We start from the raw sequence: 519433 nt of genomic DNA on the forward strand, positions 1-519433 counted from the left end.
ACGCCAATGGTGGAAGCTCCAGAGAAAGGAATACAATGTTGTTCCCACTAGCCCCATCCTGTGGGCTCTATCGATTCTCTAGAGCTGTAGCAACAAGCTGTCAGGCAGTTAGTCTCCCATTTGGGGATGAGTGGAGAAAGGCACCTGTGAATAAGGCCCTCCCTGTTCCATGTGTGTTGAATCTAAGGGCTTTTTTGAGATTAAATATAGTCTCATCCACTGTGATGTCTCGCCACCTCCCTCTCTCTCTGTGAAGCCCTTCCCAGGGAACAGATGTGCTATGCAGCTTTTTATATCAACTCAGGTCTCTAAGCTGGTCCTACCTAACTGCTTTAACAAAGCAGTAGCGCATTTACAAAGGAGGGTCTTGCCCTTGCCCTGCAAGCCTGTGTGTCTAAGACTCAAAGCTTTCACTTTCCCCTTGAGCCTTTACGAAAGCTATTCCTGCCTTCCCCTACCTCCTCAAAGGCTCTCTGCTACATGGACAACCTTATATATAGCAGGACAAGCAGAAGTGAATATGGTTCCAGGGGGAACTGTCAGAGACAGGGTTCAAACCCTGGGCAGAAGACTGAGGAAGAGTCCTGGCCTCCCTCAGAGATGCTTTATTACATGGTTTCATCAGTCGCTGGTGATGAACCCTATGCCCAAATGAGAAAAGAGAACATTGCACTGTATGTGGCAGATGGTTCCCTTTGAGTAATGCAGTCAGGTGCGGTGGGCGATGCATGCGTGCTTGGCTCCCTGCCTTGGGCAGGCTCTGAGATTGCACCTGGTGGCAGTGGAAGCCTGGTGGAGGGGACAAAGGAATGTTCAGGCATCGGTGACCTCCATGTTCTGCAGCTGGCTCTCCAGGGCAACATCTCTCGCTGCCTCTTTCTTCTTGTTGCCCTCATGCTGCTTCTTCTGCTTCTTGGAGGGCTCCTGGTCGATGGGCGCAGCCTTCACAAAGGGGATCAGTTCTTGGAGACCTGAAAGGGAAGCGTCAACCCGATAACCTGCCATTCCTCAAGGGTCAAAGCCCAGGGACCTCTGGGGAAAGTTCCACGAGACAACAGTGGGCACCGCTTTCCTCTGTTCCTTTCTTTTTGCAGCCTGAATTTTAGCTGCATTTAAACAGACTAACATACCTGTACTGGCTACTTTTCAACCATGCCCCTTGCAGTGCCTGGCACCAGAGGACAAGGCAGAGTTTGGGGGCCCGTGAATCATCAAGAAAACTTGGTGCAGGAGCGGGAAGATGCACAAGAGGAGGAAGACAGGGAGCCTCACCTGGCGGCATGAATTCCTTCAATTTCTCAGGCACGAGGATGCCCTTCTCTGTCTGGTAGTTCTCCAGGATGGCACAGATGGTGCGGGTTGTGGCGCACATGGTGGCATTGAGCATGTGGACAAACTCCACCTGTGAGGAGATGGTCCCCAGATGGAGCAGTTATACCCAAGACTTGCTGACCCTCTGAGGGAAGGAACAGACTACCCAATGGCCTCCTTCTTTCAACCCCTTGCAAGCCCCTGACCTGGAAAAGATGAGGGCCTGAAAACTGGGTTTGGAAAGATAAGCCTACAACCCAGACCTTCTTGCACGAGAAGGAAGACCTTGCCTCCACCTTGTTCTGTGTAGACAAATGGGGATATCTCTATCTGGAGTTACAGAGAACAAAACCAAGAGGAGAAAAAACTAGAATTATCTTGTAGAACAGAGCTAGATTCAGGTTTCCATCTAGAAGGACTCAGTCCTGATTCAGTGCAAGTCATTTTCAGATTCCTTCTTTGGCCTAGAGTGAGCAGCTCAGGTTTCCCCATGACGCTGGGACATTATGTCCCCCAGAGGCCAAAATAAGGTGGTTCCACTCTGTGCTAAAAGGCCCCACCGCCTGCCTCCTCAGAGACCATCTAACCTTGTCCATCATCTTCTTGGTCTGCCCATATCGGATTCGGAGCCGGCGAGCCTGATAGTCTGTGCAGTTAGAACAGGAAACTAACTCACGGAAGGCCCCTGAGCCCGGAAACCAGGCCTCCAGGTCAAGCTTCTTACTGGCAGCATGATTCAAAGAACCTGTAAGGAAAAACCCCTAGAATTCATGAAGGAAGGATGCTATTTCAGAAGGCAAACCTTTGGCAAGCCTGAAGAATTCTTGAATTCACATCCTATCCCCAGAGGAAAAATCATGCCCAGATATTCTTATCACCAAAAGCTCCCAAGGGAGAAGAGTGTGATATTTTAATTAACATGGGCAATTAACTGGATTGTGGGCTATTTCTTTGTGGGGCAGCCCCACTGGCCTGGGTGGTGTCTGTGGGATGCAGGAGAGGGAGGCAGATACCTGAGACGATATTCACGATGTGGTAAGGGATCCCCAGAGACTGGTAGAACTCCTCCGCGGTTGCGATCATCTCCTCAAACATCTCCCAGGACTTGTTGTCGTGTGGCGAGGAGTAGACAAACTGCTCTATCTGCAAGGACAGACCCGAGGAGACAGGGACGATGGGGTGGGGTGAATAAGCTGAACGCTGAGGCGGGAGCTATCCTTGCAACAAAGACCTATTCCTACTCCACTGGGAGTCAGGCGGGGCTGGGGCCCCCAGTGAGCGACAGGGGCTGCGCTGGGCTGGCTGGGGCTGCAGCAAGAACGGCTGCCGGTGTCGACAGTGCCCCACAAATGTGCCGGGTACTGCTCTAAGTACTTGCCATGTGATAACTGGTTTCATCCTCACAGTAGCCCAATGAGGCAGTACTACGATTGTCCTCCTTTTACAGAGGAGGGATACAGCACAGAGAGTTTAAGCAGCTAGTTCAAGGTTACACAGCAGTAAGTGGTGGAGTGTGCCTCTGGACTCAGGCCGCCTGGTTCCTGAGTCTGTCTTCCAGCCTCTCCACTATGCGATTCTCAGCCTCTTCCCTACAAACACAGATGGGGGCAACGAGAGAAAAGACTGGAGCTGGGATGGGGCTGAACGACAGATTTTGTTTCTCCACTAACCACCCTGGAGAGACAGACAGAAGAGTCCCATTCCTTGCCCTGACCTGTCTACTCACCTTCTCAAACTGATGGACTCTAAAGATGCCACGGGTGTCACGGCCATGGGAGCCCACCTCCTGGCGAAAGCAGGTGGACAGGCCGGCATACTTGATTGGCAAGTCCTCTGGCCGAAGCCACTCGTCCCGGTGGAGAGCAGCAATGGGTTGTTCAGAGGTAGCAATCAGATATTTCTCCTCATAGGAGTTATCATCAGACTTTTCACTGCCTTTGCCAATCACCTGTGGGAGGAGGGTAATGTTTACTAGTTAAGACTGAGGGAGGAGAACCTCAGTTCAAGCAAGAAGCCACAAAGATCTGCGTGATGGGAGGATGAATTTTCCTCAATCTCTGCCAGAGGGTGAGCAGGAGATGCTAAAAAGATAAGGGAGTGAACAGGTCAGTACAAAATGGGGTCCCTACTAGAGATCAAGTAATGCAAAAAGAAGAAAAAATATTCTGATACTATGTTCTTCTCTTGGGTGCAACATGTGACATGTGAAATCTCAGTTCCCCAACCAGGGATCATACCCATGCCCCCCTGCAGTGGAAGCATGGAGCCCTAATCAACGGACCACCAGGGAATTCCCTGTGATATTGTTTTTACTTTACCTAATAAATGAAACACTTATAAACGATGTATAATGGCCAATGATGGCAGGTATGCAATAAAACCTGAGCTGGTAGCAAATGAATTAATCCACTTGACAAATGTTTGTGAGGCATTTAGTAAAAGCCAAATTCTTTTTGCCAATGCTGGGCAAAAGGAGATAGTCTCTGCTCTCTTGATACTTGTGGGTTAATCTAGGGTTATAATCCTTGAAGAATCACTTTGGTACTTAGCTGAAGAAAGTAATGCAAAAGAGAAAAAAAAGCTATACAGAACAGAGTTCACTGTAACTTACTGATAGCAAAAAAAGGAAGCCCCATAAATATGCATTTCCTACTCCAGGGGAGCTTTCCAACCCAAGGATTGAACCCTTGGCCCCTGTATTGGCAGGGGGGTTCTTTACCAGTGAGCCACCAGGGAAGCCCAGAAGCCCCGTAAATATTCAACAGGGGAAGAGTTGGGTAGCCTATATCCATGCCATGTAATATTATGTAACCATTAAGAAGTGATGGTTATGAAGACCATGCAGTTACACTGAAAAACGCTTCTGATACAATGTGAAGTAAAAAGACAATCTATACAGTGTGAATAGAAGTATGAGAAAATATATGTATGAAAAAAGGCACCAAAAGAATGTTAAAAATGACAACTGTATGAGGTAATGGGAAAGAAGACGATTTCCCACCACCACTTACAAATTTTGTCATGTGGTATTTAATTAAAAATTTAAAAAAAAAAAAAGAGGAGAGCAAACTTCTCCTGGGCCAGCGTTTGGAAATCTGGGAAACGACCTTGCTAACTAACAGCGGGGACTTAACCCCCATGTGAGGCTGTTCATAGGCAACATAAAAACAATAGAGCTTGTGGTCTAATATGGTACAGCCAGTAGCCACATATGGCTATTTAAATTAAAAATTAATTCCTGGGTTTACATGAGCCCCATTTCAAGTGTTCAACAGCCACTTGTGGCTGGTGGCTGCCACACTGGATAAGACAGAAACAGAGAACATTTCTACTACTACAGAGAGTTCTGTTGGCCAGCACTGCTCTAGAGAATTAACGAACTGAGGTTATGAGCTAAGAAGTGCCAGCCCAAATTCCTCTATATGGAGATCTGTGATTCTCCCTGCCTATGGATCCAAGAAGCATCCGGATAACAGACAGAGAATGCAGGGAACACAGGGAGCACCTGCTAGGTAATATTTCTCATAATCCTTCATATAAGCTTCTCCCTGGTGTTACCTGCAGGGCATCTACTTCTAAAGTTCTGTCAGTGATCACTCATCCAATCTTGGGGGTTGAGATGGGAGGGAAAAAAAGAGAGAAAAGATAAAAAGAGGTCCCATCTGATAATACACATGTTCCTCTCATTAAAAGGAAGAAGAAGAGGGCCCGAAGGTTGTATTAATGTTTAGAGAGAGCATTTTGTTTCCCATGGCATCTTGAATGAAAACATAACTCTGAACTCAACAACAGGACCTAGTGGGAAGAAGGTCCTGAGTAGTAAACTTATCTCTCTCAATAGATAAATCAGATGAGGCCAGGAGCATTTGTCTAACTACTTCCTACATGGATTTAAGAAGGAAATAGCCAATAGGAACACAGTCCCTCTCACAACCCTCCACCCCTGATGGAACGGTGTTGAGGGAGAGGGACAAGTGAGCAGTGAACTCAGCTGTGATGGGTAGCCATTAGTAGAGACACCAGAAATTCTGGCACGGATGGGAGCGATGGCAGATGTTAAAGCTGACTGATTCAGAATGACCTTCTGTACCTCAACTCAAATCCTCTGGCTCACCCTGAGATGCTTCATGGTTGAGAAAGTGCCATAAACTGGAAGCTACATCCATCCAAAGGAAAGTATATCTCCCCCGTGGAAGCTTCCTGTCTGGGGTCAGGAGTGGGTAGATCAGCAACTTTAGCAAGTTCCTGACGTCCAAGCTTAATAATAATCTATGAGCTTCTTTTCTAAGCTCACAGTGCTAAAGATCAATTTCAGTGCATCACATAAGCCATGTAGGGAAAGAAAAAATAGGCTTTACATCTGCACTGTCCAAATGGTAGCCCCTAGTCACATGTGGTCATTTACATTAAGATTAAAATTTTACTTCCTCAGTCGCACTAGCCACCAAAGTGCTCAACAGCCGCTATATATAACATTTCTGTCCTCCAAGGAAGTCTTGCTGGAGAGCAGTGCTGCGTCTTCGAAATTAAACTTCTAACCTTAAGGAGATTCTGCTCCACTGCCACAGGCTACTCACCTTATAAAGTTCTTCATCAAACTGGCTGAGCTGTGCCACTTCCTGCATGACCTCCTTCCTCATGAAGAAGGGGGTATAAATGGGAGTGTAGCCCCGACTTGCCAAGGTCCGAAGGGCAAACTGGATGAGTGCTTGCTCCAGGAACACCAGGACCCCCTGAGGGAGCAGAGACACAGCACCGTGTGACTGGGTTCTGCCACCATCACATCCATCTGCTAGTGTTTTCACCCAGAGGCAACTGGGGGCACACGGGAGGCCGCAAAGACCGCAGATCCAACAACCGACTCTAGAGACTCTTTCTTAACACCAGAGCTCAGCATAGCATCTGAAAAGCATTCCCTCTAAGATACAAATCAAAGGAAAAGGATTATGCACCCAAGGTACATGGGAGAGTTTCCTTGTGCGAAGTCTTCAAACACTGGACTTATTTGTAAATGCACAACAAACCTACATGGACAGTATTTTCAAAATGACTTTACCATGTCCTTTTTGGAAGGCTTTCCTGAAGGCATCTTCCCTCTGTCCCAGCTGATCTGGGTTTGCTGCCTCTGCCCATCCATTCCCACCGCACCCTGGGCACAGCACTTATGCTCCTTGTCTGACTGTCCAATTACACTGAGCTCCTTAAAGGCAGAGACTGTTCTAATTCAGTCAACAAAACATATATTCATTATGGAGGATCACTTAGTGGCTTTTGTTCCAGGGAATGCTGATAAGCACACTCCTGCTTTAGAAAGAGAATTGCATCTAATTGCCAGTAAGTTTGTGATAGAAAGGCAGATATTTGGCCTTTTTAAGTGTGTTACGTTTTCTGCACTTCTTTTTTGCAGTTCTTTCTTTGTAACCGACCCCACTGGTTATAACCAACCTTTATAACCAACCTCTCACTCTTACCTTCAGGAAGTACCCTCGACTCCCAGCCACCACGGCCCCCTTTTCGCCTTCAAAGCCATCTACCATCACCACCAGGTCCACGTGAGAGTACTTCTTTCTGACCGTACAGTCACCCCAAATCCTCTCTACTTTGTTGTCGGCATCCTAAGGAAGCAAGACCAGGAGAGAGAGATGCGTGAGCTCTTAAGTCTACAGCCTCCATTTTTCCAAACCCTAATCTCCAAGAACAACCCAGGGCTCTGTGATGTCTCTGCTTAACTCAAACACTAGGTTTTGGCCCTTGTATACAGGGACTAGAAAAGGGAATTCGCTACAGAATTTGCCTTCAACAGAAAAATAATAATTTATAAATTCCTAGAAGCAATTCTAGCCATGGAACTGAAATCATGATTTTCCAAAAGATCTGTAGTATTCTCTCTTTTTTTTAACCCTTTCAAATGACTCCTGGAAAATCCTATATAGGGAAAACCCTCTCCTGGACAATCCTCATTGCCTGGGGTACAGAGGAGAATGTAGGGTTCTTTTTTTCCAGGCTCTCCTTGGTCCTGGGGCCACATGAGGGCGGGCTCAGGGCTCTGACCTCCAGAGTCTGCCACCCCAGCCCTCAAAGAGTTTAATGTTCAGTTCTCCAGGGAATGAATGAAAGAGGCACAGATGGGCCCTGCCACGGCTGGGGTGTCAGGGAACAAAGGCTGGGCTCTGAGCCGCTTTGTGCTGGGGAAGCTCCCACTCAGCAGGAAACTTTTATCATGCAGATTTCCCTTCAACCTGCGGCTTCCCAGCAGGGTGTGGGTGAGGGGTGAGGTTGATTCTGCAGATCCCTCCCACAAGGCGAGCTGCTACCAGAGGCAACACGCAGTGGATGGGGCAGCAGCCTGATTGAGGAGAGGTTTCCGTGCCAGGAGTCTCCACCTACCTGCTGTCTCTGCTATTTCCCAATCAGGCGGGGATCTGACTCTTTCACAGTTCTCAATTGGTGGGCAGAGCAAACACACAAAGAGCCTGCTTTTCTTAGACCGAGAGTGCCAGCTTTCACTGTCCCCCTCCCACCCCGCCCCCTTTCCCAGCGGAGAGGGGCGACACAAGGCGGCGGCTAGCTGTGGCGCTGCCACCTACCTCGTCATTGCTGATGGGCACCGACGGGTGCAGGAGGTTCCCGATCTCCCGAAGGTTCTCAAACCGCTCAGCTTCCAGTTTCATCCGCTCGGCGTCACACTTCAGGATGGCTTCGTCGATGAGGAGGCGGACTTTTTTGATCTGTGAGACTTTCAGGTTCTGTAGGTGAACAAGGCCAAGCCCGCCCCAGGCCACAGTAAGTCAAGGACCAGGTAGGGAACAAATTCTGTTGCCTCAACCCTGTTGCGCTCCAGTGACAAGTCCTGTGATAGCATTTTCAAAACTGACACTGGAGGCTTTCAAAGAACTGAGAGTCATCTCACACACGGATATATATAGTCTTGCCTGACAAACCCCCTGGCATTTTCTTTCAGGGTGCCTGAGGCAGAGATGGATAAATTCCAGCCCCTCCTCTTATTCCCGTGTATCTCAGGAGTGTTAATACCATAACTCTTTAACAGCTCTTTCCCTTAACTTGTACTTTTTCTTTAAGTTTTATTATTTTTAATTGGAGGATGACCACTTTATATCGCTGTGTTAGTTTCTGCCACACAACAAGGAGAGCCATGCATTTTCTGAGGGCACCTCTCAGTGTTCTGATTAAACCAGCATACTACACATTTAATTGCTCTCTGGAAAAAGTGCAAATTTATTAGAAGCAAGAGAACTTCTCTTAAACGTATTTTGTATTCCTTATTGCAGGGGGTTCAAAGTGTACTCTGATTTCTTGGGGAGACCCTTAGCAGGTAGGGCAGGTCAGGAATAGCACCCCAAGTGAGCCCTTTAAGCACAGCGACTTTGCTTTTTTGTGTTTACGCTCTTGTCACGCTTCTGTGTTGCAGGTTTTGTGTTCAGTGATTAAAAACTTGAAAAGTACTGCTTTAGGCCCAGTGTAGTGAATATATACTGAATTACAATAAATTGAAAAATTCCTGACTCTGTGGAAATGGAGTTATATAGATCAAACATAATTCAGCTCCTGTTTTCTTCTCTTTCTGCTCTTTTTTTTTGTCTTCTTAATATTGACTTTTCCACTCCACCTGTCTCATCTCTAACACTCAAGTATCAAGATTGGGTAGATGAGGCTACAGCCCAGCTCCAGAAATTCAAGAATGCAGCAATGCTGGATGAAGCATAGTGTCAGGACTTGCTCGTCCAGGAACAAAGTTAAGATAAAAGAACACAATCCCAGCCCGGGAAAGGACGATAACTTACAGTTAAAGTGTCTGCAGTGAGGTCATCGAGATTTAATACATCTTCTGGAATGGACTCATCATTTCCCACTGGCTCTTTTTTCTATGGGAAAGGAAAAAAATTAATTAGAACATTTCTGACATAGTTTTATAAGTGCACACCACACTAATGCATCATATAAACTAATCACAGAATTCTACATAACCTAGAGTCTCTAAAAGAGGCAACAGATGGGAGAAACATCAGTAAATTAGAAGTCAAGATTTCAAGTCCTCATCCCGCCACTTCCTAGCTTTCTGATCCTGGACAGATGGTTTAACCTATCAGGGTCAGAGTGTTGACAGTATCAGGAACTCGAGAAGAAAATGTCTGACATGGACACAGAGTGTTACGGTCCCAGGATCATGTGAAAATGCTCAGTGCTGGTCAGGAGCCAGCGGTGGGCAGATGCCTCTGTATCAATTTGTGAATCCCCGTCTACCTGCTGAGAACAAACCCAGCCCTTAGGCCTGAGGCTCAGGATAAAAATGGATGGGATGATGATGTATCAGGAAGCCAAAGAAACATGGTTTTTGAGGAAAAAAGCCACAGAATTCAAAACTAAGTTTAGAGCAATCAATGTGCCTTAGGAAAACGGCAAGGGTGTACCCATGACTAGATATTTTTCCCTTCTGATTTCTCTCCTCACCCTTCTTCACAATATTCTATCAAATCATCATTTTTAAACTTTACCCAGAGCTAAGGAGAAGATAATTTGAAGAGTCAAATTCTTCCTAAATTAAATGGAGATAAAGAATATTATCAAAGCCCATTATAACAAGACCTGTAAGACCTCAGGAAAACACATGTAAAAATAAGTTGAGAAGAATTAGGGTCTGCTTTGTAAGTAAAAACAATATACAGAAATCATGTTTTTCTAAAGATTTAGGCTTCTGTGGTGGCTCAGACAGTAAAGAATACAGGAGACCCAGTTTTGATTCCTGGGTCAGAAATATCCCCTGGAAAAGGGAATGGCAACCCATTCCTGCCTGGAGAATTACATGGACAGAGGAGCCTGATGGGCTATGGTTTGAGTAGGCTCCAGGAGTTGGTGATGGACAGGGAAGCATGATGTCCATGGGGTCGCAAAGAGTCAGACACAACTGAGCGACTGAACTGAACTGAGCGGTTTTCACTTTTCACTTTCATTAGACATTCCATACACCAAAGTGAGAAGTCAGGATTCGATCAAAACCCAACTCACACCCTTCAGTGATTCAAGAAAAATCATCTTTAAATTTTGAAAAGTCTGACAGTATCAGAATATGAGTCTTGATAAGAACAAGCATAGACCACCAAGGTAGAAAAAAAAATGGCCTAAACCTCAAGATGTTCAAGATGTTCCATTTGGTAGCTAAGATAGCTGAGGCCCTCTTGCTCTCTGATAATCCCTCAGGGGAGCAAATTCAAGTTCTGAGTTCAAGTTCTGGCTCTGAAACTAACTTATGGCATGATTTTAGACAAGCTCCTATATTTCCTAAGCCAATACCTATCTTAGGTATTTCCTACCCTTTCAATAGGGCTAACAAATGTACTACTTACACTCCAGGTTTACAGCAAAGATCAAAACCAAAATGAGATGTATGTGAGAGGATTCTGACTGCTTTCAGGTGCTATACAAATTAAAGCACCGCTGGTATTGTTTCAATGGACAGCGAGAGAGAACACTCCTTGTAGGACCAGCAGCTAGGGATCTAAGAATGTTAATGCAAATGAAAATACTCCCATCTTCTTGCTAAGAAAAATACTTGGTTGGCACTATCTGTATATATGCCCCCACAAACATTCAGGCAGAAGTATATATGAAAATTAACATTAGTTTGGTGTCCCTGACATTCAACTGATTTAGTGTCAAGGGTTTAACCACAGGAAGAAAACTGTACCATTATCATCCATGTCAATTTCTATAGCCTGTCACATGCTTGAAAGTGTAACAAAACAGTGTTAAAGAAAGGCTGCAGAATATCATGAAGGATAAAGTGTCGGATCCCAAGGGAATCTTTTTGTTATCATCTTCCTTGGTTCAGGTTCCTAAATTTCATAATTTTTTGGTTTATTTTAGAGGTTTACAACTTAAAAACAAGACAGATTATGGCTTACATTTAACATGTTTTATGAAAAATGATTAAAGAGCTAACGATATTTTTGAAGAAAGATTAAAAATATGAACTGATCTGGTTGCCAAAACAAAGTTGAGCTGATATTTAACATTCTTCAGGACAGGAAGAATTTTTTCTTGGATAAAGGCCAGTAACTACTTGCCAACCATTGCTGCTCTCAATTGCTAAATAACTACCATGGTCTAGGCATTGTGCCAGGTTTTCTGTATTAAGAAGTTTTAGTTCTCACAATTGTATTCTAAAGGTTAGTGTTAGAATTGCCATTTCACAGACAAGAACACTGAGGCTCAGAAGTTAACGTGCTTGAAGTCACATAAATCAAAATCTAGGATTTGGACTCAATATCAGTGTATTCTTTTAATTAAAGAGTATGACGACACTGGGATAAAGACTCTGAAATCTACCACAGGAAAACCTTTCTGGCACTGTAGGTTGAGCTCAAGAAATCACTGGAAGGGATTACTGGTGGAATGCACATTATTAAGAACAGAAGAGACAATGAATGACTTGTGTGGCAAGAATCTTATTTTACAACAGACTGAATATCTGTGTCCTCCAAAATTCACATGTTGAAACCCAATCCCTAATGTGACGGTATTTGGAAATGGGGTCTTCCAGAGGTGATTACATCATGGGATCAGTGCCTTTATGAAAAAGAATCCAGAGAGCTCCATTGCTCCTTCTGCCATGAGGACACGGCAAGAAGACTGTCAATGAACCCGGAAGTGAGCTCTCGCCAATCTGCTGGTGCCTTAATCTTGGATTTCCAGCCCCCAGAACTGTAAGAAATAAATTTCTGTTGTTTATAAGCCATCCAGTCTGTGGAACTCTGTTACAGCAGCCAGAATGGACTAAAACATATTTGCAGACAGCAGATGGAGTCACTGATTCTTGAAAAGGCCTCTTAGTTCCCTTCCTGCCTTCTTCCCTTTCTTTTTAAAATAACTTTCCCTCTTTGGTAAGAAATCCAGTAGCACATAGAATTAAACACTAAGCTAGAAATTATGTATTAACTAAGAATAAGATTAAATACCTCTGCTCAAGCTCTCCAGTCACTTACTGGGTTCTCTTACCTTCATTTTCTCTCCAATTGTCTTGCTGCATAGGTTCTTCAGCTTGTTCAAGTTGTCTGCCCGAAATCTGCCTGAAGAATAAAGAACCCAAGAATGTAGCAAAGACAGGCACATAATTAACATACCTCATTCGTAATCATGGTTCCTTTGGACTGATCTCAGCCCAAGGCCGAACTGCAGGCAGAACTAAATGATGTGCCTCGTGAAGCTGTGAAATCTGAGAGCTTTAGCCCCAAATGTAGACAGCTTATATTGGTGATTACAATAGGATTCCCCAGCATTTGGTGACCATGAAAAGGCCATTCTGGGACTAAAATTAAAAAGTATCATACTTGGATGATACCACTGTAAATAAAGTAACAAATCTGAGAAACCTGAAAATTATTTATGTAACTATAACCTGTTCAATTATCTTAAATTCATTTAAGGAAAACTATGTGGTATGCACCAGGATCTAGAAAAAAGGCAGTCAAGCTTCTATTCCCAAGAACTTGGATGCTACATCTCTATGCCAGAAATGGTTAACTTCCTTTGCTTTGATGCAATGCTCATCTGGCAGCCTTGAGAAGAATTCAATTTCTTACATTTTGTTTTCTTTTGTGCATTAATCAGCCTGCATAGGTGCTCTGGCCCAAATTAACATCATGGTATTGAAATTCATCAGTCTAACTCTGATTAGCAGAAGTTGGACCTCCTGAATCTAAGTTTTAGCAACAATATGTCCTTTAGCTTTGGACAGGTAAAATGATGACCAGAGATGAGATCATGAACTCCTTATTGCCAAATTCAGACTTAAATTGAAGACAGTAGGGAAAACCACTAGACCATTCAGGGATGACCTAAATCAAACCCCTTACGATTACACAGAGAAAGTGACAAATAGATTCAAGGGATTAGATCTGATAGAGTGCCTGAAGAACTACGGACGGAGGTTTGTGACATTGTATAGGAGGCAATGATCAAGATCATCCCAAAGAAAAAGAAATGCAAAAAAGGCAAAATGGCTGATAGAGACGGCCTTACAAATAGCTGAGATAAGAAGAGAAGTGAAAGGGAAAGGAGAAAACTTAAGATATATCCATCTGAATGCAGAGTTCCGACAACAGCAAGGAAGAGATAAGAAAGCCTTCCTAAGTGAACAATGCAAAGAAATAGAGGAAAACAACAGAATGGGAAAGACTAGAGATAAAAACTAGAGATATCAAAGGAACATTTCTTGCAAAGATGGGCTCAATAAAGGACAGAAAGGGTATGGACCTAACAGAAGCAGAAGAGATGGAACGAATACACAGAAGAACTATACAAAAAAGATCTTCATGACCCAGATAATCACAATGGTGTGATCACTCACCTAGAGCCAGACACGTTGGAGTGCAAAGTCAAGTGGGCCTTGGTAGTACACATCACTACGTAGTATAACATAGCATATATCATTATGAACAAAGTGATGGTGATGGAATTCCAGCTGAGCTATTTCAAATCCTGAAAGATGCTGCTGCTAAAGTGCTGCATTCAATATGCCAGCAAATATGGAAAACTTAGCAGTGCCCACAGGACTGGAAAAGATCAGTTTTCATTCCAATCCCAAAGAAGGGCAATACCAAAGAACATTCAAACTACCGCACAATTGTACTCATCTCACATGCTAACAAAGTAATGCTCAAAATTCTCCAAGCCAGGCTGCAACAGTATGTGAACCAAGAGCTCCCAGATGGTCAAGTGGATTTAGAAAAGGCAGAGGAACTAGAGATCAAATTACCAGCAACTGCTGGATCATCAAAAAAGCAAGAGAGTTCCAGAAAAACATCTACTTCTGCTTTATTGACTATGCCAAAGCCTTTGACTCTGTGAATCACAACAAACTGGAAAATTCTTAAAGAGATGGGAATACCAGACCACCTTACCTGCCTCCCGAGGAACCTGTGTGCAGGTCAAGAAGCCACAGTTAGAACCAGACATGGGACAATGGACTGGTTCAAAATTGGGAAAGAAGTACATCAAGGCTGTATATTGTCATCCTGCTTATCTAACTTATATGCAGAGTATATCATGTGAAACGCCAGGCTGGATGAAGCACAAGCTGGAATCAAGATTGCCAGGAGAAATATCAATAACCTCAGATAGGCAGATGACACCACCCTTATGGCAGAAAGTGAAGAGGAACTAAAGAGCCTCTTGATGAAAGTGAAAGAGGAGAATGAAAAAGCTGGCTTAAAACTCAACATTCAAAAAACGAAGATCATGGCATCTGGTCCTACACTTCATGACAAATAGATGGGGAAACAATGGAAACAGTGACAGACTATTTTCTTGGGCTTCAAAATCACCACAGATGGTGACTACAGCCACGAAGTTAAAAGACGCCTGCCCCTTGGAAGAAAAGCTATAATCAACCTAGGCAGTATATTAAAAAGCAGAGACATTACTTTGCTGACAAAGGTCCGTATAGTCAAAGCTATGGTTTTTCCAGTAGTCATGAATGGATGTGAAAGCTGGACCATAAACAAGGCTGAATGCTGAAGAATTGATGCTTCTAAACTGTGTTGGAGAAGACTCTTTAGAGTCCCTTGGACTACAAGAAGATCACACCAGTCAATCCTAAAGGAAATCAATTCTGAATATTCATTAGAAGGACTGATGCTGAAATTGAAGCTCCAATACTTTGGCCACCTGATGCGAAGAGCCGACTCATTAGAAAAGACCTTGATGATGGGAAAGACCGAAGGCGAGAGAAGGGGACGACAGAGGATGCAGTGGTTGAATGGCATCTCTGATTCAATGGACATGAATTTGAGCAAGCTCCGGGAGATGGTGAAGGACAGGGAAGCCTGGTGTGCTGCAGTCCATGGGTTGCAAAGAGTCGGATATGACTGAGTGACTGAACAAGAGAGATGAGACAGCACCTCGACATGGCTATTCTTTTAAAGTTGTGCCAAACTTTACCTAAACTAAATTTAAACTTAACTTCAGTACAAACTATATAACTATTTTCTCATCCACTTATTCACACTGATTACAGAGACGGAGAACAGATTAAGGGTTGTCGGGGTTAGACAGGGCAGGGGAAGGGAATGGAATACAGAGGGATGCTAGCAAAAGGCATCTCTGTGATGATGGAACAGTTGTGTATCTTGAGTGTGTCAGTGGTTATACAGATCTACACATACAATAAATTCACACAGAACTACAGGCACACACAAACAAGTACATGTAAAACTGGTGAAATCTGAATAAGGTCTATGGATGGTAGCAGTGTCAAGTTCTCGGTTTTGATATTGTATCAGTTACATTAGATGTTAACAATGGGGCAAACGGTGAAGGATTTCTTCAACTATTTTTGTAACTTTCTGTAAATCTATATCTACTTATAGTTTTTTTTTTAATGATTTAATCCCACTTATTGGCAAGGCCCTGTGCTAAGTGTTGGGAATATAAAAGAAAACACTGTACAAGATGCTGGGAAATAAAAGGAAAATATGACAATTAAAAAACAGTAACAATGCAGAAGTTTCAATCAATGAATATAGCATGTTCCTTCATTATCTTTAATCTCTCCTAGAAATGTTCTGTAGTTTTCAGTGTAAGGATCTTGAATATCATTAATTAAATATACTTGTAGGTATCAGATGCTTTTTAATTGTTCCCTGTATATATAAACAGCATTATTCATTCTATATATTGTATATAGTGATCTTGCTAAATTTATTTAATATTAGTAGTTCAAGTTTTGCATATACAAACAAGTCATCCACAAATAAGGACAGATGGCAGTTTTACTTCTATTCCAATCTTTTCTTTCTTTTTCTTGCCTTATTTCATACTATTCAGAACCTCTAACATGATGTTGATGAAAAGTGAGGGCAACAGACATCCTCATCTTGTTTCCCACCTCAGGAGTAAAGTATTCAATACTTCATAATTAAGAATAATGTTAGTTATGGATTTTTGATAAATATCTACTATCAGATTAAGGAAGTGCCCTTCTTTTCCTACCTGGCTGCATTTTATCATGAGCAATTAGATTTCCACATAAAAAAATGAGCTTTGACCCCTATCTCACATTATATACCAAAATCAATGAGATAAATCTACCTAAATGTGAAATGTAAAGTGGTAAAACTTCTAGGGAAAAAAAAAAAAAAAAAGGAAAATCTTTTTAGTACTTTGGGATATGGAAAGATTTCCTAAACAGAGCATAAGCAGCACAAATTATAAAAGAAAAAAATCAATAAATTAGACATTATTAAAATCAAGAATTTCTATTCATTAAAAGAAAGTGAAAAGACAAGTCATAGATTGGGAGACAATATCTGCATTGTATGTAATCTACAAGATCTTGTATACAGAATAAAGAATTCCTACACAATAAAGACACTCAAATAAAAACTAGTCAACTGGCTTGAACAGATACCTCCCAAAACAGGCTGTCCAAATGCTAACATGTACTATATGAAAAAGTGCTCAATATTTTTAGTTATCAAGAAAATGTAAATTAAAACCACAAAATACCATTATATATCCACCAGAATGGTTAAAATTAAAAGGACTGCCAGTATCAAGGGCAAGATTGTAGAGTGCCTACCCTACGACTTAGCAATTCCATTCCTAGTTTTAAAAGGCTGTATATAAAAAATAACATAAATGCCACAACAGAAATATCGTATATGGATCACATGTCCCAGGTGTGGGCCTGAACAGAGACTGGGGTGAAAGGGAAACAGAAAGTTACTCCAGTGTAAGGGCCTGGTTTAAGGCAGTGCAATAGGGTTGAGGAGAAATAACAACTTCAACTGATAATTCCTGCAGTTAGTGGCAGATGATTTCAAGATACATGGAAATTTAGTGACTTTGAAAGTAGTCGAGACAAATGCCTATTATATGCTCAAATGTGTCCTCATTATATTACTCTGAAATAAAAGCAGAAATCACAGTTCAAATCCTTGAAGTTAGAAGAGATGTAGTAAACTCCAATATGGTGCTCTGACTCCAAGTCATAGCAGCTTTATATTCTACACAGAGCCCTCGACCTCGGAGGTCTACAGGCAGACATATAGGTATAGTCGTAATGGAGGGCCTTATGAAGCTTGCTGTGTCCTCAGTCAGGGAACATGATCTGAGTTCTTAATGTGGCTCTGGGTTGCAACTCCTTGTTGCAGTTAATGATAGAAGAACCCTAATTTCTGATCAGAGGTTCAGATGTAAAATAATCTTGAAACAAGATCCCTCAATGTCAACCTCAAGCAGCCAGAAATGGGAAAAATCATTAACTTCCCTTAGCTATAGAGACTATTGGTTAGGGACGTCAAATAGAAAAGAATCAAATCAATAGATATGCAGAAAATAAACTACGTGAACTACGTTTCATATGGATAAGTGCCCTGAACACAGACTTCAACAAACCTTTGTCAAGTCCTTACTAAGGACCAGGTACAGTGAGGGGTACTGGGATTATATGTACACATCTGTATATGTATATCTTATATGTATATGGGGGGGGTACTGGGATTATATGTACACATCTGTATATGTATATCTTATATGTATATGCAGGGGGGGTACTGGGATTATATGTACACATCTGTATACGTATATCTTGTATGTATATGCAGGGGGGGTACTGGGGTTATATGTACACATCTGTATACGTATATCTTATATGTATATGCAGGGGCTTCCCAGGTGACACTAGAGGTAAAGAACCTGCCTGCCGATGCGGGAGACACAAGAGACCCCAGTTGGATCCCTGGATCAGGAAGATCCTCCGGAGAAGGGTGTGGCAACTCACTCCAGGATTCTTGCCTGGAGAATCCCATGGACAGAGGAGCCTGGTGGGCTACAGTTCATGGGGTTCCAAAGGGTCAGACACAACAGAAGCGACTTAGCACACACATATGTCTACGTACATCCTGGGTACTGACACACAGATGACCAAAACACAACCTTGTCCCTGAAGAATCCATCCCCTCACCACATACCCACTCCTCAGGTACAAGACAGAACTTCCAACAGACCTGTACATTATACCCAAGAGATTAGGCAACACATTTGAAGTCATTCAGCAACTGGACAATGGCTAGTGGTAGTGTTAGTCGCTCAGTCATGTCCAACTCTTTGCGACCCTATGGACTGTAGCCTGCCAGGGTGCTCTGTCCACAGGATTCTCCAGGCAAGAATACTGGAGTGGGTTGCCATTCCCTTCTCCAGGGATCCAACTTGGGTCTCCTGCATTACAGGCAGATTCTTTACCGTCTGACCTACAATGGCTAGACTGATATAAAATCTGATACTTCTGACATCTGACTCAGTAAACAGTGTCCAAACTAGTCCCCCCACCTCCCCATTTAATTCAATTGCAACTCAAAACTTCACATATGGATTCAGGTGGTGGGATTTCACAGTCAAACAAACCACCAGAATCTGCAGAATACCTGAGCTAAACTAATATTCTCCTGGTAACCAATACCCTCATATTACCAACTCTTCCTTCAACTCCTTCCCTACACGGGTGACACTAAAATGTACGAAAATCAACTTTCCTAACAGAATCCACCATATTTTTGGACAGCGACCGCCTATGCAGTGAGCTGTCATAAACCTGGCTCTCTAGCTGGTTGCAGACCTATTGCATCAGACAGAATAAATCACGTGTTTGACAGTATCCGGCCAATTGGTGACTCCTCCGGCTAGTCTAGGCAGATTGATAGGCAGAGGGTTATACGGTTTTATTTAGCATCATGAAGGATGCCCGGTCCAGTGCCAGGTTCTAGCCCAACTCTACCAATGTCTTTCCCGGAAAACTTTCACAAATCACAACTAAACAGCCTCAATAATTACAAGCGTTTCCTTGCTTCACCACACCCCTATGCCCATGTCTGATCTACCAAGGAAGATTATTCTCGGTTCTTAAAGGTTTGCCCACAGTAGAGAGGGAGCCCTTCCCCAAGGCTCCGGGTTCACTGCTTTTAGCCAGGAGCGGCCTCCTCAGTCCCCAAATGCTTCCAATATGGACGGAGTGAACCTACTGCGCTGTAGGTATGACTCAGGTTGAAACCTTTGATTCTATCAAGAGAGAAAGAGATCACTATGACCTCGCTGAAGATGAGAAATAGACAGAAGGCGACCAAAGACAAGTGTTCGGAAAGGGGAACTCTCCAAACCTCCCCCCACCAGGCTTTCCTCTGGCTACCCTTGCAGCCGGAAGACTTTTGACAGCTCTTGATGCGCCTGCGCCAAGCTCTTTTCCTAGACTCAGAAGTAGCGATCAGCACTCAGCCGGCAGGGAAGGGAAGCGGCACAGCGCCGGCGGAGGAGGAAAGGGGGATAATCCGACTTCCGGATGCCTGATGCGTTTTGAGGGGCACAGAGAGCGCTTCGGAGCCATCGCAACCTGGGAGGGAGTCTTAACGAAAGGTGGAAGTTCAGGAGATCCGAGAGATGAAGTTGGGGATAGGGTCCGGGGATACTCCGTGCGTCCCGGTACTTACATCGTCGCCACTCGCTGTCTGCCTTCACCAGCTGGTCCACCAGTCCCGGGTCCTTGAAGCGCTTCTCCTGCGACTCTCGGATGAGTGCTGGGTCCCCCCCTTTATCCACCCGAAACAAATCCAGATCCAGCACCATCGTTCCTTCTCCCGGGACAACACTAAGGAAACTGAGGTTCGTCCCACAGCAGTCAGCCTGTGACCGCCGCACTGCACCCGCGCACTGATCCGCCCTCCCTGCGCAGGCGCGGCGGAAGCGTGGGGACGCCCCACCTCTGGACGGGAATTTGCTGTATCGGAGGCGGGTCCGCGGATGGGTGGGCGTGGGCTTCCTTGGGTGTGTTTAAGTCCCGCCCACGAGCGGGTTTTACGTTCTCCTGTGCTTTCTTTCAATGGCACCCCGTTCCAGTACTCTTGCCTGGAAAATCCCATGGACAGAGGAGCCTGGTAGGCTGCAGTCCATGGGGTCGCGAAGAGTCGGACACGACTGAGCGATTTCATTTTCACTTTTCACTTTCATGCATTGGAGAAGGAAATGGCAACCCACTCCAGTGTTCTTGCCTGGAGAATCCCAGGGACGGGGGAGCCTGGTGGGCTGCCGTCTATGGGGTCGCACAGAGTCGGACACGACTGAAGCGACTTAGCAGCAGCAGCAGCAGCAGTGCTTTCTTTCCAGCCCTGCCTGCTTCTGTAGGGGCTCTAATTGTCCCATGGAACAGAAATGAGTGCCTGTTTCCTCCTCGTATTAAAGGGCATATTTAAGACAAGGCCTGTCAGTATAATCACTGGCTTGGAAGCTGGGGCCTCCAGTAGATTCCAGTTTCCACCTTACAAGCTTCTAAGACTTACAAGTCCTAAGACTGGACCCTCTCTCTGAACCTCTACTCTTTTCTCCATCTTGAGTCAAGAGAGTGGCAACATGTTTTAATCCCCAGATTACTTCAATTCAAAATTCCTCCTCTCCTGCATGAGTTAGGATACCTTTCTTAATCTGATTATTGAGTAAACCAAACTGTCTCTTTTGCAACCCTTCAGATCTTGGGGTAGGAGGAGTGGGATTGAAGTCTTTCAGAGAGACACTTGAAGAGACTTTTTCAAGGGGAAAATAGGAGATTTGAAGGCAGTTTAAGATATTGAAGTCATGTCTTGCATCTATGTGAAAATTTCTAGAACAAAGATTTCATCATATTTTAATTTTATAACATTCAGGCCTTTACAGTGAAGTATTCTGGTTGCTGATTGGAGCCAAAATTATCCAAAAATCTCCCTGATAACAAGAGCTTTATTTGAAGGGTTTGGGAATGGGCATACTCTTCCCTGGACTTCCCAGGAGGCGCTAGTGGTAAAGAACCCGCCTGCCAAGGGTCTGGACTATCTCCGGAGGAGGGTATGGCAACCCACTTCAGTATTCTTGCCTGGAGAATCCCATGGGCAGAGGAGCCTTGCAGGCTACAGTCCATAGGATCTCAAAGAGTCAGACATGACTGAAGACAGCACAAACGCACACATACTTTTCCACATCCTTCCCGCTTTACCAAGAGTTGAGAGTCCCACCCTCAGTGCCCCAAAGCTAACTGTGCTAAGACCTTGGTCTTATGCCATTTGCTTGTGCACCTGTCATGAGGGTATGGCATTGCTGTTCTGCTGCTGCTGCTGCTAAGTCACTTCAGTCGTGTCCGACTCTGTGTGACCCCATAGATGGCAGCCCACCAGGCTCACCCATCCCTGGGATTCTCCAGGCAAGAACACTGGAGTGGGTTGCCATTTCCTTCTCCAATGCATGAAAGTGAAAAGTGAAAGTGAAGTGGATCAGTCGTGTCCAACTCTCAGCGACCCCATGGACTTCAGCCTACTGTTCTACTCCCCAGCAAAGCTCTGCCAAGCCAACTCTGAGGTGTAGGACATGGCTAATACCAGTGGTGGAGCTGACTAGTAGAGACTCAGGGGGAGACTTAGAGAAACGCATTGTCTGGGTTTGGCCCCCTAGGTTCTGCATACCGAGGATGTTAGATTTAAAACCAGTGTAAAGGAAGTGTTGGAGCTACAGTCACTGAAGAAAGTGTGTAAGAGGACTGTCCTCAAAGGGTTGGGTTCCCTGAAATCTTCTGAGGGCAAGTGTTTGACGGGAGCTGACTGCTTTCCTTAGTGCCAAAGTGTATTGTTTGCTAAGTTTCAAAACAGTGATGGGTGTTCCTGAGGCTTCAGGGGCCCAGGCTGAGGGGAGGAAAGTCACTGTGCTAACCCTTTAAGGAGGTCATCAAAGTAATTGGAAGGATGGCCTTAAAATTCTGATCTCTCCGAATTTCCTTAGGAATTTTCACCTTTAGTTTTATTGTTAGATTACAGACATCTAAAGTGGAAGGATGAGGAACAGTATGCCTATTCCCAAATCCTTACAGACATCCCCCTTTAAAATGCTCACACTACCTAGTAAGTATAATAAATTAATAGGATATTTCATTTATCAGAATCACAGGATTTTTAGAGTTGGAGGTGACTTTATTTACTAGCCTAGTTGTAATCTTTTCATCCTCGTGTCCCCCACATTTTGAAATATTTTTGTCTAACATGATTTTTAAAAAAGGATTCATTTTCCCTTGATAATCAGCCATGTATGGCTGCCAATTAGGATTTTCTTATTAGCAGGGAATACCTATGTTATTACACTGAATAGTTCCTGTCAGAAGCTAACACAGATCAACATAAATACTTTTGTTACAGAGTGATGGTATGAAGCCATACCACTTTCAAATGGACTGATTTCTATTAGACTTTAATACTGAGAATAGTTCTTGGGTGCTGCATCTGAGGACTCCAGGGTTCAAGGAACCCCTTCTGGAAAATAGTTACCCCAACTCCTTTACTTTTTGTATGAAGAAACTGAGGCCCAGGGAAGTTAAGTAATGGAACCAAAGCCTGATTACTGGTAAGTATCTTGCTTGTGTGTTAAGTATCTTGCAGTCATGTCCAACTCTTTGCAACCCCATGGACTATAGCCCGCCAGGCTCCTCTGTCCATGGAATTCTCCAGGCAAGAATACTGGAGTAGGTTGCCATTTCCTTCTCCAGGGGATCTTCCTGACCCAGGTATCGAACCCAGGTCTCGTGCATTGCAGGCAGATGCTTTACCATCTGAGCTACTAGAGAAGCCTGATAAGTATCTACAATAGTCCAATGTTTGGGCTTGTCCCTTTGTTAGCATTCCTTAGCAGAAAACAGGGCCTTGAGGAATCTGGCTAAAAAAAAAAAAAATGTGACTTTATCTTATAGGGCAGAAACCATTGACTATTTGCATCTTTATCTCCACAGGACCTAGCACAGCATCTTACACTCAAATGCTCAGTCGCTTCAGTTGTGTCTGACTCTTTGTGATCCCATGGACTATAGCTTGCCAGGCTCCTCTGTTCATGGGGATTCTTCAGGCAAGAATACTGGAATTGGTTGCCATGCCCTCCTCCAGGGGATCTTCCCAACCCAGGAATCGAGTTTCTTGCATTGGCAGATGGATTCTTTACAACTAGTGCCACCTGGGAAGCCCCACACCTTACACTGGTGGGTACTTCCTAAATCCCTGTTGAGTGAATGAGTTGTAGGGAGTAGAGAGAGGGGTTAGAAGCTTGTTACAGGTTCGGTTCAGGAAACAGAATCCTAGGTGAGATAGTACCATGGGGGTCCTGGGCAGCTTGTGTGCAGCCCAGGGGGAACAAGTACCTGCAGGGAAGGAGCTGGAAAGAGGGTGGGCACCCAGGCAGAGATGCCATCCGTAGTTTTTCACCAGTTCAGAGCTGGCTAATGTGGAAGGGCTCTCCTGGACCTTGCCTTAGCACCTCCTTGCTCTTCTGTTGCTCTTTTGGGTTTGGAGTAGAGCTCAGGATTTGATAAGCAAGCCCTGTCCTCTCATTCCTCTGCTGGAAGGAAGACTTCAATGCCTACCTGTTGGCCTCAAGAGACGTTCAAACAGAGCTTGCGAAGCCTTTCATGATCTGCCCCCTACCAACTTCTCTAATATGGTCCCTCTTTCTCTCTTGGCATTTCCCCCTTAAGCTCTGCATCCTGAGCTCTCTGTGGCTCCCCTTCCTGGCCTTGAACCTTTGTGCGAGTTCCTTCTGCCTTGAACTCTCATTTCCCGCTCCTGTTCTCCAAACTGGCTAATTCCTCCTTCCTCCTGGAATCTTTCTCTGCTACTCTCACCTCTCCCCTCAGATTGGTTCAGCACCCTTCTAGGCTCTCATTGTCCAGAAACCTTGATCATATTGTTTCAGCAGGAACTGACAGCACCACCTCCAGATCTACTGCCCACTCCCTCCTGTTAGACCCACAGTAACAGGAAGTTATTGATATTTCTCCCAGCAATCTTGATTCCAGCTTGTGCTTCTTCCAGCCCAGCATTTCTCATGATGTACTCTGCCTCAGATCAGATCAGATCAGATCAGTCACTCAGTCGTGTCCGACTCTTTGTGACCCCATGAATAACAGCACGCCAGGCCTCCCTGTCCATTACCAACTCCCGGAGTTCACTCAGACTCACGTCCATCGAGTCAGTGATGCCATCCAGCCATCTCATCCTCTGTCGTCCCCTTCTCCTCTTGCCCCCAATCCCTCCCAGCATCAGAGTCTTTTCCAGTGAGTCAACTCTTCGCATGAGGTGGCCAAAGTACTGGAGTTTCAGCTTCAGCATCATTCCTTCCAAAGAAATCCCGGGGCTGATCTCCTTCAGAATGGACTGGTTGGATCTCCTTGCAGTCCAAGGGACTCTCAAGAGTCTTCTCCAACACCACAGTTCAAAAGCATCAATTCTTCGGCGCTCAGCCTTCTTCACAGTCCAACTCTCACATCCATACATGACCACAGGAAAAACCATAGCCTTGACTAGATGGACCTTTGTTAGCAAAGTAATGTCTCTGCTTTTGAATATGCCATCTAGGTTGGTCATAACTTTCCTTCCAAGGAGTAAGCATCTTCTAATTTCATGGCTGCAGTCACCATCTGCAGTGATTTTGGAGCCCAAAAAAATAAAGTCTGACGCTGTTTCCACTGTTTCCCCATCTATTTCCCATGAAGTGATGGGACCGGATGCCATGATCTTCGTTTTCTGAATGTTGAGCTTTAAGCCAACTTTTTCACTCTCCACTTTCACTTTCATCAAGAGGCTTTTTAGTTCCTCTTCACTTTCTGCCATAAGGGTGGTGTCATCTGCATATCTGAGGTTATTGATATTTCTCCCTGCAATCTTGATTCCAGCTTGTGTTTCTTCCAGTCCAGCATTTCTCATGATGTACTCTGCATGTAAGTTAAATAAGCAGGGTGACAATATACAGCCTTGACGTACTCCTTTTCCTATTTGGAACCAGTCTGTTGTTCCATGTCCAGTTCTAACTTGCTTCCTGACTTGCATAGAGGTTTCTCAAGAGGCAGGTCATGTGGTCTGGTATTCCCCTCTTTCATAATTTTTCACTGAACTGAACAGGAAGTTGCTGTTGCTGTACTTGTGCAACAAGGAGGAACCATTTAAAAATGGTCAGGGAGGGCTGCCTGGACATGGGGAACTTTGACCCTGCCTCTCCCTCTGTTCAAATTGGAGCGAGGTGTCAATTCTCCCATCACTCTGTATATCTGTGCTCAGTCGCTCAGTCATGTCCCACTCTTTGAGACCCCATGGACTGTAGCCTGCCGGGCTCCTCTATCATGGGATTTTCCAGGCAACAATACTGGAGACGGTTGCCATTTCCTCCTCCAGGGGATCTTCCCGACCCAGGGATCAAACCAACGTCTCTTGCGTCTCTTTCATTTGCAGGCAGATTCTTTATCATTGCACCACCTGGGAAGCCCCTGTATCAAATTGAGAAAGCCTCAATTTCTCTGTTTCTCCAATACCCATTGTGGCTCTGTGGTTCTTAATTAAATGTCTTCTTTAAGTATTAGTCCAAGTCCTTAGTATCTTCTTGCCTGGTTACCTGACAATGTGTTTCACTTCACACATTCACCCCTTCCACTCCTCCAGTCCCAGTTTCAAGCTTGGCCATGTCTGCTGCTTATTTGATACCCTGGGACAAGTACAATATATGGCTGAATTCATGTCAGTGACCTGCAGCACTCCCAGGTAATTATTTATTCACTCTTGCAGCCCCAGTGTATGAGTCAGGGAGGGTTTCACAGTGGAGTGACTTTGAAAACTGGATGGGGGTCTGTCAGGTGAAAAGGAAAGCAAAAGCAGAGGCATATGTCAAGGCAGAAAGTATGACAGAGCTTATGACTGAGGAACAGTGAAAAGTTCAGTGTGGTTAGAGAGGCATATGTCAAGGCAGGGAGGTATAACAGAGCTTGTAACTGAGGAACAGTGAAAAGTTCAGTGTGGTTAGAGTGTATGGTGTGGAATAGGTGGTGCTAGTGGTAAAGAACTTGCCTGCCGTTACAGGAGATGTAAGAGACTACAGTTTGGATCCCTGGGTTGGGAAGATCCCCTGGAGCAGGGCATGGCAACCCACTCCAATATTCTTGCCTAGAGAATCCCATGGACAGAGGAGCCCGGCAGGCTATAGTCCATAGGTTCACCAAGAGTCAGACACGACTGAAGGGACTTAGCACAAGCACACACAGAGTATAAGTGTGTGCAGTTAGGGACCATGTATACCACATTACTAAATCTGTTCCTCACCTATTGTAGTGGGGCTAATACCTGCCTCTAGGCCTGTTCTGAGAACCAGGTGGACAATGTTATGAAAGAACTTAGTTCAGGCTTGATACGTAGAGATGCCTAATTAATGCGAGTTTCCTTTCCTATTTTCCTTCTTAGTTTAGATTTTGGACTTCCCTGGTGATTCAGTGGTTAAGAATTTCCCTGCCAATGCAGGGGACATGGGTTCAATCCCTGGTCCAGGAAGAGCCCACAGGCCACAGAGCCACGACGACTGAGCCCATGCGCCCTAGAGCCCGTGCTCTGCAACGAGAGAAGCCACTGCAGTAAGAAGCCTGAGTACGCCAACTGGAGAGTAGTCCCTGCTCCCTGCAACTCGAGAAGGCCTGCACGCATCAGTGAGGGCCCAGTGCAGCCAAAAATAAATACAATTTAAGACTTTAGATATTATCCTATAAGCAGGGGTAATATTTTAAATATTTAAATATGTAGGCAATTCCCTGGCAGTCCAGTAGTTAAGACTTCCTTACTCTCACTGCCAGAGAAGGCAATGGCACCCCACTCCAGTACTCTTGCCTGGAAAATCCCATGGATGGGGGAGCCTGGTAGGCTGCAGTCCATGGGATCACTAAGAGTCAGACATGACTGAGCGACTTCACTTTCACTTTTCGCTTTCATGCATTGGAGAAGGAAATGGCAACCCACTCCAGTGTTCTTGCCTGGAGAATCCCAGGGATGGGGGAGCCTGGTAGGCTGCCGTCCATGGGGTCACACAGAGTCGGATACGACTGAAGTGACTTAGCAGCAGCAGCAGCACTCTCACTGCCAAGGGCCTGGGTCTGATTCCTGATTGGGGAACTAAGATCCCACAGGCTGCATGGTGTAGCAAAATTTAATTAACTAGTTAGCCACCTGTATAACCCAGGTTTCCCTGGTAGCTCAGTGGTAAAGAATCCACCTTTACCGGAAACCAGGGTTTGATCCCTGGGTCAGGAAGATCCCCTGCAGTAGGAAATGGCAACCCACTCCTGTATTCTTGCTTGGAAAATCCCATGGACAGAGGAGCCTGTAAGGCTATACAGTTCATGGGGTCACAAAGAGTCAGGCACGACTTAGTGACTAAACAATAGCAACAACACCCAGGTACCACCCAGTCCAAACAAATGTGGGTCACAACCAAGCAGCTGAGGGAATTCTTTGTAGGGACTAAGTGCCCTCAACTGGAGTAAAGGAAAGCACGGAAGCAGGAAAATCCAGCTGCACTGGGAAACAGTGGGTCCTTGATGTCCTCTAGGATTTTATCCACATCTAGTCCATGATAATCAATATCATACCCAAATAAGCTAATTTCACCTGTCTTTGTAGGCTCATTGTTATGTGGCTGGCTTCAGTGCCACCCACGAGAAAACTGAAGTGGAGGGGAATGGAACCGATGTGTTCGGTGTTTTATGTGTCCTCTTTTTCGATCCTCACCCAGTCTTGGGAGGTAAGGCATCATCAGGTGCGTTTTACTATTGTGGAGACCGAGGCTCTGATGGATGGCTGATTCCTCAGCAGGTGGTGAGATGCTTGTGGCAGAGGTCCCTCTTGCTCCTAAGTGTGCTCTCTTCTCTGCCACTCTGGGGTTCCAGAGTCCTCCTCTTCAGCTTAAGTTTTAAGGGCATTTACCATTTCTCACTCACTCATCCAGCCATCAAACCTGTCTAAGAAAAACAACTGAAAGGTATATTTTTATTTCACAAAAAAAGTGTGACACATGATACCCATCCCCTAACAAACTACAAAACTCTTGGAATACAGAGTAAAAAGGAGATCCGATCAGTCTTGATGAGATAAAAATTTGGTTTCACAAAGTTGAAAAATCCATTACAAACTCTCTGTTGTATAAATATAGTCTGTCTTATCTTCAATGCAGAGTGAGACAAAAAAAAAAGTTTTGTTGGCATAAGAAATCCCCTGGTCCTTGAATACACCAGTCTTCATTTGTACTCTCAGCCAAATACAGGTGACATCTACATGATAAGAGTTACATGTGTATTCTTGGACTCTAGGTAACTAAAAGGGATTTAATATTTTATCTCCTGAGCCCACTCTCTGTCCCCTAAAAGCTTGTGCAAAACACTATAGTCTTAGTTTACTAAACATTTTTCCCATATAAAATAACATGTGTGTGTTCTAAATTTGACTATGGTAATAGGTGTACAATTCTGTGAGTATACTAAAATCTGTTGAATTGTATGTTTTAAATGAGTGAATTGCATGGAATTTGAATTATACCTCAATAGAGCTATTTAAAAATATCTATCATTTCTAAGTTGCTAGGGGAGCAACAGATGACCATTATAGCATATCTCAGGAGTTCCTGGCAGGATGCAGGGAATATTTGCAGAAATCAGTACACTAAGGGATATAGAAAGGAGATCTTTGAAGTATTATGATTAAGTCAGTGGAGTTTGAAGTTGCTCTAGGATCACTCGGTTTCAAGATGTCAGAATAAAGAAATCAACGGGGTAGGCATTTTTTTCTGATTGATTCTAGCACAGTCTGTGTACCTTCTGTGGCCTTTGTCACAAAATAGTTATTTGGTGGAAAAGCAGATGCCCAGGGCATTGTTGAGACTATGGAAAATTTTAGGCTGGCACTCAGAAGCTGACTATCTGCCTCCATTGAGAGAAATTCCACCATGGCCACAGGTTCTGAGAGCCTGAGTCCCACAAGAGGAGGAAGAAATTAGGTACCAAAGAAAAGCTTCTAGATTTATTGAATCAAAGGGACTGCCTGCCTTCAGTGATGCCGTTTCTGGCCAGAAGTCACAGCAGGGTTCCAGTTCTCGCAGACCCTTCTATAAGACCGTTGCCAGGGCAGCAGGGCTGGATCATTATGCAGCATTTAATTTACAAGTGTCGTCTCCAGGCTTGACCTACCAGCTGGTCGCCAAATGGCCATTTGAGAAAGGAGACAGGCACAAACCATGGGCAACTGGGCCCTGGAACCAGGACGTCATTCTAGCCAAATAGCGAGGGGAGGAGAATTGCCATTGGTTGAAAGAAAAAGAGAACTGAAACTCTTGCTCTGCTTTTACCATTCTAGTTAAAGTTCGTCACTTACACTTGTTGTGGAAGTCCAGAAAAGGGGCAAAGAGGCCATTCACTTTAGTCAACTTTAAGAACAATGCTCTTACTCAACTTTAAGAACTGTGCTAACAGAAGGTGGGGCCAGAAGTCATTTTCGTTTTTTAGCAGAAGCAGGGAAAGACAGGGGCTTGAAAGTGCGAGGGTTCCCAGTTTGGCGAACGCCTTGTCTAACTCCCCCGTGTTTCCTCCTAGAAAACTGATCTGGATCTACTTACTGCTGGGGCACAGGCTAGAAGTCCATGCCTTCTTGGCCAGCCTACAGGTTGTTTATTCTGTGGCCGAGCAGATGAACTAAGCTTAGAAGCAGGCACCATGGCCGCCTCAGGTCCAGCCCATTGTGGGCTGGTTTTCCAGTGTGGCCCCATTAAAAACCTTGACCTGCTTGTGTTCTTTCAAAATATAATATGTGTGTTGCCTAATATGGTCCAAGCCTTTAGGTATGGGGAACTCAAGGATGAGGAATTTTCCCCACTGGCAATGTTTTGTCATTTTTAGGTAAAAGCAAATAGAGAATAAAGCTAGAACATCTGGGGTTGGGGCTTACCTGGTTCCCTTTAGTGTCATAGGGAGACGGTGGGAGGTTTAAAAAAAAAAAAAAAAGGCGATGCTAGGGGGAGAAGAGATCCATCAGGGCTTTGGGCATTTTCTCGACAAACTTTTTCCTTTGGTTCCAGTGAGAACAGTTATAGCTTACTCAACAAAAGGGAATGAAGTACCCAGTTTAAAAAACAAAATAAAACCTTCCTTTATTGCCTCTTTGTGCTTATCAAGCCTTTTCTTACCCAGGGCTTACTCATCTGGCCCCAGCCTGTCCATTATACCAGTTGGAGCCAGTTATGCAGGAGAGAGGAATCCAGGCAACCAGGAAGATGGTCCATCAGGGGATGCCAATACCCTCCTCACCCAGCCTCTCTCCCAGAGAGATCATGAGCTGAGGGCAATGATCAGGGGAAACTCCTGGCTGCTTCTGCCCTGAAATAAGAGGACAGGAGGAGTCATTTCTATACTTAAAAAGAGAGAAATACTTTTGTTCCAGAGCAATAAGAAATACGAACAGATGAAGCTATGGCTCTGAAGGCTGGTCCATTTTGGGAAACAAGATGCAAGCAAGGGAGTAATATATAAACAAAGTATGGGTATATTTGGCAGGTTTGAGGCAAGCAGAAAGGAAGGTTTGGGTACTCTATAAAAAAACAAAGATCTGGAATTCAAACTTCTTCTGATAAGGCCACAACGAAGAGATTTCCAGCAGTGGGTGTTGCAGGAAGGTGGCACCCACATTGCCACAGGCTTGCAAGGTAATGTGTCCAGGTAAGGAGGCAGGTGAGGCAGGGCAGTGTCCCTCACAGGTCCATGTCTGGGCCTCCTGAGGATGTCTTCAGTGGCACCGAGTCAAACCCATCAGGAGTCCTCTGAAAGAGAGATGGTGACAGGAGCTGGCTGCTGCACATGGGCAAGTTTGGGGAACAAAGGAGAGAAATGGAAAAGAGGTGACAGAAAGAACCCTCCTGAAATTCCTGCTTTCAGTGGCTTCGTGGAAACATGGACATAAGATGGCCTCTATTCTTCTTGCTCCCTTTAGTCAGTCAGAGGATGAGAAATATCTTTAAATCCCTTGCTTTGCATCTTTGTTGAACTCTAGAAGTTCCAGAAAGACCTAAGTGTCCCAGGGTAAACTGTTCTCCCATTGGTTAAACAAAAAGCATTTAAGGTCTAAGGAGGCCAAGGGAGTTACCCTGCAAGGTCAGCACAAAGGGAATGAGATTTGGCCAAGTAAACACCTACCCATCTTCCTTTCCTTTTCTGTTGCCACCCTCCCCACCCAGGTTGGATAAATTGGTCAGGGCAGCAGTGGGCTGTAGGTGCTGGCACAGTGGGGCTGCAGAGGGCCATGGCCCTGGAGGAATCACTCGAACGCTGTCTGCTTGCCCCAGGCCCAGCAACAGCGTGGTCTGTCTAATGTTTATGAGCTTCAGACTCATTCACCCACCCATACAGAGTCAGCTCTCCCAGTTCAGAACTGTTCAAGAGTGAACAACTTAGATGAAGCTGTGACTCAGCCCCCAAAGGACAGGGGCCTGACAACCAGGGGACAGCACCCTCCACTGGCCAAAGGAGAGCCTCACTTCTACTGGAAGTTGATCCTAGAGGATCATCCCTTCCCCTCTCTCCAAAATACAAAAAGGGTTTTGGTTTATTGTTTTGTTTTTTGGGAACGAGGTTGATTCTGAACCACATGGGTGGTTCAGTACTCCTTCTGAAAGTTAAAAGGCCCAAACAGCCCATCCACTGGAGTACATGTTGGCAGACAAGGAGCCTTGTGCAGAGCAGTCCTGGGCCTCAGGGGAAAAAGTATTTGCGTGAAAATACAGAAGACAGAAGCCAGGATTCTCAAGGCGGGAGGAGAGAAGAGAATGGAGGGTAGGGAGCAGAACAGTGGTCCCTAAACAGTCGGGGGTCTCAGTGTCCTAGGACTGATGTCCTCTCCTGGCCTCCAGGGTGACCTCAGCGCACTGGCCATCGTCCCTACCTTGGAGGTAAATGATTTGATCTTCCCAAAGAGTGACTTCTTGCTGGTAAAGATGAGGTCGTCCTCCACGTCCTCGCCTTCCATGATGGCACAGCTGTCAGCGGCTGGCAGGTCACAGTCCTTGAGGGTAGCGTTCATCACCAGCTTGGAGTACTTGTACTCTAGCCTATGAAACAAGGGAATGGGGAAGACAAGACACCAAACTGTAATAAAAGGAAAAGGAGAAAGGTTGGGCTAAAGGAGATATTCCCTTACCATGGGCGATGGAACTGAAACGTAGCAAAATGGTGTTAGGCTGGGGGTTTGGCTAGGGAATGTGATTCCCAAGTCAAGGATCTTTTCTCTTAAATCTAGGTGTTTCTCTGATCTCAAAGCTGAACAGAAATCATGAAACTGTAAAACCATTTTATCATTAAGAATAGCAAATCAAGAATTCCTTTTGCATTTCTTTTGACATCTAACAGCTTTCCATAGACTGCCATGTGGTACCACCCCTGCTAGGAGCTGACGTGCGTATGTGTGTGCGGAGTCACTTCAGTTGTGTCTGACTCTTTGTGACCCCATGGACTGTAGCCCACCAGGCTCCCTTGTCCATGGGATTCTCCGGGCAAGAATACTGGAGTGGGTTGCCATGCCCTCCTCCAGGGGATCTTCCTGGAGGAACGGAACCCATGTCTCCTGCATAGCAGGCAGATTCTTTACTCCTGAGCCCACTGGGGAAGCCCCTAGGAGTCAGCATAACCAAGGCATATCCTGGATGAGTGGCTCAACAAGCCTCTGGCCAGAGTCACAGGGACTGTAGCCAATACCAAAGAGCAGCCCTGTGAATTTATACTCTCAGATACTCTCCTTCCAGCTCAACAGTCCAGCCCTGGCCATCCCCAAACCCATCACATACTTTTGATTCTTTTTCCAAAAGTAACAGGTCAAGACGGTGAGCAGGATGGCGGTGCAGGTGCCTGCGGAGATGCCCACTTTCAGCCAGAAGTCTATCGTTTTGCAGATGGTGACTCTCTGCTCAGGCAGGGAGATGCCACCGGAGCACAGCTTTGGTTCTCGCCACACGTAAGTAGTCTTCTGTTGGGGAGAAAAACAAGGAACTCAGATATCACACTCGCCTGTCTCCTGGGAAGTCCCCAGGCAGAGACGCCTACCTGGATGCCGGCCACACAGCTGCTGACGATAGCATGGTAGTCGGCAGTTGAGCAGAGGGGGCAAGCGGCCACGCTCTCCCACAGGAAGTGGAAGTTACAGCCATCACAGGTCCCATCGGAGCACTTGCTAACAGAGCAGAAAGGAGACTTGAGCGCATGCTCGCTGGACTGTTGGGAAGATCTGGGTGGAGTCCTATCATTTCATAAATTGCCTGATCCGTCTTCTCCTTGTCGAACTGTCAGTTCCATCGTGACCCTTCCAACTAGTTCTTAGCCTTAGTCTTGCTCTCTGATTTCCCTGATGATAGGAGGCCTTTCCAGCCTTCATCAGGGCCCCCACCCTTTGCCCGTAAGTTTCTGCCGACATCAGATGAGAACTCATGTAAGCTGTCTGAGCTCTAGCACAGCTGCCCAACTAACCCCTCAGAAGCTCCTGTTCTCCCCATGGACATGGGACATTTTGCAAAAGTCACTTTTTCCCTTCATTTTAAAGTTTTTATTTTCTATTGGGGTATAGCCGATTAACAAACAATGTTGTAAGAGTTTCCGGTGAACAGGGAAGGGACTCAGCCATACATGTGCATGTATCCATTCTCCCCCAAACTCCATCCAGGCTGCCACATAACACGGAGCAGAGTTCCCTGTGCTGTGCAGTAGGACCTTGTTGGTTATCCATTTTAAATACAGCAGTGTGTAGATCTTCCTGTGGAGGGCTGGGTGTGAGGGGCCAGTGTTTGGGAATGAACTTCAGGTCACTGCTGTCTGCAATGTACTTTACTGTAATATTCGCAACAAGAATAGTGACCATACATTTTAACACCACTGCTGGGTCACAGTGTGCCTCTTGGCTCCTCATCTCCCTGATCAGTCGTTGCCTAGCAGCATCATTTTCCAAACCATCTTCCTCAAGACATGGGTACCCTCAAGATGTTAGTGTTATGTGAAAAGAGGAAGGGGGGAAAGGTTGTTGTTGTTGTTTAGTTGATAAGTCATGTCTGATTATATCACAACCCCCATGGACTGTGGCCCACTAGTCTCCTCTGTTCATGGGGTATCCCAGGCAAGAGTACTGGAGTGTGTTGCCATTTCCTTCTCCAGGGTATCTTCCTGGAGAATTGAACCCTCATCTCCTTCATTGGCAGGCAGATTCTTTACCACTGAGCCACCAGGGAAGCCTGGGGCTTCCTGTAATCAAATTAGTTCAAGAGTCCTTGATTTAGTGCCCTTGGCTATTAAATTCAAAATTGGGTCTTTCAGCTGTAGAGAGATTCTTAGGATTCCCTGCTGCTGCGGCGGCGGCGGCGGCAGCAGCGGCGGCGGAGGCGCTTCAGTCGTGTCCGACTCTGTGCGACCCCACAGACGGCAGCCCACCAGGCTCCGCCCTCCCTGGGATTCTCCAGGCAAGAACACTGGAGTGGGTTGCCATTGCCTTCTCCAATGTGTGAAAAGTGAAAGTGAAGTTGCTCAGTAGTGTCCGACTCTATGCGACCCCATAGACAGCAGCCTACCAGGCTCCTCTGTCCATGGGATTTTCCAGGCAAGAGTACTGGAGTGGGTTGCCATTGCCTTCTCTGTAGGATCCCCTAACCTTTACTAATTTGATAATAAGAAGGATCTATTATCTCATTGAAGAAAGTAGGCAAAACCACTAGACCATTCAGGTATGACCTAAATCAAATTCCTTATGATTATACAGTGGAAGTGAGAAATAGATTTAAGGGACTAGATCTGATGAACTATGGACGGAGGTTCGTGACATTGTACAGGAGACAGGGATCAAGACCATCCCCATGGAAAAGAAATGCAAAAAAGCAAAATGGCTGTCTGGGGAGGCTTACAAATAGCTGTGAAAAGAAGAGAAGTGAAAAGCAAAGGAGAAAAGGAAAGATATAAGCATCTGAATGCAGAGTTCCAAAGAATAGCAAGGAGAGATAAGAAAGCCTTCTTCAGCAATCAATGCAAAGAAATAGAGGAAAACAACAGAATGGGAAAGACTAGAGATCTCTTCAAGAAAATTAGAGATACCAAGGGAATATTTCATGCAAAGATGGGCTCGATAAAGGACAGAAATGGTATGGACCTAACAGAAGCAGAAGATATTAAGAAGAGATGGCAAGAATACACAGAAGAACTGTACAAAAAAGATCTTCATGACCCATATAATCATGATGGTGTGATCACTCACCTAGAGCCAGACATCCTGGAATGTGAAGTCAAGGGGGCCTTAGGACGCATCACTACGAACAAAGCTAGTGGAGGTGATGGAATTCCAGTTGAGCTATTTCAAATCCAAAAAGATGATGCTGTGAAAGTGCACTCAATATGCCAGCAAATTTGGAAAACTCAGCAGTGGCCACAGGACTGGAGAACGTGTTTTCATTCCAATCCCAAAGAAATGCAATGCCAAAGAATGCTCAAACTACCACACAATTGCACTCATCTCACACGCTAGTAAAGTAATGCTCAAAATTCTCCAAGCCAGGCTTCAGCAATACGTGAACCGTGAAATTCCAGATGTTCAAGCTGGTTTTAGAAAAGGCAGAGGAACCAGAGATCAAGTTGCCAACAAACGCTGGGTCATTGAAAAAGCAAGAGAGTTCCAGAAAAACATCTCTTTCTCCTTTATTGACTATGCCAAAGCCCTTGACTGTGTGGATCACAATAAACTGTGGAAAATTCTGAAAGAGATGGGAATACCAGACCACCTGACCTGCCTCTTGAGAAATCTGTATGCGGGTCAGGAAGCAACAGTTAGAACTGGACATGGAACAACAGACTGGTTCCAAATAGGAAAAGGAGTACGTCAAGGCTGTATATCGTCACCCTGCTTATTGAACTTCTCTGCAGAGTACATCATGAGAAACGCTGAGCTGGAAGAAGCACAAGCTGGAATCAAGATTGCGGGGAGAAATATCAATAACCTCAGATATGCAGATGACACCACCCTTATGGCAGACAGTGAAGAGGAACTACAAAGCCTCTTGATGAAAGTGAAAGAGGAGAGTGAAAAAGTTGGCTTAAAGCTCAACATTCAGAAAACGAAGATCATGGCATCTGGTCCCAACACTTCATGGGAAATAGCTGGGGAAACAGTGGAAACAGTGTCAGACTTTATTTTTTGGGGCTCCAAAATCACTGCAGATGGTGACTGCAGCCATGAAATTAAAAGACGCTTACTCCTTGGAAGGAAAGTTATGACCAACCTAGATAGCATATTCAAAAGCAGAGACATTACTTTGCCAACAAAGGTCCGTCTAGTCAAGGCTATGGTTTTTCCTGTGGTCATGTATGGATGTGAGAGTTGGACTGTGAAGAAAGCTGAGTGCCAAAGAATTGATGCTTTTGAATTGTGGTGTTGGAGAAGACTGTTGAGAGTCCCTTGGACTGCAAGGAGATCCAACCAGTCCATTCTAAAGGAGATCAGTCCTGGGTGTTCTTTGGAAGGAATGATGCTAAAGCTGAAACTCCAGTACTTTGGCCACCTCATGCAAAGAGTTGACTCATTGGAAAAGACTCTGATGCTGGGAGGGATTGGGGGCAGGAGGAGAAGGGGACGGCAGAGGATGAGATGGCTGGATGGCATCACCGACTCGATGGACGTGAGTTTGAGTGAACTCTGGGAATTGGTGATGGACAGGGAGGCCTGGCATGCTGCAATTCATGGGGTCGCAAAGAGTCGGACACAACTGAGCAACTGAACTGAACTGAACTGATTATCTCATTGAGCTTCCCTGGTGGCTCAGATGGTAAAGCACTCGCCTGCAGTGTGGGTGCCAGGGTCCATCCCTGAGTTGGGAAGGTCCCTTGGAGGAGGGTATGCCAACCCACTTAAGTATTCTTGCCTGTAGAATCCAGGGCTACAGTCCATGGGGTCACAAAGAGTGACTGAGCGACTAAGCACATTATCTCATTATCTCCAGTCTCATTATCTCATTTAATCCTCATAACAACCCCCGAAGGAATTTATTATCATCCCCATTTTGCAAATAAAGAAGAAGAGGCCTAGAGAAGATAAGAACTATATCCATAACAGAGCTGGCAAGCATAGGAGGGGAATTGAATCTGGCCCTGGCCATTAGTCGCTCTGCTACACAGCTGCCCACATGCTCTAAAGAGTGAGGATAACTTCTACTCTTCTGCTCCATCCTTGACATCTAAAGATCTAGGGTTTGGAACCATGACTGTGTCCCCAAGAGCCCATTAATGGAGCTCAGATGATTTTCTCTTTTGCTCTTCTTCAGTAATCTCTGTTTGGTTCTTGAGATGGAGTGATGCCAAGAAAGGGAGGCTGTGTCACAACCCTTTACCTTGGCAGAGACAGACTTCCAGGAGCAGGCTTGAGTGGACTGCATCTGACTCGGATGGTGGTTGATCTCCCAGAGCTGCAAGACTGGGTCACATCATTGGACCTGCAGAGCAAACAGCCGCCATGGGGGAAGAAGTCACTCATTGGTGCCACTGGAGAGCTGCTAAGTGAAGTCAGCATGAAACAGATACCTGGCTGGGGAAGTCTGGTCTGACACATAGGAGAGAGTGGGGGGTCAGGGAGATCCGGTCAAGGAGAAATGCACTGGTCTAGGAAAGGCTGTGCTGTGCTCAGTTGCTCAGTCATGTCTGACTCTTTAGCGACCTCATGGACTGTTGCCCATCAGGCTCCTCTGTCCATGGGATTTCCCAGGCAAGAATACTGGAGTGGGTTGCCATGCCCTCCTCCAGGGCATCTTTCCAACCCAGGGATCAAACCTGTTGTCTTCTGGGTCTCCTGAATTGCAGGTGGACTGTTCACCACTGAGCCACCGGGGAAGTGCTAGGAAAGGCTAGCAGATGCATTAAGATTGGAATCTCCTTAGGCGGGAGGGGTTGTCCACCCCAGGTCATCCAATATTCCTCACTGCCACCAGGGGCACACCTGCCCCAGGTAATACCCAAGTAGCTGGGCTGGGGAACTCAGCCTTTAGAGCTCTCTGCTGGGCGGGTCTGCTAGACCCTGTTCTGACTTGATAAGCAGTAGGTGGCTAAAGAGGGAGGGACGCCACAGAGATTGCAGAGAAGCCCTGGGTTTCACTTGCATTAGCCCGGCCTCTCATTTTCACCTATAAAAGAAGATCACGTCCGGTATTCCCAGGGACTCCGGGTGGAAAAGTTCAGCCGGGGAGGTGATGCCATCCAGAGTCATATCTGTTGTCACGCCTGCCAAATGAGAGCTCCTAATTAGTTCTCACTAGTAGCATTTAGCCGGCAACCACTTCAGTTCTTCCAATACCTGTTCGCATCCCACCTTCCTTCATCTCATCACATCCCTGAGTGGCTCAGGAGAGGGCAAACCAAAGGTTTATCAGTGGCCCCAGGGGCCCTTGGTACCCCAGGATGGAGTCAGAAACAGAGGTCAGGAGGTTGGGCCCCTCACCTGGGGCCTTTTAGCTTAGAGTCTGGGAGCCTCACTCACTCTCTCTTCACACAGACACACACTCAAACAGGTGAGAAAGACGGAGGTACTCACCGATAAGCCGGTCTGCGAGGCTGACAGGCTGCGAGGACACCCCGGCCTTGTAGCCTGTCACCTCTGGGGGAATGATGACCGCCTGGCACACGTAGGCTGTGATGGGTTTGGAGAAACCTGACTCACCCTCGGGGATCCGGAGGTCGGTGACATTGTCAGTGCACACGGACATTTTCCTACCCTGGGCAGGGGGTGCGGGAGGAAGTGCGAGGGAATGCGTCATCACAGAAGAACTCCCGAAAGGGAACAGGGAACAGTTTCTCCACGTTTAAAACTTTAGCCTTCTAAGAGCATGCTGCAGTGGAATGATTCATCCCCGTGCTAATTACAAGACAGATTTTAAAAGATAAAGAAATCTAAGAATAAGGTCTAGGTGTCCTAGTTTCTGGAACTCTGGCCCAGAGAGCCCCAGTCTTTTATTTCCTTGGAATCACCTGGAGCCCCTTGTGAGCAGGGTGTGATGTGGCAAACTGATTGGCAGGTCTCATCTACCAGCCGACCAGTCAAGGGCCCCCTTACCCTAGTCAGATCTCTAGGCAGGTCCTGAAATGTGCAACTGACCTCATGAAATTGATTTGGGCATCTGGCCTGCTTCCCATTCACTCTCTGTGTCTTCCTTGGAGCTGTGATTCTACCATACTTATCTTGGGAGAAGAAAAGGCAACCCACTCCAGCATTGTTGCTGGAAAATTCCATGGACAGAGGAGCCTGGTGGGCTACAGTCCATGGGGTCGCAAAGAGTCAGACAAGACTGAGTGACTAACACTTTCTTTTCTCATCTTGGGAGGACTTTCCAGAGTGTCCTGGGGGTTAAAACAAACCCCATAACCAGCCCTCTCCCTGCCTTGAGGTAGAACGTCTTAGGACCAATTGGAACCTATTCTATTTAAAAATATTTATCACTAGAAGAAAGACTGCTTCTCCTGCAGTCTGTAACAATGCAAACTCTACAGAGTAGAACTCAAGAAAACAGTGGGAACTGGACTCCTTCCTCGAGATTTTGTAATAGAAGAAATATTGAGATATTTTTCCTTCAAAATCCTTTAAATTTATAGATGAATTATAATTTGTTTGCTAATATTAGGTCACTTGTTCAATATTTTAAATTGAAGTGGACTAAGCATTTAGAATGTAGGATTTTCAAAATGATAAATTTAATTAGAAATAGACCCAATTTGCTAAATCTGGTGTCTTACTTCATGTTCAAGATTCTAAGAAACAGAAAAGGAACATAAGAACAGAAAGGTATCTTTACATTATATAAGAATAAGGGAGCAAAGAAAATAAAACTCATAGACTCTCCAAATTCCCATCTTTTCTCTCCCAACTCACCGAATGAACCTTTTGCTACATGGGGCTTGCTTTAATTAGTCTCCAGTCCCCAAGTTATCACTAACTGTCACTTCAGAGGCTTTCTTTTAACTTCTTCAAAGACTTTTTAAAAACGGGAAAGAGACATTTGTCTCTAATCTTTCACAGATAGTTTATTTCTTGGCATGTTCTCTCTATAAACACAAACCAGCTATTTTGCACGCTGCAGAAGATGGGTAGACGCTGTGTGGTGTAAAGGCCTTACCTCTACACAGAGTCACAGATTAAATGCTCAAGATGCTGTTTATTTTGCAACATTGGAAACTAACTTTCCAACCACTGATCATGGCTTGTTAGTAATTTAGTCAAGTGCAGGGTGGTGTGATTACCCTTTACAAATATTTCCACCTTTTAAATTCGCATCCAAAATATTTGCAGCACCCTGAAATACTAATGGTAACATGTAGTGTCAGCAAAGATACATGTAGATGAAATTATGAGTAGTATATTTTATCTAGCTTCTAGAAAACAAAAGACAGGTGTCATGATTTCTGCTGCTGCGTCACTTCAGTCGTGTCTGACTCTGTGCAACGCATAGACGGCAGCCCACCAGGCTCCCCCATCCCTGGGATTCTCCAGGCAAGAACACTGGAGTGGGTTGCCATTTCCTTCTCCAATGCATGAAAGTGAAAAGTGAAAGTGAAGTCGCTCAGTCGTGTCCAACTCCCCGCGACCCCATGGACCCTGCAGCCTACCAGGCTCCTCCGTCCATGGGATTTTCCAGGCAAGAGCACTGGAGTGGGGTGCCATTGCCTTCTCCAGACTACTTTTTTAAGGAAAAAAATCTTTCTCGTGCATAGTTTTTTTTTTAATCGAAGTATAGTTGATGCATGAGTATAGTTTTTATATAATCATTTTGAGGAAATAAAGGTCAGGGAGGAGTTAATGTACACCTTATTCTATTTTATTTAAGTAATTAACTTATTTTGGCTGTGCTGTGCGACTTGTGGGATCTTAGTTCCCTGACCAGGGACTGAACCCAGGCCCCAGCAGAAAACACACCAAGTCTTACCCACTGGACCGCCAGGGAATTCCCCACACATTATTTAATTTAATTTATTTTTTAATTCCCCTCATCTGATTTTAAACACGTTCATTTTCCTAAATGTTTATAATCCAAATGATTTTATTTTAGAGGAGAAAGTCCTCAGGAAGAATAATAACCATTTGAAAATCTCTGAATCTGCCCCATCCGCTACTATCTGAACCTCCTGTGTCCTCTGGCCTCTGATTCGCTGGCGCCCCCTTTCCATTCTCATGCTTTCAGTACCTATACAGCTTACCTGATTTCCGCAGAGACTGAGGGTAAAGTGGTGGAAGTATTTCAGTCCTTTGGAAGTGAAGCTCGGCCCTCTAGCCAGAGAGACGGTTTTTTCCAAAGCCAAGAAGTTGTACTCGAAAGTCCTGGTCGAAGTGCTGACTGAGAAGGTACAGTCATTGTAGCACAGGGAGTGGATCTGAGGGGAGAGGGGTCCATCAGGCTGGCTTCACAGGCAGGGCCTCGAGGGGGCCCGTGGAGAGTGGCATCAGTCACCCCAGCCTGGTCCAGCCCAGGCAAGGTGAGAGAAGAGGAAGTGTGGATTAGGGGTGGGCATTAAAAGATGTGAAACAGGAGCTAGGGAGGCTGTGTACATCTTGCCATTCCAGTATTAACACATATATGATGTATAAACCTCTCATTTTTCAGTAGGTAGTTGGATCAGATTCTGTACCTTGTTCCTATGCCTCGATTATAAAACTCCCTCAACAAACAAGATAGCCCTTCTTACATTCAAGCAGAAAACAGCACTAGACACTCACCTAGAGCCAGACATCCTGGAATGTGAAGTCAAGTGGGCCTTAGAAAGCATCACTATGAACAAAGCTAATGGAGGTAATGGAATTCCAGTTGACCTATTTCAAATTCTAAAAGATGATGCTGTGAAAGTGCTGTACTCAATATGCCAGCAAATTTGGAAAACTCAGCAGTGGCCACAGGACTGGAAAATGTCAGTTTTCATTCTAATCCCAAAGAAAGGCAATGCCAAAGAATGCTCAAACTACTGCACAATTGCACTCATCTCACACACTAGTAAAGTAATGCTCAAAATTCTCCAAGTAAGGCTTCAGCAATACGTGAACTGTGAACTTCCAGATATTCAAACTGGATTTAGAAAAGGCAGAGAAACCAGAGATCAAATTGCCAACATCTGCTGGATCATTGAAAAAGCAAGAGAGTTCCAGAAAAACATCTATTTCTGCTTTCTTGACTATGCCAAAGCCTTTGACTGTGTGGATCACAATAAACTGTGGAAAATTCTGAAAGAGATGGGAATACCAGACCACCTGACCTGCCTCTTGAGAAACCTGTATGCAGGTCAGGAAGCAACAGTTAGAACTGGACATGGAACAACAGACTGGTTCCAAATAAGAAAAGGAGTACGTCAAGGCTGTATACTGTCACCGAGCTTATTTAACTTACATGCAGAGTACATCATGAGAAACGCTGGGCTGGATGAAGCACAAGCTGGAATCAAGATTGCTGGGAGAAATATCAATAACCTCTGCAGATATGCAGATGACACCACCCTTATGGCAGAAAGTGAATAAGAACTAAAGAGCCACTTGATGAAAGTGAAAGAGGAGAGTGAAAAAGTTGGCTTAAAGCTCAACATTCAGAAAACTAAGGTCATGGCATCCAGTCCTATCACTTCATGGCAAATAGATGGAGAAATGGTGGAAACAGTGGCAGACTTTATTTTTCTGGGCTCCAAAATTACTGCAGACAGTGACTGCAGCCATGAAATTAAAAGATGCTTACTCCTTGGAAGAAAAGTTATGGCCAACCTAGATAGCATATTCAAAAGCAAAGACATTACTTTGCCAACAGAGGTCCGTCTAGTCAAGGCTATGGTTTTTCCAGTGGTCATGTATGGATGTGAGAGTTGGACTGTGAAGAAAGCTGAGCGCTGAAGAATTGATGCTTTGAACTGTGGTGTTGGAGAAGACTCTTGAGAGTCCCTTGGACTGCAAGGAGATCCAACCAGTCCATTCTAAAGGAGATCAGTCCTGAATATTCATCGGAAGGACTGATGTTGAAGGTGAAACTCCAATACTTTGGCCACCTGATGCAAAGAGCTGACTCATTTGAAAAGACCCTGATGCTGGGAAAGATTGAAGGTGAGAGGAGAAGGGGATGAGAGAGGATGATATGGTTGGATGGCATCACTGACTCAATGGACATGAGTTTGAATAAACTCCAGGAGTTGGTGATGGACAGGGAGGCCTGGAGTGCTGCAGTCCCTGGGGTAGCAAAGAATCAGACATGACTGAGTGACTGAACTGAACTGAAGTGGAAGAAGGGTGCCCAGGATAGCAGAAGAGAAGCTACAAGTCTGTCAGCCCTCCCCCACTTAAAATTCACTGACCCACAGATTCCTTTTTCCAAGTCTCTTTATAGGAAACTGAACCATAAACCCCTTTCTTGCTCATTTTAAGGTCCTCATGTGTTAATGGCCTCACTCAAGTGTCAATCCCTCCCTTTACAGCAGAAGAGGCTGGGGGGGAGGAAGTTTGTGGCAAGAGTCCATGGTGTCCCAGTGAGGTTGCCAGAGATCTACAGAACTGCTGCACTTACTGCACAGCTAAGCTGAGCAATGTCTGCAGGCTGCGTAGTGTCTTACAAATGCATAGCCAGTTTGTGATCAGTAAAATACAAGTTCACTGAAAAGCATTAATGAATAACTAAGAACTTCTGGTCATAGGATTCACTTTCTCAGATTCAGAAAACGCATGGGGCAACAGCACTGCTGTTCTACTTTAGAAGAAAGCCCTGGGAGAGGAGACAGCAATGAGAATTAACTACATGTCCCAGCAAAGGCGGGTTACCATTCCCAAGAAGGGGGGGCAAATTCCTTTGATAACAAGCTGGAATGAAGTAGGCTGAATTTGAGCCACAAGTCCCATGACTGCTTCCCTTTGGGTCTCTGCACAGATGCCAAATAACCCTCTGGACCAGAGGGCCACAGATCTCCATTACCCATCACCTGAAGATGAGACTTGTCGATGACTGAGACCCAGACCCTGAAAACCAACCAGTACAAGCTGAGAACTCTCCATCTATGGTCACACCCTGGATGGGTTTCCTCTAGGACTCTAAGCTGGGAGTGTACCAGGGGGAGTTTGCATATCAGCCCCTTAAGAACGCCACCCAGGACCTGGCACCATCTGAGCTGGCCCATTCAGAGACGCAAAGTTAGGATGCTTAGCCAAGTACTGGCACCTTGTTGCTCTTGGTCCCTGGACCACAGGGCATGCAGGCCTGGGCGCCATAAGGCTGGTGGGCTTTCAGGATCGTGTTAGGGGGACAGGAGTGGCAGGTTCCTGAATCCCGATCAATATAGTAGCCAGCAGGACAAGAGGTGCAGGAGGAGCCCATGTCAGAAGCTTCCAGGGCACACGGACGGCAGTAGGAAGCCACCCCGTCCATGACATTGGTGACGTTGATGGAGTAGATCTTGGCGACATCACTGGTATATTTTCTTCCCTGGAAACAAAGACACAGGAGAGTGAGCTTGGCCTGCCTTGGCCTGAGAAGTAGCAATTGAGTGCTCTGGAAATAACAGAGTATGACTTAATCTTTTTTATCCTGTGATACTTGAGAAAAATCTTTAGAAGCACCCTGTTCTTTTTACTCACCTAACAGTATCTTTTGATGTGCATTTTTTGTCATTTTAAAGTAAGGACTGAACAATTTAGATGATGTATAAAAATATTCAGTACCATGGGGAAATATGTAGTAGGTATTCACATTTTTTAAAAAGCGGATTTTTTCCCCTTATAAAAGAAAAAAAAAAGTATTTATAGTGAAATAAAGACTGTATAGAAGATACTCCATATGCTAACTAGGTTATCTCTGGGTAGTAGGATTATGGGTGGTTTTCTTCTTTTTGCCTTTTTTTTTTTTTTTTTTTTTTTTGCTTATTTCTAAGTTTTCTTCCAGTGAACTTACATTACTTTGAGTTAAGATAATAAAACCAGAGTTATTATTATTAAAGCAAGAACAGGACTGAACAGGGCACACCAGGTCAGGTACCACATATATCCTATCCTCAGGACATATATCCTCAGGACAGGTCTCCTGAGGAGGGACAGGTGATTTTAGGAGTTTCCAGGGTCATTTGGACAAGGCTGGATGCTCCTCAGGGGCTGGCATAGGCAGTCCTCTGCTTGACTCCTTACAAGTCTTCTAATCACTGGATTCTGAAGCTCAACCGCATGCTTAAGCTAAGGTAGGAATCCTTCCAGGGTAGGAGGTCTCTCTGGGCGCTGAGCCCTGAGGAAGGGGAGGAGCTTACTGTCTCATGGAAAGTTGTCCTCTGGAAGGCCCAGGTGAAGCTCATGGTAGCATTCTCCTCAATGATGTAGGTATAGGACTGTTTGCCTTTAGAACCTTTCCACGTCTCCACGGGACTGTTGGTCCTAGAATTCACACCCTGAACCCAAGACAGACAAATGAAGAAGGCATGATGGCTGGGCAACTGGGGAGAGGGTGCCCATACCGCTGCCATCCTGGGGGCCATCACAGTGGCCTAGGCCCATATTAAATGGTGCTGCTGCTGCTGCTAAGTCAGTTCAGTCGTGTCCGACTCTGTGTGACCCCATAGACGGCAGCCCACCAGGCTCCCCCATCCCTGGGATTCTCCAGGCAAGAACACTGGAGTGGGTTGCCATTTCCTTCTCCAATGCATGAAAGTGAAAAGTGAAAGTGAAGTCGCTCAGTCGTGTCCGACCCTCAGCGACCCCATGGACTGCAGCCTATCAGGCTCCTCCGTCCCTGGGATTTTCCAGGCAGGAGTACTGCAGTGGGGTGCCATTGCCTTCTCTGATTAAATGGTGCAGTCCCTGACAAATAGTTGGCTCCTTTTCTGCAAAATCACTGTAAGCAGGGGTGTCAGGTATGTTGATGCACCAACAGGGCAGAGGGGCCAGCCTTCCTGGAAGCCCCAAAGCAGACAAAGGAAGGAAAACATACCACCATGAAGTAGAGCTCGCAGTTCACAGAACAGATGGTCTCAAAGACAAACGTGATTCTGGCCACCTCTTTGTTCTCTGTGTTTGCCATCACTGACTGTGGAGGTCTGTGGGGCAAAAATCAAAAGTCGGTTCCAGGGGCCAGACAATGCTTAGTGAAGAGACCAGATGGCAGCAAAGGGTCTGCTGAGGGACAGGACTAAGCTCTGAGTATGTTGGAAAGAACATGAACTGAATCCAATTCTATCATCCTAGCTGTCTGATCTTGATCTAGCTAAACTGTACCTTTCTTATCTGTAAAAAGGTGATAATATCTTTCTTATTTACCTCCCATCATTATGCGTTCTAAGTCGCTTCAGTCATGTTCAACTCTTTGTGACCCTATTGTAGCCTGCCTGGCTCCTCAGTCCATGGGATTCTCTAGGCAAGATACTGGAGTGGGTTGCCATGCCCTCCTTCAGGGGATCTTCCCAACACAGGGATTGAAGGTCTCTTGCATTTCCTGCGTTGGCAGGTGGGTTCTTTACCACTAGCACCATTGGGAAGCCCATCATTGTGGTGTGATCCAAAGGCATAACAGATGTGGAAGTACTTTCTAAAACGCTGAATAGCCTCCCTAGCAGAGTGTGGGCTCCAGACCCACTGAATTAGAATCTGCAGCTTAACGTGATCCCCAGGTGATCCACATGCATGGTAAAGTTGAAGAAGGACCACTAGCAAAGACATCAATTGTCTACACTCACTCAGCAGTTCAAACCCCCTCCCTATCTCCACATGAACTGGGGGGTTTTGCCCTGGTCAAATGAGCAGGTACTTTGATTCACAGCTTTTTTAGCAAAGTTCTCAGCCTGGTCCTTCTTTGGGGAAAGAGAGAGCCATGTCTGATAGGTGGGGATGGCAGGGTGGGGCGAGTGGGGTTAGAAAGTGCTTTACTGCTATAATCATATTTGCAAATTGGAAAGTATTTTGGTGAATGTTATCTCCCAAAAGTCTAAGAAGTTTGCTTCCCTCAGAAACATAAGATATAGCTGTTCAGCTCTGAGTAATGTCAATGAAGGGAAGGAAACGTATTACCTTTCAAGCAAGTACTGTGGCTGAGCACTGTGCCCGGGATGGAAGGAGGGAGCTTGAAGGAGGGAATGGAGAAGCCAGATTGGCAATAGGGATGCTGATTCAGCGGTTCCCCCTCATCTTTAAAGCACATACAGGCAGAAGAGTTCACTTGTGCTTTGAAAACCCATTTGTAGCTTTCTTTTTGGCTTTGGGCATGTGATTGACTTCTGAGGACCTCCAGTTCCCAGCTACTGTCCACTCAGTGGTGTGAACTGATGGGCTGGAGTTAGGCCAAAATCACAGACTGTCAATCCCTTTGTTTTACAGACAAGGAGCCCAAAGCCTAAAGGGGCACAGTGGCTTTCCCAAGTTCACCAAGCCAGTAAATGGCAAAATTCAAGTGCCCTGTCTTTTAGTCCAGTTTTCCTTATACTGTACCACTCTGCCTGTAGTAGATTTTTTAATGGCAAACAAATTACTTATTATCCTAAGTGTTCTTGGGAGATGGGGATGAATATAACAATAAGAGCAATCCCTCCCAGGGACTTCACTGGTGGTCCAGTGGTTAAGAATCCACCTTGCAATACAGGGGACACAGTTCAATCTTTGGGAATGAAGATCCCACATATTGTGGAGCAACTGAGCCCACATGCTACAACTCCTGAAGCCCAGGCCCCACAACTACAGAGTCTGTGCACCAGAATGAAAGACCCCACGTGTCACAACTAAGCCCCAATGCAGCCAGATAAATAAATAAATAAAACCAATCTTCTTGTCCCACTGAAAGATGAACTATCTATGGGCATTTCTGGCCCTATTTTTTTTTACAGGTTTTAAAATCTTATTTGATGCTTTGAGAAAGAAGAATTTGAGTAGAATGTGATCAAATGGTAGGAAAAGCTAGAAGGGATGGGAGAGAAGTAGGTAATCAATGTGGGCAGCAACTAAGAACGTGTCAGCATTCAGGTTAACTTTATCAGGCCATTACTGTGGTCTCCTCTGTTCTTTTCTTGTTTTTTTAGACTGTTTTTTTTTAATTTTTAATAAACAAATTTCTATTTGTTTATTAATTTTTGCTGGACCTTACAGTTTGTGGCATCTTAGTTCCCCAACCAGGGAATTGAACCTGTATCCCCTGCATTGGAAATGCAGAGTCTTAACCACCAGACCCCCAAGAAGTCCTGTTCCGTTCTCTGTTCTGGTCTGATACTTCTGCACACCAGAAGCCCTCTCATCTACAACACTCCAAGCTATGTGGGACTTGGATGTGGCCAAGGGTGGCATGGTTTCCCCTTAACTTTGTGCTCCTCACCTGAATCCTGGCACGACCAGGGTGAGAATCATGAAGTCATTGTCTGAAGCTCCAACAGCTGAATAAATGTGATCACCGGCCACCTCCCAGCCTGGAAAAGGAGACGGACATGAGTTAGTGTCCAGTGGTCTCAAGTGCAGGGCAAATGTGCACCCAGATTGACACTCTGGAAGAAAAATAACACCATACTTTGAGGCATCCAGAACCATCACCCAACACAAGCCATGTTACTTATCAGGCTACTTTGGTCAAAAACTCTGAAACTCTCAGAGCAAGACCTCTGCAGTGTGTGTATTGTTTTTAGTTCCGTCTCTAAAGCTAAAGTTTGCAGAATATATGTTCTTTGTCCATGGGGAGTGGAGCATTCAAGGGAGTGTGAGCATGATCAGCTCATTTTTCTCTAGACATCGCTGTTAAGAACTGTGAGCTAGGAAGAACCCCTTTGGCAGGGCAGCTAGCTGAGAGCTCATGGTGGGGGGAGGTGGTTACCTGTCATGCCCTTGTACTCAAAGTTGATCCCGCTGAGGACGGTCGTCTCCATGTTTGTGGGCAGCGTGTTCCACCATTTGTATTCAAATCCCACGGCAGGTTCGGTCCCTGCTGGGCAGTGGCTACAATCTGGGGGAGCCACAAGATCCACGATTCAGCCTGAAGGCTGCAGCCACCCCGACTGGAGCTGTTGTTGCGCAGACAAGTGGCAACAGTGCTGGGCAGCCCCACAAAGGTGTTGCTGAGCACAGTTAACAGCAAGCTGACTCAATGTGTTTAGCAAACTTGGGGTGTAAAGGCTGACCCTTCATTCCATATTCCAGTACCCTACTTGCCCATCAAATTATTACTTTCAAAGCTTAAGTGTATCTTCGAGTCTAATACATATAGTTCATACTATTTGTCACGTTGTCATCAGCAAATGCCTTCACATTAATAGGTCTACAGATCCCCCAGCTCCTCTCCTGCAAGTTCTGATTGTGTCAAGGTGGCCATCCCAGCTCCCCAAACCTTTTAGCTATCATCCCTGCCACATGCTGGAAGCCTCTGCTGTGAGGAGTGTGCCCCTTCAGGCCTGAGTCACATTCGCAGTTGGATTGAGGAGGGAGGCAGGCAGTTCTCAGGTGGACCCACAGGCAGGGCCCGCGCTGACCTCTCTTTTGAATATGGTCCTCAGAGGTGGCCTGGCCCTTATTGCCTTCCTCAGAAGGACATGGTGTGAGTTCAGCTGACAAGCTGAGTGCCCATGTGGCCCACCCATATGTGTGGTATGGGAATGGAGTGAGGCAGGGAGTGGGATGGGAGAGGGGTTACCGGAGCCATTGGAGTAAGAGCCATAAGGGCAGGGCTCGCAGGTGCTACTGTTGGTTTTGAAGAAGCCTGGGTTGCAGGGTGGACAGTCGGTCTTCAAGCCAGAGGCAGGCAGCTTCACTGCACCCTCCAGATCCTCGCTGCAGATTTTTGGCTGGGCCCATTTGTACATGAGCTGCGTCTGCAGAAACAGAGCCCGTCTCAGCCTGCCATGTGGCATTAGCACATCTTCAGGAAGTTGCCTTGAGGATGGGGGGATTCTGGGTGCTAATGAAAGCTGCAGCAGGGTGGGGAACTTGGTTTGGGTCACCAGTGTATCCTAGGTACATTGCTTAGCGCCTGGCACATGGTCATGCTCAGTGAATATCTGCTGAACGAATGGACTGGGATGAAGAGGGATAGGCCTGTGTGTTGGATGGGAAGAGGAGACCAGTTTCCTCCAGAGAAAGCCCTAATTCCAGTGTAGAATCTTATTATTAATACTAAAATGTCACAGGAAAAGCAGCTGGTGAAAATCCCAGAACACAAAAAGGCATGGAGTGGAAGTGGCTTAGGTAACCCCTGGAGGAACAGAGGACGGCTCAGGTGTCCCAATTTGTCTTCTAAGTATTTTCTTTGTTTTTTCACTTATTCAGTAGACATCTATAGCAAGTCAAATATAAACATGAGACTCAGATGAATGGCGTGGCCCATGCCCGCATGGAGCTAGCTCAGCATCTAGCAAGGGCACTGCATTGCATTGCATGAGTGCTCAGTCGTGTCCAACTCTTTGTGACGCCATGGCCTGTAGCCCACCAGGCTCCTCTGTCCATGGGATTTGACAGGCAAGAATACTGCAGTGGGTTGCCATTTCCTTCTTGAGGGGATTTTCCTGACCCAGGGATTGAACCCAAGTTGCCTGCATTGCAGGCAGATTCTTTACCACTTGAGCAACTGGGGAAGTACCCTAGCAAGGGCAGCATAATAACAATCCCCCATGGGGGTATGAACCCTGTGTTCTCTGGGACATAAAGGCAAGAGCAATGAGGCTGGTTAAAGAGTACAAACTTCCAGTTATAAGATCAAAAAATTCTGGGGATCTAAGGTACAGGTGATTAGAGTTAGCATGGTGATTAGAGTTAATAATACTGTATTATATACTTGAGAGCTATTAAGAGAGTAGATATTAAACATTCTCACCACAAAAAATAAATAGTAATTATGTGCCCTGATGGTAGTTAGCTAGCTCTATGTTGGTTATCAGCTTGCAATGTGTAAGTGTATCAAATCAACTGGTACACCTTAAACTTCCACAATGATATGTGTCAATTATATCTCAAAAAACCTGAGGGAAAAAGGCAAGAGAACTTTTCAGCCTCCAAATCAGTGAACAAGAGAAGCACTGTATCTGTCACTTACTAGGACCATCCCTAGTCTTTCGATGGAGGCATTGGCTAGAGAAGAGCAGATGAACTGCAGGAGGCTCCTGGTGAGTCAGGGGTGAGATTGGGCAATGTCAGGCTTCCTGTATGGTCACTGGGCAAGAGACAAAAGGATTGCATTGAGGTGATGGTGCAAATGCACTATGTAGCATACCATATATGTAAGAAGGTGGGTGAACAAGGCATCAGCCCATTTTATTCAGGATAAGGTCTTGACAATGTCTTGAAAGGGCCTCATGTTGCCTTAGTTGAAGATGAGCCCCAGGACAGACAACTTGTGCCCTTGCTGGGCTCAGCTTTTCTCTGTGTAAAGAGCAGGCAGTGACCAGAGACCCGGACTAGTGACCTAACCTTATCTCACCCAGCTCATTTCCTTGAGTCTAATAGAGAGAGGGGTCTGGGGAGCTGGATGACTTGGGCCACCTCCTGGAGCAGCACACTCAGCAGCCCCAATGGATCAGTGATCCCAGTCCCTGAGAAACCACTGAGGCACAGCAAAGGCCATAAAGGCAATCACAGGAGTCCTTTGATTTTAAAATACAGCTTAAGAAACAAAGTGAAAGTCCGAGACTGAGCAGAAGCAGTGTGGGCCTGAGGGCTGACACTTCCATAAGACACTCCTGGTGACCATGTCTACTCCGGGGTTCCTCCCTGAGCTGTGCTGTGGTTGGGCTGCAAGGTGGGAGTGCTGGCTCTGGTCCCACTCATCTATAAGCCCCCAAGGTGATCAGGAAATGGCAGACACCCAGGCTTGCAAGCATCAGGGCACACTGTGGATCTAGAAGTCCTTTGCCTGAACCAGGAGGAAGAAGAATGGGGCAGAAGAAGCAAAGACAGCCACAATCAGCCACATGTTATATCCTGGAGGGAGAAGAGCAGCAGGATTGTCCTCTTAATTAGTGGGTCAACTGAGACCAAGAAAATGACAGTAATTCCTTACAAGGTCATGAAGAACACCAGACACTTTAGAACTGGGGCTAAGGTACAACTGATAGGATTAATCGTTTTGCTTGGCTGCTGGGGAAGGGGATTTTGCTCAAAAAATGAGAATGGGGCCAGCCAGTACATGGGTGGTAAGAGATAACTATAAAAACAATCGCCATTAAGGACCAGACTTCATCCTACACTTAATCAGCAGAAAGAGAATTCAGCCAGCCGTCCAGCCAGCAAACATGTATGCATCCTAATAGCCAACCACATGCTTAGTGCTGAATGATGCAGAATTCCCTACTCCTGTCTTCTTGGGAGGTTCTAGTTTAGGGATAGAGACAGGACAGTTCATCCAGCGTTGCTGATCTAAGGCAGACCCCACCACTTGTGCCCTTGAGCCATCCCTGCTCACTTCCTCAAAGTTTCCAGGGCCTGGGAAGCACTCTGGCTCTTCTCCACCTGACTCAGGTCTCTGCTCAGAGAGGTCATCCTTACCCTCTCTAAGCAGAAATAGAGACCGAGATGTAGAGAACAAGTGTATGCATACCAAGGGGGAAACAGAGGGTGGGAAGAATTGAAAGTGTGGGATTTACATATGCATACTATTGATACTATGTATAAAATAGATCACTAATGAGAACACATTGTATAGCTCAAGGAACTCCACTCAATGCTCTGTGATGACCTAAATGGGAAGGTAATCCAAAAAAGAGGGATTCTTTATCTGTTTATTGTTTATCTGTTGTCTCTCCCTTCACTCACTCCCCAACAGAAATTAAGTGCCATGAGAGTGGATGTTTCCCTGGCTCTGTGAACTGCTGCATACATAGTGCCCAGCGCAGGACCTGGCTGTACACAGGAACTAATGACCTCCTCTGAAAGACCTGCCTTGGCCTCACCCTCCAACCTGGTCACTCCTCTTCCGGGTTCCCCCAGTGCCCTGCATACAGCCAGGCCCATCTTTCTCCTCCCCACCATCTTTTTCTTCCCCATCAGCTTTCTCCTCCCCGTCATCTTTCTCCTCTCCTCTCCTCCTCAGGGCAGAAGCCCATCTTATTCATCCTGGGTTCCCTGACTGGAGTACAGGGCAACAGCAGATACTCAAAAATGCCCACTGACTCACTGGTGGAGCAGACTACAAAGGAAAGTCTTTCTGAGGCAGAAAGCCTGTGGGGGAGAGGAAACGGGCAGAGACAGAATAAATCAGGCCGTTATCGGGTGAGCCAGGAAGCAGGAATCACCCCCTATACTAGCCCACAAGAGCAGTGCCGAGGGGACAAGTCTGATGAGAAAGAAGAAATAAGTATGTATGGACAGGCAGTCATTGCCCAGGGAAGGAAGCGAACGGAAGAAACCTAGCAAAAGAAAATGAAAGCATTTTTTAAAAGCAGAACATATGTCAGTGAGCAGCGGAACAAATGTAGCAAAAACAGTTTCTGACCTGAAAATGAGTGAGGTCATCTCATTTTGTCTCCCCACTGGCCCCAGGGTCACTCCAAAGGTCTGGGGGGTTTTCTCAGGTGACAGCTTCACTGACCGATGGAGCTGCAAATCTGGCAAAGCCCAAGGGGCAGGGGTCCCAAGACTGTGCTACCCACCTCTCCATTGGCATCACAGGCCGTGTGAGTGTAGAAGTAATCTTTATCTGTGCAGGCTGGCCGTGCTTTGCAGGTGGAGGATCCTTTCTCTAAATGGCAGAAGCAAGGACAAATATTTGAAGTGAAGAAAACAGAGCTCTTGACCATTTGCACACGATGCTATAACAAACACCCCAGACCCTGATGAAGCATAGCACAGATCTTACAGAAAGTAGACAGTGCTGCACACACACCTTCCCTTTGCCCGAGTGGCTTCATTTCCAGTCCCTGAAGACCTGTTCAGATATCCGCTTTGCTTCCCTCCCTGATGCTGATGAGAAACTACTGGGCCCGCACTGTGGAGCAGGGCAGAGGAGGCAGGCTGGCCAGAGGACCATTGAGGGGGAAGGTGGCTGGAAGGAGCATCTGCAGATTTTTTACCACCAGACCAATTCCCTGGAACCTGCCATCTTCCAGGTGCCTCAGAACCCTGACTGTGTGGGTGGTTTTTCTACTCCTAAAGGGTTGAAGCAAAACCCTGTCCTAGGAAAGCTTAGGACAGTGCCTCTGAATTTTCTCTTAATATGTGCCTAGAATGAAGGCCTCCCACCACTGCATTTCCTCGTCTCCATTCAACCATCCTACACAAATAAAGTGATGGTTTAATCCCACTCTTGCCACTTTCTCCACCCACAGTCTTCACAGTGCTCTCTTTAAGCCTTGACCTGGACTTAATGAAAAATGTTATGAACTATCATTTTATTTACTTTACTTCCTGTGTGTTCTTATATCTAGGTTGGTTTTGCTTTAACCCTATGAACCCCTGGATAGAAACAACTGTTTCAATGAATCCCTCTTTATTTTTTAAATGGTGATGGTAAACTTTATTTTAAAATATTGATTATTTATTTGGTTGTGCCAGGTCTTAGCTGCGGCACTCAGGATCTTTAGTTGCGGCATGTGGGATCTAGTTCCCTGACCAGGGATCGAACCCAGGCCCCCTGCATTTCGAGCACAGAGTCTTAGACACTCGACCATCAGAGAAGTCCCTGAATCCCTCTTTAAATCAATGGATTTTACCTTTTTTTGAATTACAAATACTTTTCAGAGTTTGAAAAAAAAGAACTGTTTTCCTGTATCCTGAAAAATATACCTAATTCATACAATTTTTTTAATTAATTAATTTTAATTGGAGGCGAATTACTTTACAATATTGTAGTGGTTTTTGCCATACATTCACATGAATCAGCCATGGATGTACATGTGTTCCCCATCCTGAACCCCCCTCTCACCTCCCTCCCCATCCCATCCCTCAGGGTCATCCCAGTGCACTGGCCCTGAGCACCCTGTCTCATGCATCAAACCTGGACTGGCGATCTATTTCACATATGATAACATACATGTTTCAATGCTATTCTCTCAAATCATCCCACCCTCGCCTTTTCCCACAGAGCCCAAAAGTCTGTTCTTTACATCTGTGTCTCTTTTGCTGTCTCGCATATAGGGTCATTGTTACCACCTTTCTAAATTCCATATATATGCATTAATATACTGTATTGGTGTTTTTCTTTCTGACTTACTTCACTCTGTATAATTGGCTCCAGTTTCATCCACCTCATTAGAACTGATTCAAATGCATTCTTTTTAATGGCTGAGTAATATTCCGTTGTGTATATGTACCACAGCTTTCTTATCCATTCATCTACCAATGGACATCTAGGTTGCTTCCATGTCCTGGCTATTATAAACAGTGCTGCGATGAACATTGGGGTACATGTGTCTTTCAATTCTGGTTTCCTCAGTGTGTTTGCCCAGCAGTGGGATTGCTGGGCTGTATGGCAGTTCTATTTCCAGTTTTGTTTTTTTTTTCCAGTTTTTTAAGGAATCTCTACACTGTTCTCCATAGTGGCTGTACTAGTTTGCATTCCTACCAACAGTGTAAGAAGGTTCCCTTTTCTCCACATCTTCTAATTCATACAATTTTTAAAAAAATTTCCAGGGAATTCACTTTCTCCAGAGTGAAAACCACTGCTTTATAGAGTGCCAGGACAATACTGCTCTGACTGCTACTGTCCCTGGTATGACCACTGTGTCGCCTGCAGGTAAGCAGGTGATGATGGTGAGACCTCCTCTCTCGATATTGCTTGATGAGCATTTTAGTAGAATGGAATGAGATTTTTAAGTCAGACAGATCTGGATTTGGATCCTGTGTAATCACTTAGTAGCTGTGTCACTTCTGGCAAGTTACTTAACCTCTCTGAACCTTTGTGCTCTCAACATGTACAGCAAGAAGAGTAACATCTGCCTTGCTGGAATCAGCACATACCTGACACATTGTAAGTAGGAACTTGCTAAATGCTGGTAACTATTATCACCTGGATTTATAAGAAATCTTTTTATTTGGTAACCATAATGGGACTTTTAATAAGGATTAAAGTTTCCCTTCTTTCCAGTTAAGGCTTATTTCTCAACTGGCCCTTTCTTCCCAAGGCAACAAATGAGTTGCTAGATCTGAGAATCTCCTATTACCATGTTGTTGGTCTGCACTGGGGCCTCTTCTGTCCCCATCTTGTTATCCTGGGTGAGAGGAAGCTGCTGGCTGAGAAGCAGCTGGGGTCTTCTGAGCTCATTTACCCGGTTAATAAGCAAGGGCCTATTTCAACATAAGGGGATCCAGGGACTCCTGGTTTTGACAGACCTGGCCAGGAGAAATTTGGGGGGAGATGCTGAAAACAAATCAATTCCCAGGACCTTGCATATTAGATTTAGCAAATTGCAAGTTACGTGTTAGAAAGTGTGTTCCACATAAGCACCTTTCTCTGCTTGTCAAATATTTATTCAAACTGACACACCAGCTCCAGGTTTCAGCAAAAATGGTCCAGCTGTTTACACATCGACTACAGCTAGACAGGTTTTAACAAATGATTAACCCAAATGCTGAACCAGACCTCACTTTCCTAGCTCAGGTTTCATCAAGGTGTTAAAACTGGGGACTGGTCAAGTTTGAAAGATTGGGCTAGATGTTTGGTGAGAAAATGAAATGTGATTCCTGTAGGATTGGCCCTGGGCAAAACTGTATGAAGATAAAGTTTATTTTGGGGGCTCCACCAGCTCTTTTTGCATCTTCTTCCCACCTCCGGAAGTATAACCTTCTCATTCTGATCCTTTTTATCCAAAGAAAACATTTCCCCTGACCATTTAAGTACCTAATGAACACAAAACTCAGCTCTGATCCCAGCACAGACTCTGGGCAAATCCCTAACCTCTCTATTGTTGTTTACTTGCTAAGTCAGGTTTGACTCTTTGTGACCCCATGGACTGTAGCCTGCCGGGCTCCTCTGTCCATGGGATTTTCTAGGCAAGAATAGTGGAATAGGTTGCCATTTCCTTCTCCAGGGGACCTTCTGACCCAGGGATCAAACCTGAGTTTCCTGAATTGGCAGGCAGGTTCTTTACCACTGAGCCACCAGGGAACCTCTCTGAGCTTCTGTTTATTCATTTGTAAATGAGGAAGTCATTCCTGCACTGTGCTGTGAGTAACAAATGAGATCGTTTTGTAAACTGTAAAGTGCTGGACCAGTGACTTATTATTGCTACCTATACCCAGAGTGTTGTCACAGCAGAAGAAGACTGCTGGGGCAGGCCTTAATGCAAATGAATAAATAAAACTGGTTCTTACTATGTGCCAGACAGTGTTCTAAATTCTTTGTTTTCACCCATCCACACAATGACACTATGAGGCAGATACAATTATCATTCCCATTCTAGAGGTGAGAAAACTGAGGCACAGGCAAGTGACTTGCCCAAGGTGGCACAGCTAGTAAGTGGTGGAGCAGGGATTTGACCTGTAATGATTTTGTTCTTGGAGCCCATGCTCTGAAACACTATGCTATTCTACTAGGAAATGAGTCCCTAGTATTGAACATAGCACAAAGGAATTAACCCTAGTGATGAAATTTAAGCTATCAGTAACAAAGACACTTTCCATCAAGGCTTTGTCCTTGACATCTCCGCCCCCATCCACTCCTCCTTACTCTAGGGTCCTGGATATGGACAATGGCGCCTGCTGAAAGAAATCTGACTGTGGTCTCTGTCTCCAGCTCTTCCTTTCCTCATACCTTTTCCAAATGGCAACCAGAGTGGACTTCAAAAGTACAAGCCAGATTATGTCATTCTCCAGTTTTAAATTCTTTAGTGTCTTCCACTGGTGATAGGATCAAATCCCAGTAGCAGTGGTACAGAAGGATTCATCCATAACCTGTTCCCTGCCTACCTATTAGCCTTCGATGCTAATTCTCTCCAAGTAAGCTCCAGTGATGCTGAGTTACTCCTGGATCCCCAAGCCTTCTGGCCGTGGCTCCTTCCAGAACATCCTGCCTCCATCAAATCACCAACTCATCTTTCAAAACAGTTATCTTTCAAGGCCACGCCTAGTGAAGCCTTTCCTCCCTCCCCAGAGAGGACGGACCACTCCCCTCTTTTGCTTCCACCACCACACATTACACTCAACACTCCTATTTCAGCACCTCCTGTACCGAGGAGTTACTACACTTGGTGTTTTTTTTTTAACCACGTTTCCACTTTTGACAGAAGCTGGAGGGCAGGTTCCAGCTCTAACCCCAGCCCAAGCCCTGGCACTCAGCCTGGTGAGCACGCGGAATATATTTACAAAAGAAAGGCTAGCTGGTCACAGGGTCTCCTGTCACTCCCTTCATGTACATTGCACCAGAGGCTCTCATCATACTCTGCATTTTTGAAATCTCCCACCAACTCTGTATTCTGGAAAAATCAAGTCCCCAAGAAATTCAATGCTCTTTGTACCCCTGAGTTGAACATATTCTTCATAGTAAAAACTCACTTTCCAGTCAAAGGGGTGGATTGAGAAATCAATGGCAAAAGAAGACTAGATGGCAAGAATATAAACTCCCAAAGTAATACTTTCATAACAGCTCTGTGGATAGACATCCATTTACATAGCGCTGATCAAAACACCCATAGGCATTTTTTCTAGACCCACCTTGCCCTTCAAATCCTGTACCACAGCCAGGCTGGAAAGGGAGCCAGAGAAAATGACTAACAAAGGCTGCTATTGACAGAGCGGGGAAGAGAAATAAGAAATTCAAGTAAAAAAACAGGAATTTAGACTTAAAGGTAAAAACTTCCCCTAAGAGCTAAACATCTCTGTTGTTGCTGAAAACTACACTCATTGGGCAAGATCTGAGTAGATAAATAGGACTTTTGTTTTAGGATTGGTGTAGAAATAAGCAGTTCACAAGGTCAGTGGCTGGTCTTGGCTGAGCAATCATGTACTGTAATATGTGTGTGAAGGGCGGGTGTGTCTGTGTAAAGATGGGGGGAGGTCTGCTTAAGAGAGGGCCTTGAGCTCGGTTTATGTATATTGTTGTTTACTTCCTAAGATGTGTCTTACTCTTTTGCCACCCCATGGACAATAGCCCACCAGGCTCCTCTGTCCATGGGATTTCCCAGGCAAGAGTACTGGAGTAGGTTGCCATTTCCTTCTCCAGGGGATCTGCCCAAGCCAGGGATCAAACCTGCATCTCTTGCCTTGGCAGACAGGTTCTTTACCACTGAGCCATTAGGGGAGCCTGTATTTGTATATAGTTCTGTGTGAAAAAGGAAAACTGGAATTGTTATGAGCATTTGCAGGGGAAAGGAGAGGACTCTTTCTCTCTCCCTATCTGTTTGTTTCAGAACCTGCCTTGGAGATTGGTCCCTGGGCTATTGTCTGAGCACAGGGCACTCTGGGGACACTGCCCATCTTATACCAGAGCCCTGCTGCTCCCAAGATCCTCTCAAGTAGCCAGGTTCCATTTCTCAAGTTGGGCTGCTTCAGGAAGTTATTCACGGACTGCAGAAATAGGCTGCTATTCACTGTCATCTTATCTTCCTTAAGAGGAGGGGCTTTCAAACTGTGTTCCAAGGAACCCTGGATTTTTTGACAAGGCCTGCTTTAAATTCAGTGGATGCTTTGAGTTCAATGGATAAAAGATTATAGCTTCTTGCTATCAAAATGTTTTACACATCAATACAACCTCATGGCTCTTCTAAATTAACTGAAAATAATTGTTATAAACTTAAAAACATAAATTTATACCTCTTTATCTACTGTATATAATATTTATAATCTTATTTAAGGTTTTATTAAAAAACAAAAAACAAATGCAACCCCTTTCCCTAGCTTTTCTAATTCCTCTAATTCTGAGCTGCTTTTTCTTTTTGCTATGGTACCCTGCACTTTTTGCTGTCTAATATACAATACACTTTATTACATATTTATTATTTAGTTATTATAGTTATTACTTATTCCATTTACATTCCAGGATGTAAATTCTATGAAGACAGAAAGTAAAAATATTAGTCGCTCATTCGTGCCCGACTCTTTGCGACCCCATGGATTGTAGCCTGCCAGGCTCCTTGTCCATGTAATTCTCCGCAAGAATATTGGAGTAGGCTGCCATTCCCTTCTCCAGAGGTTCTTCCTGACCCAGGAATCAAACCCAGGTCTCTTACGTTGCAAGCAGATACTTTACTAACTGAGTTACCAGGGAAGAGCATGAAGACAGGGATCCTTATCTAATTTGTTTACTGATGTATTCCAAACATCTAGAATAAGGCCTGGCAGATAGTAGTGGCTTGATAAATACTTATTGAATGATTTCGTTTCAAGAGTGATTGGTGGATTAGCCAGGCTCTTCCAGGGCCCAGAAAACAAGGGCTCTAGAAGAATCATCTTCAGGTTGGCCGAAAGGATGGCCCCACTTCCTGTTCATCTCTGTATATATGTTGGTACCTCCCCCCACCCCACCCTACCCCACTCCCCCCACCGGCCCCCTCCCCCCGCTCCCGAAACACCAAACTCTTCCTGCCCTCACCTGAATATTTGTCAGGGTCACACTGGTGACAGGAAGTTTCTCCCTTATTGGAATAAAAGTTGGCTGGGCATAGTTTGCAGGAAGAGGAGCCCTGCTGGTCTGCATACGTGCCAGGTTTGCAGGGGAAGCATTCTGAAGTGTAGGCCACCCCTGGGGAGGAAGAACCACACAGAAAGGCAAGGATTGAGCCTGGAGACTGAGGGCCGTGGGGACTAACCCCACCCTCCCTGCAGAAGTCAGCATCAGACCCCAGACCCAACCCCACTGTCTACAATCCGTACCTGTTATGGCAATGTTTCTCACCAGCACGGGCTTGGAGACTTTGGACCACACTGAGAAGGCTGTGGTTCTCCAGTAGAGGACGTTATTGCCTCGATTTAGCTCGACCTAAAAACCACAAACAGGAAAGAGTTCACTCACAGAGACAGATGCTGCTGGTCCATTGCATCAGCTTCCTGGGGGGACCCCTCCTGTTGCAGCCTGCATGGCAGCTCCTCTTCTGCTCCTCCCTCCGCCTCCTCAGCATTGCCCTTCTGCCCCCTTGGCTCAGTTCCTCTCTCCTGCGAAGCCTCCTCCTCGAACTCTCTCAATGTCCTCTCCCTTGTCTCCCTCAATCACATATATCATGAGCATTTCTGCGGTGAGACCAACGAAGGGACCTGAAGATACTGACAACAGCAAGGTGGAATCTCCCTCCTTTTTCTTCTCTGGTTCTGTTTATCCATGCCCAGCCCCAGGCACTGGGCCCTTTAAACCTGCAGAGCTCTGGTCCTTGGGGTCAAGCCAGAGGAGCGAGTCAGTTCACATCCATATTATGTCAACTCATGAGAGAAACTACAGCATCCTCATGTTGTCAGGCTCCTGCCCTCCAAGGAGAGCAGGGTGGAGGCCCAGACTGGGAGGAAGAGGCCTTTGTCCTTGGTCCCTTTTCTGGGGTCTCTAGGGAGAGACCCTTGGTCCTTTTTCCTGGGATCTCTAGGGAGAAGTCTGCTCTGATACTCACACTGTGAAATTCCCATCCTTTCTCTGTGGTTTTCATCCACCTCGAGTCATCTGCATTGGGCTGGCACTGGTCATTCTGAACCTGAGGCAGCAGGAATTTAAGATCAGAGTCTCAGCTTTATAAGGAAACAAGTGTCTTACCCCACAAAGCACCAGCCCTCCATAGGGTCCCTCTTATGGGAGAAAGACAGCTCAGAACTCATGAGCCTTGAAGTAGGGCAGGAGCTAGTTACACACACAGGATGTCAGTACATTGACACTAAAGAAATGTTGCAGAACTCAGAGCTATTTTCATGTCAGAACACGGGAAAGTACCTAGGACTCTCCCAGACTGTACTGTTCCCCACCAGCATCCTTTGACTTCCATCTTTTCTTTAACTCTTGAAGCTTCAGTTCATTTTGACCACAGTTCTCTCCAGAGAGAAAAACGACTGTGAAAATTTCCAAGCGGGACTGTGTGTGATTTCTGTAAATGCATCTGAGCCTTATGGGGTCTTTACCTCCCACCTTCCCCTGCCCCCCAGCCAGGGGCTTACAAAAAACTCGAAGATGATGCTGGAGTCTGGGTAGTAGTATTCAAAGTTAACAGTGCCAGACTGCTTCAGGTTGACGGCATACATCAGCGTGGCCGTGCACTCGTCTGTGTTGGAGGCGATATAGTCTCCCAGCGGAACCCACCTGGACCTGTGAGGAAACGGGAGCCAGGCTCACAGTCAGGAGGCCAGCCCACCAGGGCTTGTGCGATCTCAGGTCTCAAGTCCTGCTAGGTCTCTGCAGAATTTCAGACTGGTGATTCATAAGCGGAAGCTTACACCTGAAAATGCTCAGTGAAGAATGACCTCTGGGTCAAGGAGCCTGGAGGTACAGCCAAGGGGCGGTCAGGTAGGTGCACCCCCACATTATACAGAACTACCCAGAAGGCAGACGGCAGGCAATATTGTGCAGGTGAGGAGTGGAGGGGTGGGGGGTAGATAACATTCACTGGTTGCTTATTATCTCCCAGATAATGAACTACATATTTTGTGTTCATGATTTCTTTTTATCAGTAAGAGGAAGTGCAATTTTGTTCCCATTTAATGGATATAAAACAAGCTTGTTGAGTGTCTTGCCCAATATAACACAGCCAGCAAGTGACAGGGCTGAGATTCAAGCCCAGGTTTGCCTAATTCAGAGTTGTCAAAGAGAGTAGATAAAGCTGTTTTGTAGAACTCAGAAATCTATCCAGTCTAATCCATCTGTTTTTTGTTTGTTTGGGGTTTTTTTTTTAATGTCCACTTTTAGATGCTGCTAGGAACTGGTTTTATGGGAAGGGGGAAGGGAGAAGGCATGTTGATTTTATTTTCTAAGTACCTCTATTCTGTCTACCCTACCCAAGGGCTCTCCTTTTCCTCCCCAAATACCCTTCAGCTCTGAATCAATCCCAACCCACCTTCCAGCATCGTCCTGCCTCCTCCAATCCCTTCTCCACAGAGTGGCTGGAGGGAGCCTCCAGAACAAAAATCAGCCCATATCACTTCCCTGACTGACACTGCGGCTGTGTTGCCCCCAGTTGCACTCAGTCTGTGGCTCCCTGTTGCCCTCAGGATAGTTTGTAAACCCCTCACCCACTCTCCATACTCACCCTACAGAATTTCTTTCAATTCTTCTGCAAAACTTTCTCTCACCTCTGGGTCTTCCCATGCACTGTTCTCTCCTTCAACAAACTTCCTCCTCCCTCCACCTAAAATTCCTGCTCATGTTTCAGAATAAATGTCACCTAATCTGAGAAGTCCTCTTGACCTGCCTGTGCTACGTACGCACTCAGCTCTTACTCCTTCCCTCTCATGATCACAGTTCAGTTCAGTTCAGTTGCTCAGTTGTGTCCGACTCTTTGCAACCCCATGAACCACAGCACGCCAGGCCTCCTCGTCCATCACCAACTCCCGGAGTCCACCCAAACCCATGTCCATTGAGTCGGTGATGCCATCCAACCATCTCATCCTCTGTCGTTCCCTTCTCTTCCTGCCCTCAATTTTTCCCAGCATCAGGGTCTTTCCCAATGAGTCAGCTCTTTGCATCAGGTGGCCAAAGTATTGGAGTTTCAGCTTCAGCATCAGTCCTTGAAATGAACACCCAGGACTAATCTCCTTTAGGATGGACTGGTTGGATCTCCTTGCAGTCCAAGAGACTCTCAAGAGTCTTCTCCAACACCACAGTTCAAAAGCATCAATTCTTCTGTGCTCAGCTTTCTTTATAGTCCAACTCTCACATCCATACATGACCACTGGAAAAACCATAGCCTTGACTAGACGGACCTTTGCTGGCAAAGTAATGTCTCTGCTTTTTAATATGCTGTCTAGGTTGGTCATAACTTTCCTTCCAAGGAGTAAAATCCTATTGTATTTCATTTAAATATGTGAAATATCCAAGACCCACCACCTTGCTTAAAAAATGCAACACAGGGATTTCTCAGGTGGTCCAGTGGTTAAGAATTCACCTCCCAATGCAGGTGATGTGGGTTGGATCCCTGGTCAGGGAACTAAGATCCCACATGCTGCAGAGCAACTAAGCCCATACTCCACAACTACTGAGCCCATGAGCTCTGGAGCCCATGCACCACAACTAGAGAGTCAGTGGGCCACAATGAAAGATCCCACATGACCCAGTGAAGATTCTGTGTGCCGCATCTAAGACCCAAAGCAGCCAAATAAATAAACAAGTATTTTAAAAAAGAAATAAATGCAACACAGCAGAAGCCTTCGTGTTCCCCTAGCTAGTTTCAACCGCATCTACGTCACACAAGCCTTTTCCCACTGCCAAGTAACCACTTTCTGGAATTTGGTGCTTAATAGTCCCTTGTGGTTCTCTGCCCTTTACTAATTGTGTATGTATCTCTCAACAATATACGGTATGATATTGCTTTGCATATTTTTAAACCTGTGTAAATGGTATCATACTCATGGATTCTGAAACTTGCTTTTCTTTCTTCAACATGTATAATGATCAAGGGATTCATCAATATTCACGGATGAATAAAAGGTCTTCTTTCATTTTCACTAGTATATAAGATTGCTTTCTACGGTTCACCCACATTTATTTATGCACTACTTGTTGATGGGCATTTAGGTTGTTTCCAGTCTTTTGATTTGTGCACACTCTTTTAGGAACATTCTGGTACCGGTCTCCTCCTAAACGTGTCTGAAGCCTGGCTGAGGGATGGGGGTGGGGGGAGAACCACTGGGTCACAGGGTTTGTGAACCTCCAACTTTACCAGCTACAGCGATGTTATGCCCCAGAGTACCTGTTATCAACTACACCCACTGGCAGAAAACTCCTGTTTCTCCGCATCCTCCCCACATTTAGAATGGTCAGACTTTACATTGTTGCTAGTATGATATGATAGAACACTGGTGTCTCCCTGGGCTTTAAACCTTATTTCCTTGATTATTAATGAGGTTGAACATCTTATCGCATCTTTATCGCATCTCTTCTGATCACACTTTAATTCTTCTTGAATTGCTTATCTTCCTACCTGGCTTGTCGATGCTGTGAGGGCAGAGACCAAACTTAATTTGCTCACTTCTGTACCAGCACCAAGCCATGGATCTGGCATGAGAGAGGGACTCAGGGCATTAAACAGATGAATGTAAGAGACGGTGATCAAAGACAATTGTGCTAGTTCACTGCTCTGCCTGAGACCAGCCCTGGTCGCCAATGACTAATAATCACCAGGTTCCCAGTCCTCATCACCGATTCAATGGGCATGAGTCTGAGCAAGCTCCAGGAGATGGTGAAGGACAGGGAAGCCTGGTGGGCTGCAGTCCATGGGGTCGTAAAGAGTCAGACATCACTGAGCGACTGAACAATGATAAGGGAACCTCAGATTAATTCACTGTTTTCCCCCTGTGTTTGTCAGAATAATATGGTATTTCCAGCTCTTCAACAGTTAGTGTTATTCTCAAGTGAAAACATATCCAAATGCCTCATCTGAGCTCATTCAAGATACCCAGCTAACCTAATGGTATTGATTTCTCCTTGTTAAAAGAGACAGCACTTAAAGCTGATGTGCTCCACGGCATCAGCTATAAATAACTCCTGAAGGTGGATGAATAATTAAAAGGATGCCATAAGTGGGTTACATTTGCAAAATGCATTACAATTCTGACTTTTGTCAGAGCTGTTCCTAGTGAAGATCATTTCATGTTTAATAATAACAATCTGTCTTGATTTATTTCTAATGCCAGGAATTGCTCCAAATCTTTCCAAGATTGCAAATCTTTCCAAGTATCATCTCATTTCCACCTTGCATGCATATGTGCTAAGTCGCTTCAGTCATGCCCGACTCTGCGATGCTATGGACTATAGTCCACCAGGGTCCGCTGTCCATGGGACTTTCCAGGCAAGAATACTGAAGTAAATTGCCATTTCCTCCTCTAGGGGATTTTCCTGACCAAGAGATTGAACAACGTGTCTTCTTGTGTCTCCTGCACTGTAGACTTATTCTTTAACATTGAGCCACTGGGGAAACCCTTTGACTCATAATACTGAACTCTAAAATAACATAAACATTGGACTGTTAAAAGACCTGCTGCCTGGCTCAGACAATGGTGTTTCTAGGATATTTAGGTATAGGAATGGGAGACATTGCTCTTTTAAAAATTCAGGTGTAATACAATTAATTCTTTTTTATCCTTTTGATTGTTTGGGTATAAGAGAAACTTTTATGTACTTTTCTCCTATATTCTTTGTCAATATTTAACAAAGAGTAGCGGACTATTGTCTTTTACACCCATGCAACCCCTGCCCAACTTTTCCTCTCTAAGACCCAAGTATTGTCTTGAACACACTAAATGTTATTTGAAGGCGGTAGCATGGGGCAGTGGAAAGCTTGGGACTGAGGATGAATTCTAGTCTCCCCAGTTGTAAGCTGGATAACAAAGGACAAGTCATTTAACCTCTCTGAGCCTCCAGTTCCAAATCTGTGTAATGGGAACAATAATACCTGTTTCACCCTCACAAGGGTTCTCGTGAGGATTAGAAAAAATAATGTATACAAAGCATCTAGAATAGTACCTGAACCTGGTACATCATTTAATTCTTATCCTTATAATTAAATATGTAAAGATTGGGTAAGGGCAGCTCACCCATTCTGTAAGCACCTTGGACTGAGTTTTTCAATTACTGAAAAGATCCTCTTCTGAGCTGGAGAATTCTCTGGTCACCAGGGTCTCAAAGGGTTTGGAACATCTCAGCCATGACTGACCAAAGCTCTGGTCCTACTTTATCCCCCCAAACCCATAAACTCAGGATTAGGAGACCAGATTTAGAAGTTGACACCAAAGCCAGGAAGATACTCGGGGCTTTGCACATAGTGTTGCAATCAAATTAAGGAAGTGTTTTGGCTGATCCAAAATTCCATGATAGAATTCAATTGGATTTTGTCCTAAACAGACTGGGCCATTTGACCCTTGTGCATCTTATCAACGTCTATTTCCTGGTGGTTTTCACCTGTCACAAGTGCTTATCAGTCACTGGTAAGCTTAGGTCAGTAAGGCTGGGCTGAGTGGGCATCACATCCAGCAGTCCAGGGGGGCCCTGCTCCAGCCCTCACCCCAAGGAGAAGGAGAGGAGGCTGTGGAGTGCTCTCTGCAGCCCCTTCCCCAGCATGGGGAGCAGGGAGGTAAGGGAGGTGAGGGGCTAAGGGGGAGGGGCAGGGGGAGAGGGGCGACTCACGAAGTACAGTTTTCAGGGGACTCCAAGGTGCTGTCCTCGATCTCCATGTTGGTTGAGAGGCTGGCAAAGCCATGGGGCAGTTCATCCCACTCATCGAACCGGATGCCTGTGCCAAGGGAGTAGCGGCCCTCAGCACATGGCTTACACGACTGGTCCTTCATGTCCAGAAACTCCCCAGCTTTGCAAGAGAAGGCTGGAACACAAGAGCGGGGACAAGGACAGGTGGTGAGGCTGTTGCCACCTAGAAGTGGGCGGGTGTGGGCATCCTAGAGGGAGGAGCAGAGGATGGAGACCTAAGGGTTTCACGCACTAAGACTTAGAGCTATGGCGCATCTTCTATGACCCCGCTTGTATGGACTGTCCAGACTAGGCAAATCCATAGAGACAGAAAGTAGATCTGTGGCACCAGGGACTTGGGGGAGGGGGCATGGGGAGAGATGGCTAATAGATATGAAGTTTCTTTCTGGGGTGATAAAAATATTCTGAGATTAGATAGTGGTGATAATTATGTAATTCTGTGAATAGTCTAAAGACCATCAAATTTTAGAACTTACAGGGATGAATCATCATTGATTTATCTATTGGCTGTGCCATATGGCTTGTGAGATCTTAGTTTCTCCACCAGGGATTGAACCATAAAAGCATGGAGTCCTAACCACTGAACTGCCAAGGAATTCCCAAAGCTGTTATTTAAAAAAAAAAAAAAAAAAAGACGTAGGACCTTGTTGCAGCATTTTGGGCCATTCTTTTCATTTCCTCAGCCATTCTGAGAGCTCCCCAGTAAGGGGGTACCAGAGTCTCTCGTTCTGACCCTTCTGAAGGGCGTCTGGCCTTTCGGCCTTGGATTTCCTGTTGTCTCTGGCCTCTGTCTTCTCCTTTCTGGTCCCACTGGCACCATGCTGGTTGGGATTACTGTGATCTGTTAGATGAGCTCAACCATTGCAATGTCCTCCTAACGAGTTGCCTGTTTCTTGTTTTTGCTCATTCTGTGGTCAGAAGTATCTTTCTAAAATACTGATACATACTTATTTCTTTTTAAAATTTATTTATGTTTAGCTGCACTGGGTCTTTATCTCTCTCGTGGCCACGAGCCGGGGCAACTCTTCTAGCTGTGGTGCGTGGATTCTCATTACCGTGGCTCCTCTTGTTGCAGAGCGTGGGGTCCAGGCAAGCAGACTTCAGTAGTTGAAGTGCAAGGGCTCAGTAGTTGTGGTGCACAGGCTTAGTTGCCTTGCAGCATGTGGGATCTTCCCAGTCCAGGGATCGAACCCATGACCCCTGCATTGGCAGGTGGATTCCTAACCACTGAACCACCAGAGAAGCCCATACTATTATTTCTGTTATTTAAAAAATTATCAGGCACCACCCACCAACTTTTGGTTACAGACTTAAGCTCTCAATTTGGCATTCAAAGTCTTTTACAATTTTCCCCCAACCTAACCCCAACTGGCTTAATCTTGCACTCCAGACCCTTCTCCACCCCACTCCCATCCGTCCCCTCCCTGTGTTGTCTCCACCTCAGGCCACATCCTCTTTTCTGAATGTGTCTGATGTTCTCCCACCTCCAAGCTTTTGCTTGAGTGGTTCTCCCAGCTGTTCCTGATCCCTAAGCATCCATAAGGCCCATTCTTTTCACCTCATCTAACACATCATATTGATGTGCCTCCTACCAGGCTCTGAGCTCCCCCAGGCATGGTGGCTCAGCAACTGGCACAGCCACAGCGGCCCTCCCCTAAGGTTTGCTGAAAAAATGAATGGATAAACGGATGTCTGCTCCTCCCACCAGACTGTACACTTCTGAAGGCAGAGGCTGTGCCTTATTTATCTTTGTGGTTCACATCGCAGGTGCACATATTAAGAACACTGGCCAAGTTTACTGAAGATGGCTCATTTGTTTCTGTTAATACTCAGATCTTAGCAATATCCATTTATTGATTTAACAAGTATTTATTTGCTCACCTACTGAACCAGGCACTAGGCTAAGCATATTTTAGATTTTAAATGCCCTCAATCTCCTTTCTAAATCGTCAACGATTCCTTGATTCTAGTCCCTGATTTTTATTGTTAAAAATAAAAGATAATTTGTTTTTGCCTTTTCTAAAAGGAACAGCACAGGGGAAATAGCTGCTAGGGAGAGGAAAGTTGTAGCTACAGAGTCCTAGAGGAGGGAATAGGAGCTGCAGGCAAGTCACTGCCTTTCTGGGTGCATGGTCAGCTCCCCAATCAGGGAACATTCTTGTTCCCTGAAGTGATGCCCAGTGCGTTTTAAAGATCTGTCTCTGCAGAAATTTATCTTTTCTGGCTTCCTTTTCAAGAACGACTGCAAATCACAATCTTTCCTAATGAGTGACTGTGGCTGGAGAGTGTAGACTGGAGAGAAATGCACAGACCAGAAAAGAAAATGTATGCAAACAGAGAAAAATATCTAAGTGACACACAGCTGGAATGATTTTTACTTTATACTGTGATGGGATTTAAATCTGAAAAGAAAAATAAATTGAGATTCCCATCCGTGAAATAGCACTCCTGCACCAAATCTCAGGATTTGGTGGATGGGGAGGCAGGGGTGCGGAGATCTGATTCCTTGAGGCAGCCGCACTGTCAGGAAGGGCCTAACTCGGACGGTAGGGGGCTTGGGGCAGAGGCCAAAGCTGAGAGGCAGGACTGCTTACAGCACTCGGTGCCCTTGACGGGGTCGGGGAGGCTGGTACACAGGCCCGGGGTGTGCGGCACGGCGACCCTCCACCTGGAACCGGTGCTGTCACACGCGGTGTACTCATAGTGGTACTCAGACTGCAGGGGAGAGAAGGGGCAAAGCATGCATTAGCATCTGTCAGACATTAACAGCTTCCCACCTACTTCCTGCCCAGCCAGAAGGCTACTGACACTCACCATCACAGTAATGGGCCCTGGGCCCCAGGGGAGGGGGTTGCAACAGGGAGGGGCAAGGCATCGTGGAGCTGAAATGATCCTTATCAAGAACATACAGGGCCCATATGGCCATTTGGATCATTCCTCTCCACCCGCCATGGTCTAGTCCCTAGAACCGCCACCGCCCCCCACCCCCCTGCCTGCTTTTTCATGTCTCTCTGCTGCTGTGTGTAAATAATGTCCTATTAGGCCAGAGCAATGTGAGAAGGTGACTAAAGAACAGGCTAGAAACAGGTGGATTTTTTCTTGTCCCAAACTGCAGAATTTACAAACACGGACTGGCCCATGAAAAATTACAAAGGATTGTCACAAAAGCTGTATTTCTATTTCCCCTGATTTCCCTGAATTCTTCATGCTCTCTTCTGCCCTGAAAAAACTATGAATTCCTGCCTCAAATTTTATGAAAACATCATATTTAGCCCAGGCAGGTGATGGGTTCTCATCACATCAGCCTGCTGCTGCTGCTGCTAAGTCGCTTCAGTCGTGTCCGACTCTGTGCGACCCCATAGACGGCAGCCCACCGGGCTCCGCCGTCCCTGGGATTCTCCAGACAAAAGCACTGGAATGGGTTGCCATTTCCTTTTCCAATGCATGAAAGCGAAAAGTGAAAGTGAAGTCGCTCAGTCATGTCCGACTCTTCGCGACCCCATGGGCTGTATTCACACCTAATTTCTCTGTGCAGTGAAAACTCATAGTTCACCTGATATAAGAATAAACTGAATAATAACAACAAAACAGCCAAATCAAGCATATTAAATAAAACAAGAAGCACTGCAACAAAAATCACAGAAAGCACTACTTGGGAAAAAGAAAGCACAATAGCTGTGGCAAATACTCAAAACATTTCTTACTCTTTTAAATCTTGTCACAAACAACAGGCCACAGAATTAATGTGACTTTGGCTTTGACAAGCATTTCGCAATCCTCACTTAACCAAAAACGATATTCAAGCCCTAAAGTACTTTGTATTACTGTATCCATAAGAAAAATAGAATTAATGTCCCCCTTCTACCCATATGGAAGGATGATTGCACATAAATGCAATGTAAGGAGTGGAGCTGGGGCTAAAACTGAGACAGTTTGAAGTGGGCTAACCTAAGAATTCATCAGAATCCAAAGGAGAAATCTGTACTTTTGGGAAGGGGTAAATATACTTCATTTCATCTCTTCTAAGATGCATATTTCTTTCATATTTTAACACCTATGAAATCAAGTTGTGGCTTATACCCGACACAATAAGGAAGCACTTGTCATGGTTTACGGAGAAGGCAATGGCACCCCACTCCAGTACTCTTGCCTGGAAAATCCCATGGACGGAGGAGCCTGGTGGGCTGCAGTCCATGGGGCTGCTAAGTCGGACACGACTGAGCGACTTCACTTTCACTTTTCACTTTCCTGCATTGGAGAAGGAAATGGCAACCCACTCCAGTGTTCTTGCCTGGAGAATCCCAGGGATGGGGGAGCCTGGTGGGCTGCCGTCTATGGGGTCGCACAGAGTCGGACATGACTGAAGCGACTTAGCAGCAGCAGCAGTGTCATGTTTTAATTGATGGGGTTTTCCTTTCTTTTCGGTACATAAAAACTGGTGTGCCTTACAAGCTGTTATTTCAGACTTGTGGATATGTGGTAAACATTGCGTTTGATCTGTACTTTAAGAAATTTAGGGTAATGAGAGAAAACTCTTAGAGCTCCATTTCTATTGTCTTCTATTATAAATATAATTTACCAAATATCTATTGTCTGTCCAGCACTTAGAGGTACTAGAGGTTGTACCCAGCATGGCTCAGGACAGCAAAGTGTAAACTGGGCATTTTTATCCAGATGGAGAAGCTGCAAAGGAGAAGGAGGAGCTGGGGGAATTGTGAGTCTAATTTAGGATGAGAAGCTTTGACTTTAGATCAGATGTCAGTGTCATCTAGGAAAGAAAGAACACCTGGGTGGGAATTCTTTGTGCCCTTGGGCTACCATCACTCTGGGTCTCTTTTTCCTTTTCATTCCACTCTTTTCTTTATCCCAGAGGACTCTGAGGATGAATAAGGAAACTACACATTTTCAATTTCGGGTCTAAAAACGATATTCTCCAAAGGATTTTGCTGCAAGAAAGAGGGGTAAGATCCACAGTATGTAAATTACATAGAATTGAGTGAACCAGGCAAGAAAGATTCATGTTCTGCCTGTGAACGTAATTATGCCTGTCATTTGCATGGTGCTTTTACACCATTACATTTGATCTTCAGACTCCCCAGAAGGCAAGCAGAGCAGGGGCTGTTTCCTCCATTGCACAGATGACAAAACACTCCCCATGGGGTGAAATGGCTTGTCCAAGGTCACACAGAGCTAGAACCCAGGCCTTCCTACCAGGAATCCTTCACTCTCAGAAGTCCCATCAAACACAATCTCGCGCTGGGCCAAATTTAACAGCCAAATCTAAAAATTAAATAAGACAGTATTGGTTGTCTGCCAGCAGCCAGGGTCTCTTCTGAGGCCTGATAATTAGTGTTAAAACATCAAATCTGTTCGAGCAGATCATTTCAGTCACTCTGACTGCATTTGGCCTGTTGGAGACTCGAGAGCCACGTCTGCCTCTGCATCGTCTTTCATCTGGTGTCCCTTGTGTCCCACTTGGGTGGGAGGTTTGCTGGGAAAATGGTGGTTCCGGGCCTTAGAAAATTTCCCTTCAATATGTGCTAATTTACTTCATGTCCCTTGGGGATATTCACACCATCCAACGCAGGTGGCTCTGCCGCAGCTGTTTCAGATCTGAGCTATAGTTGATTTCACCATCCAAGACGTCGGCTTAGACAGAGATATAATTGGCAGGACTCCTCAATGATATTCAGAGTTTTATGAACAAATCAATTCCCCAACACAACCTCAGTTTACCTAGTGACCTGACTTGGAGAGCATACGGTCTACATAATATGCAGATTCACAAAGGAGACACATGCATACATTTTTTAAAACATGGATTTTAATCTTTCTTTTTTTAATTTGGCTTTTTAGAAAAAATCATTTAAAATTTTTGAATTTTATTTTATATTTGGTAGCACTGCACAGCATGTGGGATCTTAGTTCCTCGACCAGGGAACAAATCCACGCTCTCTGCAGTGGAAGCACTGAGTCTTAACCTCTGGACCACCAGGGAGTTCCCAGGAGACACTCAAATAGATCTCATTCGTATGTCCAGCATATAATTCTTTGCTCTCCCCAGGCACAATGACATGACATGTCCCCAAGTCACAATTTTAAATGGGATACAGGAGGAACATATGACCTAGCTGCCTAGAAGTAACCTTTGCCAAAGCAGAGCTGAAAAGACAGAGAGGGCCAACTACAACTGTCTGAGGGACAAGCTCTAGGTGATTAGCGGGTAGTGAGGTCTTAATGTTTCACTGGCCTTCTTTCTGTCAGGGAATTTCTCCATCTGGCCTGGTTGAGGACACTGGCAACAGGTGGCCCAGACTAACTGGAGAATCCAAGGACTGCTCCCCAAACAGGCCTCCAGGGGTTAACATCGGGGGTACAGCCCAGGCTGTTAAGGTCCTGCGGCCATGAGAGCTCAGTGAGCTGCTAAAACAAGCAGTCAGAGAAACTAAGAACAAATGGCTTAGCGGGACATTCGACGCTCTGGGCCTCAGTCTTCTCATTTGTAAAATGAGGAAGTTGGACTTAGATGATTTCAAACTTCTAAGATTCCTTCCAGTTCCAATACCTTATTATTCCACAGTTGCTATGTGCATGAAAATCTGTTTTTCTTTCCATCTTTCCCCCTCTTCCTTCAAAATGGCATGTCTCAGTTTTTAAAGTAATTATCAAAGTAAGAAATGTTAATTGTAGAAACTATGAAAATACAGGCTAGAATTAAAAAGAAAATTAAAATCTTCCATAAGCCTACCAAGCAGAGATCAATACTTCTAACATTTTATTACATTTCTTTACAGATTTTTTTATATGTGCATATGCATTTATTGGGGCTTCCCAGGTGGAGCTAGTGGTAAAGAACCTGCCTGCCAGTGCGGGTAGATGTAACAGACACGGGTTTGATACCTGGGTCAGGAAGATCCCCTGGAGAAGGAAATGGCAACCCACCCCAGTATTCTTGCCTGGAGAGTCCCATAGACTGACAGCCTGGTAGGCTACAGTCCGTGGGGTCCCAAGAGTCGGGCATGACTTAGCAATTAAACCACCATAGCTGAAACCATACAATATATGCATTTACTGATTTGTCTGATTTTGGCTGTGCTGAGTCTTCGTTGCTTTGCAGGGACTACTCTTCATTGCAGCACGAGGGTTTCTCTTGCTGTGGCACATGGGCTTGGGGACCTGTGGGCTTCAGTAGTTGCTGCACAGAGGTTAGTTGCTCTGCAGCATATGGAATCTTCCTGGAACAAGGATTGAACCTGTATGCCCTGCATTGACAGGCGGATTCTTATCCACTGAGCCACCAGGGAAGTCCATGCGTATGCATTTTTAAAACAAAATGAAGATCCCATGATATGTAGTTTCTTCTTCTGACTTTTTTTTTACATTTTAGGTCACGATGCTCCTGTGTCTGTAAGGTTGCACCGCAGTTGCTCTAACCATGCTCCTGTTACGGGTCATTGAGTTTTGTCCACTTTTTCCTTATTTTAGAGAGCACTACAATGAAGCTTTATGTGTATCTTTGATTATTTCCTTTGGAGAGATTCCCAGAAGTGGAATTACTAGGGTAAAGAGTATGAGTTTCTTTGAGGTTCTTGATCAGGGAGGGAGATTTCTAAGTCTTTTTAGATTTCTTCACTTCTTATTACAATAAAATTCAAATGTATATTTTAATAAGACAGAATATGATAACCCCCAGGTACCCATCACCCAGCTTCTATACTTATAGTTTCTGCCATTTCTGCTTATTTACTTCCACCTACTCCTCCCCACTCAAAGTTGTTGTTAGTTTTTCTAGGTTTATTTATTTTTAGGGAAAAATTATATACATTGAAGTGCACAAATCTTGTTCAGTTTGGATAAATGGATCCACTTGAGTAAAACAATGACAAGCTAAGAATCACTGCCCAGAGACAGCTGCTGGCCAGAAAGGTAACCACTCGGCCACTGCCCCTGCCCTACTCCCCAACCCCCTCACCGCCCAGAGACAGAACAGACAGAACTAAGCAGAGTCTCAGATCCTGAGTCTTAAGGTCACTGAACCAGTGCTACACAAAGTCACAGCCACCAAGGAAGCAGGGGATCAACATGACTTGGGTTTGTCTTGGCTGGGACAGGGCCTGAGTCAAGAAACAGGTTCTTAAGTAAACCTGGATTCTGACTAGGGGCCTTGGAGTCTGAAAGAGGCCCCTCCCATTCTTCCGCCAGCTGCAGGTTCAGCCCCTTCTCAGCATCCCTGAAAGGCAGATACTTTGGGGGAGAATGTCAAGATGGGGGCTGGGTGCCCCAGGCAAACACCTGAGCTGGTAAGTGGGGTCAGTAGGTATTTGTTGGTACAGTGCAAATGCCTATTTGCTGAGAAAGCATGTGATGCGGACAGGAGCAGGTCCCATTAAACAATCCTGACTGCCAAGGAGAGACCAGCCCTTCCCTGGAAGGGAGGAGTAAGCTCTGCTTAGCACAGAACAAGGAGATCATGGTGAAATGTCAGAATTGAACATTAGTGCCCCCAAAGAGACTTTCTCTGTGGCCCAGCCCCAGCTGAATGGCTTCCAGAACTGTTCTTTGTTCTGTCTGCTCTGGAGTGCTCTCATTCAGGTTCTGGGTGGAAGGTCTGCTGACACTGGGACTCAGCGACCTTGACCTTGTAGGACCTTTTTGATTGTTCTCTGTCAGACTGGAGAAACTCCCTCTTTGCACGTTTCTCTCCCTCCTTCCCACGCTCTTAAGACTGCTGGCTCAGTAGCAGTGTCTCCTGGGTCCTAAAGTGTGAAAGTGCTAGTCACTCCGTTGTGTCTGACTCTTTGAGACCCCATGGACTGTAGCCTCTGTCCATGGAATTCTTCAGGCAAGAATACTGGAGTAGGTAGCCATTCCCTTCTCCAGGGGATTGAACTTGGGTCTCCCCGGGTCTCCTGCATTGCAAGCAAATTCTTTACCTTCTGAACCACCAAGGAAGCCCTGGATCCTAAAAAAGAAGTGAAAGTGTTAGTCGCTCAGTCGTGTCTGACTCTTTTCCACCACAGGGACTGTACTGTAGCCCACCAGGCTCCTCTGTCCATGGATCCACTTTGGAGTGGGTTGCCATTTCCTTCTCCAGGAGATCTTCCCAACCCAAAGATCAAACCTGGGTCTCCCACATCACAGGCAGATTCTTTACCATCTGAGCCTAAAGGTCTAGACATATCCAGCCCTCCATCTCTGGTGGCTAAATCTGTCTAATCATCACAACAACCTGAAGATTATGTTAAAAATACAGATTCCTAAAAAAACAAAAACAAACAAAAAATGATTCCTGGGCTCTACTCTAAAGATTCTGATTCTTCTCTAGATCCTTTTCTCCTTTCAACTCACTCTTCTATGGAGACTTAAATAATTATCCCATCAGGAAGCAAATCATATAAGTACATCTCATACAAGATGGGGGAGGTCCCTTAATCTAGGATCCTAGACAATTTTCCCTTCACAACCAAATCCAGAATTTTAGATATATGCATTTTTCTGGACACAGTTTTCATCAGACCCTCTAAGAAGTCTGTTATTCATCCCTGCACACACAGGAAAAATCATTAAAGTCTGTAATAATGCATTCATAGTTTTTAAATGGCTTAATATTTTACCTCCAAAACAGGCTATTCACTTTTTAAATACCTTAACCTAGGGACTTTCAAATTCTGCTCCAGAATCTAGGGGTGTAGAGAGCCAGCCCCTTCAGAAGTGAGTGAGCATTCCTCACTTTAAGAGAACAAAGTTTTATTTTAAAATCTATTTTACATGTTTATTCTTCTCAGTTAAGTTTTTTAAGTTAGACTGTCAATTTTTATTAAAAGAAATTCTGCTAGAATTTTGAGCAGAATTTCATTGAACCCATAGGTAAATTTTGGGAGGTTTGATATCTTAACAATATTGAGTTTTCCAGACCATGAACACAGTATATCTCTTCATTTCTTTAATTTTTCTCAGGAGTAGTTTGTAGTTTCCCATTTATTGATCTTGCAACTATTTTGTTAAATTTATTCCTAAGTAATTTAAGGTTTTGTTTAAATCAAAATTTCCACATCCCAAAAAGTTTAACACCAGTCTTTACTTGAAAGAGCAAATCCCTGAAGGTGAAATTGCATGCATGAAGCAGTTTCACTGAGTTAAGGCTGCATTTTGGTCTTCCTTTAATCACCTCATGCAGTCAGTGGTTTCCTCCTACCTACAAACAATATCCTCTCTCTCCCAGAGCAGGCACCAGCTGACAGACCCCAAGCAGGCTGACCCCTGCCCACTGTCCTCAATCTGTGTGCTGTTGCCTAGCAACATAATGCCAGGAGCCCCGGGACTCTCAGGAGTATGGGGGAGCCCTGGCCTTACGCTGCCCTTCTTTCAGCACTTTCTATTCAACTCTGGATTTATAGAGTCCATTTTGATCAAAAACAACAGAGATGGTGCTTGATCTCTCTGCTACGACCTGCCTTGCTGGTTTGGCCATGGACACATCACAGAAAGCATGCACAGGGTCTCTACACCCAGCTGGGGCAGTTTGTGGCACCATGCTCTGGGCCAGACAGGCCCCTGACCTCACCATCTAACCTGTCTGTTACTAAGCTGCTTGTCCACTTTGGGCACAGCCTTGGTCTGGAGCTCTTGGGAGGCAAGACTGGTATGGTGCTAACAGCTGCCACAGGTATGAGCACCCACGCACCAGGCTCTGGGCCGAGCACTTTACATGCATCTTCCTTTTAGTCCCCACAAGCCCCCCAATACTACCCCTACTGCCTCGACCTCCCTGTTCACAACTGTAATTCAGTCCCACTGATCCTCAAAGCCTGAATGACTTGTTCTTTCCATAGTACATATCACCTTCAAACACACGTTATAACTTATAGTTATTCATTATGTTCCTTGTCTATTTCTACCCCTGCCCTCACTCCAGATTAGATGTAAGCTCCATAAGAACAAGGATCTCTGATTTTGTTCACTGATGTAGCCCAAGAGCCCAGAAGAGTTCCTGATGCATAGTAGCTACCAATAAGTGTTCGTTGAGCGATTAAATCGAGGGCAAAAAGCATGCCTCGAGAGCAGCTGTGGAGCTATGCAGGCACTCAAGATCACAATCAAAAGATCTAGACTCTCTTCTTGCCACCCCACACTAAACAACTGTGACCAGTTATTAAGTCTCCACATACCACAGGTCCGTCCCCCATAGAACAGGGATGCCAACACTCTGCTAAGATGACTAACAGAATCCCCCTAAACTGAGTAACATCAAACTGTCAAGACAACTAGGAGATTAGGTTCAGGAACACTTTTTGTAAACTGGTTAAAAAAGAAGCAGCAGCCAACTACTGCTATGACCTAGCTTGGAGGGCGCATATGGAAGGGGCACCCAGGCAATGGGAAAGGGACAAGGGAGTCAGGTCACATTTCCAGCCTAACAGCTATGTGACAGCAGCAATTAGATTCTCCTCTGTTCTGCTGATGTTTACCACCTGTCCTGACTCACCCTATTCTCTGATCCCAGTCTACTCGTACATATGAAACAACATCTGTCCTTTTTCCACTTTTTCTCCCCAGAAACTCCCCCGAAGCTAATCTCCAAAAGAAATGCTGGCCGTTGACATTTATGACACTTAGTAACTGTGGCCAGTCCATCAGGTGTAGCAGGCTTTTCATATGGCTGGTGAATATCCCTAGGATTGAAATGGCTTTGTAGCCAGGAAACAAAATGTCCCTTTTTAAATTCTAATCCCTTTCTGGTGAGTGAGAGTTTGGTATACACATCTGTCTACAAAGTAGGGCTTTATGAGATTGTATTTTCAAATATGTGCCTTTCTTGGTTTTTAATGAGGTCAAGATGTTCCATTTAATGTTTTCACCTGAGCTTTTAATCACACATGAAAAAATCAGGTCAACTAGGTCCTGGCCTATGCAAAACTCTCCAAGGACAGCTTGGTGTTTGGATGTGCTAGCTGGTTATGATGGAGAGCTTGAACCTGGAGGACAGAACTCTGGCCTAGAGAACAAGGCCAACAGACAAGGCTTCTGTAACTCCAGTGGAAGAATATATGTGAGCAACAGCATAATCGCCTAGTACACTGTTTCTCAAACTCTTCCTCATTAGCCATTAGTCATCATCTTCCTTATCCCCAGCCCCTGGTAACCACAAATCTGCTTTCCATCTTTATGGATTTACCTTGCCTCCTTTGTCACAGATTAGGTGACTATAGGTGCATAGGTTTATCTCTGGACTCTTCTGGATTTTTTGAATAACACTTTCTCTTCATTTTATCTAGCTAGCAATTTATATTAGACTGATAAGTAATGTTTATATGTTTATAAATGTACATTTTTACCTGATGTGTTATAGAAAGCATTCTTGAACTGCTTAAATAGTTAGTTTTGCTTATTTCTTTAAAATATCTGAACAAATAGTTCTTTAAAAAATAAAATACCAGTCTTGGCATGGTCCTTTTGCTCTGATATTGACGCTGTTACATTCAGCGTCTCTTCAAGCCAGGAACCATGTCCTTGACACCTTTCTCCCTCAGGTCCTGTGTATAATCACTGACACCCTATCTATTTTCTGCCTCCAAAGTATCTCTTGAATCAGTCCCCCTGTCTCCACCCACACTGCTACTCAGGGAAGTGAACTTCTTGCCTAGAGGAGCCTCCTCATTGCTCTCCCAGCTTCCATTTCCTATAAATGGAATCATACAATATGTGGCCTTTTCTATCTGGCTTCTTCTACTTAGCATAATGTTTCCAAGGTTCATCCATGTTGTAGGATGTATCAGTACTTAATATTATGGTTCAATAATGTTCCATTATATGGATATGCCACATTTTATTTATCCATTTCATCAGTTGATGAATATTTGTGTTGTTTCTACTTTTGGTGGCTAGGTGATAAAGAATCTGCCTGCAATGCAGGAGATGTGGGCAGATGTGAGTTCGATCCCTGGGTCAGGAAGATATCCTGGCAAAAAACCCACTCCAGCATTCCTGCCTAGAAAATCCCAGTCCATGGGGTTGCAAAAGAACTGGACACAACTGGGCAACTTAACAACAGCAATGCTGTTAGGAATATTCATGAATGAGTTTTTGTGTGAACATATGTTTTCAATCACTTGGGAACATACTTAGCAGTGGAGTTGCTGGGTTAAATGGTAACTCTATGCCTAACTTGTTGATGAATTACCAAACTGTCTTCCACAGTGGTTGCACCATTTAATATTCCCCCTAGAAGTGTATGAAGGTTCATAGCCACACCAGTGGCACTGTGGCCACACCAGAAGCTTCATGGCCACATCAGTGGCTCACTTTCTTTTTTAGGTGGACCCTCTACTACCGCCTGACAATCCTGTTTCCCTCAGAACCACATCCAGCTGTGTGCTAGAGTTCGTCTGAGCCCACAAGAGCTGACTAGGCTCATCTCTTCCCAACTCCATGCCCAATGATACTGGTAACTTGAAACTGGCTATGATGAGAGTATTCATACTACCGCGGTCAGCAAATACTAAAAAGTAGGACTGCCCTTCCCCTCCCTAGAGAGTCAGTTGTTAAATATTTAGCAGCACACCACTAACAGCATCCACTTATTCCAAACTCCATAGCTTTCTCTGACTTGCTCTTATCTTCAGTTTGTAAATCCGCCCTTCTCCCTACACATCCTCTACTTCAATTAAAATCCTAGCCTTTCCTAAGGTTCAATTCAACTCTCTTACACAAAGCTATTTATGTAGTTTCAGTTGCCTTCATGGACTGATGACTCCAAGTTTTTATCTAGAGCTCAGCTCTTACGCTTGAGCTCCCAATCCTTATTTGTAACCGGCAGGATTCCTCAGGGACATCAGATCCAACTTTTATTTTTTTAGTTAATTTATTTTAATTGGAGGCTAATTACTTTACAATACTGTAGTGGTTTTTGCCATACATTGACATGAATCAGCCATGGGTGTACTTGTGTTCCCCATCCTGAACCCCCCCTCCCACGTTCCTCCCCATCCCATCCCTCTGGGTCATCCCAGTGCACCAGCCCTGAGCACCCTGTCTCATGCATTGAACCTGAACTGGCGAGATCCAACTTTTAAAAACAGTTCTCAGACGCTCCCCCCACTGCTGTCCTGTATCTAACTGAATTACACTGTCATCTGCTTCGTGGTGGCAATACTGATCTTCAGCACTTTGTTGTTGTTGTCTTTAAATTAATTTTTATTGGAGTATAGTTGATTTACACTGTAATGTTTCTTCTGTACAGCAAGTGAATCAGTTATATACATCTACTCTTTTTTAGATTCTTTTCCCGTGTAGATCATTACAGAGTACTGAGTAGAATTCCCTGTGCTATAGAATGCTTATTCATTATCTGTTTTATATATGGTAGTGTGTATATATCAATCCCAATCTCCCAATTTATCCCTCTCCCCTTTCCCTTTGGTAATGATAAATTTGTTTTCTACATCTGTGACTCTATTTCTTTTTGTAAATATGTCCATAGGTCCCACGTATAAGCAATATCATACGATACTTGTCTTTCTCTGTCTGACTTGCTTCATTCAGTATGACAAACTCTAGGTCCATCCATGTTGCTGCAAATGGCATTATTTTGTTTTTATCACTGTGTAATAGTTCATAGTATATTTATGTGCCACATCTTCATCCATTCCTCCGTCAATGGACATTTGGGTGATTCCATGTCCTGGCTATCGTGAACAGTGCTGCAGTGAACATTGGGGTGCATGTATCTCTTCAAATTATGATTTTCTCCAGATATACGCCAAGGAGTGGGATTGCTGGATCGTAAGGAAGCTCTATTTTTAGTTTTTTAAGGAACCAATACACTGTTCTCCATAGTCACTGTACCAATTTACATTCCCACTAACAATGTAGGAGGGTTCTCTTTTTTTCCACACCCTCTCCAGCATTTATTGTTTGTAGATTTTTTGATGACGGCCATTCTGACCCATATGGGGTGACATCTCATTGTTGTTATGATTTGCATTTCTCTAATGATTAGTGATGCTGGGCGTCTCTTCAAGTGCTCGTTGGCCATCTGTATGTCTTCTTTGGAGAAATGTCTCTTTAGAAATGCAATTTTTGGATTGGGTTGTTTGATATTGTTTGGGTTGTGTTTTTGATATTGAGCTGCATAAACTGTTGTATGTTTTGAAGGTTAATCCTAGGTTGGTAACTTCATTTGCAAATATTTTCTCCCATTCTATGTGTTGTCTTTTCATCTTGTTTACGGTTTCCTTTGCTGTGCAAAACCTTTTTAGCTTAATTAGCTCCCATCTGTTAATTTTTGTTATTTTTAATACTCTAGGAGTTGGGTCAAAAAAGATCTTGTTGCGATTTATGTCAGACAGTGTTCTGCCTATGTTTTCCTCTAAGAGTTTCAGAGTGTCTAGTCTTACATTTAGATCTTTCATCTATTTTGAGTTTGTTTTTGTGTATGATGTTAGAAAATGTCCTACTTTGATTCTTTTGCGTGTAGCTGTCCAGTTTTCCTGGCACTACCTATTGAAGAGATCGCCTTTTATCCACTGTATATTCTTGCCTCCTTTGTCACAGATTAGGTGACTATAGGTGCATAGGTTTATCTCTAGACTCTTCAGGATTTTTTGAATAACACTTTCTCTTCATTCCTTTTATCTAGCTAGCAATTTATATTAGATTGATAAGTAATGTTTATATTTTTATAAATGTACATTTTACCTGATGTTATAGAAAGTATACTTGAACCGCTTAGATATTTAGTTTTGCTTATTTCTTTAAAATATCTGAACAAATATTTCTTTAAAAAATAAAATACCAGTCTTGGCATGGTCCTTTTGCTCTGATATTGACGCTGTTACATTCAGCGTCTCTTCAAGCCAGGAACCATGTCCTTGACACCTTTCTCTCTCAGGTCCTGTGTATAATCACTGACACCCTATCTATTTTCTGCCTCCAAAGTATCTCTTGAATCAGTCCCCCTGTCTCCACCCACACTGCTACTCAGGGAAGTGAACTTCTTGCCTAGAGGAGCCTCCTCATTGCTCTCCCAGGCTTTGCTCCCTCCTCTTCTTCAAGCCACCATCTAGGCTACAGCCAGAGTGACCCATCTGAGATGCAAATCAGATTGAATCATTGCCCCAGTGTTGCCCTCAGAGTTGGCACCAGACTCTTTGCCAGGGTTACAAGGGCCTTCATTTCCAGGCCCCTGCTTACTTCTCCAACCACCTCTCTCCTTATACTGCCATAACACTTTGAGATGGAGCCTTCTTTATCTGAAAGTAATTCAATTAAAAATATTCACTAAGAATATGGTGAAAGGATACAAATATCATCAAAGCAGTCCTGGCATTTACAGGGACCACTGCATACAGCTGAGTAAGTTGTGCACTGCACAATCCCAGGGGATGCTATTCACATGATAGTCTGCTAAGGTACTAGAGTATAAAATACATACAAAAAGTAAGAATATTATAAATACATACAGACATATAGTATCAGGGAGAAAGCGACAGCTGAGAAATAACATGCTCTAAGAATCTAAAAAAGAAGTGCTTTCTTCAGTGCTTCCTAGCTTTCTTTTTACCTCCAATCCATGTCTATAATCTGGTTTATCATATCTGGCATTCAGTCCTAATCTGAATAATTAAAATGAAAGGAGCCCCATCATAACTTGCATGTGATACTCTGATTTTGTGACCAGCATGTGCCCTGAGCCTTCTCCCGCTTCTGATTTTATTCTCTTAGACTCAGGTTTGCCATTGTGTCTTCTGTGTGCCCCCGTGCTACAGGCTACCCCAGGAGTGCAAATTAACTTCAGCAGCAAGTCTGAAGGGAGCAGGGATCACTTCTGGCAGGAGAACTAGGTGGTGGGAGTCAGGGGGGTGAGGGACATTTACTCTTTATTCTGTATCCCTTTCTAATTTTTTGAATGGACTACCATGTGGATGAATTACCTGCTCAAAAAATTAAATCCAGTTTTTTGTTGGTTTGTTTGTTTTCACGTTAATGCCTCCCTTTGAGAGGCGTTGGGTTTTTTGTTGTTGTTTTGGTTTTCGACAGGATTCTTAGAATGGAGATGTAGGGAGTATTTGGCAGGGGAGGCTGAGGCCACATTTTACCACCTGGGCAGGAGCTGATGCTGTCATTGTGTTTCTCAGATGACTCTGACCCGTGGGAAAATGTTCTTTAGAGGTAAAATTAGGAAATCAGGAAGTCTCAGCCCACAGGTGGAGGGAGGGTGACAGAAGCAGTTTCTCTTATTATGTTTGACGTGTTTGGTGTGTCTCACCCAAGGGTCTTAGCAGCTGTGGGCACTGTGAGTGCTGAGAACCAGAGAGGCTGAGGAAGCACCTGGGCAGGTGCCTCTTGTCCTGTGAAATGAAAACTGCTGGTGGCAGGTGTAGCTGTGGGTGTACTGTTTGCAAAGATTCTGAATAAGAACCCCAGGCCCTTCTCTGAAACAGCCTGACCCTCAGTCATTGCCAAGTGGCACCAACAGAGACTCTGGCCCAGGCTTCTGCCATCACTGGGCAAACTGGAGATGGGTGAGTGGAGGATCAGCTCTAGAATGTCTGTTCTGCTCTGGTCAACCGAATCCTAAAGGCAAACAGACGCCTGGCTCTTGCTGAAGCAGACTTGGCTGTAGCCCAGAGCCAAGATCTGGGGCCAGGAGTGCCTGGAAATGTGCTTGGGCAGGTGGTGGGTTTTTTTTTTTTAAGATTTTTTTTTTTAATGTGGACCATTTTTAAAGTTTTTATTGAATTTGTTATAATACTGTTTCTGTTTTACATTTTGGTTTTTTGGCCACAAGGCATGTGGGATCTTAGCTCCCTTCACCCCCTGCATTGGAAGGCGAAGTCTTAAGCACTGGACCACAAGGGAAGCCCTTGGGCAGGTGGTTTTAGAAAAGACTCCTAGCAGTTGACCAAGTTTCTGCACCCATAGACTCCAGTCCCTGTCACATAAAGCTGGAATCAAGTCACCCCAGGCCTCCGTTAACTTAATCTTCATTCTAGAAATAACTAGGAAATCAGAAAAGTCTGTTCACATGTGAAGGAAGAGAATGCAGATCTTTCTCAGGTGTCCTTAAGAGTTTTTGAATTGCTTACTATGTGGCTGTATTACCTGTTCAGAAAAATAAATTTAAAAATAAAAAAATTTTTAATGTATCACCCTGCCATTGTCACTTACTCCTTCAGAGTGGCCTGGGTTTACAATTGACCCCCAAGTAAAAGGGTCAGAAGAGAGTATTGTACTGTCTCCTCTGATTCCACAGAATGCCCTGCCTCACCTTCTTCACCCCACCCATCTCTCCAGTCCAGGAAGCACCCTTTCCCAGGCCTTCAGGAAATGATCTCGATCCTTCTAAAAGGTGAGACCTCCACTCTTCATACCACTTATGGGGCAATGATCATCAATTGCCTTGTTCTGTTGTTACTTCTCAGTTCTCCGGTCCCAAGTGGATGGTAAATTCTCTGACTCATTTCTGTATGCTGCTGCTGCTGCTGCTAAGTCGCTTCAGTTGTATCCGACTCTGTGTGACCCCATAAATGGCAGCCCACCAGGCTCCCCCATCCCTGGGATTCTTCAGGCAAGAACACTGGAGTGGGTTGCCATTTCCTTCTCCAATGCATGAAAGTGAAAAGTGAAAGTGAAGTCGCTCAATCATGTCCGACTCTTAGCGACTCCATGGACTGCAGCCGACCAGGCTCCTCCGTCCATAGGATTTTCCAGGCAAGAGTACTGGAGTGGGTTGCCATTTCCTTCTCCACATTTCTGTGTGACAATCCCTAAATAACTGTATTTTGCCTGCAACAGACACTCCACAGGTATTTTGGAAAATGTCATATTGTTGTAAATTGAAGCAAAGTCTGCTAATCCAAACTCCAAGCTGGTGGAGACATCTCTGATTGACCTGAGAGATGGTTAGAGCAGTTGGTTAACAGAGATTCAAAAGATCTAGAGGCAGAGGTATGTACTCTTCAAATTATTTAGCAGACATTGTATCTATACTAAAATCATTATTTTATTTAATTTAGTTTAAAATCTTTTCATTATTAGCATGTGTATTTAAAAACTCAAATAAGGGGCTTCTCTGGTGGTCCGGTGGTTAATAATCCAACTTTCAATGCAGGGGACTCAGGTTCACTCCCTTGTCAGGGAACTAGGATTCCCACATGCCTCAGGACGGTTAAGCCCACAGGCCATAACTAGAGAAAACCTGTGCACGACAACAAAGATCCTGTGTGCCAAAGAGGATCCAGTATGTTGAAACTAAGATCCGATGCAGCGCATAAACAAACATTTTTTAAAAAATAAGAATTCAAGTAAAGATGCGTGGGATAAAACGTAAACATCCTCCTTCACCTTTTCTCGCTGCACCCATGAATGATGCCATTTGTCCTTCACAGGACCTGTGTCAGTCTGCTCGGGCTACTGTAACAAGGCACCCCTAGTGCTGTGGCTGAAACCACAGAAATCCCTTCTCTCACAATTCTAGAGGCTGCTGCTAAGTCGCTTCATTCATGTCTGACTCTGCGACCCCATAGACGGCAGCCCACGAGGCTCCCCTGTCCCTGGGATTCTCCAGGCAAGAACACTGGAGTGGGTTGCCATTTCCTTCTCCAATGCATGCAAGTGAAAAGTGAAAGTGAAGTTGCTCAGTTGTGTCCGACTTTTAGCGACCCCATGGACTATCAAGGTGTCAGCAGTGTTGATTCCTTCCAAGCTGTGAGGGAGAACCTGTTCTAAGCCTCTCCCGCCAGCAGTCGTCGGAGTTCTTCAGTTCATGACAGCATAACCCCAGTCTTCATATGGTATTCTCCCTGTGTGTGTCTGAGTCCAAATTTCCTCTTTTTATAAGGACATCAGTCATACTGGATTAGGGCCCAAACTAAATGACCTCATTTGAGCTCTACATCTGCGAAGACCCTATTTCCAAATAAGTCATATTGGTGAGGTGGTAAGGCTTCCCTGGTGGCTCAGATGGTAAAGAATCTGCCTGCAAGGAAGGAGAGCTGGGTTCAATCCCTGGGTTGGAAAGATTCCCTGGAGGAGGAAATGGCAACCCACTCCAGTATTCTTGCCATGGACAGAGGAGCCTAGCAGGCTACAGTCCATGGGGCCGCAAAGAGTCCGGGGATTGCAAAGAGCTCAGACACAACTGAGCAATACTAATACTTTCACTTTTCACTTTCAGAGTACTCAGGAGGTGCTCTAAGGTACATATGGATTTTTGGAGGACACCAGTCAACCCACAACAGTGCCCATACTTCAGATTTTCCATCTAGACAAGGAAAAACTCACAGCTTTAGGTTCCATGTTATGAAATTTGAGAAATTTCCCTTTTTAGACCAAAAAAAGTAAAAGCAGAATTATGTTGCCCCTTGTGAGGGATATAAAATTAATGCTTACTATGCTTCTTTCATGGTCCTCAGACTTTGTGAATTTCTCTCCTTAATCTTCACAACCACCCAAAATTCCTTGACATCAAAGACTATCCCATCTAAAGTCATGTCCTTACTGCACAGCTTAGAATCTGGTGCTGCAGCATTCGTAAACAAATATTTGTTGAGTCAGTGAACTCTGTGGGGTTAGATGTTACTGCTTCCATTTTAAGGATGAAGAGCCCAGTGCAAAGATACTCACGTACATCCCCCAAAGTCACATAGCTGGTAAGGAAGCTGAAGGTTTAGACTCAAGCCCAAGCCAGCCTTTCTTTGAAGCTCTTGTCATTTCCATTAAACTTAAGCCAATAGTTCTTAAAGTATGTTTGTAGGATTGGCAGTCCCAGCAGCACCTGGGAACTTTTTTTTTTGAAAGTCTCTCAGTTGTGTCTGACTCCTTGCAATCCCATGGCCTATATAGTCCATGGAATTCTCCAGGCCAGAATACTGGAGTGGGTAGACATTCCCTTCTCCAGGGGATCTTCCCAACCCAGGGATCAAACCCAGGTCTCCTGCATTGCAGGCAGATTGTTTCCCAGCTAAGCCACAAGGGAACTTGCTAGAAATGCTAATTCTTAGGCCTTTTCACGGAATCACAACCTCATGGATGGGGCCAGCAACCTGGGTTTTAGCAAGCCCTCCAGGTGACCCATTGCAGTTTGGCAGCCTCTGCACTAAACCAGAAAGTGGCTTAGAGAAGTCAAGAGTGGATGTGGACTTAGAGATTGACTTGGTCTTTTTTTTTTTTTTTTGAGTCACCTATGCAGTTCCAGGATTTCCAGAAACCTGGCCTTCCATTCCAACCATTGTTATTTTTTGATGCTGAAAAATTACTTTATACCACTATTTTTAGAAAGGAAGGAGGAGAGAGAGAAGAATGCCCAGAGGTAAGTATTCAAATCTGAACTCTTTCTTCCAATTTCTTTCCTCTGCTGGAAATGATGAGGCACCCTGGGAGAAATTCAGATGAAAACACCAGGAGAACTCTCAAGTTCATTTCAGCTCTTCCATCCAGAAAAGAGCTCTGACATCTTCTTGAGCATAAAGCTGGTAAGATGCTTTGAAAGCTGCCAAAGGACTTCCAAGTTTGAATGAAGTAATGATGAAGGTGGAATCAACTCAGCTTTGTAGAATTCATCTGCACAGTCGTGAAAGCAGAGACCAGAGCAGCAGGTGCAGTTTCTGGCTGAGCAGACATCCATTTCTTATCAGTAAACCAACAGGAGAGGGTCATAAAAGCCAGGTGTTCACTGGGCAGAGGGTCGGGACTCAGGCACGCTTTGCAAGAATGACCTTGCTCTCAAAGAATGGCATTTTTCTTCTTGAGGGGCTTGATGGCAGAAGAAGGTGGCAGCCAGATGGCAATGGGAAGGGAAAGGTCCGGGGCCCTGTGAGGTCAAGGCTTGTGTAAAGACCACACCAGGGTTCTGGCTCTGGGCTGTGCTTGGAGATGGTTCGGGGGCTTTGCGGCTAAAGCAAGAGGAGGGAACAGAGCTCCTGCCTCACCAGCTCTGTTCTCCTTTGGGAAAATGTAATTCTATCCACCATGAAAATGGGAGGTGGGGCTGGGGGGCGAGGGAGGGGGCTGGAAGAAAGCACAGGATCTAAAGCAGAAGGCTCAACTTCAAGCCTTTTGCCTAAGTTCACTTTCTTGGGTGGCTTCTGCTACAAGGTAGAAAATGAAATGCTCCTTGACGCGCTACTAAAATTGAGATGAGCATTCCTCTGGCCCCTCCCACAGTGCCCCCACCCCAGGGCCAGGCATCTGACAAGCCAGAGGCTCTGTTGCACAGTCATTTCCACAGGCTCCCCTGGGCCAGCCTGGGGCACCATCACTGGGAACAGAGTCCACGTCACCACCTCTTCCTTTGCCAAAGCAGAAATGGCCCGAGTCCAAGAGTAAAATTTGGTGGAAGAAATTAAGGCATTCTCTCTCATTTTCAGGAAGACCTCAGATGATCCTCCTGCTTTTTTAGCAGTCACAGGAGGAAATAGGACAAATCTTCCAACTTCTTTATTTTTAGACCTACTGATAAACAAATTGTCTCATTTTTTCTTCCACTCTGAGCTGTGCCAACTTCTCTAATGGTTAATAGATAGTAATTAAACATCAAGTTCCCTGCTATTTCAATTTAAGACCAAAAGAAATTATTCTGGCTTAAAAGGTAAGATTCTCATTCTCTCTCTCTTTCTGCTCAAGTCAAACCCCCTAATATGTGCTGCCATTGCAACACGTATCTTTCCTTTGTACCACCTGTAATTTTATCTGTGATGATTTCATATATTTATAAATATGTATAATATAAATGATTTCTATTTCATATATCCACGCTTTGTGTTGTGCCATGTGCTCAGTTATGTCTGATTCCTTGTGACCCCACGGACTGTAGCCCACCAGGCTCCTCTGTCCATAGGATTCTCCAGGCAAGAATACTGGAGTGGGTTGCCATTTCCTTCTCCAGGGGATCTTCCCGACCCAGGGATCGACCCAAGGACCCTATGTCTCCTGCATTGCAGGCGAGTTCTTTACCTGCTGAGCCATCAGGAAAGCCCATATATATATACATATATATATACATACATATATATATAAACAATACCTGCCACATAGTGAATCTGTGATAAAATTTGTTGAAGGGAGGAATGCACTGAATGAATGAGTTCATACATACATACAACTCTTTACTCTGGTTCAGTTTTTTCCTTTTTTCCAAAACATATATCTAAGCATATTACCATGCCACTCCAAAGATTTCTCCAGTGTGTTCAGCATCAAGTTCAGTCTTTTTCCCTAACACAATCTATTCTATAAAAGCCTCCAAGACTGGCCTCAATCTGCCTTCCCATTCCCTTTCCTCTTCCTTCCACTAAAGCCACCCTAGATAACCTGAAATTCCCCCATATAATCCCTGCACATTCCCGTCTCCTGGCCTCAGATGTTCTTCCGCAGTGATCTGCCAAAAATCTACTCTATACTGGGGGTGGGGGGCTGGGGGGGGAGCTAAGCTTTGAGATGGGCCTTCAGATGCCACCAGTATTCCCTTAAAGGCTTTTCTGTTTTCTTCTATTTCCTTCTGATAGTGCAAACACAAAGCTCTTTGTTTATATTCAGTTCTATCTCTTATATATGTGCATCCTATTTACAGACATATTCTCTCTTTCCCACTAAACTGTAAAGTCCATGAGGGCAAGCACCGGCCACTTAATTCCACATTCCTAGCTGCAAGCACAGTGCCTGACACATTTGGAGTGCTCAAAATGATTACTGTATTAATAAGTAATAATAATAATAACATGTAGATTTTGGAACATTAAACTTAGGAACAGCTAATGGAATGAATGATTTCATGATATACTGTGATGTGGCAGTTTTAAAACATGTCCATATATTCTCTGATGTTTCTCCCTTCAAGAGGAAGACAGAGTTTAATTCTCCTCCCCTGGGTACGGGCTGGACTCAGTGACTTGCTTGTAATAAACAGAAGATGGCAAAAGGGATGGTATATGACTTGTGATATTAAGTCAAAAGGGGTGTTGTGGCTTCTTCCTTGTTCTCTCTCTGATTACCTGCTCTGGCGGAAGCTGGCTGCCATGTCATAAGGACACCCAAGCAGCCCTATGGAGGGATCCATGTGCAAGGAACTGACTCCTGCCAATAGGCATTAGAGTGACTCATCTTGGAAGCTTATCTTTAAGTTCCAAACTAGCTCTTAGGTGGCTGCAACCCTGGTCGACATCTTGATGGTAACCTCATGACAGACTCTGAGCCAGAATCTCCTGCTAAGCTGTTCCAAAATTCCTGACCCACAGAAACTGTGAGAACAAATGTTTGTTATTTTAAGCCATGAAATTTGGGGGTAGGGGCTTCCCTTGTGGCTCGGTGGTAAAGAATCTGCATGCCAATGCAGGAGACATGGGTTCAACCCCTGATCTGTGAAGATTCCACATGCCGTGGAGCAACTAAGCCCGTGCACCACAACTATTGAGCCTGTACTGTAGCGCCGGGAGCTGCAATTACTGAAGTCCATGCACCCTAGAGCCTGTGCTCCCCAACGAGAGAAGCCTCTGCAATGAGATCCTGTGCGCTGCGACTAGAGAGCAGCCCCTGACTGCTGCAACCAGAGAAAAGCCTGGGTAGCAACAAAGACCCAGCATGGCCAAAGTAAATAAATAAATGAATAACATTTTTAAAAAAGAACTTTAGGGTAACTTATTATAAGGCTATTGCTTGATAATAGATAACAACAGATACTATATGTACTTATCCATTCCCCCCCAAAAAAAGATTATGGTTTTTAATTCTTGTTGGATCAAAGGAGCTTCCTGATTTTACAAGGTTAATGTAAAACCTTGAGCACTCCCAATGTGTAAGGCACTAAGTGAAAATACCGACATGCTGTTCTCTCCACTGATAGACCTACTGCATTTTCAGTTCTTATCTAATTTTACCACATCTGTAAAGCACTCCTTGATTCTCTCACTTCTTTTGTGAAGTTCTCCTTAACCATTCCAGCCCACATTGAAATAACCTGTGTATACTTTGGCACTTGATGCACTCGAATTCCCACCTGTGGAATCCTTACTATGTGCCCGTGTACCAGGCTGAATGGTGTCCCTTCAAAATTTGTATCTATCTGAAGCCTCAGGGTGTGTAAATCTCTTTTTTAAAAAGTTCATTTGGCCACAATGGGTCTTTGTTGCTGCATGCGGGCTTTCTCTAGTTGCAGCAAGTGGGGGCTACTTTCTTGCTGGGGGGCATGAGCTCTAGGTCACATGGGCTCAGTAGTTATGGCATATGGGCTTAGTTCCTCTGAGGCATGTGGAATCTTCCCAAACCAGGACTGAGCCTGTGCCCTCTGCATTGGCAGGTGGATTCTCAACCACTGGACCACCAGGGAAGTCCAGAATATTATCTTGTTTAAATATAGTCTTTGCAGATATAATTAATAATAGTTCAGATGAGGTCATATTAGATTAGCAGTGGTTTAGTCACTAAGTTGTGTCTGTTTCTTGCGACCCCATGGACTGTAGCCTGCCAGGCTCCTCTGTTCATGGGATTCTCCAGGCAAGAATACTGGAGTGGGTTGTTATGCCCTCCTCCAGGGGATCTTCCTGACCCAGGGATTGAACCCAGATATTCTGCATTGCAGGCAGATTCTTTACCGACTGAGCTACAAGCGAAGCCCATATTGTATTAGGGTGGGCCCTAAATTCAATGCTGCTGCTGCTGCCGCTAAGTCACTTCAGTCGTGTCTGATTCTGTGCGACCCCATAGACGGCAGCCCACCAGGCTCTCCCGTCCCTGGTATTCTCCAGGCAAGAACGCTGGAGTGGGTTGCCATTTCCTTTTCCAATGCATGAAAGTGAAAAGTGAAAGTGAAGTTGCTCAGTTGTGTCTGACTCTTAGCGACCCCATGGACAGCAGCCTACCAGGATTCTCCGTCCATGGGATTTTCCAGGCAAGAGTACTGGAGTGGGTCGCCAGTGCCTTCTCCGTAAATTCAATGACCGATGTCCTTATAAGAAGGCCTTGTGAAGACAGAGCGAGTCACGCAGGGAGAAGGCCATGTGATGATTCAGGCAAAGTCTGGTGGGATGCAGCTGCAAAGTCATGGCCCACCAAGGATTTCTGGAAACCACCATGAGCTGGGAAGGGGCAAGGCAAAACTGTGCCCTAGAGCCGTCCGAGAGAGCATGGCGCAGCTGACCCTCTGATTTCAGACTTCTAGCCTCCAGAATTGTGAGGAAATAAATTTCACCTGGTTTAAAGCACCCAGCATGAGACTTCCCAGCTGGTTAAGACTCCATGCTCCCAATGCCAGGGGTCCAGGTTTGATCCCTGGTCAGGGAACTAGATCCTGCTTGCAATTAAGACCTGAAACAGTCAAATAAATAAATATTTTTAAAAAAATAAAACATTCAGCATGTGGTACTTTGTTACTGCAGCCCTAGCAAACTAACACAGCTAGTTAATGTTCAAATCTTCTTTTCTCATTTTCACAACAATCCTTCATGTTAAATACGATTAGCTTCTTTGGTGAATGAGTCCCATAGCCATGAAAATTTCACCTGGGCTCTGAACCTGTGCTCTGCCCACTGTTCCTTCCTACGTGGCCTCCCTCCATCATGCACTAGATATCTACTTGTAATCGCTTGTTTCTTTAAAGGTTGTTTGTGTGTCAGCGTGAGCCTCAGATCATATAATACGTCTATGTCTCTTTTTTAGTCCATTATGTCCAATAAATTTGATGAACACATTATTTTAGATTTCAGTGGATTGAAATTTTAAATATAAGAGAAAAGAATAAGTCTTTGGTGTGGAAAGCATGACAACAACCTCCTCTTTCACTTTCATCAAGAGGCTTTTTAGTTCCTCTTCACTTTCTGCCATAAGGGTGGTGTCATCTGCATATCTGAAGTTATTGATATTTCTCCCAGCAATCTTGATTCTAGCTTGTGCTTCTTCCAGCCCAGCGTTTCTCATGATGTACTCTACATAGAAGTTAAATAAGCAGGGTGACAATATACACCCTTGACATACTCCTTTTCCTATTTGGAACCAGTCTGTTGTTCCATGTCCAGTTCTAACTGTTGCTTCCTGACCTGCATACAGGTTTCTCAAGAGGCAGGTCAGGTGGTCTGGTATTCCCATCTCTTTCAGAATTTTCCACAGTTTATTGTGATCCACACAGTCAAAGGCTTTGGCATAGTCAATAAAGGAGAAAGAGAAGTTTTTCGGGAACTCTCTTGCTTTTTCGATGATCCAGCGGATGTTGGCAATTTGATCTCTGGTTCCTCTGCCTTTTCTAAAACCACCTTGAATATCTGGAAGTTCATGGTTCACGTATTGCTGAAGCCTAGCTTGGAGAATTTTGAGCATTACTTTACTAGCGTGTGAGATGAGTGCAATTGCGTGGTAGTTTGAGTATTCTTTGGCATTGCCTTTCTTTGGGATTGGAATGAAAACTGACCTTTTCCAGTCCTGTGGCCACTGCCGAGTTTTTCAAATTTGCTGGCATACTGACTGCAGCACTTTCACAGCATTTTCTTCCATAATTTGGAATAGCTCAACTGGGATTCCATCACCTCCACTAGCTTTGTTCATAGTGATGTTTTCTAAGGCCCACTTGACTTCACATTCCAGGATGTCTGGCTCTAGGTGAGTGATCACACCATCATGATTATCTGGGTCATGAAGATCTTTTTTGTACAGTTCTTCTGTGTATTCTTGCCACCTCTTCTTAATATCTTCTGCTTCTGTTAGGTCCATACCATTTCTGTCCTTTATCAAGCCCATCTTTGCATGAAATATTCCCTTGAAGAGGGAATTTTCTTGAAGCAATCTCTAGTCTTTCCCATTCTGTTGTTTTCCTCTATTTCTTTGCATTGATCACTGAGGAAGTCTTTCTTATCTCTCCTTGCTATTCTTTGGAACTCTGCATTCAGATGCTTATATCTTTCCTTTTCTCCTTTGCTTTTCACTTCTCTTCTTTTCACAGCTATTTGTAAGGCCCCCTCAGACAGCCATTTTGCTTTTTTGCATTTCTTTTTCTTGGGGATGGTCTTGATCCCTGTCTCCTGTACAGTGTCACGAACCTGATTCCATAGTTCATCAGGCACTCTGTCTATCAGATCTAGTCCCTTAAATCTATTTCTCACTTCCACTGTATAATCATAAGGGATTTGATTTAGGTCATACCTGAATGGTCTAGTGGTTTTCCCTACTTTATTCAATTTCAGTCTGAATTTGGCAATAAGGAGTTCATGATCTGAGCCACAGACAGCTCCCAGTCTTGTTTTTTGCTGACTGAATAGAGCTTCTCCATCTTTGGCTGCAAAGAAGATAATCAATCTGATTTCGGTGTTGACCATCTGGTGATGTCCATGTATAGAGTCTTCTCTTGTGTTGTTGGAAGAGGGTGTTTGCTATGACCAGGGCGTTCTCTTGGCAAAACTCTATTAGCCTTTGCCCTGCTTCATTCCATACTCCACAGCCAAATTTGCCTGTTACTCCAGGTGTTTCCTGACTTCCTACTTTTGCATTCCAGTCCCCTATAATGAAAAGGACATCTTTTTTGGGTGTTAGTTCTAAAAGGTCTTGTAGGTCTTCATAGAACCATTCAACTTCAGCTTCTTCAGCATTACTGGTTGGGGCATAGGCTTGGATTACAGTGATATTGAATGGTCATGTATGGATGTGAAAGTTGGACTGGGAAGAAAGCTGAGCGCTGAAGAACTGATGCTTTCGAACTGTGGTGTTGGAGAAGACTCTTGAGAGTCCCTTGGACTGCAAGGAGATCCAACCAGTCCATTCTAAAAATCAGTCCTGGGTGTTCATTGGAAGGACTGATGCTAAAGTTGAAACTCCAATACTTTGGCCACCTCATGAGAAGAGTTGACTCATTGGAAAAGACCCTGATGCTGGGAGGGATTGGGGGCAGGAGGAGAAGGGGACGACAGAGGATGAGATGGCTGGATGGCATCACTGACTCAATGGACGTGAGTTTGAGTGAACTCCGGGAGTTGGTGATGGACAGGGAGGCCTGGCGTGCTGCGATTCATGGAGTAGCAAAGAGTCAGACACGACTGAGTGACTGAACTGAACTGAAGGGTGTCACCTTTATCTGCTCATGCTCATTCATGTCCCTGTCCTTCAGTTACTCATCTCACCAACATGAGAATGTATAAGCTATTTCTGTATTAGAGAGATAATCATACATAAATATGTCTCTACATGGGAAAAATGAGCTGGTGAATACAAGAATCAGGAGTAGTCTTTTAGATAATCCAGGACTAAACTTCTATATGTTCTTTTTAAAATATGACTCTTCCTCCCATAGTTCTTGGTTGTCTTCTGATGTTCTGCTAACCTGTTATTTATTTTCTGTTTGGGCACAGCTCCTTCTTTTTATAGATGATTTACACAGCTGAATTAATATTTGTAAATGGAGGCTCTGGCTCCAATCTTTTAAAATTTCTTTACAAGGAAAATAAGTTGATCCATTAACTGAAAATGTTAAGGAGTATGGGGTAGAAGGTGGGAGGAAGGTTCAAGAGGGAGGGGACACATGTATACCTATAAATGATACATGTTGATGTATGACAGAAACCAACACAATATTGTAAAGCAATTATCCTTCAATTAAAAATAAATAAATGTACAGAGCATCTAGTCTGTGGGTAGCACAGGGCTTAACATGCTGACTTTTCCCAAGTGCTATCCTGAGCCAAGGGCTTCCCTGGTGGCTTGGTGGTAAAGAATCTGCCTGCAATGCTGGAGATGTTTGATCCCTGGGTTGAGAAGATCCCCTGGAGAAAAAAATGGTAACCTACTCCAGCATGCTTGCCTGGAAAATCCCAGGACAGAGGAAACTGGTGGGCTACAGTCCATGGGGTCACAAAGAGTCAGACACGACTTAGCGACTAAACAATGCCAATCCTGAGCCAGAGCCATCCTTACGAGACTTTGAACAAAGTCAGATGAACAGATACAACTCATCCTCCCTTTATCTTTTCTCTTAGTGGCTAACTAGCCACTCTTATTGTCAGATGATTGGAGCTGGAGGGTGAAGTAATCAGTTTCAAGCAGAAAATTAGCCAATTTCAGTTTTCTTTTGAATTCAGAAACAGCTTTCCTTTATTGTTCAGCACGGGGTAAGAAGAGGGATGCTCCAGTTAGCATGTAGGCTTATTATATTAAAGTCTGATCATTTTTTTTTTGTATTTTATTTTGTATCATCAGTAAGAATCAGATAATCACAATCAGATAATCAGGCCTATGAAATGCAATTTATTTATTTTTCCTGCTGCATAGTTCTATGGGTCTTTTAAAAAGTGCCTTTAATGGTACATGACAAATTTAAGAAGAAAAATAGGTGATAAAGGAATTTGAACAGTGGAAAGCCTAGGAAGTATGAAAAATATACTTTCTTTCAGTGGCTGTCAAGCGCTAACTATAATTATCTGTTCTGTGCTTTATCTGCTGTGACATAAAAGGAAAGCTTAAGAAGAAATGTGACAAATGGCACAACTTTTATCTCTTACTGGAGGTACAATACAGACTGAGAAAAAGCTATGAGTTGGATCAACTTATTTTCAGGAAATTTAGCAGAATTAGCATCAGGCCCAGCTGTGCTGCCCAGGACCAGCTGCCAGCTTGGTAAGGCCAACAGGCTCACCAGTAGGGCCCTCCAGGTTTCTGTAATTTCCAGATGAGAATGAACTCTGACTGCCCTCCTCACAGCCAAAGCCTCCCTCCTCCTCCATCAACTGCAGATGGAGAAGCCTCATGCTCTTTGAAAATCCATGCTGCCAACTTGACACACATCAATCAAAATGTTAAACACTTGGACTCTTTGAACCATGATTTCTAGTTTTAAGAATTTATCTGCCAACAGACTCAAACAAGTATGCATCAGGAGGATGTTCACAGCAGCACTCTTGCCACAGACGCAGCTGGAGCCAACCTATTCACCAAGTTTCTGTTTCAATAAATCACGATACACACATGCAATGAATCACAGTGGAACTATAGTGATGAAAACAGTAAAATAAAGAATAGGACAAATATTTTGATCTGATTTGTACAGAAAGGGCAAAAGAAAAGCCAGATGTGCTTGAATAGGTGAAAAAACATTTTGAGAAGAATATATTTAAGCAAGTGTTGACAGAGGTGAGCCTTTGGGGATTTGCAGGTGGGAGGGGAAACTTGGACTTCTTAGCTTATACCCACAGCACAATTTGGATTGTTAGCTAGGACAGGCAGGGAATAGCAATGGTGATTAAGAGCTCAGCTGCCGGAATTCCTGCTCTTTTATAACAGCAGCCAAGTCACCTTGGGCAGGCTACCCTCTCTGTGCCTTAGTTTCATCATCTATAAAATGGGGATTCATTCAGGAAACTTTTTGAGTATCTACTACATGGCAGGCACTGGAAATATAGAAGTGAATAAAATATATAGGAGGAACTTCCCTAGTAGTCTAGTGGTTAAGAACTCGCCTGTCAGTGCAGGGGTCACAGGTTTGATCCCTGGTCTGGGAAGATCCCACATGCTGAGGGCAACCAAAGCCCCTGTGCCACACCTAAGGAGCCCCTGTGCCAGAACCCCTGGGGCCAGTGCACCTAGAGCCCGAGCTCCACAACAAGAGAAGCCACCGCAATGTGACGCCCACGTACCACAATGAAGAGTAAGCTCTACTCTGCACAACTAGAGAAAGCCCGAGTACAACCAAAAATAAATACCAAATAATGCCAAGAATAAAATAAATATATTTTAAAATAAATAAGACATACAAGAATATCAGCCCTCATAGACTTCACATTCTTGTCAAAAGAAATGGACAATTAAAATACATATATGTATGTATATGCACAGCTTCCCAGGTGGCACAGTAGTAAAGAATCCTCTTGCCAATGCAGGAGATGCAAGAGACGCAGGTTCTACCCCTGGGTCAGTAAGATCCACTGGAGGAGGAAATGGCAGCCCACTCCAGTTTTCTTGCTTGGAGAATTCCATGGACAAAGGAGCCTGGTGGGCTACAGCCTACAGGGTTGCAAAGAGTCAGACATGACTGAGCAGGCATGTACACATGTATATGCACACATATGTATATAAGTAAAATATATGTGAGATAGTAAAGAGTGCTGTGGAGAAAAATAAAGCAGGAAAGAGGAGATAAATAATGGTGTGGGGGAGGGGGGAAGGGGTAGGGTGTTAATATGACCTACCTCATAGAGACTCAGTGAGTTAATGAATGTCAGTCACTTAGAACACTCAATAAGTGTGAATTAGTATTAGTGTTATGAGCATATATTACTTTAACTTGTAAAAGTGAAAGGGTTGACAATAGGGATTAGCCAAGGTAGGTAGTTCATTCAATTCCTAATTAAAATGATGCCATTCAAGACCATCTAATGATTTAGAATAATGTTCCCATTATGTTTTTTAAAAGCAGATCATAAAACAGTAAGACGTCATAGGGACAGAGTAAAGGGGTAAAATAGGTGATTATATAGTTAATCCCACTAGGGGATTGTGAGTGGAAAAAATATGGGAGACCCCTGTTAGTTAATGATTACTCATGAGATTAACCACAAAACCAGGCAGGCTTAGTAACAAAACCACGCAACAGAAGCAAGAGACATGCTGCAAACAATGAAACGATGGTGGCAGGAGACCCACATCCTGCCCAGTGAGCTCACCAAGTTAATGATCCCTAGAACATGCTCTTTGCACACATGAAAAACAGTAACTTGTGGACCTAGCTTGTCCATGAGGGACAAGAAAACTCCCCTGCTCAATCTGGAGGAAGAGCTGATGATGGAAGCATGACATCTACTCAAGAAAGACAAAGAAGTTCTTCCCCCCTCTTCCCCACTTTTCCTTTGATTATAAAACTGTGTCCAGTAAGTTCTTGGGGTGTGGCATCTCTCGCCTACCTGCTTGTAAGCCTCACAAGCATCCTATTCTAATAAATCACTTCTTATCTATCACTTTGCCTCTCATTGAATTCTTTTCTGCCCTGAGACATAAATTGTGGTATGGAAGTTCTTTGGAGCCCTGAAACAATGCCAAACGGTTTCAGAAGCACAACATTTACTAAGCACTTACTCTACGCTATGCATTTTGTAAAGCACTTTAAGCATTATCTTGCCTAATCCTCCCGCCAACCCACTAAACTCCTTTGATCAGTTGACAAATTCTCTAACCTCTACCTTCAGCATGTTTTTCATATTTATGTCTTTCTTTTTTTTTTTTATTTTAAACTTTTTATTTTGTATTGGGGTATAGCCGATTAACAATGTTATGAGAGTTTCATGTGGATAACGAAGGGATTCAGCCATTCATATACATGTATCCATTCTTCCCCAAACTCCCCTCCCATCCAGGCTGCCACATAACATTGAGCAGAGTTCCCTGTGCTTTACAATAGGTCCTTGTTGGTTATCCATTTTAAATATAGCCGTGTGTACATGTTGATCTCAAATTCCCTAGTTATCCCTTCTCCCAGTCCTTCCTCTCCCTCAACCATAAGTTTGTTCTCTAAGTCTATGAGTCTATTCTTGTCTTGTAAATAAGTTCATTTGTATCATATCTTTTTAGATTCTGCATATAAGGGATCTCATAGGATGTTTCTGCATCTCTAACTTACTCCACTCAGCATGACAATCTCTAGGTCCATCCAAGTTGCTGAAAATGGTATTAGTCCATTCTTTTTGATGGGTGAGTAATATTCCATTGTACATATATACCACATCTTCTTTATCCATTCCTCTGTTGATGGACATTCAGATGCTTCCATGTCTTGACTATTGTAAATAGTACTACAATGAACATCTATGTCTTTCTATTTATCCCACTGCCACCATCCTAGTCCAGTTCCTTTGTTAGCTCCTCCTTGACCTTTGCAAGAGTTTTTGAACAGTCTCCTTGCTCATATCTCTCTGCTCTCACTTTTTGGCTTACCTCAACCTTACTTACTTTATTTTATTTATTTATTTTTTAAGATTTATGGACCATTTTTAAAAGTCTTTATTGAACTTGTTACAATAGTGCTTCTGTTTTATGTTTTGGCTTTTTAGCCACAAGGCAAGTGGGATCTTAGCTCCCTGATCAGGGATCAAATCCATACCCCTGCAATGGAAGGCGAAGTCTTAACCATTGGACCACCATGGAAGCCCCAACCTTATTTGCTTTATACTCAAGCTAATCCACTATCTCTGCTAGAAATCAATTCTTCACTTAGTTTCCCATTTTCCAGCTTTGATTTCTATTGTACCCCATACCTTCTCCACCTTTCAGCCACGTGGTTTACTTGCAATCCTCAGGATCTTTTCCTCCGACCCTTCTATCTAGAAAGCACTCTCTCCCTCTCTCCCTCCATCTCTGCCCGCTGAAATTCTACTAATTATTCCAGAAACAGGTCAAGTGCCAACTGTTCAAATATGTTTTTTTTCTTTTCCTGTAAAACTCTAGATTGCCACTCCTGCATTGCTTACCACATGTTGACCACATGTCATCATTTATATGTCATTATTTGTGGGCTTACCTTTCCTGCCAATCAATATTTCTCTAGTACCTATGACACGTCAAGGGTATATACTAGGCATTTTATATGTGTTGTCCTATTTAATCCTCACAACAGCCTTGTGAGATACCTGCTACCATCTTGATTTTAGAGATCAGGAACCTGAAGCTGTCAGAAGTTAATTAACTTGCTTGAAGTAGCATCCTCACTAAGTGGCAGACTCATCACCATCCATTTACCAAAGTTTATTTCAATCTGTGTCTTCCAGATTCTGAAGCCCTTTGGGCTCTTCAACACAGAATGGAAAATCCCTTTGGGGGCAATTAGCACTGAGGCCTCAGGACAAGACCGATCTGGGAAAGGCAGCTTTCTCCTCCTCTCTCATTTGATTTAGATTCACTGTGCTATAGGAAATGCTCTTTTGGTTCTCAGCACTGAGCCCAGGCTAGCACAGGGCTGAAAAATGATTCGTGAGGACAAACAGCATCCAGGATGTTTAGTTCCACTGGTGACCCTGATTATTTTAAAATTGTGAAAGGAATGCCAAGCCCCAGCACATGTATAGCAATCTAGAACTCCCAGCTCTCTACCTCCTCAGTTGAGGCTTTACCCTCAACCTCTGTTCCCTGATTCAGTCCAGATGGATGCCTTGAATTTCAGAAACAAAGCAGGAACAGCATTGCTGTCATTAGACTTGGCCTTGGCTGGTAAGAGTACTTGACTCACAATAAATTCATACGAAAATTAAGAACAGGGAAGAGTTAGTTTACGCTGAATTGGTTTTTCACCATTTAGGATTGGAAGCCCCCAAAACTTGTTGGGTCAGTTCACACTGTCAAACAAAGAATATTATAATAATGGGTTTATTCTCTTCCTTATGGTTTTGGAGTCCAGGGTGTTCAGCAGCCACTGTTTGCTCAAGAAGAGTGTAAACAAGGCTTGCTGACGCCTGTGGCCAATGAACAGGACTCCTAAGCCACTTTCACTCCAGAACGGGGTGTGGCTCTAATGGTAAAGAAGCTGAATGGGAAAGAGGGTTAGGTAACTCAAATTTGTGTTTTAACTGTATTTTCTCTTTCAGTCCTCAAAGCAATCTTTTTTGAGTTGGGCGTTACTGAAATACCCATTCTACAGATCTAAAAACTGGGTAGTAAGTGACAGGCAGGAACTGGAACCTGCCTGTTGAGTATGTTGAGCTCCATAGCTTTCCACTGCCCTCAATTTATGCTCTTGGCAAGGCCTTTTGCTTAAACAAATGTCAATCATTTTAAAAGGACTAAAGGCAAAATTTGTACACAAGTTAGCACTCTCAAATATCAGTATTCTTCCCTCCCTAGGAAGCAAGATGATACAATGTGTTTAATTTCTTAAATGTCTCATATTTTCCAAAGATCTCAACAAGAAGTGGTAGTTGAACTCTAAGATTCTTATCTTCCACTCAGGGGACTCCAATGTTAGGCAAGTGACTTTGCTTGGTGAAACTGGTTATCTTGATTGGTTAGACCACAGATCACCAAGGCCAGTAAGCCACATTCACTGACAAAATCATCCTGTTCCCAGCTGTCTTTAAAACAGGTCATGAAGTGGCTGAGTGAAAATATGGATGATCCAGGGCAGGGCATTGCTGGGACTGACACAAGTTACCAAAATTTCCATTGGTAAATTTTGGAGTGACTAGAGTCACTCGTTCACATTCATGAGTAAAGTCAAGTATATTTATTCACACACAAAAATCTCTCTTCCCACCTTCTCATTTCTTCATGATCTGTTGTGTTGTAGATAGTCTAACGGTTAGAATGTTGTTGTTGTTTAGTTACTAAGTTGTGTCCAGCTCTTTGCAACCCCATGGACTGTAGCCCATCAGGCTCCTCTGTCCATAGGATTTCCCAGGCAAGAACGCTGGAGTGGGTTGCCATTTCCTTTTCCAGGGGATCTCCCTGACTCAGGGATTGAACCTGTGTCTCCTGCTTGGCAGGCAGATTCTTTACCACTGAGCTACGCTGGAAGCTAAATTGTTAGAATACCTTCATAATAATACATTTCCATATGGGATGGGGTTGTTGTCGCTAATCAGTAGTTAATACTGACAACTTATAAATATTTCAACCTCTCAAAATCTTAGCCAAGTATGACACCTCAAATTAATTAAACAGGGCTAGACTCTTAATGTATTATGAAGTTTTTCACATTTCACATAGATAACAGTAATTTTTATTTCGCCTCCCCCCATGCCCTTCATGTAGTTCTTGTAAATATGTTGTTGCTGCCTCTGCCATATGGTTAAAAAAAGTTACTCAAAACACAACAAATTACTGTTATTTCAATACTATAGAAACCACTGAGTTTCATTACCCCTTCATACCTTTTTGTATCCCTCCAAAAGAATGTTCAAAGGCATTTTTGGTTGGGAGACATTCACCACTTATTCTCTGAATTATGTTGGCAACATTTTAGAAACACTTGAAAAAGACTTGCGACATATGTTAGCAAAAGTCCAGAGAAGGAAAGTAGAGATTGGCAGGAAGCAAGATATTAAGGAACTCAACCAAAGGTGGGTCATGCAGTGTCAGGTACACTGAAGAAAGCATACTGGGGGAGGCAACCTATAAACAGGATCCAGACTTAGCAGCCCACAAGGCAGCCAGATGTTGACTACCCAAGGGGACAGAGGGGACGGGATCCTCCAGTCCCTCTCGCAGACCTCCCACCTTTACCTGCCTTCCTTGAAGCCATGATACGATCACAAATATTCCCACTTCCATCCATTACTTTCCTCTAGCCTTCCAAACTCCTTTCTTACCCCACTTCTCCCCTTTTCCACTTTCTATTTTGCCCCTCTGTACATAATCTTTTGTTTTCAACCACTTTTAAGGTAATTTCATTTCAGCTGGGAAACAACTCCTGTCTTCTTCCCTCGTTCCGAGCCCAGGGACTCGAGTCCCTCCTGAGCTCCTTGGAGCTGGGACCTTTCCCGAGCTCAGCAGTCTAAGCTGTGAGGGTGATCTATTCTGTGAGTCCTCCAACGGGGTGGCCCCTCCATGACGCCAGTCTGTTCCTCTTCCTTCTTCCCCCTATCCCCAAAGAACCTAAACTCCGTGCCCTCTGAAACTGTCTGTGTCTAAGTCCCCAAGATCTCCGCCGTATCCAAGATTTTTTTGACCTAAGTGAGGTCGGGTCGGGGAAGACAGTACCTCTTTGCAGGCGTGAAGCTCCGGTCTTGCTCCCTGAGTCACCTGGAAGGCGGTCCCAACCCAGAGCAGCAGCCGCAGAAGCCGGAGTGTGCGCGGCTCAGTTCTTCTCCTGCCTCTGGCAGAGGGATGGAGGCTGTGGCCAGGCTCAGCCATAGTGTTGCTCCGAGCGAGCGGCAGCAGCGGCTCAGGTGCTGCGGCTGCAGCTACTGCTGGCAGAAGGCAGAAAAAAAGGGGAGGGAGATTCACAGGAGGCAGGATGAAAGGGGCTGGGCTCGCTTCAGTCACCTCCCTGCGGCTACACCAAGGCCGCCCATCCTTCCTCCTCCCTCCTTTCACTTATCCTCCTCCTACCCACGTCGCCTTGGCAACCGCCTCCTCTTTCCCTTCGCGCGGGTGGGGCAGGGACCACGCGCTCCTTTGCCGCTCACCTGCCGGTCGCCACGGCAGCCGCCGCCGCTAGCGCGCGCGGCGCAGAAATGCACACGCCCAGGGTCCGCAACCGGCCCAGCAGGCGCGCACAAGGCTCGTGCAAAGAACGCGGTGGAAACAACCTCCAAGCCATCACCAACAAATTCATTATTTTGGGCCATCGGCTACCTACGAGCATCACTAATTTTGCAGACGTGGCGTTCTACATATACTTATTAAACATCTTGTTAAAAGCAACAGAAAAATGACCGCGATGATATCTCTCCTCCAGGGATTATAGCCTGGAAGACTGGCCCGGGTAGGTGTTACCCACTGTAACAGCTGCTTCTGGAGGTCTTATTTCCACCACACCAAGCCCATTTGTAAATTTACAACCAGTCCTGTGCGAAGCCCTGGGACTCACATAGTCAAGCTGAGCTTAAGCAAGGCGAGTTTGCCTTAGCTGGGCAATTTTCCAAACACACCTGGACTCCTCTGTCTTTTGACATCCCCATTCTGTCATCGCTCTGAGAAATCCTCTCGTAAGATTCCAAGGAGAAGGACATTTCAGGGCTGGCTATCTTTTACGAACTCTTTCCTAAACTGAAGTCTTTTGCAGAAGATTTGTAAGATGGGAGGCCGGTGTTTTTCACCGACGGCTCACGAGTGCAAATCCAGGGCTCCCGAGCACACTCGGCGGCTGTTTCCGCTCTGTGATCCCAGTAGCTTCTTCCCGAGGGGCCTCCCGCGTTGGACCGCCAGGTGGCGCCCTTCTCGGAGGGAATTCGCCTTAGTCACAGAAGGCCGAGCAGTTGCCTGGCAACTGAAATTGGGCGTTCCAAACAATTGGGACCCGGGCTCCTCCGCGTGTTAGGTTGTGTGCGGCTGCGCGGGTCTCTCACCCCTCTTAAGAGCGCCTCGCTCGGTGTTTTGCCATGCCTCTCACCCGAGACCCTTTCCAGAACCCTGCGTTGGATCAAGATGATTCCTACTTGGGAAAGTCACTGGCTTCCAAGGTATTGAGGTTTCTTACGCAGGTACCCAGTAGGGTCGACCTTACTCTTCTGTCGGCCTGACCGGAAGAAGTGGTAACTTAACTCTGGGGAGGACACTGAGTCAGGTACGGGAGAGATCTGTTTTCTGCCTACCTCCATGATCCCATATTCAGGTCTCCCCACCTTTCACGGTGCTTTTGAGCAGAGGGAAGTGGCGCTCTAGTCCAGAGGAACAAGGGGCACTTGCGGACCTAAGCAATGATTGATCTGACGGAGCTTGCACAGGCCCAGATTCCACCAAGCAATGCTTTGCCCTATTTGGGAAACTCTTCTATAAAGAGACGTGAGGTATATAGAGTGGGAAAGAGGTATCAAACACCAGGTCATGCTTTATACATCTGTCTTTGATTCATGTTGGAATGTGTTTGTGTATATATGTGTTTCATGATGGTCCAGGAGGAGTAATGGACCCTAAAGCAGTGATGCAGGGGGTGGTGGTAAGATGCAAAGGGCAGGACTGATGGGGCTTTGTGGCTGACTGGATATGGGCCCAAGAGAGTGGCCAGTCTAGGAGGGCTCCTAGGTTTCTGAGGGCTTAGCTGATACCATTTACTGAATGAGGTGTCCAGGAAAAGCAGGTTTGGGGAGAACGATGTTGAGATCAATGATGTAGCTGTTGCTTTTTGGTGCCTGTGGGACACTTCTGTGGAGATGATGAGTAGACAACACAGTTAGGGCTGTGGGTTGACAATGTGTGGAAGCCACAGTATTCATAGAGTGGTACTTGAAGCCATAGGAGGGAATGAGCTCATCCAGTGAATGTGAGAGTCAGAAAGGCAGAAATGAAACCCCTGGAGAATCCCACTTAGGGGCAGAGAGAGAAAACAGAGCTGAGAAGAAAGCTGAGAAATAATAGGCAGATGCAGAAGAAAAACCAGGAGGAGCTAGACCCATGCAGGATGGAGAGAACATTTCGTGGAATCAAGAGTTGTGGTGTCAGAAACCACCAAGGTCAGATAAGATCAGGTCTGGAAATGATCCATTTGACCTAACCACAAAGGTTATTAGCAAGAGTAGTTTCAGTGGATGCTTGAGGCAGAGGTCGGACTGTATTGGGATGGAAAGGGGATGGAAAGGGGGTGGGAGGGAAAGTGGAGAGTAGTATGTGTTGACTCTTAAAGAAGGCTGGCTCGGTAGGAACATCATGGAGTCGTAGCCAGACAGTGACGAAAGGATGAGGAGAAGCTGGCTACAGGAGATGCCAGGATAGCACAGGTCCCTAAAGTACCAGGAAGGGCTGGGTTCAGGAAGGAAGAGTTATTCTTGAATAAAAGGGACTTCCCTTTCTCTGAAATGAAAGGAAAATGGATAGTGAAGATGGCAGCTCATGCTTGACAGGCCTGATTTTCTCAGTGAAAGACCATCTCACCCTTCTGCTTATAGAGATGATGAGGCTTAGGCAGCCTTGGAAGACTGGAAGAGCTACCTGTGCTTGCATCATATGTAATATTCCCATCTCCTTTTCATCTTTCTTGGTGATAACATAGTGCCTGGTCCACACCATTCAATTAATGGTGAGCTGAGTCATGCAGCACTGTGCCATATACCAGGGATGAAGAAGGTTCCAGCATCAGATAAGATGAATGAGAGTTCTACTAGGTTGTAGTTGTACTCACTGGAATTCAGTCATTGGTTCCATGAGCATCTCATTTTAGAACACCATGTTTTAGGTCACTGTGCTGGGTACTGGGGACACAGTGGTGAGCAATATGGCATTTTACATGTAATGAAGAAATCAGCTATGTGCCTTTCATATTCATACTTGTGGGGTTTTAATGAGAGAACCAAACATTCAATGAATTTTTTTGACATTCCCTCAGAAACAATGACCCGTCCTTGCTTACCAAAAATTTTTTCTCACATGTTTAGACACTATTCTCTCCTGATTCTCCTCTCCTGATTCTCTTGTCTCTGACTGTCCCCAGCCAACCCCATTATAATATTGTGCAGTCCTCATGAACCACCTCTTCCTTTTTGGTCAGATTCTTTTTGGGAGGCTTCAGCTGTTACTCCAACAACTGCATATTGCATTAGAATATCTTACCTCTTCTTCAAACTCAGGACTTCTGAACCTGAGCTCATCTTGCCTGTCCGCTCCCCATCCTTCACTTCATGTCCCACTTCACCCCTTTCCCTGACTCCTGGCCCATTTCTTTCAGTTCTAAGGGAAAACTTAGGAGGGTCAAAAGGCTGGGAGGCTTGCCCCATATCATCCTTCTCGTTTAGATGTCTCGATTCAATTAAAATGGAATGGCAGGAGGGGATGGATGTCACTGATGCTACCACATCAGCAAGGCCTTCGGTAACCAGTTGTGGGTGTGGTTTCTCTTTTGCAGAAACTGCCATATAAGAACCCAACTCACCTTGCTCAGCAACAGGAACCCTGGTGTCGACTCAGCTCAACTCCCACAGTTACCTCCATGAAACAGGATGGTTTTTTTTTTTATTCAGAGGTACCTAGCATTGAAATGCTATTTCTCATTATATCCACTTAGGACTAATGACTATCCTTTTTGAAAGGCAGTCTGTCCGTGACTGCTTTAGCAGCTTTATCTTGCCCCCAATCCAAGATCCTATCTCTGGGAAGGCAAAAGGCTTGAGTTTTGCTGCAGTTAATTATTTGGAGCAAATCATTCTCTCACTAGACTTCTCATTATAACCATGAATGAGGTAAGGCCCATTAAGCTCAAGAGGTTCCCATGTCTCCAGGAGAGCTTCCCACTCCTTAGACTTAAGCACGAGACAATTCTGTATGGACAAGATTTAAGAAGTCATCATGTACAGTAATTTGGTGTGTAAAGAGCTGGTGGGTCTCAGGCCCCAAAAGGGTTTACTCTGCTTTGGGAGAAGAGTAGAACCCAATAGAACCCAACTAGAATGGGTGCACGGTGGCAAGTTAACCCTGAGAGGGTTGGCTTCCTCTGTAGATACCAAAGGATGACCTGGATTTCCGCTTAGCAGCCTTGTACAACCACCACACAGGGACATTCAAGGACAAGAGTGAGATACTCACACACCAGGAGACCATCCAGGATACCCGCCGGTAAGTTGTGGAGGCAGAGCCTCTCCCTAAGAACAATGCCATCCAATCAAGTAAGGTAAACCGTCACCTGGGAAATAATTAATAGGTTCCTATTTGTATAGATTTTTGCATTTTTTAACTTCTGTAATACAATTTCTGTGGGTTTCTTTTTTCTAAAATGAAGAGATCTTCCAAAATTGGGCTCATCTGTATAATAAAACATTTGGTTAATTCAAGAGGCTAGAAAAGGCCTTTGGTTGCTGTATTTTTGAGGTTGTATGCAACTCCTTCCCTCCTTACCTTCTTCTCTTGATTGATTTCATTCTCCCCTGTTCTTCCCACATCATCTTCCAGAATCAAGACCCAATTCCCTGGAGAATTTTTACCCCCTCCCCAACCACCCCTCATCACTTCCAGAGCTAACATCAGACATTGGATCAACCCTAAGAAGGAGTCTATTCACAGCATACAGGGATCCATAGGTAAGGGTTAGAAGACTGAGGAATGGGAGGAAGATGGGTGGTGCAAGTTTTTCTCAATGGACACAGGAATCAGGGAGTTGAGGTGGCTGGCTATTAGGGAACATGAGGGATAACTGAGTCTGGCACATATCAGATGAATGCCAGGGGACATGCTGACTATAGGGCTAGGAAATGAATTCAATTTCAGAGCCTCTGCCTTAGCCTTAGGTCTAATGGACAAGAATTTTCAGCAAAGGACAGAAACCTGGGAAAAGACCTATAGCTACTTCCCATCAGTCTTGTGTTTCCCCAGCTGTTAGAACCTTCTCCATGGTCCCCATGAAAGTATGGGTGACAAATTCCCAGAAAAGGCAACAGATCTTAAACTCACAGCCCATTCCTTCTTCTTTTCTCCACAGTGTCCCCTCACACTGCAGCCACCAATGGAGGGTACTCCCGAAAGAATGATGGTGGCTTCTTCTCCACATAAGTGTTGACAGGCCCCTGGACTAATCATTGTGGAACATCCCGCCGACCACCTCCATTAAATAGATTTGTGTAAGCTGAAGCCTGGAGTATCTGTTACCCGCGGACTATAAGTTGCCACTTGACTACTCTTAAAATGTGGAAGTTTCTCAGTTTCTAGAAACTAATGCTATTGGGCAATATTTGCAATTCGGAGTCAACCTGCTGAAAAAGATAAGGATTTAGGACAGAACAGCACTGCTTTTGGCAGGAGACAGGTATTCACATTTTGTAAACTGGAGTCATTCCAACCATACAGATATATAGCCATTCAACCTTTCTTGAAAACTTTTCATGTGTCAGCTGTTGAGCTAATTGTTAGGGAGACAAGAATGGGCATTGTCCATTCTCTCAATGAACTTAGAGACACTAACTTTAGTAGCTCTTTGTAGCATTAATATTTATGCAGAGGTCACACTTAACAGATTTCAGACCTTCTGGATTTTGTCATTTTCTGGGCTCTCCTTCTCCATGAGAGCTCAGTCTCCCTGGTCCTTCTTCCTTTCCATTGTTCATTCTTTTAACTCTGCTGTCTCCTTGCCTGGGAGTCAATTCTTTTTTTCGTTGCCTAGATTTATAGCCCCTGATTCTTAGAAACAGAGCTTAACAATCTGATCCTAGGGTCTGAAAGTACCTAAAAACTAATGCATTAATGTGGTTTCTAAAATTACAAGCCACTCACAGGAACCTGCTGTCAGAATGAGCAAGAAATGAGACCCTTTAGAATATTGTACAATTAAGTTCCCATTTCTAAACTTGGACAGCATATGCACTGTTGAATAAATCAGACATGAAAGGGCTTCTATTTGGTAATTAAGTGCAGGGTCCTTAAATTCCACCAAACTAACAGTCCCTCTCCTATAGAGATACTCCAATTTATTCATAGTGTTTACTGCTAAGTGGCAATATTTTCAGTTCTCATTATTTAGAAGGGCTGAAAGTAGCAGAGAGGGGTGACTCTCTGGATAATCACCTCATGCGAATTGATACTGAACATTGAAAAATTTATTACTGCGATCCATGCATGGAGGCTTTAAATAATCCTGATTTCTAGACCTCTCTGATAATTATAATTCAGTAAATCTGGTGCGGGTCCCTGGAATCTGAATTCTTATAAGCTTTCCAAGTTCTCTTATGGATATATACATACATATTGTTGTTTAGTCACTAAATTATGTCCTACTCCTTCCCACTCCATGGACTGTAGCCCACCAGGCGCCTCTGTCCATGGGATTCTTCAGGGAAGAATACTGGGGTGGGTTGCCATTTCCTTCTTCAGGGGATCTTCCCAACCCAGGGATCGAATCACAGTCTCCTGCACTGCAGACGAATTCTTGACCACAGAGCCACCTGGGAAGTCCTTCTATACACAGGCTCAGAGGGTAAAGCGTCTGCCTGCAATGCAGGAGACCTGGGTTCGATCCCTGGGTCAGGAAGATCCCCTGAAGAAGGAAATGGCAACCCATTCCAGTACTCTTGCCTGGAAAATCCCATGAACAGAGAAGCTGGTAGAATACAGTCCATGGGATAGCAAAGAGTCGGACACGACTGAGCGACTTCAGTTCACTTCAGACGTGCGTATACACCTACATGCCTTCACGGGCAGGCGCTGTATAGTGTCTTTAGACCTAGGGCACCAGTGTTGGTATCACACGCGAGTCATGATGACAAAGCGGACCTAAAGAAAAAAAAAAAAAGGAGGCGCCTAGAAAAGTAAAACTGCAGCAGAGAACAAGGTCTCTGTCCCCTTTCAGCTTCGGCGCCTGCGGGCGGGGCGACGGCTAGTTCGACGGCCCGTCAAAGACCCCATCCGGCTGTCTACTGTTGACACGTTATCCCCAACGCCACGGGCAGCCGTGCCCTGGGGCCGGGCTCAGATCAGAATCGCCTCGATAATCAATGGCGCGGGACAAGCCCGGCCTCGTCTATCTGATCAATTCATCACTTCTGAGCGCCGGACCCCACAGGACCGGCTCCGGAACCTCCGGGGCCACGGCGTTGCCACCGCCCAAGGGGCCTCGCTGCACAGCGCCCCGAGGAAGGGCTTCGCAGGAGGGAAGCTTTTCATTTCGGGTCGGACCGGCGGGGCTGGAGTCCCAACCCGATCAAATAAGATCAACGTGTAGGCCGGGGAAGGGGTGCAGGGGCGAGCGCACGCACGCACACATTCACGCACCCACTCAGACATTCACGCATCCACTCACACACTCGGCCTACACGCGCACCCCCCCCACCCCCCCCAACACACACAACACCACACAGCAATTTACAGCAACCTCACTTCCAGCCCGCTCTCCCTCCGGTGAAGGAGCGGAAGTTCGCACCCTCTTTTATAGCCCTCGGCCCCGGAGACTTTTGGGAGGAACCACCAAGCACCGGCCATCTCCGAGTGTGCACTTTGCTGCCCTCGCGTGGTTCGGAGAGGAACCAAGGGCCCTAGTTGAGTTCAGTTCAGTCGCTCAGTCATGTCTGACCCCATGGACTGCAGCACGCCAGACTTCCCTGTCCACCACCAACTCCCAAAGCTTACTCAAACTCATGTCCATTGAATCGGTGATGCCATCCAACTATCTCGTCCTCTGTTGTCCCCTTCTCCTCTAGTCTTCAATCTTTCCCAGCATCAGCGTCTTTTCAAATGAGTCAGTTCTTCGCATCAAGTGGCCAAAGTATTGGAGTTTCAGCTTCAGCATCAGTCCTTCCAATGAATATTTGGGATTGATTTCCTTTAGGATTGACTGGTTGGATCTCCTTGCTGTCCAAGGGACTCTCAAGAGCCATAGTTCAAAAGCATCAATTCTTCGGCGCTCAGCTTTCTTTATAGTCTAACTCTCACATCCATCAGTTCAGTTCCGTTCAGTTCAGTCGCTCAGTCGTGTCCGATACTTTGCCACCCCGTGAATTGCAGTACGCCAGGCCTCCCTCTCCATCACCAATTCCCAGAGTTCACCCAAACTCATGTCCATCGAGTTGGTAATGTTCTCCATCCATCTCATCCTCTGTTGTCCCCTTCTCCTCCTGCCCCCAATCCCTCCCAGCATCAGAGTCTTTTCCAATGAGTCAACTCTTTGCATGAGGTGGCCAAAGTATTGGAGTTTCAGCTTTAGCATCATTCCTTCCAAAGAACACCCAGGACTGATCTCCTTTAGGATGGACTGGTTGGATCTCCTTGCAGTCCAAGGGACTCTCAAGAGTCTTCTCCAACACCACAGTTCAAAAGCATCAATTCTTTGCCGCTCAGCTTTCTTCACAGTCCAACTCTCACATCCATACATGACCACTGGAAAAACCATAGCCTTGACTAGATGGACCTTTGTTGGCAAAATAATGTCTCTGCTTTTGAATATGCTGTCTAGGTTGGTCATAACTTTCCTTCCAAGGAGTAAGTGTCTTTTAATTTCATGGCTGTAATCACTGTCTGCAGTGATTTTGGAGCCCCCAAAAATAAAGTCTGACACTGTTTCCCCATCTATTTCCCATGAAGTGATGGGACCAGATGGCATGATCTTAGTTTTCTGAATGTTGAGCTTTAAGCCAACTTTTTCACTCTCCTCTTTCATTTTCATCAATATACTTTTTAGTTCCTCTTCACTTTCTGCCATAAGGGTGGTGTGATCTGCATATCTGAGGTTATTGATATTTCTCCCCACAATCTTCATTCCAGCTTGTGCTTCTTCCAGCCCAGCGTTTCTCTTGATGTACTCTGCATATAAGTTAAATAAGCAGGGTGACAATATACAGCCTTGACGTACTCCTTTTCCTATTTGGAACCAGTCTGTTGTTCCATGTCCAGTTCTAACTGTTGCTTCCTGACCTGCATACAGGTTTCTCAAGAGGCAGGTCAGATGTTCTGGTATTCCCATCTCTTTCAGAATTTTCCACACTTTATTGTGATCCACACAGTCAAAGGCTTGGCATAGTCAAGAAAGCAGAAATAGATGTTTTTGTGGAACTCTTCCTTTTTCCATGATCCAGTGGATGTTGGCAATTTGATCTCTGGTTCCTCTGCCTTTTCTAAAACCAGCTTGAACATTTGGAAGTTCACGGTTCACGTATTGCTGAAGCCTGGCTTGGAGAATTTTGAGCATTACTTTACTAGCGTGTGAGATGAGTGCAATTGTGCGGTACTTTGAGCATTCTTTGGCATTGCCTTTCTTTGGGATTGGAATGAAAACTGACCTTTTCCAGTCCTGTGGCCACTGCTGAGTTTCCCAAATTTGCTGGCATATTGAGTGCAGCACTTTCACAGCATCATCTTTCGGGATTTGAAGTAGCTCAACTGGAATTCCATCACCTCCACTAGCTTTGTTTGTAGTGATGCTTTCTAAAGCCCACTTGACTTCACATTCCAGGATATCTGGCTCTAGGTGAGTGATCACACCATTGTAATTATCTGGGTCGTGAAGATCTTTTTTGTACAGTTCTTCTGTGTATTCTTGCCATCTCTTCTTAATATCTTCTGCTTCTGTTAGGTCCATACCATTTCTGTCCTTTATCGAGCCCATCTTTGTATGAAATGTTCCTTTGGTATCTCTAATTTTTTGGAAGCGATCTCTAGTCTTTCCCATTCTGTTGTTTTCTGCTATTTCTTTGCACTGATCACTGAAGAAGGCTTTCTTATCTCTCCTTGCTATTCTTTGGAACTCTGCATTCAGATGCTTATTATATCTTTCCTTTTCTCCTTTGCTTTTTGCTTCTCTTCTTTTCACAGCTATTTGTAATCCCTTAGTATCTCTAAATTTTCTTGAAGAGATCTCTGTTCTTTCCCATTCTACTGTTTTCCTCTATTTCTTTGCATTGATCGCTGAGGAAGGCTTTCTTATCTCTCCTTGCTATCCTTTGGAACTCTGCATTCAAATGGGTATATCTTTCCTTTTCTCCTTTGAGCCCTGCTAAGGCAGGACAAATTCCCACAATGCTGAATTATAATTACCTTTGAATCTTTGTGTGACATATTTATAACCATATCTATAGTGTTTCTTTGATCTTTGATCCAAGTTCTGGATATAAGATGATATAACCTCAGGATCCCTCTAGGTGAATGAGTTCTTTCCCCAGGAGAAAGCAAATTCTAATCATTCCAACACCAGCTTTCCCAGGATCTCCTCCCAAGGGAGAAGGCAAACATCATTTTACCAAAGGAAAAGGGTGAGAATAGATGACTTAAGTCCAAGGACGAAGTGGTCAGAATATCTAATGAGTAAAGGAAGGAAGTCATATACCTGTCCACACAAAGCCCTCTGCTACCCTTCACTTGCTTTTTCTATCATACCCACTAAAATCTTTCAACCTCTAAAATCAGTGAAAAAAGGAATGATTATGTAAATTACAATTAGCTCCTTTCACATCAGAGAGTATAATGTCTCAGTTGTTTCTTTCTCCTTTTTCAGTGACATGTATGTGAAGGGGGAAGACAAATCAGAATTTTGTGAAGTTATCATTTGTGAGTCCCATCATGCACTTGGAATAAACAAATAGGGGGAAAGTACCCACTGTATGTGTCAGAAGCCCAAGAAATTTCTAGGTATGTGGCTGGGTAACCTGAAAACCTCATTTCACAGAAGAAATTTAATGACTGGTAATGGCAGTTGACACCTGTATTTTAATAGCAGTAGTAGGTAAAATACATTGGAAAATGTTATCTACATTACTTAATACAGCTCAAAATGTATTAATATATTTGCTTATATATATATATGTAATATATAGCTGGTATAAACATATATTGTGTGTGTGTGTGTGTGTATATATATATATATAGGCTTACCAGGTGGCGCAGTAGTAAAGAATCTGCCTGCCAATCCAAAGCAAGAGACTCAGGTTCAATTCCTGAGATGCAAAGATCCCCTGGAGTAGGAAATGGCAACCTGCTCCAGTATTCTTGCCTGGAAAATTCCACGGACAGAGGAGCCTGGCAGGCTATAGTCCATGGAGTCACAAAGTTGGACGTAACTGAGCAAATATACACACATATGTATATATTCAGTTCAGTTCAGTTGCTCAGTCGTGTCCCACTCTTTGCGACCCCATGAATCGCAGCACGCCACGCCTCCCTGTCCATCACCAACTCCTGGAGTTCACCCAGACTCACGTCCATCAAGTCAATGATGCTATCCAGCCATCTCATCCTCTGTCGTCCCCTTCTCCTTTTGCCCCCAATCCCTCCCAGCATCAGAGTCTTTTCCAATGAGTCAACTCTTCGCATGAGCTGGCCAAAGTACTGGAGTTTCAGCTTTAGCATCATTCCTTCTAAAGAAATCCCAGGGCTGATCTCCTTCAGAATGGACTGGTTGGATCTCCTTGCAGTCCAAGGGACTCTCAAGAGTCTTCTCCAACACCACAGTTCAAAAGCATAAATTCTTCGGCGCTCAGCCTTCTTCACAGTCCAACTCTCACATCCATACATGACCACAGGAAAAACCATAGCCTTGGCTAGACGAACCTTTGTTGGCAAAGTAATGTCTCTGCTTTTGAATATGCTATCTAGGTTGGTTATAACTTATATATGCATGTACACACACACACACACACACACACCCTCAAAGGAGAAAGCTATGCCTTCATTGATTCTGAACTGTATCATACATACATCATACATTCGATGACCATCACATGGGGTTAACAGGACTGACAGTATTCACTAATGCAAACTAACAAGGTATACTATAGGCAGAACCCAGGAGGGTATTAAACAAAGTTCAACAATTCAGTATGCATGTGACAAAAATGGACAAAAATGGTAGGGAAAAATTTTATTTTCAAGGACTGTGCAGACAATGATGAATAAAAAAATTTTATTTCAACTATAAAAAGCTGACTTCATTCCACCCTGGCATACAACATTTATGGTGATGCCAGTTTGAATCTGAGACAATACTGCTATCCCCATGCTTCCACCCCTAAAAGACTCTCTTAGAGGAACAACTTCCTACAATTTTCAGTCAAAAATTTATGATACATCAATCAAAGTAATGAATAAAACAAGTTTCTGCTTATATAAAGAAATGAAACAAGCTGTGTATTTGTTTCTTGCTGTAAATTACCTTCACTCCATACACTTTTTGGTATGTTCTGGTATGAAAACATCTCAAAATATAACAATTCAAGAGTTCAGGTCAAGATGACCCATGCAGGAAGCTGTAAAAATTGATTTGAACTGTGAAATGGAACTAGTTTAAAATATGAAGAAGCTCCAAGTTATTAGCCCTATTAGGAAACAAAAGTCATTAAAGCTACAAAATAACAAGTGCAAAACACGCTGAACCTGTATTTCCAGGGAGTGACATTCCTATTGGCCAACAGGTTTCAAATTGACACCCACAAGGTGTAACTCTTTCAGTTCCACTAGCTTTCCTTTCTCTTGTGTGAAAAAGTCTCAGAAATGACAATGAAAATATAGGAATCATTGAAATTTACCCTGTAGACCAATTCTGGAGATAACAGCCAGAGATGATGATTAGACATGTAGTGTTTACTTGATGACTTTCTATACGTCTAGGAACCCTCAAAGCACTAAACTGAGTGTTTCAGAATCTAAACTTCCTAGCAGCTTTTGTTCTTTTGGAATAAGACAAAAGACAATTTACTACCACAAAGGGATCAACCACAGCCAACTTGTCCATAGTCAAGTTTTACTTTAATGAGCAATTCAACTGGTAGACCTATGTCTATGCTTGCTCTTTACAATAATTTTAGACCAATTTTTTTTTAAGAGAAATTCTAGGCTTCATAAATGTGAGTTAATCCTTTTGTAGATATAAGAAGGAGGGAATGGAGAAGTCTTCCCTTCAAATGTAAGAATCATCTAAAACTATTTGCTCAGGAGTACCCATACTCCATGGAAAAGCTCGTCCATCAATCTCAATTGGAAACCTGGGTTTTCCTTTACTTTAGAAGACACTCTCATTTTATTCATGGATTGTATGAACTGTACAAACATGCATATGAGTGCCATCAATTTCTCATTAAAATTTCTAATGTTCTTATAATTTCCAAGAGACAGCTAAAGAGTACTGCAACATGAACAAAATTTAAAATGAACCAAAAAACACAAGTAATTGACTGAAAATTGCCATAATAACCCAGATTTAAACAAAAAATAAGTTTGTATCTTCGGTAACATGACAAAACTTCCATCTAACATCCCAATAAATTCTAGATGACTTCACTAGTATATGAATTAATACACTAAATGTATTTATTTCTTATACCCCAACTGCAAATATATTAAATAATTATTTCTTCAATAGTTTCTCTTTCCCTTAGTGGTGGCATTTAAAACTGAGTAACAGTATTTAGCACTCAGTCATTTAGAAGAGTTTTAGGAAAATAGCAACAGTTTCCATATACCATTTGAAGGGGTGAAGTTTCCTTTTGGGAATATTGCTGAATGGAACATTTTTTCTTGTCTAAATCACTCCTTTCAGGTCTCACCAGAGACAGATAATTTCCAAATCTTATGTAGGCCCAGATTGTTTTGGCAAAACTCCTGAGCTCCAGCACACAGAAGAGCTATTTTCACCGTTTCTTTTTGCAGTGAGGATCTTGCCTCTCTCTGTTCCCAGGTGGGTATGTGAAAGATAAATTTCCAAAGCCAAAACAATGTCTTGGCATTGTTTAACTACTATTTCCCACTCAGCCTCCCAACCCCACCCTCCCAGCACTCCTGCAATTTATCACATCCAAATAAAACAGTAAAAATAAAAGTCAAGTCTTAAAAATTATCTCTCTTTCCAAGAAGTTTGAACACAGCCTATATCCTCCCCTAATGAGCCTCAGTTTGAAAAGAGCCTGATGAGGGGCTGAAGAACAAAATAGGTAACAGTTTTTCAGCAGGAGGTATGGAATCGTATCACCGAGGGGAGTAATTTATCTGGACATTATATGCTCTCTGCTGAGGACTGATTTATAAGCAGGTCAAAGTAAGTTTGCTTTCTGTAGTCCCCGGAAGCATAAATAATGTTTGTAATCATGAGGAGTTTTCCCCACAGGAAGTAGGGGAAGATGCTGTGGTGTCATCCTGGGGACTTTGACGATTTTAGCTGAGCTTTCCTATGCTGGGCCCAGGCTCCCGACAGGTTCTTCACCTTTGTCCCCTTGGCTGGCGGTTGATGAAATGGATGCTTCAGAATTCATTTTATAAACAGGACGTAGAAGGCCATCACAATGCAGGCGATTGCCACAGCAGCATGCAGCCTGGTTCCAATTACAGCAGCTAGCAGGAAATAATAAAAAGAGAAAAGGAATCACACCTTGCCTGCCGGGGTCCAGCCCCGGCTGATCCAGGGTATTCGAAGGAGAGACGGCTTCGGCGACCTATTTATTTATTTATCAAAGATATAAAGAGTAATAGAATGAGGATAGCTCAGTAGGAAAATTCAGTGGAGAAAAGAAGCTGAGTAGCTTGGTTTACGCGGAAAATCAATATAACCTATGACACCAGGTTAGCTCTGACCACGGAGGCCGCAGGCGCCCTCTCGAATAGCGGAAGGTGCCCCACCTTAGACACCTTCTCGAGTGGGTCTTAGAAGCCCAGGCAAATAAATGGTTGCAGAGGATTTCCGCGCTCCAGATGGAGACTCAGCTGGAAATTGAGGGGAAGAATGACATGGGGAGACCAAGCTTTGGTGAGCAAGGCCCGTAGCTTTATTTTCAACAGGGGCTTATATACCCTAAGTTACACATAGAGGATAATAGGGGATGCAAAGTCAGCAGTCTTTGATCCTTACCAAAAACCAGGGTTTCTTTCCTGCAAATTTATCGTATACAAATGGTTTAGGTGATTTACATCATCTTCTGGCCAGAAGGCCTATTAACATTTTATGACTCTTGACAAAGACTTATTTTCTCTAAGAGTAATTATTTTAAGGTTTGGCGCCATCTTTCGAAGGTGTTAGATAAAATTGCATTCCTATAGGGCGGATGTGTAATGGGTTTACAACAAAGGAAAGAATTTATTACCTTAAGGGTCTAAAGTTACTAACACCAAGGCCACTACTTATTTTTTCTATGTACCAACTATTAATTAATACATATTCAAGGATACAATTCAGGGGATGTGAAAAACTTGGCAACAAGCATTGGCTCATCAATGAAATCTTTTACTAGTTTCATTCTGACAGGTTCTAACTCTCTGAGAGGCTCTAAGCTATTTGAATATCTTAAGCTTCCCGTGCCTCTCCCTCTCGAGGCTGGGAGACTGTAAATAATCGTATGCATAGCTGTAGGAGTCCAGGTAAACTTGTCAGGCTAGTTAGAGAGCCATCTGAGGGGTTTGGATTTAAACACTCCTAAATGCCCAGGAACTTTATTAATTGGAGCTGTAAGTTAACTCTTTGACAGAGAGAGTGAGATGGTGGTGGGGGACAGCCCCCAGTAAAGTCAGAGGTGAGAGCACAAAGCAATAAAGTAGGCAGACTCTGGTTTTTTTGGGGGTAGATGCTCGAGAATATCCAGGGGGACTCCTGAGGCTGGATCCCGCCTTTGCATATGCCGAGCCTCCTTCCTCATGACCTTTGTCCCGAGTGGAATGTCTCTCGCTGGCTCCCGGCACTTGCCCCTTATATAAGTCCTCACTTTCAAGGTGATATTTTGAAATCTTTAGTCACAGATAAAGAGACCTGTTAAGGATCTCAATAATCAACCCATCCAGGAATGTATTTAAATACTACTCAGGACTTCCCTGGTGGTCCAGTGGTTAAGAATCTGCCTTGCAATGCAGGGGACTTGGGTTCGATCCCTGGTGGAGGAATTAAAATCCCACATGCTGTGGGGCAACTAAACCCATGCCCCGAAACTACTGAGCCCATGTGCCACAGCTGGAGAGCCTGTGTGCTGCAACTCTCGTGACATAACTAAAGCCACTCAGCAAATTAACAGAACTGCAGTCTATGAGCTGCAACTCACATGGCACAACCAGGACTTGACTCAGCAAATTAATAAGTAAATAAAAATATTAAAAAAAAATAAATAAGTACGACCCTTATGCCCTAGGTTTTACGTGAATATATCATTAGTTTAAATTTTGCCCTATTTTGAAAAAATACTTAGGTAAATAAGATTCCAGATGAAGGTGCCCAAAATAAAAAGTAAAAAAGCATCTGAGTTAATAAAATCAATACTTAAAAAAAAAAATCTCCAATATATTCTTTCAGAAATTCGGGGAAAAAAAACACACAAAACTTTTCACTGGGAAAATATTACTCCCAACAATTCCAGTCCAGTCTAAAATTGTTTAAATTATACACTTTTATGCCATGGAGAATATTAAAATTACTTTGTAGCTAAAACAAACAATTACGTAAAAGTTGAACCAAATATAATCCCAGCCTGTCCCACCTTCACTTGGCAGCACCTCACTGTCCAGAGATGGCAACTTCCTCTCCCTGAACAGATATGATCTTACCTTTGTAAAACACACCCCAAACTCCCTTCTTTTCTGAGAGCAGCCAGGTTTTGAGACGAGGTACTTTCTTGAAGTAGGCACAGGTGCAAACAAACAGCAACCCAAACACCAGAATCCCATCCAAGGAGTACACTGTTACAGGAAGAGAAGAAAGCCTTAGGTGCTAATCCAGCTTGGGAGAAGTAATGCCTCTGGAGAACACAATGTGATATAATACCAAGGTGGTGATCTCAGCGGCAGTGCCAACTCTGACAAGAGGGAGCCAGGGTCCTGGGACTAACAAGGTTACCTTTTTGTCCCCTCAAATCACGGAGAAATGCCCCTTACAAAGATCTCACTGCCTTCTTCCCTCTCCTTTCAAGAACTGCAAGTTCTGAGAAGAGTGTGCCAGTTAATGTGGAATCAGCCTGCCAGGAATGGCCAGTGTGGGCAACATGTTGAGAGAAGTATAAGAATCCTTGGTGCCTGAGCTAAGAGATTGAAATGTGCTCTTACTATAAATCACTCATGTGATAAAGAAGAGCTAGATATTTAGCCAAGTCTTTCAGAGCTTCATCTGTTGGTAATGAATATGATAAGGCAAAAGCTTAATGGAAACTGCAAGAGTTAGAAATCATATGACTATAATTTTCCTGTGTTTTATCTTACACTTCATGCATCATACACTACTTACAAACCAAATTTCTGCCAGAGTAACAGATTCTTGAGAACTAACAAGCCAAAAAAAAAATTTGAGGCTTCATCATGGTGGAACAAGTGTGAGAAAAAAGTTTGAACACATAGTTCTAGTTCTTACATATGTAAACTGAGCTATGTCTGGTAAGCACAATGAATCATCTAAGTGGAAAAAAAAAACAATCAGACCACAAAGAGGGGAAGGGTGACTAAAATTTATTCAATAATTACTATGTGTTCAATTGCTTCCTTATTTCTCAGTTCAGATTACTTTTTCCTCTAGGTGATGACCCTTCCTGTACTGTGTCTAGTAACCTTAGACCTCTGACTGTCCAGAAAGCTTCAAAAGAATATTTGACACAACCAGCATCTCCCAGTTCTGGACCACTCTCCCAGTTCTGGACCACTCTATCTCCCTCTCTCCCTCCAGTAAAACTATCTCACAGCTAGATGTCACACAGCAACAGTCCAGTAAATTAATACATATACCAAGTTTTTAAGATGAACAATACCTTTACCTGCTAATCTTCTCCTCCTGTAAGTTTTTGCAAAGCCAAAAGTCACGAGGTGAAAGGCTTATGGAAAAGTACTTTTTGAGAAATACTCTCCTATGCCTCTCTAATCATACTAAGAGGCCTTGTCATCTTTTTTCCAGTAAGATGGACTCTAAAGAACACAAAGGCCTCGTTTCCTGTCCTTCGCTGGAATGTGGAAATCGTGTCTATATAATCGTGTTCGAAGAGGCCTGTAAAATTAGGTCAGATAAACAGGGCGGCAACTGCCTCAACTTTAGAAGAGGCAGTACCCAACCCTTGCAACTTTCGCTACGGTCTCCAGATGGGATCGCCCAGGCAAGACTTTAGCATCAAATAAAAGAAAACTTTCTGGTATTTTAACAAAATAAGAACTTTTTTTTTTTAGGATTCACGTTCACCCCCCAAAAAATGTGGGCCTTAAAAACCCTCTATGATTTCTTGGTCTTCCCAAGATGCCTACTATCCTAAAGTATGAGAAAACAGAGGGCTGTGAGGAGGATTCTCTCATTTCCCTGGTGCTACAGCAATAGCTCGGGCTTCCCTGGTGGCTCTGACAGTAAAGACTCTGCCTGCAATGTGGGAGACCTGGGTTCAATCCCTGGGTTGGGAAGATCCCCTGGAGAAGGGAAAGGCTACCCACTCCAATATTCTGGCCGGGAGAATTCCATGGACTGTATATTCCATGGGGTCGCAAGAGTCGGACACGACTGAGCGACTTGCACTTCACAGCAATAGCTCAACCAGGACTGGCCTCGCGAAACGGCTTGTAAGGGCCAAAACGAACTTCTAGAAGAGAGAAGTGAAAACACAGGCTAGGGACCAAGGACTCGGGGTGTGGGCACAAGAGGCATTGGGGGTTCTAGATGTGCACGCGACGGGGGAACCCGCGAAGTAGTACAGGAAGCAGGAGTTAGGGACACGGAGAGGCCAAAGGGAGGACTCCGATGGGAGGGGGCGGGGAGAACGGCCACGTCAATCCGGGCTCCGCCCGCCACGTTTTCCCTAGTGTACTGGACTCCCATCCTTTGCTCTGGGCATTGGTTCTCACCGTTCGTCATGGCGGCTGGGCCCGGTCCTGGATAGGGAGTCCGGGGGAGAGGTCAGTGGCGGTAGCGGCGAAGACCGGGGGAACCCAGCTCCCACCTGACACTTCCCGATCCGGGCCGCGGCAACGGGCAGGAGCCGTAGTACGCAGGCGCAAGGGAAGGGAGGCGAGCGCCAAACGCAATCAGTCGTGGCTAGGAGATTGCCGAGCTAGGGGAACCTGCGTGGGTGGAACTCTCAAGAACAGGTGTGGGTGAGAAGAAAGCTGTCCAGAAGGCGTCCTTCGTGGCCATGGTAAACAATATCTTCTGGGTGCCCCTGCAGATTTAGTGCTGGGGCTAATCTGACCTGCTCCCGTCGTTGTGTTTGAAAAAGTAAAGTGAAAGAAACTGAAGTTGTGTCCGATTCTGCGATCCTATGGACTGTAGCCTACCAGGCTCCTCCGTCCATGGGATTTTCCAGGCGAGAGTACTGAAGTAGGTTGCCATTTCCCTCTCCAGGGCATCCTCCCGACCCAGGGATCGAACCCGGGTCTCTTGCATTGTAGGCAGACGCTTTACGGTCTGAGCCGGAAAAGGTAAAGGCTTGCAGTATTGCACTTTATTTTTCGCTGTGGCAGCTGCTCTGGTTGTGTGTGTGCAGCAGCCCACCTGCAATGGAGAAGTCTCTCAAGCTTCCACGTAGGAGAACGCAGACAACTGGGGTCCTGAGGCTACGCCTGCAGCCTCTGGGACTGCGTTTGCTGCGCGGATCGTTCTTACTCCGTATGGAAATCTGGATAATGAGCCTGCATCTGAACTTTCAAATGAAATTAGGAACCTTATAACAAAAACAAGTTGCGTATTTCATGTGCTAAAGCTCCACGTTGTCGGGAAACGTTTTGGTAATTGCCAGTTTGTATGAATTTTTCTTTAAAATATCAGGATGGTCTCGGTTATCTCCCGTATTTAGATAAAGTGGGGCCGTCTCGGTCACTTTAGCCAGGAAACGGCGATATTGGGGCAGCCTTTCTCACATTTTCACAACTTGACGAAAAACACCTTCAGTTTAACGGTGGCGCAGAGCGGAGGAGACAAAGCTACAGATACCGTTTCTGCATTGAAATCCTTAATTCCACACAACTCGATCTTCTTTATTAGAGTCAGGGCGAAAGTGCGACTGAATCATTCGAAGTTGAAACTGTAAGGTTACAGCTGGTCCGCGGTTGTCGAAGTCCTGAAGGGACCCTCTGCCCCTCTTGCTGCAGTGCCATCTGGTGGCTGCGACCTGCTTGGTTACGCCGAAGAAAAGGTACCAAAGCCTCCTAGGAGCTGGAGTAGAGGGGCAAGTCAAAAAAGGCCTGTTGGAGGACAGACTTCTTGTGAAAATGTGCTTAAAAGGAGAAACAAAGGAACAAAAAACGAAGACGACATACAGAACAAATAAGACAAAGCAAATGATTTTGTGCCCATACACACAGACAAATCCCCCTGCCCCAAAGAACTGCTAAGGACTACTCAAAAGCAAAACAAAACCGAAAAGTCCGTAATTGTCTTGGCCTTTGAACTTTTCATCAACAGTTATCTAAAACAGTATCAGCACCATCATCACTGGCCACGAACTGTTAGTTCCCTACACCAAAGCTGGATAAAAGCCCCAAACTATTCTATATTCCAAACAAATTCATGTTCACTAACTTAGACTGAACCATGTAGTTCATCTTCATCTTGAATAATTCTCCTGTGTTACATACTATGGAATTGTGCTATTCTCCTTGACCTGCAACTTCGTTGTTCTCTTTCAGTCAGTTCAGTTCAGTCAGTCGTGTCCGACTCTTTGCAACCCCATGAGCTGCAGCATGCCAGGCCTCCCTGTCCAACACCAACTCCCAGAGTCCACCCAAACCCATGTCCATTGAGTCGGTGATGCCATCCAACCATCTCATCCTTTGTCGTCCCCTTCTCCTCCTGCCCTCAATCTTTCCCAGCATCAGGGTCTTTTCAAATGAGTCAGCTCTTTGCATCAGGTGGCCAAAGTATTGGAGTTTCAGCTTTAACGTCAGTCCTTCCAATGAACACCCAGGACTGATCTCCTGTAGGATGGACTGGTTGGATCTCCTTGCAGTCCAAGGGACTCTCAAGAGTCTTCTCTTTACCCAGATTCTTTTTTCCATGTAAATATAGATGTTCCTAAGATACCCACACCCTGTTTTTCTCACTATTAATTCTTACTTAGTGACCTATTCTGTTCCATGGCTTCAACTATCACCTCTATGTAGAGTTTTGTTTTGTGTTTCATTTTTGGTTTTTTTTTTTGTCACTTGGCACAACTGGGCTCTCTGCAATGAAAGCGTGGAGTCTTAAACCACTGCACTGCCAGGGAATTCCCTGTATAGAGGTCTTAAGTTGATGTCCTATCCAAGTTCCAGTCCTACATTTCTAGTAGATTTTCTTCTGACATCTGAAAGGTTGAAAGTCAAACTTGCCCCGTTCTGACTTTCCTGTTTCTGTGATTAATATTCCTTTTTCCCTAATCACTGACTTTAGAATTTGTAAATTATCTTTTAATCAGTTAACTCCTCTTTTTTTCCCCCCCACAAAATGTTGTTCCGACTCCCCACTTTTCAATTCTACATCCATCACTATAGTGGATGTTATCATTTCAGTCTTTAAGCATCAATTAAATCCTCATAACAGTGAAAACTTACATTTGTATAACATTTTTGACCTTTTTGAAGCAAACACACCTTGTCATAATATTTAATCCTCACAACTGTGTTATCACCCCTATTTTAGAGATAATCTAAGGCTTAGGGTAAGGACTGCTCAGTATCAGATTTGAACAATAATTCTGGTCTTCTGAACTCAGAACTAGAAAATTTTGCTTCAAACCATGACTGTGGTTTCCTTGAACAGCAGCCTCTGCCTCCTGAATATGTATCTAATTCCTTACCCTGCTATTCACGGCCTTCCTGTATGCGGACTTCAAGCTGCAGCTGTGAAAAGACTTGTTCTGTGTTCTTCAGATGGACTCTTTGCTGTCATATTTTTGCTCATGATATCTACTCTTTTGGAGGTAACTTCATCTCATTTTTCACTAGATGGAACACCACTCCAACTCTGAAAGATAAGTCTTTTTTTCCCAGTCACTCTCAGAGTTTAAGAACAAAGTTTTAGGATAAAGAAATCATAGTTGAAGAACTATGAAGAGTAATTAGTTGTTTACTTATTATTTCAAAAGACGATATTCCACAGCATCTTATTGTTTCTTTTTTTCCCATGTGTGTCTGTTTTTATTTCCTACCCTTTCTTCCCACTCTTACATTTACTTCCTTCCTTCCTTCTCCCTCCACCATATTTTTTCGTTTCCATACTCAAAGTGTTCTACCTTTTTTATTGAATAAAATGAGCTTCACCAGATTTTTATTTCAAAATTAGTTATACCAAGAATTTCATATTTTTTAAAATTATATTCTGCTTTCTCTCTGTAAAATTGGGTTATAATGATTGCTCCTTTCTAGGGTTATTGAAAGATTAAATAAACTACTGTTTACAACAATACGTGGCATGAAATATGTTCTCCATAAGTGTTAGGTATTACTGTTGTTCTTTGGTTTAAAAAATAATTATGATTGTCTACTCTGTGTTGGGCACTTTGCTAAATTTTGCAAGATATAGAGGCAAAAAAAAAAATGGATCTCTGCCCTCAGGAAACAAAATATATTGGGGAAGATAGATGAATAAACACCTTTTAGTAGAGCACAGACATTGTGCATGATAAGACATTATCTTTGATCTTCACAACTGCTTTGCAGAATAGTTATTCAGTGAGAAATCTGAGGCTCAAAGAAGGCACATGAGTGAGGTCACAGAGCTAGTCTGTCTGACTTCAAAGTTCCCTTCCCCTTGTTATCACACTGACTCACATTAGGATGCTGTCCACTGATTCTGATCTTTAACAATCATGTTCCAAGCATTAGTGTTTCTGTTGTCCTGAAAAGTCCCAAAGTCTCATGCTGAAGTCTAGGTCACTGGCTCTTGCAGCTCAAATGCAAGCAATAAATAGAGCCCCACTGCCTGGGGACTCAATTCAGACAGTCCTTCGTCAGTTCATTTCAGCCTGCACTGGAGGATGGGCAGTTGTTGCCAAAGACCTGTCAGTCAAGAACAGTGGCCCATTTGTTAAGACTGTTGCAGTGCCTGTGGCGAACACTAATCAGTCATGGGGACCATGACTGTGGCATTCTGGTTTAACCAAAGAGTAAGTCCAGTCCCAAAGGCACAGCTTGCAACAATAGCTTCATTTGAATCACAACGTATTTGAAAAGGGATGTCAAACAGGCATTAATTTATGCTTCAAATATTTGTTCTGGAACTTCTAAGTCTAAGGAATGTGTGAGTCTTTGGGAGCTCAAAGGTGAATAAGAAACAGACTCTGTTCTTAATAAGTTTTAAGATTTAGTGTATGAGACAAGCTGTGTGTATAAGTAATCAGAAAATACAGTAGAAAGAAGTATTGAAGGAAAATGAAAAGTGCTGTGGGAGTGTAAGGAAGTGCTTTCAGCTGGAGAGCTCGAAAAGCTTGAGGGAGGAACAGACAGTTTAGCTGGACTTGAAAGGCATGTAGCATTTCAATAGAAAAGAAAGGTAGCCTAGTGGGAAAGTAATGTAAGCAGAGCTTTGAAGATGGGCCAAGTTTGGGGCACAGGACCCTTTTCCCTTCCTCTTTCACTGCCAAACATCTCTCAGGACTCAGCTCAAACATTATTTGCACACGGGAGGCTTTGCTGACCTTCTTGAGTCCCTTTTCCCCATCATATACTTCTAAAAGCATACAGAACCTATTTCATTCATGTCTCCCTCCTACACTGTAAATTTCATGATTTTGCCACAGTCCCATTAAAGTGCTGTTTATCACTTGGTAAATATTTGTTGCATGAATAACTGAAAGTGGCCTTGTGGAACTGGATTATAGAGTTTGTGAAGGTAATGCTGAAAAATAACTTACTGCTGCTGCTAAGTCGCTTCAGTCGTGTCCGACTCTGTGTGACCCCATAGACAGCAGCCCACCAGGCTCCCCCGTCCCTGGGATTCTCCAGGCAAGAACACTGGAGTGGGTTGCCATTTCCTTCTCCAATGCATGAAAGTGAAAAGGGAAAGTGAAATCGCTCAGTCGTGTCCGACTCTCAGCGACCCCATGGACTGCAGCCTACCAGGCTCCTCCATCCATGGGATTTTCCAGGCAAGGGTACTGGAGTGGGGTGCCATTGCCTTCTCCGAACTTATTGCAGCAGGTATTTATTGAGAAAAATCCACATATAAGTAGACCCACACAGTTCAAACCTATGTTGTTCAAGGGTCAGCTGCATATTCTTCATCTTCATTTTTCTTCTTTTATCTTTTGTTGCCTGGTAGACCATTTCTTTTCTCTTTGTCCCTTGAAGTCTGTTTCTGAGGACCTACCCAATGCCTCCCTTCTCTCACTTTTGTTTCTGTGCAGTGTCTAACTATCACGGCTGTGTTCATGTCCCCCATGCCATTTTCTTTGTCCTGATTTCTCTGTGGATCTCCAGACCTGCACCTCCATTTGCCTACAGGACACCTCTGGACTCTTAAGTTCAGAGTGAATTCATTTCCTTCCCTCCCCAGTTGCTTTTCCATTTTACTTTCCAATTCATATTAATAGCGTTCCGTCTGGATATAAACCTCTCTCTCCATAGCTCTCAGATTGATTCAGGTGCAAAGTCCTGTGAATTCTATTCCTAAAATTCCTCCATCTTAATTCAGGTTCTAATCAGCTCTCATCCTAGGTGGTCTCCCTGCTAACATGATCTCTTTTTTAAAGATGGGTCATGTGACTCTTCTGCTTAACAGTCTCTCAGGGACTCTGCACTTTGAATGAAGTTCAGTCTCTGAAGAGAACATTCAAGGCCACTCACAAACTCAAACTCCAGTTTCCTTCCAGCCTCATTTTCTGCATCTCCACCCAACAAACTTGACTCTGGCAACCCACCTGAAACATCTTGTAGACGCACACCTTGCCTTTTCACTCTCTGGGCTTTTTGTCTTTTTAAAATTTATTTGTGTTTCACACTTTAAACTTTTTATTTTGTATTGGGGTGTAGCCGATTAACAATGTTGTGGTAGTTTCAGGTGAACAGTGAAAGGGACTCAGCCAGACATATACATGTATCCTTTCTCCTCCAATTACCCTCGCATCCAGGCTGGCATATAACAGTGAACAGAATTCCACGTGCTGTACAGTAGGTCCTTGTTGGTTATCCATTTTAGATATAGCAGTGTGTACGTGACCTTTCCAGATTCCCTAACTAATCCTTCTCCCCAGCAACCATAAATTCTTTTTCTAAGTCTGTGAGTCTCTTTCTGTTTTGTAAGTTCATTTGTATCATTTCTTTTTAGATTCCACATGTAAGGGATGTAAAAGGATATTTCTCCTCTGTCTGACTTATTTCACTCAGTATAACACTCTAGGTCTATCCATGTTGCTGCAAATGGCATTATTTCATTCTTTTTAATGGCTGAGTAATATTCTGTTGTGTACATGTACCGTATCTTTATCCATTTCTCTGTCGATGGACATTTAGATTGCTTCCATGCCTTGGCTATTGTAAGCAGTGCTGCAATGCACACTGGGCTGAATGTATCCTTTTGGATCATATTTTTCTCCAGATGTATGCCCAGGAGTGGGATTGCAGGATCATATGGAAGTCTGGGCTTTATTTCTGCTCTATTCACAACACTGCATTTTTCCCCTTTACATTTTGGATCTCAGGCTCAGAATGCTGGCTTATTCACACAGCATTGTTGATGACATAGTATTGTAATTGACTCTGCCCAAAAGTCCTTCCCTTGTCATGTGTCTTATGTATTCTCTTTATCCCTAGTCTCATTCCTCCTCCCCTGCAACTGTTGCAGGAAGGGGGACTCCTTCTAGGGCCCAAAACTGGGCTCTTGTCTAACACTCGGAAATGAATTGTCTGAGGAGACATATGTGTTGACAAAGCAAGACAAACCCTTTATTGGGAAAGGGTGCCCAGGCAGAGAGCAGTAGGGTAAGGGAACCCAGGAGAACTGCTCTGCCACGTGGTTCAGTCTCGGGTTTTATGTTGATGGGATTAGTTTCTGGGTTGTCTTTAGCTAAGCATTCTGACTCTGAGTCCCTCCTGGTGGCTCACACATTACTCAGCCAAGATGGATGCCAGTGGGAAAGATTCTGGGAAGTGGTTGGACATGTGGTGTCTCCTTTTGACCTTTCCTGAACTCTTCCGGTTGGTGGTGGCTTATTAGTTCCGTGTTCCTGGGCAGGACCTCCTGTCGTAAGACAACTCATGCAAATGGTTACTAGGGTGCCTGGCCAGGGTGGGTGGTTTCAGTCAGTGTGCTTCCCCTAACACAACCTTTCTAATGTATTTGATGTCTATGCTTTTTTTTATATGATCCTATAAAAATATGTATTTTGTATATGTATGTGTGTGTTTGGTCTTTTGTTATACTCTTATTGTATTTCTTACATTTTGAATTTAGCACTATATTTCTAAGCTCTATCTATGTTGCTAGTCTGTTGCTTCTGATTGTTGAATAGTATGCCTTGGTGCATATCCAGCACATTTTACCTATCCATTTCCCTCATAATGAACACTGTGGATATTTTATACATGATTCCCTGGACAAGGCTAGTGTTTCATCTATACCTAACATATCAGTTCTCAACCCTTTCAGATGCAACAATCCTCCTTAAACAAAAAATAGAATGTCTTCTTTATTATTGTGAAAATGAAATTCACAATATAACTTACTGCGGTAGGCAGATGTTTGCCTCCTGCTAGTCGGAGAAGGTAATGGCAACCCACTCCAGTACTCTTGCCTGGAAAATCCCATGGACGGGGGAGCCTGGTAGGTTGCAGTCCATGGGGTCGCTGAGAGTCGGACACGACTGAGCGACTTCACTTTCCCTTTTCACTTTCATGCATTGGAGAAGGAAATGGCAACCCACTCCAGTGTTCTTGCCTGGAGAATCCCAGGGACGGGGGAGCCTGGTGGGCTGCCGTCTATGGGGTCACACAGAGTCGGACACGACTGACGTGACTTAGCAGCAGTCGCATCCTTGTGTAATCCCCTTTTCTTGAGTGTGGGCTACACTTATCGACTTCTAGTGAATAGCATAGAAGAGATGGAATGTCATTTCCAAGGTTAGGTTGCTGCTGCTGCGAAGTTGCTTCAGTCGTGTTCGACTCTGTGCGACCCCATAGACGGCAGCCTACCATGCTCCCCCATCCCTGGGATTCTCCAGGCAAGAATACTGGAGTGGGTTGCCATTTCCTTCTCCAATGTGTGAAAGTGAAGTCGCTCAGTCGCTCAGTCGAGTCCGACTCTTAGCGACTCCATGGACTGCAGCCTACCAGGCTCCTCTGTCCATGGGATTTTCCAGGCAAGAGTACTGGAGTAGAGTGCCAGTGCCTTCTCCGAAGGTTAGGTTACCAAAAAACTGTAGTCTTGGGTGTTCTTCCTGGTTCTCTCCCTCACCTGCTCTGAGAGAAGCCAGCTGCTATGTTGTCAGCTACCCTAGGAAGTTGACATGGCAAGGAATGGAGGGAGGGCTCTGGTGAAAGCCAGTGAGGAACTGAGGCCTTAATCTGACAAACTGAGGTAACTGAATCCTGCTGACAACAATGTGCGTGATTTTGGAAGTGGATCCTTCCCCATCAATACTTCAGATCAGACTGAGGCCCAACCAACACCTTGACTGCAACATAAGGACCTTGAGCCAGAGGCATCCATCTGAATTGCACTCAGATTCCTAATCCACAGAAACCGTGTGATAAATGGTCACTGTTTCAAACCAAGTTTAGGGATAATTTGTTTCACAGTAATAACTAACCTAACTACTCACATAACTACAAAACTACAAAATGTAATGTCCTCACTATTAGATAAAGGTAAAATAAAGATAGTCAATTATAATAACATGTGTTTCAATAGGGTTTCCCGGCTGGCTCAGTGGTAAGAATCCACCTATCAATGCAAAAGATGTGGGTTCAATCCCTGGGTCGGGAAGACCCCTCCTGGAGGAGGAAATGACTACCTGCTCCAGTCTTCTTGCCTGGAAAATCCCATGGACAGAGGAGCCTGGTGGGCTAAAGTCCATGGGGTCGCAGAGTCGGACATAACTGAGTAACTAACACTTGCCCTTTTTTTCAGTGTCAGACCCCACTGATCAAGGGGTCAGTCCTACAAGAGTGCTCCTAACTTTAGATGCCAATGGATAGTCGTAGGGCCCCAGGCTACCCACAACTTCTGTGTGACCTGGCTACAAATCAGAGTCTTGCATGACCTCCTCCCCCTTGGATTTGGTTATTTCCTAGAACAACTCACAAAATTCAGGGAAACACATTTGTCAGTTTATTAAAGGGTATCATAAAGGATACAGATGAAGAGACACATGGGGCAAGGTCTAGGAGGGTCCTGAGCACAGAGCTTCTGCCTCCATGAAGTTGGGGGTGCATCATCCTCCAGGCAAGTGGATGTGTTCCACAACCTGGACACTCTCTGAACCTCCTACCACTGGAACTGTGGTGCTCTGTATAGGTATGATTAATTACTAATTCCATTTCTAGTTCCTATCCCTTCCTTTGGAGAGGGCTGACAATTCCAAGCTTCTAATCATGGCTTGGTTTTTCTGGTGACCAGCTCCCATCCAAGAGCCATCCAGGAGCCCACCCAGCGTTGCCTCATTATAACAAAAGATGCAGCATCTTTTGTTATAATGAGGCAACGCTGGGTGGGCTCCTGGATGGCATCACCAGATGATCAACACCGAAATCAGATTGATTATAGTCTTTGCAGCCAAAGATGGAGAAGCTCTATACAGTCAGCAAAAACAAGACCAGGAGCTGACTGTGGCTCAGACCATGAACTCCTTATTGCCAAATTCAGACTTAAATTGAAGAAAGTAGAGAAAACCACTAGACCATTCAGGTATGACCTAAATCAAATTCCTTATAATTATACAATTGAAGTGAGAAATAGATTTAAGGGCCTAGATCTGATAGATAGAGTGCCTGATGAACTATGGAATGAGGTTCATGACATTGTACAGGAGACAGGGATCAAGACCATTCCCATGGAAAAGAAACGCAACAAAGCAAAATGGCTGTCTGAGGAGGCCTTACAAATAGCTGTGAAAAGAAGAGAAGTGAAAAGCAAAGGAGAAAAGGAAAGATATAAACATCTGAATGCAGAGTTCCAAAGAATAGCAAGAAGAAATAAGAAAGCCTTCTTCGGTGATCAATGCAAAGAAATAGAAGAAAACAACAGAATGGGAAGGACTAGAGATCACTTCAAGAAAATTAGAGATACCAAAGGAACATTTCATGCAAAGATGGGCTCAATAAAGGACAGAAATGGTATGGACCTAACAGAAGCAGAAGATATTAAGAAGAGATGGCAAGAATACACAGAAGAACTGTACAAAAAAGATCTTCATGACCCAGATAATCATGATGGTGTGATCACTGACCTAGAGCCAGACATCTTGGAATGTGAAGTCAAGTGGGCCTTAGAAAGCATCACTATGAACAAAGCTAGTGGAGGTGATGGAATTCCAGTTGAGCTCTTTCAAATCCTGAAAGATGATGCTGTGAAAGTGCTGCACTCAGTATGCCAGCAAATTTGGGAAACTCAGCAGTGGCCACAGGACTGGAAAAGGTCAGTTTTCATTCCAATCCCAAAGAAAGGCAATGCCAAAGAATGCTCAAACTACCACACAATTGCACTCATCTTACACGCTGGTAAAGTAATGCTCAAAATTCTCCAAGCCAGGCTTCAGCAATATGTGAACCATGAACTTCCTGATGTTCAAGCTGGTTTTAGAAAAGGCAGAAGAACCAGAGATCAAGTTGCCAACATCTGCTGGATCATCGAAAAAGCAAGAGAGTTCCAGAAAAACATCTATTTCTGCTTTATTGACTATACCAAAGCCTTTGACTGTGTGGATCACAATAAATTGTGGAAAATTCTGAAAGAGATGGGAATACCAGACCACCTGACCTGCCTCTTGAGAAACCTATATGCAAGTCAGGAAGCAACAGTTAGAACTGGACATGGAACAACAGACTGGTTCCAAATAGGAAAAGGAGTACATCAAGGCTGTATATTGTCACCCTGCTTATTTAACTTCTATGCAGAGTACATCATGAGAAACGCTGGGCTGGAAGAAGCACAAGCTGGAATCAAGATTGCGGGGAGAAATATCAATAACCTCAGATATGCAGATGACACCACCCTTATGGCAGAAAGTGAAGAGGAACTAAAGAGCCTCTTGATGACAGTGAAAGTGGAGAGTGAAAAAGTTGGCTTAAAGCTCAACATTCAGAAAACGAAGATCATGGCATCTGGTCCCATCACTTCATGGGAAATAGATGGGGAAACAGTGGAAACAGTGTCAGACTTTATTTTTGGGGGCTCCAAAATCACTGCAGATGGTGACTGCAGCCATGAAATTAAAAGACGCTTGCTCCTTGGAAGGAAAGTTATGACCAACCTAGACAGCATATTGAAAAGCAGAGACATTACTTTGCCAACAAAGGTCCGTCTAGTCAAGGCTATGGTTTTTCCTATGGTCATGTATGGATGTGAGAGTTGGACTGTGAAGAAAGCTGACTGCCGAAGAATGGATGCTTTTGAACTGTGGTGTTGGAGAAGACTCTTGAGAGTCCCTTGGACTGCAAGGAGATCCAACCAGTCCACCCTTAGGGAGATCAGTCCTGGGTGTTCATTGGAAGGACTGATCTTGAAGCTGAAACTCCAATACTATGGCCACCTGATGCGAAGGGCTGCCTCATTTGAAAAGACCCTGATGCTGGGAAAAATTGAGGGCAGAAGAAGGGTACGACAGAGGATGAGATGGTTGGATGGCATCACTGACTCAATGGACATGAGTTTGGGTAGACTCCGGGAGCTGGTGATGGACAGGGAGGCCTGGAGTGCTCTGGTTCATGGGGTGGTGAAGAGTCAGACTGAGCGACTGAACTGAACTGGACTGCAGCCCTCCAGGCTCCTTTGTCCTTGGGATTTCCCATGCAAGAATACTGGAGTGGTTTGCCATTTCTTTCCCCAAGGAATCTTCCCTACACAGAGATCGGACCCAGGTCTTCCACTGAAAGCAGATTCTTTACCAATGAGTCACCAGGGAAGCCCTGGCAATAAATCATAGTAGAACTCTTAAGTTGTTCAAATTGTTTAAATTCACCCCTGGCTAGCCCCTCAATGATCCAAAGCTTCGCAGTACCGCATCAGGAAGCGGTGATCTGATACGCAGAAGTAAGTTCAAGGTGACAACGAGATACACTCCATCTAGCTCATCCCTTTTCTATGCTAAGATTTAATTCCTACTTTTCGAGACTTCATCCTTCGCTGTTCCGGTGTCACCGCTGGGCGGGACGTGCTTGTTCCTCTTCCACAGGTGGGGCTCAGCTAGGCCCTGCCCCGGCCCCGCCCGTCACCGGAAATGAGGCAGCGGAAGTAGTAAAAAGCTCTCCGAGGGAGGCGGGCGCGCCGTGGAGGTGGCTGGCTGGTGGGATGGCAGATGAAGAAGAGGATCCCACCGTGAGTGACTGCCTCTGTTCCAACCCGCTTTTTAATTTACTATCTCGAGCACAGTAGCGGAAGCACAGTGGAGAATTGGGCTTCTTTACCTCAGTGATTCTGCCGAGAGTATCGGGGACTTCTCCCCGGGCTAGCCTTTTGCTTCTGATTCATCCTTTTAGTAAGCGGGGCAGGAGGAATAGGTGGCTCCCCGCCCTTTACTTTTGGTTCATATTTGCCAGAGACCCTTTGAATCACTTAGAGAATCATCAGAGGGCAAAGCTAGCATTTGTTAGGGCTCATTATGCAACAACAATTAAAGTGCTAAGAAAACTGTACACTTACTGTAAAATGGAAAAATAATGAACTCAAAGTCATTGAGCAAGTAATTGAGCCTCAGGTTTCATGTCATAAAATAGGATTAAGGTTTACTTGAGGAAAGTTCTTAGTACTGTGTAAGAAATGATTAACAAATACTAGTTTTGCTTGCTTTCATTCAATATCAACTCTTTTAATAGTAAAACTATCTAGAAATAGACCAACTTAGTTTTAAAAAAAAGAATGTATGGTCGTTGGAACTCCCTCAGGAGAGGCAGTACGATTGTTACGGGCATTGTAGAAGCCACTCCTGCGTGAGTCTGACGTTGGGCGAGATAGTTTTAATGCCCCCCCCAAATGCTAAAGTTTCATTGTTTTTTGCTGCTTGTTTTAGGCTTTCTGGCATTATACTGGTGTTGAAGATGTAAAAAAAAAATGTGAATTGTTAAAATGTCAGAAACAGTATTTGACATATCTATACATTTTAACTTCCAGTTTGAGGAAGAAAATGAAGAAATTGGAGGAGGTGCAGAAGGTGGACAGGGTAAAAGAAAGAGACTTTTTTCTAAAGAATGTAAGTAGTACTTGACAATGATTTTTTAAGAGTTTCCTTGCAGGGACAGTATTCTCAGACTTGCGTATAAATTCTGTTTGACCTGTGATTCATAGATAGTAATGATCCTAACCCCAATTTATATATTTATATATGTGGGTGTATATATGGGCTCACACAGACATACGTTTTTAAATTTTTTAAGTAAATACATGTGATCAGTGTTTCAATTCAGGTCCTAAGTAAGAATGTACCTCTGTTACTTTACCTGTCCCTTATCTTTCATCAGTTGGAGCAGGGACTCCTTTGACTGTAAGCAGAAGGTTCTGTTGGATCCTGAACAGGTCTGAGGGTAGGAATTAAGTTGAGGCTTTGAACTAAGGCAATGGACAAGGCAGGAAGATGGTGAACAATGTGAGGCAGTCCAGTGGCATGGAGATCATAAGATTTGTAATCTTCACCTTTTGGGTCTATTCTCCCTCAGTAGACAGGTTTGACCTTTATGGCAGTGGCAAGAAGAGCTGCTTCTACTACTGATGATTCAGGCCAGCCCCTGAAAGGCACCATGAGAACATGCTCTCCATCTTCCAATCCTGGTCCTTTATACATAGTTATGGCTGAGTGTAGATTAGGCAACACATGGAACACTTGGTTTACTTATGCCAGTTCCGACATAAGCAGTTCCTAAATGCTCTTGAAACTACAGAGTCAAGTAGTTTGGTTTTTTTTAAGCCATTCAAATTCTTTCCTATATCTCAATTTCTTACCTAAAGTTGACCACTCATTATTCCATTTCTGATGTTATTTACTCCATTCGTATATGGTTTTACTTATGGAGACTTCCCCGTAGCTCAAACGGTGAAGAATCTGCCTGCGAGGCAAGATACCAGGGTTTGATCCCTGGATTGGGAAGTTCCTCTGGAGGAGAGAATGGCACTCCACTCCAGTATTCTTCCCTGGAGAATTCCATGGACAGAGAAGCCTGGTGGGCTGCAGTCCTTGGGGTTGCAAAGAGTCGACATGACTGAGTGACTAACACAGTTACTTCCTAGGTAGGCATAAGAGGGTTACTACACCAGAGCATCGCAGAGTGATGCTTGGATACTTACCAGAGCCTTTGTTCCACTTGGATTTCTTTATTTTTGTGATGACAAGAATTCGGAATCTTCACAGCTCTTTCTTTGTCTTACCTGAATTTTCATGTATCTTACTTGACCAAGATCTGTTCTCCTAGACATTCTTTGTTTTAAAAAATTTTTTTTGCTAATATAACACAAAATTTCAAAGCATTCACTTCTCTATTTATGTCTTTACAGACTCTTTAACCAAATACAGTTTACATACTTCCTATCTAATAGGTTTTTCCTTTTCCAGTGAAGTATATTTCCCTACTGATGAATTCTCCCCATCACAATGTTAATGACAGAGTATTTTCTTCAAAATATTTAAGAGAAAATATTAAATTTATAGTGGAGAATCCAGTCCTGGCAGACATTACTTTAGCCAGGTGATCAAAGTAAGTATCACCAGTAATATATGTTGACATTAGGTACCCCTAATATGGTGCATTGAGAGGTCCATCATCACTGTGATTCCCTTTCTAGTAATGCATAAGCACAACCTAATCATGAGGAAACATCAGACAAACCGAAGCTGAAGGACACGCTACAAGATAACTGACCAGTATTCTTCAGAAGTGTCAAGGTTGTAAAAGACAAGGAAAGTTTGAGGAACTGTTACAGAACAGAGGAAACTAAGGAGACACAACAACTAAATAGTGTGGGATCCTGGAACAGAAAAAGTACACTAGTGGAAAAACTGGTACAGTCTGAGTAAGTTCTGTACTTGTACCAGTGTTAATTTCTTAGTTTTGATAAATGTCTTTGGTTGTGTAAGATGTTAACATAAGGGGAAACTGGATATAGGGATTCTGGAACTTCGTGCTATTTTTGCAGCCCTTCTTTAAGTCTGAAATTATCTTATGCCTCTTGTGTTTGTTTTCTCCCTCCTGTATCTGAACCTAAAGATTCTTGCCAGGATAAACCCTCCAGGGCACTTCTCTATCCCATACTGGCTTCTGGGTCATCCCTTTCTTTTCTTCCATGGGCCTGGTCTGCTTTCTTCTTAGTTCAGCCTGCTTTTGCTTCTCCTAAGTAGGAATTACTCTTTTTTTTTTTTTTTTAGGACTTATTCTTAATGTACTCCTTCCTTCTTTTAGAAGTGTTCTAGGAATCCCTTCCTTTTTTTTTTCTTTCTTTTGTTGTTTATATATTTGGCTGTGCTGGCTCTTTGTTGCCGGATGCTGGATCTTTAGGTGCAGCATGTGGGATCTAGTTCCCTCAACAGGGATGGAATCTGGGCCCCCTGCATTGGGAGCATGGAGTGTCTTAGTCACTGGACCACCAGGGAATTCCTCCCCACCCCCCTTTTTTAAACATAAAACTTACATACAGTGAATTATACTGATCTTTACTGAACGGCTTGATGAATTTTGTATATACTTACAACCAGCAGTCAGATCAAAATAGAAAACATTTCTAACATGACAGAATTTCTTAGTATTTATATACCCCTTTTGGGCTTCCCTGATGGCTCAGATGGTAAAGAATCTGCCTGCAATGGGGGAGACCTGGGTTCAATCCCTGGGTCGGGAAGGTCCCTTGGGGGAGGGCATGGCAACCCCCTCGAGTTTTCTTGCCCGGAGAATTCCCATGGATGGAGGAGCCTGGCAGGCTACAATTCATGGGGTTGCAAAGAGTTGGACATGACTGAGCGATTAAGCACACACACATACACATATATACCATACCCCTTTGAGAATCTGATACAAATTGATTTTCTTCCAGAAAAAGTGCACACACAAATAATGTATAAAATTTTTCTATATAATAGTAGGGTTCCAGGACTTCTCAAAGCTTATCTGTGGACTGATTGGGAATTTATAGACTATAGGATAAGAACCCTTATGGATCCCATCTGCCCCAAATTACAAAGAAATGTAAGTGTTGTGGGTAGGAGTATAGATTCTGGAGCCAGATTCTCTGAGTTTAAATTCAAGTTCAGTCTCACTAGCTGTGTGACCTTGGGTAAATCACTTAACTTTGTGCCTCAATTTTCTCATCTGTATATAATGGGGATAATAGTGGTTTCTATTTCACAGAATTGTCATGAGGATTAAATGAGCTTACAACAATGGCTGGCACATAGTAAGGGATATATAAATGGTTGGGGCAAAGACTTGAATTACTGTGATATTGAATGGTTTGCTTTGGAAACAAACCAAGATCATTCTATTGTTTTTGAGGTTGCACCCAAGTACTGCATTTTGGACTCTTTTGTTGATTATGAGGCCTTCTTGATTTCTTCTATGGCATTCTTGCCCACAGTAGTAGATATAATGGTCATCTGAATTAAATTCGCTCTCTCCCGTCCGTTTTAGTTCACTGGTTCCTAAGATGTTGGTGTTTACTCTTTGCCATCTCCTGCTTGACCACATCCAGTTTACCTTGATTCATGGACCTAGCATTCCATGTTCCTATGCAATACTGTTCTTTACAACATTGGATTTTACTTTCATCACCAGACACATCCACAACTGAGTGTTGTTTCCACTTTGGCCCAGCTGCTTCATTCTTTCTGAAGCTATCAGTAGTTGTCCTCCCCAGTAGTGTATTGGATACCTTCCGACCTGGGGGACTCATCTTTTGGTGTGATATATTTTTTGCCTCTTTATACAATTCATAGGGTTCTCAGTGGCAAGTATACTGTGGTAGTTTGCTTTTCTTTCCTCCACTGGATCACGTTTTGTCAGAATTGTCCACTATGACCCATCCGTCTTGTATGGCCCTGTGTGCATGACTCAGCTTCATTGAGGTATGAAAGCCCTTTCACCAAGAGAAGACAGTGATCCATGAAGGGGTTTACCTATTAGCAGTTACTTTTATTACTTTGCATTATACTTTTCTTCTCTTTTGCATTTTCTATGAAGCCTAAAAGGGCTTCACTGGCAGTTGCTTTGATCCAGGGAATAAAATGTCAAGATTCTGTATTATAAGCTTTTGCTTTCTCCTTTTGATTAACCAGTTCTTCCTGTAAGAAGGTAATTGGAGCTTTCTCTTATGTCCTCTTCCTTATAGTTATATCATAAAGGATTTTGCCTTCTTTTTTCCAGCCCTCCTCCCCCCCAAAACATAACTAAACCATTGCTACTCATCCTTTTCCTGCCAAGAAGTTTCCTACTTAAAGGTATTCTGGGGTTGTTGGTGAGTAGATAATGGAGGTTAGGGAAGAGTATTGATATCAGGGTTCAGTAGCTAGGCGAGAAGGGGAGTTTCTACCCTAGGGAAGGCTAGGTAAGAGCAGTTGCTTATGAGCTAGTGATTAATACCTTTCACACCAAAATTCATACTTGGAGACAACAAATATAATGTAAATATACATTTTTACCAATATCTTCTATACCTTGGTTCAATTCTAATATGAAAAAGGTATAAGTCAAGTTCTTTTAAGTAAACAAAAATGATTGTTCTTTGTACAGTACGGTGTATGATGTATGGGTTTGGAGATGACCAGAATCCTTATACTGAATCAGTAGATATTCTTGAAGACCTTGTCATAGAGTTCATCACTGAAATGGTAAGACTTTTTTTTTTAATTGGCCTTAGTTAACTGAGGAATGGATTTGAAATTCTAACTTTTAGAATAGAACTGTGACATTCTTTTGAAAAACTATTCATTTGAGTCCCTGTTTTGTGGAAGTTTCTGGTTACTGTTTATCATTAAGGATGGAGGGAGATATATATGCATGTATATGGGTATACGGAGCTTGGCTGTGTTCAGTTCCTGTGAATTTTTACCCTTTGTTTTGGATTATTTCCTTCATAAAGAATAATAGAAGTAAAATTACTGGGTCAGAGAGTATACATTTTTAAAAATCTTTTTCTGCTTATAAAAGTAATATTAAATTTAGAAAGTATTAAAGAGTGCCCAGAAGAAAATAAAAAGCTATAACCCTTCTATCAAGGGATAACTGATGCTGAGATTTTTGTGAATATTCTTTTGTCTTTTTACACATATTTTAAAACTTTACAAAACTGAAATCATGTAGTACATACAGTCATAGAGCCTGCTTTCTCACTTGGGTAAGTCTGCCACGTTTCCCTGTGTCACTGCATAATACTTTAATATTTTTGATGGCTTCAATATTAATTGGCTACATATACTCAAATTTGTTCAATGCCTTATTAAATATTTAGTTTCTTTTTTTTCAGTCATTAGAAATAATGCTGCAAGGAGTTTTTGGTTTTACACAGTATGACTATGTAATGGTAGGGGATGAGATTTGTCTAAAGGAAAGCCACCAATATTTATTAGTTACCAAGATGGACACAAAGTTTAAATGAAGTGGGTGGTTACAGAGAAATTACAAAATCATTTTATACAAATGAAGATCAACTATGTATATCAAAATACAAAAAGAAACATCAATGGATTTGATAGTTTTAATGTCTTTAGTGTAAAAAATGTCTATATAGCACTGAAACATTGCTAATAATGGTAGAAAGTGGAAAAAGAACATTAATAGAAAGACAATTCACAAATGAATAGCTATAATAATTAGAAGAGAAGGCTTCAAACTCATCAGCATTGTAATTAAAAAAATAAAACGTTAGATTTTTGAAAAATTAATTGAATTTAATATGTTTCTTTGTAATAGACTCATAAGGCAATGTCAATTGGAAGACAAGGTCGGGTACAAGTTGAAGATATCGTCTTCTTGATTCGAAAGGACCCAAGAAAGTTTGCTAGGGTTAAAGACTTGCTTACTATGAATGAAGAATTGAAACGCGCTAGAAAAGCATTTGATGAAGCAAACTATGGATCTTGACACCTTTTGTACTTTCTGAAGCTTCATTATCTTCTGGAGAAACCATACTTAATAACTGTATTTTCCACAGTAAGGCTCTGATACCTAACCATGTGAATGAGAAATGGAGAACCACGAAGTTTTCAGGCTTTATTTTCATGTTTTCAATTTTAGAGTGATATATGAGCCTTTAATTCCCTGCCATTATATTACCCTACTTGAATTACATATTAGATTTTAATGACCACATGTAAGTCAAAGTACCTTTGGTTTGCAAACCATTCAGTTTCTTCTGACTCTTGACCCTCTCAATGATGAATTAATATTTATGTATACTTGTGCCATTGTAGGTTGTACTGTAGCTGTTTAATATGTGAAATCTAAATGGCACCTTTGACTTTGATAGCTAAGATGTGTTTCATATATTTCTAAAGCTTTTAGACCAAAGTAGTGTAAGTTATTAAAAGATGGTAAACTGGTTTGTGTTTCTTTTAAGGAGAAAACAATATTAGAAAATACAGCGTTTTGTAGGAGTGTTTATTTGTCTTAAGATGATTTGTTTTAATACTCTTCTTTAGATAAGAGTAATTTTTTTATTTTTTGAGAAACTAAGCATTTCCTATGAATGGTTCTGTGTTGGAAGACATACTGGATTAAAAATCTTTGGGGTTTATACTATACTGTTTGTCAGATTTTAAAAGAACTCATTTTCCCAGGTCAGATTAAAACTTCTGAAAGTGCTTTCAGTAGCAGGAATGGCATTGCTGAAAAGTTGATGGCAGGTAAGCATTTGGGGTAGTGTTTTATTAACATATTTGTTAGTATTTATTTATTCTGAAAATGCATACTTGACTAAAACCATGTGTGGCTATGGAAACCACTTCTGTAGTTCACAAGTTTTGTGTGTATTTAGCTCATTGTATTATTCTTGCACTTAGCTGAAAGTAAGGATTAAAATTGCATTTAAAGGGATCACTGGATATTACTGTTTGTGAAACTGAATGTATTGTGTGCTGCTTATAAGCATTATCTATGAATCAGTACTTAGGAAGATTTTACTTTCTTAACCTATCAATATAGAGAATAAAGTATGAAAAATTAAAAGGATTACTGCTTGAGTTTGACTATATGATTTATCAGCTTTTCTCTCCCTTATAATTCACTAAAAACTTTTTTTCTGTATTCTTGTAATGCTCCTGAATTGATTGTGAGATTCAAGATACCTGGGCTGACATTTTTATTTGAAAAAGCAAAAACCAGATAAAAATCTACTTTAAACTGAAATCGAGATTGAGCGTGGAATAATAAAAGATCAGTATATTACTATTTTTGCTAGTCAGAGTCTGCTTGACCCTGAAGAAGGACCTGGTGGTAACCTGCCATAGGGGAGTTATACTGGGTGCCTGTATTAGTCAGCTTGGGCTCCATAACAAAAATGTCAGACTGAGTGGCTGGCTTAAACAATGGAAATTTATGTTTTCACAGTTCTGCAGACTGGAAGTCTTGAGATCAGGGTGCCAACTGGTCAGGTACTGGTAAGGAGTCTTCCTGGACTGCAGATAGCTGCCTTCTCCCTGTGTTCACATGGCTGAGAGACACCTCTGTTGTTTCTCCCTGTTATAAGGCCACCAGTTCTGTGGGATAAAGGTTCTACCCTTCGGACCTCATTTAACCTTAATCACCACATTAAAAGTCCTTTCTGCAGGATAGTTATTTGGGGATTCAGTTCAGTTAAGTCGCTCAGTTGTGTCTGACTCTTTGCCACTCCATGAACCACAGCATGCCAGGCCTTTCTGTCCATCACTAACTCCCAGAGTTTACCCAAACTCATGTCCATCGAGTCAGTGATGCCATCCAACCATCTCATCTTCTGTTGTCTCCTTCTCCTGCCCTCAATCTTTCCCAGCATCAGGGTCTTTTCAAATGAGTCAGCCCTTCACATCAGGTGGCCAAAGTATTGGAGTTTCAGCTTCAACATCAGTCCTTCCAATGAAGACTCAGAACTGATCTCCTGTAGGATGGACTGGTTGGATCTCCTTGCAGTCCAAGAGACTCTCAAGAGTCTTCTCCAACACCACAGTTGAAAAGCATCAGTTCTTTGGCGCTCAGCTTTCTTTATAGTCCAACTCTCACATCCATACATGACTACTGGAAAAACCATAGCCTTGACTAGATGGACCTTAGTGGACAAAGTAATGTCTGACTCTTTGCCACCCCATGAACCACAGCATGCCAGGCCTTTTTAATATGCTGTCTAGGTTGGTCATAACTTTCCTTCCAAGGAATAAGCGTCCTTTAATTTCATGGCTGCAATCACCATCTGCAGTGATTTTGGAACCCAGAAAAATAAAGTTAGACACTGTTTCCCCATCTAATTGCCATGAAGTGATGGGACTGGATGCCATGATCTTCATTTTCTGAATGTTGAGTTTTAAGCCAACTTTTCACTCTCCTCTCACTTTCATCAAGAGGCTCTTTAATTCTTCTTCACCTTCTGCCATAAGGGTGGTATCATCTGCATATCTGAGGTTATTGATATTTCTCCCCGCAATCTTGATTCCAGCTTGTGCTCCTTCCAGCCCAGCGTTTCTCATGATGTACAATGCATATAAGTTAAATAGCAGGGTGACAATACACAGCCTTGACGTACTCCTTTTCCTATTTGGAAGCAGTCTGTTGTTCCATGTCCAGTTCTAACTGTTGCTTCCTGACATGCATGTCTTACTATTTTGCTAATGACCCTGGCATTAAGAAATTTTTTGAGAATTTGTATTAAAACTTTTTAGGTTGTGAGTGTTAGGACTTAAAAATAACATAAGCAGAAAAAACAATTTATTGGCTTATCCAATTGAAAGGAGAGAAAAAAAGGATGGAATTGACTTCATTTTTCACTGGATCTAAAAGCTTGAAGAGAATCATGACTCTGCCCATCTTTATCCTAGTTTTGGTTTTACTCTTAGGAGCCTCAGTGTATCAAGGAATAAGATAGATAGCAGTTCTAGGGCTCCATCTGTACAACTGATCAAGAGAGTACTTTACTTCCAAGTACCGAAGATTTCAAGCAAAGGCTGTGGTTGTCCTGGCTTTGGTCATTATTCTTCGGCTAGGAAGAAGCTGTGTTATAGCCTGGATCTCATGCCCTACCTCTTTGTGAAGAAGGGCTTAGAGTGGGGCTGGGAGCTAGGTACTGCTATTAGCAAGAAAGGGAAAGAGAGATTGGGCAGATAGACATAACAAGTGTGCACTGACTTGATTCATGAGCTTGCTTATTAACTGAATTCTAACAGTAAGGCATTGTGGCTCTTTTTCAGTATATAGAGCTGCACTGTGTAATATGGTAGCCACTAGCCATAGGAGCTGTTTAGTCAATTAAAATTGAAATTAAAATTACTCAGTTGGGAGAAGGAAATGGCAACCCTCTCCAGTATTCCTGTCTGGGAAATCCCATGGACAGAGGAGCTTGGTGGGCTACAGTCCATGGGGTTGCAAAGAGACGCGACTTAAGTGACTAAACAGCAGTAGCAGCAAGCCTTTAACAGCTCATTCACAGCTCATGCCACGTGCAGATATGCATTTAATGTTTTGATGAAAAAGGCAAAAAAAAAAAATCTTCTGTTGCACTACTTATATTTCAAATGCTCAATAGCCCCATGGCTACCGGCTACTGCACTGAACAGTGCTAATACGTTTCATTACAGACGAATTTGGATAGTGCTGACCTATTGCATTCTGGTGCACTCTCCTAAGTTAATTTACGTTTTTGTTTTTTTTTAATTTACTATGAAAAACCTCAAGCATATACAAAATAGTATCTTGAGCCCTGAGCTTCAACAGTTAACCAATCTAATGTAATATCTTATCTTGTGGGAGGGGTAGTGTTATTTTAAAGCAAATCACAGGTACTGTCGTGTCATTTCATGTATAAGTACTCCAGTATGTTTCTCTAAAAGGCTAAAAAAGCCGAAATACTGTTACCATACCCTAATAAAAATTAGCCTTAATTCCTCAATATTCCAACTCATGCCCAATCAATCCCTGTTTAACTCTCCTCATTTGTCTCAAAATAGCTTTCAGTTTTATTAGTTTTCTATTGCTGCTGTAACAAGTTACTGCCAATACAGTGACAAGACAAATTCATTATCTTTCCAGCTTTCAAGGTCAGCAGTGTTTGACGTAGTCTTTACTGGGCTAAAATCAAAGTACCAGTGTGGCTGCATTCCTTTCTGGATGTCTTAGAAGAGAATCTGTTCACTTGCCTTTTCCAACTTTTAGAAGCTACATTCCTTGACTTACCGTCCTCTTCCATCCTCAAAGCTAGTAATGTTGCATCTCTCTGACCCTTCTTCCATCGTAGTAACTCCCCTAACCCCCAGCTGGGAAAGATTCTCTGCTTTCCCATGTGATTATACTGGACCCACCTGGAGAGACCAGGCTGCTCTCCTTATTTCAAGGCCTTGATCACAGCAAAATCGGTTTTACCGTGTAACATTCCCAGATTCTGAGGATTAGCACATGGACATCTTTGGGGGGCTGTTACTCTGCCTACCACAGTTTCTTAGTAACAGGATCTAAACAGGGTGTCACGCATTCCATTTGGTGAGTATGTCTAAATTTCTTTTAATCTCTAATAGCTCCCCTCCCCCATTTTCTTTAAAGTGAAGCTCTTTAAAAAGAATTCATACCTTTTTTTTAAGCAAGCATGTTTATTAGTTGCTCAAGCAGAGTGTCGGAGAGCAAGCTATGATTCACTTGAAATTGTTGGTTTTACTGTAACCTGGTTTCCTTAGGTAAAAACTGAAATATTAATTCTAAGTGTAGAAATTTTAAAATGAGGGAAATAGTTCACTTGGCCTCTCTCCACAGTGGAGAGAGGTGCTGTCTGAAGAGTCATTTGGCTGCTTCCCAGGAGGCCTCAGGAGGTTACTTGGGAGAATGTATTGTAGCTGAGTTTGATTTGCAGCATGGCAGGCTTGGAAACTGATTTCATCAGCAAATAGAGAGCACATCAATCTCTTGGGGTGACTCAGACTCAAAGAAACCAAATTCATAAGACCATGGTTTGTAAATGGATGCTAATTTACAGATCTAACGTAAAACTTGCATTGTGTGGCCAACAAATTCTTCCCTTCTCTAGGCAGTGGGAAACAGAAACATTAATTATGAGGGTGAACCAGAATTTGGGGAGTTACATGAATGCTTTACTCAGAGCATCTGGTAAGATAAGGTTAGGGCTGATACAGAAACATGGAAAAATGGCTCCCCAGGGCTTGAAGCAATACAGAGTGGGCATGTTGCTTGGGATCTACCTTTAAGACTGCCTTGTGGGACTTCCCTGGTGGTCCAGTGGTTAAGACTATGTATTCCAATGCAGTGCCTTCAAACCCTGATTGGGGAGCTGAAATCTGACATGCCTCCCAGCCAAAAACCAAAACATAAAACAATATTGTAACAAATTCAATAAAGACTTTAAAAATGGTGCCCCCTGCCCCCACACCACCCCCCCAAAAAAAAAGACTGCTTTGTTACTGACACTGGAAACTTGTCTTTGAGTTTTCACTTCCATTGACAATACCCATCCAAGCATTATCTGTTTGTCAGCTTTAAGGTGACTTTGTGTTTCTACTCTAAGTAGTTTAAATGTTCATCTTAGTTCAAAGGGGGCAATTTTATTTTTAAATTCTTCAGGGAAGCTTCATAGTTGCCCGTTAGAATTGACAACACTGAGCATTGTGCCTGACAATACTTTTTCAAGAGCCCCACCTGAGTCCCAGAACATTCCCAATTCTCTAGGCCTGATTTTCTTAGGATCTCTATGCTTCCCTTCTTAACATAAATAGAGACTGAGAGTGGATGACCAGTGAGCAAGATGTTAAGTGTGTTGTTGAGGCTTTTGCTTTTCCTGGGTCCTAGTGATGGCTATATGAGCTAGTCAGACTTAGGTTATGGGTTGGATCAAGGAAAACATTTTGATGTATCAGACGAGTATTAATTAGGTACCTATTATACTTGAGGCATAGCACAGATACCATTTTGCTTTATGGTATCTGGATAAATGGGATTCTAAAGTTATAGAAATAAAGTCAGGAGCATATTTTTTATGTTATCAGTAGATTGATCAGAGTTTCAATTTGAACTTTTGTATAAAATCCAAATTCATATGTTATTTGTAGCACTGAGTCTTTGCACATGCTGTATTATACTTAACACAGAAAGCCTGGTAAACTGTTACAAAGTTGTTGGGTGTATTCTTTAAAATAAGAAGAACAATAGCTAAAAGAGAATTCATTTTCTCATTTGCCTTTGTGTGGCCATTTTAGATAAATAAAAATTTATTAGAAAAGAGCCTGATTAGATATGGATCAAACTCTAAAGAACTATTACTACTATACTTAATTTTTCTGAACTTGGGTTTTTGTAAGTATTTGGGGGACGCATGAACTTATAATAAGACACTTACATAGATTTTGGTGAATATGCTTTTCTTCAATTTCTATAGCAAGTTCTACTAAACATGGTCTTAAGCTTATTCAGTTCAGTTCAGTTCAGTTCAGTCGCTCAGTCGTGTCTGACTCTTTGCGACCCCATGAATCGCAGCACGCCAGGCCTCCCTGTCCATCACCAACTCCCAGAGTTCACTCAGACTCATGTGCCTCGAGTCGGTGATGCCATCCAGCCATCTCATCCTCTCTCGTCCCCTTTTCCTCCTGCCCCCAATCCCTCCCAGCATCAGGGTCTTTTCCAATGAGTCAACTCTTTGCATGAAGTGGCCAAAGTATTGGAGTTTCAGCTTCAGCATCAGTCCTTCCAATGAACACCCAGGACTGAGCTCCTTTAGGATGGACTGGTTGGATCTCCTTGCAGTCCAGGGGACTCTCAAGAGTCTTCTCCAACACCACAGTTCAAAAACATCAATTCTTCGGCGGTCAGCTTTCTTCACAGTCCAACACTTACATCCATATTGCTGGAGACTAACTAGCTTTATCCTGAAATACCCATCTGAAATTACAATGTTTAGTGTGCATTACGTATTTGTAGGGGAGCAAAATTTGCCACAATGAAATGTATCTCTGGCATGAGGATTATTTTAGGTTGATTATTTTTAAGAAACAAAAGACTCAGGAAGTCTTTCTTATCTCCCCCTTAAATACCTAGAGGAACTTAGATAAAGGACCTGGTCCAGGAAGAACACTATTGCCAGTGATGTCTACACAGTGTGGGCTAAGTGTGGGGGAGCTCTGCAGGGCCTGAAGACCCATTTCCCTTTGTGTCCTGCTGTCACTGCATGACCCAGCAAACATTTGTTTACCAAACATTTCCCTTCTTCCTATAAATTGTTTTCTTTCCATTTGAAGTCCCAAACCCTAACCCCTTCTCTTTCTCAGATGGCATATAAGCCTCAATTGCCTAACTTGGTTTGGAGTCTCATATTCTTATGGAGCCCCCATACATAAGTAATTCAGTTCATTATTTTCTCCTGTTAATCTGTCTTGTGTCAATTTAATTATTAGGTCAACCAAAAGAATAAGAGTAGGGGGAAATATCCCCCTCCCCAACAGTTGGTGCAGTCAAGATAATCTTCACTGGCTGGAAAAAACTGAAAAAATCTCCCAAAACTGCTACAGATGAAGAGATACTGGGACCTCTGACAAAAGCCAGCAGGAGGTAAAACTTTCTCACCATGTCAGCCTCCCAGATCTCTGTCTGCAGGTTCCAGTGAAATCGAAAGTGATGAGAACCTTTTTTCCCTATTTCTAAATTTAGATTAGCAGGAGAAAATATTTGTGAATCGAGTCCCTTGGGCATAATAATTTCATTAGAAATTTGGTAAATGAGTTCTCTCAGCTTTTATTGATCCTTTTCCTCTCAGAGATGGTCACTGCTTTTCTTTGTGCGTTGTGTCCTTTGTTTTGTCTAGGTCTTAAGAGCTTGGCTTTATGACCAATGAGAGTGTTCTCTGTGGTCTCCACCATCAGGAAGATGTATGTATCGGCATGCATTTGGCAGTCAGACAGTCAAATAGACTGGGATTCTGAGCATCTGTAGCCTGTTGGTCAGAAGTCAAGGTTTCAACCTAGCCTTGCAACTGGCTTTTCTTTTTTCCAACTGTGCCAACAATTGGGAATCCCAGTCAACAAGGAGCCTTTGTCTTCTCAACGTTAGTTGTAGTGCTGGAAAAGTCCAATTCCTGTGGCACCTGCATGGTGTCACAGATTAGTGGGTCTTTGACTGGAGGCATTTCACGTTCTCATGAGAAACTGGAGACACTGCAGTATATCATTCTTACCACCCATGATAACAGAGGCCTTTGCTTTCTTGATGAACTCTGGTAATGAACTTTCTGTATCTTATGAGGGCTACATTCTTTGTGCCTCTTGCATTTTTGGTTAAGCCATAAAAAGGTTTACTGGTTTGAGTCATATTTGAGATTATTAGATCCTACTCATCAAAGGCCAGAGGGTGAATCATTTGAATTGGCTATATTGAAAAGGAAAGATTTTAGAGAACTCCCATTCAAAAACCAAGTTTAAAAGTGGGTTAAAAAATATACATATATAATGGCTACCTTAAGGGACTCCCTTAATAAGATGGAAGGACAGAAATTAGAACAAAAATCAGAAACTGCTCAGATTCCTTCTTATTTGCCTTCAGCTATTTGCAGATATTATAAAAAATTAGGACATTTGAGGTTTAATTGTTCTATACTTAAGAAAAAGAAGGAAAAAAAGAAAAACGATTTGGAAGTTGGGGTGACAAAACATTCATTCAGCTCAGTCGTGTCCGACTCTTTGCGACCCCATGAGTCACAGCATGCCAGGCCTCCCTGTCCATCACCAACTCCCGGAGTTCACCCAAACTCACGTCCATCGAGTCGGTGAGGCCATCCAGCCATCTCATCCTCTGTCTTCCCCTTCTCCTCCTGCCCCCAATCCGTCCCAGCATCAGGGTCTTTTCCAATGAGTCAACTCTTCACATGAGGTGGCCAAAGTACTGGAGTTTCAGCTTTAGCATCATTCCTTCCAAAGAAATCCCAGGGCTGATCTCCTTCAGAATGGACTGGTTGGATCTCCTTGCAGTCCAAGGGACTCTCAAGAGTCTTCTCCAACACCACAGTTCAAAAGCATCCATTCTTTGGCGCTCAGCCTTCTTCACAGTCCAACTCTCACATCCATACATGACCACAGGAAAAACCATAGCCTTGACTAGACGAACCTTTGTTGGCAAAGTAATGTCTCTGCTTTTGAATATGCTATCTAGGTTGGTCATAACTTTCCTTCCAAGGAATAAGTGTCTTTTAATTTCATGGCTGCAGTCACCATCTGCAGTGATTTTGGAGCCCCCCAAAATAAAGTCTGACACTGTTTCCACTGTTTCCCCATCTATTTCCCATGAAGTGATGGGACCAGATGCCATGATCTTAGTTTTCTGAATGTTGAACTTTAAGCCAACTTTTTCACTCTCCTCTTTCACTTTCATCAAGAGGCTTTTTAGTTCCTCTTCACTTTCTGCCATAAGGGTGGTGCCATCTGCATATCTGAGGTTATTGATATTTCTCCCGGCAATCTTGATTCCAGCTTGTGCTTCAGCAGCCCAGCGTTTCTCATAATGTACTCTGCATATAAGTTAAATAAGCAGGGTGACAATATACAGCCTTGATGTACTCCTTTTCCTATTTGGAACCAGTCTGTTGTTCCATGTCCAGTTCTAACTGTTGCTTCCTGACTTGCATATAGGTTTCTCAAGAGGCAGGTCAGGTGGTCTGGTATTCCCATCTCTTGAAGAATTTTCCACAGTTTATTGTGATCCACACAGTCAAAGGCTTTGGCATGGTCAAGAAAGCAGAAATAGATGTTTTTCTGGAACTCTCTTGCTTTTGCGATGATCTAGCGGATGTTGGCAATTTGATCTCTGGTTCTTCTGCCTTTTCTAAAACCAGCTTGAACATCTGGAAGTTCACGGTTCACATATTGCTGAAGCCTGGCTTGGGGAATTTTGAGCATTACTTTACTAGCAATTGTGTGGTAGTTTGAGCATTCTTTGGCATTGCCTTTCTTTGGGATTGGAATGAAAACTGACCTTTTCCAGTCCTGTGGCCACTGCTGAGTTTTCCAAATTTGCTGGCATATTGAGTGTAGCACTTTCACAGCATCATCTTTCAGGATTTGAAATAGCTCAACTGGAATTCCATCACCTCCACTAGCTTTGTTCGTAGTTATGCTTTCTAAGGCCCACTTGACTTCACATTCCAGGATGTCTGGCTTTAGGTGAGTGATCACACCGTGGTGATTATCTGGGTCGTGAAGCTCTTTTTTGTACAGTTCTTCTGTGTATTCTTGCCACCTCCTCTTAATATCTTCTGCTTCTGTTAGGTCCATACCATTTCTGTCCTTTATCGAGCCCATCTTTGCATGAAATGTTCCTTTGGTATCTCTAATTTTCTTGAAGCGATCTCTAGTCTTTCCCATTCTGTTGTTTTCTTCTATTTCTTTGCATTGATCGCTAAGGAAGGCTTTCTTATCTCTTCTTGCTATTCTTTGGAACTCTGCATTCAGATGCTTATATCTTTCCTTTTCTCCCTTGCTTTTCACTTCTCTTCTTTTCACAGCTATTTGTAAGGCCTCCTCAGACAGCCATTTTGCTTTTTTGCATCTCTTTTCCATGGGAATGGTCTTGATCCCTGTCTCCTGTACAATGTCATGAACCTCCGTCCATAGTTCATCAGGCACTCTATCAGATCTAGTCCCTTAAATCTATTTCTCACTTCCACTGTATAATCATAAAGGATTTGATTTAGGCCATACCTGAATGGTCTAGTGGTTTTCCCCACTTTCTTCAATTTAAGTCTGAATTTAGCAATAAGGAGTTCATGATCTGAGCCACAGTCAGCTCCCAGTCTTGTTTTTGCTGACTGTATAGAGCTTCTTTATCTTTGGCTGCAAAGAATATAATCAATCTGATTTTGCTGTTGACCATCTGGTGATGTCCATGTGTAGAGTCTTCTCTTGTGTTGTTGGAAGAGAGTGTTTGTTATGATCAGTGGGTTCTCTTGGCAAAACTCTATTAGCCTTTGCCCTGCTTCATTCCGTATTCCAAGGCCAAATTCGCCTGTTACTCCAGGTGTTTCTTCGGAGAAGGCAATGGCATCCCACTCCAGTACTCTTGCCTGGAAAATCCCGTGGACGGAGGAGCCTGGTAGGCTGCAGTCCATGGGGTTGCTGGGGGTCAGACACGACTGAGCGACTTTCACTTTCCCTTTTCACTTTCATGCATTGGAGAAGGAAATGGCAACCCACTCCAGTGTTCTTGCCTGGAGAATCCCAGGGACGGGGGAGCCTGGTGGGCTGCCATCTCTGGGGTTGCACAGAGTCAGACACGACTGAAGTGACTTAGCAGCTTAGCAGCCAGGTGTTTCTTGACTTCCTACTTTTGCATTGCAGTCCCCTATAATGAAAAGGACATCTTTTTGGGGTGTTAGTTCTAAAAGGTCTTGTAGGTCTTCATAGTACTGTTCAACTTCAGCTCCTTCAGCGTTACAAAACATTAAATGACTATAAACTAGTCCTGGAAGCCATAAATAGCCACAAAAAATGACTGGACAAAAATATGGGTTGTACCCCATTTGCAGATAGATATGGCTGGAAAGAAAATGTGGGTTATGGGACTTCTTAGTGATCCATGGGGTTGCAAAGGGTCGGGTACAACTTAGCGACTGAACAACAAGAAGAAGAAGCGATTCAGTGGTTAAGGCTTTGCGCTTCCAATGCAAGGGACAGTTTGCAATCCCTAGTTGGGGAACAAAGATCCCACAGGCTGTGCAGCATGGCCAAAAAATTATATATTAAAAAAAGGATCCCGCCAGCTCCGGCTTGCTGCCTGCCTACTCCCAGGTGTAGGGTGTGTGTGTATGGCGGTGGGCCGGGGGGACGTTCCTGCTGCTGCCGCCACTTCTTTCACACTTTAGTTGGAAGCCAAGTGCCCGTTCTCAGTTACTGAAGAGCTGGCCGCGCGCCGCAGTCTCCAGCACGGAGGCACTCCGGCCGGGCTTCCAGCCTCTTACCTTACCCCCGGACTCTGGGAGGAGGGGGAGACAGGGACTCACCGTGGGGAGGAGGAGGGAAAAAGAAAATCAGAGAGGAGGAGCGGGTGTGTGTGTGGAGGGGGCGGGGACGGCGGCGAGAAGCTTGCCACCTTCGGGCACCGCCGCCCCACCCCACCCCCCCGCGCCCCCAGCCAGCCCCACTCCCCCCAGTGAGCGCCCAAGTTGGAGATGGATTGAAATTTCTTTCAAAACTTGAAAACAAGAAACAAAGTGTTGTATGGATAGAAGGTTAAGATGCATCATGTCGGGACCCCGAGTGCTTTATACTAAATAATATACCACGAGCAGCAGATCCATAAGGAAAACTCTAGAAATTGCATATAGGGTGCATACGTCTTGACCGACTCAGCAAGAAGGTGGATTTATGTCCCCATGTCTGTAGAGATGGTTTACAGTTCAGCCCAGATGAAGCTGACGGAATGAGACTACGGGCTGTGCCTCCGCCAAGCATGTTGCCACTGTTCAAAATGAAGGGGAAGCCCAGAAAGGGAAGAACTACCAGAACGGAGATGTGTTTTGCGCTGAGTATAGGATCAAACCGGTGGAAGAGTTCAAATACATGAAAAACGGGGCAGAAGAGGAGCAGAAGATAGCAGTCAAGAACCAAGAAACCTTGGAAAAAAGTGAGAGTTCAAATGTAAGACTTTAATAAAGCGATTCCAGGATTAGTTCATCAACCCAGAGCAAACATGTACATCTCTGAAACCCAACAAGAATTCTTCAGAATGTTGGATGAAAAAATTGAAAAGGGTCAAGATTACTGTTCGAAAAAAGAAGATACCACATAAAGCGGGAGCTGCTACTGTGTAAATAGGTTACACCCCAGTTGAAATCTTTGCAGACTGTTTTCTTCAGCCAACAGCACTATAGCAAAAGATTGTTCCATATTGTATGCCCCATTAAATTACAGTGTTTCTTAATGAACTTGCAAAGGAATATTGCTAAAAACAAACAAAAACTGTTATCAAACTTTCTTTGTTGCTGCTAGTTAAAACTTGTAACTTTTCACTTCTCTCAGTGTCCAGGTCTGCGGCAAAACCCTGCAATTTCGCCTTAAAGATACCGTTTTACAGATGCTCTCCAACCTGTTTTCTATAAGATGAGGTAGTGGTGAACTCAGATATCCAACTTCTGTTCTAGACTGGTTCTGCTTCTAAGACAAGCGCCTCCTTACCCCCTCCCTCCTCTCTGCCCGGAGCAGTCCAGAGTCTTGCTTCTCACTGGCAGTGTTGTGCTTTGGAGATGGGATGGTTGCTATGGCAAGACTAGCTTTTTTGCTAAGAAGAAGTAGAGACGCTATTGTCGATTCAAAGCATGTCATGACATGACTCCTGAAAGTGACATAGGAGTGAGCGGCAGGTGATTTCATTTCTTGGGTCTCTTAAAGATCAAGCTTGCAATATCAGTTTTGCTCAGATACAGCAGAAGTGCCATCACAATCATTTAGAATCCTTCTTGCCCACTTTTTTTCTAAGAAAATTAAACATTTTACTGTTTTTATATTAAAAAAAAGAAAGAAAATGTGTGTTACCCTCCATTTGTGACTAGCAAACTGCTGCCAGTCTTAAAGGAAATTACAACCTAGGATGACAATGGCATTATGAGGAATGTTCCAATTAGATAAGATCATTTAAAAAGTGTACTTAAAAGCAAGGGCTTCCAAATCAAACAAATAGAATTGGATACCTATTTTCATTGGTATGCAGGAACTGCCAAGAGGCCTCCAAATTCCAAAATAGCTTCATTGAAAAATTTGTTGTAAAGGCATAAATAAGATGGGAGGCCAATGGTCTGACTGAACTTGTTATTTATAACTCAAATTCAGAGCATAATAGGAAATTTTTTTAGACCTTTTCCCCTAAGCTAAATGTACCCAGATAGAAAAGCATTGCAGCATAAGTGGGTGGACAAATCATTCCTATGATAAGCAACTAAACTTACTGATTTCTCTCAAAAGGTTTGTAAGTATTCTAGCCTTAGAAAATCAAACTCCTTCTTGGAGGAACTTGCTTTCCTTCCCTCTGCCTTTGGGATGTAAGTGTTCTACAAACTTTAGGGAGGTTTTTTTTTTTTTTTTTAATGTAGTATAGTTGATTTACAATGTTATGTTAGTTTCTGCTGTACAACTAACTGTTCTATATATAGAATATATATTCTTTTTTATTATGGTTCATTATATGACATTGAATATCCTATACTATACAGTAGGACCTTATCATTTATCTATTTTATATATAGTACTTTGTATCTGTTAATCTGTATCTCCTAATTTATCCTTCTCCCACCTCCTTTCCCCTTTGATAACCATAAGTTTGTTTTCTATGTCTGTGAATCTGTTTCTGTTTTGTAAATAAATTCATTTGTTTCATGTTTTAGATTCCACGTATAAGTTTTATCATATGGTATAGATATATCTTTCTCTGTCTGATTTATTTCACTTAGTATGATAATCTCTTGGTCCATCCATGTTACTACAAATGGCATTATTTCATTTTTTTATGGCTGAGTAGTGTGGTGTTGGAGAAGACTCTTGAGAGTCCCTTGGACTGCAAGGAGATCCAACCAGTCCATCCTAAAGGAGATCAGTCCTGGGTGTTCATTGGAAGGACTGATGCTGAAGCTGAAACTCCAATACTTTGGCTACCTCATGTGAAGAGTTGACTCATTGGAAAAGACCCTGATGCTGGGAGGGATTGGGGGCAGGAGGAGAAGGGGACGACAGAGGATGAGATGGCCGGATGGCATCACCGACTCGATGGACGTGAGTTTGGGTAGACTTCAAGAGTTGGTGATGGACAGGGAGGCCTGGCGTGCTGTGATTCATGGGGTTGCAAAGAGTCGGACATGACTGAGCAACTGAACTGAATTGAACTGAGTGTAGTATTCCAGTGTGTGTGTGTGTGTGTGCGTGTGTATCTTTATCCATTCATCTTTTGTTGGACATCAAGATTGCCTCTGTGTCTTGGCTATTGTAAACAGTGCTGCTAAGAACTGGATATTTCCCAGGTGACTCAGTGATAAAGAATCTGTGTGCAATGCAGGAGGTGCAGGTTTGATCCCTGGGTCAGGAAGATCCTCTGAAGAAGGAAATGGCAACCAGAGCTTGGAGGGTCACAGTCCATGGGATTGCAAGAGTCAGATTTGACTTAGTGACTGAACAGCAACAAATAGTTGTTTTCACAAGTTCAGTAAGAATCGGTTCTTCTTGTAACAGGACACAATTGGACATATTAGCTATATTACCAAGTCTATGGTTGGATTATCATATTTAAGAGAGACATACATAGACCAGAAATATGATCAGAATGCTTTAAGAAACTAAGGTTGACTTTATGTAGCCAATAAAATCTCAAGGAGAAACAGACTGCTGTCTTGCTTACAGAGTTTTCAGCAACCATACTGAGTAAGGAAGATCAATTCCTGACAGGTTACAGGAACTTCAGGTTATTGGGGGACCTTGAAAGACAAGAATTCACCCCAATATATATGAATTAAAGGCAGTTCTAATGGTAAGTTGTCAACTTGACTTCTTGGCCTCAAGAAACGTTTAAAAGTCCAATCTTAAATTCCATATGAAATTTTCCAACAAAGCAGTTTAGGAGAGCCTAGATGGTCAGTTCCTATTCTTGCTGTATTTAAGTAGATTAAATAGGCCAAGTTATTGAAACTAAACTTACTTTGCAAACAGGTTTGTTTTAAGTTGGTAAAAATGAGGGTGATTTTAGAAAAATTATGTTTTAGTAATACACTGTGGATATTAGATTCTAATACTATCCATTTTCTTTGAGGTTTGTTTTATACCAATAAACTGGACTAGATCCTCATATCTAGCTATAACTGGACTAGTCTCCTCATATCTAGCTACAACTCTCTGAACTAATGTCTGATTTTTCCCATTCTTTTGATTTGGGGTTATTGAGAACTGCCCTTGTTCCTGAAGCCCTGAACACTAAAACTAGAAAACTTGATATAAACTCCAGAGAAAACACCACAGTTGCTCATGTTTAGAAAATCTTTTTTTGCCTCTTCTTATGTGGGCCACTCAAAGTTTACCAGTATATTTGATGACATCACCAAAGACATTCAAATGACAATTTGAAAATCTATCAAGTTGTCACTGCCTGCCCTATTCTGTCTGAGTATGCTTTGAGCCAGACATCTAGAAATCTCTATTGGCTGCTTTCAGATCTCAGGAATTGGTATTATGTGTCTGCTCCAATCATTAATCATTGTTTTTATTTTGTCCCCATAGAAACGCCTTAGTAAATACATGATTGCTTCCACCATAGCCCTAATTTAGGGAGCCCACCTGATCACATCCTCCTGAAATTATTTAAAGGTGGGACTGTAGGGGAGCAAAATTTGCCACCCTAAAATGCGAAATGAAAGTCACTTAGTCGTGTCTGACTCTTTGCCATGGAATTCTCCCAGCCAGCGTACTGGAGTGGGTAGCCTTTCCCTTGCCCAGGGCATCTTCCCAACCCAGGGATTGAACACAGGTCTCCCGCATTGCCGGCAGATTCTTTACCAGCTGAGCCACAAGGGAAGTCCTCTCTTTGGCATAAGCATTATTTTGGGCTAATTATTTTTAACAAATAGTTGACTCCAGAAGTGGTGGTTTTTTTTGTTTTTGTTTTTTTTTTGTTTTTCACCTCCAGCTTAGCTGCTTAAAGAATTTAGATAAAGTTCTGGTCCTGGAAGAGCACTGTCACTGGAGATGTGGACACAGAGTATGGGCTAAGTGTGGTAAGGGGAGCTCTGCAGGGCCTGGAGACCCGTGTCTTCTTTGTGTCCCATTGTCTTTGCATGGTCCAGCAAACATTGGTTTACCAAACATTTTCCTATCTTCCTGTAAATTGTTTTCCTCCCCTTTAGAGTCCCAAATCCCTAACCCTTTCTCCTTCCCTCAGATGGTGTATAAGCCTCACTTGGCCTAACTTGGTTTCAGGCCTCCTATTCTTGTGGGGCCGTGCTCATGCTCACAGCTGTGTCCGACTGTTTGTGACCCCGTGGATTGTAGCATGCCAGGCTCCTCTGTCCAAGGAATTTTCCAGGCAAGAACACTGAGTGGGTTGCCATTTCCTCCTCCAGGGGATCTTCCCGATTCAGGGATGAAACCTGTATCTCCTGTGTCTCTTGCTTTGTTAGGCAGATTGTTTACTACTGTGCCACCTGGGAAATCCCACCATATAGAGGTAATTCAGTTCATTTTTTCTCCTGTTGATCTGTCCTGTACCAATTTAATCATTAGGACAGCCCCCCCCAAAAAAACTCAAGAAGGATGGGGGGGGAGATTTCTCCCTTACAAACATATTATTAACATTTCCTTACATAAAGTTTCTAGTTTCTAAAAAATGTTGAACTATTAATTTAAATAGATTATTTTCTTTCCAAAACATGTTTTAAAATTTATTTTTGTTTTCAATATAACATTCAGATATTTGCTTATTTACTTTACATCCTTGCTTCATGTATTCTTTTGTTTTTTCCTTTCTCTGGCTCTTTCTTTTTTGTTGTTGTTTTTAAAAATTTATTCTTTAATTTGCCTTTATTTTTTTATGTCGTAACAAGAAGGTTTTTTACAAGGTTCAACCATCCACATACAATTTAAGCTTTTATTTGGGAGTATGGAGAGGAGCTCTGGTAGATGCGGTATTCTTCGTTCATAATCTTGGAGAAGCAGCCATGGTGTTACTCTGTTCTTCTAGAGCCACTGCTGGTTCTAAAGCACACAGCTCTGTGGTATGTATGTATGAGTGTGCATTCTAATGAGAGTGGAACTTTTAAAACAAATTCCCTTACACCCACTGATCATTCCCTGTCTAGCCGAAGGCAAGATTTCTTAGGTTTGTACTCTGCTTCCTTCCAACTTTTGAGGAAAAACTAAAAACCTTTATTTCCCCCCATTTGGAAATGAGATTTGAGAATCAGATTAAAAGGAGTCCACCTTAGCCTATAGAGTTATTTGAGTCACAAGACATCATGAATCATTCTGTCAAGTTAGAACCTGCATTTTCAAATGATGCTTAGCCTAGTTGCTGATCCAGAGGAGGCACTGTAAATATTTGGTGAATGATCGAGGCAGTACCTTTCCAACTAAGGACAGCCTTTCATCTCAGAAAGCCTTGTCCTTTCTGAACAATTCTCTGCTTTTCAGCAACTAGAGTGAAAGACAAGAAGATCTAATCTTAACCAGGGTGGCTGAGTGTAGAAGGAAAGGTGGTATCTTAGGCTAACAGCTATTAAGGTTGTAGTGTAAAACTTGATGTTACATTAGGAAGCAAATGTACAGTCAATGCATTTATCAGTGTAGAAGTAATAAGATGTGCCAGATGTCTTGTATTTCAGTGCCTGGTTCTTTTCCTCTCCATACCCTCCTTTTCTGAAAATACAATGGCTGTATACTGCTTCCAATAATTTTGACTACCCTTAACTAGAAACTTAAATGCAAATAACACTATGTCCTAGGGCATGGGGGATATAAACATTAATGACCTCTTATTCCCTCTGCCTTATCAAAATAAAGTCCATTTTCTTCAAGCTAAAATTCCCAGTTATTACATGGTGGAGTAAAAGTAGATAAAGAAGGTTTTAAGATTCAGAATAGTTAGAATCTTGGCTCTGCTACCTATCAGTTGTTAGATGACCTTGGGTGAGTTATTTCCCTTAATCTCTAAAATGGTAGTAATTAACAGGGCTTCCCTGGTGGTTCAGAGGTTAAAGCGTCTACCTCTAATGCAGGAGACGACTGAGCGACCTAACTAACAGGCGCTTTAAGGAAGATGGTGAGGCTTAAATGAGAACAAAAACAGGACATTTTGGTTTTTACTTGATGAATACCAAAGTTATCCAGTGCCAGAAAGTCAGGTTATTCCTTTTTTTTTTTTTTAATACCACTCAGCTGCTAATAAGTGGTAAGATGTTTTACAGATTGTTCTTGATTTGTAATTCTTTTGAGATTTACATGAAGATTTAAATGATGCTCATTCTAGCAACTGCTGTTCTTTGAGAATTAAGGTTGAGAAGCTGCTTGCCGGGTAAACTATACTGGTAAAATAGTCAATAGACTATTTCCAAGATATATTTAACCCCTTTTTCATTTTATACATTCTGCAAAGTTGTTGTTGCTATTGTATTTAACATCAAGACCCTTTGTTGTTTAGTCGCTAAGTCGAACCCTTTAGGACCCCAGGGAGTGCAGCACACCCGGCTTCCACGTCCTTCACCATCTCCCAGTTTGCTCAAACTCATGTCCGTTGAGTCCCTGATGCCATCAAGATCCTAACAGGTTAGGGTAACACTAACTTGTGTTTACATTTATTTTTCTGTCACTTATCATTGAGAGGGTTCTTAATGAAGACTTTCTTCCAAGAGTTAATCAAGGCTAGGCAATTGAAGTTTGCAGTTAAGCGTCTGTGCTTAAATTGTTTTCTATCAATTTGTAAATATTTTCCTAGCAACTTTTCCTCAAGCTATCGCTTCTTTTATCTTGAACTGGCTCAAATTCTTCCTTTCCAGAAATGTTTTTTATGTTTATTACCAGCCTCTTTTATCACATTTTCCTCACTTTGGGAGACCCAGGTTACTCTTTTTAGCCTTTCTGAGGACTAAGTTCTTACGGGTTTACGACGCTGATTTCCTGAGTTCTACGTGATTATACCCCTGAATGCTTCATTCAGCTTGGCTAAGCATCAGATATATTTGTGGAATGCTGCTGTATGATAGGGTAGAAAGTGGTGAGGTAGTGCGGCTTACTACCAAAATGGGTAATGGAAAACAGAGAATGTGTTGTGTTAAATAACAAAAATGCTTTAAGCATCAAGAAGGGGGTAATTAAACTGCTGGAATTTTCAGGAAGTAAGTGGGACGTGAGAGTGAAGAGCGAAGAGAAGGTGGCGAGGTTTTACTTCGTTATCCTTTATTAATAGACCATCAGGGAGGAGTCTTAAGAGTCATGTCTAATGCGCGAACGACTCATTCGGAGGCGACAACCCCCTCCGCTCTACTTTGGGACGCGGGGTTACTGGCCGCCAAAGGGTCTGCGTCCCAGCTGCCGGTCTCTCACGCAGTCGCAGCGCCGAGTCTTCCTCCGAGTCCAGCTGCTCCTTTGAACTCTAGCAGGGAGCCGGTCCACCAGGCCTGTCCCCACCGCGCCCCGGGTTGGGGCCCGCCCAGCCTACTCTCCCTTCGGCGCAGGCACCTGCCTGGCCGCCCCGCTCGGCGGGGTCCTGAGGCGCCTCGGGGAAGCGCGCTGATTGGCTGCGGCTCGGGGCTGGTGCTTGGCTCCGGCGCCGCTTGACAACCGCAGTGTGCGAGAGGCTTAGCCGAGCTGTAGCCGGCTTCAGGAGGGGCAGACGCGAGGAAGGACGGACTGACGGGCTGATGGATTGACGCGCTGGGGGCAGGAGGCAGGACCGACGCCGAGCCCAGACCGCCGCCCTCGCGCTCCCTCTCCAGCCCGGAACCCGCCTTTGCGGGGCCCGGTCCTCTGGCCTCCCAGCCGCTTTCTCCTCCGTGGTTTCTCCGGGCTCGACCCGGAGCCCTCAGGTGAGCGACTCCGGGAGGCGGAGGCGGGGTCGGGTTGCGCCTCGGGTTGTCATGGTCACCCGTCGCCGCCGGTCACCACCTGACAGGGCGGCGACCCTGGCGACCCCAAGGGCGGCGTTCCTGGCACGGGAGAAGGGTCTTGGGTAGGCTGGGGTGCTGACTGGGTGGGGACTGGGGTCGTGGGTGAGGCCCTGGCGCCGACGGGTGGGGGCCAGGCCGCGACTGGAAGCCGCCGCTCCTGAACCACACCTTTGCCTCGCTGCCAGTCCGGCTTTGCCGACCGAGCCGACGCTCCTCGCCCTGGCACTGTCCGCCTTTGAGCACGGTGGGTGCCCACCTCGCTGCTGCTCTGGAGCGGGAGGGCGGCTGACGACGCTGATTCTTTCTTCCTCGCCCCTCTGCCAAGCCCGAGCGACAGCCGAGGGGCGCGCTCCCGTCCCTTTCTGGGCACGCCTTGGCCCGGAGAAGGGGAGGGCGCTGCGGGGCTGGAGCAGCCCCGCGGGGGCCGGGTTGGGCCTTCCTGACGTCAGTGGTCAGTGGCTGCAGGCCTTTGGGGGTCTGGGCGGAGTCGCGGAGAGGGGCCGCGACTAGATTTGGAGCTGGGGTTGGACCGGAGCCCCGGGGGCGCCTGCGTGGGAGAGGAGAATAGGAGCTTGTAGAACTCATAGTGTTAAGCCGCTTACTTATGTTGGGGAGAAAAGAGATTGGGGCTCCAGCTCTGGAGCGAGGCCTTGGCCGAAAAGGGGCAGGGGGAACAGGGGAGGCATTTGACCAGCATTTGATTTTTTTTTTTCCCTCTCTGTACCCAGACGTGCAGTTAGTAACTACGCATAGTATCTGAGCAAAGCAATTTTGGCAACTTGGTTCTCTCTGCATAATGAAAGGAGAAGTCTTTGTTCCACCCAGATTCATAGGTTGTGATCCTAACACTTATTTCCCTCCCCTTGTTGCTGACTTAGAGTGCTTCAAGAAGTTAATGGCACAAAGATGAACATGTAAGGCTTGAATATGCTGTAAATATTTTTTTTTTCCACAGTAAATCCAAATAGATTTTTTTTTGTCTCCAGTGTTGGCATGTATTGCCTTGAAATTTTACTGTAATAGAATGGAGAAACGCCTAAGAGCCTATTTTCCTTTATATAGCATATTCCTGGGTCTCATTTAGAAGGAAAATGTACTGAACAATTTTACCTTAGATTTTAGTGAAATGATTGCTTCTGCATAGGAAGGAAAAATTATTATAGTGACCAGCCAATTAAGCCATAACAGTGTATTGTTAGGGGAACACACACACACACACACACACACACTTGAATTTGATGCCATTATAAATATGCAGTTTTTTTGTGAAGGAATTTTAATCTGTTTTCCACCCACTTTCCCACTTCCTAATTGTCTTTTTTTCTTTCTGAAGTCAGTACTAGGATTATATCAACAGAGAGCAGGGTACTATCCATTCCTAGTTACATAATGTGTTCAGTTTTTCTGTTTGTGAAGCCCCGTTATCACTTACTAAATAGCGTTTGATATGCTTGACATACGCTGCAGTTTGAGAAACACTTCAAAATAAGTGTGAAAAGATGCAGTTTTCCTTAGTAGCTTAGTAAACTGAAAATCAGATTGCCTGGATTTAAGTTTCCCTTTGCTACTGATTGTAATCTTGGAAGAGCTGCTTACCCGACTGTTGACTAGTCTAATTTCCAAATGATAATACCTGCTTTTGTTTTAGTCTGGGAATGAGCTATGAAGCTGAACAAAATAAAGTATTTGAAAGCAGTTTGGAAACAAAATTTAAGACATCTGTTGATTACCTTTTAATAGAATGAAGCGTTGACAGGATAATTAAAAATTTCTGAATGATCTATTTAGTATTTCTAGGTCCAAGACCTTATTTCTTACAATGGCCTTAAGGGGCTTATAGAAACTATTAAAATACATCTTTACTCCTTGGCAGAGGTTCTTTATTACTGTGGTGACATGGCGAAAGGGTGTGTTCTTTCTATATGTGGGTCAGGATTGCTTTCCTGGTTTCGGTAGGATGTTTTCATAGTTTAGAAAATAAGGCTATGGCCAATAACTCTTACTTGAATTTCATTTGGTATTAAATAATTCTTAGTGTACGTCATTGATTCTTGATCAAGAAATAGCTTACTTTATCCCCTCTGACCTATGGTTTTCAAATAGGAGTATTCGAGATAAGCTGAAATATGCCAAGAAGTAAATCTGTGGCCACAGAATATGACACATATTTATGGAATTGTAATCAGTTTCACTTGAAGACTTGGATAAAAAAATTTTTTTTTAATATTTAACAGAAGATATATGAAGAATGTAATATTGACATTGATTTCTAAGGTAAAATTCAAAGAAATTTTATGTTTCTAGGCTCTGTGGGGATGGGTTCAGTTTCTTTTGTCGTTTTAGAGAAAAGTTTTAGAAGAATTGCCTTAGGCTTACTCAGCTAATGAATGAGAGATTTACTTCATAGGACAGGAAATAAGTTGAGTTCACTTTCTGAAGCTTTGACATTAGGCTCCAAATTACTGGAATCCTAACTATGCTCTCTTGTCTTCACCCCTATATAGGCCTGAAGGTTGTAATGGAAAGGTCACAGGATTTTAGACCCGGTTGTCGCATTCTTGCTTCTGCACTTTTTGCAGTGTGACCTGAGACAAGTAACTAACGTCTCAGAGTGTTAGTGTAATCTTAGGTAAACTGAAGTTGGAAAGTTGTGAGAATTAATATAGATGATGTATGGGAGTGTTTAGCACAGGACCTGACATAGTGGCTGCACAGTAAATGTTAGCATGTTTTTCCCTTCCCATCTCTGCATGTTAGGATATTAACAATCCTTCAGACACATTCTTAGCAAGATACCTCATTATTCCTCTGTACTTCCATGAAATTTTGTCATTTTTTTATGTTACTCTTTACATTTTATGTATAATGGTTTTGTACAGAAGACTTTAATCCACGTCTTCAGGTTATAAATCCATTGCTGACCCTTGTCTGAGAATACTTTTTTTTTTGCCATTTAATTTTGAGACCATTACATTGAATAGCCAAAACTTACATATTTCAACTGATTTTTCTTTTTCTTTTGAATTTGTTTTTGTTTAAGTAAAAAGATACCGTCACAAAACACCACGCCCTCCTTTATAAGCCCTTCTTTTGTGTTTTATCTTCTTTTCACTGTAGTAACTCAATCATTGTAACTCAGGGGTGCAGCATGATGCTAGCATATGTACACAAGTATTTTTAAATGAGTACTTCAAACGTGTTTCTACAAGTAGGAGTCTCTCTATGTAGCATCTTTAACATAGTTGGTCTAATCAGGATTCCCAATGTTTTAAAATTACACCTAGCTTTTTTTTTAAAAAACAAGGTAAACTTTTTCCAGATTAAATTTTTTTTTTAATTTTATTTTATTTTTAAAGTTTACATAACTGTATTAGTTTTGCCAAATATCAAAATGAATCCGCCACAGGTATACATGTAGTAGCTCTTCCAGAAAATTTTCCAGAAGATCCTCTGGAGAAGGGAATGGCAACCCACTCCAGTATTGCCTGGAAAATTCCATGGACAGAGGAGCCTGGCAGACTACAGACCATGGGGTCACAAAGAGACATGACTGAGTGACTAACATACATAACACACAGCTCTTCCATAGCATGTTATTAGCAGCCCTTTTGACACATTGTCCGAGGACAGTGTCCTTACCTTATGAGTTCTAAAGGGGGAGAAATTCACATTGCACCAGTCACATTCATGTCACTCTGTTAGGAAGTTGATCTCATTTTACAAGTCAGCACTATTTTAGAGAAAAAGTACTACATGAAAAATGGCATAAAATTTTTGTACTATTTATAGTTGATGCATTTGATTCAAATAATGAATTCAAATAACTCATTCGAGAAATGAATGAAATTCTGTGACTAGGTTCCAAGTTTTGTGAAACCTATTGAAAATGGAACTTATATAAAAATCTTTGAGAAAGCTTTATAGAACTGAGCTAAAATTGGTGCCTTAATGTCCATTTTGATTTAACATTTTTCCTTTCTTCGCTTCCAATTTTATTGAGATATCATTGACAAACAGCACTGGATAAATTTAAGGTGTACATAATAATTTGACTTGCATACATTATGAAATAATTATCATAAGTTTAGTGAACATCCATCACTTCATATAGATACAAAATTTTAAAAATAGGAAAAAATATTTTCCCTTGTGATGAGAACTCTTAGGATTTACTCTCAACAACTTTCCTGTATAATATTGTTGTTGTTTAGTTGCTAAGTTGTGTCTGACTCTTTGTGAATGCATGGACTGTGTAGCCCTCCAGCCTCCTCTATCCATGGGATTTCCCAGGCAAAAATACTGGAGTGCGTTGCCATTTCCCTCTCCAGGAGATCTTCTGCCCCAGGGCTCAAACCCAGGTCTCCTGCATTGGAGGCAGATTCGTTACCATTTGAGCCATCAGGGAAGCCCCCTGTTTAATATACAGCAGTGTTAATTATTTTTATCATGTAGTACATTACATTCCTAGTACTTGTTATAACTGGAAGTTTTTACCTTTTGATGGCCTTCATCCAATTCTCCTTTCTCCTGCTCCTTACCCCTGATAACCACAAATCTGGTCTCTTTTTCTAAGAGTTTGTTTTTGAAGACTGTGTAAGTTCCTGTTATATAACATAGCGATTTGATATTTCTATACATTTCAAAATAATCACCATGATAAGTCTAGTCACAATATGTAACTCTATAGAGACATCACATATTAATAGTTATTGTCTTAGTCCCCACACTGTACATTTCATATCCATGACTCATTTATTTTGAAACTGGAAATTTGTACCTCTTAATTTCCCTCACCTGTCTCTTCCTCCCCTTACACCTTTCCTCTCTGGCAACCACCTGTTTGTTCTCTGTATATATAACTGTTTCTGTTTTGTTTGTTTTTTAGGTTCCACATATAAGTGAAATCATTCAGTATTTACTTTTCTCTAACTTATTTCACTTAGCATAATACATGGCAAGATTTCATTCATCTTCTTTTTTTTAAAGATTTATTTATTTTATATTTGGCTGTGCTGGGTGTTTGTTGCTGCTCGAGGGCTTTCCCTCGTTGTGGCAAGTGGGAGCTAGTCTTCACGTGGTGCATGGGCTTCTCTTTGCAGTGGCTTCTTCTGTTGCAGAACACAGGCTTTAGTGCAGGGTCCTCAGTAGTTGTGGTGCTTTGGCTCAGTAGTTGTGGCTGTGGGCTTAGTTGCTCCACGGCATGTGGAATCTTCCCTGACCAGGGATAGAACCCGTGTCCCCTGTATTGACAGGTGGATTCTTAACCATTGGACCACCAGGGAAACCTTTCATTCATTTTTTTGGGTAATATTCTATTGTGTATATGTGTGTGTATACCACATCTTTCTCCATTCATCTATTAGTGTGCACTTAGGTTGCTTTTGTATCTTATTTTTGTAAATAATGCAGCAATGAACATAGGGGCTCTTATATTTTTTCTAACTAGTGTCTTCATTTTTTTCAGATAAATATCTAGGAGTGGAATTGCTGGGTCGTATGGTAGTTCTATTTTTAATTTTGGGGGAATCTGTTTACTGTTTTCCATGGTGTCTGTACGAGTTTACATTCCCACCTGCAGTTCACAAGGGTTCTGTGTTTTCTGTATCCTTGCCAACAGTTGTTATTTGTTGTCTTTTTCAATAATAGCCATCCTAATGTGTGTGAGGATGTTACTGGTTTTGATTAGTATTTCCCTGATGATTAGTTGAGCATCTTTTCATTGCAGTCTGTATGTCTTTAGAAAAATATATTTAAATCTTTTTGCCCATTTTTTAATTGGGTTGTTCATTTTTTTTGATGTTTTATGAGTTATTTGCATGTTTTGGTTATTAACCCCTTGCTGTATATATTGTTTGAACATTTTTCCAAATTTTGCTTTTTAAAAAATATTATTTTGAGTGCTTGGAAATAGAATTGGGTTGGTTTTCTTTCTAACTTTAGGAAAAGCTTTTGAAATGAAATTCTGGGAAGTACAAAAAAACAGTATCTCACAAATAGATGATGTAAAGCAACTTTAGGTGTCTAGTTGTGCTCACTGTATAGTACCCACATTATGGGAATTGTTAAATTTCATTGTGTACAGTTGTTGACCAGACCACAACTGGAGGGAGAATTGTGTTCTATTTCAGGTGCTTTAAATGGCAACCCACTCCAGTGTTCTTGCCTGGAGAATCCCAGGGACAGAGGAGCCTGGTAGGAGGCCGTCTATGGGGTCGCACAGAGTCCGACACGACTGAGGTGACTTAGCAGCAGCAGCAGCAGCAGCAAAGTGAGGTTAACAATTGTTCAGAGGAGAATGACTAGTATTGTAGGGAATCTGGAAGTTATATGAAGATTGGTTGAAGGAAGTAGGCGAATAAACATGATGATTGTCAGACTCAAATGTGTAAATTTTTAACATAACAAGTTTTTATTGTGCTGACCCTGAAGACACACCTAGATGAAAGTAGATTTCAATGCAATATTGGAAAACAAAATAAAATGCCTTTTTATACTTGTGAAAAATTGCAGGAATTCTGCATTATCTATTGCTGTGTAGCAAATTACCCCCAAACTAAGTGGCTTGAAACAACAAATATTCACTTTACTGTTTCTGGAGGTCAGGAATCTGGGCCATCCCAGCTGGGAGCCTCTGAGTTTAGGTGTCTCCTGAGGTTGCAGTTAAGCTTCTCTAGGAACTATGGTCTCACCTGAAAGCTAGACTGAAGAATGATCTCCTTCCATGCTCAATGACTCGGACTTCTGTTCTTTGTTGGATTGAGGGCTTCCACTCTTCACAGACTGCTAACTGAAGACTTTCTTCAGTTCTTTGTTACTTGGATCTTTCCACAAGGTTTCTTCATGACGTGGCAGCTGACTTCCCCCAGAGAGAGCAGTTTGAGAGAGGGCACACACCTGCTCTTGGAATGGATGTTACCATCTCTTTATAAATCTTGGAAGTGACACCCCAACACTTCCAGTCTGCACTTGGGTACAAGTGAGTTACTAAATCCAGTCCACACTCAAGGGCCAGGGACTACGAAAGGGTGTAAAAACAATAATAGTCTCGCTGGTGACTGTCTTAGAGTCTGAGACAGGTACCTTGGGTGGGGTATAGAAATTTTCTGTCATTGGATGCGTTTATGTAGACATTGGCAGATCATCTGTCAGAGATGTGTTCAGATATTCTGTGCTAAAAAAGAGTGGACAAAGGTACCTCCCAACTTAATTCTATGATGAGTTTATAAACGCTAAGGAAGTAGAAAAGCTAAGGATGGAAAACTCAGTTAAGTGGGTAGTTATATAGTACATATACTGTTGTACTTCTTTCAGTAGTTAATGCTTATATATTTGTGGGTTTTTTAGTACGTTTTCAAGTTTTTGTGACTCAGTACATTTTCTTATGTTTCTAAATATTCTGCTGTATAGTAGATACAGTTGTATACCTACTGACAAACTATTTTTTGTATGTTCAGTTTTTGAAACATACTCAAATATCTTAAGTTCTACTTTTCTCATTGAAAACAAGTGTGGGAGTAAAAGAAGAAAGAACATAAAGGATAATTTTAATCTATTTTACAAAGATTACCTTGTCTTTAGGTGTGACAGAAAACTATCCTAGAGATAGTTATATTTCATTATATAATGAAAAATGAAATTGTGTTCTTAGATAAGGCATCTGTTTTACCACAAATAAGGTAAAACATACAAATAAGCAAATAAAGAATACTACATAAATTTATATGAATATTCACTTTGATCTTAATTGATAAGCATTAATTTGTGATTATAATTTTAAATTAATTTTTATTATAAATGTTACTCTTAAAAACATTCTGCCTATCTTTTTTTTCCTGCCTTTTTTACATGTGTTTTTATAGGTTGAAATTTTACTTAATAAACATTTGAATTTTTACCATAAGCTGCTATAATAATTTAAGGAATAAACTATTTAAAACTTTTAAAATTCTTTGCAAGATTAATACCTGAAACTTTTGACTCTGAATCAGAAGACCTTGACTTTCTTATGCTTAGCTCTGCCTAATGTCCAATAATAATTCTATAGTCAAGTGGTGGCATTGTTTCTCATTAGTAAGTAAAATTCACATTTTGAATAGTTCTAAAGAAGTTACTTGCTTTGGTCTGACCAAACTTAACCCTCCATGTTTCTCTTGAAATCCGTAACACAATTTATGAACTTTATGATTGAAAAAGTATTAAGTCTGAGACTGGAACTCAGCAGAGATCCAGTAGACCTTAAATAAACCCACTAAACCATGTTGTAGATCACTTGTAAACAAGTGATCTAAAGCAGTGTATTATTATTAATATTTTGCCACACCCATGTGGCATGCAGGAGCTCCCAGAACAGGGAGGGAGCCCATGTCCCCTGCATTGGGAGCATAGAGTCTTAACCACTAGACTGCCAGGGAGGTTCCTAAAAAAGTATATTATTTAAGAATAAAACAAATTTTTCACATACTTCCTTTTTAGATCTAAAATTCTTATGCTTTAAATTAGCACCATAATTTTGCTTTTGGTCGTGCTCCAAAAACTAAGTTATGTTCAGCAGCAAAGCATTGTAGCAACACACTATTGAAATTTACCTAGTTTCTTCTTCCTCTTCTGCTATGGTATCTAAAAAGCATTCAGAATGATACAGCATTTGACATACCATTGTCTTTTGTCCTGCAGTACAGCCTGTAACAAAACAAGGCTGTCCTGAACCCCTGGTAATAGAATTATTTACCTTTATCCCAAGAAGGTTAGGAAAGCACCAGAATCTGCCTGTGGAGTGTGCCCAGGCCAACTTCCAAGGAATTCATGCTGTGAGACCTAAAGTTCGTAGGAAAGTCAAAGTGGAAGTTGCTCAAGTCATGTCTGACACTTTGCGACCCCATGGACTATACAGTCCATGGAATTCTCCAGGCCAGAATACTGGAATGGGTTGCCATTCACTTTTCCAGGGGATCTTCCCAACCCAGGGATCGAACCCAGGTCTCCCGCATTGCAGGCTTATGAGGTTGTCTAAAAAGTATAGACCAACATGTAATGGTTCCATATGTGCTACATATGTTTGTGACAGGATTAAATGCACTTTCCTTATTGAGGAGTAGAAAATTGTTGTGAAAGTATTGAAAACACAAGCCAGAATCAGAAAGCTAAATTCAAAAATGAAGCTTTTTTGAGTAATAAAAAGATCAGAAAGATGTAAAAAATTTTTTTAATTAAAAAAAAATTTATTTAGACTTTCCCATATTCAATATGGCTTTTCAAAGGTACTTTCAAATCTGGTTTGTTTTAAAGTCAAAAGTTAAACAGCTAAGGGGTTCCCCTGATGGCTCAGTGGTAAAGAATCCGCCTACAGTGCAGGAGACACAGGAGACGTGGGCTCGATCCCTAGGTTGGGAAGCTGCCCTGGAGGAGGGCATGGCAACCGGCTTCAGTATTTTTGCTTGGAGAATCCCATGGACAGAGGAGCCTGGTGGGCTACAGTCCATAGGGTCGCAAAGAGTCGGACACTGAAGTGACTGAGCACGCACAGATGCAAACAGCTAAACTATAGAGTTCTTTCGATCTTAATTTTAATTTTTTTTTTCACTTTGGAGGTTTCCTTCCCTCCTGTCATTTTCAATACTGCTTGTTTTTGGATGACAGTATTCATTTGGATAACATAATTTAAAAATTAACTGGAGTTTATTAAGTAAAGGTTAGGAATTATATTTTACTAGACGTGGAGAGATCTTTTAAAATAAAAAAAGTAATCTTTAAATTCATTTTAGTATCTTACACAGTTGAGCTAATAATTTTGTCTCTCTAGCTAAAAGGGTATGTTTAAAACTCTGATTAGATTGTTGTTAATGTAGACTTCTAGCTTATTTACCCACCCTATTAGCATTGTTTAATAGAAAAACAATATGAAAAATGATAGAACTATGGACCTCTGTTGGAATAATTTTTATATTTTTCAAGTTCGATGAAGGTTTTTCATTTTGGCATATTTAGATGACTGTATCCATTTTATGTTTTTCCTTGTTTTTGTATTGTTGCCCTTTCTTTTCTTGGAAATCAATGTGATACAATAGAAAGAACTTTAGTCAACTTATGGTTCCAGTCTTGTCCTAGAGTTTTTGTCTACAGTCTTTTCTTCCTTCCTTCTCTCCCTTCCTGTTTCTCTTTCTGTGTCTCGCTTTGCCTATCCTCTCTGTCTCTGTATTTCTTTCACTGTCAAAAATTCTAATTTTCATTGTTACAAACCTTAGGTTCGGGATTGGGGAGGAGGACGCAATTTCTTGACTGTCAAGATAAGGCAACGCAGATATTTTAAGGAATTAATGAAAAATTGATCTGAAAATTAATCTAAGTATAAATATTTGCCTCCTTTTTACCCCTTCAGTTACTTTTAAGAAATTTCTTGGATGGCGTCGACATCAATGTTGATATCGGAATTTATGTCCTGACATGTTTCTGAAAGAAGTATTCAGCTGCTAGTGAGATGTTCAGCCTTAATATAAATTCTGGGCTAAGTTTTTGACCATACAAAGCTTTGTGTCTTCATCTGTAAAATGGAGATAACATTGTCAATCTTATGATTGTTATAAAGATCAATTAAGCAATATAAGATCCTACAGTAGTTTTTGTGCCCAATAGTTTTTGCATTGTAAATGTAGCAGTTAATCCTGTCTTTGGACTTTCCTTGTGGCTTAGATGGTAAAGAATCTGCCTGCAGTGCAGGGGACTTGGGGTCAATCCCTGGGTTGGGAAGATCCCCTGGAGAAGGGAATGGCTACCCACTCCAGTATTCTGGCCTAGAGAATTCCATGGACAAAGGAACTTGGCAGGCTATAGTACATGTGGTTGGGATTCTTCTGTACCTGGTACCTTGATATAGAACTTTTGAGATCTAATTCTGTGATTTTTTTTTTCATTTTCATAGTTTTTTTCTGTTAAAACTTTTATTTGTATAAGAAATGTATGTATAATTAAATAATACATGAATATATATTGGTTATAAACCATTCAGATGATTTTGAATGATGAAGAGTAAATCTCCCTTCAATCCTTTCCTTTCCTAGTTCCCTGCCCTCCATCCAATCTCCTTCTTCTTTTCAGAGGTAACCACTCTGAACAGTTTGATATACATCCCTCCAGCCTCTCTTTGTCATTTATTTAGCTATAGAGATACTATGCTGTCCCTTTTAAAAGAGATAAATAGACCCATTTCTATTCATCGATTCATCAAGTATTTGTTGATAGCTGTATTTTTCTGTAATGTGTCTTTTTATTGTTAAGGTACAGTAGATATACATCACTGCATTAGTATTCTATAATATGAATTTACCAAAAATTAACAATTCTCCTATTGATGAGAGCTCAGTTCATTTCTAATTTTTCTCTATTACAAGCAAATCTTAAAGAACATCTTTGTATACATTCAGTTTAGTCACTCAGTCGTGTCCGACTCTGCGACCCCATGAACCACAGAACGCCAGGCCTCTCTGCCCATCACTGACTCCCGGAGTCCACCCAGACCCATGTCCATTGTGTTGGTGATGCTGTCCAACCATCTCATACTCTATTGTCCCCTTCTTCTTCTGCCCTCAATCTTTCCCGGCATCAGGGTCTTTTCAAATGAGTCAGTTCTTTGCATCAGGTGGCCAAAGTATTGGAATTTCAGCTTCAACATCAGTCCTTCCAATGAACACCCAGGACTGATCTCCTGTAGGATGGACTGGTTGGATCTCCTCGCAGTCCAGGGACTCTCAAGAGTCTTCTCCACCACCACAGTTCAAAAGCATCAATTCTTCAGCGCTCAGCTTTCTTTATAGTCCAACTCTCACATCGGTACATGACCGCTGGAAAAACCATAGCCTTGACTAGATGGACCTTAGTTGACAAAGTAATGTCTGCTTTTTAATATGCTATCTAGGTTGGTCATAACTTTCCTTCCAAGAAGTAAGCATCTTTTAATTTCATGGCTGCAGTCACCATCTGCAGTGATTTTGGAGCCCAGAAAAATAAAGTCAGCCAATGTTTCCCCATCTGTTTGCTATGAAGTGATGGGACAGGATGCCATGATCTTAGTTTTTTGAATGCTGAACTTTAAGCCAACTTTTTCACTCGCCTCTTTCATTTTCATCAAAAGACTCTTTAGTTCCTCTTCACTTTCTGCCATAAGGGTGGTGTCATCTGCATATCTGAGGTTATTGATATTTCTCCCGGCAATCTTGATTCCAGCTTGTGCTTCTTCCAGCCCAGCGTTTCTCATGATGTACTCTGCATAAAAGTTAAATAAGCAGGATGACAATATTACAGCCTTGACAGACTCCTTTTCCTATTTGGAACCAGTCTGTTGTTCCATGTCCAGTTCTAACTGTTGCTTCCTGACCTGCATATAGGTTTCTCAAGAGGCAGGTCAGGTGGTCTGGTATTCCCATCTCTTTCAGAATTTTCCACAGTTTATTGTAAACCACACAGTCAAAGGCTTTGGCATAGTCAATAAAGCAGAAAGAGATGTTTTTCTGGAGCTCTCTTGCTTTTTTGATGATCCAGTGGATGTTGGCAATTTGATCTCTGGTTCCTCTGCCTTTTCTAAAACCAGCTTGAGCATCTGAAAGTTCACGGTTCACGTATTGTATATGTATCTTTGTACCTGTTTGTATATTTTTGCAGAATAGGTTCCTAGAAATGGAATTGGTGAGTCAAAGAGTATATGCATTTAAAATTTTCATAGATGAAAATTTCATACTGTCAAATTATCTCTCCAAAAGTTTGTCCCAATTTATATTCTTTCTTTCATTATGTATTTTTAAAGATTTTTGGTCATACTGTGCAGCATATAGAGTCTTATTTCCCCAACTAGGGTTTGAACCTGTGCCCACTGTGGTGGAAACATGGAATCCTAACCACTGAATCCCCAGGGAAGTCCCCAATTTATATTCTTAACACAGTGTGTGTGAAGGGGCATTTACTCACACTCTTGCCAACTCTAGATAGTATCAGGTCTTTTAAATTTTGCCATTGTTGGTGTCTTATTTTAATATTTCTAGTGAAGTTGAACATCTTTTCATCAATTTTTTGGGTTATTTTTAGTGCTGTGAATTGTTGTTCAGCTGGAATTTTGGGGGAGATACTGATTTGAAGGTGCTATTTTTATGTTCTGGATGGTAATCTTTTAGCCATTTGTATTATATTTGGTCCTTGTGCCTTATCTATTACCTTGTTCATGGGAACTTCTGTTAAATGGAAGATTTACATTTTACATTTTTAGTGCCAAATTTGGCAGTTTTTAAATTTACCTTTCCTGGATTTTATGTGACTGAATTACACAGTATGTGTCTACCTATCTTGTACATTTTTTTTTTAGTACTTTAGTAATTAAATGTATTTAAAAAAATTTGTGGGTTTGAATATGAAAATAATACAAATACTTTTATCTCATAAAGATTGAAATAATATTTGAATAGAATCTGAGAAGAGCGTCTCAGTTTATGAAAAAAATACAAATCATTCTGAAATGTTATTGCTTTGTTATATATATAAATAATGAATATATTATATTCCTTATGTGTCTAATTATTTCCAGTTATTTGCAATTGGAAAGTCATTGTATTTCATGTGTGTGTTGTTTTAGTCGCTCAGTTGTATCTGATCCATTGCGACTCCATGGACTGTAGTCTGCCAGGCTCTTCTGTCCATGGGGATTCTCTAGGCAAGAATACTGGAGTGAGTAGCCTATTGCTTCTTCAGGGGATCTTCCTGACCAGGAATTGAACCAGGGTCTCCTGCAGTGCAGGCAGATTCTTTACCAGCTGAGTTACCAGGGAATATATATTTCATATGTAATATTTAAATTATAAATATAATATATAAATTTCATATAAAATATTTAAAATTTTTGGAATAGGTAATAATTGCACATGGTCCAAAATTAAAAAGGTATAAAAGGGTGTATAGTGATACCATTTTTCGTCTTTATTATCCATTCCATTTCTGTTGTTTATTATTCATTTTTCCCTCTTGGAGACAACCAGCTTTATCAGTTTCTTGTGTCTATTGCCAGAGATATTTTATGCATATATACAATGTATTTTTATGTTAATTGATTCTTTTCTTTTTATAGCTTTATGAAGCTGCACCTGCTTTAAATGTAATTTGTTCTTCAGGCTAAAAATCATTCACAGTTCCAGAAGGTAAATTAAAGTAATTGATGAATAGAGAGCAGCTGTCAGCAGTAAGAAGGGACACATGCTGCATCCATGCTAGCTGATTAGTAGACGTGACAGGGCCTTGCAGTTAGAAGGGCTTTTCTTTTGTTTACGTAAATGATCTAAAACAAATCTTTCTTTTCTCTTGTTAAACTGACCTTAGAATCAGAGACTTCTGATTGTTCCAGACTTGATATTTCCCGCTAAGAAAATATACTTCCTGTTATTGAAATGTGAGTTAAAACAAACATAAAACTTGAAGGAAAATCATAGAAATTAGACAAACTAAATAACCCTCTTATTTTATGTGTGAAGAAATTGAGGCCAGTAGAAATTAAGTGACCTGCAATGTCACATTGATATTCCTGAAGGACCAGATATTTGTAGTTAGTAATTTGGCAGCAGCGTAAGTTTTTGGAAAGCTCTTTTATTTAAGAGCTAGGACGTTTTTCCCTCCCTCTTTTTTTTTTTTAAAGGAGAAGTTACAGTAGTCTTATGTTGCAGTTTGATATTTTATAAAAAATCTTCATAATACTTCATTTCCTCATCTGCATTTTTGCCTGTAAACTGGAACGGTGAAGCACTGTTGTTCAGCGTTAGGCACTCTAATTCTTGGAAAGTTAAAAGAAAGCAGTGTTTATTGTTTAGGATGGAGATAGGGACTAATGGAGCCTTTCTTAAACATTCTTTTTTCTTGACTATAAAATATTTAATGGATGTGCCCTAATTCCCTTAATCTTATGCTTTTGAATCATTCTTAGCTTTCTGCATTTTCTTCCTTCCTAATTTGTATTATAAGTTAGTGAAAGTACCTCATTGCAAAGGGACATTTAAATACCTATTTATGTTTGTTTAGAAAGCTGATATTTTTTCATGAAACATTTTTCATATCTATGTATGGAAATATACATAGAAGTCAATATATTTCTATTACCATTCTTTTTTTTCTTATCTATTGCTAACATTTTACCTTTAATCTTAGATTTCTAAAAATAATTTTATTTTTTCCCTCTAATACATTCTTTTAATCTTGATTCACTTAGATAGTTATCAGCAGGAGTCCATATAGAGACCCCATCTGGAATTTAGTTTCTGTAGATGTTAATTGTATCTTAGTACTAAAATACTGACCTCCGTCTAGCTCATTTCCAGATATATTTACTTTTTTAAAAAAACTCTTTTTTCCTTACTTCATTATTGAATATAAGTAAACATTTATTTCTTAGAGGAAAATTCATAGAGTTCATGTTTTGTGGTTTGTTTTTTAATAGCAAATCTTTTAGTATGAAAATATTGAAACAATCTGATCCTCCCTACCCCAATTTTTTTTCTGTTTTCGGTGGAATACACTTTATTGTTGGCCCTATATATTATAAATTCTGCTTGGTGAGCACGCATGTACATGGGCTGGCATATGTACCCAAGATGTTATCAAGGCTGATTTGGCTGAATAGGTTGAAGGGCTGGAGCTTTATCCTTTAGAATGACTTTTTTTTTGGCCCCGCCATGGGATCTTAATTCCCTGACTGGGGATCAGACCTGGATCATCGGTAGTGAAAGCATGGATGCCTAACCACTGGGCCTCCAGGGAATTCCCTTGAATGGGTTTCATTTTATTTATTAATTTTTCTAATAAGTAGATTAAACATGTATTTCAAGTACTTATTTTAAATGTGTATCTTTTTTTTTTCCAAACTTTTTCTTTTGTGTTAGAGTATAACTAATTAACAATGTTGTGGTAGTTTCAGGTGAACAGTGAAGGGACTCAGCCATACATGTACATGTACCCATCCTCCCCCAGACCCGCCTCCCATGTGCCATCCTGGCACATAACGTTGGGTCAAGTTCCATGTACTATACTATAGGTCCTTGTTGGTTATCCATTTTTAATATAGCAGTGTGTACATGACCTTCCCCGACTCCCTAACTATCTCTTCCCCCTGGCGACCATAGCTTGTTTTCTAAGTCTGTGAGTCTCTTTCTGTCTTGTAAGTAAGTTCATTTGTATCATTTCTTTTTAGATTCCAGGTATAAGGGATGTCATACAATATTTCTCTTTGTCTGTCTGACTGACTTCACTCAGTATAACACTCTCTGGGTCCATCCGTGTTGCTGCAAATGGCCTTATTTCATTCTTTTTAACAGCTGAATATTATTTCTTTGCATGTATGTACATCTTCTTTGTCCATTTCTCTGTCGATGGACATTTAGGTTGCTTCCATGTCTTGGCTATTGTAAGCAGTGCTGCAATGAACATTGGGGTGCATCCTTTTGGATCATGTTTTTCTCCAGATATAGGGTCATATGATAGCTCTATTTTTAGTTTTTTAAGGGCCGTCAATACTGTTCTCCATAGTCGACTCGATGGACGTGAGTTTGTGTAAGCATCACCGACTCGATGGACACGAGTCTGTGTAAGCTTCGGGAGTTGGTGATGGACAGGGAAGCTTGGTGTGCTGCAGTCCATGGGGTCTCAAAGAGTCGGACACGACTGAGTGACTGAACTGGACTGAACTGATAATGGCTATGCCAATTTACATTCCCACCAACAGTGTAGGAGGGTTCCCTTCTCTCTACACCCTCTCCAGCATTTGTTGTTTGTGGATTTTTTTGATGATAGCCATTGAATGGCTTTTAGAAGAGTTGCAAACAAAATCATCTACTCTACTTTTTTTTCCTTGTAGGATAATTGCTCTACAATATGGTGTTGGCCTTTGCCATATATCAACATGAATCAGCCACAGGTATACATAGGCCCCTCCCTCCAGAGCCCCCTGCTCCCATCTCCCACCTTATGCCATCCCTCTAGGTTGAGCTCCCTGTATTAAACAGCAGATTCCCACTTGCTATCTGTTTCACATGCAGTAATGTATATGTCTCCATGCTGTCCTCTCAGTTTGCCCAGCCTCTCCTTCCCCTGCTGTGTCTACAAGTCTGTTCTCTGTCTGTGTCTTGATTGCTGCTCTGCTACTCTGTACTTTTTAAGAGACGTTTCTTCATTGATTTTTTTTTTTTTTGCATCTTAAATTAATTCAAGTAATAATTATGAACATTTATGTACTGTCTGTCACATTAAAAATAATTTTAGTGGTTCCTAAGCTCAGCAGTGGCCACAGGACTGGAAAAGGTCAGTTTTCATTCCAATCCCAAAGAAAGGCAATGCCAAAGAATGCTCAAACTACCGCACAATTGCACTCATCTCACATACTAGTAAAGTAATGCTCAAAATTCTCCAAGCCAGGCTTCAGCAATACATGAACCGTGAACTTTCAGATGTTCAAGCTGGTTTTAGAAAAGGCAGAGGAACCAGGGATCAAATTGCCAACATCTGCTGGATCATGGAAAAAGCAAGAGAGTTCCAGAAAAACATCTATTTCTGCTTTATTGACTATACCAAAGCCTTAGACTGTGTGGATCACAATAAACTGTGGAAAATTCTGAAAGAGATGGGAATACCAGACCACCTGACCTGCCTCTTGAGAAACCTGTATGCAGGTCAGGAAGCAACAGTTAGAACTGGTCATGGAACAACAGACTGGTTCCAAATAGGAAAAGGAGTACATCAAGGCTGTATATTGTCAGCCTGCTTATTTAACTTCTATGCGGAGTACATCATGAGAAACGCTGGACTGGAAGAAGCACAAGCTAGAATCAAGATTGCCGGGAGAAATATCAATAACCTCAGATATGCAGATGCTGCTTCTGCTGCTGCCGCCAAGTCGCGTCACTCGTGTCCGACTCTGTGCGACCCCAGAGACGGCAGCCCACCAGGCTCCGCCGTCCCTGGGATTCTCCAGGCAAGAACACTGGAGTGGGTTGCCATTTCCTTCTCCAGTGCATCAAAGTGAAAAGCGAAAGTGAAGTCGCTCAGTCATGTCCGACTCTTAGCAACTTCATGGACTGCAGCCTATCAGGCTCCTCCGTCCATGGGATTTTCCAGGTGAGAGTACTAGAGTGGGGTGCCATTGCCTTCTCCGGATATGCAGATGACACCATCCTTATGGCAGAAAGTGAAGAGGAACTAAAAAGCCTCTTGATGAAAGTGAAAGTGGAGAGTGAAAAAGTTGGCTTAAAGCTCAACATTCAGAAAACGAAGGTCATGGCATCCGGTCCCATCACTTCATAGCAAATAGATGGGGAAACAGTGGAAACAGTGTCAGACTTTATTATTTTGGGCTCCAAAATCACTGCAGATGGTGACTGCAGCCATGAAATTAAAAGACGCTTACTCCTTGGAAGGAAAGTTATGACCAACCTAGATAGCATATTCAAAAGCAGAGACATTACTTTGCCAACAAAGGCCCTTCTAGTCAAGGCTATGGTTTTTCCTGTGGTCATGTATGGATGTGAGAGTTGGACTGTGAAGAAGGCTGAGCGCTGAAGAATTGATGCTTTTGAACTGTGTTGTTGGAGAAGACTCATGAGAGTCCCTTGGACTGCAAGGAGATCCAACCAGTCCATTCTGAAGGAGATCAGCCCTGGGATTTCTTTGGAAAGAATGATGCTAAAGCTGAAACTCCAGTACTTTGGCCACCTCATGTGAAGAGTTGACTCATTGGAAAAGACTCTGATGTTGGGAGGGATTGGGGGCAGGAGGAAAAGGGGATGACAGAGGATGAGATAGCTGGATGGCATCACCGACTCAATGGACATGAGTCTGAGTGAACTCCGGCAGTTGGTGATGGACAGGGAGGCCTGGCGTGCTGCGATTTATGGGGTTGCAAAGAGTCGGACACGACTGAGCGACTGAACTGAACTGAACTGAAGCTAGTAGAATCTTACTGATTTATAGTCTCCCTGAGGGAAGAGGAAGAGGCATTTATTACTGAATTCTACTTCTCTGAATTAGAGGAAAATCTTAGCTTTGTAGTGACTAATAGTTTAAGGAGATTAAAAAATGTTGATGGATTATGCTTTTATATGTTATCTTTAAAAATATATACAGCTAGGATTTTGGGAGCTTCTACAAATGCTGCAGTAACAGAGGGTGTGTTCAAAAAGAATAATTCTAAAATATAGTCATTATGTACCTATGTTTTATATCTAGCAGCAGCATCTAGCAACAGTAAAGTTTATAAGAGTTAAAATTCTGGGTTGGATGATTAAAGTATACTTTTCTACTGGGAATTCTACAGTATAGAATTAAAACTTATGTTTTAAATTAATTTTTTAAAACCCTGAATAATTCCGGTTAATTAAGATATATTTTTTGCATCTATTCAAAATCTAAGTATAAAATCATTGTAAAATATGTATTGTTGGAATATACTACTTCTCTTAGGCTTTATTGACTGATCAGAAATGATGGCAGTGTGAAACTTGTGGTTATGATTTAAATTTAAGTGGGACTGTTGCCATAGATTCATAGTATAATAACTCCAGAGTTACTTAGTATTAAACTGAATGTTGCATAATATGAGGCCTATAAACTATTTAATATCATAGTGTGTATTGAATGTTAGAAAGTTATGGTCTCAATTCTGTGTTAGGTTGTGTAATTGGTATATGGTGATTTAAATGAAGTGCCCTCTAAGAACTTTTGAGGCAGCTTTACAGTTATTTTTCTGGGAGTTAAATTAGCAGTGGCTCATTGGTAAAGAATTCTCCTGCCAAAGCAGGAGACGTGGGTTTGATCCCTGGGTCAGGAAGATCCCTTGGAGGAGGAAATGGCAACTCACTCCAGTATTCTTGCCTGGGAAATCGCATGGACAGAGGAGCCTGGCAAGCTTCATGGGGTTGCAAAGAGTTGGGCATGACTTAGTGACTAAACAACAACAATTCTTTTCTAGTAAGAACTATCTGAAGATTTGGGGAATGCTAAAATCAGTGTGCTCTAGGAGTAATCTCAGAGACAATTGTGAAATATGATCAGAATTTATTGAATGGAAGTATCATTAATTTTATCGTACAACATCTTTTGAACAAAGTCTATGAACAGAAGGGTAGTCAGCTCAGAAGACAGCAAAGGGAAACCCAAAGCATGAGGAGTTGGGTGATTGGCCTGTTGGGGGAGAATTTGTGATTTGTCTGTTTCCTGAGGTAGGCATGTCCTTATTGTGGAGATGGATGTATGAGATTAGCTTAGTCTGATGTCATTACCTATTTGAGTCATAATTACTTTCCCGTGCTCTGTCCTTTGTTTAGTGCCTTCTTCCACCTAAGAGAAAAAATACACTAATCTGATGAGCATTCTAGTCTGCCACATGATTGTAATTAATTCTCATTTTGAAGAAATAAATTGTCAAAATAGTAAACACATTGAAAAAAATAAACCTGTATGCATACATGTATATATTTATATTTCTGTGCATTTGATTAAAGATAATTGGTCCTGTGGGAAAGATGCTGTTTTATCTGATCACGTTTGTTTGCAACCAGTCTCCTTAGCTTGCTATTCTTTTGTATTGCTCTGAGCCTGGACTTTTGAAAACTGCAACAACTTAGGGCATTTAAGTTGTGTGGTCTCATCTTTAAAATGAGAATGTTGACCTAATGCTCTTCAGAATTCCTCTTAGTTCTTTGTGAGCTCAGTTGTATCACTGCAGACTTAACAGGTAAGAGAAGGGATTTGAAAGAACTGAAATATCACTGATGTTTATGTTGATAGTACCAATATTACTTAAAGTTGCACGTTTCAATCAGCCTTGTTTTATTTGATTCCAAAGTATAGAGTACAACATTTACATGTTGCTGCTACATTCTGTAAACTTCTTAAGGACAGAGTGAGTACAGGACAGTGTATATCACAAAGAAAAGATAGCCAGTGCTTATTGAATGAGTATATAGGACATAGCTAAACATGGTTTGGATATTTGTGACTTTAAAAATATTCTTTATTGCAAATTTTACACATATGTATGAGTAGACAGAATAATATTATCTTAGTTCATCTGAGGTGCTGTAACAGGATACCATACACTCGGTGATCTATATATAGAAGAAATTTAGTGCTCACAATTCTAGATGCTGGGAGTCAGAGATAAGGGTGCTAGCATGGTTAGGTTCTGTGAGAGCCCTCTTGCTAGTTGCAGACTGTTAGGAGTCATGTTGTATTCTCCTTAGGAGTCATGTTGTATTCTCCTAAGAGAGAGGGTTAAGCTAGCTTTCTGGGGTCTCTTTTACTTTTTAATTATTATTATTTTTTTAAATTTAATTTTTCATTTTTATTTGGCCATGCCGAGAGGCAATGCAGGATTTTAGTTCCCCAACTAGGAACTACTGGTTGCCCATTGCAGTAGAAGTGTGGAGTCTTAACCACTGGACCACCAGGAAAACTGGGGTGTCTTTTACAAGGGCACTAATCCTAATCATGAGGGCTTTGTCCTCATTACCTAATCACCTCCCAAAGGTCTTTCCTCCTAATACCATCACTTAACATATGAATTTTGGGAAGACACTAATGTTCAGATCATAGCAAATATTATGAACCTCCATTTACCTATTACCCTACTTTAATAGTCATGATTATTATTTTTTCTTTACTTCCTGCCATGTGCCTTTTGTATTATTTTGAAGCAAATCTCAGACTTCATATCAATCTGTAATTCCAATGTATATCTCTCGAAGATAAACACTTAAAAAAAATAGTAGCTATACCTATATCATACCTCAAAGAATGACTTGGTTTTGACAAATATTACATTAATTTCACTTTGAATACCTGTACTAATTATTTCCAAGAAACTTGTTATGTGTAGTCTCCATGTAGTTAATAATGCTTAGAAATAAAACAGTAGAACTAATTTTTGTTTTTATTTTGTTTAATATTTAGGCTATCGACATGACGGCTGAAGAAACAGTGAATGTAAAAGAGGTCGAAATCATTAAGCTAATCTTAGACTTCTTGAATTCAAAGAAGCTCCATATTAGTATGTTGGCCCTTGAGAAGGAAAGTGGAGTCATAAATGGCCTGTTTTCTGATGATATGCTTTTCCTGAGGTACGATTTCATTATCACTGTAAGGTTTGTAGCTCATTCCAGGAAATGTTAAGTATTAATAAGATAATAGGTACAATATAGGTAGGTCTTTATAATCATGAAAAGTAAGTATAATTTTTTAATGTTTATTTTTATAATGAGAATTTACAAAATAAAGTTTTCTGTAGAATATTTTCAGGAGTAAGATCCAAAGATTCATTAAAAAGAGTCACAACTCTATTATGGTTGTGGCATCATGTAACCGATTAAGAAATCAGAGACTGTAAGCTTAAAATATTTCTGAAATATCCTTGTAGCTGTAGAAATAAAGCATACTAATATAAATATATTCTTTGTAGAAAATATAGAGAAATAAGAAAAATCACCTCAACATCCACACATAGTTTTTGATGCATATTAAAAACCCAGCAATTTTGTTTTGCATTTATAATTTGTATCCTGCTTTATCCATTAACATTATAAGAATTCTCTGTGTGATTATAAATTTTTGCTTTTAAATTGTTCAGTTTACTTAATTTCCTAATAATTTCCCCATTTTTAGACAATTAAATTGTTTCCAGGTTTTCTTAAATGCTCTACTGAGCATCTTTCATACATATGACTTTTTCTGTATCTTGGATTATTTCCTTAGAACAAGTTTCTTGGAGATGGAATTGCAGAGCAAAGGGAGTTAACATGTTTGCCAAAATGGAAAGCTAAATATATCCTTCCTTGAATTGGATGGAAAAAGAAAAACCCAAATTTCCAGACAGAAATGTCTTCTGTGCTTATATGGTACCAAATGTCCTTGACAGGGAGTACAGATTCTTGGATATGTAGCATTTTGTGAAATGAAAATGAAGTGTTTCTAACTCATGAAGAAGGAACTTTTTAAAAAGCTTTATTATATCAGGAAAGTTTATTTAAATTCATTGCACTTCCCTGTATTTAATATTATGAATGTCACTGAGCCCTAGGGAGCTTAGTCAATGAAATGTGTAGCAGGAACCAATACTAAGGCAGTATTCTTTGGGCTTTGTCTTTCAAGCATTGCTATTCCTGGAATTTAGTAGTGGCTCTCTGATATCCCTCTGCAGAAACCCTTTGGTTTGTGGTGAAGTTTTACTGGTCTAAGGTGAAATGCAAAGAGTTAAAGAATAGTAAATTTTTCATTAAATTAAATGTATTCTTCTAATGTATTCATCTTAAAGGGCTCACCTTTGAAATTATATCCTTCCTACTTTTTAAATGTTAAAATGTCCCTTATAAAATGATTATGTTATATATTGTGATTGCTTTTTATTACTATTCATTCTTTGTAGAATTTTAAAAGTTGACAATCTTATGTAGATCTTCTTGCTTGTTTCTTCCTTTTTAAATTTTCTGTTCTAAAAATGCGTAAGTAGGGAAATAACTTTTAAGAAAGAACAGTAATCTAAAAGCCTTATAACTTTTGGAAGTTCCCATAGACCACTTAAGTCAGAGAAACCTGGTATTATTCATTACTGTTTTCATTCTCAGAATATAAACTTTAGTATATATTAAATTTAGTTAGATGCCTCCAAGATGTTGAAGTCACATTTAGAGCAGTTTTTCAGCCTTAGTACTGTTAACATCTTGTTGTGTGAGTGTGGGAGTTGTCCTGTGCATCGCAGGATGTAGGATATTTAGCAATTCCTCTGACCCATACCCTGTAAATGCTGGTCACACCCCAGTTGTGACAACCAAAAATGGCCCAACACAGTGCCAGATGTCTCCAGGGGGCAAAGCTGCCCCAAGTTGAGACCCACTGACTTAGGGAGACTGGGACATACCTACACACTGGCCCCTAAATAATACAGAATAACTTTAAACTGTAAGATTAGTGGGGAAATAAATAAACTTTTCGATTTAGTTCAGTGTTTTTACATAGGTGGAAGAAAAACACATTTTAGAATGAGGAGTGGGTGCAGGTTCAGAGATTGTTCTCAAATAGCATATGTTGTTACAAATAATTAATGGGAAAAGTTAATTTTATTATAGTGGTTGAGGAATCAAGTACAATATTAATCTTATTACCTGCTTTGTGATGTTCTAATGCTATCTTGTCATCTATTCTGCTTTTAACGAGTGTAACACAAATTTGATAGCAGGCATGGATTTTTCTTTATATAGGCAACTAATCCTTGATGGCCAATGGGATGAAGTTCTTCAGTTCATTCAGCCTCTAGAATGTATGGAAAAATTTGACAAAAAAAGGTAAGATTTCATATGAAGCTTTCTGGTATCTTATAGTTGGTAGAAGTGTAGCAAGACAAAGCAATAAACAAAAATTTAAAAACAAGACTATTAGCTTTCCTAGCACATAGTACCCTCAGTCCCATTGAGTTGGAGCATTTCTAGAGGACAGCTTGCATGTACTTCAATTAGTTTACTATCTGATATATAAAATTAGTCAACGGTGCCTATATATAAAACATCACAAGGGCCTATCTGAAGCAGTTGTTTCTTCATAATACTACAAAGATTTTAGAGATGTCATTCCATTGTTTCCTGACCTCCATTATTTCTGACAAAGAGTTATTTTTAATTCTCTTGTATATAATGTTTCTTTTTTTCTTCTTCTACTAGCTGCCTTCAAGATTTTCTCCTTGTCATTGGTTTTCAGCAGTTTGATTGTGCCTAAGTGTGATTTACTTGTACTTTTCCTGCATGAGGTTTACTGAGGTTTTTGGATTTAAGTTTATGTCTTTCATCAAATTTGAGAAGTTTTGGGCAGTTATTTCTTCAAAAATTTCTTCTGCTCCTTTCTCTTCTCCTTCTAATTGTATAGTATTAGATTGATATTGTTCCACAGTTTTGAAGCTTTGTTCCTTTTTTAAAAACATTTTTTCTGTGTATTCTTTAGTCTTGATTTACCCTCAACATTTATTGACACTTCCTTCAGTTAGTAACCTGCTCATAAACAGTGAATTTTTCATTTCAAATATTGTACTTTTTGGTTGCAGAATTTACTTTTATTTATAATTTTTCTGCTGAGATATTCCTGTTTGTTCATTGTGACTATATTTCCCAATAAAGTCCTTGAACTTATTTTTAGTAACTGTTCACTAATAGTTCTTATTTGCTAATTCCAGCTTCTGGGTTATGTCAGGCTCAGTTTCTACTGACTGCCTTTTCTCTTAACTGTAAGTCACTCTTTTTTTCACATGTCTCATCATTTTTTAAAATACATTCTGCACATTGTGGATTCATTGTTGAAACTCTGGATTTCCGTTATCTTCTTTAGAAAATTATTGATTTTTGTTCATACAGGGAGTATACTTTGTTATACTCAGAATGCAAAGTCTGTCCCTCACCTAACAGACATCAGTTGAAATCTCTGCTCAGTTATTTAACCTTCAGTCTGTTTCTTTTGCTGGGCTGTTTGGCGTCTCTCGTGCATCTTCAGTTTTAGGTATGGCCAAGGTTTTAGGCACAGTTTATACAGTAGATTTTGATATATTTTTCATTGTGGTTTCCTCTTGTTTTGGATCCTCCTACCCTCTCTGCCACTTTTCAGCTGTTCTGGCATACCAGACCTTTTTCTGACTTCTCAAAAATCTGTAAAACTGCAGCTTTCTGCTTGAGTTTTAGCTCACGCTATGTGGATTGGGGAGTACCTCAACTGGAAGGCCCTATACCCTTGAATCTCACTCCCTAAAGTTCCCGTTTTTCATGTATTGACTTCCCTCTAGTTGTGCTAGCCTTTTTTTTTTTTTTCCTTTGGTGCTTTCAAATAATTTTTGGGTTTTAACTAGGGTTTAATTGTTATTTGCAGAAAAGTTAGCCAAATACAAATTACTCCACCATTATCAGAAGTGAAACTTCATGTTAGTTTCTGATTCTCCATAATTCATGCTATTTGATACTTCTTTGCTTTTGTACATTGTTTATTTACCTGGAATACTGTTTCTTACATCATCTTCTGCCTTTACATAGCACATGCTTGATCATCTTCCAAGAGTCAGTTCTTGTAAGACCCTCACCATTTCTTGTAGACTTGGTTTCATACTCCTTCAAAATCTTTCTCTGTGTTAGTTACTCAGTCGTGTCCAACTCTTTGAGACCCCATGGACTATAGCCCTCCAGGCTCCTTTGTCCGTGGAATTCTCCAAGCAAATACTGCAGTGGGTTGCCATTTCCTTCTCCAGGGGATCTTCCCGACCTAGGGTTGAACCCAGGTCTTGTATTACAGGCAGATTCTTTACTGCTGAGCTACCTGGGAAACCCAGAACCTTGCTGAATCCTATACATATTCCATGAAATTTATTAGATGATTCTCTTCTTTTTGTTTTTTTAAATTGAAGTATAGTTGATTTATAATACTGTGTTAGTTTCAGGTATATAGCATAATGATTCAGTATTTTTGCAGACTCTGTGCTATACAGTTAATCTTTGTTGCTTATCTGTTTTATGGATAGTAGTTTGCATCTGTTAACCTCATACCCCTAATTTATCCCCTGCCACCAACTTCAATAACCACAATTTTGTTGTCTATGACTGTGAGTCTGTTTTGTGTATATATGTATATTCATTTATGTTATTTTTTAGATTCCACATATAAATGTTATCATATAGTATTTGTCTTTCTTTGACTTATTTCGGTAAGCACAATATTCTCTAGGTCCATCCATGTTTTTGCAGATGGCAATATTTTTTGTTTTCCGCTTCCTTATATGACTTCTTTTTTTAAAATATTTATTGGAGTATAGTTGGTTTACGATGTTGTGTTAGTTTCAGGTACACAGCAGAGTGATTCAGTTATACATATACATATGTCCATTCTTTTTTAGATTCTTGTCCTGTGTGAGTCATTACAGAATATTGAGTAGAGTTCTCTGTGCTAAACAGTAGGTCCTTATTAGTTATCTGTTCTATATATAGTAGTGTATATGTCAATCCCAATCTCCTACTTTATCCCTCTTCCCTTTTTCCCACTGTTATGATTAAGATTGTTTTCTACATCTGTAACTCTGTTTCTGTTTTTTAAATAAGTTCATTTGTACCATTCTTTAAGATTTCACTTATAAGTGATATCATGTGATACTTGGTCTTCTTTGACTTACTTCAGTCAGTGTGACAATCTCTAGGTCCATCTGTGTTGCTGCAAATGGCATTATTTCATTCTTTTTTATGGCTGAGTAATAGTTCATTGCGTGTGTGTATATACACACACACAACTTCTTTATCCAGTCATCTGTTAATGTGCATTGGATGAGTTGCTGTCATTAGATGCCCTTCTTTTTAAAGGCAGGGATTTTGTTTTATTGGCAAAACAAATGTTTATATTTGCTGTTATAACAATGGTTGGAAGAATGACTGTGAAGGTTCATTATTATTTTCTTTCAGCCCTTAGAAACACTTTTCTTTAAAGTGCTTAAGGCACTCAACATTTTTTGATTCATAGACAAGTCAAGTAGACTCTCCTTTTCCCCTCTCTGAAAAATACCTTTTAAAAAGTTTTAAATCTACAGTTACTTTATGGCTTTTTAGCAGTTTTATTCATTTCATTCTACCCTTTCATCTCCATTTTTATAAGACTTTTCTCATGTTTGAAAAGAAAAGACATATTTTGGGAAATAAAATATTTGGAATATAAAATGTTTTGATTTCATGTTAGATGAGTTTTGACATCTTCCATAAAAACTTGATTGTTTGCTTAGAAATAATATTTCAAATAAAAACCCTTCCTTTGAGTATTAAATTCTGATTATTTTCTATCTTTTAATTGTGGCTTATGAGTGATTAAACACAACACACACACACAGCTTCAGTGTGATTAGCCTTATAAGATATTTTTAAGAATTTTCTGAAAGCAAAGGTACTTACAATAACTAGTAAATACATTTGATTTATGAGACATTGGGAAATTAATTTTTTAAGTCTTTTTTAAAAGGGAATAATTGATCCTATAAGAAAAACTTGGCCTATTTTGCTTTAGGAGCTTGAGTTTCATTTCTAATCATTGACATTGCTATAGTGAAAGGCAGTGAAAGTGTTAGTCACTCAGTCGTGTCCGACTCTTTGCAACCCCATGGACTATAGCCTGTGCTATAATTCAGCTTTTAATCATTTTAAAGTTTCATATTTTATTTTTCACAGGTTTCGTTATATTATCCTGAAGCAGAAGTTTTTAGAAGCTTTATGTGTTAACAATGCAATGTCAGCAGAAGATGAGCCCCAGCATGTAAGATTTTTATTCCTGAAGGTTTGCGCCATAGTCTTGTTTCAGTCATAAGTATTCTATTCACTAAAACAAAAGATTAGTGTCATGAGTTAAAGTTTTTATGAGTGGTGGTGGGGCAAGATGTGTTGTTTTACGGGTGTAGTACTTTCAATCTGTAGTGCTTCTGGATTTGTTCTGTGATTTAGGCAAAGATGATACACACGAATAGCCGTTTGGTTGGAGAGTGCATGCCCCTCTTGTTTAAGGTGATCTAGATAGCCGAAGATGTTTGACTTGATGAGTATATCATTGCTTCTTTTCTTATCCCAGAAGTGAATTATGTTTACCTCTTATTTGTGTCTTTTCAGTATTTTCTTTGATCCAGAGGTGTTGTTTTTTTTTTTTTAAACCCTTTATTTTTCGGCTGTGCAGTACAACTTGTACGATCTTAGTTTCCCAGCTAGAGGTTGAACCCAGGCCCTTGGCAGTGAAAGCGCAGAGCCCTAACCGCTGACAGCCAGGGAATTCCCCAGAGGTGTTTCTTAATAGAATGTTTATTTTTTAATGACAATTTAGATTTAATGATATTAAATTCTTTTTGGTTAGAGAGTTACTTTTAAAGTTTTAATATTAGTATTGTTGCATCCAAAACCAAAGAAACTTTTATTAAGTGCTAGTAAGTAATCATTGAAATAGTAGAGAAATGCTTGTCAGGTAATGATGTTTAAAAGGTAGAAAGAGGTACTTCCCTGGTAGTCTAATAGTTAAGACTCAGCACTTCCACTGCAGAGTATTTGGGTTTGACCCCTGGTCAGGGAACTAAGCTTCCACATGCCAAATGGCATGACCAAAAAAAAAAAAAAAATAGTGGAAAGAACACTGGAATATGAATGAGTCAAATAAGAATTTTCATTCTGTCTTTGTCACTAATCAACTGGATTACTTAGGCTAAATCTGCACCCTACCTTTTCCCACAGGTAAGATATAGAAGCTGTGCTATACAATTTCTGAAGTTCTTTACATCACTGAAAGCTTATGATCCTAAGATAATATTCACTGTACAAATTACTTTGTCTTTTAGCTAAGCTTCCTTTTGTTCTATCTGCACCATTTTTGTAAAAGTGAACTGTAGATGTTACCTTTTCTTGATTTGCTTTCTTTCCCACACACATTTGTCCTAAGGCAAGTTTGAGAATGGCTCTTTTGCTTTTTCAGAAGGCTGGAGTGATGGCAGGATATAGTAAACAGTTGAATGTTGGCATGCTTCAGTTTCATTGCTTGAAAACTTAATTATCCTTAGTCTTAAAAATTATGCATTGAAAATGATAGTATTAAGTCTGAATTACCTTACTTTTTTCTAAGTAAAATTTTAATATGCTAATAACCAAATTTTAAAATCTTTATTTTAGTAGTAGAAAACATTTTGATTCTTCACTTGAAAGTTGTTATATAGCCCACCATTATATGAGTATTCTTTGACACTAGTGTATCCCTTTGCAATTGAACAGTTTGTGAACGTTTATAAAGTATTTTTGAGTAAAATACTTTCATTGTTTTCATATCTCATAGGATCTCTCTTTATAGCACTTGTTTTTTTTTTACAGCTGGAATTTACCATGCAAGAAGCTGTGCAATGTTTACATGCCCTGGAAGAGTACTGTCCTTCTAAAGATGACTACAGCAAGCTCTGTTTGCTTTTGACTTTGCCTCGTTTGACCAATCATGCTGAATTTAAGGACTGGAATCCCAGCACTGCACGAGTTCACTGCTTTGAAGAGGCTTGTATCATGGTTGCAGAATTCATCCCTGCTGATAGGAAGCTAAGTGAGGCTGGTTTTAAAGCAAGTAACAATCGTTTATTTCAGCTTGTAATGAAGGGCCTACTTTATGAATGCTGTGTAGAATTTTGTCAAAGTAAAGCAACAGGAGAAGAAATTACAGAAAGTGAAGTACTACTTGGAATTGACCTCTTATGTGGTAATGGGTGTGATGATTTGGATCTGAGTTTATTGTCATGGCTCCAGAATCTCCCATCTTCGGTCTTCTCTTGTGCTTTTGAACAGAAAATGCTTAATATTCATGTTGACAAACTTCTAAAACCCACAAAAGCTGCATATGCTGATCTTTTGACACCTCTTATCAGCAAACTTTCTCCCTATCCATCATCTCCAATGAGAAGGCCTCAATCAGCTGATGCCTATATGACCCGCTCTCTGAATCCTGCTTTAGATGGCCTCACTTGTGGACTGACCAGTCACGATAAGAGAATCTCAGACCTTGGCAACAAAACTTCTCCAATGTCACACTCCTTTGCTAACTTCCATTATCCAGGAGTACAAAACCTCAGCAGAAGTCTCATGCTTGAGAATACAGAATGTCACAGTATTTATGAAGAATCCCCTGAACGGTAAGTATTTGCTTATAAAAATTGGTAGAGCTCCATAAGTGTGAGATAATCTAATTGGGGTGTGTGTGTGTGTTTTCTAAATGTTCAAGTCTCTTTAGTTGAAAGTTAGTCTTTAAAACTTTATTTGTAAGGAGTTTTAAAATTTTTGATAATTAATATTATCTAGGAAAATCTTTATTTTTATGTCCTGTATTATCATTTTGCTGGTTATAAAGGCAGTGAATACATATTAAGAAATTTTGGAAATATGGAAGATTATCAGTAAGAGAATTAAAATCCCACGCAATCTCACACTTAGATGACCAGTGTTTTTCCTATGAATACGTTTTTAAAAATTGGGAACGTGCTATATATATTTTCATACAATTTGCTTTTTCTCGCTTGATAGATCATGAATTGTTCCCATATTCTTAAACATTTATTGAGGTCAGTGATCAAGGGTATGTGCATTATTCCTTTGTATGACTGTATCATAGTTTTACCTAATTCCTTATTGTAGGAGAGTAGATAGTTTCCTGTAAATACTACTGTATTGAACATGTATATATATAAAAATCTCTGGTTATTTCCAGTTATCTTTAGTAATTCTTTATATATATGTATATTTATTTATACACACACATAAGGAATTTAAGTGTTAAAACCACCACTCAGTTTTTCTTTCAAATCTGGCATGAAATAATAATTTCCTGATTAGCAGTTCTTTATATCAAGGCTTAAGAAACTTCCTGTCTCAGTTTTCCAGGAATCCCATTGGGACACATGGCTGGTTTCCTATTCTCAGAGTTGATACTACAAATCATTACTATTGACTGCAATAAATTTATTAAAAGAGCATAAAAATGAGAACTTTTGCTATTCACATAGGATAGTTGACAGCATTCTGTATTGAGGAAGAAGCACTGGACTTGGAATTTCTGTTTCTAATTAAAACAAGAGGAGATATTTAGTTAAGGCTTAAGAATTACAGGATAAATATTTATGGAAGCATTTTCTGTTAAGTTGCTGTGAGATTGTTGGGGATTGTGGATGTGATTTTCTTTAATGTTTTTTAAAGAAAGGAGAGGATTCTAGGATCAGTTAAGTGAGGGGACTTCCTAAAGCCTAGGGTGACTTCCTAAGGCATCTTACTGCTCTGTATTTTATATTTGAAAGATAAAGATGATATCTAGTGATGAAAATGAATGAGTATAATTTAATATAGGGCATCCTATTATTTAAATCCTAAAGGAATAGAGAATCTTGAATATTGGTAGAGACTATCTTAAACCTTTCTTTGACTTTTCAATCCCTTTAGAGAAAATTTTTGCTGTCTGGATTGCTGAGCTTCTGGGGGAACTGGTGACATTTTTATGAGTGTATGAGATGATAGGAGCTTCTTGGTCAATATAATGAATAGCATGTTTGGAACTGTGCACCAGTGGGACTGTCTTGATAAACAAAAAAGAAAAAACACAAAAAGCTAGCCAAATTTGACTCTACACGTGCTGTTTCCTATGTAAAGAAAGTACTGTAATTGAGAATTGACTGAATAAAGATGGAAAGAAGTGAAGTTATTAGACCATTATAGAGGGGTAAAATGTAACTTGTTGAAAGGTAAGTAATACATGTGTTTTTAGCTGAGCAGTAGTAATAACCCAGAAAACATCTGTCATGTCTCTGAAACTGGGAAACTTATGAGGCAAAGCAGTGTAGAACAGTGAGTAGAACATGGTCTTTGGAGCCAGACTATGGTATGAATAGTAGCTTTGCCATTTTCTAGCTGCATGATCTTGGGAGGCTACTTAATCTCTCTGAGCCCCAGTGACCTCCTCTATAAAATAAGGTGTTGACTTGTAGAGTGAGATAAAGTTCCTAGCAGAGTGGTAAGCATGTGCTTGGTGCTTAATAAATACAAATTTCCCTCCTTCAGGGCTCATACCCTTGGAAAGGACAGTGTGTCAAAAGGGCTACTAATATCATGTTCAGTTCAGTTCAGTTGCTCAGTCGTGTCCGACGCTTTGCAACCCCAGGAATCTTAGCACACCAGGCCTCCCTGTCCATCACCAACTCCCGGAGTTCACCCAGACTCATGCTCATCGAGTTGGTGATGCCATCCAGCCATGTCATCCTCTGTCGTCCCCTTCTCCTCCTACCCCTAATCCCTCCCAGCATCAGGGTCTTTTCCAATGAGTCAACTCTTTGCATGAGGTGGCCAAAGTACTGGAGTTTCAGCTTCAGCATCAGTCCTTCCAATGAACACCCAGGACTGGTCTCTTTTAGGATGGACTGGTTGGATCTCCTTGCAGTGCAAGGGACTCTCAAGAGTCTTCTCCAACACCACAGTTAAAAGCATCAATTCTTCGGTGCTCAACTTGCTTCACACTCCAACTCTCACATGCATACATGACCACTGGAAAAACCATAGCCTTGACTATACGGACCTTTGTTGGCAAAGTAATATCTCTGCTTTTGAATATGCTGTCTAAGTTGGTCATAACTTTCCTTCCAAGGAGTAAACGTCTTTTAATTTCATGGCTTCAGTCACCATCTGCAGTGATTTTGGAGCCCAGAAAAATAAAGTCTGACACTGTTTCCACTGTTTCCCCATCTATTTCCCATGAAGTTATGGGACCAGATGCCATCCATGATCTTAGTTTTCTGAATGTTGAGCTTTAAGCCAACTTTTTCACTCCTCTTTCACTTTCTTCAAGAGGCTTCTTAAAATAACATGTTATAGAAGAGCTATTTGGCTGTTGATAAAGTGTAAAAATTTATTTTGGAAAAAGTTTACCTGGTTTTGAAAAATGTTTTAGGAATAATTAGAAAATATGGGTAGCTCAGATCAATTATGTTAAAATGCCACATAAAGAGACTTTTGCTAGTGGTAATATATGTTTGAATTCAGTACTTATTTTAAAATATTGAATTGTCTACTATGTCCTAGCACCATGCTGCATCCCCAGGATATAATGATTGAGTTACTATGGTGAAGAAGATAAAACCCACAGGAAAAGTTTATAAAAGAGTGTGTAGTGTTTTGAAGGTTATATTTTGACTTGAACAGAAAGCAACTCAAAAAAGGAAGAAAAAGCAGTTGAAATATGCAAGCTGTGACTATGCAATATAATGGTCTCAAAATTAAATCGCAGGAAAAAAAAAAAATCTATTCCCAGACTTGGGCCAGCATTGGATTTGGAGTCCGAAGACCTGGATTCAAGTCCTAACTTTATTTACTAACTTTGCAGTTTTGGGAACATGCCTTTTTTGAGTCTGTTGAGTCATCTGTGAAATGGGGGTTTTAATCTATTTTACAGGTCACTGTGCAGATTAAATGAGATAATGTATATGGAAATGTTGTGTAAAATTGCAAAATTAAATGTTACTTTATAAAATTGTTTTATTCTGTTTACACAGTTAATAATTCTTACAGATTCTACTTTTGGATTAAAATGCATTTTCCTGTGGTCATTAGCAGTTTACAGCATAGTCCTGTAACCGAAAACTCTTCCCAGATCTTTTCTACTTCCTCCTCAGGGTGCATGTGTGTGTATATATGTCTAGATATTTATGACTACTAGGCTCCTAATGTACCTTTGTGAAGACAAAATTCACTTGACTTTTGTACTTGTTCCCATGGTATCTGTTACTGATAGGTAATCTTTGTGAATGTGGTATTTGTCATCTTTGGAAAATGTTAGTTATTAAAATTTTTAAACAGTGTAACTATGAAAAGTAGAAGTTGCCAGTGCCTAAGACGACAACAAGGAACAACCTGACAGAAGACATCAAACTTACTAATTAGTATACATTAAAAATACTCGAAAGATATTTCACTTTTATGTTAAGTACAAATAAATTGAAGAAAGCCTTTTAATAAAATCTCAACTATTCTTATCTTTTTATTGAAATATATTGGAGGAAAGAAAATTGATGTTTGGATAACAGAATAACAGATTGAGTTCTTTAAGAGAATTTAGGCTTTAGGTCATTTGACCTATTAATTTGTAGATGAAGCTGAGCCACAGAGAATGTAAGTGATACTGTTTTAGATGGGAGTCCCTACCCTCCTTGCTTAATAATCCAGTTCTCTTTCATTATTAGCACATTCTGTTTTTTTTTAATCCCTTACATATAAGTACTTAAGAGAAAAAAGTAAAGTTTAAAATCTGTTTTTGTCCATTTTATATATACTTAAGCTAAATATGCCTCTTTTAAATTAAAATTTTCTTTAACTACATTACATTTTTCTTTACCCCTACTTCTTCTTTTCATTTATTACCCTGAAGTGATACACCTGTTGAGGCACAGAGACCTATCAGCAGTGAAATCCTGGGCCAGAGTTCAGTTTCAGAAAAGGAGCCTGCAAATGGAGCACAGAATCCAGGACCAGCTAAGCAAGAAAAAAATGAGGTAATGTTTATTGCATCTCAGGTCTTTTAGAATTATCCATTTTGTAAGAAGTAATACTATTTGGTTGGATAGAATTTTAAAAGAATTTTTTGTTATTTCAGAGGAGGAGAGAGAATACCTAGATTTTCTTATTAATTAGATAATTTCTCCCTTCTTTAAGAATTTGTAGGTTTTTTTGTTTTTTTTAGTTATCATTATATATTTTAGAGCATTTTTAATAAATGAATTTATTAACAGTTAAAAATATCACAGTTGACATTCCTTCTGCATGTTTGAGAATTCATGCAATTGAATTTGTATTAAAAGTAGCCAAGTTGTATTTTAAGATATGTGCTCTATATTTTACTAAGTAGATTTAATGAACAAGAAATTATGACATTTATAATGTAGACTAATACCTTATCTCTGCTTCCCTACTGGCTCAGCAGCAAATAAAATCTGCTTGCAATGCAGTAGATATGAGTTTGATCCCTGGGTCGGGAAGACCCCCTGGAGAAGGAAATGGCAACCCACTCGACTATTCTTTTTTATTTTTTTTAAATAGAAGTATTTATTAGGCTGTGTTGGTCTTCATTGCTGCGTGGGCTTTTCTCTCATTGCAGCGAGTGGGGGCTGTTCTCTGGCTACTGTGCACAGGCTTCTCATTGCAATGGCTTTTTTTATTGTGTAGCACAGACTCTCTAGGGTGCATGGGCTTCATGCAAGTTGTGACTCTTGGGCTTCCAGCGCACTGGCTCAATAGTTGTGGCACATGGGCTTAGTTGCTTCTCAGCATGTGGGATCTTCCCAGACCAGGGATTGAACCTGTGTCTCCTGCATTGACAGGTGGATTATTTATCACTGAGCCACTAGGGAAGCCCCCACTCCAGTATTCTTACTTGGGAAATACCATAAACAGAGGAGCCTAGCAGGCTATAGTTCATGAGGTCACAAGAGTTGGATGTGACTTAGCAACTCAACCATTACCACTACCACACCTTATCTAAGCCTTTAGAGTTCTAGTTTATTTTTCTGTGGTGCTTTGAAAAGGAAATTGTATTGTGAAATAAGGTGCAGATTTTATCATATATATAATATCCCACTTATAAAGGGTGAGTAGGTTTAATAAGTTGAATAAGTTTTTTTTGTGTTTGACTAAATATTAAAAATGAGGTTGAAAAATTGTCCTTGAAAGTACATATGGATATGTACCAAACAACAGTATCCCAAAATATATGAAGCAAACATTGGCAAAGCTGAAGGGAGAAATAGACTGTTCTGCAGTAATAGTTGGAGGTTTCAATACCATACCTGCCATAATGGATAGACTATCTAAACAGAAGATCAGTAAGAATATAGAGGGCTTGAACAATGCTGTAAACCAGTTAGCGCTAACAGACATCTATAGAATACTCAACAGTAGTGGAGTACACAGTCTTCTCCAGTGCACATGCAGCGTTCGTCAGGATGGACAGTATCTTAGGACTCAGTACGTTTTAAAAGATTTAAAATCATGTAAAGTGTCTTCTCTTACCACAGAGGAATGAAGCTAGAAATGAGTAACAAGGAAAATTTTTAAATTCAAAATTTGAAAAAATGAATCAACACATTCTTAAACAACCAGTGGGTCAAAGAAGAAATCACAAGGGGAAATTAGAAAATACTTAGAGACTAATGAAAATGAGTACAACATAACAAATAGACAACAAGCTTATGGAATGCAGCAAAAGCAGTGCTCAGGGATAAATTTGTAGCTGTGAATGCTTACATTAAAAAAAGAAGAAAGATCCCAAATTAATAACTTTATGCCTTGAAGAGCCAGAGAAAGGAAGAGCATGCTCTATCCAAAGCTTGCAGAGGTAAGGAAATAATAAAGATTAGAGGAGAGAGAAATAAAAGAGAAAAGGGAAACAACAGGGAGAATCAACAAAATCAAAAGTTGGTTCTTTGAAAAGATCAACAAAATTGATAAGCCCTTAGCTAGACTGACAAAGAAAAAAGCAAATAACTAAAATAAATAAAACTACCTTACAGGGCTTCCCTTACAGGTGGCACTAGTGGTAAAGAACCCACCTGCCAGTGCAGGAGACACAAGAGATGTGAGTTTGATCCCTGGGTCGGGAAGATCCTCTGGAGGAGGAAATGGCAACCCACTCCAGTACTCTTGCCTGGAAAATTCCATGGACAGAGGGACCTGGTGGGCTACAGCCCATAGGGTCGCAGAGTTGGACACGACTGAAACGACTTAGCATATCTACCTTACGACAATAAAAAGGATTATAAGAGAATACTATGACCATTTGTAAACTAACATATTAGATAACTTAGATGAAGTAGACAAATTCCTTAGAAGCAAATTACTAAACTCACTTGGAAAGAAATAGAAAATCTCAACAGATCCATATTGAGTAAAGAATTGAATCAGTAATCAAAAAGCTTTCCAACAAAGGAAAGACAAGGATCAGATGACTTTACTGGTGAATTCTATAAACATTTAGGAAGAGTTAACAATAATCCTCAAAATTTTCCAAAAAATAAAAGAGGAGGGAACCCTTCCTAACTCATTCTGTGAGTTCAGCATTACCATCATAGCAAAGCCAAGTGAAAGTATTAGGAAAAAAACTACAGACCAATATGTAGTATGAATATATAAGCAAAAATCAACAAAATACTAGCAAGCTAAAACCATTAGCATATTAAAAGGATTATACATCTTCACCAAGTGGATTGATTGCAGGATGCAAGTGTGGTGGTTCAACATAGAAAACTTTCAGTTTAATAATCACATTAATAGAATGAAGGAAAAAATAAACAACATGTGATTGTCTCAATTGATGCAGAAAAGACATTTGACAAAATCAAACACTCTTTGCTGTTAAAAACTCTCAGAGAACTAATAATAGAATGGAACTTCCTCAGCATGGTGAAGATTATTTATGGAAAAACCAAGCTAATATCATACTTAATGGGGAATGACTAAAAGCTTTCTCCCTATGATCAGGAACAAAGATAAGGATGCCTGCTTTCACAATTGTTACTTCAACATTTGTTACAAGTTCTAGCCAGAGCAGTTAGACCAGAAAAATAAATAAATAGGGAAGGAAGAAGTAAAGCTGTCTCTATTCACAGATGACATAAATATTATATATCATCAGAAAGAATCCACATGACAGCTATTAAAGCTTATGAACAGGTTCAGCAAAGTTGCAGGGTACAAGATCAACACATGAAAATTGTTTGTGTTTCTATATACCAGCAGTGAACAATCAGAAGAGGAAATTAAGAAAACAGTTTTGGATAAAATAAGGATATAAAAGGATAAAATACGTGGGAATAAATTAAGGAGGTGAAAAATTTGTATGCCAAAATCTACAAAACATTACTGAAAGAAGTTAAAGAAGACCTAAATAAATGAAAAGACATTCTGTGTTCACTAATGGGAAGATTTAATACTGTTAAGATGTAAATACTACCCAACATTATTGACAAATTTCATGTAATTCCTGTAAAAAATTCCACTGCCTATTTTGTAGTAATGGAAAAGCTAATACTCAAATACTTGGAATTGCAGCAGGCTTTGAATAGCCAAAACAATTTTGCAAAAAGAAATACAAAATTGTAGGACTCACACTTCATAATTTCAAAACTTACTATAAAGCTACAGTAATTAAAACTGTCTAGTTCTTGTATAAGGATAGGCATATAGACCAGTGGAATAAATTGAGAGGCCAGAAGTAATTTCATATATCTGTGACCAGTTAATTTTTGGTATGGATGCCAAGTCTACTCAGTGGGGGAGAAATAATCTTTTCAACAGATGATGCTTGATATCTGGATTTCCACATGCAAAAAAGGAAGTTGGACCTCTGCCTCACACTGTATATAAAAATTAACTAAAACTAGATCAACAACTTAAGTACAGGACCTACAAAAGTATAAAACTCAGAAGAAAACATAGGGATTAATCTTTACAACCTTAGATTTTGTAATATGTTCTTAGGTATAATACCAAAAGCTTAAGCAACAAATGCAAAAATTGAACTTCATCAAAATTAAAAACTTACTTGCGTCAAAGGACCTTATCAATAATCTGAAAGGATAGCCTCCAGAATGGGAACAATATTTGCAAATTATTTATCTGGTAAGGTTTTAGTGTTTAGAAAATATAAAGAACTACAAGTCAACAATAAAAAAAATCCATTTTAAAAAAGGAGTTGAATAGACAGTTCTCCAAATTGGCCAGATGTCTATAAATGGCCAATAAGTACATGAGAAAAATGCCTAATATCACTTGTCATTAGGGAAATGCACATCAAAACCACAATGAAGTATAACTTCGCAATTACTAGAATGGCTAAAAGGCTAAAATCAAAGCAGTAGAAAGTAATGTGTTGGTGAGAAAATAGAGAAATTTGAGGCCTCATACATTTCTGGTTGGTGTGTAAAATGGTGTAGTCACTGTAGTTTCGTGGTACCTCAAAAATCTAAACAAGAATTACTATATGACCCAGTCATTTTACTTCTAGGTATATACCCAAAAGCTTTGAAAGCAAAGGCTCAAATAAATAACTGTACATCCATGTTCATAGCATCGTTATTAACTGTGGCCAAAAGGTAGAAATAACTCATGTACATCCACAGGTTAATGGATAAACAAAAGCGATGTATCCATACGATGGAGTATTACTCAGCCATACAAAGGAATGAAGTCTGACATAGGCTGCAACTTGGATGAACCTTGAAAACATTGTGTTAAGTGAAATAATTCAGACACAAAAGGACACATACTGTATGATTCTGTTTACATGATATATCTAGGATAAGTAAATTCATAAGACAGAAAATGGAATAGAAGTTAGCAGACATTAGAGGAAGAAGGAAATGGGAGTTATTGCTTAATGGTTATAGAGTTTCTGTTAGGGGTGATAAAAAATCTTTGGAAATAGATAATGGTGGTGGTTATGTAACACTATGACTCTAATGCCACTGAATTCCACACTGAATGGTTAAAATTACAATTTTTATATTTATTTTACCACAAAATTTTTTTTAAAGAACATAGAGATAATTTTGTTTCAGAGTTATTGCTGTAAGTTATGAAATACAGGGGGACCGTTACTATTCTCTGGGAAGGGAGACAGTTTTAGCTTTAGTCAGTCAGTCATGCAGGACTCTTGGTTAAGCTTACTGTCAGTGTTGGCCAGTTTTAGAGATGATCCAGTTCATATGATCTCTGTAATTTGACCACACTCTAGCTTGGCAGGAGGGTCTTTCTTTGCCAATGTTGGAATTCACTATAATATCTAAGTCCTTTAAGTTGAGTACTATGTAGTTCTTTTAGAAGAATGAAGTAGGAATGTTGAGACTGCAGAGTTTAACATCTGTTTAGTCTGTTTTCTTGTGAAGAGCCATTTGAATTAAAGTATTGTTTTTTATAAGCTTTTATAAGCTTATAATTTTATAAGCTTCCTTCCAGAGTAACCTATTTAGCCACAGCCACTTACATGCTTAAATTTTGTTAGACAAGGTTAATATTGTATTTATTAAATATTAATGTAGTCCCTCAGTATTTTTTCCTAGTAATATAGATTTGTGCTAGTCTTTACATTTGTATTCTATATTCATGTCGTCCTTGTGACAACTGTAGTCTGTTTTTATTTGTGTTAGTCAGGGATCCAGGATGATCATTTGTTTTGGTCAGTCTTTTACTGTGGAATAGAGCAAATTAATTGATCTGATCTATTTGACTGTTAAGACTCATGCATACTATGTTATTTTTCAAAGATCCAATATATTAAGTATTTTCTGATTGCCATCTATATGTTTTATGCAGCACTTATGGAAGTTACTGTTGAGTGATAACATATTCAATCATAGTCTGCTCAAACTTTTTTTTTTAATATTTTTAAGCTTCGAGATTCAACAGAACAGTTTCAAGAATATTATAGGCAAAGATTGCGCTATCAACAGCACTTAGAACAGAAGGAGCAACAGCGACAGATATACCAGCAGATGCTGCTTGAAGGAGGTGTGAATCAGGAGGATGGTCCTGATCAGCAGCAGAATCTTACTGAACAATTCCTTAATAGGTCGGTCTTTTAGTCACTTTTTTAAATATGAGGAATTATTTAAAAGCTATTAGGAGCATGCAGTAACTGCTACTTTCTGTGTATAGTTTGAAATTTTAAGGCTTTTTAAGTACTTCAAGTAGTGTAGAGTTACATAATCTCTTCAGTCACAGAAGTCTGAGGGCTCATCCAGTTTTGTCCGCTTTCTGTTAAATGGTCTCTCACATCTGAGCAAAGGGAACTGTGAGCATGGAGGTTTCAGCGTACAGGCTGAAAGTGGACTGCTTCTGGATCTGGCCATGTCCCAGGGTAGCTGAAGACTTACGGGAAATTACTGTCTTCAGTTTGCTTGTTTCCTTATCTATTTCACAGGGTTGCCATGAAGATTAAACGAATTAACCTACATAAAGTACTTAGAACAGTACCTGGCATAGAGTAAACACTATATTAAGTGGTAGCTGTTATTTTATTGTTATCTTGAGAGCTTAAACTTTCAGATTTTATTGAATTCAGAATATTAAAATGATTCTTAATAATTTCTTCTAAAATGTATGAACTTATTATTTTTGACTATAGGAGGTAAATACATGGTAACATTTTTTTTTTTAGAAACCTGTAAACCAGAATATGTGTACTTAATTGAGCTAGAGTTGTTGGAAGATTGAGTTAACATATATTAAAAAAATACTTAGAATAATTTCTAGCATATAGGAGGCATGCCATAAATGTTGGCTGTCATCATAATTTGGAGTGGGAAATGGCAACCCACTCCAGCATTCTTGCCTGGAGAATTCCATGGACAGAGGAACATGGTGGGCTATTATAGTCCATGGGGTTACAAAAGACACGACTGAGCACACACACATGCATGCATCATCGTGATTATAATTGGGCAGTGCAGTGGTGACTGTCCTTTCTTGGTTCAGTAATATTGGAAGTAATCTGCTTGACATTCTGTGTGTTATGCAAGTCAGTGAGCCTGAAACTGATCCTGTCTTCAGACCTTCACACAAGGAACATTTATAGTGGTATCTAGAGTCTAGGTAGTCCTCTGAACATTCAATTTGAAGATTATTTTCTTATCACCTCTGATCAAGTCACTGGCTTATCAGAATTATACTGATATGATGAACTGCTACTTCTGGTTCTTAGATGTCTTCATATCAGTAAAAGTCATGGTTGCAATTTGACTTCCTGTCTTCTTTTTTAGTGAAAGCAGATACTTAATATTGTCAGAACATAAAGTGACAAGGTTCTATGATTCCAGTAGTATGGATGTCCTTGCTCAGAAAAAAAGTTAAACTATTCAAGATGGTTTATTTTTCCTTAAAGATAATTATAAATAGAATTCATTGTAATAATAGAATTCAATATAGATAATAGAATTCATTATCTTAAAATTATAAGAATTTTTTCTTACAATTTAGGTTCAGTTTAGGGCATAACAACTGTTCTCAATTTCTTTAGCAATTAGAATTTTAAATTATACTAAAGGTAAGTGTGTTATAAAAATCCATAGAATAACCAGGTCTGTTATAAATATCAATGGATGTTTATCCTAAACTTTTATAAATTAGTTTCATATAAAATTTCTGTTGTTTTCTTAACCTTTCCTTATCTATTCTTTTTTTTAACTCTTTAAAATAATACTTTTATTCGATCTTTTTTTCTAGACCTTCACTTTTATGTACCAGGACATTAAAGTATCTGACTAATACCAAGGACAAATTGAATAGAGATAGAAACTAGAAATTAAAATATATCTTTTCCCCCTTAATGTTTTAGTCTTTCGAGTCATTCTAGCAGCAGAACGCCATTTCCAGAATTAAATTTTGCTTCTTCCTTTCCAGAGGCATAGAAAGAGTTAGAGAAATAAGAGTCATGTTATGTAATAGAACTTACTAAAAAAAATCAACTAAAGTATGATAGGCTTATTTATAACAGTATTATATCATTACTTGATATTTTCTGTTACTAATAATTGGCTCTTATTATAGGCATATTCTGCCTCTTCCCCATCTTCCCTAACTTTAGTGAGACAAAATTATGTTAACATTTTAGACTCTTCATGCTTAGCATTTCCCACATTTATTTGACTGAAGACTTTTTTTTTTTTAATATGGGGAGCATTTAACAAGATTAGTGTTTCATAGAAATGCTATTTACTTAAAATTTTTAACTGATAAATATTTACTAATGGCTTCCAATTCCTTTAATAATTTTAAACTGATCTTTTAAGGTCTCTTAAAAACCCTAAACATACACGCATGCACAAGTGCACACGCATACACACGTACATGAACACTAAATGTTTAATTTAAAAAATTAGAAAATACAGCGAACCACAACACCTCTTGGTAATCACATCCCTTATGTAGTCCTCTCTCATATTATATCCAGGCTGGAGAAAGTGATTCTGGGCCAGTTCTTGGCTAAATCTTGAGAGTCTGACAGCTTCCTCCAAAGTGCCCTTTGGGGCCCTGAGTCCAGCATAAGGAGTCAGGTTACTCTGACTTGCAGTGAGGGAAAAGCGCTCAGGCTACCTTGTTTTGCTCCCTGTTTAATCTCCCTGGTGCCTAGATCAGAGCCTGGCAAATAGTTTTTGTAGAATGAATAAATGAATTGTAAAAAAAAAAAAAAATGAATTGAATGAGTGAATGTGTGAATAATGGGGATGCCACTTGACTTTGTCCCATCATGGTTTGCACTAGTCATCCATTTCCTAGTTGATATGATATTACTAGACAATAATATCATTTCATTTCATTTTATGAAATGAAAATGGCTTGTTTTGTTTCGTTGGTGAAAAATTTGGTATTGAAAATTGGGCCAAAGTTACACTGGAGTAGAAACAGATTTTTTTTTTTCCTGTTTGGTAAAAGGTACTTTTAAAAATTCAGTGATACCTGTTATGTCTTATCTCTTTTACAGTGGTATCTTATAGGAAAATTTGGATCTTCTTGCAGTTTCTTGGTTGTGTTTTAAACTGATGACAGTAATTTTTAGTACTAAACTTGTCATATATGTTATACATGCATGTATTTACCGTCTCAGACTTTCAATATTCTATATGTTAGGAATATGACTAACTTTTTATTTTAATATAATTACATTATTTTATTTTATAGGTCCATTCAAAAGCTCGGGGAATTAAATATTGGAATGGATAGCCTTGGTAATGAGGTACCAGCGCTCAACCAGCAATGTAATGGGAACAAAGGCAATGGATCTAATAATTCTTCTGTAACTAGTTTTTCTACACCACCCCACGACTCTAGTCAGAGATTAACCCATGATGCTTCAAGTATTCATGCAAGTACTCCTCGTATTCCTGGATCAGTAAATCATATGCCTTTTCTTGAGGAATCACCTTGTGGAAATCAAATGTAAGTGCTTTACTTTGTAAGACCTGGAAATGTTAACTTCAAACTAATAAATAGAAACTTAGAAAGTTGAATTTCTCTTATCTATTCTCTTCTACTAACTTCTGAGTCTCTTAATTGTCTTTATTCTCTTATTTTTCTTTTTGCTTTCTTATCACCACCAAGGCAATTCTATTTTCTATAACCCATTTTACTCAGAGATCATACAGCTTTAGGCTTTATATTCTCCTCAGTTTTTTCCCCTTGCCATTGATACCTTTCAACAAATAATCTTTTAATTCACAGACTTCCAGGGCATAAAAAGTTGTTCTATGACATGGTGGAGTGATTGCAGTAAGAGTCTTGGCAGCTCTGGTAGTTACAGCATCTGAGACTTCTTGCGTGTTTATGTTTTCACTAGTCAGAGAAAAATTTTCATCTTGCTATCATTAGTAAACAGGTGTTAACTTATGCAATGGAAATATTTGAGCATTTTCTTCATCTATTATAGCCTTAAACCACCTTAGAGTGGTTCATTTTAAAATGCATAACTTGCTCCTGGCATTTGTAGAACTGGCTTTATAGATTTAGTATCAAAAGCTCTAGTTTTATACTTAAGGACATAAATTTATCTAATACTTGCTTCTTTATTACAGTTTATATAAAACTTTTTCATGTACCTCTCAACTAGAACTCAAATTTCAAAATTTATTTCTATGAAAGTAATATACGTACATGGTGTAAAAGGACAAACAGCACTTTAAGGCTTAAGACAAAACAGAATCCCCTGTCTTACCCATCTTTGTCCATGACTTCTCTCTTTAGTAGGCTGCCATTTTCAACCTAGACAGCTGTTTCTTTTCTGTGTGTCTCCACATTTCTGAAAAAATATGCTTCTATTGCTGTTTTTATTATCCCTTGATTCCCTGCCAGTTAGATTTAGGTACCATACTACTTACCCACAACACATTAATTTTGTCTACACCTTCTTCTAATATATGTTGGTTTTTGTTTAAAAACTAAACAAAATAGGTTAACTAGTGTTAACATTACTATGGTCATGTAAATGTTATTTACAACTGAGTCATATAATACAAATATATTTCCTTTTCGCAGAACTTTTTATTTTTCATGGAGAGTAATTGCCTCATTTTTGGTGCATCTGTATGTGTGCACATGCTTACTTTTCTTGGTACCTATCACTAAACTATCTGCAGATACTGTGACAGAACTGTAAAATCATAAAACTCCTCATTACAGTAAAAAATATCAGGTACTTTTTCTTTCCATTTTTCTTTCCCCTCTGGGAAACACCCGTCCAGGATCATTCCTGCTTCACTTTATGTTCATTACTTCTAAGCCATTTTATTCAGGCCTAGAGAGTCCTGGGATGGTCCTTCACTATTCTCTTGGGAGTTTCCTTTGCCTCTTCCTTGTATTGAATTCCCTGTTTTCAGGATCTCATGTAGTTTCCTGAAAAGAGGTACAACATCAGAGAAGTTTCTGAGACCTTGCGTGTCTAAATATTTCATTTTTTACTTTTTAGTATAGCTGAGTAAAGAATTCTACAATGGAAATCGTTCCTCGGAGTTTCAAAGGCATCACTTTATGGTCATGTACATATTGAAAAGTCTGATGCCATTGTGATCTGATCCTTTGAATGAGGACTGCTGCTTTTTCTACTGTAGAATTTTTTAGGACTTTGTCTGCCCTGATGTTCTAAAGCTTCATGATGATATACATCAGAGTAGGTCTGTTTTACTTCATTTTTCTGGATACTTCATGGGCTCTTTTAATCTAGATTCATAAATACTAGAATATTGAAAACATTTATGTAACAATTTTCTTAGCTCTATTTTCTATTTTTTTTGGTATTATTTTTATCTTTCAAGCTCTTTATTATTCTCTAATTTTCCTTAACTTTTTAAATAGATATTTTTCTTGCATTGTTTCCTCTTGTATTTCTAAGGATTTTAATTATATTTTGGTAGCTTTTGTTTCCTTAATAGTCTTTAGTCTCCATTTAAAAATTTTGTTTTGCTTTGGCTGTGTCCTATGACTTGTGGCATCTTAGTTCCCTGACAAGGGTTGGAACCTGTGTCCCTTGCAGTGGAAGCATGGCATCCTAACCATTGGCCACCAGGGAATTTCCTAGACTCTGTTTTTTTATTTAGGAGGCTTTCTTCAAGCATTTGTAAGAAGTGAGGCATTTTTTTTTAAATGGCTAGTTGGAAGGAAGGGCCACAGGTATGGATGTATCTGTTTACCTCTTGGTCTCACAAAAAAGTGATTAAATAGAAACATTGTGTTATTGTGGGACCCTCAACTGTCTAGTTTCTGTTAGTCTTTTCTCTTGGTCCAGATAATTGTTCTAAAGAGCAATCCAGTTTCCTCCTTGGGTTAAAACTTAACCGAAGTGACCAGGATTCTGGAACTAAGCAGGGAAAAGGTAGTGGACATCTTACTATGAAATTTGTACAGTTTGACTTAATCTTTTTCCCAGAATGGCTTCTCATTCCTTCCTTACAACTAACTATGCTTCGTGTTATGGAATCTAGCATCTCTTAACAAATGGCTCCAGAGAGTAATTATGACTGGGATCAGTGTGGGTTATAAATAAATGTTATAACCCCCAAAGAAATAAATATTAGAGATTGAAAGGGTAAATTAGTTTCTGTTTTGATATTCAGAGTAAACGGTACTTGAATTTCTTTCTGTTCACACAGTTCATCAGAACTTTCGGTCATTAAGCCACCTCTTGGAGATTCTTCAGGGAATCTATCAAGATCAAGAGAGGAAGAGGTAATACTTGGGGAAGGAGGTTTTGTTATTTTTATATTTACTTGCAAAGGAAGTATATTTACTTGTCAAGGAATTCTCAATTTAAGGAAAGAACCATCTTTAAGTAGTCCTTATTGTTAATGGTGGTAGTAATCTCAAGGTGGTTGAGTTTTCACTGAGTGAAGTGAAGGGGTTGCTGAGAAATAACATTTTGAGAGTATTCATATTAATGGTTCAGTGGTGATCTTGGTGCATGAATTGGAGCTGTGTCACTTCTCTGAACCCTGTGGTTAGTTAGCTAAGATATTTAATATCTTTACTCCTTCGGACTGTGCATCAATACATTTGTTTTTTGCTTTGGAACCAGATATCCTTCCCTAACTAGTATACACCTTCACTCTGTCTTATTTTCTCTAGTTCAAATTTTAATCCCATAAACAAAGTTATTATTTCAGATGCTTATGGGACCAAACAGGTGACATAAATGAATAAAGTTGATTATTTTTGTGATAAGTTCATAGGAATATTTGTCCCTTGCACAAAGAAATATGCTGACCTAATGTTTCCAGTTCTTTTGATTTTCAAGAAAACCTAGAAAGTTGGATTTTTATGTGAAGTCTATTTTTTAAATGTCAGCGGACTTTTAATAAATTTAAATACACTGGAGAAGAGCAAGTAAGATTGTGGCTCTGCCACTTCTGCTATAAAGCAACCCTTAGTAACTATTATTGGAGAAGGCAATGGCACCCCACCCCAAAATCCCATGGACGGAGGAGCCTGGTGGGCTGCAGTCCATGGGGTCGCTAAGAGCCGGACACGACTGAGCGACTTCACTTTCACTTTTCACTTTCATGCATTGGAGAAGGAAATAGCCACCCACTCCAGTGTTCTTGCCTGGAGAATCCCAGGGATGGGGAGCCTGGTGGACTGCTGTCTATGGGGTCACACAGAGTCGGACACTACTGAAGCGACTTAGCAGCAGCAGCAGTAACTATTATTAATGTGCCATTGGCCATGTAATCAATGAGTCATTCCCCTCCATTTTTCTTAGCTACCGGTGTTATTCATTTGGTAAATAGTCAACCTTGTATATGGCTTAATGGAAAATGTATTTCTAGTCAAATACATTGATATGAATAATATAAGAATTCAATTCAGTTACATAAGACAGAGTCTAATATATCAGGTTTACCTCCTACTCCCCAATGAGGATGTTTTGCTGCATACATAAAACTTTGGGTAGGGAGATGCATAATCTCTTCATTGATATAATCACTATGGGTTCTAGAGGTCTCAGCATACAATCAGAGCTGAAGTAAATTGCCTTTGGAAAGTATGAATGTCAAGTATATACACAAAGACAAAATTTAGGTGGGTCTCTGCACCACCCCCAGCCTGGAGGGCTTTGTTCCAGGTCCAGGATCCAGTCCTCGTCTGGGTAACAGGGTGGTTTCAGATGACATCAATAGTAGGAGTCACCAAAGCTTTTATACAGCGCTGGTCGAGAGTTTTCCTTCCTCAGAGGAGGGAGGTGAGCAGACAAGTTGACAGTTGAAAACAGAAATGAGGCTGCAATTAAAGGTCCTGATTAAAACCATTTTTACAGTTTTAAAAGGGTATTTTACAATTTGAATTTGAAATAGTAGAGTATTCATTGCTGGAGATAATGGTAAACTTTTTTTTTTAACCCTAAAGTGATTAAATAATAGTATTTTATATTTCCTACTTTTAGAAACATGAACAACGGTTTATTGTAAGAACTACAAATGTGGGCTGTTTTTTTCTTGACAGTTGAAGAGAACTTAATATGAGAATGCATATTCTTATGTTTTGTCATAGAAAAGAAGAAAAACTTGACTGTCTATGAGCCGTCCAAGCTTAGTTTAGCAATGAGTAGCAAAAACAGAAAAATCTGGTTTATTTTAGATTTGCCATTCAAAAGAATGTATGCTTGTATTGATAGTGAACAGTAAAGTGATAAAGTGAATAATACAGTTCAAATGAATTTAAAATGGGATAAAGATGAATTCTTTCAAATTCTTTTTTTCATAGAATGACTTTCATATTCATTCTGCCCATAGGATGACAAATCAAAGAAGCAGTTTGTTTGTATTAATACCCTAGAAGACACACAAGCTGTTAGAGCAGTGGCTTTTCATCCAGGTGGTGGTCTATATGCTGTCGGTTCAAATTCAAAAACTCTGAGAGTATGTGCCTATCCAGAAGTAATTGATCCAAGGTAAGGAGAGATGGTTTGTAGTGCCATTTTTGCTTTAGTTTTAAATTTAGCTATATGGCTCCCTTGTTAAGAATCACCTTTTCAGTAGTGTTTTTCTTTTCCTTTTTTTAAGCTTTTACATTTTTGTTTTCAATACTTAGGAAATATATATAAGAATCACCAATTAACTTTATAAGTTATTTTTCATAAAATGTTTTTAATTAGGCCACTGTCCACTCAGTAGCCTAGTTTTCTTTATTTCTGTTGTTTTTTCTCATTTTTAAAATAAATCCGCAAAATCCTTATATTCTAGTTAAATTCCATAAAGACAAAGAAATGCTAGTTATAGACTTGGAGAAAAATTTAAATGTCTTATACTAACAGCTTCACAGAAGTGTTAGGTTGAGGTGTGTGATATTTGACCATTTTGACCTAGAAAGATTCAGTTTTCATTTGGTCAATGTAACTATGGTTTTAAACTCTCTTGTTTTAACAGATTATGGGATTTGAAAATAAGGGATATATCTTTAAAGGCATAGGTTGCAAAAAAAAAACAAAAAAAAACAAGCATATGACCTTATGTATTAGGTATACAGCTAATTCTTTAAAGTTACTGAGAAAGCAAATATCTTAAACGTAGTCTCACAGAAAACTGGATTTGGGCTCTTTTTTGTCAGTTTATTTGTTAAGGCTTTTACTGTCAAAATAAATGGGCATGAAGTATTTGGTAGATTTTGTGGTTAGAGAAGTGGCCACAAATGGAATAGTTTTCATACCAGTAGACAAAAACATTCGAGCAAAACAAGCCACAGAGCTTTAAAATTTTAAATATGAAAAGCAGTACATATCATAATGTGCTTTGGAAATTTTTTACAACCCTTAAGGCTTGTTTTTATTATAACCCGTTTGGAGAACAGAGGGGTGAGATTATTTATTTATTTATTTGCATTTTTTGGTATATCTCTGTATCTGGAACTAGAAATTTAAGCTTTTGGTCTGTAGTAGCATTTAAAAGTTGAGAAAAGGAATATGGATCACGTTAGGTGATAGTAATGTCATTTATTGGTGCCATAGGATTATATGAGAGAGAATAGGCAGAATTCTAGATCGGAGAGTGGAAAAGAGCAACAATTAGGAGACAGTGCCAAAGACTTTATATATTTAGGGTTCATCTGATCTTAAACTGACTCTCCCTTTTTGTATTTTTCATGCTGGCACAAGTGTTTCATAGACTCTTCTTGAAGAAACTGATTTTTATGAAAAATAAATTCATTTATTTAACAAATATATTTTGAGCTCCTTCTCTGTGCTAGGCTTTGGGGATAGTTGTGAGTAAAACAAACATGTTTATTGACCTTATGGAACTTCTGTTTTAGTGGAGAAGGTGGACATTATCCAGATAGACACACTCATAAATGTAATTATACATTGTCATAGGTGCTCTGAAGAGAAAGTACAAGGTGCTGTAACAGTAAGATGGGGAGATGAAGGAACTGGGGAGTCAGAGTAGGACCTCTTTCAAGAAGAGGTGTTAAAGTTGAGATCTGTGGGTGGATAGAACCTAGCCATGTGAAAACAAGGAAGAAGATAAGGTTAGAGGGATCATGAAGTGAGAAGGAGCTTGGCTTTTTAAGGAACCAAAACGAGTTCAGATCTGCTGGAGTACGGTGAGCAGAGTGTGATAAGGCTACAGAAGTAGATGTGAACTAAATTACGCAGAGCTTTGTGTCCATTTTGGATTTTATGGTGACTGCAGAGGGAAACTGCTGGAAGTTTTCAACAGAACAGTACTGTGATAAACTTTGGGTAAAATGACAGTAAGATTAAATGCTAAGAGAAAAGTAGGAGGAGGCTGTTGTCAATGGCTGGTGTGATGGCAGTGGAGATGGAGCAAAATGGATGAAGGTAAAATCCATTTAAAGAATTATTTGAAAAAAAAAAAAAAAAGAATTAGTTGGCCCTAGCAATGAACTCAATATGCAACTGAAAAGAGAATCTTTTGATCTGACTTATTTTCTCTATCACTATTAAACACCTTCTAAGAATTGAAGATGTATCAATATTCTTGTTCTTTAATAATTTCTTAATTATGAAAATTTTAAGCATACACAGAAGTGGAGATTAGTACACTGAAATGCAATAATTGTCAAGATTTTTGTTGTATTTGCTTCATCCTTTTTGTTTGCTGAAGTATTTTAATGGATATGTCATTTCACCCTTTAGGATGGATCTCCAAAAACATGTGTTAATACATTTTCTTACAGAGACTTGATATTATCATTATACCTAATAAGGTCTTAAGCCTATGTTTTAAAGTACAAATAAGAGGCTACTACTCCAGTAAACCAATGTTCAGTTCAGTTCAGTTCAGTCGCTCAGTCATATCCGACTCTTTGTGACCCCATGAATCGCAGCATGCCAAGCCTCCCTGTCCATCACCAACTCCCGGAGTTCACTCAGACTCAGGTCCTTCGAGTCAGTGATGCCATCCAGCCATCTCATCCTCTGTCGTCCCCTTCTCCTCCTGCCTCCAATCCCTCCCAGCATCAGAGTCTTTCCAATGAGTCAACTCTTCACATGAGGTGGCCAAAGTACTGGAGTTTCAGCTTTAGCATCATTCCTTCCAAAGAAATCCCAGGGCTGATCTCCTTCAGAATGGACTGGTTGAATCTCCTTGCAGTCCAAGGAACTCTCAAGAATCATCTCCAACACCACAGTTCAAAAGCATCAATTCTTTGGCGCTCAGCTTTCTTCACAGTCCAACTCTCACATCCATACATAACCACTGGAAAAACCATAGCCTTGACTAGACGGACCTTTGTTGGCAAACTAATGTCTCTGCTTTTGAATATGCTATCTAGGTTGGTCATAACTTTCCTTCCAAGGAGTAAGTGTCTTTTAATTTCATGGCTGTAGTCACCATCTATAGTGATTTTGGAGCCCAGAAAAATAAAGTCTGACACTGTTTCCACTGTTTCCCCATCTATTTCCCATGAAGTGATGGGACCAGATGCCATGATCTTCATTTTCTGAATGTTGAGCTTTAAGCCAACTTGTTCACTCTCCACTTTCACTTTCATCAAGAGACTTTTTAGTTCCTCTTCACTTTGTGCTCCCATTAAAGGCCAAGCTCTCAAGGAGCATGGCATTTAAGACCTTCCTCAGTTGGACTTGCAGCTGCTCACCCATCCTATCTTTCTCAGTCTCTGGAATGCCCCAGGTTTCGCCCAATCCCACAGACTTTTTCCCATGCTGTATGCTGGACCGGTCTCTCTACTGTGTTTTGTCTTCACTGAAGCAGTTCACCTGCCTTCATCTTTTTGTATAATAATTCTCCCTGTCCTTTAAGGCCTAGTACTTTGTACTGGACTATAACATTTATATTCAATACTTCCTTTACTGTATGTGGATAGTCGTGAAACATCTATCTCTGCCAGATACATTAAACTCAGGACAGAGCTCTAGCTGCTTTTATTTTTTCTCTATCCTTTGTCTTTTCTTTGCCCCAGGCAGTTGCTCATATTATATGTTTAATAAATGCTTATCGAACTTTTTAAATCTGGAAGACTTACTAGCTCCTTTTTAGAAATCTTTTGAGTTTCTGAATTAAAATCCATGAAAAAATATGAAGACTTATTTGGAAGACTTACTAGCTCTTTTTTAGAAATCTTTTGAGTTTCTGAATTAAAATCCATGAAAAATATGAAGACTTAAAAATATCCTGTTCTGTATGTGGTCTGAAATAAGACTCAAGATTAGTATAATAATGGTTAATAATATTTTATGTTTGGATTTTGATTTTAAATATGCTTTAAATTTGTTTCATCTAAGATTTTTGAAAAGTGTTATTAACATGTTGTCTGATACATTTTTGCTCTCTCCCTCAAGAACAACCATAATACAGAAACTTCACATTCATTTACTAAGCAAGAAATTGAAATATCTTTTTGCAATTTTTCTTTCCAGTGCACATGACATACCTAAGCAGCCAGTGGTACGTTTTAAAAGGAATAAACATCACAAAGGATCCATTTACTGTGTGGCCTGGAGTCCCTGTGGGCAGTTACTTGCAACAGGGTCAAATGACAAATACGTCAAAGTGCTGCCCTTCAATGCGGAGACTTGTAACGCAACAGGTAGGGGCCGAGTATGTAAGCAATAGCCTCCTAGTGTGTTCTTTATGTTTCCCCATGTGTGTCTCTAATACAGCTCTGTTCTGTTTTTAGTAAAATCTAAGAATATACCCTTAAGAATTGTTTTACAATTGCTTGCATTCGTGAGGCATTATTCTTTTTTAGTAAGTTCTTACAAGGTGGCTGGGTGAATAACTTCCAGACTTGTATTCGTGAATATTTTCTAGAGTATCTGTTTTTTTCTTTCATTTTCTTTTGAGATTTATCTTGGCTTTTAAGCCAAGAAGATAACTCTGTATATGGCTCTGTTTTAGTGATGGTGGTAACTGAATCGATATTTTGATTTCTTGAAGATTCTGTTTTTATTCAGTAAAATGAAATTGATTATTATATCAATCCCCAAATGATTATAGAGCATACCACTCTACCATTCTCCTCCTCTTGGTCAGTTTGGAGGCAGTTTAACAATCTTTAAATTATCACAGTAAGTTGAGCAGCGTCTTTTTTTAAAATTCTTATTGCTGTTTCAGGACCGGATCTGGAATTTAGTATGCATGATGGGACAATTAGAGACTTGGCATTTATGGAAGGTCCAGAAAGTGGTGGAGCTATTTTGATAAGTGCTGGAGCAGGGGATTGTAACATTTATACAACTGACTGTCAGAGAGGACAGGGCCTCCATGCTCTGAGTGGACATACTGGTATGTGATATCAGTCTCAGATGCTACTCTTCCTTTTGTTCATCTCATGCTTTTTTCCCCAATGCATTTTCATTAATGAGGGTATATTGCATCAAAAGGGATTTCTTCAGGAGAAGAACATTTTATTTCAAAAACTAAGTCATGAACTTTCGATAACAACACAGTAACTGTAGCTGACATTTTCCTGTTTGCTAAAGCCTTTACTTATACACATAATTCCTTAATTTAACCCTCACAACAACCTTATAAGCCTCAAGTTCCTGTCTCCATTTTATACGTGAAAAAAGCAAAATTTGAAAAGGCAAAATGACTTGCTCATTATCTTACGCCTGATCATGACAGAACAGAGATATCTCCCCAGGTCTCTCCCGTTCAAAGCTGGTGATGTAACCCTGCAATCCTGTGTTTCCTCTTTGGAAAATTTGCCATAATTTCAAATGGTACTTTTTTTTTTTCAGTACTAATTATGATGTCCTGAAATATTTGACTCACCACAAAAGGTTTAAGTTTATGATTTTGATACAAGTTTTACTGAATTTAATTTTTTGAAAATTGCCAATATATTTGATATATGTGGAAAATCTCTACCACACAGTTTGAGTAACTAGATTATAAACATGCTCAACAATAAAGAATACTTAGCTTTGAATGTGTTATAGCAAAGTACTGTCCCACAGTAATAACTGACTCTGTGATCTTTTATAGGGCATATTTTAGCACTTTATACTTGGAGTGGCTGGATGATTGCATCTGGTTCCCAAGATAAGACTGTTAGATTCTGGGATCTTCGAGTACCAAGCTGTGTTCGTGTTGTTGGCACAACATTCCATGGAACTGGTAGGTTTTTCTGGAATTTAAATACATTTATATGAGAAAGAAACTTTATAAATTGCACTGACCTACTTCTTTGCCCCTGCAAAATGTTAAAAAATAGGAACAATATAAACTCAATACTTGGTATTTTATTGAGTAAATTCTTACTTTAAATTTACTTTAAATTCTTAAATTCCTTCATCTGTTATTCTATTTGTAAAAATAATATTCAACTAAGGAAACCAAGACCCAGGGAGATTAAATATCATGCCCTAATTATTCTGTTAGCAGGGCATTTTAGAACTCAGACCTTTTAAAAGAACATTTTTAAATGCATACATATGGCAGAAATTGAACAAAAGGTTATAGATCATTGTCTTCTTACTCCCATTTCTTGGTGTCTTCCCCTAAGGGACCAGTTTCTTATTTATTATTCTAGAAATACCCTGTAAGCATATAACCAAAATGTTTGTGTATATTATAATTTCCCTTCTCCTTTAAACACACATATACACAGACACAAATTGTAGCATATTTGCCTTACTTTTTTAACTTAACAAGGATTGCTCCATATAAACTGAGGTTACTGCTCTTTGTGTTATATAGATCACCTTTTAAAATACTGGTATCTTAAGAGTGACACAGTATTCTGCCATTATTTTTATTTTAGAGTCCCTTTTCTGCCTTTCTATTTTTTAATAGCAATTCTAAGGTACGTTTCCAAGTGAAAACGCCTGTCTTTCATTCTTAATTTTTTTGTTTTCTTTGGGAAAATGCTTTTTCCTCTCAGCTTTCATGGACATTGTTCTGTACTTTGAATCAACTCAGATATGTTCTTCCACTTGTCTGCTTATGGTCAAGTGCTACTCATATTTGGTCTCAGCTCTTTCTAGCACCTAGCCAGAAAAGTCTTCTTTGCCTTAATTGGGACCTTACTGTTATTTCTGTCTTTGAACTTCATTTATTTCCTTTAGACTTCATTTATTTCCTTTATCAGTACTTAAGATTATATATTTGTGTGTGGTCTCCTTCAATACAAATAGATTTTAAGTTTCACAAAGGCAGCAGTCATATATATTTTATTTCTCAGGGTAGATTTAGCACCTACCATAGTGCCTGGCCCAAAGCAGTAGTGTTATAATAACTGTTGAATAAATGAACCTAGATTTCCGTTGTCACCACAAACTTTGCATGTGTAAAGCTAAACTCGTTATATCCTCTCTTCTTCCCGTTTTCTCTGTTTTTGATAATGGTTCTCTTATTTCCTTATGCATCTAGATTTGAAATCTGGGGCTCATTTTTGACTTCTTTTTTTTTTGCCCCCAGTCAGGCAGTTAATTGCCAAGACTATTGATTCTTTATTGAGTTTTTTCCTGAAATCTGTGTGTCAACATTCAGGCCCTATTTACTTGATTATTTTGCTATTCTATCTTATCTTCCAGTGGGTTCCCTTCTGTAGTCTGTCCATTTTAATTTGATACACACTTTCACATAGATTAATCTTCCTAGAGCACTCCTTGGGTCATGTAAGTCTCTTGCTGAGAAACCTGCAGTGATGTTGTACTCTGTACAGGAACAAGCTCACACCCTACAGTTTGGCTTTCAAGATGCTTGACAGGTTTAGCCCTAACCTGCCTTTATGTCTTAGCTACAAGCTACCTTTTATGTTAACGTGTTAAATCAAGTAACTCCAGCCAAACTAAACTACCTATCCTTAAATGTTTTTATTATTTTCCTTTAAACATCTTCTCATGTAACTGTTCCTGATAGCCTCTTTTCTCTATCAAAAATTCAAGCAAAGATTATTTTTAATTACATGTATGTGTAATCATGTAAATGCATTCTCTCTTATTTATACTGTTTACTGTTCTTCAGGATCTGACTTAGGTCCCCTTTTTCTGTGACGTCTTCCCAGGCCACTTTGGTCTACAGTAGTGTGTGTCAACCTTATTTTCATTATTGCTTCCCCTAAGGGGAAAAACAAAATTATTTTTTTCCTAACAAGAGAAATTAAATACTAAGGAATGAGATTTTGGTTTGGTAGGGCTAAACTTTGAAGGGTTCCAAACCCTTGTTAACATTTAGGATTTTTTTGCACCCCCTTGGAGGCATTGTTGCGTGGCCTAAAGGGTCTGACCTGTGGACTCAGAGCTTATTTTTTGTTCAGTTCCTGTTGGTAGTTAATTATGTGTTGCTTAGAGATATTTTCCGCACTGTGTCCTAAAACATTTTGTTAATCTTTTGTTCCCAGCTAGACTCTGAGCTAGGCATAGGAGAATTCTGGACACTTAACCAGCAGTGGGGCATTGGGAAAAGTGGCTCATCTGTTGCACTATAGGTAATGCTCCAGGGGGTTCTCCCAGAGGACCAAAAAAAAATCTTTCTCATTTTTCACAGAATCTTGCTTCTAAGGATGCAAGTATTTATCAGTTGATTATTGGATTCTTCTATAACTGAACAGTATTAACAAGCTTATAAAATCTTTAGTGTATGCTTCAGTGAAAATAAATAGCTGTTGAAGTTTAACTGTATTGATTTTTGCATATTGAAACTTTCATTCCTCCTGCTCTACAGGCAGTGCAGTGGCATCTGTAGCTGTAGATCCCAGTGGCCGTCTTTTAGCCACAGGACAAGAAGATTCCAGCTGCATGTTATATGACATAAGAGGAGGAAGAATGGTGCAAAGTTACCACCCTCATTCCAGTGATGTTCGCTCTGTCCGATTCTCTCCTGGAGCTCACTACTTGCTAACAGGATCCTATGACATGAAAATAAAGGTGACAGACCTACAAGGTGATGGAAGTTGCTCTCCCCCCTTTTTTTTAGTCTTTCCTATTGTATTTGGGGTCTTTCTTTTATGTTAATCTAGTGTAATTGACTATACATCATTTTCAGGTTTCAGTTTTATAGCTTTTATGAGCAAATTACTTGGTAATGTATTGTGACAAATTACTAAACCAAGTGAATAGTCTTATTTTTATTGTTAAATGGTTTCTAAACTATTTAAAAGAATCAACATTTATTATATTGGATCATTTTGAGATCAATGATAGTAAATGTTAAAATATACATTTATGTACCCCTATTTACTCCTACTTTAAAATACTTAGGGTATTAATATAATCTGTATATTTCCAGTATCTAGTTTTGTTTTTAAACATACATTAAGCAGGTGTTTATTGTATACCAACTAGGGACAGATAGAGAGATGAATAAGACAGGTAACTTTCTTACAGATGGAGCTTACACTTTAGAGGCCAATAAAAAGCAAACTAATAAACAGTGTAATTTTAGGTATTGGCTAGTGCTATTAAAAAATTATCAAGGTTAGAGAAAGTAACAAGGTAGACAGGGGAAACCTATGCTAGACAGGCTAGAGCAGGTCTCACCAAGAAGTGCCATTTGCACAGAGACCTGATGAGAAGAACAAGCCATGCCAGGACCCTAGGAGCAGACCATAGGTCAAGGTGCTGAAGCAGGAATGGGTTTGGTTTAATCATGACACTACAGGAAACCAGTGTGGCTGGAATTTAGTGAACCAAAGGAAAGAGAGGCAGGAGAATAAATCAGAGGCAGGGTTTTGTAGGCCTTTTAAAAAGCAGAATAAGAATCCTTTGGAAGATTTAAAACAGGGAGTGATATGGTCTGAAATTTTAAAAAATAATTTTGAGTTATAGGGACAGTGGCTTATAAGTATAAATATTAGTGAGAAAGCAACTGGACCAGTTCCATGGTGGCTTGGACTAGGGTTGTAGAGGGGGAAGTGTAATAGTAAGAAGTGACTGAATTAGGAATGTATTTTAATTTGTTTCCGTTAGATTTGGGCAGGGAGGGAAAAAAGCAATCAGTGCTGATTCCTAGGTTTTTGGCACGAGCAAAGCAGATGGTACCATTAATTGAGATGAGGAAGACAGCTAGGGAGAGAGACAGGTTTAGGCAAGAAAATCAAGAGTTTGCTTTTAGCAAGTTAAACTTAAGATGACTGGTAAGGCAATCAAATGAGATGTCAAATAGGTACTTGTATACTAGCCTGAAGCTCAGGTGAGAAGTCAAGGTTGGTGATGAAATATGCATGGATGGTGTAAGTATCTAAATGGCTATGGTAGCATGGTACTGGATGAAATTTCATAGCAGGTGAGGTAGAAAGAAAACAAATTTGAAAGCTGACTGCTGGGATTCACCAGAATTTAAGTCAGGAAGAAGAGGGCAGTCATCAAAGGAGACTGGGGTGTAGGGGCACTGAAGTCGAGGAGATAGGAAGAGAGAGAGAGTTTCAGGGAGACAGTGGCAGCTGTGCCATGTTGCTGTGTAGGTGTTACCAAATACTGCTCATGTAATTAGGTCTTCAGTAATTCAAACTGTTTAAACTTTTCAGTGTACTATATTAATGTGTTAGGCTTTTATATACTGTAGTGTCTTAAAGTAATAGGAGGCCTATGAAATCTATACATATTCTGTAATGTAAATCAAATCTCTTTTCTTTAATTTAGGAGACCTCACCAAACAGCTTCCTATAATGGTGGTGGGGGAACACAAAGACAAAGTGATTCAGTGCAGATGGCACACCCAGGATCTTTCCTTCCTGTCATCCTCTGCAGACAGAACTGTAACCCTCTGGACTTACAATGGATAGAATACAGCCACTGTCAATCTATGCAGTGAAAGCAGGGACTTAAGACTACTGAGTTGTGAACATTACGAAGCTGAAGAACATGGGTTGACCTGGAAAGTGGCTTAGCACGAGGAAGCCCCTTATTACCATGTACCCCTGTGATAGGAGCTGTTGGGTGGTGTTATTCTGCAGTGCTTTGAGTCTTCCATGTGAGCTCGTGCTGCTGTGACCTGCTGTATGTAGTCTTGTTGCCAAAGTCTGCGGAAGAGCTCTTATGTTGTCAGTGTGCACTCAAAATCAAGGTGGATGATGTGTGTTCGGTTTAGTATTAAATGCATTCCTTGATCTTTGCCTAAATAACAGTTTTATATACATACTGAAACTGAACTATACCTTAAGCATATTACTACATGTAATGCAACCAAGTTCTACACAGATTAAACATAGGTATTCAGAAATTACTTTTGCCTTTCTCACAACCCCTGAGGATACTGTATCACTTTTCAGCTAGAGGTCAGAATTTTATGTCTCTCCAGAGTTACATTGTTACTTTAACCAAGGATCATTATGGAGTTTTAAAATGGATGGAAAACTGCTTCTTAGTGCATTATGTGGTATAGGCCTTTTCTTTTTTCTTAAACCCAGGGATATAATTTTTACTTTGTCATATTATTTTGTTTCAGGCTTAAAAGGTAAACGTGTTTGCTTCAGAAACTTGTTCATTTCAATTTTTTGAATGCAACAAGATACCTCCCTTCTAAACTGCACTGTAGGCAGAGCAGCAGCGTTATGTGATGCAGAACTTGATGGTACAGTAAATTTACTGGCTAGCATTTTTCCTCTTAAAAATTTAAAACTTTGCCATAGACTATAGCATGGCTTGAAATGCTATGTCTGCATGATAATTTAAAATGGGAAATTTAAAAATTGCACTCCAAAAGCTTATTTGGACTTTTTTTTCTTGCACTGTTTTGTGTAATTCAGAATAATGGTTTTATTTCTATGGTATTGTAGATCCTAACATTTATGTACCTTTATTTTCATATTGTACAGTAATTTACTTTAAATTATTAAATAGGCTATTTATTTTAAATGCATTTGAGTTGGTTCTAATTATTGAACTGTCTGTGCACTGTATGTAGCAAGCATTTTTAATCTATTGTATACAAGTGGAAAAGGTATTAGAAGTGTAACTGTGCTATTATTTCAATAAAGACCTCTTCACACCTAAACTATTCCTGTCTCTCAGTGTCTCTGGTTTTAAGTCTAGAATGCTGTTTCTCCAGTTTACTCGGCCACTTTTGTGTCTTCTCTTTTATTCACTATCTAGAGAACTTTCTACCCTGAATATACTGTGAAAGTTGATTAATAAAAGCCAGGCAAAATGTATAAATTCTAAGTTAGATTGCAGCTACATTGAATTGAGTACTTTAGAAACGAAATCTGATTAGTTTGTGGCTATTCAATAGTACCGTTTTCCTACCTCTCAGGTATGCAGAAGAGAATTTTGCTAAAAACAGGCCAGTCTCCTTTAGTGTACTTTCATACTCAGTACTACACATTCTAGATATTATAGCAGGTCATTAGTGTTAAGTTTAAAAGTAGGGGAAAAAAAGGCGGGGGGGCAGTTTCTTGAGGTAAACCAGATCAACTTCATGGTAAAAAGTGTTCAGAAAATTATGTCTTCTACCTCCATCACTATCAGGGAGAAAACTTGAAGATCTTCCAATATGTTGGGTATTCATTTTCCCTTTGCAGTGCATTAGATAATAAGCACTAAAAGTTACCTTATTTCAATAGCTATCTGGTTATATGTCATTTTTTCTGTGCATCCTGACTGTCTTCTGCATGGAAGTAAATAGATTCTTGGAGCTTCATGTGAGAGAAGAGAACTGGAGTATCTACATTCTCTGACTCCTCAGTTGGGGGGTTCATGGAAGGAGAGTGGGGATGGGAGGGTGGTACAGACCTTGATTTCTCCCTGGCAGAAGCTTCAGAGGTCTGATTCAAGTTTCATTTTTATTTTTTTGGCCATGCAATGCAGCTTGTGGGATCATAGTCCCCCGACCAGGGATTGAACCTGTGTCACGACAATGAATGTGCTGAGTCTTAACCACTGGACTTGAGGGAATTACCCAAATTTCATTTTTTAAATGTTTAAGTGTTTTTAAAAATTGAGATAAGCCAAAAGACGTAACAGTGAAAGGGTATTTCCCATGAAATCAGAGAAAATACTTGCAAGTCATGTCTGATAATGGATTAATATTCAGAATATACAGAGGTCTCCTATCAAAAATCTAATTAAAAAATGGGCAAAAGACTTGAATAGACATTTCTTCAAAGATGACAGACAAATGGCCAATAAGCATGTGAAAAGATGCTCTATCACTAATCATTAGGGAAATGCAACTGAAAACGGCCTCACACCCAGTAGGAGATCCACTATCAAAAAAAAAATAATAAATAATAGGGACTTCCCTGGTGGTTTAGTGGTTGAGACTGTGCTCCCAATGCAGGGGGTACAGGTTTGATCCCTGATGCAGGAACTAAGATCACACATGCTACGCAGTGTGGCCAAAAAACAAAAACAAGTAGGTTGTGGAGAAATTGGAACTCTTGTGCACTGTTGAAGGGAATACAAAATGGTGCAGCCGTTGTGGAAAACAGTATGGTGGTTCCTCAAAAAATGAAAAACAGAATTACTGTTTAATCCAGCAATCCCACTTAGCTCTAAGTGGGATCAAACTAATTCTGTTTTTCATTTTTTGAGGAACCACCATACTGTTTTCCACAACGGCTGCACCATTTTGTATTCCCTTCAACAGTGCACAAGAGTTCCAATTTCTCCACAACCTACTTGTTTTTGTTTTTTGGCCACACTGCAGAGTACATCATGAGAAACGCTGGGCTGGAAGAAGCGCAAGCTGGAATCAAGATTGCGGGGAGAAATAGCAATAACCTCAGATATGCAGATGACACCACCCTTATGGCAGAAAGTGAAGAGGAACTAAAAAGCCTCTTGATGAAAGTGAAAGTGGAGAGTGAAAAAGTTGGCTTAAAGCTCAACATTCAGAAAATGAAGATCATGGCATCCGGTCCCATCACTTCATGGGAAATAGATGGGGAAACAGTGGAAACTGTCAGACTTTATTTTTGGGGGCTCCAAAGTCACTGCCGATGGTGACTGCAGCCATGAAATTAAAAGACACTCCTTGGAAGGAAAGTTATGACCAACCTAGATAGCATATTCAAAAGCAGAGACATTACTTTGCCAACAAAGGCCCGTCTAGTCAAGGCTATGGTTTTTCCTGTGGTCATGTATGGATGTGAGAGTTGGACTGTGAAGAAGGCTGAGCGCCAAAGAATTGATGCTTTTGAACTGTGGTGTTGGAGAAGACTCATGAGAGTCCCTTGGACTGTAAGAGCCAACCAATCCATTCTGAAGGAGATCAGCCCTGGGATTTCTTTGGAAAGAATGATGCTAAAGCTGAAACTCCAGTACTTTGGCCACCTCATGTGAAGAGTTGACTCATTGGAAAAGACTCTGATACTGGGAGGGATTGGGGGCAGGAGGAGAAGGGGACGACAGAGGATGAGATGGCTGGATGGCATCACTGACTCAAAGGACGTGAGTCTGAGTGAACTCTGGGAGTTGGTGATGGACAGGGAGGCCTGGCGTTCTGTGATTCATGGGGTCTCAAAGAGTCGGACACGACTGAGCAACTGAACTGAACTGAACTGATGCTCAAAATAATCGAAATCAGGGTCACAAAGAGATATTGTACATTGATGTTCACTGCAGCATCACAAGGGCCAAAAGGTGAAAGAAACTGGAGTCCAACAGATAAATAAGCTGTGGTAATCAATACAGTGGAATAATTTCAGCCTTTAAAAAGGAAGGACATTTTGATACATGTTATAACATGGTTGATCCTTGAGGATATTATGCTAAGTGAAATAGGCCAGTCACAGAAAGACAAATACTGTATGATTCCACTCAAGGTACCTGGAGTAGACAAATTCATAGAGATGAGTATCTTTGGTGGTTGCCCTGGGCAAAGAGGAAATAATGAATTTTACAAGGTGCACAGAGTTTCAGTTTTGCAGGATGAAAAGATTTATGGAGATGGGTGGTGGTCATACTTGCACAACAATATAAATGTCCTTAATGACAATTCTACTCTTAAAAATGGTTAAGATGATAAATTTTGTGTCAGGTGTATTTTAGTTTAAAAAAAATTGTGAAAAGCAACACGCACACTCAAGTGTACTACATAATATGCCAAATTTTAACATACTTTGAAATTTGCTGCCAATAACTTATGTACACCTCTCATTCCTCCTAATGTGTAAAATTCATTACTTCTTCTTTGGAGAATTTTCTGAACCTGCAAGGCCAGTACTTAAGGACAAAATCAAAGCAAAACTTAGTATTTCCAATTACCACAAAGCGTGCACTCCCCAACCCTTCCCCATTACCCAATTCTACAGGAGTACTGTTGTCATTAATCATGCCCCATTAAAAAAATTATGCTCAGAACAGATTTATGGGTTTTATTGCAAATATTAAGTATTCGAGAACTTAGAGAAAATAAACGGATAAGAAAATACGCTTCGTACCCGTTTAATATATTTGGCTTCGAAGTAAGATTTCACTTGCAGAGTTCAGCTTATGAGGATAAAGAAATGCAGGCCTAAAGCAGGCCGACGGAGGCCGGCCCCGCCCCCTTGACGGGCCAATCAGCCGCGCGTCCGGGAAGGACGTACAGCCGCCGGCCGAGCGAATCGATGAGGACGCGCGCCAGGCAGGCCCCCAGCTGAAGTGCCCGGCGGCTTGCGGGGCGGCTGGCCATCTTCGCTAGCTGCCAAGTCTGTTATCTGTCTTCCCGGAGAGGCAGGCGGGCGACCCGAGACGTGAGTCCGCGAGGTCGGTTGCGTTTGTGCAGCGGGCGGGTTCCGCAGGCGGCGGCGCAGGCGAGGCCAGGGGCGCTGTCGGGGCCTGCGGGGGACTTCGGAGCGCGGCGTCGACCGGGGTGGGCGAGCGACCTGCCCCCTTATCTTACCGGCCAGTTGGCGGCCTTAACTCTGGTTGCCGCGCTGTTGCTCTCACTTTAGGCGCTTCGAAGGGCGTCCTCGGGAAAAGGGGCAAGACGCGCAAAACGAGACGCGAGCAAACGTTGACTTTTGTTGGCTTCAGTTATCTCTGAAAACTTTAAAAACAATCTGAACGAATACCGTCAGCAGAATGGCTCGGATTTGGTTGTAGTTAAGTTTTCGAAAACTCCAAATTAATTTGAATGTTAAATTTAGAGATGAATATTTATGACTGGGTGGTGAAAAACAATGACATTTTTCACTGTGATGGTGGTTATGAAGGTGTGGTCCCCAGACTAGCTTTATCATCATTACTATCATCGTCGTCCTCATCTAAGAACTGTTAGAAATGCTCTCAAGTTTGAGAACCACAGTTCCAGGAAACTACACAAACGGACGCGAACTAAATTGCAACCCCCTGATTCCTATGCCCTTCAGTTGACTCTAATATCCACGTTAATTTTCTTACTCATTTCACGTGTAAACTCGTTGAAATCAGATGCTCCTCTTTTATGCCGATTTCCACTCAGTGGCTGGCAATCTCTTTGGAGATCTCTTTGTTGATAGCTGCCCAGTCTAGTATCTCCTGTTACAGCCCACTCTGCATTTCCCACTTTGTAGAGATGGGATCCCGCAGTTCCTCTCCGCCTTCTCAGAATAGCCCCTCAGGACCTTTGGCATCCTGCTCTGGAGAGGCAGTTTTTAGGTAGAGCCAGTATGGGTTGGAGGGCTTCCCTGATAGCTCAGTTGGTAAAGAATCCGCCTGCAATGCAGGAAACCCCGATTTGATTCCTAGGTCAGGAGGAACCTCTGGAGAAGGGGTAGGCTACCCACTCCAGTATTATTCTTGGATTTCCCTTGTGGTTCAGCTGGTAAAGAATCCGCCTGCAATGCGAGAGACCTGGGTTTGATTCCTGGGTTGGGAAGATTCCCTGGAGAAAGGAAAGGCTACGCACTCCAGTATTCTGGCCTGGAGAATTCCATGGACTGTTTAGTCTGGGTTGGGCTACATAATAGCTGAGTGGCCTTGGGCAAGTTACTTGTTTTTCTAATCTGTAAAATGAAGATAACAATAGTACTACTTATAAGAGTTCTTGTGAGAATTAAATGAATGAATGTAACAGGTTTTGGCACATAATCAAATACTTGTACTATTATTTAACAACTTTGACATTATAAGCGTCAAACTTGCTACTATTATTTAACAACTTTGACGTTATAAGCGTCAAAATACTGACAGATGAAAAAATTGATTAAAAAAAATAAAAACTAGGGGAGAGAGACTGCCGCTGCTGCTAAGTCACTTCAGTCATGTCCCACTCCATGTGACCCCATAGTCGGCAGCCCACCAGGCTCCTCCGTCCCTGGGTTTCTCCAGGCAAGAATACTGGAGAGGGTTGCCATTTCCATCTCCCATGCATGCATGCATGCTAAGTCACTTCAGTCGTGTCTGACTCTGTGCGACCCTATGGACAGCAGCCCACCAGGCTCCTCCATCCACAGGATTTTCCAGGCAAGAATACTGGAGTGGGTTATGTTCACCTTAGCGAGTTACTAAAAAGCAAGCACCTATGTAATTACTGTCTGGGTTAAGGAGTAGAACATTGCCAGTGTCCTAGATGCCCTCCAGCACCTTTTCCCTTGTCTCATTCCTGTTCGCAGAAGGAAGGGTCTCAATATTTACCAAGTGTAGTGCTTGCTATAGTACTCTGACAAAGTTTCTTTTATGCTTGGTTTGCTAAATGTTTTTTAATCATGGATGAGTTTTCATTCTTTGATACTGGTTTTGGGTGCCTTCTCTTTTTCTTTGTTAATCTTATTATATATAAGGTTATCAGTTTTATTCATCATTTCAAAGAACCAAGTTTTGGTTTTATCATCTTCCCTATTACATGTTTTCTTATTTCTTTTTATTCTTTATTTTTGCATTGAATTCTTTCCGTGGTTCTTTCTCAGGCCTCAGCTACTTTCGTCTTATGCGTGCATTGGTCAGCACTGTGCTGAATACTCAAAGGGGTCTGTTTTGATACCAGTTCTCTCAGACTGGGTGTCCGCCAGTTTAGTTCTGACACTGCCTATCCAGAGTTAGTGTACACCCCGCAAGATAAGGTTACAAGACTTTCCCCACATAAGATGCAGGTCTTAGAGGCCACCTGTACTTTTGACCAACTAACTATAGATTGAGTGGTTCCCACAACCCCATCAGATTGGATGATTCACTAAAATGACTGAAAGCACTACAGTTAATGGTTATATTATAAAGAATATAGACAAAGATCAGCCAAATGAAGAGACAGGGCAGTCTGCGGGGGAGAGTGCAGCGCTTCTGTGTCCTCATGGAGGCCAGGGTCTCATCAGCTCAGCACAGCAGCGTGTCACCAGCCAGGATGCTCCTCTGAGTTGCAGTGTCCAGAGTTGTTTTTTTTCCCTTAATATATATATTTTATTGAAGTGTAGCTGACTTACAGTGTTTCAGGTGCACACAAGGTGATTCAGTTACACATATACACATATGTTACTTTTCAGATTATTTTCCATTATAGATTATTACGAGATATTGTCTATAGGTCCCTGTGCTATACAGTAAACCCTTGTTGCATATCTATTTTTTAAAATTAGAAATCTAGCATTCTATTCATACTAAGTCAAATGAGTGGAATCAAAATGTCAAAAAATTTTTAGGCAAAATTAATAAGTTTTCTAAAATATATATATTATGCATACTATTTAGTATAGTATAATACACATATATTATGCTATACTATGCTGCTGCTAAGTCGCTTCAGTTGTGTCCGACTCTGTGCGACCCCATAGACGGCAGCCCACCAGGCTCCGCCGTCCCTGGGATTCTCCAGGCAAGAACACTGGAGTGGGTCGCTATTTCCTTCTCCAAATATATAAATATAAATACAAAAGCTTTTCTGTGCTTGATAAAGGCTTCAGAAAGAACGTCAAAAAAAAGTGGAGAAATTGGAAAACATAATCTAAATGAAATGGGAGCACTGAATATGAAATAGAGAAAGTAAAACTTGATAAAAGTAAAAGATCATCATATGGTCCAGTTGTTTTTAAAATAAACATGGCTGCTAGTTAAAAACATCTAGAGCTCTGGAGGAAAAAAAAAAGCAATACCTGAGCATTTGTATTTTTCAAAAAATTTCAAGATAATTCTGCTATGCATCAGGATTTTAAAAAGCAATTAAAGGTTTTTCTATTAAATGGTAGTTTTGGTGATACAGAATTCTATTATTTTTCTGTTGACCAATCATGATACAGTGGTATTGAGTACTAGTTACATAATCACAATAGTAAAAGATGTTTATCAGTTTTCACAATCAATAGCCAGACCAAAAAAAAAGATAATTACAATTGCAAGCCATAATGGGAACATGTGCTGTGCTTAGTCATTCAGTTGTATCCAACTCTTGGTGACCCCATGGAGCCTGCCAAGCTCCTCTGTCCAGGTAAGAATACTGGAGTGGGTTGCTGCCGGGGACCAGCCCCGGCTGATCCAGGGTATTCGAAGGAGAGACGGCTAGGCGAGGGTCAGGGAATAACTGCTTAATTACACTTTAATTAAGGATACAAAGAGTAATAGAATAAGGATAGCTCAGTGAGGAAATTCAGTGGAGAAAAGCGGCTGAAATAAGGATAGCTCAGTAAGAAAATTCAGTGGAGAAAAGAAGCTGAGTGGCTTGGTTTACGCGGAAAATCAATATAACCCGTGACACCAGGTTAGCTCTGACCACGGAGGCCGCAGGCGCCCTCTCGAATAGCGGAAGGTGCCCCACCTTAGACACCTTCTCGAGTGGGTCTTAGAAGCCCAGGCAAATAAATGGTCGCAGAGGACATCCACGCTCCAGATGGACGCTCAGCCAGAAGTTAAAGGGAAGAATGACATGGGGAGACCAAGTTTCAGTGAACAAGGCCCGCACTTTATTTTCCAAAGTAGTTTTTATACCTTAAGTTATGCATAGAGGATAATGGGGGAAGGGGTAGAGTCATGCAGCAAGCCAGGCTTTTTTCCTGTAAACTTATCATATGCAAAAGTTCAGGTGATAGACATCATCTTCTGGCCCGGAGGCCTGTTAACATTTTAAGAAACTCATCTTTCTCTAAAGGTGATTATTCCAAAGTCAGGCGCCAGCCTTCCAAAAAGCATTGAACAAAGCTGCATTTTACATTTCTATACACCCATTATATCAATCAATACACTGCCAAGGACACAGTAGGAGTATGGAGACTTAGCAGCAAACATTGGCCCAACAAGTGAAAAACCCTTCACCAATACATTTTCTAATCAATCTTTTAACTACTCAAAGGAATCTGTGTTTAGGCAGTTTAGAACATCTCCTGCCTCTCACAGTTGGGAGGCTCTGAACAATCACATGTGGCCGGAAAAACCCATTCAGGCAGGCTAGAGGATTTCCAAAGGAGTTTGTAGGTTAAACACTGTCACACCCAGGAATTATTAACTGGAGCTGTGAGCTAACTCTTTTTTCAGAGAGAGGTAGTGGGGGACAGCCCCCCGTAAAGTCAGAGGTGTAGGTGAAAACACAAAGCAGAAAGTAGGCAGACTCTGGTTTTGGGGGTAGATGCTCGAGAATTTCCAGGGGGACTCCTGAGGCTCGATCCCGCCTTTGCGTATGCCGAGCCTCCTTCCTCATGACCTTTGTCATGGGCGGAGTGCCTCACGCTGGCTCCCGGAAGTGATAGAATTCCAGTTGAGCTATTCCAGATCCTCACTCAATATGCAATGTGCCGGCTCCCAGCAGGTTGCCATGCCCTCCTCCAGGGGAATCTTCCCAACCTAGGGATTGAACCCAGATCTCCTGCATTGCAGGTGGATTCTTTACTGTCTGAGCCACCAGAGAAGCCCAGTGTAAAATAATTACATACAATTTGGAAAGTCAAGCAGAGTGCTGTGGTAAGTGGAAATGCATATATGTACATGTTTGCATCTGCCCAGCCAGTCTGTGTCTTTTGGTTGATGCATTTAATCCATTTAAATTTAAGGTAATGATTGATATGTATGATCCTATTACCATTTTCTTAATTCTTTTGAGTTTATTTTCTGTAAGTCTTTCCCTTCTCTTGTGTTTCCTGCCTGAAGAAGTTCCTTTAGCTTTTGTTGTAAAGCTGCTTTGGTGGTACTGAATTCTCTTAACTTTTGCTTGTCTGGAAAACTTTTGATTTCTCCATCAGACTTGAAGGAGAGTCTTGCTGGGTGGAGTATCCTTGGTTGTAGGTTCTTCCCTTTCATCACTTTCAATATATCCTGCCATTCCCTTCTGGCTTGTAGAGTTTCTGTTGAGAAATCAGCTGATAACCTTATGGGAATTCTCTTGTGTGTTATTTGTTGTTTTTCCTTGTTAATATTTTAACTTTGTCTTTAATTTTTGTCAGTTTGATTACTGTATGTATCAGTGTGTTCCTCCTTAGGTTTGTCCTGCTTGAAACTCTGTGCTTCTTGGACTTGGTTGACTATTTCCTTCCCCATGTTAGGGAAGTTTTCATCTATTATCTCTTCAAATATTTTCTCAGGTCCTTTCTCTCTCTCTTCTTCTGGGACCCCTATGGTGCAAATGTTGGTGCATTTAATGTTGTCCCAGAGGTCTGTTAGGCTGTCTTCCTTTTTTTCATTCTTTTTTCTATATTCTGTTCTGTGGCAGTGATTTCCATCATTCTGTCCTCCAGGTCATTTATCTGTTCTTCTGCCTCAGTTATTCTGCTATTAATTTCTTCTAATGTATTATTCATCTCTGTTTTTTGTTTTTTAGTTCTTCTAGGTCTTCGGTAAACATTTCTTGCATCTTCTCCATTGTTTTCAGAGCTCCTGGATCATCTTCACTATCATTATTCTGAATTCTTTTTCTGGAAGGTTGCCTGTCTCCACTTCATTTAGTTTCTTTTCTGGGGTTTTATCTTGTCCCTTCATGTGGGACATAACTTTCTGTTTTTACATCCTAATTAACTTTCTGTAATGTGATTTTTGCTCCAGCTCCTGTGGTATTATGGTTCTTGCTTCTTCTGTTTGCCCTTTGATGGATGAGGCTAAGAGGCTTGTATAAGCTTTCTGATGGGAGGGACTGGCTGTGGGAAAAACTGGGTCTTGCTCTGGTGTGCATGGCCTTGCTCAGTAAAGTTTAATCCAATTATCTGCTGATAGGTGGGGTCATTTTGTTGTCCTCTGATCACTTGATCTTTCAGCAGCATTTGATACAGTTATCTGTTCCCATTTTTCTTCACTTGGCTTCTGGAATAACAACCTCTCCTGGTCTTCCTCCTGCCTCACTAGTACTCATTGACATCATCTCTTATTAGCATCCCCTTGTTCTCTCCAACCTCCAAGTGTTGGCATGCTCCAGGTCTCAGTCTTTTATCTTCATAATAGATCTTGTGGTGATCTTAGCCAGTCCATGGTTTATCCATCTCATCTACATCTTTGTTGTTCAGTCGTGTCCGACTCTTTGTGACCCCATGAACTACAGAGAGCATGCCAGGCTTCCCTGTTCATCACCAACTCCCAGAGCTTGCTCAAACTCGTGTCCATTGAGTCGGTGATGCCATCCAACCACCTCATCCTGTGTCATCCCCTTCTCCTCCTGCCCTCAATCTTTCCCAGCATCAGGGTCTTTTCCAGTGAATCAGCTCTTCACATCAGGTGGCCAAAGTATTGGAACTTCAGCTTCAGCATCAGCCTTTCCAATGAATATTCAGGGTTGATTTCCTTTAGGATTGACTGCATTGATCTCCTTGCTGTTCAAAGGACTCTCAAGAGTCTCCTCCAGCACCATAGTTTGAAAGCATCAATTCTTCAGCGATCAGCCTTCTTTATGGTCCTGCTCTCACATCCATATGTAACTATTGGAAAAACCATAGCTTTGACTAGACAGACCTTTGTTGGCAAAGTAATGTCTCTGCTTTTTAATAAGCTCTCCATGTTAGTCATAGCTTTTCTTCCAAGGAGCAAGCATCTTTTAATTTCATGGCTGCAGCCACTATCTGCAGTGATTTTGGAGCCCCCAAAAATAAAGCCTCTCATTGTTTCCAGTGTTTCCCCATCTATTTGCCTTGAAGTCATGGGACTGAATGCCGTGATTTCATTTTTCGCCTGTTGACCTTTAAGCCAGCTTTTTCACTCTTCCTCTTTCATCAAGAGGCTCTTTAGTTCCTTTTCACTTTCTGCCATTAGAGTGGTGTCATCTGCATATCTGAGGTTGTTGATATTTCTCCTGGCAGTCTTGATTTCAGCCTGAGCTTCATCCAGCCTGGCATTTCGCATGATGTACTCTGCATATAAGTTAAATAAGCAGAGTGACAATATACAGCCTTGATGTTCTCCTTTCCCAATTTTGAACCAGTCTGTTGTTCCATGTCCAGTTCTCACTTTTTTTTGTAGTTTATTTTTAATTGAAGGATAATTGCTTTACAGTATTGTGTTGGTTTCTGCCAAACATCAACATTAATCAACCATAGGTATACATACGTCTCCTCCCTCCCCATCCCACTCCTCCAAGTTGTTACAGAGCCCAAGTTTGAGCTCCCTGAGTCATACAGCAAATTCCCTTTGGCTATCTATTTTACATATGGTAATGTATGTTTCCATGTTACTCTCCATTCAGTGTTGCTTCTTGACCTGCATATAGGTTTCTCAGGAGGCAGGTAAGGTGGTCTGGTATTCCCATCTCTTTAAAAATTTTCCACAGTTTGTTGTGATCCACATGGTAAAGCATCTGCCTGCAGTGTGGGAGACCCGGGTTTGATCCCTGGGTTGGGAAGATCCCCTGGAGAAGGAAATAGCACCGTACTCCAGTACTCTTGCCTGGAAAATTCCATGGACTGAGGAGCCTGGTGGGCTACAGTCCATGGGGTAGCAAAGAGTCGGACACAACTGAAGGACTTCACTTTCGCTTTCACTTACACAAAAGCTGTGACAGGCTTTAACATAGTCAGTGAAACAGAAGTAGATGTTTTTCTGGAATTCTCTTTTTCTATGATCCAGTGGATGTTGGCAGTTTGATTTCTGGTTTCTTTGCCTTCCTAAACCCAGTTTGTACATCTGGAAGTTCTTGATTCATGTACTGTTGAAGCCTGACTTGAAGGATTTTGAGCATTACCTTGCTAGGAGGTGAAATGAGTGCAACTGTGTGGTAGTTTGAACATTCTTTGGCATTGCCCTTCTTTGGGATTGGAATGTAAACTGACCTTTTCCAGTCCTGTGGCCACTACTGAGTTTTCCAAATTTGCTGGCATATCGAGTGTGGCACTTTAACAGCTTCATCTTTTAGGATTTGAAATAGCTAAGCTACATCTTGAAGGCTGTCACCTGTATTTCTGTAGATCCACTTCTCTCCTTACCACCATACTGGTAAGGAGAGATGGGACATCTCTATGTGGTTATCAGTAAACATTTGAAATGTACTGTGTCTGAAGCAGAACTCTTGATATATCAGAACTTGTTGTCTGCCCACCTGAGTGTCCTTCAGTCTTTTCCCATTCTCCCCGTTGCTCTGGTCACAAACCTTAACATCATCCTGTATCTTTTCTTGTCCTTACTTCTTACATCCAATTTACCAGAATTTCTGCAGTGCATTTCTATATTAATTACAGTAGCACAAGATGGTATTAAAAAACCAACCCCCCCAAATCTTAGGACTTACCCTAAAATAAATTAATTTTCATTCACGTGAAAGTCAAAAAACATTTTCCCACTTAATAGGTGGCCTTGCATGTGGTTGTTTAGGGTCCAAGCTCCTTCCATAGTCAGGCTGCCCTCCTCTAGGGCTCAGCGTCCTCCCCATTGCCTGGTGGGGGATGGGGGGACAGCTGATGGAAGTTCAGGCAGCGAGGCTTTCATAGATGTGGTGCATATTTCTTCCACTGCTGTTGTGCTGACCAGGACTTAATTGTCACATACTTAACTGGAAGACACCACTTGTTACCATGTGTTCAGAAAGAAGAAGTAATGTGCTTGATGACCTGTTAGCTGGGCTTTGCCACATGTCTTCTTTCTAGTTTTCTGCTTTTGCCCTTCTGTTCCAGCTTCCACATAGCAGCCCCAGTGATTTTAAAATGTAATCCTGATTCTATCATTTTTGTGCTTAAAACTCTCTAGTGGCTGACTTCCTGTTACACTTAAGTAAAAACCATACTCATTATTATGGCCTATTCCCCTTCTCCCCTCCAGCTCATTCACAAGACGTAGTTCACAAACCTTGACATCATCCTGAATCTTTTCTCATCCAATTTACCAGCAATTTCTGCAGTGCATTTCTGTGTTAATGTGGATAGCACAACCTCATGGTGTAAAAAAACAGTTGTTCTAGCCTTCTTGCTCATTCTTTGAATGCGTCAAACCTGGGCCTTTATGCTTGCTATCTTCTCTCTCTGAATTTTATTTTCCCGAATCTTTCTACAGTTCGCTTATTATTTTTCTGCCTAATAATGTGGTTTTGTACCACTGTGTAACAAACCACCCCAAAGTTTAGAGGCTTTAAACAACCATTTTCTCATCTCATAATTCTGTGGCTTATGGACTCTGTTGGACTCAGCTGGGTGGTCATTCTTTCCCACATGATGGTGGCGGATCACCAAGTCAGTTATCAAGGGACTGGACTGGATCCACCAAGAGGACTCACCTCCATGACCGGTTGTTGATGTTGGCTGCCAACTGGGAGATCAGTGTGCCCCGACACGTGCAGTCTCCTGGTGACTTAACCTTTTCACAGCCTGGTGGCTGAGTTCCAAGGGAGAGTCCCCAAAAGCATGTCTTCCAAAGTAGTAAAGTAGAAGCAGCTGATCCTGTATAGGGTGGGCCAGGCCATCTACACCTTTGTCTTGTGTTATTTTCCTCATAGGACTTACCGCTATCTGAAATTACTTTTTTGTCAATTTATTGTCATCTGCCACTAGAATGTAAGTTTCTTAAAGACGACCTGACTGGTCTAGCTTCCTGTTAGCCCCATCACGACAGTGCGTAGAATCCAGCAGCTATTTTGTAAATGTTGAACAAAGGAGTGCTGAACTCTTCCCCAGGCTGTAGTCTCATTCTCAATTTCTTGAAGTTAATGATATCACCGTTTTTGTTGATGGTGGGCCTTGAAATCTTACAGTCCTGTCTGTCATCGTTCTCCTTTTTTCCTTCTACGTGCATTCAGCTGCCAAGGTCTCTAGAATTAATCTTTAAAATGTGTCCGGGGGGTTCTTTCTGGTCTCATTGCCACAACTCTTTCAGATCAACATCCTTTTCTACTTCAGCCTCCTTTTGAACTGAGTGTACATTTAATTCTGGTTTCATCTTCCCCAAATATAGTTCCCATCCCCCTTGAAAACTATTGTTAGCAGGTAAAGTTAGTTACAAGCTTTTTACTTTGGCAGAGTCATCGCAGCCCACCTCTCCAGCTCTGTGTTCCACCATGTGCGTCCTCATGTTTCCGGTTTCTGAGACGAACATGTTGCTTTCTGCCTCCCATGTCTTGCACTCTTAGAATGCTGCCCATACTTCAAAGTCTATTTCCCATGCCCATTCCTCCATGAAATCTTCCCGGTTGCTCCCAGTCATATGTGCTGTTTCATCCTTTCAGCCCTTGAAGCTCTGCTCTGAATCCTTGCTGAGGCCTTGATTGTTTGCATTTGCTGCTTACATTACTCAGTGTCTTCCACTTGCTGGCCACTGGGCTGGTTGTTGGGTTTGGAGAGGGGTGAGGCAAGATGGAGGAGAGGGCATTAGGAAGGTGAATTCAGACTTGAGTAAGGAGTTAACCTTCCCTGGAAGAGTTCACATTATAGTGCTGTGGTTTTCTACCTTCATTGTGTGATGGAACCAGCAGGGGAGCTTTGAAAATCCCTACACCTGGTTTTGACTAAAAAGATGCACAGCGTGAGAGTTGTGAGTTAAGTTTTATTTAGGACAAAATGAGAACTGTAGCCAAGAGACAGCACCTCAGGTAGCTCTGAGAGATTGCTCCAAAGAGGCCCTCCAGGCTCCTCTGTCCCTGGAATTCTCCAGGCAGGAATACTGGAGTGGGTTGCCATTCCCTTCTCCAGGGGATCTTCCCAACCCAGGGATCGAACCTGGATCTCCTGCATTGCAGGCAGATTCTTTACCATCTGAGGCACTAGGGAAGCCCCCAGGGGAAGGTAAATATATGATTTTGATGCAGGGGGAGTTCAGTGCAATCAGGTGCTTACTTTACAAAAGGTTTTCTGCTAGTCACAAGGAGCTGATGTCACCACGAAGGGATTTAGTGCTTTTCTAGATAACGAGGAGATGCAAGGATTGGGATCATGAACTCAGTTCCCGAAAATATCTGTGAAGACCTCTTCCACCATTTCCCTGGAGCTCAGAGTGCCTCATTCTCTGCCCTGAATTCCCCGCAGCGGGTGTTGAAGGGCTGCAGCTGCAGCAGCACAGGGCTCGGTCTTCAGAGGCAGATGCGAACACCCCTGTTGTTTTTCAGTCGCTGGCAAATGCTTTTGGCAGGTGTGTGTTTGTAGTTGACAGGCCAGTGCCAATTTGTAGACGATGGTTCCTCACCTAGAGATTCTGGTTTAATTGACTTGGGAGGTGGCCATAAGATTGGAAAATTTAGAAACTTCCCAGGTGATTCTAATGCAGGATTGAGAGCCTTTGTGGCAAGGGATGAGACTGACCAGTAAGTGGTTAATTTCAGTGTGTGTTATGCTAGAAGAAGAAACAGCACACCAGGAACACAAAGAAGTGTTTGGTTTAGCCTGAAGTTACTTTTATTCCTACAGCTACACTGTAAGCCATTACTGGGCAGGGCCCAGGGCATTCCCATCTTGGAACTCCCTCACCTGATCCTTATTCACAGAGGCTGTTTGACAGAGCATTCTGCAGTGATGGTAATGCTCTGTATCTGCACTGTCCAGTTTGGAAGCCACTCTGCCCAGTTTGGAAGCCACTAGCCATAGGTGGCAATTGAGCACTTGAAATGCAGCTAGTGAGAATAAGGAAATAATTTGCAGTGTAATTTTCATTTAAATAGCCACGTGTGGCTAATGGCTGCTGTATTGGACAATGTTGAATAGAGAAGATAGTGTGTTGAAACAATTTGACAGTGTTTATGCAGAGGCTTAGATGAAGCAAGCTGTTTTCTCTGATTGAGAGTTTAGTCACCTTATTTGAATCTTAATTTTGCACCTTTTAAGTTTCCCATTTCCCACAGCTTTACTGAGAAATGATTCACATACTGTACAATTCATCCATTTAAATTGTATAGTTCAGTTTTTTGGTATATTCACAGATAATGTACAACCATTTCCACAGTTAATTTTAGATCACTTTTCATCACCGCAAATAGAAACCCTGTAAACAGCTCACAGATATACAGGGAAGACTTGTGGTTGCCAAGGGGGAGGGAGTTGGGGGAGGGATGGATTGGGAGTTCAGGGTGAGCAAGACAAACTATTATATTAATACATAGAATGGATAAATAACAAGGTTCTACTGTTTAGCACAGGGAACTATATTCAATATCCTGTGGTAAACCATAATGGAAAAGAATATAAAATGGAATGTATGCATATATATAACTGAATCACTTTGCTACACAGCAGAAGCTAACACAACATTGTAAATCAACTATACGTCAATCAAAACAAGAGCTCTGTACCACTTAACTACCACCCCTGTGTCTCTTATATCCTCAGTCTCTTATATCCACTTACCAGTCTCTGTAGACTTTCCTATTCTGGACAGTTCATATCAGTGGAATCATAATATATGGTTTATGGTGACTGGCTTTTTTCACATGGCATAATGGGGGCTCAGCAGTGAAGAACCCACCTGCTAATTCAGGAGATGCGGGGTTGGATCTCTGGGTGGGTACGATTCCTTGGAGAAGGAAATAGCAATCCAGTCCAGTATCCTCAGTGGAGCTTGGTGGGCTACAGTCCATAGGGTTACAGAGTTGGACATGACTTAGTGACTGAACAACAAGGTTTTCAAGACTCACCCATGTTGTAGCGTGGATCAATACTTCATTCCTTTTTATGGCCTAATAATAATCCACTGTGTGATAGTCATTAGCTTATAGACATTTGGGTTGTTTCTCCACCTTGGCTATTGTGAATAATGCAGCTATAAATGTTTGTGTACAGGTTTTTGTGTTGACATATATTTTCACTTCTCTTGGGTATATACCTCGGAATGGAATTGCCAAATCATTTAGAAAAAAAAAATATATGTATATAGTCTCAATGAGACTATGTGCGCATGAATGTATGTGTTTATATACAAACACCATTTTACTAAGTATTTTTATTTCAGTTATTATGACCCAGAGGGATGGTATGGGGAGGGATGTAGGGGGGGCGGGTTCAGGATGGGGAACATGTGTATACCCGTGGTGGATTCATGTTGATGTATGGCAAAACCAATACAATATTGTAAAGTAATTAGCCTCCAATTAAAATAAATTTATATTAAAAAAAAAGAAAGCATTATCTTAACACTAGAAGTAGGTTGTTTTTATTAAAAGTAATCATACTTCAATATATGTGCTAATTTTTGTAGCATTCACGCAGGATGCTGTATTCTCTGCTCCTCTGTGAATGTCTGTGGCTGATAACTGCTTATGCTCATGATGATGAATGGATTGATCCCACAGACATGCTTAACTATGATGCTGCTTCAGGAAGAATGAGAAAATCTCAGGTATTTACAAAAATCCATGTGTGTATAATACCCTACCAGTCCTGTGATGGAAATAGTCTACATTTGTTATTGTTTTTCACAGAGCTGTGAAAGAGTCCTATGACAGTGATTAATGACCATGCAGAATATCTTCCTGTCTCTTAGCCTAAGATGATTTCAACCCCACCTGTTTAATTCTGTTTCAGATTAGAATGTAAAGCTGATCAAGAAGCAAACCCATTTGATTTTAGTTCTTAGCTAGTATATAAATTTGAGGCTGTTACTTTTTTGGGGGTTTAATACAGTTGAAGAATATATATAACAAGCAAAGCCATAAAATGATGGAGTCAAAATTTTAGTCTTCACTAACTGTAGATTATTTTTACAACTGAACTATAAAGAAATAAAACCTCTCTCTGCTTTGCTTTAGGTGAAATATGGTATATCAGAGAAAGAAGAGGTCAATCCTGACTTATCATATGCTGATGAATTATCAGAATGTTACAACAGACTTGATTCTTTAACTTATAAGGTTAGGATTTTTTATTCATGATTTTTGTATTACTTATAGTATGTTAAATTGTTCTGTGTTTTCTGTCTTTGCTAACATTTCTTGTGTTTGTATGGATGTGAGAGTTGGACTGTGAAGAAAGCTGAGTGCCGAAGAATTAATGCTTTTGAACTGTGGTGTTGGAGAAGACTTTTTTTTTTTTTTTTAAGTACAAAATAATTTATTACAGCATTATATAGGTTGGCATTATTTTACAGTGAATTCTTTTCTCTCAACAATTAAGAATCTAAATATACACTTAGCGTGAAGGAAAACAATTTTAATTAGAACAGTTTCTCTAAATAAAATCTCTTTTGAATTTATATTTGTCTTAAAAGGAAGTATTAATGTTACAGACATATATGGTTCTGAAAAAAACATATTCAATGATACTGTTACTGTTTTCTGTACAAGATAGAACAAAAGCTGCTGCTGCTACTGCTAAGTTGCTTCAGTCGTGTCCGACTCTGCGACCCCATAGACGGCAGCCCACCAGGCTCCTCTGTCCCTGGGATTCTCCAGGCAAGAACACTGGAGTGGGTTGTCATTTCCTTCTCCATGGAGAAGACTCTTGAGAGTCCCTGGGACTGCAAGGAGATCTAACCAGTCCATCCTAAAGGAGATCAGTCCTGGGTGTTCTTTGGAGGGAATGATGCTAAAGCTGAAACTCCAGTACTTTGGCCACCTCATGTGAAGAGTTGACTCATTGGAAAAGATTCTGACGCTGGGAGGGATTGGGGGCAGGAGGAGAAGGGGACGACAGAGGATGAGATGGCTGGAATGGCATCACCAACTCAATGGACGTGAGTTTGAGTGAACTCTGGGAGTTGGTGATGGACAGGGAGGCCTGGCGTGCTGCGATTCCTGGGGTTGCAAAGAGTCGGACACGACTGAGCGACTGAACTTGTGTTTCTATCTAAAGTACAATTTACAAATATATAAATAATTTTTTTTCTTTAATTACCCTAGCCTTGGTTTCTCTTTACTCTGGCCTTGAATTTTTAAAAATTGTACTTTTATTTTCCTGTAATAACATTTATCTCACTGTGTTGTAATTATTTCTTTACCAGGCTGAACGTTTCTTGGAACAAAGAATATTTTATTCATTCTTGATGCTCTATCACCTGTCACAATGCTGGACTGTAGTAACTCATGACAAGTATAGCAAATGAAGAAATGTCTCTGCTGCTAGCTTATAAGCATAACAGTTGCTCCTACAAATATAAGGGATTATTATAATCTGGTGTGTGGTAACTCTTACTTCATTTATTCAGTCCTTTTATTTCTGTGGCTGCAGTAGAGTTTGAGAAAGGAAGTAAGTCAAGATTGTTGGTTGGTTTGAGCACAGGTTATGCTGCAAGAACCCACCTCTGTTGGTTTTGAAGCAGGGTGCTGGCGGCAGCGTGGAGGAGGCTGGGATGGGGGATGGCAGAGGTGCAGCAACGCTGAAGGCTCACGCTGAGGCTGTGACGGGGTGAAGAGAAAACTTTCCTGTGGTAGAATAGGCAAGTTGTGGTGGTTGAGGAATAGGGAAGAGCGAGAGTGAATGGCGGAGGGTTCCAGCTTGAGAGGCTGGGAGAGCTTGCTAATTGAGATCCAGATGTATCCCAGTGAGGTCTATAAGCAGCTGCATGTGGTTCTTACCAAATGTGAATGTTGTCTCATCTGAGTGCTAGCAAAGAAAGGCTTGGATAAAATTTGCTTCAGTGTTAACTGCATTTTGTAGTGTAGTGAGCTAATTTGGCTGCCTGGTAGGAAATGGAGAAATGCCCTTTTACTGAAATTTTTCATTCCATTGTTTGTGACTTTGGGTCTGACATTGTAAAAACATAATTAGTAAAATGAAGTCTTTAGTCTTTGTTAAAAAAAATTTTTTTTTACTCTTAAAAAGAAATTTAAAAATTTTAAGGTTTGTAAACCTTGCCTGAAAGCTGAGGAGTGCCCTGTGACTTCTTGAGTGTCATTCTGTCCTGGGTCTGTGTGTGCTGCTCAGTTATTACGTGTTTATCATCTGAAGCCCATTCCAGTGCTCCACTCAGCTTGTGGTCCACACTCAAGTAATAAGTGGAAGTTGCTTATCGCAGGTTCTAAATGCCTTATGACGTGCACTACCCTCACTCAGAAACTAGCCGCTCTGGTGATTATAGACCTGAGTTCAGAGGAAGTCTGTCCTCATGAGGGATTCTGTGCAGACGGGCTGCCGTGTGTGGACGTCTGGAGAGGCCTTAGTTCAGTTGCTCAGTCGTGTCCAACTCTTTGCGACCCCATGGACTGCAGCATGCCAGGCTTCCCTGTCCATCACCAACTCATTGTTCAAACTTATGTCCTTTGAGTCGATGGTGCCATCCAACCATCTCATCCTCTGTTGTCCACTTCTCCTGCCTTCAATCTTTCCCAGCATCAGGGTCTTTTCCAAGGAGTCAGTTCTTCGCCTTAGGTGGCCAAAGTATTCCTGCCATTTGGTAGGGCATGACTGATAGTTGGCAGGAAAAATCAGTAAAAGGCCAAAAAGTAATACACACATTCAAGAAAATCTTTGCTGTGTCCTTCATCTTCTAGCTGCATGTTGCCTCTGTTTCTGTTTGGCTGTGCTCTCTATTTTTTTCCTCCCCTTTTCCTTTTTTCTTTAAATCATTACTTTGGAATTAAGAAGGGGCAGATTGGTCCAAATGTTCTGCTTATCCACATCTCTGCTTCCTTGTTTCATGATCTTCAGCTTTAAAACTGCTGAAAGTCAGAAGAAAACTGCCAGTTGGTGCAGTATGGGACTCCTGGTGCACTTTTGTTGCCTACTCTTTGCAAAGAGAACCCACAGAAAGCAGGCCAGCTCTACATTTTAATCAAGCTTGATGAACATATCCAGCTCCTTACTTTGACCTTGATGGGACCACTAGGCTAGAAACTTGACCCTTACATTAAACTCTGACACTAACTAATGTATTTATTTTGTGGTTGCAGATTGATGAATGTGAAAAGCAAAAGAGAAAAGACTATGAAAGTCAAAGCAATCCGGTTTTTAGGAGATACTTAAATAAGATTTTGATTGAAACCAAAAAGCTTGGACTTGTGAGTATTTGATGTGATACCAATCAGTGTAGTGGATATTTTTGTTGTGTGTTAATCTCACATTATGTCAACAGTGATAAAGCATCATTATGCTTCAACAGAGAATACCTGACTCGCCCTTTTACCAAAACCTTAATCATGCAGGATTGAAGGTAGCGGCCTGCTGGTTTGGTGGAAGGCAAGTGAGCAGTGCTGACCCTTCTGCTTTTCCTTATAGTTCACGGGGATTTACTTACTCTGTGCTCTGCTGTACCACCTAATTGAGTTGGGGGGAGAGGGAGATTGTTTTAAATTTGCTATTTGAACTTTGCTGATCAGTTGCAAACTTAAACTCATGACTTGGTAAGGAAATTCTATTCCAGTCTTTAGTTCTTTTCTATCATTTCCACACTTTCTTGTTCAAATGATGTAATATCATTACATATTGAGAAAAAGAAAAGTGGGTTTTAAGATTTTTCTCCTAGCTGTTTATTGTGGCAAGGGCTGCTTTATAGAATTACATGTCATGGACATATTGTTCATGATTAATATTAAGATTCTATTTTTTCGAGTCATTGCTTTCCCTTCAGGGAGTTGAAACATCTAGAAAATTTTAAAAAAGGGAGGGTTAAAATGAGCAATAATCCCACATTATTTTGGAGATGTAAAAGCAGATGTAATCATATGTATAACCTTCAGTTAGAGTCTTACAACAAGTGCAAGGTGGAAAAGAGTCTGTTTTATAGACGAGGAAACAAATGGAGCTAGAAAATACTCAAGATGGAGAAGCTTGGAATAGTTTTGGTTTTTTAGAAATATTTAATCAGTGACTACTTTTTTATACTTACTGATGATTTGTGATATTACATGACACGGGTTTTTCTCATTTTATACCTACTTTGTAATATAAAAAATCAGTATTTACTGTTAGAAAAGATAATTTTCTCTTATGTGAACTGTTTAATGTTTATAGAGATTTTGCTAACCTGTACTCGCACTAATAAAGATAGTTGTGAATGTCGTGTATGTTTGTGGAAGCCCAGATTTTGCTGCTTTTTGAGATCCTTTTTGTTTTTCTTATTTTTACACTCTAAATTTTAGGCTGTTTGAAAGCTGTGTCAGCAAATGGAAAGTCATAAACTGAATCATAAAATATTGATAGTTTATCCTCACTATTTGTGGATTCATATTTTGTAATATTTTGAATACTAAACTTTATTTGTAACCTCAGAATCAGTACTCCTGCTTTTGTGTCACCCTTAGACATGCTCAGAGTGGCAAAACATCTGAGTTGCCTGATGAGCCCACTTTCAGTTGAGGTGAAACAAGGCCGTTTTCAGCTCTCATGTTATTTTGTGATCTCTTTATCTTTTCAGGCTATTTTCTAATTTTTAAACTTTTGCTGTTTAAAAATCTCCCAAGTGTTTTGCTGTCTAGTGATCCTAAGCACAGGGAGGCTGAGCTGTGCCTTAGAGAAAAATACCCTTGTTAGATAAGTTAAGTTCAATCATGAGTCATAGTGCTATTGGTTATGAGCTTAGTTAATGTTAATGTTAATGTTAATGGATCCACAGTATGTATTAGGTGTCTTTAAACAGTAACATAAAAAGATTATGAATTGATTGGTTGATGAAAATATGGGTGCAGGAAACTAAGCCCATATTTCCTTTAGGAACCATGGTTCAGTATTTGCTAACTGGTTCAAGGTGACTTTACAGAATGTAAGTACTACAGATAGCAGGAATCAACTATAATTTAGTAAAATGTACTGTATGTTACTTGCATAGAGTTTTATAATTTTGAAATGTTTTATAATTTTAAAGACATGTTTTAAATTTGAAAATTTTGTACTTTTGAAATGTTTTTCATGTTTATTATCTTTGGTTTTGATGTTGGCCTGTGAGACAGACAGGTAGATATTATTCTTATTTTATACCTGGGAAATATCATGAACTAATTATATATTTAGTTCCAAGTTGGTTTTATCTTAATGTTTCATTGAGTAATGATAAAATTCTCCTTTTCTGGTTTTTTTTTTTTTTTTTTTGGCAAATTTAATTCAGCCTGATGAAAACAAAGATGACATGCATTATGATGCCGAGATTATCCTTAAAAGACAAACCTTGTTAGAAATACAAAAGTTTCTCAGTGGAGAGGATTGGAAGCCAGGTGCCTTGGATGATGCACTAAGTGATATTTTAATTAATTTTAAGTTTCATGATTTTGAAACATGGAAGTGGCGATTTGAAGAATTTTTTGGAGTGGATCCGTATAATGTGTTCATGGTAAGATGAGATGAGGGGCACCTGATTAACAGTTTACTTTTTAAAATACTTTAAAAACTTCACCGTAATTATATTGAGAACTCACACTAAGTCACTGATACTGGGTTGATGAACATGCAGCACAATGGTACAAATGATTTTGTATATTCAAGTCCAGTTCTTTTTCTGTGCTCTCAGTCAGCTCTTTTGATGGGCAGGATGGCTTGGCAGTGACTCTCTGTGTTTCTGTTTCGAGGTGCTTCTGTGTCTGCTCTGCATCGTGGTGTTAGTAGCTACTGAGCTCTGGACCTATGTTCGTTGGTACACCCAGTTGAAACGTGTTTTATTCATCAGTTTTCTCATCAGTTTGGGATGGAATTGGATGTATTTATATAAGGTAATATATAAGTAGAAGTTTCTAAAACTCTAAAGTGTTACTTCATAATAGGAGACTAAGCTATTTAGAGCTAGTGTGTACCTCGGGTGAGGGTGTGAGGCAGTGATGGGAGTGTTGGTGAGGAAATTGGCAGCTGCTCAGATGTCCCTGGTTTTTTGGGTCCTTGACCAAGTTAGCAGAGGGAAATATGCAGTCCTGATTTTCATCCTGCTTATGTGTGGCATCTGGACAGCTAAATTAGAATAGAGTTATGTAGAGAAGTGAAAAATTCTCATGTTGGTAACTTGGGGTATGTCTTTTTTATTCTTTGCTAGAAATGATGCCAAAATACTATTTTCTAAAGTTAGATTATTTTATGACTATAAGAATGGTGTATTTATAGCAGAGAATATAGAAAGGATAGAAAAACACAGAGAAATTTAATTTTTTAAAAATTGTCTAGGGAATTTCCTGGTGGTCCAATGATTAGGACTCGGTGTTCTCACTGCCAGGTATCCAGTTTGGGGAACTAAGAATCCTGCAAGTTGTGTAGAGTGGCCCCCCCAAAAAAGTCTATAATTTTACCACCTAAAGATAACCACTGTTGATGTTGTGAGGTATTTATAAACTTTTCTCAAATTTTTATTCTTTAAAAATCAGGACCATATTATATATTAACATTTGAAAGAAGCATTATTTTTCTTGACAAATTGACATATTGTTCCTGTCAAACTAGCATAATCATTGAAGAAAAATTTTAGACCTTTTTATGAGTCAAGTGGCCAGCTATTTTCAGTGAATTCATCTGATTAAATCTTTGTGATATTTCTTTAACCTTTCTCTGTAAGTTCTGTAGCTTCTAGAACCAATTACTTACAAATTAGAGGAAGGAAGAAAGTTTGGTTGAAAATTATCTGTGATTTCCCCCAGGGCTTTGATTTATAAAAGACATTTTGGCCATTTGTGCTGAAAATCATTCAAAGCAAAACACCATTTTGTCATGAATTGTTTAGGAGAGTGAGTAGGCACTTAATATGTATAGTTATGTTTTGGGGCATGACATGAGCTATATTTGAACTAATTTTTAAAACAATCTTCTCAGTAAAAAGGTTTTCTAGAATTCCTCCTCATAATTATTTTAAAAGAAGGCAATTGTAGTTAGTTCTTTACCAATTGAATGTGTTTTGCTGTGAGTTGAAAAGAGCCACTCTTTTAAAATAATATGTATTTTTTTCTGTGAAAAATTTTTAAATAATCTGGTTTGAATGAATGGTGAAGACACGCTTTGAAGTGTGGTTTTTAGGGTGAGTAGGCATAATCTTCATTATTAGTAGCCTCTCATGGTTCCCTTTGGTGTTGGTCAGCTCGCTTTTGCCCAGCATCAGGCTGAAGTTGCCAAGATGGAGCCACTTAACAATGTATGTGCTGAGAAGATGAACTGGAGTGGAAGTCTCTGGGGTAAGATATTGGTTCTGTTGGCTTTATTTTGAGTAGAGTTTCTGAGAATTAGGAAACATATTTTAATAATTACAAACAAATGATAAAATGCCAGAAGGAGGCTTTCCATGACTGAATCGTTAGTATCAGAACAGGCAGGAAGAGTCGTAGGCTTCAGTGACTTCTGTGTTTATATGTCACAGGAAAGGGATAGAAAGTATGTATGTGCCAGCTCTGATATTATCTGTCTGCCTGAATTGGACTCACTTGTGTTCATCTAGTTCTTAGCAGTGTCTAGCACGTCCTGGGTCCTCAGCAGAAGTTTATTAGAGTATTTTCCATATTTGATTTCATCTCTGTATTGACTTGTGAAATCTTACGTTGTAGCTTCACTATATGTTTTTTTTTCATAAAAGGGGAAATTATTTTACTTTTCTTTTCCTTCAGATTTTATAAATATTCTCACTAATGTTGACTGCCTTTAGTTATATGTACTTAACAATGGGAGTGGTTTAATGATGAAATACTGTTTGTAAATAAAAGTCCACACAATGACTGACAGAATAGAATTTCGGCAGCAAATCAAGGTGTCCAAAAAATTAATTTTCTTAAAAAGATATGGGAGCTAAACCAGCCCAGCCTTACTTCCCAGCCTCAGGGAATAACTGAATGCCTCCTATAGCTCATACTAGTACATAAAATATTATTCAGTTCAGTTCAGTCACTCAGTCATGTCCGACTCTTTGCGACCCCATGGACTGCAGCATGCCAGACTTCTCTGTCTATCACCAGCTCCCAGAGTTTCCCCAAACTCATGTCCATCGACTCGGTGATGCCATCCAACCATCTCATCCTCTGTCGTCCCCTTCTCCTCCTGCCCTCAATCTTTCCCAGCATCAGGGTCTTTTCAAAAGAGTTAGCTCTTCACATGAGGTGGCCAAAGTATTGGGAGTTTCAGCTTCAACATAGTCCTTCCAATGAACACCCAGGACTGATCTCCTTTAGGATGGACTGGTTGGATCTCCTTGCAGGCTAAGGGACTCTCAAGAGTCTTCTCCAACACCACAGTTCAAAAGCATCAGTTCTTCGGCGCTCAGCTTTCTTTATAGTCTGACTCTCACATCCATACATGACCACTGGAAAAACCATAGCCTTGACTAGACGGACCTTTGTTGGCAAAGTAATGTCTCTGCTTTTTAATATGCTGTCTAGGTTGGTCATAACTTTTCTTCCAAGGAGCAAGCGTCTTTCAATTTTATGGCTGCAGTCACCATCTGCAGTGATTTTGGAGCCCAGAAAAATAAAGTCAGCCAATGTTTCCACTGTTTCCCCATCTATTTCCCATGAAGTGATGGGACCGGATGCCACGATCTTAGTTTTCTGAATGTTGAGCTTTAAGCCAACTTTTTCACTCTCCTCTTTCACTTTCATCAAGAGGCTCTTTAGTTCCTCTTCACTTTCTGCCATAAGGGTGGTATGATCTGCATATCTGAGGTTATTGATATTTCTCCCAGCAATCTCTTTCATAATTTTCCACAGTTAAAGTATTATACATGAGTCTGATTTAGAAGAAGAGAACTAATGGTCTACTTTGTTTTATAAGTAAAGAATTGACTTTTTAAATTTAATTTTATTGAGATAGTTGTAGATTCACAGGTAGCTGTAAGAAGACAGAGAGATCCTACAGAGCTTGACCCATTTTCCGCCACTGATAACATCTCGCATAATTATACTAGTGCAGTATCACAGCCCGGATATCGACTTGGATACAAGCCACCTATCTTACTCAGATTTTTCCAGTTTTTTCTTGGATTCTTTGGTGTGTGTAAAGGACTGTTTTTAATTATTTACCGTTTAGAAATCTTCATAAAATATTTTCTCTGTATAAGACTTGTATAATTTGAATGGATTTTTAAAATAAGCATTTTGGACATGAGATGACATTTTAGAAAATGACTATTAGTAGGAGTCTATTTGTCAACATAGTTTAAAATTAATTGGGGGTTGTAGGGGGAAGGAGAGTTAAAACTAAAATATTATTTGGGAATGAAATGCAACTTAAAAAAAAAAGACTGTTTTTTGTCTTCTAACAGAATGGCTTAGAAGTTCATGGACCTATAAGGATGACCCATGCCAGAAATACTACGAGCTCTTACTAGTCAACCCTATTTGGCTGGTCCCCCCAACAAAGGTTAGAATATATTTTGTGGAAATTACTTACACAAAGTGAGTAAAAAGTCTCTGTGTTTATTAAAAATTGTTTTTTTTAACTGTCACTTTGCTAATAATAAACCTTTGTTCTAGGAAAAATACTTCCATTACCGTCATTTCCACATTAAAAGTATATGATAACATTTGTGGAATTTCGCAATTTCAGCCTCAGCACAGTTGATTTTGACTTACTCTATGCACCTCAGTCCTTTGAGGGAAAAAATTAAGTTGCTTTTACCTTTCATTGTAGGCACTGGCAGTTACATTCACCAACTTTGTCACGGAGCCACTGAAGCATGTTGGGAAGGGAGCTGGTGAATTCATTAAAGCACTCATGAAGGAGATCCCAGTGTTCCTGCACATCCCAGTGCTGATAATTATGGCATTAGCTGTCCTGGTTAGTACATAGCACTGTTAACAATTAATAGGATTTACAGAAAAAGGCAATTCTAGGATTATTAGGGTTTTTTTTAATGTTGTAAATTGGGCTAAATCATGCTTAATGGCATGGAAAGGTGATTTTTAAGTGATAAACATTTGTCCGTTATATTTGTCCATTCCTCTTAGTAAGAAAATGGTTCTCAAGTTTGATTGTAGATGTCAAAGTGATGATTTAGAATAATACCCTCTTTTAACATTTGTTTTTTAAACTTTGTGAATTAATACACGTGGTATCAGTTGCTTATGTCCTCGTTGAGAAAAGGGGCATTATTTCAGTGTGAGCTTTTTTGCCACACTGAGAACCGGAGAACATTGGTTTTAGCATAGAATCAGAGAGGGATGTAGAAAGAGGTGCATGTACTGAGAAATAATTTAGGGGATCCGGGAACAGAGATTTATTAAGGAATTTTACAGTGTTACTTGTCATTCATCCATGGTCTCTTCAGCTCTTTTTTGGGTTGATTTTCAGCCCTTACTCTAATAAAGTAGTTGTCCCATAAAACAAAATGCAAAGAACTCAGATGTGCCATGGGAAATTATTAAAGAGTTCTCTTCCCTTAAGGATGTAAAATTTACTATGTTCTGTTTACTTAAAATTGATACTCTTTTGGTGTTGCTGTTTGGCTTGTGACTAGGATTCATTGGTTCAGGGATCTGTTTTTGTTAGGTGACATTCGTGTAGTAGTAGTTTAGTCTCTGAGACTGAAGTTAATAGCAAAACCCTATTATTGCTTGTGCTTCATCTGCTGCCTTTTGCTGCTCCATCTTTAAAGAGTCATATCTCTACTACAGTGGTTTTCAAATTTTTCTTCTCAGGACCCTTCTGTAGTCTTAAAAACTGAACACCACAAAAGCACTTGTTTGTGGGAGGTTTATTTATTGATATTTATCAGAAATTTAAAAAATACAGGTATCCACAAGCTCATAGTGCATGGGCCATCAGAGTGAGGGGGTCATTCTAGCCCCGAAAGACTCCACTGTGCGTTTCACAAGGGGATAGTGAAGAAGACTTACGTCTTTGTATTATGAAGAGTTTAGACCTCACAGATTTGTGAAAGTCTCCGGGACCCCAGTGGGCCCCTGGGTACACTTTGAGAACTGCTGCCTAGTTTTTCCTTGGAGTCTGACTCAAAACTTTTTGAATTTTAGCTGTGGCTAAAGCAAGTTTATAAAATAAATAAACCTACTGGAGAATATTTGTATAATGGTATGCAACTTTAATTTTCAGCATCTACCTTATATGATGGATGTGAATATAGACAGCATATGAGCAATGATCAGACAATTAGTACCTTTTAAATTTCTAGGCTTTAGCCTAACTGCCATTATATAATTCAATAAAAATGTGTCCAGCTGATTGAAATGTCTATTTAATACTTAACGATTTCTAAAGTTTTGTTATGGGCTCTTCTGGTTCTATATTAATCTAGAGAAGAGATCTTTAATGAAAATCCTGTGAAACTAACATGTTTATGTCTATAACACAAGTTAAATTACATACTTTTGTTGGCATCAAGGAAATCACCTCAAAATTTCATTGTCAGTCAGTCACTAAGTACTCAGGAATATGTATTTCTTTTCCTTCTAGAGTTTCTGCTATGGTGCTGGCAAATCAGTCAATATGCTGAGACATGTGGGTGGTCCTGAAAGAGAAGCACCCCAGGCACTTCAGGCAGGTGAAAGAAGACGGCAGCAGAAAATCGATTATAGATCCCATGGTGGAGCAGGTGATGCAGATTTCTATTATAGGGGCCAAATTAGCCCCATTGAGCAAGGCCCTAATGACAACACATATGAGGGTAGAAGAGATGTTTTGAGAGAGAGAGATGTTGGCTTGAGATTTCAGACTGGCAACAAGAGCCCTGAAGTGCTTCGGCCATTTGATTTACAAGAAGCAGAGGCGAGAGAGCATCCCAAGGTGGTACCTGGTGTAAGTCAGCAACTCTTTATTTTGCTGTCTCTTAATAATAGGCTTAAGTGCTTCCTATTAAGCTTTCAGTTAAGTGTTCTACTCTTACCTTTCATGGTTAATTATATCACCAGTGATATAATTATTCACTCTGTTTCCCTCATTCTGGTTCTTAGTCCAGCCTCAGAAGAAATGAGATTTAATTTTTATGTTAAATACTAGTTAGCGGTAATTTGTTAGAACAGATAGCAATTCGTTTTATAGGAAGCCAACAAGTGACCATGACTGAAGTTTCTACCTTTGAAGAGATCAGAGAGAACTACCCCCTGAGGCTGGAGCCTTAGGGAGCTGGCCCACAGGAGAGCCCTGAAACCTTAGCTAGATGGGAGAGTGAGCTGGGGAGGGATCAAAAACCTTGCTTTTCCAAATCTTTTGGCTGGCTAGACTAACTTTTTTTATCTGGGGAATGGTCAGGCCTCTTTTCCACCATTATTGGCCATTTAAATAAAGGGACATTTCCATTTCTGTTTGAGAGAAGAATTTGTATTGTCATTTGAAAGGTTTACGTTGCAGATGTAGACCTTTGGGAAACCGTAACGAACACAGTAGAATCTAGGAACTTGTAGAATCCTTCCCATGGAGTTCCTGAGAAGGATAAAACATATCTGCATTGGTCTAGAAAATTAAGATGTTCCTTTCAGCTTTAATAAAGTGCACATGAAACTGTTAGTCACTCAGTCGTGTCCGACTCTTTGCAACTCCATGGGCTGTAGCCCACCAGGCTTCTCTGTCCATGGAATTCTCTAGGAAAGAATACTGGAGTGGATTGCCATTCCCTTCTTCAGGGTATCTTCCCAACCCAGAGAGACCCAGAGATCAAACCCAAGTCTCCTGCATTGCAGGCAAATTCTTTACCATCTGAGCCACTGGTTATCTGTTATTTAATCTCAGAAATACTCCAGTTCCCAGCTCACTTGAAGGGAAAGCCAAAGATATCAAAATGGCCTAGGGCCTCCCACTGCTCTCCCCTCCCATGCTCCCTCCAGGCTCATTCACAAGGGCCTCCTGTCTGCTCCTTGAGCTCAGCCTTTGTACTTGCTATTCATTGTCTAGAATGCTGTTCCCATATATTCATAAGGTTTATTTCCTCAAGCCTTTACTCATATCATCTTTTCAGACCACGCTAATTTAAACAGCAATTCAGCCTTCCCACCCCCAGCATACTTTATTGCCCAGTAGTGAAGAGGAACTAAAAAGCCTCTTGATGAACGTGAAAGTGGAGAGTGAAAAGGTTGGCTTAAAGCTCAACATTCAGAAAATGAAGATCATGGCATCCGGTCCCATCACTTCATGGGAAATAGATGGGGAAACAGTGTCAGACTTTATTTTTCTGGGCTCCAGAATCACTGCAGATGGTGACTGCAGCCATGAAATTAAAAGACGCTTACTCCTTGGAAGGAAAGTTATGACCAACCTAGATAGCATATTCAAAAGCAGAGACATTACTTTGCCAACAAAGGCCCGTCTAGTCAAGGCTAACCATAACCATAGTTTTTCCTGTGGTCATGTATGGATGTGAGAGTTGGACTGTGAAGGAGGCTGAGTGCTGAAGAATTGATGCTTTTGAACTGTGGTGTTGGAGAAGACTTGAGAGCCCTTTGGACTGCAAGGAGATCCAACCAGTCCATTCTGAAGGAGATCAGCCCTGGGATTTCTTTGGAAGGAATGATGCTAAAGCTGAAACTCCAGTACTTTGGCCACCTCATGCAAAGAGTTGACTCATTGGAAAAGACTCTGACGCTGGGAGGGATTGGGGGCAGGAGGAGAAGGGGACAACAGAGGATGAGATGGCTGGATGGCATCACTGACTCTATGGACATGAGTCTGGGTGAACTCCGGGAGTTGGTGATGGGCAGGGAGGCCTGGCGTGCTGCGATTCATGAGGTCGCAAAGAGTTGGACACGACTGAGCGACTGAACTGAACTGAACTGAACTGAAGTTCAGGGAAGGGGGCAGGAGTTTTCTTGCTGTCTTTTGTATCCCTAGGACCTATAACTTAAGGTATGCTCAGTGAACATTTGTCAAATGAATTATTCTCCCCAGGCAAGAGGAGTTAACAGTACTGGTCACCAGTCTTCCTGACCCTTCCTAAGCTGGGTCACTAGACCACCTAGCATATCCTGAGTGTCCCAGTCTTCCATAGAGAGTTCTTTTTTTAATGTTTATTTTTAATTGGAGGATAATTACTTTACAAAGTTGTTGGTTTCTGCTGTAAAACAAGGTAAATCTCATAAGAATATATATATCCCCTCCCTCTTGAACCTCCCCACCATCCTATCCCTGTGGGTCATCACAGAGCACCAGGCTGAGCTCCCTGTGTTAGGCAGCAGCTTCCCACTGTGTTTTACATGTGGTAGTGTCTGTTTCCGGAGAAGGCAATAGCACCCCACTCCAGTACTCTTGCCTGGAAAATCCCATGGATGAAGGAGCCTGGAAGGCTGCAGTCCATGGGGTCGCTGAAGGTCAGACATGACTGAGCGACTTCACTTTCACTTTTCACTTTCATGCATTGGAGAAGGAAATGGCAACCCACTCCAGTGTTCTTGCCTGGAGAGTCCCAGGGACGAGGAGGCATCCTGGTGGGCTGGATGTCTATGGGGTCACACAGAGTCGGACACGACTGAAGTGACTCAGCAGTGTCTGCTTCAGTGCTACTCTCACAACTCGTCCCACCCTCCTTCCCCCATTGTGTCCACAAGTCTGTCTTCTATGTCCATAGACAGTCCTGTAAAGCTTAACATTTATCTAATTACAGTCCAGCACTGGGACGAGGACTTGAAAGAATTCAATGTTTGCTATAACAGATTTGTGGGAACTTGTTGAACATGTATATTACAAACCTTCATGTTATGTTAATTGAACAATTACAACACTGTAATTCTCTCCTTTGTAGCTTAAATCACCTAATTTGGAATTGAAGCCCAGAGAGATGGGTGAAATCCCAGGAGAAAGCACTCCGACAGAAAGCAGTACTGAAAGCAGCCAGCCAGCGAAGCCCGTCTCTGGCCAGAAGGTGTCAGAGGGTGCAGAAGGTTGCCCTGCAGTGGAGAAGGCCCAGCTTAGGACTGATGCCGCAGGCGGCCCAGAGGAAGGCAGCACGTGCAGCCCAGCAAGCACCGCAGTGGAAGTGTGCGGCTAGAGGAGCACAGACACGGGCCACGGTTCTGAGGTCGTCTTCAAGTTCTGTAAAGTAATCTCTTCACAGCTCTTTCTTCTGCACATATTCTGATATTTACTACATAGGTGCCAACTTTAAACATCAGTATTTTTACTGACAATCAGAATTAACAAGTGTGCATGTATCTCTGTCGAATTTCATTTCTTTGATATTAAGATGCATCCCATAAAGTTTTTGAAGTGTTAATTTTGGAACAGGATCTCATAGATGAACATATGGCAGGTATTAATGATTTTGAATCGTGAAAAAGACCGTGTGAGGTAGGGGACATTGAAAAAGAAGTTGTTTACAGGCATGTATAGGAACCAACTCACCAAAGTGTGCTTTGCCTTTTGGAAGTCCTGTGATACCTACTTTAGTTAATAGAATTATTTCTTAGTTGTGCATCGGACCCAGAATGTTTCTAAAAATGGTAGCTACTCAAAAACAACATTGAAGGAAAGTCACTGCAGTCAAGTTTACCCGCGAGGTCTGCCCCTGAAGCCATGCGCTGCAGCATTTTAGAGCAGCCGTGGAGTCTGCGTCACCAGAGTCAGTCTGACCCCATGTAGGCGGCCCACCAACCAACCTCCTTGCTCAACTCTTACAGCTGTTACTGGGCCTGCTTCTTTATCACCCTTTTACTTTACCCTTAGCTAAGACAGAACTGAAGACTGTCAGGGGAATTTAGGTTACATAGCTTGTTCAATTGATAATCTCAATTTTACATACTTTGAGAATGGCTTTATTTCCCCAGTAAATAAGTACACAGGCTTTATAAGGCCTGTTTTCCTTGCTACTTAGAATCCCAGATTTGAGGTTATTAGATATTACTGTATCTTACATTATAGTAAACCATATTGTTCAAGCCATATGAAGATCTAAATTTTAGAGATCTATACAAAGAGAAGGATAAATACCATGATAAAAGACGAGTGGGTTTTTAACCCTAGACAGGTGATATAATCCACACTTTAGTTATTCTGATTTTCAAACTGTTCTTCATTTTAAACTTAAAAAAAAAAAAAAGCAATTTATAAATTTTGCACAAAATCTAGCTAGGAAGCCACAATTATACGCATTTGGGTATTCTTTTAACTTTCACACTACAAGTTCCAGTCAGCTGCTTACTAAAAATGATACAAGTCGTTTTAAAATTTTCATGCAGGCATTTCTTTCAGAAAAGATCTAAAGCATTTGCTTTTCTATGTTTTTTTTTACATGAAATGCAGAATACCCCTTCTTGGATCCCAGAAGCATTACTTAGATGCCTATAACAAATTTAATTTTGTGTTAATATTATTTTCTAGCTTAATACTGCAAAACATCATTAGTATTTCATCAGAAAGGTAATTTTTTCCAATAAATGCAAAATGATTTATATAAAACTTTACAGCACAGGCATGTAAGGATGTCTGCATTTTGGGATAGATTGTGAACATCGATGCGTATAAAGTAGTCCTCTGGGGGCCAGGTCTGTTTACTCTGTTGGTGAATGTGCTCCCAAGGTGCTATTTATCCTCTGAGCGGTGAAATGGATCCTCAGTTGATAGACTGTAACTGTGAGAGTAGAGTTAATGTTATTTTGCACTTCTGACTGCTGCTTATCAATCCAAAAGTGAATCTTTAAAAGAAAATTTAAGTAAAAGTTCATCTTTGTATTCTTTCATTACAGACAACCATTTGGGGATGAACTCTACTTTGACAGCTAACAAGGCAACAAGGTACTGCTGTTGAAAGATAACAGCAGAGTTCAGGGAAGACTTATTAAAGCAAATTGAATATTCAAGGTCAGTTTGTAACTAAAAGAAATAGGCTTGTTTATTGTTTAGCCAACATTTATCATTAAAGTCAAGGACTATAGTAACAAGCTTTTAGGAATAGTAGACTGAGGCAGACAGCTTTTTTAAAGCAATTTTTAAGTGGAATGGCTAACACTGAATGTTTATGGTGTCTAAGAGCTACACAAAATAAACACTTATTTTTACATTATTGTGTTTTGGTATGCTGTCTTTGCTCAATAAATGTGCTTGTAAGACAAAGCCCCACAAAATTTAAGTGCAGGTTTTGGTTTTAAACAGGTGCTAATCCAGGACATTATACCCTATATATAATAAATAAAACATAATATAATCTGGGTGTTAACTGAGTACTTTTGACAAAATTTGTGTGATTTTAGAACCAAGAATAATCTCCCCCCAGCCCCCCCGAGCTCTTACTGTGAGTCCAGATTTCTCATTTTTTAAAACATTGGCCATTTGGAGAAGTGGTTCTCATTGCCTATCAGAATCACCTGAAAGAGTTTTAGAATGAACAGAGGCCTAGCTCCCATCGCAGCTGTGCAGAATCAGAAGCAACCAGAAATGAAGGAGTTGCCAGCTTGCTCCAGGTGTGGGCATCTGTATTCCGCAATTCAGTCTTAGTTCAGACCCAGCTCAGTCCCATCCTGGTTGACTTGCTTCTGCTAAACTTATGTCACATTATGTCCCCTTGTAAAACACCATCAGTTTCTGGAAGGAGGAGGAAGAGGCTTAATGACAACTGGGGGCTTAATCTACATTTTTCATACTTAATTTTTGTGGCCTAGGTTTGGAGAAGGCAATGGCAACCCAATCCAGTACTCTTGCCTGGAAAATCCCATGGATGGAGGAGCCTGTTAGGCTGCAGTCCATGGGGTTGCGAAGAGTTGGACACGACTGAACGATTTCACTTTCATGCATTGGAGAAGGAAATGGCAATGCACTCCAGTGTTCTTGCCTGGAGAATCCCAGGGACGGGGGAGCCTGGTGGGCTGCCGTCTCTGGGGTCGCAGAGTCGGACACAACTGAAGCGACTTAGCAGCAGCAGCAGCATAAGGGTTTTGGGGTTTTTTTGGACATTGGGTCCTAAAAAACTTTACAATAGTATTGTGCAACAGAACATACAATTTTAAACCATTACACACAAACACCACCCACCACACACAAATGTACATACATACATACCTGTACTTATATGTATATATATACACATAAATTATTTTTAAAATTACACAGAGAGGCCAACCACACTAAAAGAAGTTTATTCTTAAATTCTTTTATGATGGCTTTGGCCTAAAAATATATTGAAAATAGAGATTTTTCTTAGTGGGAAAAAAAATCTAGATTCTTTAACAGACTATATAATTTTTTACACATTGGTCAAGTATATTATTTTTGTGAAACAGCGTAATTTCTCACTACATCCATGGTTAGGTATAAAAAATTGCCATTATCAATTAAGAGTAAAAAAATTACCTCAACAAGAGGATTAAATCCTACTCTAGATTCATTTTAACTTCCTGCTTTACAAATACTAGGTAAAGGAGTCTGACAAGTTGCCAAAGAACATAATCCCAAGCAGTAATCACAAAAGTTGATGAAGCACCTTTCAAGACACTTCCACTCAGAAACAAGTGAGTGTCCAGAGGAGTGTGAACACTATACTATTGAAGGTTAAATATTTACATCATGCTAAAAACATCTTAAGCTGTAGTACAGTGCTGTACTTTCTCCTTTGAGGAAAAAAGTAGTAGATTGAATTTCCCTGCAGTGTTCTGAAAGGAAATAAGGTCATTAAAAAAAAAAAATTCAACAGTATACTAGTGGTTTGCTTATTTTTTCCCAGAATTTTCAAGTTCCAACAAAGCATTACTCTGCAAAAGGTCCTTGAGGCCAAATTCAGTGTCTCTGTTTTGATCTCGTTGTAAAAGAGCTCTCTGTTCATCCATTCTCTTTGCTTGAGACCGCAAAATGAGGCTAAGAAAGTCCTCATCTGGTACTGTTGGTCCCTTTGTGGCAGCAGGTGGTGGAGCGCATCTCTGATCATCTAATCTGGATCCCTAGAAATTCACAAGAGATTAAAAGACAAATAAGGCGAGCACCAAGGTATGTTATGTCTACCATTCACAATAAGAAATGTAGCTTTAAATGTTTACTGCCTCTTAGAACTGCTTAGAAATTTACTCAGTCTTTAGATCTGAAAACTAGTAAGATCTTTTCTTTGAAATGACTTATATAATCAGAATATGCCAGTTATGTTATAGCACACAGAAGTATAGCCATAGCTTCATGGCTTTGGTAAGAGTAGTTAAGACACAAGGTCACCTGTGTCCACAATGACAGCTCAAGATTATAATCTTACCATAATAGGCATCACCCAATAAAACTTAGCAAATCTTTAGAAAGGTAATGTGAGATACAGAAACTCTGCATCGCTTCCTTTTAACACTGTCTTTGGCCAAGGGTCAGCAAATAGTGCCCATTGTTCTTGTAACAGTACTTTCATTTCAACACTGTGCTCGTTTGTTTTGAACTGTGTATGGTTGTTTGCCTGCTACAATGGCAGAGTTGAGCAGTTGCAACAAAGGCCAAAGGGCTCAAAAAGCCTAAAATAGTTTCTCTATGGTGACTCAGACAGTAAAGCGTCTGTCTCCAACGTGGGAGACCCGGGTTTGATCCCTGGGTTGGGAAGATTGCCTGGAGAAGGAAATGGCAACCCACTCCAGGATTATTGCCTGGAAAATCCCATGGACAGAGGAGCCTGGTAGGCTACAGCCCATGGGGTCGCTAAGAATCGGACACGACTGAGCGACTATCACACTTCACTATATGGCCCTTTACAGAAAAAGTTTGCCTACCCTTGGTCTTAAGCATTTAAATCTTTAAGTTCTAGCTTATGGTTCTTAGAAGTATGTTAGAAATGTTTTTGATCAAATAAAAAATAAAAGCACTTTAAAAGTCTGCAGGATAGTGTCTGGTATTGAGCCTACGAGGAAGAGTAGGACTGTGACAGCTGGCATCTGAGCGCCCTCTGCGTTGCCAGGCGCTGTGCACTGATGTGCCTAAACATTCAGCCGCGCGATCCCGTGAGGATGCAGTGGTGGACTGGCCACTCGTCACACCACCCTGGTGCACACACATACCTGCTTCACGCTTCATCATCTCTCCTGTCCCAGTTCTTGATCCTGTCATTGTCCTCTAATTCATCCAGCACTCAGGCACTTCAGTTCCTAGACCTCCTCTCCCCTGGTGTTCTCATCCTTACCCTCTGCCTTATCCATTAGCTCTCATGGTCAGAGGCCAGACAGTTATTCTTATAAACTGCACCATCTCTGAAATCACTTTAATATCCCATGTTGACCACTGATTCTCCAGTACTCTTCCAGTAAATCATTTTTTTAAAAACTGAGATAAAATAAACATAACATAAATTTACCATTTTACCCATTTTTAAGTGTACAGTTCGGTGTCAGGTACATTCATATTGTGGAATTATCACCACCATCCATCTCCAGAACTTTTTTAGCCTTGCAAGACTGAAACTCTACACCTATTAACAACTCCGCACCCTCCCCTCCCTCCAGCCTCTGCAACCACCATCCTCCTCTGTCTCTTAACTGACCCATACAAGTGCAATCACACAGTGTGTGTCCTCTTGTGACTGTATTTCTCAGCATAATAGCTTCAAGGTTCATCCATGTTGTAGTGTGTTTTTAAGGCCGGAAATATTCCACTGTGTAAGTACACCACGTTTTGTTTATCCAGTCATCTGTTGGTAGACACTCGGGTTGCTTCCAGCTTTGGCTGTTGTGAATATGGGTGTATCATATTGTGAACAAGTATCTGTTCATGTCCTCGTTTTCAGTCATACCCAGAAGTGGGATTGCTGGATCATATAATTGTTTTTAATTTTTTAAGGAACTGGCATCGAGTTTTCCATAGGAGCTTCACCATTTTATAATCCTACCTGCCATGCAGAAGGGTGCCAATTTCTCCACATCCACAATATTTGCTATTTTCTGCATTTTTTGGTTTGTTTCGATAGCTGTCCTAATTGGTGTAAGGTGGTATGTAACTGTGGTTTGATCGTCCTTTCTCTAATGATTTATGATGTCAAGCATCTTTTCCTGTGCTTATTGGCCGTTTGTATATCTTCTCTGGAGAAGGATCTATTTGTGTTCTTTGCCCATTTTGAATCAGGTTTTTTGTTGTCGTTGAGCTTTTGGAGTTCTCTATATTTTGGATTAATCTTTATCAGTTATATGATTTGCAGATACTTTCTGTGGGTTGCCTTTGTGCTTTGTTGATAGTGTCTCTGCATAGAAGTTTTAAACTTTCATGAAGTCCAATTTGTCTTCTTTTTTATTCCCTATGCCTTTAGTGTTATAATCAAGAAACCATAGCCAAATCTCAAGTCATGAAGCTTTCCCCTTATGTTTTATTCTAAGAGTTTTATAGTTTTTAGCTCTTATATTTAGGTCACTGATCCACTTTGAGTTAATTTTTGTATATGACTATTAGGTATGTATGTATGTAGATATCCAGTTTTCCCAGCATCAATTGTTAAGATTCCTTCCATACTGAATGGTCTTGGCAACCTTGCTGAAAATTGTTTCACCATATAAATATGAGTGTTTACTTCTGGGCTGTCTATGTATCATTATGCTTGTATGACACTGTTTTGATTACTGTAGCTCTGTAGTAAATTCGGAAATCTGGAAGTGTGAGTCCTCCAACATTGTTCTTCCTATTCAAGACAGTTTTGGTTATTTGGGTTTCCTTCAGATTCCATCTGCATTTTCGGATGGATTTTTTATTTATGTAAAAAGGTGTCACTGAAGGAAAAAGTCTTACAGTCCATGAACGTGAGACTTATGTCATCTTTAATTTCTATCAGAAATATTCTGTAGTTTTCAGTGTATGAGTCTTTCACCTTCTTGGTTAATTCCTAACTATTCTCTTTGATACTACTTACAGCCTACTGTAATTGAAACCGTTTTTTTTTAATTTCCCTTTTGGACTATTCATTATTAGCTTATAGAAACACAACTGATTGTGGATGTTGATATTATATCTTTTAACTTTGTGACTTTCTAACTTTTTTTTCTTGGTGAAATCTTTGATTTTCTACACATAAGATCGTGTCATTTCCAGGGAATTTCCTGGTGGTCCCGTGGCTAGGGCTCCACGCTGTTACTGCAGGATCATGGCTTTAACCCCTAGTTGGGGAACTAAAATCCCTCATGCCATGCGGTGCAGCCAAAGGAAAAGGAAAAGACCCTGTTATCTCTAAAACAGAGACAATTTTACTTCTTTACCAATTTGGATGCCTTCTGTTTCTTTTCCTTACCTAACTGGCTAAAATTTCTGGTACTATGTTGAATATAAGTGGCAAAGTGGGCATCCATGTCTTATTCCTGATCTGAAGCTGTCGGTCTTTTTTTACTGAGTATGATGATCACACATACTGAGCACTGATATGATGATAGCTGGGGTAAATGATTTTTATTATGTCATGGTAGTTTCCTGCTATTCCTAGTTTGTTTATCATGAAAATGTGTTGAATTTCATCAAATAATTTTTCTGCATCAATAAGATGATTGTTTTTTCCTTCATTTCATTATTGTGGTATATTACATTGGTTGATTTCCATATGTTGAACGATCTTTGGATTCTAGGAATAAACCGCATTAGGTTTTATGGCATATAATCCTTTTAACATGGTGCTGGATTCTGTTTGCTAGTATTTTGTTCATTTTTGCATCTACATTCGAAAAGGATATTGGTCTGTAGTTTTCTTATAGAGTCTTAACTGGCTTTGGTATCAGGGCAGTATTTGCCTCATAGAATGGCATAGGAAGTGTTCCCTTTCTTCAATTTTTGGAATTGGTGTTGTTTAAACATTTGGTAGAATTTACCCATGAAGCCATTAGTCCAGGGCTTTTCTTCTGTCAGGATTTTTTTTCTTCTTCTTCTTCTCTGTTTCAGTACATGGCACTGAATTTATTGAAATTTACTCAGTTATTCAAGCCGAAAAGGTAGGAATCATCCTGAATTCTCTTTCTCATACCCTCCATCTAGTTTATTAACAGATCTTGCCAACCAACCCTAATTTCAAAAATAAGTCCCTATTCTGACCACTTACCACTATGCCACCACACTAGTCCAAGTCACCAGTACGTTTTGCTTTATTACCACATTAGTTTCCTTCTGACACCCTTGCCATGACATTCTTTCAGCAGTTGTTAGGATGATCCCTCAGAACCCTCTAATGTCTTTCTATCACATCTGGAATACAAGACCTCATCATGGCCTACAAGAGTCTATGATCTAGGCTCTGACTACTTCATCCTCATCCTATAAGCTCTCCTCTACCCTTTATCCTATGCCAGTCACACTAGCCACCTTGCCATTCCTTGAACATGCTGTCTCTGCACAGAATGCTCTTTCAGTAAATATTCACTGCTTTACCTTATTCAGGTCTGTGTTGCGGTGTCTACCACAGCTCAGCATCACCCATCAGCAACACCCCACCTCACAGCCAAAAGGAACACAAAAGAAGAAGCTATCACAAGGGAATGTCTCCCCGAATCATCAACTGATTGCCTCACTAATATACAATGAGCTTTTCCCAAGTTAGAATCATAATACTGCAAAAGTTCTCAACAACATCTGAGCTATATACAGAATGATAAAACTATGCAGACATGCCTGACATTTGACGAGGATGTCAAAGAAGTCTTCATCAGGCTCTTTGTTGTCATTAGTCATCAGATGGCCAAGTACTGACTGACTGTTGTTTTGTGTCAGACGAAGCCCGGGCAGATTACTGAAACTGGCCCTCTGGTCATCTAGACGGCGGCTCTGTGAGCTGGCAAGAAGGTCTAAAAATTCATCTGTGTTGGGGGACACCACAGAAACTGGTGGTGCTATGGATAGAGGGGAAAAAAAAAATCCCAAAATAACAGTCATTTAAGCATATTATATACATATAATTTATTTCTGCCTTATTCAGTCCCAGTGCCCTCTCTGCCCTCTAGTTTAGCTCTGTTGCTGAGCATCACTGATAGGCTAGGGCCAGACTAGATGGGTGGTGAAGGGAGAATCAATTTCAGAGTACTGCATATGGTTATTCGGATTTGACTGTATTTCCCTTTATCTAATAGCACCTAATATGCAACTTTATAAGATATGGGGCTAGATTTTGGAGGTAAATAGCTTTTCTTACATAATTTCTCAGCCCAGGATGAATGGGACATTATTTTTATTTCATGCTCTGGTCAGGACATTTAGCTAACTATAAGTGCTGCTGGAAAGTCTTGATCTTCAGGAGAAGTCTTTTGATAGCTGAAATAGAAAATTTTAAGTAGCCAACCTATTTTAATCTTTCTAAGGCTCAGGCAAGCCTTAGCTTCAGGTTCAGCCATAGCCACAGGTTCCGCTTCAGTCTGTCTAAGCTTTTCTTTTTTAAACCACGCATGAAGCATTCGTATTTTACACGTAATCATAAGGTATGTATAACTAAAATATTTTCCTTATTATTGTTAAGTTAGATTTTCTTTTCCCCAACCCCTAGGAAGCTCAGGAGGCAGTATGATACAGTTATTAGAAAGTACACAGCACTAGATAGAAATACAGATAAACTCAGGGGAACTAAAACAAAACCTTGTTTAAAACTGTACAAATTCCAGCATTTCAAATATACTTCGATTCAGGCTCCTTGATTGTACCTCCTATGATAAGAATTAAATTCTCAGAAATAACTACAAGAATATCAAAGAGAACTACTCAAACTGCAGGAGAGGCACAGATAACTTACTTTTTAGCATCCTTTTGAGGGGAGTGGAAGCTGCCGCTGCAGCTGATGTCGAGTTCTTCTCTTGTAAGCAGCACCTCTGATCATCCATCCGATTGCTTTGAAATCGGCTTAATAGGTCAAAGAACCCTTCATCGCTGATAGAATCTGCACTGATCTTCTAAAATATTGAGAGAAAAATCTCAACATTCCAGCATTATCCTTAGATCATCAGTGAAACAATATCATCTACCTCAAATGCAAAGGATGACGATTTAGAGTAAAAAGTTGACATTTTCTTTGTGTAAGATGGCACCACTTGGTAATAGTTATTTCAGTTCAACTAACAAAAAGCATTTCTAGTTATTTTACTTTTTGATCCTTGTATTTCTAAAGCTAAATAAGTGTACCTCAGACTTAGGGGAACTGTTACAGATACTGAATGAATTACCCAAATGTCAGTGATATGAACATGTGCCCCAGGTTCAAGTTCAGCTCTGAGATTCTACAACAGAATTTAAGTAAACTAAGAACTGATAAACTAAGAAAGCGTGTATATTTTCTTGATATAGTGACTTCTAAGGTCTTTTACTGTAAAGATTTGAAGATCCTGAAAAAAATATAAACTTCAAATGAATACTTGAGAAAGAGGGATACCTGTTATACTATATTTGGAAAGATTCAAAACTAAAATGACTAATGTTTAACAAAGGTAATTTTTTCACAATGACAGTCTTTATTGAAGTACATATACACAAAATGTTATGAGCCCTAGGAGAAGGGTGCAATTAATTCTTAGGTGAAATAGAAGCTTACGTGATATTTGAGTTCCTGAGCATAAGCATTGGCAGGGTAAAGATGTTTCATACTGATTAATATGCAATTCCAAAGATTTGTAGTGTTCAGGGGATAATGAACTGAAGGGCAGGCATGGGTAGTGAAGAAGGGGAGAAGAGGAGGCCAAGACAAAGGCCTCTGTATGACAGACTAACAAGCTAATTAAGGCTTATCCTATGTGAAATGAGAGGAGCATGGGAATAGTCAACTTTAAGCAGTTTTGTACAGAAATAAAGCTGGCCCTTCCTGGTTTGAAGAGGTTAATAATGCAGGGAGAGGGATCAGTGTAGGTACCTATTACAGAAATTTGGGTAAGATAAAGTAGTACATTAAGAATTAATACACAGTAGCAGAGATTTCTTAGGGATTAACTGGAAGGGAAGGAGGAGGAGTCTAGAATGACGCCTGTGTTCCCAGCCTGGGTGACAGTGTACAAACAGCATCCCTTTTACTGAAGTAAGGAAAACAAGAGGGCTTGAGGTTTGGGAATGGTAAGTATGTGTATAAGCTACAGTCAAATGCATTAATCACTAACAAGACTTTTTCTAGAAGCATGAAGCCTCTTAATTCATAATTCTGCACACTGAAAGACAACAAGTCTCCGAAAATACAGACATCTTCAGTTAGGCTAACTGTGCTTGGTTAAGACCTCAAACCTTGAACAAAGATATTGCCTTCCAGTTCTGCTGTGGATCTACAAAAATATTCCTGGACCATTTTTATATACCTCATAATGTTTCCTTTTGTTAGTCATACATGTGTAAGCAACATGTAAAAAACTGATAGAATCAAGGCAAACAACACTGCAGGGTGCAGATATAAATAAAATGCTGACAACAAGATCAACAGAAATCTGTTAAATAAAAGACTACCACAGTTTTTTCAAAGGTTCTCACTGCTTGAAAAATGGACTTGGTAATTTGAAGTAGCTTCTTTGTAATTTATCTGATCTTTTTTTTATCAGTGTAGGGTAGCTTCGGAGAAGGCAATAGCACCCCACTCCAGTACTCTTGCCTGGAAAATCCCATGGATGGAAGAGCCTGGAAGGCTGCAGTCTATGGGGTCACTGAGGGTCGGATACGACTGAGCGTCTTCACTTTCACTTTTCACCTTCATGCATTGGAGAAGGAAATGGCAACCCACTCCAGTGTTCTTGCCTGGAGAATCCCAGGGACGGGAAGCCTGGTGGGCTGCCGTCTGTGGGGTCGCACAGAGTCGGACACAACTGAAGTGACTTAGCAGCAGCAGCAGGGTAGCTTAGAGATACCCCTGATACTTACCAGTAATCCCATGGTATTTTTCAATTTCTAAATATTTTGTTATATTTAATAATATGAGTCCTACGCTCACTTTTAAGCAAAATTGTTTTTAACTCTATTAGAATTTTAGTAATAGAAATAAAGTTGATGCATGCAGACAGTTCTCACTTTAAATTAGTATTTAAAAATCCTTGAACATCTGAATTTAATGTGTTCTGACTTCTAAACTGAATGGAGGACATTTTAGTTTCTAGCTTTGAAAAATACAGAAAAAATAGGAAAATACAGAAGACTACTATGAATAAGAAAGACATTTATATTGACTATCTAATAATAAATTATAAAAATCCAGTATGAATATAAAAAACTCAAAACACAATATTCTAAAACTTATATTAAACATACCCTTTGAGAATTCGGAATTCGGTGATCAATGGAATTACTAGCGTCTTGGAGAACTTTAGTGGAGGAATTAGTTTTGTATTTTTTCCCCTTCAGTCTGTTGACAAAGAGGAGCTTTGCAGAAGGTTTGGCAATAAGAGGCTTTTGTTTAGCAAGAATTTCACTGTTCCAGTTTTGTACCTACAGAATTATAAATGGAAAACAGGACATTAAAAAAAATCAGTAACTGGGAGCGGGGTGAGTTAATACATTCCTTTTTGACAATATATCTCACTGTTTTCAAAAGCTTGGACCAAATGTATGCTATGAATTTCTTATTATCAAAATATTAAAGTGGAGGTTTTTAGAAATCTTAATAAGTTTGCCAAAAGTCATAAAAATAAATTTTGGATGGTCAGAGAAGCTGAAGTTTTATTCTCAATGTGAGTTACCTGAAAATCAATTACAACTGGAAAGTTTGAATATCTAGAATTTTTAACCTTAAAAATTGACATCTAAAACTTAGGAAGCAGTAGTAATTTTTTGTTGATAAAACTACTGAACTCTTTGACTTTATTATGAGGTAAAAAAAAAAATCACAACTTAGAGATAAAGCCTTATCATCATTTGTCTATTGGAAAATTACAGGGTTGAATGTGATCAGCTTCTCATGGAATTACTGTTAGTACCACTTAGAGATGCACCAAATTAATTTTGCTGCTTATTACTAGGTTCCTACCTACTAGAAGAAGGAAGATCTAAACTGACTTAAAAGTTTTTTGTTTTCTATTTTTTTTTTTAACACTCTAGATTTAAAGATTTGCAAACCACACTCACAATATAAGAGGTAAATGATTGGAGAAAATCACAAAGCCCTTCAGAAGTTAACCAGAAGTTAAAAAAAAAAACCTGTTTGTAATTAAAAATATATATTGGAAATTAGTTCAAATCAGATGTTGGTCACATGATGACTACTTACACAAAACATGTCAATATTCAAAAATCATATGCCTATTATAAAAATAGAGCAGAAGAATATTTAATGACACTAAGATGTTGATATAGTACTGTATTATAAAATAGTATCTTAATATTCATATAAAATGTAAGATGAACAAATACAAAAATATTAATTTTCCTTTTGGAAGGTGTGATTATTGATAATTTTAATTTGCTTGTTGGAAGTTTCCCAAGTTATTATAATAGATATATCTTATAAAAAGTGTTTTAAGAAATATCAATACAGCATAAACAAATAAGAGCAAACCATAGCAGTGTATTTAAGATAAATGGAGGTGGAAGAAAGCAGCCTAGATTTATTCTTCAGTAACCTTTTTCCCAATTAAGTCCCTTCTCTGTTACTTAAAAAACCAACAAAATCCTAGAGAAGATGCATCTTGAATAAAGAGTTATTGCTTTGTTTAAAAAAGCTTTTCAAAAGTGCAGCCAGAAAAACTAGCTTGATCATAAGTATCATTAATCTTGCCAATAATGTTGCTGGTATTTAGTTGAAAAAGTTTCTTAATCCTTTTTTTAAAATTTTTCCTGATCTTAAAATAGTGCATGTACATGGTAAAATATTCAAACACTTCAAAACAGTATATAAAGTAAGCATTTCTTATAACCCAGACAGCAGTCTTCCCAGAGGTAATCAAGTTGTCAAGTATCTTACATGCCCTTCTGCTGCCATGCAATTATAAAGGATATATATGCATAAAAGTTCTCTTGAACAGATGGCACCATACTGTACACACTGTTTTTGCACTGTACTTGATTCTTTTCAAAGGAAAATGTTCAAGTGATATCCATATGACAGGACTTAAATTATTTCATTTAAATTAAAAGTTGCTGAAATATTTTAACAGTTCAAGAAATTTAAAAAGAAAAACTGTCAACCTTTTCTGGTGTTAACTTCATAAGCTCCATGTTTTCCATACTGTGTCGGCGTCCAAACTTGGGGCGTGCACCTTTGGGAAAAAAAAGTTAATTCAAATAAACTAGGGAGCCCTTAAGACTGCAAATTCAGCATCACTATGTTATTTAAAGTCTGCTCCACAAACCCATATGGAAGGAGGAAACATGTATAAACATATATTCTTTCAAGAATAATAATTTTCCACACGAACTAAATGAATAAAACATTTTGATGTAAGGAAGTTAAGATTTTGGTTGGAAACTAACTTTGGTTACTAACATTACCCCTTAATTTAGAAAAGGCATTTCATAATAACTGGTTTTATATGATACACACAGTCTCCTAAAACCTACCCAAACGGTAGAGCAGTTTAAAAGTAAAAATATAAGGAAAGCATAAGGCCTTCAATTTTGAGGTAAGAATCAAAATAACATCCCCAATACACTTCTCAGTTATCTGTTTCCATTTTAAGATCTCCACTGACAATAGATTTACTGCCAGTCAGGAACAAAGTTTAATAAAAAGATCTTCAAATATCCTTTTCAAAAAGGTATCATTAAATATGAAAAGTTTTTATAGCCAAGAAATACATGATAATACCCAGTTTAAGAAAAAAACCATGGCCAACACATTAACTCCCCCTTTTGTAACTCACCCTATAAAATCCCTCTTCCTCCATAATTCATGTTTTCATCACACATGATACACCTCTAAGCAATGGAACTTGTTATATGCACTATGGGAATGGTCTCATACTGTGTGTTCTCTAACTTGCTTCCTTTGAGCAATCTCATGTTTGTGAGACTCATCCAAGTTGCTACGAGTAGTTCAGTTTTCATGCGATTTATAGGACTAAGAAAGCATATACCGTTTCTGTTGGTGACAGATATTTAGGTTGCTTCCAATTATTTGTTGTAAGCAATATTACTACAGAAATTCTTGGAAATACTTCATGTACATGAGCAAGGCTTTGTTTTTTGGATGTCAGACATGTGTAACTGGGAGTGGAGCTGCAGGATCATATGGCTGGTACATCTCCAACTCTACCAAAATGTTGCCTGACTGCTCTTTTGAGTACAACTTGTACTCCCATCAACACTGCATAAGGATTTCTATTACCTATTTGTTTCAAACTGGTATCAGGCCTTTTAATTTTCATCCACCTCATCCACCAATACTACCTCACTATGGTTTTCCCTGATTAAGTGAAAGTCGCTCAGTCGTGTCCAATTCTTTGCAACCTCATTGATAGTCCATGCAATTCTCCAGGCCAGAATACTGGAGTGGGTAGCTGTTCCCTTCTCCAGGGGATCTTCCCAACCCAAGGATCAAATCCAGGTCTCCCACATTGCAGGCGGATTCTTTATCAGCTGAGCCACCAGGGAAGCTTTCCCTGATTAAATGGGTTTAAAAAGTGAAAATCACTCAGTCGTGTCCAATTTTTTGCAACCCCATGGACTATACAGTCCATGGAATTCTCCAGGCCAGAATACTGGAGTGGTAGCCTTTCCCTTCTCCTGGGGATCTTCCCAACCCAGGGATCGAATCCAGGTCTCCCGCATTGCAGGCAGATTCTTTACCAGCTGAGCCATAAGAGAAGCCCAAGAATACTGGAGCGGGTAGGCTAGCCCTTCTCCAGGGGATCTTCCTGACTCAACTGAACCAGGGTCTCCTTCATTGCAGGCGGATTCTTTCCCAACTGAGCTATGAGGGAAGCCCACCTTCTCATATATTTATAGGCTATTTGTATTTCTTCTATTCATCACTTTTGCCTATCTTTTTAGTTAGGTTATCTGTCTTAATTCATAGGAGTTCTTCTTATACATTGAGGATACAAATCCTTTTTAATCATTTGTGTTGCAAATGTCCTTTCAGTTTGTGGTTTCTCTTTATGGTTTCTTTTAATGAAAGGAAGTTCTTAATTTCAATGTCAGTTTTCTTAATGGTTTTGTTTTTGTGTTTTGAGAAATCCTTCCCCTCTCTGATATCTTGACGATATTCTCCTTTATTTTCAGAGATACCATACCAATTGAACAGACCCCTCACTCACTGTGATATGACCTTGAGCAATTACCTCTGTCATTCTGTTTTTCTCATTTGTAAAGAACAACGAAACCTACTTTATATATCACTGTGTGATGATAAATGCATCATCACTTGTAAAGGGGTCGGTCAATGCCTGGTACACAGTAAGCATTTAGCAAGTGTTAAATGGCTGATCATAATTACTGCTTTAAATCTGTCTTTCATATTTAAATCTTTGGTCCATCAGGAATTTTTATGTGATACTAATTTCCATATATGCAAGGATTAAAAATATAGAGGCTCTATATCCTATTTGAGCTATTTGTCTCTATGCCAATAACACTGTCTTAATTAGCTTTATAATCTTTATATCTGTACAGAAAGCACTTCTCATTTCTTGTTTTTCATCAGGAATGTTTTGGCTTTGAGTTCTTAGCCCATTTTTCTTTCATGTAAATTCATGAACGACCTCATTGAGTTCCATGAAAAAGCTGTCATGATTTTCTTAGCAGCACAATGAATATATATCAATTTGGGAAGAACCGACATCTTTTATAATATTTAGTTTTTTGACAGGAGCAATTCCTGACAGAAATGTGTTTAAGTTTCCCTTTATGCTGGATTTTCTCATTTCTCCTTTCAGTTTAGTTCATTTGCTTTTGTACATTGAAGTTTTGTTATTAGGCTTACCAGGTATCATACATATATATATATATATATATAAAAGACTTTTTCTCCCTGGTGAGTTGAATTGTTAACCATTGTGAAGTGACTGTCTTCTTAAGATCTTTTGCCTTAAAAGTACATTTTATCTGTTATTAATACAGCTGTACAGCTGTACCAGATTCTCTTCATTAGTTTTTCCATGGTACCCTTTTTTCCCCCCAATCCTTTTACTGTCAGACTTACATATTTAGTTGGATTTTGCTCTTTTACCAATTGGATACTCCTGTCCTTTACATGGAACATTTACATTTAATAGAATTACTGACATATTTGGATATTTGAGCTATTTTCTTTATTGTGTTTACTAATATATATTATTAATTGGTTTCCTCATATTCAGTCCACTTGAATTCCTGTTTATTTTAAATACATTGTGGGCTTGGTTTGCTAATATTTTGTTTAGAATTTTTCCATCTATGTTCATGAGTAAAGATTTGCCTGTAATTTTCCTTTCTTATATATATTGTTCTTGTCTAGTTTGGATATCAAGGTTATACTGTTTTCAGAAAGACTAATAGTGTTCTACTTTTCCAGTTACCTATATAATTTTACAGAAGGTTGGAATCAGTTTTCTTAAATGTTTGGGAGGTCACACTGTAAAATCCCCTTGGCCAGGTATTTTCTCAGTGGAAGGATTTTAAATAATGGACCAAATTTCTCTATGATTTTAGGCATTAGTGATGTCATCCATTCACATTACATTCTACCATTAGATTTTTCTAGATTCAATTTTGGTAAGCCTTTTTTTTTTTAAGAAATTGTCCATTTCTTCTAGGTTTTCAAATAAAACTACTCAGGATAATCTCTTTATAATGTCTGCTGCATCTACATTATATCCCTTCTTTCTCTTTTTTTTCCCCTCAAATAATCTTGCTGTAGATTTGTTAGTCTTTAACTAAATTTTTGGGTTTTTAAAAATTATCTTGGGCTTCCCTGGTGGCTCGGTGGTAAAGAATCCACCTGCCAAAGCAGGATACACAGGTTTGATCCCTGGTCCAGGAAGATCCCACATGTGTAAGCCCATGTGCCACAACTATTGAGCCTGTGCTCCAGCGCCCAGGAGGCGCAGCTACTGCAGCCCGAGTGCCTTAGAATGAATGCCCCACACTAGATAAGCCACCACAATGAGAAGCCCGCGCCCCACAACTAGAAAGTAGCCCCCACCTGCCGCAACTGGAGACTAGCCCGCCCAGCAATGAAGACCTAGCACAGCAAAAAAAAAAGAAACTCTCTATTGAATCTTTGTTTTAATAGCATTAATTTCTGTTATTTCTTGCCTTCTATTTCTTTTGAGGGTTTTTTTAATTTTTTACTTAAAAGCTGGATAGTCAGCTCACTGAATCTTTTTCCTTTTTAAACATGATATGATGTAAGTTTTGCACCAATGTAAGTTATGTATCCTATAAATTAAAATTCAGTCCTAAATTATTTTCTAATTTTATGTTAAGATTTCTTCTTAAGCCCATAAGGTTTAAGTGTGTTTTTAAGTTTTCAAATGAATATGTGTTATATATTATCTTCTTGTTAATTTCTAGCTTAACCGTACCATGCTCAAGCATGAACTCTTCGTGATACAGATTCTTTCAAATTTGCTGGTTTGGCACGGTGGTTAAATTTTTGGAAGTGTTTCATGAATGCTTTCAAAGAATGTGAATTATCAATATTGTGAAAATGACTATACTACCAAATGCAATCTATAGATTCAATGCAATCCCTATCAAATTACCAATGGCATTTTTCACAGAACTAGAACAAAACATATTACAATTTGTATGGAAACACAAAAGACCCTGAATAGCCAAAGCAGTCTTGAGAAAGAAGAATGGAGCTGGAGTAATCAACTTCCTGACTTCAGACTATACCACAAAGCTACAGTCATCAAGAGAGTATGTACTGGTACAAAGACAGAAATATAGACCAATGGAACAAGATAGAAAGCCCAGAGACACACCCACACACCTTATCTTTGACAAAGGAAGCAAGAATATACAATGAGGAAAAGATAGTCTCTTCAATAAGTGGTGTTGGGAACACTGGACAGCTACATGTAAAAGAATGAAATTAGACACTTCCTAATAACATGCACAAAGAAAAACTCAGAATGGTGTAAAGACCTAAATGTAAGACCAGAAACTATAAAACCTTAGAGGAAAAAACAGGCAGAACACTGTAGGACATAAATCACAGCAAGATCCTCTGACTCACCTCCTAGAATAATGGAAATAAAAGCAAAAATAAACAAGTGGGACCTAATTAAACTTAGCAGCTTTTGCATAGCAAAGGAAACTACAGACAAGGTGAAAAGACAGCCCTCAGAATGGGAGAAAATAATAGCAAATGAAACAACTGACAAAGGATTATTTTCCAAATAAACAAACAACCCAGTCAAAAAGTGGACAAAAAACCTAAACAGACCTTTAGGTGGTTTAATCGCTAAGTCGTGTCTGACCCTTGAGACTCCATGGATTGTAGCCCAATAGGCTCCTATGTCCATGGGATTTCCCAGGCAAGAATACTGGAGTGGGTTACCATTTCCGTCTCCAGGGGATGGAACCTGGGTCTCCAGCATTGCAGGTGGAGCCACCATCTGAGCCACCAGGGAAGCCTTTAGCCACTAGCCATATGTGGCTTTTAAAACTTTAAATGGCATTTAAAAATTCACTTCTTTTTGCACTAGCCACATTTCAAGTGCTCAACAGCTACATATGGCTAGAGGCTATCCTAGTGGACAGCACAGATACAGAACATTTTATTCTTCACAGAAAGTTCTATTACATGGATCTAGAGTGTAGGATAAGAGGGAAAAGGATAACATTAGAAAGGAAGGAAGGATATGGATAGGCAGAAAATAGAAAAGGAAAGAGGGAAGAGAAAAGGTCAGCAACCAAACCCCAGGCACTACAGATGTCAAGGATGGAAACATGAGAAAGAGTAGAGTCATGAAGATGGGTGGTCAAGTGAGGTGGAGGCAAACCAGAAAGAAGTTAATCCTGGAGGCCAAATGAATGAAGCATTTGAAGAGGTAATGATCAGCTATAGGAAATACTGCTGAGAAATCAAATAAGCTGACATCTAAAACTGACCACTGTATTTGGTAAAATGGAGGTCTCTGGTACCTTGAAAAGGTCTCAGTGTCATGATGGGGCCAAAGTCAAGAGTCCAGTGACTCTGAGGCAGAGTCCAGTGGGTTGAAGAGAGAATGGGAGGAGAATATGACAAGGAACAGGGATATTATTTTCAAGTTTTGTTATAGAGGGATACAAAGGAATTGATCTATAGCTGGAGGGATCCATGAGGACACATGATCATTTGTTAAAATATGAGAAGCTATTACAACTTAACCTACTTGAAAATTAAACACAGGAAAACCTTTTAGTCCATTATTCAATTACAATGTACATGGTTGAGTTTACCATACTGTTCATACTTCACTATCATTTTTCAACTAAATGTTCTTTCACAGTCTTAATCAGGTAACTAGCCACTGATTTTTTCTTTTCCTTCTTGCTTTTCTTTGTATGGGTTAGAGGAGGATATTGCAAAGATAAAAGCTAGATTTTTCACTGACTTTCAAGTTCAAAACATGTCTGTGTCAGTAATTTTTTTCAGACTGAGAATTTTTAAAGCCTAAGCTGAATGTTTAATGGAACTCACATAAGATTACATATAAATGGTATTCAAAACTGTGATTCTAATCTTGTTAATTTTATTTTTTTAATCAAAAGGGGTTTTTTCCACTTAGAAACAGTAGCATATTTTTTCCTGTGACAACATCAAAACCAAATCAGCATCTAAAGAAAAGTTCTAGGTTTTCTGAATTAAAAAAAAAAAAATCCTAGGAGATTTTCCCTTAGAAACAAAATGAGGGGAAAAAACCTAAACAAATGTTAAATATGTAAAGACATTTGAAATTTAAAAGGTTAAATAGTAAAATTTTAAATTTTTGTTTCTTCATGTTTATAAATTTTTGAACCAGCCCACAGATACAGAATTTAAATGTATTTTTACAAAAAAAACTATACCTTCACCATATTCATGATAAAAGCTATAAAATAGGGTATATTGATAAATTAATGGGACAGTGGTAAAGCAAAAAGGTATAAAAAGTTCCTATGTTATATATCTTTCTGGATATGGTAAACTTGAAATAAATAATTTAAATATAAATCTTAAGGATAAAGAAATTGGGTTTTGAACATCTAATACTTACCATGCAAACTGTTATCAATTTCAATATTTTCTGATATCATTGAATTGTTTGTGCTGTAGCTCAGACCAAGAACCATTTGAAGGTCTGAGAGATTCAGTCGGGCTGTAAGCTCACCACTTCTATCTCCAACCTACAACCACAAGCATTTATTTATATATTTAGAGTAGTATTTAAAGTAAAGAATGGTGAAGATTAGTTGAAAATATTGTGAACCTAAAACTGGAAGAAAATATGGAGAAATGAAAATAGTTATTTTAGAATTATAATACTATGAATGAAATGGTTTTTTCCATTAATACTATTTTAAAGAAGAAAGAAAAGGAAAGTTTCTAAACTATGGCAGTAGGACCGATGAATATATTCTATCAACTCTTCTCTAAATATTAGACTGCTCTCAATCTCTGTGATCAATTAAATAATAATGTAGGTTATTCTGTGACATGTTAACTTGGCATCGCATGAATAAAATTTCCTTATAATATTTATTTCCTTACTGTAGTAGCAGTATTAAACCAGCACTAGACATTACACTAGGCACTTTTATATACTTTCTCTCTAATCCTTATAACCATTTGCAAAGCAGTTATTATTTCCATTTTACAGATGAAAGAAATGATGCTCAGAAAAGGTTTCCAAGCTCAAAAAGCCAGCAAATGGCAGAATTGTAACAGGAACCAGTCCTTGATTCTAAAAGCCATCTTCCTCCTTTCATACCATGCTACTTTTCCACAAAGGGATGGGGACAGTAGAGATAGGTCAGTAATCCTCTCACTCCTCTATCCTACATCAAGGCCAGTGCAAACATACCTCTGATCTGTATCTTAAAATGCTTTCAGTTCTTATGCCTAGAGAACAATATATAATTAAATTTATTACTCAGCCATATAGCAGGATCCTAGAGAAATAATAGGGCTGCAGATCTGTGAATCACAGTAGCACAGATAAGCACAGATAACCATTTTTTAGTTTCATACCTCTCTTGAAATTTCCAAGTGTTTTTCAGCAAAATGCATCGCTCGGTCATGATTTCCTAGAGCTGTGTATGCATTTCCTAAGCTCCAACATGCTCTTCCTTCACCAATTCTACAAAATAATTCAAAGTTAACATACAGTTATCTGAAAGGAAGTCGGTGTGAAGAATAAAATCAAGTAGTAATTAAAAGTATAGAACAATTCTTTGAATTTATTTGGTCTTTCTTATAAACAACAAACTATCATAATACTAGAGATATACAGTTGGCCTGCTTCAGGTTATGCATCTGGGGATTCAACCATGATCTGAGAAACTCCTGGATATGGAGGGCCGGTTGTACTACAGCATTTTACACAAGAGGCTTGAGTCTCCATGGCTTTTGGTATCAACAGGGGTCCTGGAATCTTAACCACCATAGATATCAAGGGACAACTGTGTTAAAATATCCAGATAATACTGAACTCAGAGTCAAGTTTTAAAATGGACAAGATTTTTTTTTTAAACATGTAGTATATTATAAATAAAGTCTCAGGGATAGGTCTTGTAATTCAACTACCCCATTTTCTTTCTATGATAGCCTTACTGGGTAATCACTCACCACGAGGAAGACAGAACTCACTACCTCTTGAATTAGCATACTTCATTTTGAATAAGTATATAGAATTTTTCACACTGAAATAAAAATCTATCCTGTTTAAAGCAAATGTCAGAAACTAAAGTCCTGTACAAATATTCTGTTTTTCCATATAGTTAAAAAAAAAAAAGAATTAGCCATCAACATTTAAAAATCAGAATATTTTATATAAAACTCAGAATTCCTCCCTTCTCTTGAAAAAAGAGGTGGCTTTGGATCCTCATTCCTGGCCTGCGACACTTAGCTGGAGTGAAATAGCAGCTGTCCCCTTAACATTAGGAGTAATATCGAATTTCACCACAATTTTCCACACTGATCTAGTCAGGAGGACCTTTGCAGGCATGTGAGTTTGTGACCTACTTGGTTCAAGATTACAGGGAACCAGTCAAATCCTCTAATATGTGCTAGCCCTTCAAAACATGCTAGCATACAGAGAATGCTACTGAAACAGACAAGATACTTTATAAAGAAATTAAAAAGAAAAGCAAACCAAAAAAGAAACAAAGGAAAAAGTCTAGGGATTCAACAATATATTGTATCATAACAACAATAAAAAGGTGTAGAACTTACCTATCATTAAGCTCTTGAGCAATTGTTAAGTGCTTCAGATGATAATCAATGGCCTTCTCATAGTCTTGAAGTAAAGTATATGTGTTTCCAAGACTGTAGCAAGACTGTGCTTCTATAGCTCTGTCTTTAAGCTGGCGAGCCAATAGTAGAGTCTTTCTGAAAAAAGAAATTAATTCTTACATAAAGATCATTTTTATTATTGGCTATAGTAAACATAAAATAAAACTCACTTTTCCTCCTGCCTTTAAAGTAAATCCACTTTAGGGCCTAATACCCCATACTTTCTCCACTACTTCTAGGTAAAATGAAAAGACGTTCTTGAAACACAAAAAACAAATCCAGATTTTTAGAATAAATATAAGAGTCCTATTAATTCCCCAGATAAAAGAAGAATTGATGCATGAGATCAAGTGCCTCTAAAGATTAACAGTATTTTTAACATTTAAAAAAACCTTTCCCTGTTGCCAAAGAATTGATGCTTTTGAACTGTGGTGTTGGAGAAGACTCTTGAGAGTCCCTTGGACTGCAAGGAGATCCAACCAGTCCATCCTAAAGGAGATCAGTCCTGAATATTCATTGGAAGGACTGGTGTTGAAGCTGAAACTCCAATATTTTGGCCACCTGATGTGAAGAGCTGCCTCAACTGAAAAGACCCTGATGCTGGGAAAGACTGAAGGCCCAAGTAGAAGGAGACAACAGAGGATGAGATGGTCGGATGGCATCACCGACTTAATGGCAATGAGTTTGAGTAAACTCCGGGCATGGGTGATGGAGGGAGGCCTGGTGTGCTGCAGTCCATGGGGTCACAACTGAGCGCCTGAACTGAACTTCCCTGTTGCAGTGCAATACCATTAAGTCACTTTGTCTCCATACATCATACTGTTGCCTTTACATTTTGTCAAAACTGAAAACACTTAATGTAAATTGCTTTGTATAGGCCATAAGTCACCAATTCATGAAAAATATTAAATGCCGCATTTAAATATTAACCAAACTCGACCTTGTGGAATCACCAATGAGAAGCCAGTGCAGTAGTTAAGAGCATGGGCCGTAGAGCCAGGCTGACTGGGTTCAAATCCCAGCTTTGTGAGTTAGTACATCTGTAACTGGGACAAGTCACTCACCCTCTCTATGGACTAGTTTCCTCGAATGTAAAAAATAGGTTTTGTTAGGATTAAATGAATTAGTATATATAATGTGCTTAGCATAGCATCTTGCTCCCAGTAGAAGCTAATAAATGTTAGTGTTTTGTTATTATTCTCATCAGTGCTTCAATCTACAGATGCTTTTGGAGCCAATAATATAAATGACTCTTTCCTATAATTTCTGCCAAACACTATAAATACTTCATATCATTATAACTATATGAAAAATAAGTATATGATAATGTGATAGTTTTATTAAGCAAACAAACCTGAAATTATGTATTTAATGATGATACTTTCAAATTTGTCACCCAGCAAGGCTACACACTTACTCTAACCTTGCCTGTCCTCACAAACATTTTTGGAAGACTTTTGGAATTGTCTTCTGACCCTGTGGCACAATCCTTTCTGGCATATGGTTATCCTTTGAGAATACAGTTAATTTGAAAATGGTTGGAAGTCTTTCTATAACCAAACTCTGTTACTAAAGTAGCTTTACCGACTACTGTTTCTATCCTTTCTATTATAGACCTATAAAATTAAGATAGTTTTCCAGTGTGGCTCTGAAAACAATTCCAAAGAAGAGTTCCAAAAATATTTTTAACCAATATTTATGTAATATGTATGAAGTTCTGAGTTCTCCTTGCTTGGGGGTGTGTGGGGCAGGAGTAAGTTTCATTACTTTATACTCATGCTTCTTTAGTTAAACAGCCACCATCTCTACTTTCTTACAGAACTTTTCAGTATTTAATACAAATACATCATTGTTAAGACTTTTCTATGTCTTTTGGATTTAAAATAGAAGAAACTTTTATATTTAAAATCAAAATATATACTCCTTGTATAGTGATGTATTTTATTTAGAAGGTTATTTCACATCTAACTAGTCAACCAACAAATACCAACCATTAGTTGAAGTTTAAATGGGATGACATTCTAGTTTTTAACATGGACCTAAAGCAATTTTACTTTTTTTTTTAGATGATAAACTTTCCAGATCTGTCTCACATTAGATTTTTTAACAAAATATAAATCAGTCACTGTGTCTTTGGTTCAGTCATATTGGCTTCTGCCTAAGGCCTGTATGGACCTTCAATTCCCACTAATTAAAGAAAACACCAAACAATCTAGAAAGCAAAGATCAGGCAAAATGAAGCAGTCCAAACTTTGCTATCATGTATGTTTCAAGCCTACCAATAGCTTAAAAAGACTCTGTCTCAGAAGAAGCTGGGAGTGCTCCTCAAGTGAACAGGGCCTCAGCTTAAAGAGAGAACCAAAGATAGGCAGAGAGGGTGGGAGAACTCGATAAGATGGTAGGATGAGGTGGGGGACATTCAGCAACTGCTGGAGGAAACCGGGGCATCTGTTTGTTACCAGGCTTTCATGTGGCCTCTCTGCAAACCCATCATTGGTGGTGGGGGAGCATGTAAATATATACACCATACATGCTGAATCAGTGTAAAAGACTTCAAATGTTTAGAATGTCGTTGAAAACAGTTTTAAAGATAAAAACTAATAAAAATATAAAGGGGCTACGCTGCTGCTACTAACTGTTAACAATAATACGTATCGAGCACTGTGTGCCAAGTACTGTGCTAAATAAGTGCTTAATATAGTCTTTAATTCAGTCCTCATAACAATCCCCAAAGCAAAGTATTGATATCTTTGATTACAGATGAGAAGGCTGAGACTTAGAGAGCCAAAGGTCCTGCTGCTTAAATGCACCAAAAAAGCCATAAACCCAAAGCCTATGATTTATTGGACTGCATAACTAACCATTTTACATTTATCTACAGAAATATTAGACTAACTTGTAGTATTCAGAGGCAGTTTCAAATTCACCAAGAAATATATATGCATTTCCAAGGTTGCTGTATGCTCTTCTTTCAGCTGCTTTATCTCCAAATTCTTTCGCAATAAGGAGACGCTGAAACAGAAAGTTTTAATTAGATAAAACTAAAGAAAGTCTGAAAGCTGTTCAAAACACTGATGAAGAAAATGATCTGCTCCAAAGCTTTACTGTACCTGTTCATGAGCTATAACTGCATCCCTGAAGTTGCCAAGGAGGTAATGCGTGTTTCCAAGATTTCCAAAGGCACGTCCTTGGGCTGCTCGGTCACCCAAAGCAGTTACTAGTGATAAGTTTTCCCTAAGTTGTAACAAAGAGTTTTTAAAAAACAAACAAACAAACAAGGTTGAGAAAACCATTTATTGATTTTCATTTACAAATCGAATTTTTTCTTTTTTTTTTTTACGGGCGGGAGTAGTCTGAATTGGGTTATGAGGCCCCCACGCAGGGTACCTCACCTCAGCCACTGAACTCACTTCGCTGGCAGTGAGTCTGTTCCAAACTCTGGCTAAGGAGGCATCCGCCAGGACCCTCTGCAAGGGCGGGGTCCATAGCACCTCCTGCCCAGTCTGCCCTTGTGCGCGTGTAGCCCCGTTCTCTGGGAACTCACCTCCCCAAAGCTCAGGGAAGGCCCTTTTAGGGCCGCTCTATGGCCCTAGTCCCAGACCTTCCCAAGGGACATGGGATAGAGTGACTAAGAGCACTCAGCTCCTAGCCCCACTGATGAGCTTCTCTACAAATTGAATTCTTTATAGGAAAAAAAATGTAAATAAGCTTACAGCCGTAATGTGCCAGGTTTTAATGATATGTCTGTGCTGGAGGGTGGCTACAGGAAATAACTGGGAATATTTTACTCAACCATTCAGGTAGGTTTCTTCTCAGAGTCCAGGACAGAGTAATCTTAGAACCCGTACAGCTAAGAAGTTTTATGAAAGTCTGTTGATAAAAGACTCCGAATAACCCTAGACTCACTACTGATATTTCTTATTTGTACCACTAAGTGGCACTGGTCTGCAGTTTAAATGAAAGTTTTCCTGGGGAGGGAGGAGATTACGACTAATAGAACACTATAACATTTTAGTAGCAACTTGATGGTTTATTTTACTTACTAATGATTTTAAAATGTCTGCCAAACTTAAAAACTTTACTACTGTCTGAGGTGGACCACATGACTGCATCAGGGCTACTCACTCATAATAATCCACAGCTGCCTGCAGAGCATTTCTTACTTCTTCTGGGAATTCTCCTACATCCTGAGGACCAGGGCAGCCAAAACTTTTCCCTTTAGCATGATACACATTTCCAAGATTGTAAAGTGCTCTTGCTTCTCCCACCTAGATGAAGGTATCAGCAGTTTACATTTTGAAATCCGAGGCCAGTATTACAGTGCTTATCACATATACTTATTTGTAACATCCTTGATATTACGGTCAAGAGAAAAAAATGTTTACATCAGCCATTCATACAGAACCACAAAACATATGACCATGTATGAGAAAGAAGGACCTCTTACTATTTCTTTTTCTCATCTATTAAAAATTTTTTTTGTTTCTCTTCTCTCATTTTCCTATACTTTCTTTTTGGTATTAACTTTTAGATAAACTACAGAATAATTAAATAGGATTAAAACACAAAGCAATTTCAATGAAAACATTTGGCCTACCATCTAATGTTTCCTCATTACCTTGTCATTAAGCTCTCTGGAAATATCCAGGTGTCGCTGACAACAAACTATAGCTTCATCAAAATTCCCAAGAACTTTTAAAGTATTTCCCAGATTACCACTAGCTTTAGCTTCCCCCAACTGGTCTCCAATAGTCCTGGGGTTTAAAGAAAAGAAAACAGTGTGTTAAAATATAAACCAGCCAGAATACAATTTTCCCTAGAGAACAGATGACATGCTTAAGGTAAGACTCATTATTCTTGAAACCTACTTTAAATAAAAATTTTAAACTTACATTTCTGTATTTAAATATAATTTTAATTCACTTAATTAAACTCTAACATCGTTTCACCACTATTCATTTACTTAATTAAACTGTGTTCAGCCTAAAGATTAGTTTTAAAACGCAACAGAATATGAGATGGCTGGATGGCATCACTGACTCGAAGGACGTGAGTCTGGGTGAACTCTGGGAGTTGGTGATGGACAGGGAGGCCTGGCATGCTGTGATTCATGGGGTTGCAAAGAGTCGGACACGACTGAGTGACTGAACTGAACTGAACTGCTAATGAATTAAAACTCATTAAATGTACTATTCGTTTTTTTAACTGAATGAAAAAATTTTTGAAGTAACAGTTAATTTAGGGAGAAAGTATGAAAAAGCTTAAATTAATTACCTTGCAAGAGTTAAATCATGATGATGGTATTCTAGTGCTTTGGCATAATCATGCAAATAGAAATAAGCATTGCCCAGCTGGCTGTAAATAGCGCTAAGAGTTTTTAAGTCTTCAGTTCCGACTTGAACTGCAGCTTCAAAGAATGACACACCAGCACGGCAGTCTCCAGATTTACACAGACGCTCCCCTTCCAAGGCCAGTTCGAGGCAAGAGGCTTCCATTCTATAAAATTATATAGGACAGACATTCACAACATTACATTACAACTGCATCACAGTGTCTTTTAACTTCCAGCAATACAATTTCAACGTGGACTGCGGCAATTCTTGGTTACAACAGCTGCCTCTACAACTGAAGTATATACACACTATTGATAAAACAGTAAACTTTTATAGCAAAAGCTAATCTGCCTATTCAAATGTCTCTCAACCACAAAGGTCTTTTTTTGACAGGAAGTAGGATTTATTGGTGGGCATGAGTGAGGAGGGGACAGCACCAGGGCTCTCATGAGTGCAGGGCCCGCCATTTGTTCAGAAAGCTGCGATCAGGGATGCACTTGGCCTCACAGCCATCTGGGATAAGCCACTTTCCTGCCACCGTGTTTTCAAATTCATCTACATTAAACTTAGTAAATCCCCACTCCTGGGGAGATGTGGATCTTCTGGTGGCCAGAAAACTTGAATTTGGCTCTGCAGAGAGCCTCAATCACATGCTCCTTGCTCTGCAGCTTGGTGCAGATGGACGTTATGACTTGGCCAACATGGACCGCGGCCACTGTGCCCTGGGGCTTTCCAAAGGCACTCTGCACACCTGTCTGGAGCCAAGACTGGGGACAGCATGCCAGTCATGAGTGTCCACTGGAAAGGGGTGTCTCCAAGGTGCCTTAGGACAACCTGGAGAGCAACAGGCTGCATACACTATGGAGGAGGGTGCTGAGGCAGCCACTGCACACTGGGCCCCCGTGGGGAGAAGAGCACAGGAGGTCTTTTTTATAGGACAGCTGAACATCTCTATATGGAGCTGATGAAATAAAATTCACATTTTATGACAAGAGGAGGAAGACTTAAATAAAAATTTTCTTCTGCTCATTTGGCCTCCTTCCTCCCCTTTTGGGTGTGTTGCGCATCTGCATTAACCAGACCTCCTTAGGAGATAAGATTCCTTCTCAATCTCATCAGGGGTCACAACGACCCCTTAGGAGGTCTTGTAAGGAGCCACAGTGGTCCATTACTCATTTCTTGCTTTGTACAGGTAGATGTGGATTGTGAAAAATGTCAGTAATATGTCATCTAATGTACAGTGCTTGGATCTCAAAGGGGCAGAGCAATTCTCCAAGCTTTCTGAGAGGTGTTCCCAGGTTATAATCCTCAATTTGGCTTGAATAAAATATTTCATTTCTTTCTTAGATCCATTGATTACTTTTTTTTTTTTTTTTTTGTCAACAGAGCTCATTCTAATTGGCTAACCGAGAGCAACCTGTTTTACCAATGAGAGAATCTAAAATAGTGTTTCCTAAGCTGTTCTGAGTTATGGCAGACTAACGGGCTTTCTGGGAGTTTGGGGAGAAAAGGAATGCCTGTGGAGGAGAAGTCCTTTAAGTAATACTCTTCTCTATCCAGGTATGCAGGTGATCTACTCAGCCCCTCCAACCACACATCTCTACGTCATACTCAGGTGAACTCTCATATGCGTGCAGGCACGCACACGCGCGCACACACACACACACTCCTTCCTTGTCTTACCACCACAGGATCACCTATACTGTAGAAAAATAGAAGAGCAAAATATCTTCAGGTACAAGGTACATTTCCATGAAAGAAGTGTTAAGAAACCTTATGTTATAAAGCAATGATTTAAAGATTTGCAGAAATTCTAATTCTCAAAGTCTGTCACTAAATTTTAAAAGCCAGAAGAATTAAGTTACTATAAATATATCTAAGAGAAAAAACACCAATACTTCCAATTCCAATCCTACACTTTAGTAGGTGCTCTTTACCAAAGTTGCCATGGTGGGTCTTCAACATTTTCATGATTTCTGCCATTCACTTAAATGTATTTCTGTATTTGGCAAATTCCTTTCAATTGGCACGTGCCATTAACTGGCTTCTCTGGTGGCTCAGACAGTAAAGAATCCGCCTGCAACGCAGGAGACCTGGGTTCAGTCCCGGGTTGGGAAGATCCCCTGGAGGAGGGCATGGCAACCCACTCCAGTATTCTCACCTGGAGAATCCCCATGGACAGAGGGGCCTGGTGGGTTGCAGTCCATGGGGTTGCAGAGAGTAGGACATGACTCAGTGACTAAGCACAGCACATTAAAAAAAAAAAAAAATCTAGCTTCATCTAAAGCAGTATCCATGAAATTGAGTTTGATGTGATACTCACTTTTCTAATGCACGTCAGAACAAATACGTAACTATTAAGACAGGGCGCTCAGGGCTGGTGCACTGGGATGACCCTGAGGGATGGGATGGGGAGGGAGATGGGTGGGAGGTTCAGGATGGGGAACACATGTACACCCATGGCTGATTCATGTGAATGTATGGCAAAAACCACCACAATATTGTAAAGTCATTAGCCTCCAATTAAAAAAAAAAAAGTGAGTGAAATAAACTTAGGTACTACCAGTGGCATACCACCACCCTTTGGAAGACTCTGATTTAGCTCATCAAGCATTTTAATTTTTAGAGCAGCACTAAATTACTTCTTACTAGAATTGTCTTTGAGCAAGTCTACAGGAGTGGTGGTTCTTGATCCCGGCTGCACAATAGTGGAGCTCACATGGAGCACTTGTTAAAACTCAACTCTGGGTCCCACTCCCCTGGGCATGAGGTATGCCCTCAGAATTGTTTAAAAGCTCCCAGGTAATTCCATGTACAGGTTTGAGAATCACTCCTGTAACAGGAAATGTGAATTAAACCACCACTCACCCTAAACTCATTGAAATATGATTACACTCTGTATTTTTTGTAGCAGATCAATTAATACATTTCTTCAGGTGCTGTCTTTTAGCCTATAAAATTTCAAGGATCCTTAGAGTCATAAATTAAAATAGGGTTGTAAGAGTGGAAAATAAATCAGATGAAGCTAGATGAAAAATCTAGACTAACAGAGCCAAAGGTTCAAAGCAGAATTCTCACTCAGAATAAGTAGATGAAACTAGTCATCTCTGAGGTAATTTTTAAGTTTTATATCCAAGTGTCTTTTTTTTTTTAATAATTTAGCCAAAGGCTAAACTGCTTATTCACAGTTAGACTAGTGACTTCACCCTCACTTTATAAATCAAGGTAAAATAATGCAAGTTAACCTCTTTTTAATATTTTGCTTTAACATTAGACTAGGAATGGGGTGGGGAGAGATAAAGCACATAGAAAAATAAATTAGTTTACTAGAAATCTTAAATTGCTGTTTTATATTTCTTTATAGGTCACTTCAAATTAATGAAGCCTATTTTTGTCTTTTACAAGTGAAAACTTCCCTTTATTTTTGAATATGAAAGAATTCATAAAAAAGATTACTTTTGTTTAAGGTCTTATGAGGTTACTGGTGTATCGCATGTGTGAAGAGAAATGAGTCAGCAAAAGATTAATATGTAAAAATGTGGTTTTATCAAAGGCTTCTTTTGCCAGACTTGGTACTTGAGCTAGTTATCTTTATTTGTCTAAATACTGAAACCACTGAACTTCCAAAAATTACCATGGGGGAAAAATTGGAAAAGACATTTTTACACATAAAATACATTACTGTTTCTATTAACAAATTTTAAGCATAATACCAATTATGGAAAAAGTTATATGTTGAGCAATTTCACCACTAGGAGTTTATTTTAAAGCTACATCAATACAAATTTAAAAGGATGGTCACAGAAGCGAAAACCCACAAACAGTTTAAACGCCCATCAACAGAGTATTGGTTTAAGAAATTACATGCCACCATATGACAGAATGCTAGTGACGGCACACGGCTTCACCCAGCGGGAGAGAGACTGTAGTCACCTGCGGAACCACCAACCCAGGATGATTAGGTTGCTGGCCAGGAAATTAATAAAAGACGAGGCTATTGAAACAAATTTATTTTTAAAGCAGGACAAAAAAAATTAACATAAAAATTTCTCTGCCATTTGAGCCACTGCCTCGTGCACTCTGTATCTGCATGACACATTAACCGGGTCCCCTAGAAGACACGGGAACACCTACTTGCCCCCCACCCCCAGAAGGCAATTACTCCTGGAGCTAGCACATAGCTCCTTAAGAGAAAACTTTTTTCTCAATCCTGTAAGGGGTCACCATAGTCCACTACTCACCTTGTTGGATGATGTGAACTGTCAACATGCTACTTGGATGTAAAACTCTCCTTGTCTCAAAAACTTGTATTACTGTGCCTTGACTTCTCAGGCAGAGTAGTCCTTAAAGCTTTCTGAAAGACTGTCTCCAGGGTTATAATCCTCCAGTTAGCACAAAAAATTTCCCTTTCCTTCTAAGATTGACTAGTGATTAACTTTTTTGTCAGAACTATTCAAATATAGGATGTGTAAAAATTGGAAGTTAGTAACAGTATATCCATATAAAACAGAGAAGCATCTTCTTCAAATACATATCTTCACCACAAATATTTGATGTTCTGAACTTAAATTTATACAACATTATAATGGAACCATCAATCCAAATGCTGTTGTATCTCACAAAACTTAACTATAAGGCTGAATGGCATCCTAAGAATTACAAATTTTCTAAAAGGTATTTTACATAATTCTCATTGGAAACAGTGATAGCTACCTGGAAGCCTGCTGGCTACACCGCCGTCCTTAAAGGTGAGACTGCCCTACAGGACAATCTACCTTAGAAAATCATTTCAGTAACAAATGCTCAAAATAAAGCTCCAACTCTCTAGCTTATGAGTTTATTTTGACATATAGTATAGTTCCGATATGTTTTATTGGAAAAGAAGTCAATGTTCTGGCAAAGTCTCCAACACCTCAAATATAGCTAATTGCAAAATAGCGAAGGAAGGTTGGTTTATAAATTTTTTAGAAGATCATTAAATAGTAACAGAGAAAGTAATTTCATATCCTCTCTGTCTCTATGAGAGAATACAATTACTTCATCTGTTTACCAGTTGGGTTGAAAACAAAGAACATACGAAGACTAGAAGACAAGCCAGGAAAATATCTGTCCATTAAAATATATCCCACATATAAAGTTTTCTTTTCATTCTTCCTAATGGCCCACTGAATTATATAATCAAAAAAAAGTACATTTCTAGTAAGTATAAAGACAGCACTACTATCTTTGACTGAAATGTTTACATTTTTGTCAACAGATTGAACATTTCAGCTTTAAATCTTCATCTTCTGCACAATCTCACATCTTTTCAACTTATTTTAACTTTTATATTTTATTATTTTTCACTTTTCTCCTACAACTTGATTTTTTTCTTTACATCCTTCTTTCTGGTTTCTTGTGTTTACAGTGTATCAATGAAAGCAAAAGAGGATTAAAATCTTGATGCTATATTAAAAAAATTAATAGCCAGTTCTGTCCAAATCTGACTTCCCTTCAAAGACTTACACACTAATTAAGAATAAATGCTGGGATTCAGGACTTAAGATCAAAGCAAGAGTGCCCTGCACCTTCTCCACTGTGCTGTCTCCTGTGGCTGTCGACTGGCTCACTGTGGCCCCTAGTTCCACCTTCCACGTGTTTTAATTGGGCAGAGATCCTTTTATCACCAGTCCTAGCTGCCATAAACAATTTTCATCTGTCCAGTCTACCACATATATCGAGTTATTCTAGTTTACTTTGTCAAAGGGAAAGCGCAAAACTATCTTGCGTTAAATTTAAATTCTGATCAGTAACTTAGTTTTAAAAGTGATTATTCTATACATTATAATAAATTTCATCCTCAAAATGATGCTGTGAGATGGGAATTATTATAGAAGGAGAAAATGATGCTCAGTGACCTGCTTAAGATCATATGATGGCAAAGCTGAGAGGTGCAATCCTGTCTTTGTCTCCAAATCCAGTGTTCTTTCCACCACTCCACATTACCTCAAACTATTCTTCAGAAAGAATATTATTAATAATTATATTTATCTAGCAAAATTGAAAAAGTCAATACTAAAATTGCATTCCTTCACAACTTAATTGCAATAGCCTAATTTTTATATTAAAGTATTGAAATGTTTTTCTTCAAAGTAACAAGTATAAACAAGGAAATTTCTTTGTTTACTTATATTTTTACTTATATAATTTACTTATAAATTATATAAGTAAACAGTATAATTATATAAGTAAATAAAAATACTTATATTTCTTTGTTATACTTAAACAAGTATATAACAAGCTAAACAAAGAAATACAAAACTAGAGAAATTAATATAATGAACCTGATATATCTACCTTTCTATATCAACAATTACCAATATATGATACATTATCAATATATATTTCATCTTTACCTCCACCCTCACTCTACAACTTTTGAAGTAGATTCTAGAAAACATAGAATTTCATTTGTAAATATTTTGGTATGTACCTCTAAAAGATATGGAGTCACTTTCAAAAAATACAATCACAGTACTATTATCAATCCTAAAAATTTAATGACAGTTATTTAAAATCAGTTGAACACTTTTAAAAAGTTTAGAAACAAATCCTATTTTTCTGTCAGTCTCCATTTCTCTCTACCTTCATAAATAAGTTGCAAAATATTTCATAAAGCATTCTGATATCTCTTAGGAGGCTTCTTAGCATCTGAAGAATTATTCCATGTCAAAATTTACAAACACACTGTACCACAGAAACTCCTCCAGGGACAGACGAGGACCTCAATGAAAGAACCAGACGGATACAACAGTACATGCTAAGTGTTTACCAGAATAGAAAAACAACCTATACAAGGACATGACATCTAAAAACGGGATACAAACTATTACCTGCAGTTATATACTAATCCAGTCATATACAGAATGCTAATTTCACAGGACTGACAAAACCAGAGATTTGTTTGGTGTAGTCTTACTAAAAATAGTTAAAAGTTTTACATTTCTTTTATAGGTGAAGTCTTGTATCAATATATAACCATGTTTGACCTATGCTATATCATGAAAAACAATAAATCTAAGATCTTCCTATAGGCACAGGTATAATCCACTCCTCATCAATTGTTACAATATTAAAAACATGGAAATATATATACTACCATATGTAAAACAAATAGGCAATGGGAATTCGCTGAATGACTTAGGGAACTCAAACCAGGCCTCTGTAACAACCTATTTGGGGGGGGATGTGGTAGGAAGTGGGAGGGAAGTTCAAGAGGAAGGGGACACAGGTATACTATGGTTGACTCATGTTGATGTATGGCAGAAACCACCACAATATTGTAAAGCAATTATCCTTCAATTAAAAAGAAATTTTTTTAAAAAGTAAGCCACTCTTGAAACTATTTAGCAAGACAATAAACATCTTACTACATGTCTTATTAAACATTTTCAAGAGTGAACCATCAAGTTCATTTGATGGTTATATCCAATGAAATTCAAAGGACATTCCATCAAATGTGGTGCCAGACAACAAGCGAGGCATCATGGCTGCCCAAAGGGAGCCAATAGTCAAAGTAGGGAGTGGCAAAGGAGGAGGAGACAAACACATATAAACAGGTACACTGAATTTTAATATAGTTAGTGCTAAGAGAGAGAGATGCACAGGATATTTGCGCACAGAGAGGGCACTTAAAATATGGAGTTCAGAAACAGTTTCCAGAAGAATATTTTTGAGCTGAATTCCTAGATATTGAGTAGAATTAGCTAAACCAATAAAGTAGGAAGGGCATTCAGGTCATAGGGTGTAGCACGAGCAAGGGCACTGAGTCACATACAAGGAACAAGGTGAGGGATGGCAGGAAGTAAGGATGAAGGAACACGTAGAGGCCAGGTAATGCAAGCTCCTGTGTACTACATTAAGCATGGCCCTACCCTGCAAGTGACTAGAAGCCACCAAACAGATTATGCAGAGGTTGCATGATTAACTCTGTATCTGCAGACTGAGCCCTCTGGAGGCAAATTTAAAAGAGATTCCAAGAGGCCAGAACGGAGAATGGAGGGAGTCTGGAAGGAAGATGATGGGGGCCTGAACTTTCACAGTGGTGGAGAGAAGCCAGATGGATAGATGAATCTGAGCAGCATTTAGGAAGTAAAACTGGCAAGACTTCACACTAGACACAGAGGTTTCTGGAACTATGCCCCAGAGGGTAGAGCGAGAGCATTTCTATTAAAAATTCATTTAAATTATATTGAATATCTTCCATTTTCTTTCATTTGAAACTTTTAAATTTGCAATAAAAATGCCCTCAGCTTACCTAGATAAACTTTCTTGGCACCATGCCCTAACATGAACCATCTGCTCCAAAGCCAATGACAGTAAATCTCATTCTTTCCTATGCAAGTGCTAAGATACCTAAGGTTTGGTATCAAACATCTTCACTCATTAGGGATAAGAACGCTATTCAAAGCTAGAAGTTCTGATGTTTATTTAATATTAACTCAACAGTTTTGATAAGGAATCTATTAATATCTAATCACCTGATAATTAAGTCTTCCATTCTAATATTTGTATTTTACAGTTAAGAACAATGAGCATAACTTCCAAAATAAATGTTAAATAATGATGATATACATATTCTTGCTTTGCTCCTAAATGTCTCAGAAATGTCATTAATATTTTACCACTAAATATTAAACTGATTATTAGTTTATCATGTTTAGAAAGTACCCACCCATTCCAACATTAACACCCCTTTTCTTAAAAGCTCATTTATAAAAGATCACTATTTAAAAATTGTAACAAAAATTAGGTTGTTCAGCCAACCACACTACAAAATCTATCTTCTACCCTTGAAGATTTAGAAATATATTTCACTTTAATATCTGCATTATAAAAAGAGTAACAGAGTTTAAAATAACTAATCATAAACTCTTCCACAGAACATTAGCAAACAAACTATAGAATGTAATTGTTCTCTACTACCATTTCCCTATAGAAAGGATATAAAAACTTACTACAACCACAACAAAAAGAAAACACTGTTTAAAGGAGATACTAACTATGGCTAGTATATTTTCATATTTAAATTTCAAATGATCAGAGTTAAACACATGTTTAAATAAGTATTAAAATTACCCACTAAGAAAGCAGCAGTCTTACCTGTAACGAACATGAAAAGAATGGTCTTCTCTCATGCTTATCAAATTTTCCTCCATCGAGTCATATTATAAGCTGGGTATACTAAGAAATTATTTTATTTTGTGCCAATCCAGCTCTACAATGTAGAATTGCTGCAGAACATTGTCCGGTTAGTATATTAATGAGTTGGTGTTAATACATCCTAAGCTCCTGCTTCTTCTTTATTAATAATGAAAGGAGGTCAATGTCAGACAGCTTAAAGGTTCAAAATGTGTCCCAAATCCTTGCATCTCTGGCCCTTTCAGCAGCACTTCAGCAACATTTCTGCAAAAGGAATACAAGATGTTTTGCTTGAAGTCCTATTTTCAAAGAACAACCTAAAGTAATTCCAAGCTGTACATAATCACACAGCTAATTTCACAGACTGCTGTCATGTGAACTATGGCAGAAAAACAGCAAAGGGCTTAATCAACAGAGGGCTTCTAAATAAGGATGTAAACATATGATATTTACTTGAGACATGCACTTTTCAATTTTTTAAATTGGTTTAAAATACAATAATTTTATGTAATATTTTCCATTACAAATATAAAAGAATAGATATAATACTAGTATCTTAAAATTGTAATATTTTAAGATTTAAAAAACTATCATTAACAAGTAAAATGAAAATTCAACAACTCATTTGAACAAGTCAGTCCTAAACTCTATAAATTTACTTCTTCAAAGAAGATATTTGTGCTGATTTTAAAATTTTCTCTGAAAGCGATTATACCCACAATGAACTGCAAAAGGATGAATATGAAGATGTAAAAGAGGACATCAAAATCGTAAAATGTGGGCGAGGGGAGTAAGAAAATGTAGATCTTTTTCCCCCTGGAATGTATCTGAGCCTGTATGACTACCAGTCTAAGGCAAGTAGATGTACGAAAGGGTTAACATACTTGAAAAACAGGGTAACCACAAATCAAAAACATACAATAGATTCACAGAAACCAAAAGAAAGAGAACATAAATATAATACAAGAAAAAATCATCAAACCACAAAATGAAAAGCAGAAAGAAAAAGGGACAAAGAAGAAATGCAAAAATCAACGGGAAAACAATGTTTAAAATGGCATAAATACATATCTATCAATAACTACATTAAATGTCAATGAACTAAATGCTCCAATCAAAAGATGGAATGGCAGTCTGGATTAAAACAACAGACTACAATATGCTGCCAACAAGGCAGAGTAGACTTATAGATTGAAAGTAAAGGGATGGAAAAGGATATCTCATGGAAACAAAAATGACAAGAAAGCAAGAGTTGCTATACTCAGACAAAATAACTTTAAACCAAAAGCCATAAAGATAAAGAAGGATGCTATATGGTGATAAAAGGATCAATACAAGAAGAGGATTTTACACTTGTGAACATATATATATCCAGCAAAAGCAGTTATAAGAGGGAAGTTTATAATAATACAATCTTACCTCAAGAAACAAGAAAAACATCAAATAAACAAGCTAAACTTGCATCTAAAACAACTAGAGAAAGAAGAATAAACAAAGCCTCAAGTTAGTAGAAGGAAGGAAATCATAAAGATTAGAGCTGAAATAAATGAAATAGAGACAAAGAGAACAATCGCAAAGATCAATGAAACTAAAAGCTGGTTCTCTGAAAAGATAAAATTGATAAACCTTTAGCTAGACTTATCAAGGAAAAAAGGGAGAAGACTCAAATCAGTAGAATTAGAAATGAAAAAGGAGAAGTTACAACTCACCCCATAGAAATTCCAAGGGTCATAAGAGACTACTATGAACAATTATATGCCAATAAAATGGACAACCTGGAAGAAATGGACAAATTCTTACAAAGGTACAGTCTCCGTAGACTGTGAACCAGGAAAAAATAGAAAATATGAACAGACCAATCACAAGCACTAAAAGTGAAACTATTATTAAAAACCTCCCAACAAACAAAAGTCCAGGACCTCACGGCTTCCCAGGCCAATTTTATCAAACATTTGATTCTTTGTGACCCCATGGACTATACAGTCCATGGAATTCTCCAGGCCAGAATATTAGAGTGGTTGCCATGCCCTCCTCCAGGGGATCTTCCCAACTCAGGGATCAAACCCAGGTCTCCCACATTGCAGGTGGATTCATTACCAGCTGAGCCACCAAGGAAACCCATCAAACATTTAGAGAACAGTTAACAACTATCCTTCTGAAACTTTTCCAAAAAATCACAGAAGAAGGAAAACTTCCCAACTCATTTTATGAGGCCACCATCACCCTGATACCAAAACCAGATAAAGATACCACAGAAAAAGAAAATTACTTTTTATGATAAAAATAAAAAAGCTCTCCAGAAAGTGGGCATGCTGCCAAGTTGCTTCAGTCGTGTCTGACTCGGTGCGACCCCATAGGGCAGCCCACCAGGCTCCCCCGTCCCTGGGATTCTCCAGTCAAGAACACTGGAGTGGGTTGCCATTTCCTCCTCCAATGTCTGAAAGTGAAAAGGGAAAGTGAAGTCACTCAGTTGTGTCCGACTCCTAGCAACCCCATGGACTGCAGCCTACCAGGCTCCTCCGTCCATGGGATTTTCCAGGCAAGAGTACTTGAGTGGGTTGCCAATGCCTTCTCCAAAAGTGGGCATAGAGGGTACATAACTCAACATAATAAGGACATATATAATAAACCTGTATCCATTGTTTTCCCATCTAATTGCCATGAAGTGATGGGACTGGACACTGGAAACAGTGACAGACTTTATCTTCTTGGGCTCCAAAATCACTGCAGATGGTGATTGCAGCCATGAAATTAAAAGATGCTTGCTCCTTGGAAGAAAAGCTATGACCAACCTAGACAGCATATTAAAAAGAGAGACGCTACTTTGCCAACAAAGGTCTGTCTAGTCAAAGCTATGGTTTTTCCAGTAGTCATGTATGGATGTGAGAGTATTCCATAAAAAAAGCGCCAAAGAATTCATGCTTTTGAACTGTGGTGTTGGAGAAGACTCTTGAGAGTCCCTTGGACTGCAAGGAGATCAAACCAGTCAATCATAAAGGAAATCAGTCCTGAATATTCATTGGAAGGACTGATGCTGAAGCTGAAGCTCCCAAACTTTGGCTATCTGATGCGAAGAACTGACTCACTGGAAAAGACCCTGATGCTGGGAAAGACTGAAGGCAGGAGGAGAAGGGGATGAGAGAGGATGAGATGATCGGATGGCATCACTGACTCGATAGACATATGAGTTTGAGCAAGCTCTGGGAGTTGGTGATAAACAGGGAAGCCTTGCATGCTGCAGTCCATGGAGTTGCACACAACTGAGTGACTGAACTGAACTGAAGGAGACAACTGAAAACTCTGTTTCAGACAACTGAAAACCCGTACTGTGAAAACTATAAGATGCTGATGAAAGAACTTGAAGATGACATAAACAGATGGAAAGATATACCGTGTTCATGGATTGGAAGAATCAATGTTGTAAAAATGATTATACTACCCAAAGCAATCTACGGACTCAATGTAATCCCTATCAAATTACCAATGGCATTTTTTCATAGAACTAACACCAAAAAAAAAAAATCTCAAAATTTGTATGGAGACACAGAAGACCCCAAATAGCCAAAGCAATCTTTAAAAGAAAAACGGAACTGGAAGAATCAGGCTCCATGACCTCCAACTATACTACAAAGCTACAGTCATCAAAACAGTATGTTACCAGTACAAAAATAGAATATAGACAACAGAACAGGATAGAAAACCCAGAAATAAGCCTATGCACCTATGGTCAATTAATCTATGACAAAAGAGTCAAGACTACACAATGTTGGCAAGAGTCTCTTCAACAAATGGTGCTGGGAAAACTGGACAGCCACATGTTAAAAAAAAATGAAATTAGATCATTCCTTAAGTCCATACACACAAAAAAGCTCAAAATGGATTAAAGACATAAATGTGAGACTGGATGCTATAAAACTCCTAGGAGAAAACATAGGCAGAATACTCTGACGTAAATCACAGCAACATCTTTTTAATCCATGTCCCAGAAAAAGGAAATAAATGCAAAAATAAACAAATGGGACCTACTTAAAACTCAAAAGTTTTTGCACAATAAAGGAAATGATAGACAAAATGAAAAGAGAGCCCACAGATTGGGAGAGAACATTTGCAAATGATGTGACCAATAAGGAATTAAGTCTCCAAAATTTACAAACAGCTTATTAGGCTTACTAGCATCAATACAAACAACCCACTCAAAAAATGGGCAGACCTGAATAGACATTTCTGCAAAGAGGACATAAAGATAGCCAATAAGCACATGAAAAATGTTCAACATCACTAATTATCAAAGAAATGCAAATCAAAACTACCATGAGATATCACCTCACCAGTCAGAATGGCTATCATCAAAAAATCCACAAACAACAAATGCTGGAGAAGGTGTGGAGAGAAAGAAACCCTCTGGCACAGTTGGCAGGAATGTAAATTTGTACAGCCACTACAGAGAACAGTACAGATTTTCCTTAAAAAACTAAAAAACAGAGCTACCGTATGACTCTACAATCCCACTCCTGGGCATATATCCAGAGAAAAACATGGCCCAGAAAGATACATGCACCCCAATGTTCACTGCAGCTCTGTTTATAATACCCAAGACATGGAAGCAACCTAAATGTCTGTTGACACAAGAATGGATAAAGAAGATGTGGTATACATATACAATAGACTAGACTATTACTGAGCCATTAAAAAGAATGAAATAGGGTCTTTTGAAGCAACATGGATGGACCTAGAGAATGCCATACTGAGTGAAGTAACTAGTCAGCAAAGAGATACATCATATGACATTCCTTACATAAGGAATCTAAAAGAAATCATGCAAATGAACTTATTTACAAAACAGAAAGAGACTCATAGACTTAGAAAATGAACTTATGGTTGCCAGGGGGAAGGGACAGTTAGGGACTTTGGGAAAGTCAAGTACACACTGCTGTATTTGAAATGGATAACCAACAAAGACCTATTGTATAGCACATGGAACTCTGCTCAATATTCTGTGCCAGCTTGGATGAGTCGGGGGTTTGAGGGGGAACAGATACATGTATATGTATGACTGAGTCTCTTTGCTGTTCACCTGAAACCACCACAACATTGCTAATCAGCTATACCCCAATACATAATGTTTTTGGTGTTAAAAAAGAATTAAACATATATGCATCTAATAAGGGAGTGCCCAATACGTAAAACAAATACTAATAGATATAAAGGGAAAAATGAATAGGAATACAATAATAGTAGGAGACTTTTCAACACACTACTCACTGCAGTGGACAGATCTTTCATTCAGAGAATCAACATGGCAACAGAGATACTCAATAATATAACAGAACAGTTAGACTTAATTGATATTTTCAGGACAGTACATCCAAAAAACCAGAATATAGATTCTTTTCAAGTGCATATGGAACATTTTGCAGGACTGATCACATACCAAGGCATAAAAGAAGCCTCAACAAATTTAAGAGTACAGAAATTAACTCAAGCATCCTTTCTGACCATAACACCATGAAATCAGAAATTAACCACAGAAGAAATGAGGAAAAAAATAATTACATGGAGATTAAACAACATGCTACTGAAAAACCCCAATGGATCAACAATGGAATCAAAGAGGAAATTAAACTACAACCTTTAAGGTAACAGTTAAGAGAAACAAGGTAAAAATAAGATATATGTGCTTACATAAACAAAATTATACATATGTGTGTCTGTGTGAGTGTGTATGTATTCCTGGAATCCAGTGTTATAAACAACCCCATAGGTGAGCTAGTCCAACATATTACTACCACATTTCCAGAAAGGTTACAAGGCAGCTAATCCTAATTTTGAATAGTCCTTTTAGCAAGCTATTCCATATTTTGAGCAATCTTTCCATTTCTACCCATTTCTCCCTTCTACTGGCATCCAATAAAGCCTAACTCCTTTTCCACATAACATCCTTTTACGTATTTCAGCTATAATATAAACTAGACTCTAACTAATACACATTCACTGCTTTGTTAATTAACTATAATTAGAAAGGATAGTAGGGAACAGAGCAGGAGGAGCAAGGTAGAAAGGATTAGTCTAGAGGCACTTCCTAGAGCAAATGAGGTTTTCATATTAATAACCAAAGTGGCATATAAGAAACACAAAATATTATTCCTCTTATCCTCTCTCCTGGCCAACAAATGAAGCAGTATCTTAAGAAAGGAGGAAAAGATGGGTAATGGTTATTAAACCAACAAATCTTCTCTTTTTCCTTTTGTTTAGAATTCATTGTACTTTTTTTCTTTAATAAAAAACATTTAGGGAACTGGGCTTTCCAGGTGGTACTTGTGGTATAGAACCCACCTGCCACTGTAGGAGACATAAGAAACACAGGTTCAATCCCTAGGTCAGGAAGATTCCCTGGAGAAGGGTATGGCAACCCACTCCAGTATTCTTGCCTGGAGAATCCCATGGACAGAAGAGCCTGGCAGGCTATGGTCCACAGGGTTGCAAAGAGTCAGACATGACTGAAGCGACATGGCATGCAGACACATTAAGGGAATTAGTGTATTCAGAGCAACAGCTCCAAAGTGCATTTAAATTACACAACAGCTAAACTGTCAATTAAACTGTTTTCCACTACCACTTTGAGGTTTAGGTTATTTATAGTATGGGGCAGAAGGTGAGGTATTAGAATTAAGTTAAATTACAATTTAATTGAAATATTTTTCCAGCCGTGGTATCATAATGAAATCCCCAAGCTCACCAAGTATTAAAAAAAAGTTAACTTCATACTTATTAAAAAATAAGTATTAATTAAATTAACAGATGTATATAAATGGAGCTGCATAATACATTACTTGATTAGGACTGCATACAGAACTGTAAAAGAATGTAATTCACCACTTTACCAAGACAATTTATAAATGGTTTTACTATTTTCAATGGGAGAGTATCCCCCAAAAGTTACTCTTAAATTCAATCTCTGTAACAATTAAGTGGTATTTATCTTACATTTAGTCACTGAACAAACAAGTAATTCTCTTTTTTTTTTTTTTTTGCCACTTTATTTTTTTAATTGAAGGATATTTGCTTTACAGAATTTTGTGGTTTTCTGTCACACATCAACCAGAATCAGCCATAGGTACACCTCCCTCCTGAATCTCTCTTCCATCTCCCTCCCCACCCCACCTTTCTAGACTGTCGCAGAGCCCCTGCTTGAGTTCCCTGAGTCATACAGCAAATTCCCATTTGCTATCTATTTCACTTATGGTATTGTAAATTTCCATGTTACTCTCTCCATACATCTCACCCTCTCCCTTCTCCCCCCGCCCCCCACCCCATGTCCTTAGGTCTGTTTTCTATGTCTGTTTCTCCACTGCTGCCCTGAAAATAAATTCATCAGTACCATCTTTCTAGATTCCATATATATGTGTCAGTATATGATATTTATACTTCTGAGTACACTCTATATAATAGGCTCTAGATTCGTCCACCTCACTAGAAATGACTCATATGTGTTCCTTTTTATGGCTGAGTAGTATTCCATTGTGTATATGTACCACAGCTTCTTTATCCATTCATCTGTCAATGGACATCTAGGTTGCTTCCATGTTCTAGCTATTGTAAATAGTGCTGCAATGAACACTGGGGTACATGTGTCTTTCTCAGTTTGGGTTTCCTCAGGGTATATGCCTAGAAATGAGATTGCCAGGTCGTATGGTGGTCATATGGTGGTTTTATTCCTAGTTTTTTAAGGACTCTCCATACTGTCTTCCATAGTGGCTGCATCAGTTTATATTCCTACCAGCAATGCAAGGGGGTTCCCTTTTCTCCACACTCTCTCCAGCATTTACTGTTTGTAGACTTTTTGATGATGGCTATTCTGACTGGTGTGAGGTGGTATCTCATTGTAGTTTTGATTTGCAGTTCTCTAATAATAAGCCATGTTGAGCATCTTTTCATTTGTTAGCCATCTGTATGTCTTCTTTGGAGAAATGTCTGTTTAGGTCTTTTTCCCACTTTTTGATTGGGCTGTTTGTTTTTCTGATATTGAACTGTATGAACTGCTTGTGTATTTTGGAAATTAATTCTTTGTCAGTTGTTTCCTTTGCTATTATTTTCTCCCATTCTGAGGGCTGTTTTCTCACCATGTTTGTAGTTTCCTTTGCTGTGCAAATGCTTTTTTAAGTTTAATCAGGTAGTACCACTTGTTTATTTTTGTTTTTATTTCCATTACTCTAGGAGGTGGGTCATAGAAGGTCTTGCTTTGATTTATGTCATTGAGTGTTCTGCTTATGTTTTCCTCTAAGAGTTTTATAGTTTCTGGTCTTACATTTAGGCCTTTAATTCATTTTGAGTTTATCTTTGTGTATGGTGTTAGGAAGTGTTCTAATTTCATTCTTTTGCATGTAGTTGTCCAGTTTTCCCTACGCCACTTATTGAAGAGGCTATCTTTGCCCCAATCTACATTCTTGAACAAACAAGTAATTCTTTATTCAATGATTCATGTTGCAAAAATCTCTAACCAGTTTATTAACAAAATGTTCATTCATGCTCCACATGGAGTTAACAAACTCACTGCATATTTTTATATATTACTAGTACAACACTAATAAAATTTACAATAATATTAAATCATAAATTTTTCATTAAGATAAGAAAATTTAGTGACAGGACCAGGAAATGGAATGGAAATTACAGGTCTGAAAGAATATTAAGAAGTCATCAAGTTTAACTTCCACTCTCCATTAAGACTTACAACTAATAATTTACAAAGAACACATATGCCCTTAAAAGCACCTCCCACGTTTAACAGCAATGCTCCAAAAACCACACTGCTAACAAAATTGTTAACTTACAGCTTTTTTGGTCTGATAAAGAGAAAGCAATAAGTATTTTCCATATCCTAGAAACTGACAGAAGCATGTAGACTGCCTCATGTCTAATTACCTGATTAGGAAGTCAAAACAGGCAGACTCCCCAGTTACATACCCAGTCAGACTTCTAGACACTATCCAAGGTATGCGATCAGAGTAAACAATAAATCCCAGACTTGCTATACTCCACTGGCAACAAAGTATCTTCAAACTAGGTAACTAGGAAAAAGAGGGGATAGACAGTTAAAATTACAGCTGATCTTTGAACCGGTCTGAACTCCACAGGTCCACTTATAGGGGAACTTTTTTCAATAAATAGATGCTATAGTACTACACAATCCACACTGTTGGAGAAGGGATAAGATACCCACTCCAGTATTCTTAGGCTTCCCTTGTGGCTCAGCTGGTAAAGAATCTGCCTGCAATGTGGGAGACCTGGGTTTGATCCCTGACTTGGGAAGATCCCCTGGAGAAGGGAAAGGCTACCCACTCCAGTATTCTGGCCTGGAGAATTCCACGGACTGTATAGTCCGTGGGGTCACAAAGAATCGGAAACGACTGAGCAACTTTCCCTTCACTTCACTTCACAGATGTAGAACCATGGATACAGAGGGGCCAAATGTAAAATTATTAATGGATTTTCTACTGCACAAGGGGTCAGCACCCCACACCTCCACAGTTCTCAAGAGTTAACTGTCTATTTTTTGTCCTTATTTCGATTTACTGGAGAAGGCAATGGCAACCCACTCCAGTATTCTTACCTGGAGAATCCCATGGCCAGAAGAGACTGGTGGGCTACAGTCCATGGGGTTGCAAAGAGTCGGACGTGACTGAGCGACTAACACACACACATTTCGATTCATTTAAACTATCTACTCCTGACTGTAACCTAAATGCCAATAACTTTTGGTCTGATTCTTTCATTCATGTATCTCTATATACTAGTAAAACCCATTTGATAATAAATATAACTTACTTTTCCTGCCTCCAGGTTTGATAATTTAAATTCTTTAAACTTCTCTTATCTTAATAATTCCCTCTAAAGTACAATATTCAAAATCCCTTTCAGTTGTAATGTTTCAAATCAGACATAGTAGCTGTTTATAAATTGGAACTGGAATAAATATTGAGCAAGAATGAAGGACATATTTAAATAAAATTTTTCCACTTTAGAATTCAGGATACAGGTTAGAGCAATAATACACATCATAGTGCTAATGGGGTAGCAAAGTAGGATGCCGAAACATCCACTTATAAAATAAACTCAAGTAACGACCTTAGGTAAACTATTTTCTGTCAAATTAGGTATCTGTAAGTATATTCTTTGCAGCCAGAGATGGAGAAGCTCTACACAGACAGCAAAAACAAGACCGGGAGCTGACTGTGGCTCAGATCATGAGCTCCTTATTGCCAAATTCAGACTGAAATGGAAGAAAGTGGGGAAAACCACTAGACCATTCAGGTATGACCTAAATCAAATCCCTTATAATTATACAGTGGAAGTGAGAAATAGATTTAAGGGACTAGATCTGATAGATAGAGTGCCTGATTAACTATGGACTGAGGTTCGTGACATTGTACAGGAGACAGGAATCAAGACCATCCCCATGGAAAATAAATGCAAAAGAGCAAAATGGCTGTCTGGGGAGGCCTTACAAATAGCTGTGAAAAGAAGAGAAGCGAAAAGCAATGGAGAAAAGGAAAGATATAAGCATCTGAATTCAGAGTTCCAAAGAATAGCAAGGAGATAAGAAAGCCTTCCTCAGCGATCAATGCAAAGAAATAGAGGAAAACAACAGAATGGGAAAGACTAGAGATCTCTTCAAGAAAATTAGAGATACCAAGAGAACATTTCATGCAAAGATGGGCTCGATAAAGGACAGAAATGGTAGGGACCTAACAGAAGCAGAAGATATTAAGAAGAGGTGGCAAGAATACACAGAAGAACTATACAAAAAAGATCTTCATGACCAAGATAATCATGATGGTATGATCACTCACCTAGAGCCAGACATCCTGGAATGTGAAGTCAAGTGGGCCTTAGAAAGCATCACTACGAACAAAGCTAGTGGAGGTGATGGAATTCCAGTTGAGCTATTTCAAATCCTGAAAGATGATGCTGTGAAAGTGCTGCACTCAATATGCCAGCAAATTTGGGAAACTCAGCAGTGGCCACAGGACTGGAAAAGGTCAGTTTTCATTCCAATCCCAAAGAAAGGCAATGCCAAAGAATGCTCAAACTACTGCACAATTGCACTCATCTCACACACTAGTAAAGTAATGCTCAAAATTCTCCAAGCCAGGCTTTAGCAATACGTGAACCGTGAACTTCCTGATGTTCAAGCTGGTTTTAGAAAAGGCAGAGGAACCAGAGATCAAATTGCCAACATCCACTGGATCATGGAAAAAGGAAGAGAGTTCCAGAAAAACATCTATTTCTGCTTTATTGACTACGCCAAAGCCTTTGACAGTGTGGATCACAAGAAACTGTGGAAAATTCTGAAAGAGATGGGAATACCAGACCACCTGACCTGCCTCTTGAGAAACCTATATGCAGGTCAGGAAGCAACAGTTAGAACTGGACATGGAACAGACTGGTTCCAAATAGGAAAAGGAGTCTGTCAAGGCTGTATATTGTCACCCTGCTTATTGAACTTCTATGCAGAGTACATCATGAGAAACGCTGGGCTGGAAGAAGCACAAGCTGGAATCAAGATTGCCAGGAGAAATATCAATAACCTCAGATATGCAGATGACACCACCCTTCTGGCAGAAAGTGAAGAGGAACTAAAAAGCCTCTTGATGAAGGTGAAACAGGAGAGTGAAAAAGTTGGCTTAAAGCTCAACATTCAGAAAACAAAGATCATGGCATCTGGTCCCATCACTTCATGGGAAATAGATGGGGAAACAGTGTCAGACTTTATTTTTGGGGCTCCAAAATCACTGCAGATGGTGATTGCAGCCATGAAATTAAAAGACGCTTACTCCTTGGAAGGAAAGTTATGACCAACCTAGATAGCATATTCAAAAGCAGAGACAATACTTTGCCAACAAAGGTCCATCTAGTCAAGGCTATGGTTTTTCCAGTGGTCATGTGTGGGTGCGAGAGTTGGACCGTGAAGAAGGCTGAGTGCCAAAGAATTGATGCTTTTGAACTATGGTGTTGGAGAAGACTCATGAGAGTCCCTTGGACTGCAAGGAGATCCAACCAGTCCATTCTAAAGGAGATCAGCCCTGGGTGTTCTTTGGAAGGAATGATGCTAAAGCTGAAACTCCAGTACTTTGGCCACCTCAAGCCAAGAGTTGACTCACTGGAAAAGACTCTGATGCTGGGAGGGATTGGGGGCAGGAGGAGAAGGGGACGACAGAGGATGAAATGGCTGGATGGCATCACTGACTTGATGGACGTTGAGTCTGAGTGAACTCCAGGAGTTGGTGATGGGCAGGGAGGCCTGGCGTGCTGCGATTCATGGGGTCGCAAAGCATCGGACACGACTGAGTGGCTGAACTGAACTGAACTGAAGTATACACTAATTTATTTATAGATGGTCTAAATATGGCTTGTCATCTGATCCAACCATCTATTTCTAGTTACATTTTATCTGAACGATATAGAGGCAACAGGATGGCAAATATAAGGAACAATGCATGAAAAATTCAGAGTAGGAAGGTAAAAGCAGGAAGGTACTTAGAGTATTCAGAGTGTAAGAAAAAGCAAAAGCTATAGTAAGCAAAGTCCAACAAGAGTTCAGAGCTTGATTTCAGTGTGGCAGGTGTTGAGCCAATCAAAGAAAAATTATTCTGCCATCAGAATAAGACTGATGTGAGAAATTAGTGCCTAAAGAAAGTGAAGTCAGGATCAAGAAACACTAGGTACTTGATTAAGTAACCTAGCTAAGAGTACCTACAGAAAAATGAAAATAATGCCCTATGGCTTGAAGAGGGGCAAAGGTCAAACAATGACAGCCGCTTACAAGACTTCCAATTATGAGGATAGGTGGAACAGTAGCAATATGCACAGTAACTGATGAACTGGACTGTAAGAGTCATACTTCAGAGATGAAATAAATGGAATATTTATATTAAACTTGTGCTTGGTAAGTGCTATGTTCACAAGAAACAAAAAGATATCAAACTTAAAATGATTTTAAATCAGATAAAACTTGATAAATGGGGAAGGATGGGGATGAGGGAAATAGAATGAGAGATTAATATTTCTTAGATTAAAATTTGTAAAGTACCAATGAGATTCAAAAACTGTTAGAAACTGTGAGATTCAGTGGCAAAATTAAGGAGAAATTGCTAGGGGATAAAAAAATAAGGCAATGCAAAAGAGGTCTGATTCTTTATTCAACATATTTTCTACCAATAATATAAGTGTTGTGTAATACTGTGAATTAAACATAATTTCAGATTATATGCATCTGTGTATCTATATCTATCTATACTGTTACATATAGTTTTAGTGTTAACTGATAACTGTCATATATATCAAATGTAAATTACATAATTCCAAATTAATAAAAAAATAATAGTGCATTGTAAAGCAGATCATTTCTTTCTCTATCATTCTGGAGAAAGGAGAATTTGCCAGAGTATGCTGTAAAAACTGTATCAATAAAGTTTTCTTTTAGCAAATATATAATCCTAAAATAGGTACATCAACTAAGGTTACATCTTAACTTATTGCTAACCTTTAAGTTCGCAACAATCAATGTAAGTCTATAAGATGTTAGGCCAAGTTAGGTTAAAAAATAATAACTAACAGTGTAACTGCTTACTAAATATATATTTTATTATAAAGACTTCCTGATAAGCTGCTTGTGACCACTGATCAGCAAAATAAAAAGAATAAATTCAAAGAATAGATTAGAATAATAGTTCTAGATTCCAAGTAAATCTATATCTTAAAGGCACACCACCAGTCAGAAGAGTTCTTATTTATTTTGAAATTAATCCTCATGGATCATTTTGAAAAACAGCAAATACATGCAAAGTCAAAGCACTATTGATTTTAAACTCTCGTATTTATTCTTGGCAGATCAGAACAAAAGAAATTTAGGTTCAAAAAAAAAAAGGAAAGAAATTTAGGTCCAGAGCTGTGGACATTAAAAGGCAAAACAATGAATGCAACTATTTCAAAGTGGTATAATCCAAAAACAATTTTAGTAATATAAGAATTCCCCATCATGTTTTCAAAGGTTTACACCCAAAAGTTTACCATTCTAAACAACTAAACTATACATAACCTTCCATCTTGGTGAAGAATATTTATATTTCTATCCATCACATAAAGCTAAAAGGACTTCAAAGAATATGCTCCCTGGATAATCAAAACACTAAAAAAAGTCATACGTGAAATTTCAAATTAGATACACACTAAAACAAAATGGAATCTGGAAGAAAGATTTGACTAGTTCAAGCTTTCATCTCAGCACTGCTGTTAAACAGTGAGAAAGGACCAAGTGCATGAGCCTACGTACAAGAGACATGCTGAATGTCTGTAGTTCACAGTAGTTTCCAACAGTCCCTACACGAAGCACTGCAGATATAATCATCACTGCACAGGCAGCCTCTTTAGTGTCTTAGGGTTTGGCAGCCCATGATAAAGCAGAAAGAAGTTGAATATTGAATATTTTCCTGAGGGGAAGGTGATAGACTAGAAAGAGGCTCTATTTTTAGATTATATATGGAGCCAGTATGAATTATGCCAGTGACCACGCTAATCATTGAAACTGCTGAATGGGGTATGATGAGGTAGTTGCCTAAAAATTTCAAGAACCAAAGGAAGTTTCTTTTATGCAACAGCTCTAACCTTGGTTACATTTTTCCCCTGCAAAGTAGTTAATCAAAAATCCTATTTCAACAAGACTACTTACTTATATTTAAAAATATAAGTATGTCCAACTAAAAGGAGAAAAGTCTCATCTGTGTTCATTAGACTAAAATTAGTAGTTTTCTCCCTATTACTTGGTCTTATTTCTCCTCAAAGTGAAGTCCAGAGTTTACAAATAATGTTAATTTTCCCTCCTATAAAAAATTTTGAATATACTGTACTTTTAATCATTAGTAAAATCAATAACCTTTTGGAGGAGTTTCAATTAAACATATGTTACTTTTAGTTAATTACTGTAAGCATGTAAAATTGGATACAAAGCAGTATTTTAATATCAAGGTTACAGAAGACACTGATAATTTTTTTAAAATTCTAAATTCAATCAACTCCAATTATATTTCAGTACATTACAAATGACTACTCAGGTTATAAGGCCAGGTAATCACAAGAAAAATGTCTGCAATCCAAAAACCCTATGATTCACACTAAGCTCGACTTCCTTAAAAAAAAAAAAAAATACCCTAAATATATACATTAATCATTGCCCTTTCTAATCTGTACCTTTTGTTAATAAATAAGTTATTGGATAAACTTAATGCAATTAATAGGAGCTCAAAGAATACAAAATAAACACCATCTTATGAACACATTACTATGACAGAAAAAAAAGAAATACTTATTTGTAAACAATGGGGAGAACATAACTTGGAGAAAAAGTGGTCACCAAGTCACCAGAAAATATGACTCACAGCCCTTTACTACTACCAATGTTCATCAGCCATCAGCTTAAACCAATTAATATATGTATGAAGAACTAAACAGTGAAAGAGAAAAGAAATGGTTCCTTCTACTGAGCCTTGTTCTTGAATTAGTAAATGACAATGAATCAGTTCTCTTAACAGAAAAACTATGAAATGACAAAACTGGTTTCAAATACATTTTTAAGGAGAAATAAATCTCAAATGTAAAATGATTATATATGCCTTAAAAGAATCCCTAGAGAGTTTGAATTCAGAATTCTTCATGGGAAAATATAACTGCTTTCTCCTTCCAAAAGTTATCGCCATTCTATGTGAAAATGTTTCTATTCAATTCAGTAATGTTTTGAGATAATATTGGAAGAATAATTCTAAGTTAAAAGGACTAAGAAAAGTTTTTTTGAGGCAAGGAAATCTGTTCTGCAACTTGAAGGATGGGTAAACCTTACTACTAGGTAAATTGAGAAAAGGCATTTTAGTCACGGGGAAATGCTCACACAAAAGCAAAGGGGGGTGGGACTGTAGAGAAAGTGTGCCACTTTCTGGGGTTAGGAGTCAGAAAAGAGAAGTCTAAGAAGGTACTAAATTGTGAGGGACTCTGAATATACATGTGGCTGAAGGAGTATTTGGCCTTGTATTTGTATGATAAGAAATCTTGTGATTTTTTTCAACGAAGGAATTGAAAAGTTGGATCTGTGTTAGCAAGATAAACTGACAGACAGAAGAAAGTTACTTCAAAAACTCCAGAAACCATTAATGAAAATAAAGCCTTCTCTCCTCATCTCACAACACCAAGCAAATTGCTTTGCACAGAATCGATGTCCAACAAACTTTTTTGATTTCTTGCCTGAAGAAGGTAAGAACTGTAAAGAGGCGAAGAATCCTATGCTAGTGAGAAAACCAGACTTGAGTACATTTCTGCTCCACAGTAAAAAGGATATTTATATTTATGTAAATAACTCAGGAAGAATCTTACTCTTATATTTTTACTGTTTTTATAAGGACAATTAGAAGGATATTGAAAGTGTTATGTGATCTATAAAGTATTGAAAGGAGAATAGTTGTCCAAAAAGAAGGGCTGAAATATTTCTGCATAGTTCACAGCAAAACACAGCATATACAGGCATCTTAAAAGTGGGATTATGTCTCTACAAATAGAATCCAGAGACCCGGAGATTTAAAGAAACACAGAAGCAACTGGGACTTGGCCATGTTTTGAATCTCTGCACAGTGACTAGTTACTACTTAAATGATCTAGTTAAACTCTCAGGGTTGGTTTGGCATAGTGAAACTTATCCAACATGTGTCTTGGTGATTAGAGATATGATTTACAAAAAGCACCTCAATGCCTGGCTCTGGTACTTAACAAAAGTACTCAATACAGTAGAAATAATCATAATTGCCATTGTTATTTTTAAAAAAATCACATGTCTATTATAGATTTAGAATGCTAGTCTAAATCTATGTCATGTTTTCAATTTTAAAATTCCAGAGATCTAATTACGAAGTTTTTATCTTTTAGGTAAATTAGAAACATTTTATGCTTAAGAACAAGGCCATTTTAAAAACTACTATATCCTATCTTTGTTTTAATTAGCCTAGTACCAAGTCTGAGATTTATATTAAAACATTGTAACACTGCATGTCTGATTTAATAACAGAAGTTAATACAACTAAACAGCTTATCCAGCCAAAGAGGATTTGGAGGGAATGCCTTCTAAAACAGTAACACATAACTTTTTACTCTGTATCAGCTTCAAGGTAAGCTGTCCCTCCTCCCGTGAGCCTCCACACTACACACACACTCACACTCACACTCACACATCAACCAAAAGCGATCTGCCCCCTTTAAACGATGATTACTGACTTCGAAACGGCCAGCCAAAGCTGCATCTTGAATAATGACAAGCCAAGCAAAAGTGGTATTTATCAGGTAATCGCACAGGTGATTATCAAGCCGGAAATCTTCTGTGCACTTCTAAAGTGGCAGCTTCAAAATTCAGCTTCCCACATAGGCCACCAGAGACTCCAATACAAGCCGAGTGAAAGGAAAGCCAAGAATCTACTTCATTTAATTCCACGGGAGGGTTATATTATACATTAAAGCAAATAAAATTTCCACCCTTAGTCGTTTGCTTTAAGAGTTCAAATGATACCAGTTTAAAAACGAGCTAACTGGTTACCATTAAACAAGGAAACTATAGGTTTCTTATTATTCCAAGATACTCTATAGATTTTCAGCAAAGGGCTTTCTTGACATTCAATGCTTACTAAAACTTTTTGCACCAACTATCAATTTCTATGGTAAAGCGACAGGTTGATTTCCCCCGAGTCCATTAACTTCAATATGGTAAACGCAGGTGTCTGACAAAGGCTGCCTGCTCTAGACAGCAAACTCACCACAAGAAACGCCATCCTTCTCGGATTTAATTCCACGGGGTTTCGCGTTTTTGTTTGTTACTCACACTCAGAATACGTAAGTTGTTCTTGTATCTACTGTCCTTTTTATTAAACGAACAAACTAGAGAAGAAAGCCCTTAGGATGTACTCTAATTTTTAAATGTCCAACCTGAAAGAAACTGAGTGCTCGACCCGGAGCGGGCTACTCCTCAACCCGAATTTCTGATTTCTCGACTTGCGTCCCCGCGACCACTCCGGCCCCCTCCTGACGCGAACAAAGGAGATCGCCCCCAGACCTTGGACACAGAGCCCGCCCCCTACTCACTCACACGCCCCCCTCCCTGTCACCTCCCTCCGTCTGGCGTCCGCAAACGCCCCTCCGAACTCACCTCCCGGGGGCCGGCGAGTGTAGGGAGCGCGGCGGAGACGGCGAAGCTGCAGCAGCAGAGGCCACCTGCGCAACAGGCGGGTGGCAGCGGCCTCTCCCGCGGGAGGTCCCCAAGCAGAGGCACCGCGGGAGGCCGGCGCGCGCCCCCCGCCCCCAGGTCACGTGGGCCAGAAGTCCCGATCCCTCCTCACTGCCCCCAGCGTCGGCCGCCACGCAAGGGTCCCGCAGCACCGCCCGCCCGCTACCGCGCCCCCCGTCTGCGCCTGCGCCCAGCTCCAGGCGCTCCCATTCAAACCGACAACGCCCCGCGTCTTTCGGACCCGCCAATGGCCGGCGGGAGGCGGGGCGATCGGCGCGCTGCCTCCGCCCCCCGGGCTGGGCTGGGCACTGCCTGTCAGGTTGAGGGAGGGCGTGTGGGCTCTTAGTCCCTCCGTTGCTCAAGGGTCTGTCCTCAACCACCAAAGCGAAGTTATTAATACTTTCCTGCCCTCCCGTTTCTTCTTCAGGCACTGACGAGTGGGCGAAAAATATCGTCCGCAAAGCGTCCTTCAGATGGGTCTGGCCGAGACCAGAAAGACCACTGAAAGACGGGAATCCCAAACAAGTGCCTCCTGCCCTGAAGGCTTGGTGCTGGCCCAGAGGCTGTCTCCCAGCGGCATTTGTGGGATGTTTGAGAAAGAGGGCTCTGTGAAAGGAACAGAGGGCCCCGTGTGAGAGTTTGAACAAGGCAGCCTCAGTTCTTGAGGCTGTGTGACAATTCCTGGTGTTCCCAGCTGTTAAAAAAGCAAACTTGTGTTGACTACAGAATCACTGGTTCCCAGGAAAATTGGAAGGCAGCTTTGCTGCGTTTTAAGCAGCTCCATTCCAAGATACACTAGGAAGAATACGCTTTATTTCCGCTCATTTCTTCTTCATATCAAGTTGACTGAAAAATGGGTCTGTTTGTTCTTTACAAAAATATTAAGATTATAGTCTCCTTGGTTTAATTATCTGATGAATTTAATCAGATTATTTCTCAAATAGATATTTCTCCACTAAAATGAAGTTTAAATGTTTTTACAGGCTGAAGAATGTGTTAAGAAAACTCCAGTTTCAGTATCTCTCTGAATGATGGCCGTAACCAGTGATCCAAGCAACATTCCTCTTATTAGGAACGCATTACGGAAAAGTGGCTAAAATAACAGCTTTGGCATCAAATTAGACCTAGATTTGAGTTTTATCTCTGCCACTTACTGGTTGATTGACCTTGAACAGGTTGGTGGGTTAGTCGCTAAGTTGTGTCTGACTCTTGCGATCCCACGCCAGGCTCCTCTGTCCATGGGATTCTCTAGGTAAGAACACTGGAGTGGGTTGTCATTTCCTTCATCTTGAATGGGTCAGCTTTATCCTTTTTAGCCTTCAGTTCAGTTCAGTTGCTCAGTCGTGTCCGACTCTTTGCAACCCCATGAATTGCACCACGCCAGGCCTCCCTGTCCATCACCAACTCCCAGAGTTCACTCAGACTCACATCCATCAAGTCAGTGATGCCATCCAGCCATCTCATTCTCTGTTGTCCCCTTCTCCTCCTGCCCCCAATCCCTCCCAGCATCAGAGTCTTTTCCAGTGAGTCAACTCTTCCCATGAGGTGGCCAAAGTACTGGAGTTTCAGCTTTAGCATCATTCCTCCAAAGAAATCCGAGGGCTGATCTCCTTCAGAATGGACTGGTTGGATCTCCTTGCAGTCCAAGCGACCCTCAAGAGTCTTCTCCAACACCACAGTTCAAAAGCATCAGTTCTTAGTTTCCTCAAATGTAAAATACAGATAGTAAATCCTCTTTGAATAAGGGTGGTTGCGATGCTTAAGTGAGGAAAGTTTTAAGTGGTTAACCTGACTGCTCAATTACTGGTACCTATTATTATTGTCAACCACTACCCTTAATATCAGGAGCTTATAAACACCTGAATTAACTGGCTGGTCTGGGGAGGCCTTACAAATAGCTGTGAAAAGAAGAGAAGTGAAAAGCAAAGGAGAAAAGGAAAGATATAAGCATCTGAATGCAGAGTTCCAAAGAATAGCAAGGAGATAAGAAAGCCTTCCTCAGTGATCAATGCGAAGAAATAGAGGAAAACAACAGAATGGGAAAGACTAGAGATCTCTTCAAGAAAATTAGAGATACCAAGGGAACATTTCATGCAAAGATGGGCTCGATAAAGGACAGAAATGGTAGGGACCTAACAGAAGCAGAAGATGTTAAGAAGAGGTGGCAAGAATACACAGAAGAACTATACAAAAAAGATCTTCACGACCAAGATAATCACGATGGTATGATCACTCACCTAGAGCCAGACATCCTGGAATGTGAAGTCAAGTGGGCCTTAGAAAGCATCACTACGAACAAAGCTAGTGGAGGTGATGGAATTCCAGTTGAGCTATTTCAAATCCTGAAAGATGATGCTGTGAAAGTGCTGCACTCAATATGCCAGCAAATTTGGGAAACTCAGCAGTGGCCACAGGACTGGAAAAGGTCAGTTTTCATTCCAATCCCAAAGAAAGGCAATGCCAAAGAATGCTCAAACTACCGCACAATTGCACTCATCTCACACACTAGTAAAGTAATGCTCAAAATTCTCCAAGCCAGGCTTCAGCAATACGTGAACCGTGAACTTCCTGATGTTCAAGCTGGTTTTAGAAAAGGCAGAGGAACCAGAGATCAAATTGCCAACATCCACTGGATCATGGAAAAAGGAAGAGAGTTCCAGAAAAACATCTATTTCTGCTTTATTGACTATGCCAAAGCCTTTGACTGTGTGGATCACAATAAACTGTGGAAAATTCTGAAAGAGATGGGAATACCAGACCACCTGACCTGCCTCTTGAGAAACCTGTATGCAGGTCAGGAAGCAACAGTTAGAACTGGACATGGAACAACAGACTGGTTCCAAATAGGAAAAGGAGTCTGTCAAGGCTGTATATTGTCACCCTGCTTATTTAACTTCTATGCAGAGTACATCATGAGAAACGCTGGGCTGGAAGAAGCACAAGCTGGAATCAAGATTGCCGGGAGAAATAGCAATAACCTTAGATATGCAGATGACACCACCCTTCTGGCAGAAAGTGAAGAGGAACTAAAAAGCCTCTTGATGAAAGTGAAAGAGGAGAGTGAACAAGTTGGCTTAAAGCTCAACATTCAGAAAACGAAGATCATGGCATCTGGTCCCATCACTTCATGGGAAATAGATGGGGAAACAGTGGAAACTGTGTCAGACTTTATTTTTGGGGGCTCCAAAATCACTACAGATGGTGATTGCAGCCATGAAATTAAAAGACGCTTACTCCTTGGAAGGAAAGTTATGACCAACCTACATAGCATATTCAAAAGCAGAGACATTACTTTGCCAACAAAGGTCCGTCTAGTCAAGGCTATGTTTTTTCCAGTAGTCATGTATGGATGTGAGAGTTGGACTGTGAAGAAAGCTGAGCGCCGAAGAATTGATGCTTTTGAACTGTGGTGTTGGAGAAGACTCTTGAGAGTCCCTTGGACTGCAAGGAGATCCAACCAGTCTATTCTAAAGGAGATCAGTCCTGGGTGTTCATTGGGAGGACTGATGCTAAAGCTGAAACTCCAGTACTTTGGCCACCTCATGCGATGAGTTGACTCATTGGAAAAGACTCTGATGCTGGGAGGGATTGGGGGCAGGAGGAGAAGAGGACGACAGAGGATGAGATGGCTGGATGGCATCACTGACTCAGTAGACATGAGTTTGGGTGAACTCCGGGAGTTGGTGATGGACAGGGAGGCCTGGCATGCTGCAATTCATGGGGTCGCAAAGAGTCGGACACAACTGAGCAACTGAACTGAACTGAACTATTTCAGGTATTATAATCCCTTCTTACTCATCTTTTTGGGGTATTGATTCAAAAGCCACAAAGGAAGTACAGCAAATTCAACATGTCCAAAATGAATCATCATTTCCTCATTTCCCCCTTTCAAGTCTTCTCTTACACATATGACTTTCTGTCATTCATATTAGTTACCTCCATCTTACTCAAGATGAATATCTTTTAAAAGGTGTAAATCAGATTATGTCACTCCTTTCCTTGAAAACCTTTAGTGACTTCTCATTTGGTTTAAAATGAAATCTAAATTTCTTACCATGACCCACAAAACCCTACTCCATCTTCCCCTGCCCACCTCTTCACTCTCTTGAATTTCTCCCTCCAGAGGGTTCACTTCCCTCCAAGGATACAGGACCCTAGAATAGACTAAGCCTCAGGGTTCTCTTAGGGCATTCCCTGTCAGTTCCCTTTGCAAGTTTTTTCCCCCTAGGCTCTTTAAATGCTTGGCTTCTTTTCAGCCCTCAGCTTTCAGCTTATTCATCACAGTATTCAGCAAATATTTACTGAGTATTTGCTATGTATTAGGAACTGTTCTCTCTGTGTGTGCAGCTCAGTTGTGTCCAACTCTTTGCAACCTCATGGACTGTAGCCCACCAGGTTCCTCTGTCCGTGGTATTCTCCAGGCAAGAATACTGGTGTGGGGTGTCATTTCCTTCTCCGGGGATCTTCCCAACCCAGGAATTGAACTCGCATCTCCTGTGTCTCTTGTGTCTCCTGCATTGGCAGGCGGGTTCTTTACCACTGGTGCCACCTGGGAAGCCCTAGGTGCTGGGAATATAGTAGTGAGCAGGACAGAACACAGCCCTGCCCTCATGGAATTCAATTAAAATAAATAAGAACGATATCAATGAGGAGAATTCAAAGCAGGGGAATGTGAGAGTGACTGAATGACAGCTCTATATTGAGTGTCAAGGTAAGACAGGCCACTCTGAGAAGACAGTATTCAAACTGAGATTTTAATAATCAAAAAGAGACAAGTTTCCAGCACAACTCAGGGAAGAGCACATTAGGCAGAAGGGAACCTCCAATCCAAGGACTAAATTTTAATGTGAGGAGTAGCTTTGTGTGTTTGAGAAGCTGGAAGGAGGCTGAGGAGAGCTTACAGCTCCAGTAGGCCTTTGTAAACCAGGGAAATATGTTTGGGCTTTATTGTTTAAATGTTATAGAAGCCAGTAAGAGATTTTAAACATGGGAATAACTTAATCTGTTTATATATTTTTTTAAAAAGTACTATGGAATAAATCTAGAATTTGAGACATTCTATAAGACAACTAGCCCAGACTCTTGGTATGCATTATTGTTTACAAAAAACAGCCCAGGAAAAGTTCAAGAATCTTGATGGGGTTCTATATCAGAGGCGGGTAGGGGATAGAGAGAGAAAAAAGAGTTGAAGAAAAGTGACTATAAAAGACAGTTGAAAAGCAACCGGGAAATTTTGAATATAGACTGTATATTAGACAATATTATGGAATTACTGTTCATTTTCTTACATATAACATGAAATTATGGCTATATAGAATTTTTTATTTTTAGAAGATGCAAGCTGAAATATTAAGGGTAAAGAGCCATGACTTCTGAAACTTATATTCAAATGGCTCAGCAAAAGAGAGAGAAATAGAAACCAAGTATTAACAATTGGGTCTAGATAAAGATATATGGGGAGGTGTGTGTGTGTGTGTGTGTCTAGATAAAGATATATGGAGGGGTGTGTGTGTGTGTGTGTGTGTGTGTATGTATGTATAGCTTCCCTAGTGGCTGAGTGGTAAAGAATCTATCTGCCAATGCAGGAGATGCAGGTTCAATCCCTGGATCATCAGGAAGATCCCCTGGAGAAGGAAGGGGCAACCCACTACAGTATTCTTGCCTGGGAAACCCCATGGAAAGAGAAGCCTGGTGGGCTACAGTCCATAGGAGTAGCAAAAAATTTGGACACAACTTAGCAACTAAACAGCTATATATATAGATAGATAGATAGATACTATTCTTGCACTATTGTATAAAGTATAAGATACTATTCTTCTACTATAACTATACTATACATATATAAGTATATATATATATATATAGTATATATACTAAACTATAGTATATACACACTATTCTTGTACTATACTATTCATATATTATTGTTTTACCTTTTCTGGAAATTTGGAATTTTTCAGAATAAAAAATTGGAAGAAAATCACTTTGTAGACTTCCATTTCTGACAGTAATGAAATAGTCTCACTCTCAGACTGAAAGCAACTTAAAATGGTTTTAAATATTTTTTAAAAAAATAGAAAATTTGTTAATAAATTTAGCATGAAAGTAAGGACTGATTACTCAGAAGCCAAAAACTAGTAAGAGATAAGTAGAATGCTGAAACCAAGCTTTGTCTTGGCTAAACCAGATGAATTAGAGTTTTAGTTGTCATGGTCTCATGAGGCATAGAAAGAAGAAACAAAGGCCAGGTTCCTGACAAGATGAGAAATTTCATAAGAGACTCTACACATAAAGCCAGGATCCCCCAGAAGGTCTCTTCAGCCTTTTTCCAGAAGACTACAAGAGAAAGTTACCTATAAGCAGCCTTAAAGTAGGATGGAGGGGGAAAAACCTCCTCTGAGACTTTTTTTAACCAAAGGCAATAATCTTGTCCATCTGAGTTGTCTGAAAAAACTCAAGCACATAATTTACCTTAAAGTGGTTTCAGGTTGGTGGTGCTCTCACAGAGCTGGCAAAGGTAAACCAGGTCACATTTAAAGAAATCTAAATGCTATAGGCTGAATGTCTGTGTCCCTGCAAAATTCACGTTTAAACCTAATCCTCAGTGTGACGGTATCTGGAGATAAGGCCTCTGGGTGGTAATTAGGTCCTAAGAGTGGGGCCCTTGTGAATGAGAATAGAGCCTTTATAAAGACGACCTCAGAGGACAACCTCACCCCTCTACCATGTGAAACAAAGTGAGGTGATGGCCTTCTGTGAATCAGAAAATGGGCCTCACCAGACACCGAGTCTGCCAGCGCCTTGATCTTGGGTTACCAGGCTTCAGAACTACGAGGAATAGGTGTTTTATTCATATAATGGTATCTTACTTTATGGTATTTTGTCAACCCAAGTGGACTGTAACACCAGCTTAACCCACATCCCAAACATTTCTACAGAAAAACTTACAAAAGTGAACTCTCAGTCAAATCACAAATCATACAAAGAGACATCTTGTACAAGAATTAACAGAAATAGAAAAAAACAAAAAATAAATAAAAAAATCTCAGACAACAGAATCAAATACATATAGACTTTAAAACTAGAATTGATTATAGCCATGGATTATAAATAAGTATGTTTAATATGATAAAAGAAAATATAAATAACAAAGTTCTACAAAAATGAATGGCTAGTTTAAAAAAATCTAGACTTAAAAAAAATTTTTTTAATCCATAATAATTAGAATTTGACAGGTTTAACAGCAGATTAGACATGCTGAAGAGAATCGGCAAATTGGAAGATAGAACTGAACTAGTTTTTTCATATAAAAGAATCACAGAGGATAGAGTAAGAAGATCTAATACATGTCTGATTGAAATTCTATGATGAGAAAAGAAGCAGATAATACTTTCAAGCAGGATTTAAAGAAAATTTACACCTAGACATGAGATAATGAAAATGCAGAGCACTGAAAACAAAGAGGTAAGCTTAAAACCAGCAAGAGAGAAATGACCAATTACCTACAATGGAACAAAAATGAGGCAGACATGTGACTTTGCAACTGCAAAAAAAGTAAACCAGAAGAAGAATATCTTTGATATTATGGTCAGAGAAAATGACTGTCAGTCTCAAATTATTTAACCAGTGGAAATAGCTTTCAAAAATGAGGATTAAATGCATTTTCAGGTAAACAAAAACTGACTTTGCCTTTACAGAGCCTCACTGACTGAAGCTGTATGGGTTCTCTGTCAAGAAGGAAAATGATCTTGGATAGTTAAGGATGCAGGAAGGAAACGGTGACTATATTAAGTGGTAAATATTAATAAATACATATAAACAACTATTAATTGATGTCATTTTTCTTTCTCACCTTGTAAACTCAATCAATCATCTATTCAATAACATATAGATTGAAGTGCCTATTGTGTGGCAAACACTATGCTGGATACTAGGAAATCAGCAGTGGTGCTCTTACTGCACATTTCTAGATGACCCCCTGAAACACAGGCTTCCTTGAGCTTTTCCAGCGCCTTGCAGAAGGAAGAGAGCAATGAGTGTGTATAACCTTAAACCTGCTGGGTTTTCAGGATAGATCCAGCTTAGCTTTTTTTTTTTTTTTTTTTAAGCTGAAGTTGGATAGCTGGACTTTTCTCTAAGTTATAAATGACACCATTGAATCAACACGAATTTGAATAACCAGGTAGATAACACCTGTTGCTTCCAACAAATCTATCAGAGAATAATAACAGTGCTCCCTTTACTGAAAGAAAGAAAGAATGATGGGTGTGGAGGTTCCTCAGCAAGAATGTAAGCATGGCAGCTCTACCTTTTGGAATAAAACAGAAAAAATTAAGGGGAAGGAGCTTTCTAAAGGAACGCCTAAGAAAAGGGCCATGGGAAAGAGACCTCAAAATGCAGGAGGAAATAGCCTATTAACAGGCTTGATCTTTGATCTGAAATGGAGAGTTAATCAATCAATCATAATAGCTAAGATTGCTGTGCTATGCTAAGTCACTTCAGTCGTGTCCAACTCTGTACGACCCCATAGACGGCAGCCCATCAGGCTTCCCGTCCCTGGGATTCTCCAGGCAAGAACACTGGAGTGGGTTGCCATTTCCTTCTCCAATGCATGAGAGTGAAAAATGAAAGTGAAGTCGCTCAGTCGTGTCCGACTCTTAGCGACCCCGTGGACTGTAGCCTACCAGGCTCCTCCGCCCATGGGATTTTCCAGGCAAGAGTTCTGGAGTGGGGTGCCATTGTAAGATTAATTGATGCTAAATATGCACCAGGCACAGTTCTAAGCACTTTACATGCTTAAGGATTATACCTGTACCTTGACTGATATAAGGACTAAATGAATTAATACATGTAAATTGCTTAGGACAATACCTAGTGCATATAAATACTATATACTTTTTGCTATTATTATTGTTTTAGTTAGGACTTATTTTCACAGCAACCCTATGAAGTAGGTACTAATATTAACCCCATTTTACATAATATAAGGTTGGCTTCCCTAGAAGCAGATCCTGAGACAGGGATTTAGAGCCACAGGATTTATTGAGACCTCTACAGGAGGAACCTATAAAGAGCAGTGAAAGGGATAGGGAACAGAAAAGAGCTGAGCAAGAATAACTCCAAGGAAATCTTAGCCTTGGTTTGATTCATAGACGGAGGGCTCTAGAGTCTAGAGCATAAACCTCACTTTAGAGAAGGGTGCTGACTTTTTGTTCCCTCTATCGTATGGGCCGAAATGTAACTTCCCCAGGTATGGCAGCTCCCTCTAGTGCAAACTCCACAGAGAGGAGAGCAGCTGTAATCCTTAGGAGCCAGTCTCACAGCAGCTGGGAGATGTTTATTTAGTAAAGGGCCTCTGAATAGGGCCTCTGTATAGCACCCACCACAGCTGGTAAATAGCAGAGCCAGTATCGTCTCTCCCTATACTGCCTCTTGTGAAGTCAAAAGGAAAATGGTAAATGGAGACATATGTGACTGACAAAGGGTCAGTACTAAATACTTAGTATTTAAAGAGCTCTTACAATGAATGAAACAACCCAACAGGAAAAAGAAAGGCAACAACCTGATAAAAAGGCAAAGGACAGGGACCAACACTTTACAATGGAAATTCAAAAAACCACAATGAGCCCACAAATGAACTTCAGCTTCACTAGTGTTTCAATAAATGTAAATTAAAACAATGGGACATCTTTTTTGCCTATTATATTGCAGATTTTAAAGGATGATAATACTGTTGGTGAGAGTATGTGAAATTACTCCTTTCATGTGCTGCTGTTGGGGCTAGAAACTGGTATTACCATTGCTGAGGGAGATTCTGTAATACATATAAAAAACCTCTGTACATCTTGACCAAATAATTCCATTTTTATGGTTTTACATAAATGATTGGACAAGTGCCCAAAATAAATGAACCAGATGTTCATTACATTCACTAATCATTTTTAATATGGAAACATTAGACACAACTTACATGTCCAGAGGATTGGTGAAAATAGTTATTAATCCATGTAATGGAATATCATGTAGCCATTAAAAATTATGGCTGGTTGGCACAGAAAGATATTCTCAATGTATTGGATTGAATTCTTTAAAGAGCATGTTATGGACTTCTCTGGTGGTGTAGTGGTAAAGAGTCCCCCTGCCAATGTAGGGGACACAGGTTCCATTCCTGGTCCTGGAAGATTCCACATGCCGTGGAGCAACTAAGGCCATACTCACAAATTCTGGAGCCTGTGAGCTCCAAGGTCTGCAAGTCACAACTACTAAGCCCATGCATTGCAACCACTGAAGCCCACATACCTGCAGCCTGTGCTCTATAACAAAAAGAAGCCAATGAAACTAGAAGCCTGCGCCTCTGCAAAGCAAAGAAGATCTGCTGCTGACAAAAATAAATAAGTTAAAATTTTAAAAAGAGCATGTAATAAAACTATAAATATTAATATGTTCTAACATTTTATAATATGCTCATTACTTTTTAGTTACTCTTGTAATAAAATAACTGGTCATATTGTGGATAATAGATAAATGAGCAAACTACTGAAATAATGCACAAATAAATAAAAATAGCCAATAAGCATATGAAAAATGTCCAGCCACACCAGTTATCAAAGTACTTCAAATTAAAACAACACTGAAACTACTTTTTTGACAAAGATTTTTTAATTGTTACTATTTAGTGTTGCAGAGTATATATCAACATATCACTCCCAGGTTGTTGATGAGAATATATGCCTTTTGAAACTAATTTATATAGTATATATATTAAGAGCATTAACATATTTATACTCTGTCCTAATACTTTCTCACCTAAGAATTATTTCAAGAGGAAATAATTTAAAATACAAGCAAGAATGTTTACTGTTAGGTTATTTTAAAACATTGAAAAACTGGATACAACATAAATGTCTGTCATTAGGGAAATGATTAATTATAGTATAGCTATAGAGTGGATATCGGAGAAGGCCATGGCAACCCACTCCAGTACTCTTGCCTGGAAAATCCCATTGACGGAGGGGCCTGGTGGGCTGCAGTCCATGAGGTCGCTAGGAATCGGACACAACTGAGCGACTTCCCTTTCACTTTTCGCTTTCATGCATTGGAGAAGGAAATGGCAACCCACTCCAGTGTTCTCGCCTGGAGAATCCCAGGGGCAAGGGAGCCTAGTGGGCTGCCGTCTATGGGGTCACGCAGAGTCGGACACGACTGAAGCAACTTAGCAGCAGCAGAGTGGATATAACTTTTAAAAAAGGTTTTTATTTCAAAGTTTTTAATAACACAGGGAAATATTCTTGGTGTTAAGTGAAAAAAAGCATGTTGCAAAATTGTTTGTATATTATGACCCCAACTATATAAAACATGTGGCTCAGACAGTAAAGAATTTGCCTGCACTGCAGGAGACCTGGATTCGATTCTTGGGTCAGGAAGATCCCTTGGAGAATGAAATGGCAACCCACTCCAGTATTCTTGCCTGGGAAATCCCATGGATAGAGGTGCTTGGAGGACTGCAGTCCATGGCGTTGCAGAGAGTCTGACACACCTGATCTACTAACACTTGAAGAAAGAATTTGAAGCATTTTGACTCTACGGTTTTTGCTACTTTCACATTTTTTATTAAAGAGAAACAGGAATATTTTTAAGTTTAAAAATGAAGAAAAAGTACTATGGATTTGTATATCCCCTCCATAAGGGCACATCTCTGTCATTTCCTTCTGGTGGCTTTGTATAAAAATTGCTTAGATATGAAATGGGATTAATAGCTTAGGAGTGAGGGGATCACAGAGTTTAGGAGTCTGGCGGTGGTGAGGAAATGCATCCTAAGCTGGGATGACCAACCATTTCTGGACTGAGGGAGCCACAGGATGCCAAACTTTTTCTCTTAAATCAGGACAGGATTGGTAAAGACAGGTGAGTTTGGCAACCTTTAGGGCTTGTGGAAGAAAGAAAGTAAGTGTAAGAAGCCTGTCTGAGAAAGAGAAGTGGTTCAGGGCTTTATCAGGAAACAATTGTGGTCTTTTACAGAGTTAATTCCTGGGGTTCTCTAAAGTTGCACTAGATGGTTAGTATCGTAGCATAATAGCAGTTCTGGAGTCTGCCTGTTAGCAAAACAGTCAGGTGCTCTTACTTCACATGGCATCATGTGTGAAAGAAGTTGCACAATGAAACTTACTTACTACCCTATTATTCCCAAAGGTCACTTAGGAGGGTGGATTGCTTAAAAAGGAAGCGAGACTCTTATGACTCCCCTATTGTCTGACTTCTAAGAATTTATTTGTCTCTGGGATAGTGTGAGTACTCAGAAGTTCTCCTCTGAAGATAATACCCATGTTTTATAATGCTATTATCAGTTTTAATTATGGGATTGCAAATGTGCCCAGAGGTTCCCTTTGAGAAGGGAATCAGGCAAATCTAAATTGTATTCAGTTAGAATTCCTTCTACCTTTAAATGGCATTGAAACATGTAAAATATCATGTATGAAACGAGTTGCCAGTCCAGGTTTGATGCACGATACTGGATGCTTGGGGCTGGTGCACTGGGACGACCCAGAGGGATGGAATGGGGAGGGAGGAGGGAGGAGGGTTCAGGATGGGGAACACATGTATACCTGTGGCGGATTCATTTTGATATTTGGCAAAACTAATACAATTATGTAAAGTTTAAAAATAAAAAAAAATTAAAAAAAAAGAATTCCTTCTACCTTTAATAATAACTAGACCCCACCTCAGACAGGTGTCACTGACATTTTCCAAACAGTCATTTCATTTTGTTGAGTAGGACTTCAGTAGGACCTGGAACTCAGAGTCACAAAGGACTCAGTTAACTTTTAGAGATGCCCTACTTCCCAGTTAGCTCAAATTCCTCCCAAGAAGTTGGGTGTAGTCATCCTACAGATACTTGCCAGCTAGCTTGCTGGGGGGTTGTGCAGAAAAGAGCACATCTTTTAAGAATATTGAATTTAAGAATATTGAGCAACAACTCCACATTCAGTTCAGTTCAGTTCAGTTGCTCAGTCGTATCCGACTCTTTGGGACCCCATGAATCGCAGCACGCCAGGCCTCCCTGTCCATCACCAACTCCCGGAGTTCACTCAGATTCACGTCCACCGAGTCAGTGATGCCATCCAGCCATCTCATCCTCTGTCGTCCCCTTCTCCTCCTGCCCCCAATCCCTCCCAGCATCAGAGTCTTTTCCAATGAGTCAACTCTTCGCATGAGGTGCCAAAGTACTGGAGTTTCAGCTTTAGCATCAGTCCTTCCAAAGAAATCCCAGGGCTGATCTCCTTCAGAATGGACTGGTTGGATCTCCTTGCAGTCCAAGGGACTCTCAAGAGTCTTCTCCAACACCACAGTTCAAAAGCATCAATTCTTCAGTGCTCAGCCTTCTTCACAGTCCAACTCTCACATCCATACATGACCACAGGAAAAACCATAGCCTTGACTAGACGGACCTTTGTTGGCAAAGTAATGTCTCTGCTTTTGAATATGCTATGTAGGTTGGTCATAACTTTCCTTCCAAGGAGTAAGCGTCTTTTAATTTCATGGCTGCAATCACCATCTGTAGTGATTTTGGAGCCCAGAAAAATAAAGCCTGACACTGTTTCCACTGTTTTCCCATCTATTTCCCAAGAAGTGATGGGACTGGATGCCATGATCTTCGTTTTCTGAATGTTGAGCTTTAAGCCAACTTTTTCACTCTCCTCTTTCACTTTCATCAAGGGGTTTTTGAGTTCCTCTTCACTTTCTGCCATAAGGGTGGTATCATCTGCATATCTGAGGTTATTGATATTTCTCCCCGCAATCTTGATTTCAGCTTGTGCTTCTTCCAGCCCAGCGTTTCTCATGATGTACTCTGCATAGAAGTCCAATAAGCAGGGTGACAATATACAGCCTTGACAGACTCCTTTTCCTATTTGGAACCAGTCTGTTGTTCCATGTCCAGTTCTAACTGTTGCTTCCTGACCTGCATATATGTTTCTCAAGAGGCAGGTCAGGTGGTCTGGTATTCCCATCTCTTTCAGAATTTTCCACAGTTTATTGTGATCCACACAGTCAAAGGCTTTGGCATAGTCAATAAAGCAGAAATAGATGTTTTTCTGGAACTCTCTTGCTTTTTCCATGATCCAGCAGATGTTGGCAATTTGATCCCTGGTTCCTCTGCCTTTTCTAAAACCAGCTTGAGCATCAGGAAGTTCACGGTTCACGTATTGCTGAAGCCTGGCTTGGAGAATTTTGAACATTACTTTACTAGGGTGTGAGATGACTCCACCTTAGTGTCTGTAAATTCCCTTCATTGCTTCTATTCACAGCCGATTACAACTGCCCACCAGCTGCCCAGTAGTTTCATTGTGCAGCTTCTTTCACACATGGCACCATGTGAAGTAAGAGCACTTGACTGATTGCTTTGCCAACCGGCAGCCTCCAGGTCTGCTGTTAGGCTGTAACACTGACCATCAGGCTTTAAGACATTCATGAGTTCTCCGAGTCCCTTGAACCTGTTTAGGTGGCTTAGAGATATCTCCACTCTGTCATGCAAGGTATAAAGGCTAACTTTTAAGTCCAACTTTCTCAATTAAATTTCAATATGTATATGTCCTTCCACTAGGGAAGAGGAGGAAGAGGAAAGAAGACTGGACAGTCATTGAGCACCTCCCCATGTGTTGGACTCTGAGCAAGCCATTCTCTATACTTACCTCATTTAATCCCCACAAATACCCTTTATCCTCATATTGTGAATGAGAAAACCAAGGTTCCGATCATTTAGAAAAGTTAGTCAAGGTCCTCAATTAACAAGGAGTGAGCTGAGTCTTTTTTTTTTTTTAACATGTGTGCTCTTTCCCCTCTTATCAAACAGCCAAATGGGTCTTTCTCCTTCCTTCCCCTCTTCCTCCTCACTCCCCATCTTTCTTCCACCAATATTTCATAATTGTGATAAATTTCATTAAAGAGATACACATGAGAGGGAGAGAGTAAAGGGATAAAGTAGGTGATTACATAGTTAATCCCACTAGGGGACTGTAAGTAGAAAAATTATGGGAGACCCTGTAAGTTAATGATTACTCGAGAGAGGCACACACAACCAAGCAGGTTTGCTAAGCAACAAAACGAGGCAGCAGAGGCACAAGACATGCCGCCAAACCATGAAATGATGGTGGCATGAGAGGCACATCCTGCCCAGTGAGCTCAATAAGTTAATGATCCCTAGGACATGCCCTCTGAATACATAAAAAACAATTTGTGGACCTAGCTTGACCATGAAGAGACAAGAAAACTCTCCTGCTCAACCTAGAGGAGGAGCTGATAATGGAAGCATGATGTCTACTCAAGAAAGAGTTTTTCTCCCCCTCCCTACTTTTCCTTGGATTGTGAAAAAGACTGCTTCTAAGCCTCTCAAGCATCCAATTCTAATAGATCACTTCTTATCGATCACTTTACCTCTCACTGAATTTTATCCACACTGAGACATAAAGGACTACAGTACCAGAGCTCTTGGGAGCCACGGAAACACCACCCAAATGGTTTCAAACAGAGTGCTCTGAAGCCTCATATCACGTGAACCAGAACTACTACAGGACATGAGGGAAGGTTCTGGAGGAAGAGGAATGCTAAGAGACCAGTAAGAAATATGCAGGTAGAAAAACCTACTGTATAGCACAGGGAACGCTGCTCAATATTCTGTAATAATCTAAATGGGGAAAGAATTTGAATATATATGTATAACTGAGTCTCTTTGCTGTACACCTGAAACTAACATACATTGTTAATCAACTATGCTCCAGTACAGAATAAAGATTCTTTTAAAAAAGAAAGAAGCAGGTGGAAAGAAGAAAGGTGGGACAGACACTTTTTAAGTAGAGTGAACAGCACGAAGGGAAGTCCCCATGGTGGAAAGGAGGCGGGGCTGTTGGAGGAGCGGAAGAAATGAAGTGCAGGGGGTATGAGGGCAGAGTGGAGCTCAGCAGTCCGTGAGGCAGACCGGGGCCAAGGAAAGTGAGTGCTTGTAGCTGGGGGAGAGGATCCTGTCCTTCACTAAATCGTTTCACTCTGACCCAAAGCACTAAGGAACAGGAGTATTTTCAGTCTTCACCAAGAAAACACTTTTTTGCCTTTGGAGTAGTGTTTCTTAACGAAGGCCCTATCGGCACTGGATGTGACTGATCTAGGTACAAGACGGCTCTGTCCCTTTCTTTCAGACTGGTCTCCAGGTAATAAGGGCTTCCCTGGTGGCTCAGACAGTAAAGCGTCTGCCTGTACTGTGGGAGACCCAGCTTTGATCCCTGGCTTGGGAAAGATCCCCTGGAGAAGGAAATGGCAACCCACTCCAGTACTCTTGCCTGGAAAATTCCATAGATGGAGGAGCCTGGTAGGCTACAGTCCATGGGGTTGCCAAGAGTCGGACACGACTGAGCGACTTCACTTTTCCAGATAAAAAATGCCAGCAGGAAATTTTTCCCCCCTAGACCAGGCACTATGATGACCCAAAATACCCCACACATTTCTGAAACCTCCTGAGTAGTTCTGCCTCTCACTGAGAAGATTTTTCTCTAATTTGGGCTGCAAGAATCATTGCCACCAACTTCATGACTTCTTTATCCTTTCCTCTCTCAACATCCAAACTCCTCTTCTGCTAGATGTCCTTCCTACAGACATGCTAATGGTGCTGATGTTTGTCTCTATGACATATTGGGTGTGTTTTTTTTTTTAAATTATTTATTTATTTGGCTCTGCCAGGTCTTAGTTGCAGCATGTGGGATCTTTAGTTGTGGCATGTAGAACTCTTAGTTCCCTGACCAAGGATGGAATCCAGGCCCCCTGCATTGCAAGTATGGAATCTTAGCTACTGAATCACAGGGGAAGTCTCCTGGGGGCATTTTAATTCCATGCAGTAACTGTGGAGTCTGCTATGTATCAAGGTTGGGAGTACAGATAGGCTAGTGACAGACAAAGCTTACACAAGGGACAGAGGAGGCAGAGGAGGAAGTGATGACCTCTCCTGGCCCACAAGGCCAGGGAGGATGGACATTTTACAGGTTGAGGAGGCAGCAGCACATTTTATGGAGACATAATATACCCAGTGAGCTTGGCAGCTGTAAAGAGCTTGGCATTGTTGAAGCATGAATTTCAAGTTGAGGTGTGGCAGGAAGACCGGTTGGAGAGAGGGGCAGCCACAGTTCACCAAGGGCCTCACATGCCATGATTAGGAGCTGAGAGAACATGCAAAATAAACTCCTAAATGTGGTATACTTACAAATTTTCAATCATCCTGAAATGACAACATCTGAATGAGATGTTTACGTTTTCTAGGGACTTCCCTGCCAGTCCAGTAGTTAAGACTCCACACTTCCAATGCAGGGAATACAGGTTCAATCCCCAGTCGGGAAAATAAGATTCCACATGCCATACATCATGACCAAAAAACAATAAAAAATAAAATACAGCTTCCAGAAAATCTGTTCAATCATTCATTCACTCACTAAACTTTTTAAAAATTTTTTCTAAAGCGCTATATACGCAAGGTCATGTCAGTGTGACACAGTTTCTCTTTGACTCTATAACCTCATTTATGAAGTTCCTGTGTGCCTTGGTAGATTTTAAAGTTTCTTTTCATGAACTTTTTAAACAGCTTTATTGAGGTATAGCTGACAATAAACAGCACACACTTTGAGTGCAGTTTGTTAAATTTCGTGTTTATATGACATACATACACATTTATGAAACTATCGATACAGTCATCATATTCATCCATAAAAGCTTCCTCATGCTCCTTGGAAATCCCTCCCCCAACCTCCATCTCAAACCCAGGCAACCACTGATATGCTTTCTGTCACCATAGATTAGTTTGCTTTCTGTAGAATTTTATATAAATATGTACTCTTTTTTTTAATTTTGGTCTGGTGCTGGTGCTCAGATGCTCAGTCATGTCAGACTCTTTGCAACCCCATGGACTGTAGCCTACCAGGCTCCTCTGTCCACAGGGATTCTCCAGGCAAGAATACTGGAATGGGTTGCCATGCCCTCCTCTAGGGGATCTTCCCAACCCAGGGATTGAACCTGAGTCTTTTACATCTCCTGCATTGGCAGAGGGATTCTTTACTACTAATGCCACCTGTGAAGCCCTGCTTCTTTCAAATAGCATCATTATTTTGAGATTCATCCATGTGATTTCATGTATCAATAGTTATCATTTTTTATTTTTTTAAAACACTTTCCACTTTGAGCTATGCCCCCCTACAGTATTTACTGTATCTCCACAAATCTGCTCCATGGGATAACAAATTTGCTTCACATTAGTAGGTGCTTTGGGGATAATAATCCCCCCTGGAACTAGGAGATACTGCTTGAGGAAGAGATGACGACGCATAGACCCTAGTTTTCTAAGAATTCTCCCAAATATAAGAGTGCTGTAATAAACAAAATAATGGAACCAAAATATGTCCACATCCTTGTCCCTAGAACCTTGAAAATACTACTTTACATGTCAAAAGGGATTTTATAAATGTGATTAAGATAGGGCTTTTGAGGTGAGAAGACTATCTTGGGTTATCTGAGTGGGGTCCTTTTGTAATCACGGGGGTCCTTGTAAGGGAAGAGGGAGGCAGGAGGAACAAAGTAAAAAAGAGACTGAAGATGCTTTGATGTTGGCTTTGAAGATAGAGGAAGGGGTCACAGGCCAAGGAATGTAGATAGCCTTAAGAAGCTGGGAAAGGCAATGGAATGGATTCCCCCCTAGAGCCTGTAGAAGGAATACAGCCTGCTGACCTTGATTTTAGCCCAGAGAAACCTATTCTTGGACTTCTGTCCTCTAGAATCAAAAGAAATTTTTGTTGCTTTTAGCCACTGCATTTGTGAAAATTTGTTATAGCAGCAATAGGAAACTGATACAAATACCAATCCTGTTTTAAAAAACCCCCAGTCTCTCTGTAACAACCTAGAGGGTGGGGGAAAGGGTGGGACGTAGGAGGGAGGTTCAAGAGGGAGGGGACTATATATGCGTATGGCTAATTCATGTTAAAAAAAATTTTTTTTAATGCTGGATCTGACCACTTCTCTTTTCTCTTCCATTTTGTGACACGTGGTCTAATAGGAATGGAAGCAGGTTGGATTTGGAATCAGACTGACATATCACAGCTGCTCCTCTGAGCTCATTTCCTCATCCTAAAGGAGGGGAGATGCAGTATTCATCTTTGGGGGGGCATAGAAAGAATTGATGAGATGATATACACAAATGATATTTCACATGCTAGTAAGGTTATGCTCAAAATCCTTCAAGCTGGGCTTCAACAACACGTGAACTGAGAACTTCCAGATGTTTGAGTTGGGGCAGAGGAACCAGAGATCAACTGCCAACATCCGTTGGATCATAGAAAAAGCAAGAGAATTCCAGAAAAATATCTACTTCTGCTTCATTGACTAAACTAAAGCCTTTGTGTGGATCACAACAAATTGTGGAAAATTCTTCAAGAAATGGGAATACCAGACCACCTTATCTGTCTTGTGAGAAACTTGTATGTGGGTCAAGAAGCAGCATTTAGAACTGGACGTAGAACAACTAACTGGTTCAAAATTGGGAAAGAAGTACGACAAGGCTGTATATTGTCACCCTGCTTATTTAACTTACATGCAGTGTATACCATGGGAAATTCTTGGCTGGATGAATCACAAGCTAGAATCAAGATTGCCAGGAGACATATCAATAACCTCAGACACAAGTGAAGAGGAACTAAAGAGCCTCTTGATAAAGGTGAAAGAGGAGAGTGATAAAGCTGGCTTAAAACTCAACATTCAAAAAACTAAGATCATGGCATCTAGTCCCATTACTTCATGCAAATAGAGGGGGAAAAGTGGAAGCAGTGACAGATTTTATTTTGGGGGGCTCCAAAATCACTGTGGATGGTGACTGCAGCCATGAAATTAAAAGACGCTTGCTTCTTAGAAGGAAAGCTATGACAAACCTGGACAGCATATTAAAAAGCAGAGACATCACTTTGCCGACAAAGATCTGTCTAGTCAAAGCTATGGTTTTTCCAGCAGTCATGTATGGATGTGAGAGTTGTACCATAAAGAAGGCTGAGCACTGAAGAATTGATGCTTTCTAGTTATGGTGCTGGAGAAGACTCTTGAGTGTCCCTTGGACCGCAAGGAGATCAAAACAGTCAGTCCTGAAGGCAATCAACCCTGAATATTTATTGGAGGGACTGATGCTAAAGCTGAAGTTCCAGTACTTCAGCCACCTGACGTGAAGAGCTGACTCATTGTAAAAGACCCTGAAGCTGGAAAAGATTGAAGGCAAAAGAAGGGAGCTGCAGAGGATATGGCTAAGTAGCATCACCAACTCAATGGACATGAATTTGAGAAAACCCCGGAAGACAGTGAATGACGGGGGAGACTAGCGTGCTGCATCCATGGGTTCGCAGAGAGACATGACTTAGCAACTGAACAGCAACATACACAGAGGGCCCAGCACACAGTACACCCTCAATAAATAATCTTTTTCTTTACTTCCCACCTAACTTGATTGAAGAAACTCAATTCTCTTGCTAATGATGTGCTGTGAATTTTGGCTAAACTGCTTCTTCTCCTTCAACCTATTCCATGAGGTTAAAGGAAGATACCTGTTAAATCTCCAAGAGTGTTTATGAAGTCTCTTAGAGTTTGTAATGTGGCTAGATACTCTTGATTAAAAAGTATTATTTAGATGCAAAGTTCTGTTATCTTTTGAGTAGGTAATTATTTTCTGTCCTAAATGGTTCAGCACTATACTAAAGTTCCATTTCTGAGATAATGATGTTGCTTGAGAGGGTGACAAGATATGTCACCTGAGTGTTGTGAGTCTTAATTAACTAACATTTTTCACTTTTCAAGCCTACACAAGCTTATCATAAAAAGCTAAATGTTGAGTATTATTTACTTTGTATATGGTGTCACTTCCAGTATTTTAATATAGCAACTAAAACTGCCCAATACAGGTTGGCATTTTAGCATTGGATTAGGCAATATTTACTTTACTTGGGGGAAGTCTAATTGAGAACTATTTGAAGAGCTTTATGAGCTTCCCTGGTGTTCCTGTGGTTAAGAGTCTGCCTGCCAATGCATGGGACAAGGGTTCTATTCCTGGTGCAGGAAGATCCCACAGGCCTTAGTGAAACTAAGCCCGTGAGCCGCAACCACCGCACCAGCGCGCTAAAGCCTGTGCTCCACGACAAGAGAAGCCTCTGTGATGAGAAGCCGTGCACTCCACCTAGAGAGTAGCCCCCACTCCTGGCAGCCAGAAAAAGCCCTCATGCAGCACAGCCAAAAATAAATATTTTTTAGAAATAAAAGCTTTGTGCTTTTAATTAGTATAAGAAAAGGGTAAGGGAAATAGTGCTATTATTTTTCTACAAGGGTTTAGTTTTTAACAGATTTAAATGTCAAATTCTTATCTCTTAGATAATGCAATACAGATCGGTTTAAAAAGCTAAAATTTTGAAGTACTGAAAGAGATATTTATGTAACAATAAACAATATTTTTCAGCTAGCATTTATCAGACATTATGTGCCACACAGTGTTCTGAACTCTATGCATGCCTGAAAGCTAAACTAAGCACAATCCAGCCCCAACGTGCTACAGTGAGTTAGAGAGCCTTGCTATCTGGATGGATTTCCAGGTATATAACTGGTTCATCAGGATGGGTGTGAGGGTAGAGGAGGATTTGTACAGCTAAGGACTTTGTTCCATAGTAATGGCTACCTTTTGGGGGACATACTACATGACAGACACTGGACAAAGCAAACATATTATCTTACTTTGTTCTTACATTAATCCTTTGAGGTTGGAGAAGGCAATGGCACCCCACTCCAGTACTCTTGCTTGGAAAATCCCATGGACGGAGGAGCCTGGAAGGCTGCAGTCCATGGGGTTGCTGAGAGTCGGGCACGACAGAGCGACTTCACTTTCACTTTTCACTTTCATGCATTGGAGAAAGAAATGGCAACCCACTCCAGTGTTCTTGCCTGGAGAATCCCAGGGACGGGGGAGCCTGGTGGGCTGCCATCTCTGGGGTCGCACAGAGTCGGACACAGCTGAAGTGACTTAGCAGTTTGAGGTAGAGTTACAAAATGGGAAAATAAGATTCAGAGAAGTCAATTGTCCAAAATTGTGAGTATAGAGAGTGGCAGATCTAAGATTCAAACTCAAATCCTGCTGTCCCCTGAAGTGTCTGTGTGAGGTATAGACACTTATCCTGCTGCTGCTGCTGCTGCTGCTAAGTCACTTCAGTTGTGTCCGACTCTGTGCGACCCCAGAGATGGCAGCCCACCAGGCTCCCCCGTCCCTGGGATTCTCCAGGCAAGAACACTGGAGTGGGTTGCCATTTCCTTCTCCAATGCATGAAAGTGAAAAGTCAAAGTGAAGTCGCTCAGTCGTGCCCAACTCTTAGCGACCCCATGGACTGCAGCCCACCAGGCTCCTCCATCCATGGGATTTTCCAGGCAAGAGTTCTGGAGTGGGGTGCCATTGCCTTCTCTGACACCTATCCTAAGTACTCAGAAATGTTGTGTGACTACAAGTATGTTTAAACCACAGAACAACAGGCTCCAGTCAGGGTGATCACTTTTTATCTGTTTAGATAATCATGTTTTCCTCATTTTCAATGCCAGGTATATTTCATTTTCTGTGAATTCATGTCCCTTGCTCTTTGGGGTCATTTCCTTATTGATTCAAATGATCTTTATTATAAAATACGTGGAAATATAAGAAAGCATGACCAAGGAGTCATGATGAATTCCTCCTTCACCTTCAACTACCTTCACAAGCACAGTGCTGGGTTCTGTTGATTTTTCCTCCCAAATATGTCTTATGTCTTGAAAACATCCATTTCTTTCATCTTCACTTTCATCACCCACGCTAGGTCCTTTCAGCTTCCCCAACACACAGAGTTTTTTTCACCTTCTAGTCTTTGGGTACATTTCCCCTGTGCCCAGAACACTCTGCCCCAGCTCTCTGCATGGCTGCTTTTGCATCCTTCAGGCTCCAGTCTGAAAAGTATGTTCTCAGAGAGTTCTTCCCGGCCTATCTTATCTCAGGAAAGTTTTCCTTTCTTACATTCTTTTCCTATCTTTCAGAGTACTTATCACCATTTATAACACAAAATATTCTAAATCTTTTGCATGCAATTAATGAATTAATATTTGTAAAGTGCTTAGAGCAGCATAAGGCACATAAGTGCTATGTAAGTGATGATTAAAAAAAAAACCTCCCACGATCCTCACAACCCTACTTGTGCTATTAATGTCACCTTTTTACAGAGGACAAACTGAGGAACAGAGAAGTTAAGCATCTTGTCCAAAGTTGCACAGCTAATAAGTAACAGAGTCTAGCTACAAGCTCAGTCATGGACCAAAATCTACATATCCAACCATTTTCTACACTTGCTTTTCAGTCCAGGACCTAGCATAGTTCGTTGCACCTACGAGGTACTTTCAATAAGTATCTGTTTAATAAATGAAGGGCTTCCCTGGTGGCTCAGATGATAAAGAATCTGTCTGCAATGAGGGAGACCTGGGTTTGGTTGGGAAGATCCCCTAGAGAAGGAATGAAGGAACTGCTCTATTAAGAGAATAAAATTTACCTGTAATCCTACCACATAGAGATTTTGGTATTCATACTTTAGATTTTTTTAAATGTAAGGTTTTACTTTTCATCAAAATCATAACTTTCAGAAATTATTTTGAGGAGTGTAGATCAAGCATCAGTACATAATGTATTTGACATTTTATTCTTTAAAACATTTATAATTTCAAGTGAATTTTCTTCCTTTAGAAAGTAGGTGGAAGGTGGGGGAAAGAAGGCTAAGTCTTTAAACAAATGATAAAGAATTTTCTTAAAATATTCTGGCCCTTCTTTATCTCTAGGTAGAGGTTGCCAAACTACAGCTAGAAAGTCTAGGGAAAGCATGAGATATTTTGTAAAATATTATACTTCTTTAAATCAAGTATGTTTTAAAATTTGTCATGAGAATTATCTTTAGAAAATCAGCTGGCAAGAGTTTTCTAAATATTCTGAAAGCACAGCAAAAGTCCATTGTTTACAAATCAACAACAGTCTATGATGATTACATGGCTATGTCAATGGGAAAATTAGATAAAAAGACAGTGCTCACCCATAAGGGGCAAGAAAAACAAGCAAAGGCTACCGGTAAACACCAACGGGAAGCTTCTGCAGATACTGGTTTGCTCAGTTTCAAAGGATTTTTTTTTTTTGTTCTTTTAAAATAGTTTCAGGATAAATAACTTGTAGCAGCTGGTCATCAAATTCACATGCACTCATGGAAGGCCCACACCACCAAGACTGACTATGAATAATACATCAGCTCTCAGGGGAGGACTGGGTTGGTCTGCTGCTCCTTCGCAGTGTTCTCCTTCTGCCATTTGACAATAGCAAGATGAAGCCAGACACCATGTGGGATGGTGTGTGGTTACAGCCACAGACACTGCATTCATGAGCACTCCACATTTCTGAGATAGAGTTAGCGGATAAGGACTACCAGAGCATAATCAAATGCAGTGATAGCAGTGGGGAGCCTTGTATCACATTACCTTTGAAAATATTTTAATCTAGAAACACCATACATTGGATACAAAATCCATGACTACCTGACCTATCCCAGGCGTGGTCTGGGATATACTATTCCAAGATATCTCCTATTTGCTTTGGGTAAATAGAAATCTTGAGCTAGGAATAGAGAAAGTTTGAAAATTAAAACAGAGTCTAAGTATTTTTGAATGCTTTTAAAAGACAACGAAAAATGACAAGCTTAGATCACATCAGAGGCTCCTCACGTAGTCTTCAAAGCTGATTTCTTACAGTCAAAGGGACCCAGACGTGGCATGATTTTGAAGCTCAGACTTTGTTCTGTTATTCAATTGCAGCCAACTTTCAACTATTGAGGAAAGAAGAAAGACGATTTAGAATAACAGGATTGCTCGTCTGTATTGCAAGATCCTTCAAGCAGCTCACTACTTGATGTCTAGAGATCCCAGGATGGAGGTGAGTTTCTTTTGCTTCTGCTGTCATCTTATCGCTTTGTGTTGATGGCAACATGTGTTGTTTGAAGACTTAGAGAGTATTGATTTATGGGTTCAAAGTATCATTGGATCTTGTACTTAAAGCTCCTAACTGTAATTTAAGCACATTCTTAACAACACACATATAGAGAAGTAAGAAGATTTTGGATTATTGCATCATTGCCTCCAACACTCAGCTCTTATTTTCATTCCAGTCAGTAGGGTGGATCTTGGAAGAGTGGGGTTCAGGATTTGAGTGGTAAGTTCCTTAGTGGAAGGAGGCAGGGAAGTGTTGGTGGTGAGAATGCCTGTTTTTCCTCTGCCTCTGGGCCAGATACACCCTGATAGAGGCTAGCAGAGGTCTAAACACAGAGGGTAATGGGGATGAGGTTAAGAGACTGACACAGCCACATGGCCCCACAGTTTTTCTTCAAAGATGAAAACAGTCCTCTGATATATAACATCGTGTGTAACATCTGTATTACCACTAAATGGGTCTAGTAAATAGAACAAACATCACCTACCAGCCAGAAACGATTCCCTGACCATCTTTGGACTCCATCACTAAGGAGTCTTGGTTTTTCCATCTATAGACATTCTTAGTTGATTTCATCAGATTAACAGTCATCCCAGCCATGGCTATCTTCTCTTAAACTAGAGATATTAGTGAGGTCAGGCCAGCACTTGGGCACCAAATCCAGACTTCATAATAAAGTAAACCACGCAGGGAATAGATGTCAGCATGGTGAGCACTCTGCTGTTCATCCCTATTAGGGGATGACCGAGCTGTTTCCTCAGGGCCAGGTCACTGTGAGGTGCCGGCTGCGTTTGCTCAAAGTGTTCACTCGGAGGGTGATTTGTGAGCTATTGATGAGCACATAATGGTTGGGATAGCTGCAAAAGCAGCCATGGCCCCACACAGGTTCGCCTGAACTCAGTAAATCAAATTGGGTTCTAGAGAAATGTTCTGTTGGGTTCTGATCAGAAACTCTTGGATATGCCTTTGGATTTCAAGACAGAGCTGAATACTGATATGGGAAGATGGTCCACTTCCTCCCAGCTACCTGTAAGGGGCCCTTTACAATTCTAAGGATATAGCTTGTCCTTTGGCAGAAAAACATCCTTTTAAAATCTTGCCAGCAGACACAAAAATAATGGTGGTAATTACAGAAGCTGCTTTCCTGTGTGTAATGGGAGAGTTTCTCAGGCCTCTAGCTTCTCTTGGTGGTTGCTCTTCATTTTCCTTAAGAGTCATAGCAAAAAATAAATTTTATCAGTTTAAGCAGAATGATATCTTAGAAATTAGGATCTGGCTAACAAAGGGTCTTTTCCAGCAAGAAAGGCTTGGAGCTCAGCAATGAGCACCTCAGGATACAAAGAAGGTATGAGAATGAGTTTGGGGGCCACAGTTTGGGTCATGAAAAGTCCTGCAAATCTTAGAATTCATCTTTCTTTTCTTTTCTTTGTAGGGATTTAAAGATGCTCTCCCTCTCAAAAATTAGACAACTTTTAAAAATTGAAATATTTTGACATATAACAAAGTATAATTTTAAGGTATATGTTAATTTGATACATTTATATATTGTAGTGATAACTAGATCACCATTGTAGTGATAATTAGACCTCCATCATGTTACATAATTATCATTTATTTAGTGGTTGGAATAATTAAGTTCTAGTCTCTTAGAAAGTTTGATGATTATAATATTGTCGTCTGTATTCCTTATACTTTACTTTAGATCTCTAGGGCTTACTTATGGCTTGTTGCAAGTTTGTACCGTTAAACAACATATGTCTTACCCTCCATCCGCCACCCTCTGGTAATCACCATTCTACTCTTCGTTTGTATGAATTTGGCCTTTTTAGATTCCACATATAAGTTATATCATACAGGACTTGCCTTTTTCTGTCTGACTTATTTCACTAAGCATAACGTGCTCAAGGTCCGTTAATGTTATGGTAAATGGCAGGATGTCATTGTCATTCTTTCTTGTTATATACATATGTATATGGCAGGATTCAGTCTTTATTATATACATATGTGTACATATATATGTATATATGACATCTTCCATACACGAACCCTTATGTTCATAGCACCACTATTCACAGTAATCAAGACACAGAAACAACCCAAATGTCCACTGACAGATAAATGTATAAAGAAGATATAGTGCATATATACAGTGGAATACTACTCAGCCATAAATGAAATAATGCTATATGCAGCAACCTGGTTGGCCCTAGAGATGATCATACTAAGTGAAGTAAGTCAGAAAGAGAAAGACAAATATCATGTGATATCACTTACACGTGGAATCTAAAATATGACACAAATTAACATATTTATGAAACAGAAGCAGACTCACGACATGGAGGACAGACTTGCGGTTGCTGAGGGGAGGCAGGGGAGGCAGGGAAGGGCGGGCTGAGGCGTCTGAGACGGGCATATGCAAGCTAGTATACACTGAAGGCATAAACTTTGTTGCTGTTGTTCAGTCACTAAGTCGTGTCTGACTCTGTGACCCCATGGACTGTAGCCTGCCAGGCTCCTCTGTCCATGGGATTTCCCAGCAAGAATACTGGAGTGGGTTGTTATTTCCTTCTCTGGGGGATCTTCCTGACCCAGGAGTCAAACCTGTGTCTCCTGCATTGGTAGGCAGATTCTTTACCACTGAGTTATCAGGGTAATTTAGACAATGCTTAATCTAAAATTATTTTGGATTGGTTTTCATCCTCAAACAATAAACTCACTTAAAGGTAGATTTTTTTAAAGTAGTTTTGAGACCCCTATAGAGGTCATGTCTCATTAGGCCATTTCTTCCTTTATCCTGCCAATATGCCACAGATAGAGTACTTAGCTTTTTGTACTGGGCATTCTTCAGCACTCAACACTGAGACTGGGTCTGTTTTTCATTTTTAAACTACCCTTATTGATTGCTCACTCCGTGCCAAACACTATGCCAGAACTTTATATACCTTACCTCACGTTCATCTAGCAATCCTGTGACCTAGGGATTATTATTCTTATTTTTCAGAAGAGGAAACTAAAACTCAGAAAAGTGAAGTAACTTGCCTGATGGCATAGAGCTAATGAGTAGAGAAGCCAGAATTCAAATCCTGGTCTCCCAAACCCTACTTTCCCTCCGTGCTTTTGACCTTCCTGGGAAGCATTTCCCTTGTTCTTCAAGTTCAGTTGCAGTAGCCTGTAATTCTGTTCATACACCTCACTTTACAGTAAATGTTAGATTGCTAAAGTAATCCTGCCATGATGATGATGGTTCTTTTTCTTTCTTTCTATTTCTCTCTTTAAACAAAATATGTTTCTTTGAATACTCTAACATTGACACCTATCTATAAATTCAAAATTTCGTACAATGTTTTAATAGATATCTTTACCACATTTTATTTTTAGTCCTTTTTTTTTCCCCTTAGAGAATTTAGCTCACTTTTTTTGGTCAAACATATTCCTTTAGCCTTTTAGGTTATATAAATAAAGCACAAGTTATAGACTCATAAAAATTTAGATGGGGGAGAAGACCTCAGAGATCTGCTTCTCCAACCCCGTCATTATATGGGCAAGGGAGGCCAGCCAGTGGTTGTGGCCTCTTAGTTGACTCAGAGCTTCAGTTACTCCAGCTAAAACTGGAGGCAATTTGACTACTTCTATAAAGTTGTCCCAAAAGTTTATAAATCAAGAAGAGATATTTAAATGGATGCTTTCAATTTTATTTAAAAGAATACAGTGAAAGTGTTAGTCACTCAGTTGGGTCTGGCTCTTTGTGATCCCATGGACTGTAGTCCGCCAGGCTCCTCTGTCCATGGAATTCTCCAGGCAAGAACACTGGAGTGGGGGCTTCCCTGGTGGTCCAGTGGTTAAGAATCAGCCTTGCAATGCAAAAGACATTGGTTTGATACCAGGTCCGGGAAGATGCCACATGCCATGCAGCAACTAAGGCCATGAGCCACAACCAGTGAGCCTGCTGGCTGCAACTACTGAAGCCCTGTGCCCGAGAGCCCGTGCTCGGGCACGAGAGAAGCCACCACAGTGAGAAGCCCACACCGCAGTGAAGAGAAGACCTTGCTCACCACAGCTAGAGAAAGCCGCATATCAGTGAAGACCCACCATGGCCAATAATAAATAGATTAAAAATAAAAAGAATACTGGAGTGGGTAGCCAATCCCTTCTCCAGGGGCTCTTCCTGACCCAGGGATTGAATCCAGGTCTCCTGCATTGCAGGCAGATTTTTTTACCATATGAGCCACTAGGGAAGCTCCCCAGAAGAATAAAAGACTCATACCAAATGGCAGCTGGTTTTGCTCTGAACATTTTCAGGAGTATCCCTAAGACGTGCTACTACCACCAGACTCTGGCAGCTTGACAGGACTGCTCAGACTCTTCTTCGTTGCTGTTGAGTTACAAATTTATTTTAGCTTCAGGCATGCTGCTGCTGCTGCTGCTGCTGCTGCTAAGTCACTTCAGTCATGTCTGACTCTGTGCAACTCCATAGATGACAACCCACCAGGCTCTCCTGTCCCTGGGATTCTCCAGGCAAGAACACTGGAGTGGGTTGCCATTTCCTTCTCCAATGCATGAATGTGAAAAGTGAAAGTGAAATTGCTCAGTTGTGTCTGACCCTCAGTGACCCCACGGACTGCAGCCTTCCAGGCTCCTCCACCCATGGGATTTTCTAGGCAAGAGTACTGGAGTGGGGTGCCATTGCCTTCTCTGAGCTTCAGGCATATAACATAGTAATTAATTATTTTTACACATAATATTCCATTTAAAGTTATCATAATATATTGGCTGTATTTGCTGTGCTGTATAACAGATCCTTGTAACTTATTTATTTTATACACAGTAGTTGGTGACTCTTAGTTCTCACTGCTAATTTGACCCTTTCCCTTTCTCTCCTTACTGATAATCACTAGATTATTTTCTATATATGTGAGTTTGTTTCTGTTTTGTTTCATTTTTTAGATTCTACATATAAATGATAAGTTATCTTTGACTTGTTTCATTAAATACAATAAACTCTATGTCCATCCGTGTTGTTGAAAAAAGTAGAATTTAACTTTTACGGCTAATATTCCACTGTGTATTGTGTGTGTTAGTCACTTGGTCGTGTCTGACTCTTTGCGAGCCCATGAACTGTAGCCCACCAGGCTCCTCTGTCCATGGAATTCCTCAGGCAAGAATACTAGAGTGGGTTACCATTCCCTTCTCCAGGGGATCTTCCTGACCCAGGGATTGAACCTGGGTCTCCTGTATTGTAGGCAGATTTGTTAACTGTCTGAGCCTATATATATGTATCTATAGATCTATATAGACATATATGTATATATATATATACACCATATCTTAAATATCTATTCATTTGTTGACACCTGGGTTGCTTCCACATCTTGGTTCTTGTAAATAATGCTGCTATGAAGTTTGGGGTTCATTTATCTTTTTGAATTGATATTTTATCTTCAGATATATACCCCAAAATGGAATTGCTGGATCATATGGTAGTTATATTTATAGGTTTTTGAGGAACCTCCAGACTGTTTTCCATAGTGGCTGCACCAATTTACATTCCCACTAATGGCACTAGGTGAAGTGTTCTCCACATCCTTGTCAACATTGGCTATTTGCAGACTTTTAAAAAAACTTTTTATTTTATATTGAAGTATAGCTGATTAACAGCGTTGTGATAGCTTCAGGTGGACAGCAAAGGGACTCAGCCGTCCACACACATGTATCTAGTCTCCCCCAAACTCCCCTCCCATCTAGGCTGCCACAGAACACTGAGCAGAGTTCCCTGTGCTACACAGTAGGACCTTGTTGGTTATCCATTTAAAATATAGCAGTGTGTGCAAGTTGATCCTAAACTCCCTAACTCCCCCTTCCCCCCATTCTTCCTCTCTGGCAACCATAAGTTCTTCTCAGAGCAAGGCAGCCTCTTGAACTGGGTCTGTCTGGATTCTAATCAGAAGAGGAATATGCTTGAAGGCAGACTAGCCTCCAGGTGTTCAAAAGACCTTTTTGTTCCTTGTTCATATTTCTGTCAGTCATTCTCTGCCTTTCGCCAACATACGAGGGAAAACCAGAAGAATGGGACCAGAATGTCTAGGGGGAGACAGATGAAAAAGCACTAAAACACTGAAAGTCGGTGGTTTGTTTGAGCTGATTCAGCTCTCAGTTCCACACACAGAGGCTTATCAGTGGTACGTGGACAAAGGACAGCCATGGTACTTTAAAAAAAAAAAAAAAAAATCAATCCCTTACTTGCATCCCAAGCTGCTATTTTGGGAGCACAAATTTCAATTAGCACTTCCTAAGAGAAGTTGATAAACATTTGGTCATTAACTGAAAACCATTGTCTCCCTCAAAGTTTAATGAACAAAATATTTAGCCCTACCTCCTTTCTAATTCCTTGCTTATATACCATCAATTATGTTAATGTAATATTTAGGATCAGTTCCTCTTGGCAGAGCTTTCAGCCTTCACGTGAGTTTATAACTGCATTTCTCTAAATGGAAGACATCCACTTTGATCTGCATAAAAATGATCTGCATCCACTTTGATAAGCATAGTTTCATACATTACATAAATAATATTTAACAATGATGTTCTTTTCATTTTGCACAGATGAAGACACACAGTGAAGACAATTAATGAAAACCAGAAGACCTATTGCTATAATTAAGAACATCAAGATCAGGAGCAACTGATAAAGGAGGTCAGGCTGCACACACATGGACAAAGCCTATTTCCTGGAAGACACAACTTCTAAGCAACAGGAGGATTTGCCTTATGATGAGGGTTTCTCCCAAGTTAAGATATACCATGGTTATAATCTTACCTCAAGATATGACATCCTTGAGGTCTCAAATCAAATGAACTTAACAGAAGATGAGTCTCAAGAAAAGGCTACATATAGAGAGACTTGCCAAGAGGCAGATATGACCATGACTTTGGATAAAATGACTGAAAATGCTGTCAGCAAAACATGTGATAAAGAGAATCAATGTGCCATATATCTTCCTATTTCAGCTAATCAGGAAGACGCTTCAAAGTCAAACATTTCTGATATTTTACTCCATCACCTTTGCAAAGAAGAATTCTCCAAAGATCAAGGCATTAATTGTGAAACTCTCCCAGAGATCTCTAATAATGACAGCTTTGATGAAGCTATTATTAAAAATATCATTGTGTGGCACATTAAGAATTCTTGGCCGACAGAACAATCCTCAGAACTCACTGACCTACTCAACTCCAAAAGCGATGATGAAAATAGCAATAAGCCCAGTTGTTTTCTGACCATGACAGAAGAAAACACCTCTGATTCAGATGAGTCAGTGGCTGCTGGAGAAAGCAACCATGAGGAAAATTCAAATTTTCTATCTAAAATCAAGAGTCTATGTGATAAACAAAAAAGTTGCCTATGGCAGACACCTCAGAAACAGGCTGAAAAAGCAAGCTCTGGCAACAAGTTCAAATATGGCCATAGTCAGGTTTATTACTGGTTCTCTAATTTCTCTAAGGTTGCTTCCAGAGTGAAGATTCCTAAAAATTACACAATTGACAAACCACTTATAACAGATCCACAAGCCAGCTTTTCTCCTAAATTGAGAGATAAGTCAGCTGTTGGGCAAGATATTTCAGAAAGCACATCTAGATCAAATTATGTTGAAAAACAAGAGCAGAAGTGGGAAATTACTCAACCTTCACAGCCAGTAGAGGTGAGTGAAAGCAGTCTTCAGGAAACACCCCCCCCCCCCCCCAGGACCGCTGCTCATCCGTATGAGTGTGGGTCCTCAGAAGGTGCATAGAACTAAGTTGTAGTTCTGAGGTTCTGAATTCTAGTTCCAGTCTGGTACCCTGACCTCTCAGGAGCTCAGTGGGTGTCCTCATGAGAAGAATCTGGAACTGAACTAACAATAACACAGAATAAAATCCAAATTCTTCAACCAGGAATTTGCATCTCCCCATGTTTCCTGTCATCCTAGCCTTCTGAACTCAGCTCCCCTCCCCCAGGACTCATCCTATTAGTGGGCTGGCCCCACCTTCTCTGAGCTCCTGCCTTACCAGGAACATCCCACCTCTGCTTATCAAACCCCTGCTCATTTTCATGGTCTCCTTCAACTCCACACTGGCTGTAGGACTTTTCAGAATCCCACAGCCAGTCTTTTGCACCCGTGTTTCTTAAATATTCTGTCAGAGCTTATCTCAGTCTCCTTGCATCATTACGATTTCCAAACATCTGTTCCTTCGACTAGATTTCAAGGCTCTGGAGGCAGCTGCCTCGTCTTCATCTTTCCATCATCCAATTCCCCCAGAGGCCTGGCCAGGTGTTTGCATATATTATGCCCTTGGTTATGAATGCTAACTTGAATTATGATCTTTGATAACACATTTCAAGATTTTATACTGGTAACTATTTAACACAACATTTTGTTAACATTTAATTTATACTTTTTCCCCTTTCCCCATCTTTCCATCCTTCCACCCACCTTCCCAAATGCTGAGGCTGAGGATCTCATTGACTATTTGAGGTTCCATAGTTAAAAAATTTACATTAATGATCAAAGTAAACACTTTAGTTCTCCGGCACTTTTCCAGGACTGTATGATTTTTCTTTTAAGCAGTCTATGAAGGGCACCCTGCCTGAACACACTCTGCCTGTCTCTATTTCTACCCCTTCATCCACCTTTTCTTTTAATTGAAACTTTTGGGGAATTTGAATAGAACCTCCCTTATGCCTTGCAACACACACACACATACACACACACACACACACCTGGAGTCAGCAGCCCACTCGGCCTTGAGCAGGATGCTTCTCTCAGTCTTAGAGAAATCTGTACCCCTGTGACACTGGGAAGCCTCAACATTCCTCATTCTGCTTGCAGAAGAACACTCTTGGGTGGGCACAGTTCTCAGGGCCCTGTGGGCAGTAGGGGCAGAACGAATATCAAGTTCATCTGTCTCTGGTAATGGGAGTCTGAAGTGGGGCATCTTCTTTTCTCTTGTCCTGTCCATTCAAGTTGGAGAACTGGGCTCTGTAGTTTCCATAGCCATCATATACCCGAGATATTCCTAATAACCACAGTCTAGTTTGACCACAACATTGGCTCTCTGTCTCTAGTGTGTTTGTGAGCTGTGTGTGTTGGGAACAATGGGAAGACGATCAAGGTGAATCACTCTGGAATTTGAACTCTTATCCAGTTAGCCTGTGGTGAGTAGAAAAGGGAATGTCCTGTGTGAAGTCACTACCTTGCTCCCAGACACTAGCCACCATGTATCTGGTGTTAGAGCCCTAGAAACAGAGTCAGTGACGAGACTAACAGAGGTCCCTGCCCTGGTGGAGCTTGTGGTCGACCTGTAGGAGAAGGGTTTGAGTATTCCATATAATAGTATCAAACATGATAACAGTAACAGCTAACATATATTGAATGTTTACCATGTGCCAGACACTATGGTAACATTTAATTCTCATCATGACACTATGAAGTAGGTTCTGTTACTATCCCTGTTTTATTGCTGAGGAATTTGAGGTTTATAGCAATGATGTAATTGCTCTGGGTCATCCGGCAGATAAATGTCAGAGTGGAATTCAACCTTGGCATCAGGGCCTCAGCTCTTGACATAACCCTGGGTGGCCTCCATGATGACCAGAACACATCCTGCATAATGGTGTCGTTGGTTAATATCAACAGTAATGTTTTCTTATCTTTTCATTGTGCAGATGGAGCCCACAGTACATATCCACCAAGAACATCTCGCAGGTACTAGCATTTTTAAACCTCTTTGACTTAGATATACCTTTTGAAAAGAGATTTTTTTAATAGCGAATGGTGGTGATTGCCACAGACTTCTGTTTTCGGTAATTAACAAAACTGCAATGCAGTTGAGATGAATGGTAGCCAAAATGTATTCTTTCTTATATAGGAATAGAATCTGAGCCAAGTCTCTCTAACTTGCCATCGACTTCTCAGGAAGACCCTTCCTTGAGTTCTTCTTACATATTTCAAAAGATATCCCAGGGGAAGCAGATGTGTCAGAAGTTAAAAGAACAGACTGATCAACTGAAGGCTAAAGTAATACTTTTAAAGCTTATTATGAAAAATAGAAGTAACCAAATTCAAATATAAGACATCAGGCCCTTAATGAAATATTGCATTTTTTTTCACTGCAGGTACAAGAATTTTCCAAATGCATAGCACAGGATTCTCCCTATCATTTTCAACACAGAAGGCTGGTAATGAATTTTATCACATTTCAAAAATCTTTATTAGGGAATTTGACATGCAAAAATATGACATAAATGACTTTATAGCATCATATTTTCTCTACACTGGTGAGGGTAGGAATGTTCTGGTAAGAAAAATTTTGCTGAAGATTGAGCTATCTTTGTCTTACAAGGACTAAAAGAGAGTAGAGCTTTCTATTTCAATATATATTTAGCCCCTTTTCCTTCTCAGGGGGATCTGTATGGCTGTTTTTCCTCAGCAGTCATCCCATAATAAATCAGAAACCATGGTAGGTTCAGGAAAACAATATGTCAGCTATTGTAAAGGGCAAGCACAGCCAGATTTGATGGGCCTGGGGGACACAGGCTATAAAAATTGCCAGTATCTGCAAACTCAATCTATAAAACTTGAAAAACCTTAAAGTCAATCTTGAATACATGCTTTTCAGATCAAAATCTTTGGCTTTTACATCCTTGCTTTTTGTCACATTTCATCAAATCACTACTTTACATTGGAACCCATAGCCTCGTTCATCAGTGTCAGAGTCGTATGAAGAGAGGTGAAGCATGGCAATGGGGCAAAGCTGAGACCACTAGAACCAGGGATGTGTGAAGCTGAAGTTGTAGTTTAGGCCACTGGATCAGCAGCGAGATGGGTGGTCAGATGTCCTGACACAAAGGACACGGGCAAAGGTCAGGACAGGCTGTGCTTCAGAAGCCAGACACAGACAAAAAACTAGGGAAGATTCAAATGCTAAGACACACAGTTCATTATTCTTTCATCATATGAAGTAAATAACTCACATTCATTCAACAACATTTGTGGGATACTCCCTATGGCTCAGACTCTGCATCAGGCATCAGGAATTTGAAGACAAAGAAACAGTCCCTTTTCCAAGTGAATTATAGACTCCTGGGAACAACAGACCAGTAAATCCACAAGTAACATGCAGCATGGAAGAGTTACCTATGATTACATATGATGCTAATGGCAGCACGGAAGAGGCTCACCCTGACCAGTGGGAGGGGGCCTTGGAAGGCTTCCCGGAAGGGATTTCTGGACTGGGCAGTGTAGGAAGAATATGGCGGAGTAGGGCAAAGGGGTGTTCCAGGAAAAGGAATCCGCAGGTGCAGTGGCACAGGGGCAAGACAGTGCTGAGAGTGTGAGGAACCGTGTGGCAGTATAATTGACCAGATGGAGCTCACAGGGAAGGGAGGAGACTGGAGAAAGGTCCTTAGATAAGAACTGTACCATGAAAAGCCATTATGCTGTGCTAAGGAGCTTAGATTAATTTCATCTTGAGGTGGCATGATGGGGCAACACTGGAGGGTTTAAAGCTGAGAAACAGCAGCCACCACAGGGGCAAGACAGTAGGAAATAGGCTAGAAAATTATAATCCAGGTAACAAATTATGAAGTCCTAAACCAAGGCTGGCAATAAGGATGAAGAGGGGGACAAATCTAAGAGTTTAAGGAAGCGGTGGCAGACTGAACAGGGTAAATAAAGGGAGGGAGGAGGCCTGGATGCATGCCAGATTTCTAGCTTGGCTAACCAAGGTTATGAATAAAAGTGGAGGATCCAGTTCAGAATGGGTGTGGGAGGCAGGCAGGAAGCCAGATGTCAAGTTCAGTTGGAACATTATGAGCCACCTGTAGGGCATCCAATTGGAGGGGTCCAGTAGGCAATTAGAGCCATGGATCTGAACTTCAGAGGATGTGTTTGGGTCAGACACATAAATTAGGGTATAGCTGTAGGTTGAAGCTGTGCAGTGTAGAGATTGCTCAGGCAAACAAGTGGAGTAAGCAGTGAAGAAATTCAAGGTAGAGTCATGGGAAACAGCAACCAGGGGCAGGTAAGAGATCGATAAGGAGAAACTGGAATGGTCAAGACAGACCTGGAAGGGGCAGAGCTACAAAAGCCAAGAGAAAAGAGGGTTCTGAGAAGGGGGCAGTGGGCCACACCATCCAGTCTTCAAAGAAGGAAGGAAAGCAAGATGTGCATTGGATTTGGCTACTGAGAGATCATGAGGGACCCTGGCAGCCCTGATTTCAATGAAGAGGTGGATCTACCGAAGCCAGATAGCAGGAGTTAAGGAGTGAATGATAGACGAGTAAAGTGAGTGAGTGAAAAGTCGCTCAGTCGTGTCCAACTCTTTGTGACGCCATGGACTGAATAGTCCTAAATTCTCCAGGCCAAATACTGGAGTGAGTAGCCTTTCCCTTCTCCAGGGAATCTTCCCAACCCAGGGATCGAACCCAGGTCTCCCACATTGCAGGCAGATTCTTTACCAGCGGAGCCACCAGGGAACCCCAAGAATACTGGAGTGGGTAGCCTATCCCTTCTCCAGCGGATCTTCCCAACCCAGGAATTGAACCAGGGTCTCCTGCATTGCAGGCAGATTCTTTACCAACTGAGCTATCAGGGAAGCCCTCCTAGAACCCAGGCTTTCAGAAACCGGGAGAACATAAATTTTTAAAGGGCCAAGCAAAGCAGAGGAGAGTGGTTCGAGGCATTAGCCTTCTGAGGCCTTGGTTCAGGAAGTTTCATCCTATGTTAGAGGGAATGTGGGGATTCGTTTTGGGACCCAGAGAAGAGGAGAGATGATCTCTGACAGTGTTGGCCTGAGAGTTCCAGGCCCATTTGGTTCAGTGAAGGAAGGCCAGACAGGGCTAAAACTAACCTTCTCAGCAAGAGCAGCATATGTAGAAAGCATCTGGATTTTGGAGCAGACATCCTGGTTCTATGTGTTGACTACACAAACTTAAACCTTTCACATACCTGCCCATCTCAGAGTCAAGTGAGTTAAATGAAGTACATTTATGGTAAGAAAACTATGTCCTAACTTCTTCTGAGGGTAGAACACAATTAAAATTCTGAGATTCCAAATTATAATTCATAATTGCTTTCTTCACTCTTCTCTTTCCTTTGAACACCTCATTCCTTCTCATGGCTTTAACCCCCATTTCCATGCTGCCAATTCCCAATGACTAGCCCTCACTTCTCATCTCCAGGGCCACATGCTGGTCCTGATTTTCCTTTGGATCTCCTGCTCTCACTGAACATTGTACCTTGTCCAACATTGACATCTTCAATGAAGATGATAGTTACCATTTATTGAGTGTGTACCATGCTCCTGGTGCTAAGCAGTATCTCATTTAATTTTCACAATATGAGGTGAGGGCTATTATGCTCTCAAATGCAAAAATTGAAGCTTAGAGTTCAAGGTGACTGAAATCATACAATTAGTAGGTAACAATCTGAACTTGAACTCTGGTGTATCTGATTCTCTAACCCCACAATGCAGCATTCTTGCCTTTGGTAATATCTCTCCATTTATCCTTTCCTCTCCATTTTCACTGATACTGCCTGGTCCAAGCCCTCTTGAGCATCCTTTAAGCTGAGTTAAGTCTCATGTCTTCCATTGAGCCATGGCAAAGTATTCTATTCCACAGTCTCTATTCCCAATGGAAATAAAATCTCTGAGACAAGAGACTGTGCCTGATACAACTTTTGTGTCTCTCACACTCTGGGCACAGGACTAAACATGGGCAGTGCTCAGGGAATGCTTAGCGACTGGGGCTGCACAGCTGTAGTCTCTGTACATCAAGACCCTGACCTGCAGAGTTTAAATACTCATCTGCATGAGCTACATCTGGAGGACTTACTCAAAGCTTCTGGCTAAATTTTCTGATATTCCTGCTCCATCACATCCTCCAAGCCATTCAATCCCAGGTCCTTTAACTTCAATTTTTTTTTTTACTGGATTATTTATTTTTTATTATTATTGCTTTACAAAGTTGTGTTAGTTTCTGGAGTGCAACGAAGTGAATCAGCTATATGTATACACATATCTCCTCCCTCTTGAAGTGGTCAAACAGGAGATGGCAAGAATGAACGTCAACATTCTAGGAATCAGTGAACTAAAATAGAGTGGAATGGGTGAATTTAACTCAGATGACCATTATATCTACTACTGTGGGCAAGAATCCCTTAGAAGAAATGGAGTAACCATCATGGTCAACAAAAGAGTCTGAAAGGCAGTTCTTGGATGCAATCTCAAAAAGGACAGAATGATCTCTATTCGCTTCCAAGGCAAACCATTCAATATAACAGTAATCCAAGTCTATGCTCCGACCAGTAATGCTGAAGAAGCTGAACAGTCCTATGAAGACCTACAAGACCTTCTAGAACTAATACTCAAAAAAGATGTCCTTTTCATTAAAGGGGTCTGGAATACAAAAGTAGGAAGTCAAGAAACACCTGGAGTAACAGGAAAATTTGGCCTTGGAGTACAGAATGAAGCAGGGCAAAGGCTAATAGAGTTTTGCCAAGAGAACGCACTGATCATAGCAAAAACCCTCCTTCAACAACACAAGAGAAGACTCTACACATGGACATCACCAGATGGTCAACACCAAAATCAGATTGATTATACTCTTTGCAGCCAAAGATGGAGAAGCTGTACACAGTCAGCAAAAATAAGACCAGAAGCTGACTGGCTCAGCTCATGAACTCCTTGTTGCTAAATTCAGACTTAAATTGAAGAAAGTGGGAAAAACCACTAGACCATTCATGTATGACCTAAATCAAATCCCTTACGATTATACAGTGGGAGTGAGAAATAGATTTAAGGGACTAGATCTGATAGACAGAGTGCCTGATGAACTATAGACAGAAGTTTGTGACACTGTACAGGAGACAGGGATCAAGATCATCCCCAAGAAAAAGAAATGCAAAAAGCAAAATGGCTGTCTGAGGAGGCCTTACAAATAGCTGAGAAAAGAGGAGAAGTGAAAAGCAAAGAAGAAAGAGAAAGATACCCATTTGAATGCAGAGTTCCAAAGAATAGCAAGGAGAGATAAGAAAGCCTTCCTCAGTGATCAGTGCAAAGAAATAGAGGAAAACAATAGAATGGGAAAGACTAGAGATCTCTTCAAGAAAATTAGAGATACCAAGGGAGCATTTCATGCAAAAATGGGCTTAATAAAGGACAGAAATTGTATGGACCTAGCAGAAGCCAGAAGATATTAAGAAGAGGTTGCAAGAATACACAGAAGAACTGTACAAAAAAGATCTTCACGACCCAGATAATCATGGTGGTATGATCACTCACCTAGAGCCAGACATCCTTGAATGTGAAGTCAATTAGGAAGCATCATTACAAACAAAGCTAGTGGAGGTGATGGAATCCCAGTTGAGCTATTTCAAATCCTTAAAAATGATGCTGTGAAAGTGCTGCACTCAGTATGCCAGCAAATTTGGAAAACTCAGCAGTGGCCACAGGACTGGAAAAGGTCAGTTTTCATTCCAATCCCCAAAATAGGAAATGCCAAAGAATGCTCAAACTACTGCACTTTTGCACTCATCTCACATGCTAGTAAAGTAATGCTCAAAATTCTCCAAGCCAGGCTTCAACAGTACATGAACCATGAACTTCCAGAAGTTCAAGCTGGTTTTAGAAAAGGCAGAGGGACAAGAAATCAAATTGCCAACATCTGTCGGATCACTGAAAAAGCAAGAGAGTTCCAGAAAAATATCTATTTCTTATTTATTGACTATGCCAAAGCCTTTGACTGTGTGGATCACAATAAATTGTGGAAAATTCTGAAAGAGATGGGAATACCAGACCACCTGATCTGCCTCTTGAGAAATCTGTATGCAGGTCAGGAAGCAACAGTTAGGACTGGACATGGAACAACAGACTGGTTCCAAATAGGAAGAGGAGTACGTCAAGGCTGTATATTGTCATCCTGCTTATTTAACTTCTATGCAGAGTACATCATGAGAAACGCTGGACTGGAAGAACTACAAGCTGGAATCAAGATTGCCAGGAGAAATATCAATAACCTCAGATACGTAGATGATACCACTCTTATGGCAGAAAGCAAGGAACTAAAGAGGCTCTTGATGAAAGTGAAAGAGGAGAGTGAAAAAGTTGGCTTAAAGCTCAACATTCAGAAAACTAAGATCATGGCATCTGGTCCCATCATTTCATGGCAGATAGATGGGGAAACAGTGGAAACAGTGGCTGACTTTATTTTGGGGGGCTCCAAAATCACTGCAGATGGCTTTGCAGCAATGAAATTAAAAGACACTTACTTCTTGGAAGGAAAGTTATGACCAACCTAGACAGCATATTAAAAAGTGGAGACATTACTTTGCCAACAAAGGTCCGTCTAGTCAAGGCTTTGGTTTTTCCAGTAGTCATGTATGGATGTGAGAGTTGGATTATAAAGAAGGCTGAGCACTGAAGAATTGATGCTTTTGAACCAGTCCATCCTAAGGGAAATTAGTCCTGAATATTCACTGGAAGGACTGATGTTGAGGCTGAAACTCCAATACTTTGGCCACCTGATGTGAAGAACTGACTCAATTGAAAAGACCCTGATGCTGGGAAAGATTGAAGGTGGGAGAAGAAGGGGACAACAGAGGATGAGATGGTTGGATGGCATCACCGAGCCAATGGACATGAGTCTGAGTGAACTCCTGGAGTTGGTGATGGACAGGGAGGCCTGGCATGCTGCAGTCTGTGGGGTCACCGAGTTGGACGTGACTGTGTAACTGGATGAACTGAACCTCCCTCTTCGACCTTCCTCCCACTTCCCCACCACATCGCATCCAACTAGCTCATCACAAAACACTGAGCTGAGCTCCCTGTGATATAGAGTAGGTTCCCAGGAGCGATCTGTTTTACACACAGCAGTTCACATGTCAATCCCAATCTCCCAATTCATCCCTCTGCCGTATCCACATCTTCATTCTCTACTTCTGCGTCTTTATTCCTGCCCTGCAATTAGGTTCGTCTGCACCATTTTTCTAGATTCCACATACACGCATCAATATTTCTGACTTACTTCATTCTGTATGACAGATTCTAGGTCCATCCACATCTCTGCAAATGACCCAATGTATTCCTTTTTACGGTTGAGTAGTATTCTATTGTTAATACGCATCATATCTTCTTTATCTATTCACTGGTTGATGGACACGACCTGGCTATTGTAAACAGTGCTGCAGTGAACTTTGGAGTGTGCGTGTCTTTTTGAATTGTGGTTTTCTCAGGATTTGTGCCCAGTAATGGGGTTGCTGGGTCACACGGTAGCTCTAGCTTTAGTTTTCCAATGAACGGCCATACTAGTCTGCATGGTGGCGGTGTCAGTCTGCATTCCCACCAAGAAGGTTTCCTTTTCTCCACCCTTCTCAAGCATTTATGGTTTCTAAGTTCTATGTGGCTTCTGACATACTTTCTAGAGCTTCAATTTCCTACTCTATAAAACTGGGATAATAAACCTACTTTGTGACATTTACAACACCGATAGTGGATTAAATAAGATAATGAATGGAAAAGTGCTCTACAAGCTAAAAATTATTCTGCAAATATGTGGGATTATTAACGTCCCATTAACAAAATTCAAAGGCCTCTGAGTGGGTGCTAGGAAAGAAATCAGAAGTCACCGTAAGTCTCAGCTCTGTGCTGTGGGGGTGTTGCAAATGTTAAGATGGCTCTTGGGTTGTCTGTATTTTAGATGTCAGACTCTGAACACAACCATTGCCAGGAGAAGGATGGCGGCTTAATTTTAACACTGCTGTAGGGTACACCCTCATTGTGTTTGCAGAAAAAACTACTACTACACACATGGGCTTACACGTGAATGATTCCAGCGTGTCACTGCTACAGGTCCTGGAGAAATTGCAGGGACGCCTCAAACTGCTGGAGCAGGAGTTTCTGGCCAGCAAGGAGAAGCACTTGACATTGGAGGAGCAAGTCCACAAGCACGAATCCCCAGCTGTCAAGGACTTTGATCCAGAAAGGTAGGGCAGGCTTCACCTCTGTGGGGTGGAAGTGTCAGAGGTGAGCTCCTTCCAGAGGGATTCTGCAGGGGCTGCTGGCCTAGCGCTTGGAGACCTACTGGTCTCGGGTCAGCAAAAACAGTGTCACTGTTGAACTGGTGTCACCCCATGCAGCAAGCAGTATGAAATTCCTGCTCTGTGTACGGTCCTGTGGGGGGTACCGACCCAGAAGGAGTGTCCCAAATGAACAGTTGTCCCCTGGAGGAGACACTGCCACTGCCTTGCATTGTGCTGGATGTCATGATAATTGGTCCCGAGACCTGGAAGAGCACAAGAAAACAGCAGAAATGCTCATCTGCTAAGCCCAGAGGACCCTCTCCTCCCCAGGTTCCCCCCGCCCTGCCCTCTCCTTTACCTCATTCCTGCCTTTATTTCCCCTGCCTAACTCTTTTCTGTCCCTCTTTTTCCCTGTCCACAGACAATACCCAAGGGATAGCAGGCAGGAAAGAATCACTGTTAGGTTGATTAATGTTGGGGTGAGGGACCCACAAATCCTGATAAAGGCAAAATGTTAAAACCTGAAGTCAAATGATTCCTGAATTAATTCACATTAGAAACTTGAGCGCACAAGCATACTGAGGATTCCAACTGGCCATTTTGATGGCCCCATGCTCTGCTCTCTCCAACCCGAATAATTTTAAAAGATATATCCTAGGACTCAAGGCTGGGGTTGGTTCCATGTAATTTCCTGGTGTGAATCTAAAGAACTCATTTAGTAGGCTTCATATTTGTAAATTCAGCTCTTTCTATTCATAGTATTTTAACACGAATTCATTTTTGATGCCAAAATATTTTAATGGCTTATATTTTGGCACTACTGTCCTGAGGTAGTTTTTCCAAAGTACAATCTTACTTCTTCAAAATGAATGACATCTCTGTCTATGGCTATTTCAATACTGAGTAATTAGACAGCAAAGATGTGGTTTTAATATTGATTTTTTCCCCCCAAAGGCTTTTTTTCTCTTGGAAAAAAAGATCTCCACATGCTTTCACTATTTGTTTAAAAACTAATAGAGTGAGGATATTTATTTTCCAAGAAACCCCACTTGTTTTGGCAGTCATTTTAAAGACAGGCCTCTGTGCACATTAAAACCAAAACTATGCAAGGCCTTATTTATATCCTAGTTACACCCACACTGTGCCTGGCCTTGGTATAAATCAAAAATGTTTCAACTGCAGTTATATCCCATATACAGGAAAAGCTTTCAACACTGGGGCAAGAAAAAGGCTTGGCCTCTCCCAAAACTCCCCTCAGAGCAAGCCAAGCATGGTCAGCTTCTCTTGTTCTCAAATGGGCAAAAAGCAGAACCCAGTCCAACCCTCGAGGCCTTGCCATGTTGAGAACCTTCTAAATGATGGCTACAAAGGCCACTGTCAATGGCTTTCGGTAAGCAAAAGAATTCTGCAGATTAATGGACAAGCTGCTTAAGTCAGCTATTGTGTGCTTATTCAGTTCAATTCAGTTGCTCAGTCATGTCCAACTCTTTGTGACCCCATGAACCACAGCACGCCAGGCCTCCCTGTCCATCACCAACTCCCGGAGTCTACCCAAACCCATGTCCATCGAGTCGGTGATGCCATTCAACCATCTCATCCTCTGTCGTCCCCTTCTCCTCCTGCCCTCAATCTTTCCCAGCATCAGGGTCTTTTCAAATGAGTCAGCTCTTCACATCAGGTGGCCAAAGTATTGGAGTTTCAGCTTCAACATCAGTCCTTCCAATGAACACCTAGGACTGATCTCCTTTAGGATGGATTGGTTGGATCTCCTTGCAGCCCAAGGGACTCTCAAGAGTCTTCTCCAACACCACAGTTCAAAAGCATCAATTCTTCAGTGCTCAGCTTTCTTTGTAGTCCAACTTTCACATCCATACATGACCACTGGAAAAACCATAGCCTTGACTAGACAGGTTTGTGACATTCTACAGGAAACAGGAATCAAGACCATCCCCAAGAAAAAGAAATGCAAAAAAGCAAAATGGCTGTCTGAGGAGGCCTTACAAATAGCTGTGAAAAGAAGGAAAGTGAAAAGCAAAGGAGAAAAGGAAAGATATACCCATTTGAATGCAGAGTTCCAAAGAATAGCAAGGAGAGATAAGAAAGCCTTCCTCAGCAATCAATGCAAAGAAATAGAGGAAAACAATAGAATGGGAGAGACTAGAGATCTCTTCAAGAAAATTAGAGATACCAAGGGAGCATTTCATGCAAAGATGGGCACAATAAAGGACAGAACTGGTATGGACCTAACAGAAGCAGAAGATATTAAGAAGAGGTGGCAAGATTACACAGAAGAACTATACAAAAAAGATCTTCACGACCTAGATAATTATGATGGTGTGATCACTCACCTAGAGCCAGACATCCTGGAATGTGAAGTTAAGTGGGCCTTAGGAAGCATCACTACAAACAAAGCTAGTGGAGGTGATAGAATACCAGTTGAGCTATTTCAAATCCTGAAAGATGATGCTGTGAAAGTGCTGCACTCAATATGCCAGCAAATTTGGGAAACTCAGCAGTGGCCACAGGACTGGAAAAGGTCAGTTTTCATTCCAATCCCAAAGAAAGGCAATGCCAAAGAACGCTCAAACTACCACATAATTGCACTCATCTCACACGCTAGTAAAGTAATGCACAAAATTCTCCAAGCTAGGCTTCAGCAATACGTGAACCATGAACTTCCAGATGTTCAAGCTGGATTCAGAAAAGGCAGAGGAACCAGAGATCAAATTGCTAACATCCACTGGATCATGGAAAAAGCAAGAGAGTTCCAGAAAAACATCTATTTCTGCTTTATTGACTATGCCAAAGCCTTTGACAGTGTGGATCACAAGAAACTGTGGCAAATTCTGAAAGAGATGGGAATATCAGACCACCTGACCTGCCTCTTGAGAAACCTGTATGCAGGTCAGGAATCAACAGTTAGAACTGGACATGGAACAGACAGGTTCCAAATAGGAAAAGGAGTACATCAAGGCTGTATATTGTCACCCTGCTTATTTAACTTATATGCAGAGTACATCATGAGAAACACTGGACTGGAGGAAGCACAAGCTGGAATCAAGATTGCCGGGAGAAATATTAGTAACCTCAGATATGCAGATGACACCACCCTTATGGTAGAAAGTGAAGAGGAACTAAAGAACCTCTTGATGAAAGTGAAAGAAGAGAGTGAAAAAGTTGGCTTAAAGCTCAACATTCAGAAAACTAAAATCATGGCATCCAGTCTCATCACTTCATGGGAAATAGATGGGGAAACAGTGGAAACAGTGTCAGGCTTTATTTTTCTGGGCTCCAAAATCACTGCAGATGGTGACTTCAGCCATGAAATTAAAAGATGCTTACTCCTTGGAAGGGAAGTTATGACCAACCTAGACAGCATATTAAAAAGCGGAGACATTACTTTGCCAACAAAGGTCCGTCTAGTCAAGGTTATGGTTTTTCCAGTGGTCATGTATGGATGTGAAAGTTGGACTACAAAGAAAGCTGAGTGCCAAAGAATTGATGCTTTTGAACTGTGGTGTTGAAGAAGACTCTTTCGAGTCCCTCGGGCTGCAAGGAGATCCAACCAGTCCATCCTAAAGGAGATCAGTCCTGGGTGTTCATTGAAAGGACTGATGTTGAAGCTGAAACTCCAATACTTTGGCTACCTGATGCGAAGAGCTGACTCATTTGAAAAGACCCTGATGCTGGGAAAGATTGAGGGCAGGAGGAGAAGGGGATGACAGAGGATGAGATGGTTGGATGGCATCACCGACTTGATGGACATGGGTTTGAGTGGACTCCAGGAGTTGGTGATGGACAGGGAGGCCTGGCGTGCTGTGGTTCATGGGGTCACAAAGAGTTGGACATGACTGAGCAACTGAACTGGACTAGACAGACCTTTGTTGGCAAAGTAATTTCTCTGCTTTTTATTATTTTGTCTAGGTTGGGCATAACTTTCCTTCCAAGGAGTAAGCATCTTTAATTTCATGGCTGCAGTCACCATCTGCAGTAATTTTTGAGCCCCCCAAAATAAAGTCAGCCACTGTTTCCACTATTTCCCCATCTATTTGCCATGAAGTGGTGGGACTGGATGCCATCATCTTAGTTTTCTGAATGTTGAGCTTTAAGCCAGCTTAACACCTTCTTATTGCTGCCTTTGAAAGTTAACATTCAAAAATACTTGGATTTCATCCATCTTGTTTGTCAGAATGTAGTCTGATAGATATTTGATTCTCTCACACACTAGAACCAGAAAGCAAGGAGTCAAGAAATGAGGTTCTATCTCCATCAATTATTTGTCTCTGATACTATCTGCATATACTCTTGTCTTCTATTTTACAGAAAAGATCACAAATTCCTTCAAAAAATGTCTTTTCTCTACCTCTGGATCTGCATGTTGTCACCTCCTCTTTCTTCAAGCACCTTCCAACCTCTACAGTCTTGAATCTTGAGCCCATCTCTTCCTGCTACCTTGAGAGTTTCTTCCATCATTTCACTTCCTTTAAATCTTTAGTGTCCCTTGCTGCCTGCTGAATTTTCTTCTTCCTGCCAGACTAGAGCATATTTTCCTATATTTTATTTATCAGTCTGGCTTTCCATGCTTAGATCTTTGTCCCAATACTCACTGAACAGGGCAGCCTTTTCTTACCAGTGTAAAGCCACTTTAATCATATACAAAACCCCCATGTGTATTAATACACATACGCATGCAGTATGCTAGGTCATTTCGGTATCGTCTGACTCTTTGTGACTCTATGGACTGTAGCCCACCAGGCCCCTCTGTCCTTGGGATTCTCCAGGCAAGAATACTGGAGTGGGTTGGGATGCCCTCCTTCAGGGGATCTTCCCAACCCAGGGATCGATCCCATGTCTCTTATGTCTCCTGCATTGGCAGGTGGGTTTTTTTCTTTACCACTAGTGCCACCTGGGAAGCCCAATTTTGGGATTGGTTTTATTCTCCCCACTGATCTATGTTTCTGTTTCTGCATTAACCACATAGTTCTAAATTACTATAGGTTAAGTATATTTTTTAATGTTTCTCCTTTTTTAAACTTTCTTTAGGTATTCTTATTCATTCTTCTTACTAATTAACTTCATAATCAGCTCAAATTTATTTTTTCATTGATAGTCACTTTTATTGAGAAATATAGTTTTAAGAACCAATTTTCTTTAATAAAATTCCATTTGAATTTTGTTTAGGATTTCACTGAACTTATAGATTAGTTCAGGAAAAGTTAAAATCTTTGCAATGAGTATTCTCATCCTATTCCCATGAAAACATCTCCAGCAAGTTTTTTTCATGTAGATTTTATACACGTTTTGTTAAATTTGTTCTTAGCTATTTTAGACTTTTCTCTGTGTTGTTAATAGATGTTTTCCGTAATTCATATACAGGAAATAAAGAAAATTGTAAATTTAACTTATGTGGGGCTACCTGATGCAATTCTGCTCTTAATATTTCACTGATTTTCAGTTGATTGTCTTAGTTTTTAGGTATGACAATCGTAGCATCAGCAAATGATAGGTCCCCTCATCTTCCCTTTTCTCCTTAAATATTTATATATCTTTACTTCTCTCCTACTTTTCTATATCACATTTCTTTACTTCATTTGCTATTTTTTCCAAAACAGTACTGAATAATCACAATACTAGTGAAAGCAATCATTCTTCTCATATTCCTAATGGTACTGGGAATTCTTCCAAATGTTACTGGGTATGAGGATTGCTGTAGGTTCAAGTAGATAAGCTTTATCAAGAAAGTTTCCTTCTTTTCGTGGATTACTAAAATGAGATTTTTTTTTTTTAATTTAGGAAAAAGTTTAATCCATGGGATTTAGAAATCTACTTAATCTCCTTTAATCTATTAATATAATGAAATATATTAATAAATACCCTAATGTTTATCTATAGAATGAGTTGGGATATTTTCCCTTTTCTTTTTGTGTTCTAGAAGCATTACTTAACATCTTTGTTGAACTCTCATATAATCCCACTTGGATTTGGGGCCTTTGGGGGAGGCAAAACCATAAAACCCCTAAAAGATAACACAGGAGACTACCCGGGTGACCTTTGTTATGGTGATTATTTTTGAGATACAACATCAAAGGCACCACTTATACAATAAATAATTGATAAGCTAGACTTCATTAAAATTTAAAAGGTGTGCTCTGTGAAAGACTATGTAAAAGGAATGAGAAGACAAGACAGTGACTGGGAGAAAATATTGGCAAAAGCCACTTCTGATAAAGGATAGCCATCCAAAACCCACAAAGAACTCTTACAACAATAAGAAAACAAACAACCCAATAAAAAAGTGCTAAAGATCTTAACACCTCACTGAAAAAAATACGAAAAAGGGAAATAAGGATATGTAAAAGATGGCAAAAACACATATGAAAAGATGTTCCGTATTGTATGTCATCAGGGAAATGCAAATTAAAACAATGAGATATAAGTACACACGCTGTTAGAGCAGCCCCGAATCTGGAACGCTAGAAGCACCAAATGCTGGTGAGCATGGCGTCCAGGAGGAACTCTCCTTTACTGCTGGTGGGAACGCAAAACGCTGTAGCCACGTTGGAAGACAATTTGGTGGTTTCTTTCAAAACTAAACATACTCTTACCATATGATCTAGCAATCACACTCCTTGGTACTTACACAAAGGAGATAAAAACTTATGTCCAAAAACATGCACACAAATGTTTCAAGCAGCTGTATTCAGAATTGTCAAAACTTGGAAGCAACCAAGATGTCCTTCAATAGATGGACCATACTAATAACTATGGTATATTCTGACACAATGGGACATCATTTGTGCTAAAAGGAAATGAGCTATCAAGTTAGCAAAGACATGGAGAAAACCTAAATGCTTAATACTGAGAAAAAAGTTGATCTGAAAAGGCTATATATTGCATGCTTCCAATTATGTGAAATTCTGGAAAAGGCAAGACTATGGCAACAATAAAAATATCAGTGGTTGCTGGTGGTGGGGATCAGTGGAAGTTTGAATAAGTGGAGTACAAAGGATTTTCAGGGCAGTGAAAACACTCTACATGATATCATAAAGATGGATACATATTATACATTTGTTCAAACATATAGAATATACAACACCAAGAGTGAATCCCAATGTAAAACTATAGGGTGATTATGATGTGTCAATGTAGGTTCATCAGTTATAGCACATGTACCACCTTGAGTGGATGTCAGTAATGGTGAAGGCTCTGCATGTGTAGAGGCAGAGAATATATGGGAAATCTCTGTATCTTCCTCTCACTTTTGCTGAGAAGCTAAAACTTCTCTAAAAAAAGTACTAACTGGGAAAATATTAACACATCTAAATAATTATTGCATTAAATAAAAATTGATACTAGGACTAATCTACAGTTCAGTTCACTTGCTCAGTCGTGTCCGACTCTTTGCAACCCCATGAATCGCAGCACCCCAGGCCTCCCTGTCCATCACCAACTCCCGGAGTTCACTCAGACTCACGTCCATCAAGTCAGTGATGCCATCCAGCCATCTCATCCTCTGTCGTCCCCTTCTCCTCCTGCCCCCAATCCCTCCCAGCATCAGAGTCTTTTCCAATGAGTCAACTCTTCGCATGAGGTGGCCAAAGTACTGGAGTTTCAGCTTTAGCATCATTCCTTCCAAAGAAATCCCAGGGCTGATCTCCTTTAGAATGGACTGGTTGGATCTCCTTGCAGTCCAAGGGACTCTCAAGAGTCTTCTCCAACACCACAGTTCAAAAGCATCAATTCTTTGGCACTCAGCTTTCTTTATAGCCCAGCTCTCACATCCATACATGACCACTGGAAAAACCATAGCCTTGACTAGACAGATCTTTGTTGGCAAAGTAATGTCTCTGCTTTTGAATATGCTATCTAGGTTGGTCATAACTTTCCTTCCAAGGAGTAAGCGTCTTTTAATTTCATGGCTGCAGTCACCATCTGCAGTGATTTTGGAGCCCAAAAAAATAAAGTCTGACACTGTTTCCACTGTTTCCCCATCTATTTCCCATGAAGTGATGGGACTGGATGCCATGATTTTAGTTTTCTGAATGTTGAGCTTTAAGCCAACTTTTTCACTCTCCTCTTTCACTTTCATCAAGAGGCTTTTTAGTTCCTCTTCACTTTGTGCCATACACACACACACTAATCTACAAGTCAATAATAAATGAGAAAAGCACATATGAAAACCAATGTATTGTAGCTAAAAAACCACAATACTTTGAAGAAAATATTGTTTTAAAATGTAATTAATATGAGGGGGGGTGAAGTTCAAAATCAATAAACTAAGTAGTCAAACCAGGAAAGCAGAAAAAGAACAATAAAATAAACTTCCAAAAGGAAGAGATTCCTAAAAAGAAGCAATAAATACAATTTACAATAATTTGATCAATAAAATAAAATAGTTTCTTTGAAAAAATCTATAAAATAGCCAATGGAAAGTTTGAGTGGAAAGCATAAATAACATTAAGAATGAGAAAGGAAAAATACCAGAAGAAAAATTTTAGATTGACTGGGATTGAACAACTTCCTATCAAACATTTTAAAATCTGGATGAAATAGACAAGTCTCTGGGAAAATATAAATTATTAAAATCTACTCAAAAAGAGGTAGGAAATCCCAAAAGACTAAAAACAAGAGGAAACTAAAAAAGATCTAGTTTGTTTCTAGAAACAAAAAATCTCCCAAAGACACCTAATCCAAGTGGGATTATGGGTAAGTTCAACAAAGAAGACTTTAGGTAACTCTTCTGGAACATTAAAAAAAAAAACAAAACAACTCATTCGATACCTAAACATGATCCTTTATTCCTGGCCTATGATCCATTCCGAGTTGATTTTTGTGAAGAGTATAAGGTCTGTATCTAGATTGATTTTTTTTGTAATGAATGTCCAATTGTTCCAGCACCGTTTGTTGAAAAGATTATCTTTGCTCAATTCTATTGACTTTACTCCTTTGCCAAATATCAGCTGACTAATTATATGTGGGTCTATTTATGGGCTTTCTGTTCCGCTGATCTGTTAGTCTTGCGCTTCATCAATACTACATTGCCTTATTTCTATAGCTTTAGAGTAAGTCTTGTGGTTGAGTCCTGTCTGTCCTCCAACTTTGTTCTTATCTTTCAGTATTGTATTGACTGGTCCAGGTCTTTCGTCTCTACATATAAACTTTAGATAAGTTTGTCAATAGCCACAAAAGAAGTTGCCAGAATTTTTTTTTTACTAGGATTGGTTAAGATCAAGTCAGGAAGAACAGACATCTTGATACTAGCAACTCTTTCAATCCATGGATGTGTAACATCTCTCCATTTATTTGCTTTTGTGATCTCACCCAGAGTATTGTAGTTTTCTCCATAATGATCTTGTGCACATTTTGTTAGATTTATACCTAAGTTTATGGGGTCACACAGAGTCGGCTGAAGTGACTTAGCATAGCATACCTAAGTTTTGAGTTGGACAAAAAGTTCCTTCAGGTTTTTCTGTATGATAAAATGAAAAATCCAAATGAACTTTCTGGCCAATCCACATTTAATTTTTTGGATCTAAATGCAAATGATACTGTTTTTAATTTCAAATTCCACTTGTTCATCAAAGATATTTAGGCAAGTGATTGACTTTCATATATTAACCTTACACCCTGCAACTTCGCTATAATTGCTTACTAGTTTCAAAGTTTTTTGGTTGCTTCTCTTGAATTTTCTACCCAATCATGTCATCTATGGACAGTTTTATTTCTTCCTTTCCAATGTGTACTCTTTATTTCCTTTCCTTGTCTTATTGCATTAGGTCGTACTTCCAGTACAGTGTTGAATAGGAGTGGTAAGAAGGAACACCTTTGCATTGTTTGTGATCTTAGTGAGTGAGACAGCTGTGATATAATTTTTAAAGTTTTGGAATTTACTGATACTTTTTTTGGGGGGGTAATAGATAAAATTGTATAATTTTAATGAATTTGGGGAAAATTAATTCTTTGGGGGCAAAATATATATACTTATATATGTATGTACACATGGAGTCTCCTGCCTTGGAGGCAGATTCTTTACCATCTGAGCCATCAGGGAAGCCCTAAACTATACATATATACACATATACCTATTTCTACATATATCTATGGATTGAGCTTATTAAATTACTCAGATTTTTCATGTTATTCTTTTTCAAGTCATATAAATCATTATTTTCTCAGAATTATAGCTCCTAGAACTAACTGTAAGGGACCTCAAAATAATCAGATCCACATAAGCAGGGTATTATCTCATAGTTGAGACACAGAAAGATTCAATAATTTGCCCAAGAATACATAGCTAATGATAACAAAATAAGAATTAGAAATATACAACATAATATAATTAACAGTTCCGTATGTTATAAGGAAGTTGAGAGTAAGTCCTAAGAGTTCTCATCACACACACAAAATATTTTTTATTTAATATTATGTCTATATGAGATGATGGATGTTCACTAAACTTGTGATAATTATTTCATAATGAAAGTCAAATCTTTATGCTGTACACCTTAAATTTATCCAGTCCTGTATGTCAATTATATCTCCATAAAACTGGAAGAAAATAAAGAGAAGAAGAGTCCAGGCCTTTTAAGTGAAACTATAAACAGGATGTCTGTCAGGGTCCATCATCCTTCCTGTCTACAGACAGACCACCTTAAAAATGTAAATCAATGCTATATTCAAGAACTGTTGTTACTAGTAACAATACGGACTGCATACCCAATAAGATGCCTGTTTGTTTATATTTACCTAGAAAAATAGAAGGTGAAATCTTCAAGTTGGAGATGCTACTTAAAGATTTTAAAGAGAAAATTAATAAAAGCAAACGTACTTCAGCTGTCTCTCTTCCTGTGAATTCTCCAATCAACCTGGATGACTTGTCATTCACATCCTCTCCACCCTTAAATGAGGTAATACAGCAACCTACAGCTAATTTCATGCCAGGAAAAATGGTTTTTATGTATGTATAGAATCCTAATTCATGGAATCGCTGAATTCTATCTTAACATTTCATGAAAATTTAACTTTCCAAAGGCCTATGAATCATTATTTAAAGTAGAACCAGATTTTAAAAATTAGAAGCTATTTCAAGTGTTGGTTTTTGAAATTTCTTATTGGTTTAGGATGTAACAGTGCAGCTTAAACAGATGAACTGCTGAAGAACTATTTCTTCTGGATGAATAATAACATTTTTGTAGATTGTGTGTGCCTGGAAGAAATCATTTTTCTTCTTAATAGCTTTGTACTCTCCCTGCTACATAATAGCATACTCACTGAAAGAACTATTTTCCACGAGTCCACTTCTACGTTTTCTTTCTCTCAAGTTAAATTCCTTTGGATTGTCTATGTATGCAAGATCACGAATTCAAATTGATCACCACAGTCTCTCCCTTCTTTCTGTAACCTCAAATATCAGACCATTTCAGACCAAATTAAAATTCCAACAAATGGAAACATCTGAATGATTGTGGATGTTACTCAAATAGATTTTAGTCAGAGTTAAGGACAGGATGTATGTTCAGTTCAGTTCAGTTACTCGGTTGTGTCTGACTCTGCGACTCCATGGACTGTAGCACATAGGGCTTCCTTGTCCATCACCAACCCCCGGAGTTTGCTCAACTCACGTCCATCATGTCGGAGATGCCATCCAACCATCTCCTTCTCTGTCATCCCCTTCTCCTCCTGCCCTCAATTTTTTCCAGCATCAGGGTTTTTTCAAATGAGTCAGTTCTTCACATCAGGTGGCCAAAGTACCGGAGTTTCAGCTTCAACATCAGTCCTTCCAATGAATATTCAGGACTGATTTCCTTTAGAATGGACTGGTTGGGATCTCTTTGCCGTCCAAGGGACTCTCAAGAGTCTTCTCCAACACCACAGTTCAAAAGCATCAATTCTTCGACGCTCAGTTTCTTTATAGTCCAACTCTCATATCCACACATGACTACTGGAAAAACCATAGCTTTGACTAGACAGACCTTTTTTGGCAAAATAATGTCTCTGCTTTCTAATATGCTGTCTAGGTTGGCCATGGCCTGTCTTCCAAGGAGCAAGCGTCTTTTAATTTCATGACTGCAGTCACCATCTGCAGTGATTTTGGAGCCCAAAAAAGAAAGGCTTATGTTTCCCCATCTATTTGCCATGAAGTGATGGGACCGGATGCCATGATCTTAGTTTTCTAAATGTTGAGCTTAAGACAACTTTTTCTCTCTCCTCTTTCACCTTCATCAAGAGGCTCTTTAGTTCTTCTTTGCTTTCTGCCATAGAGTGGTTTCATCTACATATTTGAGGTTATTGATATTTCTCCCGGCAATTCTGATTCCAGATTGTGCTTCATCCAGTCCAGCAGTTCTCATGATGTATTCATCATAGAGGTTAAATAAGCAGGGTGACAATATACAGCCTTTACGTCCTCCTTTCCTGATTTGGAACCAGTCTGTTGTTCCATGTCCATTTCTAACTGCTGCTTCTTGACTTGCATACAGAATTCTCAGGAGGGAGGTCAGGTGGTCTGGTATTCCCATCTTTTTCAGAGTTTGCCAGTTTGTTGTGATTCACACAGTCAAAGGCTTTGGTGTAGTCAATAAAGCAGAAGTAGATGTTTTTCTGGAACTCTCTTGCTTTTTTGATGAGTCAACAGATGTTGGCAGTTTCATCTCTGGTTCTTCTGCTTTTTCTGAATCCAGCTTGACCATCTGGAAGTTCACGGTTCACATACTGTTGCAGCCTGGCTTGGAGAATTTTGAGCATTAATTTGCTAGCATGTGAGATAAGTACAATTGTGCAGTAGTTTGAACATTCTTTGGCGTTGCCTTTTTTTGGGATTGGAATGAAAACTGATCTTTTCCAGTCCTGTGGCCACTGCCAAGTTTTCCAAATTTACTGGCATATTGAGTGCAACACTTTCACAGCATCAGCAGCAGCATCTGGAATTCCATCACCTCCAGTAGCTTTGTTCATAGAGATGCTTCCTAAGGTCCACTTGACTTCACACTCCAGGATGACTGGTTCTAGGTGAGTGATCACCCCATGGTGGTTATCTGAGCCATTAAGATCTTTTTTGTATAGTTCTTCTGTATATTCTTGCCACCTCTTAATATCTTCTGCTTCTGTTAAGTCCATAGCATTTCTGTCCTTTATTGTGCCCATCTTTGCATAAAATGTTCCCTTGGTATCTCTAATTTCCTTGAATAGATCTCTAGTCTTTCCCATTCTATTGTTTTCCTCTGTTTCTTTGCATTGATCACTTAGAGTCTTTCTTATCTCTCCTTGCTATTCTTTGGAACTCTGCATTCAAATGGGTATATCTTTCCTTTTCTCCTTTGCCTTTAGCTTCTTTTCACAGCTATTTGTAAGGCCTCCTCAGACAACCATTTTGCCATTTTGCATTTCTTTTTCTTGGGGATGGTCTTGATCACTTCCTCCTGTACAATGTTACAAACCTCCATCCATAGTTCTTCAGGCAGTCTGTCTATCAGATCTAATCCCTTGAATCTGTTTGTCAAATTCCTTACAAATAATCATAAGGGATTTGATTTAGGTCATACCTGAATGGTTTAGTGGTTTTCCCTACTTTCTTCAATTTAAGTCTGAATTTTACAATACGGAGTTCATGATCTGAGCCACAGTCAGCTCCTGGTCTTGTTTTTGCTGACTGTATAGAGCTTCTCCACCTTTAGCTGTAAAGAATATAATCAATCTGATTTTGGTATTGACCATCTGGTGATGTCCATGTGTAGAGTCTTCTCTTGTTGGAAGAGGGTGTTTGCTGTGGCCAGTGTGTTCTCTTGGCAAAACTCTGTTAGCCTTTGCCCTACTTCATTTTGTACTCCAAGGCCAAATGTGCATGTTACTCCAGGTATCTCTTGACTTCCTACTTTTGCATTCCAGACAGGATGTTGAAGATTATACAAATGTTAGCCCTTCCAAACAAGTTAGGTTTGCCTCCTCAGAACACTTACCCACCTAGCAAAATCCCATTCGTTCATCTTCAGAGTTAGGCCATTTATATGACCCAACCCTGATGCACAGCCACCCGCCCCAAGGCAGAATTCTTTGCCCCAGCCTCTGTGTCCCCATACAACTGTGTCTCATTTGTCTTGCGCCTTTGTACCCATCTTTGCAGCCCAAACATTTAAGTGAATGCCCAATATGGAGTGCATACTCAGTATAGTAAACTCTGAGCCAGGGTGGTTTTAACAAATGATCTCAAAGGCTCACAGCTGGTTCTCTCTCCTATCCTGAGCCAGAGTTCCCTTCAGCACGGTGTGAACGAGCCTCGTGAGGCAGCCCAGCCTCCTGGTCAGCGCTCCATGAGGTATGGGTTTGCTCTTAACTGGTCCCAAGTTTACAGCAACTGTTGCAAGATGATGAGGACTCTATAACTTTGTGACAAATAGCCCTGAAAAGAGTCTACTGCTAGTATTACCCATTCATTCAGCAAATATTTATTGCTAAATGTTAGGCACTTTTCTAAGTATTAGGGATACAATATAAATAAGACAGACAAATCACCTACTGTCAAGATGCTTACATTTCTGTGAGGGACACATGCAATGAACAGATAAAATTAACGTGGAACTACAGAATGTTAAAAGTGTTATGCAGGTGCCAGTAATAAAGCATTTTTATGACTCTGAAGTCAGACTGTCTGGGCTCAAATCCAGGCTCTGTCACTGATCAGCTTTGTGACCTTAAGAAAGTTATGTAACCTCTCTGAGCCTGTTTTCCTCCTGTGTAAAGTTGGGCTAATAATACCTATCTAAGCTTCCAACTCCTCTTCAGCAAAAAGACTTTGCAAACTGTAAAGGTGTGAACCAGCATAATATTATGTTTGCTATAATTTTGTCATTATCATTTTAGATCCAGGGGTTTTTAATCCCAGTATTTCTAGTGTGTTTATAATGAAATATCTCAAAATTGGTCCCAAGACTAGCAGCATTGGCTTCACCTGGCAGCTTCTTAGAAATTTTAATGATATAATGAGGATATTTAAGTGAGTTAATATATATACTTAAGACAGGACCTGGCTCATAGTAACTATATTACCTGGGGGTAGCTACCTTGGTCATGATGGGATTTGACCAAAAGTAACTCACTGCGGGAGGTTAGGGTCAGAGGTGAGATGTGAATTGAGTACTGCGGGATGAGAAGGAGGCAGCTAGGTGAGGAGTCTGGGGAAGGGGACTCGAGGCAGGAGAATGCAATGTCTTAAGGACACAGAACTGATTTGAGTCCATTCCTATAGGACTGCAGCCCTAAGGGCAAGTCCCCTTCGGCTCCCCAGTTACTCAAGGACCACTCCAGCCGTTCTGCAGGGCTCCCAGGCCCGTGTGCATGAGAGGGGACAGGAGGCCCCCTCTTCTGAGGAGCTGGCCCTGCAGCCCTAGCAACGAGTGCAGCGATGGGCTCCTCCTGAGGGTTCAAGAGGGAGAAGTGGACCGTGGGTTCCACGGGAGCCTGGCTGCCTGGGTTGTGGGGAACCCTCTGCACAAAGGCGTCTGGGGAAGGGAGGGTGAGAAAAAGGCAAGTGGTCGCTTGACGTCCCCACCACACTCTACTTCAGGCTACTCCTTCCCACCATCCCCGGAGTGCTGAAATTAAATTCTCAATGACTTCACCAGACTAACCAAAAGCCGAATAATCCCCCAAAGTGGGGCTCAAGAACTGACTCTAAAATTCAAACTGCTTTTTTTTTTAGAAAAAAAAACAACAAAACAAAACAGACTAACCAGAGCAAATGGCCGTGAGGTTGTCTTCTGCTCCAGGGTAGTATCTAGGAGCCCCGTCCTGGCTCCGTTCAGCTCAATGCCTTGGCACTTTTACCCACCCAGTATGGCTGCCTGTGACTCTGAAATTAGCATAATTAAGATCACTTAGCTCTCGTTCTAATGGGTGTCCTGGATGTTAGTGCTGGTGAGAGCTGCCCACATGGCTAACCCTCCCACTCTCTGTGCACGCAGGAGAAACCTTCCTGAGGCACCTGTTCTAGATCAGGGCTTGTCTCCAACTGCAGCGTGTAGGGGACTCACCTGCGGGTCTTACTGCAATGCTGGCTTTGATTCACCAGGTCTAGGGTGAGCCTACAGTTCTGCATTTCTAACAAGCTCCCAGCTGATGCCAATGCTGTTGGTTTGGGGACCACATTTTGAGATAATTCCATTATAAAGGAATTGGAAATACTGGGATTAAAAACCCCTGGGCCTAAAATAATAATGACAAATTTATAATAAGCTGTAGACAATAATAATTCTGCTGGTTCAGAACTTGGCTGCTTGCAAAGACTTCTTGAAGAAAAAAGTTGAAAGCTTACAAAGGTGAAGAGACTTGTCCAGCACAAAGGACGGGGGATACTGGATCCCAGGTCTCCCAACTCGGGTAGAGGGCACCCCTCTACATTCTTCTAATATAGTGAAAGTCAAAGTGTTAGTCTCTCAGTTGTGTCTGACTCTTTGAGACTCCATGGACTGTAGCCCACCAGGCTTCTCTGTCCACGGATTCTCCAGGCAAGAATACTGGAGTGGGTTGCCATGCTCTCCTCCGGGGATCTTACCAACTCAGGATCGAATCCAGGTCTTCTGCACTGCAGGCAGACTCTTTACCATATGAGTTACCAGGGAAATCTGAAGTGCAGGGGTTTCCCCTGTAGGCCTATGAGTGATAAAAGAAAACACAGAGGGAGAGTGAAGTAAAAAAAAAAAAAAGCCTCATTATTTTTAAAATTATAACTATACAGGTTCATAGCAAAAAAAAAAAAATCAGAAAACAGAGAAAAGTATAAAAAGGAACATTTCTCTGGGAGAAAAACTGTCTGGTCTTTTTTCCTCTGATACACATGCTTTTTGCAAAAGTGGGGTCATACATGTATTGTTTTAGAATATACTTTTTTCATTTAACATTATATTGGGGGCCTCTCAACTGTTATTGAGTAAACCTACAGCTGCATTTTTAAGCACTGCTTTGTATTTCATTGTATGGGTAGACCCTGACTTATTAAACCAATCTCTTATTGAGGGACATTCAATTGTTTCTGGTTCTTTGATAGGATAAACACTGCTTCAATAAAATCATTTAACATGGAAACATTTGGCTAGAGTTGATTAGTTCCTTTGGATAAAAATCTAGGATTGCAGATGATGGTTCAAAAAGTACATAGCGAAAATTTGATAAACTAGCCTTTAGCAAAGTGGTGGCCACGGCAGTGCCTGGGAATGAAGGTGCCTTCAGCCTGAGCCAAACCAGGTCATCTGTTTTTTCTTTTCAACCTTCACTAAAGTGATAAATGAAAACTGATATTGTGCTAATCTGTATTTCTTTGACTGTTTGTAAAATTTACCCATTTTTGTATGTTTCTTGGCCATTTCTACCACCTCTTTGACAGTATCAACATTTCAATTAATGTCTGCAAAACCACAGTCAATATTTTTAAGAAAGGTGGACAACCTAGAAAACACTAAGAGCAATCAGTGCTCAGTATTGAGATCTTTATCATACAAAGTGCTCTGACACAGGTACGAAAGAGCCATAGATGTGTGGTTAACGACACAAGTATATGGGAGGGGCTCAGATGCCAGCTAGGTCACTCACTCTGTGTGACCCTGACAAGCAGCTTAAACTCTCTGAGTCTCAGATTATTCATCACTAAAATGGGGACAACCTGCCAGGATGGTGGGAAGGGATAAAGGAGACGATATGAGAGGCACCTGGCACAAGGAACGATCAACACATTTTTGCCAATAAGAAAACACTGAAACCCTCCAAAAAATTGATGGATAAAAAAATAACTAAAAGTCACAAGTAGGGAATACGACCAATAAATAAACATATGGGGAAACACTTATCTCCTTTAACAACAGATGAAATGTTAATAACACAAGGAGCCACCCCTACTTTTTAAATGAACAAGAACATTTTCAAGAGATAATTCCTGATGCAGAGGAAGGTGTGGCCAAGCAAGCTGCCCATGTTGTTGGCAGCATGCAGTTCGTGCAGCTTTGGTGGAAAGCAATCAGGCCACGTGTGTCATCACACAACCTTTGACCCAGACACTTCCTAAGGAAGTAATTCAAAATATGGAAATGTTTTGTACACTGTACAAAACATTCTATTTGTACAATGATGCTTCTTTCTCACCATTGTTTGTAATGGTGAGAAAAGTGTTTATTTTTTTGTTTACATAAAGGGTAAAACCATAGCAAGGGCGGTGTCAGCCCTTTCAGTTCCGTAGTGTGATTTTTGGGTGTGTGTTAAACGGGGACATATAAACAATACTGTAGGCCTCTAGACAGTCTCTAAACCTTGTTTTAATTCGCAGTTGAATACAGTGCTTTGGAAAGGCTTTTAGACTCTGCTGAACAGTGATCAGATTTAAATCAGTGAAGGATTTAAAAACCATCGTCAGTCTCTTCATCCTCTAGTGGAGTTTGGGGTAATTCGAAACCAAAGGAAAGAGAAAAAGACGGGGTGTGTGTTGGGGGAGTGTTCTGTCATCTGTAAACTAGACTTTTAAATGTCTGGAGAAGGAAGGAAGTCAAGGCAGGGTGGAATCTTCCTTTCTGTAAGCCCTAGGCCATTACAGCACAGAAACCCCGCCCCATCCTCCCCCAACTCTCGCTCAAGCCAGAAAGCAGAGCGGAGGCGTCCTGCGATGGTGAGTCTGGCGGGCTCCGCACGCGTGCTGGGCTGTGCCCAAGCCCCTGAGGGGTAAGTCAAATCCTCGGTCGCATCCACATCTGTGTGTGTTTTGTGGTGCAGGAGGAGCCCAGCACCGCCTCGGGGAGGCAGGACCGTGCAGAGACGACCAGTGCAAGCTGTGCCTTCTGCCTCCGTGTACTTCAGTGGTGAGGGTTCCCGGCTGCTAAATTCCCAGAGTGGGTGGGAGCCTGTTCTGGGATAATAACTCCAGCCAGGGTGGGCATCAACTCACTGAACGACCAGCAGCCACGAGCCAAGTTACAGAATCACAGACCTCAGGGTTGGACACAGTGACCGCCCTCTCTCTCAACTGACAAATCCCTTTAGCCGTGGCCCTCAACTGGGGAGAGCTTCAACCTTACCGTGCACGCTCAGATGCATCAGTCGTGGCCGATTCTTTGTGACCCCATGGACTGTAGCCCTCCAGGCTCTTCTGTCCATGGGACTCTCCAGTCAAGAATACTGGAGTGGGTAGCCATTTCCTTCTCCAGAGATTCTTCCCGATCCAGGGATGGACCCCTCATCTCTTGCATTGGCAGGCGGATTCTTTACCACTTCATCACCTGGGAGGCCCTCAACCTTACCAGGGGACTTGAAAATAATGTATATGCCTCAGGCCCCACCTACTGTATTAGCCTCCCCGGGGCGGAGCCCTTGTGGGAATATTTTTTTAAAATTTCCCCTGACTCTGATAGGCCCCTTGGTTAAGAATCACAACTACAGCATATGGAGGGTGGTTTGGCCTGAAGGCTCCCTTTGAACCTTGCCCACCTGGGAGATTATTATACACCACTGTATACTAGCTCCCACCCTCACTACTCTTCCCTCACAATGACTGAAAAATCTTCCCTATTGGGTCTCACCTCTGTCCCCCAGTCCCACCAGAAACAAGCCTAATTCCACATCTCAGGGTTTACTTCTCCCCTATCCCTCAGCAAGAAATCATCCAGGTGACAAGCTGTAAACTGGGTAAAAAAGTGTAGATGTGAAATCCTAGGGAGAAACCCTTTATGGGTTTGAAACACTCTTAGGTCAACTGTTAGTCCACATGGATTCAGAATCATTTATTTGAAGCTTCTATCAATCAGCCAGATGTGCCTCCTCCAAGCTTCTGAGGTACATGGACTGAGGCCAAACCTTGACTAATTGACCTTAGAAAGGTTGACAGTCAAGGAGGGAGGGGCAGTTTAGTTACCACAATTATGTGTATGTAATGTACGCTAATAAAGGCAGATGACAAGGTCTGAAAGACTGCAGTTTCCTGTTAGAAAGCATTCCAGCATGGGAATAGGTAATTGTCATCAGGGTTCTATTGAGTTTCCACCCCCTAAAAAATCTCCATGTGTCATCTGGTGTGGACCATCAGTCTAATAAACCATCAGCTTTGACTCTCAGGGATAGAAGGGCCTTGAATAATGCCAACTCCCTCAGTCAACGCAGGCTCACTATTTTTATTTATTGAATTAAAATCTAGGTTTTGAGGTGTTTTTTGTTTTTTTTTTTTTTTAGTAAATATAATTAAGGGCTTCCCTGGTGGCTCAGTGGTAAAGAATCCACCTGCCAATGCAGGAGATGCAGGTTTGATTCCTGGGTTGGGAAAATCCCCTGGAGGAGGAAGTGGCAACTCACTCCAGTATACTTGCTTGGGAAATCCCATGGACAGAGGAGGCTGATGGACTAGAGTCCATGGGGTCACAAAGAGTCGGACTGCTGCTACTGCTGCTAAGTCGCTTCAGTCGTGTCCGACTCTGTGCAACCCCATAGATGGCAGCCCATCAGGCTCCTCTGTCCCTGGGATTCTCCAGGCAAGAACACTGGAGTGGGTTACCATTTCCTTCTCCAATGCATTAAAGTGAAAAGTGAAAGTGAAGTCGCTCAGTCATGTCCAACTCTTCGCGACCACATGGACTGCAGCCTACCAGGCTCCTGTCCATGGGATTTCCCAGGCAAGAGTACTGGAGTGGGGTGCCATTGCCTTCTCCAAAGAGTCGGACATGACTTAGCAACTAAACAACAGTAATAAAAACAAGTATAATAAAAAATAGTCTGATATTTTAAAAACATTCTGATTAAGCATTCAAAGTACTAGATATTTCTCTACCAAATTTATAGTCTAGACCTCACAGAACCACTTAAGTACCAATACAGGGACCAATGTTCCAGACTACATTTTCTCTTTTATAACAAACAAGTTAGAAGGTAAAACACAGCCAAGTGTAAAATCAGATCTAACAGTAAATCTATTGCTGGCAATAGGCATGGTTTATCATTTGAAATCTTGGTAAACTACATCATCCTTGAGGAATTAATTGAACAGAAGACTGTATAGACTCTTTACTCTTTTAGAAGATTAGAGTTCTCTCAGATGGAATGTATTATCTATTTAGCCTACTGATGCACATACTGTTTGAAGGATATTTATATACATGCAGATAAATAACAATTATGCTACATGTAAAATGTTTATCCCTTTATGTCTGATGCAGAATTTTGGATTTAAGAGATTTTGGATTGCTGAAAAACTTTGTCTTGCTGAAAAACTGTCTTCTCAAGTAGAGCTTCCCTTAGCTGTTTGGCAAGAAGATTTTAGTGCACAAAGAAGTTTCAAAGAGGCGGAAAAAGAAAGTCGTGTATTAGACTGAGCTCACTTGAGTGCAATCCAAGTTTTCCACTTTGGAGAGCAGATGTTCACATGCCCCAGAGGAGGAGGGTGGAGGCAGAAAATAAGGTGTGAGAAAATATGTGACTCAGGAGGAGAGCATGTTTTTCCAAGAAGCAGGAAAGTGCCTGGCTTCTCAGCCCCTAGCCTCACAGACTCCAAGCAAGGTTGGAGTCCACCAGCAGCAGGCCCAGGCACAGTTGGATGAGCCTGCATTTGCAAGCAAGGCCTGAGGCTCAAACCCCATTTCCGGGAATCAGTCTCATTCCTGACTCACTGGCTATGTCCAGGATATCTTGGGCACGGTGCCCTCCACACTAAGAATGAGCAACGTTCCCTAGGGGCTTATTACAGTATCCTAGGGGCTGAGCTAGAACTTTCTTAAGAATTTTTATCAACTAAAATCCCTTTCAAGGAGTTAGAGTTCCTGTGAAGGAGGGAGACTGAAGCTACAGATGGCTGGGGGAAGTGTCCCAGTATGAATACCATAGCACATCTTTCTGATGCCCCTTGGTGGCTTAGCATCGGTAAAATGAACACCACATGGTCTCTACAAACAAAGCATCACTATGAACAAAGCTACTGGAGGCGATGGAATTCCAGCTGAGCTATTTCAAATCCTAAAAGATTGATGCTGTTAAAGTGCTGCATTCAATATGCCAGCAAATTTGGAAAACTTGGCCATGGCCACAGGACTGGAAAAGGTCAGTTTTCATTCTAATCCCAAAGAAAGGCAATGCCAAAGAATGCTCAACCAACCATACTATTGCACTCATTTCAAATGCTAACAAGGTAATGCTCAAAATCCTTCAAGCTCTGTTTCAACAGTATGTGTACTGAGACCTTCCAGATGTACAGCTAGATATAGAAAAGGCAGAGGAACCAGAGATCAAATTGCCAACTTTCGCTGATCATAGAAAAAGCAAGAGAATTCCAGAAAAATATCTGCTTCACTGACTACACTAAAACCTTTGACTGTGTGGATCACAACAAACTAGAAAATTCTTAAAGAGATGGAAATACCAAACCTGCCTTACCTGCCTCCTGAGAAATCTGTATGCAGGTCAAGAAGCAACAGTTAGAACTGTTGGACCTGGAACAACGGACTGGTTCCAAACTGGGAAACGAATACATCAAGGCTGTATATTGTCACGCTGCTTATTTAACTTCTATGCAGAGTACATCATGAGAAATGCCAGGCTAGATGAAGCACACGCTGGAATCAAGATTGCAGGGAGAAATATAAATAACCTCAGATATGCAGATGACACCACCCTTATGGCAGAAAGTGAGGAGGAATTAAAGAGCCTCTTGATAAAGGTGAAAGAGGAGAGTGAAAAAGCTGGCTTAAAACTCAACATTCAAAAAACTAAGATCATGGCATCTGGTCCCATCACTTCATGGCAAATAGACGGGGAAACAATGAAAACAGTGACAGACTGTAAAATCACTGCGGACGGTGACCGCAGCCATGAAATTAAAAGATGCTTGCTCCTTGGAAGAAAAGCTATGACCAACCTAGACCACATATTAAAAAAGCAGAGACATTACTTTGCCAACAAAGATCTGTCTTGTCAAAGCTGTGGTTTATCTAGTAGTCATGTATGGATGTGAGAGCTGGACCATAAAGAAGGTTGAGTGCCGAAGAATTAATGCTTTTGAACTGTGGTGTTAGAGAAGATTCTTGAGAGTCCCTTGGACTGCAAAGAGATCAAACCAGTCAGTTCCAAAGGAAATCAATCCTGAATATTCATTGGAAGGACTGATTCTGAAGCTGAAGCTCCAATACTTTGGCCACCTGATAGGAAGAGCTGACTCACTGGAAAAGACCCTGATGCTGGGAAAGATTGAGGGCAGGAGGAGAAGGGGATGACAGAGGATGAGATGATTGGATGGCATCACGGACTCAATGGACATGAGTTTGAGCAAGCTCCAGGAGATGGTGAAAGACTGGGAAACCTGGCATGCTGGCATGCTGCAGGCCATGGGGTCACAAAGAGTTGGACACAACCAAGTGACTGAACAACAATGGTCTCATAGCCTTTAGCCCCATATTTGTCATTTAGTCACTAAATCATGTTCAACTCTATGTGACCCCATGGACTGTAGCCCACCAGGCTCCTCTATGCACAGAATTTCCTAGGCAAGAATATTGGAGTGGGTTGCCATTTCCTTTTCCACAGGATCTTCCTGACCCAGGGATTGAACCTGAGTCTCCTGCATTGTCAGGCGGATTCTTTATCACTGAGTCACCAGAGACACAGAACAAAATCCAGGACTTTTTGGATCGCTCAGCTTGTACTTTTGGATACAAAGTCATGTGATCTGGTACCAACAGGTAGCATAGCTTCTTCCCCTGATAAGAACTGAATTTGAAGCATGAATATGAAGAAAACTCTAAGTTTTATAATTCTGTATTTCATATTTCTAATTGTGTATGTGTATATGATGACTAGATATTATCCTCAGGAAAACGAAACAGATTTAATGTTTGGTATCCATGTTCTTGGGCTTCCCTGGTGGCTCAGACAGTAAAGAATCCACTTGCAATGTGAGAGACCTGGGTCAGGAAGATCCCCTAGAGAAGGGAATGGCTACCTATTCCAGTTTTCTTGCCTGGAGAATTCCATGAACAGAGGAGCCTGGCAGGCTATAGTCCATGGGGTTGCAAAGAGCCAGACACGACTGAGTATCTAATATACACACAAATACATGTTCTCACCAGGCCAGATTGTGCTGGGTGCACTTTCTCATCAGGAAAGCTCTCAAACAGGCAGGCAGAGGGTTGAGGGTTGGCTGTGTTGAGAATGACATACATTCTCCATCGCTACTGGCTCTGACCCAAGAAATTTCACATTTCACTTTTACCAATTCCTTCACTATCTCTATTAGCAGTGTACTAAATGTTTATGGAATCTTATGCATCTTTTTTAGGAAGCAAAAAATGGAGAAAAAAGATCACAGAGGAATTGACTGTGGAAGGTTTCCTATTGCCATTCAAGACAAGATGCTGCACCCAGATTCAGTGCTCGGTAAGCTGAGGGGGTCTAGGGGCAGTCGTCATGGTTCCAGCCCCTCTTTGGGTTCTGCTTACTATGGGCAGAATACCTGCTATGCTAAATAGCTTTACCTAGACTAGGGTGTTGCATTTTAATTTTTGTTTTTGCAAAATGTAAAGAATTAGTAATGAATTGATTCAGGCGAGATGTGGTCAAGCAGTGTGAAAGTGCCCACAACTGTCTCTGCCTGGAGTTGCAGGGCTCCGTGACTCAGTCACGAGGTGGTCTCAGTTCTGTGCGGCAGCCCCCAAGCATGAACCAGAATCTGCACCTAAGGAGCTCACCCACACGGGAGCTGCTGAGGACTTGTCCACATACATTTCATAGGAGCAGAAAGAGTGGAGAGGAGACCCAGAGAGCACCAGTGCATGGAATTCAATGATTTTTAGTCATAGGGACCTTTCTCTGAAGATAGTTTAAGCAGAAAAATAACCGCTGGCAGGACTGCCCTGGATGAAGAAGAGATGGGGCTGAGGCCTGCAGCTTAGGCAGCTAGGAGGGAGAAAATCAGCACCCAAGCCTAATCTACCCAGTTCATACAGGAGGAAACGGGGGGCCAGAGAACTAACCAGGCTTGCTTACGTTCCCATAGTCTGATAGCCAAGAGCCTTTCCTTCAACTCAGTATTATTCCTACTCTGTCACATGTAGCTCTATTTCTTCTCTGTAGAAGACACATTTTCTAATAATAATAATAGGTTTCACTGACTGAAGACTTACTCTATACACCAGAACCGAGCAGGGATTTTCAAAGTGTGGTCAGAGGGTCCCTGGAGGGCTGTGAGGTCCTCTCTTTTCCCTGAAAGAACCGTATTGCAACAGGTTGAATGGAGACACACCTGTGGAAGCCAGCTGCCTTCGGTTAAGCCAGATATTCTAGGTATTTGCCAAAACACAAAATACTGCCGCTTTTCTCACTGGTCACTGATTTTTAAAATTTTCAAAATAGCTGTTTTGCATTAAAAATGTTATTTTGTGAACATGAAATGATTATTTTTTTAAAGTATTTTTTTTTTAATTTCTCAATTTAAAATTCTAACAAAAACCCCTTGGGACTGCTCATTCAGTCTTCAGTTCAGTTCAGTCACTCAGTCATGTCCGACTCTTTGCGACCCCATAAATCACAGCACACCAGGCCTCCCTGTCCATCACTATCTCCCGGAGTTCACTCAAACTCACGTCCATTGAGTCAGTGATGCCATCCAGCCATCTCATCCTCTGTCATCCCCTTTTCCTCTTTCCCCCAATCCCTCTCAGCATCAGGGTCTTTTCCAATGAGTCAACTCTTTGCATGAGGTGGCCAAAGTACTGGAGTTTCAGCTTTAGTATCATTTCTTCCAAAGAACACCCAGGGCTGATCTCCTTTAGAATGGACTGGTTAGATCTCCTTGCAGTCCAAGGGACTCTCAAGAGTCTTCTCCAACACCACAGTTCAAAAGCATCAATTCTTCAGTGCTCAGCTTTCTTCACAGTCCAACTCTTACATCCATACATGACCACTGGAAAAACCATAGCCTTGACTAGATGGACCTTTGTTGGCAAAGTAATGTCTCTGCTTTTCAATATGCTATCTAGGTTGGTCATAACTTTCCTTCTTAGGAAAATCTAAATGATTCTACAGAGTAAAAATGACTTGAAATTTATAAATAAATACTTCTCTACTAATCCATGTTCAACCAACTGAATGTTGTATGACAGTTCTCCGGTGCAAGAAGATAAGACTTTTAGTGCAGGTATGAAAAACACCACATATTATAATATATGAAAATGTTAGTCACTCAGTGTGTCTGACCCTATTGACTGTAGCCTGCCAGGCTCCTCTGTCCATGGGATTCTCTAGGTAAGAATACTGGAGGGAGTAGCCATTCCCTTCTCCAGGGCATCTTCCTGACACAGGAATCGAACCTGGGTCTCCTGCATTGTAGCATCTGAGGTACTAAAACTAGAATAAAGAAAAGCTCTTTAGGGTCCTCAATTTTAAGAGTGTAAGAGGGTTCGGAAATCAAAAATTTGAGAATTGTTGACATACAGTATATATCACTGAACTATCATAATACCCTAAAAGGTAGGAATTATTGTCTTTATTGTATAGATAAGTAGGAATTAAGCAACTAGGGTCAAAGAGCCTGGTGTATTATCTATTGCTGTGTAATGATGTATCCCCAAACTTAATGGCTCAAAACAACAAACATTTGCTATCTCATTGTTTCTGTGGGCCAGGAATTTAGGAGCCATTTAGGTGGGTGGTTCAGGCTCAAGGTCTCTCATGAGGCTGCAGTCAAGATGTTGGCCAATACTACCATCATCTGAAGGCTTTACTGGGGCTAGAGAATCTGCGTCTAAGGTTGTTCTCACACATGGCCATTGGCCAGGGGTCTCAGTTCCTCGCCAGGTGGGCCAGTAGGCTGTTTGAATGTCATTATGATCTGGTAGCCTCCTTCCCCCAGGCAAGTGATCCAAGAGAAAGACTGAGATGGAAGTTTCAATGACTCTTACAACCTAGTTTTAGAAGTTACACATCATCATTACCACTTTATTCTATTTGTTAAAAGCAAGTCACTAAATCCAACCACAATTGAGAGAGGAATTAGGTTCTATCCTTTGAGGAGCACGTTCGAGTTTGTGACATATTACCAACCATCACAGTCAGTACGTAGCAGAATCAGGCTTCAAACTCAGGCCTACGTTCTTTCCCTTGTACAACACAGCCAGCCCAGGGTGTACATCGTTCTTCCTCTATTTGTAATTTCCTTGAATTCTGAATTAGAAGGCATTCAGTAACTACTGACTGAGACTTGGGGAAGGAAAAAAACCTTCCTAGAGCTCACTCCATTCGTGATTTACACTTTGGTAGACAATGTTACAATGAGTGTAACCATGAGTGCAGCAAGGCAGGCATTAATAGCACTGGCAGCAGTTTTGTCCCCCAACCCCTTCTCTGCTGGAATCGAGATGTTGCTTGGACACCCGAGTGTGACATACTCACCTGCTGGACCCAGGCTCCCATGCTCTGGCCTTCCTGGAGAGCGCCACTGCCCACAGCCAGCCAAACAAGACCCAGACCTGCACCAGTTACACATGCTCTCTACTACTAGCCTCTCTGTGGTTCTGATGAGGGCAAAGCTATGATTCAAGTTCCCATATGGATTTATGAATGTGTTGTAGAGGAAAACCATCTTTCCAGTTGCCTCGATAATAAGCTCTTGGCCACTGTAGGGTCTGAGAAGAAAATGTGGATGTATCAGGGCAAATCTTGAGAAATAATTACAAATGCAAGATGGTCTGATAATTCCATGGGCCAAATTCTCGCAGATCCATCCATTAGAAGACCTTTACTAAACACCTACATGTCCTGGGCAAATCTTGAGACTTTCCTATCAGAACTGATACTTATCAAAACATCTCTCAGTTGTCATAAGGTGGGGGAGGGGGGGTGTCCAAAATATCACCCCTAGGCTGGCAACCTGTGTGATAAATTTCCCCCAGGGAAAACTGAACACTCTGGGGCTAATGCGTACTTTGCATGATCAGAGCTCTACTGTCCAAAACACATTTTAGGATTATAGTAATAAAAACCTCACACTTCCTTTGCATAACTTGGGCTTTTTCAGGTTCTGATACAGGATATAGCTGCTGTTCTGCATCTCGGATTGGACTGCAGAGCAGTAAGTGTGAGAACTGTGGCACTAAGAGTCATAACTCCCAGAGAGTCTGCAGTAAAGAACCACCTAAAAATGAAAGCGACTGGGCCACCTCAGGATAAAAAAACAGGCTGTATCTGGTTCTCTGTCCGTAAGTGAGCACAACGGTTGTTTGCAGGCAGTGAGTTGCATTTTTAATCTTTTCTTTTCAGAATTTCATTATAGATACAACACCCCAGGACAGAATTTCTTTAATCATACAGAAAGAAGTGCCTTTGCTCAGCTCCGCTATTTAAATGAAAATAATTCTTCACCGAGTAAGTACATCTCCTGCATGATCCCATCTTTGTAAACAACCTAGACTCCCTCCATGGGAGACACATGTCACACTGGCCACTGTTACCATATGCTGAGCACCTGCTGAGTCTGCTGCCTGGTCTCCAGCACTCATCTGACACATCCACATCCAGCCCGACACCTGGATGGCAAGGGGCTGGGCTGGTAGATATGCAGTCCTAGCAATAAAGGACTTTGAAGTTACGAAGTGCTATACCAGTGTAATCCGGCAACAAGTCATAAATATTTGATGAGCAAATGACTGACTGCCACTATTATTGTTATTATTCAGAAGGGGGAAAAGCTTTAAATATATCCCCAGTAAAAGTCAGTATGCAAAGAAATAGACTATTTTTACACTCCTTAAATATCATGTTGCTAATTTCAATGCAATATTTTGCTGTCTTTGGAAATACCTGAAATCCCACAAACATTTATTTATAAAGATGAATAAGACAATGGCTGCCTCCTCTCGAGGAGTTTACAACCTGTTGAAAAAAAAGGAACTCATACCCTAATGAGGAAAGTTCACGGCAAGATGTGGTTAAGTGCTAAGAGAGCAGAGTGGACCAAGGGAACACAGAGTGGGGAGGGCACACCCTTGTCTTGCTTCTGAAAAACAACCGAATCTGGTTCTCCGACATCCTTTCCTCATGGGTGAGTTCATACCTTCAGAGCTCTTTCCATGGCTGGGGACAGGGCACCAGAGAGAATGTTTCTGACCTTTCACAGTTGCAATGCCCAAGACTAAAAGAATTGTGTTTACCAGACTGACCTCAGCTGTGTCTCCCCTACCCACCCCCAGCTGCCTAATCCTCCAACTGGATGTGTTCTGTTGAGGTGACAGTCCCTAAGACTCCACAGAAGCAACAGGCACATTTCTTTACTATCTCCTTGATTTGGGGGTCAACAGCACATGAGACTTCTCATTCTAATATATGAATGAGGAAAGCAATTGAGTCGTTTGAAAAGTGATGTTGAAATGCCATTAGTGAATGTATAGTGGCCAAGAGGGTAGAAGTCTCAGGGAGGCGTCTTTTGTTCAGTGTTTAAGAGACCCTCCAGAAAGGATAGAAAATGGAGCAGGCTGTTGCAGGAGGTCGTGAGTTCCACCTGCAGACTGAGATACACGGTACTTTGTCAGGATGTTGTACATCTGTAGACTGAATGAGAATGGGACCAGATGACTCTATGACCTTTTCCAACTCTCAGTTTCTACAAATAAAGAATGAGATGACCAAGGAGTTAAGACTGAGGTCATTAGTACCACTGTTTGTCACGACAAATAAGTCAGGGTGCAGTGTGACTAAATTTGGACTTTCTGGCTCCTGCCTTGCCTTCCATGTCTGAGGGACAATCCCTCTCTGTCCCCTTGTCAAGTGGGACCCTCCTGAGAGGGAGTGAAGCCAAGATACTAGAGACCAATGGATATGGCAGGAGACCAAAGGAGAAAGAAGGAAAACAGAGAAGAGAGAAGGAGAGGCAAGAGAAGGGGGGAAAGGGAGCCTCAGCAACAGAGAAGGCAGATTTGTTGTCCACTGTGCTTCCCGGGTGGCTTAGTGGGAAGGAATCCACCTGCCAGTACAGGAGACACAGGAGACATGGGTTTGATCTCTGGATTGGGAAGATCCCTTGAGGTAGGAAGTGGAAACCCACTCCAGTGTTCTTGCCTGGAAAATTCCATGGACAGGGTAGCCTTGTGGGCTGCAGTCCAAGGGGTTGCAAAGAGCTGGACGCAACTGAGCACACATATGCTTTGCCTCTCTTCCCTTCCCTGGAGCTCTTTGTGTCTTCCATGGTGACTTTCCTACCTTTATCTTATCTGTTTAGTCTCTATTTTCTAGGATTGTCTTAGTAACATAATTTTTTAGTTTCTGACTCCTAGAATCCTTGCTCCTAAAGTAGAGAGGACTTTAGAAATCCATTTGGTCCAAGCGCTTGGAAAATATTATCCCTCCATTTGCCAGATGAAGAAGTTGAACCCATAGACATGCCCAAGTCACTCAGCTAGTACCAAAGGAACTTAGACTCCTGGTTTCTTGTCTGCTAATAAAACTCCTTTTAAATGTTGAATTTCTTTTCTTGAATTCAGAATACTCAATGGCTACTTTCCATGTTCCCTAGGTTTATTTCCTTATTAAAACTTTATGAAATATTTCACTTATACAGAAAAGTTCAGGAAAGGATAGCCATATACCCACCGTTGGATTTGGGGATCTTTTTTGTGCTCTGAATCTGACCACAGCTAACATTTTTCAGCTCATTCAAAACCAAAATGGATCTGTTTCCAAAGAGCAAATCCAAAGTACTCTAATGACGGATGTGAACCCATACCAAGGAAGTGAGTATGATGAACAAAACGACCACCCATTTGGTGTATGCCATGTGCCTAGTGCACTGTCTGCCCATGATCACCGACAGCAGCGGTCCCCGACCTTTTTGAAACAGCAGGGACCAGTTTTGTGCAAGACAGTTTTTCCATGGGGGTTCCGGGATGATTCAAGCGCATTACATTCATTGTGCACTTTATTTCTATTATTATTACATCAGTGCCACCTCAGATCATCAGGCATTAGATCCCAGAGGTGGGGGCCCCCTGACCTAGATCTTAAGTAGTAGTCAGGATTCAAACCAATATCTGGCTAATATTTCAGTCATTCAGTTATTCTTTCAACAAATATTTGAGTGTCAATAGCAGGACATTGTGCTAGTCCTGAGGACACAGTGACAAAGTCAACTACTGTCTCTGCTCTTACTTTTTTGGCAGAGGAAAAGGGGGCATAGAGTACTATTACCTAATATGGCGGTTTAGAGAAGCTGAATTCCAAAGAATAAGTATGAATGAGTCAGCAAGGATGGAAGAGCACGAGCAAAGAAATGCCAGTCTGAGAGAGCCTCCTGGTGTGGAAAAGCCCTTGGCAAGTTCAAGAGCATTTGGCAGGAGCCTAAAAGAGGGCGAGGCAGTGGGGCAGGATAGGTGAGGGAAGGCTGGTGGGATGGGCATGGCCAGGCTGTGCAAGGGCTTGTCGGCTGCAGGAAGGAGTCTCAGGTTTAATGGGTAGCCAATGAGATTTTTTTTTTTTTTTAAACCAGAGTGTTTTTTAAAGCTTCCTCGTGTTTTATAAGATCACTCTCACTACTAAGGGAGAGGGAATGGATTAGAGGAGTCAAGGACTGGAGCACAGAAGCCAAATAAGAGACCAGTACAATAAGCCATGTGGGATGATGGCAGCTTAGCTAAGTGTGGTAGAAAAGGAAAGAGAGAAGACTAGTATTTAAGAGCTATTTAGGAGGCAGACTTGACAGTGTAGCAGAGAGTTCAGGCTGTGCAGTCACACTCATTCAGTGTGAACCCTACTACGCCCTGCCTGGTGGGGTGCAGTGTGTATGAATACAGCCACTGGGGAGTTCTTCGGTTTGCATCTTGGTTCTGTGTCCTTGGGCAGATGGCGCACCAACTCCTCACAGACACACACACACACACACACACAGAGCCAATGCTGAACCACAGAGTTGAAGAGGGTGCTTTACACAAGTATCAATGTGCTTTTGCCTTTCTTACAGGTCAGACCTTGCTACACTCTCCCCCCATTCCCACTCCTGCAGGATTTCTGAAAACACATCCTCCAGCAACTTTAGCAGTAACAAAGAAACGGAATCTGAGGTGAGGACCTTGCAGCTTGTGGGTTTGGTCTTCGTAACCACAAAACTGATGGCTTTTAAATTATTACAGTATGAGAACATCAAAAAGTGTTCTGCTGAAACAACTTGCACTCAGCACTAACATAAAGACACACAGCCTGAGCAGCCACATGGTTTGTGTTATTCCTAAATTGGTTCCCAGGGAAATTTCCTGGACAAAGTGCTTTGTGGGTGGTGCCTCAGCTATAGGATTTCCCAGTGTGCCGTTCACAAGTTTGTTCCAGTGACGCTGGGGTTAGAGCTGCCAGCAGTCTTCTGTTTTCAGTCAGGTCGCTTTCAATGTCGCCACAAGCATGTGCCACATCCCTGTGTGCCCCTCAGTGGCTACGGGCCCTAAATCCCCTTCAGTGCCCCTCATCCCAAGAGTCTTTCTTCCTTCTCACAGATCTCTTCTTCCACAGCAGGGAAACAGCCCAGCAGGTTGCTGACCTCATCCTCTGATTCATGCTCATCAGTCACGTGTTTATCTTTTTTTCTGTCCCTTTCTCTACAAAATATATTCCATCTCACACTGGTTTCCTAGGAAACCAGTTCTCAAAAACAGAAATAGACTGGGTGGAAAACAGAATACTCCAAAAATTCCACTTTGCAATGTTTAATAATGAGATAACCCAATTACCAGGAGCAGTAGTAAATTTTTGTAACCAAAATGTGTGGACTTTTCCTCTGTAGATTTTAAACTCGTCTTTGGATCATGCCCTAAGGACAGCAACCATTCTGAAACAAACTACTGATCAAATGATTAGAACTATTGCAGAAGATCTTGCCAAAGTACAAAGATGGAGGAAAAAGTTGAAATACTAGTTTGACTCAAGGCAACCAAGGATTAAAAAAAAAATGCAGAGAAAACTTGGTCTTCCCTCCAAAGGTATTTTACTTATTATACAACTTATGAAGATGACTTTCTAGAGAAAACACCAAAATTGCAAGAAATGGGGGACACAATTTTTTTTAAAATGGACCTCTGATTCTTAAAAATCAAAGTCAACACATATTTAAAAATAAATGTTACTAACTCATAATAAAAGAAATGAAAACAGTAACATATACTTTTACCTGTCAGTATGGCAAAAACTAAAGTTTGGAAAACCCAGGCTGTGTCAGGGAAGATGGGGGAGATGAGTGCTCTCATATACTGCTGATAGAAGTACATATTAGTGCAACTCTCTTGGAAGGCAACTCTATAATTGCTACCAAATTCTACAAATTCTGAAGTATTTACTTTCTGAGCAGCAATTCCACTACTAGGATTTTGCTTTATAAGTCATTCAAACAATATGTCACATAATGTGTATGAGGATGGCCACTGATGGGAAGGGCTCACAAATGGAACACATCTAATACCCTCTATGATAATTCAAGAACAATGACAGTCAGGACTTCTCTGGTCACCCAGTGGCTAAGCCTCTGAGCTCCCAAAACAGGGGGCCTGGGTTCGATCCCTGGTCAGGGAATTTGATCCCACATGCCTCAATTGAAAGATTCCTGCATGCTGTAACTAAAGATCCTGCATGCTGCAAGGAAGATCAAAGATCCCACATGCGGCGATAAAGACTTGGAGCACCCAAATAAAGGTGAAAATCAAATAAAGGTGAAATTTAATTTCAAAAATGACAGTCATACAGTTAATACTCTGCAGCCACTGAAAAGAATGAGGTGTATAATCTGTAAGATAGTGAAGAAAAGCAAGCTAATAAGAAATATGTGTGACTTCATTTGTTTTTCAAAGAGCATATACATTTTCTGGAAAGATACACAAAAATATTCAGTGGGCTTCTAGGAAATTCAACCGGAAGCCTCAAGAGAGGCTCTTTACTTTTCATTTACTTTCAGTACTTAATGAAATTCTTATGATTGTTTTATATATTATTTACTTAGAGATCTCCTGAAGTCAGAAATATGGAAAAATAACTGTCCTGGATTAATGAAATTTACCTAGGCCAAAACTGCATGCAGGGATTAAGCCCTGATTTGCTGCTTTTAAGGACTGACGCTCAACCTCCATAATGAGAGAGGAGCGGTTTACTGGCTCTCTCCCTCCTTCCTGGGACTCAGTGAGTGCATGCGTGAAGTCGCTCAGTCGTGTCTGACTCTTTGCAACCCCATGGACTGTACTACTTAAACTTTTGGGGATTCAACCCTCTTTGAGAATTTGATGAAAGTTAGGGAGCCTCCCTGCCCCATGCTCCTCTAAAAGTGATATGAACATGCATGATTTTGCATACAATTTTTAAAAGTTCGTGCAGACCTGAAGCAAATCCATGGCATCCAAGTTAGAAGGGACTGCCACAAATGAATGTCCCTTACACCACAAATTAACCTTTATAGAAACTTACTATTGTAATTATTTAAAAATATGACCCATCCCTGCCTTATTAAACCATATTCCAAGTGTAATTTATATTTCCTTGATGAGCATCATTATAAACAATCACCGAATCGTCTAATCCAAGAAACAGAAATCGGGCTATGTCCTTAAGGAATTCTGGAAGAGAGCTAGACTCTGATTTACAAGGATAATTTTATATTTACTGACTCAATAGTTTTTGGCTGTCTCCTCCCTCATGAGACTTCTTTGATAGATCTCTTCTAATTCTGCTGCAATAATAAGCCAGAAGAACAAGCTTCTAAAGTAAAAGTAATTGTATCTAGGACTTCCCTGGCAATCCAGTGGTTAAGACTCTTCCAATTCAGGGGGCACAGGTTCAATTCCTGGTCAGGGAACTAAGATCCTGCATTTTGAGTGGTATAGCCAAAAAATTAAAAAAAAAAGTAATTGTGTATCGAATGCTGAGTCCAGGGACTCAGCAGCATGAGTGGGACTCTTGGTAGAAGGCATTTACTGTCTGAGTTAACTATTAGATTTTACACATGAAAATTCATCTAACATTCCTTTCAATTGTAATCTTAGTGAATTATTTAAAATAGACCAAATTCATACTAAATAGGAATATATATTTAATAACCAAAATGTTGCTTTGGTAGTAGAACTTTTACTGTGGGAGGAACACATTTCTTGTTCCTTTGATTTTAAAAGAAATCCACCTGCATCCTGAAGGGACTCACAAAGGGTACAAACACCTATAGCAGAACCGAGTTATGGAAGCATCACAAGTTACCAAACACACCACCAGGATCTGGCCCGCTTGGACTTAGCTCAAAGTCAAGAATTTTTGTGAACTGCTGTTTTTATTTACTTTTTGTGAATATGACTGAATGATATGAATCCACTACACTTTACAAACCAAGTACATCTTAACAGGAAGCAAAAATGTGCTTCATAGATTGTGAGTCAATCATTTCAGTTAGGAGCAACAACAAAAGTGTTTTTCAGGGTCTTTGTACCAAAATCTGCAAAAAAATAAAAATCCCCAAATCTGGGTGGGGAATCAGTTTATATTAGGAATTTATGTCTAATGACCTTACATCTTCAAATTCAGTAAGAAATTCAAGAAACAAAGGGGTGTCTCCAACTCTAAGTCTAAAATGTATATGAAACGTAGGCTTACAGGATCTCTTATCAGAGTGACAGGACACAGGGACCACTAAGGTCTGAAGTGACTGAATGGACCAGCGTTTGCTGTCATCACACTCTTAGTTCCGTTTGTCACAGGGCATTGGATTAGTGCGGATCTGTTCCATACACGTACTAACCCTGGACAGATAGCTAGCAAGGCATATGAAGATCTCAGATAAAATGCAGACACCAAAAGATTAGCCTTCTCACTGGCAGTGTACTGTTCTCACGCTCAGCATTCAAAGAAAGCTGTTTATTAGACTGGTGGTTGCCAAGGAAGAGGGGGTTGGAGGAGGGACAGAGTGTTGGGACTGGCAGATATAAGCTTTTATGTAAAGCATGGATGAACAACAAAGTCATACTGTATAGCACAGAGAACGATATTCACCATCCAAAAGAAGTGTACATGTATGCACAATTGAATCATTTTGCAGTACAACACCACTAACACACTGTAAATCAACTATACTTCAATTAAAAACAAACAAAAGTTTATTAATGTCAAACCTTTCCTCTCCACATATACATGTCATCCAGGTTAAATTATATAAACTTTTTATACTTTAGCTTTCCTAAGCTTTAAAATGGAGATGATAATAGTGCCTATTTTCAAAGGATTAAATGAGAAGATTAAATGATGTAATATAAGCACTTAAAAACTGCCTCACATATAAAGCATTTGCACATTATTTTATTAGCATTACTTAGTAAAATAGCAAGTTCTGAAATTAATATGTCAAAATAGTAACTTTCCTATATATAAAAAAATTCTGTCTGAAAAACATGATAGAAGATCCAACTTACGTGGAACCATGAAAAATACCATGGTGATACGCAATACCTGTATAAAGAAAATAATGATTCTTAAGGTTGTATTTTCCCTGAATTAACCTATAAGTTCACTATGAACCTAATGAAAATATCAAAATAACTTTTGATATTAACAAAATGATGCTAAAGTTCACTTTTTAAAAATGTAATACCCAGAGAATTTCTGAAAAAAATAATGGTAATTCTGGTATGGGTGGAATAGAGATTATGTCCACTTATTAACACAACCTGAATTAAAATAGGGAGGGACTTCCCTGGTGGCCCACTGGTAAGACTCCACGCTCCCAATGCAGGGAGCAGAGGTCCAATCCCTGGTTGGGAAACTATATCCCACATGCCCCAGCTAAGAGTTCGCATGCTCTAACCAAAACTCCCCCATGCAGCACAAAGTTCAAAGATCCTGTGTGCCACGACTAAGACCCAGCACAGCCAAATAAAATAATAATGATTAATACATTAGAGGGACTTCCCTGGGGGCCCAGTGATTGGGACTTTACCTTCCAGTGCAGGGGGTGCAGGTTGGCTCCCTGGTTGGGGAGCTGGAATCCCACATGCCTTGCAGCCAAAAGGCCACAACAGAACTGAAGCAGTGTTGTAAAAAATTAAAAAAAGACTTTAAAAAAGCGGTCCACATTAAAAAAAAAAAATCTCTAAAACGGAATAAACTGGAAGATTGGGATTGACATATATATTCTACTAAATATAAAATGGATAACTAATGAGGACCTACTGAATAGCACAGCGAACTCTGACTTATATGGGAAAAGAAGCTAAAGAGTGGACAGATGTATATGTATAACTGATTCACTTTCCTGCACACCTGAAACTAACACAGCATTGTAAATCAACTATACTCCATAGAAATTTTAAAATATAAAATAGAAGAAAATAAAACAAACTACAAATCAATAAAAAGAATGTAGAAACAGACCAAAATTCAAACTTAGTTTATGAGCAAGGTATTTCAGATTAATTGGGGAAAGAGGGATTGCCCAATAAAATTTGGTATGGTATCTATTTAGAAAGAAATAAAAATGGATCTCTGTTAACTACTGTATCAGTTAGGGTTCTCTGAAGGAATAGAAACTCCTCTAGTTATTTTAAGAAGAGAGTGTTTTAATATAGAGAATTTAGTCCTTAAAAATCATGGGAAAGCTGCAGGGGAAGAAACTTGGGACTCTATTTTTAGTCTCATGTCATATCACAATCTGACCCAGGGAACAGGAAGGTAGTGCCACCAGCTGCCTCACAGCCATGAGGCAGGTGACAGACACTAAAGCGCGCAGTCTGGTTGCTACAAACAACTGTAGCTAGGAACTTACCTGTCCACTGGCACAGCCACAGCAGATGGCCTCTGCCTTTCTACCTTCAAAATCCCGACCAAATGCAAATATAAAGACAAGCAGAATCTAACCTGTTCAGAACCCCACTTACCTTTTGAGTCTGAAAAACTTCCTTTTTAGCTTTTCATCCCTTGTTATATGGAATGGGGAGGCATGGGACATAATGCCAAATGCTAAGAGACAATATCTAGCATACATTCTCATACTAAAATCAGTTTCGGCAGGATGGTGAGAGTTACCTATGAAAAATAAAATGAACCCATCAAAATGCTCTAGAAGATCAATGGGTGAATTTACAACCTTAGGTGCAAAGATAGCTCTAAGTACAATACAAATTTGGGGGCCATAAAGGAAAAGTGATAGATTTATCTAAATAAAAATTTTAAATGGTGGTATCAGTATTTTAAATGCACAAACATTTTGACAGCTATGTCCTCACTAGAAATTTACATTAAAGAAATATTTGTGTAAGTTTGCAAAAGTATGTACCCAAACAATGCAGCAAAATTCTTTAGATAAGTGATATATAAAATTAGGGTCCATTATATGACAGAACATGACGAGGCCAGGTAAAAGGAGAGATTGGGAATGGAGAGGAGAGGTTCCCTTTGTGTAACACATGTACACCCATATCCTCACATTATCCAACCTTATGCAAAGACTACATCATTATCATCTAAGTCAAAAGGAGTTACCTTGGTGGAAAGATTAGGATACATTCTTTTCCTTCTTTGTAATTCTCTTAGAAATTTAAAGTTTCCCAATATCCCCATCCTCCCCGCCAAAAAACAAAGATAATTTTTGTAAGTATGAATTTATTTTCTTAAAATGTTCATGATTATTTGTTTGATAATTTAAACATTTCAAAATTATATAAAATTGTGTTTTTTAGAAATATCTGGCAAGACAGTAAATGCTGTAAAATATTTCAGTTAATGATTGAATTACTTTACATATAAAAGAAGTCATGAATTTCAGTTGAAAGAAAAACTGCACTTTTAGGAAATCATTCTATTATACATACAAATTTACAGTTTTCACTTTTATAATCTTTTCATTTAAAATTGTTTCCCCAAAAACTATATTCCTGCATAAGACAGACAAGTATCTAATAAGTAATTAGTATGTACACAGGTAGGCTGTGAAAAATTAACCACAACTATAATATATTCTGTTCCAAAGCTGAAAACATTTCCTTTTAGAAAGCATTTTAACATTTCTTCTCATCATCCACAAAGCAGCAATAATATTTAAATTAAAAATGGCAAATCCAATGATACGTAATCATAAACAGTCCCTTAAGAAACACATCTGAAAGTCATTATTCCTTAAAATATTTACACTGTTTAAATTACATGAAAGCAACAATGTCTTGATCTATTTTAGCTGAACAAATTAATAAGAATCTCTAAATTGCTCCCCACCCAAAATGTTATTCATCTTTAGTAAAGGAGACTTTATCCTTGGGCTTATTCAGCATCTTTATATCATCCAACAGTTTTCTGGGTGTTAAAATATGCGTGGATCCTGGAAGAGGAAAGATAAATCTTCAGAGGCCAGCAGTCAAATCAATTTTACCTGGCTAACTATATTGCCTTGTCCTTCAAATATACAAAGTGCAGTAGCTTGAGGCAGCTTAACAAAATTTCTGTAGGCTGCCTTCCTAAACTACAATATTTTAATCCTTCCTCTTCACTAAGCACACTCAGTAACCCTTCACAAACAGTGCCCACTACTATATTTTGTACTGTAGTTACCAGTTTGTACTATATATTGATACACTGAAGAGCAAAATCGGAGGTTAGCCTGTCCCCCTGACAGAACAGCAAGAGTCACCGTGAATTCAATCACAGAGAACTGTTAAGCAGAACCACAGACTGAAGCTTGATGTACAAATGCGGCATCTCCACACATCAGGAGAGTCTAGGTATCAGTGGCTTTGACTGAAATTCTTAAAACTAAATTCCATACGGGCTCGGCCAACGTCAGGTCCACAGCCACAAAAAGTTTCAAAATATTTCTGTAGTAGAAATAAATGTTTCAAAAAGTATTTAATCATGAAAGCAAGAAAAGGATAGGATGAAATATTTTAAAGGATATATTTAATGATATTTAAAGAATGCAATATTCCTGAAACTCATTCTCTCAAATCAAAATTGTAATTTTAAAAAATCATCAAAAGGTCAACCAGGAAAAAACTGGTACATCAGATAAAACACACTGATTCAAAAAATATTTTTTTGCACTCAACAGTTTAGTTCTAAATGTAAATTACAAGATAAAGTTTTACATATATATTTTTGCATCTAAGAGTTTGTTTTAAAAAAATAGACAAAAGGAAAACACAAGTCTTACCAATAATAACTTCACAGGACTTATGTGCCTGAGAAACTTCATAAGCACAACGCATTTCAGAGTATGTAATCCCTCCAATCACAAAAACAATCAGCTTAGACCCATTTTTTCGATCCTCTAAATAATTAGTTCTGGGTTTCTGCCGAGCACTAAAAAAATAAACATGAACACGTTAAAAATATTTCCAAAGCCATACTGTTTGTAGTCTTTAAAAGAGCCTAACTCAGGCAAACTCAAATTTGGCACCAACTGCACTGATTTTCGGAGGAGGCAATGGCACCCCACTCCAGTACTCTTGCCTGGAAAATCCCATGGATGGAGGACCCTGGTGGGCCACAGTCCATGGGGTCGCTAAGAGTCGGACACAACTGAGCGACTTCACTTTGACTTTTCACTTTCATGCATTGGAGAAGGAAATGGCAACCCACTCCAGTGTTCTTGCCTGGAGAATCCCAGGGACGGAGGAGCCTGGTGGGCTGCCGTCTAAGGGGTCGCACAGAGTCGGACATGACTGAAGCAACTTAGCAGCAGCAGCACTGATTTTAAGAAAATGACTTAACTATGGTATGACTGGAGCACCATGAGCTAGGCAGGAGAGCCCCAGTTAAGTTCAATTTTGATCTGAGAGAGTTTGGACAAATGACTCATAATCTAGCTTAGCATGTTGACCTATAAAATGGAGCTATGTGTGTGTGTGTGCTCAGTCATGTCCAACTCTTTGCGATCCCATGCACTACATCCCACCAGGCTCCTCTATCCATGGGATTTTCCAGGCAAGAATATTAGAGTGGGTTGCCATTTCCTCCTCCAGGGGACTTCCCAACCCAGGGATCAAAGCTGTGTCTCCTGTGTCGCCAGCACTGCTGATGGATTTTTTACCTCTGAGCCATGTGGGAAGCCCCAAACAGAGCTAAGGGCCTGTCTTATTTATTTCAGATAAATACATAGTATACCTGGAAAGTCTATGACTTACTGAAGTTAAATAAAAGCAGGGCGGGTTGCATTGAGACAGTAGTAAGAGTTTTAAAGACATAGAGGAGGTGGGGGAAGCCCAGGTACTGATTTGGAGCTAACGTGGTATGGGCATGTCCCTTGCTGGAACTCGCTGAAGTACTGAGACATCCAGACAGGAGATATCCAACACATCTGCACGCCTGTGTTCAATGCAGTTTTAGTCACAACAGTCAAGATATAAAAATAACCTAATGTCCATCAATGAACATATTGACCAAAAAAAAATTGTGTATATATATTGTAGAATATTGTTCATCCTTAAAAAAGAAGCAAATTCTTCCATCTGCAACAACATGAATAAACAGGGAGGAAATTATGCTAAGTAAAATAAGGCAAACTCAGAAAGACTGCATGATCTCACTTATATGTGGAATCTAAAACAGTCAAACTCGCTGAAGCAGAGAGAAGAATGCTGGTGGTCTGGGAAGGTGGGCAGGGGAAGAGAATGAGACAATGTTGGTCAAAAGGGCACAAAATTCAACCATGCAAGATGAGTAAGTTCTAGAGATCTAATATAGAGCGTGGAGACTATAGTTAACAAAACCACACTGTATATTTGAAATATGCTAAGAGGACAGATTTTAATTAAGTCTTCTTGCCACAAAAAAAGAAAGGAAAGAAGGAAAATGGTAATTATGTGTATGTGGAGGTGATGGATATATTAACTAGCTTGTGGTGATTTCACAATGTATATGTATCAAAACATCAAGCTGTATACCTTAAACATATGCAACACTATGAAATCAATTACCTCAATAATGCTGGTTAAAAAAAGGAGCAATGTGGGTTCCAATTCTGATTCTGCTTCTTTTTAATTCTGTATTATTTTTAGCAAGTAACTTAACCTCTCTCTAAACCTCAAGGGTTGTTTTCAAGATTAAATGCAAAAAAAAAAAAAAAAAAAAAAAAAAAAAAGATGCAATAATATACAGAAGACACTGTATGGAATCTGATACTGGGAAACCACTGAATAAACAGCTGTTATTTCTACCTCCTCCCCCCTTAGAATGCTCTAGATCTGCATTGATCAAGATAGTAGTCACTAGCCACATGAGGCAATTTAAACTTAACTAAAATAAAAAATTCAGTTTCTCAGTCACACTAGCTACATATCAAGTGCTCAACAGTTATATATGGCTAGTAGTTATAAACAGGACAGTGAAGATAAAGGACATTCCATTATTGTAAGAAAGTTCTATTGGGTAGCACTGCTTTAAGTCATAAAAATCACTATATTTGTTCCCATACCCCACGGGTAAAAATTCTGAGCTTTTATTTGAAAACTAAGTATTTTAAAATAAACATTTATGTAATCTATTAAAAATATGTCTAAATTATATATGTGTTCTAGTAAAATAAACCTTCTCCTTTTCCTAGTGTAAGAATAATATCCAATGTATTATCTTAAACTCACTTTGGAAACCATATTCTAGATACCTCTAAGACATACAATATAGGATATCATGGTAAACTTTTAATAATGTTCTCAGTCTAGCCTTTTGGATGGTAATTTCCATCTGCCATTGTAAGGAATGACGAGATAATAAACAACAGAAAAAGTAAAGAGATTTAGTAGCTGGTTTTGAAAGGTGAAAGAGGAACAAGCCACATTCTTGGTTTCCATACAGAATAAATCAAGGACATACTAAAAGTACAACTGTGGTTTAAAAATGTCCAAAAAAGGCAAGATAAATCTAGAAAGCAAAAGAAAAACCAGTAATATTTGCTCAAAATGATTATGTGATTCTAACAATTTTTAAACTTCTGAATAGAAATTTCAGGACAACAGGATTACATTTAATGTGTTTCATATGTGTGTCTAAGACACTGTAATAGTTGTATACTGTGAAAGACGCATAAATGATTATATCTCCGTATCCTAGAACTCTCACTCCAGAAACCACCTAGAAGCTCCTGTTAAAATAAGAGCAAACATCTGTTTAAAAGCATAGCTGAAAGATGCACATGCAAAACCTCTCTGAAGGTAACTCTCTCGATCCTGGGTACTGAAATAAGCTCAGAATCCAAAACAACAAAGCACATGAGGAAATAAGCAACTGTTAAGTGTCTGCACAAATGAAAAGCGGTAAAATTAGAACCCAAAGAATGTCACACGTTAAATTTAGTAAATTTTAGTATTTATTATTTTTAAAAAATAGACTATGTTGAAAATTATCGATAAAGTAAAACAGAAAGCAAACAAAATAAGGACAAGGAAATCCAAGCATATATGAAAAAGAAACAAGGACAATTTCTAAAAAAAAAAAAAAAAAAGAAAGAAAGAACGAAAAGTAAAGTCGATGAACACAGAAACTAAAAAATAAATAAATACAGCTTACTCAGCAGTTTAGGTACAAATTTAAGACAGAACTAAAGAATTGAAAATTAAATCCAAAGAAAAATTTCTAAAATGAAATACAAAAAGTAAAAGAAATATTAAAACTCGAGAGATATTACAAGGCATGAAAATAATATGAGATGTTTGAATAAAATAAGAATTTATAAAAGATATGAAACCTAAGATTTTAGGAAATACATTTGAATCCCAATGAAAGAAATAAAAATAAACCCTCAGGTAGACATAGAATGGCACCCCACTCCAGTACTCCTGCCTGGAAAATCCCATGGACGGAGGAGCCTGGAAGGCTGCAGTCCATGGGGTCGCTGAGGGTCGGACACGACTGAGTGACTTCACTTTCACTTTTCACTTTCATGCATTGGAGAAGGAAATAGCAACCCACTCCAGTGTTCTTGCCTGCAGAATCCCAGGGACGGGGGAGCCTGGTGGGCTTCCGTCTATGGGGTCACAGAGTCGGACACGACTGAAGTGACTTAGCAGCAGCAGCAGCAGACATAGAATAGGGAAATGTACAGAATATCAAAGACAAAAGCAACCAGAGAGAAAAGGCAAATTACCTATATAAAAGTATGACGAAACTGACAGAAAACACCCCACCCCATACATACACCTTCCCAAGAGCTAAAGTGGAAACCAAGAAACAGCAGAATAACACCTCAGTGTTGCGTGAAAATTACCATGAGCCTAGAAATTCAAAGCTATCATATAAGAACAATAATAAAGACATTTTCAGACAGACAAAACCATAGAGACCCTACCACCAAGAGACCCACACTGAAGAAATTTCTGAAGGATACACATCAGAAAAGAATAGAACTGAGCTCAAAAAAGGGAATGCAAGCAGAAGTGGTACACAACATGACTGGTTAACATGCACATACAACTAAGAAAAATAATGCTCACCATTAATTCTGGAAATAAAAAAGACATAAGGTAAACAATAAAGAATTAAGAGAACATTTAAGGAGTGCATAATTTGAATTAAGTTTTCTAAGGCTCCGTACTGTTCATCAAGAGGGCAAAGATACTAATCTCAGACTTTGGTGAGTCAAAGATGTGTACTATAATTCTAAAGATAACTGCTATGAAAGTACAAATAAGCTATGTAACTTCTAAAATAGGAGAAAAGGGAAAAATAAAACTAAATAAAAGGTCCTTAGATCAAGAGAATTACCCTAAAGAAATACTCAAACACACGTAAATGTGTGAGAATGCTCACTGCATATTGTTAGGAAGGGTGCTAGTTTTGACCTAGTCTAAATTTCCATTGTGTGGAAAATACATGAATAAACTGTGATAATCATATAAGAATACACCAAACAGCAGTAAAAAAATTTATACATGTATCAATTTGGGATAAATATCACAAGGATAATGTTGAGAGATACTTAAAAGCAAGTTGCAGGACTTCCCTGGTGATACAGTGGATAAGAATCTGCCTGCAATGCAGGGGATACGGGTTTGATCCTTGGATTGGGAAGATCCCACATGCGCAGAGCAACTAAAGCCCATGCGCACAACTACTGAGCCCGTGCTCTCGAGCTCTTGAGCTGCAACTACTGAAACCCACATGTCACAACTGCTGAGCCTGCGTGCTGCAACTTCGGAAGCCCATGAACCTTGAGCGTGTAGCAACATGGGAAGCCCTGCAACGAGAAGCCCATGTACAACAAAGAGCAGCCTCTGCTCACCAAACTAGAAAAAGCCTGTACACAGCAACGAAGACCCAGTGCAACCATAAATAAATTAATTAATTAATAAAAAAAAAAGTCGCAGGAAGACACAACATGACACCATTTATATTAAGATTAAAAACACAAAGATAGCTTGGGGTCATGATAGAGTAAGATGGTCAGAAGACTGCCCACCAAGAAAACAAGTATAAACCTGGATGAAACTGTGGGGGAAAAAACCATTTCAGATCACTTGGGAAAATGAACCACAGGCAAATGACAAATTAAGAAGAATTTACTCTTTAAAAATGTTAGTATATAGGTAAGAATGGTGGTGGTGACTATGCAACCTTTTGGCCTGAGGTTACATCCAACCTGCACAGTTCTTCCAACTCAGCAAAAACTGCAGCTTTACGGACTTGAAGCTGGCTGAGAGAACCACCAATTCTACTGCCTGAGGCGGAAGACTTGATACAAGGCAGGAAGCAAAGTGAGTAGAAAATCCTACAGCTTTGCTAAAGGCAGACCTGGTTTAAAGACCTGCGGCACTGGTAGCACAAACCTTGGTCCCAGGATGGGATAGGCGGCATATCAGCCGGAAATTTAATGGGGAAACCCTGAGACTAAGAAAGCCAAAGAAGACAAAGTCCCCCCACATCCTTAGCGACTGCCAAATTATGCCTGTGCCAGGGTAAGCCAGAGAAAGCCCAAGGAAAAAAATAAGAAAAAAAAAGGGGGATAGTGGGGAGAAGACTCAAGAACTGACTATGACTTGTAATGCAGTCCTTAACCCACAATCAGATTGATCAGCGGTCAATGGAAGGTTTACAGGCTTGAGGTGTCTAAATACAAGCTCTGCCAAGATAACTGGCTGACCTCTAAACTATTCAGACATAGGGCAACTACTAGGAACCAAGCTAAAAAATTAAATTTAAAATAAAAAAAGCCCTACAATGACATCAGTGGCTACACTGCAAGGGGCATTGATCCCACAGCTTAAAATCTATACAAGTTACTAAAACAAAAAACAACTTAGAGTTGCTGTTACACAGAACAGTATCTTAAAGGCCTAATTTTCAGCCAAAAATTAGTAGATGTGTAAGAAAACAATAAAGGGTGATCCACATGCTGGAAAAAAAAACCATCAACAGAAACTGACCCTAAGTGAATCCAGATGTTGGATTTAGCAGACTTCAAAGATACTATTATAAATATGATCAAATAATTAAAGAAAATTATGCTAACAATATGTTAATCAATGGAGAATTTCAAAAGAGAAATGGAAAGTAAAAAAGAAGCAAATGGAAATTCAAAAGGTGATTAGTACAATAATGAAATGAAAAATCGAGTAGATGGGCTCGATAGCAGATTTGAGATGTCAGACTAAAGAATCAAAGAACTGAAGATGGATCAACAGATATTAGCATATCTGAAGAACAGAAAGAAGAAAGGTGGAAGAAAGGTAAACAGAGCCTCAGTGACCCATAAGACAAAGTCAAACGTTCCAACATCTGGGTGATGGTTCAAAAGCAGATGAGGGAGAAAGAAGTGGGCAGAAAAAATTTGAAGAAACAGCAACTGAAAACTTCCCAAATTTTGATGAGAACAATTAACTTGTAAATCCAAGAAAATTCAACTAATCCCAGGAAGAACAAACACAACAAGAACTCCACTTGGGCACACAACAGTTAAACTGCTAAAAGCCCAAGACCAGTAGAAAAATCCTACAAAACAGAACTCTATATACATTGTTTAGAATACAAATATATGTAGAAAATGTATGAAGATATATAGATCAATGATAAACAGCAAATTCAAGATAGTGAAGAAGGGAGAATAATAAAAATCAGAGAGTGATATATAGGAAGCTTGAACTGTACTTAAAATGATTCATTTGTTAATCTGGGCACCAAGTATAGGGTATGCATTATAATACTATCTACAGCTTTCTGAATGCTTCAAATATTTTCTCACCAAAAGTCATCAAAAAGGATTTTGTCATCTGCTAATGTGAAGGAAAAAAAAAAAGATAAGGGGAGAAACTCTTCTCTAGTTTCATGAAAATATTTTTTATAATAAAGCACATTTTCATATTGCCTCTCTGTGTGTATGTGTGCATGTGTGTCTGTATGTCAGTCGTTCAGTTGTGTCTGGCTCTTTGTGACCCCATGGACTTTTCTGTCCATGGAATTTTCCTGGCAAGAATATTGGAGTGAGTTACCATTTCCTACTCCAGGGGATCTTCCCAACCAGGGATCAAACCCAAGTCTCTTATACTGGCAGGAGGATTCTTTACCACTGTGCCACCTGAGAAGCCCCATTGCTTATCTGGATTCATTAAGACAGTTACAGTTACAGAAAAACTACCTTTTAAGTGACTACATGCTTCAAGGAGAGTTATCAATATAGGAATATCTGTGTACCATTTCAATTATTAGTCTGCAATATCACAGTGAAAATTTCACTGACTTTCATTTATAGATTTTACCTTACAGCTCCTGAGCCATTCCAGACTGCTGGGCACTGGGAACAATATGGCCACTCTTTTGAATCTAATCTGTTATCAATGGCATCCTAGGGAAGATAAGAATTAAATCCATCAAGAAGATACTATAAACTCCAATATTTTGTTTGTTTTATATAAAACTCAAAACTTATATTTACAATTAAAGACCATAAAGATACATATTTAATAAAATAAGGTTAGCCCTCTTTTTGAAACTCACAAATCTTATTTGCTACAAAATTAATGCAATTATTAAACCAATATTTATTGCATGCCTACATTTCTTATTTAGAGGGTTACCACTTTGGTGTAAAAATCCCAGATACTTTATCAGGGTCTTTATCTCGAGAATGCTAGGGGTTTGTAAATACCATCTTAACCCTGACAGACTTCTTAGGCTACCAGAGTCCAGGCCTTGCCTTTCATAGCTGAAGTCGTTCAGTCGTGTCCAACTCTTTGCGACCCCATGGACAATAGCCTACCAGGCTCCTTTGTCCATGGGATTTTCCAGGCAAGAATACTGGAGTGGGTTGCCATTTCCTTCTCCAGGAGATCTTCCCGATGCAGGGACTGAACCTGGGTCTCCTCCATTGTAGGCAGATACCTTACCATCTGAGCCACCAGGGAAGTCTTTGCCCTTCACAGTGATGGCTTTAAAACAAAACATGCATCCTGGCCTAGGTGTATTCAAGACTATCTGATGAGATGGAAGAAGCTTTCTTTTTCATTTAAAAATGTTTCCTTCTTTTTACGGTTAACATCTTAAGATATTTATGTGTATGTATATAATACACACATAGTGTTTGATCAGTACAGCATTTATATAGTTTATAAATAAATGTATAGTGTTTTAATCAGTACAGCACTTACACAGTTTATAAATAGCCACATACTGTAGGCTCTTGATCACATTTATTATGAGAAAGTATACATAATTAAAAGTTTGAAGACCACCAATTTAGAACACCACAGCTTTAGAACATGGTTGCACAAACAGTAACAGTAAGTAGGAATGGACACAAGGTCCTCCGTAGTCCTGCTGCTGCTGCTGCTAAGTCGTTTCAGTCGTGTCCAACTCTGTGCGACCCCATAGACAGCAGCCCACCAGACTCCCCCGTCCCTGGGATTCTCCAGGCAAGAACGCTGGAGTGGGTTGCCATTTCCTTCTCCAACGCATGAAAGTGAAAAGTGAAAGTGAAGTCGCTCAGTCATGTCCGACTCTTAGCGACCCCATGGACTGCAGCCACCAGGCTCCTCCATCCATGGGATTTTCCAGGCAAGAGTACTGAAGTGGGGTGCCATCGCCTTCTCTGTCCGTAGTCCTAGAGTATTTCAATAAGACTGCAAGATGTGAAGAATCAAAGTTTCAGGAGAACCCCAAAGGCCTTAGGTTGCTACTGAGGTAAAGTGGAGTTTTTGAATTTAACATGTAAATCCTTGTTAAAGGGTTTGAGAAGGTCAATTCTTATTTTTAAAATACTATCAATAGCAAAGAAAAACTCCCTAGTTCCACATTCTTGTTACAGATCAGGAAAAAAAAATCTTACATTGCAGGGAAAAAAGTCTAAACTCTGAAATCTTCATCTTAAATCAAGCATGTGTAAATGACATAGAATTAGTCAAGCAAAACAGAAAAATCATGGGATAAACTGTACACAATTTCCAAAGGAAAGTAGAAATTAATGTTTAATAAGTTAAAGGCAAATTGGAATAAATAGAACTATCTGATTATGACTTTATTGAGCTCATAATGCAATTATTAGTTCATTTTCTAATTTCCTATAATTGAAAATTATTTTGTAAAAGCAAACAGTACTAAAAGAATCAGGCATCTGTTGATTATAAAAGCAAACGATAGTGAGGTTTACATTTTAATCACAAATCCATTTCTAAGAATATTGGAATTTAACACTCTAATAGTGATCACAAAAAATGTTATTTTGTTGAACTTTCATTCAACTAAATTATTCATATTTCTGCTACATAGTAATGTCAAACAACAGAGTCTTTTTCATAAAGCATGCATGTGCTTATCTTTTTAAATTTATTTTGAGGCAATTAGTGGTATGAATTGGCAGTCTTTAAGGGAGAACTTTCAAGAGCTTCCTCTCCTCCCTTGATATCAGATACAGCCTTCTTTTGTGAACCCTCTCAGTACTGCAGATAATTCCTGACCCAAAGATATGCTCAAACTGACAGATAAATGGACAGAGAGTAAAAAATATTCTACAAAGGGCAGAGTATAAATAAAATTTAATGAATTTTACCTCCAAAATATCTTTGATGAAAGGTGTCCATCTAGACAGTTGAAAAGTTTCTTCTGCAGACCGATCCTTTCTTGATGGTTTGCCTTGTTGAGACTAATATAATTAGAGGAAAAAAACTAAAGATCAGTGATTTTATTTAGTGATACTCTCTTTATCTTTTCTATCAAGATGTTTAATTTACAACAAATACTATGTTGTATTTGACTTAAAACTAAGAGTGGAAAAGTCCACTAAAAATATCTGAATAGGTGTAGTCACATAACTTCACAGTATTTCTGTACATTAATGATAAAATTTATGATAGTATCAGAAAGTGTGTTTTCTCCAAAATGCTTATATAAAACTTGATGGGAAAGAGTAAGATTCTACAGACTTCTTCAAATTTTGCTATAAATAAATCATAGAAAGAAAAGCATAAATAGCAAATTACAACGGAAGCTAAAAGATATAAATTCACTAGAAAAATGTATTTGTCCAAATTACTCATACATGGAAAAGAAAAGAAAAATTTTAATATTTTACTTACCAAATCTACAAAGGAAATTAAGAAGACTGTCCGCATGGATTCCCACATAAGAAAACATATTTAATGCAAACAACCACGTACACACATGTATAAGGTTATACAGAATGAACGATTTCTTACTGGAGGGACAATGGGAACACCGAGGTAGCTCCAGTTACGAATCATGTCACTCTCATTTTCTATCTTTACATTCTGGATCAATCTGTCCAAGTTTTCTTCTGTAGTTCCTTAGATAAATAAAAATGAATGCACAGTCAAATAATTGCTACCACAATCATTTCTAGGTTTAGGTACCCAAGAATAAAGCTTTTTTTTAAAGAAAGCAAACATTTAAATTATATAACCTTCAATCTGCTCCCAATTCCACATTTTTCCTTTTATTTATCTTAATCAACTTTAACCACTACTTTTGATTCTACCAGGGTTTGATCCCTGGGTTGGGAAGATCCCCTGGAGAAGGGAAAGGCTACCTACTCCAGTATTCTGGCCTGGGGAATTCCATGGACTTTACAGTCCATGGGGTCGCAAAAAGACACGACTGAGCGACTTTCACTTTCACTTTTCACTTTAATTTTTCTAAGATTCTCTTATGACCAGTAGTAAACCACTTATTGTAAAGTAATTTTAGATCTGGGTACTCCTTGGAAGGAAAGTTATGACCAACCTAGATAGCATATTCAAAAGCAGAGACATTACTTTGCCAACAAAGGTCCTTCTAGTCAAGGCTATGGTTTTTCCTGTGGTCATGTATGGATGTGAAAGTGGGACTGTGAAGAAAGCTGAGAGCCGAAGAATTGATGCTTTGAACTGTGGTGTTGGAGAAGACTCTTGAGAGTCCCTTGGACTGCAAGGAGATCCAACCAGTCCATCCTAAAGGAGATCAGCCCTGGGTGTTCTTTGGAAGGAATGATGCCAAAGCTGAAACTCCAATACTTTGGCCACCTCATGTGAACAGCCGACTGATTAGAAAAGACCCTGATGCTGGGAGGGATTGGGGGCAGGAGGAGAAGGGGATGACAGAGGATGAGATGGCTGGATGGCATCACCAACTCGATGGACATGAGTGTGAGTGAACTCTGGGAGTTAGTGATGGACAGGGAGGCCTGGCGTGCTGCTATTCATGGGGTCGCCAAGAGTCAGACACGACTGAGCGACTGAACTGAACTGATCTTTATCTTAATATATTTATTAAAAAATAAACAATCTATATTACCATTAATACTGAAGATATAAAGTAGGATTGCTCTTATTTTATCATAATTATCATGATTTTTACTGAGTAGAACTGGAAGGAGTACTCGCATAGCATCTTTGACTTTCTGTCCTTCTGCATCAGTTCCAAGTGCCAGGTCCTTAATGAAAATGAAATATAGTCAGTGGTCTATGATCTAAATTCATTTTTCAGTTAAAAATATTACTAAAATTTGCCAAATTTTAATGGAAAATTGATGATATTTAATAGGAAATGTGAGCATCACTTGTAAACTATTACTGTATAAAATGTAAAAAGTCAAAACAATTCAGAAAGGAAGAAAATCATTAATCTAAACTTTTGCTAACATGGTAGACATGAGCTACATGTGGCTACTGAGCACTTGAAATGGCTCTAGTCTGAATCAAGATGTGCTGTAAGTTAAAAAGACAGAGTTTGAAGATTTACATTTGAAAAAAAAGTGTAACATATTTCAATAATTGTTTTAATACTGATTACATGTTGAAATGATAGTATTTTGGATGTACTGAGTTAAATCAAGTATATTATTAAAATTAACCACACTCATCTCATTTTACATTTTTAATGTAATGACTAGAATATTTAAAATTAAATATGACTTGCATTCTATTTCTATTAGACAATACTGATTTGAACAGTTTTGGCATCAGAGAGGAGCCTTTAATTAAATGTGCCTACACAGTACTCTGCAGGGTGTTACCTGAAATGCTGCACCCACTGAAAAAGGCCAGTCAACAATGTTACCCTGAATTAATGCTCCAAACATTGAAATCATCCCATTCAACCAAACATGCAGATTAGGAGGGACAGCCTACTATTAACATGATTACTGGTTAGCATTGGTAAGGAATATTGTATTAAATACCAAGTGGGTGTATCTCCTCCTAAAAGAGATTGTGTGGTTTAGGGCACTATATTGAGCAAAAAGTTAGGTTTTACCTTACAGAGTTAATTCTGGAAATCTACCTTGAATGTAGGTGTTTCTGATTCTGCACTTACCTGTTCAGTTTTGCAGAGCTTTTCTATATTAGGCTTGAACTTATTCATGCAATCTTCTGCTAAGTTAAGATGAACAACTTGCTGAAAAACAGAAAAAAATCAATTATTTAAAGCATTTTCATTTCTTTCTGTGTAACTGATAATGCTAAACTTTTGAGATGGGCCTGAAGGGAAGTATGAGCTTATGTGGGAAGGAGGTACCATGTAAATCAAGGGAAACGACTCAAGAAAGGAAAAAAAGTGCAAATTATCATGATCTAAAGGGGATACTCAATAGACCACAAAAAAACAGAACGAAAGGGTTGAACTTGTATTGGGTTTACAAGTAGTGAAAAATAAAGTGAGAAAAAACCAGTGAAGTCCATAAAGTCAAGCAGAAAAAGTTAGAATTTACGTTAATGATTTTTGATTAGGGAGTAATACAATAAAAAAAATTTAAATATTATTCTGACAATGACTTCTGAGAAGGACTGGAACAGCAAAAACAAACAAAAAATAGTTTACCTGCCCACACAGCTTTAATTGCTTTAAAATTTACTAATATATAACTATTAATTCAAAGAAGCAAGCATAATAACAAGGATTTGTCAATCCAATATTGAATTTTCTTATTAAGCTGATAAAAAATAAAAGTTTCTCTGGCTGTTCAAGACAAAGATATAAAAAAGTTTTGGCTGGATTTGAACAAATATAGAGAATTCTATTGGGTAGCTTAGACATTTGGGGTATTTCTCAGACCTAAAGTAAGGGTTTAAAGGACAACTAATACCAAGTATTCCATGACACCCAATGCTAAACTTGACTACAGAACTGGGTGGACTAATAAATTAAAAATGATTTCTTATATATGATACCACTTACCTTAGTAATCTGTTTACGGAAATGAGGCATCTTTTTCATCAGCTGGGTAAGAGCACTAAGTGATGTCTAGGAAAAATCAAACATTTTAAAAAACTAACTTATGATTCAGTTGTTTTATACAGTAACTTTTAAATCCTATAGTTTTAAATTTTTATTAATTTACTAAATATTTGCCAATTAAAAAAAACAATTTCAAGAGGTTTCCAGTTGCAGCCATGATAAAAGTAGCTGATATAAAAATTATTCTCCCTCCATAAACAAAACCAAAATTGGACAAAATAAAAAAAGACAACAGCTTTCAAGCAAAGGATGTCTTAAAAAATAGTTCAAAGTTAGGTTACTTGAGCAAAGGGAAGCACAGGAGGTGATCCCTGCACTCATCTGGCTCTTCTCTGGAACATTTTCCAAAGCACAGTAAAAGGAGGTAGAGTTCAAGTAGAAAAAAAGTCTCTCTGAGCAGAGGAAAAAGAGATCAGAGTTTGGGGCTACTGAGGTAGAGTTTGTGGTCCAGGGGTACTAGAGAGTAAAAGCCAGTCACAGCATAACTCACAGATGTGTAGAGGAGATGCCTCAGGATCCCTGGCCAAATACTAAGCTGCATGTGTACAGGGCATAAGTCTTAGAGGCCTAACAGAGAATGACTGCAGAGATTTCAGATGGTCTTTACACTAAGACAGTACTGGCATTCTCTGATCCAGACAAAGTAAAGAGCTCTAAGTGAACATCCCAGACATTCAGTCCTGGAAGGACTATGTCTTTGAACTAAATGTAAAAGTGAAATACGCGCAACGTAACAAAAGCCTCACATGAAATTTCCACACAATCTAGGTTATTTACCAGCAAATTAACCAACTGCCAGAACAGAACTCAGCACTCTTTGTTAACAGAACATCATCAATAGCCTCTGCAATATAGCATCCACAAGCTCCAACATACAATATATAACTGGACATGTAAAACAGGAAAAAGTGATACTCAAGTGGTAAAAACAGTCAATAAAAGCAGACTCAAAATAATCCAGATGCTGGAGTTAGCAGACAAGGAATTTAAAATAACATATTTATGTTAAAGAAAACAGGGGAAAAGATAAACTATAAATGAACGAAAAGATGGAGTATATCAGTAGAGAATCAGACTTTATTTAAAAAAATGCAATGAATGTCCCAGAACTAAATGCAATCTTTGAAATTAAAAATACAATGAATGACATACATTATTGGTGAGACTGTAAAATGGTACAGCAAACTAGTAAGTTTGGAAGTTTTCTACATGATTAAATATACATTTACTATATGACCCAGCAATCCCATTCTTATTTAAACAAGTGAATGAAAACATCTGTTCACACAAAACCTGAATGTTCACAGTGGCTTTATTTGTAATTGCCATCAACTTGGGAAAAAACCTAAATGTTCTGCAACTTGTGAATGGATAACATCCATACAATATATCCATACAGCGGAATACTACTCAGCAATAAAAATTTCGAAGCTACTGTTATATGTCACATGGATGAATGTCAAGTGCAATAGATTAAATGAAAAAGCCATATTGTTGTTTTTATTATGTTATGACGTAAATGACACTTAGCTGTCATTCTGGAAAAGGCAAAACTATAATAATAGAAAAAAAGAATAGTGGTTCTAAGGTGGAGAGGTTGCCTACAAAGTGGCAGAAGGCAATGGGGGGATATTGATGGAACCGTCCTATATCTTGGTTGCATGAGAGTATACATTTGTCAAAACTCACAGAATCATACACTATAAAGGGGAACTTTACTTTCTAACTCAGTTTAAAAAAGCACTAGTCAAAATAAAGCAGGTATGGCTATATTAAAATCAGACAAAGTAGAGTTTAAGGCAAAGAATACTGCAAATGAAAACTAAAATGACATTTTATACTGATAAAAGATAAATTCAATAGAGAACTATCTTAAATTTATAGATTCTAATTAAACAAGGCTGCATCAGTTGATACAGTTTTGAGAGTTGACAAGATTATTAAAATAGACTACTTCAACCATACATTATACCATTCCTGGTAACTGATATAAAAAACAGATAAAAAATTTGTAAAGAGATAGAATATTTGAATAATATGGTGAATCAACTTGGCTTAATTAACATTCATGGAATTTGTATTCTTTTCAAGTACACATAGGGTATTTACCACAACAGATCATATGATAGGTCACAAGCCAAGCCTGAACAAATTTCAAAGGACTAAACTCATACAGACTCCATTCTCTGACCACTATATAATTAAATTACAACTCAGTAACAGTAAGATAAGTAGCAAACTCACAAACTCTTTGAAATAAAAAAAAAAAAAAATTCCTATATAACACATGAGTCAAAGAAGAAATTATAATAAGAAAATATTCTGAGCTAAATGGAAGTAAAAATAGGTTATTCCAAAACTTGGGAAACGCAGCTACATAATGTTAAGAAGGAAATAACTAAATATATATAGGAGAGAAAAAAGTTGAAAATCAATGTTCTTAACATCCGACTCAAGAAGTTAGAAAAAGTAAAACAAGCCAAAGAAAGTTGAAATCAATTCAATATAAAACTAACATACAAAAGAAAAATCAGCAAAGCCAAAAGCTGGTTCTTCGAAATACTAATAATTTATAAATAGGGGATGTTAATAGTAAAGAAACTAAAACACAAATCAACAAAATTAGGATTAAATAGAACATAGGTACAGGTTCTACAGACACTGAGAAGATAAGAGGATATTTGAAAATGTAGATGTAATAGACAAATCCCTTAAAAATGCAGTATCCCAAAAGTGATACAAGAAAAAATTAAAACCTGAAGAGCTCTGTACCTATTAAAGACCTTATAATTAAAGACTTCCCCATAAAGAAAACTCCATGCCCAGACTGCTTCAGTTGTGAAGTCTTTCAAGCAATGATGGGACAAGTAACGACAACGTTACACAAACACTCCAGAGAGTAATGTGGCAGGGAAAGCATTACAGTTTATTTTAGACCAATATAATTTTGCCACCAAAACTGCCTAGAACATTACCACAAGAATAAAAAGAATTATTGCTCATAAACCTAGAAATACTATTGCTCATAAACCTAGAAATAAACATTCTAAACAAAATATTAGCAAGCAGAATCCAGTGATATAGGAAAGGGATAAGTTATCATAACTTAGTGGAGCTAATTCTAAGAACGCATGGATAGTTTAATGTTAGAGAACAGTGAATGTAACTCATCACATGAACAGAATACAAAAGGAAAAAATAATTTAATAGGTGCTGAAAAAGCATTTGATGAAGTCTGACATTCACTGTTGATTTAAAAAACAAAAAAAAAAACCTGTTGACAAATATGGAATAGAAGGGAACTTCTTAATCTGACAAAGGATGTATCTAAAATAACCTAAAACTACCATAATACCCAATGATGAAATAGCAAACACATTTCCCCCAAGGCTGGGAATGGGACAAGGATATCCTGTCACCAGATCTACTCTATATTTTACTGCTAGGAGGTATTAAGAAAATACCAAATAAGAGGTACCAAGAAAATTAGTATAAAATGTATAAAGAGTCAAAAGGATAGGCTATATTTTCTTTATTCATAGATATTATTGTGCAACTTTTGAAATGACAGAAATGTCCTATATCTTGATTTAGGTGGCAGTTCCACATGGTGTGTGTTTACATGTGTGTGTGTATGAATACAAATATATGTATGTAAAAAGTTATTCAGTATACACATAAGATTTGTGCATTTTATTTAGGTAAATTATGAATGTGAAAAGTGAAAGTGTTAGTTGCTCAGCTGTGTCTGACACTGTGACCCCATGGACTGTAGCCTGCCAGGCTTCTCTGTCCCCAAGGGATTTCCCAGGCAAGACTACTGGAGTGGGTTGACATTCCCTTCTCCAGAGGATCTTCCCGACCCAGGGATCAAACCTGGGTCTCCTGCACTGCAGGCCAATTCTTTATCACTGAGCCACCATAGCTTAATATTAAAAACCCTAACATGAATACATTTATGCAATTGGCTAAATGGTCTTTTAAAAATAAACTTTAAATGTAGCAAGACAGATAAAATATTGCTAAGTGTTGAGGCTGAGTAATGGGTACAGGAAAGTTTATTTTCTCTACTTTGTGTATGTTAGAAACTTCTCAAATGGAAAGTTAAAAAGATAAAAAATTTTACACAAACTTTAAAATTCACATTTGTCATAACCTTGAAAGTTATATTAACACTCTTACCTTTCCTTCTGTTGCTTTCTTTGTTGATGAAATTTCCTTCATAAGCTTGGGAATTTCCCTGTCAAATTATAAGAAAGTTCTTTAAATTTCTAAAGTGTAATTCACAAAACTATCTTAAGATTAAAAAATGTACTATTAGTACTGTGTAATTAGTATTTTTTTTAAATATGGAACAAAAATTAAACAGGTTCACATACTCTAATACAACTGCAATATGGCGATGTCGAATTTTGACCCAGAGGTCATCATCTTCTTCAAGGATTGCCTCCTTTTCCTTCCCATCTGTCTTATATCTACAAGTAAGAGAAGTATGAAACTTTTGGATTATTTTGTGCCAGATAAAGTAAAAGAAAAGTTTTTATAAATAACAATTTTAAGACACAGCTCAAGAAACTGAAGATTTTAGGAGGATAATGAATACCTATCCAAAACTAAGGCATATTGCTATCCATACAACAAAAATCAAGTGCCACACCCACCATGACCTTTTTACTTTCAATGTTATTTTTTGCTGTCATTATTACAGACTTTTATCTCAGTATCTTAGAAACAAAAATTCAGTGTTCCACAGTCAACTTTAACAAGGGTGAATATATTAACAATTTGTATTCTAATTGCTCAAAACAATACTTTTGATGTACTAATAACCATCAACACAATTGTCAAACATCCATTAAGAAATGTCACTCCCTAATGAAGTCTATGAAGTACTGAAGGTGTTTCAGAGTTGGTACAAAATTCACAAACATATATATTTATCTATTTCTATATTCTTTCCTTACCCTATAACCACATCTCCTTTAAAGAACTGGGAAAGGCAATGAGAAAAAAACTAGTGTAGCCATTAAAAACTTTGATTGCTTTAATGAGTTCTACTGAACTGAGAGGCAATTAAAGAGGTTCAAGAAATTACTCCAAATGGATACTTAGAAATTTCTGCTCTGTATTATTTCCATTAAAAATCGTGATGGAGCACAATCCATAGGAAGGTTCATGCTTCCCTCTAGTCTGATCCCTAGACTTTCTTGACTCAAGAAAAGGCATATCTCTGATTTTTTTGTTTTTAAATAAGTCTCTCCACTACCCTTAAAAAATTAAATCTTGCTTTCCTTGCCAGCAAACCTAGGGAGATAAATATTTTAAGTACTAGGTTAGAAATGTCTGAAAGTTAATGTCAATAAACTGGAACCAAATCCTTTAGTGTCCATTACTTTAAGTCATTTCCAAATCTCTTGAGCAATGTAGGTTTAGAGACCTAAAGGATAAGAGAGATAAATAACATCCTTTCTGAAAATTCGGAATAAACTGCTTAAAACTACTTTTATACTAGAAAAATAGCTATGTTGCTCTGTCAGTTAATATTAATACATATAACAAAGATAAACTCAGAATTTGACTAGAAGGCAAATAAAAATACAAGAGAAAATACAAAATTAGTTTAAACAATATTTGTTTTAAGAAAAAATATTAAATATAATTAGCACAAATTTTTGGATTTTTTAATCTACAAAAATTACTAAACATAAGATTTCAGAAAACTAATTTTCATTTTTATTACTTCCAAGCAGTAACTCTTAGCTGAAAAATGCCAATCTGGATTTTGAAATTATGATATCAAATAACATGTTTTATATATATGTGTGCATGTGGTACATACACTCAAATAACATGTTATATATATATATGTGTGTATGTATATACATAAATGATATACAAAGGTGACAATAAGATGGTTCCTTAATAGAAAAATAATTTCATTTTTCATTTAACTATTTGATATTACTTTTAAAGTTAATATGCTTATATCAGAGTTAAATCAATAATAGGTACCAAACTGGTAAAACTGCTTCTCTTCTCAATAACCATCCTATATAGTTTTCTAATATTCTAGTATTTTTAAATACATTATGGTGACAAGACACACGTTTACATACTTTTGGATGTCCAATTCAGAATAATCACTGCCTAACCAATTTGAATATGTTTTCCACTTCAATAAATATAGTAGTGGGCCCGGCTTATTTACTGAAAAGTACAATTCCAGCTGTTTAAAACCTATTTTTGTTGCAGACATAGTTAAGGAAGCAAATATACCAAAAAAGCTTCAAAGCAGTTAAATTACCTATTAACTAACAAAGTCAGGATATTTTTAATAGATTATGATTAAAGGTGTAAGAGAAAGATACAGCCTTGAATAAAAAAGGTTATAGGGGCTTTAGATTTCTGTTGCCTGCATAAATCATTAAATGCTAACATCCTATCCTGTTTGTATATGCCCTATATATTCCCTTCAAGTTATACTTGCTTGTATGTATCATTCTCAATCGGCAGTAGATCGTATGCCATTGCCTGAAAGGTCAGTTCATGCACAACAGTGGACACAGGATCAAAGCCACGATCAATTATTATGAGCTGGGAATGAGTTTTACCCTGGAATAACAAGATAAAATTATCTTAAGAAACTTCCATTTCTTTCTGTGAACACATTTTTAATATCTTAGAAAACAAAATCAGACTTATTCCACATTCTTAAACATGAAGTTAAATTAAAATAGAAAAATATGAGAGGCACAAGAGGGGAAGAAAATAAGACTACAAAACCAAAGCTTTCATAATTAGATTAACAGGCCTACTTAATAATATGATACTGTGAAAATTCCTTTAAAAAAATAACATTTGGCTTTCCCTAAATCTATTTTCTTGGAATTTAGCTTCATAAACACTAAAACTCATCTAAGTTATGAAAGGAAGATATTACCTGAGCTCTTTATGTTACACATTGCACTAAACTAAGCTTCCTAGTCCTCTGATACCACCTCTGTCAAGTCTACTCAGACTCCTCACTCTCCAGCCCAAGCCCAAATGCTGGAATTCCCCAGGTTCCAATCTTAGTCTTTGATTATATTATCTTGATAAGATAGTGGTAGCTGTTATTTATTAAACTCCTATATGTGCCAAACACATGCTAATCTGCCTAATCCTCATACCAACCAACCAAAGGACATATCATATGATCCATATTATATGAAAATACAACTCACAGTAAATATGTCCAAGAACACAGAGTTGGTGATAAAAGGAAAAACTATGTTTATTAAATATTTACTCAGCTTCAAGGATTATTCTAAAAACTTTTTATGTATTAATGCATTTAATCCTCTATATTATAAAATAGGTATTCTCCTATTACCCCCATTTTATAGATAAAAAACTTAACATAACTTGCTAATTGATATATACATAAATTAAATGGCAGAGCCAGGATCTGGACAAAGAACTTAATTCAAAACTGTTATCTTCCCCACTAAGCCACATTATCTATTAAGATTTCTACTACCATTTAAATCAGTAATATCCAAATCAAAATTCTCAAATCAATACTGGAAAATAAATGAACAGTTTCCTTGGTTTATAAAGAAATAAGACAGATTTTAAGCATAACCACTATTTGTCTTTTATATGTTACCTTTATTAGGCTCTTTTCATCAATCTTGTAGTAGTTTTCAAGCTTTTTTTCAACAAGCTGAGCAAGCTTACTGGCATTATCTAGAGGTTTACTAGAAACGAAAAAGATATTCAAACTATCTTTCAAGACACACTTTATATTATCAAGTTGAATTCTAAAATCAAACCATAAATTGCAAAATTTATGGTTGCAAAAGCTGGACACGACTTAGTGACTAAACCACCACCAGTATCACAGGGGATTGGTTCCAGGACCTCATTCGGATATTAAAATCCACTGATGCTCAAGTCTCGTATAAAATGGTATAGAATTTGCATATAACCTATGCACATACCCCATATCCTTAAAAATCATCTCTAGATTACTTACAACACTAATATAATGTAATGCTATGTAAACAGTCATAAATACTATGTAAATGCTATGTAAATAGTTGTCTGCATGTAGCAAATTCAAGTTTTGCTTTTGGGGACTTCCTGGAATTTTTTTTTTTTTTTTTACATTTTCAATCCACAAATGGTTGAATTTGAGGATGCCAAACTTATGGATACAGGATAGTGGACTATATTACATATTCATTTCCCCGAACAGAGCCAAACACCAAAAGCAGAAGCTTGAACAGAGACTGAACTCTAGCAAAAGATAAACCACTTGGTTCAGAATGTAATTAGCACAGCACCTGTAAGAAAAAGAATGGTTCTAACACTCGAGGTATGAGTAAAGAGCTTGTCTGGTCACATATGAATTAAGGAGATTTACAATATTTCTTCTAAGTAATTAAGAAAACTTTTTAAATGGTTAAGGATAATGAAACTTAAATATAACGCACTACATGAATCTGAAATTGAACAATTACGCCAACTACCTTGACAAATGTCAGTGTTTAAATTAAAGAACCTTTTAAAACAGAAACAAGTTATATTACTTATTATTAGTAGTAATAATAGTACAGTGTATTTACTTCTACCGTTTCATTAGCGCCATGTACTATATTGAGTGCTTTATAGATATTAACTCATTTAATTCTAAAAACAACTTTATGATGTGATTACTATTATTTTTCCCATTTCATATACAAAGAAATTGAAGGCAGAAGAATCACACAGCCAGTAAACAGCAGAGATTAAAATCCAAGCTGTTTGGCTATATAGAACAACATGAAAGTCTAAGAACATAATATTGAGCAAAGCCAGATATAAAAAAATATCATGACCCCATATATATATCAAGTTCAATATCAGGCAAAACTGAAATATGTGTTAGAAGTCAGAATAACAGTTACTTCTGAGGAGGAGACAGTGGGTGATGACTAGAAGGGATCATAAGGGAGGCCTCTGAGATGCTGTTAGTATTTTATCTCTTGACCTGGGTGAAGTCAGATGTCTATGTTCACTTTGGAATGATTTATCAAGCCACATAAATATAATTTATGCACTTTATAGTAAACTTTACTTTTAATAAGGAGCAAATAAATAAAGGTACATAGTACTAAAGTCTAACTTTAACTTAAAAAAAAACTCCCAAATCTATTTAAAATGGCCACTGGAATTAGATACCATATTTAGACAGTATAACCAGTATCCAGATACTATGACTATTTCAATTTGGTGGAAATTTAAAGAAACATTAAATGTAAGACAGTATTCCCCACAGGACAACCAAGACATTCTTCTAAGCATTCCTTAAACTCATGAAAAATATTCATGTAAATCATACCAAATTTAAGCTCTGAAATTCAGTAACAGAGGCTATCAGTTACTCTGAAATTTAAACCTTAAACTTTAAATCTATATATACAGCATGTCATAAAAAAAATCTGCAAACCAACACACAAAAGCACAGGGACATAACCTCTATACCAAAGAGCAAATAGACATCATAACATATAATGACACCACTGGGTGCCTTACCTTTTGTATCTTACTCCAGGATTTTCATCCAGGGTAGCACATACTGTAACTATCTGCTCAGCCATTGCTTCCATGATGGTATCTTTTCCATTTGCATTACTTGGGTCTGGACTGTAACAGTAATAGAATGCATCTGGTACATCAAGAGTATATACCTAAGTTAGGCCAAAAAAGTCACACTGTCAATTTAGAAATTTGATTAAAAATATGTATCAAGAAAAGCACAGTTATTCCTTGGGACTCTACAAAATACTTGTACTAACCATGCTGTTTCCTGAAACAACTGTGTCTTTACCTTAATTAAATCTCATTTTCTCTGTCATCTTGATTTATTCCTTTTCTCACTCTCCTTTCCTGCTTAATCTACCTCTCTCCTTCAGTTCCTATTTTATATATAGATTGTACTGTTGGATTTTCTCTACCTGTGCAGCAAATAAAGGGATCTGAGGTAGTCAAAGAAAAATAGAAACCTAATACCTGGCAAGAAGAAATAAAGCCAAAATTGGTCTATATATCTGACATACATTAAAATCTCAACCCATCAGAGAATAACCTAGAAATTTTCCAAAGTTAATATGTATCTTCAATTCCTTAGCTTATACTCTTGATATTAAGAGTATAGACAAATTTCTCTCCTTAAAGTAGAAAAATACTTCCCCAAAGAACACAGAATTGTGCCAGACATAGTACTGGTCTTTGTATACATACAGTGAAATCTCACAGACATTTTTCAACTAACAAAAGCATTTACCTACATGCAAAGAATTGGATTAGAGATTTACTACTGTGTTATTTGAGGAATACAAAAGAAAAGGCTCTCTAACCGGGGGTGAGTTTCACATTCAATTAATTTTAATTTTGTTTTTAAACAATGGTAGTAATCCCTCTTAGCCTAATGTATTGAGTATAAAAGTAGACATGTAATAAATAATATAGGTTAACTAATAAATTATGGATAAACTTCCCTGCATTTCCTTTCACACAAGTAATACATTTCTCTGAACATAACCTATCACTAACAGTAGGAGCCTGAACATGGACTGAGATTCAGCTAAAGCTAATGTGTTGTTTGTGTCTGTCCTGCTCAGTCTTAGCTGCCATAACTGCCAACAAGTACCCTACAGCTGGACTGTGGCCTTCTCACAGTATTCTATCCCACTGCCATAGAAAATATCTGTTCAAAAATATTTATTGCCCTTCCTAAAAAAAAAAAAAAAAAATTTATTGCCCTTCCTGACAGGGCCCCTCCTTACAGGTGTATAGTTCCCACTCATGGATATCAGGCTATCTATGGTCATTGGAATGTGAACAGAAGTGACATGTGCCTACTTCCCTGCAGAAGCTTTAAAAGCCATTGTATGGCTCCACCATCTCTCTTTTCTTTCTGCTATGTCCCAGAGAAGAGTTAACTCCACTCCTTCAGCTTACATCCCAGAATGAAGAGGATATACAGCAAAGACCTAGTCAAACCATGGTGGACAATAACATGAATGAGAAATAAACTTTGTTGTTGTGAAACACTGAGATTTGGAGATTTGTTACCAGATCTTAAATTAATCTAAGTTATTATCTAATACTCCAATGAACCAAGTAGAACTCTGAAGCTGGTTTTCTTTCTACACTCACATCTTGCCTTTCCTTCCCTTTCCTCCCCCTACTTTTCATCACCTACATGATGTGTTCCTTTAGACTATTACCAAATGCTTTCTTCATCTCCATGACCCACAACCAGTTCCTTAAATACAGGAATTCACCGTTACCCCTACTCACAACTTCCATTTACTTTTCTTGCAAAATTATAGCTAGCTTAGATCTATTTCTATCTAGACACAATCTAGCACCTTCTCTACTAACTATACCAGATTTTTTGTACTCCCCAAGGTCCACTGTAAACAAACTTTCTTATATTGATGCTTTCCGTCTAACTGTCCTAATTTATATGTGATAGTATTAATTAAACCCTTTGAAAGGGAAAGAGTTTTCTTTAATCCCTTTGACTCATGGATTTAGGAGAAGTCAACCACTTTTCTCTCCATGCAACTTCTAAATATGTTTAATGTAGAACTTCTCTTCTTTGGAAGACTATCATATCTGACTTTACCAATTTCTCTTCAATGATCTCCCAACTTCTACTTTTCCTTAAAGACTTTGGTACTCTTCTGTATCTGCCCATTTTCTGCCATTATTCTTGATGGAACCTGGTGCCTCCTACAACTTGGTCCCAGCCTACCTACAGATTTATTTATCATACCATCACCCCTAATAATCCATAATCCTGCTGCTTTCTTGTACTTTTCTGCTTCTGTATCTCTGCACTGAGGCTAGTCTCAATTTGTAGAGTATTAAACTAAAGTTACATAATATATTCAGAGAAGGCCATGGCAACCCACTCCAGTACTGCTGCCTGGAAAATCCCATGGACGGAGGAGCCTGGTAGGCTGCGGTCCATGGGGTAGCTAGGAGTCAGACACGACTGAGCGACTTCACTTTCACTCATGCTTTGGAGAAGGAAATGGCAACCCACTCCAGTATTCTTTTTTTTTTTTTTTTTCCACTCCAGTATTCTTGCCTGGAGAATCCCAGGTATGGCGGAGCCTGGTGGGCTGCCGTCTCTGAGGTCACACAGAGTCGGACATGACTGAAGCAGCTTAGCAGTAGCACATAATACATTAAAGGAAAAAAATCCTAAAGTAACCTTTAGAAAACAGTTTAATGTTAAGCAGATATCTAAAGATTTTACTATTATGGCCTTCATCAAAAACAGCAATAGCTTAAAGAAAAATTCATTATCCAGGACCTTTTTATTTCTTAAAATATCAACCTTATGGTTCTAAGAAATAGTAAACTATTCCAATTCTACAAAATGCTAGAATCCAAACACAGAGAACAGAGCTAAACAATACACTATCTGTGTGATTAGGGCAAGTTACTTAACCACTTTGATTTCCCCATCTTTAAAATGGAGACAGAATTACCATCTATTCATAGGGCTACTGTGAAGATTACATGAATACATTTATGTAAAGCATTTAGGAAAGCATCTGACAGAGAAAGTACTGTGTGTTTGCAATTATTATTATTAATTGAAGGCTCATTAACTATTCCAAAGGCAAATCAAATCTATGAGAATCCTTCATTTTATAAATTAAAATAAACGATAGTTTATAAATGCTGTGTAAAAAGTTTACTAAAGAATTTTGTTTTAATATCACAAATGGTTACAGAATATAAACATTTTTCTTTGGAGTCATTTAACAAAGATTATGCTCAAAATCTTTTGATTTCATAATCTAATAGGGCTGTACATTTTGACACACACAGGACTTAGAGATGTGAAATTTAAGTCCACTTTTACTATTAATGCTATATTCCAATTTAGTACTCCTGTTCCTCCCTTCATCAGAGTAAATGCTTATTTGTGGATTGTTTAAAATTCATCAAATACACAACACATAAAATATCGTTAGGATAAGCCTTTTTAGCAAATAAGTTCATAAAACTGCATTTTAAAATCGTTATTACAAGGGTCAAGCGAGGAGAATGGGCAGCTTGTGCTTACAGTAAAACCTTTTAATTTTAATTTTAGTTTATAATAATCCAAAATAAAAGGAGTTTTACTGTAAGCACAAGCTGCCCATTCTCCTTGCTTGACCCTTGTAATAAGCCTTTCAATGCTCAAAAAAATTTTTTAATAAAACATTTAAAAAATAAAAGTAGAAAGTACCTGAGATTCAAGTGGAATGAAGGAAATATTTATTTCTTTACATCTTCTTACTGACTTGGAGCAAGAAGCCTTAATTTTGTTAAAGAGACTGTCAGGGCAGACTGAGGAGGAAAAAAAATCAAAGTATATAACTGCATTTAAATTTTCATTCTTTTGAATAAGTCATTCCAACATCCAAGAATATTTATTTTTATATATAATTACTGACTTTCACAAAGTAATTTACTATGAGGACAGAGATGATATGTAAATAACTGCTTTTCACTTTATACAGCAGATAAATTCTAGTAATGAGCACTGTAACAGAAATTCCATTTTCCCCATTCATATCCACCATAACCTAAGATGTGTTTCCTTACAGAGCTGTTAACACAGCAAGCTAAAATTGTAAGGAAGGAAAATCAAGTCCAAACTAAGGACTTAATAAACTTTTGAAGGACTTTCAGAGCTTCTTAGGAATTTACACTTTTCTATATCTGCCACTAAGTGTAGCCACACCATACAAATTTTTCATCTTTCCTTGCATTATAGGGCCTTCTTCAATGTGAGGAAATTCCAAGCCTCCAAACTAGCAAATTCTGCACCCTAGAGCCGTCTTCCCCTTGCCCCTGCCTTTTACCTAACTGCTTATATTTTTGCTAAATCTAGGCTGGAGTATTAACCATGGGCTTATACTAACTTTTAACACGATATTCTTTAATTTCAAGATTACTTAAATTAAAAGAGGCTTCACACATTAAAGTTTATCAACTCCATAAACATGATTTCTGTGTAACAAGGTTACTTAAATGGCAAATACTTATGATATGGCATTTTCTAAAATGCAAACTGCTGTTAAGTATGAGTTAAATAATAATTTACAGGAAAAATAAGCTAGAAAGCTGCTTTTTATTTGAATCTACAGCATAGAAAAAGAAATGTGATAGATTTTCTCCCTTACTGTTAGCAAACAGATGACAGTTTCTTCACTGCATCTCCCAAAGGGTCTTATAATATACTATATTATACAGTCAAATCCCCAGTTGTAACTTTGATTTAAAGAAGAATTCTCCCTGTTATTGGAACAGAATTTGAGGGATAGCTCTCTCTGTCAAACCCCTCTCCCCTGTACACAAGCAAAAATGACCATCTTCTGAAACTAGTTTGGAATGATTTAAATTTTCTATCACCTTATCATGAATTAGGATAGAAATAACCTTAGGATAGAATTTTTAGATTATTTCTAACCTAACTAGAATGAACAATAAATAGAAAGTCACTACTATTAAAATTAGCCTAAGAAATATTTCATAATTAGTAGGATTTGAAATAATGAAGCAATAACTTTTACAAAGCTACTTACAGTCAGTGAAGTAGATATACGCTGCTTTATATTTGTTCTCTGATTTAGCTCCAAAATCACGTAAAAAACAGTCTACAGACTGAAAAAAGGTTGGATGTTAATATACATTTTATCAAATACTAATTTAAATGTGCTACTTTTGAAATAACTAAGATTATTTTGATGATAAAGTAAAACCTTAACTGTCAAAACTGTAACTTACAAACTGATTTTTTAAGATGCTATGTTATCTAGCCACTTATAGTGAGAAGTGTAATAAGTAGTAAGGTAAGATATATGAACAGAGAGTGCTCTTTTGGTGATGAGGAGACCTAAGAATGGTCAAGTGACTAAGAAGCTGAAGCAACATAGAAGACAAGACTACTGGAAGAAAATGAATGTACTGTGAAGTATTACCTACACAGATAATGAAACCATCGAGACTATTACTGGAAAAGTGTTAAAAGAGACTGCCAATGAGCTAAGAGCTAAAATTGCCAAGAGGGATTAGAATGAAAGACTAAAAGGTTAGCAGACTATGAGGAGGAGGGAAAGCAGCTAATATACTCTAACAGTATCTGCCTCTCTGCTGGTAGTTTTCAAGATACAACAGTCTGAAAGCAAAAACAAACAATTTAATCTTCTCATCCATCTGTTTCTTTCTGTCTCCCTGCAACTCCTACAACCAGTATATTTCTGTTAGAGCTCATTAATGTATCCTGCAAATCTCTTATCTTCCCCACCATGATTTCCATGATTTTTTTTTTCTGCTTTGAGATACTTCGTTGTTGTTTTTTTTTTTTTTTTAATATTTATTTATTATTTTGGTTACTCTGGATCTTAGTTGAAGCAAGTGAACTCTTAGTTGAGGCACGTGGGATCTAGTTCCCTGTCCAGGGATTGAACCTGGGCTTCCCACATTGGAAGCACAGAGTCTTAGCCACTTGATCACAAGGGAAGTCTCGAGATACTTCGTTTTTATCTTAAAGACTATCAATTAAAATTTCCATAGTGATTATCCTCCTCTACAGTCAACTACTTAACTAAGAAAATATACTTCAGAGCTTCAGAAAGTTTTTACATGTTACACCAGACTCTTAAGTGTACTATTTTCTGTTCAGATTATCACCCTTCCTTCCAAGCTATTGTATTTTGCTATATGTATCCTTTTCTCATTCTTACTAAACCTTCTCTCTCAGTTCACTTGACCCACTTAGATGTGTGGTTGCTTCTATGTCAGCTAACACTTAGGTTTAGTTGTTGGGAGTATCCTAAAGAGAGGCAGTACCATAAGAAGAAGGTAAACAGGTTTCTCCTCCTGAGGGCTATAAGTATAAAAGAAAACAAACCACCATCTGACCTTTCCCTAGCTTCTCTGGTGGCTCAGAGGTTAAAGCATCTGTCTGCAATGTGGGAGACCTGGGTTCTATCCCTGGGTCAGGAAGATCCCCTGGAGAAGGAAATGGCAATCCACTCCAGTATTCTTGCCTGGAGAATCCCATGGGTGGAGGAGCCTGGTGGGCTACAGTTCACAGGGTCGCCAAGAGTCGGACACGACTGAGCGATTTTACGTTCACAGATCTCTTATAACCAAACTCTTCCTAAAATCTGTCATTTCATGACCCTTGCCTGAGAACTCTCTGTAGCTAGTCTCCAGATGCTTGCCCAGCCCCTGAGGAAGGAAATCTCACACCAAGTTTCTCTACAAGTGCCCAAAGAGTCCAAGGCTTCACATGTACCCATAGGTCTATAGGACCCAAAAGATAATTGATTCAGGACAGGAAGAGAAACTGCAGTTGGTTATGGGAGATAAAGGAGTCACACTTAGATATCAGTTTCTCTGAATTCTTTGATCCTTTCCTGAATATTTAATTTTGTATCCTGCTTTCTGTCACTTACATTAAAAATGAACATTTACACAGATCATTAAAATTTTCTAGAAATCTTATTTTCAATGGTCACATGGTCTTTCCTACCATTATGTGTTAATACTAAGAATTTCTCTGGATTTTAGGAATTTAGTTTGACCATTTACGGATTTTTTTTTTAACAATAAATTTTATGATTCAGAACGTTTTAAGGTTCTTGATATGGCAAATTATTTTCCAAAATGGTTGTATTAATCTATACTCCCACTAGTAGTATATAGTAGTTTCTGCTCCATTATCCATTGACAATGCATATTGAGAGCTAGATAAAATACATAGATAAGACAGATAAATAAATAAGTGTCTAAATATACACACACACTTTTTTTTAATCCCTCTGCCAATTTAGTAAGTGAAAATGGTGCTTTTAACTTTCATTTTTTTCTGAGCATAAATTTTCTTATAAAATTATATTACAGATAAGATACAAAATGTCATTAAAATCTACCAGCAGCCAACATGTAGAGATTACATAGTAAATATTTGGTTTTTTTCCTACTGTCTGCTAGAGTTAGAAGAAATGAAACTGGAAGTGTAAAATTAACATTTTTATTCTAAGACTAAGCCAAAGGATGTGTTGGAAAATGCACTCTCAGATACTATACAGAATAAATGAATCTGATACTTTATATGACTCTAAAAGCTTGTTAAGTATGAATTAAATCATGGTTAGATTATAAATTTTAAAAATTCCTTTCCCATAAAAAATATATACACATACATATATATGCATATATGTGTGTATACACATATATATTAATCCAAGACTATTTCTTTTACATACACTTCCATTCTCCTAAAATCATGGTTGACTAGAAACTACGTGGGTAACAAATTATTCAAAGAAACTTATTTTTTTGAAACTCTATTGTTTTATACAAATAAATTCTGCTTTAATATAGGGGGAAAAAGGAATTCTTTCACATATATTCCCATTGAGAATAATGCAAATAAAACAATCTTCTAACTCAGAAAGATTTTCTTACACAAACTGGTTTATAACACTACCTGTCTAATAAAGGACATTTTATTACTTTAAATTTTCTAAGAGAAAATCACATCTATGGTGAAAGTTTTGAAGAACATACTGTTTAGATTCTAAACACTCACCTTTGATGTTGGAGAGATAAAATAAAGAGCTTTCATTTGTCTGACAGGTTCTCGATTTTTATAAATATTCTCCACAACTAACAAAAAAAAGTCCAAAATATAAACAAAATAATTATATTTGACTTGGAGTCTCAGTTTTCACATTACAAATTATAGCATTTAATATCTGTCTTTAAAAGTCTATTATGAAGAGCAAATTTAAATAAATGAGTTAAACAATGATGAGTTATGGATGATAATATGATTGTAAATATTACAAGATATTGATACTTTCCCCAAAATGTAAGAAAAATTAAAATCTCATTAACACAATCCTGCCTGGTGGAAGACAGCAACTGTGGCAAGTGTTATTTTTCATAACCCTACACTAAAGCTGATTTAAATTTGCAACTGCCTCATATCCAGGTAATAAAGAGAAGGTTAAAAAGTTAGTATTACACACTTGGAAATATGCACAAAAATTGATTTTATGATATAAATCTTTCTATCCATTTAAAAACAAAACATGAAAACCACAAACATCAGCCAAAATACTGAAGTAAACTTACTGCATCAACACACAAAACTATAGCAAATATATAAAACAATAAAAAATTTGAAGAACAAACTCAACAAGGCAACTGACTTAGTCTTGGCTAGGGGTGCTTAATTATATGTCTCAGCTGAGGGGAAAAATCCTGACTTACAGAGGTTATTCTGAAGATTCACGAAGAAAAGAGTGTCCAGAATAATTATTATAGCTAGAGTTACTAAGAAAATAAGACATAACCCCTGAGAAACACAATTACTAACTAAAATTTATTAATACTTTAAACTCTCCCTATCATAATAAAAAAAAAAGTTTTTCGTGGTGAGTATTTGAAACACTTACCAGTTATACCCTCTGCTAGAAGATCTGTCATTTTGCAACATGATGCCAAAAGCTTAGTGGTAAATTCATCTAGAAGCAATATCTTAAAATGAATATAAATTAAGCAATAGTATAAGCATTTGACTGCCAAGAATTCACAAAAGACATAATTTAATGCATTAAACATACTCAAATTCCATAATCTTTTTATAACATAAAATTAAAATATCAGGAGAGCAAGCAAAATTATCTCAACTCATTTAACTTTCATGACTTAGAAATTTATTTCCTCAATATATGGTCATATAATATACATAAGTAAGCAATATTTTCACTTTGAAGCAGAATTTGTTCACTTCAAATGTATCTTATGTTGAACATCAAATTTTCTTAAAATCATAAAATGCTGCTTGTGGTGGAATAATTGTTCTAGGCACTGTTCTAAGCACTTTACATGAATTAATTCATTTAATATGTACAACTACTCTATGTTACTACCATCCCTATTTTACAGATAAAGAAACAGGCATAGAGACATCAAGTAATTTGCTCAAGAAGCCACAGCTAATAGGAGGTAAAGTTGGGATTTGAAGGCAAACACTATGGTTCTAACTCTGTACTTTTATACAAGTGTAATAAGTAAAAAATATGTACAAGCCCTCAATAAAGGTTTCTAGTGTTATGCAAATTCTATGTGACTATGTAAATCCTACCTTCCATTCGCCTTCTTTCTTGCAGTCATCAAACACTGTTGCTTTTATCTCTGCAAAGAAAAAGAGAACTATTTAGGAATCTTAATAAATTGTTAGAATAACTACTCAAAATGTTCAAGATGGCTGGGAAATATCACTTGGAATTGCTCAGCTTCATAATTGCTCAGCTTTACATATACACGAGTAAAAACCCAGTTCTCTTGAATACTTAACCTATATGGTACATTTAAACTGTATTATATTTTAACTTTTTGAGACTAAAAATATTATTAAAAAGGCTAATATAATTATTGTCCTTTACAGCATTGGACTTTAGTTTCACCACCAGACACATCCACAATTGAGTGTTGTTTCCACTTTGGCCTAGCCACGTCATTCTTTCTGATGCATGCAGGCTCAATCACTCAGTTGTGTCTGATTCTTTGAGACCCCATGGACTATAGCCCACAAGGCTCTTCTGTCCATGGGATTTTCCTGGCAAGAATACTAGAGTGTGTTGCCATTTCTTCCTCCAGCAGACCATGTTTTGTCAGAACTCTCACCATGACCTGCCCATCTTGGGTGGCTTTGCACAGCATGGCTCATGCTGCTGCTAAGTCGCTTCAGTCGTGTCCCACTCTGCGTGACCCCATAGACGGCAGCCTACCAGGCTCCACCATCCCTGGGATTCTCCAGGCAAGAACACTGGAGTGGGTTGCCATTTCCTACTCCAATGCATGCAAGTGAAAAGTGAAAGTGAAGTCGCTCAGTCGTGTCCGACTCTTAGCGACTCCATGGACTGCAGCCCACCAGGCTCCTCCATCCATGGATTTTCCAGGCAAGAGTACTGGAGTGGGGTGCCATTGCCTTCTCCGCAGCATGGCTCATAGCTTCATTGAATTATGCAAGCCCCTTCACCAAGACAAGGCTGTGATCCATGAAGGCAATACGTGAACTGAGAACTTCCAGATATTCAAGCTGGGTTTCAAAGAGGCAGAGGAACAAGAGATCAAATTGTCTATGTTTAGTGAATCATGGAGAAAGCAAGGGAGTTCCAGGAAAACATTTAATTCTGCTTCATCCACTATGCTAAAATCTTTGACTATGTGGATCACAACAAATGGAAAAATTCTTAAAGAGATGGGAATACCAGACCACCTGACCTGCCTCCTGTGTATGTGAGTCAAGAAGCAACAGTTACAATCGGACATGGAACAACTGGTTGAAAACTGGGAAAGGAGCATGACAAGACTGTATACTATGATCCTGCTTATTTAACTTAAATGCAGAGTATATCATGTGAAATGCCAGGCTGGGTGAATCACAAGATGGAACTAAGATTGTTGGGAGAAGTATTAACAACCTCAGATATACAGATGATACCACTCTAATGTCAGAGAGTGAAGAGGAACTAAAGAGCGTCTTGATGAGGGTCAAAGAGGAGAATGAAATAGCTGACTTAAAACTCAACATTCAAAAAACTAAGATCAGGGCATCTAGTCCCATCACTCAATGGCAAATAGAAAGGGAAAAAGTGGAAGCAAGGACATATTTTATTTGGGCTCCAAAATCACTGTGGACAGTGACCACATCCATGAAATGAAAAGACACTCTTTGGAAGGAAAACTATGATAAACTGAGACAGCGTATTACAAAGCAAAGATATCATTTTGCCAACAAAGGTCCATATAGTCAAAGCTATGGCTTTTCCAGTCTTGGATGTGAGAGCTGGACCATAAAGAAGGCTGAGTGCCAAAGAATTGATGCTTTCGAATTGTGGTGCTAAAGAAGAATCTTTAGAGTCCCTTGGACTGCAAGGACATCAAACCAATCAGTCTTAAAGGAAATCAACTATGAATATTCATTTTAAGTACTGTTGTTGAAGCTCCAATATTTTGGCCACCTGATGTGGAAAGCAAACTCACTGGAAAAGACCCTGATGCAGAGAAAGACTGAAGGCAAAATGAGAAGAGGGCAGCAGAGGAAGTGATGGTTAGATAGTATCACTGATACAATGGACAAGAATTTGAGCAAACTCTGGGAGTTAGCAGAGGACAAATGAGCCTGGAGTGCTGCAGTCCATGAGGCTGCAGAGTCAGACACAACTTAGCAAGTAAACAACAATAATATTTAATTATATAAACACATCCGGAAAAAATTTCTGAAAGTATTTGACTTGGTTTCCCCAACTCTACTTAAATCCTAAGTAAACAAGATGAAAACAAAAAACCTGCAGGAAAATCCCTAACCAGCTCATTACTAAATTACATCTGACAAATGAAACCAGGTAAGTAAGTTTCTTCCTGATTTACTTCATTACAATTTTCAAAAATGTGTTACAGCATTCAGTTCAGTCGCTCAGTTGTGTTGGACTCTGCGACCTCATGGACTATAGCATGCCAGGCTTCCCTGTCCATCACCAACTCCTGGAGCTTGCTCAAATTCACGTCCATTGAGTCGGTGATGGCATCCAACCATCTCATCCTCTGTCCTTCCTTCTCCTCCTGCCTTCAGTCTTTCCCAGCATCAGGGTCTTTTCCAATGAATCAGTTCTTCACATCAGGAGGCCAAAGTATTGGAGTTTCAGCTTTGGCATCAGTCATTCCAATAAATATTCAGGACTGATTTCCTTTAGGATGGACTGGTTTGACCTCCTTGCAGTCCAAGGGACTCTCAAGAGTTTTCTCAGCTTTCTTTATAGTCCAATTCTCACATCCATACATGACTACTGGAAAAACCACAGCTTTGACTAGATGGACCTTTGTCAGTAAAGTAATGTCTCTGCTTTTTAATATACTGTCTAGGTTGGTCATAGCTTTACTTTCAAGGAGCAAGTGTCCTTTAATTTCATGGCTGCAGTCACTGTCTGCAGTGATTTTGGAGCCCAAGAAAATAGTCTGTCACTGTTTCCATTGTTTCCCCATCTATTTGCCATGAAGTGATGGGACCAGATGCCATGATCTTCATTTTCTGAATGTTGAGTTTTAAGCCAGCTTTTTCACTCTCCTCTTTCACCTTTATCAAGAGGCTCTTTAGTTCTTCTTCACTTTCTGCCATAAGGGTGGTGTCATCTGCGTATCTGAGTTTATTGCTATTTCTCCTGGCCAGAATACTGGAGTGGGTAGCCTTTCTCTTCTCCAAAGGATCTTCCCAACCCAGGAACCAAACTGCCTCCATTGCAGGCAGATTCTTTACCAGCTGAGCCACCAGGAAAGCCCAAGAATACAGGAGTGGGTAGCCTATCCCTTCTCCAGCAGATCTTCCCAACCCAGGAATCAAACCGCCTCCATTGCAGGCAGATTCTTTACCAACTGAGCTATCAGGGAAGCCCAAGAAAGATAGTACTGTCTTGCGATCCCATGAACTGTATAGCCTACCAGGCTCTTATATGCATGGGATTCTCCAGGCAAGAATACTGGAATGGGTTGCCATTTCCTTCTCCAGGGGAACTTCCCAACCCAGGATTGAACCCAGGTCTCCTGCATTGCAGGCAGATGCTTTACTGACTGAGCTATGCAGAAAGTCCAATGTTACAGCATTAGCATACAAATATTCAGATCTATAATGAATAAATATTAGCAATGTGTTCCTTGCAATTATTTTCAAAATTAATCTAAAAATATTTATTTTAAATTATTAAACAGTACACAAAGGCAATCCACATAAATACATGTTATTCTACTTGGTAAGACAAAAATTTCCCACGTTTAATGTTTTATTAATTTGCAATTAACTTTGAAAACTGTAGTAAAATTAAATATAAATTATGCAACTTGTGTTTTTCCTTAATTCTTGATAATGAGATATTTATACAATGCATTTCTATTTAATTTATATTTGTTTCACTTCATACTTTTGGAAATTTACCATAAAGTTTTTGGCATCCTGTTAAAAATGACATGTCCAAGTAGAGGGTATATTTGATAAGGGTTACTGATATGCAGATGACACCACCCTTATGGCAGAAAGTGAAGAGGAACTAAAAACCCTCTTGATGAAAGTGAAAGTGGAGAGTGAAAAAGTTGGCTTAAAGCTCAACATTCAGAAAATGAAGATCATGGCATCGGGTCCCATCACTTCATAGGAAATAGATGGGGAAACAGTGGAAACAGTGTCAGACTTTATTTTGGGGGGCTCCAAAATCACTGCAGATGGTGACTGCAGCCATGAAATTAAAAGACGCTTGCTCCTTGGAAGGAAAGTTATGACCAACCTAGATAGCATATTCAAAAGCAGAGACATTACTTTGGCAACAAAGGTCCGTCTAGTCAAGGCTATGGTTTTTCCTGTGGTCATGTATGGATGCGAGAGTTGGACTGTGAAGAGGGCTGAATGCCAAAGAATTGATGCTTTTGAAAAACTGTGGTGTTGGAGAAGACTCTTGAGAGTCCCTTGAACTGCAAGGAGATCCAACCAGTCCATTCTAAAGGAGATCAGCCCTGGGATTTCTTTGAAAGGAATGATGCTGAAGCTGAAACTCCAGTACTTTGGCCACCTCATGCAAAGAGTTGACTCATTGGAAAAGACTCTGATGCTGGGAGGGATTGGGGGCAGGAGGAGAAGGGGACGACAGAGGATGAGATGGCTGGATGGCATCACTGACTCAATGGACGTGAGTCTGAGTGAAGTCCAGGAGTTTGTGATGGACAGGGAGGCCTGGCGTGCTGCGATTCATGGGGTCGCAAAGAGTCGGACACGACTGAGTGACTGAACTGAACTGAACTGATATTCATTATAAGAATTATGACCTTAAAGGTTTTACTGTGTTTGGGAAGGTTTGAAAGTGTTAAGACGTATTAGTTAAAGGGCTTTTATATGTTTGCTGGGGAGACTATGAAGTTATATGAGATTTACAGCAAAAGCCTGAAGTAGTTAACCATAATTCAAGCCTAAAGCAGTATTTTCTAGTATTCTACAGGCAAAGAGGAAGGCTTTTCTTCAGTAGCACTGAGACACTAAAACATTATGGTACTTCCCTATCCAAGCTTGCTTTATTCTTGGATACCTAAAACAAATAGAAAATCATAGACATTTTGCTTATTTTTGCCAAATTTGTGTCTTTCTCTTAAGAAATGAATGCTCATGGGATTTATGATGGAGCAGACTGAACAGCTCCCCAGTAGAAATCATTCTAGTCTTTTAACACCTTGGAAATAGCATTGTTTTATATGGCAGAAACTAATCACATGTGGCTTACTGAGCACTGGAAACGTGGCTCGCCTGAACTGGGATGTCCTGCAAGTATAAAATACATACCAGATTTCAAAGACTTAGTATAAAAAAAGAAATCTAAAATATCGTTATTTTATTTGATTAGACATTTAAATGTTAACATTTTGGATATATCGAGTTAAACAATATATTTTAAAAATTAATTTCACCTGTTTAACTTTTTTTTTTTTAATTTGGCTATTAGAAAATTTTAACACATGTGGCTTGCCTTTTATTTCTAACTAGACAGTACCACCTTAGAATCTGAGGATACCAAGCCAGTAAGTGCTAGCATCTCAAAAATAAATGATAAACAGATAACTAGTATGTGGACACGGAGAAGGCAGTGGCACCCCACTCCAGTACTCTTGCCTGGAGAATCCCATGGATGGAGGAGCCTGGTAGACTGCAGTCCATGAGGTTGCCAAGAGTTGGACACGACTGAAGTGACTTAGCAGCAGCAGCAGCAGTATGTGGACAGAGGTTAGGGGCATCCATGAAAAGTGATTTGGTTTCAGGTAAAATGTGTTTGGAGTAGTCCAAGGAAATCACATCAACTAATATTACAGAACTAAAAAGATATTTCCTCTAATTATTCATGGAAATTATTTAACCTTATAATCCATTTCTCTAGTACCCTAAATACGGATACATCCTAAGATTCAATTCTCTTACTTTTGCTCATGGTCTCTACACTCTTCCTCGGAGACCATGTTCATCATCAAAGTTTCATCTATCAGATCAGTTCTTCAATTCCCCCCACCCCCCAACTTTACTGAGATAAATAACATTGTGTAACTTTTAAGGTTAACAAGGTATTGATCTGATACACATATATTGCACTATAATTACAACTGCAGTGTTAGTTAACACCTCCACCACTCCACATACCATTTCTTTTTTGGGGTGAGACCATGTAAGATCTATTCTCTCTGCAACTTTCAATTATATAGTATGGTATTTTTATCTATAATCACAATGCTGTGCATGAGATCCTCAGAACTTAGTCATCTTCGAACCGGAAGCTTGTACTCTTTGACCAACTTCTCCCTATTTCCCGCTAATTCACAGCAATCCTTCATTTTTCCACAAATCCTCATCTCTCCTTGTACTTCTCTCAATTACACAATACAGGTTTAAGCAGCTACATGCCTCAAATTGAGATTAAATGCCCTAAAAACTGCTCTAGATATCTCCACTTCTATGAGTTTTATTGTCATCTTAATCATTGCCTTCAGCTATTTTCTCTTTTCTCCATTTCTAATCACTGCTGCTGCTGTTAAGTCACTTCAGTCGTGTCCGACTCTGTGTGACCCCATAGATGGCAGCCTACCAGGCTCCCCCGTCCCTGGGATTCTCCAGGCAAGAACACTGGAGTGGGTTGCCATTTCCTTCTCCAATGCATGAAAGTGAAAAGTGAAAGTGAAGTTGCTCAGTCATGTCCAACTCTAGCGACCCATGGACTGCAGCCCACCAGGCTCCTCCGTCCATGGGATTTTCTAGCCAAGAGTGCTGGAGTGGGGTGCCATTGCCTTCTTCTAATCACTAGGCAGTATCAATTGTTCTTCTTGGTGATTGCCACCATCTCAGACAGTAAAGCGTCTGCCTGCAATGCGGAAGACCTGGGTTCGATCCCTGAGTTGGGAAGATCCCCTGGAGAAGGAAATGGCAACCCACTCCAGTACTCTTGCCTGGAAAATCCCATGGACTGAGGAGCCTGGCGGGCTACAGTCCATGGGGTCACAAAGAGTCGGACACGACTGAGTGACTTCACTTTCACCATCACTACCAATGCCCTGATTCTTACTCTCTCTCACAGAATTACTACAATAATCTCCTATCTGGATTTCCTGCTCCCTACTTCTAATCCCTTTACATTCCCCAGTACGTTTTCCACACTGCAGTCAAGAGTCCTCTTCCTGAAGCACAGCCCTGTCACTTCAATACCCACTTCAAAATTCTCTCAAATTCTGTTACCTCAGAATAAAATCTAGATTCTATTATTCAAAATCCTCCATCAACTGGCCTTCACCCAATCTCTAAATTAATCTTCCACCAGTCCAAATGCTACCCAATTAATGACCTATTAATACCAATTACCCTAACTTTTCTCCTTCTGTTTCTTCTACATATGAAGTGAAATATATTTTAAATTTTAACACCAAAGAGGATGTGAAAATACTGATGGAAAAAATGAAAGGAGAACTAACGAAGTAGTGTATGGCATCAGCAATGCCAAATGTATAATCAGAAGGGTTCTGGGGTTAACACTTCATAGAGGTGGTACTTACATGAATAAAAATTTATCCAGCTATACGTTTAGCAACAGTACACTTTACACTAGCATTATACTTAGTGAAAACTTTAGGAACAAAAAATGACTTCCTTTCAGCATTGTTCTAGTCCGTCCCCAAAATGCTGACAGCTGCTGTTGGAGGAGGAAAACAAACTTTTCATCTTTAATGGCTTCCCACTGCTAGAGCATTTAAAAAAAATTTAGCTCCAACCTACCTTTTATAGGCTTCATCCCCCTATTCCTTGCAATAAATATTCTGTACTCAAAGGAATTATTCCCTCTTCCATAAATAATCACATACTTTGATGCCTCTGGGTCCTACTTCAGATATCCCTGTCTGGCAAAAACCTACTACCTTTCAACGTTACCTTCTATTTAGAGTTTTCCCTAATGCAGTTCCAGAGAGGAAAAAATTTCTTTTCCTTCTCTTTTTCTGTGAAACTTCTTCATGCTGCTAATATAGTACTTAGTACCCGTATAACTGTCTCCTCCCACTGAACTGTAAATTCCAGGAGGTCAAGGAATATGAATACAGAAGGGGGAAATGTGGAAACAGTGACAGGTTTTATTTTCTTGGGCTTCAAAATTACTGTGGACAGTGACTGCAGCCATGAAATTAAAAGACGCTTGCGCCTTGGAAGGAAAGCGATGACAAAACTAGACAGTATATTAAAAAGCAGAGACGTCATTTTGCCAAGAAAGGTCCATGGAGTCAAAACTAGGGCTTTTCCATTAGTCATGTAGGAATGTGAGAGTTGGACTACAAAGAAGGCTGAGCACTGAAGAACTGAAGCTTTTGAACTGTGGTGCTGGAGAAGACGCTTGAGAGTCCCCTGGACTGCAAGGAGATCAAACAAATCAATCCTAAAGGAAATCAACTCCGAATACTCATAGGAAGGACTGATGCTGAAGCTAAAGCTCCAATACTTTGGCCACCTGATGCAAAGAGCTGAGTCACTAGAAAAGACCCTGATGCTGGGAAAGACTGAATGCAAAAGGAGAAGGGGGTGGCACAGGGTGAGATGGTTGGATAGCATCAATGGACATGAATGGACTCAATGGACATGAATTTGAGCAAATGCCAGGAGATAGTGAAGGAACGACAGGGAAGCCTGTGCTGCAGTCCATGGAGTCTCAAAGAGTCAGACACGACTTACTGACTGAACAACAAAAGGAATATACACCTAGAACAGTGGATGGCACAGGTAACTCAACAAAAATTGGTTTAAATGAATACATGATTCTGCAAATACGCAAAAAGGAAAAAATTGTGTTACAAGATAAAGAAGTAACCAGAATGAAAAAAGCCATAAAGATAACAGATTAAAACAGAAAAACAAAAAAATATTTTCTATATGCCCGTGTGTGTGTGTGTGTGTGTACGTGTGTGCATGCATGCTCAATTGTGTCCGACTCTTTGTGACACCATAGACTGTAGCCCACCAGACTCCTCTGTCCATGGGATTTCCCAGGCAAGAATACTGGGTGATTGCCATTTCTTTCTCCAGGGGATTCTTCCTGATCCAGGGACTGAACCCAAGTCTCTTGTGTCTCCTGCACTGGCAGGCAAATTGTTTACCACGAGCGCCACCTGGGAAGCCCTATATTTGGGAAAAATAAGTTCTCAAGGAATTTATAAAACAAACCTGACTGGTTGTCTCTGGGAAAGGAGTCTGGGCTCTGGGTAGGGATGAAGATTAATGTTATATTACAATCTTTTCTATTATCAAAATTTTTTGCCACATCAAGGTATTTAAGAATGATTAAAAATACTAATTACAAAGATTATGAAGGATGAAGAAAAAGTTATGTCAATGTTAAGCATTTTAAAAAAGGAAGCAACAAAATGACCAGTAATAAATAATATATCTGAAGGTATATAAGGACTAGAAGAAAAACATGAAAAGCAAAAAGCTTGTAATTTAAGGTGTCAATTTTAATTTGTAAACAAATTACTTTGATCTGTAATTTTTCAAATTTCACATTCTCTAACATTTCCTCTAAAATATACAAGGTAAATTATAGACATTAGACTATTGTTTATAATAGGCTGTAGTGAATAAGGAAAAATAAAATATTGTAAGTGACTTCAACTTGCTTTACTTAATTACTATATTTAGTTACTATCGTTCTGCTGTGTTTTTCAAATAAACTACATCAAATTTTTATTTAAAATCTTTTATCAGTGACAGCTTTGCTACGACTCCCCTACAGCAAAAAATAGCAAATGAGCAATACCAAGCACTATAAATTTTTACTGATATTATGTACAGGAATTAATTTTGTAAATAAATGCAGCCCTTTGCACTCGAAACATTAAATTTTTAAAAGGGGTTTTAATGTAGTGCCTAAAGGCTGATTCCTTCTCATGTTTTAGGTCTCAGCTCAAATGTTACCTACTCAGAGAAATAGGGCAAAGGCTAAGAGACTTTTGCTAAGAGAATGTACTGGTCATAACAAACACCCTCTTCCAACAACAGAAAGAGACAACTCTACACACAGATATCACCAGATAGTCAATACCTAAATCAGACTGACTATATTCTTTGCAGCTGAAGATGGAGAAGCTCTATACAGTCAGCAAAATCAAGACTGGGAGCTGACTGTGGCTCAGATCATGAACTCCTGACTGCAAAATTCAGACTTAAATTGAAGATAGGGAAAACCACTAGACCATCAAAAATGAAAGTGAAAGTGAAAGTCACTGAGTTGTGTCTGACTCTTTGCCACCCCATGGACTCCTCCATGGAATTCTCCAGGCCAGAATACTGGAGTGGGTAGCCTTTCCCTTCTCCAGAGGATATTCCCAACCCAAGGATCGAACCCAGGACTCCTGCATTGCAGGCAGATTCTTTACCAGCTGAGCCACAAGGGAAGCCCTCTAGACCATTCAGGTATGACCAAAATCAAATCCCTTACAATTATACGGCAGAAGTGACAAATAGATTCAAGGGATTAGATCTGATAGATAGAGCACTTGAAGAACTATGGACGGAGGTTCGCGACACTGTACAGGAGGTGGTGATCAAAACCATACCCAAGAAAAGAAATGCAAAAAGGCAAAACAGTTGTCTGAGGAGGCTTTGCAAAAAGCTGAGAAAAGAGAAGTGAAAGGCAAAGGAGAAAAGGAAAGATATATTCATCTGAATGCAGAGTTCCGAAGAATAGCAAGGAGAAATTAGAAAGTCTTCCTAAGTGACCAATGCAAAGAAATAAAGGAAAACAACAGAATGGGAAAGACTAGAGATCTCTTCAAGAAAATTAAAGATACTAAGGGAACATTTCATGCAAAGATGGGCACAATAAAGGACAGAAATGGTAGAGACCTAACAGAAGCAGAAGATATTAAGAAGAGAAGGCACGAATACACAGAAAAACTATACAAAAAAGAGCTTCATGACCCAGATAATCATGATGGTGTGATCACTCACCTAGAGCCAGACATCCTGGAATGTGAAGTCAAGCGGGCCTTAGGAAGCATCACTATGAACAAAGCTAGTGGAGGTAATGGAATTCCAGTTGACCTATTTAAAATCCTAAAAGATGATGCTGTGAAAGTGCTGCACTCAATATGCCAGCAAATTTGGAAAACTCAGCAGTGGCTACAGGATTGGAAAAGGTCAGATTTCATTCCAATCCCAAAGAAAGGAAATGCCAAGGAATGTTCAAACTACCACACAACTATATTTACCTCACATGCTAGGAAAGTAACGCTCAAAATTCTCCAAACTAGGCTTCAACTGTACGTAAACTGAGAACTTCCAGATGTTCAAGCTGGATTTAGAAAAGGCAGAGGAACCAGATATCAAATTATCAACATCCACCAGATCATAAGAAAAAGCAAGAGAGTTCCAGAAAAACATCTACTTCTGCTTCATTGACTACACTAAAGCCTTTGACTGTGTGGATCACAACAAATCGTGGAAAATTCTTAAACAGATGGGAATACCAGACCACCTGACCTGCCTCCTTAGAAATCTGTATGCAAATAAAGGGGCAACAGTTAGCAGCAGACATGGAACAATGGACTAGTTCCAAATTGAGAAAGGAATACGTAAAGGCTCTATATTGTCACCCTGCTTACTTAACTTCTATGCAGAGTACATCACATGAAATGCCAGTCTGGATGAAGCACAAGCTGGAATCAAGATTATAGGGAGAAATATCAATAACCTCAGAGATACAGATGACACCACCCTTATGGCCAAAAGCAAAGAGGAACTAAAGAGCCTCTTGATAAAGGTGAAAGAAGAGAGTGAAAAAGCTGGCTTAAAACTCAACATTCAAAAAACTAAGATCATGGCATCTGCTCCCATCACTTCATGGCAAATACATGGGAAAACAATGGAAACAGTGACTGACATTATTCTTTTGGGCTCTAAAATCACTGTAGATGGTGACTGCAGCCATGAAATTAAGACACTTGCTCCTTGGAAGAAAAGCTATGGCCAACCTAGACCACATATTAAAAAGCCAGAGACATTACTTTGCTGACAAAGGTCCATCCAGTCAAAGCTACGGTTTTTCCAGTAGTCATGTATGGATGTGAGAGTTGGACTACAAAGAAGGCTGAGCGCCGAAGAATTGATGCTTTTGTACTGTGGTGTTGGAGAAGACTCTTGAGAATCCCTTGGACTGCAAGGAGATCCAGGCAGTCCATCCTAAAGGAAATCAGTCCTGAATATTCATTGGAAGGACTGATGCTGAAGCTGAAGCTCCAATACTTTGGCCACCTGATGTGAAGAACTGACTTGTTAGAAGACCCTGAAGCTGGGGAAAGACTGAAGGCAGGAGGAGGAGGAGACCACAGAGGATGAGATGGTTGGATGGCATCACTGACTTGATGGACATGAGTTTGAGCAAGCTCCGGAGTTGGTGATGGACAAGGAAGCCTGGCGTGCTGCAGTCCACAGGGTTGCAAAGAGTCAGACATGACTGAGTGTCTGAACTGAAACGAGAATCCTTTCCTGACCTACCTATCCAGAGCAGCCTCTTTCTATATATAGATATCAAGGACTGAAATAACCACATTTATTCTTTGTTTACACACTTATTTTCTATTATTCACCACTTGAATAGAAGATTTCAGGAAGACAGGGAACTTATCTCCTTTCTATTGCTGTATTCCCATAGGAATTCAATATTTACTGAATAAATTGGGGGGCATTACAGAACTGATCTGTTCACTTTTTTTCCTGTTTACTTTTTAAAAATATTTATTTACTCAGCTTCATTAGGTCTTAGTTGCGGCACATGGGCTTAGTTGCTCCCCAGCATGTGGGAACTTAGTTCTGGGACTGAACTGCCATCCCTGGAATTGTAAGGCTGATTCTTAACCACTGGACACCAGGGAGGTCCCCCCTTCCCACCCCATCGCCACCCAACATTTTACTTTTAATAAGCATTATTACCCATTTCATTCTCCCAGGGACTGTTTGGAATTTAAATCTCTAGAAGACACAATAATGGACCTGCCTTCAAGAAGCTTATTAAGAGAGTCACATCAGGCACCATTTGCAAAGTATAAACCACACATGCTACAGAAATATGAGACACGGGATTAAAATGAGAAGCTGCTATGGAGGTAATTGCCCCATTTGTGCTGAGACTTGAAGGCTGGCTAACTTGGATAGTTGAAGAATAGGAGTAAGAGGAGCATTCTAGACAGAAGAACTGGCATCAAGATGTGGAGGCAGAAGATTTTGACAAGAGTCAACAGGACGGACTAGCCAAACATCAGTATTATATTAGGAAAAGTTGATAACAAAGTAGGCTGAAGCAGGTTATAAATCTTCAAATGCAGACTAAGTGTCTGAAAAGATCTTTAGGCACAAGTGCAGGGTATCTCTCTGCAGGTCTTTTTAAGCATGATCATAGCTCAATACTATTACAGGAAAACCAGTCTGGTCAGATGAACTGGAGTGAGAAAGAACAAGGCTTGGAGGCTCATATAGGCTACTGAAACAGACTGGGCAAAAAATAAGGCTCTGAACTGAGGTTTAAACATTATAGAAAGTCATAGGTCACACAGAAACTCTGCAGCCAAAAAGATCTGGATTGGAATACTAAGTCTATATTTAACAGATGTATAAGGTTTTTTAAAAAAATGGCTTTATTATGATTTACATATCATATAACTCATCCAAAGTATACAATTAAATGGCTTTCAGTATATTCAGAGCTGTATGCTTATCACTGTAATCAATTTTAGAACATCTCATTACTTCAAAAGGAAACCCAGTTCCTTAGCCATAATTCCCACATCTCCCCAGCCTCCCTAGACATAAGCAACCACAAATCTACTTTCTACTAATCTCTATATATTTGCCTATTCTGGACATTTAATATGATTGGAGTCATATGGTTCTTTACGCCTGGCTTCTTTTCATTTGGCATAGTTTTTCCAAGGATCATCAATACTGTAGCATGTATCAGTACTTCCTTCTTATTGCCCTATAATATTCCATTATATGGACATACCACATGTTATTAATCCATTCACCAGTTGATGGGCATTTGGGCTGTTCTGACTTTTTGCGTATTTAGAATAATGCTGCTATGATAATAGGTATATTAGCTTTAACATCTGTTAAAGAGATAATTCTTATTAAGTCATAATGTTTGTAAAGAATAGTGCCTGGCACAGAGTAATGTTGAAAAAATATTAATTCCCTTCTTCCTACTTTGCAGGTAAATTGAAAGTTACTTTTCTTTATACCCTCATCAAACTGTACTACCCTGCTACTGCTACTGCTGCTGCTAAGTCGCTTCAGTCGTGTCCGACTCTGTGCGACCCCATAGACGGCAGCCCACCAGGCTCCCCTGTCCCTGGGATTCTCCAGGCAAGAACACTGGAGTGGGTTGCCATTTCCTTCTCCAATGCATGAAAGTGAAAAGTGAAAGTGAAGTCGCTCAGTCGTGCCCGACTCTTAGCCACCGCATGGACTGCAACCTACCAGGCTCCTCCATCCATGGGGTTTTCCAGGCAAGAGTACTGGAGTGGGGTGCCACTGCCTTCTCCGATACTACCCTAAGCCTAGCAAAACCTTTTTCCAGTCAAATATGATTCTCCTACCTCTGAAGAGATTTCCTCATTTCTTTCAGACTCCATCTTCTTTAGCTAACAGAATTCAGGGGCTCCCACTTCTCTACTCACTAAATGTTGAATGAATATTATCCTTTTAGTTATGTCCTACACAGGACTTCCCTGGTGGCTCAGACGGTAAAGCATCTGTCTACAATGCAGGAGACCCAGGTTTGAGCCCTGGGTTGGGAAGAGCCCTTGGAGAAGGAAATGGCAACCCACTCCAGTACTTTTGCCTGGAAAACCCCATGGACAGAGGAGCCTGGTAGGCTACAGTCTATGGCGTCGCAAAGAGTCGGACATGACTGAGCGACTTCACTTTCACTTTCCTGTGTACACTACAATTTCAAAAACTATTTTTTTGAATCCTTATAACACTTTTCTTCCGTTCATCGTCCTCTCTTCTTTATCTTACACTCCATGTTTATATCCTGCTACCTCAAGTTAACAGCACAAGATGGAAATTTTGTTATCTGTAAACACTCCCTCTTGCCTAGTTTCCATGCTATCAACACTAATGTTAGTAACATTAACCTTTTCTTTCCTGACAAATGCTGATGTTAAGGACCATCTTGGAAATTATTTATACAACACGATTCATTACCTATTTTCATATATATATATATATTTAAATACAATTGTGATTTTAAAACATTATCAAATCTTAAAAGTGACCCATATAAATTTTGAAAAACAAAATGGTAACCTTATAATTGTGTGTAAGTCACTCAGTTGTATCTGAATCTCTGCGACCCCATGGACTGTCCATGGAATTCTCCAGGCAAGAATACAGAAGTGGGTTGCCATTTCCTTCTCCAAATCTTATAATTATCCAATTTAAAAAAAAGTTATAACTTTTTTCCCCCTATTTATACACTTGTTTCTAGTACCTGATATGTTAAGGAATATGACAGCTATCGATTTGGAGTTTTAATTTTACACAAGAAACTCTATAACCCCCAGAATTTTATTAACTCAGTCATTATTTCTGTTCCTTGCTCAACAAGCCAGAACCAGAAATACTAATTAGATGTTATACCCCTTTCCACTACTGGACCATAATTACTTTGAACCCAGCAAGGCCAAACAATGATGGTTCTTCCTGTCTGGCGGTGTCATTCTCTCTCTAAGGTCGCGGACACAGGTTTGGAGTGGTATTTACGAAAGTTGTAGACGACACGGCAGAATGGCAGAGAATCAGTCACCAGTAAGTGGTGAAGCCCTAGATGAAAGGAGTGGCTCCGAGAGTGTAAAGAAAGAGGTGAAGGTGCAACTTTGCCCCGAGATACACTCATTCCCGTGGTCCCTTCTCAAGAACTCTTGAGAAAGTGGGTTCTTCTAGAAAGAAAGAAGGGTCTTTTTTTTTTAAAGGACAGGCATGGTAAAGTACAGGTGTAAAATTCTCCCGGATACTAAGACGAATGAGCAGAATACGCAGTCTTCGGAAACTCAAGTGTGGGGAGACGCGGGGGGACGGGATAAAGGAACACAGTGCTCAGATTGTCTCGGGTGGAGAGACATCGCCTACTGGTGGGGCCCAGGCGGGAATGCGGCCGAGATCCGCGCAGGGGCCCCGGGCGGAAAAGCTGGGCCGGGGGCCGCTCATCTAGGACGGGACGTCGCTGTCAGGGCCCGGCCGAGCAGAGCCCAGAGGGCGGCGGACGCCGGCATTCAGGCCTCGTCCTCCCTCTCCCAGCCCATCTCTGGCGCCGCCAGAACGCCAGAGGGCTGGGAAGGAAAGAGGAAGAAATCCTAACAGGAAAAGCAGGAAGAAATCCTAACAGGGACCTGGGAGCCAAAGCAACAAGTGCCCACCACGTCTCTCCAAGATACTGCTGGTCTGGGGCAGGAAAGCAGGGCCCGGAGCCACGGCATGCTGGCCTTCCCTTTCTCAGCCTCTGCCCCACCGAACTCACTCTGCCACACGACGCTCTTCAGCCCCCTTTCCGTCACCGGCGGCGCCATCTTCCCAAACGCTGTGGAGGAGCAGCCACCGCCTCCCACTCACAACCTACTTCACTGAGAGAGGGAGTTCTGCAGGGCCCCGCCCTTCGCTGCGGGGACAGCCCCGCCCACACCCACGGGTCACGCCCACAAGTAACGTCACGAGCTTCTTATGGGATTCCCGCCCAACCCCGGACTGAGGCTGCGCAGTGTGGGTGAATTCTCCGTGGGCAATTGCGCACCCCCTAGCGGGAAGCTCTCAGCCGAATCTCGACGTCCTGAGATGTCAGAAAGTGAAACCGTACCAATGGATTGTGAGCTAACACCACCTAAGAAACTCGAATTCACGCATAGGATTCATGAAAGAGAGAGGGGTTCTTCGGTTTACAAAAGAATTCTTCACTTTGAGAAGCGATTTATAATAGACTTAACTCAGTCAGCTACCGAATAGAAAATTTAGCCTCCAAAAAGTTTATTCACTTTTCAAGGACATAATAATTATGTAGAACCATGAGGTGCAGCCCACTGTGCCCAGAACTGTGTAGGACGTTGAGGCAAGGCAAAGAAAGGAGAGACCCACTTCTGAAGAAAAATCTAATTAGATAGCTCAGTTCCTGGCATGCTTGAAGGCAGTCAAATATTGGTGGAAATAGTGAATGCCATAATGATGACAATATACATAAATGAACCAATAAAACAATACTTAGTCAACAAACAATTCATGTGGAAGGGACTATCAGTGCTTTTGATTTAAAAGAGGGGAATTATTGCTGATTCACAAAGGAGATGATCTGAGCTCCGACTTAGAGAAAGTTTAGGCAGAGATCTGTTTCTTGAGATGGGCATTTTGAGACTTGAAATCAAGGTAATCAATCATAGGGGAATTCCCTGGAGGTTCAGTGCTTAGGATTCCAGCACTTTCACTGATGAGTGGGTGGGTTCAATCACTCATCCGCGGAACTAAAATCCCACAAGCCCTGAGACCAACAACAAACAAGTTATCAATCATGAATTAAAGCAGTTTAGTTTCTGAGACCCTCAACTGTAACATAAACAGCACATACACTAGCAAAAAGCAGACTTTCTCACACTGATTTGCAAAGAACAAATGGTCTTATTTCGAGTTGGTCACATAGGAAAGTGGAAATGGTTAGTTACTACAAGTAATAATACTGGCTAACATTTACTGTGGATGTAGTATATGCTAGGCAACATGCTAAATGAATTATCTCACTGATCCTCAAAGCAGTCCTCACAGTCAAGGAACCTGAGGCTTAGTGAAACTAAATAACTTGCCAAGGATGCACAGGAGTGGTGCAGTGGGAAGGAGAATAACGTTTGAGTTACACAGATAGGGCAGGCTGTGAGATGACTTGCAATTTTTGCTCTTTAGGAGAAGGAAAATGAAGAATAAAAACAACCATAAAATGGGTTCAAGTAAAAACCTATGGCATGAATGACTTTCCATTATAGACTTAACTGGGCGCTGGGGCTCTGGCCTCTTTCAAATCTACTTTAAATAGACTTAGCTGCTCAAAATTTTAAACAAATGCATATATTATATTTCTCTACCTTTTCAATTTTAAATCAGATTCTGCTCTGTATAGCAGGGTTGAGCCCCCAGCCATAAAAAAAAAAAAAAAAAAAAAAAGACATGTTACAGACTCACACTTCTAAAATGAAGCTCCTTGTCCTCAAGAGTCAAACCAAGACAGAGGAATGAGGTGGGTGAAAGTGTCTTGAGAAGAATGACCACGTGCCAAGGGTAACACAGAAAGGACCTTCTGGGTTGGAAGTTTGACTTGGGTCACATGGGGTGTAGCTGTGATTCATGCTCCTGAAGGCCAGATTCCAAGGTGGCAATGCATGGAGCAAATGTGGGCATTAGGAGCATGTAGATATGTGTCCACAAACCCTGGATTGGCCTCTTATTAGTAGCATGACTTGAAACACTTCAGTGTCATTGCATTTATATGTTGAAGGTGAGTATACTATCTCAAACCTCACAACAACCCAACAAGATGATAATCTTTATAGCAATTTTACAGATGCGAAAACTGAGATTCAGAGGGAGACATTAAATTACGTAAGACCTCAAGATGGCTCCCAAACCACTGGCTTTTTCATCATACTACGTTGCCTAACCTCACTTGCCCTCCTAGTTTCACATAACCTCTTTGAGCTGTCTCTCTAGTCTCCTCTAGTTGGTTTACCTAAACAGATTGAACGAAAAATTTGAATTCCCTGAACAGGATATAGCAGAGTGGAAGACAGAATCCACCAATGCTAATCAGAGATGAAAAATCTGCATTGCATAATTTGTAGAGCAGATACACAGTTGAAATAATTGAGACTGAATGTAAAAGCTCTTGAGTTAAGGCAGATCACTCACTCACCATCCTATATCCAGGTCTTCTTCTCTAATAATTTATCAATTAATCATGATAACCCAGATAGATATTTTCCATAAAAATATCATAGATTAGCAGGTCTGATCAATGCTACATACATACTTGGCCCCCTGATAATCTGTGTTTCAACTGGTTAGCTGTGACAACATGGATGAATTCCTTGACCTTTCTGTGTCTCATTTTTGTTATATATATAAAGGAATATTATCATTTAGCTCAGAAAGTTGTTATGAGAATGAGTATAGGAAAAGCACTTAAAAGCATGTAGTATGTGTGACATCCATGTTTTGGTTTTACATTCACCCAATATGGATCACATTGTCTTCTGTGGAATTCTGACCAAAGCAGCCCAGAATTAGATGCCTAGCTAAGTAGACAGCCATTTCATTTTTTCTGTATTCTGATATTTGTAGGGTATGAGTGCACTGGTCCCAGCAGCCCCCTAGTGTCCTGGGACCAGGGATCCTGGCCTTCCATTTGGCTTTTGCCCTCGGCTCTTTGCCTGTTCCAGTCAGCCATGGACACAACTCTTATCAGAGGGCACACACTGCCAGAGACTGGGCTCAGCACACAGCCTGCCATGGGCTCTGAACCACAACCTGGAACACTGTCCCAGTTCATTCATGGTCCCCTCACAGGGCACGCACCCTCTGAACCCTCCAGATCTCGTCACCAATCTTTTGTCACATGCCACAGCCCTCTAGCTTCTGTTAAATTAATTGAACAAGGAGGCCATTAGATTGAGGTGGCTGTAATACCTTAGCCACCTTTGTGAACAAACCAAAACCTAAGTCTCAATGTTAAGAAATCAAAATCTAAGGACAACTGATCACAAATAGCCAACTAGGATTTCCCAAATAAGACAACCACTATAGCTACATAGCTATTGGTTTTATAGCCAGTCAAATAATATCCTTGCTTTGCTTCCACCTCTTTTCAGTAGAAGTCTCCCCCTCCCACCAACCCCTGCCCCCTGCTCCTGTCAGTATTCTTAATCATCTCAGTTTTGGTGCTGCTGAATTCAATTTTTCTCAAATAAACTCTTAAAATTTTTAACATGCCTCAGTTTATCTTTTAACATGTTTTAGCTTCCCATTGCTGAAATTTTGCTTCAAGGAAGAATGGGGCCAATGCAAGTCTTTTAAGGTTCCCAAACTTGGCCACCAGGCAGAAACACTTTGTGAGTTTGTTAAAAGTATAGATTCCCAGGTCTGGTCCCAAACCTGCTGAGTTAGAATCTCCAGGGGATGATACCAGGAAGTCTGTATTAAATAACGAGCTCCCCAGCTGATGTCAAGGCACCTAGTCCGACTCCTGTTCACCCACTAGTGCTTAGGAACAAAAGTGAACGAAATTCAGTCCTCTTCTGTGTGTACTGTCTGACTCAGTGATTTCTACTTTTCTGGAATCTAAGTTCTTTGACTTGCCTTCTTTTCAAGTGCAAATGCTCTTGAGTATCTCATCAGTGGCACATTTGTATCTCAGTCTCACACAGAAAGGGAAAGCATACACAGAAAAGGAAGTTTGCTGTTCCCTCCCAGTGTACCTCAAGCCTAATTCCATGCTCCAATTCCCTCTGGGCAGAGTTCCATGGTTGTTCCTAACTACAGACAGTCTTAGTTCCACAGCTAGGCTTCTGGGGAGCAAACACTTTAGTTACGTGTGTTACACAAGTCCAGCTTCCACTATCTTTTAATAAGGTTTCTGGCACTCAAAGCACAATTTTTTTTTTAGGTACAACAGAGTTATCATTGCCTTTTCTCTCGGAAAAAAAAAAAAAAAATTACAGTGGGAGTGAGGAATAGAGCCAACAAGATCAATGGTCCTTCCCTCCAAAGATGCATATATGTCAGTCTGCCACAGTTTGGGGCTCTGGCTCTGAGTATCCCTCCATCTGAAGTCTTTGCTCATTCAAAAGCATGACTACAGTCATTCCAGTAACAGGCTAGCAACTCTGCTTTCCCAGACACTCACACAGAGGTGTCAACACATGATGCTTTCTTTCGCTTGGGAAAGCCTGCAAGTGGGTCGGCTTCCTCCTAACTTTAGATGAGGGTGTTATTTCCTACAGGTGGCCCTGGCAGCTGCTGCTATCCAACCTCAGCCGAAGTCCTTGTCGAGTTTTGTTCTGGATGAGTGCAGTCAATGTGTGGTGGCTTGATTTTGACTTCTCTGGGAGTGGATGCTTCCAACTCTTGAATGGCTAGAGAGCTGCATGGCAAGTGCTGGGTCGTTGAATCACTTATGAAGTGGGTGTGTTGTATGTACTATGTCTGGGTGTAAGAAATCTCCAAGAATTTCTACTATGCAGACCTTTCACATCTCCAGGACTTTCCCCGTGTGCTGGCTCATTCTGGCAGCCTTCCACAAGACTTTCTGGATTAATTTCTCCCCTGAGTCTTCTCTGCAGCAGATCTTGAACTCCTTGCCATTGAGGACACACCTGACCTTGAACTCAGGAAGTAGAGTCAGAGCAGTTCTTCTAAAGGCCAAAGGAGCTTGTCCTAGCCTAGAGGAATTTTGTATTCTAATAGACCTTTTCCAGCTCTAATCACACTAACAATTAAGGAACCTCTGCAAAAGATATGGGAAGAAATTTTTAAAGCAAAAAAAAAATAACACTTTGCCTTTGAATTATAACATTTCAATTTAAATTACTTACTAGTCAAGTCTCTATTTTTATCCGTGGTTTACTGTGTCATTCCACATTTCTCTTCCCTCTGTAAATCACTAAAAAGGCAAGGAAGGGAGGAAGCCACAAAATGCATTAGTATGCAGACATTTTCTTAAGTTCAAAAGCCCTCAGATGTCACTGAGGTTCAGATTAGCGTTTCGATTTGAAATGCTATTTTTGCAGCACTTCCCAGCAAGTAAGCAGAAAAGTAAGATAAACTGGACCGTTCAAAGGGCAAGAAGAAACTGACCATCAGGTTCTAACTAACCAGGATGTTCTCTCTCCTGCTTTGTGAAATGAATCCTCCCCAAGAGTCTCTTGGAGCTCAGACTACTGACCCAAGACAAAGGACTTTCCCCTCCACCCCCAAGACTTTTATTTACTGAGCCTACTTTGAGTCTGTCATTGGGTCTAACAATTTATATCTCCTTTAATCTTCATAACATCTTATGAGAAGTTTGTTCCAATTTTCAGATGAGGAAACCTGTACTTAGAATTGAAGCACCTTACCTAAGGGAAAGGGACAGTGGCAGGATTTGAACCCAGATCTGTCTCTTAAAAAATCCATTCATGCTGTTGAAAAGCTTTAGGATAATCCAAGAGTTAAGTAAGACCAAAGCCTAAGACCAACAAGATTCCCAAGGTTTCCCTTAGTGTATCTAGAGGCCCCATGCCAGCTAGGGACCTACTCTGACTAGTCCTGTGTATAGAGAGAAGAAATGCTGGAATTGGACAGCAGTTTAGAATTTCTCCCTTAATACAGTGAATTCTGTATGATGTAGAGACCCCCAAATAATCATTTTTGAGAGTCTTGCAGAATTTCTACAACAATCTCTTAAAGAAAAGGTCAGATCTCTTCAGGTTGAAGACTGAAACTCACTAAGAAAGGAGAAGTAATAATCAAGGCCAGCCCAGAGGGACATTGGAAGTGGACAGCAGTGACCTAGAGCAGTGTTTCTCAAACTTGGAGAGTGTCAGAATCACGTGGGAACCTGATAGAAACACAGGGGCCCACTTCAGCAGGCATGGGTCCCTACAGCCTTTGCTAGCTCTCCAAGAGAGTTTGATATACACCAAAGTTTGAGCACTACTACCTAACCAGTAACCTGCAAACTTTAATATGCATGTGAATCACCTGGGGATTTAGTAAACTCTGTGTGGGGCCTAAAATTATACATTTTGAACAAGGTTTCTGGTGATCTCAAATAGCAAGGTCTAAGAATGGCGGTTTTCAAGCATTTTTTAAAAAGTATCATCTCTTTAACAAAATCTTAGGGAAGACCAATATATAATATACCACTCTTCACCTCCTAGGGATCCCCAAGGATTTCTACTATCCCTCTGGGGCTCAGGAGAAATATTGAATTAAAACCGCCATAATACTGGAAAGATGTTCCAAGAATGCAGACTCAGGCCCATGTACATTTTACTGAAGACCAGAGCTTATGGGCATTAGTACTTTGGGAGTTTTTTTCAAGTAATTATAATTTAGAACTTTCCTCAGAATTTATTTTTAATAAGCCAGGTCTGTTTCCCTGTAATCACTGGAAATAGAAACCCTTTAAAATTAATAGGGATTATTCTTATTTCAGAACTGCTGGTGGGGCTCCCCCAGTGCCTCAGCAGTAAAGAATCCTCCTGCCAATGCAAGAGATGCAGGTTCAGTCCCTGGGTTGGTAAGATCCCCTGGAGAAGGGAATGGCAATCCACTCCAATATTCTTGTCCAGGAAATCCCATGGACAGAGGAGCCTGGTGGGCTACCTACAGTCCATGGGGTCGCAAAGAGTTGGACATGACTTAGTTATCTAGACAGCACCACCAGGTGGGGCAAGAATTAGAAAACATGTGTCTTCTGCGCTCAGAGAAGAAATGGACTGGGAGAGGAAACAGAGAACTGGCAGCAAAGAGAAGCATGTGTCCTACCGGTGGAAGGAAGTGTTGGAAGGGAGCTGGCCCGGGCTGGAAGGCTATCCAGTGGGGTTTGCTCACAGGAAGGCTTCATTTTCTCTTAAATCCTCTGAAGTCAGCCATGTCTGACTGTGTGTGTGTGTTGTGTGTGTTTACGTGTCCGGTCTGTATTTTGGGTTTTATAATATTCCCTAGGTGTATTCCCAAGGCCTCAAATCAAGCAATCCTCCTAGAAGATGGTAGCAAAGATTCCTCTTGAAGCACCACATGCTATTCACGGGGTCAGCACACACAGCTCTGTGATCATCTCCACAGCCCCAGGCCAAGAGTAGCCCCCATGGGGCCCCCAGAATAGCCTAGATGGGATCAGTCCCGAGCACATCTGAGTGGCAGTGAGGGTTACCTTTACTCCAGATGCCCTTTCAGCACCTGTTTACCTCTGCTGGCCATGTCCACCCATGCAAACTGGAAGCAGGCATCTTAGGACTCTGCAGGCCGTTAACAGATTCTAACACCTGACTGCCAGAAGTGTGGTCAGACCAGCAGCATCAGCGTTACCAGCATCACCTGGACCTTGTTAGAAGTGCAAAGTCTTACATCTTTCCTACACCTACCAAATCAGAATCTGCTTTAATAAGGCCCCAGGTGATTTCTATGCACAATAAGCTTTGAGAAGCTCTGCTCTAAAGCAGCAGTTCTCAGCCGTGGCTACACCTTACAATCACCTAAGAAGCCTTTCCCTGATGGCTCAGATGGTAAAGAATCTTCCAGCAATGTAGGAGATCTGGGTTTGATCCCTGGGTCGAGAAGATCTCCAGGAAGATCCTGGAGAAGGGAATGACTACCCACTCCAGTAATCTTGCCTGGGAAATCCCATGGACAGAAGAGCCTGGTGGGCTACAGTCCATGGGGTCGCAAAGAGTCGGACACGACTTACTGACTGAAAATCAACAACAAATCGATTACTTTTAAGCTCTCTAGGTGACACAATGTACAGCAGGGCTAGGAACCACTCTCTCAAGTGAGGCATGAATCAGTTGCTTCTCTGAAGCATATTTTTATTTTCCTGTGGGACCCTGGAAGACTGAAATAATTTCAGAATCCAGTGGAGTTCCTCTCCACTGGTGGAATCTGAGGGGAGGCAATGTAAGAGAGGAGAAAGAGTTATGCAAGAGGAGAGCAGGGACCCCTTAAACCACAGAAAGAAAGCATTTGCCTCTATAATTGAAGAGTCAGCTTTGATTCTGACTTCATTAAGTCACCCTAAAGAACAACAATGAAGAATGAAGAGGCGGAGCCAAAGCAAAAACAGCACCCAGTTGTGGATGTGACTGGTGATGGAAGTAAAGTCTGATGCTATAAAGAGCAATATTGCATAGGAACCTGGAATGTTAGGTCCATGAATCAAGGCAAATTGGAAGTGATCAAACAGGAGATGAGTAGAGTGAACATCGACATTTAAGGAATCAGTGAAGTAAAATGGACTGAAATGGGTGAATTTAATCCAGAAGACCATTATATCTACTACTATGGGCAAGAATCCCTTAGAAGAAATGGAGTAGCCATCATAGTCAACAAAAGAGTCTGAAATGCAGTATTTGGGTGCAATCTCAAAAACAACAGAAGGATCTCTTTTCGTTTCTGAGGCAAACCATTCAATGCCACAGTAATCCAAGTCTATGCCCCAACCACTAATGCCAAAGAAGCTGAATGGTTTTATGAAGTCCTATAAGGCCTTCTAGAACTGAAGCCTAAAACAGATGTCCTTTTCATTATAGGGGACTGGAATGCAAAAGTAGGAAGTCAAGAAATACCTGGAGTAACAGGCAAGTTTGGCCTTGGAGTACAGAATGAAGCAGGGCAAAGGCTAATCGAGTTTTACCAAGAGAATGCACTGGTCATAACAAATACCTTCTTCCAATAGCACAAAAGAAGACTCTACACATGGACATCTCCAGATGGTCAGTATCTGGATTGATTATATTCTTTGCAACCAAAGATGGAGAAGCACTATACAGTCAGTAAAAACAAGACTGGGAGCTGACTGTGGCTCAGATCATGAACATCTGATTGACAAATTCAGACTTAAATTAAAGAAAGTAGGGGAAAACATTAGACCATTTAGACTTAAATAAAGTAGGGAAAACCACTAGACCTAAATAATTACTTAAATAATCCCTTATGAATATACAGTGGAAGTGGCAAATAGATTCAAGAGATTAGATCTGATAGACAGAATGCCTGAAGAACTATGGATAGAGGTTCATGACATTGTACAGGAGGCAGCGATCAAGACATCTCCAAGAAAAAGAAATGCAAAAAGGCAAAATGGTTGTCTGAGGAGGCCTTACAAATAGCTGAGAAAGGAAGAGAAGTGAAAGGCAAAGGAGAAAAGGAAAGATATACCCATTTAAATGCAGAGTTCCAAAGAATAGCAGGGAGAGATAAGAAAGACTTCCTCAGTGATCAATGCAAGGAAATAGAGGAAAGCAATAGAATGGGAAAGATTAGCGATCTCTTCAAGAAAATTAGAGATACCAAGGGAACATTTCATGCAAAGATGGGCTCAATAAAGGACAGAAATGGTATGGACCTAACAGAAGCAGAAGATATTAAGAAGCGGTGACAAGAATACATAGAACTATACAAAAAAGATCTTTATGACCCAGATAATCACGATGGTGTGATCACTCACCTACAGCCAGACATCCTGTAATGCAAAGTCAGGTGGGCCTTAGGAAGCATCACTATGAACAAAGCTAATGGAGGTGATGGAGTTCCAATTGACCTATTTCAAATCCTAAAAGATGATGCTGTGAAAGTGCTGCACTCGATATGCCAGCAAATTTGGAAAACTCAACAGTGGCCACAGGACTGAAAAAGGTCAGTTTTCATTCCAATCCCAAAGAAAGGAAATGCCAAAGAATGCTCAAACTACCACACAATTGCACGCATCTCACACGCTAGTAAAGTAATGCTCAAAATTCTCCAAGCCAGGCTTCAACAGTACTTGGACGGTGAACTTCCAGGTGTTCAAGCTGGATTTAGAAAAGGCAGAGGAACCAGAGATCAAATTACCAACATCTGTTGGATCATCAAAAAAGCAAGAGAGTTCCAGAAAAACATCTACTTCTGCTTTATTGACTATGCCAAAGCCTTTGACTGTGTGGATCACAACAAACTGTGGAAAATTCTGAAAGAGATGGGGATACCAGACCACTTGACCTGCCTCCTGAGAAATCTGTATGCAGGTCAAGAAGCAACAGTTAGAAATGGACATGGAACAGCAGACTGGTTCCAAATCAGGAAAGGAGTACATCAAGGCTGTATATTGTCAGCCTGCTTATTTAACTTATATGCAGAGTACATCATGTGAACTGCTGGACTGGATGAAGCACAGTCTTGAATCAGGATTGCTGGGAGAGATATCAATAACCACACTTATGGCAGAAAGTGAAGAAGAACTAAAGAGCCCCTTGATGGAAGGCAAAAAGGAGAGTGAAGAAGTTGGCTTAAAACTCAACATTCAGAAAACTTAAGATCATGGCATCTGGTCCCATCACTTCATGGCAAATAGATGGGGAAACAATGGAAGCAGTTTGAGACTTTATTTTCTTGGGCTCCAAATCACTGCAGACGGTGACTGCAGCCATGAAATTAAGACACTTGCTCCTTGGAAAAAAAGCTATGGCCAACCTACACCGCATATTAAAATGCAGAGACATTACTTTGCTGACAAAGGTTCATCTAGTCAAAGCTATGGTTTTTCCAGTAGTCATATATGGATGTGAGAGTTGGACTATGAAGAAAGCTGAGCGCCAAAGAATTGATGCTTTTGTACTGTGGTGTTGGAGAAGACTCTTGAGAGTCCCTTGGACAGCAAGGGAATCCAACCAGTCATTCCTAAGGGAAATCAGTCCTGAATATTCATTGGAAGGACTGATGCTGAAGCTGAAACTGCAGTACTTTGGCCACCTGATGTGAAGAAGTGACTCATTTGAAAAGACCCTGATGCTGGGAATGATTGAAGGCTGGAGGAGAAGGGGACGACAGAGGATGAGATGGTTGGATGGCATCAATGACTCAATGGACATGAGTTTGAATAAGCTGTGGGAGTTGTTGATGAAGAGGGAAGCCTAGCGTGCTGCAGTCCATGGGGTTGCAAAGAGTCAGACATGACTGAGCGACCAAACTGAACTGAAAGAGCAAGAAAAAATTTCTTTCTAGTTTATCAATGAGAAAAATGACTTACCCATTCCAAGTGTACTTCCAGAGCAGGTTACTGTAATAAATAAAAACACAAGTGTTTAAAACAGATTCATTGATGTATTTGAGATACAATTTAAGAAAGAATAATAGGAAGTGAGTGAAGAATGAATAAGAACAAACTTGTGTAATAAGAGAAGGAGACACCTGCTAACACTGTTAACTTGGATAAGTCATTTCACTTTTCTGTGCTTCACTTTGTTAGGTGGCAAGAATAAGAATGCCAACCTCATAGGGTTGTTTTAAGTATCAGTCAAGCTAATGCACATAAAGCCCTTAGAATAGTGGCTAGCACACTACACTCAAAAAATATTAATCATTGTTATCATTTACAATATCATCCTAATTATAAGATTAAGGCATCACTGATATTGGGGAAAGAAAAACAAAAAACAAAACCAACAATCTTCCCCCAAATGCATGGTTTTTATCAAGGAGCCAGAGCAAAGATCGATTCCCTAACCTGAGTCTGTACACCCAACCCTTACTAAAGGGCAAAGACTATAGGCTTGAGATGGCACCCCACCAAAGGATATCAGAGTTCCAACTAACAAACCATCAGAGAGAGTGTCTCTCTAAAAGTTAAATTGTGAGTATGAATTAGGAGAAGAATAAAAGACTTCACTCACTCACTTACTGGCTGTATTATCATAGAGAAACACATAAACTCTTATTCATTCTTTTTTTTTTTTTTTAACAAAATATATAGGGCAACAGTTATATGCAAAGTACTGAGAGTCTAAGAGATTGCCATTTAGCAGAAATTACAGACATTCAACTCACAGAAATATGGTGTGGTGCCAATAATGTGTGCTGTGGAGTTATAAGGGAAAAAGAGAGATGAACTCAGCCTATGAGAACTGGAGAAGACTTCACAGAGGAGGGGGGGTTTGGGTTGGTGGAGTTCCCTTGGTTGGGGGAGGGGCAGAATTCCAGGCAAAGCGAGGAGTGCTGCGTTAGCCCAGAAGCACGACGTGGCATAGTATGCGTGTGTGGTAAGGGCAGAGGGGTGTGAATGACTCCATAGGACTAGCGAATAGAGTCTTCTCAGTAGGATGTTGGGGAATGAGCCGAGAACTGTACTGTCCAATAGAGTAGCCACTCACCATATGTAGCTATGAGCACTCCAAATGTGGCTGGTCTAAACTGATACGTGCTGTGTTAAACAAACACACACAAGATTTTGAAGACTTACTATGGACAAAATACAAATTTTTTATATTGATTCCATGTGGAAAATTAGAATATTGTGGATATATTGGATTAACGAAAATATATGCAAATTAATTTTGCCTATTTCTTTTTATGTTTTTAATGTGGCTACTAGAAAATTTTAAATTTTCAGACTTACATTAAACTTCTGTTAGTACAGGTGTAGAAAGATAGAAGAGGGACAGATTGTAAGGGATGTTAAATGCCATGCTCAGAGGACTGTATTTTATCCTATGGAGCAATGGAAAACTTCTGAGAATTTTGTAGCGTGAAAGAAATACAGTTGGGTCCGTGTCCTGGAATAATAACTCTAGTGATAGCATGAAGACTGGTAAGAGGGCAGGAGGATAGGACTGGTGTAATAGTATAGGGGAGAGGTAGTGAGACCCTGAAGTACTGAAGTAGCTGTAGGAATGAAGAGAAGAAGTTGGATTTAGAGACCATCATGGAGTGAAAAGAACAGAGCTTGGAGACTATTTAGATATGGAAGGTGAGGGAGAGGGGAAGCTGACGCCAGGGTTTTCAGGCTGAAAACCTGAAACAAGGATGATGGGAGATCAGAAACTGCATGGGATCAGAAGTTCCTTTTGGTCTTGAGGAATTGAAATGCCTGAGGTGTATCTCTAAGTAGAGATAACATGTTTGAATATGGATTTAGAGATCAGAAGAAGAGAAGGGTTATAGATAGAGATTTGGGAGCCTTTGAATCTCAGTTTTCTCATTTATAAATTGGAGAAAATAAAATCTGTTGAACCTACCTTATAGAGTTATTTGAGCATTCAGTGAAATATTGAATGTGAAAACACTTGATAAATTTTGAGGCATTATGCAAATACAATGAAGTATCATTATTGACCTGTAGGCTCTGCTTCCTCAGAGCTCATCTTCAATCCAACAACCTACTCCTGTCCCTTCTCATAGGACCATGCTTTGGGCCAGCTTGTCCTCTGGACAAGATAATGAAAAAGCAAGGAATCAGAGCATGACAGCCAAGGATAGTGAGAACACCCCCGAAGAGGAACTGGCCTTGTTCCATCACCAGGAGCCGTCTTGAACCTTCTTGTCACCTACACATAACTGGAAATTTTAGATTCTGGTTACTAGTAAAGCTTTCTAAGCCAACATTTATTACTCTTTCCGCATTCCCCTGCAGAGTTATAGGACCTCATCATCTCTTTATTTTATAAATATATGAAAAAAATATGACAATGCCCTGGGCAAGGTAGCAGAAGGTGCTGGAATACAGAGCAGAATTGCTCGTCTTTTTCCATCAGCTCTGTTGAAATGGCAGTTGCTGACAGTCATGTTTTGTGATCACAGACTGTCTGCCCACTCGTATTTCCAAACCTAGCTTATGATTTATAAATTTGTTTTTCTCTGATCCTCCAACTCTCCCTCAATCATAAGTCTGAATCTGTGCAAATAAAGGTTCAAGTCTCTTAATTTCAAATATTCCATGTTGTCTGTCATTACCTCTAACCATGAATAAAACCTATCTTCAAATCTCAAAGCAGAAAATTGGGTTAAATCCATTTTACTGTTTAAGCAAGCATTTGGTCCTTTTTCTGAAGAGAGGGAGAGGGATGAAAGGAGTACCTCCAAATCAAATTATAACAAAGCATCACAATTCCAAAGGAGCTTGGGGTCCCCTGTTGCCAGAATCTGCCTGTAGGATGTAGAAATGTCATGCCCTTTTTGATCTTCCTACATAGCCAAGTGTGATTGCTGTTAGCCTTCATTCACAGATTGAGTCAAGGGTTAGTTTTAAATAAAGGGTCATAACTTTCTCTACCTGAATATATTTTTTTTGGACAGAAAGTAAGCTTCAGTCCTGTCTCAGCAACTGGTGACACCATCACGGTATACACATCCCCGCAGGGTATCTCGGTAATATCACAGAAGCTGAGGCCAGCGCTTGGGGCACATGTGAAAGTGCCTTTGGAACCATAGAGGTCGGTGCTGTAATTGGCAGAGCCCCTGGAGGCCTGCCAGTGGATCCGGATGCCATTAGGGCCCAGCCTGTATAATTTCACCCCTAAAGGGCAGCAGGCACCTGAAGGATAAAACAAACACATCACTATTCCACCACCACCACAAACCTAGCCTCTGCTACTATGGGAAACAGCGTAAGTGTCCTGCTGTAAATGACAACTGATTAGAGCAAGATTTGAGGGGGTATCAAGTTCCTTCTGTACTGGGCCACATGATTAGAGATCCATGTGTGAGGGTGAGGTGGGGCATGAGTTTTCAATAGACAGCAATGGTGAGTCCAAGTACTTGGCAGATATGAAGGGTATATGACTCAAACTGTATGAGTCAAATACACAGAATCCTTGTCAAGATCCTTCATAACATCCTACCCATAGTACCCATAATATGATTTTTGTTGTTGTTGTTTAGTCACTAAGTCATGTTTGACTCTTTGCAACCCCATGGACTGTAGCGCACCAGGCTCATCTCTCCATGGGATTTTCCAAGCAAGAATACTGGAGTGGGTTGCCATTTCCTGCTCCAGGGGATCTTCCCAACCTGGGGATTGACCTGTGTCACCTGCAACTCTCTTGCATTGCAGGCAGATTCTTTACCACTGAGCCACTGGGAAAGCCCATAATGATTTTAGTGGGATTCAATTTAGATATAATTAACTGCATTCAGCTTTAGTTGAAAAGACCTAAATTTTGCTGAGCTGAGTAACATGATCCTTGTCGCTGGTCCACACTTCATCTGTGCTAGCTGACTGGGTACTTTCCCTTTTTCCTTTACTGAATACCTTGAGCAGGCCACACATTAGGTGTCAAATGGTGGATTCCTCAGTAAACAAAATAAAGATGTTATTGTATAATAAGTATTACAGATAATTAGGTTCCTTTGATTCATTCTTTAAAAAAAAAAAAGGTTTTTTAGGTGTGAGGGTAAGCAGTGGACTGTATTTCCAGAACTAGATATCAAGGTGAGAATTTAGGCAGCAACTCTAATGAAAGAAATTATAAAGCAGATTACATATGTGTTCTGGGCTTCCCTGGTGGCTCAGATAGTAAACAATCTGCCTGCAATGCAGAAGATCTGGATTCAATCCCTGGGTTGGGATAATCCCCTGGAAAAGGGAATGGTTACCCCTCCAGTATTCTTGCCTGGTGAATTCCATGGACAGAGGAGCCTGGCAGGCTACAGTCCATGGGGTTGCAAAGAATTGGATACAACTGAAGTGACCACTCCAGTATTCTTCCCTGGAGAATCCCATGGACAGAGAAGCCTGGCAGGCTACAGTTCTTGGGGTCGCAAACAGTCCGTCATGACTGCTGCTGCTGAGTTGCTTCAGTCGTGTCTGATTCTGTGCGACCCCATAGACGGCAGCCCACCAGGCTCCCCTGTCCTTGGGATTTTCCAGGCAAGAATACTGGAGTGGGGTGCCATTGCCTTCTCCATGGACATGACTGAGTGACTAATAAATGCAAACAAAGCAACTTAGCACATAGCATGCAGCAGGTTTTAAATGCTTTCACACCATAATCATTCCTATTTCTCTTACCAAGGAGGAAATAGAATCAGGGAATAAGATAAGGCAGGACAGTTTAAGAAGCCATATCTTTAGACTCCTAAGTTGAAGACTCACTCTACTACCTTTGGGATGCCAAAATTTTATTTTTTAATTAATTTATTTCTTTTTTTTGTTGTTGAAAGACTTATGGGATCTTAGTTCCCCAACCAAGGATCAAACCTGAGCCCCTTGTAGTGGAAGCATAAAGTCTTAACCACTGGACATCCAGGGAAGTCCTATGAAAATTACATTTCAACTCTCCCACCTCATGCCTCAGAACAAATGCAGCTAACTGGTTGCGGTACTCATGCTCCCATTAAGCCTGAGAGGCATCCCATTAATCTTGAGAGTTTTGTTTTTTTTTTCCTGAAACAGTGCTCTAAACAGCCACTGTAGTGGACTAGAATCATACCAGTGAAATCTTATTTGTTAACCCTGTACCACTCCTTACTTCTCCTGACATTCCCTAATTGGTCTTTGTGAAGAACAAAATGCAATACTTGCTCTTGAAGCCTGTTAAAATAAGATACCATAGGAGAAGCTGGAGTGGTTTAGAAGAGAGAGGTAGTAGCGCAATAATATTGAGAAACAAAAAATTCAAGCCAAATAGAATATGTGATCTAAATGCTTTCTGAAAACTCGGCCAGACTGAGTTACTCTGTGCTGCACGTAGCTAGATCATATAAAAACCAAGCCTTCTTTCAGAGAAAGTCCACTTGAACCTTGTTATCAGGGAGTTCATTCACCAACTACCAAAAGGGTTTCCCAGGTGGTGCTAGTGGTAAAGAACCCACCCATCAATGCAGGAGACAAGAGACACAGATTTGATCCCTGGGTTGGGAAGATCCCTGGAGGAAATGGCAACCCACTCCAGGATTCTTGCCTGGAGAATCCCATGGAAAGAGGAGCCTGGTGGGATACAGGGCTACAGTCCCATGGACAGAGAAACCTGGCAGGCTATAGTCCAGGGGGTCGCAAAGGGTCAGGCACAACTGAAGTGACTTAGCATGCACCAACAAAAGCCTCCGAAGCTTTGAGGTTCTGAATCAAGAGGAAAATTGCAAACATTTTAGAAAGTAATCTGAATTTATCATGCAAGCTTGGTGGAGGAGATGCAGCATGCTTTTAAATGACATGGAAGGGCTTATGTCTGGATCTATAATAGTCAAGGTCCTTGTTGATGCTCTAGAACTAGAGTCTAGATTTCACTTACTAGAGGAGTAACTTTGGTAGGCGCAGTCCGCAGTCAACCCAGTGGCACTAACTGCTTTTACTGCCACTGTGTAATTGACGCCGCATGTGATGCATCCCAGGAGGCAGTGGTTTTGATGGGTGTGACACTTTGACTGTCCCGTGTATGACTGCAGAACCGTCACATAGGTTAGGGCCCCAGTCCCAACAGTCCAGCTCACGTTGATTACTGACTGAGTGACCTGAGTTACCGTCAGACTGGCTGAGCAGCACGGCGCTCAAATGGGGAAAAAGAAAAAATTGGGAATTTATTTCCACTAAGGGTTATTTGTGAAAAACAACCAAGCATGGTATTCTGTCTGTCTTTCAGTCAGTATCCTAGATTTCTCAAACCTTTAACTTTTAGTCAAAATATCCTTAATAACTATAAATGGAACATACTTTTAAAAATTGTGAATCACTGTATTGTGACTTATATGACATTGAACATCAACTATACTGCAATAAAAAATTTTAAAAAACTTTAAAAATGTCCTTTTGTTAAGCAAAATCTCATTCTCTCTGATACATTATTTAACATCACTGTATATAGCAAGTGCTTTCCCCGAGAACGAAGTTCACTAACTGGCTGTGGGTAATTAATGTGAGGTTCTCCCCAACTTTTTTCAGTATAAGAAAGAAATCCTTGTTGTTCTTCAGCTTTAATGATTCCACTTGCAAATTTCAATGCAATGGTTGCATTTACCTCTTCTCCTAATACATATTATCACATTTGCAATAAAATGTGTTTTGCCTTTCTCATGCATTTCATAGTACACAGTTGATCCATCAGTTCAGTCGCTCAGTTGCATCCAACTCTTTGCAACCCCAAGGACTTCAGTACACCAGGCCTCCCTGTCCATCACCAACTCCTGGACCTTGCTCAAACTCATGTCCATAGAGTTGGTGATGCTATCTGACCATTTCATCCTCTGTTGTCCCCTTCTCCTCCTGCCCTCAATCTTTCCCAGCATTAGGGTCTTTTTCAATGAGTCAGTTCTTTGCATCAGGTGGCCAAAGTATTGCAGTTTCAGCTTCAGCATCAGTCCTTCCAATGAATATTCAGGACTGATTTCCTTTAGGATTGACTGGTTTGATTTCCTGGCAGTCCAAGGGACTCTCAAGAGTCTCTCCAACACCACAGTTCAAAAGCATCGATTCTTCTGCACTTAGCTTTCTTTGTAGTCCAACTCTCACATCCATACATGACTACTGGAAAAACCATAGCTTTGACTAGACAGACCTTTGTTGGCAAAGTAATGTTTCTGCTTTTTAATATGCTGTCTAGGTTGGTCATAGCTCTTCTTCCAAGAAACAAGAGTCTTTTAATTTCATGCCTACAGTCACCATTTGCAGTGATTTTGGAGCCCCCCCAAAATAAAGTCTGTCACTGTTTCCATCCCATCTATTTGCCATGAAGTGATGGGACCAGATGCCATGGTCTTAGTTTTCTGAATATTGAGTTTTAAGCCAACGTTTTCACTCTCCTCTTTCACTTCCATCAAGAGGCTCTTTAGTCCTTAGCTTTCTGCCATAAGGGTGGTGTCATCTGCGTATATGAGGTAATTGATATTTCTCCCGGCAATCTTGATTCCAGATTGTGCTTCATCCAGCCTGGCATTTCGTGTGATGTACTCTGCATATAAGCTAAAAAAGCAGAGTGGCAATATACAGCCTTGACATACTCCTTTTCCGATTTGGAACCCAGTCTATTGTTCCATGTCCATTTCTAACTGTTGCTTCTTGACCTGCATACAGATTTCTCAGGAGGCAGGTCAGGTAGTCTGGTATTTCCTATCTCTTGAAGAATTTTCCACAGTTTGTTGTGATTCACATATTCAAAGGCTTTGGCATAGTCAATAAAGCAGAAGTAGATGTTTTTCTGGAACTCTTTTGCTTTTTTGATGATCCAACAGATGTTGGCAATTTGATCTCTGGTTCCTCTGCCTTTTCTAAATCCAGCTTGAACATCTGGAAGTTCTCAGTTCACGTACTGTTAAAGCCTGGCTTGGAGAATTTTAAGCATTATTTTGCTAGCATGTGAGATGAGTGCGATTGTGTGGTAGTTTGAACATTCTTTGGCATTTCCTTTCTTTGGGATTGGAATGAAAACTAACCTTTTCCAGTCCCGTGGCCACTGCTGAGATTTCCAAATTTGCTGGCATATTGAGTGCAGCACTTTCACAGCATCATCATGAGCATCTGTAATTCCATCACTTCCACTAGCTTTGTTCATAGTGATGCTTCCTAAGGCTCAATTGACTTTACATTGCAGGAAGTCTGGCTCTAGGTGAATGATCACATGATTGCAGTTATCTGGGTCTTGAAGATCTTTTTTGTACAGTTCTTCTGTGTATTCTTGCCACCTCTTCTTAGTATCTTCTGCTTCTGTTAGGTTCATACCATTTCTGTCCTTTATTGTGCCCATCTTTGCATGAAATGTTCCCTTGGTATCTCTAATTTTCTTGAAGAAATTTCTAGTCCTTCCCATTCTATTGTTTTCCTCTGTTTCCTTGCATTGATCACTAAGGAAGTCTTTCTTCTCTCTCCTTGCTATTCTTTGGAACTCTGCATTCAAATGGGTATATATTTCCTTTTCTCCTTTGCCTTTCACTTCTCTTTTCTCAGCTATTTGTAAGGCCTCCTCAGACAACCATTTTGCCTTTTTGCATTGTGATATAAAACATATCATAGTTGATATAAAACCTTATAACATAGTTTATATAAAAGCTTAAAATATTCTTACCCACCTAAGAGTACCACAATCAATTCTCAACTCTTCAAAGATCCATTATACAGCATATAGGATATCTGGAACCTTCCAGCATATTTGGCATTGTCCCTATTGGCCTTTTATGTTTCAACTTATCTGCTCCAAAGTGCCATCTATCGTTATATATAAGAGAAAATAAGACCCAAAGGCTTTAAGTAATTTGCTATATTTCATTCACTCAAATGTTATCAAGTAATAACAGCTTTCTTTTATCCAGCTCCTACCATGCAGCAGGCACTATGCTAAGTGCTTTGCAGCATAAAAAATGTAATATTCACAACCACCCACTGAAGCCATTATCCTCTTCTACCAATTAGGAAACTGAAACTCAGAAAACCTTTTTAAGAGAAAGATTTGAAAGGCTGAACCAAAGAAATAAATAATAAGCCAGCTCATTTGGTCACTTGTTAGATACTTTGGTAGATTGTGTCATGGGGGAATATGAAGTCAAAGAAATGTTTTTGCAGAGTCAGTGGATTCCTCTTTGATGTTGGTGTATGAATATATTAGAGCCTTCAGATGACATTTATATGGAACCTGTGTTGAAAGTTTTCTAAGACTGGGGCTCTTTGAAAGGCTTCTCTGAGATTAATGTATTTCTACCACACTTAGGGTAAATCAAGTGATAAAGTTCATATCCTAAAACAATTCCTAACGACCCCACTGGAACTAAGGTTCAAGTTGCAGTTGCTACATACCATTTCTTTCTTTTTTTAAATTATTTTTTATTGGAGTATAGTTGTTTTACAATGTTATGTTAGTTTCTACTCTACTGCAAAGTGGATCAGCCATACATGTACATATATCCCCTCCATTTTGGACTTCCTTCCCATTCAGGTTCCCACAGTGCATTAAGTAGAGTTCCCTGACCTACACAGGAGGTTCTCATTAGTTGTCTATTTTATACTTAGTATAAGTAGTATATATGTCAGTCCCAATCTCCCAATTCCTCTCACTCATTTCCCCTTTCCCCCTTGGTATCTATACATTTTTTCTCTACGTCTGTGTCTCTGTTTGGGCTTTGCAAATAAGATCATTATACCATTTTTCTAGATTCCTCATGTAAATGATATTATATAATATTTACTTTTTTCTTTCTGACTTCGCTCTGTATGAACACTCTAGGTCCATCCATGCCTCTACAAATGACCCAATTTCATTCCTTTTTCTGGCTGACTAATATTCCATTGCATTCCATTGTATGTAGTTACATACCTGTCTCTAGAGGTACACTGTAGCTGGGCAGGCTCCGTCCTGCGGGTGTTTCAGCCACAGCAGTGACAGAGAACACTGAGCCACAGGGCAAGCCCCGCAGGATGCAGGACTCTCCGGTGCTGCTGCACCGGTGCAGCCCTTTCTCTCCCTGGGCAGTCACCGTGTAAGTGGCCTCATCATTAGTGGATTGCCAGCGCACATTAATCATGGAAAAGTCATCCTTTGAAATGTTTTTGATTTCAGGACTGCAAGGAGCTAAGAGATTTTAGATTATGAACTGAAACAGAGTCAAGAAATATCACACGTGGCATTTGGTCTAAAACTTGTTTTCTCCCCTAAATGAGATGATTACTTTCAACCATACCTTGTGCTCAGGCCAAATTCCTAGGGCCTTTGTGTGGAAACCTTGCTGACATTGACAGATGGTATTAGATTCCCATAGTGTTGGTGAGAGAGTCATTTCCTAGACAGGTTGATAGAAAATCTAGGGGTCCCCAAGGAGAGAGGGGTCTCCAAATGAAAGAAATAGCCTACAAGTGTCAGACATTTTTATCTCTCTTAAGCGGCAGGAAGAAACAAACTAGCAATATTTTTTTCCTTCTCTATACAAATTTAAAGAGAGGTTTCTCTTAAAATACTGTGTTGCCATAATGACACCTGGTTTCGCCTGAAGTTAGCTATTCTTGAGCCTAGAGATAACCAATGCCTTTTTCTTATGAAAATGTTTGTCTTAAGCCATGCTAATGTACTACTCCTTTACCCCAAACTCTGTCTCCAAGTCGGTTCAGCCTCTTGGCCCAGAACCTACTTGACAAACCAGTATGTTATACTCGGATATTGTTCCCCTAATCTATGTAAATAAAACTATTTGTATGGTGGTCTGCCCTTCTTTAAGATTCAAGTTAATTATTTTATGGCCCAAGATAAACCATTTGGTGCCAAGATTATCCCAAAATACATCTTATGGGTGAGGGGCCTGGTGCTATTCTAAATTATAAGACATTCCTTTCTTTCATTAACAGACTGCTAGTGACTATATAACATCCAACTGAAGACTAGCAAGGGGGTACTCTTTCTGCCCCCTTCTGATGCCTATGTCAGAAGCTTTCTCTATCTCCTTTATACTTTAATAAAACTTTATTACACAAAAGCTCTGAGCGATAAAGCCTCGTCTCTGGCCCCAGATTAAATTCTTCTCCTCCGGGGGCCAAAAATCCCGGTGTATTCGCGTGATTCAACAACAACCTTTCATTGGGTTAATTGGAAAATGTTAAGGAGCCATTTGAACTCCAAAAGCAAAAGTAATTAAGACAAACATTTGCACCTTCATGGTGTGACTATAGGCAGGTGCCCCAAAGCTGCTGCTGCTGCTGCTAAGTTGCTTCAGTCGTGTCCGACTCTGTGCAGTCCCATAGACGGCAGCCCACCAGGCTCCTCTGCCCATGGGATTTTCCAGGCAAGAGTACTAGAGTGGGTTGCCATTGCCTTCTCCGGCCCCAAAGCTAGGAGGATGTGAATGGCTGAGGTAATCACCAGCCAATCTTTCCACTCTCCCCAGGGTTTCCTGTTTCTTGCTGTCCTCTTTCCCTCTTCCACCTTCTCTTCTGCCTCTCCTTAGTAAGAGGGGCTCTCAGGATCCCTACCAAGAGTCATTAGTGGCAGTTAACCTTTTTTACCGTACTTGCTGAATGCCTTTCCTGAGGGACATAGAGGTGAGCCATCCAGACGTCGGTGAACAAAATCCTTGTTGTATCATACCTGTGGTTATGAATTGGGAAGTACATGACGTATTGCTGCCCCGGACTTCGCTGAAGGAATACACCGTGATGTTGTACTTGGTGTCACACTCTAGAGCAGAAAGCGTGCAAGCTGGAGCCGTGTCATTACACTCAACCACATTAAACCCATCCACAGCCTTTGTTTCATAAAGTTCGGCACCTCGGACGGGAGACCAAACAATCTCGACTCTGTCACTGGACACCAGCACAGGGTTAATGTCACTAGGACAACAGGGAGCTGCAAGCAGGAGTAGAGAGAAGGACGTCAGTACAGGAGCCATGCTGTCAGAGGGGCATTGAGTCCCGGCGTCTCCGTGCCCAGGAGTCTCTGCAGTCACTGTAAGAATCTCCTACAGGTCTGCCCAACAGTGATCCTGGCCTGACACCCACTACATACAGGATAGCTTCTCTCTGCATGACATTCAAGGTTATAATAAGCTCTACCCTGTCGACACATCCAGCTGCTCCCCACACCCCCTGCCTCACCTGACTCCTTAATTCTCCACCCAACGTGCATGTTTTTTCCCGTGTTTCAGAGACTGTGTCCCCTCTACTGGAATGTGGGACCCTTCTCCTGCCTGACAAAATCATATTTAGTCTAACTTCTAGATCCTATCAGTCTTTCCAGACTCTAAACTAGATAAAACTAAGGGGTGGAGGAGAGGAGGAAGCCTTGCATTAGTACATTTTAGAAGAGCCCTACATTACCTCATGGACAAATTGTGACAAATGTCTAACTCATATGGGGTTTCTCTGGAATGCTCTTGCTCCACCGACTTTCCATTCATCCTTAAAGATCCAGTTCAAAACCATTCTCTCTGGAAGGCCCTTGAGACCTTATTGATGGCCTCTGATTCCAAATTCCAAAGGCACCAATTATTTGATTCCCTCATCCGGATAAAAATGTATGTAATCCAGCTATAATTGTTATTTATATAGTTGTATTACTGTATTCTTATTTGTACATATAGTTAATTTTAAGTCTCTCACTTTATTCATTCTTTAAAAATCGAGCATCTCCCATATGCCAGTCACACTATGATAAACATTCAGGATGAAAAGATGAATGAGCTATAACCCCCACCCTGTAGAAGGCCCAAGTCTAGTGCAGGAGAACAATAGTAACAGCAATAAAGCTGCTAATAAAAATATTTGCACTGGACTTTTCTTATGTATAAAGACCCTTTCACATTCATGTACTCCTGATTATTTGTCCCATTTTGCAGTCGTGGATACTAAGGGACTTAACAAGGTAGACATCATTATTTCCACTTTACAAATGAGTTAGTGGTCAAGTTAGGACTTAAGCCCAGGTGTCCTACTCCAGAACTTTCTACACCATGAGGCATCTTTGCCATTGCACCTCTGTCCTCTGGGCTTAGAGAAAGAGTGAACTCTGAGACCTAAGGTTTGCCTCCCCTTCAGCATCCAGAACAGGGATGAACAATGAGTAGATCTGGATGGAGGGTTCAATTTTTCAGAGCAAGCTTGAACAGCAACAATCTTTCCTTTCTTCTTACTCCTAAACCTTGGATTCTTGTTAAGGTTGAGTCCACTTAGTCCAAATTCCCCAGGAAAGAACGTGAAAGAAGAGATTCACTTTCCATTCTTGGACTTAGAATGACTCCCAAATAGTCGAAGTCAAGGAGTGCAATGAGTGGTCCATTCTGCTACTGAATTTAGTGAACTCAGAACTCCCTTTACAAGCATCAAGCGCAACTCACCTGTGGTATAGTTAAACACATCACCCAAAGGACTCTGCCCTGCCTTATTATAGGCAAAAACACTAATAAAATAAGTGAAGCCACACTCAGATAAGAAATTGCACTGGGTGAGGGAAGTGTTGCAATGTACTTCCAAGCCATCATCACTCTTCACGAAGGCCACATAGTAATCACCCAGATCTACATTGGACCAAGCTACGGACAGGTGGCCAGGAGGATCTTCTTGGATCGCCACTCTTCCAGGTGCACAAGCAACTAGGAAATGATAAATAAAAAGGAGTCTGAGAGTACTACAAGAGATTTTCTTTGTGGCTTTGCATAGTAGCTGTTCACTAAATGTTAGTTCACATTCTCAAAACACACAAATATTTCTAAATTGAAGTGTAGACTCCCACATATGTATGTCTTTATCTCTTTGATAAGAATGAAAGAGGGCAGATATCTAAACACATATTCCAAACTATAGACATTCCCTGTTTATCTTAAAGAATAGCTCCTACCAGGCCTAGGTCTGTGAAACATGATGTAAATAAGGGGCCGCACAGCTAGAGTTGTGATCAAACTGGATCTTAGAATATTTACAACTTTACAAATGCAAAAGAAAATAGACTGATTAGTGAAAGATCTGGAAGAGGAAACAGGCCTCTTAATTTTCAAAGTGCTTTTTCCAATGCACAAGATCTCGTTTCACTATCAACATTATTCAGACTCATCAGAATGTTCAACTCTATGCTTTCATTTAGAGTAGGCTTTCGCTTTCATTTGTTCTAGAGCATTCTGGAACATTGTCATGTAATTATTTGTTTCCCTAAGGTCAGCCACTTGGGCTTGCCAGTCCCCCAGTGATCTCGCTCCTGTTTACTTACCGGTTTTCAAAGTCACTGCTGAAGTCGATCTGCTAGATCCGGCATCATTACTTGCTGAAACTGAAATCAGGTACTTGGTTCCACACTGGAGAGAGTAGATGATGCAGGAACTGAAAGTTGTACTGCAGCTCAGCCTAGAAGAGTCACTCAAAGCCATCACGGTATAGTTGAAAGCTCCTTCTGTCGGTGCCCACGAAACAGATGCCTTCAGAGCACCACTATCAAAAGAGACTTGAATGTTTGCAGGAGTACCTGGACCTACATTTTTGAGAAACAATTGATATTTTGCAGTAGACTCGAGAACCCAAGTAAGATTTGGCTAGCAATATTGTGGAGCTTGGAGGATGAAGTACTCCAGTAACAGGATAATTGCAAGTGTACAAAGCATGAAACTGGGATTCAGGGTACCTGAGAACTGGTAATACATCCACCATTGACTATGCAAACTTGTAACTAGCTATGACTTTGCCAGGTTATTTAATCTTTCTGTTATTTATTTTTTTAATGTGTAAAATTGATCTAATATCAATTTAGCACATATAAGTGCTGAATAAACATATTCTGAGTTTTTTGCAATTAATTTATTTGGCTATGCCAGGTCTTAGCTGTGGTGTGTGGGATCTAGTTCCCTGACTGGGGATCAAACCTGGCCCCCCTGCATTGGGAACATGGAGTCTTAGCCACTGGACCACCAGGGAAGTCTCAATCAACATATTTTGAATATGTGAATGAGTAAACACACAATCTGATAAGTGATTGAAGTAATTAAATGAAATTATAAATACGACAGGCTAGGAGAGCCAAGTGGGTATGTCATTAAAATGTAGATAAAGCATTCTATTATAGATTGATAAAGTTAGATTAGCTTCAGCAGCATTTCTTCTTTACTTTTGATACATGCTAAGACATGTAAGAGCCTTTAGGTATCTGCTGTTAAAAGAAAAGCAGACTTCCTTTCATTCTAAACCAAAGGGAAGGAAGGAAAGTGTCAAGTGTGATGGCCACACAGGAAGTCAGTTTTTATTGTCTCCAAAACAATTTCCTCTACGTTCTTAAAAGTAGGCCTTCCTTTCCTCAGGGTCGTCCTCTTAAAAAAAAAAGCTTGAGGAGTGTTCTCCTGGGCTGGGAAGGAGAAAAGTTGGCCTCAGTTCTCTGGAATCTGTGCTATAATAAGGCCCACCTCACAGACCTTCAGTTCAGTTCAGTTGCTCAGTCATGCCCAACTCTTTGCAACCCCATGGACTGCAGCACGCCAGGCCTCCCTGTCCATCACCAACTCCTGGAGTTTACTCAGGCTCATGTCCATTGAGTCAGTAATGCCATCCAACCATCTCATCCACAAACCTTAGAGAACAGCTTATGTGCAGAGACTAGCACCCTTCAGACACATATGGTGGGGTCGGGGGTGTGGGATTAAACAGGAAAGGCTCTGTGTGAGGAAACTGGGACTCAGCTCATCCTCTGCAAGGCAGATACGAGCCATGTTTCTCCTGTAGACCATCTTGACAGGCCCCTTCTTCTGCTATACAGTCAACTCATCTGCAGAGGCAGATCTACTCTGGGATAATGCTGGGCCCAAGGCTGGTAGTGGTCATCTGCGGTATTTCTGGACAATCTGATTTTCCCATGTGGGGCATGGGAAGCACCAAAAAGACATGTGTCTAAGTCTTCATCCCTAGTACTCCAGAATGTGATCTCATTTGGAAATAAGTTCCTAGCAAATGTAATCAGTTGAGATCATTAGGTTGATCCTACCCAATATGACTGATAACCTTATAAGAGAAATTTTGGGATGTCCTTGGTGGTCCAGTGGTTGAGAGTCCACCTGCCAATGTGAGGGGAAACAGGTTTGATCTCTGGACTGGGGAGACTCCACATGCTGTGGGGCAACTAAGCCTGAGCGCCACAACTACTGAAACCCGTGTGCTCTAGAGCCCGTGCTCCACAATAAGAGAAGCCATTGCAATGAGAAAGAGCCCACACTCTGTAAAAAACAATAGCCCCCACTTGCCACAACTGAAAAAAAAAGCCTGCATGAAGCAACAAAGACCCAGAGCAACCAAAAATAAATAAATAATTTTTTTTTAAAGATAAAATCTGGACACAGACATACACATACAGGGAGAATGCCATGTGAACACAAAGACAACCATCTACAAGCCAAGGAGAATGGCCTGAACATACCATTTCCTCACAGTCCTCAGAAGGAACCAATCCTACCAATTCCTTGATTTCAGACTCCTATGCACTCCAGAGCCATGAGATAATTAACTTCTGTATCACCTAGTTTGTGGTATTTTGTTGTGGCAGCCCTAGCAAACTAACACAGAGTCTAAGTCTAAAGTCTCTAAAACTTTTTAAAACATAGGGAAACAAGTGAAGAGGAAGGCTTTGAGAGACCAGTCACCTTTAGGAGATGGCTCTCCCTGTTCCCCAGCCTGATGTAGATGCTCCCCTGTGCCACCCCGTGCCTGTTAGTTAGTGTTAGTCACTCAGTCATGTCCGACTCTCTGCGACCCCATGGACTACAGCCCACCAATCACCTCTATCCATGGAATTTCCCAGGCAAGAAAACTGAAGAGTGGGTTGTCATTCCCTTCTCAAGGGAATCTTCTCAACCCAGGGGTCGAACCCAGGTCTTCTGCATTTCAGGCAGATTCTTTACCATCTGAGCCAACCAGGGAAGCCCCCCTGTGCCTGTGCATCTTTCCATCAAAGAACCTGTTACCCAGAAATGTAACCATTGATTTACACATTGGCCCTTCCTGGGACACAATCAATTCTTCGGGTGTAGAAATCATGCCTTATTTGATTTTGTATGTTTATCAGCTAACGATGCCCAGCATATAGCAGGCCCTCAATAAATGTCTGTGGAAGGAAAGAATGAGTGAATGCCTTGGAAGAGGCCCAGGGAGACAGGTTTATCATAGATATCCTAACTCACCAGGCCCATCATGAATCACCTTAGGGTCACCTTGTTATAATTCCTCCCTAGAGAAGTATTATAAAAGGCAAACCCTTCTCCCTACATTTCAGCCTTGGCTTATAGACAAGGCAACTTTCACTGCCCCCCAAACTTAGGCACTGTTGGAGAGAACATTTCTGTTTTCTTTCCGCCTTTTCCTTGGACATCCTCAAGAGATGAAAGAGTTAATCTGATTGGTGAGTCTGGCATCTATTAGGCTTCATTGTGGACTTCCCTAGTGGCTCAGTGATAAAAGAATCCATCTGTCAATGCAGGAAATGAGGGTTCAATCCCTGGGTTGGGAAGATCCCCTAGAGGAGGAAACAGCAACTCACTCTAGTATTCTTGCCTGGGAAGTCCCATGGACAGTAGTGTTCTTGCCTGGGAAGTCCAATGGACAGAGGAGATTGGATGGGCTACAGTCTATGAGGTTGCAAAAGAGTCAGACATGACTTGGAGACTCAACAACAGGCTTTATTGTCAGAGGATGGCTCACTCTGCCTCAAGAGAAGGAAAAATCTCCCCCCTTCCCTCTCTCTCCCTCTTATTCTTTAGGCTCATAGCCGCAGCTCAGTTTGGGCTTCCAGTTATCATGCAGTCGGAGGCCCTGGTTGGGTCTCCCTGGGATAGTGATGGTAAGAACACACACCGTGCTCCAGCTTCTTGGCCTACAGCTGGAGGAGAGGTAGTGGGAAGCCCCGTGTTGGCCTCAGGCCTGTGGTGATGGGAAATATGTCTGAAATATCAATTCTCACCACATCAGGAAATTTAAAATTCTCATCATAACAGGAAGTTTATTTTGCTTGCTGCTATATTTCTAGGGTAATACCACCTCAAAATTTGGACACACTCATTAAATGTCTGCTGAATAAATCCTTGTTTGGCCCAATTCTTTTTGTCTATACTCTTGGTCTAAACCTAGGAAGGGACGAGAGGTAACTGGACAACCTAACAAGAATTGTTTCCTGCTGTGTGATATTGAACATGTATGCTGAATCAGCTACGGGGCGGTGGGGGTGAGGCAGACATGGGGTTACCACGCTCTGTGTACTCTGAGCAGCATTTCTTTACACATGCAGAGAGCATTGAAACTACTTGGGGGGAACTGCCAACGCACTATAAATAAGCTCATAAAAAGTTTAAATATCTGCTGCCAGCTGCTCTGTACTTATCACTTATCGCTGCTCTCAGTGGCTGCAGTGCACAGCCCTTCTCATTAATCAAAAAGGAGAATGTCTGGAGCTGAGCTGAGAAGTCCTTACTTGTTCTCTGATTGCAGGTGGAGTCATCCCCAGGGGTTCCATTGGCATTCCATGCATAGGCCTTTATGGTGTAGAGAGTCCCGGAGTCTAAACTGGTGAATGTCAAGGAGGTGTTGGTGGTATTCTCTTTCCATATTCTACCCAAGCCATTAGCTTGCATAATGGACACAGAGAATCCAATGGCCATATATACAGCTTCCCAGTGCACAAGAATAGAGTCTGAACTTGGAGAGCTTACTTGTAGAATAGGTGCCGCCAGTACTGCAAAGACAAAAACATGTCCATTTGCATTACGAAAGTGCGATCAAGGATAATTCAAATTTAGGAACAGAAAATTTGAGCTTGATTATCCATATTATGAAAAAATTATTTGCTTTGCAATAGGATTCATGTCAGAGTTGTTATAATTGTTATTTAAATGTGTATTAATTCCAGATGACTCAGCAGATGACTCAGAGTGGCAGGTGGTGCTAGTGGTAGAGAACCTGCCTGCCAACGCAGGAGACATAAGAGACGGAGGTTCAATCCCTGGGTTGGAAAGATCTCCTGGAGGAGGATATGGCAACCCACTCCAGTATTCTTGTGTGGAAAATCCCATGGACAGAGGATCCTGGCAGGCTACAGTCCACAGGGTCACAAAGAGTCAGACACGACTGAAGCGACTTAGCACCCACATACAGCAGAGGAATGAGAACAGAAATTCTAATATTAGGCATACCTTCAACTGGAAGTTGGTAACAAATTAGATAAAACCTCTTAATCATAAAATAAATTAATAAAAGAAATGACAATTTATACTGTTTTAATGTGCACACAACCTTTCAGAAGTATGCCAAGGTATAACTTCATCAAACCAATGTAAGTCATGCTGATGACAAACTTGAACTGGTTTTATTTAAAATAAGTCGAAGGACAGCAAAATCACATCTACATGTTTATCATACCCCATGGTCTTCAAAGATAACCGAGGTTAAAAACAGAAATCCCTTTTTCAGAGATTTTAAGCAGGGATGCTTTTAACAATGCCCAAAAATGGGTTTTATTTTCCAAAGCATCTGGAATTTAAATACCACCGCCTCCACAGTTATTTGAATTAAAAAAAAAAGTGTCACTTGGTGGCTTTCACTTCTGGGCCCTGAATCATCAGCACTCACAAGACAAAGAATTACATCATGCATTTGCAGCCTCAGTACGATTGATTTCAGGTCACAAGCAATTGCTCAGTAGAGGATGAGCATCCAGCTACCTGTCTTTGCCTGTTTTGGAGGTGATGCTTGGCTTCTCCCCGCAGGACTGATGGATCTGACGGTGATCTGGTACAAGGTTGCAGCTTTCAGGCCAGTCACAGTGCCCGGGGAATTGGCCACCATGGTCTCAATGACAGTGTTCCCGTCTTTGGCCGTGAGGAGGTAACTGGTGGCCCCTGGCACTGTAGCCCATTCCACAGTGATACTGTTGCTGATTTTTGAATAAGCCTGATCAATAGTGGGTATTTCGGGAGCTAAAAGAAAATTTGAAGATGTACATTAGTTAGAGTACCTATAAGGATTACTTCTTTCATCATTTTACTCTTCAAACTAAGTCATTCTCATGCCATCCTTCAGACATAAACTTTGCCCTTATTTTCCTGATCAAGAAAAAAAAAAGAAAGATGGGGGGAAAAAAAAAAAGAGGGTAAAGCTACTACTTTTCAGAAGAGAGTCAGAAAGCTCAAAGTTCCCATTCAGGAATGGGATTTCAAAGAAGTTTTTCCCAGTTGCTTCTTTTTGTACTTTTAAAACAGTTAAGTAAGAATGGGGAATAATTTTGAGAAAGAACTCTGAGTGGGAGGGAGAGAGTAAAGGAGGGACTTCACTCTGGAGGATTCTACTCCAACTTGTGAATCCCCAGCCTGCTTTGTCCCTAATCTTGCCTCCCTGCCCCACAACTGTGCTCCACTGCCTTCAGTGATGGTCCACCTCCATCCCCCATCCCTGCCATAGCTTTGATTTCCATTTATACATTTTGCACACTTCCCAAGTGGTATTTCACCTAATGCAAAAGGAGGGAGAATCGGGTTGTTTCATAATTGCTCCATTGTACTGTTTTAGTATTATCAGAATGTAACAATTTTCAGATTCTTCTATATAAAATATTTACAATTAAACGTTATTCTCTCCTTCTCTATCAAAATATCTGCCTCAGAATAAGAATGAGTTGCTGTGGTCCCTCCTCACCTGGACCTGGCCATGGTTTGCCAGGAGGCGATGAATGCTTATGCTATGAGTTTACACTAGGCATTCCTATACTTTGGGAATGGGGTAGGAGATACAACATGGCAATCAGATTGACTACTCTGCAAAACTCCATGGACACAAAAATGCTTTAGGTGTAGGAGGTCCAAGTGGAAGAAAAGGTCACACCAAAATTGCTGGGTTTATGTTTAATGAACTGCAATTGTGGGCTTCCCTGGTAAAGAATCTGCTTGCCAGTGCAGGAGATGCAGGTTCGATCCCTGATCCAGGAAAATCCCCTGGAGAAGAAAATGGCAACTCACTTCAGTATTCATGCCTGGGAAATCCTACGGACAGAGGAGGCTGGGGGGCTACCTTCCTTGGGGTCGCAAAAGAATCCAACACAACTTAGCAACTAAACAACAACAACAACTGCATTTGCTGGGTAAGATCACTGTATGCCAAATTCAAAACTAAAGGGCAAAACAAAACTCTAGGGCAAAGAGGAGAAGGACAAAGAGGAGAAGGAGTAAATACAGTGTGAATGTGTGATTTGCCAGTATCAACTCCCTCCAGCAGACCCCCACCTGCCAAATCGCCTTGTGCATGACACAGACAACCTTCTCTTTCTGTCCCCAAGGCCAAGAGAGCTGGCTTTGGCAGCATCTCAGAAATAACCATGCTGCAAGAATGGACAAAGAGTCCACTGTGCACTGGCCAGACATTCCTTGAACATCACCCAGGACTGTCTCCTTCACCATCAAAAGAAAACTCTGATGGCTTATATATCCTGGGGAAAAGTTGCAGGGATTCATCTTAGCCATTTGCCAGCAGAAGCTGACTCTTCAGGAAGCGCCTATGTCCCCGCCCCGCTGCAGGACAGAAAGCCCCCCAGGGGTCTCACATTCATTCCTCCTACACACTGATCCCTTTTCTGCGCCCCAGTTACTTGTCCTTGGCTAGTCCTTGGCCTTCTTTCCTCTGACTTTGTGGTATCTCTCAACCTCTGCTTCTTCCTTTGACCCCATTATTCATCTTATCTCCTGTTAGCCAGTCCTGCTCATTGCAATGGACTGATTTCCTGGACAACTGACAACCAAACCAGACGTTGTTGTGACAGTGCCTTCATGGAGTGGTTCATGAAAGGCATCTAAAAGGCTGGCATAACACGGACTATCTCCCCACAGGCCTGTCAAGGAGCCTGAGGACTCCACAAACTTTGTCCTATTGAATTAATCTGGGAGGGGCACAGTTGCCCAGCATAGTAGTACATAAAGCCAGTATCAGCAGGATGAAACACAGAGTTTCATGGCAAGAAAACAGAAAAGGATTTAGATTCCAGAATGCTAGGTTGGAGCCTTGGCTCTGCCATTTGCTTCTGTCTGTGAATGTGTACTGGAGAGGAGTATGGCAACCCACTCCAGTATTCTTGCCCGGAGAATCCCATGGACATAGGAGCCTGGCGGGCTACAGTCCACAAGGTCGCAAAGAGTCGGACACGACTGAAGCGACTGAGCACGCATGCATCAACATGTACAAGTGACTTCACCTCTTCCAGTCTCAGTTTTCTGTCTTGAATATACGGAATACTAATAATTCCTACATCTTTGAGTTTACTTTGAAATGCAAAATGTCTGCATCTTAAGATAGTAAAGATTAAGTGAAATAGTGAATGTAAGGGCACATTGAAAGGTAGGGAGGGTTAGTGTGTGTGTGTGTGTGTGTGTGTGTGTGTGTGTGTGTCTGTGTGTCTGTGTGTATGAACCAAGGCCAGCAAATTTTGGGTTTGGAAAAGCCAGGCCTCATGGTACTGCCATGGGGGTGGGGGTTGCTACCAGAGGAGGTGGGATTCTGGAGGGTCTGGGGTAGGCACAGGCTGGAGAGACAGAGTGCCTGTTTACACATGGCATCTAGAGCAGCATCTGACCAGTAATGGCAATGAGAAAAGATCAACATCACTGTACTATGTTTCCCTTAAAAGGTATGAGATTGAGTAGGACGTGTAAGTCTCCATAAATTAGCAGTGGTTCTTCACTTTTCCTTAGTTCTATATTTGGCCCACTTACTGCATTGATGAAAGAGAAAAATTTATTCCCTAGATTTGCAATCAACCAAAAGTGGAACCCTTTGAGTCTCAGCATTTGTGCATTCTACCAACTCAGAGATCTAAATTATCCCAGCTGGCCCCAGGGATCAGACACAGAAAAGTAGCTGATGCCAAGAGCCCAGAGAAAATCAAAATACACATACACACCAAATGAAACCTCCTATGCAGTATCAATAAAACACTTTGCATCTGTTGAAAAGACAGGATGAATCAGTTGACAGCATCATCAGTATCTCAGCCTGTCCCATTCCTTCTCTCAAATAGTGTGGAGAGTGGGGTTGAAAAGGGGCCCATTTTGAGGGCTCAGTGTGTCTGGGTGTTCTGGGACCCTCTAAGAGACAGCAGAGGTAGATTTCATCCATTTAAAGGCCACTTATTATTTTAAAAATTACTTCGTATATATGGCCAAATAGTTCTTCTCACAGCTTCCTAGTCAGCACTGAAGGTGTCTTAACAATAAGTAAGAATAAAGCATGGCATAATAATTTTTAAAAACCTATTTTATAAGCACAGATTTTTATGGCTCAGTCATAAATCTCTATCACATATTTTAAATGCTTTATTTATATTTCCTTTTCTGTGGAATGAACAAAATAATAAATAAAAACTGTTCTTATTTGTACTGAATTGCTAAGAGAGTTTGTGATATAATTGATATAATATGGTTTCTTCAGATAATCTAAATCTCTGAACGTAAATTTCCATTCTAGAAACCTAAATTTCTAGAACGTATGAGCCAGGAGAAACCTGTAGAGAAATAATCCTTGCCTTCAGTCATTTATTCAAGAAAAATGGTGATAAAATCTTCTAAAAGAAAGAATTTTTCTAGCTCTGGGTTATCATTATCTATATTTTATGGATGCAATATTAGAGGTATAAAATCTTTTTTATTAAAGTAGAGAATCTTGAAATTTTGATCAAAACTGCTTCTAGCTCTCTCCTCTAATTCCTTAGAAGACAAATAAGAAAACTTATATAAATTAGGCTCTTCACTATAATTTTTTTTCTTTGACTAGAATGATAATCATTGCAATATTTTACTAATGGGTAACTATGTCTGAGAAAAATCTATGACTGCATGACTCTATACAGCTCAAGATGAATATCTTATGAGGATGTATCTTTAAAGTTTGATCAATGTATTTGTCTTACCAGTTATACTCACAATATGAGTACTCAAAAAATGTTGAATATTTTTCTTGGTATAGCCTTTCTATTTTAGGGCAGTATAAGATTTAATAGTGGAAATGAAAATGAAATATGGGTAGGGTAAACTTGCATTTCAGGGAATGTTACCTGTTTTTGTTGAAGCAACCTGAAAAGAAAAGTTTAGAAAGTTAGAACTATAAAGAAAAACACCATTTGAGGAAATATAAAACCTAAATCAGAGCAGTAATACACTTAGAACAACATGCTTATACATAATGTGAGCAATCTTCCAATCCATACACAGTAGCGATTTGCACAAACTATTTCCCCAATACTAAAATCTACCAGAAAGCAATCCTAAACAGAATTGAGAGGCTGGAGGCAGATCGTATTTCTATTTCATTTTTCTTCCCGAATCTGCCTACTGATTAATTCAGTAACTGCTGACAGATTTTTTAGAAACCTTTGTCTTTAAAACATAATGATATTCTTGTTTTCTTTTACTAGTAAATGGCATTAAATTTCAAACACACAAACATATACAATCTTGGTATGGTCCCAAAGTATCTTGATTTCTATTTCTCCACCCCCAAAGCCTTTAAAAAAAGAGAAAGATATTGAATGTATCTTTTTCCCCCCTAAATAGTTGCAGATAGGTCAGAATGGTGAACTCACCATTTTAAGGCAGATAAGACTGAAGCCAACCACAGATAAAAATTTCAGCGGTGCACCAGCCATCCTGTTGGACTGAGCACTCACATGGCACACAACGAAGTGGGCAAGGTCCTCCTTTGTCTCCAGGTGGGCAGCACTTTTGGTTGCTGGGATGTGGGGCTGCAATGCTGGAAACAGACCCTGGGAAGTAGCTCCTCCCCTTCTGTGTGGAGCTGACCTGTAACTAGGGGCACCTGGAGACTGGCAGGTACAGGTATTGCAAAGGCTGAAAAAAAGAAGAGAGTGGAAATAAGCCATGCCAAGCGGGCCGCTACTGTAACTGGGTGTAGAATGCTCTCCTTTTCTATTCAAATTTTTTTCTAAATAAAAATTTAACAAAGCTGTATAGAAATTATTGACATAGTGGAATGACTATTTTAAACTTGGGGATTCTGACCAGTTTTAATTTCTTCTTTGTCACCTTTATTTGTTATTCTTTCTGTTGTTTCAATGCAAAGTGATCAGTTCTGCTGTGGGCTGGTCCTGGGGGAATTGGGGAGATGTTGTTTATGGGTACAAACTAAAAACTAGTAGAAAAATATATTTGGGGGATTTAACATGCAACATAGTGATTATATTAATAGTTAATGATATAATATTTATAAACCTCAAAGTTGCTAAGAGACCAAATTTTAACTGTTCCCAACACAAAAAAGAAATACTTATGTGATGTGATAGAGGTGTTAGATAATGCTACCGCAATAATCATACAATATGTAAATGTATCAAACTAACACTTGTACACTTCAAACTTACATCTCAAACTTGACAGTGTTATACATCAATTGTATGTTTAAAAAAAGAAAGAGAGAGACAGAAAGGAAAAGAAAGGACAGGAGCATGTCCCTACACTGAGAAAGACAGTGGGAGGTCCTTGATGAGCACATTAAATTCATTCATCGCAGCACTGCCCTGACATTCTAGTACCTGTTAGATCCAGGGCCATCTTTCTAGTTCAGACCCTTAATAATAATTGGCATTTAATCCAAGCACTATAATATTCATTCTAACAATAGACAAGGATGTAAATGAGTAATAAACATTGTTAACTGACTTGTATGAAATCATACTAGTATTAAATGATAGAGCTTGGATTAAAACTCATCAGTCTGACTCCACTTCCAACTGGGGTAAAAGGAACTGATTTTACCCTCTCTGACTTCAAGACTTATTATACATCTATAGTAATTAAGACAAGCCTAATTATAAGGATTGGTATCAACATAGATAAGTAGATCAATAGAGCAGAACAGAGTTCAAAAATAGACCAATATATATGTGACAATTGATTTTCAAAAAGGTATAAAGGCAATCTAATGGGGAAGAGTCTTTTCAACAAATGATGCTGAGGGAATTCCCTGGCAGTCCAGGGGCTTCCATTGTGGTTCATATGGTAAAAAATCTGCCTGCAAAACTGGAGACTTGGGTTTGATTCCTGGGTTGGGAAGATCCCCTGGAGAAGGGAATGGCTACTCACACTCCAGTATTCTTGCCTAGAGAATCCATGGAGAGAGAAGTCTGGTGGACTACAGTTCATGGGGTTGCAAAGAGTCAGACATGACTGAGTGAGCAAGCACACACACACCAGTGGTTAGGGTTCCACACTTCCACTGCAGGGGACATGAGTTCAATCCCTGGTCGGGGAACTAAGATTCCCGAACAGAGCTGTGCAGCCAAAAAAAATGAAAAAAACAAAAACAAAAACCCAAAAACAAATGATGCTGAAAAAAATTGGACAACCATATGCTAAAAGCATAAACATTAATCCATACCTCACACCATATAAAAATTAATTCAAAGTGGAGTATAGTCCTAAACATAACATCTAAAAATATAAAACTTAGAAAAAAAAAAGAAGAAAATCTTTGTGATGTTAGGTTAGATAAAGATTTCTTTGATATAATACTGAAAGCATGATCCATTGCAAAAATTTGATAAATTGGACTTCAACAATATGAAGAATTTCTGCACTATTCCAAGAATGAAAAGACAAACCAGAGAGTAATATTTGGGGGAAATATTTGCAAATCACATGTTTTACATAGGCCTTGCATCCAAAAAATTTTTAATTAAAATTTAGAAAAAATATATATGTATGTATATGTGTATGTATATACTCCCAAAACCCAGTAATAAGAAAATAACTCAATAAAAAACAGGCAAAAGATTTGAACAAACATTTCACAGAAGAAGATATATACATGAAAAATAAGTACATGAAAATGTCCTTAGGGAGTTCCCTGGTGGCCTAGTGGTTAGGATTCAGCTTTCACTTCCATGGCTAGGGTTCAATCCCTGGTCAGGAAAGTTCTGCGAGCAGCATGGTGAGGGAAAAAAAAATCCTTAACATTATTAGTTATTAGGAGAATGTAAATTAAAACCACAATGAGATACCACTACATACTTACTACACGTCTAAAATTAGAAAGACTGATGATACCAAATGTTAGCAAGGAAATCTCATTCCTGGTAGGAACATAAAATGGCACAACCAAAAAACAACTTGACTATTTCTTAAAAAGTTAAACACACACTGATTATATGACCCAGTCATTTCACTCCTAGTTATTCGCCCAAGAGAAATAAAAGCATATGTTCATATAAAAACTTGCATACAATGTACATACAAAGGAATATCACTCAGCCATAAAAAGAAACAAAATTGGGTCATTTGTAGAGTTGTGGATGGACCTAGAGACTGTCATACAGAGTGAAGTCAGTAAAAAAGAGAGACACAAATATATTAATGCTTATACGTGGAATCTAGGAAAATGGTATAGGTGATCTTATTTGTGAAACAGAAACAGAGACACAGACATAGAGAACAAATGTGAAGACATCAAGGAGGAAAGGTGGAATAGGAGGTGGGATGAGTTGGGAGATTGGGATTAATACATATATACTATTCATACTATGTATAAATTAGGTAACTAAAATTCTGAAAGAAATGGGAATACCAGACCACCTGACCTGCCTCTTGGGAAACCTATATGCAGGTCAGGAAGCAACAGTTAGAACTGGACGTGGAACAACAGACTGGTTCCAAATAGGAAAAGGAGTACGTCAAGGCTGTATATTGTCACCCTGCTTATTTAACTTCTATGCAGAGTACATCATGAGAAATGCTGAGCTAGAAAAAGCACAAGCTGGAATCAAGATTGCAGGGAGAAATATCAATAACCTCAGATATGCAGATGACACCACCCTTATGGTAGAAAGTGAAGAGAAACTAAAAAGCCTCTTGATAAAAGTGAAAGAGGAGAGTGAAAAAGTTGGCTTAAAGCTCAACATTCAGAAAACTAAGATCATGGCATCTGGTCCCATCACTTCATGGGAAATAAATGGGGAAACAGTGGAAACAGTGTCAGACTTTATTTTGGGGGGCTCCAAAATCACTGCAGATGGTGACTGCAGCCATGAAATTAAAAGACGCTTACTCCTTGGAAGGAGGGTTATGACCAACCTAGATAGCATATTCAAAAGCAGAGACATTACTTTGCCAACAAAGATCCGTCTAGTCAAGGCTATGGTTTTTCCAGTGGTCATGTATGGATGTGAGAGTTGGACAATACAGAAAGCTGAGTGCCAAAGAATTGATGCTTTTGAACTGTGGTGTTGGAGAAGGCTCTTGAGAGTCCCTTGGACTGCAAGGAGATCCAACCAGTCCATCCTAAAGGAAATCAGTCCTGGGTGTTCATTGGAAGGACTGATGCTGAAGCTGAAACTCCAGTACTTTGGTCACCTCATGCAAAGAGTTGACTGATTGGAAAAGACCCTGATGCTGGGAGGGATTGGGGGCAGGAGAAGAAGGGGACGACAGAGGATGAGATGGCTGGATGGCATCACCGACTTGATGGACGTGAGTTTGAGTGAACTCCGGGAGTTGGTGATGGACAGGGAGGCCTGGCGTGCTGCAATTCATGGGGTCGCAAAGAGTCAGACACGACTGAGTGACTGAACTGAACTGAACTGAATGAGAACCTATTGCATGGCTCAGGGAACTCTACTCATTGCTCTGTAGGGATCCAAATAGGAAGGAAATCCAAAAGAGAGGGGATATATGTATACATATAGCTGATTTACTTGGCTGTACAGTAAAACTCACACAGTCCAACTATACTCAAATAGAAAATTTTTAAATTTTACACAAATATTTCTAGCAGTATTTTTAAAATAGCACCAAAATGTAAGCACATCAAGTCCAACAACCAAACTGAATGACAAATGGACTAGTACTTAGTAAAAAAATGTATGAACTACTGATATATACAACATGAATGAATCTCAAAATAATTATTCTGACTGAAAAATAGCCAAGCCAAAAAATATATATATATGTAGACCTATCCGATTATATAAAATTCTAGAAAATGCAAAGTACTCTGAAAGCTGAAAGCAAATCAATGGTTGCCTGGGATGGCAAAGGGCAGAAAAGAGGGATTACAAAAGTACAATATAGAAATGTATCAAACCAACACTTGTACACCCCAGATTTATACTTCAAACTTGACAATGTTATATGCCAATTATATTCAGAGAAAGAAAGAGAAAAAAAGGACTGGAGCATGTCCCTGCGCCGAGAAAGATAGTGGGAGGTCCTTAACGAAAACATTAAATTCATCCATCCCTATTAGCACCTGCCATTTACAAGAGGGATTACAAAACTGGGGATGAAGCACATGTATGTTATCTGAATTATGGTGATGGTTTCATGTGTGTATACATATGTCAAAACATTGAGTTTATATTATAAATATGTGCAGTTTATGGTATGTCAGTTTATCTCACTAAAGTTGTTTTAAAAAAATCAGTCTAACTCTACACTCTAAGATCCTTCCACTAAACCACTGTCTTCTGTGAGTTGACTACTATGCATTCAAGACATTTTCACTTGTACATTTAACACATTTCTATGGGGCTTCCCTGATGGCTCAGGTAGTAAAGAATCTGCCTGCAGTGTGGGAAGACCCCAGTTCCATCCCTGGGTCAGGAAGATCCCCTGGAAGGGGGTATGGCAACCCACTCCAGTATTCTTGCCTGGAGAATTCCATGGAGAGAGGAGCCTGGCAGGTACAGTCCAAGGGGTTGCAAAGAGTGAGACACAACAGGACTGAGTGACTAACACTTTCACTTTCATAGAGTACCTACTGCATACCAGGCACTGTTAGGAGCACTGAGGATATAAACAGAAGCAAATCAGAGCTCTGCACTCATGGAGGACTCTAGTAAGAGGAAGACCAAGAGAAGCAGCTAATGTTAGAACTATTTAATGCCAGGTATCACTAAACATGAACAAAAAGCAGAGTAACAGGAGAGAATATGGAGGGATGGAGTTGAGTTTGTATACCACAGTCAGAGAGGACTTCTCCAGCAATGATGTGCTTCAGCATGGACATCAGGGAAGAGAGGATAAGTCCCTTGGAAACAGGAAAAGAACATGCCAGGCAGAGGGAGGAGGAAAAGGAAAGGGCCTGAAGAACTGGAGGGCTTGGCCAGAGCAAGATGAGCACTCACGCCCCCTAGCTGCGGAAGTGTTGGTGGCTGGAACACTAGCTGAGCCTCTCTCAAGCTTGCCCTTAGCCTAGAGTTCCTTGCTCAAAATCACACACTCTTCCCTGGGGCAATCACATCCAAAGACTGGGAGATGAACAAATACAGTTTCTCCTTGCCTGATTTCAGGAGGGGAGATTTACCAAAGTGAATGGTGTACCATGGCATCTACCAGGGTCAGAGGAGGGTGAGGCTAGAGAGGCAGGAAAGGAGCAAAATTTGAGGCACCACTCTCAGGCTCACACAAGCCCAGAGTTCCACTCATTCATGGTCATGGTCATGAATTTAAAGAGATGCCAGTCAGCATGGTTGTCTATTTTTCTGGTTATGTGCAGGCACAGAGAAGACTGAGAGTTGTATTTAAGTAAGACTAGGGTATTACTTCTAGTCCTAATTGGGGGCTTCTCTGGTGACTCTGACGGTAAAAAATTTGCCTGCAATGCAGGAGACCAGGGTTTGATCCCTGGGTTGGGAAGATCCCCTGGAGAAGGGAATGGCTACCCACTCCAGTATTCTTGCCTGGAGAATTCCACGGACAGAGGAGCCTGGCGGGCTACAGTTCATGGGGTTGCAGAGTTGGATGTGACTAACACACACACATAGCAGTATTATGAGGCAACTATGATGGAGAGAGACTGCAGCAAGGGAACTGAGAATGTTTATAAAGAAGTGATTTCCAATAATGGATTGTGGAAACTAAGCTGGGTGGGCAAGAGAGGCTTGCTGCCTTGTGACCATGGAGGTGGAAGGGACCACAGTGGAGAATGAAAAGGCGGCAGGAACAATAGACAGGAGGACCCAGTGGAGTTAAAGAATTGTTGGAAAGGATATGCGAGGGAAGTAAGCAGAAAATGGGGAGTAGATGAATAGAGAATGGGATGTTTGAAATGTAACTATGGAGAAGTTTGCTATTGGTGATGGTCCAGTTCTAAGATGTTAACCATGGGAAATGGCAGCTGAGTTCAAGTGGAAGAAAAAAAAAGAAACATTACAAGTCAGGTGATCAAGAAATTGAAAGGCCTGAGAATTGGAAAAATTGTTCGATGGGTACTGGAATCACTAAGAATTCTGGTAGCAGTGAGGAAAGAGGTATTGAGACATTTGTTAAGCTTTAAGTATTGAACCGGGGCTTCCCTTGTGGTTCAGTGGTAGAGAACACACCCGCCAAGCAGGAGACATGGGTTCAATCCATGGGTTGGGAAGATCCCTTGGAGGAGGAAATGGCAACCCACTCCAGTATTCTTGTCTGGGAAATCCATGGACAGAGGAGCCTGGTGGGTATAGTCGCAAGAGTCAGACAGACACAACTTACTGACTAAACAATACCAGGGCTATCCTGGTGGCTCAGTGGGAAAGAATCCACCTGCCAATGCAGGAGACACAGATTCAATCCCTGGTCTGGGAATATACCACGTGCCCTGGAGTAACAAAGCCCATGTGCCACAACTACTGAGCCTGTGCTCTAGAGCTAGGGATCCACAACCACTGAGCCCATGTGTGCTGCATGAAGCCCATGCACCCTACAGCCCGTGCTCTGAAACAGGAGAAGCTTCCACAGTAAGAAGCCCATGCGTGGCAACTAGAGAGTAGCCCCAACTCTACACAACTAGAGGAAAGCCCGCATAGCAACAAAGACCCAGCACAGCCAAAAATAAAGTTAAAAAAAAAAAACAACCCACTTACCACTCCCAACAAGCATTAAAATTGTCGGGGAATATCTTTTGAGGTCTATGGATGACATGAACAACTGAGAGCAGATGATATAATCTGTGGACATGAACATTAGAGGAGCTGAGAGGTTCAGAGAAGAGGTAGAAACATACAATGATTTCATGTCAGCAGCAACTGATTTCTGGCTGAAGTCAACTTCTTAGTTGTAGTCAAATAGATTATGAGTGTTATTGATGAACAGTTCCATCAGGAAATAATCATATAAAGCAGTTGCTTTCTATAAATTTATTTTAAAATTTTGAATTCCTATGCTTATCAACTGTCTGAAATTCTTTCAGAAATGGGAATTCTGCAAAGCAGTAAATGCTTGAGTTTAGGTCCTAAGGGATATGGAGTCTGTTTAAACATTGTGGTGGTTCAGTTGCTAAGTCGTGTCTTTCTCTTGTGACCCCATGGACTGTAGCCCACCAGGCTCCTCTGTCTCCAGGATTTTCCAGGCAAGAATACTGGAGTGGGTTGCCATTTCCTTCTCCAGGGGATCTTCCCAACCCAGGGATCGAACCCAGGTCTTCTGCACTGCAGGCAGATTCTTTATCAACTGAGCTATTAGGGAAACCCTGTTTAAACATTCTTAGGGCACTAATAGGATAATACTAGGAAAATCAAAGTTAGTCAGTCATCCAAAAGCCACGAGAAGGGCTGAAAATAAAAGCTAAAAGAATGAGGTACTTCCCTGACGTTTCTTGGTTAAGACTCTGCACCCCTGTTTGCAGGTAGCTCAAGTTTGATCCCTGGTCAGGGAACTAAGATCCTACAGGCTATGCAGCATGGCCAAAAAGTAAAATGTTAAAAAAGATAATGAAAGAAAGATAACATTTTATGATGCTGCATAATAAGCATCATCAGCTTTCTAGCCCACAATACCTGTGTCCATGTTTCTTGATGCCCAACCTCCAAGCTAATGTTAAGTATTTTAGGTTTTATTGTTCAATTGCTAAGTTGTATCCAATTCTTTGGGGACCCCCATGGACCCCCCACCAGGCTCCTCTGTTCGTGGGATTTCCCAGGCAAGAGTACTGGAGTGGGTTGCCATTTTCTTCTCCATGCAGATTCTTTACCTCTGAGCCACCAGGGAAGCCCCTCAGTTTTGTTACTTAGCATACAATTCCAGATTTCAAATATATAATTCTAGGATTCATTTTGCTGAGAGTGACAGAAAAACTATAAAGAAAGTGGCTTAAACAGAAGTTTCTTTTAAGTTTCTTAAGTATTGGAGCAGAGCATCCAGGAGTTGCAACTCTATTCCATGAAGTCCTCAGGAAGCCACGTTCCCTTAAATTTTTTAGTCGGCCATCCCTAGGATGAGGCCTTATTTTTACTAGTCCAAGATAAAGCTCCAGCTGTCATATCAAAGTTCTAAGCAGCGGAATTCAGCAATGGTAGAGGGAAAAGAAAAGATGAACTATATGCCAGTAAGCTTTTAAAGAAAGGTTCCTGCTGCCACATACATCTTGTTGGTGAGAAGTTGGTCTCCTGGTTATGTCAACTGAGCTGAAAGAAAAGAAAATGGCATACACAATCAAAAAGTTCTATTGCTAGGGACTTTCTTGGTGGTCCAGTGTTTAAACTCCATGCTTCCATTGCAGGGGGCAGGGGCATGGGTTCAATCCCTGGTCAGGAAACAAGTTCCCTCATCCCAACATGTGGCTAAAAAAAGAACAAATTCTACTGCTAGAAAGGAACAGAAAATGGATATTGAACTGGGGAAGTCTCTGACACATGAATGAACAAATAAGGTATAAGCACAAGGCATAAGCTTCAGGCAGAATTTGCAACATTTAACAGATGGATAAAGAGAAGTAGGAGGAGAACAAGATAGATGTGACCACAGTTCATCTTTTAGTTTGGAGAAGAGAAGGCAGCAAGTGTAGGAATGTCCACTTGGTAGTCTGTGTGTGTGTGAAAAGTGTGGAGGTGGAGTAGAGGACTTAAGAAACTAGTGAATATCTGAAATACACACCGGAAGGTAAATAAAAACAAAGTAGGAATACAGAGCAGAACTGATTGTCCAGAAAAAGACTGGACACTATGGAGATTTATGGTTGCCCTCATTCATACTCCATTCTTCCACCATTTCTGTACCTCCCCCTCGAGGAACTCGTTTCTACCAAGGAAAGGGAATTGTACCTAGGACTTCTTTGACTTCTTTGCCAATCCAGTCAAGTAGAGGACATAGTCTTACTTGTACCAAGTGCAGACAGGTTAAGAATTTAGTGTAAAGGAAATTGACAAGACCTCCCTCCACTGATCAGGGATTCCTGGTTGTTACAATAAAACAAACTACAAGGCTCATGGGTTTCAAGGAAGAGAAATTCAGGTAATCTTATGGGAAACAGAGAAATTGCAAGAATATCCACTGACCGTAACAGAAAACAAAAAAACACAAGAAAGTCAGCCAGAAGCAAGGGAGCTTCAGGGAAGTTGTTTATCATGGTATCCCTTTCACATGAGCATCTTCATGAGGACAACTCTACAAGTCTTTTCCATTCTTCTAAGGACTGAACAATTCTTAGTTCTCAGGAGTCAGTATGATTCACTTATATAATTCTCAACAAACTTCTTGGATTGACTCTATCATACCAGACTACATCAGGAGTTACCAACCAACCTAATGAAGTGGCACCCTTAAGACTGGTATCTTAATCTACTATTAATGTATCAGTCAGGGTCCAGTCAGGAGAGAGAAAACACACAGTAATTTGAACAAGGAAAATTTTGTATAAAGAATTACTAACCAGTAACAGGGCTACTAAGGGTAAAGAAAGCTCTTAAGAATACAGAAATAGCGGCTATAGGAGCAGTCACTGCCTCTAGGGCTAAGGAAGGGGACTTAAGAGAAAATCTGGAAGCAATTTCCATTGCAAGGCTGAGATCCAGATTTTGTTGGAGAGGGCGTGGCTGTGATCCACTGAGATCCAGGGCTTGAGAGGGGGTGTCAATGAAACTAGTTAGGAAGCCACCCACTGGGAAGTTGCCAGCTGGAGCACCAGCAAGACAGGCTGGGAAGTTGGCAGGGGGACCAGTGGGCTTGCTGGCAAACCCCTCCTGTGAGGCAACACTGGGTGTCCTACATGCCACAGGCCCCTACACACTGCAAAAGAAAAAAAATATCAGAACCACAAAGAGAAGTGCCTTCTTTCTGCAGCAACCCTCCAGCATCCATTGATAAGCTTAACAAAACTTGCCGACCAGCGAGAGAAGTATCTGAAGGGCTCAGATCCTGTTATTACAAAGCAGAGCAATGAAGGGTGGATTTAGCAGCTAGGAAATAGGTAATTGACCCATAAATCAGTGGTAGTCCTACAAGGCTCAATGTAATTCAATTTACCAGAACAGGGGTCAGAGATAGAACAATTTATTCAGGAAGAAATGTTCACTGAACCAGTACTTGGACTGGGTGGATGAGTCCAGCATCTAAGAAATCTCTTTTGGCCCTCCTGAGTAGCAAGGCACTGGTGATTGCAGAATTTCTAAATAGTAGGGTAGGAGGAGAGGGCAAGAGTATTTCTCTTGCATTTGCTCAGCAAACACTGTCATATTTTTGTTTTCACTTACATTGTTTATTCAAAATGTTAAGAATTTATTTGTGGGTGTCAGCTAAATCCACGGACTCAACAGAGAAATAATTCGGCTTCCCAGTGGTTGAAAAAAATACTAACAAAGGAAAGCCCACTTTATAGATTACTGGACTTGAGGTATTTGCTGATCAGGGAAGCTTATTACTTTTTTGAATTTTTTTTGGTCATACCAAGCAGCTTGTGGGATCTTAGTTCCTCAACCAGTGACTGACTCCAGGCCTTAGGCAGTGAGAGCACCGAGTCCTAACCACTGGACTGCCATGAAATTCTTTCCATATTCTTATATAAAACGTCATGGCTTGTATTGTATGAAATGCAAAAGAAGTCAGTTGTTGAATAATTCAACTCCATCTAGACACCACCCTGCTTCCCATCAGTAAAGAATCTGCCTACATAACTACAGGAAGAGACCTGGGTTCAATCCCTGGATCTGGAAGATTCCCTGGAAAAGGGAATGGCAACCCATTCCAGTATTCTTGCCTGGAGAATCCCATGAACAGAGGAGCCTAATGGGCTACAGTCCATGGGGTTGCAGAGTTGGACACGACTGAGTGACTAACACATACACACATACCCCCCCCAACCTGAGTAATTTTACCTGTGCAATACATTACAGATCATTATTATGAAATAGAAATGCAACAATCAATGCTCTGGGAAACAGACTAATGGATTTTAAGTCAGCTACAATGGTGATGTTTTTCAGTTGCTTGTATTCATGTTGCCATGTTTCCTGCAGTAACAAACGCTGATGGCCAATTATCCTCAAGTGAAAATGCCACCTCAGAACTATTTGTAAAGTTCAAGATTTCACGATGAGATGAAGGATTTTTAGACTATCAAATGCTCCCTATGCTCTAGTGGTTAGGATTTGGTGCATTCACCACTGCCTGGGTGATTCAATTCCCGGTTAGGGAAGCCTTTCTTCTTGGGCTTCCCAAGGGGCACTAGTGGTAAAGAACCTGCCTTCCAGTGAGGGAGATGTGGGTTCAATCTCTGGGTCTGGAAGATCCCCTGGAAGAGGAAATGGCAACCCACTCCAGTATTCTTGCTTGGAAAATCCCATGGACAAAGGAGCCTGGTGGGCTATAACGAGTCAGACATGACTGAGTTGACACTCTCAGGTCCCAAATGTATTGTTCATTACCAACTACATAATACTGTTTTTTTAAACACAGCTTAAAAAAAAAAAGGGAATGGAACAACTGTAGTTCTTTTGAAATTACGAGCGAATTTTAGAACCCTTTTTATTTTTCTAGACATAATCTGTAGGTTTCATTAGATTCCAAAAAATAAGTCTATGACTCAGGTTAAGGACTACTGCCTTAGAGGATGTAAGAAACTAAACCCAACTAATAGATTATAAATCGGGAGATATTAAAATGTAAATTTTGTATTAAAATATCAAGACTAATAACATACTAGCTCATGTATTGGATTTAATTGCAAACTGAACATTAGAAAACAGATGCAAGATAATACATGGAAAAGTGAAATTTTAGTAAATTGAGAAAACTGCATAGAGGCTGCTAATTATACTAAGCTCTATCAAAAGCTTTTTAATAAGTTTTCTCAAAAATTGCAAGAAAGAATCCTGAGATGTCTTTCAGAGCCGCTTGTTTTCAGTCTTTTAGAAAGCCATTCTCCGAATTAAGTCATGCATATGTCTGGCATTAATTAGTATTATTTACATGTTCTCCTATATATCAAAATGCTCAAAAGCAAAATGACAGGAAACTAAATGCAGTGATATTTTCACTTCTATTTGAAATAAATTCTTTCCATGTTTTACCAAAATACACCACCAAATTAACTATATTCAAAGGCGTAGCGCCATCCATTTAGGTATGCTAAATATTTGTTAAATCTATTGGCTTTCATCATTCAGGAAGTTTTATAATTGCTACCTATCTAGTGTTCATTCACTTGACACTGAGCTTAAAAGATCATTGAGTATTCTACTCTTGAGTATTTTCTTAGAATTTCTTCATTTAATGAGATTTTTCTGAAGTTAAATAAGTACAAATGTTAAGCCCACATATGAAGAACTCTGCCAAATGTACTCCTTTGTCCCATTTAATGGTTTTTTTGCAAGGTGGCATCTGAGTGCCCATCTCATTGGCTAATATGAATAGTGAGAGAAAACAAACGTTAATATGGTCAGTTAATACTGTTAGAAGACTCCCTTATAGCCCTGTCAATGGCTGATCTTTGGGCCTCTGTTATAAGAATTGGAAGTTATTTTTAAAAGCTCTTTCAAGTCCAAATTTTCAATGATTCTAAAATATAACCTAATTGCAAAGTCCTGCAATAAGGACCTCTGATGTAATACTAATTATTCAAACCAAAAACAACCTATTGATGCAAGTAACACCCAAGGATAACGGGAACTGTAATTAAGAACGCTAGTAAATATTGCTGGCCATCATGTATGTCTAATTCCATCTACACATTTAAAATTCACTTGTCATTTGGGCACTAAAATATCCTTCTGCTCAAAGTGTCACTCTACTAACATTGTATCTATTTCCACAATAAAGTTAACAAAAGGGGGAAGCCAACACCCAGGATAAAGGATTTAATCCAGTAATTTATTCCACACTCATGATCGTTCTCTGTAATCAGAATACAAGTCATAAGAACAATCTATCAAATAATTTGCTGATAATCTTAAATAATGCAGCAAAGCATTACTTTTAATACTTCTCTCTTCTAGATTAAGTTTAAAAACTCAAACAGCAATCTTCATTTTCAATAAAAAAAGTTTTGAATTTAAAAAAAGGACACTATATCAAGCTGTTTCATAATTTAAGTATTTTCCATTTATAAAAACACTTTGGAAGCTTGAGGCTTATACCCATTTCTCTACTCACCTGCCCCACCCTCTCCCAATCTCACGTTAGTATAGAGTTGCTGCAAGAATGCTAGGCTTTAGACATTAATCTCTCCTTTAATATAGTACTTTAAAATCTGAAAAATTCAAGAAAAAGATTACATGTCATGTATTTTTTTCAAATAAAAAAGGAAAACTAAGTGAATCAATTTTAGGCATACTAACAGTGTCCCTTTGAGGTAGAATGCTAAAAGGACTTTTGATCAAATCACAGCCTAATTGAAGCCTCTGCATCAGAAACTAACTTCTCATAAACTCTCTCTAAAGTTAACTGTAGAGACTATTAGGTTTAACATATTAACAAGAGCCTTCCAAGACAATATACAGTGGGCAAGAATGTTAATCCTAAAACTGCTGCCTTCATGTACACTGAAAGCATGTAATTCTCCTATAATAGACATCCTAGATCCATTTTCAAAGTCTTTAGCATTCTATTACGAAAAGCACAGCCATGCTAACTTCAGTACACAAACCATAATCCCACACCTACAAAACAAAAATAGAATTAGTGGCAGTTTATTGCCTTATACAAATTTAACCAACATGGCAACCATGCCAAAGGAATTAAAACATTTTCAGGACATATGTACAGACTGTACATCTCAAAAACAGTTAAACAATAAAATGCAAGAACAATCTGTGCATCATGTATCAAACTCAACAATTGGGTGAAGACATCAATGCAATAAATGGGATTACAAAGGCACTTCCCTACACAAAAGAGGAAATGAAAATGCAGCCTACAGGGAGCTTGAAGAGTGCGTAACTACTGCACAATCTCATCTTGGGAGGAAAAAAAAAGCAGATTTAATCCAACGTTTATAGGATTCAATGTGATCCACTTTTACAAAAAAATTGTCACACAGTCTCCTCTTTGTCTTTATGTTGTTTTTCTTGGCTCTCTGTTTCTATGCTTTGGCTCCTTCGGCGATCACGTTTGTCAGACTGGTCCTTGCTATCACTGTGATCTCGTTTGTGGGAACGTTCTTTGCTTCCGCTACGCTTCCTGGATTTTTCTTTGCTGGGGCTATGTTCTCGTTTTCTTTTTTCAACACTGTCAGTTCTTCCTTGACTGCCACTTCTACTTCGTTTGTTTGATTTTTCTTTACTGTCATTTTTATGTTTACTTGATTTCTCTTTGCTCCTGCTTCTACTTCGTTTCCCTGCGTTTCTACTTCTACTCCTACTTCTATGTTTCCTTTCTCTGCTCCTACTTCTACTATGTTTTCTCTCTTTTTTGGAATCTTTTTTGTCATCTCTATGTCGCCTATCATCTTTGTCTTCTTTATGTTTCTTTTCTTCTACCTCACCCCTACTTCTCCGCTCCTTGGACCGTTCTCGTGATCGCTCCTTTTCTCGGTCATTACCTCTTTCCTTATCATAGTCACGGTCTCGTCTTCTACCTCTCTCGTTTTCTTTCTCTCTTTCCCGATCCCTGTCCCTTCTATCCCCTTTCCTATCACGACTTCGACTACGGCTTCTATGTCTTTCCCTACTCCTGCTATGTCTGCGTTCTAGTCCCCGATCAATACTCCGGGATCTTCGCCTTTCTTTCTCCCTTTCTTTGGCTTCACGCTCTAGTCGCTGGCGTTCTTTCTCTCTTTCTAATTCTCGGTCAAAACTAGAAGACCCATGGCCTTCTCGATGATGGCTTCTACTTCTGGATCTTCTTGGGGACCTTCGTGGACTCAGTGATCTCCTTGGAGACCTAATATTCAGGAAAAAGGAGGAAGGGGAGAAAAAAACTTGAATAAAACGTAAAGTGTTACACATCAAGAATAACTTAAGCAAAATATCTGCCTGTTCTCATTTACAGACGCATAATTTGTTGAACATGCCCTTAAGGGTAGAAAACGGGGAAAAGATGACAAATTATACCTAAGAATGTGATACTAATTTCCAAGAACTTTTGCGTAAAGCAAGTTTTAAAGCTGCAGTAGCTCAAGGGTTACATTACCTTGAGCGTCTGCGCTCAGCATGTCTGTCTATTTCCTCGGTGCCTTCCTTTCCGTCCTTCTTGATTTTCCTTGGCCTGGTTTTAATCTGTTGATCAATATTTTTCTGAACTGGAACTGGAATTCTCGGAAACAAAGTAGAAAACCACTCCAGTTTTGTGAGAAAAGATCGCAGCATTTCACCAATGGTCATTACGCAGCCTCCACCAGCCTTCACATCTAGGTCCTACAGAAACACAAAAGATATCCTGGCCGTCAAAAAATTTATCTCAATAAATACAAGAATACTATAAAAAATATAACCATCTTTGGAATCTCAAATACAAAAAAATTCTAACAGAAAAATTTCAATTTGTGTACCTTTCTAATCTGGTAATGAATGATACACAGAAATATCTGGGCTCAGTGTGTGCATGCAGGTGAGAACAAACCCTGCAACCTCATGGACAGAAAGAGAAGTGACCTCTCTCAGTTAAAAAAGAATATAAAACACCCCCTTACATTACTAGACTATTTGGAACAATCAAATTTACATTCCACATACCTACTAACTATACATTTTATTTCTGTGGACACGTTTGCATACATTGTTCCTAGCGGTGTAACCTAGCTACATATGAACTACTTTAAACAGTTCCTGTCTAAAGATTATCTTTTAACAGCTCTAATATAAAATGAAGCCCTAATAAAACTGGAAGCAATAGCAAACCAACTGCCATGAAGCAGTGAGGTTTCTAATTTAGAGTTATGTAGAAAATAAATAAATAAACAAATAATTGGAAACGCATAATCCATGATGACCATTGTCTCTGAAAAGGGTCATTACCGCATGAAGGCCTTCTTGCTATGCCCTCTCACAGCTCAGGACATGTTAGTCAGCTATTGTCAGTCCCAAACCTATAGTGCAAGCACACAAGGAAAGTGAGATTTGTTATCTAAACAGGAAAACAAGAGCTAAAGGTAAAACTGCTTGCACTCACACACATTTAAGTGTTCAGATATACAGTATTTCCAAATATAATCGCTGCAGATATCTAAGGAAGAAAACAATAAGTTAGCTTAAATAGAAAGCCTCAGGTTTGTAAATACAATAAAAAACAGATTAAACAGAAGCATTCAGAAACAAACCTAATACCAATTATGAAGTGGGACATGCTTTTTAAATATAGAGAGAAGCGCCCTAGCCTGAAAAATCTTATCTAAAAAGAAAAAACTTTAAAGATTGTGATTTATCATCTAACACACTTTTGGTCTCTTCCGAGATAATAAACAGATTGTAAATTGCCTGTTTACAAAACAAAAATGTGCAGAGAAAAATTCTCCATGTCTATATGAGTGAGATTTTTTTAGTTGTGCATGTAGTAATAAAAACACACCAGAAAGATTTCCATTAGGACTATCCTTTAATACAACCATGGACTACTAAAACACCACTCAGTTTACTTTATGAACCTTAAAACAAAGTGTAATGGTGGGGATAGATATATGGACACTGATCATTATTAAGGTCCTTTTGTGATCTTGGACTTTAATACATGTATGATTTAAATCTGACACAGTAATGTCTTCCGAAGTACTTTCTGAACATATGTAACAAGTTCAACCTTAAGCTTGAATGCTAAGTTTTACATTAAAAAAAAAAAAAAAAAAAAATTCTGAACTACTAAAGAGAGGTTTCTTTCTGTAAACATGTATAGTATAGTAAGAGTTAGAAAGCTGGGACTGAAATAGTCTGATCATGTTGAACGAGTTATCTAAACCCTCACCCTATTTAAATTCCACACAGCTCTAAAATTCTGCACTTATATGCAAATGGAAATATTACTATTTGGAGGAAGTTATAGGGTAAAAAACCAAAAAGTCCCAGAATATATATATATAAAAAAAGCAATAATTACTATTTCTATGTGCATGTCTTACCACCTCAATCTTGAACATGGCCAACTAAAAAGTCACTATCAACTGTACAAGTCAAGATCAATACACAGAACACAACTAGGAAGAGAAAACTTTCAATAGTTACAAAACAAATCTAAACAATTTAAAAATGTGAAAACAAGACTTAAAAAATTTAACCTAAGACATATAAAATCCACCCTAATTTTAGTAACAGGACATTAATTCCAAAAGTATGTAAGTGAAACAAATTTAGGTACAGAAAATTCTGGAAGATGTTAAATCATCAATAAATAAAAAATATTAAAAAATAATAATCAGAAGAAAATTAATTATTACCCTTGTTGACATACCTCTTCATCATCAAGGAAGGATTCAAACCAGTCCCACAGATCTGTAGGGGGCTGTGTGTACCTAGAATCACAAAAGACTGATTAAGCTTAAGCCCATTAAAATAAGATATTTATTGAAAATGTAGAGAAACGTATGCTCACCTTATATACATAAATCCAAGGGCTCTAATATATGGAGAGTCTGTGTGTGTTATAAGACCCATCACTTGCTTGCGAGTTAATTTCAGAGTAAATAATTTGTATAACAGGCAAAAAGCTGTAGAAACAATTCCTCCTGTTCCAACACCTCGAACCTTTAAGGGAAAGAATTAAGAAAGTGGTAAAGTAATTAACAGAGATACTTAATACCAATTGATTAATCCTGTTAGGTATTAATACAAGATATAATCCAGAACTGACAACAGACCATTAAAAAAAAAAATGCTTTTCTAACCCCAGGGAACACTTGAATTTAGATTTTTAAAAAACATTAATTGTAACTTGGTATGTAATTGACAAATTTTAGTTTTCCAAATATAAACTTAGTTATTAGACACAGAAAAACTGAAAAATGCACGTACTTCTACTTACCCCTCCGCACATCCCTGTTTGGCCAGCTGTTTTCCTGCTTCCTTTCTCCCATGGTTCAACATGCGTGACCTGAAAATAGAAAAGAGAAGCACAACAAACATTCATGCTTTGAATTTTTAAAAAATGATTCAAGTAAACCCCAATCCATAAGAGAGCAGCTCTTCCAAAAGTTTGGAAGTTGGGCATTTTGACATGATGTACATTATTTTGTTTACATACATTTTAAAGTATGTAAACCATCTCTGAAAATTGCTTAGATATTTATTTTAAATAGCACCAATAAAGCAACCTAGGGTTTAACAAAACCTCAACAACTTTACACAGCAGAAATCCCATTAAACTAGCTTTGTAGGAAGCAGATACAGGTGGAGATATGAAATTTCTAGTCTTACACACTTAAAAATTGATATTCAATTTTGTATTATGAATTACTTAAAAAAATAAAAATCCTCATTTTAAAATGGATTTAAAGCCCCAACTTAAAGTAGAAAGTATTAACAAAGTTTAAGTATTTATTAAAAAAAAAAACAAAAAAACTTTAAAATACCCTTAATATTTCAATTTCGTGGTGATTTAAAATTCCACATTATAAAATAAAGAAAAAACTTGAAAGAAAGAATTTAAAAAATACAAAAAAGAAAAAATGAAGTATGCTAAAGTAGTAACAAATTACTTCTGAAGCAAAATCATGAAACTTTATATTTACACATTTTTTTAAAACCATGATCAAGCATTATGTTCATTTCTGACTAAAGATGAAATTACAAAGGCCATACCTACACATAGATTATTCTAGTTACTGTATATTTTCAGTCTGATTATATGAACCAATTCAATTTCCCCCCAAAATATAAACTGGGTCAGAAACAGTAAGTATAACTTGCATTGTCAAGTATATTCAAAGATACAGATCTTTGCTAAAGTGGGGCACCCTATAAAAACAATATATTTCACCTAAAAACAGCAAAGAAAGATTAGCTGTACAACAGATATAACAAAGGTGTTTTGGAAAAATAAGATCCGTATTAGTTTCTTAACTTGAAACAAAACCAAATGGTTTTGAAATCCTGTTCTTTTACTACGTATTTCTAAAATTTTACTTCCACCCATCCATTATTACATGAAATAGTCCTTGTCAGTGACTCAGACAGAAAAGCATGCATTTAAATGTAAACACTACACTATTTTGCTCAGTGGACTAAGCTGCACTGCTTTAGAGTTTTATTTCCTTCCCCCCCCTTGCTGTGAAGAGATGTTTCAATTCCTTAAAGGCTAACCAAAGGGGTAGATGCCATACAAAATCGACTTACAGAATAGGAAGCCTATATATTTCAACGATTATTTGATCTGGATAACAAAACTCGAGTCTTCAATTTTATAACTAAATTTAAATAATTTGTAGTAGAATCTTGTGTTTCAAGACACAGTATGTAAAATTTGAAAACAAGCTTTCCCTCAATCCTATTAACATTTGCCTAGGTTATTAAACAGAACCTGCCACAAAAAGCAGGAACCCGATCTCAACTGAATAAGGGTTAAATATTCACCACATTGTATCCACACTTTAAAAGGCCTTACCTTAAAAAAAAAAAAAAAATCTAGTTCACAGTATTACCATTACTTACAATACTTTATTAAGAGTACACCAAAATTTCAGTTTACTTTATATACCCAAAGTTGAACTATATTCTCAAAATAAGATCTCCTATCAAAACCAACTAGTATCTCAAAATCCTTTAATAAGCTATTCACTTATTAGGGGAAAAGGTGGAAAAAAACATAACCTGAAGGCGAATAAAGAAAATTTCCTCTCATTACCTCTACAGATTTGTTCAGGTCAGGGAAGATACTTTATGTGGTCTGTCAAGTGGTTTTTAGGAGTCAATACAGACAAAAGGTGTTGCATTATGTCAGATGTCTTAGTTTAAGTATTTAAAGACCTTTAAGATTTACTGATATTCTTTAATAGTATAAGTTTACCTTAGGAGGCCTGGAAGATAATTTTTAAAAAACTACATAATTTTTAGGTAAATGGAGAAAGCCTACCAAAATCGTGAGGAAAAGACCAAAACCAATGGTCAAAAAAAAAAAAAAAAAAAAAAAAAAATCTAAGTAGCCGTTCATGTAACCCGGGAAATGCATTTATGGCGATTGAGCATGATTAATAATGCATACCTCTACCTGCGACCCTGGGCTGCTCCGAGCCTCGCTGCAAGACTGAGTCAATCCTGCTAACGAAACAAGAACTGAGACAAGAGTGCAGTGAGGAGGCGCCAGGTGAGCTCCCCAGCACAGCCAAGCCAGCACCGACCCTGCCGCAGAAGCCCAGGGCCCAGATAATTCTAAATAAGCCCAACGCACAGGTGACTGTAACCACTCACTCCTGACCTCCTGCTGCTAAAATTTCCAGGCCTTCGGTACGTCTTTTCCACTTGCACCTCTCCACCCTCGACCCTCCCACCCACCCGACACACACACTGACCATTTCCCTGTCCGGATCGGATAGTGAATACCAACAACACGAGGCCAACATTGAAGTCAATACATGGACTGGCCCAGGGTGAGCGGGAGAAGCACCAACAAGTTGGCGCTGAGCAGATCCACGTTAAAAGAAAGAAATTTAAACTGTAAACTGGAGAGGCTTCAGTTACTCGTTTCTCCTCTCCCCCAGTCCTCCCGTCCCAACTCCCCCCAGGGGCGGGCAGGAGGTTGGGGGAAGAGAGAGATCAATGGCGGCGGGCTCTCCCGGCCCTAAAAATCTGAAAAGGAAATGAGAGGGCGGCCCCGGTTTGACCCCTCCCTGGCGAACTACAAGCCACAGCTCCCCCTCCGTTCAACCTTTCCTCATCTACAGATCATCAGACCTCAAGGGCCGCCTCCGCCCGTTTCCTCCATACCCCTTCCTCGGAACTTAACATCCCCCCCCACCCCGCCAAGTCTAGACGCTTCGTACCTTAAAGTAGATCTCGTCCACCACCTCGTGGTAGGTCTTGAGCTCGTACAGCTGCACTTTAAAGTAAGGCGACGACAGGATATTGGTCAAGATCATGGGGTTGAGGTTCATAGTCTTTTCGTTGCCCCACAGCGGCAGCACATTGCCCTGCTTGCCCGAGACTGCCGGCTTGGTGGTGCCGCCGCTGCCGCACTGCTGCTGCTGCTGGGCTGCGGCCGCTGCCGCCTGGTGCTGCGGCTGCGAGTTGCCTGTCAGCGCGGGGCTGTTGTTAGCCATGTTGCGGCGGAAGGAAAGAGGGAGGGAGAAGGGAGGGGGAGGCGGCCAAGCTCGATCTCGCTCTTCGGGACAACGGTCCGGGACCCTACTCCATGGAACGCCGTCGAAGAGGGGGCCGCCTCGCTGTCCCCCAGCTGGGTGAGGGAGGGCAACCGGGACGTAAGAGACGGACCCCTGGTCGAGAGCAGACGCCGAATCGCGGCCTCGAGAACTCCAAGCAGACACCTAGCCGGCGGCCTGGGAGCGCGCTCTCTTCCGCCAACTGCCCCTGGGAGCAAGATGGCGGCCCCGGCGGATGTGACGCAACACGCCCCAGAATTCCAAGCTTAGCCGACGGCCAGTCAGAGACGCCCAGGTGGGCTCGAGATTCCTCTTCCTTGTTTCGCGAGTTCCGCGCGTTCCGCGCGCACTGCGGTCGCGGCGCTGGCCTCCACTGCCCAGCTCTTAGGAGACTAACACTGGGGATTTGGCTGCCAGGGGAGGGGGTTGTCGGTCTGGTCTGTATGTTGGACTCCGGCCCGGGTTTCTCCTTTCGGAAGCTGAGCGGGAAGGCGTTCGGAGGGCTGTGTGCTTGCAAATTCGTGACTCATGATTCCTGTGCAGTCTCTTGGGTTCACAGTTTTCGTATTCTCTGATAGGACCGCATTCATTCATGTGATACCGACGCAAAGTCGTCCGCCAGGCTGTAGTGTCTGACCAGAGGTCTTATTATTGGAGCCTAAATTTATTCAACAGTAAGGTCGAGATAACATTTTACTGGACTGTTTAAAAAAGAAAAAAGGGCATTTTAGCATTAAAAGAGCTGCTGTACCTGTAGCGCCGTTTTGTTACGTGACTTCTATTTGAGTACTTCCATTCTGCCGATGCACTCTGACTGGGGGAGGAAGAGGTGGAAGAAGCTGGTGGTTGTGAAAATGAGTCAGAATCGGTCTCACCTTTCAAAAGCTACTGTTAACCTAGAGAAGATTTATGGTGTTTGGGAGCTAAGAGAAGGCTAAAAAAGGCAGTAAAGTTTGTGCAAGTATTCATGGACTGGGCAGTTTTATAAACGGAAAGCAGCCTGAGTATCCATAGAAGCAAGGAAGATCAAGCTCAGTAGGGGGTAGTCTGGCCGACCGAGGCCAGGAAATACACTTATGGGGGAGTAACGACTGGATAGGAATTGGACCACCTAAGCGCCTGGACGGAGAAGGCAATGGCACCCCACTCCAGTACTCTTGCCTGGACAATCCCATGGACGGAGGAGCCTGGTGGGCTACAGTGCATGGGGTCGCTGGGAGTCGGACACGACTGAGCGACTTCACTTTCACTTTTCACTTTCATGCATTGGAGAAGGAAATGGCAACCCACTCCAGTGTTCTTGCCTGGAGAATCCCAGGGACGGGGGAGCCTGGTGGGCTGCCGTCTATGGGGTCGCACAGAGTCGGACACGACTGAGCGACTTCACTTTCACTTTTCACTTTCATGCATTGGAGAAGGAAATGGCAACCCACTCCAGTGTTCTTGCCTGGAGAATCCCAGGGACGGGGGAGCCTGGTGGGCTGCCGTCTATGGGGTCGCACAGAGTCGGACACGACTGACTTAGCAGCAGCAAGTGCCTGGAATGCCAAGATGAAACATTAGGAATTTAATGGCATTTAAACCCAAGAGTTACAGCTATGACTTCAAAGTCACCTTCGATGCTAATATGCCAAATAGTCTCTGGTTCCAATTCATTCTTCACAGTGTTGCCAGAGTCATCCTTCGAAAAGTGCCGCACTCCTTACTCAAAACCTTTGATGCTCTCAGCGTTATCCTAATTGCCAAAATCCAAGGACATTTTCCATTCTCCATCCTATTTGATTTCTCATTGTGACACTTTAATCATTTAGTCTTGCCTAGAAACTGTTGAAGTAGGAAGTTTGAAGGTGGAGTTTTTTTTTTTTTTTTAAGTATTTAAATTTTTTTTATGTATTGGAATATAGACTGTTACAGAGTTGTGTTCGTTTCAGGTGAACATTGAAGGGACTCAGCCATACCTATGCATGTATCCACTCTCCCCCAAACTCCCCTCCCATCCGGGCTGCCACAGAACATTGAGCAGAGTTCCTTGTGCTATAAAGTAAGTCCTTAGTGGTTATCCATCTTAAATGTAGCAGTGTGTATATGTCCATGCCAAGCTCCCTAACTGTTCCTTCCCCCTGTTCTTAATGCCACCCCAAGCTTAAGTTGGTTCTCTGTGAGTGTTTCCTAAGTTCATTTGTATTTCTTTTTAGATTTCATATATAAGGGATGCCATATATTTTTCCTTCTCTGTCTGACTTAATTGAAGGTGGAGATCTTAAGTTCAATGGCTTAGACACAGAGGAGGGGAAAAGGATAAGACAGAAACTCTGGGGAAAATCCACACTTGGATGAAGTTCAACCAGTAGGAGCCAGTGGTATGACAATGCAAGGAAAGATGAATGAGAAATGAATGATTAGAGTGGTTAGAATTTAGAGCTGAACAGTATGTAAGTAATCATCCTGTCTAGTTCCTTTATTTATACTGGAGAACTAAAGCTTTCAGAAGTGGTTTTTAACTTCCTAGTAGATCTTATTTTTCTATACATTAGTATAGACTTACTTCCCAAGGGAAATAGATGATCCCAAATTTTAATGAATTACTGTTAAAAATAGCATGAAAAAAAATTTGAACCCAGTTCTCCCTTTGTGTATTTTTTTGCCTTGCTTATAAGTTTATTAAGTTTACTCAGTGACATTAATTGCCAAATCCTAATCTTTTAAAAATTCATTTACCTCTAGACTTTGAGTGATAAAGCTTAGTAGAGAGATTGAAGTTTGATGTCAAAGTTTCAGTGGCATCAAACTAAGTATTAATATCAAATCAGGTATTAGGATAAAGTGCTTGACATATTCAATGAATCCCTAAAACAGCCTGAATGTATAAATTAAACCCACAGTGAGATACTACTGCACACCCTTTAGAATGACTAAAATTAAAGAAAAAAAAAATCCTCATACTAAGTGTTGATGAGTTTATGGGGCAACTGGAACTCTCAAGACTTTGCTGGTGTGAATGTAAAATGTTACAGTCACCTTGCAGATGTTGAATATCATGTCAGGTACTTACCAGCATTCATATACCTTCTGTTGTGAAGTAACTTCAAATCTTTTGCCCATTTATTTATGTGGTTGTTTGTCTTATTGAGTTGGAAGATTTTTGTTTTACATGGTCTGGATAGAAATTCTTTGAAACACGTGTTGCAAGGATTTTCAGTCTGTTTCCTGCCTTTTAATTTTGCTAATGGTGTCTTTCAAATAAAATTTTTGTTTTGCTGATGATTTGTGCTTTTTTTTGTTCTAAACACTTCCATCTTTAAGAATGAAATGACTCTTATGTTTTCTAAAAGTTTTATAATTTGAGAATTGATACTTAGGTTTGTGATCCATTTTGAGTTAATTTTGTGTAAGGGAGAGTTGATTTTCTTTCTTTTTTTTTCATGTGGCTATTTAATTGATCCAGCACCATTTGTTGAAAAGAGTTACTTCCCTGTTGAATTGCTTTAGCATCTTTGTCAAAAATCAACTGACCCATCATGTATGAATTTACTTTTGAAGTCTACTGTGTTCCATTGATCTTTATCTTTTCGCCAGTACCAAACTACCTTGATTACTGCAGCTTTATAGTAGGTTTTGAAATCAAGTAGGTTAGGTCTTCCAACTTCATTCTTTTAAAAATTGCTTTGGTTACTCTGGGGCCTTTGTGTTTCCATCAATTACTTAAAAAGCCTGGTATGTGGAAGGTGCTTGACAAACATGTATCATTTATGAATAAATAATAATTAAAATAATTGCCAAATGTAACTAAACATAAATTAAGTGTTCTAATATTTTGACGATTTTATTGTTCAAAACAAACTACAAAAACAACAACCATGATTCTAAAATAACAAAAGAAGCCATTGACTAAAGTACCCAAGAATAAAGATCAGATACTACTGGTAGGTTGTTATAAATAGTCAAAAGTGTTAGACAAAGCTATCCCTGTTTACTTGGTTATGACTTTAAAGTACTGAATCAGATGAGGTATGAATTGAGATTTAAGAATTATTAGGTTTGGGGGAAAATAGATACATGTATATGTATGGCTGAGCCCCTTTGCAATTCACCTGAAACTACCACAACATTGTTAACCGGCTATATCCCAATAAAAAATAAAAATTTTAAAGTTTGGGAAAAAAAAAAAAAAAGAATTATCAGGTGTTAGTAGAACCTGTCAATCGTTTCACAATAAACATAAGTCAAACCATTCTACTATATGCCTTAAACTTACACAGTCATGTATATCACTTATTTTTCAACAAATTCAGAGAATAAAACAATCAATTCCTGATCCGGGAAGATCCCACATGCTGCGGGGCGATGAAGCCCGTGTGCCACAACTGTTGAGCCTGTGCTCTAGAACCAGGAGGCTGCAACCACTGCGCCCATACATGCCACAAATATTGAAGCCCGTGTGCCCTAGGGCCCATGCCCCACAACAAGAGAAGTCACCACAACGAGAGCCCCCACTCACCACAACCAGAGAAAAGCCCTCACAGGAACGAAGTACCAGCACAGCCAAAAATAAATAAAAATTATAAAAATAAAAATTATAAAAAAAATTATACAAATAAATAAAAATTATAAAAATAAATAAACTGACTGCTTGCAACACGTCTGACACCAAATGTTAGCAGTTCCCCCACAAACCAACCAATTTTTCATCTCTTTGTACACTATGTGTCCTACAATTTAATTGCAGTCCTGACACTAATTACTCAGAGTTAGCACATACTGCACAGGTCAAGGGCTCAGTCCCACATGACTTCCCAATTTAGGCATCAGTCACAAGTAGTGGTGAATGAGAGCAGGACCCTGTAGGGCTCTCCAGCTGCAAGTTCTTTCTGTGCCCCTTGTTTCTTTTTTTTTTTGTTTTTTTGTTTTATTTATATGCTTTTTTTTTAATTTTATTTTATTTTTAAACTTTACATAACTGTATTAGTTTTGCCAAATATCAAAATGAACGCTTGTTTCTTATTTGTAGAAAATAGGCTTTTGTCAACCTCCTTGACCTTCCCTGAGTTCCTATCACCTCTCACAGAACTCAGACAAACACTTTGCTTATTACTACAAAGGATATTATAAAGGAATAGCTAGATGAAGAGGTGCATAGGGTAAGGTTTAGAAGGACCTCAGTGCAGAAGCTTCTATCCCAGTGGAGTTTGGGGTGCACCAGCATACAGATGCATGGCTGTCTTCATCAATCTGGAAGGTCTCTGAACTCCATTACTTAGAGGTTTTGTGAAGTTCTATTATTGATACATTGGGATGCTTGATTGAATCATAAGCCAAGGAGGTCAGAAAGAAAGAGAGTGAAGTTGCTCAGTCGTGTCTGACTCTTTGCTACCCCATGGACTGTAGCCCACCAGGCTCCTCCGTGCACGGGATTTTCCAGGCAAGAATACTGGAGTGGGTTGCTATTTTTTTTCTCCATGGGAGGAGGTCAGGCTAGGGCCGGAAGTTTCAACCTTCTAATTACCTGATTTGGTTTATCTGGCAACCAGTTTGTATCTGAAGCTATTTAAGGGCCCAACCAGAATCACCTTGCTGCTGCTGCTAAGTCACTTCAGTCGTGTCTGACTCTGTGCCGACCCCATAGACAGCAGCCCACCAGGCTCCTCTGTCCATGGGATTCTCCAGGCAAGAACACTGGAGTGGGTTGCCATTTACTAGCATATAAATGATACTCACCAAAAAAAAAAAACAAACAACCCCTCATCATTCTAGAGATTTGAAGGATCTTAGAAGCTCTTGTTGGGAGTTCCCTGGTGGCCTAGTTGTTAGGATTCTGGGCTTTTACTGCTGTGGCCTGGATTCAGTCTCTGGTTGGGGAACTGAGATCTTGCAAATACTGCAGCATGGCCAAAAAAAGAAAAACAAAACAAGAAGCTCTTATTTTTGGAACTGAGGACTAAGAACCAAATATTTAACAAAGATGCTCCTATTACTCCTATCACTCAGGAAATTAACAAGGGTTTTAGAAGTTCTAGTGCTAAGAACTGAAGACAAAGACCAAGCATATATATTTCTCAATATACAATATTTATTTATTAAATGAAAAAACAAATTAATAAATTATTGGTTCCACTTGGAGAGTAAGCCTGATTCAAAGTCTTCAATAAATGTGAGGACAGTCCAGGAAGTCAGTTAACTCCGTGTCAGAGAAGGATAGACATGTGTCTCAAAGATACATCAGTGTTATTCAAAGGCGAAGCAGTAATCATGATGTAATGTAACATTCATAAGAATGAACCTGAATTATATAAATTATGGTTATGAAGGCATGGGATTATTTTAGAAAAGGTATGCAAATTTTAGGGAAAATTGCATAAAATTATTAGTTATTTAAGTTTTAAATGATTAACACCTAGTTATCTGAAAAAGCCTTATCTTCATCATGTAATGTAAGTGGGATGTTGCTGTAAGAAAAGGATAGTCAGTTGTTAAGAACACAAACTCTGGGGCTTTCCTGGGGGCTCAGTGGTAAAGAATCTGCCTGCCAATGCAGGGGACACAGATTCAATCCCTGCCACGTGCTGGGAAGTTACAATCAAGTTAAAACGCCAATAACAAAACTCCTTTCAGATCCATCTACTTGTTTAGATGAATAAGGTTTTTAGCACTTACATATATAAGTATGATAAAAATAGCAGGAATTCCTTGGTGGTCCAGGGGTTAGGGCTTGGTGCTTTCACTGTGGTGGCCCAGGTTCAATCCCTGGTCATTGGGGAACTAAGAGCCTTCAAACTGCACAGAATTGCCAAAAAAAAGTATAGTATTGATATTATGCTGTGTCTCATCTTTTTTATTTTTATTTTTTGCCTTGCTGCACAGGATCTTAGTTTCCTGACCAGGGACTGAACCCATGTCCCCTGCAGTGGAAGCCTGGAGTCTTAACCATTGGACCACAAGGGAAGTCCTATGTGTCCCATCTTAGAAATCAGCAATATTCATAAACAGCTATATGTACTAACTGTTTAAAAAGATATATCTTATTAAAAGATGTATTTCTCATACAATGTTACTTTCATGTTTAATAATCACTTATCAATATTTATAGTATGTGCCATTTTGATCAACTGTGCATTAATAGTGGCTCAGATGGTTAAGAATCTGCTGCAATGTGGGAGATCTGGGTTCGATCCCTGGGTTGGGAAGATCCCCTGGAGAAGGGAACAGCAACCCACTCCAGTATTCTTACCTGGAGAAGAGGAGCCTGGCGGGCTACAGTCCATAGGTTGCAAAGAGTCAGACACGACTAAGCGACTAACACACTTTCAGTAACTGTTGAAAACAGTCATATAGAAGGAAAACATTAACACTTAGAGCCTTATAATCCTAGGAAATGATATTATTTTCTTTAACATATATAGTTGTTTAGAGAGAAGTATGATAAGGTGATCACTAGAAGATGTATGAACATAAATATGTCATTTGGAAAAAATTTTATAAGTAGAATGAAAATACTTGATAAAGGAGGCGTGATATAAAATTTATTTCATATGGAGCTTTTTCATGTCTTTTTTTTTTAATTGCAGGATAATTGCAATGTTTTGGTGGTCTCTGCCGTACAGCAATGTGAATCAGTCATAATCATATATATATATATCCCCTCTCTCTTGAGCCTCTCCCAACCCCATTCCACCCCTCTAGGCCATCACAGAGCACCAGGGGGCTTCCTGTGTTATACAGCAGCTTCTTGCTAGTTACCTATTATACATCAGAATGTAGACATGTAATGTTACTTTCTCAATTTGACCTTGCCCTCTCCTTCTCCCACTGTGTCCATTGGTCTGTTTTCTATGTCTGTGTCTCCATTTCTTCTCTGTAAATAGGTTTCTCAGCCCTATTTTTCTAGATTCCATATATATGCATTAATATACGATTTCTCTTTCTGACTTCACTCTGTACAATAGGCTCTAAGTTCATCCACCTCATTAGAACTGACTCAAATGCATTCATTTCTATGGCTGAGTCACATTCAACCACAGCTTCTTTATCCATTCATCTGTCAGTGGACATCTAGGTTGCTTCCATGTCCCGGCTTTTACTGCAGTGAACATTGGGGTACATGTGTCTTTTAGAATTGTGGTTTTCTCAGCGTATATCTCAGTAGTGGGAATGCTGGTTCATATGGTAGTTTTATTTCTAGTTTGTTAAGGAATCTCCATACTGTTCTCCATAGTGGCTGTACCAATTTACATTCCCACTTCATGTCTTCTTAAAATGACTATTGTATCAGTTAGTTATAGTATTAAATTTCATTGAACACTTTTTAAAAAATTTTATTTCTTAGTAGCACTGCACAGTATGTTAGTTCCCTGACCAGGGATTGAACCCATGCCCCCTGTAGTGGAAGCACAGAGTCTTAACCACTGGACCACCCCATAAGTCCCACACTGAATACTTTTTAAAAAGCAGTGTAAATATTATTTTCAAACATCAATATTTATAATACATAGCAAATTAGATCCATTACAAACAGTTAAGCATTTGGTGAAAAATTTGATGTCAGTTTAAAAATGTGTGCAATCAAGAGAACAAGTAGACAAACCACAAACTGGGAGAAAATACCAGACATATATGATAAAGGACTTTTATCCAAAATATACAAAGAACGAAACATTTAGCAAGAAAATTAACAAGCTGATTAAAAAATGAGCAAAAGACCTAAGTAGACACCTTGCCAAAGAAAATATTGCTTCCCTGGTGGTTCAGTGGTAAATAATCTGCCTAACAATGCAGGAGACACGGGATCAATCCCTGTGTGAAGAAGATCCCCTGGAGAAGGAAATGGCAAACTATTTCAGTATTCTTGCCTGGGAAGTCCCTTGGACAGAGGAGCCTGGTGGGCTACACATTGTCCATGAGGTCGCAAAAGAGTCGGATATGACCAGTGGCTAAACAACAGCAACAAAGAAAACATACAGATGGCCAATAAACATATGAAGGACTTCCCCGGCAGTTCCATGGTTAAGACTCTGAGCTTCCATGGCAGGCGGTGCAGGTTTGATCCCTGATCAGGGAATTAAGATCCCACATTCCATGTAGTGTGGCCAAAAGTAAAAAAATAAAATAAAAAATTTATATATATATATATATAATAAACATATGAAAAGATGTTCAACATTATGTCTTTAGAAAATCCCACTATACACTCATTGCTGCTGCTGCTGCTGCTGCTGCTAAGTCGCTTCAGTCGTGTCTGACTCTTTGTGACCCCATAGACGGCAGCCCACCAGGCTCCCCTGTCCCTGGGATTCTCCAGGCAAGAATACTGGAGTGGGTTGCCATTTCCTTCTCCAATGCGTGAAAGTGAGTGAAGTTGCTCAGTCATATCTGACTCTTAGCGACCTCATGGACTGCAGCCCACCAGGCACCTCCGTCATTGGGACTTTCCAGGCAAGAGTACTGGAGTGGGGTGCCATTGCCTTCTCCGATACACTTATTAGAGAGGCCTAAATTCAGAACACTGACAACACCAAATGCTGATGGGATGAGAAGCAGAAACTCTCATTCATTGTTGATGGAAAGGCAAATGTTATAGCCACTCTGGAAGACAGTTTGGCAATTTCTTACAAAACTAAACATAATTAAGGATTCTGATTACCCTTTGCAATGTGTGTCGGGTGGGTATTTCTCCACACCATCAAGCAATGCTCAAGACACCAACTGGGTGTCCTACAGTTCAAGTTAACTTTGACGAGATCTACCTGGAGATTATGTCAGACCCCATAGGTTAAGGGCTCCTACAAGTCTGCCCACCCCTTCCTCTCAGTTAGACATTGGTCACAAGTCTGGGTTGTTCCCTGTGCTGCTGCTTCTTTTAACATTTATTTATTTATTTGGCTGCTCTGGGCCTTAGTTGCAACATGCGGGAAATTTTAGTTGGGATATGTGGGATCTAGTTCCCCAGCCCCCTGGGGATCAAAACTGGGCCCCCTACATTGGGAACATGGAGTCTTAGCCACTGGACCACCAGGGAAGTCCCTGATAACTTCCCAGTCATTTATTTCATGTTAGACATCCATACCTGGTGCAGTAGTCGAGCCATAACAGAGGACCTCTATGTTTCTTTTTCACTCCAAACAGTACTTGGTCCAAAATAGACTGTACATACTTATCAAATAGATAATCTTAGTTATTTCTCCTTTTTCAACTGAAAAAAAGTTGACAGACAAGGTAAATAAATTTCCAAAATTTAGAGTGTAATAGTCAAATTAGGATTTTAGGTCTATTTGACTTAAAACTCATTCTGAAAATGTATAACATGTCCTGTATCTCAGTGGCACTTAGAATCTAATGGAGGAAGCTAAGATTAGGTATGCTGAGAAAATGAGATGACAAAGAATAAGCTACAATATTGGCTGTGGGAAGGAACAGATGCAACTGACAGCTTTAAAGGGTCAAGATTTGGTGACTGTCCAAATGTGGGAAGGGTGGGAATAAATAGAGCCAAGGATGATGATCAGGCTTTGAGAGAGTAGAAGACCAGGAGAATGATGAAACAGGAAAATTTGGAGAAGGAACTGGAGCTGGATATGAGAATTCAATTTTATTAATGAGCCACCAGCAGGCAAGGCAAAAACTCTAAATCCAGGAATCCTGTACAAATCATTTATTAATTTCTAAAAAAAAATTCTTTAAATGTTTGAAACTGTGGTAAAATATACATAAAATTACCATTTACTTGATTTGGGTAATTTTTTTGGCCACACCATGAGGCATGTGGAACTTTCCTGACCAGAGATCAAATCTATGCCTTTTGCAGTACAAGCATGGAGGCTTAAACACTGGACCACGAGGAAAGTCCAAATTTTACCATTTTAAAGTCTATATTAATGGTAGGTATTGCAAGAGGGCATCAGAGGGCAGACACACTGAAACCATACTCACAGAAAACTAGTCAATCTAATCACACTAGGACCACAGCCTTGTCTAACTCAATGAAACTAAGCCATGCCCGTGGGGCCACCCAAGACGGGCGGGTCATGGTGGAGAGGTCTGACAGAATGTGGTCCACTGGAGAAGGGAATGGCAAACCACTTCAGTATTCTTGCCTTGAGAACCCCATGAACAGTATGAAAAGGCAGAATGATAGGATACTGAAAGAGGAATTCCCCAGGTCAGTAGGTGCCCAATATGCTACTGCAGATCAGTGTAGAAATAACTCCAGAAAGAATGAAGGGATGGAGCCAAAGCAAAAAGAACACCCAGCTGTGGATGTGACTGGTGATAGAAGCAAGGTCCAATGCTGTAAAGAGCAATATTGCATAGGAACCTGGAATGTCAGGTCCATGAATCAAGGCAAATTGGAAGTGGTCAAACAAGAGATGGCAAGAGTGAACGTCGATATTCTAGGAATCAGCAAACTAAAATGGACTGGAATGGGTGAATTTAACTCAGATGACCATTATATCTACTACTGCGGGCAAGTATCCCTCAGAAGAAATGGAGTAGCCATCATGGTCAACAAGAGTCTGAAATGCAGTACTTGGATGCAATCTCAAAAATGACAGAATGATCTCTGTTCGTTTCCAAGGCAAACCATTCAATATCACAGTAATCCAAGTCTATCCACCAACCAGTAACGCTGAAGAAGCTGAAGTTGAATGGTTCTATGAAGACCTACAAGACCTTTTAGAACTAACACCCAAAAAAGATGTCCTTTTCATTATAGGGGACTGGAATGCAAAAGTAGGAAGTCAAGAAACACCTGGAGTAACAGGCAAATTTGGCCTTGGAATACGGAATGAAGCAGGGCAAAGACTAATAGAGTTTTGCCAAGAAAATGCACTGGTCATAGCAAACACCCTCTTCCAACAACATAAGAGAAGACTCTACACATGGACATCACCAGATGGTCAACACCGAAATCAGATTGATTATATTCTTTGCAGCCAAAGATGGAGAAGCTCTATACAGTCAGCAAAAACAAGACCAGGAGCTGACTGTGGCTCAGACCATGAACTCCTTATTGTCAAATTCAGACTGAAATTGAAGAAAGTAGGGAAAACCACTAGACCATTCAGGTATGACCTAAATCAAATCCCTTATGATTATACAGTGGAAGTGAGAAATAGATTTAAGGGCCTAGATCTGATAGATAGAGAGCCTGATGAACTATGGAATGAGGTTCGTGACATTGTAGAGGAGACAGGGATCAAGACAATCCCCCTGGAAAAGAAATGCAAAAAAGCAAAATGGCTGTCTGAGGAGGCCTTACAAATAGCTGTGAGAAGAAGAGAAGTGAAAAGCAAAGGAGAAAAGGAAAGATATAAACATCTGAATGCAGAGTTCCAAAGAATAGCAAGAAGAGATAAGAAAGCCTTCTTCAGCGATCAATGCAAAGAAATAGAGGAAAACAAAAGAATGGGAAAGACTAGAGATCTCTTCAAGAATATTAGAGATACCAAGGGAACATTCATGCAAAGATGGGCTCGATAAAGGACAGAAATGGTATGGACCTAACAGAAGCAGAAGATATTAAGAAGAGGTGGCAAGAATACACGGAAGAACTGTACAAAAAAGATCTTCACAACCCAGACAATCTTGATGGTGTGATCACTCACCTAGAGCCAGACATCCTGGAATGTGAAGTCCAGTGGGCCTTAGAAAGTATCACTACGAACAAAGCTAGTGGAGGTGATGAAATTCCAGTTGAGCTATTTCAAATCCTGAAAGATGATGCTGTGAAAGTGCTGCACTCAATATGCCAGCAAATTAGGAAAACTCAGCAGTGGCCACAGGACTGGAAAAGGTCAGTTTTCATTCCAATTCCAAAGAAAGGCAATGCCAAAGAATGCTCAAACTACTGCACAATTGCACTCATCTCACACACTAGTAAAGTAATGCTCAAAATTCTCCAAGCCAGGCTTCAGCAATATGTGAACGGTGAACTTCCAGATGTTCAAGCTGGTTTTAGAAAAGGCAGAGGAACCAGAGATCAAATTGTCAACATCCACTGGATCATGGAAAAAGCAAGGGAGTTCCAGAAAAACATCTATTTCTGCTTTATTGACTATGCCAAAGCCTTAGACTGTGTGGATCACAATAAACTGTGGAAAATTCTAAAAGAGATGGGAATACCAGACCACCTGACCTGCCTCTTGAGAAACCTATATGCAGGTCAGGAAGCAACAGTTAGAACTGGACATGGAACAACAGACTGGTTCCAAATAGGAAAAGGAGTACGTTAGGCTGTATATTGTCAGCCTGCTTATTTAACTTCTATGCAGAGTACATCATGAGAAACGCTGGGCTGGAAGAAGCACAAGCTGGAATCAAGATTGTCTGGAGAAATAGCAATAACCTCAGATATGCAGATGACACCACCCTTATGGCAGAAAGTGAAGAGGAACTCAAAAGCCTCTTGATGAAAGTGAAAGTGGAGAGTGAAATAGTTGGCTTAAAGCTCAACATTCAGAAAATGAAGATCATGGCATCCGGTCCCATCACTTCATGGGAAATAGATGGGAAACAGTGGAAACAGTGTCAGACTTTATTTTTTGGGGCTCCAAAATCACTGCAGATGGTGACTGCAGCCATGAAATTAAAAGATGCTTGCTCCTTGGAAGGAAAGTTATGACCAACCTAGATAGCATATTGAAAAGCAGAGACATTACTTTGCCAACAAAGGTTCGTCTAGTAGGCTATGGTTTTTCCTGTGGTCATGTATGGATGTGAGAGCTGGACTGTGAAGAAGGCTGAGCGCTGAAGAATTGATGCTTTTGAACTGTGGTTTTGGAGAAGACTCTTGAGAGTCTCTTGGACTGCAAGGAGATCCAACCAGTCCATTCTGAAGGAGATCGGCCCTGGGATTTCTTTGGGTAGGAATGATGCTGAAGCTGAAACTCCAGTACTTTGGCCACCTCATGTGAAGAGCTGACTCATTCGAAAAGACTCTGATGCTGGGAGGGATTGGGGGCAGGAGGAGAAAGGGACGACAGAAGATGAGATGGCTGGATGACTGACTCGATGGACGTGATTCTGAGTGAACTCTGGGAGTTTGTGACGGACAGGGAGGTCTGGCGTGCTGCGATTCATGGGGTCGCAAAGAGTGGGACATGACTGAGTGACTAAACTAAGTGTATATTAATAGTTCAGTGCATGAAGTACATTAATATTGTTGTGCAACCATCCCCATCATCCATCTATAGAATTTCTCCATCATTCCAAATTGAAACCCATTAAACAATAAGTTCCAATTCCCTCTCCCAGCCCCTGGCAACTAGTACTCTGTTAGGTAGTTAGTCAGACATGAGTGAGTCCCTGCCCCAGCCTGGATGGGGTCATCTTTCCATCCCCCACCTGGACACTGGTGATCAGAATATGCCCAGAGATCCTTCCTTTATTTAGTCAAGGACTGCTGAGTTTCCAGCCTTGTCAGGACCAAGTTGACAGCACAGGCTAGTGCAGGCCCACCAAGACCTAAAAGGTGACTCAAAGTAACCTGGAGTTCATTATGCCATATTTATAATAAATTAGCAATGCAGCTTTTGCATTACCCACCCCTCCCCGCCTCCCATGCTCCCAACACACACACACACCATGGGTTTCACTTGGGTGCTTATGGTTAAATGCATGCACACGAGGAGAAAAATTATATAACCTAAAGCTGTCAATCAACTTGCCAGTCAAATGATGCAGGACACAGGGAGGGACTTTCCACCACTCTGAAAAACCAACCTACCCCCACTGTGGGGCTGCTTCTGGTTTCCAGACAGCCGGCTCTTAGCTTTTCTTTGGAGAGTACTTCTGCTTTGCCAATAAAACTCTTACTCCTTAAGACTGTCTGAGTCTCTCATCTGAATTTTTTCCCTTGAGAGAGGAACCAAAGATATCATCGTTCCACTGGTGAGACTTCTACTTCCTGTCTCTATGAATTTGACTATTGTAGATACCCTGTATAAATGGAATCATA

At 40.4% G+C, this 519433-nt stretch overlaps 11 protein-coding genes, 1 long non-coding RNA gene, 2 other non-coding genes and 2 pseudogenes across 39 annotated transcripts; 7 read left to right on the top strand and 9 right to left on the bottom strand.

Annotated features, from left to right (window-relative positions):
• Nucleotides 1–590: 590 nt before the first annotated feature.
• SARS1 (seryl-tRNA synthetase 1) lies at nt 591–20068 on the bottom strand. Its single transcript, XM_055584865.1, has 11 exons — nt 19809–20068; nt 12325–12395; nt 9114–9194; nt 7899–8057; nt 6783–6926; nt 5889–6044; nt 3038–3259; nt 2325–2454; nt 1899–2056; nt 1273–1402; nt 591–971 (listed from the first exon to the last, which is right to left on the bottom strand). Exons 1-11 carry the CDS (start codon nt 19942–19944, stop codon nt 814–816), a joined length of 1545 nt encoding a protein of 514 aa, XP_055440840.1. The 5' UTR covers nt 19945–20068; the 3' UTR covers nt 591–813.
• Nucleotides 20069–22555: 2487 nt separating this feature from the next.
• On the top strand, nt 22556–33427 carry LOC129655020 (uncharacterized). The gene is made up of 5 exons (XR_008715712.1): nt 22556–22731; nt 23114–23356; nt 26603–26777; nt 27804–27924; nt 33022–33427. It is a non-coding gene; the product is annotated as an uncharacterized LOC129655020 (long non-coding RNA).
• On the bottom strand, nt 30310–105791 carry ELAPOR1 (endosome-lysosome associated apoptosis and autophagy regulator 1). 2 transcript variants are annotated; one of them, XM_055584867.1, is made up of 23 exons: nt 105486–105791; nt 105058–105263; nt 70011–70131; nt 67339–67531; nt 62163–62310; nt 61628–61708; nt 60906–61011; nt 60625–60774; nt 53753–53841; nt 49807–49984; nt 48994–49122; nt 48505–48595; nt 46141–46246; nt 45464–45601; nt 44389–44652; nt 41411–41584; nt 38757–38937; nt 38350–38446; nt 37564–37665; nt 33257–33383; nt 33001–33179; nt 32103–32268; nt 30310–30984 (listed from the first exon to the last, which is right to left on the bottom strand). In XM_055584867.1, the coding sequence occupies exons 2-23, from the start codon at nt 105208–105210 to the stop codon at nt 30916–30918; spliced, it is 3042 nt and encodes a 1013-aa protein (XP_055440842.1). In that variant the 5' UTR covers nt 105211–105263; nt 105486–105791; the 3' UTR covers nt 30310–30915. The 2 variants fall into 2 exon arrangements, with proteins under 2 accessions (XP_055440842.1, XP_055440841.1); XM_055584866.1 differs by lacking the exons at nt 67339–67531; nt 70011–70131; nt 105058–105263; nt 105486–105791 and having other exon boundaries at nt 30310–30544; nt 62163–62492.
• Nucleotides 105792–106300: 509 nt separating this feature from the next.
• CFAP276 (cilia and flagella associated protein 276) lies at nt 106301–110571 on the top strand. The gene is made up of 5 exons (XM_055586888.1): nt 106301–106481; nt 108857–108973; nt 109448–109563; nt 109897–110024; nt 110423–110571. Exons 1-5 carry the CDS (start codon nt 106401–106403, stop codon nt 110491–110493), a joined length of 513 nt encoding a protein of 170 aa, XP_055442863.1. The 5' UTR covers nt 106301–106400; the 3' UTR covers nt 110494–110571.
• Nucleotides 110572–112401: 1830 nt separating this feature from the next.
• LOC129656711 (small Cajal body-specific RNA 2) lies at nt 112402–112836 on the bottom strand. The gene has a single exon (XR_008716499.1). It is a non-coding gene; the product is annotated as a small Cajal body-specific RNA 2 (non-coding RNA).
• A 4425-nt stretch (nt 112837–117261) lies between these two features.
• Nucleotides 117262–124681, bottom strand: TMEM167B (transmembrane protein 167B). Its single transcript, XM_055584868.1, has 3 exons — nt 124189–124681; nt 121930–122061; nt 117262–119739 (listed from the first exon to the last, which is right to left on the bottom strand). Exons 1-3 carry the CDS (start codon nt 124196–124198, stop codon nt 119657–119659), a joined length of 225 nt encoding a protein of 74 aa, XP_055440843.1. The 5' UTR covers nt 124199–124681; the 3' UTR covers nt 117262–119656.
• Nucleotides 124682–136673: 11992 nt separating this feature from the next.
• WDR47 (WD repeat domain 47) lies at nt 136674–225215 on the top strand. 12 transcript variants are annotated; one of them, XM_055584874.1, is made up of 16 exons: nt 136674–136786; nt 137579–137657; nt 186185–186351; nt 188485–188568; nt 192454–192559; nt 194122–194924; nt 199193–199316; nt 205206–205384; nt 208492–208749; nt 211452–211527; nt 213588–213745; nt 217691–217860; nt 218388–218558; nt 219264–219395; nt 221946–222164; nt 223862–225215. In XM_055584874.1, exons 1-16 carry the CDS (start codon nt 136767–136769, stop codon nt 224002–224004), a joined length of 2889 nt encoding a protein of 962 aa, XP_055440849.1. In that variant the 5' UTR covers nt 136674–136766; the 3' UTR covers nt 224005–225215. The 12 variants fall into 12 exon arrangements, with proteins under 12 accessions (XP_055440849.1, XP_055440853.1, XP_055440854.1 ...); XM_055584879.1 differs by lacking the exons at nt 136674–136786; nt 137579–137657 and adding exons at nt 147942–148098; nt 151011–151164; XM_055584876.1 differs by lacking the exons at nt 136674–136786; nt 137579–137657 and adding exons at nt 147942–148098; nt 181098–181157.
• Nucleotides 142185–157974, top strand: LOC129655816 (uncharacterized protein C1orf21-like; annotated as a pseudogene).
• Nucleotides 172635–173394, top strand: LOC129655817 (60S ribosomal protein L34-like; annotated as a pseudogene).
• A 3455-nt stretch (nt 225216–228670) lies between the features above and the next one.
• Nucleotides 228671–260179, top strand: CLCC1 (chloride channel CLIC like 1). Of its 9 annotated transcripts, none has more exons than XM_055584894.1 (12): nt 228671–228910; nt 233921–234004; nt 242629–242758; nt 243168–243269; nt 246246–246353; nt 248396–248617; nt 248853–248993; nt 250337–250430; nt 252503–252600; nt 252871–253017; nt 254650–254991; nt 257924–260179. In XM_055584894.1, the coding sequence occupies exons 3-12, from the start codon at nt 242630–242632 to the stop codon at nt 258167–258169; spliced, it is 1629 nt and encodes a 542-aa protein (XP_055440869.1). In that variant the 5' UTR covers nt 228671–228910; nt 233921–234004; nt 242629; the 3' UTR covers nt 258170–260179. The 9 variants fall into 9 exon arrangements, with proteins under 9 accessions (XP_055440869.1, XP_055440872.1, XP_055440870.1 ...); XM_055584897.1 differs by having other exon boundaries at nt 228671–228897; XM_055584891.1 differs by having other exon boundaries at nt 228674–228910; nt 242618–242758.
• A 1053-nt stretch (nt 260180–261232) lies between these two features.
• GPSM2 (G protein signaling modulator 2) lies at nt 261233–373378 on the bottom strand. 6 transcript variants are annotated; one of them, XM_055584883.1, is made up of 17 exons: nt 373345–373378; nt 373045–373163; nt 357118–357301; nt 295846–296148; nt 286646–286867; nt 285990–286125; nt 285497–285639; nt 284482–284605; nt 284268–284383; nt 281312–281467; nt 280109–280217; nt 279135–279264; nt 272155–272225; nt 270283–270459; nt 267806–267962; nt 266698–266915; nt 261233–262046 (listed from the first exon to the last, which is right to left on the bottom strand). In XM_055584883.1, the coding sequence occupies exons 4-17, from the start codon at nt 295899–295901 to the stop codon at nt 261819–261821; spliced, it is 2043 nt and encodes a 680-aa protein (XP_055440858.1). In that variant the 5' UTR covers nt 295902–296148; nt 357118–357301; nt 373045–373163; nt 373345–373378; the 3' UTR covers nt 261233–261818. The 6 variants fall into 6 exon arrangements, with proteins under 6 accessions (XP_055440858.1, XP_055440857.1, XP_055440859.1 ...); XM_055584882.1 differs by lacking the exon at nt 373345–373378 and having other exon boundaries at nt 357108–357301; nt 373045–373285; XM_055584888.1 differs by lacking the exons at nt 261233–262046; nt 373345–373378 and adding an exon at nt 264339–265983 and having other exon boundaries at nt 373045–373287.
• On the bottom strand, nt 287511–287640 carry LOC129656683 (small nucleolar RNA SNORA70). Its single transcript, XR_008716472.1, has one exon. It is a non-coding gene; the product is annotated as a small nucleolar RNA SNORA70 (small nucleolar RNA).
• Nucleotides 345962–390962, top strand: AKNAD1 (AKNA domain containing 1). The gene is made up of 16 exons (XM_055587099.1): nt 345962–346963; nt 348967–349006; nt 349170–349318; nt 349417–349479; nt 357150–357283; nt 368070–368226; nt 371563–371630; nt 373276–373389; nt 375824–375962; nt 376067–376152; nt 381600–381697; nt 385335–385455; nt 385575–385681; nt 387960–388041; nt 389265–389364; nt 390075–390962. The coding sequence occupies exons 1-16, from the start codon at nt 345977–345979 to the stop codon at nt 390204–390206; spliced, it is 2577 nt and encodes an 858-aa protein (XP_055443074.1). The 5' UTR covers nt 345962–345976; the 3' UTR covers nt 390207–390962.
• A 4929-nt stretch (nt 390963–395891) lies between these two features.
• On the bottom strand, nt 395892–446810 carry STXBP3 (syntaxin binding protein 3). Its single transcript, XM_055584900.1, has 19 exons — nt 446638–446810; nt 430152–430201; nt 429460–429541; nt 428589–428665; nt 425572–425650; nt 424230–424330; nt 420506–420660; nt 418596–418686; nt 417435–417559; nt 415327–415422; nt 415130–415187; nt 410888–410953; nt 410027–410107; nt 409007–409145; nt 407914–408020; nt 407268–407360; nt 404983–405068; nt 397449–397597; nt 395892–396620 (listed from the first exon to the last, which is right to left on the bottom strand). Exons 1-19 carry the CDS (start codon nt 446684–446686, stop codon nt 396526–396528), a joined length of 1779 nt encoding a protein of 592 aa, XP_055440875.1. The 5' UTR covers nt 446687–446810; the 3' UTR covers nt 395892–396525.
• Nucleotides 446811–450750: 3940 nt separating this feature from the next.
• FNDC7 (fibronectin type III domain containing 7) lies at nt 450751–482861 on the bottom strand. The gene is made up of 13 exons (XM_055584899.1): nt 482633–482861; nt 482105–482123; nt 477735–477989; nt 476489–476749; nt 472262–472519; nt 471396–471650; nt 469652–469909; nt 467894–468148; nt 463889–464143; nt 460930–461190; nt 457912–457941; nt 451739–451806; nt 450751–451650 (listed from the first exon to the last, which is right to left on the bottom strand). The coding sequence occupies exons 1-12, from the start codon at nt 482693–482695 to the stop codon at nt 451775–451777; spliced, it is 2202 nt and encodes a 733-aa protein (XP_055440874.1). The 5' UTR covers nt 482696–482861; the 3' UTR covers nt 450751–451650; nt 451739–451774.
• A 13240-nt stretch (nt 482862–496101) lies between these two features.
• Nucleotides 496102–504679, bottom strand: PRPF38B (pre-mRNA processing factor 38B). The gene is made up of 6 exons (XM_055584901.1): nt 504151–504679; nt 501198–501266; nt 500769–500920; nt 500628–500688; nt 498381–498604; nt 496102–498131 (listed from the first exon to the last, which is right to left on the bottom strand). Exons 1-6 carry the CDS (start codon nt 504424–504426, stop codon nt 497282–497284), a joined length of 1632 nt encoding a protein of 543 aa, XP_055440876.1. The 5' UTR covers nt 504427–504679; the 3' UTR covers nt 496102–497281.
• Between the last annotated feature and the right edge of the window lie 14754 nt (nt 504680–519433).

The sequence above is a fragment of the Bubalus kerabau genome, chromosome 6, assembly GCF_029407905.1.
Source record: "Bubalus kerabau isolate K-KA32 ecotype Philippines breed swamp buffalo chromosome 6, PCC_UOA_SB_1v2, whole genome shotgun sequence".
NCBI lineage: Eukaryota > Metazoa > Chordata > Mammalia > Artiodactyla > Bovidae > Bubalus > Bubalus kerabau.

Bases quoted from the DNA above. Each gene is read 5' to 3' on its own strand.
- SARS1 (XM_055584865.1), bottom strand. From the start codon at position 19,944: ATGGTGCTGGATCTGGATTTGTTTCGGGTGGATAAAGGGGGGGACCCA. The intron at 6,927-7,898 runs GTAGGTGGCAGC...TTGCTTCCTTAG, and splicing joins TGCCCATCAGCAATGACGAG to GATGCCGACAACAAAGTAGA. The intron at 972-1,272 runs GTGAGGCTCCCT...CTTCCCTTTCAG, and splicing joins GAAGGAATTCATGCCGCCAG to GTCTCCAAGAACTGATCCCC.
- ELAPOR1 (XM_055584867.1), bottom strand. From the start codon at position 105,210: ATGGCTGAGCCTGGCCACAGCCTCCATCCCTCTGCCAGAGGCAGGAGA. The intron at 70,132-105,057 runs GTACTGTCTTCC...TCTCCCCTGCAG, and splicing joins AGCTTCACGCCTGCAAAGAG to TCTGAGTACCACTATGAGTA. The intron at 45,602-46,140 runs GTATGTTTTCCT...TCTTGGGTTCAG, and splicing joins GCGAGCTCTACTTCATGGTG to GGTGTGAATTCTAGGACCAA.
- CFAP276 (XM_055586888.1), top strand. From the start codon at position 106,401: ATGCCTCTCACCCGAGACCCTTTCCAGAACCCTGCGTTGGATCAAGAT. The intron at 106,482-108,856 runs GTATTGAGGTTT...TCTCTTTTGCAG, and splicing joins GAAAGTCACTGGCTTCCAAG to AAACTGCCATATAAGAACCC. The intron at 110,025-110,422 runs GTAAGGGTTAGA...TTTTCTCCACAG, and splicing joins CAGCATACAGGGATCCATAG to TGTCCCCTCACACTGCAGCC.
- TMEM167B (XM_055584868.1), bottom strand. The intron at 119,740-121,929 runs GTAAGATCATAT...ATTTCCTGCTAG, and splicing joins TTGGGGTGTGTTTTACAAAG to CTGCTGTAATTGGAACCAGG.
- WDR47 (XM_055584873.1), top strand. From the start codon at position 160,621: ATGCCAGGCTCCTCTGTCCAAGGAATTTTCCAGGCAAGAACACTGAGT. The intron at 188,569-192,453 runs GTAAGATTTCAT...TATTTTTCACAG, and splicing joins GAAAAATTTGACAAAAAAAG to GTTTCGTTATATTATCCTGA. The intron at 208,750-211,451 runs GTAAGTGCTTTA...CTGTTCACACAG, and splicing joins TCACCTTGTGGAAATCAAAT to TTCATCAGAACTTTCGGTCA.
- CLCC1 (XM_055584894.1), top strand. From the start codon at position 242,630: ATGCTGTATTCTCTGCTCCTCTGTGAATGTCTGTGGCTGATAACTGCT. The intron at 243,270-246,245 runs GTTAGGATTTTT...TTGTGGTTGCAG, and splicing joins TTGATTCTTTAACTTATAAG to ATTGATGAATGTGAAAAGCA. The intron at 253,018-254,649 runs GTTAGTACATAG...TTTTCCTTCTAG, and splicing joins TTATGGCATTAGCTGTCCTG to AGTTTCTGCTATGGTGCTGG.
- GPSM2 (XM_055584883.1), bottom strand. From the start codon at position 295,901: ATGGAGGAAAATTTGATAAGCATGAGAGAAGACCATTCTTTTCATGTT. The intron at 279,265-280,108 runs GTATGAAACTAA...TTGTGGTTGTAG, and splicing joins ACTTGGAAATTTCAAGAGAG to GTTGGAGATAGAAGTGGTGA. The intron at 267,963-270,282 runs GTATGTTTAATA...TCAATATTTTAG, and splicing joins GAATTCCGAATTCTCAAAGG to AAGATCAGTGCAGATTCTAT.
- AKNAD1 (XM_055587099.1), top strand. From the start codon at position 345,977: ATGGACAAAGCCTATTTCCTGGAAGACACAACTTCTAAGCAACAGGAG. The intron at 349,480-357,149 runs GTAATGAATTTT...TCACTGCTACAG, and splicing joins ATTTTCAACACAGAAGGCTG to GTCCTGGAGAAATTGCAGGG. The intron at 375,963-376,066 runs GTGAGTCTGGCG...TTTGTGGTGCAG, and splicing joins AGCGGAGGCGTCCTGCGATG to GAGGAGCCCAGCACCGCCTC.
- STXBP3 (XM_055584900.1), bottom strand. From the start codon at position 446,686: ATGGCGCCGCCGGTGACGGAAAGGGGGCTGAAGAGCGTCGTGTGGCAG. The intron at 418,687-420,505 runs GTAAGGCACCCA...TTTCGTTTCTAG, and splicing joins CCTGGAGTAAGATACAAAAG to TAAACCTCTAGATAATGCCA. The intron at 407,361-407,913 runs GTAAGAAATCGT...TAATTATATTAG, and splicing joins GTGTTCCCATTGTCCCTCCA to TCTCAACAAGGCAAACCATC.
- FNDC7 (XM_055584899.1), bottom strand. From the start codon at position 482,695: ATGGCTGGTGCACCGCTGAAATTTTTATCTGTGGTTGGCTTCAGTCTT. The intron at 468,149-469,651 runs GTATGATACAAC...AAAATCTCTTAG, and splicing joins TTCCCAATTCATAACCACAG to CTCCTTGCAGTCCTGAAATC. The intron at 461,191-463,888 runs GTAAGTGAAATC...TTTATCCTTCAG, and splicing joins CTACCAAAGTTACTCCTCTA to GTGCCTGCTGCCCTTTAGGG.
- PRPF38B (XM_055584901.1), bottom strand. From the start codon at position 504,426: ATGGCTAACAACAGCCCCGCGCTGACAGGCAACTCGCAGCCGCAGCAC. The intron at 501,267-504,150 runs GTACGAAGCGTC...TTCTATTTTCAG, and splicing joins TGGACGAGATCTACTTTAAG to GTCACGCATGTTGAACCATG. The intron at 498,605-500,627 runs GTATGTCAACAA...GTGTTTCTGTAG, and splicing joins CCTTCCTTGATGATGAAGAG to GACCTAGATGTGAAGGCTGG.